The 477868-nt window shown below is 37.7% G+C and overlaps 5 protein-coding genes and 2 pseudogenes across 18 annotated transcripts; 4 read left to right on the plus strand and 3 right to left on the minus strand.

Annotated features, from left to right (window-relative positions):
- Positions 1-60189: 60189 nt before the first annotated feature.
- MCU (mitochondrial calcium uniporter) lies at positions 60190-269748 on the plus strand. 3 transcript variants are annotated; one of them, XM_082673621.1, is made up of 9 exons: positions 60190-60349; positions 223309-223375; positions 243316-243486; positions 245089-245193; positions 253146-253306; positions 254819-255022; positions 266299-266415; positions 267787-267850; positions 269095-269748. In XM_082673621.1, exons 1-9 carry the CDS (start codon positions 60197-60199, stop codon positions 269196-269198), a joined length of 1146 nt encoding a protein of 381 aa, XP_082529747.1. In that variant the 5' UTR covers positions 60190-60196; the 3' UTR covers positions 269199-269748. The 3 variants fall into 3 exon arrangements, with proteins under 3 accessions (XP_082529747.1, XP_082529745.1, XP_082529746.1); XM_082673619.1 differs by having other exon boundaries at positions 267787-269748; XM_082673620.1 differs by having other exon boundaries at positions 267791-269748.
- LOC309834515 (ATP-dependent RNA helicase DDX50-like) lies at positions 65719-68004 on the plus strand (annotated as a pseudogene). The gene is made up of 2 exons: positions 65719-65804; positions 65913-68004. The product of its transcript is annotated as an ATP-dependent RNA helicase DDX50-like (transcript).
- A 3830-nt stretch (positions 269749-273578) lies between the features above and the next one.
- LOC309834717 (mirror-image polydactyly gene 1 protein-like) lies at positions 273579-274866 on the plus strand (annotated as a pseudogene). The gene is made up of 3 exons: positions 273579-273657; positions 273765-274177; positions 274390-274866. The product of its transcript is annotated as a mirror-image polydactyly gene 1 protein-like (transcript).
- A 3580-nt stretch (positions 274867-278446) lies between these two features.
- On the plus strand, positions 278447-303308 carry OIT3 (oncoprotein induced transcript 3). The gene is made up of 9 exons (XM_082674126.1): positions 278447-278576; positions 282409-282783; positions 283577-283684; positions 288658-288780; positions 292157-292279; positions 293885-294045; positions 295656-296071; positions 301014-301113; positions 302543-303308. Exons 1-9 carry the CDS (start codon positions 278516-278518, stop codon positions 302714-302716), a joined length of 1641 nt encoding a protein of 546 aa, XP_082530252.1. The 5' UTR covers positions 278447-278515; the 3' UTR covers positions 302717-303308.
- Positions 303309-303488: 180 nt separating this feature from the next.
- Positions 303489-325374, minus strand: PLA2G12B (phospholipase A2 group XIIB). Of its 4 annotated transcripts, none has more exons than XM_082674308.1 (4): positions 325039-325374; positions 314148-314224; positions 310491-310656; positions 303489-304977 (listed from the first exon to the last, which is right to left on the minus strand). In XM_082674308.1, exons 1-4 carry the CDS (start codon positions 325247-325249, stop codon positions 304856-304858), a joined length of 576 nt encoding a protein of 191 aa, XP_082530434.1. In that variant the 5' UTR covers positions 325250-325374; the 3' UTR covers positions 303489-304855. The 4 variants fall into 4 exon arrangements, with proteins under 4 accessions (XP_082530434.1, XP_082530433.1, XP_082530432.1 ...); XM_082674307.1 differs by having other exon boundaries at positions 303489-304974; positions 314136-314224; XM_082674306.1 differs by having other exon boundaries at positions 314136-314224.
- A 36605-nt stretch (positions 325375-361979) lies between these two features.
- Positions 361980-455743, minus strand: P4HA1 (prolyl 4-hydroxylase subunit alpha 1). Of its 7 annotated transcripts, XM_082673389.1 has the most exons (18): positions 425708-426108; positions 425279-425464; positions 424275-424437; positions 422919-423026; positions 421877-421973; positions 420428-420579; positions 420040-420069; positions 417350-417487; positions 404067-404306; positions 401090-401286; positions 398182-398358; positions 396111-396181; positions 380255-380358; positions 373671-373720; positions 368239-368304; positions 365880-365948; positions 365289-365385; positions 361981-363694 (listed from the first exon to the last, which is right to left on the minus strand). In XM_082673389.1, the coding sequence occupies exons 4-18, from the start codon at positions 422992-422994 to the stop codon at positions 363624-363626; spliced, it is 1635 nt and encodes a 544-aa protein (XP_082529515.1). In that variant the 5' UTR covers positions 422995-423026; positions 424275-424437; positions 425279-425464; positions 425708-426108; the 3' UTR covers positions 361981-363623. The 7 variants fall into 7 exon arrangements, with proteins under 7 accessions (XP_082529516.1, XP_082529515.1, XP_082529514.1 ...); XM_082673390.1 differs by lacking the exons at positions 396111-396181; positions 424275-424437; positions 425279-425464 and adding an exon at positions 395019-395089 and having other exon boundaries at positions 361980-363694; XM_082673388.1 differs by lacking the exons at positions 424275-424437; positions 425279-425464; positions 425708-426108 and adding an exon at positions 455451-455743.
- Positions 371919-372584, minus strand: LOC309834502 (vesicle-associated membrane protein 7-like; the record flags this gene model as incomplete). Its single annotated transcript, XM_082673394.1, has 1 exon — positions 371919-372584. Exon 1 carries the CDS (start codon positions 372576-372578, stop codon positions 371919-371921), a length of 660 nt encoding a protein of 219 aa, XP_082529520.1. The 5' UTR covers positions 372579-372584.
- Positions 455744-477868: the final 22125 nt, after the last annotated feature.

Consider the following 477868-nt stretch of genomic DNA (forward strand, 5'->3'; position numbering starts at 1 on the left):
AGCCAAGAAAATAAAAAAATAAAATAAATAAATATTTTAAAATAAATAAATGTCATGAAAGACCCCCCCCTCCAAAATGCTGAGGAACTGTTACATATAAAAGGGACTAAAGAGACTTGGCAAAGTCGATACGTGATCTAAACTAGAACTTGTACCACAGCAGGGGAAATACTATAAAAGATTTATTGAAACAGTTGACACAATTGGAATATGGACCATAGATTAGAAAAAAGTAGCTCCCACATTTGATAACTATGTGGTGATTATATAAAGTAATATATATATTTATAGTAAATATACACCGAGGTATGAAGAGGTAAGGAGGCATAATACATGCAATCTATTCTCAAATTGTTCAGAAAAAGAAAATGAAAATATCTAGAGAGAGAGAATGCAAATGCAGCAAAATGTTAAAAGTTGGTGAACTTGAATAAATAATATTCAGGAGTTCTCTCTCCTATTCTTGCAATCTTTCTGTAAGTTTAAATTGTTTTTAAAAAGAAAAAAGTTAAGGGCTCTCCAATTTCTCTCTCTTAGACTTCATTCCAAAATGGGCTAGAACATTCATCATGAACCTTTTAATTTATTTAGTTTTTTTATTTCCACTATTATTACTAGTCAGGTGGTAATTATCTTTTATAATTTTAGTTGATTATATACTACCAGTAAGAAGGAAAGCAACTGACATTACAAAAGGCAAAAACAATTCCTTTTTTTAATTAAATAGTATATTTTTATTGAACCCAACATATCCAAAATATCACTTCAACATGTAATCAACATAAAATATTATTAATGAGATATCTTACAGTCTTTTCTTTTTTGATAACATGTCTTTGAAATCAGTGTGCATTTTATACTTATTTTATACTCACATTTTGATTTGGATTTTTTTTTTTTTTTTGGGGCCTCACTGCATGGCTTGTGAGAATCTTAGTTCCCCAGCCAGGGATTGAACCCCGGGCCATGGCAGTGAAAGAGCTGAGTCCTAACTGTTAGCACTGTTAACACTGACTGAAACCGCCCACCCTGGCCAGGCAAGATAGTAGCCATTTGCATGCATTATCTTAGAACAGGGGATCCTGGTAAGGAATGTGGAACTAACAAGTTATCACCAACTGGAAGAATTCGGGAAAGGTCAAAAGGAGAGAGGGGACACCAGTCCATGCATCCTACCAACCTCCCAGGATCCTTCTTGCTGGAATCCATCTTGGCTGAGCAATGTGCACACCACCAGGAAGGACCCTGAGTCAGAAGGATTGGCCAAGGACTTCCCTGGTGGTTCAGTGGCTAAGACTCTGCACTCCCAGTGCAGGAGGCCTGGGTTCAATCCCTGGTCAGGGAACTAGATCCCACACGCCACAACTGAAGATCCCACATGCCACAACTAAAGATCTCGTGTGCCACAGCTAAGACTTGGTGCAGCCAAATAAATATTAGAAGAAAAAAAAAAGAATGATTGGCTAGAGACAACCCTGAAACTAACCCCATCACCATAAAACCTGAGACTGTGAGCCATGTGGCAGAGCAGTTCTGGGTTCCCTTACCCTCCTGCTCTCCACCCGGGTGCCCCTTCCCAATAAAGTCTCTTGCTTTGTCAGCATGTGTGTCTCCTCAGACAATTCATTTCCAAGTGTTAGAAAAGAGCCCATTCTCGGGCCCTGGAAGGGGTCCCCCTTCCTGCAACATAACCTGGACTTCCAGGGAATTCCCCATGGATTTTTTATTTTAATTGAAGTGTAGTTGATTAACAATGTTGTGTTAGTTTCAGGTGTACAGCAAAGTGATTCAGTTATACATATATATCTATATATATATATATTCTTTTTTCAATTATAGGTTATTATAAGATATTGAGTATAGTTCCCTGTGCTATATGGTAGGTCCTTCTTGTTTATCTATTTTATATATAGTAGTGTGTATATATTAATCCCAAACTCCTAATTTATCCCTTCTCCCCAAGTACATCTCAGTTTGTACTGGCCACATTTCAAGAGCTCAGTAGCCACACATGGCTAAATGTCAGCATTTGACAGCACAGGGCTAGGGAAAAAGATGCAGTCAAGGGGACTTTCTAAACACAATAGTAAATACAGTCACAGATTATGTTCAGGATCACTCAACTGGTGGAGTTTGGACTTGAGCCTCCAGTTACCATCCAACCCCAGACCTGTTCATTCTGCCACACGTAAGAGACTTTGCCCACTTCAGTGGCCTCATGGCTGGCTGGCCTCAAACAACCAAACTTAATATATCCAAAACAAAATTCATCCTCTTACCACAAATACCTCCTCCTGCTCTCCCATTTTCTATTTCAGTTGATGGCACCATTATCTACCTGTTCACTCAAGTCATCTTCATTACATCTTTGAGCAAAAGAGCACCTTATCTAGAAGATAATTTAAAATCTAAATGCTTATCAAAAAATGCACCCTCCACTCCACCCCAACTAACTGAGCTAGTTCAGGCCACTTTCGTCTCTCACATGGGTCTCAAGACCTTTTCTTCCCCCAGTTTTATTGAGATATAATTGACATACATCACTGTATAAGTTTAAGGTGTACAGCATAAGGTTTGATATAGATACAATAAAAAGCTGAAAAAGAAAAATTTCCTTAAAAATATGAACCCCTTCACAAATTTTCATGGCATCCTTGTGTGGAGGCCATGCTAATCTGTATCACTCCATTTTAATGTTCTGCCCAAACCCGCACTGGTTGGCTGGTTCCCTTACTACTTCATAAGGCCCTTCATGGCTCTCCATCCCCTACTTAACAAAGGCCATGATCTTTTTTATGTAGCACAGAATTTCCTCCAGGGTCTGATCTTTCCTTATCTCTTTAACAATGCTCAGTTGTTTACCTTTCCTAGTCCTTGAACAAGTTCAAGTTCTCTCACCTCCTCTGAGCCTGCTATTCTTTTGTAAAAATAGCCATCCTAATCTCTCAAAAAGTTGAAATGAAACAAAAAAGTTGCCCTGAGGTTTAAAAGAAATATACTTTAAACAATACACAGGAAGAAAGCTAAACCTTGAAAATCAATTTCCCCTAATCATGTGTGCTGCAAATAGCCTTCCTGACCTTCATATGCTGTACATGACATCGAAAGGAGTCAGGCAATTAGTTGTGAATTCCTTCAAGTTTCCTTTTTTTAATTATTTTTTAATTTAAAAATCAAATGGAAAATGTATATTTTGGTGAACTAGGGTGTTATTTTTTTGAAGGATGATTAGACAGCACAGTGAAGGCTGCTAAATGCACTGAACCTCTAGAATGTGATTTTTGTTTTTGTTTTTCTGTGTGGGCTTCTTTTGTTTCTGTTTTGGTAGACTTCGAATTTGATTGTTTGGAAGAATGAACATCATTGTTTTCTTCTGGAGGGAAGCTCTTGACGGGAGTTTCTTTTCCCCCCAAATTGATATAGGTATTAAAATTTGGTGCTTATAAGGAAAGACTTTAAAAAATGAATAGCAATGCTTTCGATTAAAATTACAAATGAGAAAAAAAAAAAACAATACACAATCAAGGGCTTACTGTACCCATCACTCCTTTTTATCTATATCTATCTACCTAGATATTTATTGAATACTTACTAAGTGCTAGGCACTTTGCGGGACACAAGACAGAGGGAATACAGAAAAATAGATGGAATAACATGACCTTTACCTTCCCCAAGCTCATTACAATATAGTTTCTCAACCACTACCTTTAAGGACTAGATAATCTCTAATGTTAAGAGCAAATCAGGGGGTCCCCAGAAGTTCAGACCGGGCTGCCCCCCCAGGCACCACCACATCCCAGCGCCTCTCAAAAAATTCCTAAGCCCAGTTGCAGGAAATTTTTATATTTGCAACTAAAATTTGATTCTAGATGTTTTAAGAAATTAACTAATTGAGATAATTGTTTAGACGAATCAAGGTTAAACAAAGGAGAAAAAACAAAGTTGGTACACTTATTCCAGTTTCCTTAAATTATTTTAGAAAATTAATTTTTCAACTTCCTATAGGCATCATCAAAAGTTTCCTCTAAAATAATTGGTAAACTGGGGGTGGGGTGGGGTGGAGTGTCCTATTTTTTAGTTTTAGTCTGTCTCATAATTCTTAATTACTTTCTAATTACAAACATATGCATGCCCTTAAATTCAAACAATTGAGAAGTGTGTGAGACAAAAAAATATAAGTCCTTCTCTATACTCTGATGTTACCCACAAAGATAAAACCGCTGCTAAGTTTTTCCATGCTTCTATCAACGTGTCTATCTGTGTGTGTAGACAGTTTTTTTAAAAATGGGAATCATTTTGCACAATTTGTTAATTTCTTATTTAACAAGCAAGTCTTTTTAAATTTAATTTTTAGTTTATCAAAGCTATGCATATATAGTTTTTTATAAGTAGTATAAAAGTCAAATAATTTGACTACTAAAAATCGTTTCTAGGGCTTCCCTGGTGGCGCAGTGGTTGAGAGTCCGCCTGCCGATGCAGGGGACGCGGGTTCGTGCCCCGGTCCGCGAGGATCCCATATGCCGCGGAGCGGCTGCGCCCGTGAGCCATGGCCGCTGAGCCTGCGCGTCCGGAGCCTGTGCTCCGCAACGGGAGAGGCCACAACGGTGAGAGGCCCGCATACCGCAAAAAAAAAAAAAAAAAAAAAAAAAATCGTTTCTAATCATTTATAACACATTCACATGGTTTAAAATTTTAAAAGTACAGTGGTATATGCTATGAAAAATCTCTCTTCCACCTCAGTCCCTGAGACACCCAAATCTACTCATGGCAACAAATGACATTAATTTTTATACATCCTTCATGTGTGTACAAATATATACACACCCACATACCCTTTGAAGACCTTTTTATATATAAAGGGCTTCCTCAGTTTCTTATATAGCTATGTGGTATTACATTGTATAGACATGCCTTTATTTAATCAGTCACCTGATTTGTTTAGTCAGACCTTTAGAGTGTTTCTAATTCTTCCTCTAAAAATAATCTGCTAAGAGTAACCTCAAATATATATTGTTTTGCTGATATGTGGGTAATCTATGGAATAAATTCCTAAAAGTGGAGTTGTGGGTCAAATTTTTCACAGGTTAGGTTTTCTGGGAAGCAGATTCTGGGACAGAAATTTAGAGTTCAAGGTGTTTGTTTATTAAGGAGTGCCCTTGGGTTCAACATCTGCGGAAGGGAGAAGGAGGAAGTGGGATTGAGCAGAAGGAGAAGTTGAGCTTTGAAGGTACCCCATGCAGCCTCAGCCAACCCCACAGGGGAGCTGTGGAGCTGAAATGACCTACCAGAATTGGCCCACATCGGGTGGAAAAGGCTTTTATACCCCTTCCTCCATCAGTGGGCTGCCCCAAGAAGGCACTGACTTTAGATGGGTCAACTCTTCGCAGCCGAGGCAAAACTTGCAAGGGCTGACAATTGAAGATTGTCAGCTGACAGATCTTCCAGCAGCTGGGACAAGACCTTCCTTGAAAGGGGATATCTGGGAGGCCCATCTCCATGTCCAACCGAAAAGGGTATGTGACTTTGGTAGATTTTGCCAAATTGCCATACCAATTTATACTTCCACCAGCAACATATGAGAATGCCTGTTTACCCATATCCTCCCCAACACAGAATTTTATCAAACTTCTGGATCTTTGCCAATCTGATTAGGTGAAACATGATGTCTTGGTATAGGTCTAACTTTCTTTTCTTTTATTCTGAGGGAAGTTCAACTTCTTTTTGTCCTTTTTTTTCTTTCCTTTGAACTATCTGTTTATATCCTTTGCATATTTTCCTACTGGGATAATTTTTTTTTTAAAGTAATTTGTAGGAACTCTTAGTGTTAAAGAAATTAGCCATACTCTCGCCACATACCCTCCCAATATAACCATATATCAATAATATTTGATTAAATTAACATTTTGTGTTTCCATCATTATGACCTTTCCTTTCTTATATCATTTCTGGTTTGTTTAGTTTTTTTTTTTTAAGATGTTGGGAGTAGGAGTTTATTAATTAATTAATTAATTTTTGCTGTGTTGGGTCTTCGTTTCTGTGCGAGGGCTTTCTCTAGTTGTGGCAAGCGGGGGCCACTCTTCATCGCGGTGCACAGACCTCTCACTATCACGGCCTCTCTTGTTGCGGAAGACAGGCTCCAGACGCGCAGGCTCAGTAGTTGTGGCTCACGGGCCTAGTTGCTCCGCGGCATGTGGGATCCTCCCAGACCAGGACTCGAACCCGTGTCCCCTGCATTAGCAGACAGATTCTCAACCACTGTGCCACCAGGGAAGCCCCATTTCTGTTTTTCCTATAGTTAATACTTTACTCATTTCTTAACTTTGCTTAGTTTTGTATGTGTCTATCACTAATTCCTCTTTCATCCCTTCCACGATGTACCACTGTAGTGTGTGCTACCAACATCTCTTGCCTGAATTATTGGGATAATTGCTTCTTTATTAGGCAATTACTAGGCAATCCAATTGCCTCCTTATTATAGTAAGTCCCGTACATACGAGCCTTCAAGTTGTGGACTTTCAAAGATGTGAACATGCGAACGTTTATTCAAGAGGTTGGATAGAATTGAATCCAGCAAGGAACCAGAACCTGTGCCGTCAACGTCAGGCGTGAGGGATATTGCAGCTTGCCCTCTGTCTCCTGTTGCTGATGATCCCTCAGCTCTACCATCTCCCACCTCCTCTCCCTCCTCCAGTCAGTAACTCTTCTTGCCTGTTCACTTGATGCCAGCCCCTGTATGCCAGCTGTTGTACTGTACTGCTGTACTTTTCAATGCACTGTACTGTAAGATTAAAAATGTTTTCTTTATTTTTTGTGCTTGTTTTTTTTATGTATTATTTGTGTGAAAAGTATTATAAACCTATTACCGTACAGTACTACATAGCTGATTGTGTTTGTTGGGTACCTAGGCTAACTTTGTTGGACTTATGAACAAATTAGACTTGTGAACTCGCTCTTGGAACAGAACTCATTCGTATGTAGGGGACTTACTGTATCTCCCTGTTTCCACCCTTATCTGCCTATAGTCTATTCTCCCAAAGCAGCCAGAGTGATCCTTTTAAAATGTAAGCCAATCATTTCACTCCTACAATGGCTCTCCACTTCCCTCAGAGAAAAGCCATTTTCTTCAGTGATCTGCAAGGCTGTGCATGACACATCCCCCACCACGCACCTCTCTGACCTCATTTTCTATTACTGCTCTGGCATCTCTCCCCCTCATGTTTCTTCACCTCCACTGGCAGTTCCCTCTGCCTAGAAGGTTCTTCTGCCAGATAGCCACATGACTAATTCCCTAATTCCAATCCTTTCCAGTACAATTCTTGGGTCTTACCTGAAGTGGCACTTTACAGTGAGGTTTATTCTCACCATCGTATTTTAAATTGTCATATACACGCTACCCCCCTCCCCACCTAGAGCAATTTTAATCTTCCTTACCCTGCTTTACTTTTGCTTTTTTAATAACATTTACTGCCTTCTAATATAGAATTTATTCTTTATTATATTATCTTACTCCCTGTGCTAGAATGAAAGCTCCATGAGGATAGTGTTTGTGGGTCAAGGTGAATATTCAATAAATATTTATTGTGAATTAATATCTTTTTTCTTTATATGTTCCAACTCATCAGAAAAGCAATTTTTGTGCGTCTTGGAACCCCCTGTCTTTACCTTTTGTTTTGTTGGCCTCCTGTACATCTGTTATTCATGAACTTGCCTTCATTTTCAATTTGAGAATCCCCTTCACCTCTCTGCTATGGTAGATCTCCTAGTACCTAGACCCTTGTCTTCTTTATTGCTTTTCTCCCTCTTTTTCATGAGCATTTCCTTTTTCTTAGTTTATTCTTTCTTTTTGGTGGTAGCTTTCTAAGAAAGAACGCAAAACTTCTGAGATTTTATATGTCAGGAATTGTCTTTCATCTGGCTGTAAGCTTAATTGATAGCATGACTAGGTATAGAACTCTAAATTAGAAACAATTTTCCTTGAAGATTTTTGAGACATTATACCACTCTCTTCTAGCTTCCAGTGTTGGTCTCAAGAAGTGAGATGAAACTTTAGTTCTTGATCTTTCATATGTTTTTTCTCTCTGAAAGTTCTTGGGTCTCCTTTTTTCCCCAGTGCATGATATGTCATGTTGTGGGCCTTTTTCTTATTTAATCTGCTGGCCACTCAGTAGGTCCTTTATCAGGAGACTTGAGTCCTTTAGTTCTAATAAACTTTGATTTGTTTCTTTGATAATTCCTCCTGTCTGTTTTCTCTAGAATTTCTTCAGGTGTGGGATCTCTTTTCAAAAAACACTCAGCAGATTGGTGTCTAGATTCTATTTATTAGACATAATTTGCACAATAGTACAGAAAGAGAACTGAAAGAAACAACATAATCCAGGATTTAATAACACATGAAATCCTCATCAAGAGACAGAATCAGTAGGCTATCACTTTCTAAGAATAGCTGAGCTAAAGGTGTCTCTTGCGCCAAACAGGAAGTCATCTCCCCTTTCAAGTCTCTCCAGATATCCTAAAACCTAGAATAGTACCTAGCACGTTGTGGGAAATTGGTAAATATTAATTGAATGAATAGATGTCCTTCACAAGTATTTGCACTTAAGTACATTCATTAGATAATAGAAAATAAACACTGCACACACACCCCAAGCAGCATTATCTCTGGAGAGTCCCTAATTTTTATCCCTTAAAACATTTAAAATAATGAAGATCTAATATTTACATTTTTTATCACATTTACTTCTCTATCAACCTGGAGTCACAATTCACATTCACTCTGGAGAAAAGGGAGCTATTTTGCTACAATACAAAAGTATCATTTTTGATATTTCAAAATTTCAATATCATTTTGATGTTTGACATTGTCAAAAATTTAGTATACAGGGTTTTTTTTTAATTTTGTTGTTGGCTGCACTGGGTCTTTGTTGCTGTGCACGGGCTTTCTCTAGTTGCGGTAAGCCGGGGCTACACTTTGTAGCCGTGCGTGGGCTTCTCATTGTGGTGGCTTTTCTTCTTTGCAGAACATGGGCTCTAGGCATGCGGGCTTTAGTAGTTGCAGCATGCGGGCTCAGTAGTTGCGGCATCCGGGCCCCAGAGTGCGCAGGCTTCGCTAATTGTGGCGCGCGGGCTCAGTAGCTGTGGCTTGAGGGCTCTAGAGCACAGGTTGAGTAGTTGTGACGATGGGCTTAGTTGCTCCGTGGCATGTAGGATCTTCCCAGACCAGGGATCAAACCCGTGTCCCCTGCATTGGCAGACATATTCTTAACCACTGGACCACCAGGGAAGTCCTAAAGTTTTTTTATTAAGTGCTGGATATTTTCCAAGTTGAGGGGCTTAGAAATAAGCCAAGAAACTATGATACTGTTCCTTTTTCCCCAAATCAAACTTCCTTTCATTTTTCTTCATGGATATCATATGATTTTGTCACATGATGAGGAAAAAAGCCAAGTGACTATGACTTTATTTTTTCTTTTAGGAAATCAAGACAAATACCCTCAAGGAATCCACAGCTTTCCCAGCATGGTATAGAATGGTATTTGAGACACAAGGTAGGTGAATTAGGTCCAGTATCAGTTGGCTTTGAGGATGCCCAGGGTTTGCCGTTTCCATTTTTGTTTGCTTTGCACTATAAAATATGAATAAACCATGAACTATGATTGACCTCTCTTTCTTTTACTTTCTGTTTTTACTTCTGCTGATATGCCTTACTCAATGGCATGTAGAAATACAGGTCCTTAATATCTCATAGCCACCCTTAAGAGCTAAGAACAAGTGAGAGGGTAGAACTTGATTCTGAATGGAGAAGAATTCTGCTTTACATAATCACACCACCCCAAAACTAGAAAATAGTACTTAAATGATGGATAGATACACCTTCTAAGATCAAACCCAGGAGATATTCTGATTGCTAATAAAGACCTTAAAACCATTCAGTAATTTACATGTATATTTGCATTAACATTATTTTTACGTTAAAGTATGTATTCTAATATTAAGCCATCTATTTGTCTATATAGTTTTCCAAGAAATTGTTTATTATACTTGCTATAAACAGTTGTGAGTTTCACCCAGGGGGCTAAATTCTTATGTAATGTGTGTCAATTTGAATCCTTGGAGAAGCAGGCAGCAAGATGAAATCTGATGTATGAGGGATTCATTGGGGAGAATACTTATGAAAGACAGAGGGGAAAGGAGAAGGGGCATATAGGGAGAGTGAGGCAGGTCTAACACCTGTAACAGGAGAGAGGGAAGGAAGGATTGTGTGGGAAGAGCCTCAAACCATAGAGCAATTCTGAGAAAATCTCACCCAGGCCAATGGGAAGTCCCTGAGCTGAAGTTGCCAGTTAAAGGAATCCTGCTTTGTGTAGGAATGGACTGGTTCTTACACCCTGCTGTGCTCATTGGCTGGGAGTAGCCTAGAGGAGGTATGGCCTGACCCAAAAGCATGAGAGCCAAAAGTGTGTCAATTGTCAATCAGCTAGGCTCCCTGCAGCAGAATCTCTTAAAGGGAGATCTGGGTGTGGTACCTCAGTGGCTACCACAGTAAACCTCTTGTTCTGCACAAATCCATTTCTTCATGTATGTTTGGGAAGTAGATTTGCCATGGTTCCTGTGGGCTTATTTTCCTAAGGGGAAACCTAGAAAAGGAAGATTAGTGGGACAAGCTACAGTCTCCCACAACAGCAGTTAATCTCAGGTCACAACTAGTGTTCATCATTTCCCTCCTTCACTATCCGTTCTAAGTTTCTCTTGCTCCCAGCTATTACCTCCATGGGTCATTAGCATGAATCAGGTAAGTGTAGTATATTCAACAGACTATATGTCCCAATTTTAGGAACGTACTTTCCAGTAATATGTTCATGAGGTAGACAATGTGAAAAGTTCGTTCAAGAACTATCCAAGGACCCCATCTTACATGTGTGTTTAAAAATTTGGATCATGCCCTCTTAATTTCTAAACAATTGTGGTGTCTATATTAGTGAGGAAAATAAAGTAGATAGTGAAACACGGGGAATATGAAGAGACCACTGTTTTATTGGAAACCCTTTTTGATTGATTACTAGATATTTATTCTTTTTCAATGGTTCTAATATTATATAATATATTTTACTATTAGAAAATTAAATTTGCTCTACACAGGTAGATTGTACAGTATTTGGTTGAAGGGAAACAAGTGACATGCCATACCTTTGTAGAAGGGTTATATTCTTTTATATTTTTATTATTAATTCTCTTTAATAATTCTGTGTATTTATAGTACTGAAGTCCCTTAGGCCACTTTCTTTAATTCTCTGGGTCTCAATTCCTCAGCCATAATCTATTATGGTATTTGTCACTACATCATGCAAATTAAATAAGAATAGTATTTATTATAACTAAGTTTTAAAACATCTGTGAGGACTAATTGTTAATACCAGTTAAGTGCCTGGAATATTTTGGCTCAAAACAAATATACTATAGTCATTTTCTTTTTTAGGCAACTTAACAATTATCCTTGCAACATGTTTTTGGTCTGTCTTCATAAATGGCAGAAACTACTTAGAGGAAGATGAAAGCCACAGCTTTTGACTAGCAGTATAAGACATTTTCTTTGTACTTTTGTGCAAATAATTTAAAAGGTAAAAGTAATTGGAATTTCTCACGCATATCACATGGGTATATTAAAATCATTAACATTTAGAACCATTAAAATCTATGCAAGATAAATTGTTCAGTATTTCAAAAGTAACCAAGTACCTGAGAACGGAAAGTTCTTTTTTATAGGAGAATTCTAGCTAATACTTACAGGAGAAATCATAGAATTTTAAATTATGCAGCTCCTAATGAAATAATGGACCTAGGCCATGATAACCAATAGATGCTAAAACCATTAAGAGGAAGGTTGAGTGGAGAACTTTATGATGGATCCATCTACCTGAAAACACTTGAATCTACTGGTCAAAATGAACATCATTAAAAGTAAGACAACCTTGGTATCCTGGTTGGGATCCTGGAACAGGAAAAGTGCATTCAGTAAAAAACTGAAGAAATCTCAATACTACTGAACTGAGCTTGGATCTGTTGGCCCACCACACAGCAAAACCAACCTACTGACATCAGGTTGTGGTGAAGGAAATTATGGCATTGTTTGCAGGATGCCAAGCAAGGAGAAGGGGCAGCTAATGCTCAAAAGACCGGAACCCCCAAATGGCTTTCAAGGAAGTGTTTTTAAAGGCAATATATGAGGTGAGGATTGCAGCTCATGGACTTTCTTCTGACTGGTTGGTGGTGAAATAACATGGTGATATTTTGGGAATCTTAATAATCATCCCTGGGACTTCCCTAGTGGTGCAGTGGTTAAGAGTCCACCTGCCAATGCAGGGGATACAGGCTCGAGCCCTGGCCCAGGAAGATCCCACATGCCGTGGAGCAACTAAGCCCGTGCACCACAACTACTGAGCCTGAGCTCTAGAGCCAGCAAGCCACAACTACTGAGCCCACGTGCTGTAACTACTGAAGCCCATGCACCTAGAGCATGTGCCCCACAACAAGAGAAGCCACAACAATGAGGAGCCCGCGCACCGCAACAAAGAGTAGCCCCTGCTCACCGCAACTAGAGAAAGCCCATGCACAGCAATGAAGACCCAACGCAGCCCCAAAAAATCAATCAATCAATAAATTTTTTTAAAAAAGAAAAAAGAATCCATCTGACAATGCAGGGGACACGGGTTCAAGCCCTGGTCCAGGAAGATCCCACATGTCGCGGAGCAGCTAAGCCTGTGCGCCACAACTACTGAGCCTGCGCTCTAGAGCCTGTGAGCCATAACTACTGAGCCTGCATGCCACAACTACTGAAGCCTCCACGCCTAGAGCCCACGCTCTGCAACAAGAGAAGCCACTGCAATGAGAAGCCTGCGCACCGCAATGAAGAGTAGCCCCCACTCGCCACAACTAGAGAAAGCCCACATGCAGCAATGAAGACCCAACACAGCCAAAAATAAATAAAATAAAAATAAATTTTTAAAAAAACTTAATTTCTTTCTAAGCTAAAGCATTTAGTCAGCAATACTAACCAATTATTGTTGTGAATCCAACGCTTGCTTGTCCTATTTCTCCACAAGCACGTTAAATATTTCTCTTCCAAGGGACTACTTCTTGACCAGAGGCTAGAAAACCACCCCTTTTTTCCCCTTGCTTACCATCATTATGCCCTAGGTAGGAAGAGTTTCTCAATGAGCAGTAATGAACACAACTCCACAGCCTAGATAAGGCTTTATTTCTGAGTAGCAGTTAAAGTACAGCCACATCCCTTGGGAAGCTGCCTCCATGTCTCCTGAATTAGTTTAGGGATGGGAAATCAGAGCTCAAAATACTTGCTCTAGCTAAGTCACATTAAAAAAATAGTACTTTGCTGTGTTTTAATTTTTTAATTTAAAAAATGATATATGCACATTAACATTTTTTAAACAGTACTGCAAGGTACAAAATAAAAATAAAGATAGTTCCATTTCTTGATTTATCAACTTTCAACAATATATATTGGTTGCTAATTATGAAAGATACAAAATTTAGCACTCTTAAATTACTTCTCGCTTTTCCTTATTTTCTCTCCCTTCAGTTTTAGTTGTTTTTTTCCAGTAGTTGGCTTTATAACTTAGTTTATTTATTTATTTATTTATAAATATCTTTATTGGAGTATAATTGCTTTACAATGTTGTGTTACTTTCTGCTGTGCAGCAAAGTGAATCAGCTATATGCATACATATATCCCCATATCCCCTCTCTCTGGAGCCTCCCTCCCACCCTCCCTATCCCACCCATCTGGGTTGTCACAAAGCATTGAGCTGATCTCCCTGTGCTATGCGGCAGCTTCCCCTTGCCATCCATTTTACATTTGGTAGTGTATATATGTCAGTGCTACTCTCTCACTTTTTCCCATCTTCCCCTTCCCACACCCCCATGTCCTCAAGTCCGTTTTCTACATCTGTGTCTTTATTCCTGCCCTGCCACTAGGTTCACCAGTACTGTTTTTTTAGATTCCATAAATGTGCGTTAGCATACGGTATTTGCTTTTCTCTTTCTGACTTACTTCACTCTGTATGACAGACTCTAGGTCCATTCACCTCATTACAAATAACTCAATTTCATTCCTTTTTATGACTGAGTAATATTCCATTGTATATATGTGCCACATCTTCTTTATCCATTCATCTGTCGATGGACATTTACGTTGCTTTCATGTCCTGGCTATTGTAAATAGTGCTGCAATGAACATTGGGGTGCATGTATCTTTTTGAATTATGGTTTTCTCAGGGTATATGCCCAGTAGTGGGATTGCTGGGTCATATTGTAGTTCTATTTTTAGTTTTTTAAGGAACCTCCATACTTTTCTCCATAGGGGCTGTATCAATTTACATTCCCACCAACAGTGCAGCAGGGCTACCTTTTCTCCACACCCTCTTCAGTATTTATTGTTTGTAGATTTTTTGTTGATGGACATTCTTACTGGTGTGAGGTGATACCTCATTGTGATTTTGATTTGCATTTCTCCAACGATTAGTGATGTTGAGCATCTTTTCATGTATTTGTTGGCAATCTTATGTCTACTTTGGAGAAATGTCTATTTAGGTCTTCTGCCCATTTTTGGATTGGGTTGTTTGTTTTTTTGATATTTACCAACATGAACTGCTTGTATATTTTGGAGATTAATCTTTTGTCAGTTGCTTCGTTTGCAAATATTTTCTCCCATTTTGAGGGTTATCTTTTCATCTTCTTTATGGTTTCCTTTGCTCTGCAAAATCTTTTAAGTTTCCTTAGGTCCCATTTGTTTATTTTTTATTTTATTTCCATTACTCTAGGAGGTTGGTCAAAAAAGATCTTGCTGTGATGTATGTCATAGAGTGTTCTGCCTATGTTTTCCTCTAAGAGTTTTATAGTGTCTGGCCTTACATTTAGATCTTTAATCCATTTTGAGTTTATTTTTGTGTATGGTGCTAGGAAGTGTTCTAATTTCATTCTTTTACATGTAGCTGTCCAGTTTTCCCAGCACCACTTATTGAAGAGGCTGTCTTTCTCCATTGTGTATTCTTGCCTCCTTTTTCAAAGATAAGGTGACCATATGTGTGTGGGTTTATCTCTGGGATTTCTATCTATAACTTTAAATTAGTTCTTTCTTTCTTAATCTCTCAATTCTGGTTTGAAAAATATTTCATTTCACCAGGCTAATGTTTTGTGGGATTGCCATCAATGTCTAGAACAAGACAGGTGCATTATCTAGTGCATTTAAAATACAGCCAATAATTCTATGGAGTTGAAAACTATCAGCATTCTTTAACTAATGGAGCATTTAGTATCAAACTAATAAAAAATTAGCAATAGAAATTATAAAATTTCTAGATTTTGAGAAAAAATATTTTACAATCCTTGTTATAAACTCAGACTCTATGAAATATGAAATCTCATTTATATGAAAATGAATTTTAAAAATTTACCCCAGAATTTATCACCATTTTTATATCTCCTCAACAATTCACTTTTATTAGAGGAGGTAGAATTATTGTAATTCAGCTAGATTAAGTCCCTCTTTATAAATAAATAGTTCTAATTAAATTTTCAAAATAAGAACTTACAGTAATAGTATCAACAACTTTAATTTTGAATAGTACATAGTACTGCTTATCCGATATCAGGGTACATTTGCTAAGCTCTTTGTCATGTGATAACCATAAAAAGTACCAATTTAGATCCTATGGGATAACATCTAAATTAAGATGAAGCAATAGAAATACAAGTGATTATCTAAGAAGGATCCCCAACCACTTCTTGTTCTTTTATCTACAGGAAAAAAATTCTCCCACAAGAGAGAGTTAGGGGAAGATTAGCCCAAAAGAAAATGAAAACCCTGAACTTTCTACACAGATAAAGATGCAAAATAGATGTACTGTGTGCTATCAATCATTACACCTTTGCAATAGGTCAAAAGGCTGTTCTAAGTAAAATAAGATAAAAAGAGAAAAGCAAAAGTGGGAAATGATCCTCAGTCAATGTTTATATACTGGTTAAATCAGAAACAATATTCCAGAAAGAAATTACTTTTACCTGGTGTGGAGTACTTTATAGTATAAATTCTTATTTTGCTGAGAATTGTATTTAGGATGAAGGAGAATAATAGTTGTATCTATCTCAAATTTTGCAAATAGTTACAGTCCTAATACTATATCCTGAAAATTTCAGATCTCCTTTGTTTCCCTGTAAAAGCATATTTTGCAGTGCAAGCATAAAAATGCCACCAACTGTTAGTTTTCTAAAAATAAAGTTCAGTCTTTTATCCTGCAAAGATTTTATACATTAGTACTAACTGGAGACTGAAGTATCCACCTGAATTCTGTCAAGAATGTTGGTAGGCCAAGGGGAAAGGCACTCTGAGTTGGCATTTGAAGCAGAGCTAGGTTGTTATCTCTGCTAGTTTTTAACCTCTCTGAGCCTCAGTTTCCTCCTCTGATAGTGAGGATATAATATTATCTGCCATCCTACTTCTCTGGGGAATTTTGAGGATCAGAATGAGATAATGTATCTGAAAATGCATTATCATCTATAAAACAGTATATGAGTATTTATTATTACCTCAATAGATATTCATGGAGAACCTAATATAAGAATAACATATTAAGTAATATGAAAGCAGAGGAAAAGAAATGGATCTTGTCCTCAAGAAGAAAGAGACACCCTGCAACAATAACAACTAGGAGGAGGGAGAAGGGAAGAAGAGAAAGGGAAGGGGAGGAGGTGGAGGACAAAGGAGAAAGAGACATGACCAACATATTTTATTGTTTTGCTCAGAGCCATATTTGATAGTGTCTTTTGGTCTTCAATACAGGGGTCCTAGAAAAGTAAAAAGGTTTTGCCATAACTTCTCAATGTCCTTCCCTCTACTTTCATGGTGATCATAGTTAATATTTTATTTTATTGTATTTATTATTTTTTAATTAATTTTTATTGGAGTATGGTTGCCTTACAATGTTCTGTTAGCCTCCACTGCACAACAAAATGAATCAGCCATACACATACAGATATCCCCTCCCTTTTGGACTTCCCTCCCATTTAGGTTACCACAGTGCAAAGTTAATATTTTAAAGAAAGGTTAAATGTGTGAATTATTTTATTTAATCCTCACAAAACCCCTCAAGGCAGGTATTATTAATCTTCTTTTATGAATTAGGGAATCAAAGCTCAACATGTTTAAAGTTATTGGTCCAAAGGCCCACACCCGGATCTTCTGACTCCAGGTCCAGTGCTTTGAATTTCCATTTACTGAAGCAATTTCTTCTAACATCTGGTCTTCCAGAAAAATATTATTCCTAATCCTACCTGAAAATTGACAGTTGTGTAATAGCCCAAACTGAAAACAAGCCAAATGTTCACCACTGCATGAATGGACAACCACAAAAGACCCTGAATAGCAAAGCCATCTTGAGAAAGTAAAACAAAGTTGGAGGCATCATGCTTCCTGATTTCAAACTATATTACAAAGCTATAGTAATCAAAACAGTATGATATTGGCATAAAAACAGACACAAAGATCTTTGGAACAGAATAGAGAGCCCAGAAATAAACACATATATGGTCAATTAATTTATGAAAGAGGAGCCAAGAATACACAATGGGGAAAGGACTGTCTCTTCAATAAATAGTGCTGGGAAAATTGGACAGCCACACACTGGATCACTAGCTTATACCACAAAAATTAACTCAAAATGGATTAGAGACTTGAATGTAAGACGTGAAACCATAAAAATCCTAGAAGAAAACAGGCAATAAGCCCCTTGACAGTAGTCTAGGTGATTGTTTGTACGGATTTGACATGAAAAGCAAAGGTAACAAAAGTAAAAATAAACAAGTGATACTACATCAAACAAAAAACTTCTGCACGGCAAAGGAAACCATCAGCAAAACGAAAAGGCAACCTACTGAATGGGAGAAAATATTTGCAAATTGTTTATCTAAAGGGTCAATATCCAAAATATATAAAGAACTCATACAACTCAATAGCAAAAAAAAAAGAACAATCTAATTTTAAAATGGTTAGAGGATCTGAACAGACTTTTTTCCAAAGAAGACATACAAATGACCAACAGACACATGAAAGGATGCCCAACATCACTAATTATTATGGAAATTCAAATCAAAACCACAGTGAGGTATCACCTCATACCTATTAGAATGGCTGTTATTAAAAAGATGAATAACAAGTGTTGGCAGAGATATAGAGAAGTGAGAAGCCTTGTGCACTGTTACCAATAATGTGAAACCACTGTGAAAAACCACAGTGAAAAACAGTATGGAGGTTCCTCAAAAAATTAAAAATAGAACTACCATACAATCCAGCAATTCCACTTCTGGGTATTCTTTAAGAAAGTAAAAGCACTAATTTGAAAAGATATTTGCAACCCCATGTTCATTGCCGCATTATATACAATAGCTAAGATGTGGAAACAACCTAAATGTTCATCAATGGATGAATGGATAAACAAAATATGGCAATTATGTTATTCAGCCATAGAAAAGTGAAATCTTGCCATTTGCAACAACATGGATAGACCTTGAGGGCATTATGCTAAGTGAAATAAGTCAGACAGAGAAAGACAAATACCACATGATCTCATAGACACAGAGAACAGTTGGAGGGTGCCAGAGGCAGCAGGTGGGAGGAATGAAATGGGTGAAAGGAGTCAAAAGGTACAAACTTCCAGTTATAAAATAAGTGAGTCATGGGGATGTAATGTACAGCATTGTGACTATAGTTAATATGGTATTATATATTTGAAAGTTGCTAAGAGAGTAAATCTTAAAAGTCCTCATCACAGAAGAAAACTCTGTAACTATGTATGGTGATGGATGTTAACTAAACTTATTGTGGTGCCAGTTTTACATGTTCAAATATCAAATCATTTTGTTGTACACCTGAAACTAATATAATGTTGCATGTCAATTATACCTCAAGTTTTAAAAATACATGAATGGACAAATTGAGGTATAGCCATACAAGGAAAATAATTTAGCAATAATAAAGAACCATTGATTTGCACAACAACATAGTTGAATCTCAGAATAATTATACAGAGTGAAAAAAAGCAGATAAAAAGAATATATACGGTTTGATCCATTTATATAAAATTCTAGAAAATGCAAACTACTGTATAGTGACAGAAAGTAGATTCGTGATTGCTTGGGGATGTGAGTAGAGAGGGAGGGCAGGATTACAAAGAGGTACAAAGAAATTTTTGGAGTGGATGGAAATGTTGTTATTTTAACTGTGGTGATGAATACATGTATCTAAACTGATCAAATTGTACACTTTAAACATGATCAGTTTAGTGTATCAATAAATATATCAAGCTGGAGGAGGGAGACAATTAAAGAAAAATTTATTGTTTTAATTTCCTATAGAATGATCTGTGATTCTTCCGAAGAGCAGCCTACGTTGTCCATAATTCAAGAGTTCATTTAATTAGATCAGTTTAATAATTTCTCAATTTGACTTGTAAGTGGTTTTTACAACACTGACACCTTTATTTTAAAATCTGGACACTGTACAAAAAGCTGAGGAGAGTGTTATGATTCTTTCTCAGTAGGTAGCCTACCTGTCTCCAATATCTTTGCAGAATTTCTAAAAGGAATAAACTTTTCTCATTGTACCTAGCATTTTCTTAAGCTTTGGAGTTGCAAGAAATGGAGAATTACTCGTAGGCTATTTTAAAGAAAGGAAGTCTATTGTAAAGCTACACTTACACTAAAACTGGAACTGGATTTCAAACTGGAAAGTCAGCAGGATCTGAGGCAACTCTAGGAATTAGCTGTCCTTTCAGTCTTTCTTGCGGGCAGCATGCTCTCTCTCTTTCTCTTTTTCTTTCTACATGTCTACTCTATTGTCTTCCCTCTACCCATTGTTTTATTCTCTCTTTTTATCTTGCTGTACCTAAAATATCTTCCATTTGCCCTTCTGGATCCACTCTTCAGCCTTCTGCACAGTGCTCTCTTTCCTGGAAGCCTGGCCCTTACAGATTATGTCAACAGAATGAGGTCAGTGTATTTATTCTCCTGGCTCCCTCTTTGCAAGGTTACTTTAGGCAGACTGTATCCCTCAACCAGACCACCGCTCCTCTCAAGATGACTCACTCTACACAACTCTCCCCTTCCAACCACTTCTTTCGTTTGCCCCTTCAGGTCTAGGGGTGGTAATAGCTCCCTTGCTACTTAGATTGGGTTCCTCCACTATCTCTGTGGTTCCCCTACACCCTGCCCACACATTTGTCATTAGTTCCTTTGTAGATAAACTCTCCTCACCTTATCCTCATTTGCACGTCATGTTTTTTGTTAGGATCCTGAGTTACATACTTGTTTCTCTTTTGTTTTTGTCTTTGATCTTACACCTTCTCCTTCAGTTCACCATGTTCCACCATGGCTCTAGTTCTACCATTTCCTGACATTCTCTGTATTTTCTAATTCCAATATTTGAGTGAGAAAATCTGAGGCAATTGACTCAATTTGTTTTGTTTTGTTTTGCTTTTCATGCCAGGCTGTGTGGGAAGACACAGGCTAGAGTAAAGACTGGCAGCTCTAGGACAGATGCTTGTCCCTGGGCCACACACCTGGGGAAGGGAAGTATGAAAGAGAAAAGTAACAAAGCACAGATTGCTCTGTCATCAGGAACCATGAGTGAGATGATTTAGAAAGTACTTTGAGTATGGCAAGTACAATAATTGAAATGAAAAAAATTAAGGATGAATAAAATCTTCTTGTTATTCTTAACCATGCTAACATTTGGTAATATACTAATATCCATTCTCCTATGGCCTTATTACATTAAGCTTGCTTGTTCTCATCATTTATGATGATAACCTTGAGGAATCCAAGACTTGAGGTTGATTGAAATCACAGTCTCAATAAGATAGCATAGGCAGCTGAAGTATCAGAAGTAATACAAGCTTTAAAGACAAATAAGCTTGGATCAAACCCCTAAAGCTGCTACTTATTTGCTTTATTACTCTAACCTCCCATTTCCTCATCTGTAAATTAAGTATACTTATATCTACCTTATAGAGTTGTTATGCAGATTAATGAGAGCATATCTAAAGCATAAAACATAGTACTAGATACCCAGTAAATGGTAGTTATTATGATCTCATATGCGTGTTTTAATTATTCACAGCAAAAGTTTTTGGCTTAATTTAGAAAAAAATTTTAAAGGGAGGGGAGAAGAAAAAAGAAAGCAGTTTATTATTCCTTTCCCTGTCTTGCCCTACTTAGCTGCAGGTACCTAAGATCTTCTAACTTGGTGAGTTCAGTCACACTGAATTTCAGAGTCAATCCACATCATGCCTAATAATATATTGGAAATACCATTTCCACCAGCAGATGAGTCTGAAATCAATCTTGCTTTGAAAACATATCCTATATACCTACTGTATGCCTTTTCCTCAACTCTCATTGTTTTGACAGTCTGCAGAATTTTTAATTTGATTGCTGATTTGCATTATTTCTTCCCGTAGGATCAGTATCCTAACTTGAACCTGGCCTGGCTGTCTGGGGCTCAGAAAAAAAATCTGCATAGTGTAGTGCTTGGCAGTCCCTTCTCCCTGGAGCTGACCCAAACTCTGTATCCCTAGCTGATGGCTAGGGACCTTCTACAAACTGGAAAGATCCTAGTAACCCTACTTCTATCCTTATGTGACCAGAACCAGTTTGGCAAATAGGTTTCATATAAGGTAAGAGCACTTTACTGGTAGTCACTGCCTGGAGCACTGTGTTGGGTAGTAGAGGGCTCTTTCTGGTGGGAGAGAGAACCATAACTGACAAAGAAAGTCTGCCTTGGGGGCCAGGTTGGGGGATGTAAAAGAGAAGGGTTGGTGGTGCCACACATCAGCCAGCCTTGGCTCAGAGATTCCTACTGCTTGATCCCCATACTAGGTTAGAGTCCTTATGCATTAATGCCAGCCATTAAACCTCAAGTTTTCCACATGCTTTTGAACACTGTGATTTGGACTGTGGTTACCCTCATGGTCATGGCCATTCTAGCCATTAGGTGGCTGTGACTGACAGTCATTGTTCTTCTCAAGGCAGAAGAGCCCACTCTACATAACCTCTCCCTTTAGACCTAGGGTGGTTGTAAGGTTTCTCACTGTTAGAAACCCTGTGTTACTTCACTATCATTTGCGGTTCCCCTGCATTCCACCTATCCCTTTATAAATGGTCTCTCCTCAAGTTATCCTATTTTGAGTGTGCCATTTTTTTCCTGTTGGTACCCTAATTAGCACGAGTACTTACTATGTACCAGGCACTGAAGATATAACAGTAAACATAGTGATTAAAATTCACACTTTCTGGAAATTACATTCTAGCCAGTTTCAAAATGCCTTATAGTCAGGCCTGCATAAGTTATAGCCTTGCCTGTCTGAAATTCATATGCCTGGCTTGTTATGAGTCATGATTAAGGAAGTGCACACATGTGCCTGCAAGTATATTTTTGTGTAAACCCCTATAATTAGGACCTTAGGAAACTCTAAGGGTAGGAACTCTCAGACTTCCTCAGATCTCTCATGTGTTGCCTTCATTTATTAAACAAATATTTATTAAGAGCCCAAGTTCTCAATACATGTAAGTTGCCTGTTACTATGTTCTAGGTATGCTGCAAGCTGAGAGATGGATGGTGGGTAGGGAAAAGGAAGGTACAAAGATGCATAGGATAGGTTGTGTGAGAAATAGACTCATAAACAATCATTGCACAATGTAAAAAGACTATAATAGAGGTTTGTGAGAGGTGCTGTAAGAGTGTAGAGGAGAGAATGACAATTCATTTGGGAAATTGGGAAAGTCTTCTCAGAGGTAATGTTGATGTATGGTCTGAACTTGGATGGATGAGTAATACTCTGCCAGAAAGAGGAAAAGGGAAGGATGTTTAGGGAGAGGAAAGGAGTTTTGAAAGGTATTGAAGGTGTGTCAGGAAATGACAAATAGTTTGCTTTGCAATGTAGACTAGGGGGGATGGTGGCAAGGAATGGTGGCAAGGAATGAGACTGGTAAAGGAATGCAGGGTCCAGATTTTGAAGGGGAATTGTGTATGAAGAATTTGGAATTTATTCTAGTAAGTAGTGGGAAACTCTTTAATTTTAAACAAAGGAGTGAAACAATCAGATTTATGTTTTAGAAAGAAAATTGGGGGAGTTGGGTATATGGAAAAAGATTAAAAACACATAGACAGGGCTTCCCTGGTGGCACAGTGGTTAAGAATCCACCTGCCAATGCAAGGGACATGGGTCGAGCCCTGGTCTGGGAAGATCCCACATGCCGCAGAGCAACTAAGCCCGTGTGCCACAACTGCTGAGCCTGCGCTCTAGACCCCTTGAGCCACAACTACTGAAGCCCGCGTGCCTAGAGCCCGTGCTCTGCAACGAGAAGCCACCACAATGAGACGCCCACGCACTGCAACGAAGAGTAGCCCCCGCTCTCCACAACTAGAGAAAGCCTGTGCAACAACGAAGACCAAACACAACCAACAAATAAATGAAATAAAGTTTTTTTAAAAACCACATAGACATAGACTTTTATTGCAACAGTGTAAGAGAGAAATGTTGAAGGCCTAAACTAAAACAATGACGATGGGAATGGAGAGATGAGGGGTGGTGAATTTCACTGATACTTGGAAGGTAGAATCAAAAGGTTCCAATGACTTATTAGATGTGGACGAAGATGGAAAGGGAGGAGACCAAGATGATGCAAATGTATGGAAGAGCAGTCACTAATCTGATAAAACTAATTTATTAAAAAGAGAAATTGAAATCTGTCTTGCCAAACGAGAAGCCAATAAGAAGCAAGCTGATTATGTGGCAGAAGCTGAAAAAGTTCAGGAATTGGAGGTATCGGATATATCAGAAGCTGAGAGGTGAGCTGAAAACAGGTGAGTAGGTTGATAATTCTAATGTACAATGAGCGTTAGACCCACAGATCTTCTCTGTCCCCTTGGCAGAGTCAACAAGCATCCCTTGTCCACTCTAGCAATATCTTCTTGAACTAGAAAGGTCTTGAGGTCAGAGATATGAGGCAAGGTAGAGGGCCCAGATGAGACATAAAAAGAGGATTAAGTGAGTCTCCCAAATCCTGAGATTGCCCCCTTCCCACTCAACTCCTGGAACATTAGTACCCAGTCAGAGAGTCCCCAGGCAGATGCCTCTGAGCAACCTCTCCCCCTATGGAAATGCCCGCTAGGCAACAAGCCTCTCTCTTACACTGTAAACTTACAATCAGTTCTTTGAGTCCCTCTTAAATATGAATGGACACTCAAGAATCAACAGAAAAGTGAAGAAACTCTGTTAACAAGAAAGCCAGAAACAGACACAGAGAAAAGTGTCTTGGAGTAAACAGAGAGAGCATAGGGAGCTGAAGACAATATTTTTAAAAATTATTTTCCTCAGATAAAAGAAGATATTTCATTCATGAAACCATTTAAAGAACAATAAATAACTGGTAAATTAGACATATGATATAATTAAAGATTAAAGGAATTTCCTAGAAGGTAACACAAGAAATCAGAGGTGAAGCATAGGAGAGAAGAGATAAGAAAATGAAAAAAATCAATCCAGGGACTGTGAGAGAAAAGAGAAGGTGGAATGGAAGAAAGGATCAAATAAACAATATAACAAAATCATCAAAACTATCCATCAAGTGTAACAATAATGACATTTCAGACTTCAAGGACTCAAAAAAATTTATCTCCTTTATACTTTTCTCAGGAGGCTACTGGAGGATACCCAAATGCAAAACTAACCGCCCCCCTCCAAAAAAAAAGGGAAGAAAAGAGATCCAGGAAACAGAAATTCAATACAGAAGGAAGGTGTAGAGAATCCAAAGGAAAGCTGTAAAATTGAATCTCAGGATGACAGTTAGTAGGCCTAGAGACAGCACCACATCCGAATTAGAGCAGGGCAGAGGTTTCTAGAAGAAATTACTCTAGGAGGAGAAAAACAACAACAACAACCAGATATAGTGAGCATATTGAAAGGATGAAAATGTCAGTTTACCATTTTGGTCTTTCTCCCAGAAACATATAACCCCAGTCTAATCATGAGAAGAATATCAGACAAATCCCAATTCAGAGACATTCTATACAAAATACTTCAGCAGTACTCCTCAAAACTGTCAAGGTCATCAAAAACAGGGGAGTCTGAAAAACTGTCAGATGTAAGTCCAAGAGGAACCTAAGGAAACATGGGTGCAAAGCAGAATGATACCCTGAAACAGAAAAAGGACAGTAGGTAAAAACAGGAAATCTGAATAAATTATGAACTTTAGTTAACCTATCAACATTCGTTCATAAATTGTAACAATAATTAATTAATTGTAACAGTAGTATACCATACTAATGTAAGATGTTAATAATAAGAGAAACTGGATATAGTTTAGGAGACCCCCTGTACTATCTTTACAATTTTTCTGTAAATCTAAATCCATTCTAAGTTTGTTTGTTTTTTAAAGAGCTAATTGGGAGAAGTGGGAGGCAATCATTAACTTCAGGAAACCCAAGAAATTATATAAGGAAATGCTCTCATAGTATATCTCATGGCTTAGCAATTAATAATATTTATTTAATCCTAATAATGTAAACACTAATTATCGACTTCATGAGACATCATAATTAAATTGAGTTAAGAAAGAGGAGAAGTAAATGTGTGGGTGTAGGTATAAGATTTTCATATCCTCATCTTCCATAGAAAGAAGTTAGTAAATAACGTCTAAATTAGAAAACTCAAGAAATAATAGCATAAATATATTATTTAGAAATATGGATGGAGGTAAGTGCCAGTAGAAATAGTTTTTAAAAGTTGAAAATGGCTGCCTCTGGGTAGCTAGTTGCAGGGAAAGTGTTGGGAGAGGAGAGGCAGTGCTCTATCATTTTTTGCTATAATCATTTTAGTGTTACTGACCTTTAAACCTATGTTATATATTATAATAATTTGATAAAAATAAAAGTTTTTAAAAGAATGGAAAATATCTAGACTAAAATAGGGAGAGAATGATATTTCCTTGATGCTAATAGTCTAATAGTTAAACCTATGGTAGTTAATAAAAGGGAGCAAATGAGATGTCTTTAAAAAAAAATGGGTATTAAATTGCCCTCGGAGAGACCACAGAAATAATATGTAGATAGATACATATCTGAAAGATACAGAACACTCGATGTACTGACTAACTGTACTAATATGGTTAAAGAACGATTCAATTAGAATGTGGATCAGTCAGCCACAGAAGTCTAGAAAATAAAGGCTCTCAGAGACCAACAATGGCAGTGCCTGTCTAAAACCTGGCCAAGTGAAAAGGTGCCCTGTAGCAAGTGCTCTATTCTGGAGATGATGCATAAACATTTGAAATATTTAGCAAACTTCTTTTTCTCTGATTCCATGCTCACCCAGCAACCCTGTAATTATAATTTGCCTTCCCATGTAAACTTCCTAAATGATGAGAAAGGATTACAAGGGTTAGTTTTCTTGACAATTATACTTTTCATTGGGAGATAAATAATCCGTGTTCTTATTTTACGTTAGTTTCTATGAACTAGGTTAATATCAGACAGCCCTCTGAGTGTCTTGACACCATTGTGTGGCTGACATATGAGGCCTCTGAGCCTTTGAAACTGAGGGCTAGGTCCTAGCCTGTGAATTCACTCAGGTGGTGACCTTGGCAATACCCTGACTTCTCTATGTACGACCATCTCCTTTGAACTTCCTCACTTATGCATGAAGGGGTATTTTAATAATGTGACACAAGATACACATATCATCTTTTGAGAATCAGTGCCTACATACACCCACACAGACTGAGATTTTGAACCCCATTGCTACTGGCAGTGATGTTAAAGGACAATTCACTGTCCACTACATCTGGACAGGATAATACCACTAGTCAGGTTGCAATTTCTTCTAAAGCTCACTATCATAGAGGTAGATTCATGACAGAGAAAGGAATCAAGTTTGCTGTTACCTTCTTGCATTATAGTTCAGGCCTTGCCCTTAAAAGGGTAATATATGAACCAGCAGCATTAGCAACACTTGGAAGCTTGTTAGAAATGCAGACTCTCAAGCCTATCCCAGTCTTACAGAATTAGAATTTGCATTATAACAAGATCTCTAGGTGATTCAAACGTACTGAATCCACCCCCATCCCAGGTGTAAAGTTTGAGAAGCACTGATCTGGGGCCTGTTTTTCAAGCTGTGGTTGCAGCCCATTAGTGGGTCATGAAATCAATTTAGTGGTTCTGCCACCAGCATTTTTTAAATGAAATAGAAAATATCAGAGTGGATTGCATGTACAAGAGTAAGTATTATTTTGTGAAACTCTTTTTTTTCAGTTTTTTTTTAAAAATTATTGAAACATAGTTGATTTACAGTGTTGTGTTAGTTTATTTTGTGAAACTCTTGTTTTAGTTAATACATTTTTAATATATTTATTTATTTTTGCCTGCGTTGGGTCTTCCTTGCTGTGCGTGAGCCATCTCTAGTTGTCGGAAGTCCCTAGTTATAAATATTTTTATATTCACTAAATCCTGATGTAATGTATGGGTCCTGGTCAAAAACGTTTGAAAGTCTCTGGTTTAGGGCACTGTTTCTCAAAATGTTGTCTACATGGAAATTCCCAAAAGTATTTTAAAATTTTAGGCCCACACTGAGGAAGGAACAGGAATTTGAATTTTAAACAAATACTCCAGGTGATTCTGATTGTGATGAACACTAAATCGGAGAACCCCTAGTCTGGCAGTGATTCTCAGTCTTTAGCATGCATTAGAATCACCTGGAGGGCTTGTTAAAACACAGGTGGCTGGGCCTTACTTTCTGAATTTCTAATTAAGTAACTCTGGGGTGTGGCCAGAGGATTTCAATTCTAACAGATTCCCAGGTGATGCTGCCGGTGGTCTAGCCACAAGTCCAGAAACATCAAAATGCAACTGAGAAGGACTTAGAATCAGGATATTTGCTTTAAGCTGAATTATTTCTCTAATTTATGGCTAAACCCATCAACTCAACAAACACTCCCATTAATTTTTTTATACATCATCCCAGTATCATCATATAGCAAATGGCCCTTTATAAATGTTTCAAGAAGGTTCTCTATTGAATACATAGAGCTTTTTACAATTCTAAGAATCATGACTCTATCCAGCCAAGAAATATATACCTTTTGCCAGTTTCTCCTTTCTCTGAAGTGTACCTTCTATAGGCATCAGATTTGCACTCAGACAGGACTGTGATTAAAGTTCAGAATTTGTGAACTTTTTTATTTACAGATTCTTTTATATCAGTACTAACCAATGCATGGTCCTTGGATAGGCAGATCCCCTCTCACCTAAAAATGATCATCAGAAATGCAAATTTTTCTATACCACCCCAGACCTACTGAATCAGATTCTCTGAGGTGGGGACTAATAATCTGCTTTAACAAACTCTCTAGGTTGTTCTTGTGTACCATAAAGTGGGAGAAGTACTGCTCTAGGTTTCTTACAGTTGCTAAAGTGTAATATCCCTGTATCACCATACTTAGATTCAACTATGCTACTGGGGCACCTAGCAGCAATATCAACTTTGAGGGTGTGACCCTCGATTTTCAGACACCACAGCCAACACAGGGTATACAGCCTGTAGCCATTAGTCAAAATTTTCCTATATTTATTGGAAATGTTCGTGTGTATACACTTCAAGAGGTTACCAAAGCAAGTTACACATTTATATCTCCTGAAGCTCATCATCAGAAATTCTTTTTCTCCTTTCCTGATACAGTGATTTTTTTTTTAAACCTTCCAATACATACATGGAAGTTAAGTATCATGGAAATATGTTAAACTGAAGGTTATGGGTGGTAGATTTTATAACAGAAGAAAAGTTTTAAAATTCAGAGGTTGAATAGAAACCTAAATTGGATGTATGTAGGCTGTTTAAGCATATGGAAATGTAAATCGTGGGCCAAAACCTGTCCTAGCAACTCATGATCAACTCCTAATGAAGTAAGCTCATTCCATTTGGTGCAGTACAATAGAGTTGCCATTGCCAGAGAATCTTCATTTTTTAAAAATTCCCTGAAAATTGATTGCTTCCCTATCACATTACTAGTATAAATCCCCCCAATAGAGACTGAAGCTGCTACTTTAGCACAACATACCTAATAACCCCATGAAGCTAACAATGTCCAAGATTGCTGGAGATTGTGTGTGTATGTGTGTGTGTGTGTGTTTACTACTTTTCAATACAAAGTGAGAATAGTTTTTTTAAACATAACTTTTAGCTCCTTTTTTTTAATTTTAAACAGGAGCAATTAGTCTTAGCAATATTCTTTCTAGTAATTAGTTACCAAAATATATATTGATGTGCTTTGCTTTCTGCTTCACATATATACCCAATTTGCTGCAATCCCTAACTTTGTACAGTGTACACTCAGCAGCTGCAAATTACTTCCATTTCAACTACCTGCCAGGGTATTGTATCAGCATTAGAGATTTGTTTATTACTGGTGACAGATACATTGCAAAGGCCCAGAGTAGTTACAGAAAGTACAAAAGTCTTAAAAGTACTGTAAGCCCCTCTGAGCCAGATGGTTTAGCTATGTAACCTCTAGTTGTAAATTAGGAGAATGAGTTGTGTAATAGTTAAGAGCATGGGTTTTGGAGTCAGACAGGTCTGGGTTTCAAATCAAAGCTTGAGTATTAACAAGCTGTGTTACTTAAGCAGGTTACATAAATTCTCAGAGCTTCATTGTTCTCATCTGGAAAATAGGAATAATAGTAAATAAGGTTGTTGTGAGGATTAAATAAGATAATGCATGTCAAGCACTACCAGTGCCTGGCATAAAATAAGTGCTCAGTGATTGTTAGTTATTATTATTAGTAGTAGTAACTGTAATTATTTCTCAGGCCACAATGATTTATTCATGGTGAGTACCAAATGATTATATATCTCAAAAATGTAAATCCATCTGCCCCTAGATATAGAATTACTTTATTCTCTTCATGTTGACTCTCCTTTTTTCCTTTGATGGTATTTTTCTTCTTGTGAGCTAACTCATGCTTCATAATAACTATATAATTTTATGGTAGTACCTATATCAAATATCAGGTTACAGGGAACTTCATGCTGTGGATGAGGCTTGCTCTCTTGGAACCCGTTAGCTTTGAATCTGTTCTTGGCAGGAAGAGTGTTCTTTCTTTATACCCTGCGCTGTTTTCCTACTGATGTTGATTTTAATTCAAAATATTTCTCTTTTGCCTTTGGGTGTTGGGTGGGTGCACTACTGCATCAGATATGATTGTGGTGCTTCTGTGGGTGAGATGAGCCTGCATTTGTTCTTAGTTTTAAATATGTGTCAGCAACTACTTCAATAGTATGATTACGTCCAACTTCCTAGGAGGGATCTGGCAGTCCTAGTCTCGGACCACAGAAGTGGGTTTTTAACCAGCTGCTATGCTGCAACTTGGAGCTTAAAAATGGAGGAAATGGCATGAACAGTCCAGAGGAAAGTATCTGCTTACCTTTAAATATTCAGGGATCCCCTTTCATCTGCATAGTAACCAGATTTTGGAATTGGTTATGAGCCGAAGATGAAGCTACATGGCTGGACTCCGGGTGGGATTTAGTATATCGGCAGTAAAAGAACTTCACAAAATATCCCCAAAACAAACATCTGAAGAGTCATAAATTAGAATAATTCCTAATTAAAGTTGATAGTATCTCTAAATCTTTTCTTATGGTAATTCCCTGGCAGTCCAGTGGTTAGGACTCGGAGCTTTCACTGTGCCGCAGCTCAGGTTCAATCCCTGGTCAGGGAACTAAGATCCCTCAATCCACTGGGCACGGCCAGATAAAAGAAAATAAATCTTTTCTTATGTAGAACCTAATGAATTGTAGGCACTTACCTCCTTTCATTCAATATACAAAAGATTGAAAATTACACTGTGCAGATGTAGAGCTTATTATGACTCATTGAAAGCACGATAGGTCAGGAATGTTTATATTTGCCTAATACAACAACTCAAGCTTCAACACAAGCTTTTGCAAAGTAAATCAAGGAGGGGAAAGATTGGTGTATATTTTTTGCAACTGTTTTTTAAAAATTGAACTTCATTTGAGAATCTCAGGATGACTAATTTATATGTGCTACCTTATTAATGAAACTACTACTTGAATGAAAGTATGGATTCGATTTCTGTATCCTTAGTACCTGGCACAGTACTTACCCTATTAAATGCTGGTTTGATGAATTGTTGATTGAATGAGTGAATGAGAAAGAGAAAGAGAAAAGGAGAAAAAGAATGAAAGGAAAGAAGACAGATGGATGAATGGATGAATGGATGTGGGATCATTTATCCCTCTTTTGAAGGTGGATAAATGATGAATTAAAGTGATCCATTGATGAAAGTCAGACTGGCAATAAGACAAATATACCCAAGTGTTCTAGACTAAAAATATTCACTCCCTGTCCCCCCCACAGTGCGTATGTCTTATCCTTTAGGTAGTCCTCAAACCTAGCTATTATATTACATATTATATTAAAATCACATACAGTACTTTTTAAAAGACATCGATGCCTAATCCCCACCCTCCACCCCCATCCCAGTATTTTTAAAAGGTGATTCTAATGTGTAGTTAAAGCTGAGAATCACTGCATTAGAAAATTATAATTGTTCTTCAAGATTTATAAAAAAAAGTGAAAAGATACATTTGCCAAAACTTTTTTTTTAAGATTTTTTTGATGTGGACAATTTTTAAAGTCTTTATTGAATTTGTTACAATATTGCTTCTGCTTTGTGTTTTGGTTTTTTGGCCCCAAGGCATGTGGGATCTTAGCTCCCTGACCAGGGATCAAACACGCACCCCCTGCATTGGAAGGGGAAGTCTTAACCACCGGACTGCCAGGGAAGTCCCCAAAACTTGTTTTTGCTTTCCTTCCAAAGCTTTTAAAATTCGGGGTTAAGTGTTTGCTATATCAAAAATAGTCTTAGTCTGTTTGGTCTGCTATAACAGCATACCATAGACTGGGTGGCTTAAACAACAAAACTTTATTTTTCACAGTTTTGGAGACTGAGAAGACCAAGATCAAGGCACCAGCAGGTTAGGTGTCTGCTAAGAGCCACTTCCTGATTCACCAATGGCCATGTTTTTGCTGTGTCCTCACAAGGCAGAAGGGGCAAGGGAGCTCTCTGGGGTCTCTTTATAAAGACACTAATCCCGTTCATGAGAGCTCCACCCTCACAACCTAATCACCTCCCAAAGGCTTCACTTTGAAATACCATCATATTGGGGATTAGGGCTTGGAGGGGGGCGGCGATGGGAACAGAAACATTCAGTCCATAGCAGGTAAACACTAACAAGACACAAAACAGAACAAGATATTTTTGTTCTGACCGTGTACATTAACCTATTAACCTGAAAAAGGAAGTTTGCTCTCTGCTACTGTAGTCAACTGTAAAAAAATTTTTTGTTTGAAATTAAATATACACCACAAGATTGGTTTGCCCAGTGTCATTGTAACGGCAGGTTAGGTAATCCAGAAGTTAAAGCTCAAGGGTGCTACAGAACACCCTGAGGTGTGTCTAGGTAATGCAATATTCTATTAATTCCAAGGCAGAAAAGCCTGTACTCTTCTAACTTGCTTGTAAATCTCATGACTCATCTCAGCTTAGTTTCTTTTAAGGATAGGCTCTTACTATGGTGTCCACAGACAAGTAAAAGAAAATAATTGTATGAAAGCCAAATTGCATTTTCTTTTATCTCAACTACTGCAATAAAATTTCCGGCCAGAGGCCAATTTCAGACTCATGTTTTAGAGTTGTTAATGATGTCTGAAAATATAAGATCCCTGAGGGCAGGAATATTTTGTTTGTTTTTTTGTTTACTGCTCATCCCAGTAAGATAGACTACTATGCACATAGTAGATACTTGATGAATATTTTGTTGAATGAATAGGTATTGTAATTAAGGTGTTGAATGGTGATACCGAATTCCCAAACACTGAAAAACTCTGGGAACTCTTTAAGAACTTCATTTTTGTCACTATTATTATGAGAGTCTACAATGAATGTTACAATGGATATCTGTTATTTTAGTCCTTTCAGCATCACTTCCTCCTCCTTCAGATGATGAAACTCCTCTTTCCCATTGGGAACCAGCTCAATGTAGACTCCTTCTCGTCACAGGCCGTAGGGAGTGTACAGTGACCAAGACCTATCCCATCAGAAAATGATTACATCCCTTATTCGCTCCCACTCACTCCCCTCCACATTTTAGTTCCTAATCCAAGTCAAGACACTCAGCCTGCCCTATGACTTTCTGCTGGAGCTAATAGGGAAGATTGTCTCTATCTGTTAGAGTTGATTGTAGATACAGTTTTGGAGTCTGGAGCCAGTGACAGTCGTCTTTCCCACTTTGGGACTAGAACCTGTATGTAGTAGTGAACCTGTAAGTAGTAGTAAGCCAATTAGAGGCAAGCAGAATTGAAAGATGGAGAGAGTGAGAGCACTTGTTTTCTCATCAACAAAACCTCATACATACTATTTTTAAAGTAGAAATATCCTTCTTGTTTTTTCTGATTATGAAAGTAATAAATGCTCGTTGCAAAAAAATCAGAAAATATGAAGAAAATTAAACTTATATTGAGTTCAACATCCACGAACTATCTTTTTGATATTCTTCCCATGCATATATACAAGTGCTATTTTTTCCTTATTTTAAACAAAAGTGAGATCCTGTTTTTTATAAGCTCCTTTCATCAATTTATGTATCATAAATATCTCTCCATGTCAATAAAGACATATTTAATCATTATTTTTAAAACTATGTAATATTCCATTGTGTAAATTAATTATAATTTACTTAACCACCCCTGTTGTTGCAGACAGCTCTTAAAAGCTTTTGGTTGTTTTCTGAAAAAGCACTAAATCTTACATTGACTGATTCCTCATCACTCTGTCCTTATTCTAAATTTTCCTGGCATAATTCAAACCGTTGCAGATTATTGTAGGTGAGGTGGAAGCAGATTTTTTGAGCTGTAGAAAGCATAGAAAGTAGTACTTTTGTAACCATGAGATCTTTCTTACCAAATTTTAAGCTTATTAATTTCATAGAAATGAAGAGAAAGCACAATTGAGCAGAACCCTGTGGGGCCTTCCCAGGACAGACCGCTCCCCCAGAACACTTTCAGCTTTAGCTCCTCTGCTTTAACTCCGCTCTGAAGTACCTGGATAATAGTAGCTGATGCACATTTCCTGAGTTTTTTTACAGATGCTAAATGGAAGAAATTAACTACTTGATGAGCACGTGGCCTAGGGATTGATAATGTTAACCCCTGTGTCAACGCCCTGTTATCTCACCATCAACCGAACAGAGGACTGTGCATGAGCTGATCACATACCCTGGGACCACCCCCCACCACCACACACACACCTTACATCGCCTTTAAAAAGGTTTTCCTGAAACCCATCTGGGAGTTGGGGTATTTTGAGCACTAGCTGACCTGGATTCCTTGCTTGGTGCCCTGCTATAAACATAGCTCTTTTCTTCACCACAGCCCAGGGTCAATAGATTGACCTTACTGCGTTCGGGCAAGAGGAGCCAAATTTGGTTCCGTAACATAAGCATTATGTCCCTAGTGTTTAGTCAAGAGATGCCTCTTGACTAGTTTCCAAATTCATTAAAAATTCATTACGGGACTTCCCTGGTGGCGCAGTGGTTAAGAATCTGCCTGCCAATGAAGGGGACATGGGTTCAATCCCTGGTCCGGGAAGATCCCACATGCTGCGGAACAACTAAGCCCGTGTGCCACAACTACTGAGCCTGCGCTCTACAACCCACGGGACACAGCTACAGAGCCCGTGTGCAGCAACAACTGAAGCCTGCGCAGCTAGAGCCCGTGCTCCGCAACAAGAGAAGCCACCTCAGTGAGAAGCTCACCCACCGCAACGAAGAGTAGCCCCTGCTCGCCGCAACTAGAGAAAGTCAGCGCGCAGCAATGAAGACCCAAGGCAGCCAAAGATAAATAAAATTGGAAAAAAAAAAAAGGTTATCTTAAAAAAAAATTTTTTTTTAATTTTTTTTTTAAAATTATTTTTTAAGGTTATCTTAAAAAAAAATAGTGTTTTCATAATACCTGTGGCGTACTATTTTGCTGCTGACTGTACCACTCTCTGATGACTACCAAATCTCTAATTATAAGGGTGTGGTTATTCAATAGGATGTGTAAAACCAGTTCCACAGCAGACACCATTTATGCTTTAAGATAACAAAGCAAGGCTTAGTAACCGGAAATCAAGTAATTACAGAGATCTAGAAAAATGTATAAATAAATATTCAGTGTAAAGAAACTTGATAAATCAAAAGCAGAAGATATATGTTTCATAAGTAAGGGCTTTTGAAAGCAAGATGAGAAAATGAAACCATATCTCAAAGACTTTTAAAATGACAAAAGGCAACATATAAATTAATAAGTCTTGGACACTCTTGACATTCTTTTCCAATGTAGCCAGCTTCTTTTGAAATGGGAGCCAATTATAACAGAAGCCAATAATATAATGAAATATCTTTGATAGAGCCATTTTGAAAAAGAGATGTAGGACACATGAAGCTGCTTTTTGTGAGTGCCCGCTCATGCCTTATGCTTTCCTTTTACAAAAAACAGCTCCGTTGCTATGGGGCAAGTCCAGTTTCCTGGTTATTTTTGGAGAACTAATGCATTTGTCATATAATTAAGAAACTTAAACATTGTTAGGAACAACTGTGGATAAGACTCTAAAGCATTACCATAGACTCCTAGGAAAATACTTCAAAGTGACTGTTTCTATTACCTTTCATCTGAGTTATATATTAAAGAAAAGATGACATAGTGGAGCTCTGTAGAGACCTATCCAAAAGCATGAAAGCTAAGTAAGTAGTTCATGTTAGGACAATGGAATTTAATTTTTGATTTTTTCCCCCAGCTTTATGGACATATAATTGACAATTTAAAAATTGTATATATTTAAGTATACAACTTGATGTTTTGATATACATACACATCATGAAATAATCATCATAATCAAGATACTTAACATATCCATCACCTCACCTAATTACCTTTTGTGTGTGTATGTGTGTGTTGACAGCACTTAAGATGTACACTCAGCAAATTTCAAGTATACAATATATAATACAGTATTGTTAACTATAGTTATATTGTACATTAGATCTTGCATAACTGGTACTTTGTATCCCTTGACCAACATGTCCCCATTTCTTCCCCCTACTCTCAGCCCCTATCAGCCATCACTCTTTGTTTCTTTGAGTTTGAATATTTTAGATTTCACATATAAGTGAGATCATGCAGTATTTGTCTTTCTGCATCTTGCTTATTTCACATAGGATGATGTCCTTGAGGTTCATCCATGTTGTTACAAGTGGCAAGGTTTCCTTCTTTTTAAAGGCTGAATAATATTTCATTGTATATATATACACCACATTTTCTTTATCCATTCATCATCAATGGATGCTTAGGTTGTTTCCATATCTTGGCTATTGTGAGTAATACTGAAATGAACTTGGGAGTGCAATTTTTACTTTTTTAAGTACCAAGAAATATGTACCATAATTAAGAGTCTTATAGAGATTCTTAACATCTCTCAATTTCTACATGGTATCTAAGAATTTTATTATTTTAGAAAAAAATAAAATTTAAAAAAAAATAAAAAAAATAAATAAATAAAAAAATAAAATAAAATTTTAAAAAAATAAAATTTAGAAAAAAAAATTATTTTAGAAAAAAAATAAAATTGAATTTTATTATTTTAGAAAAAAATAAAATTATTTTAGAAAAAAATAAAAAAATAAAAAATAAAATATTATTTTAGAAAAAAAATATTTTTTAAAAAAAATAAAATTATTTTAGAAAAAAATAAAATAAAAATAAGATTCTTAACATCTCTCAATTTCTACATGGTATCTAAGAATTTTATTATTTTAGAAAAAAAATAAAATTGAGAAAGAAAATCTTTCCTTTGTTAACTTCTAGGAGGCTATTAGTGATTCATAGGCAAATTAACGTATGTGGAAATAACTTGAATTAGGACAATGAGTACAAGTAGCTCTATTGTTAAATTGTTCACAATGCTTAGGCTTAAGTTTCAGGAGCATTGTGAAAGGTTTATTGCAAGATATAAAATATACTCAAAGACATGTAAATTTATACTTTCAATCACTTTGAGTTTCTTATTTTTTTTATTTATTTTCTTCAAAGAGAAATATTTCTTCTTGCAAATCATAAGAGAGTTTCCCAGGGAGAACTTTGCATAGATGTTTTTGTCACTTTTAAGTCCTAAAAAATCTTCTTCCATCAAACTTCTGAGACATAGAGGTATTGTTTCAGACAATACTGTAGAATTCAATAGCATGAGTTAACTTTATAGACTTCTTTCCTTGTGGTTAACCTAATAAGTAATTGTTAATATAATTAATAATATCGGGGAAATAACATTGTTCTAGCAAAGAAAAAAGACTGTTGTTACTATCAAAGTCTTTGTAATAGGTACAATGATTCTGAAAGTTGATGTGGGAGAATAAGAATGCAAATAATAGAAGAGAAAAAAAATTTTAGGACTAAGCCAACTGAATATAATAATATACCCAAACTACTATATTAAAACAGGGAAGTACACATTAAAAAAATAGCCTAGTGCAGAAATAGTCCCATTACGTATAGGAACTTACTGTGCAATACAGAAAATTTCATAAATCAGTAGAGAAAAAGGACCATTTTGGAATGGTTATCAATTTAGAAAAAATAGCTTAGATCAGCTTCTCATACTATACATCCAAATAAATTCCAGATGAATTAAAGAGTAGGTATAAAATTATGGTTAAGCAATAAAAAACCAGAAAAAAATAGAATGGAATGTGTAATAAGCCTCTGGAAGGTGATTATTTTTATACTTAGCAGCAATTTTTTTAAAAATCAAAGGAAAATATGAACAGATTTTCAGATTTTTCTTTAAGTAACCAAAATGAATAAGTAATAACAGAATGGGGAAAATACCTGCAAAAACTACTAAATCTAAAGGGCTATTATCTTTCTTATATAAAGAGCTCATGTAAATTGATAAAAGTACACTAGGCCTCAAAGAAATGGAGAGCAAAAAGACATATTAGTGATCAAAAATGTAGAAAAAAATATTGTTTCACTAGTAATCAAAGAAATGCAAACTCAAACAATATTAAAGTATCCATTTTCACTTAGGAACTTATAAATATTTTAAACAATCATATCAAATAAGCAAGGGTGCAATGAACAGTACTTTCATACATAACTAAAGCCTTTTTTTTTTTTTCTTGTCTGCACCACACGGCTTGCAGGATCTTATTCCCCAACCAGGCATAGAACCCATGCCCCCTGCAGTAGAAGCCTGGAGTCTTAACAACTGGACTGCCAGGGAATTTCTGACTAAAGTTTTGATAAACCCATAAGTCATCAAAATGTTCCTATCCTTTGACCCAGTAATTTCACATCCCCATACACATAAATATGTCTGGCAAAACAAGACTAATGCTCAAACCAAGTGATTCTGCTAAATAGGGAGTTTTACCGAGCTATGGAAAACAACTTATGCAAATATTTTAAATAAAAAAATATTAAAGCTTTGAACAAAAAGCCAGTAGGGGAGAATGGGAAATGGAGAATGAATATATTTAACGAAGGGAAAAAAGAACATTTGTGGAAATATTTAGAAACAGTGAAGTGGAAAGATTTGGGGAAAATTGGGGATCAAAGACGCATTTTTTTCATAGTCTCCTTTGTCATTTTCAAGTTTTTGTTGTTTTAATTACCATGTTTGCAATTAATATAGATATTTTTATTCCCACTTCTCTTGAGAAATGAATCACCAAATGCTGCGCTTTTTCATTGTTGTCCATATATATTCTGTGTGTATATATATCTATATATATACTGTATGTGTGTGTATATATATACATATATATATGTATATATATAGTAAAACTAAACTGTATTGTTTTTCTAGCTGGTTCACAGGAATACTTAGACAATTTCTTAAGTATCCTTACTGTTTCTTTCTTACGAGGCCTAACAACATAATATAAAATTCTGGATATAGGAAATTCTCACAGATATGCAGTCACCACTCATGGCATTGACTCATCCCCATTTTCTCTTCATCCCTTGCAATATCAGATATACAAATAAGCAGTTCAAAGCTGTTAATCTCCCTTGTTAACAGTTTGTAATTTGTTCTAGGTTTAATTCTATTAAGGCATTGATTGAATATAGATGCTAATCTCTTTCAGCAATTCCTAGTTTGGTCAGTAATTAAGGCCTTTCTTTCCTTACGTGGAATTCCTTGTGTGTCTGTCTCCTACCACAATTTCCTCAGTCCTCCACCCTCCCTTGCCCCAACAGGGAAGACCTCCTGTAAAACCATACTGTATGTAAATATGTTGGTTCATCCCCTATCATTGCCTTCAGAGCTGGTACCACTAAATTCTCAATTACAGATTTAACCAGCTCTGGGGACAGGGAAGGACTGAGGAGCCCTCATTTGTAGCATTTGCCAATTTTTGTATTGTAAATACTCACACCATGGCCAATTTAAAGCTACTGACATAATATCACTGAACACAGAGTTGAGAAGAGATGCACAGTAGCACACCATTATACAGTATTTCTGTCATATAGACACACAAACATAAATAACCTCAAGAGCATAGATAATAGTAAAATGTAGTAAAATAATTAGGAAGTAATGAATTTCAATATTTTTACCTTTGTGTTTAATATAATTTTCTAGCTGTAAGTGTATATACTTAAGTTTAAAACATGGCTATGTTTAACACCTGGCTTGCAATAATATCCTGAAAATAGCAATTGGCTCTTGCTAGCTAGAACAACTTAGCTCTAACGTACCAATGCTTTTAACCTTGCCCCAGATTCTAGAACCAAGCCCTAGTTTAGTAACTCAAATGAGTTTAGTAACTCAAATGAGTTTAGTAACTCAAATGAGTCTTCTATCAGAACAACTCATCTCAAATACTTGGAAACTAGATTCAGATTAGATTACTGGTGTGCACTGAACATTCCCATTTGTTTCCTATTGTTCTAGACCATAAGGATGCAAAGTAGGTTAAGACCCCTCCCACAATTTTCCCTGTGTCAATAAACAGCCACTCCGTTTTCAAGTTTTTCAGGACTAAACTCTGTGTCATCTTTGACTCCTCTCTTTCTCTTCCCTCTTATTTCAAGTCCATTAGCACATCCTGATGGCTCTACCTTCAGAATATACCATATTCCCATCACTTCTCACCCCTCTACCACACCTGGATTATTGGAATAGTATCCTAAATGGTCTCGCTTCCATCTTGCCTCCTTGTGGTCTAGTCTCAAAACAATAGTCAGACTGATCCTTTTTAACTGGTAAGTCACGTTGTGCCCTTCCTCTGCTCAGTAATCCCCTATAGTTTCTCATTTCACACAAAGTAAAAGCCAGAGTCCTCACAACGATCTTCAGGACCCAAAATAATTGGTGTGTCTCTCTCTTTACTTCTCTGACATCATTTCCTATTCTTCCCCCTTCCTCGCTCTGCTCCAAATATGATGGCCTCCTTACTTTTCCTTAGATGTGCTGGGCAGGATCCTGCTTCAAACAAGGTCTTTGCATTTGCTGTATTCTCCGCTTCGAACACTCTTCCTTAGCTGCATGACTCTCTTCTTCCCTCTTGTCTTGTCCAAGTCTTTGCTTTTATGCCCTCTTCTCAGCGAGGCCTTCTCTACCACCCTATTTAAAATTGCAACCCCACTTCCCACTCCCAGAATTGGCCACTTAAATTTTCTCCATAGACTCATTTCTATTGATATACCATATATTTTACTTATTTGTTTGTTTATTTTCTGCTTCCCCCCTTAACTAAGATATGAGCTGCACAAGGCCAGTGAACTTTGTTCTGTTCACTGCTGATTCCCCAGTGTCTAAAATAGTGGCTGGCATACACTGGTGCTTAATATATATTTATTGAATGAATAAATGAAGATCTGTCCTCAAGTAGTTTTACAGGTTTTCTTTCTGTATTTTTTGTAACCAAAGTAACTGGATTTCCTACCTTAGTAACTGGATTTCCTGCCTTCACCAGTTTCCTAGTGATTAATCCTCAACACTTGTTACCAGGCACCTACAGTTCTGACCAGCCTGCAAGGATCTCTGTCAGTTACCAGCCTATTTTGGGTCTTCCTTGGCTGAGTTTTTTTTTTTTTTTTTTTTGGTACTTATGTTCCTCTATTCCTTTAAATTTGCCTTTCGGTTTCAGACCTGTCTTTGAATTAATATGATTTTCTGACTCAGTCTGAGAATTTTTTCCTTCACTGTCTGAGTTTTGGATTTGCTAGTATGCTAATGTGACAAAGAGATTGTATAACAAAATACATTATCATCACAATCTTTAAAAATTAAAATGGGCATTGTAAGGATAATACTTCTTTTAGCAATTAGGTAGGTTATTACTTGTTATCTATCAACCCTCCTATTATCTACATGAGATAGGTGAATATCCCTATAAAATTCTTATGTTTGACACACACAAACCTAAATAGAGTAGCTGTCAACAATGGTTAGATTTTAAGATCCCTCACTACCTACACACTTTTTTCAGGCACTTACAAAAATCCTGGAATAACTAGGATCAACTGAGTAGTATCCTCATTTGTTAGCTGGTATTTGCTAGCTAGACAAGATAGCTATGGACAGCTCTAAATTAGTAAGCGGTCTCCCTCGAGTTAAGATGATTAGGGGTGATAATGTGAATCAGAATTTTTAACTGCCAACAATCACAAGTTTTGTGGAATAATTTTGTTTTCTTAAAGCATATTCTCTATAGCCTATTTTATTTTTGCAAAGATTCTGCAAAGAATGGCAGTATAAATAGTACTCTTTTCTAAGTAGAATTGATATGTCTCAAACTCAGGGAGCATTGGTACCTAAAAATACCAGTAGATATAATAAAAAGGACATTTCTCTTTATGTGGCAAAAGTCTAAAGAGATCAAAAATCTTTTTCTTTTAATATTTATTTATTTATTTGGCTCCACTGGGTCTTAGTTGTGGCATGTGGGATCTTTTAGTTGCAGCATGCAAACTCTTAGTTGCAGCATTTGGCATCTAGTTCCCTGACCAGGAATCAAACCCAGGCCCCCTGTACTGGGAGCATGGAGTCTTACCCACTGGACCACCAGGGAAGTCCCTCAAAAATCTTTTATAGCGCTGACACAATTTCCATCACTGTATTTCTTTGAGGAAACTGGGGGAAAGAGGAACAAATAATTTATCATGTTTTTACAGGTAAAGAAACTGAGGCATCAAGTTAGACAATTTCTTGCCTGAGACCATAATGGTACATCCATTGCAGGAATAAGATTGCTGCATCCTCTTAGTTGTTAGCTTACAGGGTGGTTTTTCCAGATCATTCTGCACTGCTAATATAACTGAGATTCTGAGTAATAATAGAAGATGGTCAGGGCAAAGTAATGGTAATGAGCCAGAGCTAGAAATGAAAATAGAGTCCAAGTCTTCTAACTCTCTGCCCACTGATCCTGCTGTTAAGCTGCAGGACTAAATTACTGGACTTCATCAAAAAGTGGCAGCGTAATGCTATTAGAGATTAACCAGTGTCAGTTCAGTTAACTTTTCATTATAAGTGGACAGAATAATTCATATTTTAAAAATCTCTAAAGGAAAAAAATCTCAAATTGAAATTCTTTTTGGACGTTGTCATATTTCTTCTGTTATTTAAGTGTTTACTTGTGTAATGTGAAAAAGGACCTTGGTTGACTGAGGCTCATTAGGAACCAGAAAAAAAGACATTACAAGTTAAAAATAATTATCTCTTTGCTTAAAGATAGTGTGAATCAGCAAGCTAGAGAGCTCAGGTTTTCAATGGGTTGGCTAGTCCATTGTGTCAGTCTGAGAATAGGCCAGAGGAGGAGAAGAAAATATAGAAGAGAAAGGGAGGAGGGTCATCTTTTGTCTTACATTTAGGAAATCTATTGCTTAACTTGGTAGATTCAGATGAATGAGACCAGTCATAATTCAGAAATCAAGAAACTTTTCACTAGACCCCAGATAACAAAAGCAATCTTGAGAAAGAAGAACAGAGCTAGAGGTATCATGCGCCCTGATTTCAGACTGTACTACAAAGCTACAGTAATCAAAACAGTATGGTGCTGGCATAAAAGCAGACACATAAATCAGAGGAACAGAATAGACAGCCCAGAAATAAACCCAGGCACATAGGGTCTATTAATCTGTGGCAAAGAAGGCAAAAATATACAATGGGGAAACACACAGTCTCTTCAATAAGTGGTGCCGGGAAAACTGTACAGCTACATGATAGAATGAAATTAGAACATTTTCTTGTATGATATACAAAAATAAACTCAAAATGGGCTTTCCTGGTGGCACAGTGGTTAAGAATCTGCCTGCCAATGCAGGGGACATGGGTTCAAGCCCTGGTCCAGGAAGATCCCACATGCCGTGGAGCAGCTAAGCCCGTGCACCACAAATACTGAGCCCACGTGCCACAACCATTGAAGCCCGTGTGCCTAAAGCCTGTGCTCAGCAACAAGGGAAGCCACTGCAATAAGAAGCCCATGCACTGCAATGAAGACCCAACACAGGCAAAAATAAGTAAGTAAATAAATAAATTTATAAAAAAATAAAATAAAATAAACTCAAAATGGATTAAAGACCTAAATGTAAAACAGGAAACCATAAAACTCCTAGAAGAAAACCTAGGCAGAATAGTCTTTGACATAAATCATAGCAACATTTTTTGGATCTGTCTCCTAAGGCAAAAGCAAAAGTAAACAAATGGTACCTAATTAAACTTAAAAGCTTTTGCACAGCAAAGGAAACCATTGATAGAACCTACAGAATGTGAGAAAATATTTGCAAATGATGTGACTGAAAAGGGGTTAATATCCAAAATATGTAAACAGCTCATATAACTCTATATCAAAAAAACAAACAAACTATTTAAAAAATGGGCAGAAGACCTGAATAGACATTTTTCCAAAGAAGACATACAGATAGGCAACAGGCACATGAAAAGGTGCTCAACATTGCTAATTATTAGAGAAATGCAAATCAAAACCACAATGAGGTATCACCTCATTCCTGTCAGAATGGCTGTCATTAAAAAGATCACAAATGGGACTTCTTGGTGGCACAGTGGTTGAGAATTCACCTGCTGATGCAGGGGACACAGGTTCGATCCCTGGTCCAGGAAGATCCCACATGCTGAGGAACAACTAAGCCCGTGTGTAACAACTACTGAGTCTGCGCTCTAGGGCCTGCGTGCCACAACTACTGAGCCTGTGCACCTAGACCGCATGCTCCACAACAAGAGAAGCCACTGCAACGAGAAGCCTGTGCACCACAACAAAGAGTAGCCCCCACTCGCCGCAACTAGAGAAAGCCCGCGCGCAGCAACAAAGACCTAATCCAGCCAAAAATAAATAAATTAAAAAAAAAAGAAAAACACCACAAGTAACAAATGTTGGTGAAGATATGGAGAAAATGGAACCCTTGTGGAGAAAATGGGAATGTAAATTGGTGGAAAATAGTATGGAGGTTCCTCAAAAAACTAAAATAGAACTACCATATGATCCAGCAATTCCACTCCTGGGAATATATCCAAAGAAAACAAAGACACTAATTCGAAAAGATACATGCACCCCAATGTTCATAGCAGCATTATTTACAATAGCCCAGATACAGTGGTGACCTAAGTTCCATCAACAGAAGAATGGATAAAGAAGATGTGGAATATACATACAATGGAATACTTCTCAGCCGTAAAAAGAATGAAATTTTGCCTTTTGCAACAACATGGTTGGACCTAGAGGGTATTATGTTTAGTGAAATAAGTCAGAGAAAGACAAATACTGTATGTTATTACTTATATGTGTAATCTAGAAAATAAAACAAATGAATGAATATAACAAAACAGAAACAGACTCACAGATATAGAGAACAAGCTAGTGGTTGCCAGTGGGGAGAGAGAAGGGGAAGGGGCAAGATAGGGGTAGGGGATTATGAGGTACAAACTACTATGGATGATATAAATAAGCTGCAAGGATATATTGTATAGAACAGGGAACATAGCCAATATTTTATAATAACCTTAAACTTTACCTTTTATAATAACTCTAGAATGTCATATATCTAATATTGAAACTAATATTGTAAATCAACTACACCTCAATAACAAAACAGAACACTTCACCGAATGAAAAATGTTCTAAGAGATGCACTATAGTGAGCTGAGTTCTCATTATATAAGCTGACACGTGGTACTCTTCTCATGTATTTTCAAGGGCATGGACATTTTGCCCTGCTGGAAGAGATATAAATCTCATGTAGACGTGCTCAGTGGTGAAACTCCTCATATAAATCAGAACTGCAGAAAGGTAGGGGACAAATGAACAAAGACTTTATTATCTTCCATAATTCTTTTCCTAGTTTTTGACAACAATTTAGTAGATGAAGAAACATTAGTTTCCCTGGGTATCTCTCATATATACAGGGCATATACATGTCATTAAACTTGTGTTGGTTTTTCTGCCGTATAAAAAAAGAAGGAAAGAAAAGAGAAATATCTTTAACATAAAATTTCTGGTTTTGATTAAACTGATATTTTTAAAGGTGCCACATAGCTTTATGTACATTATTATTATTTTTAACCTTTACAACAACTCAGAGAGGAGAATGTTGTTTTACAGATAAGGAAGCTGATGTTAAGTATTTCGCCCAAGGTCACACAGATTACATAGTAGTTAGACCTGGGTTTAGAATCTAGATCTCCAAAATCACTTTTTTTTTTTTTTTTTGCGGTACGCGGGCCTCTCACTGTTGTGGCTTCTCCCGTTGCGGAGCACAGGCTCCGGACGCACAGGCTCATCGGCCATGGCTCACGGGCCCAGCTGCTCCACGACATGTGGGATCTTCCCGGACCAGGGCATGAACCCGTGTCCCCTGCATTGGCAGGCGGACTCTCAACCACTGCGCCACCAGGGAAGCCCCAAAATCACTCCTAATACCCTTTCTACTATGTCACAGAAGGCCATGGCAATACTTTAATTTTTACCTTTAAGGCAATTTCTAGGTAAACTTTAGGCTACTTAATGGCTTTTTGAGAAATAGATTCAAGAATATTTGTTTTTCATCCCTATTTTTCTTGTTGTATATTTCTTCAGCAAAGTGTAGACATTAGATATCAGATTGTGGGTATTTTTGTTGCAATATGGTAGAAATGCATTTCCTCAAAAGTGCTGGGCACTATATGCCTGTTTGTTTTGGGTTTACCAAGGGTACTGTAAGTCGAACTTGACGGTTGCAGGCAGAGTCCTGAAGTGAGAACTGTGAGTTGACTTGCTATAAATAAAGGATTTCCTATACTTTCTAAAACAAGGTAGAGGACCCTAGTGGATAAACTGAGCTACAAACTTTTTTTTTTTTCACACACACACACTGTATTTTATTTTTACAAGAGAGAAATAGACTGACACCAGGCATTGTAAATGGATGACCACAACAAAAGCAACAATGATTGCAATTACCAAACATGAAACACACTCATACTATGTCCTAATATTGACATTCAGTCCAGTAATCTTCCACTGTAACATGAGCTACAAACTTTTGATATTACTGCAGGCTAACATATCAGAGAGCCTTTAAATTTTAGAGGAAAGGGCAAGCAAGTATTATTTTCAATTTACTTACTTCCTAGAAAGGTTATAATTATTGAGCATTTTCTGACTACCACCAATTCACAAGTTGTCACGTGAAACATAGATTCTAACTCAACCCCTACCCAGTGAAATGTTGTCTCAGTGATTTGGTGATAAAATTGCCAAAATCATTAATTATTAATTCCTATGGGACTACACCTAGAGAACTTGAGGTGAAGCCTCTGCCTTCTCTAACCAATCAATAAACCCAATAAATATTTGAACGTTCTCCATTATACACCAACTTCAGTGTTAGGCACTGTAGTGCCTTCTCCATAGCAAAAGCTCATTATCATTCAATAATGATTGAGTGAAGGAAACAGAAGAACATCAAAGGCATGGCATTTGCCCCGAAGGTGCTGACTATCTAGTACACTAAAACATAAAAAGGAAAGTAATGTAGCAAAGAAATTATTTTAAAAACATCAAATCTCTTTTTTATTTTTATCATGATGCTACTCTCTGTGGGCTCAGAGTGATTACTTTGGAGCTAATAGTCTAAGTTTCTATAGGATTTACTCTGAGACCACGTCCTGAACTATTCCATACCAGGAGAGGTAGTATAGTTGAATAAGTTAAGTGTGTGGACTCTGGTGTCAGATATCCTAGATCTTGGCCTCACTACTTACCAGCCAGGGGATCTTTAGCAAGTTACTTCTCAATGTCACAATTTTCTCATCTGAAAAATGGGGGCTAGTATAGTATTTTCCTCATAGGGATATTGTGAAGATTAAACAAGAAGTTATAATGTAGTGTTTATGTAGAACACAGCCCAAAACCTTGCAAATATCTAGTACTCAATATTGTCGCTAACAATATTTCTTTCTTTCAGGTTAAAAAATACTCTAAAATCTAGACTTAATTAACCTTCTTATCACCTTGCCAAAGGGCCTGCTTCCACATGCTGCCTGCCAGATGGTCCACTTACCAATGAGAAACCCATGTGCTTACCTGTGATAAATTAGACCACTGAAGCTCAATGCTTTGTAGTAAAGAAGAGGGTTGGCATAACTGAAAATATACAACTACACAAATTATAGGAAAGCAATTTTCTGTATAGGGGCATGGTATAGTGAGACAAAAATAAGCATGAGTCATCTCAATTTGATTCAGCTCTGCACAGAGTGTTTAGCCTCTTCGAATGATTTCTTAGTTAGGTGCCTTTGGGAAATTACTTAAACTCTTTGGGCTATTATTTTTCTCATCTGCAAGGTTGGGGAAATGATAGCTAATTCACTGAGTTTTTTGTGAAGACAGTGACTACACAGAGTAGGGGCTCAGTGAATTGAGGGCGGTGGCCAGTACTGTGAACGTTAGTTCTCTTCTGTTTTTCTGTAGCTATCTTGGGAAAAGAGTAGCAACAGCAAGGGTGGCAGGCAGGGCAGCCGCTCGGCAACATTATGATGGATGTGATTTATCCAAGTCTGTCATAACTGGTCGGTCAGTGTACGAGGGGGCCAGTGGGGGTAGAAATCCAGTCTGGGCTCCATTCTCCAAGATGTGCAAGGGGCCTCTTTTGCTAATTTGTACAAAGATGCTCTATTCTCCACCCCTTTTCTTCCTCTCCCGTTGCGGAGCACAGGCTCCGGACACGCAGGCTCAGCGGCCATGGCTCACGGGCCCAGCTGCTCCGCGGCATGTGGGATCTTCCCGGACCGGGGCACAAACCCGTGTCCCCTGCATCGGCAGGTGGACTCTCAACCACTGCGCCACCAGGGAAGCCCTCTCCACCCCTTTTCTAAACCACTTCCTGACTTTCAGTATTTTCCCACCCTCCCCAGGTGCTCAGTAGCCTCATAGGATCACAACCCGTCACTGCTGTTACTCTTCTGAGAGACGAGTACTAATTATGTAAACGATTTCCAGCTAAGGAAGACCTTCCTTTCGTTATACCGTCCATTGGTATCTTAATAAAGTATTTTTCCAGTGTTTCAACCCAAAGGAGCAAACAGTGTGAGGGTTTGAGGTATAAAGGTAAAATGAATGTAGAGAAGCAGTTTGAAAACAGAGGGGACTTTTCAGCACAGCACACAGTAGCTGTCCATCTGGAGATGGTATTGAATATGGACCAGGAAGTAGAAACTGTGTACATTTAATGAACAACCTTGCCTGTCCCATATCAGCCAGTCCAATTAAAGAGTCAACAAGAACTTTGGACCCTATACCAATACCAACTTCTGAAAGAAGAGAATGTGAGAGGGGAAGATTTTGTGGTGTAGTGAAAAGAGAACTGCCTTGAGATTTAGGAAACCTGGCTCACGTTTCCGCCTTCACCTCCAAACAGCTTTTGGCATTGGGAAAGTCAGTTGCGTGCTTAGAATTCAATGACTTCACTGTGGACTAAGAGACTGAATTAGAAAACGCTTTTTCAGGTCTAACCGTCTGTGTTGCTTTTTTTCCCACTGCAAACTGATTAGCCTGGCAGTGGGCAGGTGGGGGAAGCAATGCTAAATTGTAGCTTAAAGAGTACTATACTGAACTTAAATCAATGTAGTATAATGCTGGCTTCCAGAGAGGCAGATTATGTTAATGGTTAAGAGTGTAGGAGCTGGAGTCCTTCATTCCTGGGTTTTGGTACTGAACTTGGACAAATCACTTAACCTCAATTTCCTCATCTGTTGTTCCTCATCCTAATTAGTATTAGGAATACTAATACCTATGTCATAATGTTAGAGAGAGGATTAAATAAGCGAATACATATAAAAGCACTCAGCACAGTGCCTGATACCTAGTTAAGTCCTCAGCAGTTGGTGATGGCATGCTTCATCCTAACTCTGCTACTAAATTAATTCTTGATTGGCTAAGTCACTCACTTCTCTGAGTCTCCTTAAAGGAAAAATGTTTTTTTTGGTCCAGTCAGAGTATAGGACTAGATTATTTCTAAGGTGTTTTCTATTTCCATCTTTCAATCTCTATTTTTTATGTTTGTAAAAGAAAATTTTGTTTTAGAAATTTGGCCAGTCTTGAATTAAGTAGCTCAATTATCCCTCCTATGTGCACAGAATAGTTTCCCAGAATGATCACTAAGTCTGAACTACTCCCATTGTATGTGGGAGGATCATTGCTTGCTACCAGGATATGAGTTGTACAATTTTAATCCTCATACCAGTGGCTGCTGTACCTCCACTCCCAGTAACATGAGAACCTACACCTTTAGATTTCTGGGTCACCGGCCACACGAGAGTCCTAGGAGTCATCATTATTGTCACATTGCTAAAATGCAGCAGCCACTTGGAGCCCCCAAGACATTTGTCTCAGCAGGCAAATAATCACATTCACTCATAGGTCATTATTTGATTGTGTGAATATACTGCATGTCACTGATTACTAGCATCATGTTTCTTTTTGGCAAGGAGCTCAGCACTGTAGTCAAGCCCAATGACTTGATCATAACAATCCTTAAATCCCATATTTGTGGGTCTGTTTCCTGGATCATTCCTGGTGCCAATTCTGTATCAATCAGGAGAAAAAAACCATACCAGTTCCATGAACAGAGACAATTTAGTATAAATAATTGTTAACTAGATATAAAGATGTTAACAAGGGTAAAAAGAAAACTTGAATAAATCATTAGGTAGCAACTGCAGGAAGCAGCTACAATCCCTAGGGCTGAGAAAACAAAGGAAAATGGTTAGAATTATTAAAACTTAGAGAAGAGGTTCTTATTAACAATTCTTTATATTAAATTGTCTCTTTTCAAGTAACTGGTGTGGTTTCTGTCTCCTGAATGTACATACTGTGGCTGATACAGTGGTTGTACCAATTTACAACTCTCATCAGCAACAATGGAGGTTGAGATTGCACCATAGCCTTACCAGAACTTGATATTTTTCATCTTTTTCATTTTAACTATTCTGGTGGGCTTGAAGTACTATTGCATTGTGGGTTTTAATTTGCATTTCCCCCATGGGGAATGAAGTCAACCACCTTTTCATTTGTTTACTGGTTATTTTGATCTCCTCTTTTGTGAATTATCTGTTCAAGTCTTTTGCCCATTTTTCTGAGTTGCTGCCTTTTTCTTATTGATTTGTGAGAGCTCTTTATATATTTTGAACATGAGTTCTTTGTTGGATATATCACCCCAGCTCTCTCTCAATATGCCCAGTTAGACTTACTAGTTCAGATGTGCTTCTCTAGATTAAATGTTCCTAGGGACTGAATTACTATGTTGTTCTTATTGTAGTACCTCAACAAATATAAGAGTAGTGGAGTGGAAGTACTATAACTTTCTTTGGGACTTCCCTGGTGGCACAGTGGTTAAGAATCTGCCTGCCAATGCAGGGAACACAGGTTCAAGCCTTGGTCCAGGAAGATCCCACATGCTGCAGAGCAACTAAGCCCGTGAGCCACAACTACTGAGCCTGCGTTCTAGAGCCCGCGAACCACAACTACTTGAGCCTGCATATCACAACTACTGAAGCCTGCACACCTAGAGCCTGTGCTCCACGACAGAGAAGCCACCTTGATGAGAAGCCTGTGCACTGCAATGAAGAGTAGCTCCTGCTCGCTGCAACTAGAGAAAGCCTGCACGCAGCAATGAAGACCCAACGCAGCCATAAATAAATAAATAAATTTATATTAAAAAAACTTCCTTTATTGTGAGAAGGCAGGAATATGTATTTCATTCATGTGTTTATTCATTCATTCTACAAATCTCTTTTTTTTTTTTTTTTTTTTGTGATATGTGGGCCTCTCACTATTGTGGCCTCTGTCGTTGCAGAGCAACAGGCTCCAGACGCGCAGGCTCAGTGGCCATGGCTCACAGGCCTAGCCGCTCCATGGCATATGGGATCTTCCCGGACCGGGGCACGAACCCATGTCCCCTGCATCGGCAGGCGGACCCTCAACCACTGCGCCACCAGGGAAGATCTCTTTAAATACACAGATCTCTTTAAATACATGTTTATTGAGCATGAATTGTGTGCAGGGAATTATGCTGTGTATATAAGTTTGCTTCTTTCTGAAGTATTAGAACTCAGCTTGGGAACTTTACACATATTGTCATTGTAATAAAATAAGAATCTTACATTAGATTTAAAAAACTTTTTCAGGAGCCCAGAACATTTTTGAAGACCAAACAACTCATTGCCACTATCTGAGGCCAGTGAATGTCAGTCACCTGAAAAATTCCTGTGCAAATATTAAAAAGGCCTTCTAGAATTTATTGACGTTTTTATTCATTTACTCAAATCAAATATTTGTTAAGCACATATTATGGAAGCACATTAAATGGAAACTAATTTCTTAGATCTTCTAGTTAGCACATTAAATGGAAACTGATTTCTTAGATCTTCTTTTCTTCTGCATACTCATCCTTGGTGGTGTCATGCGGCTTCAATTACCAACAATCTATATGCTGATGACCCCCACATCTATTTCTATAGCATAGATGTACTTCATGAGTCTTAGATTCAAAAAACCAAATGTCTGATGAATATTTTTCCTGGGATGTCTCAAGGCACCTGGCATACATTTTCAAAACTGAACTCATCATCTTCCCCTAGCAAATCTTTTCTTTCTGTGTTTCCTCTTTCAGTGTATGGCATGAGCATCTACCCAGTTGCCCAAGTGAGGCACCTAGAAGTCTCCCTTGACACTTGACTCTCCTTCCTTCCCACCCACTAATATCCTACTAATTAACAATACTTTTCAATTCAACTTCTTATACAGTCTCTCTCAAATTAATCTGTTTTTTCCTATGGACAATACTATAAAACATGTCACCAGTATTTCTTGCTTAGATCTCCTAATTTGTCTCCCTGCCTTTAGTCTTTCTAGTCTCCAACTATTCTCTAATGTCTCCCATTTCTATAATCCTTCAAGACTTATCTATGCTCTTTGGGTTAAATCAAAATTCCTTAACAGTGTTTATAAAATCCTATGTAACCTGCTCCTGTTGCCTCTCCCATCTCACGACTCTTTGGCATTTACTCCTACTCATCTTTCAGGTCTCACCAAATATTACTTTTCCTGAGATGCCTTCCCAGATCCTCAAAAATGGGTTAGATGCCCTCTTACAATACTCTCCTGCTTCCCTTATCTCTTATCATTAAACACTAAGTTCTGTGAGACCAGAGCCTTTATTTTGTTAGCTGTGGCAACTCAACCAACAAATCACATTATTTATGGAAATAATGAATGAATTTCTTGAAACTCAGGGAAAGCCACTACTGAAGTTACAGAAGAAACTCTTTTATTATATTAAAAATATTATATATTAATTTATTATTGCCTGCCGATGCAGGGGACACGGGTTCGTGGCCCGGTCTGGGAAGATCCCACATGCCGCGGAGCGGCTGGGCCCGTGAGCCATGGCCGCTGAGCCTGTGCATCTGGAGCCTGTGCTCCGCAATGGGAGAGGCCACAACAGTGAGAGGCCCGCGTACAGCAAAAAAAAAAAAAAAAGAAATATTTCAGATACTTTAATACACAGAGACATCTGGGCATAATGTAGTTACAACTAACACACTTGGAATCTGTATAAGCCAAAGTTTGTCTTATTTATTCAGATGCTTTTAGTGAGCTATTATTTGTGATGAGCATGTGTGAAAAATTTATCTGCCAAGATAGAACAAAGATCGAGAGTTACCATCCTAAAAGATTCATTCCAGAAATGACTAACTAGGGTTTTACTTTTCAAAATTGCCCTATATGTAAAATTTAATTTAAAAGTTCATTCATTTCCCAGGATTATTTCCGAGAGAACGACCCATGTTGGCAAACAGGAAGATTTTGTGTATGTTTATATTTTTTCACCTTCTAAAATACAAAATTGACAAGAAAGCAGAAAAGTCCATTTTAAAAGAACCATCAAATCTTTACAATCTTTCTCAAATCCTCTTAAGTGGGTTCTACATCATGGGAATTAATAAAAATGGCATTTCCCAATTAACTTGGGATTCTGAGTTTGGATCCTTTCACGTGCTCTCCTGGGTTTATAATCTAGAGGTATTTGTGAAATTTTCTTCTTGACAATAATTGTGTTTTGGGTTTTTTGGGGGTTTTTTTTGCGGTACGCGGGCCTCTCACCGCTGTGGCCTCTCCCGTTAAGGAGCACAGGCTCCGGACGCCGTAGGCTCAGCGGCCATGGCTCACGGGCCTAGCCGCTCCGCAGCACGTGGGATCTTCGCGGAAGGGGGCACAAACCCGTGTCCCCTGTATCGGCAGGCGGACTCTCAACCACTGCGCCACCAGGGAAGCCCAATAATTGTGTTTTTCATTGAATAGGTAATAGGTCTAATTGCTTCAGGGCCTTAAAGTAGTAGCATCTATAAATGCTATAAACCTTGCTTAAATTTTAACAAGTTATTGAACGTGTTATTCCCTCTGATGCTGGATAAGCCAAAGGACCCTGTTTCAAACTAATATATATATATACATATTAGCAAAGCAAGGCATGAAGATAGGAATGCAATGTCCTCTTAAAACGCTCTGAGACCGTGCTTCCCTGGTGGCTCAGTGGTTGAGAGTCCGCCTGCTGATGCAGGGGACATGGGTTCATGCCCCGGTCTGGAAAGATCTTACATGCTGCGGAGAAGCTGGGCCCATGAGCCACGGCTGCTGAGCCTGCGTGTCCGGAGCCTGTGCTCCGCAACGGGAGAGACCACAGCGGTGAGGGGCCCGCGTACCGAAGAAAAAAAAAAAAAGCTCTGAGATTAAATTTTGTTTATACTCTAGGCAGTAAAACAGAAATTATTTAAGTAGAACTGAACCCTACCACACATTGATAGCAAAAACTACAATTTCTTCATATGTCTTCCTAGTAATGTTGTTGGGTGTGGTGGTTATTACATTAGTAGTATGTTTCAAATACACGTTATATTGATGCTCTGAGATAACTCAAGCGATCTTTCAGGAATTCTGAGTGATATATAAATGTTATGGGAAGAATTGATCCCATTTCAAGGTTAGGATGGATAAATGAGCATTTTAGAAAAAGAAATACATGATGCAGAAAATGTGAATTTTGGAAAATTTCTCCTAGCATATTGCCTGGCATATAATAGGCATTCAATATATTTTTCTTGATTGACTGATTGAATAAATGAATAAATAAATTATACTCATTCAGATCTTGTCCCCTACTCTTATCCCATCTCTCAATTAATAGTAATTATTTTCTTAGTCTCCACCCAAATTTGAGATAATTTGGCTCCCAAGTTTTGGGAGCTGGAATGATTTTAAAGTGCCTAATTAAGAACAATTTGTTAATGATTATTATCTCTTCCCCTTTTCACTCTAAGCTGCCTTTACACTTTCCAAGTCTCATGCTGCTTTTTATTCCTTAGGCTAATTTTTATTAAAGAAAAGAGAACAAAACTGTTTCTCTCTGCCTTTTAATAAACATGACTCTTTCTGTCATCCTTTCCTTGATCCTTTCCAAATCAGCCGTGGTTGCCGTAAGTGATGGCTGAGAGACAAGATGCCAAGTGCAATGGCTAAATTTAAAGAGCAGCATTTGCACCTGTTGTTAACTGGCAATGACCAGTCTCACACCCACAGTTTCCTCCACCCTCTGCCTCCCACCAAGTGCAACCCATAGCCCAGAATTTGTGTTCATGTATAAAAGTACTGATGAAGATTATATATATTACATAGAAATGGAGAATGAATACAGCATTTGACACTAAATTAGTTCAGTTTCAGAGGAGCTGAACTTTGGGCAACACCCAGCATAATATAAAGATGTATCCGACCTTGAAATAAGCAGGTGGAAGTGACTAGGTATTTGATGAATTTCTGAAGACTATTAATGGACTGTCTCACCTGAGAATAATTTTCTTAGACCTGCCATACTTTGTGAAATTATTTTGCCTTTTAGCATTGGAGCGTCCTCTAAATGTAAATGTTTTGTAAAAGAGGCAATCCAAGAAGTACTTACCTAAAAAGTCAGCTTAAATTAATTTGCCAGATTGGCAACTCTAACCTGGAAGAGCTGTGTAGGAGAAAGATAGTAACATAAATAATTCTGATAGAAAATACACATAAAAAGTGAGAGAAGAAGGGGACTGTGGCCCAGCGAGGCAGATTAGTCTCATCAAGTAGGTTGGATACTCAAGGGAGTGGCAGCCTCATTGTCAGACCAGGTCACATCAAGTACCAAAGTACTGTGATAGAAAGTCAAACAACAAATTCTGAGAGTTTAATTTTACCTGAGCATTTCCTCTCAGAGGAAGCCAAGCTGGTCTTCAGGAGAATAGAACAGGTGACTTATGGGTACAGTAGGAGCAAAGAGTTGGAGGTTGGAAGGTCAGGGCATGTTCAGGGTATGGGTAGTAAATACCTGGAGAGTGCTGAGAAAGGGGAGCCCTTTACCAATTTGGAATTTTGTTGTAATTCAGCCTTGTCAGAGAATGTTCTTAGGATTTTGGGGGGCACTTTTGAATACTCTGGAATGGATAGTGTTGGGTTCCATAAAAATGTGTGCTGAATTCCTATGCACTTAGGAGGTGTGGTTTATTCAAGTTCAGAATCAGTGTCTTGCCCCTTTGGATCATTTCAGATAGGGACAAAAGACTTCCTGACTCCAAAGATCTACTGAATAGCAAAGGCTATAGGAGGCCACAGGCCAATCCAACACAACAAGGACAGTGTGAGGGACTTCCCTGGTGGTGCAGTGGTTAAGAATCTGGCTGCCAATGCAGCCAACATGGGTTCGAGACCTGGTCTGGGAAAATCCCACATGCCGTGGGGCAACTAAGCCCGTGTGCCACAACTGCTGAGCATGCATTTTAGAGCCTGTGAGCCACAACTACTGAAGCCTGCACACCTAGAGCCCGTGCTCCGCAACAAGAGAAGCCACTGCAATGAGAAGCCCAAGCTCCACAACGAAGAGTAGCCGCCGCTCTCTGCAGCTAGAGAAAGCCCGCGTGCAGCAATGAAGACCCAACGCAGCCAAAAATAAATAAATAAATAAAAATTTAAAAATCGATTAAAAAGAATAGTGTGAAAGTTAGCTGCCAACCTCTCAGATCCTGAGAAATATGAACAAAGACAGTCCTATTTGAACAAGCCCTGCCCTTCTCAACTCAGTGTTTTCCCAGTGTTGCGTGCTGGACAGACATAAATAAATAAATAAATAAACTTGCAGACTGGATGTTTCGGACCTAAAAGAATGTTAGATTAGGGTCACTAAGTTATAAATGAATATGGAGTCAGTCATCCTTTGGAGGCCGGGGCATGAGTATTTGAGTCCTATAGATGGGTAGGTATAAAAAATAGGAATAATGACATCTGGAAAAATAGTGAAGCCAAATCACCAGAAAACAGATCTAAGCTGTGGTTTATGATATTTATTTAAAGGCTAAAACCCCTTTCTTTTCCCTCTCCTTCACATACTTTTTTTGATCTTTAAGAATTGCTGATCTCACTTGAATAATAACTCATATCATCAGTAAACCATGAAACATAGCCCCCAGATCTCTAAGCAGATCCCTTTCATGTTTTCTTGTTCACGTCAGTAAGCTGTGTGCATCACCTACCCTGGCTATTCTGGAATGCTTAGACAAATACTCCATTGAGTTGAGTCATACTTTGGAGCTGACTTTAGTGTACATTTTAGTAGGGAATCTAGTTAGAGTTTCACGCTCCAGAAAATCTGTTCTGATTAGTTTTAGCTAAAAGAAAAGATCAACCTGTTTTAAGGATTGGCACAGAAAACAATTCTGCAGTCATGTAGGTTTCACTGAACATATTTTTGTAATAATAAAAATAACATGCAGATGGGAAAAAGTTAAACCATTCAAAAGGATAGCTACCCCTTAAAATTTCCCAGAGGTAACTTTTTTTTTTGGTTTATTCTTCCAGAAACCACTTTTGGTGTGTGTGTGTGTGTGTGTGTGTGTGTGTGCGTGCGTGCGTGTGTGTGTGTGTGTATCTGTCTAGAGGATGACTTTCTATTGAGCTATCTACATTTTCTCCTTATTTGGCCTAGCCAACCAGCTGGTATGAGATATGTCCTTTGCAGCTGTGGAAAGGTTTTCTCTGTGAAGAGATAATTGACATTTGTTTTTTTTTAATTTATTTATTATTATTTTTTTGCAGTATGCGGGCCTCTCACTGTTGTGGCCTCTCCCGTTGCGGAGCACAGGCTCTGGACGCGCAGGCTCAGTGGCCATGGCTCACGGGCCCAGCCGCTCCGCGGCATGTGGGATCTTCCCGGACCGGGGCACGAACCTGTGTCCCCTGCATCGGCAGGCGGACTCTCAACTACTGCGCCACCAGGGAAGCCTTGACATTTGTTTAGATTAATTTCTACCCCTGTATTATTAGAACTCAGTTTAGTCAGTGGATCCTCAAAATATGCAGCCTACCTGTGGTTAATCAATGGTTTCATCTTGGTAGATAAAAAATGACACATTTTGGTAAATAAAGAGGAAGCTTTTGGTAATCCCTCCAGTTTCAGATTTATGCACTTGAAAAACAAAAAAACTATCGTGGTTCTTTTGCAAATCCACAGAACTAAATCTCAGTAATGCAGGATGCATGTCTCATTTTCATATTTCGATAAATAGGGGAAAGGCAATTCCAGTAGAACTTTTCAAAGTGTAAGATGGAGTGGAGGGCACAATTCTGATTCATAGCCAGATTTGCGAAGACAAAGTAAAAACAAAACTAAAACCCGTGGTAATACTAGTAAGAAGGTGTAAAGGGGCAAGAGAGAAGGGGAAATGGCAGAGCATGGGTAAATACATAAAATGCAGATGGGATAAATATAGATGAGTGGAAAATGATTGTAAGTGAAGTTACCCCAGGAATGTCACAGATTTCCAACTAGGGGGATTAGTGTGTGCAGCTGTTGAATGGGGGCCTTATCTCATTCCTGAGCTCTCATGTTCCACTGTTGAGCAATAAATGCCTTTTGGATGAGTGGTTTGAGTGTCTCACCTGGAGAAGCCAATCATCTTACAGTTGTGGGGTGGGTGGAAGGATTAAACAAACTAAAAGCTTCACTTCATTATTTAGCTATTCTTGGCCAAAAAAGTAACATTTCAGTCAAACTTTAAAGAATATTATTAGAATAAGTGATACAATAAAATTGTGTGCGTGTTGTTTCGTTTTAAATTTATCACCTTAGGGTACACTAGAAAGATGTTTCCCAAAATTTAGGATAATACTTTTATTTGCTTACCAAACTGTTTTGCTGCTCCAGATTTTATTTTATTTATTTTTATTTATTTATTTGCTTTTTTGCGGTAAGCGGACCTCTCACTGCTGTGGCCCCTCCCGTTGCGGAGCACAGGCTCCGGACGCCCAGGCCCGGCGGCCATGGCCCACGGGCCCAGCCGCTCCGTGGCACGCGGGATCCTCCCGGACCGGGGCACGAACCCGCGTCCCCTGCACTGGCAGGCGGACTCCCAACCACTGCGCCACCAGGGAAGCCCCTGCTCCAGATTTTAAAAGGAGGTGTGAGAATTAACTAGCTCATAACAATAAACAGACAGCAAAGAAATCCTCTTCTGAGGAAATTCAGGAACCTCAAATCTTTCTTTCAGTCTTCAATGAGCTATCATTATGAGCTTGTCTCTGTGGAAGGATTTTTCAAGAGAAAGGGTTATTCCAAAGTGTATTCTAATGGCTAATTTAGCTAAATTATGAAAATTAATTAAGGTAACCTTTACGTGATTTTTATTACATTATCAGCATGCTCTGTTTCTATAGTTTAATAAGTTGCACATAAGGTCAAAAGTCGTAAGAAAATAGAGTGTTGCTTCTGGAGAGTGTAAGAATATCAGTATAAAGGTGCTGTAAAAGTGAACTGAGTATCTGAAATGTATACAGTTCTGTTAATTCACTTTGATAACATGTACTCATTCTGGGACTTTGGTATCATAATCATTCTAGCCCTCCTGTACTATGCTACATATCACAGTCATTGGATCACTCCATGACGGGATAATTTCAGCATATCCAAATACCATTATTTATGAATGATAACTCTGGGCGTGTCGTTGGGAGTTCCAACGTACATAGCTAATGATTACTAATTTGGTGTCTATTTTGCCAACTTAAAACACGAAGCACAGAGCTTTGTACAAATATCCATTTCCCCAGTTACCCTTATCTTAGCTGTATCTTTGGTGAGGATTAGCCGAATCGAATATGCCATCTCTATTGGTGCTATTCTGAGGGGCTCGGGTGCCAATTACCGGTTCCCTAGAATTTGCCCGTAATTGACTATGTCCCACAATAGGTAACTCTGGAAGTGACAGGCAGTCTCTAGTGTGGTTCTCCCGCCTGTCGATTGGGCCTTGCAAGAAGCCCCGCCTCATCAACTCAGTCAAGGGCGACAGTTGGACCGGCGCCGGTGAGTGGCGGGTCTTAGCTCCGCCCCGGCCGTCCGCTGCGCTGCCTGGGTCGGCGCCGTTTCCAGTTGAGAGATGGCGGCCGCCGCAGGTAGATCGCTCCTGCTGCTCCTCTCCTCCCGAGGCGGCGGAGGCGCCGGCGGCGCCGGCGGCTGCGGAGCGCTGACTGCAGGCTGCTTCCCCGCGCTGGGCGTCAGCCGCCACCGGCAGCAGCAGCACCACCGGACGGTAAGCGAGCGCGCCCGGCGGCTCCGGGGAGGGCGGGGCGACGCTGCCGTGTGGGATCAGCAGGCGGGCAGGCCGCCGGGGCAGCGGGCGAGTTACCTCAACTCGCGGCCGCTCCAGAGGTTGCCGGGCACCGAGGAGCCGCCGTGCCCTTCAGGCGCCTGCGGCGGCAACCAGGAAAAAAGGCAGGGCGGAGGAAGCCGAGAGGAGGAGGGGCGACGGCAGGGATGTTCCCGCAGGACCGGGGACACCAGGGCGGGGAAGGGACGGGACTTGAACCTCTCTCTGACCCGCCCCCGATCTCGGTCCCTCCCTCCTTTTTACTTAACAGCTCTGCCCTATTGCTCTCGAACTGAGCCTCGTTCAAGTTGTCCCCTTTCCCTCCTCCTCCAGGCGGGTTGGGGTGTCCTGAGTTGCCGCGGCTGCCTTGTGTATGTGTCAGGAGAGTGGCAGTGCCATACTGCTGGGAACTGTCCCCCGGAGGGCAACCCAGGACCCCAGCGGGGCCGCTCCCTAGTTCTCTTCTCGACCCTCTGGGAACGGGCAAGACAGAAAATCAAACTTTATCCCCCTGTGTGACTTCCTGCGTGTGGGCATGGGGAACAGCACCCTTGCGATGGATGCTGCATTGCTTCAGGAGGCAAGCTCCAACCTCTTAGTTCCTTAAAGGTCCTCGGTGGTGCTTTTGGAGGGCTGCTTTATAAGCTTGTTCACGCGTGCCTGAAGAAGAAAGGTGGGCAGCAGGCAGAGGGGAAGAGAATATGACAAGTTGTTCACAGCGGCAGGGATTTGGTGGTTGTATTAGCCAGTTATTGCTGGCTTTCATTGGCTGGCAACGCACGGGAGTTTCTATTTGAACAGCCTTGGGGTGTGTGTGCGTGTGTGTGTGTGTGTGTGTGTGTGTGTGTGTGTGTGTGTGTCTTTTTCAGTTGCAAGAGATCAACTTGGCATGGGGTTCTTGACCTAACAAGTCAGCAGGTTCTCTTCCCTTGGACTTTCTAGACCCATACCGTTGGTCTCTGGCCAACTCCAAGAGAAAGTGTAGGTTTTATTTCCTAGGGCTAAGTTGTATAGTGTGGTAATAAGAGAATCACTGCAGACAGCCTGATAGCAGAAAGTAGTACCTTCAGCTCTCAACAAATACACCCACCTGTCTTGTTCTGATCACATAGCTCTTGAGGGAAAATTGAACTGGAGCTTTTCAGAGGATACCCCAAGACTGATGACATTGTAAAATTAAGTGTCTGAAAGAGCAGTGAAAAGAACTAATGCTCTTTAAATGCAAGATGGTATTGTTATTATTAGTCATAGGTATGGACCTATCCTCGTTCTCATGAGAAAACTGTACTTCTTCATTTTGGCATACTGACATATTGCTTTGCTGAAGCTTTTGGGTGAGAGCCGAGCTTTCCACAGTTCAGTTTAGATTTGCATGTTTCATAGCCTCCAGTTATGTGTTTTGTTCTCTTAAAAACATAAGGCAATCCAAAAATCTGATTGCATTCCCCTCCCCCTCAAACTATTTAAAGACTTACCAAGTTGTCTTTATCTCTGTATTTTGATAATACATCTTCTGACTTTGCAGTTTGTTTTTAAGACTATTTGGGTGTGGTATTCATTTAGCATTTTGAAATTTGTGCCTTGTATATTTTCCACTGTGCGAATCTTTCAGTCTGTGAGTGCCTTCCTTGTGCGGGTACTTCATGAAAGTGTTTTTCTGTGCTATTCTGGGGTGGATAAAAGTGATGTGCTGAATTTGAGGTGAAAGCACAACTAAAATGAAGTGTTATTTCTGAAGGGCAGAAGTGTTATATGCATGGTGACTTGCAAATGAACTTAGAATTGTAAGATTTTGAAAAAAGTTGTGCCTGATTATTTAAAATATGTAAACAGTTTTTTTCTTTTTCTACGATTGCTCCGAAGCTATCATGTATTTAGCTCTCTCCATCTGTTATTCTATGATTCCTCGCAAGACTCAATTTGAAAGGTATCTCTTAGAGATTTAACTGTTGACATTTTATGCTTGAAATTAAGACCCAGAAAGGGAGAGACTTGGCCAGGATTACACGATGAATATACAACAGTTTTAGGACTCCCACCCACTCCAGATATTCTGACCCCCTTATTGTGTTCTTTTTATTATAAAGTACAATTTCTCCTTCACATCTTTCTCCTCGCTTATAAAACTTACTATTGTTTGTTATGAAAGTACTGGTATTTCAAAACACCGTGAGTGAGAATTCTCCTGTGTTAGTTTGAGACACATGTATTAGGCAATATAGGAACAAACCACTGGCTCTTACAAAGGTCCCTGAGAGACACTAAGGTTGAATCTTGCAGAGGTGACATCCTGTGTATGTGCAGCAGATGGCACTCTGTGTCGGACTAGATCACAAGTCCTGCTTTTGCCACTTTTGTTCTGCTGTAGTAGGTATGGTAAATTAGAGCCAGGGGGACATAACCAATTATAGTACTGGTTAATTTTTTGCTTGAGAGGTATGTTTTTTGGAATTCATTTTTTCCAAGTTTGAAGAACAAGTCCAGAGCAATACAGTTCAGCTAATATAGGTAAATGTGATTGCAAAGTAATAAAACATAGCTTGTACCGCCCCCCCCCCAATTAAAACATCATTCAACTGAATAAATAGGAGAAAAGGTGCAGGGGCTTATTCAGTATTTGTGGCACCATCTAGTGTAATTTTTCCTTTCCTATGTGAAGAGCCTGTTATTGCTTCCCAGCTTGTGACTGTAACTGAGTCTGATGTAAAATATCTGTTGCATGCTTTTCTTTGTGGTTAGTGAAGGTGGCAATTTTCAAGGATGATTCTTTGAGGGGAACAGCCTTTCATTGTGAACTGTGTAATTTCTTTGCTAAATCAAACTGTCTCATCTCTGATTATGACAGTCTGACTGTTGGCATTTCCTAGTGGTCAACGGCTATGCTGAATTGCTAAATCTCTTACTTAAGTCTGTCATTATACTGTTATAGATTGTGGCTGTCCCTTTTTACTTTACACATTGTAGTTCTTTGGCAGTGATGCCATTTCAGTTTAACCTGAAAGTTTTTTTTTTTACTTTTCTTTTAACCTGAAAGTTTTAACAGAGGTTACATTGCCTGACACAGAGGTAAGTCCCAGTTCTTTAATTGGGCTCCTCATGATCTGGCTAAGTCTTACTTTGCCAGATCCACCCAGCACAAATACTCCACTGTACTTAAGCCAGTGTCTCCTATACCCATATTAAATGTCTGTGCAGTTTTTGCAGGGGAATTTCAGTCTTAACCACTCCACTAACCGCTAAGGTTCATTTTAGGTGAGAGACTGTGACCTTTGACTCCTCTTTGAATCTAACTTCCTCACTTTACAGATGAGAAAACGGACCTAATGGGAACTGAGGGAAGTGACTTTTCCGTTATGTTTTTGGTTAATGACATCTGGGATAAAAATTCTTTTAAATGGAGGTGGATTCAAGGAGAAATCCTAGTCTGAATCTTCACATGTGTGTTTCCTAGCCCTTAATCCCTTTCCATTGTTCTATTCTGTCTTCTCTGAATGCTGATAGGACTTATTATTTTCAGGACACAGATTGACACTGGCTTGTTCTCTAAATGTTTCATTTGTGGGTACCTTATCTTACTGGGCAGCGATTGTGTATCTTGTTACCTTTTTGTCTCTCATAGACTCCAGAGCAGTACTAGGTACGTAGATAACACTCAGACAAGCATTAATTGAATACGCACCCTTTTGTCTGCTTGCCAGTGAAAAGGTGTGCTCTACTCCCCCCCCCCCCCCCCCCCGCCTCCCGGTTTGACTTTTTTAATGACCTGTTGCTTAGGTAACCACATTTGGGTTACTGCTTTAAGTTTGGTATTGCCAGTGCTGTCTTTGGTTGTACATTACACTTCTTTATGGTGGACTGATGCAGAGTTGGTAACATTGGATTAGCTCTACAGTGGTACACACTTTCTATCCAAAGAAGCAAAAGTATGATAAATACCCAGATTATTAGGAATATATGTTTGAATCAGAGTCTAGATTTATTGTTGTTTTAGTTGACGATAATATTAAGATTTTGAAGGTTGTGGATAAATATGCTTAGAGCAGATTTATTATGGAAACTTTATCTTAAAATCTTGCTTATTTTGAACCCCATAAAATAGTCGAATGAGTAAATTTGGATTTAGTCAACAAATTCTGATTATTTGAACTTTTCTGAGTCTCAAGGGGCTCTATTTTATGCTTTATGGAACTCTAAGAGGGAATCTAAATAGAAATGCAGCATCAAGAATGGTGTATGTTGGACTTCCCTGGTGGTGCAGTGGTTAAGAATCCACCTGCCAATGCAGCGGACATGGGTTCGAGCCCCGGTACAGGAATATCCCACATGCTGTGCAGCAACTAAGCCCATGCGCCACAACTACTGAGCCTGCTCTCTAGACCCCGCATGCCACAACTACTAAGCCTGTGTGCCACGACTACTGAAGCCGGTGCGCCTAGAGCCCGTGCTCCACAACAAGAGAAGCCACTGCACTGAGGAGCCCACGCACCACAACAAAGAGTAGCCCCTGCTCGCCGCCACAACTAGAGAAAGCCGGCGCGCAGCAATGAAGACCCAATGCAGCCAAAAAATTAGTTAATTAATTAATTAAAAAAAAAAGAATGGTGTATGTTGAAGACAATAAATTGAATGCGAATTTTGGTTTTGGGGCTGCCTACTGTTTGAAAGGGAAATCAAGGAGTGGTCATGGTCTTCTATAGTAGCACTTCGTTGATACCATAGTCTGAATAACTACTAAGATGTTGCTTTTATTTCTTTTTATATTCTAGCTTTGTGCTCTGTGGGTTTTCTTAAAAAAATTACTGTTTGTTTTCCTGTGATTAAGGACAACATTACCTTTTAAGATCTCAAGATAACCACTCAATATAGGGGAATCCTCTATTCTTTATTTGACTGATTAATACAATACTGGAACAACGTGTTATTAGGAAAACTAAGATGTTACCATGGAAGACATGTACTTAAAAGAGTCCTAGAATTTAGAGCTCGACAAGACAAGGTTAAGTAAATAAAAGTTCAGGAACAGTAAAGTGGCTTTTTCCTTGGTAGCCCAGCAAGTTACTGCAGAGCTGAAAATGGCTCACACATCTGCTGGTTTTCCCATTAAGTTCTTTTTCTATGAAATTACAAAATTCTGTGTTTCATTCTAAAAATGATTAAGCTGAGACTGGTTGTTAGAAGTGAATTGGGGGAAGTGACGCACAGCCCTGTCTGGGAGGCTGCCCTGCCCCCGCTTCCTTTCACCCTGTCGCTGCCCGCAGGTGGTTGTGGCCGCAGTGCCCAGAGGGAGGTGGCGGCAGCGGTGGCTGCGAATGATGCCTGGGAAGCTCCTATGCGGGGACATTATGGAGTTGGAGGCGCCTTTGGAGACAGCCAGAGGAAGGAGAGGCAAAAGAGCTCTGTGGATGTCGGAATTTCGGATAAGGGATTATGGACGTGTACTTCCCTTATAGGGTTGTTAGGAAGATTTAAACTAGATAAGCTGAAAACTTATTACACAATGCTGGAGCGATAGAAGGAAGTCAAGGCACCATTATGACCCAGATGAGAAATCAGAAACAAGAGGAAATGGTGTTGCAGGTGACCTGGATGCTCCCAAACCCAAAAAAAAGCTAAAATGAAAGAGAAGCTAAATGGTGACACCAAGGAAGGATGTCATAGACTTTCAGATGAATTTTCTAAATCTCATAAGTCAAGAAGAAAAGATCTGTCAAATGGAGATACTGATGAATATGAAAAAAAAAGTGAGTGTCATCCTTAGATAGTTCTACTCAGAAATCAAGTGATAATAAACTAGAAGAGACCCTAATACGTGAACAGAAAGAAGGAGCCTTCTCCAATTTCCCTATTTCTGAAGAGACTATAAAGCTTCTGAAAGGTCTAGGGGTAACATATCTCTTTCCTATTCAAATTAAGACTTTTGGTCCTGTATATGAAGGAAAAGATTTAATTGCTCAAGCACAGACAGGAACAGGAAAGACATTCTCTTTTGCCATCCCCTTGATTGAAAGACTCCAAAGAAATCAAGAGACAATTAAAAAAAGCCACTCACCAAAGGTACTTGTTTTGGCTCCTACAAGGGAACTGGCAAACCAAGTAGCCAAAGACTTCAAAGATATAACTAGGAAACTCAGTGTGGTGTGTTTTTATGGTGGAACATCATATCAAAACCAAATGAATCATTTTCGAATTGGTATTGACATCTTGGTTGGGACCCCTGCTCGTATCAAAGATCATCTGCAGAGCGGCCGATTAGATCTTTATAAACTGCACCACGTTGTGCTGGATGAAGTGGATCAAATGTTAGATTTAGGTTTTGCGGAACAAGTTGAAGATATTATCCACAAATCCTACAAAACTGATTCTGAAGACAATCCTCAGACTTTACATTTTTCTGCAACTTGCCCACAGTGGGTATACAAAGTTGCAAAAAAATACATGAAATCCAGATACGAACAGGTTGACCTTGTTGGGAAAATGACTCAAAAGGCTGCAACTACTGTGGAACATCTGACCATCCAGTGCCATTAGTCTCAGAGGCCAGCAGTTATTGGAGATGTCCTTCAAGTCTACAGTGGGTCTGAAGGGAGGGCTATTATCTTCTGTGAGACCAAAAAGAATGTAACTGATATGGCCATGAATCCACACATAAAACAGAATGCCCAGTGTTTACATGGCGACGTTGCACAGTCACAAAGAGAAATTACACTGAAAGGCTTCAGAGAGGGTAGTTTTGGTGGCAGCCAATGTTGCTGCCCGTGGTTTGGACATTCCTGAGGTTGACCTGGTTATTCAGAGTTTACCTCCACAGGATGTTGAGTCCTATATTCATCTCTCTGGATGCACAGATAGAGCTGGTTGGACAGGGATTTGCATATGTTTTTATCAACCAAGAGAAAGAGGTCAACTAAGATATGTGGAACAAAAAACAGGAATTACTTTTAAACGTGTAGGTGTTCCTTCTACAATGGATTTAATCAAATCTAAAAGCATGGATGCCATCAAGTCTCTGGCTTGCATTTCTTATGCTGCTGTTGATTTTTTCTGACCATCAGCTCAGAGACTGATAGAAGAGAAAGGGGCAGTGGGTGCATTGGCTGCAGCATTAGCCCACATCTCTGGCGCATCAAGTTTTGAACCACGTTCTTTGATCACCTCTGATAAGGGGGTTGTGACCATGATTCTGGAAGCCCAGAAGAAATACAGGATGTTAGCTGTGCTTGGAAAGAACTTAACAGAAAGTTGAGTAGTAATGCTGTGTCCCAAATTACCAGAATGTGCCTCCTAAAAGGAAATATGGGCATTTGCTTTGATATTCCCACAACTGAGAATGGTTACAGGCAGAGTGGCATGATTCAGACTGGGTACTCTCAGTGCCAGCCAAGTTGCCTGAAATTGAAGAATATTATGATGGAAACACATCTTCTAATTCCAGACAGAGGAGTGGCTGGTCAAGTGGCTGCTCAGGTGGTCGATATGGTGGCCGGTCAGGTAGACAGAGTCGACAGGGGAGTCGGTCAGGAAGTCGACAAGATGGTAGAAGACGAAGTGAGAACCGAAATTGATCGAGAAGCGGGGGCCACAAACAGAGTTTTGACTGAGATAGTTAATCTACCACTGTGAGCTTGCCTATTTCTGCCTAATCATGTACATTATCCACCAAAAATTAGGTCATCATAGTTGAGGTCTGTGTCTGCTGTTTGCAAAGAAGTTGGTTGTATTTTTTTTAAGTATTTTGCAAGAATGGTTGTAAACAAATCTACTTATCCAGTTATACCTTTGAACAAAAAAACCTCCTTTAAAAAAAAAAAAAAGTGGGCTTCCCTGGTGGCGCAGTGGTTGAGAGTCTGCCTGCTGATGCAGGGGACATGGGTTCGTGCCCTGGTCCGGGAGGATCCCACATGCCGCGGAGCGGCTGGGCCCGTGAGCCATGGCTGCTGAGCCTGTGCATCCGGAGCCTGTGCTCCGCAACGGGAGAGGCCACAACAGTGAGAGGCCCGCGTACCACAAAAAAAAAAAAAAAAAAGTGAATTAGGGTCAGATTCTTCCAGTAAGACCCTAAAGTCAAACTGAATCTTGAATAGTTACTTCCTGATTTAGATCAAGGTTGAGGACATCTGATAAAAAATTGACCTCTGCAGCTGAACACAGAAGGGAAACAATCTGTTTATTTATTTCACTGCACTTTGCTTGCATTCAGACAGCCTGTGTAAAAATGAAAGTTGACTTCAAGCAAAGTAATTTTAATAAGTTTAGTGAATTCTTGACTCATAAACCGTGTACAGGCTTGATTTTTTTTAATTGATAAAAGCATAACTTGGTAAATTATATCATTGACTGGGTCTAATAGCATACTAAAGCTGAACTTCTTCTAATACAGTTCTGGAATAATTGGATAATATGACATTGCATTTTGACATCTCTCTTAAAAATAAGAGGCTTTTCCAAAAGTTCTTTAATGACATTAATAATATTTATTAATCCAAAAGAGTGAGGTCTTTACCTTTTATGCTTCGTTACTAAAGTTTTCAGTTTTTACATTTTTTAAATTTATTGTCCACTTTATTTTGGGGAGAGCACTTGTAATAATCACCAGAAAATTGTTGAGCAGAGCCCATTGGGTGTATGATACTATCCAGAGGACAGTCTCAAATGTACAGTCCTGAGCCGTACTACCTTATAGGTTTCAAGATTTTTTTTTTTTTTTTTTTTTTTTTTTTTTTTGCGGTACGCGGGCCTCTCACTGTTGTGGCCTCTCCCGTTGCGGAGCACAGGCTCCGGATGCGCAGGCTCAGCGGCCATGGCTCACGGGCCCAGCCGCTCCGCGGCATGTGGAATCTTCCTGGACCGGGGCACGAACCTGCGTCCCCTGCATCGGCAGGCGGAGTCTCAACCACTGCGCCACCAGGGAAGCCCAGGTTTCAAGATTTTTTAAATTATTTTTTTGCCTTCTCAGACAGGCCCACTTTGTATAATACTTCCTACTTACCTATAGTAAATGGTGTTACAGGATGTTTAAGAGTATTAATGTCTGCTTTAAACTTTAGAGGAAGTTAATGCAACTGATAGTTTATAAAATAACAGGAGAGCAAATAGGTCAGCTGAACTACCTGACCTGTAAAGATAGAGGAGTAGATATGGAAGAAAGCATCTAAGAGCTAAAGGCACTGTGTTTCCATGTTTAATTCTCACCATAACCCTATAAGAGGTATTATTGTGCTAGTTTGATATATTGTGCTAGTTTGAGGAAATTGAGGACGGGATAGGTTCATTTCTTCTTACGTGTCATAAACTGTTTTAATGATAGGGATGCAAAGATGGACAAATGTTTTGGAGCTGGGATTTAAGCCTACGTCTGGCTAGAATTAAAGCTGTACCATGCTTGTTGTCAGTGTGGGTCTTCCTTCCTTTTCAGCACCTGCTCCTTCAGTTTTGTTACTTTCTCAAGCATCTGCTGAAGTTTTTTCCAAGACACCTCACCATCCCTCCCACTGACTACATTTCTTAAATCTCTTTCTCCACCCTCTCCACCCCCCCAGGTATTAACTGATAAGAGTCTAAGGTATTACGCCTACCCCCCCACCCCCCTCCAAATCTTTGAAATTTACTTTAAGATTCTAAAAAGTCCCACCCAGTAAACCTGGTAATTACTGACCATTGCTTCTATATCAAGCACTTTTATAACATTGTGTAGTATACTCCACAACAACCCTTCAGGCAAAATACCATCCCCATTGTACAGATGAGAAAATAAAGACCTAGAAAGGTTAATACCTAGAGTCATTCAGAATATATCTGTGGAACTCCTACTCTGTGAGACACTGTGCTGGTAAGGAGAGATGTTTCTGTTGTGGTTCTAAGAGTTCACAGTCTGGCCAGGAGACAAGACTATAAACAAGACTGTAACTGGCTGTGCTTTTTTTTTTCCCTATGGAGGTCAGTGGGAGCACTTAGACTTACCCGAGGATGTTGGGGAAGGTTTCACTGGTGAGGCCTTGCTTGAGCTGAAATATGAGGAAATATAATGTGTGGGGGACTGAAAAGGTTGGTTCATATTCCAGGCAGCACTAGTATCTAACATGACAATATGAGGGAGTATGATGTATTTGAGAAACAGCCAGTAATTTGTTACAACTGGATATGAGCAAGAATAGCTGAAGATTATTAGGCTGGACAGTAGCAGTGATACCAATAATAATTAATATTTATGAAGTGCACCATGTGCCAAGCACTGTACACAGTCTCACTTAATTCTTGTGACACCCTGTGAGTAGGTATTGTTATTATCCTCATTTTACAGATAGTGAAACTGAGTTGCATCAGATTGGTAAGTGATTTGCCCAGACAGTCAGTTAGTGACACATAGCTAGTAAATGACTTGCCTAGGATAACACAGCTAGCGAATGGCATACCCAGCATATAAAACCAAGTAGTCTGGCTACAGAGCCTGTCTCTTCACCACTTGCTGTGGTGAGGGATCAGATTGTGAAAGGACTTGTGAAGGAGCTGACATTTTATGATGTAGTTCAGTGGTTTTTTAAAAAACTCAACCCACAGTAGAAATACCTTTTATGTTATGATTGAGCACATGCATGTGTGCATAAAACTAGGAAAAGTCTCATGAAACAATATTTTTACTATGTATGCATAGTTTCTGTTCTCTTTTCTTAAGGAAATTCTGGTTGGGACTCATTTAAATTGATTCTACAATTTAAGCCACAGTTTGGAAAATTACTACTTGTCCGTAGGTGAGCATTGGAAGAATTTCAAGTAAGGGAATCACATGGTTATGTTTGTGCTTTTAGGTAGGTCACACTGGCAGCAGTGTGAAGGCTTAATTGGAGAGAATGGGACTGGAAAGACAGACACCAGTAAGGAACATCTTAATGGACCAGGCAAAAGATGTCTGAACTAGGACAGCAGCCTTGACGATGGAGAAAAGAGAATAGAGAGAAGGGAGATATAGGAAGTAGAGTTGATAGTCCACAACTAATCATCAAGTTCTATCACTCATCTACTAAGTACTAGGTAGAAAGACAGTTCAATTCAAGACCTGTGTTACTGTGTTACTCAGGTACTGAAATTTTATTTCTTGACTTTTTTTGTGTGTTCCTTTTTATCATCGTGTGAAACATGCTTCTTTGTTGTCTTTTCTACACCTCTGCTTTTTTTGTTTTGTTTTGTTTTGTTTTGTTTTTTTGTTTTTTTGCGGTACGTGGGCCTCTCACTGTTGTGGCATCTCCCGTTGCGGAGCACAGGCTCCGGACGCGCATGGCTCACGGGACCAGCCGCTCCGCGGCATGTGGGATCTTCCCGGACCGGGGCATGAACCCGTGTCCCTTGCATCGGCAGGTGGACTCTCAACCACTGTGCCACCAGGGAAGCCCCTGCTTTTGTATTTTAAAAAAACTGGTTTCATTATTTTTAAATGATTTAAAAATTTATATATAAAATCAGACATCCACCTTATCCCCTTATTTCTGCCTCCCCCTGCCCCCACCTCATACTATCAGAATCTGGAAGATTTGCATAGCAGTATGAAAAAGTTCACATAGCATGATGAGCACTCAGCAAATCTTTGCTGAAAGAATGTGTCCTGTGTATTATACTCTCCCAAAGCAGAAACTCTTAACATTATGTTCATTAACTAGAGGAATACTTTTGAGTAATTTTCTTGAACTCTGTCCTCTCTAACTTTCCATTTTTGTAATATTTGACTCCATTTAGGGAATAGTAAGCATTGTATGTGTGATGATCTTACTTTTTAAAAAACAAACAAAATAAACAACATAACTAGCCATTCCTAAGCATGAAATCTTAGTAAAATTTTAGCAGTTTTTCTTCCCATATTATAAATGTAGATATACAAGATTCCTACCGCTTCTGCCACTCTAGTTTCTCAAGAGCATTATTATATATATATAAAATTGAGAACAAGTTATTTGGAGTGATTCTCTAACATTTTAATTGACTGGACCTTACTGGATTGCTGTTTTTAGAGAGCACATATTCTTTGGTCTTCTAGGTATTATAATACAAAGGTAAGTATTTACTTGATAATTATAACAGTTTTTTAGAGATATTACAGTATCTGCTCTACCAGAGGAGATTGTATTTGAGATGTAGTTGATGAACCTTTTGAAATCTTATGGGAGCAAAGAATAGCTGTACCATCACAGAATCTTTTAATAGTTTTCTGAGAGTTAAATAAATGAAAAGATGGAAGTGGTGAGAGAGAGAGAGAGAGAGAGAGAGAGTGTGTGTGTGTGTGTGTGTGTGTGTGTGTGTTTTGCAGTCACCAAAATAAAGAGTAAGTAATTGAAGAGAATTAGGTGCCATGTGGTATAATAGTTAGGGGTCTGGGTTCTGCACCTTTCTCTTCCATTAACTTGCTGTTTGACCTTGGACAAGTGATGTAACCTCTTTGATCCTATTATTTTTGTTGCTTAAATAAGGATGCTTGATTAGGTGAGCCTAAAGGGCTTCTTTAATTCTAAGTTATGTATCATTTTTATATAACACTTGACAAGTAACTTTTATGTTGTTTCATTGGGTAGCTTGTATAAAATCATAAACAGACGGACATATATTTGCTTATTCTCACAAGGGCCAAGGACTTGAAGTGAAGAAAAAGAGCCTTCCAATTCCTTTTCAGGACAGTTTGCATAATTACTTTCTGACATCTTGGTGAACAATTTACCCTGCATTCCTCATAATTCATCAAGCCTTTATTCCCATCTTTCTCTTTTTTCTTCTTTTATCAGTTCAAACTGCTGAGGGAGTTGGGGAAGAGGTAGAGATGTGGTGGGGAATTCAGAGAGTTGGAGAGAGAGGAGGAGGAAAAAAGCAGTTAATGCTGGAGTGTTTGAGGGGAGACAGGACTGTGCTAATAATTTAATTCTGAGTTGTGGCCTGCCAGCTTGAAACAGAAAATGTTTCTTTGTATTTACACTACAGAAATCCCCAGTGGGAAAATCTTAAGTGATTAATTGCTGGTAGCAGTCTGTTCTCCCAAACTCTGTGAACTGAGTCTAATATAGTGTCATGAATGTAGACATTCAGTCAGTGTTGGACAAATGAGAGTCCAACACTGAGTTAAAAAATCCTAGGGACCATTGTCTAAATCCTTCAACCTGGTGAATAATGCACGTGTGTATCATCTTGTTCTCTGCCTAGATTCTGCAGTAATGGGAATCATAGAACTATGAAGAAGGAATTACTTTTCTTTGATTCAGGCAGCAGCTAGTAATCTTAAAAGAGTGCACAGATTGTGCTGAAACAAGCATGGCTGTATAAAACGCTAAGTAAAAATAGTAACGGAAAAAGATTGTAGTGCTGTTACGCTATAGGTAATTTAAGAAATTGACACAATGACAACTACCTGGTAGGTATTTGGAGCAAGTGAGGGAGAAGAGAGAAGAGTGAAGGACTGGGCACTGCCGAAGAGAGAAAGGAACTATTTAAACAAGGTGCTGCCAACTCTAGATTCCCTACAGATATATATTTCCAAAGATGACAGATTTTTGGAGGTGTTTATTTTGGAGCTAATCTTCTGTTTTTCCATTCTACCCCTACTGTATCCTGTATCTTGTACTGCCAGAATTCTGCTAGCTGCTGTGAAGCAGGGCTGTGGCAAGTGGCCAAGTGTGATTAAAAACCTCTTTTTCATTTTAAAACAGAGTATAGATATCAGAATACTTTAAAGAAGTATTTAAAGATAGATTGAATGTAGTGGAAAAAATAGTAAAAACCTAATAAGAAAATTGAAAGTTTTTGATTTGGTTTTGATGGAATAACATTTCTTTTGTAAACAGAATACCAGCTTATGTCTATCTCTGTCAGTTTCTCTTTCTTACCTCGCTTTCCCTGATCTTTGAGTGCTGGGGATAGAAGCTGCTGAGCAGACAGGAAAAATGAGTTTTCTGACCAGAAAGAGGTAGTAGTGATTTTTTGTTTGTTTGTTTGTTTTTGAGGGGATCCCAAGGGTATATGCTGTGTGAGTGTCTCATCTATATGCATGTTAATAATTGGGTTTTGTTTCTTTATTTTGTTCTCATTTTAACCTCAAAGAAAATGAAATTTATTTTTTCCATTTCTAGCTCTGACTTAAGCTTCAAAACAAAATGTTGTTCATGCACAGTTGAGATGATAGAACAGAATTGTAGTATACCATATTACAGAATTTTGGAATATTCATTTATTAAAAGGAGAATTGAACTCCAGTCAGTACTTTCTTTAATTTTGATATCTCAGACTGCATTAGTTGATTCAGAATCAACTACTAATAGAGTTCATAACTTGGCCAAGTGCCACAAAGTCTGGTGAGCTTTAGATACATAATGGCTCTCTTTTCAATGATTGCTAGAGCTTTTGGCAGTAAAAGGGGGAAAATGAAAGGGAGCTATGTGTAATAGCTTTCTTGCCTGAAACGAGTATTCTTGGTAAGATTAAAAGTAGAGACAAGCTGAGGCTCTGAGTAACGGATCCGAGGTCACATCACAGCCAGCATCAGAAAGTAGCAGCCCTAATAGAAGAAAAGACAGAAAGTAACTACTGAGGAGCAGGCTCTCAGAGAAGCTCACTTGGAAAGGCCATACCAACGTAGAGGGTTGTTGTTTTTTGGGGGTGGGGATGGGGAAGGTGGATGTCCTTCATAAGGAAATTATGTTGTGTTCAGTCAAACATATAAGGGGAAAGTATTCTTTTTAAATTATGAAGTATGTAATATCTATAAAAACAAGTAGAATAATGTATTTCCTTTAGCTTGAGAAATTAAACAATACAGCTATAATTGCTACCCCAAGTTTCCTTCCTTAATCCTATTTCCTCTCCTGTTTTCCCAAAAGTAACATTCTCTCCAGTTCGGTGTTTCCTGTGCATGTGTTTATGCCATATATATCTCATACAATATTGTAAACATGTTTTAAACCTTATTTAGAAGATATTATACTGTATAATATCCTTATGCAATTTGTTCTTTTTTGCTTAATACTTTAATTATGTAGTTGATACCTGTGGTTCTGATTCATTCATTTTTAACTATGTGGTATTTCTTTCTCTATTGCACATATTTAACTATTCTCCTGTTGACTGAAAGCCTTTTTAGCTGAATATTTTAGGGGGACAGGAAAGAGAAATATGTTATGTCATTTTAAAAGTTAGATTAAGAATGTTGTTTTGACTTTCAAAAAAGCCAGTTTCCTCCTTTGGTGTGGAATGTCCTCATTTATCGTTTTCCTGGGAAAACCCTTTATACTTCCTGAGAGAAGGCGGAGAAGAGTAATGTTTCATTACACAGATGAACGTGTCTTGTACAAAATGCAGAACAGCATCTGCTATATTACAGTGAGCTCATGAGGGACTGAGCTGCAGCAAAAGCTTGGTTAGTTCTATTAAAATTCTCAGATTTTTCAAGCGCAGAGAAGCTGTGAATGAAAACTTGTTGGTATTTATTCATTGTTTCTTTTCTGTGTTTGGAATAATTTGCAATTTGGAACTACCTGCTTTATTTTGTAAAAGGATATGTCACTTATATGGTTAAAAACACAACTGTTCTTGGATTGTGTCATGGTTTTGATGGCGTGAAGGAAAAACAAGGTGTGGGTCTGAGGGGAAGTACTTCTTTTTGAGGAAGGTGGTGTGAAATAAGTATTTGTTTTAGTAATAAATCATATATATATATATATATGGCAGTGTATATTCTTTCTTTGTAGTCATTGATTTAAAAGATCTCTGATAAATATTTTTTCTTCCCAGTTTCATGCTGTCTTTTATTTGCAATATCTTTGATATGGTTTGAACAATTTTGCAGAATACACAGTACAGAACTTCATTCAGGTTTCCCTCCAAATGATTTGCCATAATGCATTAACCAGAAATGCTGATGCAGTGAGGGAAACACTAATAAATTGGATGCTTTCCAGGGACTGTAGCGAAGGCAAAGCAAACACAAGCCAAAACTAAGAAGAAAACATTAGTTAGGCACCCAAGATGTAGTCTGGTCAGATATGCTATTAACAGTGAATATCCCATTCTAATTAAATTAATTGAGGCCTGGGCAATTTGAATCACCAGACTGTCTATTAAAAAAGTGACCCAACTTTAAGCATATTAGAATTAAGGGCTAGTGCAAGAATAGTCTTTCGGCTATAATTTATTTAGAATGAAAACTTAAATTATTTGCTTTTTCTTACTGGATGGATTCTGATGCCTCAAGAATGATTAAACTCAACTGTCTGTTTTTTCCATTGTGGTTCTGATGGAAAGGGTGCTGAATGGACCTGCAAGTAAAAGAAGAGTTTTTTGTTTGTTTTGTTTTGGTAGGAATAATTAGATGGAAAGAGGAGAGAGGGTATCGCTAATTAAGAATGATTTTTGTTTTTTCACTATTGCTATTTTTCTTGCAAATCACACTAATTTTTTTTTTATATCTTTATTGGAGTATAATTGCTTTACAATGGTGTGTTGGTTTCTGCTTTATAACAAAGTGAATCAGTTATACATATACATATGTTCCCATCTCTCTTCCCTCTTGCGTCTCCCTCCCTCCCACCCTCCCTATCCCACCGCTCCAGGCGGTCACAAAGCACCGAGCTGGAGCTGATCTCCCTGTGCTATGCGGCTGCTTCTCACTAGCTATCTGCCTTACGTTTGGTAGTGTATATATGTCCATGCCTCTCTCTCGCTTTGTCACAGCTTACCCTTCCCCCTCCCCATATCCTTAAGTCCATTCTCTAGTAGGTCTGTGTCTTTATTCCTGTCTTACCCCTAGGTTCTTCATGACATTTTTTTTCCCTTAAATTCCATATGTATGTGTTAGCATACGGTATTTGGCTTTCTCTTTCTGACTTGCTTCACTCTGTATGACAGACTCTAGGTCTATTCACCTCATTACAAATAGCTCAATTTCGTTTCTTTTCATGGCTGAGTAATATTCCATTGTATATATGTGCCACATCTTCTTTATCCGTTCATCCGATGATGCGCACTTAGGTTGTTTCCATCTCCGGGCTATTGTAAATAGAGCTGCAATGAACATTTTGGTACATGACTCTTTTTGAATTATGGTTTTCTCAGGGTATATGCCCAGTAGTGGGATTGCTGGGTCATATGGTAGTTCTATATGTAGTTTTGTAAGGAACCTCCATACTGTTCTCCATAGTGGCTGTACCAATGCACATTCCCACCAGCAGTACAGGAGTGGAGTGTTCCCTTTTCTCCACACCCTCTCCAGCATTTATTGTTTGTAGATTTTTTGATGATGGCCATTCTGACCGGTGTGAGATGATATCTCATTGTAGTTTTGATTTGCATTTCTCTAATGATTAATGATGTTGAGCATTCTTTCATGTGTTTGTTGGCAATCTGTATATCTTCTTTGGAGAAATGTCTGTTTAGGTCTTCTGCCCATTTTTGGATTGGGTTGTTTGTTTTTTTGTTATTGAGCTGCATGTGCTGCTTGCAAATTTTGGAGATTAATCCTATGTCAGTTGCTTCATTTGCAAATATTTTCTCCCATTCTGAGGATTGTGTTTTGGTCTTGTTTATGGTTTCCTTTGCTGTGCAAAAGCTTTTAAGTTTCATTAGGTCCCATTTGTTTATTTTTGTTTTTATTTCCATTTCTCTAGGAGGTGGGTCAAAAAGGATCTTGCTGTGATTTATGTCATAGAGTGTTCTGCCTATGTTTTCCTCTAAGAGTTTGATAGCTTCTGGCCTTACATTTAGTTCTTTAATCCATTTTGAGCTTATTTTTGTATATGGTGTTAGGGAGTGATCTAATCTCATACTTTTACATGTACCTGTCCAGTTTTCTCAGCACCACTTATTGAAGAGGCTGTCCTTTCTCCACTGTACATTCCTGCCTCCTTTATCAAAGATTAGGTGACCATATGTGCGAATCACACTAATTTTTTTCCACAAATTATTTCACCCATAAATAGTGTAGGTATGGAGAGAGGAGATAGGTATGTAAACAGGCTTTTAAAAATTGCTGTTCTTGTTTTTGAATGATCTCTGACTAATTGGCGAAGAGTCAAGCATGTTAAAACAGGACTCCTGGGCTTCCCTGGTGGTGCAGTGGTTGAGAGTTCGCCTGCCGATGCAGGGGACAGGAGTTCGTGCCCTGGTCCGGGAAGATCCCACGTGCTGCGGAGCGGCTGGACCCGTCAGCCATGGCCGCTGAGCCTGCCCGTCCGGAGCCTGTGCTCCGCAACGGGAGAAGCCATAACAGTGAGAGGCCCGCATGCTGCAAAAAAAAAAAAAAAAAAAAAACAGGTCTCCTAAACCAGAGAGTTGTATAGCTAGGCAAGTGAATTGGATTTTTTTATTTTAACTGTACCAAGATTTCTAAGTTTTGTAAACTTGTTTCTGAAATTAATGAAAGTTGCTGAACGAACCTGGGTAGCCTGAGACTTCTATTGCCAGGGACCCCTTAAGTTTTTTAAAATATTTCTTATTTCTTCATAGTTTATCAGGGTTCTATCTGTTTTTCAAATGCTGTAAGGGTAGAGGTGGGGTGAAAAAAAATTCCCCTTAATACTATTTCTAGAAGTATTGATTTATGAGTTGTTGCTTCAAATTCTCTGTTTTTATTTCTCTATGAGCCTACTATGTGGTTTTCTAGGATTTAATACTTTCTTTCCTTGAAGAAAAAAAGTATTATTTCAGAGTTTCTCATAACCAGTCTGGATTTATTCTAGGTTATAACTCATATTCTTTTAAAAGTGCCCTCTTGTCCTAAGGGTCACTTGTAATAACCAGCAGCTAAGAATGGCTTAAACAAGAGATTTTCAGACATTCTTTGAGAGATTTTCAGACTTTCTTTTCTTTTTTGGCATTATATGCTGAGGTACCCATGTCAGCAGGCTCAGGAAGGCCTTTACCTTTGACATTGACTTTACTTTTTTCTATTCTTTTAGGTCTTTCACTACCATTCCTACAGTGGTTGGCAAGATATCGTTTCCACCTCACTCTCCATGTACCATGCCAGTGACATCTTAGCTGCTAGAGTGTGGAGCTGGACTGTGGGAGTCAAGTAAGTGCCTTTTTTACTATTTGGCATGGTTTTTGCTTACTTTGCAAAGCCATGGAGAGGAACTCGAACTCCTTAAGATTAGTTTTTAAAAAGGCACTTGCTTGATCCTTGTGGGCCGGCTCTTTGCTCCAGCCTGCTATTGAATACCTGGTAGCTGACATGATGCTGCATTTAGCAAGGTGACTTATCACAGAATGGAACATTTTTACTAAGGTAGACCCTAAGGGAGGATAGATCTGATCTTGGCTTGATTAGACCATTTATAGCGATGAGCAACCCCTGTCCCATCTCAGAATGAATCAGAGCTTCTACATTAGCACAAACAGTTAGTCTGGCCTCCTGGAAATTTAACAGGTTATGGATGACCAAGCGTCTGCTGGTCTAAACCACTTGAGTTACGTGGAAACTGAACAGCTCTCCCAGGGAAGCCAATGACCTTGGCAATTTTCTGAATTTATTTAGCTTACTATAAGGAAGAAGTGACTGTTGGTGTTAATGAGGTTTGGGTTTCTGTATTTACTGCTAAAGTTGCTAAAACCTGGTATTTTACTTTTGCAGGTCACCTTGTAAATTTTGCCTATGTAAATTAACACCCCCCCTGTTATGTCATTAACAACCATGTAAGGGAGAGTGTTTTCCTGCTCTGTCTTAGGTATTGGTGATGTGACCTGTTCACGCAGGGGAAACTTGAACATTCTCAGGTATGTGAAGATCCTGATTCATAAGCATTTTCACCCTGCAAGCAAAACACAGTTTATTCAGTGTGCACTCATGTTGTAGTTTTACAAAATCAATCTTGCCAATTGATTTTCTTGCCCTTGATATTACAGAATAGGGATTGACAAACTACAGCCGAGACAACTGCTTGTTTTTGTAAATAAAGTATTATTGGAAGAGATACATTTGTCATTTACATGTTGTCTATGACTGCTTTTGCACTGCAGCAAGAGTTGAGTTGCAACAGAGCCCATGTGACCCACAAAGCCTAAAATACCTGACTCTTAAAGAAAACGTTTGATTTCTGCTATAAAAGAACCAAACTTCAAGTTGTATTTAGATATAAACTTGGTAGAACCACAGTTGAATTCATTAGGTAGCAGATTAGGGATAGAACTAAAGCTAGAAGCTAGGTCTCCTGCCTCGTTGCCCAGGGTTCCTTCTACTAGGCCGTATACCATGTTAGGGCTACTTGTTTTCCCTACTAGCTGTAAGGCACAGTCTTTTTCCTTTATTTTCCATGAAGTAAAAGCAAAGACTCAATGATTTAAACCACAAAGAAATGATATATTGGAGAATTGACCTTACTTGGAGTTTAGATACTTTTATCATTTGACGATAACTGGGGAATTGCTTCTTAATGAATCACTAAGTGCTTGTAGTGTATACTCAAAAAAGGTTAGGTTAGTTGGAATAAAAAGAAGTTTGAGCCTTAATAATAATTTTATAGCTAGGAGCAAAACTAAAATTGGCGCAGATAGAATGCTTCCTTCATGTAACTATGTGTCTAAGCTCACAGATAGCAGGATTGTATGTATGCGTGTGTGTATGTATGTCTGTATGGGTGTCTTTCAGCTCTCAGAGTGCACTTGGATTGCATTCTGAGAAGAGTTTAGCAGGTGTATTACAATCTGCAGATTACGTTACAGAGTTTTAAATGGAGTTTTAAAAATAAATTTTATTTTAAAACAGTTTTGGATTTACAGGAAAATGTACACAGAATTCCCATACATACCCTATCCCCATTTCCCCTATTATTAACATCTTACATTAGTATGGTACATTTGTTATAATTAATGAACCTATATATACATATTTTTGTAATGAACCAATATTGATACATTATTATTAACTAAAGTCCATGCTTTATTCAGATTCCCTTAGTCTTTGCATAATATTCTTTTTCTGTTCCGGGATTAAATGAATTTTTATTAGTGTGTTCACTGGTGTAGAAGGCATTTATATGACCACCTGAAGGTTAAACTAGTTTTGAAGTCTCTTTCAATTTCCAGGGGTGTGATTAAATGAGTACAGGCTTAACTACTGCAGAGTTCTGACTTGTAACATTTATATTCTGTAACTTGTCAGGAAGGTGGTTACTTTACCTTATTGGTAATAATGGCTTTTCAGTTGTTGATCCTAAATTTTTAGCATCATCAATTCCAGAAAGGATAAGACAGACTTGGTTACTTCTGTTATTGTCACATGCAGAATTGCTGGTGAAAATATTCAAAAGTAAATTGCTTTCTTTGGAAGCAGTGTGGGTCAACTGTCCTATTTCAGTATGTTTATCCTTCTGAAAGTAGTTTTTGAAGTCAGCACCTTCTGATGAATCATTAATCATTCAAATTTCTCTTTAAAGACCTTAAACTATTTTCTTCCTTAAGTTTATTAGTTATTTACCAAAGTTAAACACATGGATGTTCTGTGACTTAGCATTTCCACTTCTAGATTTATATACAACAAAATTGTGTGCATATCGGCACCAGAAGAGATGGACGAAATGTTCCTAGCGGGCCTAATTGTAGTAGTCCAAACTGGAATTTTCCTAATGCCTATCAACAGTAGAATGGGTAGATAAGTTTCTGGCATAATCACACAATGAATGTTAAACATTGGTCACAGTGAACAAGGAACAGCTATATATAATAATATGTGAATCTCACAAATATAATATTGAGCAAAAGAACCCGGACACTAAAGAGTGTCCATTTACATAAATTTCAAAAACAGGTAAAACTATCTGTGGTGTCAGGAGATTGAATACGCTTGTGGGAGATGGAGAAAGTGTTTGGATTGGGATATGAAGGGGCTTCATGAGGTGCTAGTAATGTTCTGTTTCTTGTTTTGAGTGCTGGTTACGTAGGTGTGTTCACTTTGTGAAAATTCACCAAGCTTATATATTTTTCTGTATTTATGTTATTCTTCAAAGAAAAAAGTGTACAAAAGTAATAGCAACTCTGAAAAACACACACAGAAAATTCACTGCTAACATTTGAGGGTTATATGGAGAAAAAAACTGAACAAATTAACCTTATATCCTAGAATATATGGTGTCTGAATTATAGGGTTATCAAAGTGTCATTGTGTTACTGGAGCTGTTATAGTCCTCTTTGTATAATGAGATGAATAAAGTAGGTGTTAATGGCTGCTCTTTATTGTAACAAGGTTTGGGGAATGCCTCAGAAAAGACATCTTTTCTATTTAGTCTGTATTAGAAAGAGAAACCAAGGCACAATGTCCATCAATTCTTTTTTTTAAAATTTTTAAATTAAATTAAATTTATTTTTTATACAGCAGGTTCTTATTAGTTATCTATTTTATACATATTAGTATATACATGTCAATCCCAAGCTCCCAATTCACCCCACCCCCACCACTTTCCCCCCTTGGTGTCCATATGTTTGTTCTCTACATCTGTGTCTCTATTCCTGCCTTGCAGAGCAGTTCATCTGTACCATTTTTCTAGGTTCCACATATAAGCGTTAATATAGGATATTTGTTTTTTTCTTTCTGACATACTTCACTCTGTATAACAGTCTCTAGATCCATCCATGTCTCTGCAAATGACCCAATTTTGTTCCATTTTGTGGCTGAGTAATATTCCACTGTATATATGTACCACTTCTTTATCCATTCATCTGTTGATGGTCATTTAGGTTGCTTCCATGACCTAACTATTGTAAATAGTGCTGCAGTGCACATTGGGGTGCATGTATCTTTTTGAATTATGGTTTTCTCTGGGTATATGCCCAGTAGTAGGATTGCTGGGTCATATGGTAGTTCTGTTTTTAGCTTTTTAGGGAACCTCCGTACTGTTCTCCATACTGGCTGTATCAATTTACATTCCCACCAACAGTACAAGAGGGTTCCCTTTTCTCCACACCCTCTCCAGCATTTGTTGTTTGTAGATTCTCTGATGATGCCTGTTCTCACAGGTGTGAGGTGACACCTCATTGTAGTTTTGATTTGCATTTCTCTAATAATTAGTGATGTTGAGCAGCTTTTCACGTCCTTCTTGGCCATCTGTATGTCTTTGGAGAAATGTCTATTTAGCTCTTCTGTCCATTTTTTGATTGGGTTTTTTGTTTTATTAATATTGAGCTGCATGTGCTGTTTATATATTTTGGAGATTAATCCTTTGTCCGTTGATTCGTTTGGAAATACTTTTTCCCATTCTGAGGGTTGTCTTTTCATCTTGTTTATGGTTTCCTTTGCTGTGCAAAAGCTTTGAAGTTTCATTAGGTCCCATTTGTTTATTTTTGATTTTATTTCCATTACTCTAGGAGGTGGATGAAAAAAGATCTTGCTGTGATTTATGTCATAGAGTGTTCTGCCTGTGCTTTCCTCTAAGAATTTCATAGTGTCCGGTCTTACATTTAGCTCTCTAATCTATTTTGAGTTTAATTTTGTGTATGGTGTTAGCGAGTGTTCTAATTTCATTCTTTTACATGTAGCTGTCCAGTTTTCCCAGCACCACTTATTGAAGAGACTGTCTTTTCTCCATTGTATATCATTGCCTCCTTTGTCATAGATTAGTTGACCATAGGTGCGTGGGTTTGTCTCTGGGCTTTCTATCCTGTTCCATTGATCTGTATTTCTGTTTTTGTGCCAGTACCATATTGTCTTGATTACTGTAGCTTTGCAGTAGAGTCTGAAGTCAGGGAGTCTGATTCCTCCAGCTCTGTTTTTTCCCCCCAAGACTGCTTTGGCTATTCGGGGTCGTTTTTGTCTCCATACAAATTTTAAGATTTTTTCTTTTAGTTCTGTAAAAAATGCCACTGGTAGTTTGCTAGGGATTGCATTGAATCTGTAGATTGCTTTGGATAGTATAGTCATTTTCACATTATCGATTCTTCCAATCCAAGAACATGGTATATCTCTCCGTCTGTGTCATCTTTGATTTCTTTCATCAGTGTCTTATAGTTTTCTGAGTACAAGTCTTTTACCTCCTTAGGTAGGTTTATTCCTAGATATTTTGTTCCTTTTTTTGCAATGGTAAATGGGACTGTGTCCTTAATTTCTCTTTCTGATATTTCATTGTTAGTGTATAGGAATACAGGAGATTTGTGTGCATTAATTTTGTATCCTACAGCTTTACCAGATTCATTGATTAGCTCTAGTAGTTTTCTGGTGGCATCTTTAGGATTCTCTATGTATGGTATCATGTCATCTGCAAACAGTGACAGTTTTACTTCTTCTTTACCAGTTTGTTTTCTTTTTATTTCTTATTCTTCTCTGATTGCTGTGGCTAGGACTTCTAAAACTATGTTGAATAATAGTGGCGAAAGTGGACATCCTTGTGTTGTTCTTGATCTTAGAGGAAATGCTTTCAGTTTTTCACCTTTGAGAATGACGTTTGCTGTGGGTTTCTCTTATATGGCCTTTATTATGTTGAGGTAGTTTCCCTCTATTCCCACTTTCTGGAGAGTTTTTTATCATAAATGGGTGTTGAATTTTGTCAAAAATATTTCTGCATCTATTGAGATGATCATATGGTTTTTATTCTTCAGTTTGTTAATATGGTGTATCAGATTGATTGATTTGCATATATTGAAGAATTCTTGCATCCCTGGGATAAATCCCACTTGATCATGGTGTAGGATCATTTTAATGTGTTGTTGGATTTTGTTTGCTAGTATTTTGCTGAGGATTTTTGCATCTATATTCATCAGTGATATTGGCCTGTAGTTTTCTCTTTTTGTGACATCTTTGTCTGGTTTTGGTATCAGGGTGATGGTGGCCTCATAGAATGAGTTTGGGAGTGTTCCTGTTTCTGCAATATTTTGGAAGAGTTTGAGAAAGATAGGTGTTAGCGCTTCTCTAAATGTTTGATAGAATTCACCTGTGAAGCCATCTGGTCCTGGACTTTTGTTTGTTGGAAGATTTTTAATCACAGTTTCAATTTCATTACTTGTGATTGGTCTGTTCATATTTTCTATTTCTTCCTGGTCCAGTTTTGGAAGTTTATACCTTTCTAAGAATTTGTCCATTTCTTTCGGGTTGTCCATTTTATTGTCATAGAGTTGCTTGTAGTAGTCTCTTACGATGTTTTGGATTTCTGTGGTGTCGTAACTTCTCCTTTTTCATTTCTAATTTTATTGAGTTGAGGCTTTTCCCTCTTTTTCTTGATGAGTCTGGCTAAAGGTTTATCAATTTTGTTTTTCTTTTCAAAGAACCAGCTTTTAGTTTTATTGATCTTTGCTATTGTTTTCTTTGTTTCTATTTCATTTATTTCTGGTCTGATCTTTATGATTTCTTTCCTTCTACTAACTTTGGGTTTTGTTTGTTCTTCTTTCTCTAGTTCCTTTAGGTGTAAATTTAGATTGTTTATTTGAGATTTTTCTTGTTTCTTGAGGTAGGATTGTATTGCTATAAACTTCCCTCTCAGAACTGTTTTTGCTGCATCTCATAGGTTTTGGATCATCATGGTTTTGTAGTAATTTGTCTCTAGGTATTTTTTGATTTCTTCTTTGATTTCTTCAGTGATCTCTTGATTATTTAATAATGTATTGTTTATCCTCCATATGTTTGTGGTTTTTACGTTTTTTTCCCTGTAAATGATTTCTAATCTCATAGTGTTGTGGTTGGAAAAGATGCTTGATATGATTTCAGTTTTCTTAAATTTATCGAGGCTTTGTTTGTGACCCAAGATGTGATCTGTCCTGGAGAATGTTCTGTGTGCACTTGAGAAGAAAGTGTAATCTGCTGTTTTTGGATGGAATGTCCTATAAATATCAATTAAATCTATCTGGTCTATTGTGTCACTTAAGGCTTGTGTTTCCTTATTAATTTTCTGTCTGGATGATTTGTCCATTGGTGTAAGTAGGGTGCTTAAGTCCCCCCTATTATTGTGTTACTGTCGGTTCCCTCTTTTATAGCTGTTAGAAGTTGCCTTATGTATTGAGATGCTCCTATGTTGGGTGCATATATATTTATAATTGCTGTATCTTCTTCTTGGATTGATCCCTTGATTATTATGTAGTCCTTGTCTTTTGTAACATTCTTTATTTTAAAGTCTATTTTATCTGATATGAGTATTGCTGCTCCAGCTTTCTTTTGATTTCCATTGGCATGGAATGTCTTTTTCCATTCCCTCACCTTCAGTCTGTATGTGTCCCTAGGTCTGAAATGGGTCTCTTGTAGACAGCATATATATGGTTCTTGTTTCTGTATCCATTCAGCAAGCCTGTGTCTTTTGGTTGGAGCATTTAATCCATTCACATTTAAGGTAATTATCGATATGTATGTTCCTATGACCATCTTCTTAATTGTTTTGGGTTTGTTTTTGTAGGTCCTTTTCTTCTCTGTGTTTCCCACTTAGAGAAGTTCCTTTAGCATTTGTTGCAAAGCTGGTTTGGTGGTGCTGAATTCTCTTAGCTTTTGCTTATCTGTAAAGCTTTTGATTTCTCTGTCAAATCTGAGTAAGATCCATGCCAGATAGAGTAATCTTTGTTGTAGATTCTTCCCATTCTTCGCTTTAAATACATAGTGCCACTCCCTTCTGACTTGTAGAGTTTCTGCTGAGAAATCAGCTGTTAACCTTTTGGGAATTCCCTTGTATGTTATTTGTTGTTTTTCCCTTGTTGCTTTCAGTCGTTTTTCTTTGTCTTTAATTTTTGTCAATTTGATTCCTATGTGTCTTGGTGTGTTTCTCCTTGGGTTTATCCTGCCGGGGACTCTCTATGCTTCCTAGACTTGGGTGGCTATTTCGTTTCCCATGTTAGGGAAGTTTTCGACTATAATCTCTTCAGATATTTTCTCAGGTCCTTCCTCTCTCTCTTCTTCTGGGACCTGTGTAATGCAGATGTTGTTGCGTTTAATGTTGTCCCAGAGGTCTCTTAAGCTGTCTTCATTTCTTTTCATTCTTTTTTCTCTATTCTGTTCCATGGCAGTGAATTCCACCATTCTGTCTTCCAGGTCAGTTATCCGTTCTTCTGCCTCAGTTATTCTGCTATTGATTCCTTTTAGTGTATTTTTCATTTCAGTTATTGTATTGTTCATCTCTGTTTGTTTGTTCTTTAATTCTTCTAGGTGTTTTTTCTTTAATTCTTCTAGGTCTTTGTTAAACATTTCTTGAATCTTCTCGATCTTTGCCTCCATTCTTGTTTTGAGGTCCTGGATCATCTTCACTATCATTATTCTGAATTCTTTTTCTGGAAGGTTGCCTATCTCTACTTCATTCAGTTGTTTTTCTGGGGTGAATGTGGTTTTCGTTCCATAGGCTGCAGAATTGTAGTTCTTCTTGTTTCTGCTGTCTGCCCTTTGGTGGATGAGGCTTGTCCTTGCAGTCTTTATTATGGAAAAGACTTATAAGCAAAGTAGTTGTGACTTGGGTGTATTGGTGTGTTTATACATGCTGGAATTTCTCCTTCCCTCTGATTGTCGTTAGATCAGTGAGCGAGCTTTCAAACCTAACCAGAATGTAGAGTCCTTTTTCCAAGTGGCACCCCTTTTCGTGACTTTACTGTTTTTTTCTTATTGGTACCTTTGGTTCTTCCAGGTACTTGAATTACAATTATTTTTTGGCTCTTCTCTTTTCCTTTGCACCCCTTTCTTACTCTTAAGAAAATTGTGGTTGAAATACACATAACACAAAATTTACCTTCTTAACTGTTTCTTAAGTGTGCAGTTCAGTACTGCATACCTCATTTTATTGTACCTTGCTTTATTGTGCTTCACAGATATTGCATGTTTTACAAATTGAAGGTCTGGGCAACCCTGCGTTGAGCAGGTCTATCAGCACCATTTTTCTGAGCATTTGCTCACTTCATGTCTCTGTGTCACTTTTTGGTAATTCTTGCAATATTTCAAACTTTTTCATTATTATATTTGTTATGGTGATCTGTGATCAGTGATCTTTGATGTTACTACTATGACTGGCTGAAGGCTCAGATGATGGTTAGCATTTTTTAGCAATAAAGTATATTTAAAGCAAGGTATGTCCATTTTTTTTAGAGATAAAGCTATTGCACACTTAACACTACAGTAAACAGAACTTTCAGATGCACTTGGAAACCAGAAAATTCATGTGACTCACTTTATTGCAATATTTGCTTTATTGTGATGGTCTGGAACTAAACCTGTAATATCTATATCTGTGTTCCACCCTTTTATTTGGTAACTAAATCTTAGTTGGAGTCTACCTTTCTCATCTCACTTATCTTGTACTTTGTGTTCCCATTATCACCATCCTTACTTGCATGTAAACTCTTATCGTGTGTCTGGACTTTTGTCTAAATAGCATTTCAACTTTCAATGTTTCCTCTGCAGTCAGTCAGCATTTCCTCCCACAAAACTTTTGGTTGACACCACCTTTAGGATTTAGTACAAATTCCTTAGTCTGATATTCAGGACCTTCTAAAATTGGGTTCCAGTCTATCTTTCCACCTTTAATAATAATTTTTTTTTTTTTTTTAAGAAGAGGTTGGGGTTAGGAGTTTAGTAAGTTATTTATTTATTTTTGCTGTGTTGGGTCTTCGTTTCTGTGCGAGGGCTTTCTCTAGTTGTGGCAAGCGGGGGCCAGTCTTCATCGCCTTGCGCGGGCCTCTCACTATCGCGGCCTCTCTTGTTGCAGAGCACAGGCTCCAGACGCGCAGGCTCAGTAGTCGTGGCTCACGGGCCCAGTTGCTCCGTGGCATGTGGGATCCTCTCATACCAGGGCTCGAACCCGTGTCCCCTGCATTAGCAGGCAGATTCTCAACCACTGTGCCACCAGGGGAGTCCAATTATGTTGTTTTGATAACCAGTGATTGCTTATTAACTTCCAGGTTGTGTGAAGCACCATACATGCATGGTTTTATTTAATTTATTCCTATAAAGTAGGTACTGTAATTACCACTGTTGAGGAAGTAGAGGTGGAGAGTTCTAAATAACATGCCCAAGCTAGTACAAGTTATAGTTGTAACTTCTGTCTCCTGAATGCCTTGAGTAGACCTATCCCTAACCACCAAGTACGTTTCCACCTTCATCCTAGCTCTTTCACTTTGCAGATCCACAGCGTGGAAGGCCCCTGCTTGTTCCTTTCTTCTCTCTCTGAGAGTCTCATTCTATTCACCCTTCAATGCCTAGCTCAAGTTCCATCTGTTCAGTGATTTTTTTTTTTTTTCCCTCCCTGCCTCCTGGCAGTTTATAGAATACTCACTAGCCTGACCACATATTGTTTTACTTTTATTGCCTTGAATCTGTATTTTTTAATATATGAATGATTTAGTTTAGTCTTTAGATTTTTAGCCTCCTTAAGGTTGAGGGCTTGAATTATAGGGTTTTTTTGTTTTGTTTTGTTTTTTTGCGGTACGCAGGCCTCTCACTGTTGTGGCCTCTCCCGTTGCGGAGCACAGGCTCCGGAAGCGCAGGCTCAGCGGCCACGGCTCACGGGCCCAGCCGCTCCGCAGCATGTGGTATCTTCCCGGACCGGGGCACGAACCTGCGTCCCCTGCATCAGCAGGCGGACTCTCAACCACTGCGCCACCAGGGAAGCCCCAGCAGGCAGGTTCTTAACCACTGTGCCACCAGGGAAGCTCCCACACATTTTTTATGGAGTTCATCTTGCCTCTGATAAAAGAATCATTGATCTTTACATACAACATAAAAGTATGTAACTATATTTTGCTGCATTTGCTTAGCCTTTTACCAAATATTAAACTTGTCATGAACATTTAATGACAGCATAATATTCCAAAGAGTGGCTGTACATTGCTTTTTTTTTTTTTTGCGGTACGCGGGCCTCTCACTGTTGCGGCCTGTCCCATTGTGGAGCACAGGCTCCGGATGCGCAGGCTCAGCAGCCATGGCTCACGGGTCCAGCCGCTCCGCGGCATGTGGGATCTTCCCGGACTGGGGCATGAACCCGTGTTCCCTGCATTGACAGGCGGACTCTCAACCACTGCGCCACCAGGGAAGCCCCACATTGCTTGTTTTTATAATACAATTTTCAAAATAGATTTTGTTGGTGGCACATTTGAGAATTTTATTGTTATTATTTTTTAACATCTTTATTGCAGTATAATTGCTTTACAGTGGTGTTAGGTTCTGCTTTATAACAAAGTGAATCAGCTATACATATACATATATCCCAATATTTCCTCCCTCTTACATCTCCCTCCCACCCTCCCTGTCCCACCCCTATAGGTGGTCACAAAGCACCGAGCTGATCTCCCTGTGCTATGCGGCTGCTTCCCACTAGCTATCTATTTTACATTTGGTACTATATTGACTGGCTGAATGGATACAAAAACAAGACCCATATATATGCTGTCTACAAGAGACCCACTTCAGACCTAGGGACGTATACAGACTGAAAGTGAGGGGATGGAAAAAGATTTTCCATGCAAATGGAAATCAAAAGAAAGCTGGAGTAGCAGTTCTCATATCAGACAAAATAGACTTTCGAATAAAGACTATTACAGGAGACAAAGGAGGACACAGCATAATGATCAAGGGATCAATCCAAGAAGATGATATAACAATTGTAAATATTTATGCACCCAACATAGGAGCACCTCAATATAGAAGGCAAATGCTAACAAACGTAAAAAAGGGAATCGACAGTAACACAATCATGGTAGGAGACTCTTAACACCCCACTTTCACCAATGGACAGATAATCTAAAATGAAAATAAATAAGGAAACACAAGCTTTAAATGGTACATTAAACAAGATGGACTTAACTGATATTTATAGGACATTCCATCCAAAAACAACAGAATACACTTTTTTCTCAAGTGCTCATGGAACATTCTCCAGGATAGATCATATCTTGGGTCACAAATCAAGCCTTGGTAAATTTAAGAAAATTGAAATTGTATCAAGTATCTTTTCCAACCACAACACTATGAGACTAGATATCAATTACAGGAAAATATCTGTAAAAAATACAAACACATGGAGGCTAAACAATATGCTACTAAATAACCAAGAGATCACTGAAGAAATCAGAGGAAATTAAAAAATACCTAGAAACAAATGACAATGAAAACACGACGACCCAAAACCTATGGAATGCAGCAAAAGCAGTTCTAAGAAGGAAGTTTATAACAATACAATCCTACCTCAAGAAACAAGAAACATCTCAAACAACCTAACCTTACACCTAAAGCAATTAGAGAAAGAAGAACAAAAAAACCCCAAGGTTAGCAGAAGGAAAGAAATCATAAAGATAAAATCAGAAATAAATGAAGGAAATGATAGCAAAGATCAATTAAACTAAACACTCGTTCTTTGAGAAGGTAAACAAAATTCATAAACCATTAGCCAGACTCATCAAGAAAAAAAGGGAGAAGACTCAAATCAACAGAATTAGAAATGCAAAAGGAGAAGTAACTGACACTGCATAAACACAAGGATCATCAGAGATTACTACAAGCAACTATATGCCAGTAAAATGGACAACCTGGAAGAAATGGACAAATTCTTAGAAAAGTACAACCTTCTGAGACTGAACCCGGAAAAAATAGAAAATATAAACAGACCAATCACAAGCGCTGAAATTGAGACTGTGATTAAAAATCTTCCAACAAACAAAAGCCCAGGACCAGATGGCTTCACAGGCGAATGCTATCAAACATTTAGAGAAGAGCTAACACCTGTCCTTCTCAAACTCTTCCTAAAATATAGTAGAGGGAGGAACACTCCCAAACTCATTCTACGAGGCCACTGTCACCCTGATACCAAAACCAGACAGAGATGTCACAAAAAAAGAAAACTACAGGCCAATATCACTGATGAACATAGATGCAAAAATCTTCAACAAAGTACTAGCAAACAGAATCCAACAGCACATTAAAAAGATCATATGCATGATCAAGTGGGGATTATTCCAGAAATGCAAGGATTCTTCAATATACTCAAATCAATCAATGTGATACACCATATTAACAAATTGAAGGAGAAAAACCATATGATCATCTCAATAGATGCAGAAAAATCTTTCGACAAAATTCAGCACCGATTTATGCTAGAAACCCTCCAGAAAGTAGGCATAGAGGGAACTTACCTCAACATAATAAAGGCCGTATATGACAAACCCACAGCCAGCATCATTCTTGATGGTGAAAAACTGAAACCATTTCCTCTAAGACCAGGAATAAGACAAAGTTGTCTACTCTCACCACTAATATTCAACATAGTTTTGGAAGTTTTAGCCACAGCAATCAGAGAAGAAAAAGAAATAAAACAAATCCAAACTGGAAAAGAAGAAGTAAAGCTGTCACTGTTTGCAGATGACATGATACTATACATAGAGAATCCTAAAGTTGCTACCAGAAAACTACTAGAGCTAATCAATGAATTTGGTAAAGTAGCAGGATACAAAATTAATGCACAGAAATCTCTTGCATTCCTATACACTAATGATGAAAAATCTGAAAAATAGATTAAGGAAACACCCCCATTGCCATTGCAACAAAAAGAATAAAATACCTAGGAATAAACCTGCCTAAGGAGACAAAAGACCTGTATGCAGAAACTATAAGACACTGAGAATTTTAAAGAATAAACATTCTTTCCCCTTGAAAAAAGTTTCAGGAAAATTGAAAACAATAACAACAAAAACACCCCTGTGATGATCCTTCTGTTGTGTGTTACTGTGTGAACAGAATTGGTTACTGTTCTGACCACATTCTTATACACTCAAAAGTAACAGCCACAAATTACAATAAAGTTATTTAAAGCATCTTTAAAAGTCCATGTATTTGAGATGCTGTCTTCTGAAACCTTTCGCTATTTTAGTAAAGACTGTTAGGTTCCTCTATGGCTGTTGGAAAGCTTATCCTTCTGTCTGTAGATTTGGTAATCAAGAACGTTAAGAAATAAACTCAAAGTGCGGATGGAGAGAACCTACCTCAACATAATAAAGGCCATTTATGACAAACCCACAGCCAGCGTCATACTCAATGGTGAAAAACTGAAAGCCTCCCCACTAAATTCAGGAACAAGACAAGGATGCCCACTCTCATTGCTTCTATTTAACATAGTGTTGGAAGTCCGGGCACAACAGTCAGACAAGAGAAAGAAATAAAAGGTATCCAGTGGGCTTCCCTGGTGGCGCAGTGGTTGGGAGTCTGCCTGCCGATGCAGGGGACACGGGTTCGTGCCCCGGTCCGGGAAGATCCCACATGCCACGGAACGGCTGGGCCCGTGAGCCATGGCCGCCTGGGCCTGCGCGTCCAGAGCCTGTGCTCCACAACGGGAGAGGCCACAACAGTGAGAGGCCCACGTACTGCAAAAAAAAAAAAAAAAAGGTATCCAAATTGAGAGCAAGAGGTAAAACTGTCACTATTTGCAGGTGACGTGATACTCAATATAGAGAAACAGAAATTTTCCGCACAGAAACTATTAGAACTAATAAATGATTTCAGCAAAGTAGCAGGAAAGAGAAAGTGAAAAAACCATCCCATTTAAAATTGCATCAAGCGAAACAAAACAAAACAAAAAACTTAGGAATAAACTTAACCAAGGAGGTGAAAGACCTATATGCTGAAAACTATAAAGCATTGATAAAGGAATTGAAGATGATTCAAAGAAATGGAAAGATATCCAGTGCTCTTGGATTGGAAGAATTAACATTGTTAAAATGGCCATGCTATCCAAAGCAATCTACAGATTTAACGCAATGTCTATCAAATTTCCCATGACATTTTTCACAGAACTAGAACAAATAATCCTAAAATTTATATGGAACCACAAAAGACCCAGAATTGCTAAAGCAATCCTGAGAAAAAAGAACAAACCTGGAGGTATAACCCTTCCAGACTTCAGACTATACTACAGAGCTACAGTAATCAGGCACAAAGATCAATGGAATAGAATAGAGATCCCAGAAATAAACCCACACATCTATGGTCAATTAATCTATAACAAAGGGGGCAAGAATATATGATGGAGAAAAGACAGTTTCTTCAGCAAGTGGTGTTGGGAAAGCTGGACAGCTGTATGTAAAACAGTGAAATTAGAACATTGCCTCACACAGTATACTTTGTAAATAAACTCAAAATGGTTTAAAGACCTAAATGTAAGACATGACACCATAAAACTGCTAGAAGAGAACATAGGCAAAACATTCTTTACCATAAATCATGGCAATATTTTCTTAGATCAGCCTCCAAGGCAAAAGATATAAAAGCAAAAATAAACAAATGGGACCTAATTAAACTTAAAAGCTTTTGCACAGCAAAGGAAACCATCAATAAAAGGAAAAGACAGCCTATGGAATGGGAGAAAATGTTTGCAAGTGATGCGACCAACAAGGGGTTAATATCCAAAATATACAAACAGCTCATACAACTCAAAAGAGACAAACAACCCAATCAAAAAATGGACAGAAGACCTGAATAGACATTTTCCAAAGAAGACGTACAGATGGCCAACAGGCACATGAAAAGATCCTCAACATTGCTAATTAGAGAAATGCAAAGCAAAACCACACATACCAGTCAGGATGGCTATCATCAAAAAATCTACAAATAATAAATGCTGGAGAAGGTGTGGAGAAAAGGGAACGCTCAAACACTGTTGGTGGGAATGTAAATTGGTGCAGCCACTGTGGAAAACAGTATGGAGGCTCCTTACAAAACTGAAAATAGAACTACCATATGATCCAGCAATCCCACTCCTGGGCATATAAACAGAAAAAATGAAAACCATTTGAAAAGATATATGCACCCCAGTGTTCATAGCTGCACTGTTTACAATAGCCAAAACATGGAAGCAACCTAAGCATCCACTGACAGATGAACCAATAATGATGTGATACACACACACACACACACACACACACACACACACACACACACACACACCCACCCACCCACCCACCCACCCACATCAATGTAATATTACTCTGCCATAGAAAAGAATGAAATAATGCCATTTGCAGCAACATGGGTGGATCTAGGGATTATCAGACTAAAGAAGTAAGTCAGACAGAGAAAGACAAATATATGATATCACTTAGATGAGGAATCTAAAAATATGATACAAAGGAACTTATTTACAAAACAGAAATAGACTCACAGACATAGAAAACAAGTTTATAGTTACCAAATGGGAGGGGCAGGAAGGGACAAATTAGGAGTATGGGATTAACAGATACAAGCTACTTTACATAAAATAGATAAGCAACAAGGATTTACTGTATAGCACAGGGAATTATACTCAATATCATGTAATAACCTATAATGGAATATAATCTACAAAAAAATCACTCTGCTGTACACCTGAAACTGACACAATATTGTAAATTGACTATATTTTTTTAAAAAAAGAATATTAAGAAACAGTCATCATATAGGGACTTCCCTGGTGGTGCAGTGCCTAGGACTCTGCGCTCCCAATGCAGGGAGCTGGAGTTCGGTCCCTGGTCAGGGAACTGGATCCCACATGCATGCCACAACTGGGAGTTTGCATGCCACAACTAAGGAGCCCACGTGCTGCAGCTAAGGCACCTGCCTGCTACAACTAAGACCCAGTGCAACCAAATAAATTAAAAAAAAAAAAAAAGAAATAATCATCATATAAACTCTTCTTTTAGAATTGCTATCTGGTGTTTTTATAGCTTGGGATTCTTTCATGTAGGTGTGTACTTGTACTAAAAAAAAATTAGTTCCCTCTGTTATACATTTGTTTCCAGTTTTTTTGCTATTATTTGCATTGCTATAGTAGATAACTTGGTGCAATCATCATTGCTCCTGTATGAGATTATAGAATGTGTTCCTAAAAGCAGAAGGTATGAGAATTACTGTCTGCTTACATCTTTGCCCCTGTAAAGTGTTACCAACTTTCGATAACAACACCAAACTGTCTAAATATACATTGGTACCTCAGTGTATATTTAATTTGCATCAAGTGACTGAAGTTGAACATCTATTTTTTTTTTAAAGATTTTTTTTTTAAAGACCTAGACCACTTTTAAAGTCTTTATTGAATTTGTTACAATATTGCTTCTGTCTTACATTTTGGTGTTTTGGCTGTGAGGCATGTGGGATCTTAGCTCCCTGACCAGAGATTGAACCTGCATCCCCTGCATTGGAAGGCAAAGTCTTAACCACTGGACTGCCAGGGAAGTTCCTGAACATCTATTTAAAGAACTGTATGTTTTTGTTTTTTTTTCTGTGTACCACGTATCTTATTTCTTAAGTCTTATAGTGATGTTGGTCTTTTTCTTTGTGATTTAACAGGAGCTCTTTGGTGAAAAAATGATACCTCAATGTATATTTAATTTGCATTAAGTGAGTGAAGTTGAACATTATTTAAAGAACTGTGTTCTTTTTGTTTGTTTGTTTCTCTGTGCACCAGATCTCCAATTTATTAACTATTATAGTTATATTGGTCTTTTTCTTTGTGATTTAATAGGAGCTCCTTTTTTTTTTTTTTTTAACATTTAAATCCCTGAAGTCTGAATCTACACATTCAACTTCTAGGCACATTTTAAGGGCTGTATTATGTATGACAGTAGGGAGCTACCTGTAGTTGCTGAGTGAATAAAATATTAGTCCTTAAAATATCTGAAGACAATTATGTGCATGGAGGTTAGATTAGATTCATTCCTTCTCCTTGTGGAGAAGCAAATTTCAGCTAAACACATGCAAGAATTTTCTTTGATTATGTCAGCTTTAACATTGAATGGGTATCCTTGGGACTAGATGGATTCTTTATTAGATCAGTTACTGGAAAGGAGATACTGACCCTTGTTCCCGTTCATTGCGCAAAATAGGCACTTAGTGTTGAATAAATGAATGTTTGGATGATCAGGAAGGTTAGATTAGCTACCTTCTAAAAACGCTTCTTTTAAATTTCCATATTGTTTTTATTTTAAAGATACTAATTTCAATGTCTACATATATTTTTATATAACTATGAATGTATTTCTTTTCTCCTTTCTTGCCTAATTTCCTTTCTCTCTTTTTGTTCCATTTACTGTAAGGTAACCATGAGTATTTATCCTTCCTTATTTTTCTCCATACTTGAATCTTTATCCTATCTCTTTCTTGTCTACCTACCTATCCATACATACACACTCTCCTACATGCATATATATAGTGTTTTTCATTTAACTTTGTTTTATAAAATTGGATCATATTATGCCTTCTTTTCTGTATCTTGTTTTTCTCGCTCAGTAATAATTAGTAGAACTTCCTCTAAGTCAACTAGTTTAGCTCTAAGTCATTCATTTAATGGGTATATAAAATATGGCATTATATATGAGATTACTCCCTGGTGCAGCTGGTACCATTGTTTATTTAGTTAATTCCTTGCCCATGAACATTTACTTTGTTTCCCATTTTTGTTGCTGTGAACATTGTAGTATTCATCTTTTGTGGCACATTTATTCTTTTCTTAAAAAATAAATTTATTTATTTACTTATTTATTTTTGACTGCGTTGGGTCTTCGTTGCTGCACACGGGCTTTCTCTTTGTGGCAAATGGGGGTTACACTTCGTTGTGGTGCACGGGCTTCTCATTGTGGTGGCTTCTCTTGTTGCGGAGCACAGGCTCTAGGTGCGTGAGCTTCAGTAGTTGTGGCTCACGGGCTCAGTAGTTGTGGCTCACAGGCTCTAGAGTGCAGGCTCAGTAGTTGTGACACACGGGCTTTGTTGCTCTGTGGCATGTGGAAACTTCCCGGACCAGGGCTCGAACCCGTGCTTGAACCCATGTGCCCTGCATTGGCAGGTGGATTCTTAACCACTGTGCCACCAGGGAAGTCCCACATTCAGGACTTCCCACTCCTCAGCAATCAGGAGTGGGATTGCTGGTTTAAAAGATGTATACGTATGATATGTGTATATTTAGTAATATTTAATGATTACTGTCAGATTGTTTTCTAAAACCAGCTACATAAGAGAGTCTTTCTAAGGTCCCTGCTGATTCATGGAAGACCGTAAAATATAATTATGTAGCCTTTTAATAGTTGTTAGTTACAGGATTTGCTGGATTCTTAAAAGACTTTATCTGAAGAGTTATCCTTATAAAACCGATTGTCTTTCTGTGTTCTGGGTGGCTGTGTTGCTTTAATACAAAATAAAATTCCCTACTCAAAGCTCTAGTTCATGTACTTAGTACCAGTATAATAGTCTAATAGACTAGAGAGTAAATGGAATTGAGACAGTTTTTAAAATCTGACTTTGGGGATGAGGTTGGGAAATAAAGGCCATTTTGATAATTGATTTTTATCTTTAAATTGGGTATTCGCTTGGTTACAGAAGGATTAATTAAAGAATCTCTTTCTCTGGTAGTCTCGCAGCTTGAACAGATAAATATAGAGCACCAATGTTCAGAAGGGGAATGCTGTAGAAAATGTGTGGGTAGCTGTTGTAGTTTTACACAGCTGATAACATCTAGAATAAAGAATAGATGAAAATGCTCATTGAGGTTTAGTGTTCTTGAAACATCATCAAATATACCATTCCCCAAGCCTGGCATTCAGAGCCATTCATAATATTGCCTATCTTGCATATCTAAGATATTTTCCACCCAGCTCAACACACTTTTCCTTAGTTCCATATTTCATGTTTGCCACACTCATTCCCAGTGCTATTCATTTGTTCTCATCCTTTAGAAGTCATATATCTCCCCTTCTACACCCCTGTAGAAAGATGGATTACAGTCCATCGTTTCAGTACTCAAGTGCCAGCTCCTTCATGAAGCCTCTGACATCTCCAGTCTACACTGATCCTTTTTAGCTCTTAACTCCTATAGCACTGATATTTTGAATTTCTTCAGACTGGTTCCCAAGTACTATGCATTTATGTAGCAGTAAAGAGGTTTTTTTTGTTTTGTTTTTTAGTTTTTATTGAATGCCTCTTGTATGTGCAGCACTATTCTAAATACTAGATATATGGGGATGAACAAGCTAGACGATGTCCCTGTCCTCATGGAGTTTATATTCTTGTGGGGAGAGGCAACCAATAAATAAAATAATTAATAAGAAAATAGCAGACAGTAAGAATTTGATGAAAACATTTATGAAGAATGAATCTGATACCTTAGTTGCAAATGGCAGAACCCCCTCTAGTTATTTAAAACAAAAAAATTTTTTTTCCCATTTAAAAAAAATGAAGTATAGTTGATTTACAGTGCTTCAGGTGTATAGCAAAGTGATTCAGCTATGTACATATTCTTTTTCAGATTCTTTTTCATTATAGGTTATTACAAGATATTGAATATAGTTCCCTGTGGTATATAGTAAGTCCTTGCTCTTTATTTTATATATAGTAGCTTGTATCTGTTAATCCCAAGTCCCTAAATTTATTCCCCCCTTTCCCCTTGGGTAACCATAAGTTTCTATGTCTGTGAGTCTATTTCTATTTTGTAAATAAGTTCCTTTGTATCATATTTTTAGATTCCACATCTAAGTGATAACATACAATATTTGTCTTTCTTTGTCTGACTTACTTCACTTAGTATGATAATCTCTAGGTCCACCCACGTTGCTGCAAATGGCATTATTTCATTCTTTTCTATGGCAGAGTAATATTCCATTGATTGTGTGTGTGTGTGTGTGTGTGTATGTGTGTGTGTGTACACTACATCTTCTTTATCCATTCATCTGTTGATGGACGCTACTTAGCTAGGAACATTGCCCAATTTATACCACTGGTGACTCCACCGCTTTTGCCACTGAGAACAGGTATTTGAATTTGCACTGTCTATGCTGAGTATGAGATGCACCTGCCAGGACCTTTGCCATTTCTGTGTCTGAAAGAAAGCTGATATTTCTATGAAATGTTCTTCAGAATGGATTCCAAAACATGGTGTCTCCATTATATCATATTTGTGATTGGAATGTCTTGTGGATGTGTTTGATGGACAGAACATAGGTCACATACTTGCTTCCTGTTTGCAAGAGAGGCTGGGAAAGTGAATTTCTGACTTCTGACGTAGAGAGGCAGGACTTATGAGATGAGAAATTCTCCAAACATGGAAGCTGATTAAAGGTGCTAGGTAGTTAAAAACCACAGGGAATCTGATACAGTAGAGAGGGTTGCAGGTTTAATTTATATTTGAGTACAGTGAAGGTCTTTCTGGGGTCAAGGTACTTAACCTGAGACCTAAATGACAAGAAGAAATCCATGTAATGATAAGGGTGAAGAATATTTCAGTAGAGGGAACAATGAAAAGGCCCTGGTTTGGGATCAGGATGAGCGGCTGGGGCACAAGATAGTGAATGAGGTTGGCCTATTAGAGGAACAGAAGGATGGCTGATATTGCTGGAGTGTGTTGAGTGCGAGGGATTATAGTGTGAGATTATGGAGAGATAGTTTTGTTTTAATGTGCTCAGCTTACTTCCTTTTTCTTCCCCTGAGATGTCCTGTTGAGAGTAGGGATGTAATTGTAGATGTGGAGAAAAGAAAGACATTTCTGTGTTATTAAACCCCATGACCTGTTGGATATCATGGAGTGACTGAAATTATTTATATACTGTTTAGGAGGAGAACACCATGAGGTTTCAAGCAAAGATAAGAAATACTAGAAAGGCTATGTGCCCGTAAGTATTGGGATTAAGCCTTCTGTTTTCATTCCAGTGCCCCAACCCGGTGGGCCTTGAAAGAAATTGCTTCTTTATCCCTCTTCCCTTGATGTACAGGAACAGTGTTTTGTGGTTACAGTTACTTGTAATGCACTAACTCTAGTGACTGCTTCAGATTAGCAAAAGTCTCCAACCCCAAATAGCACTGACAGATCTTTCCTATTAAAGAATTGCATTATATAATGAAGTGATAGAAAACTGCTTTTTAGACTCCTTTTTAAAAAGAAATCAACTACAAGCCACAAGAAATATATTTTACATCAAAATTCAGTACACACACATATACACATACACAGACAAGTTAACAATCATTCTATGAAATAATACTTATGCTTACTATGCACAATGCACTCAGATATTTTTTGTATTACACTTATTTTTTTTTAATTGATTCTCCCTCTACTAAACTGATTTTGTGACAGTTTAATAGGTCATATCTGGCAGTTTCAAAACTACTAGCTTAGGCTAATCACAGCTCACATGGGAGACAAGGGTCAAATTCAGAAACCATACTGCTACTGCACAATGGGGAAAAGGTGAAATCGTTATTGAGGCATCAGCCATTACAGCAATTAACATTGCCCACAGTGAACTTTCACATGCATTATCTTGTATGATCTTACAAAAGTAGTATTGGAAAAATCCAAGGGATATGCACACAAGGAAAAGAGATTTTATCTTCTCATTTTGAAGCTATGTTAAATCTTTCTGCATATTTAGGATAAGTACGTCATACTCAGAAACTGTACCTGGATGCATTCTCTGGAAAGCACCTGCAGGATATGGCCAGCAGACATTATTAGAAATGACAATTAGAAGAATACATTTTAAAAGAAGGCAGAAAAGATATAGTTAGAGCAGAATGTCTAAAGACATTTTTCTGACCTCAGAAAACAGCTATGGGGCTTCCCTGGTGGCGCAGTGGTTAAGAGTCCGCCTGCTGATGCAGGGGACACGGGTTCGTGCCCTGGTCCGGGAAGATCCCACATGCCGCGGAGTGGCTGGGCCTGTGGGCCATGGCCGCTGAGCCTGCGCGTCCGGAGCCTGTGCTTAGCAACGGGAGAGGCCACAACAGTGAGAGGCCCGCATACCGCAAAAAAAAAAAAACAAAAACAAAAACAAAAAAAACAGCTATGATTTTTTTTTTTCTGGTATGTTTGGTTGTATTTATTTCTCTTCAGAGTATTTAAAAGGAAAAAAAAAATCATTTGTCTGCATCCAAAAATGTTAATAATTAAAGATGTACAGAGAACAAGCCTGTGAGAAAACAAAAGTTACTACCTCATTTAGGCTTAAGAGTCTTTTATTCTAGTCTGGTATTCTTGTCAGTGAGCACCCATGGAATGGATATTGGGAGGCTCAATGAGGTAGTAACTTTTAATGCTGCCCTTAACTTCAGTGTCACATGATAGGAATCTCTCTCTCTCTTTTTTTAAATGACAGCTTTATTGAGATATAATTTACATACCATAGTTTTCAGCTTTTGTATACAGTTCAGTGGTTTTAAGTATATTCACAGAGTTCTGCACTATCCAATCCCAGAACATTTTCATCACCACAGAAAGAAATCGTGTACTTATTCGCAGTCACTGACCGTTCCCTCCTATATCCATCCCCTGGTAATCACTAATTTAACTTTCCTTTATCTATGGATTTTCCTAATATGAACATTTCACTTAAATGAAATCACACAATGCATGGGCTTTTATAACTGATTTCTTTCACTTAACATAATGTTTTTAAAGTTCATCCATGTTATAGCATACTTCAATAATTCATTCTTTTTAGTGCATAATATAATCCATAATATTTCATTGTGTGGATATACATATTTTATTTATCCATTCATCAGTTAAATGATGTTTGGGTTGTTTCCATTTTTGACTAGTGCAAGTAATGCTGCTATGACCATTCCTGTACAGGTTTTTTTGTCGATGTATGTTTTCGTTTATGTTCGGTATATACCTGGGAGTAGAATTGCAGGGTCATAGGATAATTTTATGTTTAATTTTTTGAGGAACTGCCAAACTATTTGCTAAAGAGGCTGTACCATTTTACAATCCCAACAGCAATTTATGAAGGTTCTAACTTCTCTGCATCTTTACCAACACTCATTATTGACTTTTTTATTTTAGCCATGCTAGTGGGTGTGAAGTGGTACCTCTTTGTGGTTTTGATTTGCATTTCCCTAATACCTAATGATGTTGAACATACTTTCATGTGCTTATTAACCATTTGTATGTCTTCTTTGGAGAAATGCCTATTCAATCCTTAGCACAATTTTACTTTGGGTTGTTTGTCTTTCTCTTGTTGAGTTGTAATAGTAGGAATGCCTTTTAAAGCTTTTCTTCATTATGAATCTATCATCCATTCATTTTTCAAACTGACAACTCAGAGAATCTTTTCTCAAAGAAGGCAGTCATGTGTCCTTTTCAGAGTCTTTCAGTTTTTCAAAGTGTTGGTCATAAAGAGAGTAAGTCATGTTTTTTAAAAAGTAAAATGGAGATTGTTGATGTACAGACAGATAAATGGAAGAAATTATAAAGCACTATAAATTTTGATCAAGTGTTATAGGATCTGGTGAATTGAATTAAATCCCATTAATTCCTGTGGGAATCTGATTGAGCAAGGAAGGCATGACTGCTAAATGTGTCAAACAAATGCTGTTGGTTTCTGGCACACTCTTTCAGCACATTCCCTCACCAGGAATATAAGAAACATTTGTACCTAGTATTGCAAGGTTTTGTGTGTAACATTTAGATTATGTTTGTTTTACTCTCCCTCAAAATGAATTTGGGTATTCAAAGAATTCATAACTGGTTTAACTGGACCGTGAGAACGATTTACATAGTTATCATATGTACCATCTTTTGTAGTAGCAAATGGAGGCTATTAAGTGTATTCTCAGCTTGATTAAATTACAGGAGAGAGCATCCATGAGACCAAAAATGTCCTTTTGATTTATTTTTCTCTACATTTAGTGGGTTTAATGAGTGTAATCTTTCAGTAAGAGCTCTTATGCCTGATTAGTATTAAATGGGAAAAAATAAACAAATAGAATATCTGTAAGGAGTACTGAAAGAAAGGTAGAGAGAGTTCACACAGGCTTTGGTGCTAGACTGGGTTTCAGAATCTACCATTTTCTCCTTGGTTGACCTTGGACAAGCCACCTTAGTCTCACTAAACATTGGTCTTCTCATCTATAAAATGGGCTGGATAAAATCTATCTGGTAAGGTTGTCGAGGCAACGTATGAAAAGCATATAAGCTAGTGCTCAGTTGATGATACCTGTATATAATATGTTTCGATTTAGATGGTCTTAGTCTTATTTAGCTCAATCTTTTTTTTTTTTTTTTTCCGGTATGCGGGCCTCTCACTGTTGTGGCCTCTCCTGTTGCGGAGCACAGGCTCCGGACGCGCAGGCTCAGCGGCCATGGCTCACGGGCCCAGCCGCTCCGCAGCATGTGGGATCTTCCCGGACCGGGGCACGAACCCGTGTCCCCTGCATCGGCAGGCGGACTCTCAACCACTGCACCACCAGGGAAGCCCTGCTATTTATATTTAATGATGTTAAAACAAATGACAATGAAAGCATAATTTCTTACCTCTTATTCACATTTCAGATAAAGAACCTCTTTTGACTTGAAGGATAGTATGAGGATAGTGAAGAGTCTGTAGGAGCGCATAGAGTTATCCCAGAAAAAAATAAACTACATGGTAGTCAGAACTTACATATGAAATTGTCTGAGGTACAGATAACTTACATGTGAAATTATCCGAGAAATCTTAGAAAATGAGAGAAATACCGGAAAATTGAAGATGGTTCTTCTGAGAAAGAGAAGAAAGTAGATTTGCAGACCAAAGAGAGATTAGTGACACAGGCAGGATTCTAGAATAGATGATTAAAAATGGATTTAAAAAATTGTAAATATATTAGGGACTTCCCTGGTGGTCCAGTGATTAGGAGTCCGTGCTTCCACTGCAGGGGGCACGGGTTCAATGCCTGGTCAGGGAACTAAGATCCCACATGCCGCATGGTGTGGCCAAAAAAAAAAAAAAAATTGTAAATATTTCTTAAAGAAGGAAGTAATAGTTGCAGAGTACCCTAATGTTCTTTCTAAATAGAGTTGTGAAACTAGTAGTTGAGTGAAATGCTTTGTCTATGCTGTCCATTGTGGTAGTAACTAGCCACAGGTTACTTGAAATTTGCCTAGCTCAAATTGAGATGTGCTGTAAGTGTAAAATACACATCAGATTATTTAGATGTTGAAATGGTAATATTTTGGATATATTGTGTTAAAATATTTTATTAAAATTAATTTTACCTGTTTTCTTTCTTTTATTAATGTAGCTTCTAGACTATTTAAAATTGTATACGTGGCTCACATATTTCTCTTGGAAATATATTGGATAGCACTGTGCTTTAGACATAGTAATAGTTACTAAGTTATTTTTGAAAAATTTAAAGTTAAGGTATTGGATATTGAACCAAAGTTATAATAATTTCTTTGTAAACAAGATGGGAAAAATGAGGACTTTACATTCTTATAATTAAGTGGACTTATAAGTAGTTAAACCCAAAGAATTCTGATAAAAAGAATGCATATGTCTAATGGTGGGATGTTCTAGTTGTACTGACCATGATACGAACAGACAGTGGGAACATGGTAGCAATAGGTAGACACTATACTTTTCATCTTCTGTTCAGCATTTTAAAATTTACTTATTTTTTCAAATTAAACTTTTAACTTTGAGATAATTACAGGTTCACATGCAATTGTAAGAAATACTGCAGAGAGATCCAGCGTGCCCTTTACCCATTTCCCCCCAGTGGTAACATTTTGCAAAAGTGTAGTACTATATCCCAACCAGGATATTAACATCAGTACAATCCCAAGATTTTATTAGATTTTCTGTTTTACTTCTACTCATTTGTGTGTCTGTGCATTAGTTCTATGGAATTTTATTATGTGTGTAGGCTTCTGTATCTGCCACCACAGTCAAGATACAGAACAGTTCCGTCACCACAAGGATCCTTCCTCTTGTCCTTTTAAAATCCTACCTATCTTTTTGCTCCCCACTCCCTAACCCCTGGCAATGACTCATCTGTTATCCATTTCTATAGGTTTGTCATTTCAGGAATGTTGTATAAATGGGCTTATGAGGTATGTAACCTTTCGAAATGGGCTTTTTTTCACTCAGCATGTATCAATACTTCATTCCTTTTTTTCTTTACTGTGGTAAAATATACATAACATAGTATTTATTTTAACCATTTGTAAGTGTACAATTCAGAAGCATTAAATACATCATCACTATACGTAAAACTTTTTCATCATCCCTCCAAATACTCTAAAAATTAAACAATAGCTTTCCCTTCCCCCCAGCACCTTGTAATCTCTACTCTTCTTTCTGTTCCTATGAATTTGCCTATTCTAGGTACCTCATATAAGTGTAATCATACAATAATTTTCCTTCTGTGTCTGGCTTATTTCATTAAGCATAATGTTCTCAGGGTCCATCCATGTTGTAGCATGTATCAGGATTTCAGTCCTTTTTTAATAGCTGAAAAGTATTTTTGCATTCAACATTTTTATTAACATGGATGAACTATTGATGACTTGCTTTGCAAATCCATATAGCTGGCAATAAGTTATATAGCTAATGTGTCATTTTTTCAAAATAGAGATTGAAAATAGTTATTAGACTAAAAGGATGGACTAAATGATCAAGATGTGTTGAACATCAGTAAGTGTAAAAATCCATGTATGATTCAAAAAATAAGTGTAATTGTAGCTAGATGTGATGTGGTTTAACAGCAAATAACATGAAAAATACCTGGGGGGGTTTCATTTGACAGAATGTTCATTGTGAGTCCACAGTGTGATTTGAGCTCTGTTAATAGAAGTAAAGTGTCCAGAATAAGGACTATGATTGTTGCAGAGTATTGTGTTCATTTCTGGGTACCTTATTTTATGGGTGCAAATTAACAGCACACATACTCAAGAGAGAAACCAGCATGATCTGACAGGAAGGTAATAGCCACTCAGTATTAGAATAAAGGCTGTTGTGAAATGCCTTTGGGAGGTAATCAGGTCCTTTTTTGTTCAAGCAGAGGCTGGCTGAACACTGGCCAGGGACATTGTAGTGTATTTTAGTATCTCTAGCTGGGAGTGGAGGAGGTGCTCCATTATACATACAACCTATATGGATCCTCAACCTTGAGATTTTGTAATTATAGAACATTATAAGATCCTGGGGTTTAAACTTTTAATAATTGTTGTCTCCGGGGGATGAGTTGCAGGGGACTGTCACTTTCCGTGTTATGTATTTCTGTATTTAATTTCAGTTTTTACAATTATTATGTATTATACCATTTTTTAAAAAAGCAAGGAAAGCCATAAATGTTCTTGTTTTGCAAATCAGCACAATTTAATACTTTAATTTTTAAAGTTTCAAATATAACAGTAAATTAGTATAAGCATTTTTAGTGTTTAAAACCCTTTATGTGTATTGAGAGGTGTGTGTACACATGGAGGTTGGGTACATGATTTTTTTTTATGCCTTTGGGAGAGTACTTTGCTTAATGCTTGCCTTTGTTCCTTTTAGTAGTTCTCTGGATGGTGACAGTGAAAGTTGGTTGGGCTTTGGCAGATCATTCTGCATGCTCAGATTTACCTCTAACCTCAGGTCTGGATTATCAGATAACTAAATAGTAAGATTCTGACTAATTTCTGTGATTCATTTTCTGCCCCACTGACTGCTGCCTAGTACCCCTGTACTTGCAAAGGCTGATAGTTCTAAAAGGAAGTGAGAGGGGAAAAAATTGTTACATTCTCTTAGGAAAATGTTTCTTTCTAACCCAGACATCCTTTGTTTTCTCTCGGATGGTTCTGTTTTATCCCCTGGAGACCGAGTGTTGGCCCTTTATTCTTGTTGGGAAAGAAGGATTATGACCAACGTTTGCCTCCTGGAGGTGTTAGGAGAAATGTTGCTAAGCTGCCTTAGTAAATAGGTTGTAAACAAAAACTCTGAGCTACACCTCCTCCCCCTCATTATTATCTTAGTAAGTTTTAGCTTTGTTTTTAATTTTATTTTTGGCTGTGTTGGGTCTTTGTTGCTGCGCCCGGGCTTTCTTTAGTTGCGACGAGCAGAGGCTACTCTTTGTTGCAGTGTGCAGGCTTCTCATTGTGGTGGCTTCTTTTGTTGCAGAGCACAGGTTCTAATTGTGTGAGCTTCAGTAGTTGTGGCTCAAGGGTTGGCTTCTCATTGTGGTGGCTTCTCTTGTTGCGGAGCACAGGTTCTAATTGTGTGAGCTTCAGTAGTTGTGGCTCAAGGGTTGGCTTCTCATTGTGGTGGCTTCTCTTGTTGCGGAGCACAGGTTCTAATTGTGTGAGCTTCAGTAGTTGTGGCTCAAGGGTTCTAGAGCGCAGGCTTAGTAGTTGTGGCGCACGGGCTTAGTTGCTCCACGGCATGTGGGATCTTCCCGGACCAGGGCTTGAACCCATGTGCCCTGCATTGGCAAGTGGATTCTTAACCACTGCGCCACCAGGGAAGCCCCTTAGCTTTGGATTTTAATGATTTAAATGCTACAGTTCTCTCATGTATTTTAAAATCTGTAACATTTGTCAGGGAAGAGATTTATTACCATACTCCTTTGCCTTAGCTTAACAGTACCCTTTTGATGATTTTTAGGCCAAGAATTTAGCAGTTAAGTGGTGGATGATCTTGGACATTGTTGCTTGATGTCAGCATGAAGTTGTTTGGTGTTAGAAACTGTAGTACAAGAAGAAATGGTTGTGTTAGCATTTGATCAAAGTGCTTTCACAGATTGGTTGCTTTCAATGTTTATGAAAAGTTTCTATAAGAACTTATTTATAATTCACTACAGTATTATGTAAAGCTTCTTAGTCTTGTTAGTGAAGCATACAGGGCATGTGACTTGTGGCTTAAACTCTAAATGGCCACAGACATTTTTCTTGAAAATAACTTGTTTTTTCCAAACTTCAGGAATTCTTCAGTTAGTACCATAATAGTGAAAAGTCCAAATGAAAAGTCCAACTTTCCACTCATGATTTGAATCTCAGAGATGTTAAGGAGTAACTGTGTCTTGGAAGTAAGAAAACAAATAAAGAAGGGTGATCACAAATGTAATAGTAGGAACTTTCTGTTAGAGCTGGATAGGAACAAAAGTGGTAAAACAGATGAGCAGAAACCTCAATTCAAGAAATACTTATTCAAGAAAAATGCTTAAGAAAAAATTGACTTTTTTGTACCTTCCGTGTAAAAGACCCACATTGCTAGGCCATGGCCTCAGACCTCAAACAGCACATAACCTAATTGTAAGAGGTTTTATAACTTAAAGCTTAAAAGGAGGGAATAAGGGAAGCAACCCTGTATGAACTCCACAAGAGGAAAGTTGTCAGTGTTTCCCCCTTTTCTGCTTCTTAACTTTTTATCTGATTTTCAAGAGTGGACAATTCCGGGCTTCCCTGGTGGTGCAGTTGTTGAGAGTCCGCCTGCCGATGCAGGGGACACGGGTTCGTGCCCCAGTCCAGGAAGATCCCACGTGCTGCGGAGCGGCTGGGCCCGTGAGCCATGGCTGCTGAGCCTGCATGTCTGGAGCCTGTGCTCCGCAACGGGAGAGGCCACAACAGTGAGAGGCCCGCGTACTGCAAAAAAAGAAAGAAAAAAAAAAAGAGTGGACAATTCCTTTATATAGGCTTCAGGTGCAGCAAGCTGTTGATTACATGCTAACAATTCTTTGTCTAATACTTGTAAGTTGGCGTAGGAGTAGGGATAAGCCGTGGTATAGATGGGGTAGGTACGATTGTAGGTATAGTTGCTGCTTTAGTAGTCATGAGGACTTGCAGGCTTCTGGGAGTTAGTGCAGCTGGAGAAATCCTGTAATAATTTAAAAGAATGAGAAAACTTAGACTAGAACTGGGGACAGAGTTATAGTTTGTTATATAAAACCACTGGAAAGCTTTCTAACTCTCTTAATGGAATAAAGCTTAGAATTATAGTCATCAAAAAGTTTTTCTGAGGAAGATAAAGGGGGGGAAAGGAGTAAAGTTTTATGAGTATGTTCCCTGGAGGCACTGAGAAATTCCTCCCACTCATCCCTCCCTTACTTATATGTTCACTAAATCAAAAATAACCTCATAGAGTGGGGAATAGCACCAGTCATATATAGTAATAAAGTAGTGTGTACCCTATGTGCCAGATTTAGCTTTCAGACTGAGCAAATGTTAGAAAAGCCTCTACTTTTTCTTCTGGTTTGTGCTGTTTGTTTTAGGTAAAATGGGACAAAAAGACAAAGCCTTTCTAGAAAGTTTATCCTAAGCAAGGAAATGTGGATTTTTGTCTTGAATAAAGAGATGTTGAGTACTGATAACCATAGTGTTGACACTCTAGCTTCATATTTCAGTAGTTCAGGGTTATAAATAACAGAACGTGAGGCAATGTTATGTGAAACTTGTAATTTCTTATCTGTGGAAATTCTGTATTTGGTACACAGTTTTTAATGGTCACCCTTCTGCTTCAACTCTTCTGCCTGTTGCCTGGAGAATAAAGCTTACAATTCGTGAGCTTTGGTATTGAAAGTCCTTCATGGTTTGAACCCAGTCTAACTTTACAGGTTCTTCTTTTTTCTTCTCTCCCTTTAGCAACGTAGGCTTTTGCTGTGCTAGATTCCTGAGACGTGCCTTGTGGTTCTGTCTTTGTTCATGGCCTCTTTTTATGTCAGCTGTCCTCCTGACCCTTTTTATTGGTCAAAATGCTGTTGGTCCTTCAAGGCCCCAGCTCTTTATTCAAGGCCCCAGTAATTTGTACTATTATTTGAATACCCCCTCATTATTATATTCAGCTAGAGACAAAAGTATATTTGGATATGTATTAGAAGGCAAGTAATATGTGCACTTAGTATAAATACCTAGGCTTAAATGTTGTGCCACAGGGATATGCTGCTCATAGTAGAGGCACAGGAAATTGTTTGAATTACTAAAGTCCGAACTGTAAATTGGAGTGTCTAGGAGTAACTTTCCTTAAACTTTTTTTGACTACTAGTGACTAGTTGCCAAAAAAGAAAAGGCTGGAATGATGAGTATACATTGAAGTCCATATTAAGATTTGAGATAGACCATTCCCTTTTATACACTTTAAAAATAACATTTGAGATTATGTTTAGCATAATTTGAATATTGTAAAATTACATTGTGTCAAATAGGGTTTTTAAAAATCTGAAGTGCTGGGAATTGGAAAGATGATAAAGTCAGACTAGATATATATATATGCCTGTTTTCTTTGACTTCTAGCTAAAAAGTGTTAATTTCAGTTCTAGACAAATTTAGCATTTTAATAGCCTTCCTTGCAGCAGTCCTTCAGGCTGCTCTGTTTATGAGATAGAGGAAAAAATTTCATTTTAAAGAAAGCCAACTTCTTATGCTCCTGTAGTCTGACTTTTTGCTGGAGTAGGGCTGGGGGCAGGGGGCGGCTGTGGTTATTCAGCCTCTTTCTCCTTAAAGCAGGCTTAATATATGAAGTTAACCAGTGAAGAAAATTAAGACATTTAATGGTACTCTGCCTTGAACCTGTCAGTCAGTGTTTTTTTCACCTTGCTGTATTTTAATTAACAATAGCTGGAAAAGTGTATTCTCTCTCATCATGATTTTTTCCCTTCTAGTGTGAAGCTTTTTATTCTCTTACCTCAAAATAGGAAGCTCCATAGTTCATGGCTGATCGTGACAGTGAAATGTCAAACTATCCTATTAGGAATGATTTTCCCAAAATAAAACTTCTTATTTATCAGTCTTCTTGGAATTTCTTGAACAACCAAGCTTCAGAAGTGTGATTTTTAGTTCTGCATTACTTTCTGACTTCTGACTCCTTTCTGTATGCATATCCTAGGTGTTATTTGTTTTCTTGATTTCTGATTTTGACTCCAGTGAGGTCATAAAAGCTGGTATAATTCAAACCAAAAGGTACTGTGAGTCATTTGCTCCTTTGCCCAGATAGCCAGTGTGTTGCTCTTAGGTGTGGTCATATCTCTTAATGAACTATATGTCAGGACAGATACTTAAATCCAGTTGTGGCGGTGGGGAGATCAGAGCGTGGTTCTGAGAGAGAAGGGTTTCTAAGTCTGATAGGCACAGACTTACTGAGTGTGTAAAACGTTTCTAGCTGTGTTTGGCATAATGTGGGCTGATCCAGCATATTTCAGTAATTGTTAATAAAATATTAATGCATGTATTCATATATTTAATTATAAACACAATTAACTATCTTTTTTCCCCCCTCAGATACAACAGTTCATGAGTTTAATAATTGAACTCTTAAGAGAGCAGCATTTAACTGGCCATGACTGAATATAGGTTTCAATTCACATAGGCAAATTATGTCAAAAATATGCCCCTGTAATTTATAGACATTCACTGCAAAAGATAAACATAGAAACAGTCTTCTTTTGAAAGTGGAAGGTATTTTCATACCAGATAGAATGAAAGACATCTGTACTGCGAGAAGAGTGTCCATGTTCCCTGCGGTCAGTGGTCACTTGACATTTCCTGTGCCATGCTTCCGAGTTGACTGTGGCTTGTGGATTATTTATATCTAAAACTTCTGTTTGATTAGTGTTCTTGATTCCACTTGTTTCTGTTTTTTCTGTGTAGTCTGTCCGTCTATGTCAACATGGAGGTTTCTTGAGACTTGCAGTTCTATTTAATTTATACTCTGTTGCATTACCATTTTTCCTTAGAGCTTTTCAGCATTTTTACATACATTTCAGCCACTTTTTAGACTTCTAGGCCTTTGATTAAGTAAATAGTGCTCAGAAATGAATGCAACTCTTATAGTCACAACCTACTGGTCACCACTGGTCAGTGTTTTTATTTATAAATTAAGAGCCATCATTTTCATGTGTGCATTGAGTACTTGCCTATTCATTGACTAAAGTCACTGTGTGAAAACTGTAGCTAGTAGGGTTCATGTAGGACACACTGGAAGATAGGCAGACATATGTCTTGCCCAACAACTTTCACACATATGGGTATGACTGATAAGGAAGAGCCATTAATTATAAAAGGAATCTGTTGGCCATGGGCAGGAGTATGGCTAATTTTCAGGGAATGATTTTCCCCATTGGAGGAGATAGAAAGCACCAGAGAACCTGAGTTAGGAAAGGTCTTTCTCCTGAAGACAGAGTTAGAATGGCTGCTTGCTCTTTGGACAACCCTGAGCTGATTTTTAGGGGGTGCAAAGCTGTAAATACTACTAGGAATTTTATGCAAGGCAGGAAGTCAGGGAAAGGGGGGAAACAAGTACTTGATATTTGGCTTTGGTATCAAATGTATATGTGTGTGTGAGTGGCGGGGGTGGGGGTGTGGGGGCAAGAGAGAGTGTGAGCGTGAGAGTGAGCCACTCGGTCACCACATTATGTTTCACGGCCTTGCCTGCTGATCAGCTGTCTAGAGAAGGGTTTCTCGATCCCCTTTAACATAAACATCATTATGAGGGGGAGATGGTCAACTTATCCATAATTCATTCCTTTAGTCATTCAGCAAATATTTGTACTTAGTACCTTCTGTATATCAGGCACTGTTCTATCATTGGAAGCTTTTCTTTTTTTATACTTGTTCATTTAAGGTGCTATATAAGCACTTATATTTGAGGTGCTATATGAGCACCTATAAGCATATTTCTACTTCCAGAAGCTTGCAGTGTAAGCTTTATGATGTAAATTAGTTTATTATGAACTTAGAGGCAAATGAAAGAAACTTTAACAAAAAAGATGGATTTTGCATTATCAACTAGAAGAGCTCTTATTGGAAGAGTAGCTGTGAAGAAACTGTGAAAGATGAGTATATGCATGGTAGAGTTTGAGACAACTAATTGTACTTGAAAATAACCCTTGTTCTATATAGTAGCTTTACGTCTACTTGAAGTTCTCTTGGTCCATGATGGCAGCTGATTCTGAGATGCTGAGCAAGATACCATTCTATAGTATAATTAAGCTCTGGGGATCTTTCCAGTAATCCAGCCATTTGTTTTTTGTAAATTATGCTGTAACTCATCTTCACATATTTTTTGTTTTGTTTTGTTCTATTATTTGAAAATTATTTTAACCCAATTCCTTTTAAACCCACCCTTAATATAGGAAGTATTTTCTATATATTTTATAAATTTTGTCTTTGTATTATGTAATAACTGTCTTTTGGCTTCATTTTTCCTATCCTAGATCTAAAGCAGGGTTTTTTTGTTTGTTTTTGTTTTTGGATGGTTAATGTTAGCCGTAATATGATGTTCCTACTTAGTGACAGACTGAGTGCAGACTTGATCAATGGACTGATTTCATTTTGTCAACTAGCTCCTTAAAACCAGAAGAGTTTGGTGAGGAGGAGAAAATACTAGAATTTTTGGCTGACAGGTCACAGCTTTGAGACAGAACATAAAACTGCAAGGCTGGTGGTTGTTCAAAGTCACAGGCCCCCTCTCCTTTCTTAAAAACATCTGGTTCATACCAGATTTCTTTGAGCTGCAGGGCAGATTTCCTTCTGCCCAGATCTGTTCCTGTGAGTTTTTTTGGAGAGTATGCAAGAATGTTCACATAGACCTCTGAGTCAGCAGATAGTCCCTGTATCACCAGTTGAGATTTCATATTTTCTTTCAGCCACTGAGCGTTTGGTTTAAGAGTTTTCTCTCCTTAAAGCGACCTGCCCCTCTTCTTTTGGATTTGTGTAATAAGATCTGCAAATAAGTATTTCATATTAATATTATAAATTGTTTATGTGGTTAGTTTATGTGAGTTAAAGATATATATAAAATTGAAGAGCTTATGGACAACTTAGAACAGTTTAATTCAGTTTTTTATTTTTTATTTTTTGTGGTACGCGGGCCTCTCACCGCTGCGGCCTCTCCCGTTGTGGAGCACAGGCTCCGTCCGGACGCGCAGGCTCAGCGGCCATGGCTCACGGGCCCGGCCGCTCCGCGGCATGTGGGATCTTCCCGGACCGGGGCACGAACCCGTGTCCCCTGCATCGGCAGGCGGACTCTCAACCACTGCGCCACCAGGGAAGCCCCTAATTCAGTTTTTTAAGCAAGCAGGTTTATATCTAAAGGCTCAAATTCTGTCTACCTAAAGGTATACTTAGTTTTTCTTCCAATGGAGCAAATAGTATTTAATATTTTATACATAAACAACTACCATAGTATGTTACTTTTTGTCATAAGGACTTAGCAAACACAGATATTTTGTAAAACAGAGTATCCTCACAGTACAACTTTTTCAGTGAGAGCCTTTTTGCTTATTTTAAAGTTTTTTTTTACTGTACCATGTACCATAATATTTTACATGGCCAGAATTTCTCACCATAGTCTCAGTATCTTCCTGTGAAAGCTGGTAGTCACACTTGGCTGAGGAGCTGTTAAATATTTTTTAACTGTGTTACAATATACATATTAAAAAATTTACCATTTTAACCATATTTAAGTGTACAGTTCAGTGACATTAAATACACTGACATTGTTGTGAACCGTCACCACAATCCATCTACAGTACTTCTTCATCATTCCATACGAGTAGCTATTTTTTTTTTACATCTTTATTGGACTATAATTGCTTTACAATGGTGTGTTAGTTTCTGCTTTATAACAAAGTGAATCAGTTATACATATACATATGTTCCTATATCTCTTCCCTCTTGTGTCTCCCTCCCTCCCACCCTCCCTATCCCACCCCTCTAGGTGGTCACAAATCTCTCTGTGCTATGCGGCTGCTTCCCACTAGCTATCTATTTTACGTTTGGTAGTGTATATATGTCCATGCCACTCTCTCACTTTGTCACAGCTTACCCTTCCCCCTCCCCATATCCTCAAGTCCATTCTGTAGTAGGTCTGTGTCTTTATTCCTGTCTTACCCCTAGGTTCTTCATGACCTTTTTTTTTTTCTTAGATTCCATATACATGTGTTAGCATACGGTATTTGTTTTTCTCTTTCTGACTTGCTTCACTCTGTATGACAGACTCTAGGTCCATCCACCTCACTACAAATAACTCAAATTCATTTCTTTTTATGGCTGAGTAATAATATTCCATTGTATATATGTGCCACATCTTCTTTATCCATTCATCCGATGATGGACACTTAGGTTGTTTCCATCTCCTGGCTATTGTAAATAGAGCTGCAGTGAACATTTTGGTTCATGACTCTTTTTGAATTATGGTTTTCTCAGGGTATATGCCCAGTAGTGGGATTGCTGGGTCATATGGTAGTTCTATATGTAGTTTTGTAAGGAACCTCCATACTGTTCTCCATAGTGGCTGTACCAATGCACATTCCCACCAGCAGTGCAAGAGTGTTCCTTTTTCTCCACACCCTCTCCAGCATTATTGTTTGTAGATTTTTTGATGATGGCCATTCTGACCGGTGTGAGATGATATCTCATTGTAGTTTTGATTTGCATTTCTCTAATGATTAATGATGTTGAGCATTCTTTCATGTGTTTGTTGGCAATCCGTATATCTTCTTTGGAGAAATGTCTATTTAGGTCTTCTGCCCAGTTTTGGATTGGGTTGTTTGTTTTTTTGTTATTGAACTGCATGAGCTGCTTGTAAATTTTGGAGATTAATCCTATGTCAGTTGCTTCATTTGCAAATATTTTCTCCCATTCTGAGGATTGTCTTTTGGTCTTGTTTATGGTTTCCTTTGCTGTGCAAAAGCTTTTAAGTTTCATTAGGTCCCATTTGTTTATTTTTGTTTTTATTTCCATTTCTCTAGGAGGTGGGTCAAAAAGGATCTTGCTGTGATTTATGTCATAGAGTGTTCTGCCTATGTTTTCCTCTATGAGTTTGATAGTTTCTGGCCTAAAATTTAGGTCTTTAATCCATTTTGAGCTTATTTTTGTGTATGGTGTTAGGGAGTGTTCTAATCTCATAATTTTACATGTACCTGTCCAGTTTTCTCAACACCACTTATTGAAGAGGCTGTCCTTTCTCCACTGTACATTCCTGCCTCCTTTATCAAAGATAAGGTGACCATATGTGCGTGGGTTTATCTCTGGGCTTTCTATCCTGTTCCATTGATGTATATTACTGTCTTGATTACTGTAGCTTTGTAGTATAGTCTGAAGTCAGGGAGCCTGATTCCTCCAGCTCTGTTTTTCTTTCTCAAGATTGCTTTGGCTATTCAGGGTCTTTTGTGTTTCCATACAAATTGTGAAATTTGTTGTTCTAGTTCTGTGAAAAATGCCAGTGGTAGTTTGATAGGGATTGCATTGAAACTATAGATTGCTTTGGGTAGTAGAGTCATTTTCACAATGTTGATTCTTCCAATCCAAGGACATGGTATATCTCTCCATCTATTTGTATCATCTTTAATTTCTTCATCAGTGTCTTATAATTTTCTGCATACAGGTCTTTTGTCTCCTTGGGTAGGTTTATTCCTAGATATTTTATTCTTCTTGTTGCAATGGTAAATGGGAGTGTTTTCTTGATGTCACTTTCAGATTTTTCATCATTAGTATATAGGAATGCCAGAGATTTCTGTGCATTAATTTCGTATCCTGCTACTTTACCAAATTCATTGGTTAGCTCTAGTAGTTTTCTGGTAGCATCTTTAGGATTCTCTATGTATAGTATCATGTCATCTGCAAACAGTGACAGCTTTACGTCTTCTTTTCCAACGTGAATTCCTTTTATTTCCTTTTCTTCTGATTGCTATGGCTAAAACTTCCAAAACTATGTTGAATAATAGTGGTGAGAGTGGGCAGCCTTGTCTTGTTCCTGATCTTAGTGGAAATGCTTTCATTTTTTCACCCTTGAGGACGATGTTGGCTGTGCGTTTGTCAAATATGGCCTTTATTATGTTGAGGAAAGTTCCCTCTATGCCTACTTTCCAGAGGGTTTTTATCATAAATGGGTGTTGAATTTTGTCGAAAGCTTTCTCTGCATCTATTGAGATGACCATATGGTTTTTCTCCTTCAATTTGTTAATATGGTGTATCACATTGATTGATTTGCGTATATTGAAGAATCCTTGCATTCCTGGAATAAACCCACTTGATCATGGTGTATGATCCCTTTAATGTGCTGTTGGATTCTGTTTGCTAGTATTTTGTTGAGGATTTTTGCATCTATGTTCATCAGTGATACTGGCCTGTAGTTTTCTTTCTTTGTGACATCCTTGTCTGGTATTGGTACCAGGGTGATGGTGGCTTCATAGAATGAGTTTGGGAGTGTTCCTCCCTTTGCTATATTTTGGAAGAGTTTGAGAAGGATAGGTGTTAGCTCTTCTCTAAATGTTTGATAGCATTCGCCTGTGAAGCCATCTGGTCCTGGGCTTTTGTTTGTTGGAAGATTTTTAATAACAGTTTCAATTTCAGTGCTTGTGATTGATCTGTTCATATTTTCTATTTCTTCCTGATTCAGTTTTGGCAGGTTGTGCATTTCTAAGAATTTGTCCGTTTCTTCCAGGTTGTCCATTTTATTGTCATAGAGTTGCTTGTAGTAATCTCTCATGATCCTTTGTATTTCTGCAGTGTCAGTTGTTATTTCTCCTTTTTCATTTCTAATTCTATTGATTTGAGTCTTCTCCCTTTTTTTCTTGATGAGTCTGGCTAATGGTTTATCAATTTTGTTTATCTTCTCACAGAACCAGCTTTTAGTTTTATTGATGTTTGCTATCGTTTCCTTCATTACTTTTTCATTTATTTCTGATCCGATCTTTATGATTTCTTTCCTTCTGCTAACTTTGAGGTTTTTTTGTTCTTCTTGCTCTAATAGCGTTAGGTGCAAGGTTCGGTTGTTTATTCTAGATGTTTCCTGTTTCTTAAGGTAGGATTGTATTGCTATAAACTTCCCTCTTCGAACTGCTTTTGCTGCATCCCCTAGGTTTTGGGTGGTCGTTGTCTCCATTGTCATTCGTTTCTAGGTTATTTTTGATTTCCTCTTTGATTTCTTCAGTGATCACTGCGTTATTAAGTATTGTATTGCTTAGCCTTCATGTGTTTGTATTTTTTACAGATCTTTTCCTGTAATTGATATCTAGTCTCATAGCGTTGTGGTCGGAAAAGATACTTGATACAATTTCAATTTTCTTAAAATTACCAAGGCTTGATTTGTGACCCAAGATATGATCTATCCTGGAGAATGTTCCATGAGCACTTGAGAAAAATGTGTATTCTATTGTTTTTGGATGGAATGTTCTATAAATATCAATTAAGTCCACTTCTCTAGGCAACAGTGAGAGGCCCGTGTACAGCTAAAAAAATAAATAAATAAAAAGAAGAAGCCTCCATAAAATATTTGAATGTGGCCAGATTTTAAAGGAAAAATACTTAAAAGGAAAAAATACTTGATCAGAAGCTCTAAGTCATAGCACATACCTGAGAATCCAAAAGATTTTCTGTGGTTGTAAAAAAAAAAAAACCTTTGTACAGTAGATTTTTAGTTAACTTTAAGTATCAAAGAGGCATAAATGTCACCTGCTGTCTATATAAATATTACCTCCTTTTTAAATTGGATAAATCTGGCTCGAGAGAGATATATCATTTGAATTTTTTTTTTTTTTTTTTTTTTTTTGTGATACGCGGGCCTTTCACTGTTGTGGCCTCTCCCGTTGCGGAGCACAGGCTCCAGACGCGCAGGCTCAGCAGCCATGGCTCACGGACCCAGGCGCTCCACGGCATGTGGGATCTTCCCGGACCGGGGCACGAACCTGTGTCCCCTTCATCGGCAGGCAGACTCTCAACCACTGCGCCACCAGGGAAGCCCTGAATTGTATTTTTTGAAGCTCTGTCTGTGCTAAGCAGTAAGTCTAAGGTCCATTATTTTTAGGTCTCCTATTCCTTCTAGGATATGTAATAAGATTCAGTGCTTGAAATATCTGAAATTGCTTCCAAACAGAGATTATACTAGCTGCTTTGTGTTTGGAGATTTTATGCTATTTTTATAATTGTAATGTCAGGAGCCATCTGAAATTAATGCAGATTTGTTACAATTGCTACCATGTAAGGTAAGCCAGGATATAGGAGAAAGATTTTATTTGGTTCTTCTAATGCCAACTCTGAGATATCAAGACTTGTCAGTACTTAGGGGGATCGGGCGGGGCCTGATTTATTATCTCTCACTTAGGAGTTTGGTAAACACTTCATGGTAGGTTGTGAAGCATGAAGTTACTTTATTTGAAATTTGGAAATAAAAGGGGAATTCTGAACCCAACAATGAAACTGTTTAGGCCTTTTCAGCCTAAATCTGGAGATGTGACCAAAGCAGCTAAAAATATAAACTAAAAAAAAAAGGAAAAGTTTAGGAGGAGATGCAGGACAAAGTGTTATGGAGTAATAGTTTGCACTTATTTTTGTTTGAACTTAGGTTGCCTCCTATTTGCTGCATTTAGTCCAGCGGTCCCCAACCTTTTTGGCACCAGGGACTGGTTTCGTGGAAGACAGTTTTTCCACAGACGGGGGCGGGATGGGGGCGGTATTGTTCAGGCAGTAATGCAATTGATGGTTCTGGCGGTAATACAAGCCATGGGGAGCCATGGGGAGCAGCAGATGAAGCTTCATTCGCTCGCCTGCCAGTCACCTCCTGCTGTGCAGCCCAGTCCCTAACAGGCCACAGACTTGTACTGGTCCACAGCCCAGGGGTTGGGGACCCCGATTTAGTCTGTGTACATGGCCGAGGTCTTGTTTCCTCATCTTGCAAAGTACTCCTCTGTAGATGTGGGTTTCCTAAGCTGCCATTGTGGTCTTAAATCTATGGTTGGTTGCTTTGAGATATTTCAGAGATTGCAGAGTGCCCAGACAAATAGTTAAGAATACTCCTTGAACCAGTAATTTTTAAAAAGAAAAAAAAAAAAAAAGAACCAAAAAAATGAGGAGCATTACATTTAAAAAATATTCCAAGTTTTGCTTTGGTTTTCATTTTCTTCTTTTAAAAATCTGTTAAAGAGAGTATAGTGCTTATTACTATAGAGATAACAGGGACTGTTCTTGTTACAGATAATTTTGTTGCTTTGGAACTTTTGGTGCAATTGCAAAGACTTTATAACTAACTCAGTATTATGACTGCTATTGTTACTATGAAAATGATTATGGAAACACATCAAAACATAGTCTATTACAGGACTGTTCAGTAGAAATATAATGCAGACATATATGTAATTTAAAACTTTTTAGTAGCCGCATTAGAAAAGGTAAAAAGAAACAGGTGAAAAAAATTGAGTTATTTTACATTTTTTGGTACTAAGTCCTCAAAATCTTACCACACGTCTCAATTATCACGTGACTAATGGCTGTCGTAACATACAGTGTAGGTCTATTGTTTTATTCTCTTTATCCCATCACATCTATTACCAAGGAATGATAGCAAGTGTTAACTGTTTCCTGTCCAGTGACCTGTACAAAGGGTGAATGTTAAGAAGGAGATATAAGGAGTCTGGGTAGTTCATTCCCTGAGGATGTTAAGTTCATTGTTTTAGATAGACTTTAAAAGAAATTCATCCTGGTCCATGTTTGTTATAGTTTCAAGAAATAATTGTAATTTGAAACCTGTCCTTTCTTTGATAATGATAGCACATCAAAGAAACAGAGGTAAACTTTCCATCTGGAAAATAGCACCCTAAAAGCACTGGCCTTGGATAAAGAAGGTGTGGCATATATACACAATGGAATATTACTCAACCATAAAAAAGAATGAAATTTTGCCATTTGGAGCAACATGGATGGACCTGGAGGGTATTCTGCTTAGAAAAATAAGTCAGACAGAGAAAAACAAATATTGTATGTTTTCACTTGTATATGGTATCTAAAAATTAAAACAAACAAACAAATATAACAAAACAGAAACAGACAGATACAGAGAGCAAACCAGTGGTTACCAGAGGGAAGAAGGATGGGGGAGGGGTAAAATAGGTGAAGGAGAGTAAGAGGTAAAAACTATTAGTTATTAAAATAAATAAATTACAAAGATGTAATGGACAGAACAGGGAATGTAGTCAATGTTTTATAATAACTTTGTATGGAGTATGATCTATAAAAATATCAAATTACTATATTGTACACCTGAAACTAATATAAGCGTGTGAGTCAACTATACTCCAGTTTTTTAAAAAAAGCACTGGCTTCTCTACACATTAAATGGCTTTAAAACAAGAATGGAGACATGGGTAGAGATTTTAAATGGGTGATTTGTTTTTCTTCAACATGACTCATAGGAGAGTTTCTCCTAAAGTATTAACCCTATGGGTATGGATTAAGTAGAGTTTCAGGTTATTTATAGAATCCCAAGAAGAGAATTTTATTAGCTATAATTCACAAAATAAGTAAGTACAACACATTAGATTAATTAAATTCATTTTTTCCTGCCTTTTTTTAAAAAAAAACTAGTACAAGGGCTTCACTTTGTAGGACTACTTTGTATGTCTTGGTGATAGGTAGGGTTTGTGAGTTAGGTTTCTAAAGGGAAATAGGTTAAGGGTAGAATGGCCATATAATTTGTTGTCTAAACCTCAGCACCTTTAGGGTGAAAGAAGGTGCTGTTAAAACTTATGTCAGCACAGAAGGTGTTAAACCAGGGCTGTCCCAGGCAGACTAGGACACATGGTCACCTGAGTTAAAGGGCGCTGTTTTAGCTTTGCTACCTTTTCCTTAGGTAATCCTGGTAGGCTGTGGAAAGTGAATTCATGGAAGTTTTCACCATTAATGTCCTGATCTGTGGGTGGGGTCTCCTTCATCTAAGGATTTAGATAACTTTTTATTCAGGGAACACTGAAATTGAGAAGTTGAATGAGAAGGAAAAGATAGAGAATTTTAATTTAACAGACTGGCAGTGTCTCCCATCCCTGCAAGAAAGTTTTGCAGGCATGAAACCATTGTGACAGAAAAATGTTTCCTTTAATTGTGTAAAGTTATTGTCTTTAAGTTCCAAATTAACTTCATAAAACAAGTACAAAAAACTGAGCACGTTCTTCCTAAGAAAATTTTGTTGTAAGACATTGATTACATATTTGACTTTTATTGTTCAGTGCCCTTATTTAGGCTTTTTGTTAACCATCTTTGAGGGAGATGTCATAGTATTTATGTGGATGGTCATCTAACTGCATGATGGCCTTTTATATTATGTATAAAAGTATATGATCTATGATTTATATATTTATATGTATTATGTATAAAAGTTATATGATATATGGTGTCGTAAATCTCAGATATATATCTCTCTGGAGGAGAGCTTGATTTTTTTCAGACTTTTAAAGTTTATATATAATAAAATTGGCTTTCTTGGGTATACATTTATATGAATTTTACACACATGGAGATTTTTTTTTTTTGCTTTTTATTTTTTATTATTTTTTTTTACATCTTTATTGGAGTATAATTGCTTTACAATGGTGTGTTAGTTTCTGCTTTATAACAAAGTGAATCAGTTATACATATACATATGTTCCCATATCTCTTCCCTCTTGCGTCTCCCTCCCTCCCACCCTCCCTATCCCACCCCTCCAGGCGGTCACAAAGCACGGAGCTGATCACCCTGTGCTATGCGGTTGCTTCCCACTAGCTATCCACCTTACGTTTGGTAGTGTATATAACACATGGAGATTTGTGTAACCACCTCAGCAGTCAGAGTGCAAAACAGTTTCATCACCTCTAAAATTCTCTTGTGCTCTCTGTTATACTCAAACCCTCCTCTCATCCCTAATCCCTGGCAACCTTTGATCTGTGTTCTGTTCCTATACTTTTGCCTTTTGCAGATTTTCATATAAATGGAATAAAATAGTTTGTAACATTTGGAGATTGGCTTCTTTTACTCAGCATAATGCCTTTGAGATTCATCCATGTTGTTCCAGTGGTTCCAACAACATATTCCATGTTGTTCCAATGGTTTGTTCTTTTTTATTGCTGAATAGTATTCAATTGTACGGATGTACCACAGTTTGTCTTCCATTTTTGTATACCATATCTTTTTCTCCTCTGATGACATGGATGTTGTGCTTTTTGGTATTGTCCCACAGATTCCTGAGGCTCTGACCTCCTTTGAGAACATAGCCATTCATCCCCCAGTGTCATTCATTCAGCAAGCAGTTTTTGAACATTATCTATTCATCTATTGATCGTCATACAGCTATTTCCATTTTTTTTCTTAATAAAAATGTGGCTGTGAACATTATTGTACAAGTCTCCTTCGGTACATGTGCCAGGCTATCTCTGTGGTTTGCCTGTGATTAGGATTGCTGGGATATAGTGTTTACATATTTTTCTTTACAGATGCTGCCCAAAGTGGTCGTAGCAATTTACTTTTTCACCAGCAGCGTTTAAGAGTTTACATTGTTCCATATCCTTTCAACACTTGTTATTGTCAGGCTTTTTATTTTTTGCCTATATGATGTATATGAAATGGAATCTTAAAAGTCTTTTAAATCATTTTCCTGATTACGAGTGAGGTAGAGTATTTTAAAAATATTTGTTAGCTATTCATGTTTTTCCTACTGTGAGTTGCCCATTTATACCTTTAATCCATTTTTTATTTAAAATCAGCTCTCAGGATCAATTTTAAATGCTTTCTGTATAATTACACTGTTTTAAATGTCATTACATCAGAAAAACCCTTTTAATGGCCTCTGATATGAAATCAGTGGTCCTTAGTTTGTCTTTTCAGATCTTCTGCTTCAGAGATCATTGCTTGGAGCTTCCAGGTTGGTGAACATGTGGACATGCAGGGAAAATGATCTGCCTGGAGAGGCCCTCCTGCCCACACACCTTGCCCTGTGCATCTGTTCCATCTGGCTGTTCCTAAGTTTCTGACTCTCTCTCCAGGTAGATAGTGTCAGAATTAAGTTGAATTCTCGGACACCCTGCTGGTGTTCAAGAATTGCTTGTTGGTGGTGTGGGAAAACCCTCCATGCACATATGTTGGAATTGAGTCCTGGAGCCCAAAATAGTTGTTATGTGTCAGGAAAGGGAAGATGGCACAGGAGAACAATCCCAGATGAGGTTTGGAGCATCTGTGAACCATCAGAGTCAGCCAGCCAGCTCCTCAGAAACCATAACACAGTTTTCATGAAAGAGAGAAAAATTAAAGTGAATAGACTATACCTTGAAGAGTTTCAAAATTTAAATTTGACTTTAAATGGTTTTTAAATACATTTCATATAAACTATGGCCACAGGAGCATAGATCGTCTATCAGATACAAATCTTCAATAACAACCTCTGTGTCAAAACCTCTGTGTTTCAACTTTAAACACACATCTAGTTAAAAAAAGCAAAACAAAACGTTGCTCATTTCTGCCTTCTGAAAATTTGCACACTGTTTTATTATATATTTTATGGACTGTGTTCTCTGTATAAATTCAAATTGGTGATGCATTTCAGCAGCTGAAACATATTTAGTGTTTTAAAACCAAATCAACATTTACTTCATCTGTGGACCTCAGGTCTAGATGAGCAGCCATTTTAAACTTGTGATATGTGATATCAGTGTTGCCGTACATTGTTAGCAAAATATTGTGCCAGTGACAACATATTTGTACACTATTTAGCACACGAGTACTTCATTTTGGAATATAATTTTGGAACTATTGTGTTTCTGGCTTCTAGCTAAGTCGTCTTTTAAAACCATTTGAGGTGGTGGTTTTATTTCTTAGGGGTATGTTTATATGTGAGATTAGAGATGTTGTGCTTTAGTAATAATTAATACAGATTAAGTAAAGAAAATAAATCCTCTCTAAATGTGGAAAGTGCACATTAGCAATAGCAGTTCAGTATTACACTTGACGTTTGGCAGCTGTGTTCATCTGCCTGTTCATGACACAGGGAGACTTGTCCTTTGACAGATTATTTTGCTGGATGTCTAGTGTTTCCTTCCCAAATGGAGAAGCTTGAGTCACATGAGTCTGGCCTTGATCTTATTGGAGGTCAGTTTATATATAGTTTGTAGAGCTGCCAAGTAGAAACCAAAGATTACATGAAGTTAATCCCTTGAAATGCCTCATAGGACGAACTTTTTTGCTTCTGTGCTCTGTTGCGCATGATTCTCAGGTAGTAAAGAAGCCTGGGAGAAAGAACAGGGAGGTTTTTTGTTGTTTGCAGTTTGGAGGTTTGTCCTGCCCCAAGGAAGGCAGTGCATTTTAGGAAAAATAACAGTGAATTTAGCCTATTTATTGCTCCACTTCTGGCTTTATCTTTTATTTCATATGTTTAGGTGATTGCTCAGACTTTCCTCATTTATTAAATGGAGGTGTCCCGTGCCCTGAGTAACCCTGAGAGATGTGAGGATAGGCATATTTGAAGCTCTACTTTTACTGCCGTTGTGGGATAGCATGCACCACATGAAATGCTACTAAACAAGCCAAAAGAATGCAGCAGGTATTGGCAAACAGATTGTATTGCTGTTGAAGCTGATTATCCCAACTGTCAATACTTATGCTTCCAGAAGTTTCCAAATTATGATTACCTTTTGATTGAGCCATTTGTGTGTAGTACCTGTAGCAGGTACTGTAATAAGATTCCAAAGAATTAAAAGGTGATGCAATTCATAAGGCTTGCATTAGAATGTTTCTATTCTTGAGAAGCACTTTCACTTTTCTTTTGTCGTTCATTGAAATAACTAAAACAGGGATTTTTTTTTCCTCACTGGACATTCTACTTTCTTTTTTTTTTAACATTTTATATTTGAGTATAGCCAATTAACAATGTTGTGATAGTTTCAGGTGCACAGCAAAGCGACTCAGCCATACATATGCATAAAACAGGAATTTTTATACCTATTTGTATGACATAGTATTGGCAGAAATAATTATTTCCATATGTATGTCATTTTATAATAGAAAAAATCTTTTTCATACATTATCTCAGGGGAAACTCACAGAGGTTAAATGATTTACTGAGGACATAACACTATTTAGTGACAGATTCAGATTTGAATACAGAGCTTCTTGGTCTCTGTCCTATCAAAATGTGTCTTGATGGGGAGAATAATCCACAGTAAATATAGAATGTGCTTTTTGTTAGAGTGCCAAGAAGATACAGGCATAAAGTTGGGAAAACATTCTTTTCGTTCTTTAATACTGTATCAGCAAATGTGTAGCAAGCATTCTGGTGGTGGGATAAGATCTGATAGCAATCTTAGGTCTTTTATTTTGCGTTTTTCCTGCTGTATGGTCACAGTAAGCATCATTCAGTTGCAGAATTGGAGACCTGTTAAATCCACTGGTTTGTAGGCCTGTGGTGTATGTTCCTTGTAGCTGAATTATGGCTTCTGTGAGACTATAAGCTTGGAATTTATGGTAATAGAAGCTTTAAATATCCCAAACATTGCCATAGGGGTGGAAGGAGCTCTTTTCTTAAGGGACCAGGATCAAATATCTATTTTGAAGTTGAAATGAATCAACAGGCAGTTTCTAAGGAACACTGTTTCCAAGTTCAGAGAAACTGCAGCTTTGCCACTATGTGTAAATCTGGTGATTTATGTGTGTTACGTGGATATAAAACACAGTCTTTCCTATTGAGAGGCTCTAATATTAAGCAAGAAGGTTTAGTGTTCTTTGAGATGATTTTTCCTTTTTTTTTTAGAAATTATCTCAAACCTGATAGATTGTAGGATTTGTGGTTTTTTTTTTTTTGGACTGGATACCACTTAGTCTTAGACCCCTTAAATTTGTATTGTTTACAGAGCTCTCTAATGAGTTAATTTTCCTCTCACAATTTAAAATGACCCATGAGCATGATTATTCTCCCTAAAATAAGTAATACGCCAAACATGAATATATGGTGTAAAACTGTTAAATAAATTGTCAATTCTAACAGCAACAATATTGTTTAACGTTCATCGTGCGTTTACTAAGCACTAGGTACCAAGAACTTTCTGTATTTGCTAATGCTTTAGATAAAAATTATAAGTAAACATGAAGTAGCTTATTGTCACAATTCAACATTCATGGAAATGGCTTACGAAGTAGATGGTATTCATTTTAACAGATGAGGAATCTGAGGCTCAAGAGAGGTGTGATACTACACATGGTTGTTAAAATTTATTGGTTACAATTTATTGACCACTTATTCAGTGCCTGGCACTGTACTACACACTTTACTTGCATCATTTTATGTAATCCTAAAAACCTCACCATGAGGGAAGTACTATTTTCAAACGCTTTTTCCACAAAAGGAAACTGAGGTTTAGAGTGGTTAAGTAACTTGCCCCAGATTACCTAACTAGTAGTAAGTACTGGAGTAGGAAGTCACCACTAGCTTATGAGACACTTTTTGTTTGTTTGTTTTGTTTTTTGCGGTACGCGGGCCTCTCACTGTTGCGGCCTCTCCCGTTGCGGAGCACAGGCTCCGGACGCGCAGGCTCAGCTGCCGTGGCTCACGGGCCCAGTCGCTCCGCGGCATGTGGGACCTTCCCGGACCGAGGCACGAACCCGCGTCCCCTGCATAGGCAGGCGGACTCTCAACCACTGCGCCACCAGGGAAGCCCTATGAGACACTTTTCAGATAGAAAAAGGCACCCCCTGTGGTGAACCAGTAAAATAACTGAAACTTCTTCTGGGCTGCCACACTACTCTAGTCAGCAGCTTAGGGCCTGGGTTAGGTGCCACCTCTTCTAGAAAATGGAGCTTCCCTTCCAGGGTGGATGGCTTGGTGCGCTGAACATGGGCAGAATTTCATCCCCATTTTGCTTTCTTGATCAGGTGCCTTTGTTCTATGCATAAACTTTATCACCCTACACAGTGGTCTCAAAGCCAGGATTTCAATCTATTGGGTTGGCCAAATAGTTCGTTCGGGTTTTTCCGTTAAATGTTATGGAACGAACTTTTTGGCCAACCTAACGTGTCTATCTGACTCCAGAGCCTGTAGTCTGTTTAATAGCATACTGCCAATTAATTGCAAAGTTACCTTCAAACCAGTTTTTCTGACCATAAACACTTTACTCTTTCTGTTGTATACCATGCAGGTTGGCTGACTTACAAATGACACTGGAGTTCCCATACTATGCTATGCCCATTGCCCAGTTTCACAGGCATTGTTTGTTGGTGTGATGGTAAAGACTTCTGAGGGTTTAGCAGGGAAGAGCTAAAGAGTTATAACCCACATGTCTCATAACAAAGTGTAACTTATACTGAATTCCTGGCTTCACCACCTGCTTAACTGTATGACCTTGACCATGTTAGGGAAGAAATATAGTATAATGGTTAAGAGCACAGACTCTGGACTCTGACTACTTGGGATCAGATTCTAGCTGTTACTTAACTATGTGAACTTGGGAAATTTACTTTATGTCTTTAAGCCTTGTCTATAATTTTAGAGGTGGAGTGGGGAAAAATAGTTCCCATCCCAATGAGTTGTGAGAATTACTGTATGAGTTAAATATATAAAGTACTTAGAACAATGCCTGACACATAAATATAATAAGTACTATTTAAGCGTTAGTTTATATTTTGTTGTTATTGTTATTAGTATTACATCATTATGAGTTTGTGTCTATAAGTCAAAGCAGTTTGATTTGCTAAAACATCAATGATCATCTAAATATGGTCTCTTGGGGGAATTCCCTGGCGGTCCAGTGGTTAGGACTCTGTGCTTCCACTGCAGGGGGCATGGGTTCGATTCCTGGTCAGGGAACTAAGATCCTGCATGCTGCGTGGCGTGGCCAAAAAAACCCCAAAAACAAAACAAAAATACATATGGTCTCTTGGGACTTTTCCCTGCCAAACAGGAGTTTTCAAAGATTGTGTCAAAGTACTTGCTTTAGGGATACTAGCCCAATTCCTAAAAGAGGTTTGCATAGCCATATAGTATTCTCCATTCATTTTTTTCTGGAATAAATAATGTTTGTGCTGTGTTGTGCTTTAAGAATTGCAGTTTTAGTAGATTGCTCTAGGTTATAGCCACTAACAATTACTCATACATAAAAAATTTCTTTTGGATCATTAGCCAGTTTGGGGAGCCTTTCTGAAGAAACTTCATAATTCAGTGGAGGTTTTTAGAGGTTATAATAGCATTATCATCATTTGCTGTATTCATTGTCGGTATACTTAGCTGTTTTTTTTTTTTTTTTTTTTTTTTGGAGGTACGCGGGCCCCTCACTGTTTTGGCCTCTCCCGTTGCGGAGCACAGGCTCTGGATGCGCAGGCTCAGCGGCCATGGCTCACGGGCCCAGCCGCTCCGCGACATGTGGGATCTTCCCGGACCGGGGCACGAACCCGTGTCCCCTGCATCGGCAGGCAGACTCTCAACCACTGCACCACCAGGGAAGCCCTAGCTGTTTGTTTTTTGTTTGGTTGTTTTTGGTTTTGTTTTTTGGCAGTGCCGTGTGGCATGTGAGAGCCTAGTTCGCTTATCAGGGGTTGAACCTGCACCCCCTGTATTGGAAGCACGGAGTCTTAACCACTGGACTGCCAGGGAAGTCCCCCTTACCTGTTTTTAATGGTACTTTTGCTGTATTCAAAGAATAGCTCAACCATAGAGACTCCCTGGTTGACATTACTTTGGCACACCCAGCATAATACCTGAGAAGGTTTTGCCATCCATTTTGTTTGCTGACCTTCGCCGTCTGCCTTTTCTCCCCTCTCCACTCTCCGTCCTTATTTCAGCATGTGCCCTGAGAAATTTTGATCTCAGAATCCATAAATTCAAGCTTAAGATTTTTCTTTTTTTCAGTACGCGGGCCTCTCACTGTTGTGGCCTCTCCCGTTGCAGAGCACAGGCTCCGGACGCACAGGCTCAGTGGCCATGGCTCACGGGCCCAGCCACTCCACGGCATGTGGGATCTTCCCGGACCGGGGCACAAACCCGTGTCCCCTGCATTGGCAGGCGGACTCTCAACCACTGCGCCACCAGGGAAGCCCCAAGCTTAGGATTTTTACTTGAGGAATTACATTCAGTATTAAAGCACAGAGTATGTGAAAAAGCTAATTAACATTTCAAAAAGCAATAAATGATACAAATTGCCAGTAAGTGGTTTTATCAGTCAAAATCTCACTAGGAAGACAAACCATCTCAGCGATTCTCAGGTATTTACAACACAAGGAATTTTATGCAGGAAAATTGTAACACAGGTAATGAAGGAGCTGAGAACCAAATAAGAGATGGTGAAATAATCTAGAGATTAGCAACAAGAAGTCACTACTAGGAGGGACCTTCAAGATGGTGGAGGAGTAAGACGTGGAGATCACTTTCCTCCCCACAAATACATCAAAAATTCATCTACATATGGAACAACTCCTACAGAACACCTACTGAACGCTGGCAGGAGACCTCAGACTTCCCAAAAGGCAAGAAACTCCCCACGTACCTGGGTAGGGAAAAAGAAGAGAAAAACAGACAAAAGAATAGGGATGGGACCTGCACCTCTGGGAGGAAGCTGTGAAGGAGGAAAAGTGTCCACACACTAGGAAGCCCCTTCACTGGCAGAGACGGGGTGGGTGGGGAGGGGCAGCTTCAGAGCCACGGAGGAGAGCACAGCAACAGGGGTGCAGAGGGCAAAGTGGAGAGATTCCCACACAAAGGATCGGTGCCAACAGGCACTCACGAGCCCGAGAGGCTTGTCTGCTCACCCGCCAGGGTGCGTGGGAGCTGGGAGCTGAGGCTCGGGCTTCGGAGGTCAGATACCAGGGAGAGGACTGGGGTTGGCTGCGTGAACACAGCGTGAAGGGGGCTAGTGTGCCACAGCTACCCGGGAGGGAGTCCAGGAAAAAGTCTGGAACTGCCTAAGAGGCAAGGGACCATTGTTTCAGGGTGCACGAGGAGAGGGGAATCAGAGCACCGCCTAAACGAGCTCCAGAGATGGCTGCGAGCCATGGCTATCAGTGCAGACACCAGAGACGGGCATGAGACACTAAGGCTGCTGCTGCAGCCACCAAGAAGCCTGTGTGCAAGCACAGGTCACTATCCACACCTCCCCTCCCGGGAGCCTGTGCAGCCCGCCACTGGCAGGGTCCCGTGATCCAGGGACAATTTCCCCTGAGAGAACACACGGTGTGCCTTAGGCTGTTGCAACGTCATGTTGGCCTCTGCGGCCGCAGGCTCGCCCCATGCTCGGTACCCCTCCCTCTCCCCGGCCTGAGTGAGCCAGAGCCCCCTAATCAGCTGCTACTTTAACCCCGTCCTGTCTGGGCGAGGAACAGACGCCCTCAGGCGACCTACACGCAGAGGCGGGCTAAATCCAAAGCTGAACCCCAGGAGGTGTGCGAACAAAGAAGAGAAAGGGAAATTTCTCCCAGCAGCCTCAGCAGCAGTGGATTAAATCTCCAAAATCAACTTGATGTACCTTGCATCTGTGGAACCTGAATAGATAATGAATCATCCCAAAATTGAGGCAGTGGACTTTGGGAGCAACTGTGGACTTGGTGTTTGCTTTCTGCATCTAATTTGTTTCTGGTTTTATGTTTATTTTAGTTTAGTATTTAGAGCTTATTATCATTGGTAGATTGTTTATTGATGAGGTTGCTCTCTTCCTTTTTATATATATATAAATATGTTTTTTCCTTTTTGTCTTTTTTTGAGTGTGTATGTATATGCTTCTTTGTGTGATTCTTTCTGTATAACTTTGCTTTTACCATTTGTCCTAGGGTTCTTTCTGTCCTTTTTTTCGTATAGTTTTTTATCAGTTGTTATCATTGGTAGATTTGTTTTTTGGTTTGGTTGCTCTCTTCTTTCTTTTGTTTTTTTTTTATTTATTAAAAATTTTCTTTATTTTTAATAATATTTTCTTTCATTTTTTAAAATAACTTTATTTTATATTTTTCTTTCTTTCTTTCTTTTTCTTCTCCCTTTTCTTCTGAGCCGAGTGGCTGACAGGGTCTTGGTGCTCTGGCCGGGTGTCAGACCTGTGCCTCTGAGATGGGAGAGCTGAGTTCAGGACATTGGTCCACCAGAGACCTCCTGGCTCCATGTAATATCAAACGGTGAAAGCTCTCCCAGAGATCTCCATCTCAATGCTATGACCTAGCTCCACTAGCTAAGACCAGCAAGCTACAGTGCTGGACACCCAGTGCCAATCAACTAGCAAGACAGGAACACAAACCCACCCATTAGCAGAGAAGCAACCTAAAATCATAATAAGTTCACAGACACCCCAAAACACACCACTGGATGTGGTCCTGCCCACCAGAAAGACAAGATCCAGCCTCATCCACCAGAACACAGGCACCAGTCCCCTCCACTAGGAAGCCTACACAACCCACTGACCCAACCTTACCCACTAGAGGCAGACACCAAAAACAATGGAAACCACAAACCTGCAGCCTGCGAAAAGGAGATGCCAAACACAGTAAATTAAGCAAAATGAGAAGACAGAGAAATACACAGCAGATGAAGGGGCAAGGTAAAAACCCACTAGACCAAACAAATGAAGAGGAAATAGGCAGCCTACCTGAAAAAGAATTCAGAATAATGATAGTAAAGATGATCCCAAATCTTGGAAATAGAATGGAGAAAATACAAGAAACGTTTAACAAGGACCTAGAAGAACTAAAGAGCAAACAAACAATGATGAACAACACAAAAAATGAAATGAAAAATTCTCTAGAAGGAATCAATAGCAGAAAAACTGAGGCAGAAGAACGGATAACTGACCTGGGAGATAAAATAGTGGAAATAGCTACCACAGAGCACAATAAAGAAAAAAGAATGAAAAGAATTGAGAACAGTCTCAGAGACCTCTGGGACAACATCAAATGCACCAACATTCAAATTATAGGGGTCCCAGAAGAAGAAGAGAAAAAAAAGGAACTGAGAAAATATTTGAAGAGATTATAGTGGAAAACTTCCCTAATATTGGAAAGGAAATATTCAGTCAAGTCCAGGAAGTGCAGAGTCCCATACACAGGATAAAGCGAAGTAGAAACACGCCAAGACACATATTAATCAAACTATCAAAAATTAAATACAAAACATATTAAAAGCAGCAAGGGAAAAACAACAAATAACATACAAGGGAATCTCCATAAGGTTAACAGCTGATCTTACAGCAGAAACTCTGCAAGCCAGAAGGGAGTGGCAGACATAATTAAAGTGATGAAAGGGAAAAACCTACAACCAAGATTACTCTACCAGCAAGGATGTCATTCAGATTCGACAGAGAAACTAAAACCTTTACAGGCAAGCAAAAGCTAAGAGAATTCAGCACCACCAAACCAGCATTACAACAAATGCTAAAGGAACTTCTCTAGGCAGGAAACACAAGAGAAGGAAAAGACCTACAATAAAAAACCCCAAACAATTAAGGAAATGGTAATAGGAACACACTTATCAATAATTACCTTAAATGTAAATGGATTAAATGCTCCAACCAAAAGACACAGACTGGCTGAATGGATACAAAAACAAGACCCATATATTTGTTGTCTACAAGAGACCCACTTTAGACCTAGGGACACATACAGACTGAAGGTGAGGGGATGGAAAAAGATATTCCATGCAAATGAAATCAAAAGAAAACTGCCAGAGCAATTCTCATATCAGACAAAATAGACTTTAAAATAAAGACTATTACAAGAGACAAAGAAGGACACTACATAATGATCAACGGATCAATCTAAGAAGAAGATATAACAATTGTAAATATTTATGCACCCAACATAAGAGCACCTCAATACATGGGGCAAATGCTAACAACCATAAAAGGGGAAATCGACAGTATCACAATCATAGTAGGGGGCTTTAACACCCCACTTTAATCAATGGACGTATCATCCAAAATGAAAATAGATAAGGAAACACAAGCTTTAAATGACACACTAAACAAGATGGACTTAATTGATATTTATAGGACATTCCATCCAAAAACAACAGAATACACATTTTTCTCAAGTGCTCAAGGAACATTCTCCAGGATAGATCATATCTTGGGTCACAAACAAGCCTTGGTATTTTAAGAAAATTGAAATCGTATCAAGTATCTTTTTTGACAACAATGCTATGAGACTAGATATCAATTACAGGAAAAAATCCGTAAAAAATACAAACACATGCAAGCTAAACAATACACTACTAAATAACCAAGAGATCACTGAAGAAATCAAAAAATACCTACAAACAAATGCAGCAAAGGCAGTTTTAAGAGGGAAGTTTATAGCAATACAATCCTTCCTCAAGCAACAAGAAACGTCTCAAGTAACCTAACCTTACACCTAAAGCAATTAGAGAAAGAAAAACAAAAAACCCCCAAAGTTAGCAGAAGGAAAGAAATCATAAAGATCAGGTCAGAAATAAATGAAAAAAAAATGAAGGAAACAATAGCGAAGATCAATAAAACTAAAATCTGGTTCTTTGAGAAGATAAACAAAATTGATAAACCATTAGCCAGACTCATCAAGAATAAAAGGGAGAAGACTCAAATCAATAGAATTAGAAATGAAAAAGAAGTAACAACTGACACTGCAGAAATACAAAGGTTCATGAGAGTTTACTACAAGAAACTATATGTCAATAAAATAGGCAACCTGGAAGAAATGGACAAATTCTTAGAAGAGCACCGCCTTCTGAGACTGAACCAGGAAGATACAGAAAATATAAACAGACCAATCACAAGCCCTAAAATTGAAACTGTGATTAAAAATCTTCCAACAAACAAAAGCCCAGGACCAGCTGGCTTCACAGGTGAATTCTACCAAACATTTAGAGAAGAGCTAACACCTATCTTTCTCAAACTCTTCCAAAGTATAGCAGAGGGAGGAACACTCCCAAGCTCATTCTATGAGGCTACCATCACCCTGGTACCAAAACCACACAAAGATGTCACAAAAAAAGAAAACTACAGGCCAATATCACTGATGAATGTAAATGCCAAAATCCTCAACAAAATACTAGTAAACAGAATCCAACAGCATATTAAAGGGATCATACACCATGATCAAGTGGGGTTTATCCCAGGATTGCAAGCGTTCTTCAATATACGCAAATCAATCAATGTGTTACACCATATTAACAAACTGAAGGAGAAAAGCCTATGATCATCTCAGTAGATGCAGAAAAAGCTTTTGACAGAATTCAACATCCATTTATGATAAAAACCCTCTGGAAAGTAGGCATAGAGGGAACTTACCTCAACATAGTAAAAGTCGTATATGACAAACTACAGCCAGGGTCATTCTCAATGATGAAAAACTGAAACCATTTCCACTAAGATCAGGAACAAGACAAGGTTGCCCACTCTCACCACTATTATTCAACATAGTTTTGGAAGTTTTAGCCACAGCAATCAGAGAAGAAAAAGAAATAAAAGGAATACAAATCAGACAAGCAGAAGTAAATCTGTCACTGTTTGCAGATGACATGATACTATATGTAGAGAATCCTACAGATGCTACCAGAAAACTACTAGAGCTAATCAATAAATTTGGTAAAGTAGCAAGATACAAAGTCAATGCACAGAAATCTCTTGCATTCCTATACCGTAATGAGGAACAATCTGAAAGAGAAATTAAGGAAACACTCCCATTTGCTGTTGCAACAAAAAGAGTAAAATACCTAGGAATAAACCTACCTAAGGAGACAAAAGACCTGTATGCAGAAAACTATAAGACACTGATGAAAGAAATTAAAGATGATACAAACAGATGGAGAGATATACCATGTTCTTGGATTGGAAGAATCAACATTGTGAAAATGACTATACTACCCAAAGAAATCTAAAGATCCAATGCAATCTCTGTCAAACTACCAATAGGATTTTTCACAGAACTAGAACAAAAAAATTTCACAATTTATACGGAAGCACAAAAGACCCCGAATGGCCAAAGCAATCTTGAGAAAGAACAACAGAACTGGAAGAATCAGGCTCCCTGACTTCAGGCTATATTACAAAGCTACACTAATCAAGATAGTATGGTACTGGCACAAGAACAGAAATATAGATCAGTGGAACAAGATAGAAAGCCCAGAGATAAACCCACGCACATATGGTCAGCTTATCTTTCACAAAGGAGGCAAGAATATACAATGGAGAAAAGACAGCCGCTTCAATAAGTGGTGCTGGGAAAACTGGACAGCTACATGTAAAAGAATGAAATTAGAACACTCCCTAACACCATACACAAAAATAAACTCAAAATGGATTAAAAACATAAATGTAAGGCCAGACACTATAAAACTCTTAGAGGAAAGCATAAGCAGAACACTCTATGACATAAATCACAGCTAGATCCTTTTTGACCAACCTCCTAGAGAAATGGAAATACAAACAAAAATGAACACATGGGACCTAATGAAACTTAAAAGCTTTTGCACAGCAAAGGAAACCATAAACAAGACCAAAACACAATCCTCAGAATGGGAGAAAATATTTGCAAATGAAGCAACTGAGAAAGGATTCATCTCCAAAATATACAAGCAGCTCATGCAGCTCAATATCAAAAAAACAAACAACCCAATCCCAAAATGGGCAGAAGACCTAAACAGACATTTCTACAAAGAAGATATTCAGATTGCCAGCAAACACATGAAAGGATGCTCAATATCACTAATCATCAGAGAAATGCAAATCAAAACTATGATGAGGTATCACCTCACACCAGTCAGAATGGTCATCATCAAAAAATCTACAAACAATAAATGCTGGAGAGGGTGTGGAGATAAGGGAATCCTCTTTCACTGTTGGTGGTAATGTAAATTGATACAGCCACTATGGAGAACAGTATGGAGGTTCCTCAAAAAACTAAAAATAGAACTACCATGTGACTCAGCAATCCCACACTGGGCATATACCCTGAGAAAACCATAATTCAAAAAGAGTCATGTACCACAATGTTCCCTGCAGCTCTATTTACAATAGCCAGGACATGGAAGCAGCCTAAGTGTCCATTGACAGAGAAATGGATAAAGAAGGTGTGACACATATATACAATGGAATATTAACCATAAAAAGAAACGAAATTGAGTTATTTGAGTGAGGTGGATGGACCTAGATAGAGTCTGTCATACAGAGTGAAGTAAGTCAGAAAGAGAAAAACAAATACCATATTCTAACACATATATATGGAAACAAACAAAAAAAAGTGTTCTGAAGAACCTAGGGGCAGGACAGGAATAAAGATGCAGACGTAGGGAATGGACTTGTGGACACGGGAAGGGGGAAGGGTAAGCTGGGACGAAGTGAGAGTGTAGCATTGACATATATACACTGCCAAGTGTAAAATAGATAGCTAGTGGGAAGCAGCTGCATGGCACAGGGAGATCAGCTCTGTTCTTTGTGACCACCTAGAGGGGTTGGATAGGGAGGGTGGGGGGGAGACGCAAGAGGGAGGAGATATGGGGATATATGTATATGTATAGCTTATTCACTTTTTTATACAGCCGAAACTATCACACCATTGTAAATCAATTATACTCCAATAAAGATGTTAGAAAGAAAAAGGTCACTACTACCACCACCACCCCTTCCATCTGAAGAAACTCAGGGAGGTACAACATTATTGCACAGAGTACAAACATCATTTCAGGAAAAAAAAAGAAAGAATATTTAATTTGGTTAGGTAGAGAGAAGTACAATGTGATTCAACTCTCTATTTCTCTTTCCCCTGCTCCCCAGAAGCACAGAAAGCCCTGTAAAAATTGCTATTTTTGAAGAGGAAGCTTCTCACTTTTTCTAGGAGGTGCCAGCCTGCATGTCAATGCTAAAGGGTAAAAGTATTTTTAAAAAGCCATAAAAATTGTAATCACATCACCTCGTTTTATGGGTTTTTAAAAAATCTCTAAAAAGAGGGAAGGAACTTAATGCGTAGCCAAAGTAGTGTGAGGAGTGATACCGATCACATATAAGCCAGTGTTTTTCCCTACTGAAGAAGTTCATACCCCCACCCCATGAGAATGTTCTTTGAAGTAACCTTTATGCTGTATCATGACCAAAGGTATGGTCTATTATTTGATTCTCAAAGAGATGGTTTATAAAATCTCTGCCACTCAGAGGAAGTGAAATATAGTTATTAAAGTAATACATTCCTGTTTTCTGCAAGCATGAATAGGCAACTTTTAGCTTCTGGAAATGATTATCTAACTCCAACTTGCCCGTGGGTGGATTAGCATCCTTGATGAGTGTTGGTCAAGAAAGAAGCCAATGACTTTGCTGAATGTGCCAGTTTTTTGGCTTTCTCTAAAAGAAGAAATCACAAACCATAAGGTTAATTAAACTGATTTTCATGGCTCTGTTTAATCTATTTCCTTGGCTTTGAGAACTTCATTTTTTTCAACTCTTCCGTTTCTTTAATATTACTTAAAATTTCTGTTGAAAGAATTTTAAGACAGATTTTAGAAGTAATGTGAGAGAGGACAATGATAAAACATTTAGAAATAGAAGTTTGAAAAATGCAATGTTATTTAATAGGATGAGCTTCAAAGTTAAAAGGCTCAAATTCTATTTGTAATTCTGCCTCTATTCAGTTGTACTGTTAATGTTATATTCAGAAATAGAAGTTTGAAAAAACTTAGAAGAAATAGAAATAGAAGTTTAGAAATAGAAGTTTGAAAAATGCAATGTTATTTAATAGGATGAGCTTCAAAGTTAAAAGGCTCAAATTCTATTTGTAATTCTGCCTCTATTCAGTTGTACTGTTAATGTTATATTCCTTAACCTTTCCATGTCTGTTCCCTGAGTCTGCATGTAGGATAATAGTATTTCTATTCATTGCAGAAACTTTGCATGAGGTTTGAATGAGGTCTATAAAATTTGCTTTAAAATAAAAGCCCCTCAGTACAAAAATACAGTAATACTCTTTGTTATGGACTGAATGTTTGTGTCCTCCCAAAATTCGTACGTTGGAGCTCTGACCTCTAATGTGACTGTATTTGGAGTCAGGGCCTGTGGGGAGGCGATAAAAATTAAATGAAGTCATAAGGGTCGGGCCTCAGTCCAGCAGGGCTGGCACCCTTGTAAGAAGTGGAAGGAACGCTAGAACTCACAGCATGAGGATGGCTGTCTACAGGAAGAAAGTTACCACCAGAAACCAACCCCATCAGACCTTTATCTGGGACTTCTAGCCTCCAGAACTGTGAAAAATAAGCCTTTTGTTTAAGCCACCCAGTCTGTGGTATTTTTATTATGGCAGCCCATGTAGATTAAGGTACCCTTGACATTACATTATCTTTAAATCCTACAAAACTTTTAAATCTTCATTCAAGAAATGGCTTGCTGAAAAACCTGGTTTTACCACTTAAAAGTCACACTTTAAGAGAAAGAAATACTACTAACACAACATTGTAAATCAACTATCCTTCAATAAAATATATTTTAAAAGAGGAAGAAAGGAATATTTAATGAGTACTTACTTAGCACCAGACATTGTTTTAGGTGCATTTTAAAAAATGTATTTAATAATTTAACCCTCAGAAGAACTGTAGGTGGTAGATATTTTTGTCCCTATTTTACAGATAAGGCAACTAAGACTTACCCAAGGTTGTATAGTTAGTTAAGTGATAGGAATGAGATTCAGAGTCCCTCTGAAGCTTTTAAATTACACTCTAATTCCTTCTGTGTTTCTGCTACTGTACTGCACTCAGTAGAATGCCAGGCAGAGTGCAAAGACCAGAAACTTAGTGAAGTGACTTACGATCGCAGAGCTAATTAGAGAAGTGAAGATCAATATTGCTCACGTTTTGCACTCCATTTTTAAGCCTGTGTAAGTGCTAACCATTAGTCATGAGAAATATCAGAAGATGTTGAACAAAATGAGTTGCATATGGAACCAATCTTAAACCATAAAATGAGCCTGAAATTTAGAATCTTTCTACTTTTTGTCTCTCAAAGAATGGAAGTAACAGTTGATAAGAAAGATGGATAGTAGTGACATATGATGTACTGACCTGTCTTCATCCTAGAAAACAGATTCTAAGGTACAAAGAAGATGAAGTTATGGCTAGATACCTTTTCTCACTTTCAAATGATGGTACTTTTTGGTATTTTATGATAACCACTGCCATACCTTCATGGGTACTTGTCACTCTGAAAACTCTTTGTCAAGTGTGAAGGTTGACTTTTCCCAAATTCCATTTTTGATTAGAATGAGCTATATAGGTATTGATCTGAAAAGTTCACTTCTTTTTACTCTTTAATTGACTTTGGATTTGAATTCCCAACTCCACGACTTTTGAGCTGTATAATTAATCTTGGGCAAGATACTTAATACCTCTGAGCTCCCACCCCCAACCCATTGGGGGTAATAGAATCACATTCAAAGGGTCATTGTGAAGATTAAGAACGCTTGGGACTTCCCTGGGGGTCCAGTGGTTAAGAATCCGTCTTGCAATGCAGTGGACATCGGTTCGATCCCTGGTCAGGGAACTAAGATCCCACATGCCACCCAGCAACTAAGCCCACATGGCACAGCTAATGAGCCTGCGTGCCACAGGTAGAGAGAAGCCTGCGCACTGCAACGAAGAGCCCTCATGCCACAACGAAAGATCCCGCGTGTCACAACTAAGACCCGATGCAGCCAAAAAATAAATAAAAATTTTTAATAAAAGAATGCTTGTGAAACAATTACCACAAGGTAGGCACATATTATGGCCTCAGAAATGTTAGCTGATCTCATTGTGAACTATGGTATTGACCATACCTCTGAAGATGGGAAAATAACATCAATTTTAGAGGGTTATAAAATGGTACTTTGTACCTTCTGAATATTTCTAAAACCTTGATTCAGGAGATGAACTTCCAGTACTAATTTATTTTGTCAGATACTCAGGATACCTAAATTAAAAACACTGTGGATAAATAAAATACAGTTGACTCTTGAACAAGTTGGGGTTAGGGCCGCTGATCCTCTATGCAGTGGAAAATCCCTGTATAACTTAGTAGTTAGTTAGCCTTCCATGTACGCAGTTCCTCTTTATCTGTGGTTCTGCATCCTCGGATTCAACTAATCTTGGATAGGGTAGTACTGTAGTATTTACTACTGAAAAAATTCCACGTGTAAGTGGACCTGTGCAGTTCAAACTCATGTTGTTTAAGGGTTAACTGTAGTTCTTAATGGATATTGGGATAGATAGAACTAAAAATATGTTCCTAATGACAATATATATGATTTAAAAAATATTGATATAGGTGGTAGGACAGGAACATGGATAAAAAAACCTACATACCTTAAGTTCCATGAGAAGACTGTGTCATAGTGAGTGAGTACTTACCTGTTAATAAAAGGAGACAAGTCAAAAGAAGTAAACAAGTATTAATAGATCTCTGTGCCTGAAATGACTGGTGAGGAATGAAAGCAGTTCATGTTGCCAGTTCTGAATTGAAGAAAAATGTTTTAATTATAGTAGTAGGATCTTTGTAATTAAATAATGCACATGTATCAGTTCTAAAATACTACTGAGCATCTCTATAGACAAGAACAGTGCTAGGTTACTGGGAATACAATTTAAAGTAAGATAGAGTTCCCACCCTCAAGCAGACACAGACAGTAATAGAAAAAGTCCCTAAGTATATTAGATTTTATTGCTGCAGTAAGAAATTACCATAAACTTAGTGGCTTAAAAGAGCATAAGTTTATTAGCTTCAGTTCTGTAGGTCAGAAATCTTATGTGGATCTCACTGGGTTAAAATCAGGGTGTCAGCAGGGCTGTGTTCCTTTCTGGACACTTTACAGGAGAATTCATTTCCTTGCCTTTTCTAGTTTCTAGAAGCCACCCATGTTCTTTGGCTCATAATCCTTTCCTCCATCTTCAAAACCAGCAGCAATGGGGGTCCAGTTCTTTTCACACTGCCATCTCTTTGGGTCTCTGTAGCTGGGAATGGTGTTCTGATTATAAGGACTCATGTGATTAGATTGGGCCCACCTGGATAATCCTGGCTGATTATTTATTTTTAACATCTTTATTGGAGTGTAATTGCTTTACAATGGTGTGTTAGTTTCTGCTTTATAACAAAGTGAATCAGCTATACATATCATATATCCCCATATCTCCTCCCTCTTGTGTCTCCCTCCCACCCTCCCTATCCCACCCCTCTAGGTGGTCACAAAGCACTGAGCTGATCTCCCTGTGCTAGGCAGCTGCTTCCCACTAGCTATCTATTTTACATTTGGTAGTCTATATATGTCAATGTTACTCTCTCACTTCATCCCGGCTTACCCTTCCCCGTCCATGTGTCCTCAAGTCCATTCTCTATGTCTGTGTCTTTATTCCTGTCCTGCCCCTAGGTTCATCGGAACCAATTTTTCAAATAGTTTAGCAAAAACCAGTAGATGTGAAAGTGTTACTCAAGAGGTTGTTCCTTGTGGGGGGGGGCGTTGGGGGGGAAACTCTTCTAAAGCACCTGGCCTTGATTCTGTGGCTTCTGTTCCTTTTTAAATCAATTGTTTTGAGGTATAATTTACTATGCAAAGAACTAAGCCTAAGTGTACAATTACTGAGTTTTGACAAGCATATAAATCTATGTAACCACCACCACAGTCACATAGAATATTTCCATTGCTCCAGAAGTTCCTTGTGCCTCTTTGCAGTTAATTTCTTTCTGCTTCTGGCCACAGAACGGCAGTTAACCTGCTTCTGACATTACAGATTAGTTATAGATTCTGTATTAAAAAGTATTATTTTTTTGAAATTCGGATTATTTTATGGTTTTTAAAACTATTTTAATGGATTACGTTGGTTTAGAACTTCAGGGGTTTCCAAATTAAAACAGTTTTCCTTCTGCTGTTTATGCTGGTCCTCTCAGCACTGAGGTTTCCTAGGAAAGATATTACCTGCAATTTACAGATAAGAAAACTGAGACACAGTTATAGAGACCCAGAGTTAGTATAGGACAGTGTGAATTCTTGCTTGTTGAAAAAGGAGCTCAGTTGGAAGTTTTATGAAGGGAATGAAAATATCTATTTTGATTTGACTGTGTCTGTGCATTTTTGTTTCAAATCAGTTCTTTTTACCTCTTTTGTCTCTAGCACATTAAGTTCTGATTTTTTTTGGTTAAGTTATTTTATTTATTTTTGGCTGCATTGGGTCTTCGTTGCTGCATGTGGGCTTTCTCTAGTTCAGGCAAGCGGGGGCTACTCTTTGTTGCGGTGCTCAGGCTTCTCATTTGTGGTGGCTTCTCGTTGCGGAGCACAGGCTCTAGGCGTGCGGGCTTCAGTAGTTGCAGCACACAGGCTCAGTAGTTGTGGCTCGCAGGCTCTAGAGCGCAAGCTCAGTAGCTGTGGCACATGGGCTCAGTTGCTTGGCAGCATGTGGGATCTTCCCGGACCAGGGCTCGAACCTGTGTCCCCTGCATTGGCAGGTGGATTCTTAACCACTGCTCCTCCAGGAAAGTCCCAGTTCTGATAAATTTATAAAGAATGAAAATAAGGGTTTAGGATTTGTGCTGAGTCTCTCCCCCTCCCCCACTTTTTAAGCGACTTTGATCAAATCACCAAGTTTCTGAAGTTTAGTTTTCTTATCTGCAAAATGAAAATTAAAATTCAGAGTTGTCATAGGAATTAAAACAAAGTGTATGAATGGACAGAAGTCTATTTAATTTTGGGAGAGATTGTACTGGTTGTTTTGTCTTCTTCTTGTTAGGTTCTTTTAATTTAGGCACATGCTAGATGATCAGATCAACTTAAAAAAACAACCTCTAAGGGAACATAGAGAATGCTAAGACTCTTAAAATGACATGTACTATCTGTTAGAGTGAAAATTTTCTAAGGGGAAAGAAGAAGATTGGAAATAAAGAGTAGTCAATTTTTGATCCTGAGAAGAAAACAAAAAAAATGACTTATAATTTTCTTTTTTAAAATTGCATTTATTTCTGCTCAAAATAAAATTACCATAGAATCTTTCATACATCCTATCTCTGGAATCCTAGAATCCTCTTAAATGAAACTACTTGACTCTGATGTCATTTTGCTATTATAAAAATTCACCCCTCTTGCCCAGGTTGCAAGATAGACATGTTCTCTTTAAAAATCTGCTTTATAGGGACTTCACCGGTGGTGCAGTGGTTAAGAATCCGCCTGCCAGTGCAGGGGACACGGGTTCCATCCCTGGTCTAGGAAGATCCCACATGCCGTGGAGCAACTAAGCCTATGCACCACAACTACTGAGCCTGCACTCTAGAGCCCACGAGCCACAACTACTGAAGCCCGCACGCCTAGAACCTGGGCTCTGCAACAAGAGAAGCCACCACAAAGAGCAGCCTGCGCACCACAATGAAGAGTAGCCCCCGCTTGCCACAACTAGAGAAAGCCCGTGCGCAGCAACAAAGACCCAACACAGCCAAAAATAAATAATTAATTAATTTTAAAAAACAAACAAAAAATAGGTTTTTAAAAAAATCTGCTTTATAGTCAGTAATAATAGGTTCTGAAGAATTTCTCTACTCGGGATTCTGGTAATTCATTTCTTGATTTAAAAACCTTTCAATAGGACTTCCCTAGTGGCGCAGTGGTTGAGATTCCGCCTGCTGATGCAGGGGACACGGGTTCGTGCCCCGGTCTGGGAAGATCCCACATGCAGCGGAGCGGCTGGGCCCATGAGCCATGGCCGCTGAGCCTGCGCGTCCAGAGCCTGTGCTCCGCAAGGGGAGAGGACACAACAGTGAGAGGCCCGCGTACTGGAAAAAAAAAAAAAATATATATATATATATATACTCCAATTTAGCTCTATTTCCTCCTCCCCTTCTGTGCTATTGTTATTATATATATTATAGCTATGTATGTTAAAAACCTAATAGTGTAATAATAATTATATAATTTTATGCTTTTTAAAGAAGCAGAGAGAAGAATGGAAGCAAGTTTTTTTTATAGAGTTTCTTATACTAAATCTTATTATTTATCATTTGTTATCTTCCTTTCTGTGAATTCAAGTAACTTTTTGGTGTCATTTCCTTACTCCAATACAACTTTGCTTCTTCTTACTTATCTTATGCTGTTATTATCAAATATATTACATTCCTAAATGTTGCAGGCTCAATAATACAACTATATACATATTGTTTTATATATTCAATAATTGCTTTTTAAATAGTTGAGAGGTGAAGAAATGTGCATTTATATTATATCTTTGATTTTTTAAAGTGGATTTGAATTACTTTGGGGGTCATATGCTTTCAACCTGAATAGTTTCCTTTACTATTTCTTGTATTCTTACTCCAATACAACTTTGCTTCTTCTTACTTATCTTATGCTGTTATTATCAAATATATTACATTCCTAAATGTTGCAGGCTCAATAATACAACTATATACATATTGTTTTATATATTCAATAATTGCTTTTTAAATAGTTGAGAGGTGAAGAAATATTATATCTTTGATTTTTTAAAGTGGATTTGAATTACTTTGGGGGTCATATGCTTTCAACCTGAATAGTTTCCTTTACTATTTCTTGTAAGGCAGGTCTGCTAGCAATGAATTCTCAGCAATGAATTCTTTCAGTGTTTGTTTATCTGGGAATGTCTTTATCTGTCTTCATTTTGAAAGATGGTTTATGGTTTTACTGAATATAAGATTCTATTTTTTTGGGGGGGAGGCTGCAGCAAATGGCATGTTGGGTATTAGTTCCCCAACCAGGGATTGAACCCATGCCCCCCGCAGTGGAAGTGCAGAGTCTCAACCACTGGACCACCAAGGAAGTCCCCTGAATATAAGATTCTTGGTTGACGTATTTTTTGGGTTTCAGCACTTTGAATATGTCATCACACTGCCTTTTAGCCTTCATTATTTTTGATGAAAAATCTGGTGTAATCTTTTTGGGATTTCCTTGTGAGTGAGAAGTTGTTCTCTTGCTGCTTTCAAGATATTTACTATGATATGTCTTGTATATGTATGATGTCTCTTCGTGCTTTCCTACTTGGAATTTGTTGAGCTTCTTGGAAATGTAGATTGTTTTAATCAAATTTGGTAAGTTTTTAGCCATTATTTCTTTGAATATTTTTTCTCTTCCTTTCTCTACTTCTGTGAAAAAAGTTTTCTTCTCTCTGCTCACCATGTATATGTTACAGTGCTTTATGGTTTTCCACTTTTTTCTGAGACTGTTCATATGTGTTCTTTCTTTTTTCTCTATGTTCTTCAGATTGTACAATGTCTATCCATCTATATTCAAGTTCGCTGATTTTTCTGCTAATTGATATTTACCGTTCAGTCCCTGGAATGCATTTTTCTTCTTGGTTATTGTACTTTTCAACTCCTGAATTTCCATTATTTAAAATAATTTCTATATCTTAATGATATTGTCTATTTGACAAGAAATTATCAGGGCTTCCTTTACTTTTTTAAAGCATTTTTTCCTTTAATTCTTTAGACATATTTATAATAGTTGTTTTAAAGTCTTTGCCTGCTAAGTCCAACATCTGAACTCTTTCAAAGGCAATTTCTGTTGCTTGCTCTTTTTTCTTATGTAGGGACCATACTTTTCTGTTTCTTTGCATGTTTCATAACTTTTTACCAAAAACTGGACATTTTATTTTATTTTATTTTTTAAATTAATTTTTATTGGAGTATAGTTGATTTACAGTGTTGTGTTAGTTTCTGCTGAACAGCAAAATGAATCATTTATACATATTCATATATCCACTCTTTTTTAGATTCTTTTTCCGTATAGGTCATTACAGAGTATTGAGTAGAGTTCCCTGTGCTATATAGTAGGTCCTTATTAGTTATCTATTTTATATATAGTAAAAACTGGATATTTTAGATAACGTAGCAACTGAGGATATGATTCCACCCCCAATTCCCACACATTCACCAAATTGGATGTTGTTGTTTACTTGTTTATTTGTTTAGTGGCTTGGCTGGACCATTTTAGTGGTCTATTTTCTCTATAGTGTGTAGCTACTGATCAGGAGTCACAGTGTTTGGCATGCACAGAATCATCCTAGGATGATGGTGGTTTTAGCAGGGCTGTCTTTGGTTGTCTCTTTCTCTGTTCTCTTTGTTTAGCTGTCTGTCTCTATAGGTATCACACCCATCTGTTAGCTTCCACTAATTGCTCATTATCATTATAATTAGCTCATTATCAGTACTGCCTGTAACATAAATTCTTCCACAGGCTGATGCAATTAATATTGGGCCTCATTGCAGGTGTAATTTTGCAGCCAGTCTTTGAGGTTTTTTTCTCAGGAGGACTCTTTTTAGCTGCTTCTTTCCCTGGTTCTCCCTAGTAAAATTCTAGCTGTTGTAGCTTGTTACTCTCAAAGATTTACCAGTCTCTTAATTGCTTACCACCAAAATCTCTATTATCTTCTGTAGTGCCCTCACTATTAACTTTCCCACACTGTGTTCCAAATAAGGTCATTTCCCTTGGGGAACACTTTGGAGCTTTCTCTCTTTTTCTGTCCTGCCTTTACCCCTGGGCTAAACCTCTGCCACTGCCTGGAGTAGGAAGTGAGCTAATGGCCCCTTCTCTTGGAATGACACTGCTGCTTGGTCTTCTGGGTGTCTTCTGTTGCAGAAACTTTAACCGTATGAGCAAGCTGGGGCAAGGGCAGTTGGGATCCCAGTGTTCCTGGCTTGCCTGCTGTGGTAGAACTTCTGTCCCACAAGTGGGGGCTGGCTGGAAGAAGTGAGGACCAGACCTCTCAGCTGCTCTTGTCTCTTACAGAGCTTCTGCAACAAAGAGGTGGAAGTAAGAGAAATGCAGGTGGACTGCCCCTCCTAGCAGATATCATAATCCTCAGTTGGGATTTGGGTGTAGAGGAAGGCCTACATTCTTGGTTGCTCTCATCTGAAATAGCAACTGTGGCTTGATAGTATCTAAATTTCCTTACAACTTATTTACAAATTTAGAAAACAGTATCTATTTGTAAGCTGCATAATGTTGCTCTAATAATGTCTTTAACACTCATACAAAAGTGTAGTAATATCAAGATAGCTTAAAATAGCAAAAGTTGCAGTAATTTTTTTACATAGGGTTTTTATATGTTATATATGTTACAAGCTAGTGAAGAACATGCAGCACACACATGAGAGGATATATTATTTACTGTTTTCTATTATGCCTAAACAGTTGAAAATACTGAAAATGTATAACCATTTGTCCTTGGGCCTTATTGGATGTTGAATGCAGTGAAGTATTTTTTGGATCTAGGGTATCTGTGATTAGCTCATAACAGCATTAAGCAATGAGGTTGCCTTTTATTGCTGTTACTTGTTATCAAATAGAAAAATGCCTTTAGGCATTAGGTAGCAGAAGGTGAAATACTTAGTTTCATTAGTTCCAGAGACTTGATGCAATATAGTTACACACCTCACAGCTGAATGACAAATCTTTGCTACTCTTAAACTCTTTGGGAAGGTTATTTTGGATTATATAGATGGGTCTGATATAATCACAAGGGTCCTTATAATAGGGAAACAGGAGATGAAAGTTAGTGGTAGATGTGATGTGAGGAAGGGGTCATGAGCCACAGAATGGAGGAGGCCTCTAGAAGTGGAAAAGGGTAAGGAAACAGATTCTTGTCTCAGAGCCTCTAGAAGAAACTAGCCTTACTGAAACCTTGACTTTATTTAGCCCAGTGAGACTTATTTCGAATTTCTGACCTCCAGAACTGTAAGAGAATAAATGTGTTATTTTAAAACACTAATTTTGTGGTAATTTATTACAGAAAGAATAAGAAACGAATAAAACAAGGAAGACCTGACTTACCGTAACAGTGTGGTAAAGGTAGTCTAGTGCTAATAAAATATTTGTATTTTCTGAGTACTTTGATTTTTGTTTCAGGAAAAACTTGTCTGACTTTTAAAGTTTTAGGCATCTTCATAGTTTTATATCCTAGCAGTTAGACTGCACTAGGATTATCTGATGTCACCTTTCTTCTGTTTCTAAAAGTGAAATGAGAAGTAGTTCAGAGCAGAAAGGTTTAATTGAATTCACACAAATAATCCCATAGGTTAGTATTATACATTACCAAATTAATGCTTTCCTTTTTGTTCTGTATTACTAATATGATTGCTTACATTGTTGCCTCAAAACCAAGACTTAAAAGCAACTATTAAAGGCAAATAAGTTCTGTCATCACAGGCTTATCTGAGACTTCTGTTCTGAGCAAATACAGGCTTCTTTCAGAAGTAAATGGATTTTAAAAGCACAATGAAAGGAATGTTCCATTTAAATGGTAAGCTAATAAGTGTCACAAATACAGTATATTTTTTGAAAACATTTAATTTTTTTTGATTAACATTTAATGCAGTTATAAAATTTACTGCATAATTCTCAAATTGTGTCATTGGGAAGCTGTATGAAAACTGCCATATATTAAGTAATTATCACATGAAAGATGTTCAACACTGAGAAGAAAATTTGTAAAATGACATGCTTTTTTTTTTTCCTTTTTTTCTTTTCTCTTTTTTTTGCTTATTTATAGGTAAATCCTCACTGAGACTACCTAGTATAAGAAACAGGGAAAGGATGATTTTTATTTTTAAGCTGTTTGGAACCTAAGTCATAATTTGTAACTAGAGCATGGGGGTCTTTTTGCCAAGACTGCCCTGAATGACTAGGTTGCCCAGGCTAAGTCTGTTGGCTGGTTTGATTTTTATTATTTAAAACTCTGTTGTTGTTTAGCAAGTGATATTTATTCACTACAAATAAATTAGAACATGCAATTGTGTGAAAATAAGACCTAGTGATACATTCACTTTTAACAGTTTGGTATAGAACCTTCCTGACTTTTCCTGTATATGTTATTTCTAAGCTGTTTTTATCACATAGCATTACATTGAATATCTTTTCATGTGACACTGACATGAGAATTTTAATACGCGGCAGTTTTTCATAAAGCTTAAGTTCAGAATCTAGAATCAGACTTTGATTCTGGACTTTTCAACTTAACACATGAGTTGGAAAATAAACCTCATTTGTAAAATGGAGATAAATTATAGGATTGTTGTAAAGATTAAATGAGATCATATGAAGCATTTAACACAAAATCTCATATACAGTATCATTTAATAAATGGTCACTATCTTTATTCAGGTGTTCTGTTACATGAACATACTATTGGTAATGTAACAATTCCTTATTGTTAGAAAACTTTTTCTAATGTTTCACAGTTAAAAAAAAATGCAACATTTAAGCAACCTCTAAAATGCCAAGAAGCCTTACGAGGTGTGGGATTGGAGGATTGAATTTTGGGACGGCTCATGATCAAGAATAACATCCATATACTCTTTTTTAGTTTTTAATAGAATGATAGCTCAGTCTTATTTTGTAGGCAAATACATGTAAAATAATGTACTGCTATAGTCTGTTTATACTGTATCTCTAATACTGAGTTATTTCACTGTTTATAAGTTCAATTTAGAATGTGGTAGGCGAAAAGAAAAAACTTCCAGTTATGTTTACTTAACTATGTTGTTTAAACAGGACACTGAGGTATACAATAACAATTGGTACATGAGATGACCTATAGTTATAATGCTCTCTTTGCCAGTGGTTAGGTGTGTGATTTTTGGACAAGTTACTAATACCACTGGACTATAGTTTCTTCTGAGTAAAATGAAGACAGTGGACTAGATCAGCAATTTTCAAATTTGAGTATTGTGCAGATCCTTTCAAAGGAATATTCAAATTCTTAAACTATATTGTTGTTTTTAATTATGTACTCAGCTTTAGTGTAGACAAACATGAAGCTAAATAAGAAGTTCCCTCTGCTGCATCCATGTAGAGCTACAAAACCAAAACAAGTGTAGTACAAACAAAACTACAAAACCAATGTATTAACATCAGCATGATGAATGATAATGGTTTGCTGAAACTAAAATGCTGCTGCTTCCCATGTGAATATGTTATTCCTTGCTACACTATAGGTTCTTTTGCATTGGGCTACCTAGACTACAGTGCATGAGATGCCAATTTAATTCTCCTGACATGTTGTTTTTATTAAAACTATTATAAATCTTTGGTTTAGTGTATCATGATATCATTTGGCCTTCACTGGCTCAACTGTATCGCCTGCCTCTCTACTTTTCTCATTAGCCTAGGATAGTGAGGGAAATTGATGATTTCCTGTGTTGGTAAATACAAATATGGGCACAAATATCCTGGCAACACTTAATTATAAAGTATTCATTCAGATGACCCAAATTTTCAAAGATCATCCGTGGTAAATGCAGAAAATTTTAAACGTTTTATAGAAAACTCCTAAATTCTTGAATATACAGCCACAGATTTGGGCTGTGGTCCACACTGAGAACATCAAACTAGATCATTAAGACACTTCTATGATTCTGCGACTAGGAAGCTGTTCCTGTAAGTAATGATGGCAACATATCCACACATTCCAGGGTGTCTTACTCTCTTAGATTAGGAAAATGTATTTATGAAGTAAGGGTATTTTTTTTTAAAGATTTAATTTTATTTATTTTTGGCTGCATTGGGTCTTCCTTGCTGCGTGGGGCTTTCTCTAGTTGTGGCGAGCAGGGGCTACTCTTCATTGCTGTGCACGGACTTCTCCTTGCAGTGGCTTCTCTTGTTGCGGAGCACGGGCTCTAGGCGCACGGGTTTCAGTAGTTGTGGTGCACAGGCTTAGTTGCTCCATGGCATGTGAGATCTTCCCGGACCAGGAATCGAACCCGTGTCCCCTGCATTGGCAGGCGGATTCTTATCCACTGCACCACTGGGGAAGTCCCGGGTATTTTTTAAGTAAGCAAAAATTATATTGTCTAATTGCTGGAGGGCGGTGGTTCTCAAGAGGAGGTAATTTTGCCACCCCCCCACCCCAGCCCGTAGATATTTGGAGACATTTTTGGTTGTCAAAAACTGATTGGGGGCAGCATTGATTCTGGCATCAGTGGCTAGAGGCCAAGGATGCTTCTAAACATATTACAATGCACAGGACAACCCCCTACAACAAAGAATTATCCAGCCCAAAATGTCAGTAGTACTGAAGTTAAGAAACCCTGCTGTAGGCCAAGGGTCCCCAACCCCTGGGCCCCAGATTGGTACCGGTCCTGTTGGGAACCAGGCTGCACAGCAAGAGGTGAGTGGCGGGCGAGTGAGCGAAGCTTCATCTGCTGCTCCCTATTGCTCCCCATCGTTCACATTACCGCCTGAACCATGCTCCCTCCCCCACCCCCCACTGCTGCTGTAGGGCATTATAACCAAAACCAAGGGTAGTTTTAGAGATAGAGAACAGCATGATCATATTCATAAAAACTTCATTATTGGAAGTAAAAAACGCCCTGTAGCTTATCCTATAATATCAACCAGGACTACTTAAAATCAAGTATTTGTGAAATAGATACTAACTTTAAGAAAAAAAAATTTTTTCTGTAATGGATCGAGGAACAAAAGAATGCAAGTATGGTGCCACTCGGTTTGTTTTTTTTTTGCCCGTGTTGGGTCTTGCTGCATGCGGGCTTTCTCTAGTTGGGGTGAGTGGGGGCTCCTCTTCGTTGCGGTGCGCAGGCTTCTTATTGCGGTGGCTTCTCTTGTTGCAGAGCACGGGCTCTAGGCGCGCAGGCTTCAGTAGCTGTGGCACGCGGGTTCAATAGTTCTGGCTCGTGGGCTCTAGAGTGCAGGCTCAGTAGTTTTGACACACGGGCTTAGTTGCTCTGCGGCACGTGGGATCTTCCTGGACCAGAGCTCGAACCTGTGTCCCCTGCATTGACAGGCGGATTCCTAACCACTGCGCCACAGGGAAAGCCCACTACTCAGGCTTTCTTAAAGCAAATGTGGTTTCTATATGTCAGTTGCAGAAGCTGTTACCTAAGAAAATAAACTTTGATTTCTCATACATTTTCTCTTTAATTTCTGGTATAAGTCTTTATGTTACACAATTGAATTTGAAAGAATAACCTTTCTAATTGTGGTTCAAAATCATATCAAAGCGATGCCTGAAATATGAAAATCTACCTACCTATCCTGTATGAAACCTTGCTGAATGAAAAAAGCATTGTGTTTTAGCACTAGGGTCGCTTTTTCTTTTAATATTTTTTGGTTTAGTTTTACTTCTTATCATAGAAAAATTTCAAAATACACAAGGTGAGGAGAATAATATAATTAATCCATGAACCCCAACGTACCCATTATTTAGCTTCAGCATATGAACATTTTGCTAATCTTGTTATATCTTCCCCTCCCCCCACTAGCTCCCTTCCCAGAATTATTTTAAATCAAATTACAGACATCATATTATTCCATCCATAAATACTTTGTAACTAAAGTGAAGTCAGAGAAGGTGTTATCTTGTGGGTACGCTATGGGGGAAGTGGAATTGTGGCAAGTCTTTGGAATGGTGGCTTATTGCAAATAAGTGGATAACCCAAAGCCTTCCATGTAGTAGAAGCTCTATTAAATATTTATTGAATTGAAAAATCTAAGTTATTGTGTGAAGTAATATTACAATTTTAATGTGCCACAAAGGCAATTTACTCATTTTTAAAAATAGTTTTTATGCTGCCTTTAATTTTAGCATTGGCTTTAATCACAGCCTGGCCCCCACTGCTGCTTCTCTCTTTCCACCTGGCATTTTACTAATCCATATCTTTTCCTTTGGCCCTTTCCCAAGTATATACTCATGACAGTGAACTCTTGGAAATCTGTTACTGCTTTTGTTCTTCCCCTTAAATATTTGCACTTTTAAAAATTCTTAAAGCTAGTGAAATGGGTTTTAAGCAAGAGAGTGACATGAAAAGATTAACATTTTAGAAAGATAATTTTGGTTATGTTATGGAGGATAGATGGGAGGCAGGGACTTGGAGATATAGAAACAGATGGATTTAACAGCTATATAAAAGCTAGAACTCACAGTTTTTGGTGACTGAAGGAAGGAAGGTGGGAGGAAGGAGTTAAGAATGATAGCCAAGTTTATAATTTCAACAACTAAATGATAGTACCATTTTCTGAAAGGAGGAGTACAAGGGAGAGAGCAGATTTGTGGGGAAAATATTCTTCTATGTGATTTCCTAATTTGGTGAGTGGCGCGGGGGAAGAATCTTCTCTTGACTCTCAGTATGGTGTTCTAGTGAAACGAGAATTGTTTTACTTGAGCAGTACTGTGATTTCATTCATGATTTTAAACTAGTTTATGAGAAGAAAATCTGCTGGGCTGTTTGTATTCCCATTTCTTCATGGCATGCAAGTTTTGTGTAGTCATTATCTAGACCAACACTTGTTACCTGACAGTCACATGCCAGAGGTGGTAGACAAGAGAAATAACAATCAAAGTTGGGTACATGTTATAAGGGAATCCTCCAATCCCCCATCCATTCTTTACTTAGTTGTCTTTTATAACCTAGAGACCACTAGATGTTTGATTTACACTGGTGATAGAAGCCCAAGTCCTGAGGGAAGGTGACCCCAGATTTTCCTTGTTCCATGTACCCCTAAGCTTACTTTCTTAGAATACTGTTCCATTGTAGAATTTTCTTTGCCTGGTGAAGGGTCAGTGTAATATATGTACTAAGAAACTTTCAAAAGTTTCATTTATTCATTAGTTAAGATAGATTTCTTCCTTCTTTCCTCCCTTCTTTCCTCCCTCCCTCCCTTCCTCTCTCCCTCCCTCCCTTTCTTTCCTTCATTCCTTCCTTCTTTGGAGCAGTTTATTTTTTAACTTCTTTATAAATACTTAAATTCTCACAATTAACAACTCTTGTTTTTAGTAGACACATAAGAAATTTAGTGTGTAAATCTTCACTAATTTCTGTATTATCTTCACAAAAGAACATTTTACTCCTCTTTCTTTTCTGCTTCAGGTTATATATATGATCTTTATCCAAAATAGTTGGTACTAAGTCATCAGTAGTTTCATCATTCTCATCATTTGAATCAGGTGTGTACCAAGATAGGGCTAATACTAGTACATTAATTGAAGCTGAGTGCATTTGTTTCATGTGAGTTTCTATGACCAAAGGACACTGAGAACGTCTCAGGGTAAAAGCTGGAGCCACTGTCGTCTCGGGGGCTGGGTCTCCCTTGTGGATAATTACTGGCTATTCTAGGGTCCCAAAGCTCCAAGACTAGATGGTTCCACCAAATTGTAGATTTCTGTACCAACTGTGATAAAATACATGTAACTAATAATTCAGAAGTGACAATTCTCCCAGGTAAGGTTCAGAGGTTTTGGAGGGTTTCATAGTGATCTCAACAGCTTTAAATTCTTGATATTTGTTTCACTGCTGATTGTGTCACTCTTTGGGGAATCAAAATTTTCCACCAAGTGAGTAGTTCATCAATGAAGTTCTGGAAGAAGATCAAGTCCAAAAGGATCTCCAAAAGTAGCTTTATTTGGTCTTCCCATTTTTAAACCTATCATCGGAGAGAAAATAAATAGAATAGAAAGTGACAAAATGATACAAGTCCTTTTTTGAAACTTCGATGATGGCATGCTTTAAACTCCAAAATAGTAAATGTTTAGCTGCTTATTTCTGGGAAGGACCAATTCATACAGTCCTTCAAACTCTGTACTGCATAACTCCAGGGAGTAAAATTCCTATATATGGAATGTAGCAGCCCAGGAATCTGGCTGTCAGCAGGGAGTCTGCCAGCAGAGCCAGTGAGGCTGGGAGTAAAGCAAAAGCCAGCAGCCTCAGCACAACAGAGACCCAACCAGCCCCGCCACCCAAAAGGAGCCTGAGGGGCGGGACAAAATAGATTTTCTTTATGAAACTTAAAGACAGTAAGGAAAATGGTACCCAGTGGAAAACATTTAGAAAAATAACTTTTGAAAAGAACTGATTCGCTTCTCCTCAAGTCCATCCCTATGTCTCCCCACCTCCATTACTCTTTTTTTTTTTGATAGGTAAGACGTGGATTTATTTAGAGAGATACACATTCCATAGACAGAATGCAGTCCATCTCAAAAGTCAAGAGCAGCCCCAAAATACGGGGTGGTTAGTTTTTATGGGCTGGGTAATTTCATAGACCAACAAGTGGGAGGATTATTCCAACTATTTTGGAGAAGAGGTGGGGATTTCCAGGATATGGGCCGCTGCCCACTTTTTGGCCTTTTATGGTTAGGCTTGGAACTGTTCTGGTGCCTGTGGGTGTGTCATTTAGCATATGATAATGCATTTCAATGAGTGCCACCTCTATTACTCTTATCATTCTTTAAAACAATAACAAACATCGCAAAACCTTGAAGTTAACCTTCCAGCTACCATTGGCCATCAACACCTAATGGTTATTAGAATATTATACTTTTTTCTTTCTCAGCTTTGTGGCAAATTTTAAAGGCTGGGGGAAAGTATAGTAGACAGTGTACTTTAACTTTACTGTTACTATTATCACCAAGATAGCTTTTTGGAATTTTGTGGCTTGATCTGTCCCTGGATTTTAGTATTGGATTTCAGATATGATCTAAATAAATGTGGGTGCTTCCAGTTAAAGATGGTAGATTTTTTTTTCCAGCTTTATTGAGAAATAATTGACATACATCACTGTATAAATGTAAGGTGTAGAGCATGATGGTACAGTTTGATTTACATATATTGTGAAATGATTGTCACAGTAGGATTAGTTAACATCCATCATTTCATATAGATACAGTAAAAAGAAAAGAAGAAAAAAATTCTTTTTGGTGAGAACTCTTAGGATGTATTCTGTTAACAACTTTCTTATAAGTATACCCTTATTCATGGTTTTGCTTTCTGCAGTTTCAGTTACCCATGGTCAATCACGGTCAGAAAATATTAAATGAAAAATTCCAGAAATAAACAATTCATAATTTTTAAATTGTGAGCTGTTCTGAGTAGTGTGGTTGCCATCCTGCTCTGTCCTGTCCAAGATGTGAATCATCCCTTTGTCCAGCATATCTCTCCCATTAGTCATTTAATAGCCATCTAGGTTATCAGATGGACTGTCTTGGCATCATAGTGCTTGTGTTCAAGTAACCCTTATTTTACTTAATAATGTCCCAAAGCACAAGAGTAGTGATGCTGGAAATTTGGATATTCTCTTACTGTGCCTAATTTATAAGTTAAACCTCATCATAGGTAACGTATGTATGGGAAAGAGCATAGTATATCTAGGATTCGGTCCTATCCACAGTTTCAGGCATCCACTGGGGGTCTTAGAACATATACCCTGCAGATAAGGGGGGACTACTGTATATCGTTAACTATAGTCAGATGGTTCATTGAACACAGATTTACCTTCACTCTTTCTCAAAACTCCACTAAAATAACAAAGGTTTTTGGTTTTTTAGGCATAAATCCACAATGGGAACAAAAGACAAAGGAAAGGGGAGGGAAATGGAAGGGACTGGAAATTTTAGGTTTAGAAATCTGAAGAGAAGAAGAATGAGTACTTCTTTACTGAATCCTGAAATTAATAATGGTGTAAATTGAAAAGGAACCTGGCTTACCCTGAAACATCTTCCAATACCTTCGTGAAATGGGAATGAGACAACAGGAGAAATTAGTTGAAGGATTCATTGAAAATCTCTTTACATGGTACTTAGTCCCCCAGATTCTCTTCCCCCATCCTGGAAGAAAACTGAAAATTCAATCCCCCCAAAAAAATGAAACAGATTTTCTGGAATGAGGAACCCTGGACACCATGAGGGCAGGGGTAATGTACTGAAAGAGGAGGAGTAAGTGGAAATTGACGTATTGAATATTGGTATTTCTAGCCTGCTTCCCTCATTTATCTGAGAACATTGGCAGACAAGCTTTTACCTTCAAAGTAAGAGATTGGTAAGTTTCTCTGGAGAACCTGACATAATCTGAAGGAAAAGACTTAAAGATACTAATCATTTGGGTATCCCCAGGGAAATAGCACAACCAGAGCACTTTTGCAGTGAAGACCACTATTTGCATAAAGTTTCCAATCAGCTTTTTAGCCATCACTCCCCACTCCTAAATACGAGGAATCAGTGAAAGATCACTAGATATTTGAAAAACAATTTTAATATGAGCAAAGCCAAAGCAAATAAGAAACAGCAACTTAAAGGGAACAGAGCTCATGAAGGAAGAAGGAAAAAAAATTTTTAATATATCACTAATAATCCTCAGAAAAAAGGTAATGCATCTAGTATAGGGTGCTCTAAAAAAGGAACTTTCAGAAAACCAAACAGATTTTAGAAATTAAAAACATAACAGAGTATTCCATAAAAGTTTTGAAGTGACCAAGAAACTAGAACTAAAAGAAAGAAATATAATTTAGGAGAGAAGAGTAAGAAAATTAGAGGACCCGTCCAAGAGATTCAGTAACCAAAAGAGGTTCAAGTAATAGGAGTTCCAGAAATAGAGAATAGTAGAAATGGAGGAGAAGAAATCATCAAAGAAGCCATTCCAAGAAACTTTCCATAACTGAAATACAAGTTTCTATATTGAAATAATCCAACAATTGCCAAGCCTAGTGAGATCCACATCAAAGGACCTCTTAAATTTCATAGTAATGATTTTAAAAAAGAAAATCCTACAGAATCAAGAGAAAAACAAGTTTTACTGCAAAAGATCAGAAATCAAAGCTCAAGCTTCTCAACAGTGAAATCTACTAAATATTGGAGAAATGACCTCTAAATTTTGAAGGAAAATAGGTTTTTTTAAAAAAAAATAAATTTATTTATTTTTGGCTGTATTGGGTCTTCGTTGCTGCGCATGGGCTTTCTCTAGTTGGCGGTGAGCAGGGGCCACTCTTCGTTGTGGTGCACGGGCTTCTCATTGCGGTGGCTTCTCTTTGTTGTGGAGCACGAGCTCTAGGCGCACAGGCTTCAGTAGTTGTGGCATGTGGGCTCAGTAGTTGTGGCTTATGAGCTGCAGAGTGCAGGCTCAGTAGTTCTGGTACATGGGCTTAGTTGCTCCGCGGCATGTGGGATCTTCCTGGGCCAGGGCTCGAACCCGGGCCCCCTGCATTGGCAGGCAGATTGTTTTTTTTTTTTTTGATGTTGGGGGTAGGAGTTTATTAATTAATTTATTTATTTTTGCTGTGTTGGGTCTTCGTTTCTGTGCGAGGGCTTTCTCTAGTTGTGGCAAGCAGGGTCCACTCTTCATCACGGTGCGCGGGCCTCTCACTATCGCGGCCTCTCTTGTTGCGGAGCACAGGCTCCAGACACGCAGGCTTAGTAGTTGTGGCTCACAGGCCTAGTTGCTCTGCAGCATGTGGGATCCTCCCAGACCAGGGCTCGAACCTGTGTCCCCTGCATTAGCAGGCAGATTCTCAACCACTGTGCCACCAGGGAAGCCCCGGGCAGATTCTTAACCACTGTGCCTCCAGGGAAGTCCCCAGAATGTTTTTTTTAGTTTGGTGATATTGTGATGCCCATTTAATTGGTCTGACAGGCACTAGAGATAGTAATTCAATGAATAGTTTATTCATTTATTTCTGGATATTTTTGCCACCTTAATTTAATTTTAAGAATTGGAACACTGGAATGGGGTAAAGGGGGATGATACTATGGAGGGAATGTTAGATAGAGAGCTTTTTGCTGTAGAATTTGGGGTCTTGTTATTGGTAATCAGGAAAGATTTGATGGTTTGAATTTGTCAGGCAAGGAGTTTGGGGATAAGAAGTTGTTGAGGCTGAGGCTACTTGGAGCCAGTAGGGACCTCTTTGTTTAGATGTATGAACTGATCATATCCTCAGCCTGGGCTGTCAGCTTTTAAAATTTCTCCCCATGTGTTACTTTTTGCTGCTGACACTTTGCTTTTTGATACAGCCTCTTCAGTTTCTTAGATTTAATAATTTTAAATGAATTGTGGGGTTAAATTCATCTTAAGACCAGCCAGGTTTTAGGTTGTATTCTCAAAGGCAAAATATACACAAAGTATACTGTGTGTGAAACATCATCCATTCATTCCATTTTTGATTAAAACAAGGCTTTGGGAGTTGGGGTGTTTATGTCTGTTTTCAGAAACAGATGGTTGTGTGGTTGTACTAGAAGCAGATGTTTTGTTTTTCTGGGAATTGATTGAGACTTAAGTGTGAAAGCTTAACCTGAGCTAATTCTTAGGGAAGGATGAGAAAGACAAGTTGCTTAGTTCCCAAACATACTTTAGAAAAATAGCTATCTACTTTTCATGTCAGTTCCTTTTTTTTTTTTTTTTTCCTTCCTTCCTGTGGTTGCTCTGATATAGTTAAAGTCTTTGTGGCTTGGCCAAAGGGCCAGTGATCCTGGAAACCATTTTAGTGAGAGGATCTGTAGATGATCCAAATGGTCAGTTCTAATGAAATGAGGACACTGTGATCTGTGGTCATGCAGAGGCCACAAAAAGGGGAAAGTCCTTTTCACTCTCATCAGAGTGGGGGGGTCACTTCCATGAGGGAAACCAGTGGGTATTGCCAGGACTACAGACTCCTCTCTGTAGTCCTTGGATCATGATTCTCCATACTCTGTCCTGGATCTGTTCTTCACCATTGATGATTCCACAAAATATACCCTAACCACACATCCAGTGGGAGGAACTCAAGAATTGGCAATACAGAAGAATGCATATCCCTTCTCAGTTTACCCAAAAATCTCTGTTGTGAAGTGGTTATAGAGGTGTAGCAGTACTTGAACTGGTCCATTTCCACTTATAGTGTGCCTGGTACATTCTCACCTTCATACCATATGTATTCCTTAGCCCATACACTCCCAAATGTTCTTTATTCTTTCTCTAAATCCTACTTATTTTTAAAAGTCTAACTGAATTTCTACCTCTTCTGAGGAACCCAGTTTTAACTTTCATTTTCTTATTTAACGTTGCAAGGATGTGTGTCTAGTTTCCCTTACTAGTTTTAAATTTTATTTATTTATTTATTTTTGGCTGTGTTGGGTCTTCGTTTCTGTGCGAGGGCTTTCTCTAGTTGCGGCAAGCAGGGACCACTCTTCATCGCGGTGCGTGGGCCTCTCACCGTCGTGGCCTCTCTTGTTGCGGAGCGCAAGCTCCAGACGCGCAGGCTCAGTAGTTGCAGCCCATGGGCCCAGCCGCTCCGCGGCATGTGGGATCCTCCCAGACCAGGGCTCGAACCTGTGTCCCCTGCATTGGCAGGCAGACCCTCAACCACTGCGCCACCAGGGAAGCCCCCTTACTAGTTTTTAAGTCCCTTATATGTAGGACTCATGCTTTATTTGTATCTTGGCTGGTAGTTAGCAAAGCCAGGAACAACAGAGGTTATTGTGATTTTAGTGTAGCTGTCTAACCATGAGCCAACATCCTACAGTAGTATGTCAGGGACTAGCCCATTTATCAAAAGATAATAGATCTTAATAGATCTCTTAGAAGCACGTGTCTTATGCAGATAGTAATTGTGGTTTTTAAAAGCTAATGTGTGTAAGTTACTTACTTAAAATCAAGCTGTCTTGTAGCCATGCATAATTTTCTTGAGCATTTCGTTGAAGGTAGTTACACTTTTTAACTGGCTACATATAGTTTTAGGAGAGGTTAAAGAATAGATTTAAGTAAGCTGGCTGCCTGCTGGCATGTCTAAGAAGGGCAGAAAGTCCTGCAAAGCAGTTGTTGGCAGGGATTAGATCTCTGGATGCCCTTGTCTGTCAGGAAAAGCCCTCTGTGCACCCAGCAGCTCCCATAAATGTTAATGTTGCACTATGCAGGGAGCCAGTGCTGGGGAAAAGCCTGTCCCTGGGTAGGCGTGGGTGAGTGTGAGAGGGCTGCTGGGTGATCTGCCTCTCTGGCTGAAGTAGATTGCAGAGCGACCTTGCCTTTTCAGGGCACTGGTGTGGGGAATTCGTGCTACCCAGTGAATTTGGGGAGATTCCTAAATGCTGATATATTTTCAGCTCTAAAGTGATAATGCCCTTGTCGGAGTGAGGAGCAAAAAGCACATAGGGGTTATTTTAAAACATGAATCAACCAATTCCTCATGTATGTCGTTTATTTGCTTGATAGAGCTGTTCAAGCAGAGTCTTACTGTTGTCAAAGGAGTTGGGATTCCACATAGTTCAGGGATTGCCCTTCTTTTCCATTCCCCAGGGCTCCTCCTTCCTTTAAATATTTAGCATGCAGATGCAGTTTCATGATCCAGCAGGAGAATCTCCCCAATTTCCACATATATCACAGGGTCAGCGAAGCAAATGATTATAGTGGCAGCTCCACACAAACCTGGCAGTGCTACTGCTAGCAGGTTTCCTGTAACCTTGGTGTCTCTGCAGCAAGGTTAGTGGCTGTGTATTTACTGAAGCTACAACCTTCTTTTTCTCTTCTCTCTCTGCTTCCACACATCTCCCCACCTCCCCTCCTGCTACCACCCCCTACCACTTAGGTTTATAAACTTGCAAATGGTATGCAGGGACTAGATGTGCATTTAAAAAATACATTTTAGAGTTTTTTAAACAGTGTATTACAGAAATATATTTCAATGTCCAAAAACATGCTCTAATTGTCGCAGTTAGTGGCAGATTAAGGAAACAATATAAAATAGACTATATTCTAGGAAGTCGCGCTTGTTGAGTAGGCATTTATCCGACAAATTGAAATGAGCTGCTTTTGTGTGTTGGCATATATTCCAGAGTTGCAATTGTATTCACTTTTTAGTGTTTATGTAATTTTTGTTGGCTTCTTTCATGGAAATAAGGCCTCACTTTATCTCTGACCCTTTTCTTATTACAAGTAAGATCCTACAAGAGCAGCAATATTCACCTTAGTATAATTTGTAAAAAAGAAAAAAAAAACATTATATGTGTAGCCACTTATTTTAATTTAGTGTTAGTTATCTAATAGTAGAAGTGGTTGAAGGAATCCTTTTGGAAAGGAGATTTTTTTTAATAGAAATTAAAGGGGTGTTGCTCAGCAACTCTTAATTATTCGATGTTTATCGAATATATACTATGGGAACATATTGAGCACTTTACAGATTCTAAAGAAGAAGAATATGTCCTTGTCTACAAGGTGTTTCTTACGAATTTGAGGAGATGAAAGTTGCCTATGGAACAGTAAGTGAACAAGACTGTTTTAAATAAGGTATTAAGCAATGCAGTAGAAGTTCAAGAATAGAATGATACATAATGGACTGATTTGCCATAGAAATATTTTCATTAGACATGAGATGAGTGTTCAGAGATGTCACCCAGTTTAGTTAATGTAGTTCAGGGTAGCTGTTGGTGGAATTCTGGCTAGGTTTATACACACAGACACACACACACACACATACCTGTTTTATGCTGTATTTGAACACATCAGCCTGGAGTGAGCAGCCATTATTTTTTGCTACCTAAAAACAAGTCACATATACTAGAAAGAGATGAGTTTTTAGAATCAGATACATCTGATTTCAAATCCTAGCTGTGCTTATTCTTAGCTGTATAACTTCCCTGCACCTCAGTTTTCTCATTGGAAGGATTAGGATAATAGTTACTAATTCACAGATTTGTTGGGATTAAATTATTTTGAAACACAAACATTGTTTCTCCAGTTTTCTCACTGAATTCAGTCCTCCTGGAAACATGCCAACACTGGTAGAAAATGTGAGTTTGAAGCTTTAGGTATTTCCTACAGTACTTGTTCTCATGCAAACCATCAAATTAGTGCTTTCCTACCCTCTCTTATAAATCTATACCTTCTGAACTTCAAACAGCAAAATAGCCAAGAAAATTTCTATAGAGAGAGGGAAAGATTTTTCAGGGACCATATTTTAATCTCAAACTTAAAAGGGTAAACCTTCTCTCAGCTTAATAATGTAATATAAAAAGATTTTAGTATTAAGCCAAACAAAACATAAGTTGAAAGACAAACCTGCTGCCCCCTGCACCTTATAAAATATATTGCTGGACCCAGCTGAGGTCCCATCTCCAAGAAGGCTTCTCTGGTCACCCCTGCCCACAATAATCTTGACTCACTGAAAATTCAGTTTCTCTTGGTTATTTAAATTTCATTGAGTTTCCTCTGATTTGGCACTTAAACATTGTTATAAACCAGTGTATGTGCATTTTATGATTGTATCACATCTTGCTAACTAGATTGTATCCTCTTAGCCATCACAGACCTTGGCTTAATCCTCTCTATTTTCTTCACAGCACCCCAGTGTTGCTCTGTACATAATACATACTGAATTGATACCTTTTTCTTGAGGAAAGTGATAATTTTCAGGAAACAAGGACAGAGTCTATTCTGTACTCTAGTCTGTGGAGGGAATTCTGGCCTGTTCATTTAATAGGTATCTAGGCCATTACCTAAACAAGTAGTTGTTGACTTTGAGAATATGACTCCAGCTAGTTAAACAACTCAGTGACTGCTTTCCAATGTAGCACTGAAATTATGGGATTGTAGTGAAACCACATAGGTAGTAGGCTGTATAAATAGTTGCACATACAAACTAGTGATGAGTACATTTCATCTAATACGTTCTCTTTAGAAATGTTACACCACAACATATTGCTAAGGGATAGGTAAAGAAGATGTGTTCAAAAAGTCATTTTGTATTTTTGCATTGTCACCTAGTAGCACATCTTGAGTAGTTGACTCAACAGAGTGCTTTGCTTGGTAGTCTATAACATCCCCTGTTTTAAAAGCTGCAGTAAAGGACCAGGTAGTTTGTTGGAATAAACCTCACATTTGCTAAGTAGGGACTCGAGAGAATAAGCATTGGGTATGTCTGAATTTCTTCCTCTGGCAACAGTCTAGAATGGGGCATGATGTCTTGGAGCCAGTTTTGCTGTTTTCCTGAATCTTTTATGTCTTGTTATCTCTTTCCTTAAGTGGAAGAATAAGACGGTGCTTAGAGTCCTTGAGTTCTGTAACTGGTTCATTTGCGCCTATCTCGAATGATTATTGTGTCTACTCCTTGAGGCTTATAAGGGGTGAGTTTGGGGTATTAGATGAGTAAAAATTAGAGGGCAGGCTTGTAATTTCTCACTTCTTTTCTTTGGGTCCTCCCATTGACTATCTCTAAGTTCACCAATGCTCACTCTAGGTACCCTAGGTACACTCTAGGGACCTTAAAACCTACCACAGTCAAGTGAGCAGAACTGAGACGCTGGATAACTTGACCAGTTCCAAAAATGGGATTGAATGGCTAGAAATTTTGGAAACAGGGTACTTAAGAGTATAAGCTTAGCACAATAGGCAGTAAGATGTTTTAGATTTAAATAATATTATGTAATTCACATTCTATCGTTGGTAGTTGAGTACCAGTTAATACATAACAGTCCAATGGCTGGAATTTGAGTGATTGCTAATGCATATTCATTATATTACGGCATTCCTCAAATGTCTATAGCTTCTGTGATGTATTTCGAACTACATTAGCTTTAGCTTGATATCAAGCAAGTGTTGAAGCTATAAGAATTTATAATGCTAGCTTTATATTATTTTATAGCCTAATCATCTTATTTGAGCTTTCTCTCTCTGATTTTGTTTTATGGGGAAATTACTCCATTTTCATACTACATCCAGATAAAATAAGGTTAAACCATATTTGACACACAGGATTAGCTCTTCCTCTCATCCCTTCATTCAAATGTAAGATTGGGGAAGTTCATCTCCAAGGCTTCTAGCTTTCCCTTTCTGTTCCTATTAACTCCTATTGGGTCCTGTTCTCTCAGAATTCTCCATCAAATTTGCATCCAAGAAAAAGATAGACTATCACTACATTAATCTTTGTGACCCTTCTGGGCTTCTGAAATTAGATTCATATTTCTAATCATGGTACTTAAAGCAATTATCCTCTTTCAAAGGCATTTCGGACTTCATCAAGCCATCTAAGTCACACAATAAAATACGGAGTACTAGAAAAGAAATTTGAAGACCAGCTAGCATGATCAGAGATCCTCAAAAGGATGTCAGTTCTTCTTCTCACCACATGGCCCACCAGCCACTTCTGATATATTTACTGGCTTTGGTTCTGGTTTGAACAGTGGCTCAATTCAGGAGACTTTGTGGGAACCTGTTCTGTACCATGCATTGTCATAGACCACTTAAACTGTAGACATATACATCAGAATTCCGAATTCTGTAGATGTTTCTTACCCCTACAGCATTACAGTCCAGCATTTTGGTCTGGTTCTAGTGTATGTCTTTCACGTTGCAAAATTTAGCAAAGGAGAGGGAGGAAAAGCTGTTCCCTGAATCTGTATCAAGTGAATGTTGGCTTTTTTCAATAGAATGAGAAGGGCAGTAACCTTTAGGCTAGTTCCAGACTTGTCTATTTTCAGTACTTTCTGTCCCCCTTCTTCCACTCCCCTTTGGGGTTGGGTGGGGGGGGTAAGATACACAGGAAGTTGTATGTGTCATATACTTCCCAGCAGCCTAAACAAACATACGAAGATTGTTACCTGAATGAGGTCTAAGGTGAATCATATATACTCCTCTTAGAAACTGTGGTGTTAAAAAGAAAACTCTGCAAGATAATTCTGATGTGTTTTCTTTTTGAATTCTATTTTCTTGTAAGTAAATGCAGATGAAAGTATAGTAAGTGTGGAGTTGAAATACACACCTCCTGTTGGGTTTGGTTTAGTTTGGTTTGATTCTTTTCAGCTGCTCTGTGCAGCATATGAGATCTTAGTTCCCTGAGCAGGGATTGAACCTGCACGCCTGCAGTGGAAGCACGGAGTCTTAACCACTGGACCTCCAGGGAAGTCCCCATCTCCTGTTAAACTGAATCTCTTTTTGCTTTATAAAATAATAACCCTGGGTATTCCTGGGATTCCCTTGTCTTTATTATTTATAAGTTTGTATCTAGGGAAAGCTCTGGCTACACAGTAAGAGCTGCTAGGCATACTATATGGCACTATGCTCAGAAAGCTTTGATTGCAGAAGTAGTTTTGTGAATAATAGCACTTCATTTGAAATGTAATCTCCTAGGATCTCATATCCAGTATATAATTTAAATCATCATAGTGCTTTTCGTTTTGATTATGGAGAAATAAGAAGCAAAGAAATATATTGTGGTCTGACAAAGATAAATCAGATACTTTAGAGGCATTTCAAAATCGTGAAAGCCTTGCTCTATTGGTATATATTTAGTGGATATTCTTCAGAGTGATTGATTCTCCCTGGAAGGAATAATGTTCATATCGATATACTTTTTTTAAAAAATAAATTTATTTTATTTATTTATTTATTTTTGGCTGCATTGGGTCTTTGTTGCTGTGTGCGGGCTTTCTCTAGTTGCGGTGAGAGGGGGCTACTCTTCACTGTGGTGCGTAGGCTTCTCATTGCGGTGGCTTCTCTTTGTTGTGGAGCACGAGCTCTAGGCGCACAGGCTTCAGTAGTTGTGGCATGCAGGCTTCAGTAGTTGTGGCATGCGGGCTGTAGAGCGCAGGCTTAGTAGTTGTGGCACATGGGCTTAGTTGCCCTGCAGTATGTGGGATCTTCCTGGACCAGGGCTCGAACCCGTGTCCCCTGCATTGGCAGGCAGATTCTTAGTCACTCCGCCACCAGGGAAGCCCTCATATGATATACTCTTGATAGTCTTTGTAGATGGGGGAGGGGTTGAAAGTATTTTAAGAGAAATGATCTTATTGTTGGGGGCTAAGAAGTGGTGGGTGCCACTTTTTGTCTTTGTTGCCCTACTTGTTCCCAACAATTTAAAATTAGTGAAGGGTCTTATGTCTTAAGTTTCTTTATATTATTAAATGACTATAATGTTTTCAAGTCAAATTTAAGTCTATAAAACTCAGCTGCTGGCCAGCTGCCTCTTAAAGTTGTGCAAAATGGACAAAAGAGAATTTTCATTTAATGCCATATATGGACTGCAAACTGTAATCATTAGTATTTATTATTTTCACTCCTTTCTGTATTATTACTCTCCTTACCATACCATCTATACGCCTAGTCTAGGGGAAAGGGTATCAAAGTTTTTTATGCTAGTCCTTAGATGGATTCTCTTTAGAGAATGTTTTTCTCTTTAAAACAGTGCTGAAAAAGTTATACTCTTTCTCTTTCTCTTTCTTTGAAGTTTCTGCTTAATTATATATCCTATTTAGATATAGGATAAATTACTTTTGTTTGTATCAGGAAGGCTTTCAGCCAATTTGCTTTCCCTTAGTTATTGAAATTCCATGAATCACCAAGTACGACTAATCTGAATAATTACTATTTGAGTGCAGGTATATTACTTGTAAGATGATCTCTGCGTATTTATGTAAGAATATGAAATTCTATTAATTTATTAAAAAATTTTCCCCTTCTGAACATGTTTTCTTCTGTGTGGGAAATTCTTTCTAAATGCTGAAAAGCAACAGACATTTTTAAATGACTTTATCCAGAGGAGGTTGCTACCTCAGTTCCCTTTATCAACAGGAACCATATGAATAATAAAGTGTGGGGCCTTTGAAGTCGTTTGAATCCTGGCTATTCCGCTTCCTAGCTGTGTGACCTTGGATAAAGTCATTCAGTATCTCCATGTAAATATGGGAATAATGGTAGTACCACCTCAGGAGTTTCTTTTGAAGATTAAATGACGTCAATGCATGTAAGGTATAGTGTGTTACATGGTTAGTGCCCAATAGATGCTGGTGGCAATGATGATTATGCTGCTTTTCAAGGTTTACTGCAGTAATCTGAGTAGGAGCAACAGCTATTGAAACCACTCAAAAAGAGAATAACCAGAAAAAGGAAGAACTATCAGAAAATTTTTATAGAAGCTCAGTAGTCTTGGGCCACTTAATATATAGGTAAATAGGCCTGTATCCTTTTGTGGCCATGAGGGTTTAGTTTATTCAGGAGGGGTAGACTGGGTTCATGTTATATATTACTTTGTAACAAATCACCTTGAAATTTAGTGACTTAAAACAACAACAGTTATTATTATCTCTCATGGTTTTGTGGGTTGATTGGGTGCAGCGAGATAGTTCATGCTTGGGGTGTCTCATGTGGTTACAGTCAGATGATGATGGGGTCTTCCTCAACATGTCTGGCTGGGCTAGCTGTCAGCTTGTACCTCAGCTGGGGCTGTATTATGGAATATCTATATGTGGCCTCTCTATGTGACCTAGAATTCCTAAGCACATGGTGACTGGCTTTCAAGAGTGAATCTCTTGAAAGAGCCAGGTGGAAGCTTTGTTGCCTTTTATGACTTAGTTTCAGAAGTCATATTGTTACTCCTTCCATGTTCACTGTTCTACCCAGATTCGAAGAATCATAGATCCTTCTTTTGATGGAAAGAATTATTGGCTTCATCATATTGTGAGAAAAACCTGTGGGATAGGATATGTTGTGGTGGCCATCTTTAGTAAACACAATTTTCCAGTCTGCCCTCTATCCATAAGCATTCATTTTCCTCATGCAAAATACATTCAACTCCTCTACCAAGATCCTCAATTCACATTCCATTACAGCAGCAACTCCAAGTCTAGGATCTTATCTATATCAAGTCCAGGTGTGAATGAGGCACCACAGGTACAATTCCCTGCATACAACTCCTTGAGAACCATCCCTTCTTGATTTGAAGGCCTGTGACTAAAGAGAGAAGTTATCTGCCCCACATACATTGCAACATATAATGGCAGTACAGGTACTATAGGATAACCATGATAGATGCTCCCATTGAAAAAGAGGGAAAAACAAGCGATACATAGCAGTCACTGATTGATAGCAGTTCTGGAATCCAGCCAAACACATATTGCCAGTTGCTTGATTAGGCTCAATCTTTGTGTCTTTGAAGTTGTTTGCTAAAATTCTTGGCTCTGCCCTCTGGACTCTTGATTCTGCTGAGTCATCCTTTCTTTTGCATTAAAAATTAGTCTCTATTAGTCTCTTTCTTTCTTTTTCTTTCTTTTTTTTTTTTTTTTTTTTTTTGCTCTTGAGTAACCTTATAGAAGTTTGGGAGGTCCAAAGCCTCCCTTCATTTTGTTTTGTTTCTGACCTTTTCTGTCCATGTCGGTACAGTTTCTGCAACCCAACTTCTGTGGGCTTCTTATTAAATCCGTTTATAAATTCACTCCATTAGACAAACCCGCACCAAAATTTTCTTCAAGGTAAGCCCTTCTCAACCTCGAGCTCCCAGTGAGACTGCAGTGGGACAAGACCCTTCAGATTCTCAGAAACCCTGTTGTTTAACGGAGAGTATCTGTGAGGCATACCCTCATTGATAGCCTTTTTGTTTCTGTTTGAAAGGATCTATAAGGCATCACCTTAAGTCTTGTCAAGGTCTTAATGAAGGATCTTAAAGGTTCATTTTCAATTTGATGTTTGCCCAGAACCTACTTCTTCTTTTTTTTAACATCTTTATTGGAGTATAATTGCTTTACAATGGTGTGTGAGTTTCTGCTTTATAACAAAGTGAATCAGCTATACATATACATCTATCCCCATATCTCCTCCCTCTTGTGTCTCCCTCCCACCCTCCCTATCCTACCCCTCTAGGTGGTCACAAAGCACCGAGCTGATCTCCCTGTGCTATGTGGCTGCTTCCCACTAGCTATCTATTTTACATTTGGTAGTATATATAAGTCCATGCCACTCTCTCACTTCGTCCCAGCTTACCCTTCCCCTTCCCCGTGTCCTCAGGTCCATTCTCTATGTCTCCGTCTCTATTCCTGTCCTGCCCCTAGGTTCTTCATAATCATATTTTTTTGTTTGTTTAGATTCCATATATATGTGTTAGCATACGGTATTTGTTTTTCTCTTCCTGACTTACTTCACCCCTTATGACAGACCCTAGGTCCATCCACCTCACTCAATTTCGTTTCTTTTTATGGCTAAATAATATTCCATTGTATATATGTGCCACATCTTCTTTATCCATTCATCTGTCGATGGACACTTAGGTTGCTTCCATGTCCTAGCTATTGTAAATAGAGGCACAATGAACATTGTGGTACATGACTCTTTTTGAATTATGGTTTTCTCAGGGTATATGCCCCGTGGTGGGATTGCTGGGTCGTATGGTAGTTCTATTTGTAGCTTTTTAAGGAACCTCCATACTGTTCTCCATAGTGGCTGTATCAATTTACATTCCCATCAACAGTGCAAGAGGGTTCCCTTTTCTCCACACCCTCTCCAGCATTTATTGTTTGTAGATTTTTTGATGATGGCCATTCTGACTGGTGTGAGGTGATACCTCATTGTAGTTTGGATTTGCATTTCTCTAATGATGAGTGATGTTGAACATTCTTTCATGTGTTTGTTGGCAATCTGTATATCTTCTTTGGAGAAATGTCTGTTTAGGTCTACTGCCCATTTTTGGATTGGGTTGTTTTTTTTTTTGATATTGAGCTGCATGAGCTGCTTGTATATTTTGAAGATTAATCCTTTGTCAGTTGCTTCATTTGCAAATATTTTCTCCCATTCTGAGGGTTGTCTTTTCGTCTTGTTTATGGTTTCCTTTGCTGTGCAAAAGCTTTTAAGTTTCATTACGTCCCATTTGTTTATTTTTGTTTTTATTTACATTAGAACCTATTTCTTAATTTGAGAATAGTTTGCCTACTGTAGAGATAAGTTTTGAAATGAGAAAAAGTTATTTTCAAACCCAGAAAATCCCAGGTTATTTATATATCCTCTAAAATTTTTTTGAAAAGAAAAAAGGTAGATTTTTTTTTTAATAGCTTCTCTCTTCCACTTGTATTTTACTATAGATAGCTACAAGAAGGTAGGTAGCACCTTTAAAACTCTGCCTCAAAATCTCCTTAGCTAGAACATTGAGTTCATTAGGTACATTTCCTTTTTTCTATGTTACCGCAGGTTACAATATTGCCAAAATTTCCACCACTACATATATTTCCTCTAGCTTCTGAGGAAGCTAGAGGAGCTTCTGAGAAGCTCCTCATTTTCCTTTAAGCTCTCAACAGCAGTCTCCTTGAGGCCTATCGTGCCTCCACCTGCCGCCCCATTTCAGAGTCAGCACCACATGTTTTAGGTTTTTGATGTAGCAGCACCCCACTTCCAGGAATATTGACTTTGGATTGTCAAATAAAAGTTGTTTCATAATCCATAACTAAAATGAGTAAATTTAAGAAAAATTTCCATTAAAACTGCTTAAAAATTGAAAATGTGTGTCTGTGATCATTGTGATTATGTTTTAAAATAATTTTATCTTTTAGAGATATTGAAATATTAGTGTATAAAATGATATAGCTTCTGGGAACTTGCTTCAAAATAATATATAAGTGGGGGAAATGGAGTGTGGGGCAGATGAAATAAGATCAACCATAAGTTAGCAATTGTTGAATCTGGGTGATGGGTACATGGGAATTCATTGTACAATATATTTGCATAAAATAAAATATAAAGTAAAAATACAGTTCTTCAGAGGAAAATTAAAACTTAAAAAGGTTTAATACTTAAAAGGGTAAGCTTTAGTTTCATGGAAAAGTCACTTATGTGGAATACTCAATTTTCTGATCGTGCCAAGCAAATGAGGTATTAGTATATGGTGCTTTTGGTCACTTACAGTTGTGCACTGAAACTTCTGTTCTCAATTTTTTCCTTTTTTTTTTTTCTTAATTTTATGATTATTTATCCACAAAAGCTACCTCATTGTTTACTTTACTGGATCTCGCCTGGCATTGTAACCAAAAAAGTTACTATACCAGGTGATTTTCAAGCTATTCTCCTGCAGTACCTCTAACTACAGAGAGTGAGAAATAGACTCCCTCAGGATCCTAGGGTATCTTTGGCAGGTATGAAGTTTCTTTGAAATTCCATTTTCAAATTCCCATTTGAAGCTTGCATACATTTTTAAATTCTACTATATACTAATTATGTATATCTTTTTTTAAAATAAATAAATTTATTTATTTATTAGGTGCGCAGGCTTCAGTAGTTGTGGCATGTGGGCTCAGTAGTTGTGGCTCGCAGGCCCTAGAGTGCAGGCTCAGTAGTTGTGGCACGCCGGCTTAGTTGCTCCACAGCACATAGGATCTTCCCAGACCAGGGCTCGAACCTGTGTCCCCCGCACTGGCAGGCAGATTCTTAACCACTGCGCTACCAGGGAAGCCCTATCTTTTTATGTATAAGGTTTCACTGGTATCCAAAAGTAGAGCATTCCTATGAAACTCTGTAAGCAGAAATGGCATAAAACAAAGAAGCAATTACTTTAGGACAGCTCTTGCTAATGGATGCACAAAGTAAATCTAAGTAAAGCACAGATTCTCACAGACACAATTGAAAGCTCTGGTGGCTTGATGCCAAGATGCTGAGTGTTGTTCCCAGGGAAGGAGGTTGGCAGTGCCGCTCTCATAGCTCGGGTTGTGCACTGCCTATACCATGGCTCATCGCAAAACAAATACTGAATGCTATTTTTGCCTTTTTTCATAAAAATGAAAATCATCTTCAGATTTCTTTTCGTTAGTGAAACCAGGTACTAATGTAAGTCTTCCATAAAAGTGAAGTAGGTAAAGCAAACTTTCAAAAAGTGGGGGAATATCAAAATACTTTCTATCAGATTCCAAGATAAATAAACTCTAGGGAGTTGTGCCAAGTTTTCCTCTAACACCAAATAACACCTGGGCACACTGTTAACTTATTCATCCCTCAGTTGGATCACAGATCCTGGTGACTGGAGATGCTGGCTTCTGATAAGGTGCCTATGATGTGGTATCTGTTTCTTGGCCCAAGTGAACAGATTGGTTTAAAATAATGCTACTTTGTAACTGTTAGAGCTCATTGATCCACCAGGGGTTTCCACAAAACACCAGGAAAGCCAGGTCCATTCTCTGATTACCTTTGCCCTAAACTACACACATTAACATTTCTTGAATAGAAACATTTAAAACAATTATAGACATATTGCATCCTATATAAGGCAAGGCCAAAGCCTTAAGAGGGAAATTTAAACAATCCTTATTTCCTCTTTGACCAAGAATTGCTTAACAAATAGTTTTTGAATTTCCAGGCAGAAGGACTTTTTTATTTTCTGGTTTTGCTACAAATTTCTAGTTTTATTGCACTATGATTACAGAGTGTTTCCTTTATTTTTGCTACATTTTGGAATTTATTTGTATTTTCATTGTGACTTAATGTGGTCAGTTTTCATAAATGTTCCATGGACATTTGATAGGTACAGAATATACCCACATATCTATATACATACATATTCTAGCTTATTAACTAGATTAACTAGCCTTTTCCCTATTATTTTTGTCTACCTGATCATGTTGGTCTAAGAAGTGAAAGTCTCCTGTTACTAATATATTTCTGTGTGTTTCATCTTGTATCTCTTCTCTCTACTTTATGATAAATAGCTTCTGTGCTATTTGGTGCACAGATGTTCATAATTGTTATATTTTTGTTGTGAATCATAACTCTTAGGGAACTGCCTTAGATATCTTTTTCTAGCTATGTGACCTTGTAAATGTTATGTAACCTCTATGAGCTTCAGTTTGATGGCAAAACAGTATTAACATAATTAAATAACTTGAGGTTTTGACATTTTTTATGTTATTTTTCCCTAATTACAAAAATAATTCATATTCTTGATACATACAATTTGATTTTTTTTTTTTTTTTGGCCACGCAATGTAGCTTGCAGGATCTCAGTTCCCCAACCAGGGATTGAACCTGGGCCATGGCAGTGAAAGCCTGATATACTAACCATTAGGCCACTGGGGTACTCTCCCAATTTGATTTTTTTATTTTTAATTGGAGTATAATTGCTTTACAATGTTTTGCTAGTTTCTGGTGTACAATGAAGTGAATCAGCTATAGGTACACATATATCCCCTCCCTCTTGGACCTCCCTCCCCACCTCCATCCCACCCATCTAGGTCATCACAGAGCACTGAGCTGAGCTCCCTGTGCTATACAGCAGATTTCAATTTGATTTTTATAGAAATGAATAAAGGGGTAAGAAAACTACCCAGTGTGGCATTATTTTTTATTAAACTAAATGCATTAAAGGGAAAGAAAAGCTACCCATTATCCCAGCATCCACAGGTAACCACTGTATTTTTATTGCATCCTCCCAGAACTTTTTTCTATGTGCATTAAAAAAATTTTTTTTTAATTTTAGAAATCTTTTCTTATTAGAGTAATATGTGATATTTGTAAGTAAGTCAGAAAATACGAAAGTTTTATAGAGTAAAAAGCGAGTCATCTCTCCTAAGAGATAAAACCATTAACAGTTAGATGTAGATTCCAGACTTCTCTATGCATATACAAATGTGTGGATATATTTTAAGCGCAAATACAGGATCATATTATATATTTTAACATTGTATTTTACATTCTTTTCAAAGATTTGTATGTGGATCAACCTCATTCTTTTTTAACAGCTATATAGTATTTCATTGTATTGCTATATCATAATTTATTTAGATTGTTTCCAAATATTCACTATAATAAACAGTGCTATAGTGAACATTCATTCATTCAGTAAATATTTAATGAGCACCCTCTGTGTGCTAAGCACTGTTTTTGGTTTTGAAAACATGGTGGTAAACAAAACTAAATTTGGAGCCTTCATGAATTTATTCTCCAGTGAACACTCATATCTATATACTTGTGACAAGTTCAGTATTAAAAATGCAAGCAGAAAAAAAAAAAAATGAAAGCAGAATTGTTGGGGCAAAGAGCACCTGTTAGATACTACTAAATCTCTTTATTCTAAAGAAAAGCCCAACTCATTTCATTGTTTTTAATAATTGTCATTATTAAGATTGAACATTTTTTCTGGTTATTTGGCCATTTGTATTTCTTTTATGAATTGCTTATTTGTATCTTAAGGATTGTAAATAATATATGAAAAGTGTGTCATAAATTACTTTTGAAATATATTAGACATCTAACACTTGGTTGGATCATTATAGTTTCTATTATTTTTTTTATAGTGAATCTGACAAGTAATGCAAAAAGATGGAAAAGCCTCTTTTTCATCTATCAGCAAGTAAAAATTTACTTACTGAATGACTTAATGAATCCATATATCTACGCTATCTAGAAATTATGTCCTCTGAGTTAGTCTCTTCATTTGAAAGCCTGAAAATCACTGAAAATAAAAGCAAACATCCTCTAAGAGAATACTGAAAAAAGAGAAAGTTGTACTTTCCTAAAGAAAATCTTTGAGTTGAATTGTGTTTGGATGATTTTTTTAACCTTGCCAGCAAGCACTAAAACATTTTTTTAACCGAAATATAATTTACATCCAAATAAGCACACAAATTTTAGGTGTTGGATTTTTTAAAAACTGTTTCAGTGAAGGGAGAAACCAAAAAGTTTAGCATATTATCATTAACTTGGGGAGATGGAGGTAGGCAGAGACCATATCCATGGTGCTTTGAAGACTGCCCTCTAAAAAAGTTATAGTACTTCTAGTGTTATAATACAATATCATCTGTTAAGCTAGGTAACTATTACTGTGTGATAGAAATTTAAAATGCTTTAAAAATAGAGGTGGTGAGGGGTTCAAATTGATTAAATAATTTTCTAGATAATTAGTATTAACTCGACACTTCTAGTCCTTTTTGCTGAAAGTATTTTCAAAAGATCTATTCTGTTGATTTTATAGGTATACAGTGTGTTAATATGACTTTTGAATGATTATAATGCTAGGTATAATAACTTCAGGGACATTATTTTGAATATAAATTTATTTTTCATCTTCTAGGATTGTATTATAGAAACTGTAGGATCAAAATGACTTGATAGAATTTTATAGTCAGGACCTTAAAAATCATCTAATCCAGTCCTCACGTCACAGATGGAGAAACCAAAGTTCAGAGGAAGGTGAGGGACTTGAGAGAGGTCGTGGTCTTAGCCAGTAATGGAGCTAACATTAGAACTCTGGCCTTCTGACTCGAGTCATGTGTTCTTCCCACAAGCCCAATTTCCTTTTGAGAGGCTTGGACTGACTCTGACCCACAGATTTCTTAGAAGATTATCTTTGGTAATTCTTTGCCAGCTTGTTTTCTTGAAAATTGCTACAATATTCTAAAAGAAAATAGGAAACATATCTTGTTTCTTGAGGGTTCTAGGTAATTAATTCAAGGTAACCCTCAATTAAGCATGTTTTCCACATTCATGTAAGATTTCCTTTAAGAATACATATGTGGCCTTTGAGGAATTGTGACACCAAGTGTTCAACTGAAAAATGGAAACTTCCACAGTTGAGAGATCAGCCTGTACTATCCTGAAGGCCATAAGGCATTTCCTGATACAAATGGTTCTAGAGGCAGACTCTTAGTGTATTCTGAGGATTTTCCTTGCCTCCTTTGAGACAATCATCTATCCTTTGCTTCAGTAACTTCAGCATTTTCAGTGAGTCTAGCAAGCATAAAAGATAGACAAGACAAAGAAATTTTGTTAACCCCATTTACATTTAAAAATAATTTTGTATTTAATTGAACTACAAATCAAGCCTATTTGAGTTTTCTCTAAAAAAGAAAATAAAGGTTAATGAGTGACTCAAAGCTAATAGCTCTGGTCAGGGCTTCTGAATGTCTTAAAAGTTCTTTAGTGAAACTGTCAGGAACCTATAAATGAGGCCGACAAATTTGTAATTTCATCAGAAACTGAGTGAAAAAGGAAAATTATGGTGAAGGCAAATACTTAGCTGCTCTAGGCTGTTGGATAGCCGCTGCTCTCAGAGACAGCCTTGTGCCACTGTATTCAGTATGTATATATCTTCAAAATATTCAGCCTTTGTTTTTATTTATTTATTTGTTTGTTCATTTGTTTAGGCTGTGTTGGGTCTTCACAGCTGCACGCAGGCTTTCTCCAGTTGCGGTGAGCTGGGGCAACTCTCCTTTGCGGTGCGTGGGCTTCCCATTGCGGTGGCTTCTCCTGTTGCGGAGCACAGGCTCTAGGCATGCGTGCTTCAGTAGTTGTGGCTCACGGGCTCCAGAGCGCAGGCCCAGTAGCTGTGGCGCACGGGACTAGTTGTTCCGCGGCATGTGGAATCTTCCCCGACCAGGGTTTGAACCCGTGTCCCCTGCATTGGCAGGAGGACACTTAACCATTGCACCACCAGGGAAGCCCTCAGCCTTTGTTTTTAAAAGCAAACAGAACATTGATTTCTTTGCATAATCTTTAAAGATTCACCTTCTGTTTTCTGTTTTATGCCTTTATTTCAACATTAAAATAATATTTGTTTATATATTTCTTCTTATTCTATAAATGCCTATAAAAAGTGAGCTCGTAAATCTGTACAATCCTTTACAAAAACAGCACCACTCAAACTTATTTTGAAATATTTGTAACTCCCATGTAATTGGGTTGAGTAGCTTTTCACTACAGCTTAATCTATGTGGTTTCATTCCCTGTACAACCTTCAGGTCATGTACCAAAATAACCAAAAGAATTGTATCTTATTTCATTTGTATTATTCATGACTCATTGTTTCTCTATTTCTCTTATAATAGAATAATACCCTGCCCCATTCTTCTTTGTGAGTTTTATTGTCAGAGAAGATAGAGTTAAAACAGAATACTTTGCAGGAGCAAAAGAGTTAAAACAGAATACTTTGCAGGAGCAAAATTAGGTGGGTTTTTCCATCTGAATAATCCGTTTTGTTTTATGTTATTGTGGAGGAGAATATAGCTCACAGAGTAGATGGTTATTTTTTTCCTGCTTGTGTGTTTGCTTTAGAAACCATTTCTTCACAAAATCAGCACCAGTTCTAATTTTTCCTGTATTTTTTCATCCAATTGGCTCTCATTTTCCCCTGCCTTCTGCTTGCCTATTGTAATAAAGACTCAGTGAGCCTAAGGACACTGCAGAACTTTCATTGAATAATGCGGTAGTGGAAAGAATGAAAAAATACTTGCCACAAAGAAACAAAAATCCAAACCTGTGAATCTGGATTGTTCTGTTTGTTCCTGAGTAGCATCCTCTACTATTAATTTATCTATGCACACTGAAAACTCAGGAAAGGGGGCTTGTCTTTGAAGGCTTTTCTTGGAGAATCCTAGTATGTACTGAATTCCTATCCTCCTAGTTTTTTTGTAATCAATAACTTTAAGCTTCCATTTTATATTCTTAGTATTTTATTATGAAAATTTTAAACTTTTGTGAAAGTTGGAAGAATGGCTTAATGAATCCCATGTATCCATTACCTAACGTCATCAGTTATCAACCCTATGGCCGATATTTCATCTTTACCCTCACCTATTTCCTTGCACACACACAAACAGATACTGAATTGTTTTATGCAAATCATTTATCATATCATTTTCAAAAAAAATACTTCAGTGTATTTCTCTGAAGTATTATATAAGGATAACCGCAGTACCATCATCACATCTAAAAATATCAACATATTTCCTTCATATCATATTTAACTAGTAATTGTTCAAATTTTCCTAATTGTCCCATACATGTTTTATTAGAGTTGGTTCACTTAAAGCAGAATCCAAACAAGGACCATACATTATATTCTCTTTTAATCTATAGGTTCCTATTCCCTCACCTTTTTTTTAAGCAATGTAAGTGAATATTTATTTAGAATGAGAAAAGAGCTCTAACAATTTGTACATTTCAAAAGCCAACAAATACATATTCTAGAATAATAACAAAATTTTTAATTAATTGACTTCCTGAAACACTTCTATAGTACTTTTTGATGCCTACATATTTTTGTCTTCATACTCTTTGATCACTTCTTCATATGACAACAGTTTTTTAAGGTATTTTTCTATAGAGGGCAAAAACTAATTCAGCCTTTTCTCTAGCATGGTTGATTGAAATTTGTTTTTTATTGTCGAAAGTTTGGGTGCAAAAAAAGAGCAAATTGACACACAGATGCACTCATTGTTTATAGTATTACTACACATAGGAGTACCAAGTAATTCTGTTTTGTGCTATTTCCAACAAAAATGAAAAAAAAGGTATGGTGCATTATAATTGTATGCATGTGTTATCAAATATACTTCTGACAAAAGAGAACTTCATTTTGCCTAGGTATGATTGAGAACTAAATCTTGCACTTAAATTTTTTCCCCTTGTCATTTATTTGTTGAGACAAATCAGATCACTTGTGCTGTAGAAATTCCCTATAAACTTTGCTAATCCTTGTGATATCTTTAAACATATTTTCCTCTCACCTGTATTCCTACATATTGTTAATTAAATGTAGAGGTGCAATCACATTCTAGTTCAATTTTTTGGCAAGAATACATCACAGGTGATCCTGTATACTTCCTATTGCATCACATCAGAGGGCACAATGCTTATATATCTCTCCTTTTGTTAAGATATATTAACACTACCCCCAATTTTCAGTTTAACTTTTTTAAGCAGTCTAAAAACCTGATGTTGAAACTTTGCTTTAATATATCAATTTGGAAATTTTAACATCCCAAAACAAATTTATGTTTTTCTTTTGTAATGTTAGACGTGTAATGTTTTCTTAAAAAAAAAAAAGACTCAGGTCAATTCGAGTACCCAGAATAGACCTTTTTTTTTTTTTTTAACTTCTTTATTGGAGATTAATTGCTTTACAATGGTGTATTAGTTTCTGCTTTACAACAAAGTGAATCAGCTATACATTTACATATAACCCCATATCTCCTCCCTCTTGTGTCTCCCTCCCACCCTCTATACCCCACCCCTGTAGGTGGTCACAAAGCACTGAACTGATCTCCCTGTGGTATGCGGCTGCTTCCCACTAGCTATCTATTTTACATTTGGTAGTATATATAAGTCCATGCCACTCTCTCACTTCATCCCAGCTTACCTTTCCCCCTCCCCATGTCCTCAAGTCCATTCTCTACGTCTGCATCTTTATTCCTGTCCTGCCTGTAGGTTCTTCAGAAACATTTTTTTTTTTTTAGATTCCGTATATATGTGTTAGTGTACAGTACTTCTTTTTCTCTTTCTGACTTACTTCAATCTGTATGACAGACTCTAGGTCCATCCACCTCACTACAAATAACTCAATTTTGTTTCTTTTTATGGCTAAGTAATATTCCATCGTATACATGTGCCACATCTTTATCCATTCATCTGTTGATGGACACTTAGGTTGCTTCCATGTCCTGGCTATTGTAAATAGAGCTGCAGTGAACATTGTGGTACATGACTCTTTTTGAATTGTGGTTTTCTCAGGGTATATGCCCCGTAGTGGAATTGCTGGGTCATATGGTAGTTCTATTTTTAGTTTTTTGAGGAACCTCCATACTGTTCTCCATAGTGCCTTTATCAATTTACATTCCCACCAACAGTGCAAGAGGATTCCCCTATCTCCACACCCTCTCCAGCATTTATTGTCTGTAGATTTTTTGATGATGGTCATTCTAACTGGTGTGAGGTGATACCTCATTGTAGTTTGGATTTGTATTTCTCTAATGATTAGTGATGTTGAGCATTCTTTCATGTGTTTGCTGGCAATCTGTATATCTTCTTTGGAGAAATGTCCACGTAGGTCTTCTGCCCATGTTTGGATTGGGTTGTTTGTTTTTTTGATATTGAGCCGCATGAGCTGCTTGTATATTTTGGAAATTAACTCTTTGTCAGTTGCTTCATTTGCAAATATTTTCTCCCATTCTGAGGGTTGTCTTTTCGTATTGTTTATGGTTTCCTTTGCTGTGCAAAAGCTTTTAAATGTCATTAGGTCCCATTTGTTTATTTTTGTTCTTATTTCCATTTCTCTAGGAGGTGGGTCAAGAAGAATCTTGCTGTGATGTATGTCAGAGTGTTGTGCCTATGTTTTCCTCTAAGAATTTTATAGTGTCTGGCCTTACATTTAGGTCTTTAATCCATTTTGAGTTTATTTTTGTGTATGGTTTTAGGGAGTGTTCTAATTTCATTCTTTTACATGTAGCTGTCCAGTTTTCCTAGCACCACTTATTTAAGCGGCTATCTTTTCTCCATTGTATATTCTTGCCTCCTTTATCAAAAATAAGGTGACTAGGGGCTTCCCTGGTGGCACAGTGGTTAAGAATCCACCTGCCAATGCAGGGGACATGGTTCAAGCCCTGGTCTGGGAAGATCCCACATGCTGCGGAGCAACAAAGCCCATGAGCCACAAGTACTGAGCCTGGGCTCTAGAGCCCGTGAGCTGCAACTACTGAGCCTGCATGCCACAACTACGGACTCCTAGAGCCCGTGCTCCGCAACAAGATAAGCTACCGCAATGAAAAGCCCATGCACCACAATGAAGAGCAGCCCCCACTCACCGCAACTAGAGGAAGTCCGCACGTAGCAACGAAGACCCAACGCAGCCAAAAATAGGATAAATAAATATATTAAAAAATAAGGTGACCATTTGTGCGTGGGTTTATCTCTGGGCTTTCTATCCTGTTTCATTGATGTATATTTCTGTTTTTGTGTCAATACCATACTGCCTTGATTACTGTAGCTTTGTAATATAGTCTGATCAGGGAGCCTGATTCCTCGTACTCCGTTTTTCTTTCTCAAGATGGCTTTTGTTATTCGGGGTCTTTTGTGTTTCCATACAAATTGTGAAATTTTTTGTTCTAGTTCTGTGAAAAATACCAGTGTTAGTTTGATAGGGATTGCATTGAATCTGTAGATTGCTTTGGGTAGTATAGTCATTTTCACAGTGTTGATTCTTCCAATCCAAGAACATGGTATATCTCTCCATCTGTTTGTATCATCTTTAATTTCTTTCATCAGTGTCATAGTTTTCTGCATATATGTCTTTTGCCTCCTTAGGTAGATTTATTCCTAGATATTTTATTCTTTTTGTTGCAGTGGTAAATGGGAATGTTTCTGTAATTTCTCTTTCAGATTTTTCATCATTAGTGTATAGGAATGCAAGAGATTTCTGTGCATTAATTTTTTATCCTCTACTTTACCAAATTCATTGATTAGCTCTAGTAGTTTTCTGGTAGCATCTGTAGGATTCTGTATGTATAGTATCATGTCATCTGCAAACAGTGACAGACTTACTTCTTCTTTTCCAATTTGGATTCCTTTTATTTCTTTTTCTCCTCTGATTGCTGTGGCTAAAACTTCCTAAACTGTATTGAATAATAGTGGTGAGAGTGGGCAACCTTGTCTTGTTCCTGATCTCAGTGGAAATGGTTTCAGTTTTTCACCAGTGAGAACGATGTTGGCTGTGGGTTTGTCATATATGGCCTTTATTAAGTTGAGGAATGCTCCGTCTATGCCTACTTTCTGGAAGGTTTTTATCATAAATGGGTGTTGAATTTTGTTAAAAGCTTTTTGTGCATCTATTGAGATGATCATCTGGTTTTTCTCCTTCAGTTTGTTAATATGGTATATCACATTGATTGATTTGTGTATACTGAAGAATGCTTTCATTCCTGGGATAAACCCTACTTGATCATGGTGTATGGTCCCTTTAACGTGCTGTTGGATTCTGCTTGCTAGTATTTTGTTGAGGATTTCTGCATCTGTATTCATCAGTGATATTGACCTGTAGTTTTCTTTCTTTGTGACATCTTTGTCTGGTTTTGGTATCAGGGTGATGGTGGCCTCGTAGAATGAGCTTGGGAGTGCTCCTCCCTGTGCTATATTTTGGAAAAGTTTGAGAAGGATAGGTGTTAGCTCTTCTCTAAATGTTTGATAGAATTCACCTGTGAAGCTATCTGGTCCTGGGCTTTTGTTTGTTGGAAGATTTTTAATCACAGTCTCAATTTCAGTGCTTGTGATTGGTCTGTTTATATTTTCTGTTTCTTCCTGGTTCAGTCTTGGATGGTTGTGCTTTTCTGAAAATTTGTCCCTTTCTTCCAGGTTGTCCATTTTATTGGCATTGAGTTGCTTGTAGTAATCTCTCATGATTCTTCGTGTTTCTGCAGTGTCAGTTGTTACTTCTCCTTTTTCATTTCTAATTCTATTGATTTGAGTCTTCTCCCTTTTTTTCTTGATGAGTCTGGCTAATGGTTTATCAATTTTGTTTATTTTCTCAAAGAACCAGCTTTTAGTTTTATTGGTCTTTGCTATCTTTTCCTTCATTTCTTTTTCATTTACTTGTGATCTGATCTTTATGATTTCTTTCCTTCTGCTAACTTTGGGGTTTTTTTGTTCTTCTTTCTCTAATTGCTTTAGGTGTAAGGTTAGGTTGTTTATTTGAGATGTTTCTTGTTTCTTGAGGTATGATTGTATGCTATAAACTTCCCTCTTAGAACTGCCTTTGCTGTATCCCATATGTTTTGGGTCATCGTGTTTTCATTGTCTTTTGTTTCTAGGTATTTTTTGATTTCCTCTTTGATTTCTTCAGTGATCTTTTGGTTATTAAGTAGTGTATTGTTTAGCTTCCACGTGTTTGTATGTTTTACAGGTTTTTTCCTGTAATTGATATCTAGTCTCATAGCGTTGTGGTCAGAAAAGATACTTGAGGGCTTCCCTGGTGGCGCAGTGGTTGAGAGTCCACCTGCTGATGCAGGGGACACAGGTTCGTGCCCCAGTCTGGGAAGATCCCACATGCCACAGAGTGGCTAGGCCCGTGAGCCATGGCCACTGAGTGTTTCATCCGGAGCCTGTGCTCCGCAATGGGAGAGGCCACAACAGTGAAGGTCCGTGTACCACCAAAAAAAAAAAAAAAACCGAAAAGATATTTGATACAATTTCAATTTTCTTAAATTTACCAAGACTTGATTTGTGACCCAAGATATGTTCTATCCTGGAGAATGTTCCATGAGCACTTGAGAAGAAAGTGTATTCTGTTGTTTTTGGATGGACTGTCCTATAAATATCAATTAAGTCCATCTTGTTTAATGTATCATTTAAAGCTTGTGTTTCCTTATTTATTTTCATTTTGGATGATCTGTCCATGGGTGAAAGTGGGGTGTTAAAAACCCCTACTGTGATTGTGTTACTGTCGATTTCCCCTTTTATGGTTGTTAGCATTTGCCTTATGTATTGAGGTCCTCCTATGTTGGGTGCATATATATTTACAATTTTTATATCCTCTACTTGGATTGATCCCTTGATCATTTTGTAGTTTCCTTCTTTGTCTCTGGTGATAGTCTGTCTTTTAAAGTCTATTTTGTCTGATATGAGAATTGCTCTGCCAGCTTTTTATGATTTCCATTTGCATGGAATCTTTTTCCATTCCCTCACTTTAAGTCTTTATGTGTCCGTAGGTCTGAAGTGGGTCTCTTGTAGACAATGTATATACGAGTCTTGTTTTTGTATCCATTCAGCCAGTCTGTGTCTTTTGGTTGGAGCATTTAATCCATTTACATTTAAGATAATTATTGATATCTGTGTTCCTATGACCATTTTCTTAATTGTTTTGGGTTTGTCATTGTAGGTCTTTCCCTTCTCTTGTGTTTCCTGCCTAGAGAAGTTCCTTTAGCATTTGTTGTAATGCTGGTTTGGTGGTGCTGAATTCTCTTAGCTTTTGCTTGTCTGTAAAGGTTTTAATTTTTCTGTCAAATCTGAATGACATCCTTGCTGGGTAGAGTCATCTTGGTTGTAGGTTTTTCCCTTTTATCACTTTAAATATGTCCTGCCACTCCCTTCTGGCTTGCCGAGTTTCTGCTGAAAGATCAGCTGTTAACCTTATGGGGATTGCCTTGTATGTTATTTGTTGTTTTTCCCTTGCTGCTTTTAATATTTTTTCTTTGTCTTTAATTTTTGATAGTTTGATTAGTATGTGTCTTGGCATGTTTCTCCTTGGATTTATCCTGTATGGGACTCTCTGCACTTCCTGGACTTGATTAACTAATTCTGTTCCCATATTAGGGAAATTTTCAACTATAATCTCTTCAAATGTTTTCTCAGTCCCTTTCTTTTTCTCCTCTTCTTCTGGGACCCCTATAATTTGAATGTTGGTGCATTTAATGTTGTCCCAGAGGTCTCTGAGACTGTCCTCAATTCTTTTCATTCTTTTTTCTTCAGAATAGACTTTCTTAAATGAAAACTATACAATGAAAAAGCTACTTAGTTACATTGAGGAAGATTCTCTTAAGTTTTGTTTTCCTTCTTCATTCCAGAGGTATTTATACATATGATAAATACTTATTGAGAGCCTGCTATGTGCCAGGCGCTGTAAAAGTAACATGGTTCCTGCTTTCATGGAGCTTATAGTCCAGTAAAGGAACAGATATTAATCAAATAATCTAGCAATTAAATATAAAGTTATAATTTTTAATTGCTTAGAATAGAGCTATGAAGAACTCTGAGAGCATTTTTTAAGGGGATTGTCCTAGTTTGGTTATCAAGGAAGTAGTGATTGAATGAGATCTGCAAAAATGAATAGTCATTAATCAGCTGAAGGAGTAAACTGGGGTCTTTCTTTAAATGGACTGAATGAGGAAAGACCCCATGCCCAAAGAGGAGAATGTAGAATGTAAGTAAGTGCAAATGTAAGTAAGTGCAAAAGCAGTGTATACTGACTTACAGAGAGTGAGGAGAAGTCTGGTCTGAGACATAGGTCAGCAATAGGTCATGAAGGGCTTTACAGCTAATGAAAGAAAAAACTTGAAAAGCAATCACTGATTTCTGTCCAGATTCTATTTACTTATTTAAACATCTAATTACTTTTCCAAATAGAAACAGTCACTTAGATACAATCTAGTCAGTAAGCAAGATGAAATAGGAAACTTTATGATAATTTTTAGACACACTTATTTTAGTTTACTTGATTATAAATGATTTCTGTAAGAAATACTTAGGAAAAGAATAACATGAATTTTAAAAATAGATGTATTTTACAACAGATCATCCCTAATGGATATTAGGTTTCTTTTGTCATTATATTTAGAAGTTGGCTTACCTTTTCTCCCACCTGCTATCTCTGAAACTCAGCCAGATCCTCTTGTCTTTAGCTCTGATGCAGAGCTCATGACCAGCCAAATAAAAAAAGGATTCAAGTTAATGTTTGCCCTGAAATTAGATGAATCTACTGTAGAAGTTTTTTGTGAGATAGGAACAGTTATGGGCATCTGAAATACTAACTTCAGAAGGCTTATAGAATCCCAAGAAAATATTTTACAATTTGACACAAGAACAAAGTTTCCCAAAGAAAAAAGAATTGTTAAATTTTCAGGTGAATTCTTCATATTCATGGGGTAGACAGCTGTTAGATAAAGGAAATAATAAGCCTCTCATAACACACATTTTTAAGGTTATGATTTAGAAGGAAGTATCCTTCTAGTACTTTGAGGAAGAGCTGGGTTCGTTTATTTTGTGGAAAACATTGAAAATTATAAGAAGTGTTGGCATTATCCTTTAAGCAAAGAGAAGCGAATGAAAGTGTTTTGAAGAGGGGATAGTATCATCCCGTCTTTATTTAGGGGGGTGACTGGTACCACTCTGATGAATATATTAGAAGGATTGGGCTATTGCAGGAGTAGTTAACAATAGCAAAAAAAAATTTTTTTTTAGTGTTTTTGAGTGTCAGTGCTTTTATACATTAGCCCTTTGATACCTCACCTCTGGACTTACAGATGCAGAAACTAAGGTTTGAGGTAGTTAAAAACAAAAACAAAACTTGCTCACAATCACAAAGCTAGTAAATGGGGGAGCTGAGAATCAAATCCATTTGCAACTTCAGGGCCTGTGATCTTAACGTCTGAATTATACCAATGTTGGTTTAAAAAAAAAAAGATTTAAAAGGAGTAAAAAAGGAGCTAAAAGGGTGGTGGTGGACTTAATAAGCTATGGAATTGGCTAGGAGTAGGAAGTGAAGATTCTAAGATGGCTGTGAGGCTTAAAGCCTGAGGGAATAACCAGAAGATTGGAGTTAATTAATCAAAATGGGAAACACAGGAGTGGAACAGGTTTGGGAACATATAGTTCAAGAAAATGTAGGTATATTTGATAGAGATATCTAGCAATTGGAAATTTGGATCCGAAAATCAGTACAGAAAGGACTCAAGTTATTATTTTCATTGTGATAATAATTTGAAGTTCTAAAAAAGATTGTGCTCTCTAGGCATAATGAAGTGTGACAAGAGAAAGGCAAAGAAGAGACCTAAATAAGGAGTATTTTGGGGATAGCTGAAAGAGCAATAGTCAATGAAGGAGATAACTAATCAAAGACACAGTAGGAAAAGAAGTAAATTCAGAAATTCTTATAGCGTGATAAAATTCAAAGAAAAGAATTTCAAGAGGGAGGAGGTAGTCAATAGTGTCAAATGTTGCCAAAAGGTATTAATATATGAGAAATGGGGAAAGGATAATGGAAAATTTGACAGTGAAAAGACTAGTTTGGGTCGATAGTAGTATCAGTGAAGGTAGAGTTTGTGAGGTGGATGAATGTATATAATACATAAATAGACATGTTTAAGGTTGGGGAAAAGAGCCAGAACTGAAGGAGTAAAGAGATTAACTTTGAAAAGAATACAGATGCTTCATCTCCTGATATAGATTAAGAGAGAAACTAATACAACATTGTAATTCAACTGTATGATAGATAGATAGACGGATAGATGGATAGATAGATGGATAGATAGGAGGTAGATAGGAAGAAAGAAAGAAAATTGAGAAACTTTTCTATGGAAAAGAAAGAAGTCTTGGGAGTGAATTTCAGAAGATCTTGACCTTGGTATAGTAGGAGGTGAGGTCATTTACTGAGAGGTATAGGAAGCAATTCTGTAAGGCTCTTTAGGGAAAAAGTCTGAGTGTCTACTAGAAACGTGTGAAAGCATTTACTGAGCAAACTTCATCATCTGGCTAAGGTTGGATAATGTGAATTTGAAACAATATCTGTTAAGACAATTATATTGCCTTTTTTAATAATCCTTGCCTCATCCTATGATAGGAGTTTAAACTCAGATCTTGTACTGCCAGTTTCTTTAAATGAAAATGCATAATTTATAATGTAAGAAAAACAGACTATAAAATAGATGATCGGATTTAAGTATACACTGCCTTTCAGTTTTTTTTGTAATGGTGGTTGTTTTGAGAAAAAGGTTATTGATGTTAAAGGAAACTCACATTGTAGTGTCGATGAGCCAAAATAACATTTGTTGATATCTTGTTGATGTGTTCATATATGTTTTTTGTTGAACTGAATTGGCATTTTTATGAGATAAGCATTTTCTTGTGCCTTTTGTAGTTATTCGGGTAACAACCAGTAGACTTGATCTTCTATAAATACGTTTAATAAGATTTGTACTGTAAGATCAGTGGGACTCATTCAGATTATTTTTACAGTTGAATTTCCTTTTCCTGATCAGGCAGCCACCCAATCCTTGTTTGCTTTTCTTTCAACCAGTGCACTTGAATTTCAGAGCAGGAGGAAAGGAATCTTTCAAACTCGGTTTAGTTTGATAGAAAAGGCACACTGTTATAAAAATGCGTAAGTTGTCTTTGAGCTTTTCCTTTTATCTCTATTCAGAGACTGAGTAATGAGACTGTTTAAATATTTGAAAAATAAATTTCATATTAACCAACTTATCCTTGAAGATAAATGATAATTTCTCAAGGTAGCATGAATATTTTTTTAAAAGAATTTTACCAAAAGACCTTACTTGCTTTTTCAGTCTAATTTTGGTACCTGTAGAATTCTAAATGATGTCTTTTCTTTCATTACAGGTATAACCTAAAACATTCCCCTGTGTCTTCCTTACATTTCAGGAGAAAAACAAATTTCACTCAGCCAAGCCTGTGTTCCTTGTCATTTATATGCTCGATACACTTGAAGGCAATTTCCTATATTTTATATATTTAATATTTTATAAATATTAGATATATTTATATATATTTTAGGAAACGATATTTATTCATTTTGGATGTGTATAGTGATTTTTTTAAATATGGAAAGTATAATGCTTTTAATTGTAATTTCAGTGTTTCTTATACTTCATTATCGATCTGAGGTGGAGACAGTGGGCAGAGCAAGAGACAAAAGGAAGAAAAGGGACCTCTGATCAGTGACCAGAGAGAACAGAATTCTATAAAGAGATTTAAAGGTTGAATACAGGATGTGAAGGGGCAAAGGAGCTTCAGGGGTGGTCTCTAGTGAATAATCTTTAGTATTCATTATTGAAGATATGCTCTAAAATAGCATTTGAAGTGAGAGACTGTTTTCTGATAATACCTAACAAAACATATTATTGTTGCAATATGAAGCAAATTTTTGCAAAGCAATATAAAGAGGAAGTGAGCTTTCTCCCCATTACTGCTTTAAATAATATTTTATCAAATACTTAGGTTTTATGTTGTCTGTTTATTAGTGTCCTGTGGGAGATTGGTGGAGCGGGACATCCAGCCCTTGAGTAAACATAAGATCTACAGCTTGACGGTTTAGTCATCTCTGTGGCTTGGAGATTGAAAATGTACTTTAACTGTCACATCTTATTCCTGGATCACTTTCATCAGTGTCATTTCTAAGCTGTAATAAACATTAAATAGCATGAGGACGCACTGCTGCCAGCACTTGGAACACAGTCTATTTGTTAGTCCAGAAACCCAGCCCAATGTTCTGGAATTTCATATATTGAGGATGACTCATGTCATCCAAACAGATTCCCAGAAGGAAGCTGAAATGAGGCAAGCTTTTAGCAAGATGAATAGAACCCACTGGAACACAAATTCAAATGATATAGTCAGCCATACACTGCTGGTGAGAGCTGCTGACCAGCTAACTTGGAAATTAACACTTAGGGACAGAGGATCCTTTTATGAGCGAAGGCATCAACCAGCAATGTGATGTAAGACTCAAGAGCTACATGTAAACAACTCTGAAGACTGCAGAAACCCAAACCTTCAATTATAGACAGTGATTTTAAAAAATCAGGCAAAGTTTGGGAAAGGATGTAAGAGGGTTTGTTAATGTGAATACCATATCTTTTGATATCTGCACTATGGATAGCATATTTTTGTGATTTTTTTTTCTGATTGTGAAATAATACATGATTACTGTAAATAATTTGGGAACTATACAGATATAATCACCTAAAATCTGTTTGGCACATGTCCTTCAAGTCAATACATAGATGTTTTCAAAACATAATTCAGCTTCATACTGCACAATGTGTATTCTAACTAATAGCATGACCTAGACCCAAAGAATTTTAAGCATTAAAAATCACTTAATCTAACCTTCTAAAATTGGAGGAGATATTTGAACCAGAGTGGCAGAAGATGGAAACGTAAAAGCAATTATATACATATGTGTCAACAAATAAGGGCCAAATCAAATAAAAGAGTACAACAAGGGATTTCAGGGATGCTCAGGTGAAACTGCTAATAGTAACCCTAAACCTAATTGTAAGCATGCTGTGGAAGTCTTTTAGAGTACAGCATTCTGCAACTACATTTAATCCAAGTGATACAACTGATTTGGCACAGCTGCTCGAACAGATCTCCAAACAAATGTTGTTCCTGGCACAGGTTTCTTCTAAGCAGTTCTTTCACACTGCTGATGTTGGATTTTTATCTTCCATTCCCCTATGCATTAAAACCTATCAAGCCTATAATTTATTGCTTTAAAAGATTAACTCATTTTCAAGTATAGTGTGTGAGAAGACTTCAGTTAAAGGTAGCAGAGTGAAGAAAGTTTTACTCTTCCCTTCTCCTTTGAAACTCACTAAAAATAAGAAGACAGGAAAATAGAAAAGAAGTCCATCATTAGAGAAATGAGGCATAAGGCTAAGCCCCAAAATACAAACAATGAAACATAATTTGCTGGGACTTCCCTGGTGGTCCATTAGTTAAGACTGCGCTTCTAATGCAGGGGGCCCGGGTTTGATTCCTGGTCAGGGAACTAGAGCCCGCATGCCACAACTAAAAGGGCCCGCATGCCACAAGGAAGATCCTGCATGCGGCAACAGATATCCTGTGTGCCACAACTAAGACCCGGCGCAGACAGATAGACAGACAGACAAATAAATGAATAATTTAAAACGGAAAGAAACATACTGTAAATACTATAAAATCTAGACCACACGCAGGAGGATGTCTGAACCCCTCCTTGGAATCCCAAGCAATATACTGATTTCACTAAAAGTAAGTGTTGTAATACTTTAAAGGTCTAACCAGTGAGCCTTTATTGGAGTTGTGACATGTCATTGTTCATAGACTCAAAGAAATTATACGTATGATCTGTAACAGAAAATATAGTAACAATTTTTTAAAACCTCACCAACACAAATGTTAAGAGATATTAGGACAATAGAAGGAGATGAAATATCAGTGGGTAAACCTCAGGAAAGAAGTATAAGAGAAAAGAAAAAGCATTAGAATAATGAAAATCATATTAGAAATTTTAAGAGAGAGTAAATGTAGTCAGAGACATGGCTGAAAGGCTTGAAGAAATTTAATAACGTTAAATAAGAAAATATAAGATAAAAATTATAGATAAGATGATAAGGGAAAATAAAGGAGATCTAACATCTATATGGAGTCAGCAAACTTATTCTGTAAAGAGACAGTAAATATTTTAGGCCTCTGTGGTCAGTACAGCTTCTGTTGCAGCCATTCAGCTCTGTCTCTTATAGTGCAAAAGAAGCCATAGATGCTACGTATGGCTTTGTTCCAATAAAAAATTATATACAGAAACAAGTGGTAGGCTGGATCTTGCCTGCTCTGTTTGCCAACCTCTGTTCTTAATGAAAACAACAAATGGAACTGACAAAATATTTAGAACTATAATAGAAGAAAAATTTTCCTGAAATAATCAAAACCTTGAATCAAAACGACTACCCTTTGGCCTGGGAATAATTAATATAGATGAGCTGATATCAAGGCATGTTTTGGCCAAATTACTGAACTTGAAGAATAAAGAAAGAGTTCTGTGGACATCTAGATAGTGGGGTGGGGGACAGAACTTTAGCTTTTTCTTCAACAAGAAACAATGTTAGAAAACAGCAGGGGAATGTCTACCATGTCCTGAGGTTTATCTAGTATTTTTCAACCAGCCAAATACTTTAAGCATGACTACAACACATAAATGTACTCTAGCATGGAAAAGCTCAACAAACATAATACCCATAAGACCTTTTTAAAACAAATTATAGGACTTCCCTGGTAGTGCAGTGGTTAAGAATCCGCCTGCCAATGCAGGGGACATGGGTTCAAGCACTGGTCCAGGAAGATCCCACATGCTGCAGAGCAACTAAGCCTGTGTGCCACAACTACTGAGCCTGTGCTCTAGAGCCCGCAAGCCACAACTACTGAGCCCGTGTGCCACAACTACTGAAGCCCACGTGCCTAGAGCCAGTGCTTTGCAACAAGAGAAGCCACCTCAATGAGAAGCCTGCGCACCACAATGAAGAGTAGCCCCCACTCGTCGCAACTAGAGAAAGCCCACTAACAGCAACGAAGACCCAACGCAGCCAAAAATAAATAAATAAATTTATTTTAAAAATTTTAAAAATAAAAAAATTATATCATAATAAAATACGATATAATCAAAAGATGAATCAAAATATTCAGAAATAAACCATGACAAAATAGTGTAACAGTGAGAAATTGAATTCATTTCATTACAGAACTTATATCCCTCAGTGGAAATTATACTTTTAGAATAGATTATAAATTTATAAACTGTAATATTATAAAAATAATAAAATTAACAAATCAGGTGGGGAAGGGGGATAAAAGGAAGTATAAATGTGCTCCTTTCTTCATCTTTCATAGCATGTAATCAATAAATACTCCTTAAAATTGAACATAGGTAAAAAATTGCTCTGGGCTCTTAATATTTTTCATAATGTTTTTTCTTTAATCTAGAGGGATCTTTTAAGAATGTCATATGATGCAGCACTCATTAGCAATTCTTCAGTTTTACATCAGATCCTTTTTCTTCAGATAATTCAATGAAAACTTTTATGTACTCTAAGAATAACATTTAAGAATGTGTTGGAAGGGGCCAAAAATAAGAATTCATTTGGTTGTATAGTAGAGTTTTTAGTAGTCATTTAAATAAAATGAAATTTCCTCTCGCTTCCTGTACTTCAGTCACTGAAAAGTATTCCATTTGGTGTGTGCTTTCGAGTAGCTAATACAGGATATAATTATAAGGCATAACCTAAGGCATAAACTGGTGAAGTTACTGAGCTTCATTATAAAAAGTCTTCTGAGAAACCAGGCAAACAAGCAAGTCCATATAAGCAGGATGAGGAGTTGGTAGCATAATGTCATAATTTAAATAGTTGAATTTAACAGTTTGATTGATTAACAAAAAGTGTTATGCAGCAAACTTTTTGTCAATCTTTTTTTTTTTTCTATTTCTTTTCATTGCTGTGAATTTATAGTTACTTATTGGAGTTGGTTTCCTTCATACTCCTCCCCTGGCATACACTCTAAAATCCGTTTAATCCAGAAGGATTCAGAAAATAGTGTTTGGTTGGTTCTCTCCTTATAACCTCTATTACTCTGTTGCCTTGTATATATACATTTCAAATAACATGATTATGTAAGTAAGTTTTTACTTTGGAGGGTAGACTCTCCTCAGGTATGTTTGTTTCTTACCTTTCCACCTGGCAGCATTTACACAATACAGTAATAGAACCCTATAGTCTTAGCTAGTTTCGTCTCATCACATACCCTTTCCCTGCAGAGTGCCAATATTATTTGGTTTTATTGACCTTACCACCTTCTTTTTTTAATATATAAATTAATTAATTTATTTATGGCTATGGCTGCATTGGGTCTTCGTTGCTGCATGCGGTCTTTCTCTAGTTGCGGCGAGTGGGGGCTACTCTTTGTTGCGGTGCACGGGCTTCTCATTGCAGTGGCTTCTCTTGTTGCAGAGCACGGGCTCTAGGTTCATGGGCTTCAGTAGTCGTGGCTCATGGGCTCAGTAGTTGTGGCTCATGGGCTCTAGAGTGCAGGCTCAGTAGTTTTGGTGCAGGGGCTTAGTTGCTCCGCGGCATGTGGGATCTTCCCAGACCAGGGCTCAAACCCGTGTCCCCTGCTTTGGCAGGAGGATTCTTAACCACTTCCACCAGGGAAGTCCCAGGCTTACCACCTTCTTGATAGTAGCCTGAGGTATGCTGGCTTGCTAATACTTTATAAGGAAACCTAATGTTATTTTATTTTGGATAAGCATTTGAATCTGTTCTTTAGGTGTTGCTTGCAGTGGCCAATGGCCTTGGTATTAGAATTATTATTGTCTTTAACATGACAGTTACTAAGTGGCTACTATAAATTAGTATTAGGAGAAGTACATGACACTGTTTTCAAAGGGCTTGCAATCTATTTGGGAAAAGTATTATAAATGTTAGTAAAAGCTGGAAGTATCTTATTTTGTATTAATAAAGTGATAGAGGGAGAGTAGTGGAGACTTAGTGAACTTGAGTGACCCAGAGGACTCTGAAATGTTATCCCAAAGGAAATTAACGTTTACTGAGTGCCTTGCATGTACTAAGTACTTCAAAAATTCAATCAAGTAGTAATTCTAATCTCTAAATGTGGATAATATTTTGTCTTGTTTTATTATTTTAGAATTATTTAAAATGGAAAATAGCTGTTTGAAAATAGGCAAAATCAACAGTGTTCAGCTTCCTTCTTGGAAAGGAATTAGATGATAGTGTGATAATAGAGTAGAAAACCTAAAAGACTTAAACAGCTTATAATTGAACAACTGTTCTAGCTGTATTATAGGATTGAAAACATGTGATTTTGAATGTAAAGTTTCACTTGGTAATATAGGTCTTTGTCCTCTTCTGTGACTTTTCAGATTTTCATGTGCTTCAAACGTAGAATGATTAACGGGAGGGGTGGACTAAGTGTGAGCAAGTCATGATTGGTCTGTTGTGGTAATGATGATGTTCACAGTGTTTTTGCTAACTTACTCTATGAAATTAAAACAGAAGGTACTGTTCAGAGAAGCCACTTAAGTTTCCTTTGGCCTTCCTGACTTCTGTGATTATTTCTATTTTAGAACCTTGAACTCCTTTAACACACCCTGATTAAAGAATCAACTAGCTTCTATTTATTGCAGTTGTTACTGAAGATCAACTATTGAATTATTTAGTAGTGTTGAATTAAAAGAGAGAATTTAATATTGTGGCCATCCTCAAAGAGCTTGTGTTGTCAAGGTATGTAAAGACAGCATTGACTCAGAGCATTGTTTAAATGATGCTATTCAGTGACATTAAACATATTGGCACTGGATGTTCTTACACATTGGAAATAAAAATAATTTTTAGGGCTTCCCTGGTGGCACAGGGGTTGAGAGTCCGCCTGCTCATGCAGGGGACGCGGGTTCGTGCCCCGGTCCAGGAAGACCCCACGTGCCACGGAGCGGCTAGGCCTGTAAGCCATGGTCGCTGAGCCTGCACGTCCGGAGCCTGTGCTCCGCAACGGGAGAGGCCACAACAGTGAGAGGCCTGCGTACCACAAAAAAAAAAAAAAAGATCAGGTCAGGTATGTATGTATGTATTTATTGGCTGTGTCAGGTCTTAGTTGCAGCCCACGGAATCTTTTGTTTGCGGCACACGGGCTTATCTCTAGTTGCAGCACACAGGCTCTTTTGTTGTGGCGCATGGGCTCAGTAGTTGCAGCGCACAGGCTTAGTTGCCCCGTGGCATGCAGGATCTTAGTTCCCTGACCAGGGATCGAACCCGCGTCCCCTGCGTTGCAAAACAGGTTCTTAACCACTGAACCACCAGGAAGTCCCAGAAGTAACTTTTAACTCTTAATGCTCTTACTCCTCCTTTTATAAGAACATTAATTCAATATATAAACAGATGTCAGTTTTGATTGTTGTATTTCTAAAATACTTTCTTCTGCTCCGTACGATAGGAAAAGATTTGAGATATTGAGTGCCATTTGAAAATTTCGTGGGTGAACCTCATAGAGAATGGTTTCTGGATCCTAACCAGCATCTCTAAAAATCAATAGCCAAGAGAGATTTAGGTCAATTTTTATTATTTTGACAAATTGGGGTGAACCAGGATAGGCCTCATAACTTGCATAGTTCAACTAAAAAGCTGCTTTGAGGAAATAGCTTTCAGTGCAAGTCCAACATTTTGGTGAGAAGGGAGAATGGTAATAGAGAAAGAAAAGAGAGGAGAAAACATGTTTGCATGTTTATTTAATGAAAGATGGGCTTTAGGGATTGACACTGAATTTCATATAGAAGCACTAAAGGAGGTATTACTGAGACCCTCCCATTGGAGAGTAGTGAGGGCAGAGGTAAATCTCCTGAACCACTGCCAGTCTGTCACCATTAGACCTCCATTTAGATATTGCAAAGTGTTTTTGACTAACAAAATAGCCCATCATGACTGTAGCAGCTCCTATTTGACTTATTAATAGAGGAATTTATTACCTTCCTTCTCTTCTGCTTAGATTAGCTTTGGGATATTGAAGATCTTAATCTGTCCTAAAATTAAGAGTATTTTTTTAGGCAAGGCTTTCAAGGAAGAACTAAGACACACATGTATGCACGTGCACAAACACACAATGTTAAGGCAAGTTGTTAGTCCTTTCATCACTTGTTGCTACTCCTATTTCCCACTGTTTGCTTCACCCCAACATGTTAAATACTCATCAGGAAGTTTAGATATCAGCACACTAAGTTTAAAATATCAAGATAAATATAAGAAGCAGTCAGAGAAAAAAGTTTTTTCATTCAAGGAGGTTAGAATAGTATAAGTATTTAGTACTTGCAGTTCTCTTGTCTATAATAACCTACCAGCCTTTGCACTTGTGGATTGTTAATAAATGCTTTCCTTTTTAACTTTTTATGTAGAAAAATTTTAAATCTACAGAAAAGTTGAAAGAATAGTATAGTGGACATCCAAATTCCTTTTATATAGATTCACTAATTGTTAACATTTTGCCAAATTATGATTTTTTCCCCCTACTGAGCCTTTTGGGACATCATTAACACTTCATCCATAAAAAAGTGCAGCCTGTGTTCTCCAAGAATAAGAACATTTTTCTGTGTAACCATAATGTAATTATTACTCAAGAAATTTAACATTGAAACAATGCTATTAACTAATAGACAGTGTATTGAAACATATCATAATTAGATGGTATTGTTGACTTAAGGAAACATGTTTTTTCTGCCCACCTCAAAGATAAATACATTTTCCCCCTTGAAAATGTTTGGGGACTTGCCTGGTGGCACAGTGGTTAAGAATCTGCCTGCCCATGCAGGCAACACAGGTTCCAGGAAGATCCCACGTGCTGCAGAGCAACTAAGCCCATGCGCCACAGCTACTGAGCCTGCACTCTAGAGCCCACGAGCCACAACTGCTGAGCCCACGTGCCACAACTACTGAAGCCTGTGCGCCTAGAGCCTGTGCTCTGCAACAAGAGAAGCCACTGTGATAAGAAGCCCGCGCACTGCAACGAAGAGTAGTCCCTTGTCGCCACAACTAGAGAAAGCCCGCACGCATCAACTAAGGCCCAACACAGCCAAAAATAAATAAATTAATTAAAAAGAAATTTATTTTATTTATTTTTTTAATACAGCAGGCTCTTATTAGTCATCCATTTTATACACATCAGTGTTTACATGTCAATCCCAATCTCCCAATTCATCACACCACCACCCCCACCTCCCGCTGCTTTCCCCCCTTGGTGTCCATACGTTTGTTCTCTACATCTGTGTCTCAATTTCTGCCCTGCAAACAGGTTCATCTGTACCATTTTTCTAGGTTCCACATATATGTGTTAATATACAATATTTGTTTTTCTCTTTCTGACTTACTTCACTCTGTATGACAGTCTCTAGATCCATCCATGTCTCTACAAATGACCCAATTTCGTTCCTTTTTATGGCTGAGTAATATTCCATTGTATATATGTACCACAACTTCTTTATCCATTCGTCTGTCTATGGGCATTTAGGTTGCTTCCATGTCCTGGATATTGTAAATAGTGCTGCAATGAACATTGGGGTGCATGTGTCTTTTTGAATTACGGTTTTCTCTGGGTATATGCCCAGTAGTGGGATTGGTGGGTCATATGGTAATTCTATTTTTAGTTTTTTAAGAAACCTTCATAGTATTCTCCATAGTGGCTGTATCAATTTACATTCCCACCAACAGTGCAAGAGGGTTCCCTTTTCTCCACACCCACTCCAGCATTTGTTGTTTGTAGATTTTCTCATGATGCCCATTCTAACTGGTGTGAGGTGATACTTCATTGTAGTTTTGATTTGCATTTCTCTAATAGTGATTTTGAGCAGCTTTTCATGTGCTTCTTGGCCATCTGTATGTCTTCTTTGGCGAAATGTCTATTTAGATCTTCTGCCCATTTTTGGATTGGGTTGTTTGTTTTTTTAATATTGAGCTGCATGAGCTGTTTATATATTTTGGAGATTAATCCTTTGTCCATTAATTCGTTTGCAAATATTTTCTCACATTCTGAGGGTTGTCTTTTGGCCTTGTTTATGGTTTCCTTTGCTGTGCAAAACCTTTTAAGTTTCATTATGTCCCATTTGTTTATTTATTTTTTTTATTTCCATTACTCTAGGAAGTGGATCAAAAAAGATCTTTCTGTGATTTATGTCAAAGACTGTTCTGCCTATGTTTTCCTCTAAGAGTTTTATAGTGTCTGGTCTTACATTTAGGTCTCTAATCTATTTTGAGTTTATTTTTGTGTATAGTTTTGGGAGTATTCTAATTTCATTCTTTTACAGGTAGCTGTCCAGTTTTCCCAGCAACACTTATTGAAGAGACTGTCTTTTCTCCATTGTATATCCTTGCCTCCTTTGTCACAGATTAGTTGACCATCGGTGCATGGGTTTATCTCTGTGCTTTCTATTCTGTTCCATTTATCTATATTTCTGTTCTTGTGCCAGTACCATACTGTCTTGATTACTGTAGCTTTGTAATATAGTCTGAAGTCAGGGAGTCTGATTCCTCCAGCTCCGTTTTTTTTCCCCAAGACTTCTTTGGCTATTTGGGGTCTTTTATGTCTCCATACAAATTTTAAAATTTTTTGTTCTAGTTCTGTAAAAACTGCCATTGGTAATTTGATAGGGATTGCATTGAATCTGAGATTGCTTTGAGTAGCATAGTCATTTTCACAATACTGATTCTTACAATCCAAGAACATGGTATATCTCTCCATCTGTTGGTATCATCTTTAATTTCTTTCATCACTGTCTTATAGTTTTCTGCATACAGGTCTTTTGTCTCCCTAGGTAGGTTTATTCCTAGGTATTTTATTCTTTTTTTTGCAGTGGTAAATGGGAGTGTATCCTTAATTTCTCTTTCAGATTTTTCATCATTATTGTATAGGAAAGCAAGAGATTTCTGTGATTTTGTGTCCTGCAACTTTACCAAATTCATTGATTAGCTCTAGTACTTTTCTGGTGGCATCTTTAGGATTCTCTATGTACAGTATCATGTCATCTGCAAGCAGTGGCAATTTTATTTCTTCTTTTCCAATTTGTATTCCTTTTATTTCTTTTTCATCTCTGATTCCCGTGGCTAGGACTTCCAAAACTATGTTGAATAATAGTGGTGAGAGTGGACATCCTTGTCTCTTTCCTGATCTTAGAGGAAATGCTTTCAGTTTTTCACCATTGAGAATGATCTTTTGCTGTCGGTTTGTCATATATGGCCTTTATTATGTTGAGGTATGTTCTCTCTATGCCCACTTTCTGAAGAGTCTTTATCATAAATGGGTATTGAATTTTGTCAGAAGCTTTTTTTGCATCTAATGAGATGATCATATGGTTTTTATTCTTCAATTTGTTAGTATGGTGTATCACATTGATTGATTTCCATATATTGAAGAATCCTTGCATCCCTGGGATAAATCCCACTTGATCATGGTGTATGATCCTTTTAATGTGTTGTTGGATTCTGTTTGCTAGTATTTTGTTGAGGATTTTTGCATCTGTATTCATCAGTGTTATTGGTCTGTAATTTTCTTTCTTTGTAGTGTCCTTGTCTGGTTTTGGTATCAGGGTGATGGTGGCCTCATAGAACGAGTTTGGGAGTGCTCCTTCCTCTGCAATTTTTTGGAAGAGTTTGAGAAGGATGGGTGTTAGCTCTTCTCTAAATGTTTGATAGAATTCACCTGTGAAGCCATCTGGTCCTGGACTTTTGTTCGTTGGAAGATTTTTAATCACAGTTTCAATTTCATTACTTGTGATTGGTCTGTTCATATATTCTGATTTTTCCTGATTCAGTCTTGGAAGGTTATACCTTTCTAAGAATTTGTCCATTTCTTCCAGGTTGTCCATTTTATTGACATAGAGTTGCTTGTAGTAGTCTCTTAGGATGCTTTGTATTTCTGCGACGTCTGTTGTAACATCTCCTTTTTCATTTCTAATTTTATTGATTTGAGTCCTCTCCCTCTTTTTCTTGATGAGTCTGGCTAATGGTTTATCAATTTTTTTTATCTTCTCAAAGAACCAGCTTTTAGTTTTATTGATCTTTGCTATTGTTTTCTTTGTTTCTATTTCATTTATTTCTGCTCTGATCTTGATGATTTCTTTCTTTCTGCTAACTTTGGGTTTTGTTTGTTCTTCTTTCTCTAGTTCCTTTAGGGGTAAGGTTAGATTATTTATTTGAGATTTTTCTTGTTTCTTGAGGTAGGCTTGTATAGCTATAAACTTCCCTCTTAGAACTGCTTTTGCTGCATCCCATAGGTTTTGGATCGTCGTGTTTTCATTATCATTTGTCTCTAGGTATTTTTTGATTTCTTCAGTGATCTCTTAGTTATTTAGTAACATATTGTTTACCTCCATGTGTTTGTGTTTTTTACGATTTTTCCCCTGTAATTGATTTCTAATCTCATAGCATTGTAGTCAGGAAAGATGCTTAATATGATTTCAATTTTCTTAAATTTACTGAGGCTTGATTTATGACCCAAGATGTGATCTATCCTGGAGAATGTTCTATGCACACTTGAGAAGAAAGTGTAATCTGCTGTTTTTGGATGGAATGTCCTATAAATATCAATTAAATCTATCTGTTCTATTGTGTCATTTAAAGCTTCTGTTTCCTTATTAATTTTCTGTCCTGATAATCTGTCCATTGGTGTAAGTGAGGTGTTAAAGTCCCCCACTATTATTGTGTTACTGTCGGTTTCCTCTTTTATAGCTGTTAGCAGTTGTGTTATGTATAGAGGTGCTCCTATGTTGGGTGCATATATATTTATAATTGTTATATCTTCTTCTTGGATTGATCCCTTGATCATTATGTAGTGTCTTTTCTTGTCTCTCGTAACATTCTTTATTTTAAAGTCTATTTTATCTGATATGAGTATTGCTTCTCTAGCTTTCTTTTGATTTCCATTTGCATGGAATATCTTCTTCCATCCCCTCACTTTCAGTTGGTATGTGTCCCTAGGTCTGAAGTGGGTCTCTTGTAGACAGCATATATATGGGTCTTGTTTTTTAATCCATTCAGCGAGCCTGTGTCTTTTGGTTGGAGCATTTAATCCATTCATGTTTAAGGTAATTATCGATATGTATGTTCCTATTACCATTTTCTTAATTGTTTTGGGTTTATTTTTTAGGTCCTTTTCTTCTCTTGTGTTTCCCACTTAGAGAAGTTCCTTTAGCATTTGTTGTAGAGCTGGTTTGGTTGTGCCTAATTCTCTTAGCTTTTGCTTGTCTGTAAAGCTTTTGATTTCTCCATCGAATCTGAATCAGATCCTTGCTGGGTAGAGTAATCTGGGTTGTAGGTTCTTCCCTTTCATCACTTTAAGTATATCATGCCACTCCCTTCTGGTTTGTAGAGGTTCTGCTGAGAAATCAGCTGTTAACCTTATGGGAGTTCCCTTGTATGTTATTTGTCGTTTTTCCCTTGCTGCTTTCAATAATTTTTCTTTGTCTTCAATTTTTGCCAATTTGATTACTATATGTTTCGGCATGTTTCTCCTTGGGTTTATCCTGTATGGGAGTCTCTGCGCTTCCTGGACTTGGGTGGCTCTTTCCTTTCCCATGTTAGGGAAGTTTTTGACTCTAATCTCTTCAAATATTTTCTCGGGTCCTTTCTCCTCTCTTCTCCTTCTGGGACCCCTATAATGCAAATGTTGTTGCGTTTAATGTTGTCCCAGAGGTCTCTTAGGCTGTCTTCATTTCTTTTCATTCTTTTTTCTTTAGTCTGTTCTGCAGCAGTGAATTCCACCATTCTGTCTTCCTGGTCACTTATCTGTTCTTCTGCCTCAGTTATTCTGCTATTGATTCCTTCTAGTGTATTTTTCATTTCAGTTATTGTATTGTTCATCTCTGTTTTTTGTTCTTTAATTCTTCTAGATCGTTGTTAGACATTTCTTGCATCTTCTTGATCTTTGCCTCCGTTCTTTTTCCGAGGTCATGGATCATCTTCACTATCATTATTCTGAATTCTTTTTCTGGAAGGTTGCCTATCTCCACTTCATTTAGTTCTTTTTCTGGGGTTTTATCTTGTTCCTTCATCTGGTACCTAGCCCTCTGCCTTTTCATCTTGTCTATCTTTCTGTGAATGTGGTTTTTGTTCCACAGGCTGCAGGATTGTAGTTCTTCTTGCTTCTGCTGTCTGCCTTCTGGTGGATGAGGCTATTTAAGAGGCAAGTTTCCTGATGGGAGGGACTGGTGGTGGATAGAGCTGGCTGTTGCTCTGGTGTGCAGAGCTCAGTAAAACTTTAATCCACTTGTGTGCTGATGGGTGGGGCTGGGTTCCCTCCCTGTTGGTTGTTTGGCCTGAGTGGACCCAACACTGGAGCCTACCTGGGCTCTTTGGTGGGCGTAATGGCAGACTCTGGGAGGGCTCATGCCAAGGAGTACTTCCCAGAACTTCTGCTGCCAGTGTCCTTGTCCTCATGGTGAGCCACAGCCACCCCCCGCCTCTGCAGGAGGCCCTCTAACACCAGCAGGTAGGTCTGGTTCAGTCTCCTATGGGGTCACTGCTCCTTCCCCTGGGTCCCGATGCACACAGTTCTTTGTGTGTGTCCTCCAAGAGTGGAGTCTCTGTTTCCCCCAGTCCTGTCGAAGTCCTGCAATCAAATCCCACTAGCCTTCAAAGTCTGTTTCTCTAGGAGTTCCTCCTCCCGTTGCCAGACCCCCCAGGTTCAGAAGCCTGACGTGGAGCTCAGAACCTTCACTCCAGTGGGTGGACTTCTGTGGTATAAGTGTTCTCCATTTTGAGTCACCCACCCAGCAGTTATGGGTTTTGATTTTATTGTGATTGCACCCCTCCTACCATCTCATTGTGGCTTCTCCTTTGTCTTTGAATGTGGGGTATCTTTTTTGATGAGTTCCAGTGTCTTCCTATCGGTGATTTTTCAGCAGTTAGTTGTGATTCCAGTGTTCTTGCAAGAGGGAGTGAGAGCATGTCCTTCTACTCTGCCATCTTGAACCAATCCCCCTAAACCAATAAATTTTTTAAAAATTATATTAAAAAAGAGAAAATCAGTTTGAAGGGAAAGTGTTTGCCATTTATTCTATGAATTTGAGTGGTATATATCCACTACAGTGCAGGAAGTAATAATTGCGCTTGAATTGGGCATCTATTATCAGTGAAAATCTGTTGAAAGGTGCGATCCATTTGCCTTACATTTGTTCTTCAAAGAATATTTCATCTGTGCCGTGCATGTGTGTAATATATATTTACAAACCTTTTGTTTTTATTGCTATTGCTTGCTAACATTTGTAGAGAATTTCGTCAGTAAGAAATAAGATATTATGTGCCATGTATCATAAGGACTGTTAGATTTGATTCTTAATAATTTTTCTCATTCTCCTCTTAGACAAGCTATACTCATGAACTGCCCAGCTTCACTGTTGGAAGGAAATAAATATTTTTTGTATCTCGGTGCTGCTTTGCCTTCATGCTTATATTAGCTGGAGGGCAAACGATTAGCTCATTGTCACAATTACTCATGCTTTGCTTTGAAAGAGAGGCATAACAAGGAATTATTTGATATTTTACTGGCAAATGGTCAGGTAGATGTCTCCTTTTGGACTTCTTATTCATCCATTTGACAAGGATTTTTTTAATGGAATAATAACATGAAGTTTCACAGTGTTTTGGTCAGTAGTTATTCCCTACCACATCCTGTATGTGTTCTGTCTGTTTGTTTGTTTTTCCCCAAATGCTGACATGATACTAGATTCCACACAGTCATATGCTTTCAACTCAGTTTTGACACCAGGATTTGAACTTTGTACATCAAATTCTATTCCTCAATTCAGTGCCCATTCTGCCAACTGAAATTAATTTTTACTCTAAAGCGTTGTCCCATTTTTAACTTTCTAACTCCTTTGTGATCATTACTCCTGTCTAGGAGAAGCAATAGGCTTCTGTATTGCAGGGAAAAGACTAGAAAGGGAACAATGATCTGTGATGAAACTCAAAGAGCAAAAGTTTATAAGGGCTTAAAAAATTCTTTTTCATCAAAACATTTGGTCCCCAAAGCCTGCATGAAATACAAGATAGATATTTTCTTAATGAAGTGTTCCCTTCATGTAAAATATAGTGAAGTAATCAACTAATTTTAAACTTCATCTGGTGTTTAAGTATTATCAGTTATATGTGATAAGCTTTTTGAAGAATGTATATTCTTTCTAGAAAACTGGTTTAAAAACCAATTAGTCATGTAGCTCTAAAGAGTAAAACAACCAGTCCAACCTTTGCTTCCAGCCTCAGTAAGATTAATGTGCATGCCTGGGTTCTTAACATGAAATCTATCTAATCATCAGAAGGAAACAAACATGCTTTTCTGCTTGACTTTAACCCCACCGTGTTTAGGGAAGCAGTTTATTCTGTTTGGAAAGTTCCCCACAATAGTTTCTTGAAACAGCATGTTTCTTTGCAGGAGTCGAATTGCTTTCCAGTCAAGCAAGAAACAAAGTTAAGCCCTTTAATTATCACCAAAAATTGTCAGCTTTAACTCAGTGGTATTAAAAGCCTCTGGCAACACCACATCCAACAACTGTAGGTACTTGGCTATTTTCAAATGCACATTGAACGTTTTCCAAAATTGACCATAAGCTAGGCCATAAAACAAATCTTGGAAGACTAAACATTGTTTGATTGTCACTTCTCCCTAAATTGATCTATGTATCCAGTACAAACCCCAGGAAAAATTTTTGTGAGAATTAATAAGCTGATTTTAAAATGTATAAGGAAATGCAGAGGGCTAAGAATAGTCAAGACTATCACTAAGAAAACAAAATTGAAGAATTTACAATATCAGATATTAAGACTTAGTAAAGCTATAGTAAGTAAGATAATGTAGAACTGGTGCAAGAATAGATGAATAGACAAATGGAACAAAGTAGAAAACACAGAGATAGATCCACACACCTGATTATGGCAAATCCTCCATCTCAGTTCAGTGGAGAGAGGATGGTCTTTTCAATACATGGTGCTGGGTCAATTTGATGCCATATAGAAAAAATAAATTTAATTTTGGCTTCACCTCACAGCAGATAAAAAAACTTCCTGGTAAAATATAGATATAAATGTGAAAAGTAAAATAATAAAGCTTGTTAAAATACAGAATATCCTTATGAACTTGGAGTAGGAAAACATATCTTAAATAAGATACAAAGTACTAACGATAAAGGAAAAGATTGCTAATTGGATTAACATTAAAAATTTTTGTTCATCAAGATACCATTAAGAGAGAAGCAGCAAGCTACCGACTGAGAAAAGATACTAACAATATGTGTATCTGACAAAGGGCTCATATCCCAACTATACTAAGAAATTTAATAATCAGTAAGAAAAAAAGGTAATCTGACAAAAAACTGAGTGAGAGTCTTGAATGGATACTCACAAGAGGGTATCTAAGTGTTCACTAAATATGGGAAAAGGATCTCAACCTCATTAATCATCAAGGAGTAAAACTACTAGGAGATAACATACACACCTACCAGAATGGCCACAATTTAACAAAACTGACAGTACCAGGTATTCACAAGAATGTGGAGTTGGGCTTCCCTGGTGGCACAGTGGTTAAGAATCTGCCTGCCAATGCAGGGGACATGGGTTCGAACCCTGGTCTGGGAAGATCCCACGTGGCGTGGAGCAACTAAGCCCGTTCGCCACCACTACTGAGCCTGCACTCTAGAGCCCATGAGCCACAACTACTGAGCCCACATGCTGCCACTACTGAAGCCTGTATGCCTAGAGCCTGTGCTCCGCAACAAGAGAAGCCACCGCAATGAGAAGCCTGTGCATTGCAACGAAGAGTAGCCCCCGCTCACCACAAGTAAAGAAAGCCTGCACACAGCAACAAAGACCCAACACAGCCAAAAATAAATAAATTAAAAAAAAAAAGAATATGGAATATCTGGAACGCTTTAACGCTAGTAGGTGTCTAAGTTGTTACCTGCTATTTTGCAAAACTGGCTATATCTGTTGAAACTGAACATATGCATATCCTGTGACTGAGCAACTCTACTCCTAGCTATATACTCAGAGGATGTGCATACATAAGTGCACCAAAAGACGTAAAGAATGTTCATCAGAGCATTATTAGCCAAATCTGGAAATAGCCCACATGTGCCTTTTGGAATATTCACTCAGTGGATTCATATAATGGATACATAGATATGCAACGATGAAAAAGAAGTAACTACTGCTATACTCAACAACATGGATGAATCTAATACATATAATGTTGAAAACAAAAGCCAAATTCAAATTAATAAATTCTGTATGGTTCCATTAAAATAAAGTCCAGGGCTTTATCAGAAAACAAAATCTAACTTTTTTCCAGCTCCCATGGAAAGCCTAACTGGAGAAATGGTGTTTGTCAAAGACTGTTTAAAGGATAAACTGTTCTTTTTTTTCTTTCTTTTTAATAATTTGGAAATTTTTAACACAGAAGATTATGGAGAATTATACAGTAAAACTCACACTTAATCTAAATATTTATATTTTGATATATTTGTATCAGATCTTTTTTTTAAAAAATAAATTTATTTATTTTGTTTTTGGCTGTGTTGGGTCTTTGTTGCTGTATGTGGGCTTTTCTCTAGTTGCGGTGAGGTGGAGCTTCTCTGTTGCGGTGCGCAGGCTTCTCATTGCGGTGGCTTCTCTTGTTGTGGAGCACGGGCTCTAGGCACAAGGGCTTCAGTAGTTGTGGCACGTGGGCTCAGTAGTTGTGGCTCGCGGGCCCTAGAGCGCAGGCTCAGTAGTTGTGGCGCATGGGCTTAGTTGCTCTGTGGCATGTGGCATCTTCCCGGACCAGGGCTTGAACCCATGTCCCCTGCATTGGCAGGTGGATTCTTAACCACCATGCCACCAGGGAAGCCCTGCATCAGATCTTTTTTACTAAGAAAATAAACAATAAATATACAGTACAATACAATAAAGTTAATGCTACCTTTGTTCCCATCCCCAATTCCAAAACCCTTTTCCCCAGAGAGTATTACCATAAAAATGCTATCTTTCCCATTTATTTTAATAGTTAATATTTAAATATATTATTGTGTGTACTATATATAAATACATGTGAAAAGGAAAACAATAATATGTATGTATATATTTGTTTCTTTTAAACTTAACAGAGTACTCTAATTTGCTTATCCTTCTATAATTTTTAAATCTTGAGATTTATCAACTTATAGATCTATTAATAGCTCTTAATTCTAAAGGAACTTTACTATATGAATTATTGCACTTAATTGTCCATAATATTTTATGCTGTTCTAAATTATAATCTTTTGAAATCAAGCTGACTCTGCCAAAAAAAACAAACAACTTGATTTGTATTGTTTTACTCCCTCAAAGATTGCCTTTACTCAATTGTATTTTAAGATGATAAAGGTAGTCTCATCTTTTATCAAAAAGTGATATAAGAAACAACCTTGTGAAATTTCTTATTTAATATCCAGAATTTGGGGGGAATCCTTGTATCCACTATTATTACTCAGAGCTTACTATATCAAGCGCTGCATCAAAAATTTCTTTTAGAACTTTGTGCTAGAAAATATTTGCCTTTCCTGACAAATTGCTATGCTTTGTCCCTTCTATTAATGAGAATTATCACTGATTATGTCGCCTTTTTGTCTTGGAGGCTAGGAGGCTGTAATAGTTTTTTATTGTTTCTCTAACAAATAACAACAAACTTTGTGACTTAAAACAACATAAATGTATTATCTTATATAGTTCAGTAGGTTAGAAGTCCAATACAAGTCTCAATGGGCTAAAACCAAGGTGTCAGCAAGTCTGTGTTCCTTTATGGAGGCTGTAAGGGAGACTCTGTTTACTTGCCTTTTCCAGCTTCCAGAGGCTACACCCTTGCCATGGCCTCTTCCTCTAGCAACATTGGGGAGAGTCCTTGGTCTTTGTCACACTTAACATCTTTTTGGTTCTCTATAGCCACACCTTCCTCTATTTGAAGGTCCCTGTGATAACATTGGTCCTATCCAGATAATCTCCCTATTTTAAACTCAGTTTATTGGCAACCTTAATCCCATCTGCAGCCTTAATTTTCCCTTGCCAAAGTAACATGCCCACAAAATCCAGAGATCGGGACATGGACATCTTGTGGGGGGGGGGGCGGGCGGCAGGGGAAGGGTGTTATTCTGGCTACTGCAGAGACTTAGAGCCAAGTATGGAACTTAATTTAGCCTTGCTGAAGGTTTTTGGTTTTGTTTTTAATATTTATTTAGGCGCGCTGAGTCTTAGTTGCAGCACACAGGATCTTCGTTGAGGCATGCAGACTCTTAGTTGCAGCATGAGGACTTTTTTTTTTTTTTTTTTTTTGCGGTACGTGGGCCTCTCACTGTTGTGGCCTCTCCCGTTGCGGAGCACAGGCTCCGGACAAGCAGGCTCAGCGGCCATGGCTCACGGGCCCAGCCGCTCTGCGGCATGTGGAATCTTCCTGGACCAGGGCACGAACCCGTGTCCCCTGCATTGGCAGGCGGACTCTCAGCCACTGCGCCACCAGGGAAGCCCCATGCGGACTTTTTAGTTGTGACATGCAAACTCTTAGTTGCAGCATGCACGTGGGATCTAGTTTCCCTACCAGGGATCAAACCTGGGCCCCCTGCATTGGGAGCATAGAGTCTTAACCACTGTGCCAGCAGGGAAGTCTTGACCTCATTGAAGATTTTGATGGGCCACATCAAAACTTCTTTTCTCAAAAAAAAAAAAAACTTCTTTTCTCCCAATTTTTATTTTCTAATATTTTTATTTTTATTGGTCCTGGTTTTTTAATTTCAATTTCAGAATTCTAAAAAAATTTACCACCATTTTATGGTGTGTTTATATTGTAGTTACCTCAAATTCTTTGTACAACAGATGAAGGATAAATAAAATAATTTGAAAACTTAGACCTTGTGCATGCTTAGAAGATGAAGATGATGGTAATGATAGTGGTAATGACCTCTCTCTGTATATAGATAAGGATCTGCTAGTCTCTCAATCTCAGTCTCAATTGCGTAAAGTTGTGACCAGAATTTTAGCTAAGACAGCACACTATTCACACGTTAGCCAAGACATGGAAACAACGTGAATGTCCATCAACAGAGGAATGGATAAAGAAAATGTGTTATTTGGGCTTCCCTGGTGGCTCAGTGGTTGAGAATCCCCCTGCAAATATAAGGGACGCAGGTTCAAGCCCTGGTCTAGGAAGATCCCACATGCCACGGAGCGACTAAGCCTGCGCGCCACAACTACTGAGCCTGTGCTCTAGAGCCCATGAGCCACAACTACTGAGCCCGTGCGCTACAACTACTAAAGCCCACATGCCTAGAGCCCATGCTCTGCAACAAGAGAAGCCACTGCAATGAGAGGCCTGTACACTACAACAAAGAGCAGCCCCTGCGCGCAGCAACAAAGACCCCATGAAGCCACACAGAAAAAAGATGTGGTATTTATATACAATGGAATATTACTTAGCCATTAAAAAGAATGGGGGCTTCCCTGGTGGCGCAGTGGTTAAGAATCTGCCTGCCAATGCAGGGGACACGGATTCGAGCCCTGGTCCGAGAAAATCCCACATGCCGCAGAGCAACTAAGCCAGTGCACCACAATTACTGAGCCTGTGCTCTAGGACCCGCAAGCCACAACTACTGAAGCCCATGCACCTAGAGCCCGTGCTCTGCAACAAGACACTGCGATGAGAAGCCCTCGCACCGCAATGAATATAAGCCCCTGCTCGCCACCACTAGAGAAAGCCTGCGTGTAGCAACCAAGACCCAACCAAAAATTAAAAACATTTTAAAAATTAAAAATGAAATAATGCCATTTGCAGCAACATGGATGGACCTACAGATTATCATACTAAGAGAAGTAAGTCAGAAAGACAAATACCATATGATATCGCTTATATGTGGAATCTAAAATACAACACAGATGAACATATCTGAGGAACAAAAACAGACTCACAGACATAGGGAACAGACTTGTGGTAGCCAAGGGGGAGGGGGGTGGGGGTGGGAAGGATTGGGAGTTTGGGATTAGGATATACAAACTATTATACATAGGATGGATAAACAACACAGTCCTACTGTATAGCATAGGGAGCTTTTCAATATCCTGTGATAAACCATAATGGAAAAGAATATGAAAAAGAATATATATATGTATAACTGAGTCACTTTGCTGTGCAACAGAACTTAAACACAACATTGTAAATCAACTATACAACTATAAAAATTTTTTTAAAAGAAAGAAAAAAGAGAATTGTTAGCTAAGAGATTGGCCCCCCTGTGATTCCTAAACAGATGGAGAGGTCAGCTGGAGTCAGAGTGGGCTGAGGAACATTCTGGGTTGAGTGTTTTCAGCTTTGAATTATATGAAAATCATCTTAACTATCCCATTTGTTCTTACCCTTTGTACTTACTAAAATGACTATTATTTTAGTATTTAATGACTATTTTAGTATTTAATGACTATTTTAGTATTTAATGACTATTATTTCTTTGTATTAATTTTAAGTAATGTATTTATTATCTGAAGTTACACCCTGGAACAGCTTTGTTAAGAATATTTTTAAAGATCAAACAAATTAAAATAAATCCCCTTCACTAAAGATAGTAAAAGGAGGAAAGTTAACCAAAATCTGTGCATCTATATGAGGCCAGAGTGGTAAAGACAAATAAGACTTATGAATGTTTTAAAATTTCCAATTAGTTGAAGCTGGATTTGTTGTTCTTATGGTGTTCCCGTTGGATAAATTCTGGAAGGAATGAAGGAAGAACACCAGTCAGCTAGTACATGATTCTTTTGCTCGTATTCCAAATTGAGATTTACAATTACACAGGACAGTTAACGTTAGAAATGTAGGCAGCACGTTTATTTTGTTTTTAATTAGGTACAATAACTTACAAGAAACGAAGAAGGAATTCTGAAACAAAATAGCTACTTTCCCATTTTATGTTTTGCTCTTCTCATGGTATAAGTCTGTTACACTTACACAATACATGGGAGGGTAGAGAGTGATTTTTATAGCAGCTGTTGTGTCCCTCTCATTGCAGAGGAATAAAAAGAGCCTGTAGTTACTTATATTCGTGAGTGGTAACTACGTTCTTTTTCATTATTAGCTGAAGCTAGAGTGAAAATAAAAATCACAGAATGGGCTTCCCTGGTGGCACAGTGGTTGAGAGTCCACCTGCCGATGCAGGGGACACGGGTTTCGTGCCCCGGTCTGGGAGGATCCCACGTGCCGCGGAGCAGCTAGGCCCGTGAGCCATGGCCACTGAGCCTATGCGTCCGGAGCCTGTGCTCCGCAACGGGAGAGGCCACAGCAGTGAGAGGCCCGTGTAATGCAAAAAAAAAAATCACAGAAAGCCTACTTTTGGCTTGAAATCGTTTACTTCATTAATGTAAGGAAGATGTGACACAACTTCTCACTACCACTTCTTTCTCCCCTTTTATTTTATCCTAAGCTAATAAAAAATTAAGCAAGTCTGTAACTAAAAGACAAAATATAGAAGCAATATGGGAGTATAAGTTACTGCAATTTTATATGTAATGATTTTTTTTCCCCTTCCATCCTAGTTTTTCTCATGCATTTTAAAGGTTTCAGAAAAATAAATAAATCCACTATACTTATAAAAGAGAGAAGAATACAACAAGATATTTGGAGGTCAGTAAATATTATATTTATGTTAATTATTTTTCTTTCTCAACTTTTATTTGGAAAAAATTTCAAACCTACAGAAAAGTTGCAGAGAGATTACAATATACAGTCTTACACCTTTTACCTAGATTCATCAATTATTAATACTTTGCCACATTTGCTTTATTTCTCTCTCTTTACACACACGTGTATATATGTATACAGGCATACTATTATTTATTATTTTCTGCTTTATTTGACAGTGTCAGATATCCTAATCCTTCAGCTCTAAATGCTTCAGCCATGTTTTTCCTAAGAACAAAAGTATTCTCCTGCTCTTGTTCAAAATACAGACTCTGATTTTACTTTTTCGTGAATCCTGTCTATTACCTGTGTCTTATCAGCATTCAAGAACAAAGGAAGCAGTGAGGGGAATTATTAATAGCAGCCACCCACTTCCTAAGTTATTCACCACTATGCATCTTTCGGAAACCAAGTGTGAAAATGAAAGATAGAGGTTGATTTTCAAACCTAAATAAATATAAAGTAATTGATGGACAAGGCCCCTGTAGCATTAAAAGTAAGCCCTATTTCGTAAGATATCGCATACAGTTGAATCATTTCCACAAATACCTATTAGTATTTATTTTCATATATTCATAGACTTTCAGAGTTGGAAGGGCCTTACAATGTATGTTGTATAACTCATTCATTTTACAGATGAGAAGAACTGAAGTTCAAGGTCACACACCAGAGATGAGATTAGAATCTGGCTTTTCAAACTTTTAATGCAATATTCTTTCTTTTATGTCATGTTGCCTCCCCATGAGCTCTTGTTGCTTGTGTTGGGGTCTTGATAAATGCAAAAGGTAAAATGTCTGAGACTAAGACACCTAACTAACTAATGTATCCCTAATGTAATCTCATCTGGATGAACTACAGCCGTGCTTCTCAGACTTTAATGTGCATGTGAATTTCCTAGTCATGTCGTTGAAATGCAAATAATGAATCAGTAAGTCTGAGATAGGGCCTGAGAATCTGCATTTCTAACACATTCATCTGATGCTGATGCTGCAGATCCATGAACTACATGTTGAGTAGCAGTTATCTAGAACCAGCACAGAAATCTCATAGCCTCCGGACACTGGCAAAGTAGAAAAAACTACAAAATACGTAGGTTATATAAAGTATAGAGAATAATGTAACTAATACCTATTTACTCATCATCAAGCCAAAATAAAATACTTTTAAAAGTTCTTGTTTTCCTCAAATATCGTATGTTAACGCATATATATGGAATCTAGAAAAAAGGTACAGATGAACTGGTTTGCAAGGCAGAAATAGAGACACAGATGTAGAGAACAAACGTATGGACACCAAGGGGGGAAAGCGGGGTGGGGGGTGGTGGTGGGATGATTTGGGAGATTGGGATTGACATATATACACTAATATGTATAAAATAGATAACTAATAAGAACCTGCAAAAGAAAATTTTTTTTTAGAGTTCTTGTTTTCCTAACTTTTATGTCACTTTAGAGAAGGGAGTTTTATCCCAGTACATTAATTTACAGATGAAACTACCTATTTCCCCAATATTGTTATATACTGCGATTCCACAGACTTTAATGGTACTATGGAAGGAAATATTAATTCAGGTGATGAAAAGAACCATAGTCAAACTGAACTGTCAGTCAAAAAGCACAACCAATGAAGTTCCATTTTTACTCTCAATAAAAAGATCTTTTAAACCAGCTACCTTTATTCATTTAACAAATACTGAGAATTCACACTCCCATGTAGTTTACATTCAGATTTCATTCCTTTATGTCTAAGTCTGTATGCTGTTTTGAATTGTCTAAATGATTATTGAAAGGTACAAATGCTAGGTGTTAAGGATTTTGCATTTAGGTTTTTTGTTGTTGTTTAAAAAAGAATAACTAGCAGTATACTTAGTGCCATCTCAATACAACATGGAATACATTTGTACCTGGAGCAACTAAAAATAAAAGACATTTCATATATATGAAGAAATTTGTTCTCTGAGTATCTCTCAAAATGCTTATAGAAGTAATAATTACTTCATTGTTACTCAGAGTAGTTTTAGCAGTAAAATAACAAGGCAAAGTCATAAAACATGTCAAGGATAGTGAGGTATAAGGAGGAAGACAACTCAATTAGGTAAATATTAATTAAGCTTCTACTTTCTCCTAGTGTAGGGGGGTGGGGTACCAATATATAAAGAAATGAAGGCAGTCTTCAAGGTGATCATTGCTCTGAAGGGGAGGCAGGCATCCAAACATAATTAGAGTACAGTGTGACAAATGAAAACAGGTATGGACAAAATCTAGGAGCAGTGCAGGAAAGTTGCAGAGGAAATGGAGTTAGAGAATGTAATATATTTTAAAAATGATTAAAGAAACTACGAGAATTAAGAATTTCTATAAAAGAGAAGGATGGATAGATAACATGATAATATAGAGTCTAGGTGAAAGGTATAAAAGGATGTTGACTGTAAAATTCAACTTTGCTGTTTGTTTGAAGTTTCATAATAAAATGTTGGGTAAAATAATAGTTATAAAAAAACAGGTAGTATAATATAGAGTGGTCACAATTTTTACTTTTCTTGTGAGTGAGCGTAGGTTCTTAATAAATAGAAGGAAAGGAACAAAATAGAAGAGAACTTCCCAGTTTACAGTGGGGAAGGCAGGTTGGTACTGAAGTAAAGCAGAAATGCCTTACACTGGTATCTTTTTTTTTTCCGCGGTACGTGGGCCTCTCACTGTTGTGGCCTCTCCCGTTGCGGAACACAGGCTCCGGACACGCAGGCTCAGCGGCCATGGCTCATGGGCCCAGCTTCTCCGCGGCATGTAGGATATTCCCAGACCGGGGCATGAACCCGTGTCCCCTGCATGGGCAGGCGGACTCGCAACCACTGCGCCACCAGGGAAACCCTGCACTGGTATCTTTAACGTGTCTGTCCCGAGACCCAAGAGAGTAAAAGTGCATCCATTAAGGAAAATGTAGCAACCATCAGGGTGTGAGGACATTCCAAACGTAGGTGTAGAATTGCCTCAGACACTAGGGGTTTCGACTACACAATGAAATTTTAATAGATATTGGACTCTAGTTCTTATGCAGTATAAACGATAGGTTGTAATTTTGGGGTAATATCAAAATCTTAAATAGAAACATTGTTTATCAATGAATTTATACCAAATTAACTTAATAAGTAGTGATATACTAGAAATATTGGTAATATTTTCAATCTTAGAGCCTAGATATTGATTTCAAAACCTAATTTAAGAGAATTTGCTTTAATGAGCATTTCTTGATACTATTAAATGGATAGCTATTTGTATTTACTTGGATTTTAAAATGACCTTTATGTCAATTTATATTATGTTAAATGATATGATATACAGCTAGTTATGGTTAAGGTTTAAATGCTCTGATTATTTTAGTCTGTTGTTAGATCAGCAGTGAAGATTTTGTGGCTAAGGTCTTGGCTTTATATGCTTTTATATACATGTATGCTATTATATACATATGTCTTTGTGTACGTTTGATCCTCAGAGCACTGTGAGTTGTTGAACAAGTATTACTTTTTAAATACCTTATTGATAATTTGGGAGCTAGATTTGATTTCCTAATTAGAAAACTGATATTGAAAGATACAATGAAAAGTCCTTCATATTGCCTTGTTTTGTAGATGTGAAATTCTCTTGAAAATCAAAGGTATATAAATTGAATCATGACTTCCATTATGAAGTCACAATATATTCTAAGAGGGAAATGTTGCCAATGTTATAATAAAATGTAGGAACCATTTAAAATAATATATTCAAGGAGAAAATAATTTTCCAGTATTAAACTGTATTATATAATTTAACTCACACTTTCACTTAAACTGTATCAGGAACTTTGTTTCCTTGGTGAGTTATTGAAAGAAGAATAAAATATGCCCTGTAGGTAGTCTAACCCTTTAAGTGTTTTTTACAGTGCTTTCTGAAGAGATCCTCGTTTAAACCTTCAGGTTTCTAACTTTAACATCACATGGTGTTTATATTGTATAATATCTTTTTGTTTAGAGATAGTTTTGGCTTTTGAAATGTGTTAAACTTACTAAATTCTTTTTAATAAGAGACCCTTAAAGAGATTGATTTGTTTTGAGTTTTGGGGTTTTTTTTTTTTGGCTGTGCCACGCGGCATGCAGGATCTTAGTTCCTAGACCAGGGATCGAACTCGTGCCCCCTGCAGTGGAGACCACTGGACCTCCACGGAAGTCCCTGTTTTGAGTTTATATTTCTGAATATCTTAAATTTTGGTAGGATGTTGGTCATTCACATGTTGTCCCATTTATACTGTCACTTATCCTTAAATGAAATCAGCCTTGTGAAATAGTCAGTTTTGTTGTCATTGCTCTCTTTAATTTAACAGCTGGGGAAACTGAGACTTTGGGGTTGAAATTCAAGATTTCAGCTGGCCCCAACTCTTCTAACTGCAAATCTCCTATATCTTGCGGGTTTGAAGTCACGGTGCTTATTTTAGTATGTTTGTAGAGTTGAAGTAGTGAAAAATTATTGCCGATGTAATGCTTCAACAGTTTTATTACGTCAAGGGTACTGATAAAACTGATGCCAAATTGTAGAAGCTGTTATAGGTGTGTCTTGCTTTAGAACACCTGAAATAGTTTTACACTGTTAATCCTAGTATGCTTGTAAGCACTGGATTCTAAAGGTAAGTTTGGCAAAGTTGTTGAAACCTGGGTACCCTGGTCTTAAAGAAGAGAAACTTTTGGAACATGTATTGAAAGGATCCATTCTCATAAGCATTCCTTGTTATACTACGGGAAATGTAATGGGAATATCATTTGACATCTAAACTCATGACATAGTAAGGCTATTTATAACAAGGTTTTAGCCATGGACAAGTATATATAATTATTCCGTCTAAAGCTTTTTGACATAATTAATGTAGTATTTTTTATACAGTTTAACATAGGTAACAGATATTTTTTTCCTAATAAAATTAGGTCCCAAGATTTTCGTAAATAAAGGGAACTGGGTTGATAAGGAAATACCTTTTTCCTCTTTCTTTTTTTCTCTATTTTTTTCTATTTCCCTGCCTCTGGTTTAATGTCCAACTGGCTGTGAATATTTGCAGGGTATTGACAGGTTATTTAGACTTGACAGTCTTCCCAAGTTGCTGGAAGGAATACATTGCTGAGTTTGCTCTTCTGAACAGTGAATGGTGTGTGTAGGGGAAATTGCATAATTTATGATAGAACTAAAGGATTTTAAAGTTAGTTTTGACTTGAATTTAATAATTTGCTCTGGGGTCATGGAATGTCTTTTTATAATAATAAAGTTTGATTTTTAAAATTATCTTGAATCTTATGACTTGGGAAAATAAAGTTACAGTGCTTTGTACTCAGACTCTTAACTTGATAATGCTAGCATTTTTCTTCTCCTGGGGTTAAGATTTAAGGGTAATGGTTGTAATACCAGGGCAGTTGTTAATACTTTCCTTTACTTCACTCGAAGCCCTGTTTTTCCTAGAGGTTCTCAAGTTACTTATCAAAGATGTGGACTATCTCATACCAAAAGTATAAACTTGTATTTTCTTTTCAAGGGACCGAGTAGGCACCAAATCACCTTATTCAGTTGGCATTGATTGCCTAGAGGTTTACTCTTTCTCTGATAATTTCTGCTCATTCTGAATATTTACTTTCTTAACCTTAATCTTGTTCTCTGCCTATGAAGTTTAAATATGTGAATAATACATGCCATTTGCCTGAATGTTTTTCTTTTTTTACTTTCTTGACATATTTTTAAAATGTTCAGCATCAATTAAGTATTTATTAAACTCTTCCTATTTTCTTGTGATTTATTAAGAACATACAATTTAAACAACAAAATACATTTCAGTCTACGAGAGTCATGGAATACAATTTAGAATGCCAGTGCCTCTTTGGTCTTGAACACTTATATTCCTTTCCTTATATTTTTATGTCTTTGTTTTGCTTTTGTTTGTTGTTGTTATTGTTGCCATATTTCAAAGAAAAAAGGCAAGAACAAAATCATTTTTGTTCCCATTGGCCTTATTAGACTATAGGCTGTTAGAAGGGTTAAAGAAAGAAAAGGACCTATGTGTGTTTGTGGACACTTACTAAGTAATATTTTGTAATTGCCAATGTCATTGTAGAAGTGACTGGGAAGACTTTGGGAAAGTGGGAAAGTGAATTATCTCAAAACAACAGAGGGGTTCTACAGCAAAGATCAGCAAACATTTTCTTAAAGGGCCATATGGTAAATATTTTGGGCTTTGTGGGCCGTATGGTCTCTGTTGCAGCTACTCAACTCTCCAGCAACTACACAGCTACTCAATTCTGCTGTTGTAGTGTCAAAGTAGATGAATGAGCTCTAGATAGTAAGTAAATAAATGAGTTTGTGTTCTAATAAAACTTCATTTACAAAAACTGGTGGCTGGCCTGCCAACCCATGTTCTATAGCATTCTAACAAATAATATTCATAAACAGCCATGTATTTATTTAGTTCTCTGCCCCAGATACACATCTTTTATTAATGTTGAGGATAATCTGTAAAATCATAGAGGACAGAGGATTTCCTGTTTTAAAATGGCCTAGTAGATGTATACTGAAATATTTTCAGGTAAAGCAATATGATGTTTGGAATTTCCTTTAAGATACTCTGTGGAAAAGACCTGGTTCATATAGATGAACCAGGTTTGACCAAATGTTGGTAAATATAGAAGCAGGTGATGGGTGAATGGAAGAAATTCATCACACTGTGTTCTCTACTTCTGTGTAAGTTTGAAAAAGTCCATATTAAAAAGTTACCACTTAAAGAAATAATGGCCCAGTAATGGTAGCAGTTTCTTCCTTCTCTTGGAATCACTTTGAAATAGAAAGGAGAATAAGAAACAGAAATACAAGCTCCATCTTCAGTACAACCAGAGAGATCTCTGCAATCCCAAAGCACAATACTGAAGAACGGCTGCCAGATCTAGTAAAGGGAGTGTGTGAGAAGACCCCAAAAGAGGATGCCTATGATATGGTTGCAGATCCCCAGCAAAGCTCAGAGAGCTTGTTTCTCCAAAATAAGTGGCTGGCCTCAGACTTCTCCACAGCAGCAATCAACACTAAAACTTTACCCACGAAGTCCTCAAGGAAAGATTAATTTAGGAATCTTGTGCCAAGCCAAATAATCATTCAATATAAAGGCAAAGACAAATATTTTTTAACATACCAAGCTTTAGGGAACTTAGCTCTCATGAGTCCTACCTCTATAAGATGAAGTTCAGCCAACCAAGAAATGAAAGGAAAAACGACAGTTGAAGTATTGGTAGTAAGCCTAGAGTCCATCAATCTATAAAATTAAGATTAAAACAAATGTGAAGATTAGGTTTTGCAGAGCAGAGTATGAATGTTTAAAATTTTGACAATGTTGACAGTTTTCTAACGAAAGTTGGAAGGGTGCAGGACAAATGATGTAAAGTGGTAGAAACCCCAGTTTTTTAACACACTGTCAAAATACGTCATCTAAAATCAATAAATTCAATAAAAGAAGTATGTGGGGTTGGGGGGAGGTATATAGATAGATAGATAAACACCAAGAAAAGTTACATAATAAATAAAATAAACTGGATAGTAGAAGGGAGGGAAAAAGACACATAACTATAAGTTCATCATTGCTCATAATAAGAGATGGAAAAAATATATATATACATATATATATCAGGAGTACCAACTGATGGAATTGCCATTTTTAATTGGGTTGGGTAGAGTAGACCTCACTCAGAAAGTGAAATGTGAACAAAGATTTGAAGGAAGTGAGGGAGCTTGATAGTTTTCTGGAGAAATAATATTCTAAGTAGAGGTAATAGCTATTGCAAAGGTTCTGGAACAAGAGTATAGCTGGTCCATACAAAAACCAGAAAAGAGCCTAGGGGCTAAAGCAGAATGATTGAGAGGCAGAATGGTAGGAGGTGAAGTCAGAGAGATAACAGGGTATCAGATAATATTGGGCCTTAAAGGCAGTTCAAAGAACTTAGATCTTACTCTAAAATGACTACTAATACAAAAAAAATAAAAATAAACTTTCCATATTAATATTAGAAGTACATGTTTAACTAAAACAAAGCAAACATAGACCATTTAGTAAACTATTTTTAAGAAGAAAGAGCAGCAATAAAAACAAAAAACATAAAAATTTTATAGCATAAAATTTGATGACTGAAAGGACATTAAATATACATTATATTAATAAATATAAACAGGCTAAACTTTTCTGTTAAAAGAATCCCAAATTAGATCACAAAGAAAACTATAGAGTCATTCCTAAAACAAAGAAACTCAGGAAAAATAATAAAATTAAAGGACAGGCAGAGCATTAACAGGCATTTGCAAACTAAAAGGAAAAATTCAGGGGTCATGATCCTAGTATTGGACAAGACTTAGTACAAAAAGAATTACATTAGATTAAAGGGGACATATAAGATCTGAATAAAGAAAACCTTAAAATGCTTCTCAGGAACACAAAGACTAAAATAGAAAGGCTTACAAGGTTCTTGATTAAGAAAGACTCAAAAATCACATAGATGTCAGTTTCCTTATGTTAATCCATTGAGTTAATAAGATCTCAACTTCAAAACAAACAAACAAACAAAAAAACTAACATTTATTGAATACTTATTGTATGCCAGGCACTGTTCTAAGTGCTTTATGTGTATTCATCATTTAGTCCTCACAGCAACTTTATGTGGTAGGTGCTAGTATTACGTTTTGTCCATTTTTCAGTGAAGAAACTTGAGGCACAAAGAGGCTAATGAACTTGCAAAGATTGCAGTTAGAGTAAGTTACAGAATCAGAATCTGAACTCAGGAGTGATTATAGATTCTATGCTCTTAATCACAGTGCTGTGTTATTTTTGAAGCTGATTGTGTGTGTGTGTGTGTATCTCTGTGTAACTGGAAATACTGACTCTGAAGTTCATATGGAGATACAAATAAGCAAAAATAGCCAGGAAAATTCTTAAAGGAAAGTAATAAGGGAAACTATCCCACCCTGCCAGATGTAAAAATATAAAGCTAGGATATTTAAAACAGTGTGGCTACTACGACATGAGCATACAGATCATTGGACAGAAAAAGATCCAAATTCATATAGGTATTTGGAAAATTATCAAGGTAGCATTTCAAATAAGAGGGAAAAATGAATTATTAAGTATAACGGTTAGCTGTGTTATCATTAGAGGTTAGTTGGATTGCTGCTTCTTAACTGACTAAAATTAATTCCTAATAAATCAAAGATTTAAACTTGAAAAATCAAACTAGAAGCCATGGAAGAATTTTATAGTATTCTCGAAGTAGGGAAAGCTGCTGATATATGACACAGGACCGTTAAACCACACAGAAAAGATTGAAAAGTTTGACTCTTAAAACATGAAAATTGTGTGCATACAAAAACACCATTAACAAAGTAAAAATAAAAACAGGGAAATTTTTATGACATATTTCATTGACCAAGGGATAATTTTCTTAATATTTAAAGAACTTCTACAAAATAATATTCAAAGACCAAGATCCAAATTTTAAAAATGGCAAAAGATGTAAATACTCAGTGCATAGAAAAGCAAATACAAGTAACTCAGATTAAAACATGTATAGATTATCACTCTTAGTACAAAAAATGCAAATTACAATTATGGTGAAATACTGGTTTATCTTGAAATAAACCAAAATGTTCATCACTATCATCTTAGGATGATAGGAGTTTGAGAGACTTTTCTTTTATCTGTATTTTTAAATTTTTCTACAAAGAATACATACTATTTAAATAATTAAAAAGCTATTATTTATTATATACATACACATATGCATATAACATTTGTTGTTGTGTACTGACAATGCATGTGTCTTTACGTATTTTCTAGGTGCACCAGAGGCTCTCTTCTTGGCCTAGCGGAGTTGTTTATTGCAGTACTGTTGTGCCCTCTGATGGTGAGTTTTGGCAAATCCATTTTTATGTCCAATGCTTTTTTTTCTTTAACTGTTTCCCATTCTCAAACTGACATATAGATTTATAAACCATACTCTTTCACTTGAGATGGGCTTGGAGTCAGAGGGAGAAGGTGTTGGGGGGGACTAAAGAAGAGAAATAAAATTTGAATGAGGATATAGTAAATTTAGAAGAGAAATCAGGAAGAAAAATTAATAGACTTAAGTTTTCATAGATCATGGAATAATACTGTCTACTCTTTCCATTTATGTTTTAAAACTGGGAACATAGTTAATGTGAAGATCGCAGAAGGACCACCTTTGGAATTTCCTAACCATTGAGTCTTCATACTATGGATAATGATCAAACACTCCAGCTCCTTCAGGGTATCAGAGCCTAGACAGAAGCAATTCAAAGTCTGAAACCTCCTGTCCTTTCTTGTCTTTTTCTTCCCTTACGCTCAGGGCTGTAATACTCTTCTCTGTTGTGAGAAAAAATTGAAAAAAGATGCTTGGGGACCACAGTCCTTTGGAAAAGTCCATGATGATGCAAATTGGCAAGAGGATCTAAGCTTTGATTTTATTTACAGTAGTGGAGGAGATAAGTTTACAACTCTTCTTGTCATTTCTTTTACCTAGCATTACACATTTACAGTTTAGACTGTTTGCTTAGGGTTGACTGTTAAATATGTTTTCTCTTTGTAAAGTTTAGTGTGATAGCACTCTAACTTCAACCTTATAAACATTAATTCATAGGCATAGCAACCATTGAAGGAGCATCCTGCAAATTTACAAGGACACCTGAAGTTGAAGAAACCTCAGATGAACCATTTGAAACTCCTAGAATCCCCTGTATTTAATCAGTGTAGCTATTTGCAGTGTTATCAGAACCTGTCCCAAAGCTGTTTAGTTATTGGAATACACAGACAGTGTGCTCATATTCCCTGAACTTGGAAGAAGTATCCATTTTTGATTACTCATTTGTAGTATGGAAAGGTTAAAAGGAAAAATAGGCCAGAATCAAAACAATGAAAAATGGTAGCTGGCTTTCTTTTTCCTATCTCTTAGAGACATAGAGAGTTGATAAAGTGATATTAGTATATAAATTAAAAAGCAGTAGGTGGGTATCACTCTTGCCCTTAGAACTGTCTTGGCCCATTAAACAGCCAAATGGGGGCTGTCCACATCTATACCAGCACCACTTCAAGGTCTTATTACTGTCCTCCATTGCCACTGCAGGATTACATCATTGGATAGTTTCAATAAAGAGAGAATTTCTCCAATATAAAAATATTGTTCATAGTGCTAAATCCTCTCAGCTTTTGCTGAACTAGCAGCAATTCATTTAAAAATTTCTTATTTTTATAATGTCAAAAACTGTTAAATATTCAGTGTCAGTATTTATATATATTCATTAAGTTATATATATTCAGTGGCAACTAAGTCACACTACAACAGGACACTTGTGCCAGTAGTTGTTATTACATTCAGTGGCAAATAATTTGAACTAATGAATTCATACTGAAATTTTTATTATGAATTTTACCATGTAATACAGTTACTATTATCCTAATAACAATCTGTATAGAAGCCTTTCAGTAATGTAACAATGTACAGTTGTACTGGGGTATCTGGCTGAATGTTATCCCAGGACAAAAATGCTAGTATGTTGCCTCTATGTTGTGTGAGGGGTTGAAGACAATATTTTTACAGAGGTAAAAGGTTACATACTTAAAAAAGAAAAAAAAGAAAGAGATGCTCCCAAAATTCCTGCCAATACTATTGCCCTTCTTAAGAAAATCAACTCGTGTTCATTATCAAGAAACAGAAGCAGAAAATGATTTGATTTAATGCAACTCAGTGTCCTTACTACTCCCAAATTATATACCTTTCTTACGTTGTACTTCTAAATTAATCTTACCTTAGGCTGGTATAGCATATATGAAAACTCTGCTTAATACACAGCTACTTCAACAGAATTTAGCCACCAGTAGTAAACATCTCTACCATCATTCATTGCTTCTTGTTATGACTACTGGGTCATATTCTATAGCAAGTGAGAGCTTGACCCTTTTTTTTTTTAAATACAAAATCTAAAATACCACATTATATAATTGTGATATTTACATACCTAGTATATAATATATATACCTAATATATACTGCCTCTCAATACTTGCTTGTTAGTTTTGTTGTTTGACAAAATCTTCTAGAGGGCTTCCCTGGTGGCGCAGTGGTTGAGAGTCCGCCTGCCGATGCAGGGGACATGGGTTCATGCCCCGGTCCGGGAGGATCCCACATGCCGCGGAGCGGCTGGGCCCGTGAGCCATGGCCGCTGAGCCTGCGCGTCCGGAGCCTGTGCTCCGCAACGGGAGAGGCCACAACGGTGAGAGGCCCGCGTACCGCAAAAAAAAAAAAAAAATCTGCTAGATATGACTGATATCCGATATGTAAAATATATAGGTTATCTTAAAAGTTTAACCTCCCTACCAAAGCAATCTAAAAGGTTCTTAATTTTTCTTGTGTCATAAATATTTTTGAGGATCTGGTGAAAGCTCTAGATTCTCTCTCTCGAAAAAATATTTTTATATACACATAGGAAATGTTATATATAATTTCTTAATGATACAGGCTCTCAAACCAGCTCATGGAATCCCTAGTCTCATGAACCTCAACTCAAGAACTGCTTTGGCTACACTGCACACAGGTGCACATGCACATCCCTGTACCCAAGCCCGTGTTCCCTTTCATGAGAGGCATTAGGCTTAGAGGTTAAGTGTCAAGCTTTGGAATCAAGGTTTGCATCCCAATTCCACAACTTAACCACCTTTTAACCTTAGGCAAAGTAATGAACTTCTTAAAACCTCCTTCCTCATGTGTGAAACGGAGATAGTAATAATTACCACCTCCAAGAGAAAAAATTACTTTGCCTACAGAAATAGTACTTACCCATCAGAAGCTCTTATTCTTTTCTTTTTATATATATATATATTTATTTATTTATTTATTTAATTTATTTATTTGGTTGCACCGGGTCTTAGTTTCAGTAGGCGGGCTTCTTAGTTGCAGCTTGCTGGCTCCTTTAGTTGCAGCACATGTGCTTCTTAGTTGCAGCACGTGGGCTCCTTAGTTGAGGCCGGTGGGCTCCTTAGTTGCAGCTCACCGGCTCTTTTAGTTGTGGCATGTGTGCTCCTTAGTTGCGGCTCGTGGGCTCCTTAGTTGTGGCATGCAAACTCTTAGTTGCAATATGCATGTGGGATCTAGTTCCCTGACCAGGGATCAAACCCAGGCCCCCTGCATTGGGAGCTCGGAGTCTTAACCACAGCTCTACCAGGGAAGTTCCCAGAAACTCTTATTCTATAAAAAGTGCTGTGGTAGTGTTAAAGACCCCTAATCAAAAAAATGTGGTTTGGGGCTTCTTGTTTTAATTTTTCTGTGCCCCATATCCTCAATTGTAAAATGACTAACTGAAATTTTTATGATTGTATGGCTTGTAGCTTATTTAAGGTCTTTCAAATCTTTCAGGAGTTCCCCTTCATGGTAATGAAAATTAAGGATTAATGATGAAAGTAATTCTGTTATAGACAGGTTGACTGTATTATTTCTCACTCGACCCAGGACACTTTTGAGAGTAAAAAGAGGACACCCAGAGTTGTCCTGACAATTTTAAATATGGTAAACCAGGACACGTCTTCACTGTAGGTAAGCTAGAGTAAGAGCAAGAAAAATAGTCTCTCTGGTTGCCTTCATTTCTCTATCCAGAAATGTAATGTTACTCAATTAGCCTTGTATTGGGAATTGCGGTAGAAAGCTGTGTCTTTTGTGTAGTTAACAAAAAATGTAAGATTTCCTTACAAAAATTGTTTGAGGACAAATAATTTTAGCATTGAACAGTTATTGAAATTCCTGTTTAATAATAAACAATCATCGGTTTAACTAACCCAAATATAGATAATATATATAAATTCTTAACCTAAGTAAAGTCTGTGGATGGTTTGGGGAACTGGATATATGCCCCAGTTTTTCCTTTGGTTTTTGTCCCATTCCTTTTTTAAAAAACTTTATTGATGTATATTTTATATATCATAAAATTCACCTATCATCATGTAAGCATAATAACAATCCAACTTTAGACTATTTCCTTCACCCCTAAAAGTTCTCTTGTTCCTGTTTTGCAGCCAATCCCTGCTCCTACCCTAAACCTGAGGCAAACACTAGTCTGCTTTTTCTCTCTGTAGTTAAACCTTTTCTAAAAATGTCATATAAATGACTCATTCAATATGTAGTCTTTTGCATCTAGCTTCTTTTACATATCCTGTATGGATATATGTTGTCATATCTCTTGGGTAGATGCTTAGGAGTAGAATGACTGAGTCATACGGTAAGTATGTGCGTAATATTTTTTAATTGAAGTACAGTTGATTTATAATATTTCAGGTGTACAACAAAGTGATTCAGTTTACACACATATATATATTCTTTTTCAGATTTTTTTCCCATTATATATTATTACAAGATATTTAATATAGTTCCCTGTGCTATACAGTAGGTCCTTGTTTTTTAACTATTTTATATACAATAGTGTGTATCTCTTAATACCAAATTCCCAATTTATCCTTACCCCCCTTTTCCTTTGGGTAACCATAAGTTTGTTCTCTATGTCTGTGAGTCTATTTCTGTTTTGTAAATAAGTTCATTTGTATTTTTTTTTTAGATTGCACATATGAATGATATCATATAATATTTGTCTCTCTGTCTGACTTACTTCACTTAGTATGATAATCTCTAGGTCCATCCATATTGCTGCAAATGGCATTATTTCCATTGTATATATATACCACTTCTTTATCCATTCATCTGTCGATGAACATTTAGATTGGTTCCATGTCTTGGCTATTGTAAATAGTGCTGCTGTGAACATTGGGATGCATGTATCTTTTCAAATTAGTTTTTGTCTTTTCCATATATATGCCCAGGAGTGGGATTGCTGGATCATATGGTAATCTATCTTTAGTGTTTTAAGGAACCTGCATACTTTTCTCGTAGTGACTACATCAATTTACATTTCCACCAACAGTGTAGGAGGGTTCCCTTTTCTCCACACCCTTTCCAGCATTTATTATTTGTAGACTTTTTGTTGATGGCCATTCTGACTGGTGTTAGGTGGTACCTCATTGTAGTTTTGATTTGCATTTCTCTAATAATTAGTGATGTTGAACATCTTTCCATGTGCCTCTTGGCCATCTGTATGTCTCCTTTGGAGAAATGTCTATTTAGGTCTTCTGCCCATTTTTTTTATTGGGTTGGGTTTTTTTTAGTATTGAGCTGTACAAACTGTATATTTTGGAAAGTAAGCCCTTGTCAGTCAATTCATTTGCAAATATTTTCTCCCATTCTGTATGTTATCTTTTCATTTTGTTTATGGTTTCCTTTGCTGTGCAAAACCTTTTAAGTTTAATTAGGTCCCATTTGTTTATTTTTGCTTTTGTTTCTATTACTCTAGGAGACAGAGCCAAAAATTATTGCTGTGATTTATGTCAAAGAGTGTTCTGCTTATGTTTACCTCTAGGAGTTTTATAGTATCCAGTCTCACATTTAGGTTTTTAATCCTTTTTTAGTTTATTTTTGTATATGGTGTTGGAGAATCTTCTGATTTCATTCTTTTACATGTAGCTGCCCAGTTTTCCCAGCATCACTTATTGAAGAGACTTTCTTTTCTCCATTGTATTCTTGCCTCCTTTTTTTTTTTTTTTTTTTTTTTTTTTTTTTTTTTTTGCGGTACATGGGCCTCTCACTGTTGTGGCCTCTCCCATTGTGGAGCACAGGCTCCGGACGCACAGGCTCAGCGGCCATGGCTCATGGGCCCAGCCACTCCACGGCATGTGGGATCTTCCTGGACTGGGGCACGAACCCGTGTCCCCTGCATCGGCAGGCAGACTCTCAACCACTGCGCCACCAGAGAAGCCCTTGCCTCCTTTGTCATAGATTATATTGACCGTAAGTGCGTGGGTTTATTTCTGGGCCTTCTGTCCTGTTCCATTGATCTATGTGTCTGTTTTTGTGCCAGTACCATACTGTTTTGATGACTGTAGCTTCGTAGTATGGTCTGAAGTCAGGGAGCATGACTCCTCCAGCTCCGTTCTTCTTTCTCAAGATTGTTTTGGCTATTCAGGGTCTTTTGTGTTTCCATACAAACTTAAAAAATTTTTTGTTCCAGTTCTGTGAAAAATGCCATTGGTAATTTGACAGGGATTGCATTAAATCTGTACACAGCCTTGAGTAGTGTGGTCATTTTAACAATATTGATTCTTCCAATCCAAGAACACAGTATATCTTTCCAACTGTTTGTGTGGTCTTCAGTTTCTTTCATGATGTGCTTAACTTTTTAAGAAACTGCAGAATTGTTTTCCAAAGTGGCTGTCCCACTTTGCATTCCTACCAGCAGTGTTTAAGTGTTCCAGTTTCCCCGTATCCTCCCCAACACTTGGTATGGTCAGTCTTCTTGATTATAGACATGGTAGTGGATTTGTAGTATTATTTCATTGTGGTTTTAATTTGCATTTCACTGATGACCAAGATGTTGGGCATCTGTTAATGTACTCATTAACCATTCAAATATTTTCTTTGATGAAGTGCCCAAACTTTTTGCCCATTTAAAAAAATGAACTGTCTTTTTAGTATTGATTTGTAAGGGTTCTTTTTATTCTAGAATTTTTCCTGTTACTTTTAAAATAATTTTGTGGGAAAGGGTGGACTTTTTAAATCATGTTTTATTATTAATGGCTGCTCATATACAGTTGGAGATTCTATATTTATTGTCATCACTATATTGAGGACATAAACATACCCCACCACTGTCTTTCATTCCAACTTTTAAAAACTTGACAACAAAAAAGAAATGAAAGTAATGAAATCATGAAAAATGATAGAAGAGAAAGCCACAGTGTTTTAATGTGGGCAGAGTTCTCATCAACCCAAATGTGAAGTTGGGAAAGCTGAAACACCATTTTATTTTTCCATTTTAAAAATATATCCTACAGTTTGAATTTTTTTTTGTAAGTAGAAGTTTCATATTTTGAAAATACCAAAATATGGTTGAACATGTTCCATCACAAAAGTCTTTTTTTGAAGGCTTGTATAAAATTGGCTTTCACATTGCTAAGAAAAACAGCCACATGAACATGGAAAGACGTTTAAGCTTTATGTGCTGACAGTATTTAAACTGGCTTAGTGTGGAGCAGAAGTAAATTTATGTCAAATTTCAGATGATATTATCCATTCTAGGATTGCTGTCATTTGTTTCAATATTTTGAAGTAAGTTTTGAGGGAATTTGGAAACTATCCAGTTTTGTCCAGAGTGCATGTGACTTCATGAAACTACTGATATTGCTCTAAGGAGTTAGTTTCTAGTTTTTGTCTGTTAATATGCATGTTGATACAAAGAAAAATCCCAAATATGTGATTTCTGGTGGAAATTAGAAAAGCTGTTAACATTAATGGCTATTACCATCTTTGAAATAGTGTTAAATTTCTTTTCCAAAATAACTACCAGGAAAAAATTTTTTTTTTTACTCTAAGGAAGATCTTGGTACTCTACGAACAGATGGCACATCTTCCAAACTTAGAGCCATGCATACTTATATGGCCTCAGAGAAGAAAGGAGCTCTACCCAGTGCAATAATACATTGGTTTTTTTCGTTGGCACATACTGGCAGTGAAGACTTCGAACAGCCCTAAAAGAAGGCCTGCCTGCTACCACAGAAGTAATCACTGTTATGAGAACAAGATTTTATGAGAAAAAGAATCAAAATAGAAATTTTTCCTTTGCTAGATTAAACTTTGGACAGGAGTTTGCTTTTTAAGAGAAGAGAAAATTTATCACAAGGAAGTGTTTAGTTATGGCTTGATTTACTTGGGGATATTTGGGCCTTTATGAATGAGCATAATCTTCCAATTCAAGACCTTACAGTCATTATTATGGATTTGGTAGAAAAATCATGAACCCTTTCAACCAAGCTGTAGCTCTGAAGTAGGTAGAAATAGACAACCTTGTGAATTTTCCAGCTGCTGGATGAAGTTTCTCTAGGCTAGTCACGAATGGAGAGGTTTGTCAGTTTCTCTACAAGAATTAGAAAAACCTTAGAGCTCTAAGATTACCTCCACTCAGAAACCTTAAAACTGGAACTCGGATTTCCAATCGTTTCACTATTGATATTGCATAAAAACAGTGAGTGATATGAATTCAATTCTAAGAGTCTTAGAAAAATCTTTGGTTCCTTGCATATGCCTAGCCAAGCATCATCTGGTGAAGTGAACTATGAGAGCTGTGATTATGTTTGTTACCACATACCTTTCCCAGAGTCTCAGAGTTTTTACAACTTCTTTTCATCAAAACAGAAAGGTACAACCTTTTTAGATATCAAAGATAATGTCCAAGTTATCATGTTCCAAAACCAGGCCATTATGTGACTTCTTTATTCAAGCCAAACAATAGCAGCCTTGTAATTGAAATGTTCTTTTATATAGAATTAAAGTTTATTTTCTGTTTTAATTTGTAAATTTTTGTTTTATTTCTTAAAAAAAAAGAAACAACAGAAAATGGCTGTTAATTTTGATTTAAAATGAGGTAAAATGCTTCAGTTTTTGTAAACATTTATTTTTAAAATACTTCAATGCAGTAGTCTGCTCATAACAAAATACTGTAGACTGGGTGGCTTAAACAACAAAATTTTATTTTCTCACAGTTTTCGAGACTAGAAGTCCAAGATCAGGGTGCCAGCATGGTTAGGCTCTGGTAAGAACTATTCCTAGCTTGCAGATGACCACCTTCTCACTGTGTCCCCACATGGTGGGGGCTGGGGAAAGCTCTTACTCCTCATGTAAAGCCATTGTCCTATCAGATTAGAGCCCCACCCTTATCTTCTCCTTTAACCTTAATTACCTCTTAAAGACACTATCTCCAGATAGTCACATGGGGGAATTCGAGCTTCAGAATACAAATTTTGGGAGATCAAAATTCAGTCCATAGCAGGTAATATGAAGGAAATCATTTTCCAATGCAACAAAATGATTGTATCTAAAATTTTTATGTATAAATCGTTTTGAATTTTTTCAGGAAGTAGGTCTAAGAAGGGAATCCATACCTTCTTCAGGTTCTCAAGGAGGTCTATTATCCAAAAATACCTAGGCACATGGAATTTGTTTGTATAACTTAAGCTTTTCTTCCCCTTGTTGCCCTCAGTGGAACAAGTCATTTTTGTTCTCTTGGGGTTTAAAGGCATGATTGGAAATTTTCTCACAGAAACTTATATGATTTTAGGCTTTGGGTTTTAAGACTGTAGATTTTAGAAAAAGCAAGAAAAACTATTAAGGCAAGCGTTTTTCCATATTCTCATTGAATCTCCTAAGCAGCCTTCTGAGGTATTAGACTCTCTGCATTATAGGTAAGGAAACGGAGGTAAAGTTATATTCAGTAATGGGCTCATGTATTCAAGGTGTCTCCTGTGGTAGAACTTCAGTACTACTAAATCTGAGATTCCAAAATCCATCATTCTTCTACTATACTTCACTCTCTGTACTTTAGGATTATATTCAACTTTTTACCACCCAGAAATTAAAGTGGACCAAGGGTCAAGGTTTAATGAAGTTACTTTCAAAGCAGCACCATAAAAAGCATTATTCTTTTTTGTTTGTTTAAATATTATTTATTTTGGCTGCATTGCGTCTTCATTGCCAAGTGCAGATTTTCTTTAGTTGTAGTGAGTGGGGGGCTATTCTTCATTGCGGTGCATGGGCTTCTCATTGTGGTGGCTTCTCTTGCTGCGGAGCACGGGTTCTAGCCATGCGAGCTTCAGTAGTTGTGGCACTCAGGCTCAGTAGTTGTGGCTCGTGGGCTCTAGAGTGCAGTCTCAGTAGTTGTGACACATGGGCTTAGTTGCTCTGCAGCATGTGGGATCTTCCCAGACCAAGGCTCGAACCCATGTCCCCTGTATTGGCAGGCGGATTCTTACCCACTGCACCACCAGGGAAGTCCCAAAAGCATTATTCGTAGAAAGAAAAATATGTTAGAGCACTATATTAGGACAGGATTTTATTTTTACAAAAGCAAAATAAAATAGTTAATTCTCAGTAGAATGAGTAGATGAACGGAAGGAAGGAAGAGGATGACCTTTTACTTAGCACAAATGCTTTTGACATTTATGAGAGATTAATTATCTTCATAAACAGATTTTAAAAGAACCAGATTTAATGAAAGGTACATAGGTTGTACTACTATTAACATAAAACCAATAATACCATGCATTTTAAAAAGATTTATAACTTTAAGTCTTTTCACAACTTTTATCATTTAAGCCTCGTAATAACTTCACACAAATGTTTTTACATAGTTCTACAGAGAGAGGTTCAGTTGTACAAATACTAATTCACCTTAGGTTCACAATGAAATATATAGCTGATTTCACTAAGTTCATTTATACTACCAGTTGGAAGGACCCAAATGGCTGGATTTATCAAACTACTAAAGTTATGATTCTATAATTGGGCTTTCTTATACTGATGTAAAAAGATATTTTTTACATAAATATTTACCTGCTTTTCAAAATGAGTGTTCTTCAAATGATAGTATGTGACAAATTTAGCATTTTTAATATACTATGAATAATTTAAAGAAATTTTAAATCATCTATTTTACATATCTAAGTAAATTTGAGGATGTTTTTGCCTTAATGTATAAGGAAGGGCCTTACTATCACCTAAATAATATTTAATTTATTCTATTAAAATGATAATCTTATGTTTTGTCTAATATATCATAATTTAATGAAAAAGGATATGGACTTTTGGAATTATATTTATGAACAGAGAAGTGAATATTAAAAATAAATTATTTAAAAGTATCTATGAGTGAAAACTAATTAAAAAATCTGTAAAGCATTTATTGAGAAGAATAAACTTTATTGAAGGACCTAAAAAAAGATAGAAATAAATGCAGAGTTATAATATGTTAATGAATATGAGGACAACATTGTAACAATTGTCAGGTTCCCTCACATAAATTTATAAACTCACTACAGTGCTAATATGAACCTCAATAGGAGCTGATGAACTTATTCAAAAATTCATATGAAAGACTAAAACTATACAAATACTTAACATAAATTTGGAGTAGAAAGGGGGGGAAAGATTTACCTAAACCACATATTAAGATGTACTTTTAAAACCATAATAATCAAAACAGTGGAGTATCGGTACAGGAAAGATTGTAGGATCAGATTAGAGAAACCTTGCATATATGGAAATGTGACATGTGATAGAATTAGCTTTGAAAATCAGGAGAAGGGGCAGAGTCAATGGTGGTGTTACAATTGATTTGTTATTTCACAAAAGTATATTTCAGATGGCATAAGGAGTAAAATGTGAAACAGGTCTAAAAGAAAAAAAAAGTTAGCCTAATTTATATCAGAAACTAAAACATGCCTCCAAAAAGCTATTAGAACTAATAAATGAATTCAGTTAAATTTCAGGGTACAAAATTAATATATAGAAATCTCTTGCAGGAATTCTCTGGTGGTCCAGTGGTTAGGACTCTGCACTTCCACTGCGGGGGCACGGGTTTGATCCCTGGTTGGGGAACTAAGATCCTGGAAGGCGCATGGTGCGGCCAAAAAAAAAAAAAAAACTTATGTTTCGATAAACTAACAATGAACTATCAGGAAGAGAAATTAAGAAAACAATCTCATTTACAATTGTATCAAAAACAATAAAATACCTAGGAATAAATCTAACCAAGGAGGTAAATACTTGTACTTAGACAACTGTAAGACATTGATGAAAGAAATCCAAGATGACACGAACAAATGGAAAGATATACCATGCTCATGTATTGGAAGAATTAATCTTGTTAAAATGATCATACTCCCCAAGGCAATCTATAAATTCACAATCCCTATCAAAATACCAACGGCATTTTTCACAGAACTGGAACAAATAACCCCAAACTTTGTATGGAAACACAAAAGACCCCGAATAGCCAAAAGAATCTTGAGAAAGAAGAACAAAGCTGGAGGTATTGTATTCCCTGGTTTCAGACTATACTACAAAGCTACCATATCAAAATAGTGTGGTACTGGCACAAAAACAGACACATTGATCAATGGACCAGAATAGAGATTGCAGAAATAAACCCACACTTACATGGTCAATTAATCTAAAACAAAGGAGGCAAGAATATACAATGGGGAAAAGACAGCCTCTTCAATAAATGATGTTGGAAAAACTGGACAGCCAAATGCCAGAGAATCAAAATGGACTACTTTCTCACACCATATACAAAAATAAACTCAAAATGGGTTAAAGACTTAAATATAAGACCTGAAAGCATAAAACTCCTAGGAGAAAACATAGGCAGTACACTCTTTGACATAGGTCTTAGCAATATTTTTTGGATACATCTCAGGCAAGGTAAACAAAAGCAAAAATAAACAGATGGGGCCACATCAAACTAAAAAGCTTTTGCACAGCAAAGGAAACTATCAACAAAATGAAAAGGCACCCTATTGAATAGGAGAAGATATTTGCAAATGATATATCTGATAAGAGGTTAACGTCCAAATTATATAAAGAACTCATACAACTCAACATCAAAGAAACAAACAACCTGATTGAAAAATGGGCAAAGGACCTGAAGAGACATTTTTCCAAAGAAGACAAACAGATGGCCAACAGACACATGAAAATGTGCTCAATATCACTAATCATCAGGAAAATTTAAATCAAAACTACAATGAGATATCATTCACACCTGTCAGAATGGCTATTATCAAAAAGACTAGAAATAACAAGTTTTGGGGAGGATGTGAAGAAAAGGGAAACCTCATGCACTGTTGGTGGGAATGTATTGATAAACTGGTGTAGCCACTATGGAAAACAGTATGGAGGTTCCTCAAAAAATTAAAAATAGAACTACTATATGATTAAGCAATTCTACTTCCAGGTATTTTTCCCTGTGTTCATTGTAGCATTATTTACAATATCCAAGATATTGACACAACCTATGTGTCCATAGGTAGATGAATGGATAAACAAGAGGTGGTATATATGTACAAGAGCATATTACTCAGCTATATAAAAGGAGGACGTCTTGCCATGTGGGACAACATGGGTGGATCTTAGGAACTTCATCTAACCTTGCTGGACTTTATTGTTCTTAGCTGTAGAAGAAGGGCTTAGTCTGTATGATTTCTCTGACCCTTCCAACACTAAAATTCTATTATTGTATTTCACATTCTTGATGCAGAATAGAACAGAAAAGGGAAAGAAAAGAAACAGATGATGGCAAGATCATAAACCACTGGAATCATCCATCATATAATATAAAGTTCAGTTCAAAGTATCTCTGCAGAAAACACCCTAAATGTGCTTCCTTATTGTACCAGTTCCCGTTCATAATAAGTCCTTAAGAGATATACAGTCATGTTGAAACCAAGCAGGACCCTGTGGGGCTCCTGGGTACAAGTCCTTTCTGTGTCCCTGTTTCTTGTTTGTAGAAAATGGGCTTCATTCAGCCTCAGCCTTCCCTGAGTTCCAAAGGGCTGATTCAAACAGTTGCTAATCAGGGAGGGGAGGGAATGCAGAAACAAGGGAGGAACAGTTAAGAAGCAATAGTGTAGCCTTGGGGCAGGGTCCTGGTTCCTCCTCAAGGAATATATATGATAGTATCTTTGAGTTCTTCTGCAGGAACTAAGGCCCCGACCCAGGTGGAAGATGGTAACTTCAGGCTGGGCACATGATTCCTGGGGCACTGCCCTGTTACCTCAACACCAACCAATCAGAAGAAAGTCACAAACCCTGCAGCCCTCACACCAAACTTTGCCTATAAAAACTTCTCCCCCAAAACCATTGGGGAGTTTAGGATTTTTGAGCACAAGCCACCCATTCTCCTTGACTGGCCCTGCAATAAACCTTTCTCTGCTTCATACTCTGACGTTTCGGTTTGTTTGGCCTCACTGTGCATCAGGCACATGAATTTGTGTTCAGTAACAGTGTTCATAAAATGATATATTTTAGAGGAGATTTTACTAATTATTTTGAGCACCAACTAATTTTCCTACTCTGAGTTTTTAACAGTTGGCTAAATAACAAGCATTTGTATTATATGACTTTTTCTACACCTAATGCTCCAAAGCTTTTTTTTTTTTTTTTAATATATTACTTCTTCAACCCCATGTGTCTGTTGTCCTTGCACTTCTCTTCTTACTCAGGAAAATTCCTTGTCTTTACTTTTTATTCCTAAATCAGTTGTCATATTCTGTCTCTCAGTATTTGTATGGGATGCCCCATAATTTCTAGGTTTCTTTGAACCACACTGCTATAGAACATACTTAGATTATTTCTTACTTATTGAAACGGAAATCAAAGCAAAAGATTTTTTTTAACCAACCAAAAAGTTACTTGATGCAATTTACACTTAGAGTATTTATCTCTAGAGAATAGTAGCTGACAGCTGTCATTAGCTTGTAAATTCCCATTGTGACTTCACTACAACCAACAGCAATTTTTTATATTGTTAAACTTGAGGAACTATGGTAATTGTTATTCTTTGGTTGCAAAACAAGAAATCTAACATTTGCATTACAATCTAGTGTGTGGGAAAGAAGGAGACCTGGGGATTTATTTCAAAAGCAGTATTGTAATAAAGGTTTGTCAGTTCTGAAATGTGCTATCCATGCAGAGTTTCTCAAAGCTTTCATATTTAATTCCTTTTAAAGGCTTCATAATCTTTAAAGGAAAAAGTTAAACTGAGTGATAAAGACCTTAATTTTATCTGTTGACTTTGTCTCAGTTATTTAAAAACAGTAACCCCTAAGCACTTTCCTGTGAAATTGATGTATTAGTGAAATCTTCCATACTTTATGTGTTTAAGATTCACAGATTCCTATCTTTTATTTAAATCCAACTCTGTCTACTTCTTGAAATCTGTGTGTGAATATTTTTGCATATATCAATAGAAAGAAGACTGGATTGGAGGGAAGAAAGCACCAGATAGACAAGTTAATCACCTAATTTTATGACCCCATCATCATTACTGCTTATAGAACTAATAGGGATATTTATGTTGCTGGCTCTGACCTTACGGAAACAATGGATTGCTAAGGATTCTTTTAAAAATGAGAAAGAAAATGAAAAAAATTTCAAGTTACTTTAGATATTGAAAACTTTAGGTGGTTCATGCTATGTATTAAGTTTATATTACTATTTTTGGCCTCTTTTTCCTTAGGAAACTCAGACTCTCCTTTTGGAAGGAATAAACAGAGATTTCTGACTTTGCTTCTTTTTAGTTTTTATGTAAAAATTCAAATCATGTATCCACAAAGGATTAACTGCTGTGGGAATTGCTGTCCTGCTGTCAACAGCTATAACACCAGACAGAATACATGAAAATACTGTTTCTAAACATTGGACAGTAGGCAAGACAGGACTTTGATCTCTGAGAAAAGAGAAACAAATGAAATTAACCTTACATTGCTTCAGCTTGTAGCCTGAGGGTTTGGTTAAATTCTAAACCACAAGGCCAGGCTATAACAACTTCCAAGGAAATAACAACTACCAGAAGCTGTAAAATGAATAACTCTTAGTGCTCACTCAGGGCCAGAAATCATTTGACTTCCCAGCAGCTAGAGAGGAGAGACATCACTGAATACATGAACATTCAGCAGAGACTCCCAGAAGAACCATAACTTGGAAGTGGGGCCAAATTGGCCCTAGAATAAAGGATTCTCTAGATCTGTCTTAAAAGACCTGAGAGGATCAAGCTAATATGCAAGCAACTTAACTATACAACAAGATCCGGTATTCAGCAGTGTAAAAGTCACAATGTCTAATCTCCCATCAAAAATTACTAGGCATGTGAAGAAGCTGCAGGGTGGGGGGTGGGGGTGCCAGAATCAGTCAATAGAACCAGATCTACAAATGACAGAAATGATGGAATTAACAGAGGATTTTAAAATAGTTATAAATGTGACCCTTATATTCAGAGAGAGAGAAGAAAACATAAGCATAATATGAAGAAAAATAGAAAATAGAACAATAAACAAAGGGAACTTCTAGAGGTGAAAAATATATCTGAAATGAAAACCAATATAAATGGAATTAATAGCAGATTAAACACTACAGAGGAAAAGATCAGTGACATTGACATACATAGCAATTAAAACTATCCAAAATGAATCTGAGAGGGAAAAACTAAAATAATATGAACAGAGTTTTAGTGCCCTGTGTGACAGTACCACATGGTCTAATATAAGTGTAATTGGAATCCCATAAGGAGAGGGGTGGGAGACATAAAAACCATTTGAATAATGGCCAAAATTTTTCCAAATTTGATGAGAACGATGAGCCCCCAGAGCTGAGAAATTTAACAATTCCCAAACAGAATAATCATAAAGAAAACCATAGAAAGGAACATTATAATCAGATTGCTGAAAACCAATGATAAAGAGAAAATATTAAAAGCAGTGAGAGGGAAAAAGACATATCACATACAAAGGAACAAAGATAAGAATGTACATAAATTTATCATATACTGTGCAAACCAGAAGGGAATTTCTTTAGAGCACTAAAAGGAAAAAAAAAAAGCCAACCTAGAATATTTTACATAGCAAAAATGTCTTTCAAAATTGAAGATGAAATAAAGACTTTTTCTCACTTTACCAAAACTGAGAGAACTTATTGTCAACATATCTGCACAACAAGAAATGTTTAAGGAAGCTCTTGAGACAAAAGGAAGATGATACCAAATGGAAATGTGGATCTATACCAGAAACAATGAGGAACACCAGAGGGTAAATATGTGTATAAATATAAAAGACATTTTTCTCATTTTAAAATTTCTTTAAAGTATAATCAGTTATCAAAGTAAAAATAATGTGTGGTTTATAACATGTAGAAATAAAATATAGAACAATACAGGGGGAATAGAAGTATATTGTTGTAAGGGTCTCTACACTATACCTAAAGTGGTATGATATTACTTGAAGGTTAACTGTGATAAGTTAAAGATGTATATTGTAAACCCTTGAGTAGGGTTCAGCAAACCCAGTAGGCCAAGTCCAGTGCACTCCTTATTTTTGTAAATAAAGTTTGTTGAAACAGCCATGCATATTCGTTTACATACTGCCTACGGCTGCTTTTGCACCACAGTGCAGAGTCTAAAGTTGCAGCAGAGATCTTATGGCCTACAAAGCCTAAAGTATTTAATGTCTGTCTAACCCTGAACAGAAAAAATTTGGCAATACCTGCTATAGAGTAACCCCAAAACATGAAAAGGTACAGTTAATAAGCCAATAGTAGAGATTAAATGTAGTAAAAAAAATACTCAGTTAATCTAAAAGAGGGCATGAATCGAAGAAAAGTGGAAGAAAGAAGAGTTGAGTCAAGAAAAGTAGCAAGGTGGCAGACATACACAACAATATTTATAATTTATTAAATGCTAATGATATACACACTTTAATTAAAAGACAGATTGTCAGATTGGATAAAATAGGAAGACTCAACCATATGCTGCCTGCAGGAAACCCACTTGAAATATAAAGACGTGGGTAGGTTAAACGTAAAAGGATGAGAAAAGGTATACCATATGTCCACACAAAGACTTGTGAGTAAATAATCATAAAAGGTTTATTCATAGTAGTCCAAAACTGGAAACAATCCACATGTCAATCAACAGGTGAATGGTTGAACAAATTGTGGTGTATCCACAATTTTAAATGCTACTCAGCAATAAAAACAAATTAACTACTAATGCATGCAGCAACACTGGTGAATCTCAGAATCATTATGCTGAAAGAAAGAAACCAGATACAAAAGAGTACATGCTGTATGATTCCAGTAGTGTAAAACTCTAGAAAAACTAAATATAATCTGTGGTGAAAAAATCCAATCAATAGTTGCCCAGGGGTTAACTTGAATTGGATCAAGAGAATTTGGGGGGGCTAATGGAAATGTTCTTTATCTTGATTATTATGTCAAAATTCATCAAATGTTCATTTAAAATAAGAGTGTACATTGTTATTTATAAACTATGCTTCAATAAGGGTTACTTTTAAAATTTAAGTCACGGAACAATGTAGTGTGAGGCTTTTGTATTCATTGTAGGCATTATAATTTACTAGACCAGGCGAGGAAATAAGATGTAAATGACTACAACTATGAAAAGTTTGATGCATTTAGAATCTCCAGAACATTATTATTCTATGTATGTTTCCTCTCGGCTCTTCAATTTTGAGGGATACGAATCCTTAAAAACTTTATAGAGTGTATCTTTTGAGTCTTAAAAAAAAGCTAATAAAGAAACATTATTAGGGACTTCCCTGGTGGTGCAGTGGTTAAGAATCCGCCTGCCAACACAGGGGACAAGGGTTTGAGCCCTGGTCTGGGAAGATCCCACATGCCACAGAGCAACCAAGCCCGTGTGCCACAACTACTGAGCCTGTGCTCTAGAGCCCATGAGCCACAACTACTGAAGCCCGGGCGCCTAGAGCCTGTGCTCCGCAATAAGAGAAACCACCGCAATGAGCAGGCTGCACACCGCAACGAAGAGTAGCCCCTGCTCGCTGCAACTAGAGAAAGCCCGCATGCTGCAAAGAAGACCCAACACAGCCAAAAATTAATTAATTAATTAAATTTAAAAACATTTTTTAAAAAGAAACATCACTCATCTTAAAGCAGTATGCTAAGTGGGTTTTTTAAATTTATTTATTTATTATTTTTGGCTGGATTCCATACCAGATTTGATTCTAAACCCTGTTTTCCTTTCACAGACTAGTGATAAATTATCATCTTTATTTATTTTTTTTAATATTTATTTATTTATTTGGTTGCACCAGGTCTTAGTTGTGGCAGGTGGGCTCCTTAATTGCAGAACATGGGCTCCTTAGTGTGGCATGTGAACTTTTAGTTGCAGCATGCATGTGGGATCTAGCTCCCTGACCAGGGATTGAACCCAGGCCCCCTGCATTGAGAGCACGAAGTCTTATCCACTGTGCCATCAGGGAAATCCCTAAATTATCATCTTTAAATGCTTGGTTGCTTGTGTAAAAAATTCTGGTTCAAAATTTATTTATTAAAAGATTCATTTGAAAATGTTTTTGAAAGAGTTATTCTGGCATTTGTTTTAGGGACTAAGGTTCTATAAATCAAGACAGTTAAGGAACAAGATAAGGAAATAAGGAATTCTGTGCCGTTCTGTTGTAGAAAATCCTTTCAGTTGTGTAGCTTATTATAATGGTTCCCTTAATAACGTTTTGTTAGTAAATCCCAAAAGTTGAGCTTTGGCCTCTTGCTAACCTCAGGAAAATGTTCAAGAGAACTTAAAAGGAATTGTTTTTTATTATATCATAATATGTCCAAGTTGTATAAGAGAATGCTTACTTATCAAGCACCTTGGTTATAATATTATATGTACTACAGAAATATGAGTTGATTATCCTTGAGTAAGTCTCACTTATTAGTGTACTTTCACATGTCATTCCCCACAGATTCTTAAAAAAGCTCTGGCTCCCGAGAGCCACCTCCTACAGGGTATAGAATTTGGCCCAGCAATCTCTGGCTACTTAATAAAAATTTACTAAATGGATTCAGGGTTTGTATTCACCAATACCAAGAACTTTACCTTAAATTCCTGGGAAAGCGTCTCCTTGACCCACTTAAAAGATAATCCTTTGCATATTTTCTTTTTTCTGCAAAGTGTTGTGTGATAGATATGATCTTCCATAAGCCATTTCCTGGAATAACCTTCAACTAAAGCTAAAGGGCATATTCTTGAACCTTAGAAAACATTTTAAGCCACACTAATAATAAAAAACCCCCATTTAAGAAGATTAATAATGTCACTTTAACTTATAATGAAATCTAATTATCATATGGTTATGGGTCTTTTTCATTCAGATGTGACAGTGGTGTATCAAAATGGGTTACCTGTGATATCTGTGAGGCTACCATCCCGGCGTGAACGCTGCCAGTTCACACTCAAACCTATCTCAGACTCTGTTGGTGTGTTTTTACGACAACTACAAGAAGAGGATCGGGGAATTGACAGAGTTGCAATCTATTCACCAGGTATAGTCACCTTCATTATTTTTTTTTTTTAATTTTTATTGGAGCCTAGTTGCTTTACAATGTTGTGTTAGTTTCTGCTGTACGGCAAAGTGAATCAGTTATACATTTACATATATCCACTCTTTTTTAGGTTCTTTTCCCACATAGGCCATTAAATAGACATTTCACCAAGGAAGACATACAGATGGCCAAGAGGCACATGAAAATATGCTCGACATCACTAATCATTAGAGAAATGCAAGTCAAAACTACAATGAGGCATCACCTCACGCCAGTCAGAATGGCCATTATAAAAAAATCAAGAAACAATAAATGCTGGAGAGGGTGTGGAGAAAAGGGAACCCTCCCATGCTGTTGGTGGGAATATAAATTGATACAGCCACTATGGAGAACAGTATGGAGGTTCCTTAAAAAACTAAAAATAGAACTGCCATACCACCCAGCAATCCTACTACTGGGCATACACCTTCATTATTAATTCCCACCCACCCATCATTTCACTCCAAATTGTTTTTACACACACACACACACACACACACATACACCACTGCAAAAGAATCCCATGCTCTTAACTTTAGGACACAATCTTTTGCTTAGCAAATGTCAAGAGAGACAGTGATTTTTCTCCCAATTTTCAGAATATGATTGCTCAGTTTTAGCAAGGGTATATACACAGGGATCTCATTCAAAAGCACCTCACATATAATGCCATGGGCAAAGATGAACCATCAATCACATTTATACTTTTGAGACCTTTTGTCATTACCTTAGGTGTAGAATAAACTTTTCTAGTAGTTGAGCCATCATCTCTGAAGATATGAAATATTACGCCTTCTTTTTAAATCTTCTTAGGTCTTTCACATAAATGTTTACAAAATGAAGACATATGGTTTGAAAACAATATAAAATAAGGCACTAAAAATTCCCATTTGACATGATATCCATTTCATTTATTTACTTTTTAAGCGCCTTACATTTTTCCCACTTTCACTTTGAAAAATTTTAAACCTACAGAAAAACGTAAAAGCCTAGTACAGTAAGTACCTATTTACCCTTGGATTTACTCAGTTGTTGCTAATTTGCCACATTTCTGTAGTTTAAATATTTTAAATATTCTTAATTCTCAACTCATCTTGTAATGTAATTAATAGATCAGCTTGGTGTACTTTGCTAAACCTAGCATCTGCCCCTACTGGATTATTGGCAACTAATCAGTAGCTATACTGCAAAGTACCATATATTAGAAAACATTGGGTGTTTTACTCAACCAACTTCCATCATAGACATCCATGCACCTCTCCCAGTGACCCTAGATTTCCAGCTGACGGCTATACATCTATGTAATTATTTCACTTGTTCATAAAGTTCTTCCAGAAAAACACGTTGTTAAATCTTCACCAAAAAGATTGCCATGAAAACAAAAAGCCTCAGATAGTATAAGCTTTGTTTAGCATAGAATTTAGGGATAAGGCAAAAAGTTAACTGAAATTTAAAAGAGAAGACATAATTTTAAAATCTATTTTGAGGATTGCTTTTTTCCTGACCATTCTTGAATAATTATGGACATATGACCTTAAAATTTTCACATTTAAATTTTCACAGATGGCGTTCGAGTTGCTGCCTCAACAGGAATAGACCTCCTCCTCCTTGACGACTTTAAACTGGTCATTAATGACTTAACGTATCATGTACGACCACCAAAGAGAGGTAACAAGTAACCTTGATAAGGTCAGAGAAATGTGAGGACGGCTTTTGGAAGGAACTTTTTTTCCCCTGGGTAAAGTTGAGAAACAGTATTCAAAGAGCAGTCAAAGTTTTACATATAGGTAGCACTTCGCTAGTACACTGACTAAAACATAGACACCAGAATGCTTTATTATCGGCTCTTGTCACTGTTTCGCATAAATGAGTGTTCTACATAACTTAAACTCCTTCCTTCCATACAAGCTAAAAGTCATATTATTTTAATAACGTTACTGGGGGAATCCTTTTTTTTTTTTTTTGTGGTACGCGGGCCTCTCACTGTTGTGGCCTCTGCCGTTGCGGAGGACAGGCTCCGGACACGCAGGCTCAGCGGCCATGGCTCACGGGACCAACTGCTCCGCGGCATGCGGGATCCTCCCGGACCGGGGCACGAACCCGCATCCGCTGCATCGGCAGGCGGACTCTCAACCACTGTGCCACCAGGGAAGCCCACTGGGGGAATCTTTTTTAAAAATTATGGAATTCCCTGTCCTTTTAAACATTTGTAACAGGAATTAACCCCCTTTTTTGATGGCTCAAGGTTAGCAGTTTGAAAGTCAACTATTGTACAATAATAGTCCTTGGGAACTTCGGACGAGAATATGCTTTTATGCGAAAAAATGGGATATTTGCCTCCAGTGCCAGAAAACTCAGTAATCAAATATTTTCATGAACTACTTTTAAAAACCAAAGTTAATGCAAAAAATCTATGATAAACAAAATATCAAAAATTTAAATAAAGACAAAGTTAGTTTTACTGATTTTTCTTTTCACCCCACACTCCAATATGGCTTTGCACAGTACTGATGCTATTAAATAGCCCTCTAAAATAACATTTTGAAGTGTGTCTCTTTTGGTCATCTTTCTCTCTTTGCCCTTGATGTTCATTGTCACTCACTGCTGTCGTTAATTCCCCTTCCACCACCACCACCCCCTCCATCAGCTTCCTAGGACATTTGTTATTTTCCATTCTGCTTTTGAGAATTGTGTCTAATGTAGAAAAAGTTCTAAGTAAAAGCCTAAGTATTGAATGCCTCCAAAATCTGGTCCACATCTACCTTTAAAGTTTTTCTCTTTTCCTCTTAAAAGATTCCTACTTTTCCTCCACCCTCTAGTTCCTTTGCTCTTTCCTTTACCATCTCAGTGTTTTCTCACCTTTCCTCTAAGATGCCTTTTTCTTTTATTCCTAACCTCCTATTTCCTCAGGTCAAAATCATCAATGTCGGCTCTTCCATGATCCCATTCTTTCTTTTTCTTACTCCCAGCCAACCAGAAGTGATTATTCTCTTCTCTGAATTCTTCATTCCTTTTCTTTTCAAATGATCAGAGGGAAGGCACTGTGATTTTTGTATACCCCATTGACTTAGGTAGTCATCCTATATTGAGCGAGTTAAATGAGTTAAAGAATCCTTTAAATAGTAAGACATTACTGAATCAGATTTTATTAAGTTGGAATAATTGAACATGTAGACCAAGGATTGTTAGCTATATATTAACTATACTAATACGTTTTTCTTCTTTATTCCCTGATTCTTGGACTAGATGTTCTCTTTAAAATAACAGAAGTACAGGCCTTATTTTACTCAGTTTTTTTTTTGTTCTTTAAATTTGCTCTTTATTTTTTTCTGGCTTTATTGACATATAATTGACATATAACACTGTGTAGTTTAAAGTATACAGTGTGATGATTTGATACACTTATATGTTGAGAAATGATTACCACAACAGGATTAGTTAATACCTCCATCATCTCACATAATTACCATTTCTTTTTGATGAGAACACTTGAGATCTACATTCTTACCCACTTTCAAGTATACATTACAGTTTTGTTAACTATAGTCACCATGCTGTACATTAGATTCCCAGAACTTATTCATCTTATAATTGGAAAATTGGTACCCTTTGACCAACATAGAACTACTGTATGATCCAGCAATTCCACTTTGGTGTATATATCCAAAGGAAATGAAATCAGAATCTCAAAGAGATATCTATACTCCCATGTTCATTGCAGCATTATTCACAATAGCCAAGCTATGGAAACAACCTAAGTGTCCATCTACAGATGAATGGATAAAGAAGATGTAGAGTGTGTGTGTGTGTGTGTGTGTGTGTGTGTGTGTGTGTATCTAAAATATTATTCAGCCATGAGAGAGAAGGAAACCCTGCCATTTGCAACAACATGGATAGACCTTATGTGTGTATGTGAATTTCCTAGGGAGTTCATTCTATTTTGATTTTCTACTGCATTAGTAAAATATTAAAAGTTGACTAATATATTCTTATATAAAGTATAACAGTCAGGAAAGTAAAGATTTATGTTGTCAAAAACTAGAGGTATTTTAATCAATGAATAATTCTAACCATCTTGTCTAATGCTGTGTTTTTAAAAGAGAAATGAAAGTTTTAATTTTTTAAATAAGGCTATTCTCAAGTTGAATAGGGAAAGTAAAGGTAGAAACTGAAAAGGGGAGAAATTATATTTGATTCTCTGGTAATCAGTTTGGCAGCCTTACAACTCTTTGTTTTATCTGTATCTCAGAACTGTGGGATATCTGTCCACCTTCCCTAGAAGTCAATTAGAATGTGAAGTTTGCAAGCGTCAGAAGTCTATAATTCATGGGATAATTGTAATTTGAAGTATGAAATTTGGTAAGCTCAATAGTAGCATTAGTATAACACTTTAAAAGACCATTTTAATATTTAAATTTAGACATCAAATCTCTCAGCTCTGTTATTATTAGTCAATGAGCAATTATGTCATTATATACTTTTTTCACAGAAGCTTAAATAATACTGTTTTAAGTTCATAAACACTTTTCCCTCCATTTTTAAAACATAGTAAAAAAAATCTTTTTTTCTTTTGAAATAAACGTAAGATAGTTTTTCATTTTGTTTCCATCATATTATCTTCCTCCAAGTCACCACTGTTTGTCAGCTGTGGTGAGTAAGAGGACAGTTGAATTTCTGTATTTGAGAGGGATGCCGATCATACAGATGAGTAAACTTTTCCCCACATTGTAACTGTTTTTAGTGAAAAAGCTGAATGGAGAAAAGAAGTTGAAGGCACTAGGTTTTGGGTATTAGATAATGAGAAGAACACTAGGATTTTATATATACATGAAGCAGATGGAACAAATATACTTTATCTAATAAAAGTTAAAATAGTTAATGAAGGAAAACTTTTCCAGAATAGTTTTAAGTTTTGACACAGTTTTTTTCTACTCATTCCTTACGCCCCTTTAATTTTCTCTTTTCTCTCCTATTTTTCTTTTCCTTGTGCATGGATAGCACTTTAGAACTAAAAATGCTCTATGAATGTTGTGCACCAGTAAACCTTAACTTCACATACTTCACCAGGCACTGAGGATAGAGGGCTTATTCATATAAGATCTAATATAGCCATGTTTGATGTTTATGTGGGATTGGCAGTCATAGGTATTACGAATACCTAAGTACTGACAACCCTTGTACCTAATGCCAAAATTGGAGGGAAGAGGCAGGAAAAAACTGAAATGGAACAAGGGGGCAGGTCATAGCAGCAAGGCTAGTTGCAAGTTCCATTGCATTCTTTTGGTTACCAAAGCTGTATATGGCTGGGTTCCCCTGTGACCACTGGTCGTTGAAAGTTTTTGTGCTAAGGAAACTCATCTTGATTGGCAACACTAAGCCCTTTCCCCCATTTATCCATCCAGAGGATATTGGAGACCTTGCTTCTCTCCTAATAATGTAAGTAATTGAGAGAAAATGTTGAACAGGCAAACCAAATACGAACTATAATGAATACCTTATCAGAGACTCAGATAGCCAGAATCCTTCCCAAACCATTATAGTAGCTGAAAAGACTTTTTAATCCCCATTATTTGTACACATCTTCCTGTCTTTGTGTACCTTAATTATCCTGGCACTGATGGCATGTGAAGAAACGTTAATAAACATCTTAATTGCATTTTTAGGGAAGCATACACGGATCATCCAGAAGTGTTTTTGTTAAGCCATTAGCAGATTTACCTTCTCTCTTCCTATAATTTCATCTCCAAATAGGTGGGCAGATTTTTAAGGGTCAAGGGTTTGAGGTTGTTGTTTTCCTCTACCATGACAATACCTTGGAAGCATATTCTTCCTGTCAAGAAAATCTAACAAAATAAAGCTAAGTCTCTTGAGTTTACCAGGGCTTTACTGATCAGAAAGATAACAACTCTCTGTTCAGCCAGGTCTAGAAGTGGACATCTGTGAGATTGATCTCCTATGAATTATCATTTTATAGTCTTTTCATTGCTGTTTGAATGTATGTTGTAGCACATTAAATTTTATTTGTTTTGAATGATAATGCATTCACAATGTTCAACTCCCAAAGTCAAAGAACATATGGGAAAAGATTTTCTCATCCCTGTTTCACAGCCACCCTTTTCTCCTCTTACCAGCAAGCATTGTTCTTAGTTTCTTGTTTCCTATCAGAGAGTCAGTGCATTCATAAGCAAATGTGAATGCATAATCTTTTTTCCCTTTTTATGCAAATAATAGCATATCATACATATACTGTTCATGTCGGTCAGGGTTCAATTGAGGAAGCAGAAGCATGTGAATAAAGTGGAATAAAAGATTATAGGAATGAGACTTTGTACAGTTGTAGGTGAAGGTAAAGAAGTAAGAGTCTGTAAAGGGGAGCCTGGAAGATCAGAGAAAAGTTACTAAGTTTGAAGTGATGGCACATGTGGACAAATCAGAGCTTGCCAGGGAACCTGGAAATTCAAGTGCGTCCAACTACTAGGATAAGAAAAATTAACAAAGGAGGGCTGGTAGAGAGATCCCTAGGACAGTGTTATCAAATAGAACTTTCTGTGACAATGAAAATGTTCCATTTCTGCACTGTCCAATATGGTAGCCATCAGTCACATGTGCCTATTGAGCACTTGAAATGTGGCTAGTATGGCTGAGAAACTGAATTTTAAATTCTATTTCATTTTAATTAATTTAAATAGCCACACACAGCAAACAGTTCCTGTTTTGGACAGCACAGCTTTAGAAAGCTGCATCTGGCTGTGGGTGTGGATTTGCTGTTAATCATCAGAGGTGGCAGTTGAGAAAAAAGAGCTGGATGCAGAGCCAGGGAGAGCAGGCACACACTGGCATCTCCAGGCACCTCTGCATCTGTCTCTCACTACTAACGACAACCTTCAGAGCATGATGGCTTCTGCTTCACTTCTGCCTTCTAAAACCTCACTTGAATCTCTGTTTTGGCTAACTCTAATTCAGAACCATACAGGGAATTTGGGATATATGGGGAAACATAATTCCAGTTTAACTAGATGTCAAGGTATAAAACCACCAAACTGCTTTTCTTACCTAACAGTGTATTCTGAAGATCTTAAAATACCAGAACATAAAGAATTCCTTATTCTTTTTCACAGCTGCTATGTGTTACATTGTATGAATGTATATTATCATTCACTTAGCTGCTTATTTTATAATTTATCATAGTGAAAAAAATCAAAAGAGAAATAGTTTTACAAACTTGGAGTGAGAAATATGTTTCTACCTATAACATAAAACACAGAAGAAGCCATGAGAGAAGAGACTGATATAAAAAATAAATTTTCTACACAGGAGAACCTGTAATATGAATATTAATTTTAAAAGAATAAGTCTTCGATGAATGACATTCTAATAGAAGCTCTTTTATAAAACAAATACCAAGCCTGAGTTCAGATTTTATAGATTTTCAGGTTATGATTGTCTATACATATTTGATCATTAACGTGTGTGTGCTTCATTAGGAAAAGGAAGAGGAGAGGGTCTGTTTAGTTTGTTTGCTTGCTTCCTTCTTTCCTCCCTTCCCCCCTCCTTTTCTCCCTCCTTGGATTTCTAAGCAAATACAGTGTAATTATGGTATTGAAAGTGGAAATGGAAAAAGAAAGGACATGGAATAGAAAAGTCATTGGACTACCAGTCAGAAGATCTTTTCCCACTCCCTGCTAGCCATGCAGCTTTGTGAATATCATTATTAGACCTCATTAAGGAGAGAAACCACCGCATATTTGATTTTTTCCCCTCTCTAGTGAATAGATCAGTACCTAATACAAAAATGTTTGTTCATCTTATCTCTCTAGGACTCAAAATTCCTCATTTATAAATTGTGGATTATATGCTGCCATGAGGATAAATATGGGATAATATATGCGAGAGAATTTTGTTTACCATAGATAATTTATACCTACCTAAAAAATTATCTTTTTGAAAGAGGATTGAGGACTTCCCTGGTGGCGCAGTGGTCAAGAATCTGCCTGCCAATGCAGGGGACACGGGTTTGAGCCCTGGTCCGGGAAGATCCCACATGCTGCGGAGCAACTAAGCCTGTGCACCACAACTACTGAGCCTGCGCTCTAGAGCCCGTGAGCCACAACTACTGAAGCCTGCGCGCCTAGAGCCTGTGCTCCACAACAAGAGAAGCCACTGCAGTGAGAAGCCCATGCACCACAACAAAGAGTAGCTCCCGCTCACTGCAACCAGAGAAAGCCCACGTGCAGCAACAAAGACCCAACGCAGCAAAAAATAAAATAAATAATAAAAAAAGAAAGAAAGAGGACTGAGCTTGCAGGAGAAATATTAATATTGATAAAGTAAAAGCCTCATAACTCAGTTCCAGGCCTGGGGGGTCAGGAGGCATGGACTCTACCACTTCACTATGACATTCTAGAGTGCAGTTTTCTCTTTTTGTAACTTTGGAAAGTGTAGAACCGTATGTGAATGTGAGCTGCAACTTTAGTGCAAAGCAGACTCTGTTGACATAGACGACTTCTAGAACTCAAAGTGTTCTTGCTTTTATCTGTTCCCATTAATGCAGCACACATTTATTGAAGCATGCAAGATACTATGCTAGGTGGTATATCCCATTTTACTATATCAGCTCTTCTCTAATCCAATTTGCTACCCTTATTTGAATTTTTTTATTGATTGAATTTCTGTGATAACTGTACTAAAGGACATCCTTGAAGAATATTTGAAATACACACATGACTAATTCTGACTGTGGCTTATTTTGACTTAGAAAAAGGCTGACCTTCTGCTGTAGCTAACAAAGTGTCACATTTAAGGCTAATAAGATTCTAAAACAAAAGCTTTACTTCTGTTGCTTTTTAAAAAGTTATTTGACAGCTGAGATCAGCTGACTTTTTATTAAATTTTCAAAACATAATTTTTAGATTTCTAGAAGCACATGCTACTCACAGAAGAGGATATTGAATCAAAGAATTATTTAATCTTTTACCTTTTTAGTTATTCTCATAACTTCATGCCGTTTCAAGCTTGATATTGAGACCCATACAGCTATTCTATGTCTTTGCCCAACGGGAATAAATAAAAATTGATATGCTAGGGGGAAGGTATATAGGGGCTAAGATTATTAGGATAATGGTATTTTTATTTATACCCTTGTATTTGCAAATTTGAAATACTGTATATTTTTTCCTTAAGTGTTAGTTACTAAAGGGAAAAAATGACCACTTAAAATGGCAAGACCACAGATAAACTTTAGATCTGAATTTTAATAAGCATGATAATCAGATTAATTCTAAGCCTCTCTACTAGTTTTTGACATATTACTTTAAATTTTTTGTCTTTATCTAATGAAGATTATTATTACTCGTAGCCTCATTTGTAGCACTTATACTTCCAAGAATATAATGGTGGATGTTGGCTTCAAAATTTTCAAGTTGCCCAAATATGAACTTACTTTGTAGAATTTATAGACTCTTCCTTTTTAAAAAGGAACTATCCCTTTCCTTCAGTTTAACATTGAAGGTGGGACCCCTATAGTGGATGAATCTGCCTTGTTCTTATCACTAATAGCCCTAAGAATAGCAACTCTTCATTTAAGGCATATTTTTTTTTTAAATGTAATCTTTTTCTTTCAGACCTCTTAAGCTATGAAAACGCAGCAACACTGAACGATGTAAAGACACTGGTACAGCAGTTATACACTACTTTGTGCATCGAGCAGCACCAGTTAAACAAGGAAAGGGAGCTTATCGAAAGATTAGAAGATCTCAAAGAACAACTGGCGCCCCTGGAAAAGGTGCAGATTCAAATTTCACACTTTTCTCTTCACCAGTATTTTTTCCAGAGCATATATGTTTGCTTTTTTCCCCTCCGAGTTTTGTGTGATTGCATTGTGTCAATCAAACTAGTCCACTAGTTTTGGGAACTGAATCATAAAAAGCTTCTGATTAAAGCTAAGAAAGGACTTAAAAAGGAATAGTTTGGAGCCTTGATAATGGACATAGAGCTTTGAGATCTAAATATACTGCCCTTAACCAGACTTACTACTTTTACAACAAAGATTGGAATAATTGCTGATCAAGAAGGGTTCTAAGTGAGGTGGATAATCATTTTAGCCAACTTAAGAATTAATATTATATGGAATATTATGCAACTGTTAAAAACAATCATGTAGATCTAATATTCTATAGAAAACACGTCATGATATTTTATGAAAAGTAAATTACAAAATGTGTATATTAGTGCATACTATGATCCAGTTTTTAAGTGTATTATGCATATAGCCATACACACAACACACACACACACACACACACACACACACATATATACAAAGAAAAAAATCGGAACATATTCCAAATGCTAATAGAATAGTAGGATTATGAATGATTTTTCTTCTTTATACTTTCCTAGTAAGTGTTTTACAATGAACGTGTGTCATCCTTTTTTTTTTAAATAAAAATACAAGTATTTCCATTTTAAGAAACCAGACTATATTAGAGATTAAGGAAGGGAACAAATACTCTTAATACTGTGCTTTTTCTGATTTCTTTAAAAGTAAGGAACACATATCTCAAGGTTGTTTTCATTAAATTTAAGACCATTAGAAATGTTGGATAAATTAAATTTGAGGAACTGTTGTGAAGGGGGATGAAATTTAAATCTGGTATTTTCAAAATGTAAAGGATTTTTTAATGTACCAATTATAGCAAAATAATTATCATCCCTTATTGAATATTTACTATGTGCTAGGAATTATCCTAAGTATTTTACTTGTAGTCTCTTATTTAATCCTCAGAACAACTCATTAATGAAGTTATGGTAATGTGCAGATCAGGGCCTAAACTCAGCCATTCTGAATCCAGAGTCCATGCTCTGACCCACTGTGCTGTTTTGCCCCTAGTAGACCTCTTGAGTAAAAAACTAATGATAGATTAAATCTTGTACGCTACAGTGAGAGAACATTGGCATGTTTTTATTTCTCTCTTTCAAAGAAAGCAATCTTGTGGTTGGATAAAGACCCGCTGAAACTAACTTATTCACTCCCATAATTTCACCATATTTTCAGCTACTTCTAGGATGAAACATAAAATACAAGTGTATCAAAAATGTTATGCCTATAAAATAGTACTCAGTAAAAACTACAGATATTATTTAGGAAGACAAACTATATTTCCTAGAATTGAGACTAACATATCTTGATTACAAGCCCTGTTTCTTTAGTGAACATTGAACAGTTTAAATAAGAGTTTAAAATTGGTTCTATGTCAAAATGCTTTACAGTTGACCAGTCACGTGTGCCCTGTAGGTACGAATTGAGATTAGCAGAAAAGCTGAGAAGAGGACCACTTTGGTGCTATGGGGTGGACTTGCCTACATGGCCACGCAGTTTGGCATTTTGGCCCGGCTTACCTGGTGGGAATATTCCTGGGACATCATGGAGCCAGTTACCTACTTCATCACTTATGGAAGTGCCATGGCAATGTATGCATATTTTGTAATGACACGCCAGGTAAGAATTCCTCTTCAAGTAACTTTCCATGAGATAGTACAATGTTGGTTGTCAAAGTAGTTCTCTTTTCTCTCATCTTCTTTCTAAGGCCAGTTCCCTTGAAGTAATCATTTATCCTTTATACATACTCACTCATACAAACACACATATGTGCACATGCATGTGCATGCCAGTTATGTATCAGGCACTGGTCTGGGTGCTAGAGATAGATAGATATGACATGGCTTTGGCCCCCATGGAGCAAACAGACTATTAAGAGAGCCATATAAACCATTAAATTCATAAAACTATTATAGTAAGATATAGAATAAGAAGGCAAAGGAGAAGAGTGGTCAGCTGTAGGATAACTTGCTCAGTTGGCTTGTCTTTTTATGTACTGTGTAATTAATTTAGCAGTCAGATGGTGTAGTCCCAAGCTTTTGGTTTTTTTTATTGTTGTTGTTTTGTTTTTTAATTTTATTTATTTATCTGTTTGTGCCCAGTCTTAGTTGCGGAATGCATGTGGGATCTAGTTCCCTGACCAGGGATCGAACCCGGGCCCCCTGCATTGGGAACGCGTAGCCTTATCCACTGCACCACCAGGGAAGTCCCAAGCTTTTGGGTTTTATTGAATGTTTGGAATGGAGAATTGGTGATAACTAATCAAATAGTTAAACTAAACTCTGGGCTACTTCTAAATATATTAGGAGTATAGGTGTGTGTTGTTGTTTTTACTTCGTGGAAGAGAGGTGAAAATTAGATATCTAATCACTATTCTATTCTTTATCATCCAAGGCTCATATTTTAAATATCAGTGTCTAGAACTAATTTTTATTGTTAGTGCTGTATTTTTAGTAGCTTGGAAATCCATAATGGTCACTTTAGGAAGTATGAAGGATTTATTATCACTTATTTATTACTGCCATGTGTGATACAACCACAGATCCAGGCTCCCTTGAATAAAAAGTATTTGAGGGCTTCCCTGGTGGCACAGTGGTTGAGAGTCCGCCTGCCGATGCAGGGGACACAGGTTCGTGCCCTGGTCCAGGAAGATCCCACATGCTGCGGAGCGGCTGGGCCTGTGAGCCATGGCCGCTGACCCTGCGTGTCCGGAGCCTGTGCTCCACAACGGGAGAGGCCACAACAGTAAGAGGATCGCGTACCGCAAAAAAAAAAAAAAAAGTATCTGAAATAGCTGAGAGATATGAGAAACCTTTTCTATTTTCTTAGGTATCAGAAGAAAGCTGAGAGTTGCTTCTCTTGTATTTTTATATGGCCGCTATTGAACATAGGCATTTTGTTTCTGTTGTCATTAGACCAATGGTCATAGGCCTATTTTTGTGCAGGAAAATGAAAGCCCAAGGGTGTTATTTAACCTTTCCGGGCCTCCCAAATATGTCTAGTGGAGAAGAGACAGTAAACTGTTCGTGTCCTGCTATTGTTTGCCCAGTGTCTCAAGCACCTAATCCCTTGTCTGGCTCATGTTCGTCACTCTACCTGAACAGAGCTGACAGCCAAATCAATCTTATCTCACCACACCTCTGGACATGGCTTGCATATGTGTATATATCTGTCTGTGTTTCTTTCCCTCTTCCTCTGCCCTGTCACTGTCCCTCATGTACCCCTTTAATGGATTCTTTTATCGACTGAAATCCAGACTCCTTAGCCCAATATTCATAACTGGTTGCTGTCCTTTCCAAATGTCTCTCAGCTCCTCTGTGTATTTACTAGGTATTTTAAACACATCAAATTACAGTTGACCCTTGAACAATGGGGGTTAGGGGCGTCAACCCTCTGTGAAGTAAAAAAATCCATGTATAACTTAAAGTCAGCCCTCCATATCATGGTTCCTCTGTATCCATAGTTTTTCCATATCCATGATTGCACATCTGGGGATTCACCCAACTGCAGATCGTGTAGTGCTGTAGTATTTACTATTGAAAAAAATCCGCATATAAGTGGACCTCTGCAGTTCAAACCCATGTTGTTCAAGGGGCAACTGTGTAGTCTGTATTTCCCCCAAAATGCCCTGAGTTTTTCACCACTTCCTTCCTTACTTCATATCATTCTATTAACTGGGAAGGTTTTCCCTGTAGATCGCTACCTGTCATATTTCAAGGTTTACTTAAATGCTTATTTTTCATGAACCTTTGACTACTTCCCTGCAGCCAACTTTGATCTATCCCTCTTCTGAGTACCTATAGCACATTGTGCCTCTCATTTCACTTATCCTATGCCATCTTGTATTATAATTATTCATGTTCAATGTCTTTTCCCCTCTACTAGACTATGATATCTTTTGAGGCAAGGCGTTCGGGTGATTTTTTCAATTTTTATTTCCTTACCATGCCTAATACAGTGCCTATCTGTCCTACTGTTTAAATGCTGTCCTACTTCTGTGATTCCTCAACGTTTTTGCTGCCCCCAAGTGACAAGTTGTAAAATAGCAGTAGTAAACAATTTAGTCTTTTGTGAATAGGAAAACACTGACCAAATAAAATGTAAATAGTTTCTCATGTTAAATATTCTTCCCCATATCAGTATCCATAATTAACACCCATGAAACAAAATGCCTGTTCAACAGCATTTAAACTGTTCAATGAGCATTTATTAGCAACCTAAATATATTCCAAAAGTATATTAAGTTCCAAAGAATTTTCAAAAGATAAGTTCCTTGACATCATAAAATCAAGTGAAATATTGAATTTTACTGACTAATATTTCAGTGAGACCTGAGTACCATTTTCTATCATGTGAAAAAGGAGCCTGACAATAAGAATTGCCATTCAGCAAAGTTACTTCAGCAGGCATGTGAACCACCATTCAGCCCCCTAGCCCAGGAGTTTTCTACAAAGGGGAGGTCACCCTCAAGGGTGTGAAAATTGGTTCTGGGGGAGTAAAACATCTTAGATATTACAACAGATAAACAGATACACGGTATATTTGTGATGTTGAAACTTCTTTGAGGGACTTCCCTGGTGGTCCAGTGGGTAAGACTACACGCTCCCAATGCAGGGGGCCCGTGTTCGATCCCTGGTGGGGGAACTAGATCCTACATGCATGCTGCAATTAAAAAGCCCGCATGCCACAACAAAGATCCCACGTGCTGCAGCTAAGACCTGGCACAACCTAAATAAATAAATAAATATTTAAATATTGTTTTAAAAAATTTCTTTGGGGAGGAGGGGCAATTAAGGAAAATATATCTAAAAAGGCAACTTAAGGGAACAATGATGAATAAAGGTTAAGAAACACTGACCTAGCCTTTAATACCCTTTGTCATCTCAATTCCAACATCCAGCATTTATATTCTACTCCAGCAAACTACTTCAGTGGCCATTCAGGACCTACTTAGAATAAAAATTAGCATGCCTAATAATTTAGTATGCCTAAACCTTTAGGCTCCTGACGTCTCTCAACTTTTTTCCTTCCTTCCTCGTGTGTTGCTTCCTTTTCTGTCGAAATTAGACCATATTGTCATTCTGTTCAATCTCTGCTCCATTGTCTTTCCACCATATATACTCTATAAACTCCTAATCTTGGATAAATTTAGCCATTTATCCTATATCCAGGCTACTGAACATTGCTAGAGAAAAATCATGTAATAGTGTGGATTGGACCACTGCTTGTGTTTCTAATTAGATTTTCTTCCCCCATAACCCTCTCATTAGTTATTCTAAGACTTCACATCAGGCTCCTCATCCCACATTTAACTTTGCCTCCTACCTCTCCTGGAAAATTGAGCTTAACAGATACAAGCTTGCAAATTCCTAAACCCTGTGAGTTTAATAGTATCCATACCTACTTTCACACTATTTCCTTAAATTCAAGTAAGAGGTGGCATTTTCCTGCTCAGGGCTAGCTCTTCCACCTGTTCTTAATCCCATTACCCCCTTCCAGAATCTTATGCCAGTATATTTTTTGTGTTCCCTATGTTATCAAACTCTCCCTCTCTGACTCTCTTTCCTTCATAACCAAGCTCTATGTGTATCTCTTCTCACTTATTATCAAATTACCAAATTTCTCGAAGAGAGTCTAGCATGTAGTCGCTTAGTAAATGCTTGTTGCCCAAAAGAGGAAGCATAGAATATATCTGAATAAATTGAATTAGTGTGTACATTTACATCCTCAGCAAAGATAGGTAAGTGGCCTAGTAATAGCAACTTAGATGAAACCTAGAGGGCTTTCCCTCAAGTTTTTAATCCAACAGTTATCCCTTAGGTCAGTATTACTTGATTCAGACCACGATTCTATCCATTTTTAAAAAGCTTCCACAGTCCCTTCAACCACTATTTGTTCATTATCTGTCATCATCAATAATTAAATATTTACTTCTGTTTCTAGTTATGGCATCCTAGGTAATCAGAACAATGCTCCCACTAGGAAATGTTAAAATAGTTAGACAAAACATAAAATACATCTGCCTGTAGACTCTAGAGAGCTAACAAGATAGCAAAAATTACCAGGCAAGAACCAGAAGAAGAGAAGTCCCAGGAAGGTGAAGCTGGTGTTTAGATGTGCTTTTTCCTCTGGGGATTTGTATTGATTAAAGAGGGTAAGGCTGAGAGGCCAAGAAGCTGAGCTATACTTGATAACCTAGAAAGACCAAAGCCATAGAGATTCATGTCCAGGGATTGCTAAAGTAGGTTGAAACATTTTTGCTTTGGTTTGGAATTTTAAAGGCCACTACTGTAGAACAGAAGAACCTGTTGTAGCCTCTCTCAGAGACTGTAGCTCATCTTTCGATCTTCCCAATCTTGTAAATTGGATTGAGGTAGTCCTAGAATGCTGGTGATCCCAGAGTGCTGATATCGCTGGTTCCAGGCCAAAGAAAACATTAATCATCCCTGGGAGGAGATAACATTATCCTAAACCTTACATTATTTCTACAAATAATTTTGCAAATACAAAGTTAGTCATACAATAAAAAATAAGCAGATACACAGGAAAACACCTACAGAAACAGTAGACATTTGAAACAGACACAGATAGGAGATCTAGTTACTGGATTTATCAGACATAGCCTTTAAAATAATTATACTTGCTAGATTCACGGAGATAAAAGGTAAGGTTGAGAGTATTGGCAGATAACTTGATTTTTTAAAAAACAAATGAAAATTTTAGAAATAAAATTTAATAGATGGATTTAACTGCAGATTAGACAGAAGAGAGATAGAGTGACCTGGAAATAAATCAGAAGAAACCATTCAAAATAAAGTATGGAAAGACAAAAAGAAGTAAAATATAGGAGAGGGTGAGAGATACAGAGGATAGAGTGAAAAGGCCTAATATATTTTTAATTTTATTAGCATCTCAGAAGGAGAGGAGGGAGAGAATGGGAAGAAACAATATTTGCAGAGATGGTGGCTGAGAATTTTCCAAAATGATGAAAGACATTAATTTATAGATTTAAGAATTCCATCAAATACAACCAATATAAAGGAAAAGAAATCCACATCTAGACACATCAATAGTAAAACTGCAAAAGACAAAGACAAAGAAGAAATCTTAAAAGTAGCCAAAGAAGAACAAGAAAGGCTTGCCTTCAAAGGAGTCACTGTTAGATAGCTGACTTCTCAACAGCAGAAATGAAAGCCAGAAGGTAATGGAATGGTACCTTCGATGTGTTGAAAGAAAATAACTGTCAACTTAGAACTCTATACTCAGCAAAAATATCCTTCCAAAATAAAGGTGAAATAAAGATGCTTCCAGACAAACGAATAGAGAACTTGTCACCAGTAGATCTGTACAAAAGGAAATACTAGAGAGTGTTCTTTGTGCAGAAAGAAGATTATCACAAGTGGAAAGTAAAAAAAAAGCAGGAAGGAATGAAGAGCAATGAAAATGGTAAATCTGTGAGTGAATCTAAATGAATATTAAATGTATAAAATAATTATAATAAACTCTTACGGAATTTAAAATACAGAAAAAACTAAAACATATGACAATAGCATATACGTCTGGAGCAGGTAAGTGAACTTGAAATGTTCTAATGTTCCTTCATTGTCTGGGAAGAGGGTAAAAGTACCACTTCCATTCAACTTTGAATGAGAAGTCCTAGCCAGTACAGAAGGCAAGAAAAAGATACAGAGGATGAAAATATTGGAAAGAAAAACAACTGGCATGATTCATAGATTTTGTACATAGAAAAATTTTAAAAGCGTATATAGATAATTAGTTAGAATTCATAAGTGAGTTTTATAAGTTTACTAGATACAAGGTCAATATATATAAATGAATTGCATATCTATATGCCAGCCCAAAATAGTTAGAAAATGAAACTTTTTAAGAGATGCAACTCAAAATGACTTTTAAAAATAAATCATGCAAGAGATAGCTTCAAGAAGGCAGAGGAGTAAGTCATAGAGATCACCTTCTCAGATGATGATACAAACAGATGGAGAGGGCTTCCCTGGTGGCGCAGTGGTTGAGAGTCCATCTGCCGATGCAGGGGACACGGGTTCGTGTCCCGGTCCGGGAAGATCCCACATGCCGCGGAGCGGCTGGGCCCGTGAGCCATGGCCGCTGAGCCTGCGCGTCTGGAGCCTGTGCTCCGCAACGGGAGAGGCCACAACAGTGAGAGGCCCCTGTGCCGCAAAAAAAAAAAAAAACCAAAACAAACAGATGGAGAGATATACAATGTTCTTGGAGTAGAAGAATCAACATTGTGAAAATGACTATATTACCCAAAGCAATCTACGGATTCAGTGCAATCCCTATCCAACTACCAATGGCATTTTTCACAGAACTAGAACAAAATTTGTATGGAAACACAAAAGACCCCGAATAGCCAAAGCAATCTTGAGAAAGAAAAACAGAGCTGGAGGAATCAGGCTCCCTGACTTCAGACTACACAAAGCTACAGTAATCAAGACAGTATGGTACTGGCACAAAAACAGAAATATAGATCAGTGGAACAGGATAGAGAGCCCAGAGATAAACCCACACACATATGGTCACCTTATATTTGATAAAGGAGGGGAAAATATACAATGGAGAGAAGATTGCCTCTTCAATAAGTGGTGCTGGGAAAACTGGACAGCTACATGTAAAAGAATGAAATTAGAACACTTCTTAACACCATACACAAAAATAAACTCAAAATGGATTAAAGACCTAAATGTAAGGCCAGACACTATAAAACTCTTAGAGGAAAACATAGGCACAACACTCTATGACATACATCACAGCAAGATCCTTTTTGACCCACCTCCTAGAGAAATGGAAATAAAAACAAAAATAAACAAATGGAACCTAATGAAACTTAAAGGCTTTTGCACAGCAAAAGAAACCATAAACAAGCCCAAAAGACAACCCTCAGAATGGGAGAAAATATTTGCAAACGCAGCAACTGACAAAGGATTAATCTCCAAAATTTACAAGCAGCTCATGCAGCTCAATATCAAAAAAACAAACAACTCAATCCAAAAATGGGCAGTTGACCTAAATAGACATTTCTGCAAAGAAGATATACAGATTGCCAACAAACACATGGATGGATGCTCAACATTGCTAATCCTTAGAGAAATGCAAACCAAAACTACAATGAGGTATCACCTCACACCAGTCAGAATGGCCATCATCAAAAAATCTACAAACAATAAATGCTGGTGGGAATGTAAATTGATACAGCCACTATGGAGAACAGTATGGAGGTTCCTTAAAGAACTAAAAATAGAACTACCATATGACCCAGCAATCCCACTACTGGGCATATACCCTGAGAAAACCACAATTCAAAAAGAGTCATGTACCACAATGTTCATTGCAGCTCTAATTACAATATCCAGGACATGGAAGCACCCTAACTGTCCATCAACAGATGAATGGATAAAGAAGATGTGGCCCATATATACAATGGAATATTAGTCAGCCATAAAAAGAAACGAAATTGAGTTATTTGTAATGAGGTGGATGGACCTAGAGACTGTCGTACAGAGTGAAGTAAGTCAGAAAGAGAAAAATGCCGTATGATAACACATATGTATTGAATCTAAAAAAAAATGGTTCTGAAGAACTTAGTGGCAGGACAGGAATAAAGACGCTGACCTAGAGAATGGACTTTAGGACATGGGGAAGGGGAAGCTGGGATGAAGTGAGAGAGTGGCATGGACATATGTACACTACCAAATGGAAAACAGCTAGTGGGAAGCAGCCACATAGCACAGGGAGATCAGCTCAGTGCTTTGTGTCCACCGAGAGGGGAGGAATAGGGAGGGTGGGAAGGAGACGTAAGAGGGAAGACATATGGGGATATATGTTTATGTATAGCTGATTCACTTTGTTATAAAGCAGAAACTAACACACCATTGTAAAGCAATTATACTCCAATAAAGATGTTAAAAAATAAATAAGTAACCAAATAAATCATGCAAAGTATGTACAAGACCTCTATGTAGAGAAACATAAAATTATAGGAGAGTTAATAAATATAATGATAGAGCATGTTCATGGACTAGAAGAGTAAATAGTGCAAAAATGTTGGTTTTATCCACATTGATCTATTAGATTCAGTGCAGTCCCAGTCAGAATCCCAACAGATTTGGAGTTGGGGGAAGATATTTTAATAAACTGATTCTAAAATGTATATTGAAATACAGAGGACTAAGAAAAGTAATAAACACTTGAAGAAAAACTAGGTAAGAGGATTTACTCTCAGATATGAAGACTGCAGCTTTAGTTACAATACTGTAGTGATTAAGACAGTGACACAGGGATGGACAAATAGTCCAGTGGAATAGAAGAGAGAAGTAGAAATAGACCTAGTATAAATGAACTTTTGATTTTAGAAAAATGGCACTGCAGGGAAAGAGTTTTTTGATAAATGGTGCTAGGACAATTGAATATCCATATAGAAAAAAGAAATGACCCCATCCTTACACTATAAACAAAAATTAATTCCAGACAGATTGTTGATCTAAATATAAAAGGTAACACGATGAAGCTCCTGGAAGATAATATAGAATATCTTAATAACTGTGGAATAGGGAAGGATTTTTTACACAGAATGAAAAATGCTAACCATAAAGAATAGGAATGATAAATTAGGCTATATTAGCATTAAGGACATGTATTTATTAAAGAGCACCATGAAGAGGGAGAGTGGGCTGGGAGGAGATGTTTCCAGTATGTATATCCAACAAAGGATCCATATCCATAATATAGTAACAAATCCTACAAATCAGTAATAAAAAGACACACAATCCAGTAGGAAAAAAATGGCAAGAGGTTTGTACAGGCACTTCTAAACGAGGATATGCAAATGGCCAATAATATAAAAGAGGATATGAAAAGGCCTCAGCCTCATGAGTGATCAGGAAAATGCTATATCTCTTCAAGAGAAATAAAAACGTGTCCACACAAAAATTTGTACACAAATGTTCATAGCAAGATTATTCATAATAGCCAGAAAGTGGAAAAAACCCAAATGTCTATCACTTGACAAATAGATAAATAAAATGTAGCACAGTGGTCCCCAACCTTTTTGGCACCAGGGACCGGTTTTGTGGAAGATGATTTTTCCCTGGGGGAGGGGATGGCAGGGGATGGTTCAGGCGGTAATGCGAGGGATGGGGAGCGGCAGATGAAGCTTTGCTGGCTCGCCCACTGCTCACCTCCTGCTGTGCGGCCCAGTTCCTAACAGGCCGCGGACCGCTACCGGTCTGCAGCCGGGAGGTTGGGGACCCCTGATGTAGCATATTCCATTTAATGGAATATTATTTGTCAATAAAAAGAAATAATGCACTGATACATGCTACAAATAGATGAGCCTTGAAAGAAGCCAGACACAAAAGGCTTTTTTATGATTCCACTTGTGAAATATCCAGAAAAGGCAAATCTATAGAGACAGAAAGGCTACTAGTTAACTTAGAACTGGAAGTATGGAGGGAAATAGGAAGTGATGTTAAAGGGTATGGGGTTTCTTTGGGGGATGATGAAAATATTCTAAAAATTATTGTAGTAATGGTTGTACAATTCTGACTATGCTAAAAAGCATTGACTATTATACTTTAAATGGGTAAATTGTATGGTATCTCAAGTAAAGTTGTTTTTAAAATGTAGTAATATAAATTAGGAGTTTGGGATTAATATATACAAACTATATAAAATAGATAACCAACAAGGACCTATAGTATAGCACAGGGAACTATACTCAATATTTTGTAATAACCTGTAAGGGAACAGAACCTGAGGTAGTATTTCTGCCTAACTCGTTTTTTAACTGACAATACCAGGTATTGGCAAGTAGGTGAAGTGATGGCAACTCATGTCCTGCTTATGGGAGTATAACTGGTACAACCATTTTGATATCACTCCTTAAATTTGAACACAAGCATACGCTATGGTCCAGAATTTCCATTCATAGGTTTATACCGAACAGAAGATAAGTCCAGAGATGATCTTGACAGCATTATTTACAACAGCTAAAACCTAGAAACAACCCAAAAATCTATCAGTAGTACAACAGATAAATAAATTGTGATGTAGCCACACAATAGAATATAACATATCAATGGAAATGAACAGACTACAGCTACACGAAAAAGATGAATATCACAAACATGATATTGAGTGAAAGTAGCCATACACAGTGCATACTATCTGATTCCATTTTTATAAATTTCAAAAAACAGGTAAAACTCAGCTGTAGAGCTCAGGGGAGTGTATGCTTAAGTAAGAAAGCTGTAAAGAGAGCAGGAAAACAGTTACCATAAAAGTCAAGATAGTGATTACTTTGGTGGGGAAGGAGGGGTTAGTAATTGGAAAGGGGCAGGAAGGGGGCTTGTGAGTTACTGGTGGTATTCTATTTTCTCTGTCTGGTGATGATTAACATTTATTACGTGATGATGATTCTTTATGATGTACATTTTGTGTGTGTGTACTCTTCTGTGTGTGTTGTGCAATAAAAAATGTTTAAGAGGGCTTCCCTGGTGGCGCAGTGGTTGAGAGTCCGCCTGCCGATGCAGGGGACACGGGTTCGTGCCCCGGTCCAGGAAAATCCCACATGCCGCGGAGTGGCTGGGCCCGTGAGCCATGGCCGCTGAGCTTGCGCATCCGGAGCCTGTGCTCCGCAACGGGAGAGGCCACAACAGTGAGAGGCCTGCGTACCGCAAAAACAAAAACAAAAAACAAAACAAAACAAAAAAATGTTTAAGAAATAAATATTTAATACAGCACATGTCAGTAGTATATCTTTATATATGCTCATGTATATTGAATCTAATCAACAGTAAATGCTTATTTTGTGAAGATAGTGTGCTAAGGAGTATAATTTAATTTCTTCTTTATTTTTGTAGGAATATGTTTATCCAGAAGCCAGAGACAGACAATACTTATTATTTTTCCATAAAGGAGCCAAAAAGTCACGTTTTGACCTAGAGAAATACAATCAACTCAAAGATGCAATTGCTCAGGTAAGTTTTACAAAAATTAAAGTAAATCCCAGCCTCATCTTGTATGGCATTATCGTCATCATCATCATCTACAGTCAAATACTTAGATGGGTAAACTCTGAAAGAATGATCCAATCCTCTTCTTCCTATGTAAATTATTCCTCAGTTGATAAAAATGACTATTTTAGCATGGTCAATGCTCCAGAAAGTTTTATAACACAAGCAGATGAAAAGATAATGAGTCCTATCTATCCTTTTATCACTAGCATATTGAAATTTTTAAACCTATTTTTATATTTTTCATTTTGTTTCTTTAGAGAGGTCTGTTTTTACTTTTCTCTCTTTTTTTATTCTTTCTGCAATTGACCCGAAGATCTCTCACCTGAGATGTGTGGTAGCAATGGAGCCAAAATAAAATCCAGGTCAGAGAGAGACTACTAGAAATGTTTGCTAGGTGCAGGTGAGAGATTACTGAGCTAGAAATGTTTTTTTTAAAGACTGATATCTTATTTTTCATAACAGCTACCTCTTTCACATTTCTGATTGTGCCTCCCCCTCACTCTGATATCTTTGATTTTGGTGAAGAAATCCTCATTTCTTTTCTCTGCAGTCTTTCATGACTTTAGAGATTTTTTTTAAAACCTCTGGAAGCCCTTCCATTCTCTTTAATGTTTAATTACTCTTCTCTGGACCTTCTCCTCCTTCTCTGTCCCTTTTTGGTGACGGGGTTGTGCTTTGAATAGGCTTAATTCATCTCCCTGCCTTGGCCTAAGTGAATTCTTACCTTCTGTTGCTCTGTGTGGTGGTTCTCAACTGGAGGGAATGCGTCAGAATCATCTCTGGAGCTATTAAAAATACAGGTGCTTCAGCCCCCCCCAAACCTATTAATCCAACTCCTCAGGGGTGAGGCCCAAGCACGTGTGAGTTTTGAAAGTGCTGCAGTTGACTGCACATCCCTGTTTTAAAAGTTCCTGATAAGTGAAAAACTTAAACAACCACTAGACAAATAACTAAAGCCTTGAGGAGCATAAATTTGAATTCTGGCTCCAGGCAAAAAGTTTGTAAAAGGGCTTCTCTCTGGAGAAATGCCATCAAGGTGCATCAGTTGCTCCCACATTCTTGAGCCCCTGATCCTGCCCTGTTGATTGCACAGTCTTTTCTGGAGGCTCTGTTGATAGCTGAAACTGCCAGGACAGACTTCTGTTTCTGTCCTGCTTTGTTGTCCTGTGCCTTTAACATTCTTTGCCTCTGAGGCACTCTTACTTTGAGAGTGATTGAGATGATTTCTCTGACTCATAGTGATGGAGGACAGACAGTTTCCTCTTCTCAGGAGACAGTAATATCATTGAAAGCTTGGCTAGCCAGTTTTCTCACCTTTTGTTTCTATTTTAGGCAGAAATGGATCTTAAGAGACTGAGAGACCCATTACAAGTGCATCTGCCCCTCCGACAGATTGGTGAGGAAGATTGATCTGCAGAGAGCCTTTGAATCCCAGCAGAAAGAACACCTGTTTATAACTATGGCCTTTTTAATTAAAGCATTGCAGGTGGAAGCTGGGAGCCATGTCTGGGTAGAGGGTTTTTAACTTTAATTAAAAAACAAAAACAAAAAGATCTTAGGGAAGAAAGGAATGTTAAAATCTGACCATCAGGCTTTGTGGAATATAAGCTCAAAGGGCTTAGTGAATATTGTCTTAATCAAGAATCTCAGTTTCTGGATGAAAATCATGTATTATTATTATAGTTGAGAGAAAGTGATGCTAGGGGGTGTTGTTTCTTGCATCTTCTTTTCAGGGTCAGCAAAATAGTAACACACCAGCACCCTACTCAGCTCTAAATTTTTTTTTAATTTAACTTTTCTTATTTTTGACATAGCAGTAAATAAATATACCAGAAAAGCAAACCCTCGAGATATGTGGGTGGCAAACAGAGTCTGAGTCCATGTCATTAGCATTTATTTTAGATTGGACCCAGTCTCTGCAAAGTTACCAGGAATCTCTCCCGTTTGTGCCCCATTTCTGACCACCCACACCTGTTGGTACACTAATTTTATCCATATGATAGTTGGAACCAACTTATGACTGTTTGACAATTGACACTTTGGATTATCCCTTAATACCTTCTTAAATATCTCAATATTCCAGTTCTCTGGATCACTGTCTAGAAATAATTGGCAACAATGCATGAGGTTTTTTTGTTTTGTTTTTTACTAATTAATCTTTTTAAGAGGAGGACAGATTTCCCTCCTTTATTTAACTATCCCATTGATACTCCCCTCTCCCTCCACAGCTAAAGCCAGAGGCGGAGTGTTCAGCTGTATTACCAAATCAGGAAGATGTAAGGTTTACAAAATGGCTAAAAACCATGGCTCTGTAGCCATTTCAGAACCAGAATAGTTTCACTGCTGTTAATCTGTTTGTGTGACAGCATTCCAGGCCACCCAGATGGCACTACCTTGTCTGGAGACCTTGTTAATCTCGAAGGACACACACTCCCACACTGTTTGTGAGCCCTCCCACCTCCACCACTTCAGTAGTTGTAAATCAAGTGTGTGGATCTCAAAGGGTACAATTTATCTTTGTACAGGAATACATTTCTATGGCTTCTTTCAGCCTACCCTCTTCACCCTATTTTTTCTTAAATTGAAAGAAAAAGGAGTTAATCTTATACTCTATCAAAATATTTTCTACCATATTTCCAGATGACATCACACTTGAAGAGTCAAAGGAATCTGTGTCTACTATCCTGCTTTTAACTACTGCGGGGGCAGGATGGAAAGGATGTTGGGGCTTGCCGCACAGCTGATTGATTGGCTTTTTTCTTTCACATGATTGATCCCTCTTCATTGTGGCAAGGGGTTTCTTTCTCTTTTTCTTCCTCCTTTGGGATCATTGTGTATGAAGAGAAACACTTTAAACGACAAACCCAGACTGCAGGTGCCTTGCAGAGGTTGAAGGCCAGCCAGGATTGCTGCTGCTGCTCCAGCCACCACCCCTTCCACTGGCATGACGGAATGAAAGGATGCATGTCTCCACTTCTCATCCCTCCTCCCAATTCCTTCCCCACCCGCCCCCCGAGTCGTTCAACCCCCTTCCCTCATTTATTTCTGTTAAGTTGTGTGAATTATTTTTAAACCATTTATCCTGTTTGTACGCAGGGTTTTTAAGAAGAAACAGCACAGTGCAATGAGCAAATCCTTTCAGGGTGTGTGGGAGGCAAGGGGAGGGAGAACGTGGAGAAAAGTTCTTTAAACAAATAGCAAAATATTGAACATGTGTAAAATCCTGTATCATTTATGAAATATGTATAAAAAGCAATGTACCTTCTGGAACAATAAATACTTATTCAATTTTTGAACTATAGCATCTCATTCTTTAAAGCAAAACAACCAAGATCAGAAACAAAAACAAGCTTATTCTGATTCAAGGTGGAAAAGTTTTTACCTCTAAAATTAATTTTTATAAAAATACCATTTTGAAATTAAGTTTTGTTCCTGGAGCCTATATTTTTACAAGGCATTTCATGAATTCTTCCTGAACTTAAGATGGTCAATATTTTCCTAGTTTTCCAGAGCCACTAGAGGTTCGGTGACCTCTGCAATTGTGATAGAGCCAAGGACAGCACTGACACTAATATCCTTATCTCCTGATTAACAGGAAATATCTCCATTATATCAGATCATCAGATTGCCCAGTGTGGTCTCCTGGACTCCAGAAACTTGTTCAAGGATGAACTAAGATCAAATACTCATTATTTTAAGAGTTTGTATCAAATTTATAATGATCACCAAATGGGAAAATATCACATGCCACCTAGTCCATCGAAGGCATATCAAAAAGCATGTATTAAATGTCTGCATTAAGTGCAGTGTGAGATGTACTAAGAACCTCCACAGCTACGGTGCTGCCTCTCCTGGCAGCTCACAGCAACCAAACACAAACATCCCTAAGATATGTAAGGTTTAAGAAGATAAGATTGAAAATATTAAGCCATTGTTTGCATTCAACAAATAATAACTACACCCATGCACCTATGGTCAACTACGACAAAGGAGGCAAGAATATACAATGGAGAAAAAGAGTCTCTTCAATAAGTGGTGCTGGGAAGACTGGACAGCTACGTGTAAAAGAATGAAACTAGAACGCTTCTTAACACCATACACACAAATAAACTCAAAATGGATGAAAGACCTAAATGTAAGGCCGGATACTATAAAGCTCTTAAAGGAAAACATAAGCAGAACACTCTTTGACATAAATCACAGCAATATCTTTTTTGATCCACCTCCTAGAGTAACAAAAATAAATGAGACCTAATTAAGCTTGAAAGCTTTTGCACAACAAAGGAAACTATAAACAAAATGAAAAGACAACCCACAGAGTGGGAGAAAATATTTGCAAAGCAACCAACAAGGGATTAATCTCCAAAATATACAAACAGCTCATGCAGCTCAATGTCAAAAAAACAATCCTATCAAAAAATGGGCAGATTTAAATAGACATTTCTCCAAAGAAGACATACAGAAGGCCAAAAAGCATGTGAAAAGATGCTCAACATCCCTAATGATTAGAGAAATGCATATCAAAACTACAATGAGGTATCACCTCACACCAGTCAGAATGGCCATCATCAAAAAACCTACAAACAATAAATGCTGGAGAAGGTGTGGAGAAAAGGGAACCCTCCTACACTGTTGGTGGGAATGTAAATTGTTACAACCATTATGGAGAACAAAACAGTATGGAGCTTCCTTAAAAACTAAATATAGAACTATCATATGATCCAGCAATCCTACTCCTAGGCATATATCTGGAGAAAACCATAATTTAAAAAGATACATGCACCCCAATGTTCATTGCAGCACTATTTACAATAGCCAAGACGTGGAAGCAACCTAAATGTCCATCAACAGAGGAATGGGTAAAGAAGATGTGGTACATATATACAGTGGAATATTACTCAGCCATAAAAAAGAATGAAGTAGCACCATTTGCAGCAACATGGATGGACCTAGAGATTATCATACTAAGTGAAGTAAGTCAGACAGAGAAAGACAAATATCATATGATATCACTTATATGTGGAATCTAATAAAAAAGTGATACAAATGAACTTATTTACAAAACAGAAACAGACTCACAGATCTCAAAATCAAACTTATGGTTGCCAGAGGGGAAACATGGGGAGAAGTGATAAATTAGGAGTTTGGGATTAACATATGCACACTACTATATATATAATAGATAACTAATAAAGACCTACTGTATAGCACAGGAAACTCTACTAAATATTCTGTAATAACATATGGGAAAAGAATCTGAAAAAGAATGGATCTATGTATATATATAACTATTCACTTTGCTGTACAGCTGAAACTAACACAACATTCTAAGTCAACTATATTCCAGTAAAAAAAAAAAATTTTTTAAGGCAAATAATAACTACATATTCCACAACATCCTCTTAGGCTCTGGTGAATAATGGAGAGTGTTAAATCCATTAGTGAGCATAGGTAATGCAGTTTCGCTAAGGGATCATAGACTTTTAGAGCTGGAGAAAGTAAAAGTGTTCTCAGAGTATGATTCCTGGAACAGCAACCTACCTCTCCAGAAATGCAAGTTCTCCACTCCCTACTGAATCAAACTAGGAGTGGAACCAGCAATCTGTGTTCAGCAAGCACTCCTGGTGATTCTGATGCAAACCATTGACCTCATCAAACCGTGGCTTTAAAGAGAAGGAAACTGAGGCATAGAGAGGGCATCTGTGTCATAACTCATCAGTGAATTCTATGATCAAACAACCAGACTGAGTGAGGATTGGTGAGTATGGTGACTATGGTAAATGGAAAGGATAGAGATCATGTCACACGTACGTACTATTGTATCTTGCCTGTGAGGGTGTAGTGGTAAGCACACAGTAGATGCTTACAAAAACAAATACAAATAGGTTGAATTTTTAAAATCTGTCTGGAAAGATTTCACAGAAATGTGGAACTTCTTAGATTTCGGAATTCAGTTTCACCAAAACTGTTAAGGGTTGTCATTCTTTTTTTTTTTAATTTATTTTATTTATTTATTTTTGGCTGCATTAGGTCTTCGTTGCTCTGGGCGGACTTTCTCTAGCTGTGGTGTGTGGAGGCTACTCTTCGTTGTGGTGCACGGGCTTCTCATTGCGGTGGCTTCTCTTGTTGTGGAGAACGGGCTCTAGGCTCGTGGGCTGAGTAGTTGTGGCTCGTGGGTTCTAGAGCGCAGGCTCAGTAGTTGTGGCACACGAGCTTAGTTGCTCCGCGGCATGTGGGATCTTCCCGGACCAGGGCTCGAACCCGTACCCCCTGCATTGGCAGGCGGATTTTTAACAACTGAGCCGCCAGGGAAACCCGGGTTGTCATTCATTTTTATCACTGCCAACAACCTTTAGTTCGTTGCTCCCCAAATAAGTCCAAACTCCTTGTCTTCCAAAATGGACTATGTGGTTATTTCCTTAGGATAAATGTATAGGTTAATTTTAACAAGACCTACTGAATATAAAATGACCCACTTTATAAATATTCATTTATGTATGTTTTATAAATGCATCATCCACCGAGCAATCCTTCCACCTTGAAACTGCCCTCAGCTCTTGTGATGACTACTTCTCTGTAAATCTCTGACTACTTCTCAGCCTATTTTGCAGCATCCTCTTCCTCTGCCCACATCTTTATATTAGGCTTCTCCAAGGTCCCATCTTGGACCCCATTTTCCATGAATGATCTCATCCATTCTCCTCCCCCAATTTCAGTTACCATTTATAGGCTGGTAGCTCTCTCAAATTGTTATCCTAGCTCAGATTTCTCCTGAAGAGTACATTGGTTAATCTATCTCCTAACTGATCTATTTCCACCATTCCTGCCTGTGCATTAAATTTGTTCACTGTCACCGGAGTATTTTTGTTTTAATTTCTAATAGCACATACTTTAGAAAAATAGATGCTTACATCTCCCTGCGCACCTCCCTGCACAGAGGAGCCCCAGGCGGCAGGGAGTCTCCGAGTAAGCATCGGTTGGTGGACGTGGTTCCTGCGCGTCGGGCCTGAGAAGCTCTGGGCGAGAGCGCAGAGTCGGCTCCTGGGGCGGTGCGGGGCGCATCTCAGGTCTCACACTTGTAAGTTTCGGCAAAGAATGCTGTGCTTCTTTAGGCACGCTGAGCCATGCCGTACAAAGCTTCAAATCTTGGCGCAAAATCCAGAGACCTTGCCAGAGCAAACAAGAAGTACAAATGGACGACTGGTCAAAAGGGCCTAGATAAGTGGTGGTTGTTATTGTTCTTCCAACCAGCTATGAAAGAAACCTTCATTGCCTGTATTTTATAACCAACCAGTGTATTTTAACACCAGGACAGTGCTGCATTAGTCCAGACATAACCCATAGTTATCTTGAACAAGAGACCACTGGGAGAAATAAAAGTACACAGCCAGATGAGCAACTGCCTGTGAATTCTAAGGGAAGCATGCAACAGAAATCCAATGAATTAGTTAATGAAGCTACATATGAGGGCATAGAACTGCCAGAGCAGAGATCAAGGAATTTTCAAGTCATCAGTCCTCATCTAGGTGATGAGAAAGCTCACTGTACCAGAGAAAAAGCCAACATTATGGAACATAGAAATAATGATTTGCATTACAAATGTATGATTCCTTGTCAAGTTACTTCAGACTTAAAGAGGAGACAATAGCGTTGCTTCGAAAAGAATTGGACATTCTCAAAGCAAGCAATAAAAAGCTTCAAGAAGGGCTTCCCTGGTGGCGCAGTGGTTGAGAGTCCACCTGCCAATGCAGGGGACACAGGTTCGTGCCCCGGTCTGGGAAGATCCCACATGCCGCAGAGCGGCTAGGCCCGTGAGCCATGGCCGCTGAGCCTGCGCGTCCAGAGCCTGTGCTCCACAACGGGAGAGACCACAACAGTGAGAGGCCCACATACCACAAAAAAAAAAAAAAAAAAAAAAAAAAAAAAAGCTTCAAGAAAAACTGACTAAAGAAGATAAAGAACAGAGAAAACTAAAGCTTAAACTGGAACTCCAAGAAAAAGCAACAGAAGCTCAAATTGCTGAAAAAACAGCAGCTCTGGTTGAAGAGGTGTATTTCGCAGAGGGAACGTGATGAAGCTATTATGTCTCGACTGCAGTTAGCCAATGAGGAGAGAGATGAAGCAATTGCACGAGCCAAGCATATGGAAATGTCTCTAAAACTGCTAGAAAATATTAACCCTGAAGAAAATGACATGACATTACAGGAATTACTGAACAGAATAAACAGGGCAGACACAGGGATAGCTATTCAGAAGAATGGAGCTATAACTGTGGATAGAATCTACAATACCAAGGAATGTAAAAAGAGAATAACTGCAGAAGAAATGAATGCAGTGATTGAAGAACGGGATACTACTTTGTCTCAGGTGGAAGGTTTTCTCCCTTTGGAAGTAATAAGACCTCTGGATTAGCAGAATCTCAGTTTGCAGAGATGGGAAGCAAAAATCTTGCTATTGGATCACTACGGGTAATAATGAATGAAGCCACTCCCATTTCAACCCCTTGATTCCTGGACCCGTGAATATTGGCTGTGGATGAAGAAGTACCATATGTTGGATTCTGGTTTAGAGCATATACACTGTCATGGAGAACCTTGTCCTAGCCCCACCAGGTATTGCCACATATCGGGCACTATAATCAAGTCTTCAAAAATCCATTCCACTGTTTTATCAAACTAGCTGTGTCAGGATGATGCAGAACTTGGTAAGATCAGTGTTCATGAGCATGAGCCCATTGCCACACTTCATGTGCTATGAAGTGAGTTCCTTGATCAAAACAATGCTGTGTGGAATCTCATGGTGATATGTAAGGCATTCTATAAGTCCATGGATGGCTGTTTTTGCATAAGCATTGCATTCAGGGAAGCAAGTCCATATCCAGACAAAGTGTTTATTCCAGTAGGAAGAGTAAAGAGCAGTTTTAGTAAGAAGGTAGGGAATGAAAGTTTGTGATCCAAGAGCAGAGTTTCAGAGTTAAGGATTAAAGAGGACTAAGGACAAGATATGGCCAAGGTTATTGTTTGAAGGTATATTTTATTGGAATAAATGAGTCAAGAAATTGTGAGGCTAGAGTGTTGTATGGGTGATTCTTGCTTTTATCTAGAATATTGGCAAGAAAAAAAATTTTTTAATGTGGGAAAGTAACCTTTGTTGTCAAATCACAGTGGTACAGATGAGAAGCAAGTCATCCAAATCAGTGCTTCTCAAACTGTCTGTGGTGAAAACCAGTTTAAAAAAACGTTGTTCCAATGTGTTATGGGCCACTACTTTTATAATGTATAATAAAAATGACTTATTAAAAAAACTAAAAAATAAATGTGAGAGAAAGGAAAAGACACCACACAAAGTGGTCAGTGAAACTCAGGATGTGAGACGTTCTATAGGACAAAAGACTGGGTTTCTTCAACAAGTAGCATGGGAGGTAGAGGGACTGTTATAGATTAAAAGAATTTAAGAGACCCAACCACAAGCAATGTATAGCTCTTGTTTGTTTTGTTTTGTTATAAATTTATTTTATTTATTTATTTATTTTTGGCTGCGTTGGGTCTTCGTTGCTGCACGCAGGCTTTCTCTAGTTGCGGTGAGCAGGGGCTACTCCTCGTTGCAGTGCGCGGACTTCTCATTGCGGTGGCTTCTCATTGCGGTGGCTTCTCATTGCGGTGGCTTCTCTTGGTGCGCAGGCTCTAGTAGTTGTGGCTCACGGGCTCTAGAGTGCAGTAGTTGTGGCGCACGGGCTTAGTTGCTCTGCGGCGTGTGGGATCTTCCCGGACCAGGGATTGAACCCGTGTCCCCTGCATTGGCAGGTGGATTCCTAACCACTGTGCCACCAGGGAAGCCCCTATAGCTCTTGTTTGAATCCTGACTCAAGCTAGCAATACAAAGAAATTTTTGAAACAACTGGGGAAATGTAAATATGGAATGAGTACTAGATGATATTAAGGAATTACTGCTACTTTCCATAGTTCTAATAATGACAATACGATTATATAAAAAAGAAAGGCCATTTGTTAGAAATACATACTGCTGTATAAATGAAATAAGATTGACAAAATGTTAACTATTATTGCAGCTGGGTACTCTTTATTGTTTTTTCTACTTTGTATATATTTGAAATTTTCATCATAAAAAATTAAAATGAAAAGGCCGGTCAACTAAAAAGGAAAAAATAGGAATAAGAAAAATATCCTACCATCCTGGGAAGACTTGTTTACAGAACCAAAGGACTATCTGGTAAAAGTCCTTGACTCTAGCAGTCAATCCTGGCAGCAAATCTGGGTTTATCTCACGCACACGTCCTCTGTTTCTCTGCAACACATGTGAAGCAGTCAGATGGCTTCTCAGGGACAGGAAATTGCACGGTTTTGTTATTTCTGTTAAGACCATTGCCACTTAGCAGCACTACCCTGTAATGAAACAGTTCCTCAGTTAAGACCATTGCCACTTAGCAGCACTACCCTCCAATGAAACAGTTCCTCAGTTAAGACCATTGCCACGTAGCAGCACTACCCTGCCATGAAACAGTTCCTCAGTCCCAGAGTCATCCATTGCTGCCGTCAGATTGCAACTTAATAAGCTAATAATGATCAAGTTTCCTGTGTCCCACTAGCATTAGTGATAAAGTAGCTGAGTACAAGTTAAATCAATGGAAACCCCTTGCTAGACTGTAAAGTCTGCTTGTGGGAACCTCTTTTACCTTAATCACTGTCAAATACCCGTGACCAGCAGGTTACCTGGCCCTTAGTAAGCATTACTGTTTAACTGAACCGAAACCCTAGAGGAAAGGGGCCACAGTAATTTGAATGCTACTTAGTGTAATAAGAAAATGTGCTAAAAGATTATGAAGACAAATTTAGGGACTACTTCCTAAATGACAATAATATTTCTTTCCCAGGCACTAGAAGTTCTGTTATTAGGAAAAGAAGCATAGATGAAGAAAGTTTAGAAATAATAGAAGCCCAAAGCATCATGTCAAGGTAAGATTAGGAGAGAAAAATTTTGGTTTCACATGGATCCTTGTTTAATATCATATTTAAAAACAACAAACAAAAACCTATTCTCTACCCTTCTTTTTATCCTTCCCCTTCACATTATCTTCAGTAATAGTGCTTGCCAATTCTCATTCTACGCACTGTAGGATGTCAGGAAGCTGGAAAACTCCAAACGTGTAACTACTAAGGTTATGTCTAGTGACATGTCATATACAGGACCCTACATTGTCCCTCTCTTGTCTAAAACTGAAACTCTAGTAAACTTTGTCACTTACTTTTCAGTGTCGTCAATTTAATGAATAGTTCCTAATCTGAAGCCCCTACCCCTATCTTACTGTGAGAATTAGTGAAATAAATAACACTAAACCATTTTAAATTTGGAGAAGACAGGCACTATGAAAACATGAGATACTGCTGCTCAAACACAACTTGAACCTTGTTTCTTTAGGAAGTTTTGATACCAAAAACCATAATGAAACAGATTTGGATGTTTGCTTCAAGAGAATATTGTCCTCATTCCACACCTGTCCATACTACTCTTTTGTGTGCTATTGTAAACTCCTTGACCACCTGACCAAGACATTTTCTAAAGATCATTTCCAAAAATTAGGCTTTATCCCATTCTCATGTAATCTGCAATGCTATGGCTGCAATATCATGAAATCAGTTCCTTGAAATCACAAAACAAGATTTTGACGTGAGGGGATGTCCCTCTTTTAGAGTTCCCTTCTGGATAAGATACTGGAGGCCTCATTGCAGGGAAGTCTTGAGAAAAAAACAATAGGAGGATGAGGGATTGTGAGGGTTTTTCTTTTTTTTCCCCTGAAGAAAAATATCAATAAGCTAACTCTGTTGACAGTGTAAAGCAGTGCTTCTATCTGGGGTCAAGGCCAGAGCAATGGACACCTTATCCCACTCATCCTCTTCCTCTGATAAAGCCCCAGCCAGTACTGAAAAGTCTTCTTCACAAGAGCCTAGAGGCCTTTTTAAAAAGTGTTTGAAAAAGAAGCGGACAAAGGAAGACTGAAATTAAGAGAATTTTCCAGTCTGTCTCTGGTGGCTGGTCCAAAAGGATGCTTCAATTCCTGCTCTTCACCTGCGTTTTCACCACAGTAACACTGGGGTCACCAACGGGTAAGTCTTGTGTCAAGTACTTGACACGATGTACTTTTTGTTGGAGGAATTTGCTGTTATGTACAGGTAATTAAGAGCAAGATTCCAGTATCTTAAATACTGGTTCTAGAATAGGAGAAAAAAAGTCATTGAAAACCTGTGGAGATATATTTTCAGAGAATTTCATTTCATGTTCCGTTTAGCCTTTTGCCTGGGCATCCAAAATTTCCATGGATCTGCCAAATCCAAACAACTTTCCATGAGCTAAATATTTCTTGGAGTATCTGTAAAAGGAATCCTAACCTCTTTATATTCTAGGCACTTGTATAGTCCCAGCTTTAAGAGGGAAAAAAAATTTTTTTTTAGAGCAGAGGATAGAGTTTTTTCTTTCATTAATACAAGGGACTGAGTGTGCCCCTAAAGGCACAGATCTGGATAAATCAGACTTCTTAGTCTTGACATCTGAAAATACGACTTTTTGCAGAGATTGAGTGAATCTTAAACTGTGTCCCCCCTTGGTACCTCCAGACTTGATACAAAACTGGCCAACAAAGCAAAGTTTTAATTCCATTTAGTAACAAATGTCTCTCTCCTTTTCCCATTAGAATTTAAGTTTTAACTAGAAGAGAGAGTGAGATGGCAAGAACCATCCTTCTTGGCACCTCTGAGAATCTCAGTGTTTAATTGCCCCTATTTCTTCGGGTAACTAAGGCCTTGCTCTAGTACCTTTAAGAATAAACATTAAAAATAGGCTTGAGACCCTAAGGAGACATGTAAAACTAAATGTCATGTGGTATCCTGGATGGGATGCCAGAATAGACAAAAACAGGCAAAAACTAAAGAAATCTAAACTATGAACTTGAGTTAATAATAATGTATCAACACTGGTTCATTAATTGTGGCAAAGATACCACACTAGTGTACGATGGTTTCATAATAGGGGAAACTGGGTGCCAGAAAATGGGAACTTTTTGTACAATTTCCTCAATTATTCTCTAAATCTAAAACTGGTCTTAAAAAGTCTTAAAGATAGGTTTGAGCTAAGTTTAATCACCCTGTATCTGCTACCAGTAAGTAACCAAGAGTTGCTTGAGTCAAAGTGGTCTTGCCCTCAACTTCCTCCCCGCTTTCTCCCCACTCTCTTCCCCGGCTTACTCCTCCCTCTAGTACCTCCTGTACCCTCCCATCAGACACCTTCTCCTTTCCCAAATCTTTTTTATTTTATTATTTTTTTTCCAGCCCTTCTAGGACGTTTGACTCAATGCCATAAACAAGATAAAGGGAGAACTTTGGGGCCTAGGGATTGGGTGGGGGTGCAGTTGCCTGAGAGGAAAGGGTAAGTGAGAAAAAAGCAGAAGAGGGGAGGGCGGAAGGCGGGAAGCGAAGGGGGAGAGGGAAGGAAGGAGAGGAGGGGCTTCCGGCCCGAGTGCGCAGGGCCAGAATCTGGCGATCCGGACTATCCGAGGGGCGGTGCCCGGGGTTCGGACCTGGAGGGTCAGGGAGTCCCGGTCCCCGGGACGAAAGGGCGGGGGTGCTGACGTTTGCTCTCTGCTTTCGGCCACGGCGAGGTGCCGGCCCTGGGGGCGCACGGACGTCCGGGCTGACGAGCGCACATCCTAGTAAATAAAGGCTGACCGGCTGTCTGCCAGCTGGGGCCCCCTGACTCGAACTTTGCCCACCGGGCTGTTCTCTGAAGCTCTCTCATTTGAGGGATGTATTATGTGTGCATGTGTATATATACGTCAGTAATTCAGGACGCAACATGCATAATACCGAATTCGGGCTCCACGTTGAGAGACTGAAAAAAGGAATTAACGCCAGCGGCCAGATTATTAAAGGATTAAATTACTCCCTTTAAAGGGGATGAGTGGAATGGGTTTATTTAATGTTAGGAAATATTGTATGGGTAACTTTTAAAATATGTATTTAGTTTACAGAAGATAGTAAATTTCTCCTATTTGTGGCATGTATCACCTACAACAAGAGAGGAAGTAAACGTTCAACAAATAGCACAAGAAATGATAGTTAAATTTAAGGAAAAACTTTATAAATCATGAAATAGTTATTGAGGGAGGTTTAGGAATTTCTGTAAAAGCTATTAAAAGTTGAGTACTTAACCATTTCTTATAAAATTAGAGCCAAAGAGATGAACCAAATATTTCTATGTATTTATAATCACCTGTGAAATTGCCCTGGAAATCTGTCTTCATAAGAGAACCACAGCTGGGAGAGCAGATAAGGGAATTTTTCCCTTTTCAGAGGGTAGAGAGTATGTATGAGGACATTTCTTCCTCTCAAGGGACGTCAAACCATGGTCTAGGGCACAGTCAGGAAACCGCAGGGACATTGTAAGGAGAGGGTTGCTCCTGGCACGTGTAACTCTGCAGAAGTCTTACTTCCAGAATATGCAATATCCTACTTATTTCTTGGCCCAAACGGTTATTATACTCTAAATGGGGACCTTAGCACTAGGCTACACCATCCTCTACATGTGACTGAAGTTTTGAGATTAAACTTGAAATTGAAATGGAGACTGGGAAAACCCAAAATATTTTCTAGACAACTTACATTTTTTGATCATGGCCTATCCACACTTAATTATTGTGCAGTATTTGCTGAAGCTGAATTTCCTGCCCACAAAGTATTTCAGCCTTAATATGAATTCCCTGCCTACAATGTCTATTAAGTCAGCCTCACATGCATTAAGAAGGATAGTACTCTGGCTAGGACTCCTTTCTAGAATTTCTTGATTTTATAGATTCTTTGTAAGAACAATTTGCCTGTGTTAATTCAATGTTCTCCTGAAATTGAGAGAAGCAGTGAACTGGGGATATTGGTGTATTCAGTCATTAAAATGTTTTTGATGAGGTATTTGTCCATGTTATTTATGCACTAAAAATGCATGCTTGAAATGTTGCTATATTCTAGACAGTGATGCCCTGGCTAATTGTGAAGACACAAAGTTCATGGTGTTTTCAATAGGTGATGGAACATGTACCAACATTCACATGGAGAATATCTTTGATAATTACTTGACACTATACTGTGTTTTTCAAAGCAGCTGACATATGCCAGAGGCCTATTCCTTCTAAGGTGGAATGAGCTTTACACATTCATTATCAAGCCAAACTGCCTGCTAATGCAAAATTCCATCCAAAATCTTGCTTACAAATGACCATCCAGCTACTTTTTGAAAATTTCCAAAGATGAAGAGCTTACCACTCTATGATATAGCCTCTCCATTACTAGATAGCTGAACTGAAATGCACTTCCCCGTAACAATTTGTTCCTGTCATTGTAACAGAAAGCTAATTCCTCTTTCACAAGCCATTCCAGATTTTTGAAGACTGATGCATATTCTTCAGGGTTTGTTTTTTTTCCCTCCAAACAGTAGTTCTCAGCTTCTTCCCCAGTAAATAATTGTTAGGCTCCCTTCTAAATCTGATCACCTTCCTCTGGACATCAAGTTTGTCCATTACTTTCATAAAATATAGCCTCCAGGTGTGAACACAGTACTCAAAATATAGTCTGACCAGTGCAGATTTCAGTGAGACTATAACCTCCCTTGGTCTGAACAACTATCCTATCAGATGATTACTCTGGATGAAAGGTTTAGTTCAATGCAAACACAAAACCTTAAATAGATTTGAAATAATTTTTCAAATGTAAAAGGCATTTATGAAATATGTTTACGTCAACTTGAGGAATCTTAAACAGCTACTTTGGGGACTTTAGATTCTTTCTTTCTTGAACTAAAAAGCCAGAATGTAAGACCAAGAAGGTGGACTCAGGCTATTGCCACTGTGATCTGAAACATCACAAGGTGCCTCTGAGGTGTCCTTTTCATTCCCAGCCCTAGATCCTTGTTCTGCTTACATCAGTCTGAATGAGCCGTGGAGGAACACTGACCACCAATTTGATGAGTCTCAAGGTTCCCCTCTGTGTGACAACAATGTGGATGGGGAGTGGTACCGCTTCACAGGCATGGCAGGGGATGCCATGCCCACCTTCTGCATACCAGAAAACCACTGCGGAACCCATGCACCTGTCTGGCTCAATGGCAGCCACCCTCTGGAAGGCGATGGCATTGTGCAACGCCAGGCCTGTGCGAGCTTCAGTGGGAACTGCTGCCTCTGGAACACCACGGTGGAGGTCAAGGCTTGCCCTGGAGGCTACTATGTGTATCGTCTGGCCAAGCCCAGCGTCTGCTTTCACGTCTACTGTGGTCGTGAGTACCTTCCCTGGGCTCTTTTCCCTCCCCCCACAAGGCCACATATGGCATCAAAGAGAAAAACACCATAGGAAATTTGGTTATGGTAGTATCTCAGAGCCTGAAGAACGTTGATTTAGGGCCACGGATACCTCCAGATCATGGTTTCTGAGGTCTGTTCTTAGATTTCTGAAAAATTCCTGAAGAATAGAAAGGGAAAGGAGCTATGACTTTGATCAGTTTTACTTTGTCTTCCACTCCATTCAAACAGAGCAGTAGAAAGTGAAATGTTGACTTAGATTATTTAGTGTGAATTTCCAGCCTTTTTGAGCATGGAGGACCCCTTCTCAATATATATTTCAGACATCCATACGGTAGCATTGTGCTTAGTGCCCACTGATTTTTTAAATGATGTATAATGGGAAGAAGCCACTTGAGATCAGTAATACTTTTAAGTGAATTTTCATGTTATTAATCCCATAAAAATCTGTATACATTTAAAAAATAGACTGCATAGAAGAGTAGGACATAATGCTTACTTAATCTACAGCTCATGTTTGGTGAGGTTTTAGATTTGCAGAAACTCCATGGTCACCCAAGGATCTGAAGTTGGGACTCATTGAACTCAATGACAGAACATGTCCCTAGGCAGCACCTCTTGCCATTGGGCTATATAAACGCTGATCAATGAGAATTCTCTTGATGTTGGCTAGGAATTCATACCCCATGATTGAACTCATGAGGCTTTCTCATGGATGAGAGTGTCCTCTGGTCCTCGCCCTTCCTGAAAGGTCCTCTTTATCCTCCATAGATTTTTATGACATCTGTGATGAGGACTGCCACGGCAGCTGCCTGGATACCAGTGGGTGCACGTGCTCTCCAGGAACCGTGCTAGGCCCCGACAGACAGACATGCTTTGGTAAGAAACCCATCTTGCGGTAGAAACAGGCTATTAGGAGTAAAGGACAAATCAAAAACTCTTCCTGACTCAGAGCACCTTCATTTTTCCAGTTTGTGTCTCTGAAAACTCAGAATGGGGTTTGTCTTTTTAGTTCATAACTAAAGCCTCAAGCCAAATTTATATCATATGTCGGGACAGTCTGGGATTGCGTTGTCCAATACGCTAGCCACTAGCCATGTGTGGCTTTGTGGCTTGTGTGACTGAAAAACTGAATTGTAATTTTACTTAATTTTAATTTAAAAGCTAGTATTTGATTCAGTCATTGGAAAACTAAAAATGTGTGGGGCAACTTGAGTGAACTGTAAATTTTATGACTCTAAAATACAGCTCAAGTATTTCTGATGAAAATTTATCATCCAAATTGAGACATGCTATAAGTATAAAATACACACCAGATTTTGAAGATTAGTTCAGAAAAAGATATCAATAATTTTAATATTGATTATATATTGAAATGAAATATTTTAGACATACTGGATAAAATGAAATCTATTTTTTATTTTATTTTATTTATTTATGTATTATCTTTTGGCTGCACTGGGTCTTAGTTGCGGCATGTGGGATCTTCGTTGAGGCACATGGGATCTTCAGTTGTGGCATGCAGGATCTTTCATTGAGGCGCACGGGCTTCTCTCTGGTTGTGGTGTGCAGGTATTTCTCTCTCTAGTTGTGGCGCACAGGCTCCAGAGTGTGTGGGCTCTGTAGTTTGTGGCACAAGGACTCTCTTGTTGAGGGACGCGGGCTCAGTAGTTGTGGCACGCTGGTTTAGTTGCCCCACAGTGTGTGGGATCTTAGTTCCCCAACCAGGGATTGAACCTGCATCCCCTGCATTGGAAGGCAGATTCTTTACCACTGGACAACAGGGAAGTCCCTAAAATATATTATTAAGATTAATTTTACCAATGTCTTTTAACAAATTTTTTAATGTGACTACTAGGCAATTTTACATTACATGTGTGTCTTGCTTTGTATTTCTGTTGGGTAGCTTTGGTCTAGAATTATCTAAGGACATACTCCTATAGCTTCACTAATATAATTTTGGTTTGTCTGAGTAGCAAGAAAGGGGAGTCAGATTATTTGTAGGAAATCCGGAGCTGTCCAATTGTATACATGTTTTGTTGTCTACAGCAGGGAGAAAATAGAGTTGAAAAACCCAGGACTGAAGATCATCTATTTTCTGTTTAGTGTTATGAAGCTTTTTGTATTCAGACTCAAATAGAGTTAAAACAAGTCTAGAGAGAAAGGGGAGGACTACCCCACAGCTGCCTCCTCCAGAAGAAGAGTAACAAGATCAGGATGGGTTAGGGCATCAGGATGAAAGGGATATCAAAGGGTTCTTATTTTAGAAAAGCTTTTGTTCCTCAGTCTCTTTAATGAACCCCACTAGCCATCCCATGGAGCATGGTTAGGCGCTCCCATAACAGTTGTTAGGGCTCTTGCCTGGTTGATTTTGACTATGTGATTTAATGTAAACAGGTTCAGGGTGTGGGGGACGATGGTTCCTACAATTCCCCCCAACCCCTCACACTGCACACACACACACACACACACACACACACACACACGTGTCTGTTGGAAAATATTTGGCTTCCTCTTAAGGCAGGAGTTGTTCATTCATCTCTTCTTTTGTTTTAATATAACTTTTGAATAGGTAATGTATTTAAATGACTCCCAAGTTAAACAGCATGAAGGTATACAGTGAAATATCTAGCTCTCTGTCCCCCATTTGCTCCACTTCCCTCTCCTCCAACTCCATCCCAAGTAAACTCTTTTTTTTTAAAATATTTATTTTATTTCTTTATTTTTCTTTATTTTTTTGGCTGTGTCGGGTCTTAGCTGCAGCACGGGGGATCTTTCGTTGTGGAACACGGGCTTCTCTCTAGTTGTGGCACATGCGCTCCTGGGTGCGTGGGCTCTGTAGTTGTGGTGGCCCGTGGGCTCTCTCGTTGAGGCGCATGAGCTCAGTAGTTCTGGCACGCAGGCTTAGTTGCCCCACAGCATGTGGGATCTTAGTTCCCTAACCAGGGATCGAACCCACGTCCCCTGCATTGGAAGGTAGATTCTTTACCACTGGACCACCAGGGAAGTCCCCCAAGTAAACTCTTACATTATTTACTTACGTATGCTTCCAGGGTTTCTTCAGGCAGATATAAAAATAAAAATATACATATTTATTTATTTGTTGCCGTTTTTTAAACCAAAGCTTGCATATTATACACACCATACACATCTCTTGCTTAACAATTTATCTTGGACATCTCTGCCTATCGGGACATAGGGAAAAGCCCCCAGTTCCTGCCTGGAGTCTGTCTGTTGGTTTCAGGGAGATCATGAACTCCCTGAAATTAGAGGCAAAGTTTTGTGTTTATGTGCATGTGTCAATGTTACTTTAGTTTTTTAAAGAATATATAACAATTTTAATTATTTATTATAAATTATTTTTTTTCAGGCAGAGAGAAGAGTATAGGAAAATAATATAACAGACACTCATGTACCCAGATTTATAGCTAAATTTTTCTTCCTTTTTGAATTAAAAAAAATTTTTTAAATTAATTTATTTATTTTTGGCTGCATTGGGTCTTCATTGCTGCATGTGGGCTTTCTCTAGTTGTGGCGAGCGGGGGCTACTCTTCGCTGCGGTGCATGGGCTTCTCATTGCGGTGGCTTCTCTTGTTGTGAAGCGTGGGCTCTAGGCACGCGGGCTTCAGTAGCTGTGCCTCGCAGGCTCAGTAGTTATGGCGCACGACTTAGTTGCTCCATGGCATGTGGGGCCTTCCCGGACCAGGGCTCGAACCCGTGTCCCCTGCATTGGCAGGTGGATTCTTAACCACTGCGCCACCAGGGAAGTCCCTCTTCCTTTTTTTAAAATAAAATTTTACAGATACAAATAAAGCCATCTCACTCCATCTCTTTTACCTCTCTCACCCTCCAGGGGTAAAAATCACAGTTTTGAAGTTAGTGTGTGTCCTTCTGGTCCCTGTTTTTAATGCTTTTATTATCTATGTAATAAATAACAATAATAATATAACATAACAATAGCAATATATAGCATTGTTTTGTGTGTTCTTAAAATTAACATAAAAATGATAGCTTACCTCACGTGTGAGATTTTCTCTAGAGTATACCCATAAAAGTGGAATTGCTGGGGCTTCCCTGGTGGCGCAGTGGTTGGGAGTCCGCCTGCCGATGCAGGGGACACGGGTTCGTGCCCCGGTCCGGGAGGATCCCACGTGCCGCGGAGCGGCTGGGCCCGTGAGCCATGGCCGCTGAGCCTGCGCGTCCGGAGCCTGTGCTCCACAGCGGGAGTGGCCGCAGCAGTGAGAGGCCCGCGTACCACAAAAAAAAAAAAAAAAAAAAAAGTGGAATTGCTGGGGCATAGAGTTTCTAAGGCTGTAAGTGACAATAAACTCCCAGATAACAATGGCTTCAGTAAGTAGAAGCGTATTTCTCTCTCAGGTAAAATAATCAGTCTCCAGGTAAACAATCCAGACTTTCGACAGAGGGTGAACCCAAGCACCAGTGTGGCCACTCCCAGGAGGGCTGCTAGCACCTCTAGCCATCCACTGTCCAGGCAGCAGGGGCCCTGATGAAGGATCTAATCTTAGCAACTATATTTTTCATTTCTACGAGTTCTGTATGTTTGTTTTGTTTCAATTCTGCCTTGTCTTCCTACACAATTTTATTTTGGTTACTGGCCTTACTTTTATCTGTTTAGTAATCTTTTAAATCCTTGTATTATGGATTTTTCTGGATTATTCTGTTCTCTCCAGTTCAGAGCCTCCCATTGGTTATCTTGTCAGCTTTCTCATAGTGGATCATCTCCTCCTGCATATGTTTTATGATACACCACCTTCTGTTGTCATTGTTTTTCTGTGGTCCTCCACTCTTATTATCTGGTTTGAGGAGTTCTTTTTCACTACAGAGAGTTTTTTGATTGCTTGTGTCACAGAAGCTTCACCAGTCCAGGCCAAACTTTACATCAGTTTCTCAGTTTCAAGATCCCCACGCCATGTGGGAATTATGAGTTCATACTTCAACCGTGGCAGGGCCCAACTTGGGGTTTATGAAGGCTTTTCTCTTTCCTAGAGCCTCAGGCAGAGAGCTCCTTATTTCTTTCCTGGGCCTCAGAGCAGAGTCCTTCTCCTCCCCCTTTCATTGTGGGGATCCGTTTTCCAGGGTCCTAGACTTGAGCAGGGTTTCAGTTCTAGCTCATCTCCTCTCGTGGGCCCAAGGCCATGCCTCCTGTCACCTTGTGGGTGTTTAAACCCCAGTCCCTGGTTTATATCCTGTATCCAAGCCATGGCAAATTTAACTCCTCAAGCTCCCCTGTTTTTGTTTGTAGAAGGAAGGGGATCGACATTTGTTGCCAACTGTGCTTATTCTTTTTATAGCAAGACTCCATGTCCTTCATCAGATTCTTAAAAATGTTAGCAATCATTGCTTAAGTACAATGGGGGAATAGTCCAATATTTAAAATAGATTTGAGGGCAGTTCTTCATGTTTTAAAGAAGACTGCTTCGCAAAAAATTTTATCCAACGTATCCTCTGCAATGCAAATTCCTTTAATGCATTTAAAACACAGTTTGATTTATGTTTTATTTATTTAGCAAATCTTCAGGAATTGCAGAAAGTGAGACTCTCCAATACAAAAAGCAGGTGAACCCAAATACCAAAGGGGACTTCATTTCCCCAACAGTTTTGCCCTGAGGAGGGAACTGGCAAGCAATCAACTAACCGCCTTCCGCTCCAGCAGAGGGCAGAGGGACAAATAACTTGGTGGGGAGACCAGGTTAATAAAACTGATTATATTGGAGTTGGTTTGTGGAAAGTCTATGGACAGGATCTGAAAAGATATGGAGTTTCTGCTAAGGGGCTTGGGAAAAGGTTGCATGGCTCAGCAGTATCTAAATGGTGTGGTCTCTCTTCTACAGATGAAAATGAATGTGAACAAAACAATGGTGGCTGCAGTGAGATCTGTGTAAACCTCAAAAATTCATATCGCTGTGAGTGTGGGGTTGGCCGTGTGCTAAGAAGTGATGGCAAGACATGTGAAGGTGAGATGGGCAAGAAGGGATTCACATCAAGAGCCCCCAGTAAGCCATTGGCTTATTCTTTGATGTTCATAAAACTGGCCAACGTCAGAAGAGAGTAACAATCTGGCTGTGTAAAGAAACCACAAATCATCATCACTGAGAATCATTGCAGGATGCTCGTGTTGCAGACAGAATGCAGTGTTGATTTTGTCTCCAAGCTTTAGCAGGAGGGAGCTGTTGCATTTTGCAAGAGGCAGAGAGCTGCATTTTAATTGGTGGTATAAAAATAGGGTATTCCGTGTTTCTCAAACTTTAATGTGCCCACGAATCACCTGGGATCTTGTTAAAATACAGGTTCTGATTCAGTAGGTCTGGGGTCAGGTGAAGATATTGCATTTCTAAATAACGTCTAGGTGACACCTGTGCTGCATATCCAGGGAGCACATGTGGAGTAGCAAGATAATGGAGGTAGGTAGCATAACAAATGGTTTACAGCAGTGTTTCTCAAACTTCCCTGCTGAGAATCACCTGGGTGCCTTTAAAGCTGGCCTTTCCCAGGCCTCTCTCCTGGAAACTCTGGTTCAGTGGGGTGGGAGGGGCCTTACAGTTTGTGTTTTTACCAAGTTTCTAGGTGAGTCTTACCATCTTGGAAGTTTGGGAAACTGGCTTACATGAAGCCATTTTTTTTTTACTCATATGCTTTGAATTTATTAGAGATTAATACATTTTTAGAGATAAGTAAACTTATCTTTTTTTTTTTTTTTTTTGCGGTACACAGGCCTCTCACTGTTGTGGCCTCTCCCGTTGCGGAGCACAGGCTCTGGACGTGCAGGCTCAGCCGCCATGGCTCACGGGCCCAGCCGCTCTGCGGCATGTGGGATCTTCCCGGACCGGGGCACGAACCTGTGTCCCCTGCATCGGCAGGCAGACTCTCAACCACTATGCCACCAGGGAAGCCCTAGACTTATCTATTTTTGATAGTAGAAATGCTGTATACATTTCATATAATCAAGTACTAAAAAGAATTTGTAATGTACGTCAAATAATTGAAATGGAAATTGTCTACTATTACGACATGAAACTTAGATAATGTCCCTTCTCTAAGGCCCTTGCAAATTATCCCAAATAAAATTTCATCACTTCCACTTTAATAAGTCTGAATCTCATGATATTGGGAGTTGAGAGACCAAAAAAGGAAAAAATTCTACAGATTATATGAAGAGATAAATGGCTTAATTATCATTATTTACAGAGGACATATGATTTGTCCCAGAGGGTAATTGAATTTGTGGCATAACAGATTATAATACTGCTTACGATTTCACTTTATTCTAGTTATATTCAAAATAATAAAATACTACCCCAAAAGGAAAAATTATGGCTAGTGCTCATAATTCATTTCATGCAACAAAATTTGCATTATTAACTCAGGGACCATTAACCAGGATATCAAATTACTGTCCTTTGTAAAAAGACTAAATGTACTTTAAATTTTATTGAGTAAGAGTGATGTCCTGAATCCTCCTTAAATCTTATTTTATGCAATAATCTTTACATATTTAAATATTAATGAAATGTTCCATGAGGAACATTTATAATTACTCATGAGTATTTCATTGGAAATATTAAGTTAATCCTCATATAATTTTAAAACCTAATAATCATAACTGAAAAGTATTTTAGCAGAAGATAAAATTTGAATATGAATTACACTTTAGGATTAAGATTCATATTTGAAATCCTGCTTTTTTTTTTTTTGGTTTTTTTTTTGTTTATTTACTTTTATGGAAACACTTACATTTTATTGATAGTCCAAACATATTTGTTTCTTTAGCTAGTCTGTTAGATTAGCATATCTTCTTTTTTTAAAATAAAAAGCTCTTTTTAATTTTTAAGTAACTTTTATTGTTTTGTTTTATTATGAAAGAGTTATGTTCATAGAAGAAAATACAAAGGAGTAAAAGAACGATAACCAAAATGACCACAATCCCACTTGCAGTTATAGCCATTCTAAACATTTTGGTATGTCCTTGGAAGAGACTTAAAATCCTTTAAACCAAATAAGAATTTCAGTTTATTTTGTGCTTTGCAGTTTTAGACCTGGAAATATCCTGAGTGAACATTTAATCCAACCCTTTCATTTTACATCATCTCAAGTTAATTTACTAAGGACTAATATTTTTATTATTAATGAACTGAGACTAATAGCTATAACTGGAAATTGGCTCATATCTTTCCTTGAACATCTTAAATGATTTGAAAGCATTCCCTTTTTTTTTTTTTTGGCCATGCCATGAGGCATGTAGGATCTTATTTCCCCAACTAGGGATCGAACCCAGGCCCTTGACAGTGAGAGTGTGGAGTCCTAACAACTGGACCACCAGGGGATTCCTGAACTCATTCCCTTTTATTATCTTACCCCTAAAACAGGGACCAGCAAACTTTTTCTGCATAAACACAATAGTAGATATTTAAGGCTTCGCGGACCATATGGAATCTGTTGAAACTACTCAACTCTGCCCTTGTAATGAGAAAGCACCCATAGACAATAGGGAAATAAATGGGTATGACTGTGTGCCGATAAAACTTTATTTACAACAACATGTAGCAGGCCAGAGTTTGATGACCCATGATCTAGAAGATCATATCCAGAGCCCACAAAGGTCATTATGTTTCCTCACTATGACATTATGTGGTAGTTTCTTCATTTTTCAACTGAATATTTTTCCTTTTTGCACATTTGATTGAGTATGCTTTTTGAAAATGTGAAACTTTTAAAAAGAAAACTTTAAAAAACTATGTCATAAGAGGAATGTCACAAAGAGCTCAGCTGAGTGGAATCTTTCAGTGTGTTGTCCAGGTTTCATTTTTATAATGTGCTGTCAGCCCAAGAAACATATCTCCAGTGCTATTATTCCTAGAGATTTGAGGAGAGGGGCTGGTGATCCAACCACTGGTAATAGCTCTGACTAACTCTGATCCATTTAGCTGCTCTAGGTGAATTTATATTCTGTCAGTCCCTTTTACATCAATAATACTCTATAAAATTTCAAACTGGATGGACTAAATGTTACAGAAATTAAGAAATGACTTTTGGGTCTTCCTCCCCAAAATTGTAGTCTAACCATGAGAAAAACAGACAAAGCTGGATTGAAGGGCATTCTACAAAATGACCAGCTTAAATGGTTAGAGCTATGTGTGTTGTAAGATTGCTCTTTGTAGCTTTAACATTTAATAAACTTCTTTGTGGACATCATGTCTCAGTGACTGAGTTGGGCCCCAATGATACTGTGGTAAGTCAAGTACAATGCCTGATGCAAAGTACCAGTCCAAGAACCAGAATTCTTGGGGAAGAGGGCTACAATATCATTCCCTTTTCTTTTGGTTTTTATTGCAGACATTGAAGGATGCCACAATAACAATGGCGGCTGCAGCCATTCTTGCCTTATGTCTGAGAAGGGCTATCAGTGTGAATGTCCCCGGGGCTTGGTGCTGTCTGAGGATAACCACACTTGCCAAGGTAGTACATGCTCAACCTCTGCTCTTAATTCCTCCCTCTTAATCTCCCTGCCTTCCTCAACCGAGTGTGTCAAGATTCTCATCTTTTAGAACACCACCTCTTTTAGCAGCATGTGTACACTCTGGAATCATTTAAAAATTGTGGTAAAAAAATATAACATAAAATTTACCATCTAAACCAATTTTAAGTGTATAGTTCAGCAGTGTTATATATATTCACAATTTTGTGCAACGAATCTTCAGAACTTTTTCATCTTGCGAAACTGAAACTCTATACCCATTAAAACAAGGACCCCTCATTCCTTCCTCCCTCCAGCCCCTGGCAACCACCATTCTACTTTCAGTTTCCATGAAGTCAACTACTTTAGGTACCTCATATAAGTGCACTCCTACGGTATTTGTCTTTTTGTGGTTGACTTAATTTCACCTAGCAAATTGTCTACAAGGGTCATCCATGTTGCAGCATATGACAGGATTCCTTCCCTTTATAAAGCTATTCCACTGCATGGGTATAGCACATTTTGTTTATCCATTCATCCATTGATGGACATTTGGATTGCTTGTCAATAATGCTGCTATGAACACGGGTGTGCAAATATCTCTTTGAGGTCCTGCTTTCAACTCTTTTGGACCTATGCCCAAAAACAGGATTGCTAGATCATACAGTTTCCTTTGCTTTTTACTTTTGATTTTTTTCTCTAATTTCTATTATTAGTTGTATAACTAATACTTAATTTAGGTGGAATTCCTCTCTTTTCTAACAGATAATTGGCTTATGAAAAGTTGAAAGCCCTAGGGAACTGATTCTTCCCCCTACACGTACAATCTGATCATCAACAATCCTCTGAGAACTATTTTCTGGAAATCTAGTTATTTATGTCCAGAAAATTAATTCACTCATCCATCAAGTATTTAATGAGCACCTATATGTGACTTCTTTATACTAAGCCGTTGCTGTGATATGCCCTCACATACTGATATTGCCCTCACATATTGTCTGACAGTACCCTTTGTACTCATTTTAGAGTATTTGTACAGTCTAGAGGAGTGAATGCTAAGGAAGAGCAATCTTTTTATATTAAATTAAAGTGAATTTTATAGTTTATGGTTTATTGAACAATGCAAGGACAATTTAGAACTCTTCCCCAAGTGCGCTAACGCTGTTTTTATTACCTCTGTTTTATGGGGCAGTAATTAATGGGAAAGTCAAAGTGGTAGCGTTATGTAATTTAAGCCTATATCAAAGCAGTGCTTTTTCTGTATTGCCAATAAATTGTGTGTGTGCTAAAAGTTCATCCTTTAGGTGTTTCAGCGCATGGAGTTATGCTAGACACACTTTGAAATAAATGTTTGTTGGATTGAAATTTTGATACAGTATTTTCTCATTTGGGAAACAATATAGTATTTGAGGAGCATTATTTGACCACAACCTTGGGAGTTAGGAGTCCAGGTTTTATTCACCAATTTGTTTTGAGCCTCAGAGGTTTCCTTGAGGATAGAACAAAAAGTTCAAGGTGTGGAAGGGAGAAGTTATTTCTCCTAAAATCCTCCTTCCCTTCTCCCAGTCCCACTTTTCCGGTTCTAACAGCAGTTCCTGTCCCCACAGTCCCCGTGTTCTGCAAATCGAACACCATTGAAGTGAGCATCCCCAGGGACCTGGTTGGCGGTCTGGAGCTCTTCCTAACCAACACCTCCTGCCGAGGCGTGTCCAATGGCACCCACGTCAACATCCTCTTCTCCCTCAAGACATGTGGCACAGTGGTCGATGTAGGTTCTTCCTGAAGGACCCTTGGGGAATGACCAAATCCAGTTATTTGGGAAGTTGTTGACAGAGGTGTGCAGTGTGGCTTGCGTCATAGATGAAATATTTCCACATAAAAGAATGGAGTTAAAAAAATCATATACCATTCATTTAACAAATGTGTTATTGAGCATCTGCTGTGCTGTGGTCCCGACACTGGGAGGACAGTGGCTTAAAACGAATTCTGCTCTTTCTGTTCTCAAATGGTACCATCTCTCCAATATGTGCAGACATTTTTCTGAGTGCATCAGCACCAGTACCCGGAGGCTGGCTATGTCTCCTCTGACCAATTATTATACTTGAAGATAGTGACTGATATAGATGATGGTTCATTTATGAGGTAGTAAATGAGTTCAGGGATTGAACCAGTTAGAGGTAAAAGGTTTGTACTTTCCTGCAAGAATCTGTGCACAGCCCTGTGCTGGGAGCCTGAGGGATATGTGAAATAAGATTCCTGACTTTTAGGAATATCCACAGTAGTATTGAGATGAAAACACACACAAATTATAAATAAGAGACAGTGATACAGTTGACGGGTGGTATAGGAGTCCAGAAAGGGACAAACAATGGAACAGTCACGACAAGTGGGACTTGAATTGGGGTGGAAGCATGTGTGTGGTTTATACAGGCGGAGACGAAAGGAAAGGGCATTTCAGATGGGAAACAAGTGAGCCAGTCTCAGACATGGGAATTCTTGAGGCTTAAGCTGAGTGAATGGGCAACACAGCCTGACTGGAAAAGGAGACTGGAAAAATAGATGGGGGGAGACTATGCTTCCAGACATCTGCTTTGTGTGCTGGGGTGAGACGTTTGGGCTTTTTCCCATAGGAATGGGATTAAGCAGGCACTGTCATAATGAAATCAGAAGTGGGCAAGATGGATAGAAAAAAGAGGACCTGGACCCAGGAGATAAGTGTAGAGGCCCTTGCAATGAAATAAATACTTACTTATTGAATCCAACTTAGAGAAAAGCAGAGAGCTAATGAGATTTGGGGTGAAACATGGGGGCGATATATGAGGAGAAGGTCCCGCTTTAGGCAAATTGTGTTTGTTGTATCTGTGGATAATCAAATGGAAATGCCCTACGATGAGCCAGGGGTTTCTGGCACACAGGAGAGCAGACAAGGCTGGAGATGAAGAACTGAAAAATCATCTGGGTAAACGCGACAGCTGAAGTCTGCGTGGGGTTGAGCTCAGCACAATGTCATGCTGCAGCACCATCACCGGGTCTAGGATTCCAGAAAAAGAATAATGTACAGAAGCTGTTCTTTTCTAAAATATCAGAGCTTTGAATTGGCTGATTCTGCATAGCTCAGGTTTTTATGACTAATACTCCAAAAGAATGTGTAGGTTGACCATGAAGTGGTATGTAAAACTCTTTAACAGTCAAAATATCTTGCTAAAAGGAGGAGAAGCAATTAAGAAAAAAGAAGCCTCAGGCTTCAGCAACGAAACCTCTCATGTGCTTTGATGTAAAAAGAAATTTGGAGAACGTTACGGTGGGCGTGGGGCGGGGGCTGAGGTGCTCTGTGGAAATAAACATAGACTCTCCTCTCCTGGCCCTGGCCTGGCTCAGGTGGTGAACGACAAAATCGTGGCTAGCAACCTTGTGACAGGTCTACCCAAGCAGACCCCAGGGAGCAGCGGGGACATCATCATCCGAACCAGCAAACTGCTGATCCCTGTGACATGTGAGTTCCCGCGCCTGTACACCATTTCCGAAGGCTACGTTCCCAACCTTCGCAACACCCCGCTGGAAATCATGAGCCGCAGTCACGGAATATTCCCTTTCACTCTGGAGATCTTCAAGGACCATGAGTTCGAAGAGCCCTACCGGGAAGCTCTGCCCACCCTCAAGCTGCGAGACTCCCTCTACTTTGGCATTGAGCCCCTGGTGCACGTGAATGGCTTAGAGAGCCTGGTAGAGAGCTGCTTTGCCACCCCTACGTCCAAGATCGACGAGATCCTGAAATACTACCTCATCCGGGATGGGTAAGTAGGCTGCTTGGACGATGGGTTAGCCCCAGTTTACATCCGACCTCTGGGCACGAGAGCAAACTCAGTCATTTCTTAAAACCACCGCAGCACTCTCACCAGCTCTTAATTAGTTCAGAAACCGTTTGTGCGCATTTTGGTGGTAAAAACTGGTGAAGGAGAGGGGAGTCCAAAATGACTCCAAGGGGTCTAGCTCGTGTGACTGACTGGATGCCCTTAACCAAGATAAAAGGACACAGGTGGAGAAGCAGATTTGCTGTGAAAATATTGAATATGATAATTCCAAGTAATAATATTGTATTGTAAATACCTGCAGGATACTAAGGCAGAGAAGTTCAGTGGGCAGTTGGAAATGCGTGTCAGACCCAGGAACAAGGTCAAGACTAGAGACAAAGGACAGAGAATCGCCCCTGTTTATAGTCAAAACTATAGGATTAACCTGTCCAGAGAGATTGTAGAGCATGGGTGGCAAGTGGGGGCTGGGAAATGCAAGAGGGTTAGGAAGTGGGAGCAGCAAATGCAGGCCCCTCTTTTTTTTTTTTTTTTTTGCGATACGCGGGCCTCTCACTGTTGTGGCCTCTCCCATTGCGGAGCACAGGCTCCGGATGCGCAGGCTCAGCGGCCATGGCTCACGGGCCCAGTCGCTCCGCGGCATGTGGGATCTTCCCGGACCGGGTCACGAACCCGTGTCCCCTGCATCGGCAGGCGGACCCTCAACCACTGCGCCACCAGGGAAGCCCCAGGCCCCTCTTTTAAGAAGTTTGGTAGTGAAGGAGAGAGAAGAAACACTTGGTCAGTTTTAGGAGAAGAAAGATCAGGTGAAGTTCGTTTCTGTTTGCTTGTTTTATACAAAGGAGATTTCCGTATTCCCTGAGGATGCTTGGATTGAGAACTTTGCTTGTCTCCGTGTATCATTGGAAGGCTGCAGTTACCACACCCACTGCTTACATTCCCAGGAAAATTACACTCACATCCCAAACTCATAGTAGTATCTCATCAGTTTCTTCCTCATCCTCAATGTCAGATGGGACACATCTCAGGCAGATCAGGACCTGCAGCTTAAGAAAAGGCAAATAGTCTAGTCAGAGCACCATAGGTGTGCCCCGGTTCATGCCCTTTGCTAATTGGCCTGGTAGACTCTGAAATTTCTCCCTTGCTTTTAACTCCTCAGATCTCTCACCACAGGCAAGCTTCACCTGCTGCTATCGATCTCCTGCACAATGATTTTCAACCCTTGATGCACATTAGGATCAACTGAGAAGCCTTTCTAAAAGTAGCAATACTCCAACCTGGTTCTCCACTCTTATTGCCCTAATTCCAGCTCTCATTATCTGTCACCCGGACAGATAAAACGCTTTCTAACAGCCTCCTAAATCCCAGCTCTCAAGTCTCAGCTCCACAGAGCCCTGGGTATCCAGCCAAAAGAAAAAATATTATATGTATAGTCAGATCCCTGCTGAAAACATTTTGATGCCTCTTGATTTCCTTTGGTGGTAAATTTAACTGTTTATCAGCAGGAGTACTTCTAGTTTCAGATTCCTGTAGCCTCCTTAGCTTGTTTTCAGAATCTGGAAAATACATCGCTCTGAGCTGCTTTGGATGGCTAAGAGTAGGTCTCATAGAGGGCTGAAGCCCTTTAGATTTCTTGCCATCTTAAAGGGTTCTCCACAAAGTTTTAAAATGAAACATAGAAGCATCAATTTTTATGTCTTTTTTTAAGTCACATAATTAGTGCTAAGTAGATTAGGAAATGGATTTACTTTTGGGGGAGAATGGATTTGGGTTCCTTTCAAATTTTTTTACAGCTTTATTGCAGTGCTATTTGCATACAGTAGGTGTACATATTTAAAGTGTACAGTTTGATAAGTTCTGAGGTATACACCCTGGTGAAGCTATCACTACAATCAAGACAGTGAATATTTCTCTTACCCCAAGTTTTCTCCTGCCCCTCGTATTTACTTTTTGCAAACATAAACGTATAGTCTTAACTAATTTACTGGGAAAACATGTAACCTGCAATCTCAATAAAGCTTGTTATTCAGACCCTCAGTTAGGACTGACTATATATTTTTATTTTAGACAGTTCTAAGAAGAAGCTGTGCTATTTAATTTTCCAGCCGTTAGCACACACAAAACAACAACAAAATGCTATGGAAGATGTTAAAATTGTTAAAAAGCATAGACAGAACTCAAAAACACTGCTGTGTGGGCCTGTTTCCACTATTCACAGGAAAACAGTCCCATATCCGGTGCAATATTGTATAATACAATATTGGCTAGGACAATAATGGTGCATTTGAGATAATCCTTCAAGATAAAATCCAACTCTCAGCTTGGCTTGCTCTTCCTCGCCCTCTGACCTCTACCTTCTCCAGTTTCTGCTCCTGCCAAAGGGAACCATGGGCAATTCCCAAATTCTGTTGTTCCTTACACCCGCCTGACTCTGCACCTGCTGTTTCCACTGCCTGAAATCTTCTTCCCTTTTTCTTCCTGTCTGATTCTTACTGGTCCTTTGAGACACATTGGGATTTCTTTCCTCCATGAAGCCTTCCCTGATTCCTTCTGACCTGAACTAGATATCTTCCTTCCTTCTTCCTCCTCAATGCCTTGCCTACAGTAAAAGTCATTAAATATTTGTCTAATGAACTATTGAATGAGTATTTATCATAATACTAATCTGGGGCTAGTTCAGAGCCCTAAAATAAACATAGTGCAGTTTACTTATATTTGTAAACTATTTGATTATTCACTGTCCTCAGCTTAAATTTAATTCAGGCTGATATTTAACACATCTGATTCACTTCCCTCTAGTTTGGTTGGCATATGCTCTGAGAATGCAAAATAATTTAATGCAAACCTAAGCAAAGTAGAATTAGAAAGTTTATCTCCAGAAAAAGAAACATTGAATTCCAAAGTCAAATATTGGACAACTTTTGGGTAATCAGTTATTTTGGATTTTCCTATACCATTGTTACTTTCTTTTAGCACATGAACTTGGAGTTGATGAACTAGCATTGTCTAATCACAGCAAACACCAAATCAAGAGCCAGAATTTGTCTTGGGTTCTATTCCGTAATGTGTTGCCCTGTAACTCTTTCTGCCACATCTTCTCTTTAAAAAAAAATCGTATTTTTACTACTTAGCTATAGTAAAGAATGAAATAATGCCATTTGCAGCAACATGGATGGACCTAGAGATTATCATACTAGGTGAAATAAGTCAGACAGAGAAAGACACATCTCATATGATATCACTTATATGTGGAATCTGAAATAGGATAGAAATGAACTTATTTACAAAACAAAAACAGACTCACAGACAGAGAAAACAAACTTATGGTTACCGAAGGGGAAATGGAGGGAAAAGTTAGGAGTTTGGGATTAACAGATACAAACTACTATATATATAATATATATATAGTACAAACTACTATATATAAAACTTCAAGGTCCTACTGTATAGCACAGGGAACTATATTCACTGTCTTGTAATAACCTATAATGGAAAAGAATACGAAAAAGAATATATATGTATAACCAGAAACTAACACAACACTGTAAATCAACTATACTTCAATTTTTTAAAAGTAGTATTTTTAGGTAAAGATAAATTGAAAATGCTGAGGCATTCACATGAAAAGTGCCATTTTAATATCACGTTACTATTGTTATCATAGGTACTGGGCTTTAAGCTCCCTGACGTCACAGACCATATTGTTCATCTCTATCTCCTGTGCAGCCCCCAGCAGAGTGTGTCACACAGATTAGGTATGCATTAGGTATTTATTAGAGAACATAATCAGAAGATGGTATAAATTCATTTAACCTCAGGAAAATGAAAATCCGTACATAAATACAGGAAATAACAGAAACCACATTATATGTTTAGATCCTCTTCAGTTTAGGGGAATAAGGTAGTAGTGGTAATGCAAGTCAAGATGTCTTATTTTTAAATAATTTTATTGGATTTTTCAACTGCCCTGAAACAGCAATTACCAATGAACTAGAAAGCGGTCTGTAAGCATGTGGAGCAGGTATCAACTTTTATAGGCTTTTATATCTGATCCCACTTTTTTACTGGCCTGGTAGATGGGAACTATTAAGTATCCATAAAAGGAAAACAGTCAGGAAAAAAGTTCCTTTTGAATTCAGAATGGAAAACATAATACATGTGTGAGCCCTGGCCTTTAGGAGAAATGGTTCATCAATACTAAACCGTCGCCTCAAAGTGGAGCGTCACTAACCCCTCTTTACCCTCAACTAATCCTGAGGCGAGCCTAAGAGTTTCACTTTAAGTGGTAGACCTGAGATTAAAACCCCAAAGCCCTATCAAACTAAAATTTAGCATTAAATCTGGGAAAAGAGGAATTAAAACATTTTGGAGGTGAATGATTTTTCCCAATAGATCCAGCTATTCTCTAAGAAACTGACATCTTTCTTCAGCTCTTTGTTGTACAAATTGGGGTTTGCTCACCTTTGGATCCCCTTCAGGGGCGAGTGTCCATAAATACAGTGAAATCTAGTTAAAGAAAAGCCTTCTCAAATCAATAATAAAGTACGTAAATGCAGAATTCCTGCAATATATTACAAATTAAAATACAGCCTTAAAAAGATACCTTGATTTCAAAAGATATCTCTGAAACAAATGTTGCTGCTGTTGCTAATACTTCAATACAATGACTTAACAGGAGGTCCTTGTGCCCAGTTTGTGGGTACAGAGAATGAGAGACGGGACCAACAGCGTTAATGAGCAGGCCTGTGTCTGAAGATGCCTTCACAGGGAAGGGATTTCATTTTTCTTTCATTCTCAAAAATCTTGAGTGCAGCCCAGCCTCCTCCACCCAGTTTGCCTCTCCTTGGACCAAACACGTTGGACTGGATTGTTTTTCCACCTCTGTTTAAACAATCAAGTCTTACGTGCTATTCTGCCCTACTTCCAGCTGTGTTTCAGATGACTCAGTAAAGCAGTACACATCACGGGATCACCTCGCAAAGCACTTCCAGGTCCCTGTCTTCAAGTTTGTGGGCAAAGACCACAAGGTGAGCTGAACATCTTTACCTTGTAAAGGTACCTCTCCTCCCCAGCCTTCCTTCATGGTGTCCCAGTTTGTTCACATTCTACAAGCCCACAGTTAGGATCTGCATCACCTCTATGAAAAATACTATAAAACTGGCATCTAGAAGGTTAACGCCTCCATGAATGTCACAATTATCTGCCCCCCACCCAGTAAAATAACTGGGCTTGTTCAAAGAAAGTACTATGTGATTATAATATAAAATCCTCGTGAGCAGATGTGGTTGAAAAAGCCTGTGTAGTGGTCATGTGGCAAAGTATATGGACAGAATATTTGCAGAAAAGACAAATAGTGAAATGTTCAGTGAAAATAGTACTTACGTGCCAATTAAAATAATTATTATAAGACTATTTTATACATATTAAATTTATAAAAATTATAAATCCCAACTTGCAAGGCTATAGGGAGATGTATACAGTGGCAGTATAAATTGGTATACTTTCTGGAAAGTGGTCTGACAATGTGTAATAACCATAAAATTATGATCATCTAAAAATTTCAATTCTGACAGCTTCTCAAAAACAAAAAGTAAAACATGACTTGTTGAATGTGTTTATAGAGCACTGTTATGAGAGAGGTGTTGCTTAAACCAAACAGTGTATCAATTAATGCAATATTAAGCAGTTAATGCAGAATGAAATATAGAAAAAGGAGATATGAAAAAACTATTGTCATAAAAGTTTACATGCAAATTGAATGTGATACAGTTTTTTTTTAATGTATATACATGAATAGAGGTTGTAAGAGGCTTTGTATACTCTGTAAGGTAGAAGGTTTTTGATTTTTGTTTTAGTAGAGTTGTTGAAACACATAAACAAAAGGAAGTTTAAGAGACCAACAGTCTTTTCCATACTGCATTTAAGTGGATTTATGTCCTGTCCAGCTACATCACTGTTCTAGAACAATTGTTAACCATGATGACTAACCCTGATCTTCCTCCTCAGCTAGGCAGCATGCATGGGGAAGTTACTTATAGGAAGAAGCTTGGAGAAAGAACTTGTTATTTTACACAGAAATGCATGGGAGCCCATGTTATGCCCAGACCTTGATGTGAAGAACCAAGATGTTAACGTTATTAGATGTCTTCACAGAGGTCTCTTGTGTCCCTGCACAAAGGCAGAAGTTATGGATGTAGGGTTTTAAATCACCCACAGGACTCAGTGTGTTTGCCACTTTACTAAATGTGTGAATATGGGCAAGTTCGTTAACCTCCTAAGTCTCAATTTCCTCATCTGTAAAATGGGGATGACGATATCTACCTCAAAGGGTGGTTGTTTAGATGAAATGAGATAATACCTATGTAATGTCTGGTATTGTGTCTGGCTCCTAGTAAGCAGCTCCCAAGTGGCAGCTCTTCTCACTCTTTTTGTTCATTATCATTATGATCTTTCTAGGAAGTGTTCCTGCACTGCCGGGTCCTTGTCTGCGGGATGCTGGATGAGCGTTCCCGCTGTGCCCAGGGCTGCCACCGGCGAATGCGTCGTCAGGCAGTAGGAGGAGAGAATGACAGTGGTCCAGAGAGCCAGATGTTGACAGGCGGCCCCATCAGCATCGACTGGGAGGACTAGGACAACCCACCACCCGAGTCCTACTTCTGGCTGCCTATCTCCTTGGAATTCTCCCCTCGCCCTCTGAGAACATCAGCCGACACCCTAGAACACAGCGCTGCTTTAAACCTTATACTGTGGGTTTAGACAAACTCCCAGAACTGACTCACTCTGACTCTAGCCCACTGTGTCAGGAAAGATCACCTCACTGCTGACCAACCTGTCCCAGGTGGGGCTTCATCTTCCTAATGTGGAAAGCTGCGCTGTGCACCAAGAAAGCAGCTGACCCCATGCCCCCCATTTCTTTCCTGCAATAAAACACCTAGTGTTGGATGCAGTAGCCTGACTAAAATCAGAAGTTGGGTATAGTATTTCAAATTAGGAACTTAAAAAAATTAAATAGTTGCTTGAAATTATGACTTAAATACCCACTGACTCCTTAAATATGTAAACAATAATTATACCCTGAAATTTCCATTCAAAGACAGAGTAGTTATAGGGGATTTGGAAGTTTATCACTGTAAGTGTGTACTAAAAAAATACTATTTGGATTTTCTCCTGAACAATATTTTCCTCTGAGGTTTTTATGCTGTCCTAAATAAACTATTTTCAATTAATAAATGTTAATAAATTCACTAATTTGCATTTAAGTGGTTCAATGACTGAACTGTAGACAGAATTAAAATGTGGTACCATATGCCCTGTTATTTGGCATTCTATGCCCTCAGATTGATAAGACAATAGAAAAGGGTATAAAACTATACCGTACTCTATTTTGTAGGTGCTTAATAAATTTTATTGAGATAAATATCCTAAACCACAAAGATTAATGTTATCTGCAGTTAAATCTGCTTTCTTAATATGCCAATTCATTTTATGGCTTTACATGAGATCAGAAAACAGTTTTTCTTCTTCTTTTTTTTTTTTAGAAACAACTGCAATGAACACTTCGTATTGGAACCAGTGAAATAATTAACAAAAGGAAGGGAAAGGAGAAAATGATGTAGATCGAAGATTGGCAAACTTTTTCTGTAAAGGGCCAAAGGGTAACTAGTTTAGGCTTCCTGGGCCATACAGGCCCTGTCACAACTACTCTGTTGTCCTAGCACAGGAACAGCCGTAAACAAATGTGAGCCTGGCTGCGTTCCAGTAAAACTTTACCAAAACAGGGGTTGGGCCTGATCTGGCCCATGGGCCTTCATTTGTCAGTCCCTGACTTTAGTGGCCCTCAGGCCTCACAGTGCATCAGAATCACTGGGGGGTGTTTTTAAAATACCAATACATAGGTACCACCCCCCACCCCCCTCCCAGAGATTCTTTGTTTTTTTTAATGCTCCTCAGGTGACTCTAATCTGCAATCAGGGCTGAGAACCATAGTTTCGGGAATGGCCCTCAGTCTCTCACTCCCCTCAGTTTTCAGGGATTTTCCTAGCTGTCTTCAGTGGCAGTTTTTACCAAGTGCTTCTCATCTTAACGGGACACTAATACTGCTTAGTAATTGGGAATTTCAACAGGAATAGTTCAATGAAGGAAAAAAATGGAACCTTAGAGGCCTAACGCCATCTGACCTCTACCTCCATTGGCTTCAATCAGGTAAGCCTCTGACCTTGCCTTGTTCTTATCTCTTCAGCACCAGTGGGAATAACTGTTATCATTGATGGAATTTACCAGGTTGGGTTCTGTTCTCTTCTAAGTGAAATGGAAGCATATTGGTGATAATGGAATTCATTCATCTCTTTTCAAATTTTCTAAAAAGTACACTTTATTAAATGTGAGATGCTTACTGGCAACTGAAACATGGACCAGAGGAAAGTCATTGCCTCTCAAATGGTTGGACTCTCCAAAATTTCACTTATGAATATAATTATTAATTCCAGAAATTCTGGTATTTTAGTCTTTAAGAACTGAATTTCCAGGCAAATATGTCTTGGCTGGGGAGACCAGTGTTAAAGTGAAGCATAGTCTTCAAATCACTCCATGTCTTTTTTCCAGTTCTCCTCAAACGATGACTCACTTTTCAGCTGTAGAATAGTGTTTCCTTTCTCCTGCTTTGCGGTATCCAAACTTTTGGAAAAAAGAATGAGACGCATCTGCCGTACTACCATCTCCCAGACAGACGGCTGTGGTGTCACTCAAAATGGGAAAGAAATCACCTCTTCCTCATAAGTCTTCTTTCTCCTCTTCTGCACAGATGCAGGCTGCCCGCTGACTGTTCATAAAGGGCCGGCAGCCCAAGGTCCATACAGTGTTGAACACAGTATCAGCCAGAGAATCACAGCCTACTTGAAAAAGATTAAGAGAAATATAAAGGTTAAGTCTAAGTAATTTTGAAGAGGCAGCGTATTTCCAAGGATAACATGATACCCAGAGGAAAGTAGAGGCAGTGATCCAAATACAGAATTAAAATGAAAAAATAGATTTAAGAGAAGCTTTTTCAGAGGAGCTTCTATCCAATCTAGTAAAGCAGAACACACTTTGGGATGCCCTCCTTTTATGGGCCTCCAGGTAGAAACCATGATTAGCAATCAGAATGCCCCACATCACTGTGCTCACTCCATGGAAAATTTACCTTTTTTTTTTTCAGAATACTCCCTCAAATAACACTACTATGTTTCCTATAGCTTTCCCTATTCAAGTGTGGGGTGAATAACCAGGTTGCTAATATTTCGTGGAGGATTTTTGCATCTGTATTCATCAGGGATATTGGCCTGTAATTTTATTTTCTTGTAATATCTTTATCTGGTTTTGGAATAGGGTAGTGCTGGCCTCTTAAAATGCCTTTGGAAGTGTTCCCTCCTCGTCTGCTTTTTGAAAGAAGGATTGGTATTAATTCTTCTTTAACTGTTGAAGCCATTTAAATGGCTGACTAATTCTTTGAATGTTGAAGCCACTTTAAAAGTGAAGCCAAAAAAAAAGTGAAGCCACCTGGTCCTAAATTTTTGTTTGTTGGGAGATTTTTGATTACTGATTCAATCTCCTTACTAGTAACAGTTCTGATCAGATTTTCTATTTCCTCATGATTCATTCTTGGTAGGTTGTATGTTTCTAGGAATTTATCTATTTCTTCTAGGCTGTATAACTTGGTGTATAATTTTTCATGGTAGTCTTCTATGGTTCTTTGTATTTCTGTGATATTAGTTTTAGTGTTTCCTCTTTCACCTCTGATTTTATTTATTTGCATCCTCTTTTTTTTTTTCTTGGCCAACCTAGCTAAAGTTTTGTCTATGTTATCTATTTCATAAAACAGCTCTCAGTTTAACTGATCTTTTCTATTGTCCTTTTAGTCTCTATTTCATTTATTTCCACTCTGATCTTTCTTATTTCCTTCCTTCTACAAACTTTAGGCTTCATTTGCTTTTCTTTTTCTAGTTCTTTGAGGTTTAAAGTTAGGTTGTTGATGTGAGATCCTTCTTTTTTTTGATGTTGACATTTATTGCTATAAACTTCCCTCTTAGGACTGCTTTTACTGCTTCTCATAAGTCTTGGTGTGTTATATTCTCTTCTGATTTCTTCTTTGGCATATTGGTTGTTCAGTAGCATGTTGTTTAATCTCCACATTGTTCTCACCACTTCTATTCAATACTCTACTAGAAGTTCTAGCCAGGGCAATTGGCAAGAGAAAGAAAAGGCATCTAAATTGAAAAGGAAGACAATATGCAGATGACATTATCTTGTGTACAGAAAAGCCTAAGGAATCTACTAAAAATTTCTTGGAGGTAATAAATGAGTTCAGTAAGGTTGCAAGATAAAAGATCAGTATACAAAAATCAATTGTAGTTGTATACATTATCAGCAAATAATCTGAAAGTACAATTAAGAAAACAATTCCCTTTATAATAGCATCAAGGGATTTCCCTGGTGGCACAGTGGTTAAGAATCCGCCTGCCAGGGCTTCCCTGGTGGTGCAGTGGTTGAGAGTCTGCCTGCCGATGCAGGGGACATGGGTTCGTGTCCCGGTCTGGGAAGATCCCACATGCCGCGGAGCGGCTAGGCCCGTGAGCCATGGCCGCTGAGCCTGCACGTCCGGAGCCTGTGCTCCGCAACGGGAGAGGCCACAACAGTGAGAGGCCCGTGTACCACCAAAAAAAAAAAAAAAAAAAAAAGAATCTGCCTGCCAGTGCAGGGGACACAGGTTCGATCCCTGGTCCAGGAAGATCCCACATGCTGTGGAGCAACTAAGCCCTTGTGCCACAACTACTGAGGCTGCATGCTGCAACTATTGGAGCTCACATGCCTAGAGCCCATGCTCTGCAACAAGAGAAGCCACTGTAATGAGAAGCATGCACACCGCAATGAAGAGTAGCCCCCACTTGATGCAACTAGAGAAAGCCTGCATGCAGCAATAAAGACACAACACAGCCAAAAAAAAAAAGCATCAAAAAGGAAAAAATACTTAGGAACAAATTAAACAAAGGAGTATAAGACCTGTGCTGTGAAAACTATAAAACATTGTTGAAAGAAATTAAAGAAGACCCAAATAAGTGGAAAGACATTCATGTTCATCGATCAGAAAACATAATTTTGTTAAGATGGCAATACTCCTCAGGACTTTCCTGGTGGTCCAGTGCAAAAGAATCATCCACCTTACAATGCAGGGGACGCGGGTTCGATCCCTGGTCAGGGAACTAAGATCCCACATTGCTGCAAGGCACCTAAGCCCACACACCACAACTACTGAGCTCGCACACCTCAACTAGAGAGCCTGCATGCTGCAAACTACAGAGCCCACGTGCTCTGGAACCCGTGCTCCACAACTACAGAGTCCATGCGCCCTGGAGCCTGCGCGCCACAACTAGAGATGAGAAAACCCACACGCCACAACTAGAGAGAAGCCTGTGCACCAGAACAAAGAGCCCACGTGCCACAATGAAAGATCCCGCATGCCTCAGCAAAGATCCCGTGTGCTGCAACTAAGACCCAAAGCAGCCAAAAATAAATAAAATGAATAATAAATAAATCTTTCAAAAAAAGATGGCAATACTCCTCAAATGGATTTACAGAGTCAACAAGAGTCCTATCAAAATTCCACCTGCCATTTCTTGAAGAAATTGACAAGCTGAACCTAAAATTCATATGGAAATGCAAAAGATCCAGAATATCTGAAGAAATCTTGAAAAAGAGCAAAGTTGGAGGACACTTCCTGATTTCAAACTTTACTACAAAATTACAATAATAGGAACAGTGTGGTACTGGCATAGATCAATGGAATAGAATTGAAAGTCTAGAAATAAACACTGCAATTATGGCAAATTGATTTTTGGCAAGGGTGCAAAGACAATTTATTGTGGAAAAGAATAGTCTCTTTCAACAAATGGTGCAGGACAAATGGTAGGAAAGAATAGTCTTTTTCAACAAATGGTGTATGTCCACATGCAAAAGAATGAAGTTGGACCCCTTTCTTACACAAAAATTAACTAAAATGTATCATAGGTCTAAATATATGAGCTACAACAAAACTCTTAGAAGAAAACTTAGGAGTAAATCTTTGTGACCTTGAGTTAGGCTAAGCCTTTTTACATATGACACCAAAGGTACAAGAAAAATTTTTTAAAAGGATAAAATGGACTTAATCAAAATGTAAAACTTTTGGGCTGCAAATTATATCATCAAGAAAGTGAAAAATCAACTCATAAGATGAGAGAAAACATTTGCAAGTCATATATCTGATAAAAGATTTGCATCCAGAATATATACAAGAAGTCTTATGACTCAATAATAAAAAGACAAATAACCCAATTTAAAAGGGGGCAAATGAATAGACATCTCTCCAAAGCAGTTATTTAATGGCCAATAAGCACATAAAAAGATGCTCAACATCATTAGCCATCAGGGAAATGCAAATCAAAACCACAATGAGATATAACTTCACACCTACTAGGGTCTGTAATAAGATAGATAATAACAAGTGTTGGCAAGGATGTGGAGAAATTGGAACCATAATACATTGCTGGTGGGAATGTGAAATGGTATAGCTGTTTTGGAAATCAGTTTGTTATAAAATTACCATATAACCCAGAAATTCCCCTCCTAGATATATATCCAAGAGAAATGAAAACATGTCACCACAAAAACTTGTACATAAATGTTCATACCAGAATTATTCATAATAGCCCAAAAGTGGAAACAACCCAAATGTCCATCAATTGATGAATGGATAGAGAAAACATATTATATCCATACAATGGAATGCTATTCAGCAATAAAAAGGAATGAAATACTGATACATGCTACAATATGGATAAACCTTGCCAAGTGAAAGAATCCAGTCACAGAAGACCACATATTTTATGATACCATTTATATGAATTGTCCAGAATAGGCAAATTTATAGAGGTAGAAAACAGACTAATGGTTGCCTAGAGCTAGCCAGGGGAACGATGTAGTGGGACTGCTAATGGCTCTAGAGTTTCTTTTTGAAGTGATGAAAATGTTCTAAAATTAATTGTGGGGCTGATTACATAACTCTGTGAACATATTTTAAAAAGCCTTTAAATGGTTGAATTTTATAGTATGTGAGTTATATCTCAATAAAACTGAACAACAACAACAAAATGAATGATCAGAGTATTTCAAGCAGAGGGAACTGAAGAGGCAGAAAGATTTGTGCCATCAACCCACATAGTTTGGAATAGCAGAAGTCAGGAAAGAAATCAGAAATAAGCAAGATGATGCTGGAGAGGTAGGCTAGGACTGAATCAGAAAGGGCTATGAATGTCATGCTAAGGACTTGGATTTAATCCTAAGGAAGAGGAACCTATTGAAGGACTTACATGGAGGGTGGAGATGATCAGATTTGTCTGGTATGAAAATATACCTGGTCTCTATGGGGTCAATAGATTGGATGGGACCCAGAGATTGGGTTAATCTGTAGTAACCAGGCAAGTGATCTATCAAAGAGATATTTAGGAGAAAGAATCAATAGGATGTTGCTTGGAGGGAGTAACTTGACCTGACCCTAGATTAGCAGCAGGCACTTTTCCACCTTTTGTAGGTACAGATAGAATGATACTCCCTTTTACAGCGCCTAATTAATTATTCATATTTTCAAGCCCTCACACATTCACTTCAGGACGGCACTCTAGACATTGATCTATAACAAGATCCGAGATTCTTCCTGCAGCTGACTTTCTTGATGGCATGGGGCCAGCTCTTCATAAGCCTGTATTTCAAACTTCACCATCTAAAAATATACAATGCTAATACCTGGATGTAATGTTCGGGCTTCAGAAACTGAAGGATTACAACTTTTCCTAAGGTAAATTAGGAAAAAGAAATTACAGAATCAGTGCTAGAAATTAGGTAGGTAAGCAGTTGTTTGAAAATAATTATCCTCAAAGATATAGAGACCTTTACACAAAAAAGATAGATTTTTAAATTAAAATTCTTTCCCTGACGAGAACAAAATAAGAAAAAAAAAAAAAAGGCTTAAACCCAAGCATGTAGTCCTATACGGAATAATTCCTGATATGGAAAATTATTTAACACTGGAATGGATCACGAAAACCAGTTGGGCAACTCTTGCTCTGTCCTTAGAGGATAGATTTTATTTCTCTGGGAAGGCTTTGGTATGGCCCTGTCCATCAGGAGTGGTGCCAGCAGCTCCTGGGCAGGACAGCAAGAACTTTAGTGAAGGATTGCCCAGAATCTTCCTTCCCCCTTGCTTGCATTGGTCACAGGATAAAGAAAGATCAGTGAGCTCTGATGGTCTCTTTGAGTAAAAGGTTCTGACTACATTTCTGTGTGAAAACAGGAACAAAACTCCCTGCTCACGGGTAGATGCACTTAAGATTCCTACCTTCTATGTTGGAGACAAAGCCCAGACTCCGCTTAAGGTCAGAGCAGATAGAGTGGAGACACCATCGGAATTTTGCATCACAGCGATACTTGTTGGCACCGCAAGTGTCATAACAGACGTCCAGCTGGTTGCAGCACTTGGTCATTGCTGGAATGCCCAAGTCCATCTGAGGAAAAGTGAAGGAAGAAAATGCCACGTTTAGACCAAGGACCTTAGGCAACCTTGCCTACCTTGTTCTCAAATTCCTGTTACAGATTCAGATCTATTCAGAAGCACCAATGACTGGAAAGAATACATCAGGTTGACAGTCACAGGATGCTAAGTTTTGATCATGATCTAGTTATTAGTTTAATAACTTTGAATGGCCCACTTTTCTTCTTTTTCTTTTGGGGTTTAGTAATTTTCAAATTCACAGGCCACTATAGTGCTAAAAATAGAAATCAGAAAGTTAGGCAAGAGGGCATAGCTTCAAGACTGGCAAATTCAACTAAAACCTATGCTATATGAGATTTTGTTTAAACAAAAGATTCCAAGTCTCAGAAGTATGAAAAATTAAGCCTCAGTTCATAAAGAGGTCACCAGCATTTATCAGGGATCCATCCCATGCAGCACAGTTTTAAGTATGTGTATATGTGTTTGTATGTGTCGAGGAGCAGACTGGGGATAGAACATAGTTCCTGACCACAAGGGGACTATGATCAAACAACAAAGTAACACACACACACACACACACACACATTTATAAAGCATCCTAAACAATTACAAATGTGTCATAAACTAAGTTCATAGACTGCCACATGTAGAGTTACCAAACAGGAATTTTTTTGAAAGGATTATTAGAGATGATGGTAGACTTAAGATACAGCAGGTAAAGAAAGGAAATAATGAGCATATCATATATGAGCAAGTCAATTAGTTTGTTTGGTCTTTCAAGGGTCTTAGCAGGGTGATGTATTATATATTTTTATTATATATATATATATATATATTTATTTATATATTTTTTTAATTAAGGAGAAAGGCAAGTTGACAGATGGCCTTGACATCCAAAATAGCAAGTTAGATTTGATAAAGACTCTTGAGGAAGGAAGGGACATGATGCAATAAGTGATTAAAGAGGAGTAATCATTCTGTGGTTTATAAAACATATGAGAACAGGGTGAGTTTAGACATGGATTTTTTTTTTAACATCTTTATTGAAGCATAATTGCTTTACAATGGTGTGTTAGTTTCTGCTTTATAACAAAGTGAATCAGCTATACATATACATATATCCCCGTATCTCTTCCCTCTTGTGTCTCCCTCCCTCCCTCCCCATCCCACCCCTCTAGGTGGTCACAAAGCACAGAGCTGATCTCCCTGTGCTATGCGGCTGCTTCCCACTAGCTATCGGTTTTACATTTGGTAGTGTATATATGTCCATGCCACTCTCCCACTTTGTCCCAGCTTACCCTTCCCTCTCCCCGTGTCCTCAAGTCCATTCTCTAGTAGGTCTGCATCTTTACTCCCATCCTGCCCCTAGGTTCTTTTTTTTTTTTTAGATTCCTTATATATGTGTTAGCATACAGTATTGTTTTTCTCTTTCTAACTTACTTCACTCTGTATGACAGACTCTAGGTCCATCCACCTCACTACAGATAACTCAGTTTCATTTCTTTTTATGGCTGAGTAATATTCTATTGTATATATGTGCCACATCTTTATCCAGTCATCTGTCGATGGACAGTTAGGTTGCTTCCATTGACATGGATCTTTTGCAGTTCTTCTCATAATATAGACTTGGACTTGGATGGAAGCTGTGAAAATCTGGTTTCGAGGTATGGGTGGGGATTGATTAACCAGCTATCATAGATCCTTTCCTCTTGGGTCTCCTTAAGTGTTCTCTTGTTTGAACTTTTACTACAAGACCACCTAGAGCAGAATATGGACTTTGGTAGTTTAAAAGGCCCTTTTAAGCAAAAACCAAAACAAAGCATTATTACATTAAGAGATAATCTAACTCATTAGACTAGGCAAAGGCCTGGACTCAGCAATTTTGGGTAAATTCCCATCATCTGACACCTGAAGCAAGCTACTTTTCTTGCACCTCACCCCTAAACCTAAGAATACATCACAACAGAGGTAACAGAATTAGATGAGTATAGTGGCTATCATTCAATTCAACTCAATTGGAAATTCTTGAACTAGTTCTAAATAATATTTGTACCAGTAAACAAAATGACATTACTCCCAAAATAGAGTGCATACCACCTTCTTAGCTACTAAATTGATATCAAGTAAAAGATATTAGCCAAAAATACATTGTTTCTCTAATGTATATTTGGAAGGATTATCTTCTGTGTCCATTCACGTATTGATGATTGTGGACCAGGTTAGGCGTACAGCTGTGAAGGTTGTGCAGTGAACAAGAGTGTCGTATCTAAGGGGGCACCTTCCCACAAGACATCATAGATTTATATATTTATTAAGAAAAATATCCAGCCAGTGGCAGGCATTTCCTTTTCTTACAAAATCAGTATATTAAGCTTAGTTGGTTTTTTTTGGTTTTGGGGTTTTTTTTGCGGTACGCGGGCCTCTCACTGTTGTGGCCTCTCCCGTTGCGGAGCACAGGCTCCGGACGCGCAGGCTCAGTGGCCATGGCTCACGGGCCCAGCCGCTCCGCGGCATGTGGGATCTTCCCAGACCGGGCCACGAACCTGTGCCCCCTGCATCGGCAGGCGGACTCTCAACCACTGCGCCACCAGGGAAGCCCTAAGCTTAGTTTCTGACAAATGGAAGAAAACCATCTTGAGGAAAGGGAACTTTTTTTCAATTTGCACAAAAATGCCACATGGGTGAGCAGCATTTTAGTTAGAAGAATAAACATTATGCTGCTTAGAAAATTACTACAAAAATCTTTTGAACCAGCAGAAAAGTGAAGTTTAGCCTGATTAAGACACCAACTAAAGGCATAGCTAAACTATGATTTTAGATATGAAATCCTTCTACCTACATTTTACATGAAACCTCTTTTCTAAAGTGAAAAAGGTAAAAGGGCTTCCAAGGGGTCTTAAAAGAAATTAATTATTCCTTGTTTTTAGAGGAAGTCGACAGTTTGAGAAACAGTCAGAGGCAAAATGATAAATGTTTAGCCAGTGGCTGGTTGTGTGTATGGGCATGTGGGTGGATGGAGGTGTGTTTGCAGGTTCCCATAATGTTAATACTCCAAACATAGTTGATTTGATGGTACCGTCACCAAGTTAGCCGCTTGCAAAAGTGCTGAGGATACAGCAATCAGCCCTCACTGGTACTGGTCAGTACCAGTTTGCTCCAGTACATCACTGGAAAGTCTCACCAATTTAAATAAGTCAAACTTGTCAGATGTATTTCAAATTAAGTTATGTTTGGTTCACTAAGGCTCAGCTGATATTTGCATTGGTGCTTTCAGAGTTCACTACACAACGGCTTTTCTGGGGGATAGCTGCCTCTAAGAAAAGGAAATCAGAAACTTTCTTTGAAAATGATCTCCCTTTCTCTGTATCCAATTTAAAATACTAATCATATTTCTCAATCATATTCCTTAAGTGTTGAGTTCCATCAGTGGTAACTCTTGGATTGGTTTTAGTTAAAACCAATCAACTAAGAAAACAATGGTGGTGTACATACACTTTCTGGTACCTTGAGACCCAGGAAATAGGAACTGCAGCCGTTGGGCTCCTGAGCCTTGTATCCAGGTCTGGGCATTGGTGCCTTTCCTAGCAGGGGAAAGAGAGGAAAGAAGCGGGAAGAACTGTTTAGAAATTAAGCATTTGGGAACATTCACCAAATAAAAATGATCTAAAAAGCATGTTCAGTTTTTCCTTTAAAAGTCACTGCTATATTCTTCAACTACAACAAAGTTAAATTGTTAAAGCAATAATAGAAATATTAAAAAGTACCAAATATTTGGAAATTAAAAGCCACCCTTCTAATAATAACATAGGTCAAAAAGAAATTTTAAGGGAATTAGGAAATAAACTGAATGAAAAGAAATACAAAGTATCAAAAATTATGTAATGCAGTTAAAGTAGTGATTAAAAGGAATTTTATAGCTTTAATCATCTATAGAAGGGGAATGATTGTAAATGGGGAGAAGGATTTTGGTTTTTGGCCCTGATGGAAATGTTTTAAAATTGGGTTGTGATGATATTGAGCAATTGTATTAATGTACTAAAATTTTTGAATTTTACCATAAAACAGATACATTTTATGATATGTAAATAAAACTAATAAATATTTGTTGACTACTAAAAAAAAAAAAAGTCACTGCTCCTGGGACTTCCCTGGTGGCACAGTGAAGAATCCGCCAGCCAATGCAGGGGACACAGGTTCAATCTCTGGTCCGGGAAGATCCCACGTGCTGCAGAGCAGCTAAGCCCGTGTGCCACAACTACTGAGCCTGGGCTCTAGAACCCGCAAATCACAACTACTGAGCCTGCGTGCCACAGCTACTGAAGCCCACACGCCTAGAGCCTGTGCTCCGCAACAAGAGAAGCCACCGCAGTGAGAAGCACGCGCACCGCAACGAAGAGTAGCCCCCGCTCGCCGCAACTAGAGAAAGCCCGCGGGCAGCAGCAAAGACCCAATGCAGCAGAAAATAAAATAAAGAAAATTTTTTTAAAAATTAAAAGAAAAAGTCACTGCTCCTCACCAGACTTAAATTAGGTGGTGATGATGATTATGATGATATCATAAAAGAGTAATAACCTTCAAACCAGGTTAGCGTTTTTCTCCGAATATTGAAGAATTTTATGAGCACTTATTTACTAACAATTCTAATATTTCTTACATGCACAACCTTGAAGATAAGGTCTGTGGCAAAACCAAACTAAAACTCAAGGTTTCTCATTCTTCTATCCACTGTAAGACCACATACTATGCACAAAGACCTGATCATACACTTAAGGGATCAGAATTAAAACAGTACCACAAACTTTTTTAGAATAACGTGAAGGAAATTTTGCAAGATTCCATAAATGCAAGCAAAGCATTGTTGACCAAAGGGCAAAGAAAACACCCCACTGAAACATTTTAGGCATTTGTGTCACAGAACTAAGGCGAAACTATCCGAAAAGCTTTGGATTTCTTAGTTTCTCCTACTTGGCTTTTGGGTAATTTTATAATCTTGCAAATGCATACAGAGAAGCTTTGTCAGTGTGTCAAGGGTAGTCATTATAGATAAAGATAACTTTGACCTGAGATGACCTCAGGACAGTCATCTGCAGTTAGTATTTTTATCCCATTATCCAGATAAGGAATATGGGGCTAAGAGGTTTAGTGACTTGCCTGAGTCATATAGAAAGTGGGGGGAATTGGGATATAAATCCAGATATATCCTGTTTGTCTCCAAAGCCCATGTTCTTTCCCCAGTTCCTTTGCCTCGTGTAGGATGTGCAAGACATAACAGAAGACGGAGGAAATAAGCTAAGAATTAATCCTCCAAGTGAGACACATGGCATTTTCTCTTTCTTTTCTTTAATCTTCTCCTGCCAGGTATTTTATTTTCAATTATTTTGTATTATGAAATATTTCAAAACTGAAGTCAGAGAAACAAATACCCGTGTACCCACTACACAAACACAATGAATGTTAACTTGCCAAACATGCTGTATTTCTTCTGTTTAATTAAATGGTGTAAGTACAGTCGAAGCCCCTTTGCACCCCATCTTTCTGTTTTAATTTTTCGGTAGGAAGTCTATGCTTTAGAGCCCTCCCTCCTTATTATTCTTAAAAACTGCCTTCATTACTCTTGGACATTTACTCTTGCATATGAATTTGAGAGTCAAATTAGTCTACATGAGACATGTAGATTATGTCTACAAGAGATGAAATGAGGATTTGTATTTAAAATACATTGAATTTATAGATTAATTTGGAGACAACTGACTTTCTTATAATATTCTGGATTCCCAAACATGGGCCTAATATAGCTTTCCATTTACTTAGGTCTTCCTTTATGTCTTTCAACAGAGTGTTATAATTTTCTCCATATATTTATTATACCTCCTACATACTGTATTATTCAGATGCTTAAACAAGATAGGATATCTCATCAAGATCCAGAATTAAGGCTCAGAAGGCTGGAATGATAAATCTGACCTTTTCTGGAACCCAGGCTGCTTCTAGCCTTCAGCTCTACCAGCCCTGGAATTTAGCCCTGACTCTCATGGTCCAAGATGGAGCTTCAGCCAACACACCCATATTACAAGCAGCAGGATGGAAGAAGGAGGTGGAAAGGTCAGAGCTCCTCTCTTTAATAAACACACTCCAGAATGTTACACACATCACTTCATCTTACTTCCCTTTGGCCAGACCTTAATCAAATGGCAACACCTGGTTGCAAAGGTGGGCTAGGAAATGAAGTTTTTCTTCAATGGAGGCAGCCATGAGCCCTGCTGGAAGTTGGGAGGAGGGCTTATGAATGTAGAAAAGGGGGACAATAAGCAGTCTCTGCCACGGTCTGTTTGGGTATTTGTTGCTGTGGTACAACATGTGTATATGATGGTGTTTCAAGGTGGCCCTCAGTGATCCCCATTTCCTGGTATCCATAACCTTGTGTATTGTCCTAGGGTTGGTCTGTGTGATCAACAGAATATGGCAGAAGTGGAGCCATGTTGCTTCCAAGATTACATTATAAAAGACTACAACTTCTAGGAAGGGTAAGCTGGGACGAAGCAAGAGCAGCATTGACATATATACACTACCAAATGTAAAATAGGTAGCTAGTGGGAAGCAGACGCATAGCACAGGGAGATCAGCTAGGTGCTTTGTGACCACCTAGAGGGGTGGGATAGGGAGGGTGGGAGGGAGACGCAAGAGGGAGGGGATATGGGGATATATGTATACATATGGCTGATTCACTTTGTTATACAGCAGAAACTAACACAACATTGTAACACAATTATACTCCAATAAAGATGTCAAAAAAAAAAAAGGCTACAACTTCTGTCATGGAGAGGTCCATTGGTAAAAAACTAAAGCTTCCTGCTAACAGCCACATGAGTTTGGAAGGAGATCTCCAGCTTCAGTCATATCTTCAGAGACTAATATCAACAGGCAGTGTGACTACAACTTTATGAGAAACTCAGAGCCAGAAACACCCAGCAGAGCCCCTAGATTCCTGACCCTCAGAAACTGTGTGATACAATAAATGTTTGTTATTTTCTGCGGCTAAGTTTGGGGGTCACCTGCTACTCAACAATACTTAACTATTGCAGTTGCCATTATGATTTGCATCTCTTTTTCATTACATTTTTTTCTACGACAGCTCTATTGAGATGTAATTAATATATTATACGTTCACCCGTTTAATGTGTGTAATTCAATGGGTTTTAGCTTTTCACAGAGTTGTGAGACCATCACCACAATCTAATTTTAGAACATTTTTATCATCCCCATACCCATCTTTAGCAGTCACGCTCCATCTTTCACAGTTCATCCATATTATTTTTATGGCTGAATAATATTCCATTCTCTGGATGTACCACAGTTTGTTTATTCATCCACCATCGATGGACGTGGTGGTCATTTCCATCTTTCGGCTATTGTGAAGAGTGCTGCTATGAATAATTGTGTACAAGTATTTGTTTGAATATCTGTTTTCAGTTCTTTTGGGTGTACATACCCGAGGAGTGGAATTGCTGGGTCACATAGTAATTCTGTTTAACTTTTTGAGGAACTATCAGCAGGCTTTCTTCAGCAGCTGTACCATTTTGCATTCCCACCAGAAATGCACAAAAATTCCAGTTTCCTCAATCCCCACAGTTTCACTACAATGTATCTATAGGTGGACTGTGTATCCTTACCCCACTTGGAATAATCTGAAGACTCGGGTGTCTTTCACCTCTGGAGAATTCACAGCCCTTGTCTGAATTTTTTATTTTCTTCATTATAGTTTCTCCTTCTGGGCCTCTTATACTGAGTGGTGATTCTTTTTAATCCTGTCCTTCATATATCTTAATCTCTCTTTCATATTTTCTATCTTTTTCTTTCTGTACTGAATTTTTACTAGCTTCATCAAATTTATTTTCCATTTTACTAATTATCTCTAGGTTGACTAACTGCTAGGTTATCTGCTATGTAACCCATCCACTGAGTTTTTTTCTTCTGATGACTATAATTTTCATTTCTTGGAGTTCTATGTAAATGTTCTTTAAATCTGTGTATTCATTTTCATTGAGTTCTGTTTTTTAATTGTGTTTTCTATTGTTTCCTTTATTTCTTTAATAATTTCAAATGTTGTTATTTTTTTATTATCTCCCTTCCTTGGGATGCCGTTTCATTTTTTGACGTCTACTGACTCTCCTGCATGGTGGATTATCTTTTCGAATGGTATGTAACTGTTTTCGGGAGGGCTTGTTTTTCTAAATGAATTCCTGTGCCCTGTGTCACGTACTACAGAGTAGTCCCTAACTGCTTTTGCTGTGGCTCTAGGAGTCCCAAGATAAGTGAGACACATGTCTTTATGTTAATTTCTCAGCTTGGGATACTCACACCAGGCCAGCTGTATAGATTCAGATTCCTCACCTATGCATACTGTATGCTTCAAGTAGTGATTTTTTTTGTTTTGGCTGCATTGAGTCTTCATTGCTGTGTGTAGGCCTTTTCTAGTTGCAGCAAGCAGGGGCTACTCTTCCTTGCAGTACGCAGGCTTCTCATTGCGGTGGCTTCTCTGGTTGCGGACCACAGGCTCTAGGTGCGTGGGCTTCAGTAGTTGTGGCTCACGGGCTCTAGAGCGCAGGCTCAGTAGTCGTGGTGCACAGGCTTAGTTGCTCCACAGCATGTGGGATCTTCGTGGACCAGGGCTCGAACCCATGTCCCCTGCATTGGCAGGTGGATTCTTAACCACTGAGCCACTAGGGAAGCCCAGGTAGTGATTTTTCTTAGTGGATGTTCTTTATTCCTCCTCCAAGCTCCAGCCCCAGGTGGACAGAAAGCATTCTTGCTACTTCTTGGAATGTTGGATAATCCAGTAATCTAATCCCTTTTAAACAGACTAGACAGTTTCTCAGGCTCTAAGCTTTATGCAGACTGTTCAGTTCCAACTTCCCAATTCTTAGAGGTGAAATTTACTTTTCCTCTCTCTGTATGAGCAATAAAGCCCATTCCTCAGCCCCTGGAGTCTATATATGTGCCAGACTGACACCCCCAAGGGCCATGGCAGCATCAGCTCCTGCTACCACTTTGGCTTTTTGTTTCCCCTTCATTTCTAGAACTTGAAGTTTTCCCTTTATTTCATTCTAGGTTGAGTGTGTGTTTTTTGTTTTAATATTTTATTTCCACCCTGTCTTTCTTGTTATTTGTAATGGAGAGGTCCTGTACTTGTTGACACAGAGTCCACCAACCTACCAGTAATCCCTGCATTACTTTTCAAAGGTCTTGAGAAATATAACTTAGCATTGATACTCTACTAACCTGCCGTGTGTGTGTGTGTGTGTGTGTGTGTGTGGCACTGGGAATAGGGGAATGGGTAAAGTGTATTAAATAATATTAGTAATCAAATTACACATATGAAAATAATCACACTATGTCATACAATTAAAGCGTATTGTCTCTTGGAGGTGAGACTATGGTGATTTTATTTTTTCTTCAGATTGTTCTTTTACAAATGTTCTACCTATACTAGCTTTATAGAAATCAGGGAAAAAATTTCAATGAAGAAACAAATGTCTAAATTTGATGGTGAAATTTAGCTCTTTAATAATTTCGCTGATAAAGGGCTTTTGCAGCAGACTCAGTCCAGTTTCCTGAGTTACCCTCTGCCATTTTTGCAGTAGGTAACTCACAGAAGATAAAACTCTGATATTCCAGTTTGAAAGTTAATGGACACCAACTATAGATACGTCCCACCTGGCCTGATATTGTGGGACACCAACTATAGATACGTCCCACCTGGCCTGATATTGATGACAGGTTTTTTTTTTAATATTTTACGAAAGCTGTAGAAATTCTGTTTGAAGCTTGAATTAAACATTCTAAGAAAAAAAGTGATGGTTTGAGTCCAGACAGAAATAAGGTACTATATCCTCATATTACAGTCGGAGCAGATTTGAGTTGTGTTGAGTCTTTTCAGTTTGATGTTTTGAGTCTAAGCATCAATAATGTACAATGTCCACAAACTAATTTTATTTTTTGGTTTTGGCTATTTATAGGAGTGGGAGGCTGACCATCTGATCTTCTGGATGAGGGCTTGGCAAACACTGGCCCAAGTCCAGCCCATTGCCTGTTCTTGTATAACCTGCCAGATAAAAATGATTTTTATATTTTTAAATGATTGGGGGAAAAGTCAAAACAAGATAATATTGTGTGACATATGAAAATTATTTGAAATTAAAACTTTAGTGCTCACCAGAAAGTTCTTTTTCAGAACACAGCAACACTCATTCCTTACGTATTAGCTACAGCTGCTTTCACGGAAAAAAGAGCCGAATGTTGTTAATAACCTTCATGTGAGGATGGTCTTTTAAGCAAGACAAAAAATGCAGAAGCTATAAAGAAAAGGACTGATAGACTGGTTCTTAGGAAAATTTAAAACTTCTGCATAAAGTGAAATGCCACAAAACACTTAAAAGACAAATGAGGGAGTTAGGCATGAAACCCGAAAGTTCTACCCGCAGGAAGGTCCGCTACCTCCTGGGCCCCACCGTTTTTCTCTCTGTTTTGTCACTGAAAACAACAGTAAAACTGTCTGGCAGTTTTATCACCCAGGCCAAGGGTTAAACCTCTTAGGAGGGTGTGGCCCTTCTCCCCACCCAGCTGGTTCCCGCAGAAGTGGCTCTGTGTGCTCCACTAGAGGTCTGCCTAGGAGTCCAAGGGCCATATTTGAAGGGCACATCCTGCTTCCTGCCAGAAATCCTCAAATACAGCATGAGGAACACAACAAGGGAACAAAACAGAACTGTGACAATTTAACTGAAGCAATAAACTCTATTTCAGTCACTAAAACAGATTAAGTTACTGCATGAGGTAAGGCGAGCGACTTGTCCTGGTTTGCCTGGGACCATCCTTGTTTTAGTACTTAAAGTCCCACGTTCCAGGAATGCGCACCCCTTCCCTCCATCACCGGCAAACCTGGACATTTCCTCACCCTTCTCGAGAACAACCATTGCCCTCTAAGTCAGTAGCTGTTTTCTTTTTTTGGGCCCCAGGTCCTCTAAGAATCTGATGAAGGCTGTGAATTGTTTGTCTAGAAAAATGTATAAATTCACAGGTTCATAAAATTTTGCTCTAAGATTTCAAACAGATAAAAATTCTCCTGAAAATAAGAATGCTGATATTTAAGGATACCTTTCTTCCTAGAACTAAACCCAAGAAGAAAATCATCATGAGGTCCTTTTATCAAAGTGTGACGGTGTGGTTGATAGCTTAAATCATGATTTACAAGACACAGAAACTCTGCGTCACAGACCTTCATAAAGGCACAGAACACCTAAATCATCATTTGATGATTTCTTCCAGAAGCTGAGAGGATGTTGTCCAGCCACTGGGATTTCATGTTTTTTAATTTTATTTTGAAAGGGAATCTGAAGAATCCGAATGCATAGTTAACCTGTTCACCAGATTTTCTCATAACATTTATAAAATTTGTTTGGTATCTGCCATGTTCCATACGGCACTAATTCTTTATATATATTATCTTTAATTCTTACAGCAATCTTGTAAGGTAGGTATTATTAACATTAGTTATAAACATGAGGAAACAAAGGTTGAGAGACATAACTTGCCCAAGGTCATCAGCAATGAGATTCCCCAACCCCCACCCCCACCCCCAGTACAAACCCCTGATTTTTCCATTACTAGTATTTCTCAAAGTCTGGTTCGAGGACCACGTGTGCAGTTCCTAGCACAGGCCTACTGAATCAGAATCCCTGAGGTGGGAGAGGGAATCGTGTTCACATCAGTGCAGACCCCTTAAACCAGTTGTACCATGTATGCTATTGATCCATGTGAATCTCATTATATTTACAGCCCGATCATTTGGCAAGTTCAGATGTTGTGTGTTGACCTGAAAACGAATTGTAGATACAAGAAGTGTGGGAAGCAATATTGATATGCTAGCGTAGGCTAGCAGGATACAAATATACCTTTGTCTGTCTGAACAATCTGTGGGCTGAATGACCCCTTAAATAGTGCTCTCTACCTTGGTCACACTTTGCAATCACCTGGGAAACGTTAAAAAGAACGATGTCTAGGTCCAACCCATGGGGATTCCCATTTAATTGATTTGGGCAGCAGGCATTTTTTAAAGCCTCCCCCAGGTGATTCTAAGTGCAGAGCAAGGTAGGAACCACTGTTTTAAGCAGTGGTAAGTACCTACCAAATGGCAATTTTTTTTTCTTGTAGACTAACTGTTGCTAAATTGTTCCTTCTGACAAAAAAAAAAAAAAATTGCAGTTTTTAAAGCAGTTTTTTCCTCAAAGCGTGGTCCCAGGACCACCAGCAGCAGGATCACCTGTGAACGCTTAAGAATGCAAATTTTCTGGTCCCACCCCAAACCTACCCAATCAGTATAAGAGGGGTGAGGGCCAGCAGTCTGTTTAAACAAGCCCTTCAGGGGATTTGCAGCACAGCAAGTTTCTTTTAAAGAAAGAGAAGCCTTGTGCACAAGAAGTGTATCACAAAGCAAACAGAGACTCAGTTAGTTATTAGACGTTATCTGTTCAAAAGCCTGCTTGATCCACAATCAACTTGAGAAGAAGTTCTGTACTGCTTGGGCACAGCCTCCAGGTTCTTGGCTCTGCTGCGTTCCAGAGGTAACAAGGCTTAACCCCCTATTTCCTACGTGTTTTTCAGACCCCTGGTCGGACAGGTCCTGTTTTGTAGAGTGAGTGGAGTTATTTGTGTTCCTGCAATCTCTCTGTCGACTATTCTCATCCCCCACCCGTGGCTGCTGCATCGACTGACCCAGGTGCAGGCTTGCAACCAAAATTTGCTAAAATCTTTTAATGCTGTTTTGCTAGAGAAAAAGAGGGTTTGGTTCTCGTTTCCCTTAAAAAAAAAAAAAAATCCTGCTGTTATCTATTTGCTAAGCCACAGACCTAAGTCTTGTGTTGCCTCCAGGAAGGAAAATAGCACCAGTGTTGATCAAATATCTGAAGTGAGTTAACCCTTTCCTGCCCCATCCATGCAAACTAGGTGAGAACAGTCCCTGTGACAAGGCATCTCTGCATTAGTCTAACACACCTTAGACAAAGACATTGCTAGCGGTACAGGTGGGTCCTAGCACAGATTTACCCTATGGAATCTTCACAGAGACGCTGTAGCTTCCTTTTTTCAACATTCCCCTCTGAGATGAAAGCTCCTGTGCTGTAAAACTTGGTTCTGGAGGATTAACCATGGTCTCTTAGTCACTCCCCGTTTATAAGGAAGGGATTTCCCCCGCTCAAAGGTTAAAAAAGGGACTGTGAGACTGATTGGGTGAGTCCAGCAAGTGTGTACCTCTTCTGAGTCTCTCTCCAAGCTGAGTTTTATCTGTTGAGTGTCTGGAGAAAATATTTCTCAAGTGTTTTCCTGCTAGGCTCAACTCACCATTTTCATCTCTTAATCCCACGATGAAACATCTGATAACCTAAACAGTGACGCAAATGCTGTATGAGGTTGTGTATGCTTTCAGAGATACCTTCGTTTGCGTTTGAAGTTACCCTTTGCCTCCCAGCTGCAAGGTCCAGGGCTCCACGTTCTGCTCCCGTTACACTGAATTCCAGTGCAAGGTGAAGGAAGAACGGGCCACAGGGTCTGCTCTTTTGCAGCCAGACCTGCACGCAGGCTCCCATGTACCCTCTTTACAACTCAGGTGAGGTAGTGCTCCTACCCATTCAGTTCCACATCCCCAGGCCTGCTTGGGGCCGGCTCCCTGGTGGACAGAGGCAGCTGGCAGACACCCATCCTACCCACCAAAGGACTGTCACTGCTGACTGAGGCAGGGACAGCTCTCTTGGGGGTGGGGGTGGTTAGGCAAATTGATCAGAGATTGACAGATCTGGAAGGAAGGTGTGAACTGCATTCAGGGGGAGAGGCGAATCCATTTCCAAGCTAGGAGCAGAGTAACTGAGGAAACGCAGAGTTTTCTGGCAGAATTTTCCCTGAATGTTCAGCTGAGTTTCCATCCCTAGGAACACCTCCCAAAGACATCTCTTATTCTTTCTGCCCACCCTTGCCACCTTTTCCTAAGTACCTACCTGCCTCACAATAAACCCATTAAATTGTCCCCAGGGAAACAATTCTCGCAAAACTCCTTGGAATAGGTTTGCCAGATAAAACACAGGAAGCTCAGTGAAATTTGTATTTCAGATAAACAACCAGTAATTTGTCACTATAATTGTGTCCCAAATATCTCACATATTTTAACAAAGTCTTGGTTGTTTATTTGAAATTCAAATTTCATTGGGTGTCCTATATTTTTAGTTGCCGAATCTGGCACCCCTCTAAGAGGTGGATCACAGGAAAAAGTGCATGACAGATTGTGGCCCTGCTCAAGCTCTTCACAGGTCCACCAGTGACAGTCTCACCGGAAGAGAGACCGTGCACTCACCATATCGGCATCTGTACTGACAGACTCCATTTTTCCCTCCCAGCAGTTCCAGAAAGGAATCGAAGTAGCTGTTGACAGATTCAAAGCTGCCCCGGATGTGCCGAAGGCCCCAGTCTGAATAGGACTCCTCTGCGTCAGGGCTGGTGTCACTCTGAGCCAGGCCACCCCCCAGGCTGAGCCACAAAATCAAGAAGCTAGTGGCCAGCGTCATCCTGTAGCCAGGTAGGTACTGAGGTCCGTCCTCAAACCCCAGCCAGTGTCCCAGGAAGTCTGGGTACACGGCCCACCGGCCAGATGCCAAGCAAGACTGGGAAAGGAATTATCTGGAGCACTCAATCTGTGTGTTCCCCAGAGGTGGACTTTAAACACAGCTATGGAGGTTGGGATGAGATCAGGGCAATTAGAAAGGGCAAAGGTTAGGCAGTAGGAGGGCCTATCTGAGGGATGGCCAGCGAGGGAGAGAACACTTCAGAGCGGATTCCCCAGCCCTGGAGCAGGGGGATGTTAGCCAACTTTTCAGAGGCATGAGTTGTGGAGCAATTGGAATTCTACCCCCAACCTGCTGGTTAACCTATGGATTAGTTACAAGTTTGGTCCCCTAGGACAGGCCTCTTGACACAAAGGACGTAGCCGCACCCCTAAGCCAGTCACCTACGTATGGTAACTAGGGAGATGTAGGAAGATGTGTAAAGGACTCAGGAAGCCCCCCGTGATGGCGGGTCAACAGTGTCACCTGTACCAATGGTCCGGGTATTGTCAGAGTTTGCTCTAAGTGTGCGTGATGGGAGGGTTCAGATTTAGGACCCCAGCTTCTGCGTCGGTCAATGCTTGGCTCTCAGACTCAGTCCTCTAATCTGGCAGAGCTCCTCATCAAAGCCATCCTAGTGCTGGGGCATTTTTGCCTCTGTATTTACAGCAGTATTTTTATTTACACTCAGCAGCGTCTGGTATCTACAGATTGCCCTGAGATAGAGCTGGGGGAACTCAGCGCTCTTAGTATTGTTCTTCCATTGAGTTGTTTAAAAGTCAGAGAGTTTATCAGAAACACTATTTGAAATTTTAGACTTTAAAAGTGTTGACCGGGGGCTTCCCTGGTGGCGCAGTGGTTGGGGGTCCGCCTGCCGGTGCGGGGGACGTGGGTTCGTGCCCCAGTCCGGGAAGATCCCTAAAAAAAAAAAAAAGTGTTGACCGAAGTCTAGTGTTTTGGCATCATCTTCAGTTTATACTTTGCTTTTTTAGTCATGTGAAGAAATAAATTCCATCCATGAAATCACTAAGCTAAAAAACGATGGCTTTATGGACCAAATGAGTTACTTAGCTTCTCTCTCAAAAGTCTGGAAAGCCCCAGAGAAAATAATGAATTAAATTTCTTCCTTTTAGATAAGAAATATATTTGTCTAAAGACTCAGACTCCAGGAAGGGTAGTAGTTATAAAATATATCATATGAACAGCAACAATGCCACCAATATTTTAAAGTACCTACAATTTTTAAAACCACTGTGTGTGTGTATATATATATTTTTAAATTTCACATCAATTCTACAAAGGAGGGTAAATACCATTCCCATTTGAGAGGTGAGAAAACTGAGATACAAAGGTTAAATGACTCAGTCAAAGATAAACAGGCTGTAAGGATAAGAGCTGAGGGTCAGAACCAGCTACTACATAATCTCGGGCACCCAGTCAAAATGAAAATGCAGAGCTCCTTTTCAAAAAGCAGGGGAAAAGTGCCATTAAGGGACCTAAAATACAAAGTTTTCCTTTAAAAATGTTTTATTGTGTTATCCCTGTTGTAAAATATAATTGGGTAATAGTGATAACTGAGTAACAATGTTTAGTGTCATAATTTTATATAATACGATGTGTAATACTTTATTAATATATGATGTGATTGATCATTTTTCTGACTTGCTTTTCTGTAAATTCATCTATTAGGTCATCAAAATTTATACTTTTAATAACTTCATTTTCAATTCATACAATTGAAAGCAATGTCAATTGCTCTTGGCAAATGCAAGGTCACAAATAATATTTGATAATCTTTAATTTTGAGAAGGCTCTGCTGATCCAGCTCTTACTGGAGCTAGTAATAGTATTTTTCCCCCATTTCTTGATACCTTAAAATTTTTTGTAATTGTAGTAAACTATTCATACTTACCATTTTAACTATTTGTAAATGGACAGTGCAGTGTCTTTAAGTACATTAGGTACATTCACAATGTTGTTCAGCTGTCGTCACTTCACATCTCCAGAAATTTTTTATCATCCCAGATTGAAACTCTATGCGTATAAAACAATAATTCCCCATTCTCCTTTTCCTTCAGCCTCTGGCAACCACTATTCTCCTTTCTGTCCATATGAATTTGTCTATACAAGGTACCTCATAGAAATGGCTCATACAATATTTGTCCTTTTGTGTCTGGCTTGTTTCACTGAGCATAACGTTGTCAGGTTTCATCCATGCTGAAGTATGTGTCAGTACTCATTATTGTGAATAATGCTGCTGTGAAATTAGTATACAAATACCTGTTTGAGTCCCTACTTTCAATTCTTTTGGGTACATACCTAGAATTGGATTTGCTAGATCATATGGTAATTCTACATTTAACTTTTTGAGGAATCATCATATTGTTTTCCACTGTGGCTGCACCAGTTACATTGCCCCCAGCAATGCACAGGGTTCCAATTTCTCCACATCCTTACCAATGCTTGTTATTTTCCTTTTTTTTTTGACAACAGCCATCCTAATGGGTATGAGGTAGTATCTCATTGCCGTTTTGATTTGCATTCTCTAATGATTAGTGATATTGAGCACCTTTTCAGGAGCTTTTTGGTCATTTGTATGTCATCGTTGGAGAAGTGTCTATTCAAATCCCTCTTTGCCTAGTTTTTTTCCTCAGTGTTATTGAGATATAACTGGAATATAACATTATGTAAATTTAAGGTGTACATCATGATGATTTGATACTTATATATATTGTGCAAGGATTACCACAGTAGGGTTAATTAACACCTCCATCACTTCACATAATTATCATTCCTTTTTGTGGTGGGAACATTTAAGATCAATTTTCTTAGCAGCTTTCAAATATATATAGTAAAATGTTGTGAACTGTAGTCAATGTGCTATAGAGTACATCCTCAGAACTTTAAAAAAATTTTTTTTTGGAGTCTAGTTGATTTACAGTGTGTTAGTTTCAGGTGTACAGCAAAGTGAATGAGACATATATATACATATATATATATATACACACATACTTTTTCAGATTTAAAAAAATTTATTGGAGTATAGTTGATTTACAATGTTGTGTTAGTTCAGCTGTACAGCAAAGTGATTCAGTTATACAGATACATATATTCATTCTTTTTCAGATTCGGTTCCCATATAGGTTATTACAGAATATTGAGTAGAGTTCCTTGTGCTATACAGTAGGACCTTGTTGGTTATCTATTTTATATATAGTAGTGTATGTATGTTAATCACAAGCTCCTAATTTATCCCTCCCCCTCCAGGTTTCCTCTTTGGTAACCATAAGTTTGTTTTCAAAATGTGTGAATCTGTTTCTGTTTTGTAAATAAGTTCATTTATATCATTTTTTAAAATTAGATTCCACATATGAATGAAATCACATGGTATTTGTCTTTCTGTGTCTGACTTACTTTACTCAGTATGACAATCTGTAGGTCCATCCCTGTTGCTGCAAATGGCATTATTTTGTTCTATTTTGTTTTTTGACAGTCGTAGTCTAACCAAGTTTATTTTTTTATTTTTATTTTTTTAACATCTTTATTGGAGTATAATTGCTTTACAATGGTGTGTTAGTTTCTGCTTTATAACAAAGTGAATCAGTTATACATATACATATGTTCCCATATCTCTTCCCTCTTGCGTCTCCCTCCCACCCTCCCTATCCCACCCCTCTAGGTGGTCACAAAGCACTGAGCTGATCTCCCTGTGCTATGCAGCTGCTTCCTACTAGCTATCTATTTTACATTTGGTAGTGTATATATGTCCATGCCACTCTCTCACTTTGTCACAGCTTACCCTTCCCCCTCCCCATATCCTCAAGTCCATTCTCCAGTAGGTCTGTGTCTTTATTCCCGTCTTACCCCTAGGTTTTTCATGACCTTTTTTTTTTCTTAGATTCCATATATATGTGTTAGCATATGATATTTGTTTTTCTCTTTCTGACTTACTTCACTCTGTATGACAGACTCTAGGTCTACCCACCTCACTACAAATAACTCAATTTCTTTTCTTTTCATGGCTGAGTAATATTCCATTGTACAGATGTACATCTTCTTTATCCATTCCTCTGTTGATGAATATTTAGGTTGCTTCCATGTCTCGGCTACTGTTCGCCATAGTGGCTCCACCAATTTATATTCCCACCAACAGTGTAGGAGGGTTCCCTTTTCTCCACACCATCTCCAGCATTTACTGTTTGTAGATTTTTTGATGATGGCCATTCTGACCAGTGTGAGGTGAAACCTCATTGTAGTTTTGATTTGCATTTCTCTAATAATTAGTGATGTTGAGCATATTTTCATGTGCTTTTTGGCCATCTGTATGTCTTCTTTGGAGACATGTCTATTTAGATCTTCCCATTTTTTGATAGGGTTGTTTGTTTTTTTGATATTGAGCTGCATGAGCTGTTTGTATATTTTGGAGATTAATCCCATGTCACTTGCATCGTTTGCAAATATTTTCTCCCATTCTGTGGGCTGTCTTTTCGTTTTGTTTATGGTTTCCTTTTCTGTGCAAAAGCTTTTACATTTAATTAGGTCCCATTTGGTTTTTTTTCTGTTTGTTTTTATTTTCATTATAATCTAGAAGGTGGATCAAAAAAGATATTACTGTGACTTACGTCAGAGAGTGTTCTGCCTATGTTTTCCTCTAAGAGTTTTATAGTGTCCATCCTTACTTTTAGTTCTTTAATCTATTTTGAATTTATTTTTGTGTGTAGTGTTAGGGAGTGTTCTAATTTCATTCTTTTACATGTAGCTGTCAGTTTTCCCAGCACCACTTATTGAAGAGATTGTCTTTTCTCCATTGTATTAGGTTGGCCTAGAAGTTCCTTTGGTTTTTAAGTTAAAATAAAAGACCCTTTTTTCATTTTAACCAAGAACTTTATTGAACAATGTATTCACCGTTTTTTCCCACTACCTTCTGCCATTTTTCAGGCAACGTCATAATTCCATCTTCCCAAAACTTTTTATCTTTTTGAGCAAAGAACCATTCCAGATGCCTTTAGAGTCTTCCAGGGAATTGAATTTTTTCCATTAAGAGAATTTTGTAAAGACCAAAATAAATGGAAATCCGAAGGTGCAATGTCTGGTGAATACGGCAGATGAACCAGAATTTCCCAGCCAAGCTGTGACAGTTTTTGCCTGGTCATCAAAGAAACATGCGGTCTTTCGTCATCCTGATGGAAGATTATGCGTTTTCTGTTGGCTAATTTCGGATGCTTTCATGAGTGCTGCTTTCAGTTGGTCTAATTGGGAGCAGTGCTTGTTGGAATTAATCATTTCGTTTTCCAGAAGGAACTTATAATAGAGGACTCCTTTCCAATCCCACCATGTACACAACATCACCTTCTTTGGATGAAGACTGGCTTTTGGTGTGGTTGCTGGTGGTTCATTTTGCTTGCCCCACGATCTCTTCTGTTCCACATTATTGAACAGTATCCACTTTTCATCACCCATCACAATTTGCTTTAAAAACGGAAGATTTTATTACATTTAAGTAGAGAATCGCATGCAGAAATATGGGCAAGAGGTTTTTTTCGCTTAACTTATGTGAACCCAAACATCAAAGCCATTAACATAACGAAGCTTGTGCAAATGATTTGGATATTTTGAGTATGTCGGCTATCTCCTGCATGGTATAACATTGATTGTTCTCAATTAATGTCTTGGTTTGATCACTATCAACTTCAACTTGTCTACCTGACCGTGGAGCATCGTCCAGCCAGAAATCTCCAATGCAAAACTTCACAAACCACTTTTGACACGTTCGATCCATCCCAGCGCCTTCTGTATACACTGCACAAATCTTTTCTTGCATTTTAGTTGCATTTTTAACTTCCTTGAAATAGTAAAAGCATAATATGTGGAAAATGTTGTGTTTTTTCTTCCATCTTCAATATTAAAATTCACCAACTTTAAGGTTTTTTTTTAAATGCATGCTGATATGATACCTGTCACAATACAGTCTAACAAAATTGTTTCAAATGAAGTTAAAGACAACTAAGCACTACTAGAGTAATCATATGGAAAAAACCTGAATGAACTTTTTGGCCAATCTAGTATATTCTTGCCTCCTTTGTCATAGATTAGGTAATCATAGGTGCATGGGTTTATCTCTGGACTTTCTATCCTGTTCCATTGACCCATATTTCTGTTTTTGTTCCAGTACCATACTGTTTTGATTACTATATCTTTGTAGTATAGTCTGAAGTCAGGGAGCCTGATTCCTCCAGCTCTGTTTTTCTTTCTCAAAATTTCTTTTGCTATTCAGGATCTTTTGTGTTCCCATACAAATTTTAAAAATTTTTGTTCTAATTCTGTTAAAAATGCCATTGGTAATTCACTAGGGATTGCATTGAATCTGTAGAATGCTTTGGGTCATTTTCACAGTATTGATTCTTCCAATCTAAGAACACGGTATATCTCTCCATCTGTTTGTGTCATCTTTTATTTCTTTCGTCAGTATCTTATAGTTTTCTGAGTCCAGATTTTTTGCCTCCTTAAGTAGGTTTATTCCTAGGTATTTTATTCTTTTTGATGCAATGGTAAATGGGATTGTTTCCTTAATTTCTTTTTCTGACCTTTTGTTGTTAGTGTAGAGAAATGCAAGAGATTTCTGTGTATTAATTTTGTATCCTGCAACTTTACCAAATTCACTGATGATCTGTAGTAGTTTTCTGGTACCATCTTTAGGATTTTCTATGTACAGCATCATGTCATCTGCAAACAGTGGCCATTTTACTTCTTCTTTTCCAATTTGGATTCCTTTTATTTCTTTTTCTTCTGTGATTGCCGTGGCTAGGACTTCAAAAACTATGTTGAATAATAGTGGCAAGAGTAGACGGCCTCATCTCTTTCCTGTTCTTAGAGGAAATGCTTTCAGTTTTTCACCATTGAGAATGATGTTTGCTGTGGGTTCGTCATATATGACCTTTATTATGTTGAGGTAGGTTCTCTCTGTGCCCACTTACTGGAGAGTTTTTATCAGAAATGGGTGTTGAATTTTGTCAAAGGCCTTTTCTGCATCTATTGGGATGATCATATGGTTTTTATTCTTCAATTTGTTAGTATGGTGTATCACATTGATTGATTTGCATATATTGAAGAATCCTTGCATCCCTGGGATAAATCCCACTGAAATCATGGTGTATGATCCTTTTAATGTGTTGTTGGATTCTGTTTGCTAGTATTTTGTTGAGGATTTTTTGCGTCTGTGTTCATTAGTGATATTGGCCTATAATTTTCTTTTTTTCTTTTTTTTTTTTTTTTGTGGTACACGGGCCTCTCACTGTTGTGGCCTCTCCCATTGCGTAGCACAGGCTCCGGATGCACAGGCTCAATGGCCATGGCTCATGTGGCCAGCCACTCCGCATCATGTGGGATCTTCCCGGACCGGGGCACGAACCCGTGTCCTCTGCTTCAGCAGGAGGACTCTCAACCACTGTGCCACCAGGGAAGCCCAATTTTCTTTTTTTGTGATATCTTTGTCTGGTTCTTGTATCAGGATTTTGGTGGCCTCATAGAATGAGCTTGGGAGTGTTCCTTCCTCTGCAATATTTTGCAATAATTTCAGAAGTGTAGGTGTTAACTCTTCTCTAAATGTATAGTAGAATTCACCTGTGAAGCATCTGGTCCTGGACTTCTGTTTGTTGGAAGATTTTAAATCACAGTTTCGATTTTGGTGCTTGTGATTGGTCTGTTCATATTTTCTATTTCTTCCCAGTTCAGTCTTGGAAGGTTGCAGCTGTCTAAGAATTTGTCCACTTCTTCTAGGTTGTCCATTTTATTGGCATATAGTTGCTTGTAGTAGTCTCTTATGATCCTTTGTATTTCTGTGGTGTCCGTTATAACTTCGTTTTCGTTTCTAATTCTGTTGATTTGCGCTGTCTCCTTTTTTCTTGATAAGTCTGGCTAAAGGTTTATCAATTTTGTTTATCTTTTCATAGAACCAGCTTTTAGTTTCACTGATCTATTGTTTTCTTCATCTCTATTTCATTTATTTCTGCTCTGATCTTTATGATTTCTTTCCTTCTAACTTTGGGTTTTGTTTGTTCTTCTTTCTCTGTTTGCTTTTGGTGTAAGGTTAGGTTGTTTATTTGAGATTTTTCTTATTTCCTGAGGTAAGATTGTTTTGCTATAAACTTCCCTCTTTGCTGCATCCCATAGGTTTGGATCATTGTATTTTTGTTGTCATTAGTCTCTAGGTATTTTTTGATGTCCTCTTTGATTTCTTCAGTGACCCATTGGTTGTTTAGTCTCCACGTGTTTGTGTTTTCTACAGTTTTTTTCCTGTAATTTATTTCTTACCTCATAGTGTTTTGGTTGGAAAAGATGCTTGATAGTGATTTCAGTTTTCTTAAATTTATTGAGGCTGCTTTATGGTCCACCATGTGATCTATGAGGAGAATGTTGTGTGTGCACTTGAAAAGAATGTGTATTCTGCTGCTTTCAGATGGAATGCTCTGTAAGTATCAATTAAGTCCATCTGGTTTAATGTGTCATTTAAGTCCTCTGTTTCCTTATGGATCTTCTATCTGGATGATGTGTCCATTGGTGTAAGTGGGGTGTTAGGGTCCTCCACTATTACTGTGTTACTGTCATTTTCCCCTTTTATGGCTGTTAACATTTGCCTTATATATTGAGGTGCTCCTATGTAGGGTGCATATATATTTACAATTGTTATATCTTCTTTTTGGATTGATCCCTTGATCATTATGTAGTGTCCTTCTTTGTCTCTTGTAAGAGTCTATTTTAAAGTCTATTTTGTCTGATATGAGAATTGCTACTCCAGCTTTCTTTTGATTTCCATTTGCATGGACTATCTTTTTCCATCCCCTCGCTTCCAGTCTGTGTGTGTCCCTAGGTCTGAAGTGGGTCTCTTGCAGACAGCATATATATGGATCTTGTTTTTGTATCCATTCAGCCAGTCTATGTCTTTTGGTTGGAGCATTTAATCCACTTACATTTAAGGTAATTATCAATATGTATGTTCCTATTACCATTTTCTTAATTGTTTTGGATTTGTTTTTGTAGGTTTTTTTTCTTCCCTTCCTCTTTTGTTATTTTTGGTTTGCAGCTCCCATGAGGCCATATATATATATATATATATATATATATATATATATAGTTGTTTTAAGTTGCTGGTCTCTGTCCCTTCTAGAGAAGTTCCTTTAGCATGTGTTGTAAAGCTGGTTTGGTGGTGCTGAATTCTCTTAGCTTTTGCTTGTCTGTAAAGTTTTTGATATTTCTGTCGAATCTGAACGAAAGCCTTGCTGGGATAGAGTATTCTTGGTTGTAGTCTTTCCCCTTTCATCACTTTAAATATATCACGCTGCTCCCTTCTGCCCTGTAGAGTTTCTGCTGAAAAATCAGCTGATAACTTTATGGGGATTCCCTTGTATCTTGTTTGTTGCTTTTCCCTTGTTGCTTTTAATATTTTTTCTTTGTATTTAATTTTTGTCAGTTTGATTATATGTTTCTCAGCATGTTCCTCCTTGGGTTTATTCTGTATGGGAATCTCTGCACTTCCTTGACTTGAGAGAATGTGTCCTTCCTCATGTTAGGGAAGTTTTTGGCTATAATCTCTGCAAATATTTTCTCAGGCCCTTTCTCTTTCTCTTCTCTTTCTGGGATCCCTATAATGCAAATGTTGGTGCATTGAATATTGTCACAGAGGTCTCTGAGACTGTCCTCATTTCCTTTCATTCTTTTTTCTTTATTCTGTTCTGTGACAGTGATTTCCACCACTATGTCTTCCAGCTCACTTATTCGTTCTTCTTCCTCAGTTATTCTGCTATTGATTCCTTCTAGTGTATTTTTCATTTCAGTTATTGTATTGTTCATCTGTTTATTTGTTCTTTAAATCTTCAAGCTCCTTATTAAACATTTCTTGTACTTTCTCAGTCTACACCTCCATTCTTTTCCGAGATTTTGGATCATCTTTACTATCATTACTCTGAATTCTTTTTCAGATAGATTGTCTATCTCCTTTTCATTTAGTTGTTCTCAGGGGTTTTTTCTTGTTCCTTCATCTACAACATATTTCTCTAACTTTCTGTGTTTGTGGTCTCCTTTCTGCAGGCTGCAGAGTCGTAGTTCCTCTTACTTCTGGTGTCTGCCCCCTGGTGGGTGAAGCTGGGTTTTGTCCCTCTGGTGGTCAAGGCTGTGTTAAGGGGTGTGTTTTGAGGTGGCTGTGAGCTCAGTATGACTTTAGGCAGCCTGTCTGCTGATGGGTGGGGCTGTGTTCCTATCTTGCTGGTTGTTTGGCCTGAGGAGTTCCAGTGCTGGAGCCTGCAGGTTGTTGGGTGGGGCCCAGTCACTATATTGTTTCTCTTTCTTTTATCTCTTATCTCTCTGAGACACAGTAGTGCATGGAATCCAGAATTATATTATCACAACCCAACTTCCTTTCGTTCAGGTGGAACACATTGCAGTTCTTTTTCTTTTCCTTTGTGCTCAGTGTAGTTTCACTTGTTTAAGGGTACTACATTCAGAGGCCTGTCACCTGGCCCTTCAGAACAGAGTTCCTGGTGTGAAATGGCTCTGTCAACACCTCAGTTCAAGAACTTACTCACTTAGTAACTGAAAGTTTGTATTCTTTGACTGACATCTCCCCAATTTTCCCAGCCCTCAACCCCTGGCAACCACTGTTCTATTCTCCGTTTCTGAGTTTTGCATTTTTAGATTCCACATACAAGTGATATCATAAAGTGTATGTCTTTCTCTTTTTGACTTATTTCACTTAACATAATGCCCTCAGGGTCTATCCATGTTGTGGCAAATGGCAGGATTTCTTTCTTTCTCATGGCTGCATATATATAATTTTTTATTAGGATGTTTCCATATACTGGCTATTGTGAATAATGCTATAGTGAACATGGGGATGCAGATATCTCTTTGATCATGATTATATTTCCTTGGATATATGCCCAGAAGTGGGATTGCTAATCATATGGTAGTTCTACTTTTAACTTTTTGTGGAACCTCTATACTGTTCTCCATAGTGGCTGAACCAATTTATTTACCCACCAACAGTGCATAAGGGTCTCCCTTTCTCTATATCCTTGCCCACACTTAAGTCTTGTCTTTTTTTTCCTTTTTTTTCCTTTTTTTTTTTTTTTTTTTTGCGGTACGTGGGCCTCTCACTGTTGTGGCCTCTCCTGTTGCAGAGCACAGGCTCTGAGGCCATGGCTCACGGGCCCAGCCGCTCCGCAGCACCTGGGATCTTCCTGGACCGGGGCAAGAACCCGTGTCCCCTGCATCAGCAGGTGGACTCTCAACCACTGCGCCACCAGGGAAGCCCTAACTCTTGTCTTTTTGATGATAGCCATTCTGACAGGTGTGAGTTTATCTCATAGTAATTTTGATTTGCATTTCCCTGATGATTAGTTATGTTGAAAATCTTTTCATATGCCTGTCGGCCATCTGTATATTGTTTTTGGAAAAATGTCTATTCAAGTTGTCTATCCATTCTTTAATCTGTTTAGGTGTTCTTGTTACTGAGTTATATGAGTTCCTTGTATATTTTGGATAGTAAACCCTTATCAGATACATGATTTGTAAATATTTTCTCCCATTCTGTAGGTTGCCTTTTTATTGTGTTGGTCATTTTCTTTGCTGTTCAGAGCTTTTTAGTTTGATGTAGTCCCACTTGTTTATTTTTGCATTTGTTGCCTTTGCTTTTGGTGTCAAATCCAAAAATATCATCACCAATACCAGTTTCAAGGAGCTTACTACCTGTATTTTCTTCTAGGATGTTTATGCTTTCAGGTTTTAGGCTCAAGACTTTAATCCATTTTGAGTTGATTTTTGTGTATGGTGTAAGATAGTGGTTCAGTTTCATTATTTCGAATGTGGCTGTACAGTTTTCCTAGCACCATTTACTGAAAAGACTGCCCTTTCCCCATTGTATATTCTTGACTCCTTTGTTGCAAATTAATTGATCATATATATGGGGGTTCACGTCTAGGCTCTCTATTCTGTTCCATTGATCTATGTGTCTGTTTTTATGCCAATCCTATACTGTTTTGGTAACTGTAGCTTTGTAATATAGCTTGGAATCAGAAAGTGTGATGCCTCCAGCATTGGTCTTCTGTCTCAAGATTGCTTTGGCTTTTCACGTCTGTTTTGGTTCTATACAAAATTTAGGATTGTTTGTACTCTTTCTGTGTAAAATGCCATTGGAATTTTAATAGAGACTGTGTTGAATCTAAAGGTCTCTTTGCATAGTATGGACATTTTAACAACATTTATCCTTCCCATTCATGACCATGGAATATCTTTCCATTTATTTATGTCATCTTCAATTTCTTTCATCAGTGTCTTTCAGGTTTCAGTGTATAGATCTTTCACTGCCTTGGTTAAATTTATTCCTAGGTATTTTATTCTTTTTGATGCAATTGTAAATGAGTTTGTTTTCTTAATTACTCTGATAGTTTGTTATTAGCACATAAAAAGGCAACATTTTTGTACATTGATTTTTGTATCCTATAAATTTACTGGATTTGTCTTTAGTTTTCATAGTTTTTTTGTGGAGTCTGTAGGAGTTTCTACATATAGTATCACATCATCTGCAAATAGTGACAGTTTTACTTCCTCCTTTCCAATTTGGATGCCATTATTTCATTTTCTTGCCTCATTGCTCTGGCTAGGACTTCCAATGCTATGTTAATAAAAGTGGTAATAGTCAGCATCCTTGTCTTACTCTTAATCTTAGAGGAAAGCTTTCAGATTTTCTCCATTGAGTATGATGTTAGCTATGGGTTTGTTGTATGTGGCCTTTATTATGTTGAGGTACATTCCCTCTGTACCCATTTTGTTGAGAGTTTTTAATTATAAATGGTTGTTGGGTTTTGTCAACGGTTTTTCTGTATTTATTGAGATAGTTATATGATATTGATCCTTCATTCTGTCAATATGCTGTATCACATTGCTTGATTTGCAGATATTTAACCATCCTTTCATCTCTGGAATAAATCCCACTTGATCATGGTGTATGATCCTTTTGTTTTGTTTTGAGGTTTAAAAGGACGCTAGATTTCACATTTATTTCTGCTGAAATGAAGAAATAATGAAGGCAACTCCTTCTAGGTTAATGCAAGAGACAGCATTACAAATCAATATATGTCACCAACAGATAAAAGACACATGTCTCTGGTTAATCAAAATTCAATTTTTGTAAGCAAAAAACCCCCAGCAAATTCAAAGCAAACTTTTTTTTCTACAATTTTTCATTTACACCTGATTAGCCACCTATTTTTTCTTACATATGAAAGTTTTAAAATGGCATGACTGATATTGTCATTAAGTGGTATCAGAGAATCAGTTTTTGTCAACAGATTAAACATTTGATTCCAGCTTCTGAGTAATTATATATTTCTTCTTTTTCTTTTTTTATTGAAGTATAATTGACTTAAAATATTATGTTAGTCTCACATGTACAACATAGTGATTTGATATTTTTATACATTACAAAATGATCACTATGATAAGTCTGGTTACCATACAAAGTTATTACAATATTATTGACTTTATTCCCCATGTTGTACATTTCATCTCCGTGACTCATTTATTTTTGTAACTGGATGCTTCTGTCTCTTAATCTCCCTTACCTTTTTCACTCATAGCCATACCCCCTCCCCTCTGGCAACCACCTGTTTGTTCTCTGTATCCATGACTCTGTTTCCATTTTGTTATGTCTGTTCATTTGTTTTGTTTTTTAGATTCTACATATAAGTGAAAGCATATGATATTTGTCTTTTTCTGTCTGATTTAAATTTTACTTAGTATAAATACCCTTTAGGTCCATCTTTCTTGTCTCAAATGGCAAGATTTCATTCTTTTTTTGTGACTGACTAATAGTCCATTGTGTGTGTGTATATATACACACACATACTACCTCTTCTTTATCCATTCATCTATACATTGACACTTAGGTTGCTTCCACATCTTAGCTATTGTAAATAATGTTCACACAGTGAACATAGGGGTGCATATATTTTCAAATTAGTGATTTTGTTTTCTTTAGAAAAAATCCCAGAAGTAGAATTGGTGGATTGTATGGTAGTTTTATTTTTAATTTTTTTAGGAACTGTTGTACTCTTTTTCATAGTGGCTGTACCAATTTACATTCCCAACAACAGTGCACAAGAGTTCCCTTTTCTCCACATCCTTGCCAACACTTGTTATTTGTTGTCTTTTTGATAATAGCCATTCTGATAGGTGTGAGATGATATCTCATTATGGTTTTGATTTATATGTCCCTGATGAGTGATGTTGAACATCTTTTCATGTGTCTGTTGACCATCTGTATGTCTTCTTTGGAAAAGTGTCTATTCAGGTTCTCTGCTCATTTTTGTTTGTTTGTTTTTCTCTGCCCATTTTTAAATCACGTTGTCTGGGTTTTTTTGTTTGTTTTTTATTTTGATGTTGAGTTGTATGACTTCTTTGTATATTTTGGATATTAACCCTTATAAGATAAATCATTTGCAAATATCTTCTCCCATTTAGTAGGGTGCCTTTTTGTTTTGTTGATAGTTCCCTTTGCTGTGCAAAAGATTTTTAGTTTAATATAGTCCCATTTGTTTATTTTGCTTTTGTTTCCTTTGTCTGAGGAGACATATCCAAAAAAATGTTGCTAAGACTGATGTCAGAGAGCATACTGCCTATATTTTCCTTTAAGCATTTTATGTTTTCAGGTCTTACCTTTGAATCTAGTTCATTCTGAGTTTATTTTTGTATGATATAGTGTAAGAAGTAGTTCAGTTTGATTCTTTGCACGTAGCTGTCCAGTTTTCCCAGCAACATTTATTAAAGAAGCTGTCTTTTCCCAGCTTCCTTTGTTGTAGATTAATTGACCATATAATGTGGATTTATTTCTAGGCTCTCTATTTTGTTCCACTGATCTGTGTCTGTTTTTGTGCCAGTACCACACTGTTTTGTTTACTGTAGCTATGTAGCATTGTTTGAAATCAGGGACAGTGATGTCTCCACCTCTGTTCTTTCTCAAAATTATTTTGCCTATTTGAGATCTTTTCTGTTTTCATACAAATTTCAGAATTACTTGCTCTAGTTCCATGAAAAATGCCATTTGTATTTTGATAGGAATTGCACTGAATCTGTAGATTGCCTTGGGTAGTATGGTCATTTTAACAATATTAATTCTTCCAATCCATGTGCATTTGCTTGTGTCATTTTCAATTTCTTTCATCATTGTACGATCATTTTCTGAATACAAGCCTTATACCTTATTGGTTAGATTTATTCCTAGGTATTTTATTCTTTTTTGCACAATTGTAAATGGAATTGTTTTCTTAACTCCTCTGATAGTTGTTGTTAGGGTATAGAAATGCAACAGATTTCTGTATTTTAATTTAATATCCTGCAACATTACTGAATTCATTTATTCTATTTTTTTTTTTTTGGTGGTGTCTTTAAGATTTTTTTATATATATAGTATCATGTCATCTGCAAACAATGACAGTTTTACATCTTTCTTTCCAATTTGGATTCCTTTTGTTTCTTTTTCTTTTCTGATTGCTATGACTAGAATTTCCAATACTATGTTGAATAAAGTGGTCAGAGTGGGCATCCTTGTCTTGTTCCTAATCCTAAAGGAAATGCTTTCAGCTTTTCACCGTTGAGTATGACGTTGGCTGTATGCTTGTCACACGTAGACTTTATTATGTTGAGGTATGTTCCCTCTATACTCACTTTGTTAAGAGGTTTTTTTTTTAATGATAAATGGGTGTTCAATTTTGTCAGAAGCTTTTTTTTGCATCTATTGAGATGATCATGTGATTTCTATTCTTCGATTTGTTGATGTGATGTATCACATTGATTTTTGTGTGTGTGTATATGGGGCCATCCTTGCATTTCTGGAATAAATGCTACCTGATCATGGTGTATGATCCTTTTAGTGTATTGTTGAATTTGGTTTGCTAATATTTTGTTGAGGATTTTTGTGTCTATGTTCGTCAGTGTTACTGGACTGTAGTTTTCTTTTTTGGGGGTGTCTTTGTCTGGTTTTGGTATCAGGATGATGCTGGCCTCATAGAATGAGTTTGGAAGTATTCCTTCTTCTTCAGTTTTTTGGGAATAGTTTAAGAAGGATATGTGTGAACTTTTCTTTAAATATTTGACAGAATTTACCTGTGAATCTGTCTGGTGTAGGACTTTTGTTAGGAGTTTTGTGTTTTGTTTTTGTTTTTTTATTACTGGTTTATTTTCATTATTGGTAATCAGTCTCTTCATATTTTGTTTCATCCTGATTCAGTCTTGGGAGATTGTGTGTTTCTAGGAGTTGATCTGTTTCTTCTAGATTGTCCATTTTATTGATATATAATTGTTTGTGGTAGTCTTTTATGATCATCTGTATTTCTATGGTTTGGTTATAACTTCTTCTCTTCCATTTCTGATTTTATTTATTTGGGACCTCTCTTTTTCTTCATGAGTTTGGCTAAAGGTTTATCAGTTTTGCTTATATTTTCAAATAACTAGTTCTTAGTTTCATTAATCATTATTATTATTTTTAGACTCAGATTCATTTATTTCTGCTCTGATATTTATTATTTTTTTCCTTCTACTAACTTTGAGTTTTGTTTTTTCTTCTTTTTCTAGTTCATTTAGGTGTAAAGTTAGATTGTTAATTGGAGATTTTTCTTGTTTCCTGAGGTAGGCTAATACTGCTATAAACTGCCCTTTTAGAATTGCTTTTGCTGCATCCTATAGATTTTTGGATCATTGTTTCTACTTTCATTTGTTTCTGAGTATTTTTTTAATTTCCTCTTTGATTTCTTCAATGACACATTGGTTGTTTAGTAGCATATATTTTAGCCTCCACATGCTTGTTTTTTGCAAATTTTTTCTTGTAGTTTATTTCCAGTCTCATAGTGTCATGGACAGAAAAGATGCTTGATATGATTTCAATTTTCTTAAATTTACTGTGACTTTTATTGTGGCTGAGTATGTGATCTATTGTGGAGAATGTTCCATGCCCATTTGAAAAGAATGTGTTTTCTGCTGCTTTTTGAAGGAATGTTCTGTATATATATATATATATTGAGTTCATCTGATCTAAGCTGTTGTTTAAGGCCTGTGTTTCCTCATTGATTTTTCTATCCAGATGATCTGTCCATTCATGTAAGTGGGGTGTTAAAGTCCACTATTATTATTGTGTTACTATCAATTTCTCCCTTTTGGTTTGTTAATATTTGCTTTATGTATGTAGGTGCTCCTATATTGAGTGCATATAAATTTACAATTGTTATATCTTCTTGTAGGATTTATTCCTTTATCATTATGTAATATCCTTTGTCTCCTGTTACATTCTTTGTTTTAACGTTTATTTTGTCTCATTGATACCCCAGATTTCTTTTCATTTCCATTTATGCCAAAGGATGGAATACCTTTTTCCATCCCCCTCACTTTCTGTGTGTGTCTTCAGATCTGAAGTGAGTCTCTAGGCAGCATATATATGGGTCTTGTTTTTGTATCCATTCGGCCACTCTATGTTTTTGATTGGAGCATTTAGTTCATTTACCTTTAAAACAATTATTGCTAGGTATATACTTATTGCCAATTCTTTTCTGGTTGTTTTTGTATTTTTCTTTTGTTTCTTCATCTGTTGCTCTCTGTGATTTGACTATCTTTAGTGTTATGTTTGGATTCCTTTGTCTTTTGTGTGTATGTATCTATTATATATTTTTGGTTTGTGGTTACCATGAGCTTCAAATATAAAAGTATAACTATATATAAAAATATGTATGGTTATCTTAAGTTCAAACACATTCTAACAACACTGCAATTTTACTCCTTCCTCCCAACACACACACATTTGGCATAATTTTTTTTTTTTTTTTTTTTTGTGGTATGAGGGCCTCTCACTGTTGTGGCCTCTCCCGTTGCGGAGCACAGGCTCCGGATGCACAGGCCCAGCGGCCATGGCTCACGGGCCCAACTGCTCCACGGCATGTGGGATCCTCCTGGACTGGGGCACGAACCCGTGTCCCCTGCATTGGCAGGTGGATTCTTAACCACTGCACCACCAGGGAAGTCCTACCTTGAACCCTTTATTGGATAGATTCCTTATTTCCACTTAGTTCTTCTTCTGGGGTTTTGTCTTGTTCCTTCATGTGGAAAATATTCTTCTGTCTATTCATTTTGCCTAGTTATCTGTATATTTCTATATATTATGTACGTCAGTTACTTTTCCTGATCTTAGAAAAGTAGCCTTATGTAGATGTCCTATGGGGCCCAGCAGCACACTCGCCTCTTGTTTCCAGGGCTGTACACTCTAGGGTGCCCCCTATATGGGCTGCATGGGCCCTTCTGTTGTGGTGAGGCCAACTAATGTGGGAGTCCTGGTAGGCATGGCTGACCCCAGGTCTGGTTGGCTGCCAGGCCCTGACTCATGCAGTGGCTGCCAGATCACTGGTGGGTGGGGTCAAGTTCATAGGCATAGTTCAGGTGCCTATGTGGCCTGGAGGGCCCTGGGGTTGGTGATGGCCTGCTGGTGGGCAGGTGCCACCACAGTTGGCTTCCCAGTATGTGTAGTCATAGGGCTGGTTTCAGCCTGCTGGTGGGTGGGGCCATGTCCCAGCATGGCTGGCTGTGTAGTCAAGGGAATCACAGGGCTGGTGCCAGCCTGTTGGTGGATGTGTAAGCCCCTGGCACTAATAGGCTACAGAGAGGACTCCAAAATGGAGCTTACCAGCACAAGCATCCTTGTAGTAGAATAAGCTCCCCCCAAAATGGTGCTATCAGCATCTATGTCCCCAGAGGGAGCTCCAGTTGGCTCCTGAATCTCAAGGATGCTCTCCAAGATCAGTAAGTGGGTCTGACCCAGGCTCCTTTCAAATTACTGCCTCTGCACTGGAACTCAGAGTGTGTGTGATTATATGCATGCCCTTTAAGAGCAGAGTCTCTGCTTTGTACAGCCCTCTGGCTTTCCTATACACAAGCTCCACTGGCCTTCAAAGCAGGACATTCTTGGGGCTTGTTTTCTTGGTGAAGGACCCCCAGGCTACAGAGCAGAGCATGGGGCTCGGTCTCCCCACTCATCAAGGAGAACTTCTGCAGTTGTGATTATCCTCTCATTTGTGGTCACCTGCCCTGGGGATGTGGTGATTATCCTCCCATTTGTGGTCACCTACTCTGGGGATGTTGGTCTTGACTATACTAAATCATCTTGTAGTGCCTTATTTACATATTTAGTTGTGGAAAATCTTTTCTGCTAGGCCTCAGGTCATTCTTATAGATAGTTGCTCTGTAGATAGTTGTAATTTTCCTGTGCCTGTGGGAGTAAGTGTGCTCAGGGTCTTCCTACTCTGCCATCTTGGCCACACCTCCCTGGTGTGTGATCCTTTTAATGTATTGTTGAATTCTGTCTGCTGATACTTTGTTGAGGATTTTTGCATCTATATTCATCAGGGATATTGGCCAGTACTGTTATTTTCTTGCAGTGTTCTTGTCTGTTTTTGGTATCACGGTAATGCTGGCCTTGTAAAATGAGTTTGGAAGTGTTTCCTCCTCTTTGATTTTTTGGAAGAGTTTGAGAAGGATTGACATTAATTCTTCATTAAATGTTTGGTAGAATTCACCAATGAAGCTATCTGGTCCTGGATTTTTGTTGGGGGGTTTTCGACTAATTATTCAATCTCCAACTAGTAACTGTTTGGGTTTTTTTTTTTTTTTTTCATATTCTCTATTTCTTCCTGATTCAGTTTTGGTAGATTGTATGTTTTAAGAATTTATCAATTTCTTCTAGGTTGTCCAATTTGTTGGTGAATAATTGTTGATAGTAGTCTCTTATGATCCTTTGTATTTCTATGGTATCAGTTGTAACATCTCTTTCCTCTCTAATTTTATTTGAGTCCTCTCTTCTTTTCTAGGTGAATCCAGCTAAAGATTTGCCAATTTTGTTATCTTTAAAAAAAAAAATAGCCCTTAATTTTAGTGATCTTTTCTGTAGTCTTTCTAGTCTGTATTTCATTCATTTTCATTTTGATCTTTGTTTCCTTCCTTCTACTAATTTTGGGCTTTCTTTGTTCTTTTTCTAGTTCCTTGAAGTATAAAGTTAGTTTGTTTATTTGCAATCTATCTTATTTCTTAGTGTAGGCATTTATCACTATGAACTTCCCTCATAGAACTTCTTTTGCTTCATTACATAATTTTGGTATGTTGTATTGCCATTTTAGTTTTTCTCAAGGTATTTTTAAAATTTCACTTTTGACTTATTCCTTGACCCATTGGTTCTTCAGTAGCATGTTTAATCCCCACATATTTATGAATTTTTCAGTTTTGTTCTTGTAATTGATTTCCAGTTATACCATTCATGTCAGAAAAAATGCTTGATCTGATTTCAATATTCTTAAAATTATTAAGATGTATTTTTTTGCCTAATATATGTTATATCCTAGATATGTGCACTTTGAGGAAAATATGCATTGTTACTTTGGGGTGGAATGTTCTGTATATATCTATTAAGTTCCTTTAATTTAATGTATCATTTCAGGGTGATCTGTTCACATTGAAAGAGTTTGGTGACCTATGAGCTTCATGAGCTTGGATATCCAAATCTCTCTTCAGATTTGGGAAGTTCTCAGCCATTATTTCAGGATTTTTAATTAATTAATTAATTATTTTGGCTGCGTTGGATCTTCATTGCTGTGCACAGGCTTTCTCTAGTTGTGGCGAGCGGGGGTTACTCTTCGTTGCGGTGCGCGGGCTTCTCATTGCAGTGGCTTCTCTTGATGCAGAGCATGGGCTTCTAGCTGCGTGGGCTTCAGTAGTTGCAGCATGCAGGCTCAGTAGTTGCGACATGTATGCCCTAGAGTGTGCGGGTTTCAGTAGTTGCAACACATGGGCTCCAGGGTGCACGGGCTTGAGTAGTTGTGGCACATGGGCTCAGTAGCTGTGGCTCGGGGGCTCTACAGTGTGGGCTCAGTAGTTGTGGCACACAGGCTTAGTTGCTCTGCGGCATGTGGGAACATCCTGGACCAGGGATTAAGCCCATGTCCCCTGCATTGGCAGACAGATTCTTAACCACTGTGCCACCAGGGAAGTCCATCGGCCATTATTTCTTTAAATAAGCTTTCTTTCTCCTTCTCTTGTCTTTTCTGGGACTCCAATAATTCACAGACTTTCTTTTGATGTTGTCCCATAGATTAAGTTAGCTTTTTCTATTCTTTTTCATTCTTTTTTCTCCTCTTACTGGATAATTTCAAAGGTCCTATCTTCTAATTTATATCTATTTTTCTTCTGCTTGATCCATCCTGCTGTTTGTGCTCTCTACTGCATTTTTCTTTTACTTACTGTATTCTTCAGATTTTCTGTTTGGTACTTTTTTATGATTTCTACCTCTTCATTAAGCTTCTCATTTTGTTCATGTATTGTTTCCTGATTTCATTGAATTGTTTTTCTGTGTTTTCTTATGGGTCATTGGGGTTCCTTAAAACAATTCTTTTGAATTCTTTATTTGGTAAATTGCTGATCTCCACGTCTTTGGGTTCAGTTACTAAAAAATTATTGTGATCCTTTAGTGTTGTTATGTTTCCTTGATTTTTTTATGTTCCTTAAATCTTGCATTGTTCTCTTTACATTTAAAGCAGGAGTTACCTCCTCTTGTCTTCAATAACTGGCTTCAGGAGAGAAATACCTTCCATCAGCTCTGCTAGAAATTCTCAGCATTTATCAGATTATTTGAATGCATCTGCTCCATGCTACCTGCTCCCTCTTTTGGCTGAATTCTTAAACTCATATGCCTTCTCTCAATCCTGCAATACACTAGGCCTGGTGCTGACAGCCTCCCTTTTGCTTAACCAAGGGCAGACTTAAAACTTAAGTTTCTGGTCTCTCCCTGGCCTGCAGAGTCAGGCTGGCTTTCTGCGAGTCCCCACTAGCCATCTGCCAAAGCTCATTCCAGGTACCATCAGGAACATGCACCAAGAGGCAGCCACAGTTGTGGGGATATAATGGGTGAGGCATGCAGAGTGCTGGAGTTGGGGGGATCAGTGGGTGAGGAGGCATCCCCAGTGACTCGTGGGTAGGCTTCTTGATGCAGTCCCTGATGTGGCTAGGATCTGCATCCCTTTTATGCTATCCAAGAGTCCTATTTGCCACTCTCCTGGCCTCTTCCTGTCCCCCAGTGATGCAGCTGATAACTCAGTACTCTGGATGAAGTAAGAGATAAATGGGTCTCATTGGCTGTATCCTGTACAGCTGGGAAAGCTACTTTGCCCAGTTTTTAATTGCAGTGGTGGTGGTTGTTGAGTTTTAGGGGTTTTTGTGTACTCTGGATATTAGTCTCTTATAGGATTTGCAAATACTTCATCCCATTCTATGGATTGCCTTTTCACTCTCTTGATAGTTTTAAATTTTGCAGAAAAGTTTAGATTTTGGTAATGCCCAATTGATCTGTGTTTTTCTTTTGTTGCCTGTGCTTTTTGTGTCATATCCAAGAAAGCATTGCCATATCTAATGTCATGAAGATATTCCTCTATGTTTTTGTCAATAGTTTTAGCTGTTACGTTCAGGTGTTTGATCATTTCTGCATTAATTTCTTTTAAATTTATTTCTTTTATTTATTTATTTTTGGCTGCGTTTGGTCTTCATTGCTGCACATAGGCTTTCTCTAGTTGTGGTGAGCGGGGGCTACTCTTCATTACGGTGCATGGGCTTCTTGTTGCAGTGGCTTCCCAGAGCATGGGCTCTGGGCGCATGGGCTTAAGTAGTTGCAGCACATGGGCTCAGTAGTTGTGGCTTGTGGGCTCAGTAGTTGTGGCTCACGGGCTCTAGAGCACAGGCTTAGTAATTGTGGCACACAGGCTTAGTTGCTCTGCAGCATGTGGGATCTTTGTTTTTAAAGGCCAGATTTTTAAAAATTAATTAATTAATTAATTTTATTTTTGGCTGCATTGGGTCTTCGTTGCTGCACACAGGCTTTTCTCTAGTTGCAGCGAGTGGGGGCTACTCTCCGTTGTGGTGCATGGGCTTCCCATGCGGTGTCTTCTCTTGTTGTGGAGCATGGGCTCTAGGCACATGGGGTTCAGAAGTTGTGGCAAGCGGGATCAGTAGTTGTGGCTTGTGGGCTCTAGAGCACAGGCTCATTAGTTGTGGCACACAGGCTTAGTTGCTCTGTGGCATGTAGGATCTTCCCAGACCATGGCTCGAACCCATGGCCCCTGCATTGGCAGGCGGATTCTTAACCCCTGCACCACCAGGGAAATCCCATTCTGCATTAATTTTTACATGTGGTATAAGATAAAGGACCAATTTCATTCTTTTGCATGTAGATAGCCAGTTTTTCCAGGATTATTTTTTGAAAGGAGAGTCCTTTCTACCTCTCAATGGCTTTAGCACCTTTGTCAAAATCATTTGACTATGTAAGAGGGGGTTTATTGTGGGCTCTTTATTCCAGTCTCTTTATTCTGGTCTATATTTCTTTCCTTAAGCCAATATCACAATATTTTGATTACTTCAGCTTTGTAGTAAACTTTGAAATCAGGAAGTACGAATCCTCTAGCTTTGCTCTTTTTAAAAATTATTTTGGCTATTTGGGGCCCCTTAAAATTCCACATGAATTTTTGAATGGGTTTTTTATTTCTGCAAAAAAATGTTTTTGGGTTTTTAGTAGAAATTGCATGGAATATATATATCCCTTTATGTAATATTACCGTCTCAATAATATTGTCTTCTAGGCCATGATTAAAGGATGTTTTCCATTTATTTATATCTTTAATTTCTTTTAGCAGTGTTTCATAATTTTCAGTTGAAAGTCTTTTACCTCCTTGGGTAAATTTATTCCTAAGTATTTTATTCTCTTTGATGATTTTGGAAATGGATTTTTTCTTATTTTCCTCTCTCAATTGTCAATTATTATTGTATATAATTGCAACTATTTTTTAAAATTGATTTCATACCCTGCAACTTTGCTTAATCCATTTATTGGATCTAGTGGGGTTTTTTGTGTGATAGTTAGGATTTTCTATATATAAGGTCATGTCACATGTGAATAGAGATAATTTAACTTCTTCTCTTCCAATGTGAATGCCTTTTGTTGCTTGTCCTTGCTGAATTGCTCAGGCCAGGACTTCCATGGACTTCCATGGACTTCCATGTCTTGGCTATTGTAAATAGTGATGCAATGAACATTGGGGTGCATGTATGTTTTCAAATTATGCTTTTCTCCAGATATATGCCCAGTAGTGGGATTGCTGGATCATATGGTATTTCTACTTTTAGGGTTGTTTTTCAAGTCTCTTTTTAAAAAAATTATTTATTTTATTTTTGGCTGTGTTGGGTCTTCATTGCTGCGCACAGGCTTTCTCTAGTTGCGGTGAGCAGGGGCTACTCTTCGTTGCAGTGTGTGGGCTCCTCATTGTGGTGGCTTCTCTCGTTGCAGAGCACAGGCTCTAGGCACGCAGGCTCAGTAGTTGTGGCACACGGGCTTCAGTAGTTGTGGCTCACGGGCTCTAGAGTGCAGGCTTGGTAGTTGTGCCTCACGGGCTTAGTTGCTCTATGGCATGTGGGATCTTCCCAGACCAGGGCTCGAACCCGTGTCCCCTGCATTGGCAGGCAGATTCTTATCCACTGTGCCACCAGGGAAGCCCTATTTTTAGTTTTTTAAGGAAGCTCCATACTGTTCTCCATAGTGGCTGTACCAATTTACATCCCACCAACAGTTGTAGGAGGGTTCCCTTTTCTCCACACCCTCTCCAGCATTTATTGTTTGTAGACTTTTTGATGATGACCATTCTGTCTGGTGTGAGGTGATACCTCATTGTCATTCTGATTTGCATTTCTCTGATAATTAGTGATGTTGAACATCTTTTCATGTGCTTTTTGGCCATCAGATTTTAAAAATATTGAACCATCTTTACATTCTTGGGATAATGTGGTAATCTTTTTAATTATTAATTCAATTTCTTGACTTGAAATGGGGCTATCCAGACTGTTTCTTCTTGGGTAAATTTTGGTAATTTTTCTCTAAGAACTTTGTCAATTTCAATAAATAAAATCAATTTGTCAATTTGTCAATAAGTTGTCTAATTTTTGATATAAAGATGTTCATAATATTCCATTATCATTTTTTGATGGGATCATTTTAAAGTCTTTATTGAATTTGTTACAATATTGCTTCTGCTTTATGTTTTGTTTTATTGGCCCCGAGGCATGTGGGATCTTAGCTCCCTGACCAGGGATTGAACACTCACCCCCTGCATTGGAAGGTGAAGTCTTAGCAACTGGACTGCCAGGGAAGTCCCTCCATTATCCTTTTAATGCTTGTAAGAGCTGTAGTAATGTCCCTTTTTTGATGCCTGATATTGGTAATTTGTTTCTTTTCTCTTGGCTCTTTATCAGTCTAAAGATTTATCAATTTTTATTGATGGATTTAAGAAAATAGCTTTTGGTTTCACTGAATTTCTCTATGGTTTGTATATTTTCCTTTCATTTATTTGTGCTCTTAGTTTTCTTCTGCTTACTTTTGGTTTAATTTGTTCTTCCTTTCTAGTCTTTAAAAAACAAAACACTTTTATTGAAACAGAATTCACATACCATACAAGTGAACAACTTAAAATGTACTATTTAATGACTTCAGGTATATTCAAAGAATTGTGTTTTCATCATCACAATCAACTTGAGAACACTTTCATTAACCCAAAAAGAAACCTAATGCCATCACTCCTAATTTCCCCACCCCAGGCAACCACTAATCTGCTTTCTTTTTTAGATTTGTCTATTCTGGACATTCATATATATGGAATCATACAATATACAGTCCTTGGTGATCAATTTCTTTCACTTAGGGTATTTTTAGGGTTCATCCATCTTGTAGCATGTATCACTACTTCACTTCTTTTTTTAAAAAAACCTATTTCCTATTTATTTGTTTATTTATTTGTTTATTTTTGGTTGCGTTGGGTCTTTGCTGCTGTGCGTGGGCTTGCTCTAGTTGCATTGAGCAGGGGCTACTCTTCATTGTGGTGCGTGGGCTTCTCACAGCAGTGACTTCTCTTGTTGCAGAGCACAGGCTCTAGGCACGCGGGCTTCCGTAGTTGCAGCACCCGAGCTCAGTAGTTGTGGCTCGCAGGCTCAAAAGCGGAGGCGCACGGGCTTAGTTGCTCCGCGGCATGTGGGATCTTCCTGGACCAGGGATCAAACTTGTGTCCCCTGCATTGGCAGGCATATTCTTAACCACTGCGCCACCAGAGAAACTACTTCATTTCTTTTTATTGCTGAGTAATATTCCCCATTGTATAGCTTTTCCAGCTTCTTAAAGTGGAAACCAGGTTACTAATTTTTGGACCTTTCTTCTTTCTAATGTAGACATTTGGTGCTGTAAACTTGCATCTAAGCACGAATTATTTCCATCATACTTACTAAATGTTTTCTCTATTTTTCTAATTGAATACATTTATTTTATTATTACATTTTTTTGGTTTTTATAATGCCTTTAATGTTCCAAGAAAAAAAGGAATAGGATGAAGAACATGATATCTGATGAATACATCTAGCAGGCTCAACTGTTATACAACCTGAAGATTTTAAAGACAAGTTCTTCAAACCAGCACTTCATCAAAATGAGTACATTTCTTTCAGCTGTTCTTGATCAAGTGACTTAGTCACTTGATCAAGAACAGCTGAAAGAAATGTACTCATTTTGATGCCATCAGGGTTTCTCAACCTTGGCACTACTGACACTTGGGACTAATAATTTTTTTTTGAGATGTAACTCACATAACATTATATTAGTTTCAGGTGTACAATGTAATCATTCAATACTTATATATATTGCAAGATGATTACCACAGTAAATCATTAACATCCATCACCACCCAGAGTTACACTTTTTCCATGTGACTTCTTTGTCTTACAACTGGAAGTTTGTACTTCCTGACCTCCTTCACCTATTTTGACCCCACCCCCATCCCTCACCTTTGGAAACCACTAACTCTGTCGTCTGTATCTATGAGTTTAGGTATTTTGTTGTTGTGTTATCTTTCTAGATTCCACATGTAAGTAAGTAAGATCATATAGTAGTTATCTTTCTCTCACTTATTTCACTTGACATAACATCCTGAAATCCATCTCTGGTGTCACAAATGGCAAAATTTACTTTTTTATGGATGATTAATATTCTATTGTGTGTATATATATCACATTTTCTTTGTCCATTCATCCACTGATGGACACTTAGGTTGCTTTCATGTTCAATGCTGCAAAGAACATGAGGGTGCCTATATCTTTTCAAGTTAGTGCTTTCATTTCCTGCAGATAAACAGCCAGAAGTGGAATTGCTGGATCATATGGTAGTTCTATTTTTAATATTTTGAAGAAACTCCATACTGTTTTCCATAGTAGCTGCACCATAAATACACTAATTAAAATTTTTTTTTGGTTTTATACTGTAAATGTTAAAAGTTAAATATTATTCTGTAGTTACTGCTATATCCTATGGGTTTGATAATTAGTATTTTCATCATCTTTCATATCTAACTAATTTCCATTCTGGTGTCAGATGTTCATTCTCTAGATTTCTTGGGAAAGTGTCACAGGAACAATATTTTCTGAGTTCTTGCATATTGATAGATTTGTCTGTGCCCTTTATACTTAAAGGGTAGTTATGCTGGATATAAAACCTTTCATTCACATTTTCTTTCCTTGACTACCTTAAATATATTTTATATCCATTTTCTTCTGTGATAAAGTGTTGCTGTTGACATCTACTAATGATCTAATTCTCTCTCCCTTATAAGTAATGTGGTCTTTTTGCCAAAATGCTCAAAGGAAATTTTTTTGCTCTTTAAAATCTGGTCCTTTTATGAGTATGTATTGATGTTGGTCATTCTGAGTTGTTATTCTCTGGTACACAATGTGCTCTTTCAATATATAGTTTTAAACGTTTTTATTTTAAGAAAGTATTGTGTCCGTCCCAGCCTACTGATAGTGATGCTATTGGGTAGGAATGCCTGAGACACTTGCCTGGGTCCCTATTACTTGTGGGAGTCCCCGCAGACGTTTTCTGGACTGGAGCCAATGTTGTGGCTGGACCAGCCCTTGTGGTTCTTACTATGATTGCAAGGAGCACCTCAGCAAAAACCATCAGGGAACTTTGAAGAACAAGATTACTCAAATATCCTAGAGGGTACACAGCACCTACCAAGGGCCACACAGTAGGTCACGGGTAGAGTAGGAGGGAGGGACCACAAACCTGGTGGTCTGCCTTTATTAAGTTCCGAAGGTGGTGTGCCTGAGATTTTGTGGGTTCACTCTTTATTGGCAAGCTTCAAGTATAAGAGTGGGAATAGGGCATGGGAAGTGAAAAGCAGGTATGCTCAGGTGGTTATTTATCTAGGACACAGGCTTTCTGAAAGCGAAACTTCATGTGTGGGGCAGCCTGATTCCTTATCTAGTTGTTTTGCTTGTAGCTGTGTCATAGAGCTGGCAATATGGTTATTCAAGATGGATGCCTTTGAAATGGATGTCTCAGCACTCAAAAGCTTAATGTCAGGCATACTACAGACAGTTTTCTTGAAATATAACTTTTAAGCATGATTCTCTTTACTTGGTTTTGTTGTTTATTTAGGGATTCCCATTATCTCTGTTAGATCTTCTTTGCTTATTTTCAGTTTCATTTTCTTTTGGATTGTTTTATTAATTTCTTTTTTATTTTAAAAACTGTCCTCCTTTTTATGTTTTATTTATCCATTTATCTGTTGATGGACACTTGGGCTGCTTCCACCTTTTGGCTCTCGTAAATACTGCTGCTATTAAAGTGAGTGTACAAATAAATATCTCTCTGAGTCTCTGCTTTCATTACTTTAGGATATATACCCATAAGAGGAATATATAGTGGCTAAACTATTTTACATTCCTACCAACGATGTGTGAAGATTCCAATTTCTCCACAGCCTCACCAACACTTGTTATTTTTTATTTTTTTATGTTATTTTTTATTTTTTTGTTTTTATTTTTTTGTGTTATTACTTTTTGTGGTTTTGAGTTGCATTTCCCTAGTCATTAGTGATGTTGAGCATCTTTTCATGTGTTGATTAGACATTTGTATTTCTTCTTTGGAGAAATGTCTATTCAAGTCCTTGATCTTTTTTTTAAAATTTGGGTTATATTTTGTTGAGTTATGCGGATTTATTTCTAGGCTCTTTATTCTATACTAATTGTCTATGTCTTTATGCCAGCATCACACTATTTTGATTACTGTAGCTTTATAATAAGTTTTGAAATCAGGAAGTGTGAGACTTCTGTTGTTACTCTTTTTCAAGATTATTTTGGCTATTTCGGGTCCCTTTTGATTCCATATTAATTTTATTTATTTATTTGAAGTATAGTTGATTTACAATGTTGTGTTAATTACTGCTGTACAGCAAAGTGAATCAGTTATACAATATATACATTCTTTTTTTATATTGTTTTCTATTATGGTTTATCATAGGATTTTGTACATAGTTCTCTGTGCCATACAGTAGTAGGACCTTGCTGCTTATCTCTTCCATATATAAAGGCCTACATGTGCTAACCCCAATGTTCCAATCCATCCCTCCCACAACCCTCTCCCCCTTGACAACCATCAGTCTGTTCTCAATGTCCATGATTCTGTTTCATACATAGGTTCATTTGTGCTGTATTTTAGATTCCACATATAAGTGATATCATATGGTATTTGTCTTTCTCTGTCTGACTTACTTCACTTAGTGTGATAATCTCTAGTTGTATCCATGTTGCTGCAAGTGGTATTACTTTGTTCTTTTTTATGGCTGAGTAGTATTCCATTGTATATATGTACCACATCTTCGTGATCCATTCATCTGTTGGTGGACATTTGGCTTGTTTCCATGTCTTGGCTATTGTGAATAGTGCTGCTATGAACATAGGGGTGCATGTATCTTTTTAAATTATACTTTTGTCCAGATATATGCCCAGGAGTGGGATTGCTGGATATATGGTAATTCTATTTTTAGTTTTCTGAGGAACCTCCATACTGTTTTCCACAGTGGCTGCACCAACTTACATTCCCACCAACAGTGTAGGAGGGTTCCTTTTTTTCCTCATCCTCTTCAGCATTTGTTATTTGTAGACTCTTTAATGATGGACATTCTGACTGGTGTGAGGTGGTACCTCATTGTAGTTTTTTTTTTTTTTGGAACTCCAAATTAATTTAAATTCTAAATTTCCCCCCCTTTCTGAGCTTGGGCCTACTTCAGGCTGGAAAACTAGCAGCAGTTTCTGACCCCTCTGGGTTGGGTCGAGGAGAGGTAAAATGGGGTAGAGAGCAGTGGCCGGTGCTGCTGTAATTGGGCCACCATGTGGCGACAGTTGTCTGTGGAGGTGGTGTGCACAAGGGGGCCCTTCTTTTCATTGTAGTTTTGACTTGCATTTGTCTAATAATTAGCAATGTTGAGCATCTTTTCATGTGCCTATTGGCATCTTTATGTTTTCTTTAGAGAAATGTCTATTTAAATCTGCCCATTTTTGGATAGGGTTATTTGTTTTTTTTTTGTTATTGAGTTGTATGAGCTGTTTGTGTATTTTGGAAATTAAGCCCTTGTCGATTGCATCATCTGCGAATTATTTTCTCCCATTCTGTGAGTTGTCTTTTCATTTTCCTTATGGTTTCCTTTGCTGTGCAAAAGCTTTTAAGTCCCATTTGTTTATTTTCATTTTTATTTCTAGTGCCTTGGGAGACTGACCTAAGAAAACATTGGTATGATTTACGTCAGAATGTTTTGCCTGTGTTCTCTTCTAGGAATTTTATGGTGTTGTGCCTTATGTTTAAGTTTTTAAGCCATTTTGAGTTTATTTTTGTGCATGGTGAAAGGGTGTATTCTAACTTCATTGATTTACATGTGGCTGTCCAACTTTCCCAGCACCACTTGCTGAAAAGACTTTTCCCCATTGTATATTCTTGCCTCCTTTGTCAAAGATTAATTGACTGTAGGTGTGTGGGTTTATTTCAGGGCTCTCTCTCTATTCTGTTGCATTGATCTGTATGTCTGTTTTTGTGCCAGTACCACGCTGTTTACTGTAGATTTGTAGTATCTTCTGAAGTCTGGGAGGGTTATGCCTCTGGCTTTGTTCTTTTTCTTCAGGATTGCTTTGGCAATCCTGTGTCTTTTTGGTTTATATGAATTTTAGGATTATGTTTTCTAGTTGCATGAAAAAGGTCATGCATAATTTGATAGGGATTGCATTAAATCTGTAGGCTGCTTTGGGTAGTATGGCCATTTTAACAATATTCTTCCAATTCAAAAGCATGAGGTATCTTTCCATTTCCTTGAATCATCTTCAAATTCTTCTATTAATGTTTTATAATTCTCAGCATGTAAGTCTTTCACCTCCTTGGTCAGCTTTATTCCTAAGTATTTTATTTTTGGGGGTGTGATTTTAAAAGATATTGTTTTTTTACATTCCCTTTCTGATATTTCATTGTTGGCATAAAGAAATGCAGCCAATTTCTGTATGTTAATCTTGTATCCTGCTACCTTGCTGAATTCGTTTATCAGTTCTAGTAATTTTTGTATGGAGTCTTTAGGGTTTTCTACATATAATATCATACCAGCTGCATATAATGATAATTTTACCTCTTCCCTTCCAATTTGGATATCTTTTATTTCTTTTTCTTGTCTGACTGCTGTGGCTAGGACTTCCAATACTATGTTGAATAGAAGAGGTGAGAGTGGGGATCCTTGTCTTGTTCCAGGTTTTATCAGGAAGGATTTCAGCTTTTCACCAGTGAGTATTATATTGGATGTGGATTTGTCATAAATAGCTTTTATTGTCTTGAAATCTGTTCCCTCTATACCCACATATTAATTTTATGATGGGTAAAAAAAATCATTGGGATTTTGATAGGGAATATATTTTCCCATCCTTTTGCTTCCAACTTATGCATGTCTTTAGATAAAGTGAGTCTCTTTAAGACAGCGTATACTTGGGTCATGTTTTTTATCCATTATGTCAATTTACGTCTTTTGACTGGGGAGTTTAATCCATTTACATTTAAAGTAATTACTGCTAGGGATGGCAAAATTACTTTTGCCATTTTTTTTATATCTTACAGCTTTTTTTTTGTCCCTCATTTCCTCTATTACTGCCTTCTTTTCTGTTTACTTTCTTTGTAATGACACGTTTTGATTATTTTTCATTTCCTTTTGTGCATATTCTATAGATACTTTCTTTGTGGTTAGCACGTGGACTACACATAACATCCTAAAGTTATAACAATCTAATCTGAATTAATACCAGTTTCTGCAACCCCATCAAAAACTCTACCCCTTTACAGATCCACTCCCCTTTATGTTAATGAAGTCACAAATTCAGCTTTATATATTGTACTCATTAACATATTTATAATTTTTTATGCATTTGTCTTCTAAATCCTCTAGGAAAAAAGAGTGGAGTTGTAACCCAAAATCACAATGTTGATTTTTCTGTTGTTCCATATATTTACCTTTATTATATTTATATTTTCATATGATTTCCATTCAATTGTCCAGAGTCCTTTTAACTTGAAGCATTTCTTGCAGGGCAGGTCAAGTGGTAATGAACTCCCTCAGCTTTTATTTATCTGGAAATGTCTTAATTTCTCCCTCATTTTTGTAGAATAGATTTACTATGTACTATGATTATAATATGTCTCAGTGTTCTCTCTGAGTTTATCCTACCTGGAATTCTTTAAGCTTCTGGAATTTGTCAATCCATGATTACAAATTTGGGAAATAACTGACCATTATTTTTTCAAATGATCTCTCAGAAATTTTCTTTCTTCTTCAGGGATTCACATAATGTATATACTGGGCTGTTTGATGGTGTCATGTAAGTCCCTTTGGCTCTGTTCACTTTTCTTCATTCTTTCTGCTCCTTGGACTTGACTTGATAATTTCAAATGACCTGTCCCCAAGTTTGCTGATTTATTCCTCTGCCTATTTGAACCTGCTGTTGAACCCCTCTAGTGAATTTTTCGATTCACTTATTTTTCAGCTCTAGAATTATTGTTGGTTCTTTTAAACTAATTTCTTATTTTTTATCCTTTTGTTGATATTCTTATTTTGTTCATGTATCATTTTCTGGCTTCTTTTAGCTCTTTGTCTATGTTCTCTTTCAGCTCTTTGAGCATATTTAAAACAGGTGTTTTAAACTCTTAGTTTAGTACATCCAGTGTCTGTGTTTCTTCAGGGATGGTTTCTTCCAATTAATTTTCTCCTTCTGAATGGGAGAAATGAGAAATGTTTTCCTGTTTCTATGTATGCTTTGTGATTTGTGTGTGTGTGGCGGGGTGCTTAAAATTAGGTACTTTAAAGAGTAGCCTCTCCCAGTCTTTGCAGAAGAGCATATTTTAATCCTTGGGATCAGCATGGGGCTCAAGGTCTTTCTTTGGCACGCATCTTGCCTGGACCCTTGTTGATGCTTTTCTCCATCTCCCCATATACATTCCTGCTTTTTAAAGTCTTGTTTTCCCTAGAAGTCTCATCTCAGCCACTTTTCAGGGCCTTCTATTGTATTCCACTACCTGTAATCTCTTGCATCCGGCTACTCCAGGTCTGTAGTTCCTCTGCAGCTTTAACAAGCAGTGTCTGATGCTTCCCAGGGCTTTCCCCAGCTATACCCTTTTCCTTCTGAGCTCTGAATTAAGTGAAAAAGACCAGTCCTTCACACAGCTTCCAAACAGATTAAAAGGTTACAAACAAGATCTGCTCTGCTCCTTCTGGTTAAAGATAAGAACTGGGAATGGGGCAGCTACTTCCTCCCACCTGTGCTGTACCAGGTTTGGGGTGAGGCAAGGTTAAGTAAAAACACTGTGAAATTTCCTACCACTTTGAACATGGTTTTTTCTTAACTTGGCTTTCACTTGGTTAATTTAAACCTTTGGCTGTTTTCCAGACCTCTATAAAGTTATTTCATCCAGGCTCTAGTTGCTGGTTTCATGTTTCCATGGGGGAACAAAGGTCTGGAGCTTCCTAGTCCACTAGCTTCCTCTAGAACCAATGTTCTTAAATATGTCTTATACCAACAAGAATAAGTCACATTAAGTTTAAGTGGTCTTAGAACTAGAGGAAATGTTGATCCAAATCTATCACCTTAAGGATAGTATGTTGATTCCTTGATACATTATACGCTAAGCTAATTAATTATTCTGAATTGTTTTTCCCATTATGCCATGACATAAAAAGTCTGCTCCCACTACCCCACCAAGATCCAAACCACAGATATGAAACTCTTTAGTGCTGTTAAAAATGTAGAATCAAACAAAATTTGTACTGTTCTAGAGCAATGCTATTTAAAGCTGGTTCTCACTGAGATACAAGGAGCTTGTACCACAATGTAAATAACACATTGCTTTCTTCATCTTGAAAATCTTGCTATGAAAAAAGTCAACTGAACAAAACCATGTAGTTATTGATGTACTGTATTTACATTTTGATGTAATCTCCTTATCTCATTGTGGAACAGTAACAAACCCCATGGCAACTCTTTTGCAAGCCACACTCTAAGTAGGACTGTTTCAGAGCACTTTTAATTACTGCCTTACTTCAACATTTCCATAGACTATTTTCCTATAGTTGCAGAAGTAAAATAGATAAAAATCTGAAAGGTGTTTCATGTTACAGAGCCTTAACTTTTGTGCCTTTTAAATGTAAAGTAAAAATAGAACATAACTTACTTTATAGGTGAATTTAATTATTTCATCTTCTAAGAGTTAACAACTGTAAGGTTATTTACATAATATGATTTAACCCATGATATTTCCAAACCCATGTAAAACCTACATTGCAATGGAGCTTAATTACATTTATGACTTTAAGGTAGATATTAAAATAATAATTTTTGCTCTTTGTAGACTTAAATAAGTGAATGCCTTTTCTAGAAGAAATTGACTAAAGCTAAAATTCATCTCCCTAAAAAGCCATGAAACGTCAAAGTGTACATCACTCTACATATTCTATTTAAAATGTTCTATTCTGAATCTTTTAAAGTGTTTAGCCTAAAACAGATTTGTATTATAAACCAGGCTGTTAGGAATTGGAACAACCAAATGACAAAATTTAAGGATTTTCTTTTTTCAGATTTTAGAGCTCATTTTATCTGTGATTATCTTGTTTTGTACAACTGACTTCAATATAACAGTGCTGCAATGGGAATTCAACAAGGCCTCAAAAAGCAGAATATAGAGACTAGCACTCCTTTTCAGTGGTTCCTTTTATTTAAACTTTTACGTTTGATAAGACTGCCTATTAATTTTTTTTACAAATTAGTCTTCCTGCATCAAAACGTATATTTAATTGAAGGCTACATTCACACAGAAAGTAAACTGCAAAGTCCTCAAATAAGTCAATAAAGCAGGCAGCCAAGAAATTTACTGTTCTACTACAGTTACTTTTGCAAAACTCATTAGTGTGGTAGAATAATATCCAAGGACATTAGGAAATTGGAATATGAAATCTATTTCATTCTGATAAATCTGATAATTTAATAAACAGTAGTACTCTCTAGTGCTGACAGTTCATTCTTATTTCTCTAAGTTACCCAATACTGCTCCTGCTAAATAACAAACTTTTACCCCAGTGAAGTAAGCGCTGCCAAGAGAAGGGATTGGTTCTTGTGCTGCTGGGCATCCAGACTAAGATGTTATTTTTCTTTCTTTCTGCTTTCTCCTAGCAATCTCCATTTCATAATTCTGTTTATTCCTTCTCAAGTGATTTAGTTATTTAATCATGATTGGGTATTTGTTGTTGTTATTTTGGTATTACACTGTAAGTTTCTTAATGGCAGCCATCTAGTCATTCAATTGTTTAGCTCATTAGGCCCTACACATGGGTTGTTCATTTTCAGCTATATGGACTTAAGTGGAAACCTGGCATGGAATTTACATATAACCAGCAACACATGAGTCTGTAAGGATATTTAGATTCTTCTCAGCAGCAATAATATATATCTTATATACACATACATATAAGGTATTATATTTTTATATCACACATATATAAGGTATTATATGTGTGTGTGTTTACTGCTTACAACAACTCTTCTCAATCCTTTTATATTGTAGTAACCATTTTATTATAAATTCACCAAAGTTCATGGTTGGTTGTGTCTTTCATTACTGCATTTACCATCTAGCTTTCTGAAGAATCTTAAAGTCACTTCATTATTTTTTTAAATAATCCTACTAGGTTATTACATAGTTATGACATTTACTTACCCTGCTGATTGAGTGTTCTGGTGGATACTTCAGTTAACTTGGTGATATTGGTGATAACACATGGTTAAAGTTAATCAATGATGAAACTTCCAACCTTAAAGGATGGACACTTAGGGTTGGTGAGGAAACCACAGTTTCCACATTTTCCATGATAGCTCTAGCCCTCATTTATTTTAAAGTTCAGCATAAAAAAAAAGGATTGCAAAGTTTTATACTGGAATTTTTTTTCTCCTTTTCATTTGGAAAGAAAAATAGTTGGTAATTATGAAACTTGGGAGGGTTCTGTAAGACCTAACACTGACAAGAGTTTACCAATCCCTGTGTGGGGTTTGGGGTTGAATATAATGAAATTTGTAAGATTATGGAATATGTTGTTTCCTTGTGAAATAGATATTTTTTATTCTACTTTCTAAAACACGTGGCAATTAAGGATTAGTATCCTTTCTTTGAACACCCATTTTATTTCTTCAATTTTGAATTTACATTGCTTCCATCTAAAAAAGATTTTTAAAAAATCTGTGGTCACAAAATCTGATTAGATTAATGAATTTAATTCTCAATATTTCTTACTAAAATACTTGTGGTGGAACAAAGGATAGTTCAGAGAAATAAAGTTCACAGTTCACTTTTTTTAAAAAATGGTAAAGTAATACCCTCTTTACCAGAGAATTAACCAAATTCTTCCTTATTTAAATACTGCATAAAGGATAAAGAGCCCTTATGTGAACTATGATTCACCATAAGAAATATAAAGGTTAAAGGGTCAATTAACATACTTCATTAGGTTCAGAGCTTTCTACTACCATACCATGTATTTGAACAACAGAAAATCTTAAGTAGCATTACTGTAAAAACTCCATAACCATAGTAATAAAGTTGTAGAGCTCCCTTTGAAGGTAACATATTTTGATTGATTAAATATCTGAAAGTTCAAAGAGCCTTAATTGTCTACCATAACAATGTGACTTTAGAGTGAATGAAAATCAGGAGGATAAACCTAAGTCCTAATTCTAAAGAAATAACCTGTTATTGCTATAGCACACATTCACATTTAAATACGAAAAATACCACACAGAAAACGGAAACATTTAAAAAAGATTTAAGATCATAAATAGGTCACTGTTGTCACAACACATTTCAGAATTGAAAAAACAAACATTTTGGCTTTTTAGGAAAAACTCCTTTTATATTAATTCCCTCATCATTGAAAGGACTTGTACATTTTTAAATTTCCAGTCTCCTAAGGCACAATATTTTTTTAATCCGAATGCCAACATAATCATCCCCTGCTGTAGGTAGCTGAAATAAGAGGCAAGGAATTAGCACTAAGAAAAACAGCAAAATTTTTTGGACAAAATCATCAGTCATTTAAGAAAAACAAGAAACAGACTAAGTCATGATCATTTTAGTTAAGAAGGCCCAAGCTTTTAATGTAGGGCCTTCTGTTAAACATTTTTTTTTTAATCAAGGTATTGTAACTCAGATTTAATTCACCACAGAGGAGCTATGAAAGAAGGGGTTTGGTAAAATAAAGCATACTTTAAAAATGACTTGGGAGAAAAAAAATCAAATTAGAATAGCATATGGAGGGGCAAACATTGTATGGAACCCACTTTACAGGGCTAATTTATTCCTAGTCTTCAGGCAGATCCAGAAGGGAGTTGTTGAGACTAGGTAAACATAATACCTAGGTCCATACTATATGGCATCTGTTCCTTAATCACACGGACCATTCTAGCCTACCACCCACCAACTGAGATGTACTGAAATACTATAATCAGATGCCTAAATTGTATTTTTTATCCAACCAAAAAAAGTTCTTTAAAATATACCATAAATATAAAAATTCCTCATTTTTTACCCTGCCTTGCTTTGTCCTCTGTGATACCAACTGAACTTTAAGGTTTCATATGTAAAATGTGGTGTTTTAAGTGTTACTTTTAAAAGAAAAAAAAAACCCCCACAAAGTTAGCGATTGTCCACAGATGAAACATAGGATGAGGTTCATGACTGAATCAATCATGGAGTGTTAGTCAACTGTAAACTCTTCAAAGTTAAGACTGGGAAATGTGTGTATCAGACACATCAGAGTACAACAGGAGAGAAAGGGAAGTCTGTTTGTCATTCCAATTCCGACAAGGTGCATGGTCTTCGAAATTCCTGTCCACGTTCATGGAGCCATTTATTGGATACTGTGAAAGAAAATAATATATTAATGTCCCCCACTATCTAACTAGTATTTTTTTTAACATCTTTATTGGGGTATAATTGCTTTACAGTGGTGTGTTAGTTTCTGCTTTATAACAAAGTGAATCGGTTATACATATACATATGTTCCCATATCTCTTCCCTCTCTCTAACTAGTATTTAATTAACTCCTAGGAGCTAGGACTATAATGAAGTTTCTACATGGGCTAAAATAGTTCAAGACCAAAACCAGACAAAGACAGATGCTACTTAGGCTGTCTTTTTAAGAACTTCACTAAATGCTGGAAATAAAAAAGATTTTATATATATGTATGTACATTTGAGAATCTGTGCATGTGTATTTCCTAAAGTTTCTAATGTTCAATGTAAGACTTGAGATGTAGGTATAGACAGAACAAAACACTGTTTTACCTGTTTGCAAAATACCACTTCTAATACAAAGACATTTTAAAAATGAACACAACTCTATGATTAATCTCTCGTATTATGTGCTCATCAAGTTTCCTTTGTTCCAAGATACTGTTTTTTAATATACCCCCAAAGGAATTAATTTCTTTCTCCTCCTCGTATATCATAGAACCCAATCAATGGCATCAACATGTATAAGATATTTAAACTAGCACTCATTAATTCTTAACTACTTTGTTTCCTTTCTTAACCTGTGTATCCAATCTTTTATTCATCAAACCCTGTTGATTTTACTTCTATGATCTCTTCAATCTATTCTTTGCTCTCCAAACCTTTTGCTGCTGCCTTAGTCCAGGCTTTTATCATCACCCATTTAGACAACAGAAAACAGCCTTCTAAACTCATCTCTCCTCCACTAGCCTCTCTTCATTCTAGTCCAGTGGTTCTCAAACATTAGTTATCATCAGGGGAGTTCTTTTAAATCCTGATGATCAGGTATCACTCCTTAATCTTGCTATGTCCAATACGGTAGCCTCTAGACACATGTAGCTACTAAGCACTTCAAGTGTGGAATGTGGCCAAGTGACACATACGGAAATAGATACATGGGGTTAAATAAATCTATATAAAAATAAGTTCACCCATTTCTATTTCTTTTTCTTTTTTTTTTTTTTTAATGTCGCCAGTCCTATACTTGCATGAACCTGAGAGTACCTCTCTAGCTTCATATGATTCCTGGCCCTGGTCCGTAACATGCCTGGAAAACTACTGCTCTATCTTCAAGACTAAATATAAAAATTAATTAAACTTCGAAGAAGCCTCCCTAAATGTAAGTAGTTACTGTCTTCTGTTTATATCTTTGTATTAGTATCTACTACAAGAGACAACTGTGAACCCCATGAGAGGAAGATTCAACTTTGAGTCAATTAACGTTTCTTAAATAATGAGTGGAAATAGTGTTAAAAATGTCATAAAAAATCTGATCTGTTGAAAGCAAATTTATATTAAGATAAGAAACTTGCCTGGTTGAATCTCTTTCAGTGTTAAAGTCATATTAGGCAAATCTGTCAGGAGTTTTTTTTCACTTTCTTTTAAGATGTAAATTATAATAATTTTTAAATAAGAGACAAAAATCACAAATTCTATTCAGAGAATATAGGAACTATTTACCCCATTTGTTTCCAACCAGCACTGGACAGGCTGCATGCCGTGTACTATAATCTCCTTCTCCACTGGCAAACAGATTATACCAGAAAACTGCAGTTCCCTGTGGAAAACAATACAAAATTATCCCCAAATAAAGTATCAGGTTATTGCTTTTTATAGTAACTAAATTTTCCTCTGTTCTATGGAAATAATTCTCTACGGCAGCACTATATCTTCCTCTAATATAGTTCTGAAAGTATCATATAATGTACAAAATTTTGGTGATCACATGAAAGCATTAACAGCATTACTTAACAAAAAAGTGTATTTGCCAAAGCTAACACATCTTACAATAGCAAGTATCATACGGAACCCATTTTAGAAATGAAAACTTCTAAATACTAATCCCTGGTTGTTCATACCTCTAGGTACTCACGGTAAATTGTACAATATCTAAAATCTTCCCTAGACATAATGTAGTCCTTAAGTATACTACCTTTAAAAATGTTATTTACTACTTAGACTATGAAATATAGGTGTATATATTCCTCAGGGAAAAAAATACAGAGGACCCCCCCCCCCCGCTCCCAAATTAAAATAACAAGCTAAGCTTACCTTTTTGGGCCAAACACTAGCTCCTACTTCAGGAAAAACAGTGGCTCCTCCTGCTGACACATCACTCATCTAATAAGAGATGAGAGTATTATCAAAAGTGCTGGTAGAATAAAGTTAAACATGCCACTGTGAGGTAGATTTGATACTAAATACTAGAATGAGAATATCTGGACTTCTACTTACATAAATGGGTTTGTGCATGCTAGTCAGTTTTTAAAAAACAAGATGCTATTTAGGTTTACATAGATATATAAAAGCAGAGGAAAGATGGAAGTCAGCAAGGGAGACTGGGATATACTTTGGGATAGCTATTTCTTTCATAGCCAGAGGTAAAAAGAGATGATTTAAAACTGACAAATCAAGTAACATGGGGTATAAATATGTATTCTATAGCACTAGAATATCATCTCCATGGGGGCAGGAATTTTCATCTGTTTTGTTTATTGCTGAGAATAGCCTCAAAACAGTAGGTATTCAATAAATATTTAAATAAGTGAATTCAAACAAAATAGAACTAAACACCAAGAGAAAAGTAATAAACTAAAACCAGTTTTGTCATTTCTCATGGTAGGGTATCAACACATATTAACTAAAAATTAGAAGATGAAAAGATTTATAAAGTTATATTCTTAATGGTGAATTAGAATAAAAACACAAACCTTCGAAATTAACTGAAGAAGCACATGCATAAAATGAGGCAAAGGAAACACAGATCATATAGTGAAGATTTTTTTCAAAAACAACATAAGTAGAATGTAGAGTCAGACTAATGTATCACAAAGCAAAATCCAACTATATGCTATATTCAAAAGTCACATCTAAAACAAGTGATTTATAGGCAAATGCTGTACCAAAGAAGAGTTTGATCTTAGTATCAAGCACAGTTTAACGCTAAAGGCATTCAGTGATATAAAGAAGTGTATTTTACCATGATAAATATATAATCGATATCAAAGAGCTAATAGCTCTTAAGCAATGAAAAAATTAACTTCAGAGGAATTTAAAAGTTGTGCTATGTGGCCCATCTGAGAAAAGCATTCAAATAATGAAAAAAATGAATACTAATCTAATAAAAATGCTATATATAACTAAAAGGGGATATAATTATCTAATATATAGTCTGATAGTCACAAATAATCTAACATTTATGGATATTGGACCAAATAATATAGCATCAATTTTCTTGTATTTCTTTGCTTTTTTTTTAAAATTTATTTATTTTATGTATTTATTTTTGGCTGCAATGGGTCTTTGTTGCTGCGTGTGGGCCTTCCCTAGTTGCAGCGACGTGTGCACCACAACTACTGAGCCTGTGCTCTAGAGCCACAAGCCACAACTACTGAAGCCTGTGCACCTAGAGCCTGTGCTCCGCAACAAGAAGCCACCGCAATGAGAAGCCTGCGCACTGCAATGAAGAATAGCTCCCACTCGCCGCAACCAGAGAAAGCCCGCGTGCAGCAACGAAGACCCAACGCAGCCAAAAGGAAAAAAAAGTTATGCACTGCCTTTTGGGGGATACTTGCTCTTAGAATTCAGCCTCGTGCTATGAGGAAGCCCAGTCCACATGCTGGTATTCTGGCCAACAACCAGCCTCAACCTCAGCCTTTAAGGTGACCCCAGTGCCAGCCATCATCTGATTGCAAATGCATGAGAGATCCAGAGCAAGAACCATAAATGAAGCCCAATCAACCTCACAACCATGAAAGGTAAGAATCAAACCGTTACTTTAAACCATTCAGTTTTGGGGTGATTTGTTATGCAGCAATAGATAACTGGGGCAAATGATCAAAGCTTTATATATGAATATATAAACAAACAATTTAAAAAAATGAAGATCATACTGTTTTGAAACTAATGAACAATGGGAGAATGGTTACCCTTGAGGAAAGGGCTTCTAGCGTGCTCTAATGTACTATTTCTTGATCTGGGTGCTGATTATGCTAGTGTTCACTTTGTGAAAATTTATCAAGTTATATACTTATGATTTGTACACTTTTCTGATATATTTATCAATAAATTCAAAAGTTTATTAAGATAATGTGTATATATACACATAAATTCCTACAAATACATAGAGTTGCTTATATACACATTATAGATGACTATAGATGACAGTCCATACTCCAAAATATCACATTGCCTCCAAATACTGGAACTAGGTGTAATTTTAACTTTCTTCTTCAGGTTGTAATAAGTACAATCTGAAAAAGTTATAAATGCAAAGAAAAAATTCTTTACTCAGTTGTAAAAAAACGTTAAACTAGGATGTTAAGAGCTAAACAGAACAAACATGTGAACACATCAAAATAAATGAGTCATGTGATCAAATCCCAACTTAAAAATTTTAGCTATAACTTACATAAAACAGCCATGTAGCAATTCTATTTCCTGTCCCCAGCTCTTTGAAAGCATCTGGCTCATCTTTCTGTGAATAAAACACAACTCAGTGGTATAAAATTCAGTAATGCAAATTCTCCAATGGCAACTAACATCATTAATATGCTGAATAGTATGCTAAAAACAGCCCCTAAAGGTTCCTTTATAATGTCCAGTGCACTATATATACAACAGGCATTCAGATATTTGTTGGTTGTTGATTCAACCAGTACACTGAATACTTTTGATAAGACCATTCGGGGGGAAAAAACAGATTTGTTAGCCTATATAATGAGAACCAATATCTACTATCCACAGATTATTTTAAAAATTGACACCTATAGTTTTAGCTTCCAAAAAAGCAAGACATGAGAGTCTCTCAGCTACATTCATTAAGTCAATTCTCTGTGGGTAAAAAAAAATTTACCTTGAGATTTACTTTGAACTCATGATCCATTCAAATGTCACTGCTACTATTCTTGGCTGTCTTTTGGGCTGTCAGCACTTTAATCTGGCTGGAGAATTCACGTCTGGCTATTTAAAGCTAAATTAAAATACAGTATAGTCTCTTGGCATTTTCCCAGAAAAATGAAAATCATGTATTTTTCACACAGAAATTTATACACATCAATCTGTCATATCCTCAAATTGTCCGTTAATGTCCTTCAAAGGATGAATGACTAAAACTGTCGTATACCTATACCACAGGATACTATGCAGCAAAAAAAAGGAACACCCTGTTGATATGTTCTGCAAAAACATGGATGAACCTCAAGGGAATTATGCTGAGTGAAAAGAGACAATCTTAAAAGGATACATGCCGTATGTAATATTTACATAACATTTGCAAAATAATTTTAGTGAAGAACAGATTAGTGGTTACCAGCAGTTATGGATGGGAGGCAGAAGGGTATATGTAGCTACAGAGCAGTACCACAAGGGAGTCTTACAGTGATGGTGAGGTTATGTATCTTTATTGTGGTGGTAGTTACATAAAGCTACACATGTAATAAAACTGTATAGACAGACAGACATGAGTGCGAGCATAACTGGTGAAATATGAATAAGCTCTGTTGCTTGTGCCAACACCAATTTCCTGGTTTTGATAGTGTACTACAGTTATGCAAGACATTAACACTGAAGGCGGTTGAGTGAAGGGTGCATGGGATCTCCCTGTATATTTGGGGGAAAACTTCCTAGGAATCTATAATTATTTCAAAATAAAAAGCTATGAAAAAAAATTTAGTTACATTAATGTGAGGACTTAAACTGTAGTCTTTCACATCATCCAAGATCCTCAGACATTTTTCAGTAATTGAAAACAGATGGAAAAGAGACTAAAAATATATTCTTTGCTAGCCTGCCCAGAGAAAGAGTCTAGGATTCTGGGATTAAACCAGTCAAGGAATGTAATACAATACAGACTGTTTTCTTTCCAAAGAATACACTCTTATTAAAAAATGGTAATAGATCAAGAATTTTATTAGAATACTTGGCACATTCCTTAGAATTCATGTAATTATGATAAATCTTAAATTAAGATTTGGTAATGACAATTTATAGCTTGATATGTTAAAATTACTTAACTTTTTAATTTAAAAGGTTAAATATTTATTGATCTTAAGCAAGAGTACTTGGGCAAGAACAACTTTTTAACAAACTGCTTTAATATTATTTATTCTCCAGCCTCTGCATCTATTTTATGGTTTTTATCTTCCTGTCTTTCAAAATGTATTCCTGTAATTTCTTCAGATTTATTGCCCAATTCACTGCAGCTGTCTCTAATCTGTTTAACTTATACACTAAATTTTAAATTTCAACAATTTTTTGACCTAAAGCTTCTGTTTATTTTTCAAATATGTTAAATCATTTCGAGAATTCAGTAATTTTTATCCTCTTTTATTTTTAAAGTATTAGTTATTTTTTTCTATTACTCTTAAATATTATTAATGCCTTCAGTTTGTGCATCATTTAAAACAAGGTATGTGCTTTAAAAAGAATTCTTATACATAAATAGATCAAGAGATGGTTAAGTAATTTATCCCTAAAACATGCACATCATTTTTATTCACGTGTGTGTAAGAAAGGGAAATAAGCTTTAAGTCTTGGGATTAAAGACATTTGGAAATTATTATTAAGGAATGCCAAATGTTTTCATGGAACAAATGTGTTTTCCAACAGGAAATGCTGATGTAATTAAAAGGCATTAGTGTTGATAAAGAGGACTGAAAAAACATTTGCACTATACATGATCACCAGGAAAAGAGTTCCAGGGGGTTGAAAATATATGTCAAATAAATGAACCAGCATGAATTGAATGGTACAGATGGAAGAACAGGTTGCAGGTGCCAGATTATGTGACACATATAAATATTCAAGGCACATGACTAGGCTAAACAGGTGACTAGGTTTTACAGACCAATTTGTTCTTTCATTGGGAAAATAGTCAAATGTAATATAATGTCCATTTACTGGCATTTATTGATAATTAAGTGCAATTAGATCTAGGGCAGCAAATATTGTCCTTTCAGATACACACTAAAAGTACACACTAGCTAACAGATGCCAGAGTAGCCAAAGCAGTATAATTACACTCCAGTTTTTTCACGCTGCAGTTACATGGATGTTAGCTAAAATGTCTTGCATTCTTTCATGTATCATACTGTCTACTCTCAAGTTTCACAAAAGAATTCTTCAAAACTAGGCAGATTAAAGAACTTACTAAACCGCAAAGGATGCTCAAATTATTATTCAACACCAGTCAAACCCAAATCCTGGAGTTGATTGCTGACTATATTCAGTTTGGGCTTTTCCACTGTGGTTCTCTTCTTTTTCTTTGGTGAGCCAGAGGAATGTGCCTCCCCATTCCGTCCACTACCCATTCTATTATCTATACAATTGCCCTAAATATCCACCAAAGAAAAAGGAATATGTAAAAAACCACAACCTTCGACAATATTTAAACCACTGTCTTCTTAAATCAACTGCAATGGGGAAACAGAGGATATCAAGCTCTGCGAGGTTTGTGAATGAAAACTTTCTTCCTAAAAGTTAATAATAGGCAGACAAGGATAATTCTGTTTGCTTCTAAGAGGCTAGCAAAACGTTCCCCATCTCACTGAGATAAAATGTTTAATACTTTACCTGCTTGGGCTCCTAGAAACACCAACAATTAATTACAATTCCCAAAATAACAACAATTCTCCATGTATATTGTTTCCAAGCACTTAAAACCCTTCAAAATCAAAGGACATTAAGATGAGATGTTAGCAATACTATCTGTCTCCTGAACTTTTGTGTGCACAAAGGTCATCCATAATTTCAGTAGACAGCTCATAAGACAGGTGGTTTCTAGCTGTGATAGCTTTGCGCAATTATAAACAAAAATGTATCTATAAGTAGATGACACTAGTTAACAAACCAAAGAAACAAAATGCCTTTTTAAGGCTACTGCTGCAATAAATGGTTCGGTCTGAAGTGCACTGGAATAAACTGGTTGATAGGACAAAGATAAATCTGGAGGCATAGAACAATATTAAAACAAAAGAGAGAAAGAAGAGGGTTGAAAAGACTGGCAGACACCATCTGTCAGTATTAAAAGGCCTGAATCAAACGGATTGCTTTTAACTCCCTGTTCTCTCGTATCCTTGGTTAATGATAACTTTATTTCTTCACACAGCTTGGCCATGTAAATCCACCACAGAGAGGTGACACAATAATATAGATGAATATGACTGATAAGATGATGATGATGATGGTGAGCTTGAGATTCTTCACACACATGGCTCGGGCAAGATTTCTGTTGGTTGTTTCGAAGGTGACAGACGAATCCACGAGATTTTCTGTTTTATCTATCAATAATTCCAATCTTTTGCCTTGCTGAGCCACCAGATCTATGTTTCTGACCATGACTCCTTTAAGTTCATCCACTTGGGCTTGAGTCTCCATCACTTTATCTAGGCCCTTATTCTCGGAGTGATGCTTCGGCTGTGCAGCCAAGACACTTGAGAACTCACTATTCACGGCATACGGAAGCACTGTTTGTGCTCTTGAACCGTTTGTGGTCTGGAACCTCTTTTTTATCTCATTTAGAAAATTAAAGGCTCGGGAACGCTCAAAATCATCATCAGTGATACAAAGATATACAATCCTGTCTTGGCAGATGTAATGAAACAAATAATTGCCATGTAAGTACGTTAGCTTGTTATTTTCAGAAGGTATCTTAGCCAGAATCTGCTCTGTCACCTCCAGGAAGTTGCCTCCACACCAAGCTTGTCTGGCAAGGATAGTGGTTCCCCTGGCAACAGCGAAAAGAATGGCCATGGCTTCGATCTGATCTGTCTGGGCACCGTGTGAGAACTCGGGGATCAGGACAGAGTTGCGCAGGTTAGCGTGGGCTCGCCAACTGCCCGCTCCCAGAGGAGGCTAGACTGGACCTATATAGTTTTTTTATATTCTGTATCTGATAACTGAAGTATCTAACATCCTGGGGGCATCTGTATCTGTTGGCAGGCCTCTGCTTTCAAACTGCCAGAAAAAGCTCCCCATAACACATCATACTCCAGCTAGGATGCGAGAGGAAACTCTTTTGAAGGGTCTTGACTCAAAGCAGATGATTTTCTAGGCCATTCTTTCTTTCTCTGAAGGTGTAATCCTTTTGGAGATTTAGGTTTTATGCAGGTATCTCAGTTCAGTAGCCTACACTATAGCAGGTCCTCTCACAGAGCTATTAATCCCCAAAGCTCTAGATTCCTGGAGGTACATGACTCCAGCCTCAGCTTTTTTGCTCCCTTTAAACACTGTAATTTTAGTCTCTAGGTTTTCTCTGTTCAGTTTGCCTTTGAGAATTTCCTTTACTTTCTTCAAAGCTCAGCAATGCATTTAAAAGTATGCTAAGTTCTTTTACCCTGTCTCTAGGTATTTTTTACTGCTTTATAAAGGCTTTACAGAATATCTACTCCACCATGCTTCCACAAATTCCAAATAAGCTATGAATTTTTTTTTTAAAGAAGATGTTGGGGGTAGGAGTTTATTAATTAATTAATTTATTTTTGCTGTGTTGGGTCTTCGTTTCTGTGCGAGGGCTTCCTCTAGTTGTGGCAAGCGGGGGCCACTCTTCATCGCGGTGCGCGGGCCTCTCACTATCGCAGCCTCTCTTGTTGCGGAGCACAAGCTCCAGAGGCGCAGGCTCAGTAGTTGTGGCTCACGGGCCTAGTTGCTCCGCGGCATGTGGGATCCTCCCAGACCAGGGCTCAAACCCGTGTCCCCTGCATTAGCAGGCAGATTCTCAACCACTGTGCCACCAGGGAAGCCCAGCTATGAATTTTTAATACTAAAAGAACAGAATTAACATGTCATGCCTAAGCTTCAGTGGAACTTCTTCATTCGCCTTTTTTTTTTTTTTTTTTTACTTACCCGTGCAAAATCAAAATGGGGTTCATACTGTCCTCCAACTCCATAATTAGCTACCTGAAGGAGAGAAACAAAACATGAATGAAAGAACTATCAAGATTACTATTCAAAAAAACCTACGAGTCCCATTTTGGCCTCTTATATATCACGGTTAGGTACTTTTAAATAAATGAGAAGCAAAGCATTTTTTAAATCAATAAAGAGTTCCTAAAAAACCAAGGATGAAAAACTAAGGACAGCTACTATATGCTATTTTAGAACCTTAGTTAATACGCTTTTCTTTAGCAAATGTTTCGGGGGACATGCTTTTCCTTAATATATAAGAAACTAAAATCTGAATTTGAATTTTAGAATTAAAAATTTCTAGAATTAGAATTTCAATATTTTTATTATTAATTCTTACTAAACACTTTCCTTGGGAATTTAAATCAAGACTCATGTTTTCCAAAGCCCAAAATGCTGGCAAACTCCCAATCTACTTTAATGAAATCCAGTTTCCTACATATTTTTTTTTTCTCTACTTAGGTAAAAAAGGGAAGAAGTTAACACCAATTTAATTATTCCTGTTGGAAGCCCACGACAACTTCATTTGGATGTGACAATGCCCCAGCATGAAGCAGCAAAAGAAAGTAAGAGAAATATTTGGTCTGAGCTCAAGTTCCAGATTTCTTAGTTACAATGCAGTATATGTAACTTTGGATACAACCTCAGTTTTCTTATTTGTAAAATAAGGATAATGATACCTTCCTTAACTCCCTCCCTTCCATCCCAATATGACAAAATGCTAAGAAAATGAAAGGAGAGTGTAATTTAAAGAGCATTATTGATTAAATGAAATGAGTGCATAATTAAAAGTGTTGCCCACAGCAAAGTCCAAGTCCTATGTAAATTGTTATTACTGTGGATATTTTACTTCCTATGTTGTAGATGCCTTCGTTGGGTTGGATCAGACTATTAAGTTAGAAATATATCAAGTAGCCTGAAACAGCCTGTGAAGGTTAGGCAGGTGAGAATAAATACAAATTAGGAAAGAAAAAGACACATCATAGTTTTTTTAAATAACCAAACGAGTACCAAGGAAGTTGTAGATGACCATGGAGTAAATAACTTAATATAAGCAAATTTAAATTCGGGAAGTCCTGTTTTGCACAGTTTCAAAATGCACAAATCTCAGATACCATGGTTTAGCTAACCCTGGACACCAGACCCCCAACAACACAGTGGACATTTCAGTTACCATGTTACATCATTAACTGAGTAACTGCATAAAGTGCAAACATTGCTACTAGCTCTTCAGTTCACAAATTACTATACAAATAACAGCTACATATCATGATCAATGACCAGTCATGTCACTTCTTTCAAAGTTTATCAGTGATTGGTCACTGCATATCTGTTATTCAGTTCATGCACAGACAGCAAAGCATGTAGTTATGCTGCCTCCTTATTTCCCAGTAAAAACCTATGTGATATTTTACAAAAACAGACAATTAGAAGAAGAAATTGGCCACCAAAGATACAGTACAGCAGAGAAATGGAAAGCATAATGCTGTAAGTGAAATTCAAATCAAATTTAAATGGACTTGGTTCCAGGACAAGATCGGGGAGTAGAAGGACCTGAGCTCAGCTCACCTTTCCTCTCGTGAAAACACCAAAATCACAACTAATGGCTGAAAAACCATCAACAAAAAAGACTGGAACTTACCAAAAAAGATATGCTACTTCCAAAGAAGAAGTCACAACAAGACAGTAGGAGGGATGCATTTGTGATACAAACAAATCCCGTAAGTGTTGAGTGGGTGACCCACAAACTGGAAAATATTTATATCACAGAGGTTCTCCCACAGGAGTGAAAGTTCTGAGCCCCACGTCAGGCTCCCCAGTCTGGGGGTCTGGCATTGAGAGGAGGAGCCCCCAGAGCATTTGGCTTTTAAGGCCAGCAGGGCTTGATCACAGGAACTCCCCAGTACTGGGGGAAACAGAAACTCCACTCTTGGAGGGCACACACAAGGTCTTGTGTGCATGGGAACCCAGGGGAAAAAGCAGTGACTTCATATGAGCCAGGGTCAGACCTACCTGCTGGACTTGGAGGATCTCCTTGGGAGGTGGGGGTGGCTGTGGCTCACTATGGGGACAAGGACACCGGTGGCGGAGACACTGGGAGTACTCACTGGGGTGAGCTGCCCTAAAGGCTGCCACTTTGATGCCAAGACCTGGCCCCACCCAACAGCCCTTAGGCTCCAGTGCTGGGATGCCCCAGGCCAAAAAACCAACAGGACAGAAACACAGGCAGACAGGCTGCTTAAGCCTTCCTGAGCCCACAGCCGCCTCTAAACACATCCCTTGACACGGTCCTGCCCACCAGAGGGACAAGACCCAGCTCTACCCACCAGTGGGCAGGCACCAGTCCTTCTCACTAAGAAGCCTGCACAAGCCTCTTAGACCAGTCTCATCCACTAGGGGGCAGACACCAGAAGCAAGAGGAACTACAATCCTGCAGCCTGTGGGACCTCAAACACAGAAAGTTAGACAAAATGAGACGGCAGAGGACAATGTTCCAGATGAAGGAACAAGATAAAACCCCAGAAGAACTAAGTGAAGTGGAGACAGGCAATCTACCTGAAAAAGAATTCAGAGTAATAGTAAAGATGATCCGAGATCTCAGAAAAAGAATGGAGGCACAGACCGAGAAGATACAAGAGCTAGAAGATATAAAGAACAAACAAACAGAGATGAACAATACAATAACTGAAATGAAAACTACGCCAGAAGGAATCAATAGCCAAATAAATGAGGCAGAAGAATGGATAAGTGAGCTGGAAGACAGAATGGTGGAAATCACTGCTGTGGAAAGGAATAAAGAATGAAAAGAAATGAAGACAGTATAAAAGACCTCTGGGACAACATTAAATGCACCAACGTTCACATTATAGGGGGTCCCAGAAGGAGAAGAGAGAGAGAAAGGACCTTAGGAAATATTTGAGGAGATAGTAGGGGAAGACATCCCTAATATGGGAAAGGAAACAGTCACCCAAGTCCAGGAAGCAGAGGGTCCCATACAGGATAAACCCAAGGAGGGGCATGCTGAGACACATATTAATCATACCAACAAATATTAAAAAGAAAATATTAAAAGCAACAAGGGGAAAGCAACAAGTAACATACAAAGGAATCCCCATAAGGTTATCAGCTGATTTTTCAGCAGACACTCTTCAGGCCAGAAGGGAGTGTCACAATATATCTAAAGTGATGAAAAGGAAAGAACTACAGTCAAAAACACTCTACCCAGCAAGGCTCTTGTTCAGATTCAATGGAGAAATCACAAGATTTACAGATAAGCAAAAGCTAAAAAGAACTCAGCACCACCAGAACAGCTTTACAACAAATGCTAAAGGAACTTCTCTAGGAAGAAAACAAAGGGCCACAACTAGAAACAAGAAAATTACGAAGGTATCACCTCACACTGGTCAGAATGGCCATCATCAAAAAGTCTACAAACAATAAATGCTAAAGAGGGTGTGCAGAAAAGGGAACCCTCTTATGCTGTTGGTGGGAATGTAAATTGGTGGTGCCACTATGGAGAACAGTATGGAGGTTCCTTAAAAAAACTAAAAATAGAGCTACTGTATGATCCAGCAATCCCACTCCTGGGCACTTAGGAAGCAACCTAAATGTCCATCAACAGAGGAATAGATAAAGAAGATGTGGTACATGTATCAGTGGAATTTTATTCAGCCATAAAAAAAGGTATGAAATAATGCCACTTGCAGCAACATGGATGGACCTAGAGACTGTCATACTAAATGAAGTCAGAGAAAGACAGAAACAGCATATGATCACTGTACATGGAATCTAAAAATGATACAAATGAACTTATTTACAAAACAGAAACAGACTGGCAGACTTCAGAAACAGACTTATGGTTACCAAGGGGAAAGGTCGGGGGGAGGATAAATTAGGAACTTGGGATTAACATATACACACTACTATATATAAAATAGATAACTAATAAGGACATACTGTATAGCACAGGGAAATCTACTTGGTACTCTGTGATAACCTATATGGGGAAAGAATCTGAAAAAGAATAGATATACATATATGTATAACTAAATCACTTTGCTGTACACCTGAAACTAACACAACATTGTAAATCAACTATACTCCAATACTAAAAAAACCCCTCATGCTGAGCCCCCCTCCTCCACCCCCCACCCCCGCCAAAAAAGAAATCAGACTTAAATGCAGACACAGAAGAAAAGGCTGACAAGGAAAATGCTTCTAACTTTTGCTGTTTGAGAAACTCTAGATACGCAGTCAGAGGAATGTAGTGAAGGTAAACTTACTAACATAAGGAAAGTGATCATGATGAAAAGGATGAAGAAGATGTCTTAGAGGAAGTGACTGGAAAAAAATCGACAATAAAAGATCCCTCAGAGATATTTAACAACATTGAAAGCACAAAGGATAAAATGTTGAAAGCCGATCCAAACTTAGAAGTATGACAATTTGCGAAGGAAGAGAAAAGATGCTCACTCTGTATCATAAGTTTCACAAATGAGATGAAGGAACATAAACTATTCTTCGTAAGTGTTTACAAAGAAATACAACACTGTAATCCTCAATATTTCTAATATTTTATAATACTGAGACAATTCAATAGAGAAGACTAGTTTTCAACAAATGATGCTGGGACGATTGGCTAACCACATGAAAAGAATGAAGTTGGACCTCTATCTTACACCATATATAAAAATTGACTCAAAATGGATCAAAGACCTGAATGTAAGAAAGAAAACCATAAAAATTGTAGGAAAAACCACAGGTGTAAATCTTTATGTCCTTGGATTAGGCAATGGTTTCTTAAACACCTTAAGCCAAAGCAACCAAAAAAAAGACCTATCAGACTTCATAGAAATTAAAAATATTTTGCCAAAGGACACCATCAAGAAAGTGAAAGACACACCACAGAACGGGAGAAAATATTTGCAACCCATACACCTAATATGGGTCAAGTATTCAGAACACATAAATCACACAACTCAACAATAAAAACAACCCAATAAAAAATAGGCAAAGGATTTGAATAAAAATTTTTTCAAAGATATAAAAATGGCTGGGGCTTCCATGGTGGCACTGTGGTTGAGAGTCTGCCTGCCAGTGCAGGGGACATGGGTTCAATCCCTGGTCCAGGAGGATCCCACATGCCATGTAGCAACTAAGCCCGTGCGCCACAACTACTAAGCCTGGCTCTAGAGCCCGTGAGCCACAACTGCTGAGCCCACGCACTAGAGCCCACGAGCCACAACTACTGAGCTTGCGTGCTGCAACTACTGAAGCCCACGCGCCTAGAGCCCATGCTCCTCAACAAAAGAAGCCACCGCAACGAGAAGCCCATGCACCACAATGAAGAGTAGCCCCTGCTCTCTGCAACTAGAGAAAGCCTACGTGTAGCAACGAAGACTGAACAGAACCAAAAATAAATAAAATAAATAAAATTTTTAAAAAATGGCCAATAACTCATGAAAAGATACTCCACATCATTAGCCATCAGGGAAACGCAAATAAGAACCACGATGAGATAGCACTTCAAACATACCAGAATGACCTTAATAAAAAAACTGGACAAGAACAAGTGTTGGCAAGGATGTGAAGAAAATGGAACCCTCATACATTGCCAATGGGATTGTAAAACAGTGCAGCCATTCTGGAAAAGTTTGGCAGTTCCTCAAATATTAAAGTTACCACATGACCCAGCAATTACATATGTAGGTTTATACCCAAGAGAAATTTAAATGACATTTGTACGAAAATTTGTAGACAAATAGCATTAGTCATAATAGCCAAGGAGTGGAAACAATCCAAAAGCCCTCCAACTGATAAATAAATAAAACGTGGTATATCCAAACAAGAGAATGTTAATATTATTCAGCCATGAGAAAGAATAAAGTGCTGATACATTCTACAACATGGATATACCTTAAAAACATTGTCAAATGAAATAAGCCAGATACACTAGGCCACATATTGTATTACTCCATTTATATGAAATATTTAGAATAGGCAAACTTACATAGAGAAGGTAGAGAAGCAGTTGCCAGGGGCACTAGGGAGGGGGAATGGAGAGTGACTACTTAACTGAGGTTTCTTTGGAGGTGATGAAAATAGTGTTGATGATTGTACAATCATGTGAATATTAAAATCAGGGTAAATTTTATGGTATGTGAATTATTTCTTACTAGAAAACAGAAAAAAATAATTTATTAAAAAAAAAAACTGCCATGGCCACCTGACAGGCCTAGGAATGAAAAAAAAAATCACAGTGTACTTAATAAATACTAGTGTTACATATTTTTCATTTCCCTATACATTTATACTCAACAGTAAGAGTTTTTAATGTCTTGACAAAAAATTTTAAAGGTCACAGAACAATTTTTCCTACTGATTATTAAGATCACTGTACATGGTTTCAGCTTATATATTCACTTTTACAGTCTCAAAGTATCATGCAAATTGAGTACTGCCTGTACAGTGACAGAAAAAATCTCATCTGAAGCATCTTTTGAAGAAGTGTAGGATGTGATTACCTACCTGTAATTCCTCTGCTGTGGAGACATCTAGTCCTGTGAGATCTTGTATTCTCATATTAATTCGAGACACCACAGGGTTTTCATAGCCAGAGAGCCAGGCACTAAAAACAAGAAAAAAATTATTAGTTTTACTGATAAAGTTTCAATACATGAAGACCAATAGCTGTCATTTAAAAAGCCCTAATATACAGGCCATTAAGGCTTTATCTATAGGCATTTACTTCATTTGCTTCTTTGATATGATTTTTTTTTTTTTTTTTTTTGCAGTACGCAGGCCTCTCACCATTGTGGCCTCTCCCGTTGCGGAGCACAGGCTCCGGACTCGCAGGCTCAGTGGCCGTGGCTCATGGGCCCAGCCGCTCCGTGGCATGTGGGATCTTCCCGGACCGGGACACGAACCCACGTCCCCTGCATCAGCAGGTGGACTCTCAACCACTGCCCCACCAGGGAAGCCCTTTGATACGATTTTTACTAATGATGTTGTAATTTTTAAAAGATGTTACATTCTACAGTTAGAGGTTGGAAAGGGAAAAAAACTAATATCATTTATTACTGAGTTTTTATGAAAACAGATGGATTAATGTAAGAAGACTATATAGGACTATCTACACTGAGAATTTTTTTAATTCTGGAAAAATACATACATCAAAATGAAAACAACTGTTCCTTCTAGATAAGGTATAGGAACTGGCCAAGGTGAAGGTCAGGGGTTTTAGCCTGATTTATATAATGCTAATGTTTTATAAGAAAAATTCATGTATTACTTGCCTAAATAAAAAAAGTTTTAAAAGGTACCCAACACACCCAGTAGGATAGCTATAACCAAAAAGGTGTTGGTGATGATGTGAAGAAATTAGAACCCTCATATATTGCCGGTAGGAATGTAAAATGGTGCAGCCACTTTGGAAAACACTTTGGCAGTTCCTCAAATTGCTAAACACAGAGTTACCATATGACCTAGCAATTCCACTCCTAGGTATATACCGAAGAGAAATTAAAATGTGTGGTCATACCAAAACTTGTACATAAGTATTCATAGTAGCATTATTAATAATGGCCAAAAAGTGGAAATAATACAAATGTCCATCAACTGATAGATACAAAAAATGTGATATATCCATAAGACAGATTATTGTGTCATGAAAAGGAAGTAATGATACATGCCACCACACGGATGAACCTTGAAACCATTATGTTAAGAAAGATAAGTCAGATACAAAAGGTCACACATTATGATTCCATTAATATGAAATGTCCAGAACAGGCAAATCAATACAGAAAGTAGATTAGTGGTTGCCACGAGAAGGCAGTATTAAGGAATGACTCTTAATGGGTACAGGATTTTCTTTGGGGGTGGTGAAAATGTTCTGGAATTAGATAATGGTGATGACTGCAAAGCTAAAAAAGACTAAAAACCACTGAACTGTATACTTTAAAGGGTAATTTTATGGTATGGGAACTATAGCTCAATAACATGGCACAGCAAAATTCAGCTCTCTCCTTTACATATGCTTTTTCCCAGTCTATTAGACTTTTTCTTTCTTCACTTCTCTCATCAAGCTTTGGTCCATCATTTCAACAGTATTCTTTTTTTGCGGGGGGCGGGGGGGAGCCACGTCATGCAGCTTGCAGGATCTTCGTTCCCCCACCAGGGATCGAACCCGTGCCCCCTGCAGTGGAAGCGTGGAGTCCTAACCACTGGACCGCCGGAGAATTCCCTCAACAGCATCCTTGACTAAAAGCCTAAACTCACCTGTCTGGCAAAAAAACACAAGCCTGATGAATTTCTTTTCTCCAAGCTTATACCTATAACACCAAATCGTATTGGAAAAAGTCATGAGATAGGGCAGATATGTTCCACTAAAAATTCATGAACACTGGGACCTCCTTGGTGGCACAGTGGTTAAGAATCCGCCTGCCGGGCTTCCCTGGTGGCGCAGTGGTTAGGAATCTGCCTGCCAATGCAGGGATCATGGGTTCAAGCCCTGGTCCGGGAAGATCCCACATGCTGTGGAACAACTAAGCCCATGCGCCGCAGCTACTGAGCCTGTGCTCTACAGCCTGTGAGCCACAACTACTGAGCCAGTGTGCCACAACTACTGAAGCCCACGCGCCTAGAGCCTGAGCTCCGCAACAAGAGAAGCCACCACAATGAGAAGCCAAAGCACCACAATGAAGAGTAGTCCCTGCTCGCTGAAACTAAAGAAAGCCCACACACAGCAAAAAAGACCCAATGCAGCCAAAAGTAAATAAATAAAATAAAATTAAAAAAAAAAAAAAAAGAATCCGCCTGCCAATGCAGGGGACACGGGTTCAAGCCCTGGTCCAGGAAGATCCCACATGCCGCGGAGCAACTAAGCCCTGTGCACCACAGCTACTGAGCCTGCGCTCTATAGCCCGCGAACCACAACTACTGAACCTGCGGGCTCCAATTACTGAAGCCCGTGCTCCACACCAAGAGAAGCCACTGCAATGAGAAGCCCGCACACCACAATGAAGAGCAGCCCCGGCTCAAAGCAACTAGAGAAAGCCCACGAGCGGCAACGAGACCCAACACAGCCAAAAACAACAAAACAAAACAATCATGAACACTAACTCCAAATGGGCCTTACTCTCGCCTCTATTCTGAACCCCAACCCACCTCAGACTCCTTCACTCAGTGGATTACATATCTCCTATGTCACAGATAAAATAGAAACCATACAATCTTTTCCTTATACATAGTTCATTCTAGTTCATTCCAGTTCCAAGAGGAGATTTCTCTCCATTATCTAAGGCCAATCCTCTGCCTTAGATTCTATTATCTCCTGCCATTTTAGGAACCATAAATCATTGATGAGCCCTTCTCTCTCTCATATAATCAACATCTCTTCTCAATAATTCCTCCCACAGCTTTTAACAGGGCTTAAGACTTTCCCATTAAATAAATAAGCAAAAATTTTAAATTCTTTCCCTCAATTCTTTCTCTCTCCAGCCACCAATTTCTTTCTCCTCCATCTTCAAGTCAACCTTTTCACTGACTCCTCACTTCTCAATCCATTCCAATTTAGCTTTAGTCCTCATCACTCCATCAAAACTGCTCTTGCTAATATCTCACCCATAACCCTACTATGCTCCTAAATCTAACAAGATTTTCCCATTCTCATAGTATTTGCTCTTTTAGTAACATTTCAGAATGTTCATCCTTCTTGAAACTCTCCTCCTGACTCAATTCATTCTCCAGGTATTCCTTTAGTCTCTCTGGATGTTCCATCCTGGTCTCCCTGACAGCCTCTCACACTGTATTTTGTCTTTCTCCCAGTGCCCCAGCAGCACTTATTCAACAATGTTTCTTCTTGTCCTAAGGCTAGTGCACACGCTCATCTCTACCCAGAGTATTCTTCTGCTTAACTTTGCAAATTTAAGGCTTTGGATTATCATTTTAGTTGTCTCTTCTTCAGAGAAGCCTTCCTTGACTCCTCCCTGTGCCAGACCAGGTTTTTGTTTTGTTTTGTTTTTGGAACAGTAAGAGGGAAAAGTTTTTAACTAATCACATGAAATTGACATGACATGCTATTATAAGTAAAGGAAGATAAATAATACTGTTACAAAATTTACATTTCTCACATCCCTTTCAGAGGAAAATGCATTAGGATTCCTCTTGATCTGATGGACTGATTTCCGTAAAATTGTTTTTTTTTTGATAGTAAATAACAGTATATTTTCTCAGACTGCTAAGAAGTGGTCAGAAAGGCAACTATAAAATCTATAATGAAAACAACTGACAGGATTAGGGCTGTTTCATGAAATACTAAGAACTATATCTCTTTTTTGGCTGTTAAATCAATGCACCTTTTCACTGGTAAAGCAATTGTTTGCTGTACCACAGAAAAGGTGCACTGATTTAAAGATCTTCTTCTTAAGTAATATACATTCAATTGTTCAAAACTGAAGTGAGTTTTCTTTCTAATGTTGCCCTCTTTTGGAGAACAAGCAAATATCTTTGTCTTTTGTATATAGTTAGGCAAATATTGTGAAATGCAGCTCTTGTGATCTAAATTTTATTCCCTCACAATTAAACGGGGGCAATTAATTATTATTAGGAATAAGCCTTTGAAACACTTCCAGCTTTTAAAACAGCAAGGCTTCTGAATAACTTCTCAAAACTAGCTTTCCATTTTGGTGCATGACCTGATACCTGACACATTTGATCTGTATTTTAGTCATTTCTTCTAATATCTACACTTTGCCTTCAATAAGGGTTAGTGTTGTGGTTTCAAACAATTTTTACATATAATAGAGTAAGTTTTCATTTCACCGAACTGAGTTTTTCCACTCATGTACCTGTGAAAGGTAATTTGAGCACACACATATTTGCATACATATTTGTGTGTATACATATACATTTTTTAAAGTAAGTCACTTTTACCATTAAAATAAAGCTAGACAACAGGGAAACTACGAGGAACAGTTTGTCTTCCTTAGAAATCCTTTTCTAGGCTGAGAAGGGCAAGTACAATTTGCTGAAGGATTTGATGAAGCTCTAGTCTTTTCATCATGTGTTAATCCCACACTGTCATGTCATATCACCACAGCTACATACATATCCACTTCCTCAGTAGCACTAGCCTCGAGGTGTAATCTTATCATAAACAGGACATTGCTGACCAAGCACTCAATACTGTTTGTAATCATTCAGCAACTCATTCTCCACTTTGCCCAATATTGGTATCAAAGTAACACTGACAACTCACCAATATCTTCCTCTGTACACTGTCCAAAATAGATATACACGTTCATTCAAGCTTCTCCATTTCCTAACTGCTGGAGCTACATCTTCAAAGAATGCTACTTTCATGCACCCAGCTGTGAATGCTGCCCGCCACGCCACGTAGCCCTGAAGTTATTTCAGTACCAAGGTCTTTTGGTCCAGAGACATTTGCCAGCACACATTATCTACCACAGCACGGACCATCTATTTTGCGTCATCCACTCCATTTCCCAGATGCTGTAGGGATCAGAATACCCCAACCCCATGGGAATCCTCTTCAGCCTGTTTCCCCAAAAGACTGAGGTCCTGGGACTTCCCTGATGGTCCAGTGGGTAAGACTCCACACTCCCAATGCCGGGGGCCCAGGTTCGATCCCTGGTTGGGGAACTAGATCCCGCATGCATGCTGCAACTAAGAGTTTGCATGCCACAACTAAGAAGTCCACATGAAGCAACTAAGAGTCTGCATACTGCAACTAAGAAGCACGCATGCCGCAACTAAAGATCCCACATGCTGCAAACTAAAGATCCCACATGCTGCAACTAAGACCCAGCACAGCCAAAATAAATAAATAAATATTAAAAATTTTGAGGTCCTGCTGGCACTCCTCTTCTTTCCAAGAGGAAAGAAGTATCTTTGTCTCTTTGTTAAGATACTCAATGTTTTCTTTGATGTAAAGAAATTGTTCTTCACAAAACTAATCAAGTGGTACCTTTAATATCTAATGGATCACGGTGACTTTGGTGGGCAGCTACTGGATGCTACTATGAGAATCACCCTATATTGGGAGGTGGGAGAGTAGTGGCACCTGTGCCTGCAGAACGATCGTGGGCGTCTCACAGCCCTCCGTTAATCTCAGGGTTGGCAACTACCTGCAACCTGAAGCACATCAGGGAGACGCTACCTCCATGCACCTGGAAGTGGAGAAGGCAGCCACTCCAATATGTTTTTATAGTACTACATATCCTTCCTTTGTGGCATTTATAACAATTGTACATTAATTTGTTATTTGATTAAGGTAAGACATCTTCATTCAACTACTAGTTCCAAATACGTATAAATTCTGCCTGGTTTTGCTCACCACTATATCCATAGTGCCTGGCACACAGTAGATGCTCAATAAATATTTGCTGAATGAATGAATCCTGAAGATGTCTTAGAACTAATCCAAGATTTATTTTACTTTACCATAAGTATCTGTCTGATGATCTCATGCAAATTTATAGGGATTGGCCAAGTAGAATTCCTCTATGTCACAGAAATAGGAAGGATCCAAGAATTTTATTGTTATAAAGGATGTAGCTGATAAACACACTAAGAACTTATTTCTTCCAATTCTGACCAAGTTCCTGGTAGAACTAATCTCGTATGTCAATGTACCTTTTTTGCCTGGCAACAATTTCATAGATTTTTGAATTTTATAAGCAACCAACTACTGACTTGATTTTTATAGATAACTGCAACACAAGATTGGCAAGTGTTCTAATAAAGTTTCAAACTAAATACATCTTGATAAAATAACTGTTCCTATTTCATCCTGGAACCTATCACCCAAGAGAACCTGGTCTTCTGACATCTTCAACTTTCTTCTCTGCTACCACCAATACTTAAGCATCTATTCTTACATTTTTCTCTTGTACTTTGGTAGAAGCATTGTCCTTCAGCCTTTCAGAGGCTAGAGCATCTATCTATGCTTTTGAATCTACCTTTTCCATAGGCCTTACTCCAGCAGTTATTGCCTCCCTTTCTATCTTTAATCTTTTCCTTGCTTACTAACTCTTCAGACTGAAGTCTCCTGTTATCAAGAACACATTTACTTTTGCCATTTTAGCAAATTATCATTCCAATCTTTTACTTTTATAGTTTTAAAATTATGGAAGCAAGAAATGCTTGTTATATTCAACAAATGGTTCAGGGACACTGGATAACCATATGCAAAACAAAGAAGATGGACCCCTACCTCACACCATAATAAAAAAATTAACTCAGAAGGGATTAAAGACCTAAATATATAAGCTAACATTACAAAACTTTTAGAAAAAAAATTGGCATATGGTTTAGCTATGACCTCAAAAGTACAAGCAGCAACAACAAAAATAAACAGGACATCATCAAAATAAAACGTTTGTGCCTCAAAAGACATGAATTTCAGAACAGCATTATTCATAATAGCCAAAAAAGTAGAAATAACCCAAATATCTATCAACAGATAAGATAGATACAAGGTGGCATATCCATACAAAAGAATGTTGTTCAGCCATACCTTGAAAACATGCCAAGTGAGAAGCCAGACACTGAAAGTCCGTGTAGTATATAAAAAATATCCAGAAGAGGCAAATCCATAATGACAGAAAGCAGCTTAGTGGTTGCCCAGGGCTGGGGCAGGGAGAGGATTATGGATTAAGTGGTTATGGCTAAGGAGTATAATGAAAATGTTCTAAAATTAATTGTGGTGATGGATGCACAAGTCTCTGCATATACTAAAAATGACTGACTTGTACACTTCAAATGGGTGAATCAATAAAGCTATTTTTTAAAGAAATACTTATTATAAAAATTTCAAACAGGGTGCCGCAGTGGTTAAGAATCCACCTTCCAATGCTGGGGACACAGGTTCAACCCCTGGTCGGAAAACTAAGATCCCACATGCCGTGGGGCAACTAAGCCAGCACACTCCAACTACTGAGCCTGCGCACCACAACTACAGAGAAGCCCGCGTGCCTCAAATACAGAACCCACGCTCTCTGGAGCCCACACACCACAACTAGAAAGCCCGTGTGCAACAACTATTGAGCCTGCATGCTCTGGTGCCCATGCACCACAACTAGAGAGAAACCCACACGCCACAACGAAGAGGCCCCGCGCTGCAACGAGAGACTCCACGTGCCGCAACTAAGACCCAACGCAGCCAAAAATAAAATTAAACAAAATTTTAAAATTTTCGAACAGTATAAAAGTGTATGAAGTTCCTTTCCTAGTCCCACTCCTCACAGGTAAACAGTATTAACAAATAGATATGTATCCTCTCAACAGTTTCCCCCGTGTATAAACAAACATACAGAGAGAATTAAAAAAAAAAAGAATCCATCCTTCAATCTTTCACCATAATATACACATACACTTTCTCCCCCTGAAAATACTTCTGACATCTTTCCTAGTCAATACACATAGCACTGCCTCATTTTTAAAAAATTACTGTGGTTAAACAATACACAACATAAAATTAACCACTTTAACCATTTTTTAAAATATGGTAAAATACACATAAAATTAACCACTTTAACCATTTTTAAGTGTACAATTCAGTGGTGTTAAGTACACTCACAAGGTCACACAACCATCACCACTATCTATTTCCAAAACTTTTTCTTCATCCCAAACTGAAACTCTGTACCCATTAAATAATAATGTGCCATTTCCCTCTCCTCCCAGCCCCTGGTAACCTCTAATACACTTTTTGTCTGTATGAATTTGCCTATTCTAGGTACCCCCTGTAAGTAGAATCATACCATATTTGTCCTTTTGTACCTGGCTTATTTCACTTAGTATAATGTCCTCAAAGTTCATCCATGTCATATAGCATGTATCAGAATTTCATTCCTTTTTAAGGCTGAATATAGTCCATAATTTGTTTATACCACATTTTGTTTAACCATTCATCTATTAATGGATACGTGGGTTGCCTCCACCTGTTGACTACTGTGAATAATGCTGTTATGAACATGGGTGTACAAGTAATCTGTTTGAGTCCCTTCTTTCAATTTTTGGGGGTATATACCTAGAAGTGGAATTTCTGCATCATATCATAATACTATGTTTGACTTTGTGAGGAACTGCCAGCCTGTTTTCCAAAGCAACTGTAACACTTTACATTTCCATTCCTCATTGTTTTTTAAACTACTGCTTTTCTTTTTAAAATAAAATACCTTTAATTTCAAAATGACCACGAAGGTCAGTCAATAAAGCACTGGTTAAATAAGGTCGTTTCTAATTTTTCTCTAGTACAAACAATATTGTAACAGAAATTTCTGTATATCTTTGCATACTTATGGGAATATCTCTGTAGGACAAATTCCTAGATGTGGAACTGCTAGATGACTTTTACATTTTTTTTTTTTTCCCGGTATGCGGGCCTCTCACTGCTGTGGCCTCTCCCGCTGCGGAGCACAGGCTCCGGACGCGCAGGCCCAGCGGCCACGGCTCACAGGCCCCCAGCCGCTCCGCGGCATGTGGGATCCTCCCGGACCGGGGCACGAACCCGCATTCCCCGCATCGGCAGGCGGACTCTCAACCACTGCGCCACCAGGGAAGCCCCGACTTTTACATTTTGATAAATGTCAAATTGCCCTCCAAAAAAGTTTCAGTGATTTATGCTTCTATCAACTGTTTATGAGAGTGCCCATTTCATAAAATCCTTGCCAGTATCAATCTTTTCAATCTTTGCCAATCTTAGAGGCAAAAATATTTTAATTTTTTAACTTTTTAAAAAAAGTTTTGATCTGCACTTCTTGTTATATCACAAATGATCTCAATAGAAGGTTTGAGGCTTAGCAGTTAAGCCTCAGATGAGAGAAAGTCATTGATAACTGCAGCTTAAATATAAACTTATCTTAACTGTGGTTCTGCCATAGTCATTAGAGAGGAAAATGAGTTCTACATAGGAAGTTATTTCACTTAATTTGACTTTTACATGAAAACCTCTCCAAAATATACTAAGATTTTCCTAAGCTGGGGAACTCCATATGTTTAAAACATTTTATTCATCTAGATCCCACCCTTAAAGCATTACTGCTAATCTGTCTTCAACAACATTATTGTAGACCTACCGGGTAGTTGAAGAAATTAGCTCTGAGTTGTTTTAACACTGCTAAAAATTCAGTGGAGACAATGATACTGTAATATGTTAACTGTCTATTCTTTAGGATCTGGAAGTCTTACTCCTACATTAAATTAAGTAATCGGAAATCAACATTCTTTCTTCTAGTACTCAGTGCTTTAACTGAGTTAGAATGTAAAGTTATAATATTTACTATAACAGGAAAAAAAATCATTTGAACAACATTCTTTATCTTTTGTAAAATTATAATTGAAAATGTCAACTAAGTTTTACAGTGTTTTTTCCACAAAACATAATTTAGTGCCAGGAAAAAAACAGAATTCTTTCTCCAGATAATTTTATATATGTGTCCTTTTTTTCCATTAATAACTAGATAACCCAAAATATATTTCTTTTGTTCTTAATGACAGGAACCTGAGAGCTACGTTGTACATGCAGAGTAACACTGCAATGTTTTTTTCATTTCTAATGAATTTCTACTGTTAAAAAATCTTTATTATTCTTTTAATATATGCTTTTAAAAATATCACTGGAATGCTTTATTTAAATAAGGAGAAACATTCTCACACTGCATGACTATATTTCTAATACTAAGGAAGGCATGCTCAAGCAAACAGACACCATTTTGGAGGTTTTGAAGATTGTTATAAAACCTCCAAAGGAAATATGATTAATATAATTTGAATGCCACTATGTGATTTTTTGCAAAGGCAAAAGATAATTCAGGGCCCAAAGTGCCAATTACAGAGGGCAAAACTTTCAATAATTCTTCTCTAAGTGCTTAATAGTTAACAAAGAAAGGTTAATCATCCACACTGGGAATTTATCCAGTCCCTTTGGTTCTTAGTGGGACAATTATACAACACTATAGATCTATCCATTTCAGTTATCTCAATCTGAGAACCACTGTTCTACCCAACAGAAGGCAATGCTGTTGTTAAAAGTTATGCCAATTTGGACTTCCCTGGTGGCACAGTGGTTAAGAATCCACCTGCCAGGCTTCCCTGGTGGCGCAGTGGTTGAGTGTCCACCTGCCAATGCAGGGGACACGGGTTCGTGCCCCGGTCCGGGAAGATCCCACATGCCGCAGAGCAGCTGGGCCCCGTGAGCCATGGCCACCTGGCCTGCGTGTCCAGAGCCTGTGCTCCGCAACGGGAGAGGCCACAACAGTGAGAGGCCCGCGTACCACAAAAAAAAAAAAAAAAAAAAAAGAATCCACCTGCCAATGCAGGGGACGTGGGTTCCAGCCCTGGTCTGGGAAGATCCCACATGCCACTGAGCAACTAAGCCTGTGCACCACAACTAGTGAGCCTGCGCTCCAGAGCCTACAAGCCACAACTACTGAGCTCGCGTGTCACAATTACTGAAGCCCGCGCGCTTAGAGCCCATGCTCCACAAGAGAAGCCACCACAATGAGAAGCCCGCGCACCGCAACAAAAAGTAGACCCTGTTCACCACAACTAGAGAAAAGCCTGTGTGCAGCAACAAAGACCCTACACAGCCAAAAATAAATTATTTTAAAAATTATTCATTAAAAAAAATTATTACACTTAAAAAAAATCTGATTATCATTCAAAGCTATTTGCGTGGGGGTGGGATGGCAGTGGGATGAATTGGGAGATTGGGATTGACATCTATACACTAATATGTATAAAATAGATAACTAATAAGAACCTGCTGTATAAAAAATAAAATTAAATTAAAAAAAACAAAGCTGTTTGCATTGATCTCTATATTGTAAAAATATTAATATATGTTTACACTGTATTTGCTCCTTAACATGGGGTAAATTAAATCTTAAGCATAATAAAATATCATACTGTAGGAAATATGTACTTGAAAGTAAAAAAAATGAAATCACTTCCAAGAAGTGATTCTGATTCCACCAGAATCAAAGAAGCTTTTTCTATCACACTAAGTAGACTGTTTATTTGCATATCTCATTATTTATGTTGCTTTAACTGGACTTATAAGCTCAAATAACTAAACTGTCTTCTCAGAGCATATAACTGAATGTTTACCTCTCAAAAACTAAAATTCCATTTTTTTGATTTAGTCAAAATTATTAGCTTCTCCATTAACAAGTCGTAGTAAATTTTTTTTTTAAATATTGGAAAAGACAAAAAATGATTTCCCAGAAGTTCACAGACAGTCAATAAAGTAAATAAAAACTTTATGTTTTTAAACAGTAATGAATTTCCACACATACTTTGCCCAAGGAAAATTCTATTTGCTAGAACACTGGAACATATTTTTACTTCCACAGATGATGATGCAATCACTTAAGAAATTTCTCAAAATACAGATATTTGAAATTCCCTTCTGACCCTTTCAAAATACAGATGTTCCCAGAGTAAAAGGGATCACATTAACTGACATCAGTACACATAAACTCTTTCTGCTATTTTGCGTTTGAGATGCCTTCTTCAGAGGCATAAAATATGAAGGAAACAGAAAACACTCATTTATTACACTTGTAAAATCTTCAAAATTCAGATTTACAGTGATGGGTAGAAAATGTCTTGACATAGCTATTAAATTTCCAAAACAGTAGAAACTTTTAATTTGTTAAAATATGAAATGTATTAGATATTTTATGGAGGAAATTCCTTCTTTAACAGTTAAGAGCTCTCTCTCAAAATATATATTTTATTTTTAAAAGGGCTGATGAACAATTTTCCTTAAGAGCAAAGATGAAAATCACTGTGCTGTGGAACTCTTCTTTTTACTATGTTGTTTTGAACACAAACACACACCCACACTGCATACTTTGCCAAGCCTGGGTGAATTTATTGTAGTGTTACTCAGTCTTCTAATGCTTCTAATGCTACTGGCTAAATATCTTCTGCTATTATAAATAATATGAAGCATGGTTGGGCCTTTCTCAAAAATCCAATAAAATTGCTTCTCAGAGCTATAAAATTATAATATTTAAAAAATAAGTTCAAAATATTTAGAGGTATTTAGTTCCTAAGAGAGAAAAAATGTTTGTAGACCACCTTTCTGAGAGTAATTTATTTTGACTTGTTGGTAAAAGCCCAATGACTCTGTCGGCTGAATATTTTGTCAAAAGGTCTATTGTTTATATACAAAATTTCCAAAAATGATTTCTAGAACATTAAGTTCATAAAATTTTGTTTTAAATGATTCCTAAAAACAGCAAAATCTGGAAAATTTAGATACTTACTAGGTTTATGACAGTAAAAATGCCTAGCATCATGTAATCTCTGATAAAATATACAATGGATTTAGTTATTTTATTAAAAATAGATAACGGCTTCATTTTTTTAGACATGAATAAGGTTCTGTAAAATGGAAAATTAGCTTATTCAAAACGAGGGTTAATTACTATGCACAGGAGCATTATAAACCATGGCTCAACATGTCTATCCAAATTAGTTACTGCAAATCCTTACCTTGTATTAGTGTTACTAAAATCAAAATCACATTATAGGAATGTGATTAGGGGCAAGGGGACAGGTAGTGGTATAGGGCAAACAGTTAGGAGACCAGAATATGTGTGTGGGGATGCTAGAGGTTAATATGTGAAGGACATAAAGCTTTGCCTAAAAACAGTAATTAAGAAAATGAAATCAATGCATTCTGTCTAGCCTTTATAGTACTTTTGCTATGACTCATAGCAACAATGTTAACTTTTTTTGTTTGAGTGCCTAAGACAGTTGTTGAAATCTATGTACTCCTTTGCACAATTTTTAGTTGACAAATGAAATTTTTCATCGTAAGAGTTTCAAAGGATTTAATTCTGTCATACTGAAAACAGTGGTAATTTCTGAAAAATGATTACTTGTTTTATGTATCCAGTGGACTCTAAATACCATAATGATTTTATGCCCACCATCATCCACTTTAAAAAATATACATTAATGAAGCATTTTTTAAAAACTTGGAAATTTTACATTATTCTATTCTTTTTTTCCTTGAACTTGCATTTTCATTCCATTTTTATATTAAAACAGTGATTCTCAACAGGGGTAGAGAGGTGGAGTTCCCAGGCATGGTGGTGGGAATTTTGCCTGCCAGGGTACATTTGGCAATGTCTGAAGACATTTTTGATTGTCACAACTGGGATGATGGGTGCTTCTGGCATCCAGTGGGCACTAGAGATGCTGCTAAACATCCTATGAGGCTCAGGTCAGTCAACAAACAACAATCATCTGATACAAAATGTCAATAGTGTTGAGGTTGAGAAGCCCTGCCCTAGAGTGATATATTTCTATGACCAAAAGTCTTTTATTCATCACATTATACTTCTCTACAAGAAAAATATTTATGTAAACTGATAAAAATATAAATTTCCTATAACATAAAGCCCTAAGTGTTAAAAAAAAAAGTCTCCTAGAATGGGTTATTACAATTATAATTAGTATACATTAAAGAACATGATTAAACAATCATCATCAAATATAAAAAGTGAAAATATATTAAAAGATTCCTAATTAATGGATAAAAGCTTATTCTGTTATTTTCAATTAGGTATTGTATCTGTGAATAAATATTGCTACAATGAGACGGAATTCAGCTCAATGATACTTCTATTTTCATTTTTATGAGAGCTGAGAAAACTTTATGTAAATAAGTAGATGGAAAAGGAGTTCTGTTGAAATAATGTCACTTATTTTGTAAGCTCCTATATGTTATATACACTAATAAGTTACATAGTGACCTTTTATTAAAAATTATTTCAGTGATCTATCAGCCAATAACTTAAGGAGATTCTCTTAAATATTGTTAAAAGCAAAGAATTTGAAACCAACTGACTTGCAGAGGATTTGTTAGGTAATCCTTCAAGGCATTCATTTTCTCACTACCTACTGAGTAACCCAGAGATTTTTCAACCCCTGCTTTACTACAGAGACCAAATTAGGCCTTGTTCAATGAAGACTCTTTGGGAACTTCCCTTACTTTAATATGAGAACACAGCTTCACTTATCAGGTAGGGTTTGGGATATCTCAGCAGGCATTTTAAAATCTAGTAATTTCTATTAACTGCCCCATAACCACGTCCATCATGAAAAGTCAGGCACGGGTGTCATCAAATACCTATGCCTAATACCCTAGTTCTTAGAAATCATATGATGGGTTTTATGAAAATTAGATTCTCAAGAAAGAAAATAGTCCAAATATGACTAAAATTCTTCCCATTACTCCCTTACCTCTTAGATACTCTGTACTGTGCTGTGGTCAATTTTCCAGTCTCAGGGTCATGTACTGTAGCTCGGCTCAGCTACAAAAAAAGAGAAAGGACAAGGACTTACTCACGTAGCAGGCAATTTGGGGCTTTTGTTTTGTTTTGTTTTGCCAAGCCACAGGTGATTGGAAGGGTTCAGATTGGTATGGATGGTAGGTAATGGTTTCGAATCAGCAAAAACATTTAGAAACGTGGCAATAAGAAAAGCCACTTGCAAATCAAGAGAAAATGGGTTGACAGATTTTTGTTGTAGATTGTCCTTTCACTTTTTTTTTTAAAAATCATTTGAAGCTCTATGTAAATTTTTTATAGCACTGGGTTTCACAGGTGCTTTCTCAGATCTAGAAGTTTAATGTTCTTTAAATTATTTGACAAAAGAATAATTAGTGGTCTCTTTAAATTCATTTTTTAAAACTCTCACCAAGCTATAACTGTTGTTAAATCTCTCTGGTGAAGTAAAAGGCAACTAAACTCAGAAGTAATAGCATTTGAAAGACTGAGATCTGAAGCATAACTCTGTTCTTTCCATTGCCAGCTTTTAAGTCAGCAAGTTTTTTAAAATAAAAACTCCAACAGGAGAAATAGATTACTCCAAAATGACAATGTTATTTTATAAGATGCATGAACAAATGCCAATACAATCATCATGAAGAATGATGTGAATTCACCACAGCATTTATGAATATGAGAGAACTACATAAACAAAGACTACTCCCAGATTAATCCAGGCTGCTGCTTTCTTTCCCCCCCTCTTTGGCAAGAAAAAGGAAAAAGAAAACAAGTATAAAAGCCATTTCCTGGATATCTGATTCCTACCCTGAAGAGCGATGCAAAGCATATTAATTCCCTAAAAATAACAGACCAATTAAATATTAAAAACAGAACTTCTAGTTAAAGGGAAAGACCTGTGAAACACAAAGCAGTTTATCCATGCGTAAAAATAGGTGGTGACTTGACTGGAGACTGAAAATGACCTACTTCCCTTAAATGAATAATTCCTGTAGGATGTACAAAACACTCATTAGAGGGCAAAATATGCAGCATACACATCTCTTACCTTTTGCTAATTCTGTAATGTACCGTCTCCAAGTCTCCTGTTATTGGGTTTGAAATGGTGGCTCGCCTCAGCTGTGAAGCCAACCATCAAAATAGTTGCATTAAAAAAAAAAAAAAAAATGAATCACATTTATCCAATCAGTCAGAATTCTGGGATTTTTTTTTTACAAAGGAGGCTAAAAAGAGAAAATAATTCCATAGACTTCCAGTCACCTGTGTTTAGCCTTGAAAGCCTGTTGATTTTTAAATATTTTACATTTTTAAAAGTTCTTTAAAATTTTTTGTTTTTGTTTTGTGTGAATGGAGGGTACACAAACAAAAGAGACTGGAAATTAAATTTCTTTCAACGGTCAGAGGACGTGAAGTGAGGAAAAGAAATTTCTAAAATTTGAAGTCTCATTTATAGTTATAAGAATGGCTATTTGCAGTTAATAATCCATTCCAAACTTTTTAATTTTTTCGGTGATGGAAATGTTTGCAAAGATAATGTTCAAAATTTGTTTCAAGGTCATCTTTTCTTCCTGCAAGATATTTACTCATATATTTCACATAAACAGTGAAATAATCTTGGATGAGCACAAAGACAGATGAAAAGAACTCATAAATGTTAAGAAACAGAAAGAGATGACAGCCAAGATAATGATTTTAAACTTTTTTCTAAAAATGAAGGATGATTCAGATGTTAACAAAAGAGTATAAAATTTTTATTGCCATTGAATTACTTGATCAAATAATCCAACTGAGGCATCCACTTTGAAGATTGAGGCCTCCAAACCCAGAAATATAAGACTTGATCTCCAAGCTGAAATGAACTCCTAATAAATATTCTACCAAGGTAATTTTGGTTTACTGACCACAAACAGTGAACTAAAATCCAAAAGAGAATGACAGAATATGATGTGATTATAAGTGGCATTCTGCTTAAGAGATTTATAAGAACTCCCTTGGACAACATCCATACATATTAGACTCGTCTTTTCCATTTAAAATGTAATCTTTAGTAAAAAACAAAAAGTACCCATTTGGAAAAGTAGTAAAACTTAACAACAACAACAACAACAATTCTGACTTCAAGTTTATTCTACAGTACAGATATCCAGACAACTCAACTTTTATGATATAACATGGAACAGCAAACTGTGGTCCATGAGCCAAATTCATCCAGCCACCTGCTTTTAGAAATAAACTTTCATTGGAATATAGCCACGTTCATTTATGTATTTTCTATGGCTGCTTTTGCACTGCAACAGCAGGGGTGAGTAGTTATATAACAGGCTATACAGCCTGCAAAACATAAAAAATATTCACTATCTGGACCTTTACAGAAAAATTTGCCAACTCCTGTGTAATAATTGAGCAAAAATATTCCTAGTGTTTATTTAACAATCCCTTTATGAAAATGATGGCGGTTTGTATTTTACTATCAATAAGACCAAACAGATCTTAAGAACAAGCTGATGGAAGGCAAGAGCATAAAGGGCAGTCTTTCTCACACCCCCACAAAAGAAGAATTTCTATGCTAAACACTAAGTTTATAGGATTATGTTTACAATAAATTGTTTTTCTTATTAAGATAAATGACGTGGGTTGAAGTCAGAAAACTATGATGTCCTTATTTCAGATTAGCAAGATGTTTGTACCCAGCTATATCCTTCTAGTAATAATGTACCTAAACAGGAATAAAAGTACTTCAAGTATTATTTCAGATAAAACTATAGAAGATATAAAAAGTTGGTCTTTGATTAGTCTCTGAGATTAAAGGGCTCCAAAGTACATAGAAAACTTTTTCAGGAAGGTACTGAAACACAAATTTTTCAAGTGTGAATAAAAATCTCATCTATGATTTTCATAAATAAGTGCTTAAAACCCAGTTGCAAGGTATGTTATTTGTGTTGATAACAGAGAACAACTGGTACAGAGCTTAGTTAATGCCATTAGTTTGCAACAACAATATCTAAAACTATCTATGGGCTTATTGCCATGTCAATTATATTTTTATAATCTTGCAAAGGAAAAAACTGAAACGCCAGTAGAGTAAATTGAGGAGAGAAAAAAAGAAAAAAATTATTTACCCTTGGTTTTGCTAGATCTTTAACAATTTCAATTTCTGCATCAGAAATAATATCATGGAAGCGAATAATACGAGGCTTGTCCCACTCATCCTCCTGTTTGGCTGGAGCCAGAATAAATTTAGGATTCCGGTTTCCATCATGGTAGCGGCAAAAGAGTTTTTTCTGTCTCCGAGGAGTCTAAACATAAAGTTAAAAATATTATAAATATATTAGAGTAATAATATTTTTGATGCTTGTTCCTATGAAGATAAGAAACAATAATCATGCTAGTGTATACACAGAGTATCTGAGGAAGAACACACAAAAGAAACAGTACCCTGCAAATATTCTGCATCAAATGGGACCTTCAGGATTTTAGAAGTTTTATTAATGATTATTTTCTGGAAGAGATGGTAGGCCTTAAATTTTTAAAAGGTGAGGTTTCTCTTTAACTCCTTCTCTCATCAAAATAAAGTTCAGGCATTGTAAATATGAAAGAAATAATAAAATATTTGTAGAAATATGAAATGAATGGCCAGCACTGCTCCAAACTTCACAAGGTAACCGGGAAGCACTCAGAAAGTGTCTAAAAGAAAAAAAAAAAGAAAACAAAACAAAACCTAACCAGGTTTTCCTAAATACCTCCCAATTTTAAAAAAATTTAAGGGATTTTTTTTTTAAAGTAAAGAAGAAAATGGGTAGCTCTGAAAAAGAGAAAATAAGTTATTAAACAAAGAAGCCAGGTGCTTTTACTAGCAGGTATTAAAGACAGAGTGGTCAACAAAACAAATAAAGGTTCCTTTCAATCATCTATGTATTATATTAACTAAATAAGTTATTCCATTGCTGATTCTTCTCTTGATTAAACAAGTATTTCATATTATGAGGTAGGAATAATATTAGTTTTGGTTTTAATTATTAACTACACAAAAACAAATAATGATTCATGTTTATTCTTGTACTTTATTTACCTAGAATCAAATCCAAGGTTTTATATCAAATAAGCTTTTTATATGATGATGAGATGAATTTAACTATTCTGAGAAAAAGGATGCTCCTTTGACCTGGGGCAGAGTTGACGTGTGTGTGTTACATCAACAAACTGGCAAATTAACAGACTTCTGTTTTTATATCTGTAGTTCTATTTTGCTCTCTTCTTTAAGAGATTCTAAGGGCAATAAAAAATATCTGCTTACTATTGGAAATCTGAACACTGACTAGATATTTGATGATATTATGGAACTACTATGAATACTGTGATACTGGAAATACCATGATAATGGTATTGTGGTTATTTTTTAAGAGTCCTTATCTTTAAAAGACACACTAAAATATTTAGATGTGAAATTTTAAAAAAATGTTTCATGAGTCTAATTTGTATTTACTTATTAGCTCCCAAAGCGAAAGTAAACATGTTCTTCTGGGAATCCACAAACTTATCAAAAATGTCAACATAAATATGATCTACTTATTTGCTGTTACAGGTTAGGCTGTCAACAGTGAGTCATCAAATACCAGGAAGTCATCAACATAAAAACGTAAAACCCAGCTTCAGTTTATCAGTAGTAGAGAAAAAGGTAAACACTATTCAAATGTTTTCACTTAAAAGTACTCACTTCAAAAATTCACTAACTCCTTCTACGTATGCCCGCATTCAGCTGAACACTAGTACCACATGATATTCCTTAAATAAGGATCCCATGATCAATTAATGTTGAGAAACAAAGTATATCCTATCCATAATGCATATTATCATAAAAAGGATCTGAAAAGTCCTAAAGCTGAACAAAAACTATGTTCCCCACGCTTGAACTTTATTATTTTTGGCCTATTACCTATTAAGTATCCTGAAGCACTGGTAATCTGAGTACGAATACATAAATATAGATATACAATAAACAAAGAGATATTTATAGACATGTTTTAGTATTTTAAAGAATAACTGTTAAAGCCAAAATCTGTTTAAAGTCTTTGTGCATTTTTTTTTTTTTTGTGGTATGCGGGCCTCTCACCGTTGTGGCCTCTCCCGTCGCGGAGCAAAGGCTCCGGACGCGCAGGCTCAGCGGCCATGGCTCACAGGCCTAGCCGCGCCGCGGGATGTGGGATCTTCCCGGACCGAGGCACGAACCCGTGTCCCCTGCTTCGGCAGGCGGACTCTCAACCACTGCGCCACCAGGGAAGCCCAAGAATTAGATAATTTAAGGGAAGTGATAAAGTTTTTTCTTATATCTTAATGCAAAAGAGATTTCAGCAATCTTAAATAGAAATAATATACCATTCTAAACCACCCTATGAAACAGTGGATTTATCTATACAGTGATCTCTTTTGGTTCTGCTCCTAGTCAACCTTGACAGGATTGCCTAGTGAAATGTTTTTGTCTATTTAAGAAATATTAAAAATGCACAAAGGGCTTCCCTGGTGGCGCAGTGGTTGAGAGTCCGCCTGCCGATGCAGGGGACACGGGTTCGTGTCCCGGTCCGGGAAGATCCCATGTCCCGCGGAGCGGCTGGGCCCGTGAGCCATGACCGCTGAGCCTGCGTGTCCGGAGCCTGTGCTCTGCAACGGGAGAGGCCACAACGGTGAGAGGCCAGTGGACCGCAAAAAAAAAAAAAAAAAAAAAAAAAAATTATCTGATTCTTCACCTTAAAAAGCCTGTTTTAATCTATGAAAAGGGTAATAATTACCAAAAACGCACTGTAATGGTATATGATTCACAAGTTTTGTTTTAAAGCTATTTTACTAAGGGTTGGAGCATACTAAGTGTGACACCTATAATAAAGTGATGTGGCATACTGTAATACTTTATCAATAATTCTGATTTTTATCACAAATTTTAAAAATAAAAGAATTCTGAATCTCTCTAGAACTATGTACAAACACGCACACACATCCACTTCCACACACACACAATTGGCTTTTCCACTTTACCATTTTGATACCCTCCCCACGGCACAGCATTTCGTACTTCTGTCTCTCTGGCAGGTAATCCGCAGCAACCCCTTTTTTCTTCGGTGTGGTTTTCTGATCAGATTGGTCATCTGAAGCAGACTTATTGGCATCTTTTTCTTTAGCCATTATATACTCAAAATATTTTAAGTTACCATTAGCTCTCTGATGTTCAGGATCTATTAGAAAAGAAAGAAAGCATGTCTATGAGTAAGCTTACAGTTGTTCAAGCATCAGAATACAACAATATACAAATTGAGGAATATATAAATTTACCTTCCAAACCAGGATGCTTTTGAGAGTGAAAGGAGGCACTAATGAAAATTATTATACCAAAACAATAGGTATAAACCTGTACTGCCCAAAGCACATCAAGACATATATTCACCCTCTACAAAAAGAGTTCTGGAGATGGAATCAGCCATTTATTTCAAAGTAGCAATTACCGCTTCTACTTTGAGAATGTTCCATGTGAGAAGTTACTAATCAGCTTTGATGTCAAATGAATTTTAAAGTATTACTTATTACACTTATTTGAAGCAATGGAAAAGATTTTTCTGAGATTGAAATGTAATGACCATGAGGAAGACAAGGTATACAGTTCAAAAGCAACCTTTACCGCAGACACATTATAAACGCAGAACACAGTCTACTTCTGAGGGCTGAGTGGACTTCCGTCCCAAAATTCTAAGTGAGATGGAAAAGAGAAACTAAAAATATAATTTTCAAATAAACCAGAATCCACTAACTGCCTTGGAATTGCTAGTCATAATTGTTAGCTATCTTTTAGTAGGGGAAAGGAGGACTACTCCACCCATCCAGGAGAAAAAAAATCCAAACCACCAGACACACACAAATGAAAAAGACAGAACAGAACACAGAAATTTCACTTGTGACATTAATTGAAGTGTTTAAAAAATCTAGCCTTAGATTTGTAAAATACTTCCTCTTTGAGAAACTGCTCATAATATATGTTGTGATACACACAATATGAGTCTACTTTTGTAAAAGAAAGGGAAAAGGGGGGAGGGGGTATACTACGAGGAAACAAAAAAAATTGGTGGGTATCTCTGAGTGATTGGCTCTGAGTGATGACTATTCTGTATTTTTTTCTACAATGAATGAAGTATTTTTTAAGTCAGGAGGAAAAATATCACTAAAAAATACTGGGGAAAAAAGGGTAATTGGATTAATATCTCAATTTATTAATTCACTCAACTAAGAAATAACCTAATTATCAAAAGCTTATTTTCAGGGCTTCCCTGGGCGCAGTGGTTTAGAGTCCGCCTGCCGATGCAGGGGACACGGGTTCGTGCCTCGGTCTGGGAAGATCCCACATGCCGCGGAGCAGCTAGGCCCGTGAGCCGTGGCCGCTAAGCATGCGCTTCCAGAGCCTGTGCTCCACAACGGGAGAGGCCACAGCAGTGAGAGGCCCGCATACCACAAAAAAAAAAAAAAAAAAAGCTTATTTTCAGATGACCAATGTTTTTGAACTGTTCAACTCTCCTAATATACACATATTTACCTATTCATAAAAAGAATTTTTTTTAAGTTTTAAAGCTTCGTTATACACCAAAGACCACATGAATTTTTTTAGCATACAACTCCACCACAGATTCTGAGTTAGTAGGTCTGGTATGGAGATCAAGGAATTTTCATTTCTAACAAGTATCCAAGTAATTCTGATGCATGTGGCCCCTGGCTCATACTTACAGAAATACTATATCTCTGTTCAAAACACTAGTGGTAAAATCTTCATAAGATATCATATTTTCCTAACATTTGAATATGACAATCAAATATATTTCCAGTCTATTTATTTCTATGAAAGAATTTCAACCAGAGGATATAAAATGGAAAATCTCATGCATGTGCCCTCAGGACCACAAAACTTAAGGACTGAGAGACTGATTTCCCATAAATGCCTGATTTTCAGAAAACTGATAATATTGGAATTTTCTTAAATTACAGGGAATTGGTCAAGGGTTGCCTCATATCAATCTTAGGAAATGTTGCTTATGGTTTCCAGGGGCATGAACAAGAAATCACCGAAGTTGAGCTGGTGTTAAAAGTAAGCTGAGGGCTTCCCTGGTGGCGCAGTGGTTGAAAGTCCGCCTGCCAATGCAGGGGACACGGGTTCGTGCCCCGGTCCGGGAAGATCCCATATGCCGCGGAGCAGCTGGGCCCGTGAGCCATGGCCGCTGAGCCTGCGCGTCCGGAGCCTGTGCTCCGCGACGGGAGAGGCCACAGTAGTGAGAGGCCCGCGTACCATCAAAAAAAAAAAAAAAAAAGTAAGCTGAATTGAGCTTTGTTTGTATGACTGGACTGGTTTTATCTGCTCAGGGAATGTTCAACGCTAGTCCCCATTTGTTTTTGATATGAACAGACTCTAACTGAACTTTCCCGTTTTACATTCCCTGCCCATAAACACAGCCTACCCCAATCCCTCAACGGACTCACCTGTAGCTTCCTACATTTTGCAGGTCCTGAATGCAATTCCTCTGCTATTACTAAACTCATGTTTTTGACAATTTTGAGTTTGCCTCATTTTACCTTTTTATTTAGGTTGACATTTCAAATCACTATTTCTGAATATGAAATGCAATAAACCAAAAACTTCCTTCAAAGAACACCAGTCAATATTTAATATGGCAACAGGGTAAACAAATATTTTTGACTGAGTTAGCTAGGTTAGGTCCAATTTTGAAATTCCTGAAGAGTACAGAGCAGAGAAACACAGCTACTGTTGTAGTACTATTAGGTGAGAAAGACCAGTTGCCATTTATTTAGAGGATAAACAGAAAGATAAAGTATGTCTGACAGATGAGCTCCTGACTCGCGACAAATAAAAAGTACCAAAGCTATATGACAAATATATACAGTCACACATAATTATAATTAGTATATCTATATATCGACCAATACATCTTTAACCTTGAATTAGGCCAAATTAACATACCTAGTTCAAGAAGCTTCTTTGTGAGCAAAAGTGCTTTATCCAGGTCTCCCTGCTGGTACACTGCATAGCTCAAATAATCTAGAACAGAGACTTTATCAATTGTAGAAACCTCGCCTTCATCCAGCTGCCTTAGTGCTTGTTCCATCCACAGTTCTGTATGGTAATAATCTGCTTCTGTGTAGGCCACTTTGCCCAACTCAAAACAGTCCTCAACTGTTAGAAATGATTTGTGTTTTACTCCTATGGAAACAAAATACAGAGAACTTTAGGAATCTTAATACTATTATATACTTATTTAGGACTACACAGCTTTCAAAGTACTATCTCCCTCTCATTTGAACCTCACAACAACCTTCTGAGGTAGAAAAAGCAGGAATTATCCTAAGTTTATAAACAAAGGAACAACCTACAAGGTAGTGAAACATGGCAAGGATCACACAGCTGATAGGTAACGTAGGACCTATAGAACCCGAGACTTCAATTATCAGCCATCATACCAAAATGAAGCATCAATTAAGTTGAAGCATGCAATTTTCCAACACAGCGGGAATCACCATATGAGATATATCTAACTCTTAACCAACAATCTGGGCAAGGGATAAATGGACAGGAAGAGAGACAAACCTGTCAATTGATTCTTTCCCCTCTTCCCTTCCCCTACAGTAACCCTTTTCAAAAGCACTAATGGTATGTAATTTACATACCATAAAGTTCACCCAGTTAAAGAATCCAATAGTTTTTAGTATATTCACAGAGTTGTACAACCATCACCATAATCTAATTTTAGATCATTTTCATCACCCCAAAAAGAAACTCTGTAACCTTAAGCAGTCACTACCCATCATCTCCCCTTTCCTGCCCTATCCCTACACACCACTAATCTACTTTCTGTATCTGTAGGTTTGCCTATTCTGGCTATCTCACATAAATGGAATCACACAACATATGGTCTTCTGTGACTGGACTCCTTCACTCAGCATAATGTTTTCAAGGTTCTTTTTATTGCCAAATACTAGTCCATTGGGATAGACTACATTTTGCTTATCAGTTGATGGACATTTGAGTTGTTTCCACTTTTTTGGCTTTTATTAATAATGCTACTGTGAACATTCATGTACAAGTTTTTCTGTGGACACATTTTTTCATTACTCTTGAGTATATGTAGCAGTGGAATTGCTGGGTCTTATGTCAACTCTATGCTTAACATTTTCAGAAACTGCCAAACTGTTTTCTAAAGTGGCTGCACCTTTTTACAATCCTACCAGCAATGTATGAGGGTTCTGATTTCTCTACATCCTCACCAGTACTTGTTATTGTCCACCTTTATTATAGCCATTGTGGGTATGATGTAGTATTTCATCGTGGTTTTTAAATTTTATTTCCCTAAATGATGTTGAGCATCTTTTCACATGTTTATTGGCCATCTGTATATCATCTTTGGAAAAATGTCTATTCAAATCCTTTTGCCCATTTAAAAATTTGGTTACTTGTCTTTTTATTATTGACTATTTGTTTCAAATATTGTACAATTACCATTACTTTCATAAGAATAAGGAAAAATAGAGAAAGAACTATAGAAAGAAATAAATGTAAAAAATATACTCTGAATGATAGCAACCATATAACACTGCATTTTTATAAACAGTAAATCAGGTGAGTTAAGTGGAGACTTTAAGAGCCTGAGTATTTTATGTTTTTTGTGTATACCATGTTAAGTAAGCAACAGAGAGAAAATTACATCTGGACCACATATTCTGGGGTGGTGGGGAGGGAATTGCTTCTGATATAAAACACAGTTGACCCCTGAACAACAAGGGTTTGAACTGCATAAGTCCACTTATACGTGGATTTTTTTCAATAAATACATGTATGTACTGTAAATGTATTTTTTCTTCCTTACGATTTTATTAATAACATTTTCTTTTCTCTAGCTTACTTTATTGTAAAAAATACAGTATATAATACATGTAACATACAAAACATGTGTTAATCAACTGTTTAAATTATCAGTAAGCCTTCCAGTCAGCAGTAGTCTATTGGTAGTTAAGTTTTGGGAGAGTCAAAATAGACACGCAGATTTTCAACTGCTCAGGGGGGTCAGCACCCCTAACCCCAGCATTGTTCAAGGGTCGACCCTACCTAGAAATGCCGAATTAAATGTAACAATTATCCATTTGTACTATGGCCAAGTTCACAGGAATTAAGCAAATTTCTTAGGGCCAAAACCAAAAAGGAACTTGAAACCTGTAGAGGTAAGCAGAGGATGAAGCTGCATCTCCTCTGGAGGCAGTCACTAGATCAGAATACTAGAAGCTTGATTTTTAACCACCAAGAAAGGGACAGGAGATAAAGCCTCAGGCCCATGCAAAGTGACAAAGCAGACCCTTGAAGAACTACATCTTGAATGGGAGAATGAACTAGAAAAAAACTCTGTCAGCTGGCAAAGAGAAACAACAAAAGAACTTGTTTTTCTCAGTCTTCACTGCAGGTAGGTGAAAAACAATCCCTTAGAACTCCACAGGCACGCTTTCAGGGAGGTTTTCATTTCAAACATATGCTATCTCCATGGTCTGGAAAACTAAAGCCAAGAATTTAACTTAAAGTAGTCGTAGGTTGGTAATGCAATAGGACAACTGGCAGAAGCAACATTTATACTCTGCAAAATGCACCCTCACCTCAGGTTTTGCAATATTCCAACACACAATCTAAAGAAATGCATACAATCCAAAATCACAAAGCACATGATCAAACAAGCCACTATGAGCAAAATTAGCAAAAACCATTAAAAACCAGTATTAGACAGTCTTCAGATGTTGGTGTTATCAGATTAAGAATACAAAACAACTATGATTAAAATGTTTAAAGAATTTTTTAAAAAATAGAAAATATGAACATGTAAGATACCCTAAAAAGACCAGGCAGATTTGAGTGGGGGGAAGAAACAGAACTTCCAGAAATTAAAAATATTATCAATGAAATAAAGACATATTGGTCAGGTTAAACAGCAAGTTAGACACAACAAAAAAAAGAGAATAATAAACGAAGAAGTGAGAACTGAATAAATTACCATGGGATAAACTACCCAGGATGCAGCAGAGAGGAGGAATACATATGAAGTTCTAGTTAAAAGACAAGGAAGAAAAAATAAGAAGACAGAAGACAACAGCATGTGTCAGAAGAAGACAAGAGAATGTGGAAAAGGCACTATTTAAAGAAATATTGGTGGACAATATTCTAGCATTAGAATACATGAAACTTCAGATTCAGGAAGCATAGAGAATAATAAGCCAAACAAAGTACATGCAAGGGCTTCTTAAGGATTTGTTTCAAGGAGGAAGAAAACAATTCCAAAAGAGAAGTCTGAGGTACCAAAAAAAAAAAAAAAAAAAAGATAACCAAAGAAATTGGTATACATTTAAAGAAAAGTGAGCCATCAGATTGGCAAAAATATCAAAGTTTGAAATTTTTTGTGATGCTGTGGGGAAATAGGCACTCTCATATATTGCTGCTAGAAATACAAAATGACAGAACCATTATGGGGGGAAACTGGGACAATGTTAGCAAAATTTCCTATGTATTTCCTCTTTGATTCAATGGCATCACTTCTAGAAAAAATATCCCAAAGATCACTTAGCAAAAAAACAAAGTAATATATGCACAAGGTTAATGCAAGTATTATTTTTATAAAAGCAAAAGACTGCAAACAAACCAGATGTCCATCAAGAGGCACCCAGTTAAATAAACTATGGTAACTCCACAAAACAGAGTAACATGCAGCTGTAAAAAGAAATGAGGAGGATTTCTATATAGGATATGAAGTACTATCTAGAACATATCAATAAATTAAAATGCCAAAGTACAGGAAGTATTTATACCATGCTGCCTTCTGTGCTGATGCTGAAAGGAAACAGGAATATATATACATTTGCTTATATTTTCAAAAAGAAACAGTGGAAATGAAAAAGCTAATAAAGTGGTAGTTACATATAGGAAGAAGAAAGGAACAGGTTGAGGAGTACAGAAATGAAAGTGAGACTTCTGTCAGTGGACCTTATTAGTATAGTTTGGACTTTGAAAGAAGATTAAAAAGTTCTGCATGACTAAAACTAATATGAGAGAAATGGTGAAGGTGGTCAAAAGGTACAAACTCCCAGTATATGATAAATAAGTCCTGGGGATGTAATGTATAGCATAGTGACTATGGTTAATAATACTGTATTCTATATTTAAAAGTTGCTGGAAGAGTAGATCTTAAAGGTCCTCATCATAAGAAAAAATTTTTTTGTAACTATGTGTGATGGTGGATGTTAACTAAACATCTTGTGGTGATCATCTCACAATACGTACATATCCACGTCATGTTGTACACCCAAAACTAATACAATGTTATATGTCAATTATGTCTCAATTTTTAAAAAGTTTATTTGGGCGCCTCTTAAATAAAACATTAATAACAGCATTTTGCAGTTTTAGTTCTCACAGGCTTTTAGCTCATTTGATTCTCATGGCAATCCAATGAAAAAGGTATTATGTCAGACCTCAAAATGGATACTGCCCACTATGCTAGTTACAGTTTCATGTTCCTCTATTGGACAATGTGTCATCATGTTTCATTTGTCAACACATTTCTAAATATAACAGAAACCAAAACAATATAAAGTTTTTGAACAACAGAAGAGGACAAAGATACGATATGAATTAAAAACTGAGCCTGTGATAAATTTGCTTTCAGTGAGAAAGATGTAGAAGAAGCAGGAGGAGGAAAAGGAGGAGGGGAGAAAGAAAAAGAAAATTTTTTCCAACTTTTGATACCAACGTTCAAACAATAAATGTGAGACTCACAGTGGTTTAATGTTAATGTCAAAATATCTTATCTCCTATACCAAGTTTTCTGACCTAAATAAACAAAGAGATAGCATGTTCATGGATTAGAAAATTATCTTTTTAAAATGACAGTGCTGCCCAAATTCTCCCCAAGATTCAAAACAACCCTAATAAAATTTCCTACAGGCATTTTTGTAGAAACTGACAAGCTGATCCTAAGATTTATATGGAAATCCAAAGAATTTAGAATAGCCAAAGCAATTTTAACAAAGAACATAGTTGGAGGACTTAGTCACAAGTGTTCGCAAGTATGTGAAGGAACTGAAACTCTCATACACTGATGACCAGAGTATAAAATGGTACAACAATTTGGTGGTTTCTTCAAAATTAAATATATACCTACCATGCAACCCAGAGAATTCACTTCTAGGTATTTAACCAAAAGAAACGTATGTCTGATATGTCTGATAACATCACAAAGGAAACTGGTAGAAAAAGGAATACAATGGTGTTTTCCTTAATAACTTCTGATTGACTATACTTCAACAAGGCAGTAAATTGGCTAAAACCAGACTTAGCTATAACCTATCCAATGGTGTCAACGTTTTTTTTTTTTTAAGTGCTAGCAGAAAAGGAGTTCATGAGAAATAAATTAAGAGGAAATAAAGGGCTTCCCTGGTGGCGCAGTGGTTGAGAGTCCACCTGCCAATGCAGGGGACACAGGTTTGTGCCCTGGTCCGGGAAGATCCCACATGCCGCGGAGCGGCTGGGCCCGTGAGCCATGGCCGCTGAGCCTGCGCATCTGGAGCCTCTGCTCCACAACGGGAGAGGCCACAACAGTGAGAGGCCCGCATACCGCAAAAAAAAAAAAAAAAAAAAGAGGAAATAAAATCATGGGCACATTTTGCTAGTGATCAGACATTCACTGTCTAGGGCATAGCATGCCCTGGTCTGAGGATATGACCTGTTACATTCTAGTACCAAGCACAGTCCTAGCATGGAGATGTATGCACTGGAGGATCACATGGACCAATACAATTAAATATTCAAATCATACAACTACCTCCATTCACTATTTTTTTTTTTTTGCCTCCTGTTAGTCACTTATGGATAGTAACTGATTATCAGTGTACTACTAAAATGAAGATGAAGATCCATACTTTGACAGTTACTAACTCTCTACTCCACACTCTAATCTAGAAAAGGATACCAAGAAACTAACTTATTAATAGTTTAACATGACACAATTTCAGAAACAAAAGAAACATACTGAATTTTGACTCTCCTATTATTTTTCAGTTATGAGAACTGGAATACAGTTCCAAGATGAGCTTACAAAGCAGTAATTAAGAATGTTTTTTCTCAGGGACATACAAAAGGCACAAGAGGAGAGTATGCCATTAATACCCGTAGAGAGCACCAGAAATATTTTTTACATGACCTGATATCCTGGCAACATTATCTGAAAGCACAATGGGGATAGTAGAGTATCTTTAGCTATTCTGCCTTGGTAGTTAAAGTATCTCTGGTTATCTTACCTATTGATCTATTCACAATTATCAAAGGCAAAATGCCTAGGAATTGTATTAAAGAAGAAAATGAAAATGAAAATGAAGTGATGTAGCATTTGAAAGGGAAGGCTGCTTCCAAAATAGAGAACATGAAAAGAAAAAGTAAATGGACAAGAAGACAAAGAAAATGAGATAAGGAAAGTGATGTTGGCAGAAAAAGACTATAAAAAACTTTCATGCAAAGCACAAATAGAATTTGATGAGAAAAAAGAATAAGCTGCAAATTCCTTTGGTTCAAAGGAAGTGGCACGGATGACTGATGTTAGCCCGTCAAACCGAATGTAGTAACCCAAATTTACAGTTAAAACTAACACCAAAAAGAGTTCTTTTAATTTATTATCACAATATAAACTATAATATAGGAAAATAGGAATAGGAAATAAAATAGTATAGGAAAATTTACTTAGAAATACGTTTTTTGTGGCTCATCCATAAACTGGGAGATTTAATTTAAAAATTCTTACACTATTATTTATAGGAACATTTAGTGGACAAAACCTTGTTTTGTAAGGGACAAATATGTTTAAAATGCATACACTTGGGAAGTTGACGTCTTGCATCAGAGGCACTATGGTACACTCATAGCTGAGTGCACTCCAGAGATGTGCAGAGAATCTACTGCTTGGTGTAGTTAACCTTATCAGCTAACCAAGATAGTGATGCAAATGACCAAGAAGAACCTTCAACTTCCACCTGAAGTAAATCAAATTTTATATATAAGACATTTTCTATCTAAAAAGAAAAGTGTAGGGGACACACAGTTTTGAGGGCATTAGCCCGCTGTGGTACCCCCCTTTGCCTGGCAAAGCAATAAAGCTATTCTTTTCTACTTCACCGCCCCCCCACCAAAAGTGTAATATCTCCGGAAGCTAAAAATCTACTCAACAAATCAGGGTTAGGAGCAACCTGAAACTAAAGGAACAGTCTATATGAACTGTAAAGGCATCATTAATGCTAAAATCCATTTAACTTATCAGATTTTATATTAAAATATCAAGAAAGCATTTCAAAAGGTAGGCCCAAAAAGGAGAAAGAAACAGACAAAATTAATCAAGGAGTTACATGGCATCAATATAAATCCACTGAAATAAGCATTTCTCTGATTTTGGGGGGAGGGCAATTAAAAAAAACAAATCACCCTTCCCCCTACCCTCATCCCTATCGCTTCACACCTCAACTGCTATAATTTTAAATCTGACAAAGCCAAGTGTTGGCAAGGGTATGAAGAAATGGGAACTCCCATACATTGTGGGTGAGAGTATTAATTGGTACATCTGCTCTGGAGAACAATCTGGCCACATCTAGTAAAGTTTGAGAAGCTTATATCCAAGAGAAACTCTTTTATGTGTGTAATAGACACAAGAAGACATAAAGATGTCTGTTGAACCTTGGTCCTGCAAAAAACTGGAAATAACCTAAGCTACCACTATCACCTCTTACTTAATTTTTACAACAGCCTCCTCCCTGATTTCTTTGTCCCTACCCCCAGATCTGAATCCATTCTGCAGCCAGAATGATATTTCTAAAATGAAAATCATATAACTTCCCTGTTTAAAACTTTTCAATAGCTTCTCATTGCACTCAGAACACTTCAAACTCCTCCACATGACTTACAAAGTTCATCAGGAGATGGCTTCTGCTTACCTATCTAGCCTCATCTCTCACTACTCTCACAAAACCAACTCCCTCCCACTGTTCATGCACTCACCCCTTGAACAAACTACTTGTTAGATATCTGATATAAAATGCTCTCTCCTCTCTGGCCTATATATATGTTCTGTTTGGAATATTTTTCTCATGCCCACTATTTCCCCCCCTCCCCCAATTTCCTAGCTAATTCCTTGTCCATTACATCTCAATTTTAAAAAATATCCTGTATTCCAGGAAGTCTTACTTTATGCCTCTCTCTTCTCAAGTCCAAAATTAAGTTTTCTCCTATGTGCTCCCACAGTATCCTAAGTTATCTGCATCTAGGCATTCATCATACCATATCATAAGATAAGTATCCTAAGGGCAAAAGCACTGTTACTCATTATCACATCCCTAGTACTTAACATAATGGTTATTATGTTAAGTAGATATTAAATAAACATTAAATAGTTAATATCTATTAAACAAATTGATGTTTTAAACCAGAGGTGAACTAAAAAACATAAGGCAGGACTTCCCTCGTGGCGCAGTGGATAAGACTCCACACTCCCAATGCCAGGAGCCCAGGTTCAATCCCTGGTCAGGGAACTAGATCCCACATGCATGCTTCAACTAAGAGTTTGCATGCTACAACTAAGGAGCTGACGAGCCACAACTAAGGAGCCTGCAAGCCACAACTAAGGAGCCTGTGAGCTGCAACTAAGGAGCCAACACACCACAACTAAGGAGCTGCTTACCGGAACTAAGACCTGGTGCAACCAAATTAATTAATTAATTAATTTAAAAAACCAAACAAAACAAAGTTGTGATCTTCAGAAGTGTTATAATGTACCATATTAGTAGAAACAGAAAATAAAATTTGCAAATTTGTACTTTTTTGGAAGTCCAACTTGATGAAATTACATTGCAGCTTAAAGGAAATTTTATTTAATATTATACCATGGTTAGTTTTTCCACTTGATACTTCACTGCAAATTTAGGAAAATGAGCAAGAAAAACACCTTAACAAGTAACTCATCCCACTATATTTTCTTAAGGAGAAAATCAATTTCAGTATGATGATAGAGGTAATATATTTTATTTCTCTAGTTGATAATGACAAGAAGGTAGTAATGGGGTAAGCCACACACTCACAGAAAAAGTGAGAGATGGCAAAAGTAAATTATCGTGTGAAGTTAGATATTAGTAACACAAGTAAAACTGGAAAACTTCAAATTTTGCAGAAATTAAACAACACACTCTTTAACAACTAATGGATCAAAGAAGAAATCACAGGGAAAATTCGAAAATACTTAAAGACAAATGAAAATGAAAACACAAAATACCAAAACTTATGGGACACAATGAAAGCAGAGCTAAGGGAGAAATTTACAGTTATAACGCTTATATTAAAAAACAAGAAAGATCTCAAATCAACAACCTAAAAGCTAGAAAAACAAGGACAAACTTAACCCAAAGCTAGCAGAAGAAAGGAAATATTAAAGGAGAAGTAAAAGAAAAACAATAGAGAAAATTAATGAAAACAAAAGATGGTTCTTTGAAAAGAATTTTGTCAACAAAATTGACAATCCTTTAGCTACATGGACTAAGAAAAAAAGATTCAAATTACTAAAATCAGAAATAAAAGTGGGGATACTACTATTGATTCTACAGAAATACAAAAGATTATAAGAGAGTTCTATGAAAAACTGTACACCAACAAATTGAATAACCTAGATGAAATGGACAGATTCCTAAAAACACAAAACCTACCAAGACTTAGAAAAAAATAGAAAATCTGAATAGACCTATAGCTAGTAAGGAGACAATCAGTAATTGAAAGTCTCCTGACAAAAGAAAAGCCCTGGACCTAATGGCTTCACCAGAGAATTCTACCAAACATTTAAAGAAGAACTAATACCAATCCTTCTCAAACTTTTCAAAAGGAGAGGAAAGAATACTTCCTATCTCATTCTATGAGGCCAGCATTATCCTTTATACCAAAGCCAGAAAAAGACACTACAAGAAAACTACAGACCAATATCACTTATGAACACTGATGTAAAAATCCTCAACAAAATACTAGCAAACAGAATTCAGCAGCATATAATATTAAAATGATTATACACCATGACCAAGTAGAACTTATTCCTGGAATGCAAGGATGTTTCAACATATGAATATCGATCAATGTAATGCACCACATTAACGGAATAAAGGAAAAAAATACGATCATCTCAATTCATGCAGAAAAAACAATTGACAAAATTCAGTATTCTTTCATGATAAAAAACACTCAACAAACTAGGAATAGAAGGAAACTACCTTAATATAATAAAAGATATATTTGAAAAACCCACTCAATGGTCAAAGACTGAAAGCTTTTCCTTTGAGATCAAGAACAAGAACAAGGATGCCCACTTTCGCCACTTCTATTCAACTTAGTACTTGGAAGTTCTAGCCAGGGCAACTAGGCAAGAACAAGCTCAAAGGTGCCCAAACTGGAAAGGAAGAAGTAAAATGATCTCTGTTCACAGATAACATTATCTTTTTTCTGCCACACTGCACTGCTTGTGGGATCTGAGTTCCCCAACCAGGGATTGAACCTGCACCCTCGGCAGTGAAAGCATGGAGTCCTAAGCACTGGACCACCAGGGAATACCCAGCAGATAAAATTATCTTAGGTTAGAAAATCCTAAGGATTCCACAAAAAACTTGTTAGAACTAATAAATGAATTCAGCCAAGTAGCAGGATGCAAAGACAACACAGAAAAATCAGTTGCATTTCTATGTACCAATAATGAACAATCTAAAAGAAAATTACTAAAAGAAGTCTAAGCATAACATACTTAGGAATTAACTTAACCAAGGAGATGAAAGACATACAGTGAAAAACTACAAAAAAAACTGCTGAAAGACAACATAAATAAATGGAAAACACATCCCATGTTCATGGATTGGAAGACCATGATTCATGGATTGTTAAAATGTTAATACTACCCAAAGCAATCTACAGATTCAACACAATCTCTATCAAAATACTAAAAACAGAAACAGAAAAACCCATCCTAAAATTCATACGGAATCTCAAGGGACCCAGAATAACCAAAACAATCTTAAAAAAGAAGAACAAAACCAGAAGACTCACACCTCCTAATTTCAAAACTTACTACAAAGCTACAATAATCAAATAGTGTGTTATCAGCATAAAGACAGACTTACAGACTAATGGAATAGAGAGGCAGAAGTAAACCTTTGTATATATGGTCAAATGATTTTTGACAAGCATGGCAAGACCATTCAATGGGGAAAGGATGGTCTTTTCAACAAATGGTGCTGGGAGAACCGAATATCCACATGCAAAAGAATGAAGTTGAACCCTTACCTAATACCACATGTAAAAATTAACTCAAAATAAATCAAGGACCTAAATATAACACCTAAAACAATAAAACTCTTAGAAGAAAACATAGGACAAAAGCTTTATAACATTGGATTGGGCAATGATTTCTTGTATATGACCCTAAAGGCACAGGCAAAAAAAGAAAAATTAAACAAATTGGACTTCGTAAAAATTTAAAAATTTGGATACAAAGCACAATATCAATGGAGTAAAAAGGCAACCCACAGAATAGGAGAAAATATTTGCAAATCATACATCTCATAAGGAATTAATATCCAGAATATATAGAGAACCTCTAAAACTCAACAATAAAGAATGAATAACCCAATTAAAAAATAGACAGGGCTTCCCTGGTGGCGCAGTGGTTGGGAGTCCACCTGCCAATGCAGGGGACACGGGTTCGTGCCCCAGTCCGGGAAGATCCCACATGCTGCAGAGCGGCTGGGCCCGTAAGCCATGTCCACTGAGCCTGCGCATCCGGAGCCTGTGCTCTGCAACGGGAGAGGCCACAGCAGTGAGAGGCCCGCGTACCGCAAAAAAAAAAAAAAAAAGACAAAGGACTCGAATAGATATTTCTTCAAAGAAGATGTACAGGCGGCTGCTAATAAGTACATGAAAAGATGCTCAACATCACTGATAATTGGGGAAATGCAAAACTGCAATGAGATACCACCCACTAGAGTGGCTACTATCAGAAAAAAAAAAAGAAAATAACAAGTGTTGGCAAGGATGTGGAGAAACTGGAACCCTTATGCACTGTTGGTGGGAATGTAAAATGGTATATCTACTATGGAAAAGAGTATGGTGGCTCCTCAAAAATTAAAAACAGAATTATCATATGACACAGCAATTCCACTTCTGGGTATATACTCAAAGAATAAAAGACATTGTCTTGAAGAGCTATTTGCACACCCATGTTCACAGCAGCATTATTCACAATAGCTGATGTGTGGAAGGAACCCAAGTGTCCATCAACAGATGAATGGATAAGCAAAATATGGTATATACACAATGGATTATTATTCAGCCTTAAAACTGAAGGAAGTTCCGACGTATACTACAGCCCTTGAGGACATTATACTAAGTGAAATAAGCCATCACAAAAACACAAACGCTGTATGATTCTACTTATATGAGGTACTTAAGTCAAAGTCATAGAGACAGAAAGTAGAATGATGGTTGCCAGGGGCTGAGTAAGTGGGAACTGGGGAGTTATTGTTTAACAAGTATAGAGCTTCAGTTTCACAAGATGAAAAGAGCTATGCAGATGGATGGTAATGATGGTTGCATAATAATGCAAATGTACTTAATACCATAAACTGCACATTTAAAATTGGTTAAGATGGTAAATTTTGTTTTATGTTTTTTTCACAATAAATTTAAGCAAATTATCATGGAATCAGCTGTAACTTAAAAAAAGAGGGTTTTGCCGAAAATAGGTCAGAAAGCAGGATGCTTCACACTGTAGAACACTAAAAATCAGTACATACTCAACATGTCTTGGTTTTAAATTATTGAATATATAAACTTTGATTATCAATTTCCTTATAACTTAACGCACAAATACTGGGTATTCTAAAGACAGACATTTGGAAAACTGGTTGTTTCTTTTTCTTACATGCTAAAATTGCCTACTTAAGTTAGTCTCTATAATTATAAGCTTTCACAGTAACAAGCTAGCAGCTTATCCACAACTATTCAGTCCTAGACAAAGGGTTGTTTTGTCCTCAAAGGCTGTGAAACAAAGTGAAGTTAAAAATCTTAAAATACGGAAGTCTTTTTATATTAACATTGCCCTAATGGACTGAATGGAGAAGCCAAGGGATAGGATTTTTATAGACTACAGTAATTCTTACCTGGAAGATCACCCTTTGAGATGGTATCTGTATCCAAATTGTAGGTATCCTGGAGACGCAACAGAGCTTTGGCTGCCCCAACCTGATCTTCATCATTAGGGAAGTACTGTCTCTGAATGGTTAGGTTAGAGATAAAACCTTAAAATAGGGGGGGGAAAAAAAAGAGTCTAGACACGGGTATGAAATGTACAGTGTGGGAAATATAGTCGATAACTATGTAATATCTTTGTATGGTGATGACATATCAGAACTAGACTTATCACGGTGATCATTTTGAAATATATAGAAATACAGGATCAATATTTTGTATAACAGGAACATAGTGTTGCAGGTCAATTATATTTCAAAAACAAACTCATACAAAAAGATATCAGATATATGGTTATCAGAGGCAGGAGGTGGGTGTGCAGGGTAACTGGAGGAAGGCTGTCAAAAGGTATAAAGTTCCAGTTATAAGTAAGTACTAGGGATGTAATGTACAACACAATAAAAATAATTAACACTGCTGTATGTTATATATGAAAGTTGTTAAGAGAGTACATCTTAAGAGTTCTCATCACAAGGAAAAGCATTTTTTTCTATTTTTTAAATTTTGTATCTATATGAGGTGATGGATGATCACTAAATTTACTGTGATAATCATTCCATGATGTGTGTAAGTGAAATCATTGTGCTGTACACTTTATACGGTACCGTATATCAATTATATCTCAATAAAATTGGAAGAAAAAAGACTTTAGAACCTCACAGACTTCCACTTTCCAATATAGTCTTAAAAGGATTTTTCAAAATCTATTTTATTATAATTTTCCACCATACCATGTGTAACAAGAAAAAATTAAATATACTGAACGAGACTTGACATACCTCTAAGTTGTTCATCTTCCCAAACCATTTTTAATGTTGCTTAAGTAATCTGAGGTCATTGCATAAATTATATTTGTATTAATAGGTAAAGATCAACTAACATAATAGAGTTTTTAATTATACAACACAGCCTCCACTAAGCTTGAAAAGTGAACATTTAAAGATTTGAAAACGATGTTCACTGGCAACCAATTATACTTTCAGATAACAGTAAGTAAAATGTACACTCTTAAAGTTATGTTTTCTTCTTCCATGTGCCACATATCACATAAATGTGTAAATATATAAAGTTTGGTGGAATTCTTTAAGGAGAAGGAAGAGACATTTATTATATATGTAAGAGTATCAGGTAAGCTAGTTTATTAAAATATATTTAGATCTGTTTAATTATTAAATATAGTGTTCATCATCATGGTTTGCACTCTATAAATCCTAATATTAATTTTAAAAGGTTTTACATAAAATACAGCAAAAATAAAACTAAGAAACTAATCACTGGTAACTATATAACTCCTAAGGAGAAGAGATGCTAAATACTCCTTAAGAAATCAATACAACAAAAAGTGATTTAAAATTTTAATAACATGTGTCATCATTTGCAAATCAAAATTAGGTACGAGACTTCCCTCCATTCTCCTTTACTTACAATCAACTATGCATACTTTGATCATCAAAAGGCCAGGCATTTTTATGTTAATTGAAATGTACAGATGAACAACTAGATGGAAGAGGCCTAAGTCCATATTAAAGCATTAGTTTTAAGACCAATTCCTAGTCACAATATCCACATGCAATTTTACAAGCAAGTTTTACAGAAGACTGGAACGATTTTATGCCCCAAACCAAAATCTATGAAGTAACTTAAATCCTCTCTAATAAAAAGAAAAAACGTATATCTACTATAGCATTATGGGATGACTGCCACAGATTAAAACGCCTAAGTCTTAAGGTTTACTTTATAAAAAAACTTAGTTCATACTTGAGATTTTTTTTTTTTAGATTTTTTAAAAAAAATAATAAACAAATGTGTGTGCATATGTATATATGTATACAAATGCATACATATATGATCTTAAAAATGTTCTCATGGGGCTTCCCTGGTGGTGCAGTGGTTGAGAGTCCGCCTGCTGATGCAGGGGACACGAGTTTGTGCCCCATTCCGGGAAGATCCCACATGCCGCGGAGCGGCTGGGCCCGTAAGCCATGGCCGCTGGGCCTGCGCGTCCGGAGCTTGTGCTCCGCAACGGGAGAGGCCACAGCGGTGAGAGGCCCGCGTACCGCAAAAAAAAAAAAAAAAAAATGTTCTCATGGTGTTATATGACAACAAATAATCACAGGTACTATTTCCTTCTCATCTCAAAGAAGTATTCACAAGTGCTTGCCTTAATTTTTCTTTTCAAGGTTTCCTGTCCTATGCGTAATAGTTTAGTTTACTGCTCACAAATATTTGAAAGCACCCTTGGAGTGCTTTACTACACAGTTGGCTCAGTTCTCTGTCTCTCTTTTTTTTGCCACCTTCAATCATTCAACAAATAAACACTATGTACTAAAGCATAATACCTCTACTTCATTAAACTCCAGCCTTAGTTTTCTGTGTCTGTTACTAAAATATCTAAAAGATCTCAATACTTCAACTACAATTTTATTGTTTCAATTAGAAAGACATTCATTATTACTGTTTGCAGCCTCAATTTTTAAATTTATTGTCTATGTTAAACAAAACAATCCTAAGCTTCAAAGTACTATGTAAAACACAGCTAACATTTTTCCTTATTAGTATCACTCCCAGTACATTAAAAATTGATTAGAAGATAAAGACTTACCCATAAAATTTTTTAAATCTGAAGGTAATCCTAAAATGAAAACAATTACCCTCAGAAATGAAGCTGTATGCCAAATCATTGATTCACTTTTTTAGATTTCAAAGCAAAAAGGACCATGTTAAATGAAGAGCAGAAATTACATTTTAACAATAAAGTTCTATCTTTCTTTATTTCCAGTTTTTATTCATCTTTTTTTTAAATCAAGAATTCAGGATGTAGACTAAATTAACTCTAGTCAAATCAAATACATCTCAGCAATAATTCAGTTACAAGGCTGAACACCTGATGTTCTGGGAACTGAATTTATCACTTCTTCTGGCATGTCTACAGGTGGTAGCAAAAAAGCCTTACTTTTTTTTTGGCTCATTAGTCTTACCATCTGACTTACCATCCGACATATCCTTAAGGACGAGATTCTCCAACTCACTCCACTCAGTGTTCAGACGTTTCATTAACTTAAATGCATTTACAGGGTGTCCAACAAATCCTTCTGGATCTTTTGTTGCTGTGCTGGTTAGCTGATCTAACTTCTCTGCCCATCTAAAAATGTAAGACATAAGTGGAATCTACATAAAGTATATACACACTCAATGAGGAAGAAGACTAGTAAAGCACTCAAAAAAGATTAGAGGGTTTTGAGTTAAACTATACTTAAAATCCTTTTAAAAGTAAAATTACAAAGGATTTTTAAAAAGCAAGATTCTCTTACAGATAAAATCTAACTTGGCAAAATCAAAATATAACTACAAGACTTTTTGTTTTAGTTTTGTTTCTCCCAAATGGTTACAGTAAACGTAACCTATCTTAGTAAAAGTTGTGATTGGATCCCTCTAGTAAGAATCTAAAAATTTATTTCCCTACAGGTCCTTAAAGCCAAATAATTGATTATTACAAAGTAATCAGCCCAATCCAATTTCAGTTACATGTTCATTTAAATCAAACTTACAGCAAAATTTTATATTCAGTATCTAGAAACTGTATTTTAAAACAAAAATACTGAATACTTAGCTACTCATTAAACAAAGGCTAGGAACTCTCAGGTCAGAATTAAATATGAACCTGAGTCAATTAAAAATAAATTAGGGGACTTCCCTGGTGGCGCAGTGGTTAAGAATCCGCCTGTCAATGCAGGGTACATGGGTTCCAGCCCTGGTCTGGGAAGATTTCCACATGCCGCGGAGCAACTAAGCCCATGCACCAAAACTACTGAGCCTGCACTCTAGAGCCCGCAAGCCACAACTACTGAGCCCACGTGCCACAGCTACTGAAGCCCGCACGCCTAGAGCCTGTGCTCTGCAACAAGAGAAGCCACTGCAATGAAAAGCCCACGCACGCAACAAACAGTAGTTCCCACTCGCCACAACAAGAGAAAGCCCGCACACAGCAACAAAGATCCAACGCAGCCATAAATAAATAAATAAATTTAAATAAATAAATTAGCATTTAAGGAAAAACTATATCAATTAAATAATACTATACTTATCACTGTAATCTCTAGAATGGAACCATAGGACTGAAGGATAAATAGCAGTGGAAAATTGCTCCAGAAGGTGGCTTGATTAGGGAGGTTAGAAGAGGATAGAAGATATTAGCAACCATTGAAAAAAATTGTCAGTCAATGACCCATACCCATTTATATTCTTATCTCAATCCATATTCTTCAACTGAAGTCTTAGCCTGGGCCTAACTTCTGTTTTCTGTGCTCCTACTTTAGCCATTTCAACTGGCCTTTTAAGACTGACAGAGGGCTTTCACTTTCACTCAAAGAATGTTTTAGCTCTACCAAGAAAACATGAAGGTGGAATCAGAGTCATAATAAGTAAAACACTTTGCTTACTTTTTTATTTGTTCTAATTTGTCCTCTTCTGCCTTAATATAGTCTTTCAGGGAAGTCACCAGATCTTTTTCAGTACGGATCAAATCAGTCATCTGACCTAGAAGGAGAAAAAGGGAAGAAAGTAATCAAATACCCATACTGGTCAAAACAAGTATTTTTGAATAATTTAAGAATGATTGAGAATGCTTCATTCTGAGAGGACTTACCTGGCATGAATCAGATATGTTGGAGAGAGCATCATTTTTTTTTTCTTTTTTTCCTTTTTTAAAAACCAGATAAATAAAAATAAAGCCGGAAACTCTTCTAATCATGTGTTCCAATTCAAATTTTCAAGCTACTTAATTCTGCAAGCTTGGACCATATCAACAAATTGTCTGTCATCTAAAAATTTATTTTTTAATTTCAAAACCTTACTTTCCAAGGATCAATGTTTCTTCTTCCCTACCTCCCCTCTCACCTTTTTGTGGTTTTGAAACTACTTAGAACTAAATTTTTATTCAATAAACAAAGACCACACTAACAAAAAGTATACTTCTCAACTGCAATTCAAATATCCATATTTAGTTATTCATAAGGGGAAAACAGAACTCATCATTTTACATCCCAAAATGAGGTTTCATAACTATAGTACTTGTTTGTGTTTTATTTAGCTCTACAATCATGTGAGGGTAGAACTGGTCAACAAGATGACAGAAAACTTCTCTTTTAAGACATATGAAGTATATGTATAGGAAAACATAAAAGACTAAGTATATACATTAAATGATTTGCTGGGTGGACTCATTACCAGAGAATTTTCTTTGGTATGCTTTTCTAAATTTTCATAAATTTCTAATCTGAAAATGTATTCCTTTTGTAATCAGAGAAAATAATTTAAAGAAAACAATTGAATTTAAAAATGAGAGAGACTTTTAGAGGGGCAGGGACTGAAGTAATGTTTCAGTCTCTGGGAACACAAATGTATTGGTTTTTACTGATCTAAAAAACACTAAAAAATGTAAATTTTTAAATGCAAAAACAACAAAAAATAATTAAGACTTACCAATTGAAGTAAAAAAGCCTGGATCAGCCAAAGACTGGGGAAGTAGAAACCCTACAACTAAAATACACCAGATCATCTTCAGAGGCTTACTTTTACAGGATCGCACACCTGTAAGAGAAATATGGCCATTATTTTTAAAAAGGAGGACTTCCCTGGTGGTGCAGTGGTTAAGAATCCGCCTGCCAATGCAGGGGACATGGGTTTGAGCCCTGGTCCGGGAAGATCCCGCATGCCGCAGAGCAACTAAGCCCATGCACCACAACTACTGACCCTGTGCTCTAGAGCCCACGAGCCACAGCTACTGAAGCTCACATGCCTAGAGCCCGTGCTCCGCAACAAGAGAAGCCACCGCAGTGAGAAGCCCACGCACTGCAATGAAGAGTAGCCCGCGCTCACCACAACTAGAGAAAGGCTGCGTGCAGCAACGAAGACCCGACTCAGCCAGAAATAAATTTAAAATAAAATAAAATAAAATGTTAGAATATGCTTAAAGGGAAAAAAGGTTTCAGAGCTTTCTGATTAATCCTCTAAATTGCTAACTTGTTCCATCTTTTCCCTGCAATGGCCTTAAATTTTAAAATAAGTTCAATTAAAAGTTGCAGATATTGGGGTGATGAAAACGTTCTAAAATATACAGTGGTGATCAACTGTTGAAGAACACTGTGAAAGTACTAAAAAGTACGCAAGCGTGAACATGGGTGAATAGTGTGGTATATGAATTATATCTCAATAAAGCTGTTATATTTTTTTAAAGTTGTACAGAATTAAAAAAAAAATACCAACCAACCCTGTCGATTTAAGCTAGCAATTTCTCTCAAAGGGCTCAATGCTGAGCTTTTTCCCTTATCTACTGTGTTCTATGTAAAAAATCCTTAGCCCAGTACAAAGTTGTGGCATTTTTTCCTAAAACCTGGCAGCAAAGCCCTTCTGTCTTTTTTGCTTTGTCCCCCGTAGGGCTGTCTTTTCTGGAATGGATTCTTCATGGCAGATGAAGATTATCAGCTAACCAGTAGAAAGTTTTTTACCCTGCTTTCCCAAAGGCCCTGTTAGCACTCTTCTCTTGCTCCTTCTCCACAACATACATGGACTTTAAGTCCTTCTCCTTTATTACCTTACAGGAAAATAAATTACAACTGCAGTACCATTCGCCCCAATAACAGACACCCACTGGTTATTCTGACTTGTCACCCTATTCCTCTTTGGTACAGGCACCTCTGACTCTTCCCAAGTGACTTCTCCTAAAGCAACAGGTTCAAGTCCACATTGGAAAACTCCCTATTACACACATACACACACAAAACACTTTTCCTTAACTTGAATCACTAAAAATAGGTCACCACAGAAACTGACACTGACCTCCTGGAAGTACTCCTAAGTCTCCTCCCTCAAGTCTGCAAACTTCCAGTTACTTCCAGAACCACACAGTAGTGAAATACACTGTTCTCTTGGCTGCTTTACAGTAACTCTTTGGGAAGGCTTCTAGCATGCAGCAGATGCAGACACATCCTCTCCTGGGTTCCTGCCAAAGCACAAGACTTTTTCAAAATCCTGGGCTGTCTGAACAGTCTAGAATTTTCTCACTGTTTAAACAGATTTCTGCCATAATTTCTTCATAAATAAATGTTATTTCCAGCAAATACAAATGCTTTTGCTGTACTAACAGAAGGCTAATCAGAAATGTTGTCTAAACGTTTAACTCTGATGAGAAAGTTTACATTTGTCAGATAAGAGCTTATCATTTTTTTCACTGCTAAAATATATTTTGTCCCTAAAGTTTCTGTCAACTTTTATCATCCTTAAACCTCACAATGAATCAAGAACCATTAGCCTACAGAAATTACAAAAAAGAAGCTTGAAAACTGCTTTATTCTAGATGGAATAAAGAGTTATAATCAACAACAAAAACAACAACAAAAGGAAAAGTTATTGGATCTCTGAAAGGAGAGAAGAATTTTTAAACTTAAAAATGATAAGACAACCTATCAAAAGCCAGATGAAATTATATACACAAAATAATTTAGGTTTATGTATGTTTTTTAAAAATTAACTACAAACTAGGAAACTAAAGAAAACAGAGCTCATTTAAGGAACTCCTACAAATCAGTAAGAAAACTACTAAGATGTTAGTAGATAAGTGGAGTAATAAACCAGAAAGCCACAAAAGAGGAACTATAGTTAACTAAACCCCAAAAAAACAAAAACAAAAACTCACTCATTGGTATTCAAGGACACAAAAAATTGAAATAAGATAGCCAGTTTTTGCCTATCAAATGAACAATTAAACAAATTTAACAACTTAATTTAAAATATCTAATGATAGTGTTATATGTCAAGAAACTTAAAGTGAACATATTCCTTACTTGTAAATTTAAATGAAAAACAAGGAGACGAAGGGAAGATGGCGGAAGAGTAAGACGCGGAGATCACCTTCCTCCCCACAGATACACCAGAAATACATCTACACGTGGAACAACTCCTACAGAGCACCTACTGAACGCTGGCAGAAGACCTCAGACCTCCCAAAAGGCAAGAAACTCCCCACGTACCTGGGTACGGCAAAAGAAAAAAGAATAAACAGAGACAAAAGGATAGGGACGGGACTTGCACCAGTGGGAGGGAGCTGTGAAGGAGGAAAGGTTTCCACACACTAGGAAGCCCCTTCGCGGGCGGAGACTGCGGGTAGCGGAGGGGAAAAGCATCGGGGCCGCGGAGGAGAGCACAGCAACAGGGGTGCGGAGGGGAAAGCGGAGAGATTCCCGCACGGAGGATCAGTGCCGACCAGCACTCACCAGCCCGAGAGGCTTGTCTGCTCACCCGCCGGGGCGGCGGGGCTGGGAGCTGAGGCTCGGGCTTCGGTCGCAGCGCAGGGAGAGGACTGGGGTTGGCAGTGTGAACACAGCCTGCAGGGGGTTAGTGCACCACGGCTAGCCGGGAGGGAGTCCAGGAAAAAGTCTGGACCTGCCTGCTTAAAGGAGCTCCAGAGAAGGGCGCGAGCCGCGGCTAAAAGCGCGGACCCCAGAGACGGGCATGAGACGCTAAGGCTGCTGCTGCCGCCACCAACAAGCCTGTATGCGAGCACAGGTCACTGTCCACACCCCCTTCCAGGGAGCCTGTGCAGCTTGCCACTGCCAGGGTCCCGGGATCCAGGGACAACTTCCCCGGGAGAACGCACGGCGCGCCTCAGGCTGGTGTAACGTCACGCTGGCCTCTGCCGCCGCAGGCTCGCCCCGCACTCCGTGCCCCTCCCTCCCCGCCCCCCACCCCCCGGCCTGAGTGAGCCAGAGTCCCCGAAGCAGCTGCTCCTTTAACCCCGTCCTGTCTGAGTGAAGAACAGACGCCCTCCGGCGACCTACACGCAGAGGCGGGGCCAAATTCAAAGCTGAGCCCCTGGGAGCTGTGAGAACAGAGATGAGAAAGGGAAATAAATCTCTCCCAGCAGCCTCAGAAGCAGCAGATTAAAGCTCCACAATCAACTTGATGAACCCTGTATCTGTGGAATACATGAATAGACAACGAATCATCCCAAATTGAGGAGGTGGGCTTTGAGAGCAAGATTTATGATTTTTTCCCCTTTTCCTTTTTTGTGAGTGTGTATGTGTATGCTTCTGTGGGAGATTTTGTCTGTATAGCTTTGCTTCCACCATTTGTCCTAGGGTTCCATCCGTACGTTTAAAATTTTTCTTAATAATTATTTTTATTTTAATAACTTTATTATATTTTATCTTATTTTATTTTACTTTATCTTCTTTCTTTTTTTCCTTCCTCCCTCCTTCCCTCCCTCCCTCCCTCCTTCCTTTCTTTCTTTCTCTTTCTACTTCTACTAATTCTTTCTTTCTACTTTTTCTCCCTTTTATTCTGAGCCATGTGGATGAAAGGCTCTTGGTGCGGCAGCCAGGAGTAAGTGCTGTGCCTCTGAGGTGGGAGAGCCAACTTCAGGACACTGGTCCACAAGAGACCTCCCAGCTCCACATAATATCAAATGGCGAAAATCTCCCAGAGATCTCCATCTCAATACCAGCACCCAGCTTCACTCAACGACCAGCAAGCTACAGTGCTGGACACCCTATGCCAAACAACTAGCAAGACAGGAACACAAACCCACCCATTAGCAGAGAGGCTGCCTAAAATCATAATAAGTCCACAGACACCCCAAAACACACCACCAGACGTGGACCTGCCCACCAGAAAGACAAGGTCCAGCCTCATCCACCAGAACACAGGCACTAGTCCCCTCCACCAGGAAGCCTACACAACCCACTGAACCAACCTTAGCCACTGGGGACAGACACCAAAAACAACGGGAACTACGAACCTGCAGCCTGCAAAAAGGAGACTCAAATACAGTAAGATAAGCAAAATGAGAAGACAGAAAAACACAAGCAGATGAAGGAGAAAGATTAAAACCCACCAGACCTAACAAATGAAGAGGAAACAGGCAGTCTACCTGAAAAAGAATTCAGAATAATGATAGTAAAGATGATCCAAAATCGTGGAAATAGAATAGACAAAATGCAAGAAACATTTAACAAGGACCTAGAAGAACTAAAGATGAAACAAACAACTATGAACAACACAATAAATGAGATTAAAAATACTCTAGAAGGGATCAATAGCAGAATAACTGAGGCAGAAGAACGGATAAGTGACCTGGAAGATAAAATAGTGAAAATAACTACTGCAGAGCAGAAGAAAGAAAAAAGAATGAAAAGAACTGAGGACAGTCTCAGAGACCTCTGGGACAACATTAAACGCACCAACATTCGAATTATAGGGGTTCCAGAAGAAGAAGAGAAAAAGAAAGGGACTGAGAAAATATTTGAAGAGATTATAGTTGAAAACTTTGCTAATATGGGAAAGGAGATAATCAAGTCCAGGAAGCACAGAGAGTCCCACACAGGATAAATCCAAGGACAAATATGCCAAGACACATATTAATCAAACTGTCAAAAATTAAATACAAAGAAAACATATTAAAAGCAGCAAGGGATAAACAACAAATAACACACAAGGGAATCCCCAGCAGAAACTCTACAAGCCAGAAGGGACTGGCAGGACATATTTAGAGTAATGAAGGAGATAAACCGGCAACCAAGATTACTCCACCCAGCAAGGATCTCATTCAGATTTGATGGAGAAATTAAAACCTTTACAGACAAGCAAAAGCTGAGAGAGTTCAGCACCACCAAACCAGCTTTACAACAAATGCTAAAGGAACTTCTCTAGGCAAGAAACACAAGAGAAGGAAAAGTCCTACGATAACGAACCCAAAACAATTAAGAAAATGGGAATAGGAACATACATATCGATAATTACCTTAAATGTAAATGGACTAAATGCTCCCACCAAAAGACACAGATTGGCTGAATGGATACAAAAACGAGACCCATATATATGCTGTCTACAAGAGACCCACTTCAGACCTAGAGACACATACAGATTGTAAGTAAGGGGATGGAAAAAGATATTCCATGCAAATGGAAACCAAAAGAAAGCTAGAGTAGCAATTCTCATATCAGACAAAATAGACTTTAAAATAGACTCTTACAAGAGACAAAGAAGGACACTACATAATGATCAAGGGATCGATCCAAGAAGAAGATATAACAATTGTAAATATTTATGCACCCAACATAGGAGCACCTCAATACATAAGGCAAATACTAACAGCCATAAAAGGGGAAATCGACAGTAACACATTCAGAGTAGGGGACTTTAACACCCCACTTTCACCAATGGACAGATCATCCAAAATGAAAATAAATAAGGAAACACAAGCTTTAAATGATACATTACACAAGATGGACTTAATTGATATTTATAGGACATTCCATCCAAAAACAACAGAATACACATTTTTCTCAACTGCTCATGGAACGTTCTCCAGGATAGATCATATCTTGGGTCACAAATCAAGCCTTGGTAAATTTAAGAAAATCGAAATTGTATCAAGTATCTTTTCTGACCACAATGCTATGAGACTAGGTATCAATTATGGGAAAAGATCTGTAAAAAATGCAAACACATGGAGGCTAAACAATATACTACTTAATAACGAAGTGATCACTGAAGAAATCAAAGAGGAAATCAAAAAATACCTAGAAACAAATGACAATGCAGACACGATGACCCAAAACCTATGGGATGCAGCAAAAGCAGTTCTAAGAGGGAATTTTATAGCAATACAATCCTACCTTAAGAAACAGGAAACATCTAGAATAAACAACCTAAACTTGTACCTAAAGAAATTAGAGAAAGAAGAACAAAAAAACCCCAAAGTTAGCAGAAGGAAAGAAATCATAAAAATCAGATCAGAAATAAATGAAAAAGAAATGAAGGAAATGAGAGCAAAGATCAATAAAAGTAAAAGCTCATTCTTTGAGAAGATAAACAAAATTGATAAACCATTAAGCCAGACTCATTAAGAAAAAAAGGGAGAAGACTCAAATCAATAGAATTAGAAATGAAAAAGGAGAAGTAACAACTGACACTGCAGAAATACAAAAGATCATGAGAGATTACTACAAGCAACTCTATGCCAATAAAATGGACAACCTGGAAGAAATGGACAAATTCTTAGAAATGCACAACGTGCCAAGATTGAATCAGGAAGAAATAGAAAATATGAACAGACCAATCACAAGCAATGAAATTGAAACTGTGATTAAAAATCTTCTAACAAACAAAAGCCCAGGACCAGATGGCTTCACAGGCGAATGCTATCAAACATTTAGAGAAGAGCTAACACCTATCCTTCTCAAACTCTTCCAAAATATAGCAGAGGGAGGAACACTCCCAAACTCATTCTACGAGGCCACCATCACAGTGATACCAAAACCAGACAAGGATGTCACAAAGAAAGAAAACTACAGGCCAATATCACTGATGAACATAGATGCAAAAATCCTCAACAAAATACTAGCAAACAGAATCCAACAGCACATTAAAAGGATCATACACCATGATCAAGTGGGGTTTATCCCAGGAATGCTAAGATTCTTCAATATATGCAAATCAATCAATGTGATAAACCATATTAACAAATTGAAGGAGAAAAACCATATGATCATCTCAATAGATGCAGAGAATGCTTTCAACAAAATTAAACACCCATTTATAAAAACCCTGCACAAAGTAGGCACAAAGGGCACTTTCCTCAACATAATAAAGGCCATATATGACAAACCCACAGCCAACATCGTCCTCAATGGTGAAAAACTGAAACCATTCCCTCTAAGATCAGGAACAAGACAAGGTTGCCCACTCTCACCACTCTTATTCAACATAGTTTTGGAAGCTTTAGCCACAGCAATCAGAGAAGAAAAGGAAATAAAAGGAATCCAAATCGGAAAAGAAGAAGTAAAGCTGTCACTGCTTGCAGATGACATGATATTATACATAGAGAATCCTAAAGATGCTACCAGAAAACTACTAGAGCTAATCAATGAATTTGGTAAAGTAGCAGGATACAAAATTAATGCACAGAAATCTCTTGCATTCCTATACACTAATGACAAAAAGTCTGAAAGTGAAATCAAGAAAACACTCCATTTACCATTGCAAGAAAAAGAATAAAATATCTAGGAATAAACCTACCTAAGGAGACAAAAGACCTGCATGCAGAAAATTATAAGACACTGATGAAAGAAATTAAAGATGATACAAGTAGATGGAGAGATATACCATGTTCGTGGATTGGAAGAATCAACATTGTGAAAATGACTATACTACCCAAAGCAGTCCACAGATTCAATGCAATCCCTAGCAAAATACCACTGGCATTTTTCACAGAACTAGAACAAAAAAATTCACAATTTGTATGGAAACACAAAAGACCCTGAATAGCGAAAGCAATCTTGAGAACGAAAAACGGAGCTGGAGGAATCAGGCTCCCTGACTTCAGACTATACTACAAAGCTACAGTAATCAAGACAGTATGGTACTGGCACAAAAAACAGAAATATAGATCAATGGAACAGGATAGAAAGCCCAGAGATAAACCCACGCACCTATGGTCAACTTATCTTTGATAAAGGAGGCAGGAATGTACAGTGTAGAAAGGACAGCCTCTTCAATAAGTGGTGCTGGGAAAACTGGAAAGGTACATGTAAAAGTATGAGATTAGATCACTCCCTAACACCATACACAAAAATAAGCTCAAAATGGATTAAAGACCTAAATGTAAGGCCAGAATATACCCTGAGAAAACCATAATTCAAAAAGAGTCATGTACCAAAATGTTCATTGCAGCTCTATTTACAATAGCCAGGAGATGGAAACAACCTAAGCATCCATCATCGGATGAATGGATAAAGAAGATGTGGCACATATATACAATGGAATATTACTCAGCCATAAAAAGAAACGAAATTGAGCTATTTGTAATGAGGTGGATAGACCTAGAGTCTGTCATACAGAGTGAAGTAAGTCAGAAAGAGAAAGACAAATACTGTATGCTAACACATATATACGGAATTTAAGAAAAAAAATTGTCATGAAGAACCTAGGGGTAAGACAGGAATAAAGACACAGACCTACTAGAGAATGGACTTGAGGATATGGGAAGGGGGAAGGGTAAGCTGTGACAAAGCGAGAAAGAGGCATGGACATGTATACACTACCAAACGTAAGGTAGATAGCTAGTGGGAAGCAGCTGCATAGCACAGGGAGATCAGCTCGGTGCTTTGTGACCGCCTGGAGGGGTGGGATAGGGAGGGTGGGAGGGAGGGAGACGCAAGAGGGAAGAGATATGGGAACATATGTATATGTATAACTGATTCACTTTGTTATAAAGCAGAAACCAACACACCATTGTAAAGCAATTATACTCCAATAAAGATGTAAAAAAATAAATAAAAATAAATAAATGAAAAACAAGATTTAAAAATTAACATCAACTCTCAATCATTGCTGGTGGGATTGCAAAATGGTACAGCCACTTTGGAAGACAGTTTGGCAGTTTCTTAAAAAATTAAAAATACTCTTACAGTATGATCCAGCAATCATGCTCCTTAGTATTTACCCAATGGAGTTGAATATTTATGTCCCCACAAAAACCTGCACATGTATATTTATAGCAGCTTATTTTATAATAGCCAAAACTTGGAAGCAATCAAGATTTCCTTTAGTAGGTGAATGGATACACTGTGATACATCTAGACAACAGAAAATTCAATGCTAAAAAGAAATGAGCTATCAAGCTATTAGAAAAATAAACATGGAGGAAAGAAATGTGTATTACTAAGTGAAAGAAGTCAATCTGAAAAGGGTACTATATACTGCATGACTCCAACTATATAACACTCTGGAAGAAATAAAACTATGAAGAGAGTAAAAAGATCAGTGGTTAATGGAAGGAGGGCGGATGAACAGATGAAGCATAGAGGAATTTTAGGGCAGTGAAAATATTCTACAATATCATAACGATGAATACGTGTCATTATACATTAGTTCAAATTCATAGAACTTACAACACCAAGAGTAAAGGGGTAATGTTAAACTATGGACTTTGGGCAATTACAATGTGTCAATGTAGATTCATCAATTTTAACAAATATGCCATTCTGGTGAGGGACTATGCATGTATGGGGGCAGGGAGTACATGGGACATCTCTGTACCATCCTCACAATTTTGCTGTAAAAAAAAAAAAAGAACTCCTGAAAAAAAATAAACATCATACAACCCTGCTGGAATCTGTATTGAATGAGATTGTTTCTACTACACTCTGACAGAAAGTTATAAATAAATACTAATCAAAACAAAGAGGAGGGCTTCCTTGGTGGCGCAGTGGTTGAGAGTCTGCCTGCCGATGCAGGGGACACAGGTTTGTGCCCCAGTCCAGGAAGATCCCACGTGCTGCAGAACAGCTAGGCCCGTGAGCCATGGCCGCTGAGCCTGCGCGTCCGGGCCTGTGCTCCGCAGCGAGAGAGGCCACAACAGTGACAGGCCCGCGTACCGCAAAAAAAAAACAAAAACAAAGAGGGACTTCCCTGGTGATTCACTGGTTGAGAATCCACCTGCCAATACAGGGGACATGGGGTTCAATCTCTGGGCTGGGAATATCCCACATGCCGCAGAACAACTAAGCCCATGCGCCACAACTACTGAGCCTGCGCTCTAGAACCTGCAAGCCACAACTACTGAAGCCCGCACACTCTAGGGCCCACTTGTTGCAACTACTGAAGCCCGCGCCCAGAGTCCATGCTCAGCAACAAGAGAAGCCACCGCAATGAGAAGCTCACACACCACAACGAAGAGCAGGCCCCACTTGCCACAACTAGAGAAAGCCCGCACACAGCAATGAAGACCCAACGCAGCCAAAAAAAAAAAAAAGGAAGAAAAAGAAAAAGAAAAAAATTAACATTAGAGGGCAGACAGCAGAAGCAAGAAGAACTACAATCCTGCAGCCTGTGGAACAAAAACCACATTCACAGAAAGATAGACAAGATGAAAAGGCAGAGGGCTATGTACCAGATGAAGAAACAAGATAACACCCCAGAAAAACAACTAAATGAAGTGGAGATAGGCAACCTTCCAGAAAAAGAATAATCATAGTGAAGATGATCCAGGACCTCGGAAAAAGAATGGAGGCAAAGATTGAGAAGATGCAAGAAATGTTTAACAAAGACCTAGAAGAATTAAAGAACAAACAAACAGAAATGAACAATACAATAACTGAAATGAAAAATACACTAGAAGGAATCAATAGCAGAATAACTGAGGCAGAAGAACGGGTAAGTGACCTGGAAGACAGCATGGTGGAATTCACTGCCATGGAACAGAATAAAGAAAAAAGAATGAAAAGAAATGAAGACAGCCTAAGAGACCTCTGGGACAACATTAAATGCAACAACATTCGCATTACAGGCGTCCCAGAAGGAGGAGAGAGAGAAAGGACCCGAGAAAATATTTGAAGAGATTAGAGTCAAAAACTTCCCTAACATGGGAAAGGATGTAGCCAACCAAGTCCAGGAAGTACAGAGAGTCCCATATAGGATAAACCCAAGAAGAAACACACCGAGACACACAGTAATCAAACTGGCAAAAATTAAAGACGAAGAAATATTACTAAAAGCAGCAAGGGAAAAATGACAAATAACATACAAGGGAACTCCCATAAGGTTAACAGCTGATTTCTCAGCAGAAACTCTACAAGCCATAAGGGAGTGGCATGATATACTTAAAGTGCTGAAGGGGAAGAACCTACAACCAAGATTACTCTACACGGCAAGGATCTCATTCAGATTCGATGGAGAAATCAAAAGCTTTACAGACAAGCAAAGCTAAGAAAATTCAGCACCATCAAAGCAGCTCTACAACAAACGCTAAAGGAACTTCTCTAAATGGGAATCACAAGAGAAGAAAAGGACCTACAAAAATAAACCCAAAGCAATTAGGAAAATGGTAATAGGAACATACATATCGATAATTATCTTAAACATGAATGGATTAAATGCTCCAACCAAAAGACACAGGCTTGCTGAATAGATACAAAAACAAGACCCATATATCTGCAGTCTACACGAGACCCACTTCAGACCTAGGGACACATTCAGCCTGAAACTGAGGGGATGGAAAAAGATATTCCATGCAAATGGAAATCAAAAGAAAGTTGGAGTAGCAATACTCATATCAGATAAAATTGACCTTAAAATAAAGAATGTTACAAGAGACAAAGAAGGACACTACATAATGATCAAGGGATCAATCCAAGAAGAAGATATAACAATTATAAATATATATGCACCCAACATAGGAGCACCTCAATACATAAGGCAACTGCTAACAGCTATAAAAGAGGATATCGACAGTAACGCAATAACAGTGGGGGACTTTAACACGTCACTTACACCAATGGACAGATCATCCAAGCAGAAAGTAAATAAGGAAACAGAAGTTTTAAACGACACAACAGACCAGATAGATTTAACTGATATTTATACGACATTCCATACAAAAACAGCAGATTACACTTTCTTCTCAAGTGTGCACGGAACATTCTCCAGAATAGATCACATCTTGAGTCACAAATCAAGCCTCAGTAAATTTAAGAAAACTGAAATCATATCAAGCATCTTTTCTGACCACAACACTATGAGATTAGAAATCAATTACAGGGAAAAAAACGTAAAAAACACTAACACATGGAGGCTAAACAATACATTACTAAATAACCAAGAGGTCACTGAAGAAATCAAAGAGGAAATCAAAAAATACCCAGAGACAAATGATAATGAAAACATGACGATCCAAAACCTATGGGATGCAGCAAAAGCAGTTCTAAGAGGGTAGTTTATAGCTATACAAGCCTACCTCAAGAAACAAGAAAATAATCTCATATAAACAATCTAATCGTCCACCTAAAGAAACTAGAGAAAGAAGAACATACAAAACCCAAACTTAGCAGAAGGAAAGAAATCATAAAGATCAGAGCAGAAATAAACGAAATAGAAACAAAGAAAACAATAGCACAGATCAATAAAACTAAAAGCTGGTTCTTTGAGAAGATAAACAAAACTGATAAACCATTAGCCACACTCATCAAGAAAAAGAGGGAGAGGACTCAAATCAATAAAATTAGAAATGAAAAAGAAGTTACAATGGACACCGCACAAATACAAAGCATCTTAAGAGACTACTACAAGCAACTCTATGACAATAATATGGACAACCTGGAAGAAATGGACAAATTCTTAGAAAGGTATAACCTTCCAAGACTGAACCAGGAAGAAATAGAAAATATGAACAGACCAATCACAAGTAATGAAATTGAAACTGTGATTAAAAATCTTCCAACAAACTAAAGTCCAGGAACAGATGGCTTCACAGGTGAATGCTATCACACATTTAGAGAAGAGCTAACACCCATCTTTCTTAAACTCTTCCAAGAAATTGCAGAGGGAGGAACACTCCCAAACTCATTCTATGAGGCCACCATCACCCTGACACCAAAACCAGACAAAGATACTAAAAAAAAAAAGAAAATTATAGACCAATATCACTGATGAATATAGATACAAAAATCCTCAACAAAATACTAGCAAACGGAATCCAACAACACATTAAAAGGATCCTACACCATGATCAAGTGGGATTTATCCCAGTGATGCAAGGATTCTTCAATATACACAAATCAATCAATGCAATACACCATATTAAATTGAAGAAGAAAAACCGTATGATCATCTCAATAGATGCAGAAAAAGCTTTTGACAAAATTCAACAATATATGATAGGAACTCTCCAGAAAGTGGGCATAGAGGGAACCTACCTCAACATAATAATGGCCATATACGACAAACCCACAGCAAACATCATTCTCAATGGTGAAAAACTGAAAGCATTTCCTCTAAGATCAGGAACAAGACAGGGATGTCCACTCTTGCCACTATTATTCAACATAGTTTTGGAAGTCCTAGCCACAACAATCAGAGAAGAAAAAGAAATAAAAGGAATACAAATTGGAAAAGAAGAAGTAAAACTGTCACTGTTTGCAGATGACATGATACTATACATAGAGAATCCTAAAGGTGCCTCCAGAAAACTAGAGCTAATCAATGAATTTGGTAAAGTTACAGGATACAAAATTAATGCATAGAAATCTCTTGCATTACTATACACAAATGATGAAAAATCTGAAAGAGAAATTAAGGAAACACTCCCATTTACCACTGCAACAAAAAGAATAAAATACCTAGGAATAAACCTACCTCGGGAGACAAAAGACCTGTATGCAGAAAACTATAAGACACTGATGAAAGAAATTAAAGATTATACCAACATATGGAGAGACATACCATGTTCTTGGATTGGAAGAATCAATATTGTGAAAATAACTATACTACCCAAAACAATCTACAGATTCAATGCAATCCCTATCAAATTACCAATGGCATTTTTTTACAGAACTAGAACAAAAAAATCCTAAAATTTGTATGGAGACACAAAAGACCCTGAATAGCCAAAGCAGTCTTGAGGGAAAAAAACAGAGCTGGAGGAATCAGACTCCCTGACTTTAAACTATACTACAAAGCTACAGTAATCAAGACAATATAGTACTGGCACAAAAACAGAAACATAGATCAATGGAACAGGATAGAAAGCCCAGAGATAAACCCATGCACCTATGGTCAACTAATCTATGACAAAGGAGGCAAGGATATACAATGGAGAAAAGACAGTCTCTTCAATAAGTGGTGCTGGGAAAACTGGACAGCTACATGTAAAAGAATGAAATTAGAACACTCCCGAACACCATACACAAAAATAAACTCAAAATGGATTAGAGACCTAAATGTAAGACTGGACACCATAAAACTCTTAGAGGAAAACGTAGGAAGAACACTCTTTGACATAAACGACAGCAAGATCTTTTCTGATCCACCTCCTAGAGTAATGGAAATAAAAACAAAAATAAACAAATGGGACCTAATGAAACTTAAAAGCCTTTGCAAAGCAAAGGAAACTGCAAACAAGACGAAAAGATGACCCTCAGAATGGGAAAAAATATTTGCAAACGAATCAACGGACAAAGGATTAATCTCCAAAATATATAAATAGCTCATGCAGCTCAATATTAAAAAAACAAACAACCCAATCAAAAAATGGGCAGAAGACCTAAATAGACATTTCTCCGAAGAGGACATACAGATGGCCGAGAAGCACGTGAAAAGCTGCTCAACATCACTAATTATTAGAGAAATGCAAATCAAAACTACAATGAGGTATCACCTCACACCAGTTAGAATGGGCATCATCAAAAAATCTACACACAACAAATGCTGGAGAGGGTGTGGAGAAAAGGGAACCCTCTTGCACTGTTGGTGGGAATATAAATTGATACAGCCACTATGGAGAACAGTATGGAGGTTCTTAAAAAACTAAAAATAGAATTACCATATGACCCAGCAATCCCACTACTGGGCATATACCCAGAGAAAACCATAATTCAAAAAGACACATGCACCTCAATGTTCACTGTAGCACTATTTACAATAGCCAGGTCATGGACGCAACCTAAATGCCCACAGACAGACGAACTGATAAAGAAGATGTGGTACATATATACAATGGAATATTACTCAGCCATAAAAAGGAACGAAATTGGGTCATTTGTAGAGACGTGGATGCATCTAGAGACTGTCATACAGAGTGAAGTGAGTCAGACAGAGAAAAACAAATATCGCATATTAACACATATATGTGGAACCTAGAAAAATGGTACAGATGAACCGGTTTGCAGGGCAGAAACTGAGACACAGATGTAGAGAACAAACGTATGGACACCAAGGGGGGAAAGTGGTAGGGGTGGTGGTGGTGGTGTGATAAATTGGGAGACTGGGATTGACATGTATATACTGATGTGTATAAAATGGATGACTAATAAGAACCTGATGTATAAAAAAATAAATAAAATTTAAAAAAAATTAACATTATAATGCGATCATAACTATGCAAGAAAACATGCAGAGGAAATTCACCAAAATGTAGTTGTCTCTGGAGAGCAGAAAATTAGGTGATTTTTTCCTATTTCTCTGCATTTTCCAGATGTCATAGGGTATATTTACTTTAATACTCAATGTTTTTTTTTCTCATCATGTAATAGGTTATTTTTTTTTATTGAAATATAGTTGATTTACAATGTTGTGCCAATCTCTTCTGTACAGCAAAGTGACTCACTTGTATGTAGACTCTCTTTTTTTAATATTCTTTTCCATTATGGTATATTACAGAATATTGAATATAGTTCCCTATGCTATACAGTAGGACTTTGTTGTTTATCCATCCTATATATAATAGTTTACATCTGCTAATCCCAAACTCCCAGTCCTTCCCTCCCCCAGCCCCCTACCCCTTGGCAACCACAAGTCTGCTCTCTATGTCTGTGTTCTGTTTTGTAGATAGGCTCATTTGTGTCATATTATAGATTCCACATATGAGTGACATCATATGGTATTTGTCTTTCTCTTTTTGACTTCACTTCACTTAGTATGATAATCCCTAGTTGCATCCATGTTGCTGCAATGGCATTATTTCGTTGTTGTTTTTTTTTTTCTTTAAGCAGAAATTCCTTCCTTCCTCCCTCCCTTCCTTTCTTTCTTTTTGGCTGCACTGGGTCTTTGTTGCTGTGTGCGGGCTTTCTCTAGTTGCGGCGAGTGGGGGCTATTCTTTGTCACAGTGCATGGGCTTCTCATTGCGGTGGCTTCTCTTGTTGCAGAGCATGGGCTCTAGGCATGTGGGCTCAGTAGTTGTGGCTCATGGGCTCTAAAGCACAGGCTCAGTAGTTGTGGCGCACGGGCTTAGTTGCTCCACGGCATGTGGGATCTTCCCGGACCAGGGCTCTAACCCACGTCCCCTGAATTGGCAGGCAGATTCTTAACCACTGAGCCACCAGGGAAATCCTATTTCTTTCTTTTTTATGGCTGAGTAGTATTCCATTGTATATATGTACCAATCTTCTTTATCCATTCATCTGTTAATGGACATTTAGGTTGTTTCCATGTCTTAGCTATTGTGAACAGTGCTGCTATGAACACAGGGGTGCATGTATCTTTTTTAATTATAGTTTTGTCCAGGTATATGCCCAGGAGTGGGACTGCTGGATCATATGGTAATTCTACAATATTTTTAGTTTTCTGAGGAACCTCCACACTGTTCTCCATAGTGGCTGCACCAACTTACATTCCTACCAACAGTGTAGGAGGGTTCCCTTTTCTCCACACCCTCTCCAGCATCTGTTATTTGTAGACCTTTTTTAAAAAAAATGTATTTGTTTTTTATTTATTTTTCGCTGCGTTGGGTCTTTGTTGCTGCATGCAGGCTTTTTCTAGTTGTGGCAAGTGGGGGCTACTCTTTGTTGCGGTGCACAGGCTTCTCAACGCAGTGGCTTCTCTTGTTGCAGAGCACAGGCTCTAGGTACATGGGCTTCACTAGTTGTGGCACGTGGGCTCAGTAGTTGTGGCTCACAGGCTTTAGAGCGCAGGCTCAGTAGTTGTGGCGCATGGGCTTAGTTGCTCTGCAACATGTGGGATCTTCCCAGATCAGGGCTCGAACCCATGTCCACTGCATTAGCAGGCGGATTCTTAACCACTGCACCACCAGGGAAGCCCTGTAGACATTTTAATGATGGCCATTCTGACCGGTGTGAGGTGGTACCTCACTGTAGTTTGGATTTGCATTTCTCTAATTATATTTACTTTTATAATGACAAAAATTAACTCTATACAAAATAATAAACCTAAAACATCAACTTCCATATTATGGCACTATAAGCCTTTAATGAAGTGCTTAACTACACTCTAACACAATAAAGTGGCTAACACGTTTGAGCATGTCCCATTTTCTAACTCTATAAACCTCTAGATTTCTCTGCTTCAAAGATTGTTAAGCTTATTTGAAAGCAACCCAGATATCAAGTAGTGAGCTACTGTACATTGTCAGAGTAGCATACTTTTCTATTCTCCTTCCTCCCAGAAATAGACATATGACCCAGGCTAAGGCAGTCATTGACTCTCATTCCCACCAACATAACAGTTGAGGAGTGGGCTTGTGAAATGGTAAAAAGCAGCTCTTTCTGAATTGCTAAGTTCAGAGGATGTGAACCTGGAGCTGCCTGTGACCATCTTTCCCACTTGACAAGGATAGATAGTAACCTAATCTATAAACAGGACAAAGTTATACAAACAGCTTTACAAGCTCCACAGTCCTGATTCTTACAATTACTGCTTTGAATCTGTGAGCTATCCCAATAATCTTCCAACTCAGCTAACGGAGCCTGTAAATTCCCTTTTTCTGAAACTAGTTCATGTTGGATTTCTGTCACTTACAATAGAAAGTTCAGACCCTCACAGCATTACTCCAAATTACCATGGCAACGTAAGCTGGTTAATAAAAATGAAGGTAGCCTACATAGCAGTGGTTCTAAACTTTAGCTGTATCTTTAGCTGTAAACTTTAGCTAAAGGTTGAGGTACCTAGATCATTTATGCAAGTTCTCAGGTGACGCTGCTGCTGCTACTGCTCTGGAAACCACACTTTGAGAACCACAGGATACAACCATCCCTTGAAACCACACAAAAGGCGCTCTCTGCCTTTAAAATATATTTTACTTCAAATTATTTTTTGGAACATGTCATTGAGTTTCTAATTAATCCAGGGAAAGCTTCCTCTAATCTGCTTTTTTTTTTTTTTTTTTTTGCAGTACGCAGGCCTCTCACTGTTGTGGCCTCTCCCGTTGCGGAGCACAGGCTCTGGACGCACAGGCCCAGTGGCCATGGCTCACGGGCGCAGCCGCTTCGCGGCATGTGGGATCTTCCCGGACCAGGGCACGAACCCATGTCCCCTGCATCGGCAGGCGGACTCTCAACCACTGCGCCACCAGGGAAGCCCTGATCTGTTTTAATACTATGTCTAATCCACATTCTTTCAGAAACCTTAAGTGACATGTTAATAGGCAAGCATATCTTTATCAATCACAGGTTTTTAAAACATAATGGTTTCTCTACTTATGATGTCTCACTTCCATTTATTACCACCTTCATTCAGTTACCAGCTTGCAAAGCAAATCATTATATGCAACTAAGAGTAAAGCATCCCAAAAGACATTAGGGTTTTATTAAAAATAGTGAGATATACTGTGCAGTAGAAGCTAACACAACACTGTAAAGCAACTATATTCCAATAAAAATTAATTTAAAAAAAAAGTAAGACACTTTCTTTCTAAACCCTCAAACAAGCTTGAAATAGAATTTAAATGGGTTAAAGAGGATGCAATCTCCTTTAAAAGAAAGGTAAATCTCAGATCCCTGAGAGGACCTGATGAAAGGAAGGGAGGGAGGGGAGGAAAGGGGAAAGAAAACAAAGCCAAAGAAGAGTCAAAGATACAAAGACAAATTTATACTGATAAAAAATTTAGTGCTAAAACAGTATGGATAAATTACTGATAATATTTTGGTTCTTGGTTAGATGGTAGGTTCATGAGTGTTTTTTATCTAATTTTTATAACACATGTATATTACATGTAATGTTTGATATACATGAATGTAATATTTTTAAAACTGTAAGGAAACAACAACAACAACTTGGGAAACATATTCTCAGGTAGACCTGGACAAAAATAAATTGCAAAGTGTACTATTTATCTAAAACTTTCCTACAGTCCTTCTCTTCCAGGAAAGTCCAGTCCCACATACTCACAGATCAATCAAACCTGGGAACAGATTTTAAAACAGTTCTGTTACATTCTAAATGTTTACGACTTTGAGTTATCAGGATTCACTGAATTGTATGTTCAAGTTATTCAGTGGATTACTAGAACAGGGCATCTGGCAAATAATTCTATTAGCCAAATTTTGGTCTAATATTTTCCTTCCAAGAAAAAAGTTGCAACATTTAAAAGTTTGTCTTGGGCTTCCCTGGTGGCGCAGTAGTTGAGAGTCCACCTGCCAATGCAGGGGACACGGGTTCATGCCCCAGTCCGGGAAGACCCCACATGCCGCAGAGCGGCTAGGCCCGTGAGCCATGGCCAGTGAGCCTGCGCGTCCAGAGCCTGTGCTCCGCAACAGGAGAGGCCACAACAGTGAGAGGCCTGCATATCGCAAAAAAAAAAAGTTTGTCTTTCCCAGACAAATCACTCAAAAATTAATAAGGTGGACTAAAAAATGCTTGTTATTCTAATCTAAACTTTCTCTGACACAAAAAATTTTCCACAGGGCTCCTTCTAACAGTCAGTCTCTCCACACCTTCCACAACTGTTCCAAACTTTCTTTTAGAGGGCTCCAGCTTTAAGTTTATTTTTCCTCATACAAATTCCATATTCAACTGTTGGTTTTCCTGACGTCTGTGTTAGACTTTAATCTTTCTGACAGTTTTTGGTCAACACAAAAGACCAACACACATTCAGGCTTCTAATTCAGGCCACTGAAATGTAGTATACACATTAAGACAGCATGTCTCTACCATATAAGCAGGATGGATTTTCCAAGACAACTAAGAGTGATTACTAATAGAACTAGTTATGTTTCTGTTCTTCCCTATTATCCCTCTGTAAATTGCCATTTGTTTTAACTCTATGAATTCTAGTCATACTTCTGCTCCCAAAGAGAGTGAGATGCATCTCTAGTACACACTTAAAATACGATGGACGAGTGCTTTAATGGTATGAGCAACCTTTTGATCAAAAACTCAGAAATCAGGACTTCCCTGGTGGCGCAGTGGTTGGGAATCTGCCTGCCAATGCAGGGGACACGGGTTCGATCCCTGGTCCAGGAAGATCCTACATGTCACGGAGCAACTAAGCCCGTGCACCACAACTACTGACCCTGTGCTCTAGAGCCCGTGAGCCACAACTACTGAGCCTGTGTGCTGCAACTACTGAAGCCCGTGTGCCTAGAGCCCATGCTCCACAAAAAGAGAAGCCACGACAGTAAGAAGCTGTGCATTGCAATGAAGAGTAGCCCCCGCTCGCCGCAACTAGAGAAAGCCAGTGTGCAGCAATGAAGACCCAACACAGCCAAAAATAAATAAATTTTTTAAAAAAGAGTTGTTATTAAAAACAACAACAACAACAAAAAATACCTCAGAAATCATACTAGCCTCTTTGCCACAACTTTCTGTAACTGAGCAGTGAACCCAGTCTTTGGCATCATTCCAATGGAAAAACAGTTCAGGATTTAGTTGAAAAGAACCTCTAAATCAAGATATTGCCCTTAACAGAAAGTGCTACACAGGTTTTCTTTTGGAGATTCTTCCAAAGTTCGAAGTCTTCCCTGTCAGAAGTAATCTGAAGATAAGATGTATTCAAAAACACATACCCGTTTTTCCCTATATGGCACCTCAACCACCCCTACTCTTTCTTCTGGAAACTGCCCCCTTCTACCTTTTTTTACTCCCCCAGTCTATCTTTAATTCATCCCCATAGTTTTACCAGTCATGTTATATAGCATGATACTTCTCCCTGACTGAGTAGCCATTCAAAGTTCTTTGCTGGAAAATTTAAAAATGAAACTGAGAAAGAGTGGCAGGCACTCTTTGAATGCCTCAACTATTTTATAAATAAAGCTCAGGAGAAGTTAGGGACCAATGAATGAAGCTTATCTGGAAAGGTTTTAAAAGGAAGCAAATAACGCAGAGAAGACAGACAAGAGACAGAAAAAAACATTCTCCAGTTATTCTTGAAGTTTAATCACACTCCTGACCTCTGTTGTTAAGACAACTCCCTATCCCCACAATACTTAAATATATTCCATTATGGGCTAATATGAGTTGGATTTCTGTTTAAGCCAGAGTCCTAATTAATATAGTTTCTCTCATAAACCCTGTTGTTAATATTTTTAGAGGCAAACTAAATAACAAGGTAAATAATTCTCATATATTTACCCCTCTCTATTCCCTAGCACCAGAAAGTGATATTTTTCAATTATCTTTTAAATGTTTTTCTTAACTTTGGAGGTCCAATACATGCTACTTCTATATCTGAGATACAAAGTTTAAGAATAAATATGATTTTAATCAATTTTTAAAAAAAGATTTAAGTTGGATTCACAATTGAAGTTAAACTCAATGTTTAAAGTTTCTGTTTCAACTAGGAAAGTCAAGTTTCCCTAAACGAGAAACATTTTAAAAATAAATGTAGGCTGAGGGGAAGATTTGAGAAAGAAATGAATCTTATTTATAATTAAAATGGTGCCCTTCTTCACTGACTTTTAAACTGTGTATTTTAAACTGTATAGTATACCTCTCAACTATTTCAAACACTTTAGTTAGTAATGCATACATTTCCAAATACAGGATAAAAGTTCAGGATTCTTGTTCCCAGGGTAGAAAAAAAATTTACCATAAGTGATACTAAGAGTCCCGCAATTTAGTAAAATTCATCAATAATGTCCACTTTTATTTGGTGGCCCCTTTAACTGGAAGCAGAATAAACAAAAAGGTAAGGTATCAAATATGAGGCCAAACTTGACCACCAGCCAGTAATACAAAATCAGCAGGGACCTCCTGGTGATCCAGTGGTTAAGACTCTGTGCTTCCACTGCAGGGGGCACAGGTTTGATCCCTGGTCAGGGAACTAAGATCCCACATGCTGCGCAGCGCAGCCAAAAAAAAAAAATAAATAAAGCAGTACTTCAGATGAAAGTACCTTGGATGATGCCTGACACATTGAAGACACTTAAGACATGTTACTTTTGAATGTGGGGCAAGAGCTCAAGAATAGCTGGATATGTTGCCAAGGGTGTCTCAAGGGACGTGGAAAAAGAAAAGACTTGGAGAGTTGTGGGAAGCCCAGGCAACCTCAACCCTGGGCTAAGGCAGTGAGAAGGACCAAGCAGCCCAATCTACTAGCAAACAAATGGACAGTCTTTATAATTTAGGAATTTGAGTGGGAGAAGAAAGTGGACAGAGGCAGTGGAAGGGAAGAAGGAAAAGAAGTAAACATTAAATTATCCATGTTTTCCTTGTTGCTTATAAATGCTGGTATTTCCAAATATTAACATAGTCTATACATTTCTCATTTGAATAATCTACAGTATTTTCTCTTGGTTGTATAAACTGGTTATATTAATGAAACTATGTATTTCATAACATGAATATCAATAAATATTGGTTAGAATATTAAAAAACAGCAGTAATATAAAAAGTAGCTATTCTTTAGAGACTTAAACTGTTTTTTTTTTTTTCAATGTATTTATTATTTTTGGCTGCACTGGGTCTTCGTCGCTGCGCACGGGCTTTCTCTAGTCACCGCACATGGGGGCTACTCTTCGTTGCAGTGCGTGGGCTTCTCATTGCGGTGGCTTCTCTTGTTGCAGAGCACGTGCTCTAGGCACACGGGCTTCTGTAGTTGTGGCACGCGGGCTCAGTAGTTGTGGCTTGCAGGCTCTAGAGTGCAGGCTCAGTAGTTATGGCACATGGGCTTACTTGCTCCACAGCATGTGGGATCTTCCCAGACCAGGGCTCGAACCCGTGTCCCCTACATTGGCAGGCGGATTCTTAACCACTGTGCCACCACGGATAGAGACTTAAACTCTTAAAACTAGGTTTGTTTTCTAATTTGGAGAGTGCTAAACATAAATATGGGAAAGTTTAAAGCCTAATTTCTAAGTTTAAAGAATATACTTGGATATATATGTAAAAAGTTTAAAACTTTATATAGCAATTAAAAGAACTCAAAAAATGTTAACAACTATCTGAGAGTTGGGATCACAGTCAATTCTCTTCGCTCAACTTCTGCATTTTAATAAACATTTTTAATAGAAAATTTGTATTTCTACAAATAAATAAGTGAGCTAAAAAAACGAAGTCAAAGTAGCAGTGAAGAGACAAATTCAAATCATAGACAGAGATAGCAAAATCCAAACTATCAACCACACCTCTACTAGTTGGCATAATACCACCATCAATCCCTTTTGCTCCAAAACAAATTGCATCTATTTTTGATTTTCAGAGGAAGTCCTGAAAAGGCAACTGTAGTGTCTTCACCACCCTTAGGATACAAGTGGAAAATAAAATCTTGTACAATATACATTTTAGATTTTTTAAGCTTAAGTAAGGAATATGTGGTGTAGCAAACTATTCCAAAAGCATAGCTTTCAATGAAACTTCATTAAAGACTGAATTTTTAAAGCAAGCTATACTACTTGAAAAATTATCATTTAGAAAGAAAGAGCATTCCCTTTAGAAAAGGACCTGCTCATACAAACAAGAACCAATCACAGGAAGCAACAGAAAAATTATCTCATTTGCAACAGCAACAAATATGTTAATTACCTGGGAATAAACTTAAGAAAACTTTAAATTGACCCTAAAATTAACTCAAAATATAGCAAAGATTATTTTGAAATTTAAAACTATAAACCTCTTAGAAAAAAAGAGGTGTAAATCTTCATAACCCTGATTAGGCAATTAGACATAACACCTAGACAACAATTTCTTAGATATAACACCTAAAGCACAAGAAGCCAAGGAAAAAATTAAATTGGACTTCATCAAAATTTAAAACTTTTGTTCTTCAGGAAAGTGAAAATACAAGCCACAGAATGGGAAAAAAATTATAAATCATATCTCTAACAAAAGTTTAATACCCAGAATATATACAGAACTCTTAGAACCCAACAGTAAAAATAATTTAAAATACTCCATTTTTTAAATGGGAAAAGGATTTGAAGAGACATTTCTCCAAAGAAGATACAAATGGCCAATAAGTACATGAAAAAACACTCAACATCATTAGTCATTATGGAAATGCAAATTAAATACCACAATGAGATATCACTTCACAGCCCCTAGTATAGGTATAGTAAAAAAGAAAATAAGTGTTGACAAGGATGTGAAGAAACTGACACACTCATACACTGCTTATGGGAATGTAAAATGGTGTAGCTACTTCGGAAAACAGTTTTTCAGTTCCTGAAAACATAGAGTTACCATATGACCCAACAATTCCACTCCTAAGTCTATACCCAAAACAAATGAAAGCACATATCCACAGAAATATTTGTATATGAATGTTCATAGCAGCATTATTAATAATAGCCAAAAAGGTGGAAGCAACCCAAATGTGCATCAAATGATGAATAAATAAAATATGATATATTCATACAATGGAATGTTATTTGGTCATAAAAAGAAATGAAGTACTGATACATGCTATAATGCAAATGAACCTCGAAAACATTACGTTAAGTGAAAAAATCTACAGACATAAAAAGTACATTAGTGGTTGCCTAGGGCTGGGGGAGGGAGAGGAGAGTGATTGCTAATGGTTCTGACGTTTCTTTTTGGAGTGATAAAAAAAAAAGTACTAAAATTGATTGTTATGATGTTTACACCAACTCTGTGCATGTATTAAAAGCACTTTAAGAGGTAAATTGTATGGTATGTGAATTGTACCTCAATAAAGCTGTTTTAAAAAAAGAAATCAACAAATTCTCATTTCACTAGGTAAATCCAGGAGTAGGGATGCTGGGTTGTATGGTAAGCATATGTTTACCTTTATAAAGAACTGCCAAATGTTAAAGTCACTACACCATTTGCACTGCCATCAGCAATGGATGAAAGCTCCAACTGCTCCACATTCTTATCAGCATTTGGTATTGTTGTTATTTTTCCTTTTTTCCTTCATTCTTCTTAATGTCTTAATTAATTTTCTCACTTAAGTGTATACTGGTATCTCAGTGTGGTTTTAATTTGCAATTCTGCAATTACTAATGATGTTTACTATCTTTTGGTATATTTATTTGCTGTCCATAGGTCTTTTTGGTAAAGTTTCTACTTAAATCTTCTGTCAAATTTTTATTAGGTTGTTCACTTACTACTGAATTTTGTGAGTTCTTTATATATTCTGGATACAAGTCTTTTGTCAGATATGTGATAGGGGAATATTAACTCCCAGTCTGTGACTTGTCTTTTTACTCTCATAACACGGTTTCAAACAGCAGGAGTTCTTAATTTTGATGAAGTCGAATTTATCAATTTATTCATTTATGGATCATACTTTTGGTATCTAATTTTTTGGTGATTAAAAAAAAAATCTTTGCCTGATCCAAGGTCAAAAAGATTTTGTCTTATATTTTCTTCAAGTTATTTTCTAGCTTTAGGTCATATCTCGAGGTCTACGAACGACTTTGAACTAGTTTTTGCACAGATGGTGAGGAATTTTTGCACTGAGGCTATAATAAAGAAAAATATTCTATTTTGACATTTGAGTGCTCATTGCCTTAAAGCCCCACACTTCCCTCTCCCTTTTGCCCAACATCTGAATAAGTCAGTAAGAAAGCCCAGCCATTGCCTCCTTGGGCGTCAGTGGGAAGCTAAAACCATGTAAATCCCACACATGGGAACTATCACACTCCTTCTGGCCACAATAAAAATTAAACCCAACCGCCCTTCTTCACTTTTGCTTCATTCTGGACTAAACCTAAGACCTCTCCATGAGGAATCCTTTTTCAGTTGACTGTGTGAGTAAACTTTATTTCATATTTCATATCCACTGGTGCCTTTGTGTCATCTGTCCCAAGATTTATATAAATTTCTGGGCAAGACAGTTTTTGCATATGAACGTCTAACTATTCCAGATTATCCTTTCTCTATTGAATTGCTTTAATACCCTTGTCAAAAACGAACTGACCATTTTGTGGGTCTGAATTCTCTGTTTTGTTCCATTGATCTATCTTTTCTCTATCTTTACCCTTGAGTACTGCAGTAATTAAGTTGAAATCAGGAGTTTCCCAACTTTTTTGTTCTTTTTCAACATTATTTTACCTTTTTCTAGTTCCTCTGTTTTTCCATATCAATTTTAGAATCAGCTTGTTACTTTCTGTAATAAACCCTGCTGGGATTTGGACTGCAATTGCATTGAATCTATAGATCAGCTTGGACGAATGGTTGTCTTAACAATATTGTCTTCCAATCCATGAATATGGAATCTCTCTCCATTTATTTAGGTCTTCTTTGGTTTCTTCCACCAGTGTCTTATAATTTTCATTATACAAATCTTGCACATGTCTTGTAAAGTTAATACTAAATACTTCATAGGTTTTGGTGCTATTGAGATAGTACTTTTAAATTTTAATTTCTAATTGTTCATTGTTACTATAGAGAAATACAACTGATTGTTATATATTGACCTTCTGTCCTTCAACCTTGCAGAATTCACTTATTAGGGCTGGAGCTTTCTGAACAATCTTTCCGATTTTCTGCATAGACATTCTGTCCATGATTAGAGACAGTTCCTGCTCTTTGAAACACACTGTTAAAACAATGAAGACGGGCTTCCCTGGTGGCGCAGTGGTTGAGGGTCCGCCTGCCGATGCAGGGGACACGGGTTCGTGCCCCGGTCCGGGAAGATCCCACATGCCGCAGAGGGGCTGGGCCCGTGAGCCATGGCCGCTGGGCCTGCGCGTCCGGAGCCTGTGCTCCGCAACGGGAGAGGCCACAACAGTGAGAGGCCCGCGTACCGCAAAAAAAAAAAAAAAAAAAAAAAAAATGAAGACAAGCCACAATCTGGGAAGAAATATTTCCCTATAACATATGTTACTATTCCATTACTAGATATTTATGCAAGAGAAAAGAAAGTATATATTCCTCCGAAGACTTATATGTGAATTGCGAATGCTCATCACAACTTTGTTTATAATAATTAAAAGCTGGAAACAACCCCAATGTCCATCAATTAGTACATGGGAAAAAAAAAAGTTTTGTGGTATAGCCATACAATATACTACTACTCAACAATAAAAAGGAACAAACACATAACAACGTGGATGAATTCCAAAATAATTATGCTGAGTTTAAGAAGCCGGACACCCTCCTCCCCTCTGCAAAAAGTACATACTATTATGAGTCCATTTACAGAAAACTCTCAAAAATACAAATAAATCTTAAGTGTCATAAAAAGATCAATGGTTACCTGGGGATGAGAAAAGGGCAGGAAGGAGCAGGAGGGAGGGATTACAAAGAGTCATGAGGAAACTCTTGAAGGTGTTGAAAATGTTCCTTATCGTGACAGTGTTGACAATCTCATGGGTATATACTTTTGTCAAAACTTACCAAGTGCACACTGTAAATGTGTGCAGTTTACTGTATATCAATTATACCTCGATAAAGTTGTTACAGTATACCAATTACTTTATTAGTAATCACCCTTATTATGTCATATGTTAGTGTCTTTATTTACCTATAAAACATTATCACTTGGTAGCTATGATTACTGTTCACAAATACCATTATTTAAGATTTTTTTATTCAAACAGTAAATTGAGATCTATTCTCAAAATACCTTTGAGGTTTAAAGACTGGTAAATTTGAGAGTATGCAAATTTGAGAACGTCTTCAAGCAACTTTTGAATATGAATAAAATCTTGTCTGTGTTTAAAAAAAGGGGGGAGGTTGTTGGAACAAGAGGGCAAGAACAAAGGCCATATGTATACAGCAAGTAATGCTTTGAGGACCTAAATTCAACAACTAGGTTTAAGAAGCACTAAAATAATTATTTATTGATCATTGTTTGAAAGAATCAGACCTGAAAATCCAGTTAATATAAGATTAGAGTGTAAGAGAAGTCTTGAGCCTACTTAAAACTAGTTAATCAATATTTACTAAACACTCTCAAATAAAACAATTAAGCATATAAATCTATGTAGCTGTCCTCTATTCTGTACGTTAATTCAAACATGTTATCATGATTCTTCCAGCACAATGTTCAGAACATAGTAACAGATGCTAATTCTTAATGATCACAATATTGAATCAAGGAAAACACCTCTTTCTCTCATTCTCTAAAACTAAACATACTTTGTACACAAATTTCCCTTTGTAACAGAAATTCTTAAAATTTTTCAGAAAACAGTTCATGGTTGAAAAGCTTGAGAAATTATAAGGGCAACAGTGCGAGGTACTGAGGTGAAAAACCTTAAAAAATATAGATTCAGAAAAACAGAAAATAGCTTAAAATAGACATCTGAAAATTAGTGATTAATACAAGTTTCCATTTCTATTACTTACTCCCCAGAAACTTTACAAAAGCATCTTCTCCCAAAATTTTTACAACACACTTAATAGAATCCATTTCTTCACTGCTATAGACATAAGAGAAGATTCTTCCATTTGATGCTTCATCTCAATGTTCACTGTTGACTACTAATTTTGACTACTAATTCTTGGGCAAATTACTTGACTTGGAATCTCCGTTTCTTTATTTGTAAAATGGGGATGATATAAAACCACCTCACAGAATTATTTTAAAGATTAAATTATATAATATTATGAAACAACATTTTATAAATTGTAAAGTGCTTTAGTTGTTATCAGGTTGATTAAAAAACCTTCTCAGAGCCCAATCCCAAAGTTTACTGTAGCTAAACAGGTAGATAAAATAAAGCATTAAATTACAGCCTTTTCTTCACACTACTTATAATGAAGAAATAGCTCAAATGCCCAACAAGAAAGGCTGAGTATATTACTTTGATATATTATAATATCACTATTTAAGTGAAAAATATGTAAACCAAAACATGGACATATTTATATAAAACACTAAGCAGGAAGCGGAAGAAGTCCAAGGTAGTGCTCATTCACTGATGACACCTATGTAAGAAGCATGAATCTCTATACTGTATTTTTTGCCAATACACAACCAAATATACTAATAGTCATACTAATCATCCAAAGCAACATCAGGAAAAGGAATGTTTTTCATTATATCAAGTTCAAAACTGCTGGAGTAACCTTAATGAAGTCCTTTGAGCGTCATTAGTTTTTATTGAGGCACAATATTTGGCTAGAAGAAAATTAATGAGAGGATACCTTTATACAAATAAATTTCACTGAGTAGAAACACAAATGAAACTTTAACTAATGAAGCTTTCACAAATACACATACACACTTTATTTGGCTTGTCTCTTACACATTCATTTTATACACACACACACACACACACACACACCCCCATTATGTAATTATAAGATTCAAGATCTCACTGTCAGAAGAGCAATAAAGTGTAATGCCAAGGGCCTGTTCAATTTACTTTTTCTTTACCTTAAAGTATTTTCCACTTTCAGAGTACAGCCAAAGATATGTTACAACATGTAAGGGGTTGGGGTGAGGCCAGTATGATGTACCATTGCCTAGGCAATTTAGCAATTCAACAATTCTCCAACCAACTTACTTCTGTTAAAACCCTTTTAGCAAGTTTATTAAGGTCATCTATATAGTCAAGTCCAGTCAGACTTACAAGCCCAGCTCAATTTTCAAAAATATTCAAGAAACCCTGCCTCAAGATACCTAGATGTCCTTACTCCATACCTTTTACTTTTTGGTTCTTGTAGGGTTAGGGTTTTGCATTTTATAGATGCACTTGTGGAGGGAGAGAGTATCTGAAAAATGGTAATTAAAATTCCACACAGATGTGTATACTTGTATTTTCAGACCCAGGGTCCACACCTTCTATCAGATTCTCAATGGATTTCATGTCCTCAAAATAGGTTGAGAACTACTACTATGTATCTCATAGGGACACTTTTCAAATCTAAGAGATGTAATTACATCCCTCCCAGTTAATAACTGCTAAGTAAAATAAGGCATTCCTTCCACAGAAGTGAAGGCTCACAAGCTTCATGGTTGCATCCCTGGAATAAAAGCAGGAGCTTGAACATATTTGCCCTATGAAAGATACTGCTTGTCAGTATACAACCCACTCTGCACTATTAGAAAAGGTTAACATCTCCTTACCAAAAAGCCAAGATTCCCCTGCAACAACCTGGACTACCCTGGTAATACAAAGCTTTCTTTTTTCAATAGTCTTTTACACTGTCTAAATTTTTCTGCAATAAAAGTTGTACACATTTTTTTTCATCTTTTTTTTGTTACTACTTTAGTTACCAAAATACAAAATGGCCAATAAAATTATCCGTTTACCAAAATCCTTCATTTTCAGTACTTCAAAATAAAACTCATTTTAAGATATCAAAGCATTATTCACCTAAAGACACAGAGTAGTCCTTTTCCTAGTAACTTTTCCTAGTAACTATGTTAAATCTATAAGAATCATTTGTGGGCTTCCCTGGTGGCGCAGTGGTTAAGAATCTGCCTGCCACTGCAGGAGAAACGGGTTTGAGCCCTGGTCTGGGAAGATCCCACATGCCGCGGAGCAACAAAGCCCGTGAGCCACAACTAATGAAACCCGCGCGCCTAGAGCCCGTGCTCCACAGCAAGTGAATCCACCGCAATGAGAAGCCCACGCACCGCAACGAAGAGCAGCCCCCGCTCGCCGCAACTAGAGAAAAGCCCGCGCACAGCAACGAAGACCCAAGGCAGCCAAAAATAAATAAAATAAAATAGATTAAAAAATAAGAGTCATTTGCCATCGGCCATCTAAAATATTGGCAGGACTTAAAGCATAATGTACCAAAACCAAAACTGACATGACTTTCAAAGGTAAATGATGAAACCTATGCTTCCCACAGAAAGAAAAGGTAAAATTTGAAGTTCATCGTTAAGATTTAGAAATCATATTCACAGGCTAAAAGTCAAAGTTAAAGAAAAATTGCTGAATGTCTAAATTTTAAATCAAGGCAAAAAACCTTATTCACGGTTGTTCACTTTCAGCTTCTTAAATATTTCCTCCTTAACGTATCCATTTTTTCCATAGATACTTGATCAGAAAAATCCCTTCTAAATGTTTTATAAATTAAATTCCAGTGTTCCTGCTATGAGGACTGAATATTTCATCACATTAGGAAAAGACTAGCCTCATTCATAAGCTACATCTAAATCTAAAAAGGGAAATACGTTTCTTCCCCGAACCTTTAAAAAAAAAAAAAGGCAAAAGTTGATGAAAGAACACTGCTGCCACGTCTTTTCCCTTCCCCCACTCAGTAGTGGCTATTTCATCCCTTCAGAGTGCATTCCAAGGGAAAGTCCATAGCTCTCAGAGAAACCAGAAACAGTTAAGTCGAAATTGGCAAGCCGCTTTGGCCTTTTCGATCAATTCCTAAAAGGATATCTAGTTTCTTCTTCATCCCTTTCTTAAAGCAAACAGTGCAAAATTCCAAGTCTTCACCACTCTACCCAGAACGCCTAAATTGTTAGTGTCTAAAAACTGACTGTATTTAATACAATCGATTATTTAGGAGAAATGGTCCCATACTTATGGAACCATTCTTCCTCCCCCTTAAAACATACAGCTGGGGTCCATCCACGTAATTCAAAGTTCTCACACAGCCAAAGAATTCCATTTACTGATGTGGACTTTTAAAAGCAGCAAACTTGGCGGAGAGAAAGAGAGGGGGAGGGGAGAAACTCATGTGCCTTTAAAAAATTTATGTGGCAGAAGAAGGAAGGAAGAAGACTAGCTTCCCAGTTGACTGGAGGATCTGACAGCCGACTTCCTCAACCCAGCCGCCCGAAACTCGCCGCCCGGGGCTACCTCCAGCTGCTCCGGCAGCACCGCTGCGCGCAACAGATGAGTAAAGCCTGAACTTCCGCGGGTAGGTCCTCTTCCCAGACCCCACGACTCTTCGGCAGGATAAAAATGCCCGAGCGCTTCCCCGTCAGCTATAAGCTTTAAAAACCGCTCTCCATTGCCGCACGCTAACCATCTGCTGCTGTGGAGGCCGAAAACCCTCGCGTACTCCTCAGCTTTTTAGGCAGGACCAGGTAGGAGAGGAGCTCGGAAAACTCAACAGGGTGATTCCTCCTCAGGAAGGAATATTCAAGAAAGTGCTGGTCCCCGGGGCGGAGACTGATGCTGCCGCAGCCCCAACAGTCGGGGGCGCCAACCTGGGAGGCGGTGGGAAGAGGAGCACGGAGGAGGGCAGAAGGGCCTCTGGGGCACCCAGGAGACGCGGGGCGCAGGGCGAGGGGCCGAGTCTCCAGGGCAGAAGGTACTGAGCCAGTAGTAGTAAACTGGGGGAGCCTCCCCCTGCCCCCGAGCCATACCACGAGAGGGGGCAGGGACCAGACCACCAGAGCCACCCGAGAAGGACCACGGCTGCCCAAGGATTTAAGCCTCAGTCCCCAAGGTCGGAGGAGCGTCTCACCTGGGAAGTGGCACGGGAGGGCTGCGCGTTCTTCAGTCCCCGGTCGCCTGCGCTCGGCCGGCTACCTAACCCTTTCCCTCAGCCCGCTGGCGGCGCGACTGGGCAGCAGAGGGAGCCAGTTAGCCCTTTTATAACCTCCAGGCTGCGACGGCTGCGCTGAGGAGGAGGGGTCTGCAACCCTCGCTACGTGAGCTCGATCACACCAGCGTCCCGGCGTCTGCGCAGGCGCCCAGCCCGGGCCCTCTCCGCCCCTACCCGCGGCCCACGCCCCACGCCCAGGACTCCCCACCAGCTGGTGGAGTCTGAGGCCCAGAGGAGGGGCCGGCGGTCGCGCCTGGGATGTAACGCGCCTGCGCGGGGTTCTCGCCAAGCCACCGTCACCGTGGTTACCTCGGATTTGCCCCGCTTCTTTCAACAGGTTGTTTAGCGCCTGAATTTCGGGATCAGCCCCAGTCAGGCCTGAACGACGAAACCACCAGCAAGGAAATAGCTTAAATTTGAGAAGAGGAACATGGAAGCGTAGGAAATAAAGCAGAAAAGAAGGATCGGGTGGAAAATAACACTACATCCTGTATTGGTATCTCAGCTGTCTTGGCCCTGAGGCTTTTTGCTTTACTAACCTCCCTCTCTCACCTACACTCTTTTTATGTGAATCTTGCTCTATCGCCCATTTTTATATTTTAACAGTAGATAATAGACTGCGCACTCCAGAGATTTTCTGGGTTCAATTTACGGCTCAGTCCCGTAAAACTTTGGGCATTAACCTCTCCGTATGTCAGTTTCCTCATCAGCAAAATGAAAATGACGGTAGGTACCTCACAGTACCTACCTCATTGTTGTGAGAATTAAATGAGATAATGTATGTAAAGCGCTTAGCCCATGCCTAGCACACAGAAAGGGCTTGGTAAGCATTAGATGGTGTTGTAGCATATAAGGAACCCAGTGTTGTGTTTAGTCTAATATTTGCCTTAGTCATTATAATCCTGAAAGAAGAAAACCTTACTATCAGGGAGCAGACAATGTAGGAGATATTTTTTCCCTTGTCAGTGAAGGGGAAGAAAGACTTCTCTAAGACTTGTTAGTCATTAAAATGTTATAAGTCATAATTCTAGTTATTACTTTAAAATGTATATCTCAGAAGTAACTAAATGTCCTTGTCAATTGCATTATTATGAACTTTCATCAAATCTTTAACCGTGGTCATTTTTAAGTCTTTTGTCATTTACAGACAGTTCTGGGTGTACTCTGATGCTTTTGCAAAAATGTTCCTATAAAAGCGTTTCATCTTCAAGGAATTCATGGAAAAGACCCTGACAAGTACAGGTTTCTGGTAACTGACTATCCTGCTGAACTGAATGAATAAGCATTTTCAGAACTCTAATGGAAAACTGATGCATTCATAAAAGTGCTAACAAAAGATCAAGATAAAAAAATTAATTACATGGGACTGAGTGAACTGATGAGGATGATTATAATTTTTGTGACTTTCTGTTTGAATAATAAAAAAAAAATCCCACAAGGACTCAGAGGCAAAAAATATACAAATCAATTTTCACTGCAAAGTAAAGGAGCAAAAAAAAAAAAAAAAAAAAAAAAAAAGTAAAGGAGCTGTTACAGTGGAGGATTACTGGACTGAATGTCAATATTATGACATAGTGTGTGTTTCGTGTTTGGTAATTGCAGTCATTGTTGCTTTTGTTGTTGTCATCCATTTACAATGCTTGGTGTCAGTTTATTTATCTCTTGTAAAAATAAAATACAGTGTGTGTGTGTGAAAAAAAATTGTTTCTAAAGTTTTCCATGAATGCTAAAAAGCACAGCAATAATTAAAATTTAACTCTTATCTAGGAGGTGGAGTTGATTATACAGATACAGAAATAGTCATAGAGAGGGTACTTGTGGAAGAGTAGGCAACCAGAAATTAAATACAGTGATAAATATAGTGAACCGCTAATCAGCGGTTTTCATAGTGTGGTCAGGGGGTTCACAGGGCAAAATTATTTCATACTAAAAATTTATTTGCCTTTTTCACTCTAAAGATATTGCATGCATAAGAATGAGAATCTTCTATTAGGCCAGATATTAAAGAGATTTGCAGAAATGTAAAATAATGCCACTCTTCTCACTAAATTAATTTTGCTCTGGAAAATAGTTATTTTTCATTAAAAACTGTTATTTAACATGTAACAGATTTATTATTGTTTCTAAATGAATAAATAAATATTTTACATGTTTGTTTTAACTCCTAATACAGTAAATTTTGATAGGTATTATCCATGTAAAAGCTTTTTGGAGTCCTCAATGCTTTTTAGGAGTGTGAAATGGTTATGAGACCAAAGGGTTTGAGAACCACTAGTCTAAACAAATAGCAGGGAGCCCTTGACACAAACGAGGCAAAGATCTCTTCTTTAAATCTTGGTCTCAAGTGGAGCTATAATCAACGTATCCATTGGCCCTATATAGAGCAGACTCTGAAAATTGCATTTTACCCTGTAAATAAAATGGCTCCAGACCTTGAGGCAGATTTACTGTGAAGCTAAGAAAGCTTCATTTTCAGGGGACTTCATTTGCACTAGCCCTTTCCAAGACCCTGGAAGGGGCCCTAACAATACGCTCACACGTTCATATGCTTTTGTAAAATTTGTGAAAGTAAAAATTTTAATGGCAATCTTTAGACTTCTAATTCTTTCCTCACTGATTTTCCCTACATCACACTTCCCCTTGTCTAGTGGTGGTGGAGTGGCTAGACGGCATTTTTATAATTTAACTGTAGGGAACTTGAGTTAGAATACATTTGGCTTGAGTTTAGTGGGATATATTTTTGTAATTCACAGTCATTCCTAGGTATAGTTAAGATATTTTCAGCTGTCCCAGTGTAGGAGTGGCATCCAAGAATGTACTACCACCCATTGTACTGACCCACCCAGCACTGTAAAACAAAGGTACAGGGCCAGACACCATATAGCTATTTGAATGTGTCCTGTGTTCTAGCATCAAAAATATATGGAGAGGGCTTCCCTGGTGGCGCAGTGGTTGAGAGTCCGCCTGCGGATGCAAGGGACACGGGTTCATGCCACGGTCCGGGAAGATCCCCCATGCCGCGCAGCGGCTGGGCCTGTGAGCCATGACCAGTGAGCCTGCGCGTCCGGAGCCTGTGCTCCGCAACGGGAGAGGCCACAACAGTGAGAGGCCCACGTACCACAAAAGCAACAAAAAAAATATGGATAGTGGTGGAGAACCTAAGTTGAAACTTTGGGAGCCTAAAGCTAATCTGTGAGAAATTCTTCCAAATTATTGGATGTATACATTTTAAAATTAAAGATTTAGTGCTTATCAATGCTTAGCCAATAAAAGTAAGTCCTTTTTTGTCAGAATTTAATGAGGCTATCCACAACAAGCTGGTTAGAATGTCATCAGTTTAAAGAAAACTGATGTGCCCTGAACTCTATTAAGTCATACAAATAAAATTATTTGAAATTTTCCGAAATGTGACAACAATCCTAAAACTTTACGTGACATTATCAGTCATGAGTTGTGAAGCTGAAAGAAACTTCTAACCTATCCCTATCAATATCATTTGGTTGCCCAAAAAGGACACTTCGTATCAAATCTACATATGACTACTCAACACAATCATCCCTGCTTAGTTAGAATGAAAACAGCAAATACCTTGGGGAGTAGAAAAAGAATGACATGACTCCCCTCTGAATGGTCAAACATTAGAGTGGAGGTAAACCACCATTCAATCTCTTCTTTTACATCTGAAAATTTAATCAATCAATAAATATTTCTTTAAGAAATATTGAAAGTCCTATATTCTTAGGAAAAGCCTATTATGTAGCCGCAGTAACAACTAATGAGCAGAAGTCATTCTAAACTCAATTAATAGATAAATGGCTGTTCAACCCTATGAACAATCTTCTGAAAAACCAGCCAGTCAGGGACAGCCTCCCACTTTTTAAAGTTAGCCAAAACAGCAACAGCTTTACTCTAGTGAGCACATCTCTGAAATTCAGCCAATTGTCAACAGTCTCTCCAGCAGAGTAATCATGCTTCCACAGCAGACGTCAACCCACTTTCACCTTTGAAAGTCAGCCAATCCCTGAACTGTGTCTTTCACAAAAACAAGATAAGATCAGCAGAGGGACAGTCAAACAAGCATAGTGCTTTTCTACACATAGAAAGTAATAAATCAACGTTTTATTTCACATTTTGAATGATGGTTTCTTCCCTTGACATTGAGCACTTTTGTTGTGTGCCCAACAAAAAAGGCAGCGAAAACAGAAGACATAGACCCTTTTATTGAAGGCACTCATACATATGAAACAATTAGAAATTATTGGAGAGAGTGAATAAGTGTTGAATGTGTTGTGAGGATTATAAAATACTACATACTTGGAGACACTGCTTTGGGAAAGCAAGTGTTCTCCTTACTTGCTGCAAGTAATATTAATAAATCCTTCCTTCTCTGGAAATTAGTTAATTAATTAAAATAAAATAAACTTGATAGTGAGGAGAGTGAATAAAGCTAAATTTGATGAAATAGGTAATGGTGGATAGGTTTTTTACCAGGGGATTAAGATGATGGAGGCAATATTTTAGAAATATTATGCTATGTGAATTAGAAGAAAGTGGCATCTAGATTAGTAGTTCACGATTCATTGAATAAATATTTATGGAAGGCTTACCACTGTGTCCAAGACACTGCCTACTGGGCTGTGGAAGGTCAAACTTTAATTAGACCTTCTCTGCTTTTAAAGCATTTATAAACTTATTGGATAGAGTTAAAACCTACACTTGTGGCAGTGGGAATTCATTCACCCAATAAATACTTTCCTATATGACCCAAATAATGCTAAATGCCGGGTATGTCTCCTGCTGTCACAGAACTTGGAGTCCTTTTGCGGAAACCGACAATACACTTAAATAAGTAAATAAACAAATGTGACAAAGGAAAATGACAAGATGTTATGAAAAAGCATAATAGGAAGGACATAATTTAGATTCATAACAGAGGGAAAGTGTCTCTGAAGAACTGACATAAACTGAGACCTGTGTTAGCCAGCCGAAGTGTGTGAATAAGAACAATCTAAAGAGAGAGAAGAGCATGTGTGAGAATCGTGTGACAGGAAAAGACTTGGTGCATTTGAGAAGCTAAAAGAAATTTAGTGTGATTGTAGTGCAATAAGCAAGGGAGAAACTGGTGTGATCGGTATGTGAAGGCTCAATCAGCTGGGACTGCTTAGTACTGTAACAAGTACAATGGAAAGGCATTGAGGTATTTTAAACAGTGAAGTGAAATTACATTATTTATCGTTAACAAAGTAAAAACACAATGTAAAAAAATATGAGTTTTCCATGTCACTTGACATAGGATGGGTCTTAGAACTAGGAGTGATAGGGACTTACTCTTTAATCATGAGTAAGGACATGAAAGTCAAGAGATGAGGTATTATAGAATGTAGCTGAGACTAGAAACCATTCCAGTCACTAATATCCTGTCACTGTGGCACTGAGGAAAGTGGCTGCAATGGCGTAGCCAGACCACCTCCATCATGTGGCCTCAATAGGGACACTCACTGTAGCAGGCAGAATAATGGCCCCTCAATGGCCACATCTGAATCCCTAGAACCTGTGAATATGTTACCTTACATGGCAAAAGAAATTTTCAGGTATAATTAAATTGAGGACCTTTATATGGGGAGATTAGCCTGGGTTATCCAGGTGGGCCCAATCTAATTAAATGGATTTTTTTAAAACTAAGAACTTTTCCTGGCTCTGATCAGAGAAAGATGTGAGGATGGAAGCAAAGTGAGATATTTGATATGTCGCTGATGTGAAGATGGAGAGAGGGGCTCCATAAGCCAAGGAACATGGGGAGCCTCTAGAAAGTGGAAAAGGCAAAGAACTGGATTCTCCTCTAGAGCCTCCAGAAAGGAATGCAGCCCTGACAATACTTTTGGTTTTAGCCCAATGAGACCACTGTCAGAGTTCTGACCTACAGAACTGTAAGATAATAAATTTGTATTGTTTAAGCCATCGGGTTTGTGGTAATTTGTGATAGCAGCAATAAGAAACTGATAAACTTATGTATATGATGACGACTGAAACAGTGGCTGAAGACTCTGACATTTCTCAAGGGTCTGAGTAAATTTCCCACTGTTCTCTCCTAGAGGTGAATGTAGTTATTAGGACAGACCCTTTACACCAGATAAGCATTCTTGAAATCATGGGAATTGTCTGAGGAAGAGGACTCCAGAGAGGAAGAAAGATCTTCTCTCAATAAGCACAATAGGAGCATTAAGACCTCTAATTTTAATATTAAAAGGCATGTGAACTCCTCATCTTGTACCCTCATAAGGCAGGACATATGAGTTACATAAAAATTGTGCCAGGGTCTTTAGTTTGGAAAACTGGACAAATAGTGGTAACAACAACCAAAATAAGGAAGTTGGGAAAGTGAGCTGAATTTGTAGAGAAACTAAAGAATTTGATTCTAAATCTTAATGGATTTGAAGTGGCAGAGACCATCATAGGCTACAGACTTACTCTGCCAATTACTAACCAGTTTGTCAATATTAAGCAGATTTCCACATCACTACAGGAACTGTTATAAGGGCTAAAATTCTGACTTTCTATCTACTTGCAGTTCTAATTTAAAATTAATCTGTGATTTCTTTACATTTAGTTCTGCTCACCTTGAGTCAACCATACATTAACTGCACGTATCTTTCTGCTATTAGTTGGGAAGGTAAAGTTACCTCCCCATGGCGTTCATTAGTGTTGTTCACCAAATAATTCTAGGGCTTTTCTCTTCTCAGACAGAAAGGTCTGCTCTTCACTGTCTTTGAAGTTAGTTGTGGCTAACTTGCTTTGGCCAATGAAAGCAACATGTTTGAAAGTCAGAATGTGTTTCACCATGTTCCCTTCCCACTGCTGCAGTTACCCTGGAAGCCTGTATCAAGATGAAATCTTCATCAGTCCAGGTCTCTGAGTTCCTACAATGAACAGAGCCCTAAACTCTCCACTGGTTTGACAGTCTCCACTGGATATGCAGCTTGAGTGAAAAATAAACTTCTATAATGTAAACTTACTAAAGGTTAGAGTTGTTTGTAACCGTAGCATTACCTAGCCTCTCTTAACCTATCAATACATACTGCTTAAACAAGCCAGCCAAACTTTTCCTTTACAAAACCTATTACTAGAATTGTATTTATTAATTATATTTTTACCTGGAATGGACACTGTGGGATGCCTACCTAGTATTCATTCCTCCCTTTACCAACCTTATTAAGACTTCCCAAATTGTCCAGCCTTTCAGTTTCAGTGTGACTTGTACTTCTGCTTAGGATGTAAAAAACTGAAAGGAATTTTGCTTCCACGTTTACAATGGGAAAAAAGGCAGATAATCTACAAAATCATAAATGTTCTTGAGCATATCATACAGCTGAGGTTGCAAAGCAACCAAGTAATCTGAGTTCCAAGGAGAAATGGAACACAAAGTTTAGCCCTTTGCAGAGTAAGAAAAAACTCAGGAAAAATTTTAACAAACTGTTGAAATCCAAGTATTGTCAGTTGGGAGCCTCAGGCACAAGGGGAGATTGTACTCGCTAGTTCTTCCCACAAGCTTAGTGGTGCTCAGATGAAAGACTGGGCACAGGGCAGGAGATCATAGAGCTCCACTGGATGGTACAGGAGTAAAGGAGGAAATTGGCAGCAGCTAGGAATTGGACATAAAACTTCCCCCCAAACGTTTTTCCTCAGGCTCTTCTATCTTACAAAGCAAAAGCCTTAAGCCACTGCATAAGTGGCAGCAAACCCTTTGGCTCCCAGGGCACAGGTTGAAGATTCCTTGTGGGTGGAGAAACTATAAGACAACCCTCTATTCTTGGGGGAGAGGCAGGAAACCCTCTTGGACCCTGGGTCCGATACTGATAACAAGCTGAGTTCTACTACTGCTGAGGAAAAAGCAGGAAACTCTTGCCCAAGACCAACCATAGATAAAAGGCTGAGGTGGCTGCCTTTCAAGAGAGACTGAAAAAGTCCCACCTCCCAAGGCCCAGGCACACAGGGCCTGCCTAAGACTGAGACTGGACCAGGACAACAGAATCTCCACACACACACAGTCTAATGCTGAGAGTGGAGAGAAAGAGGGCTAAGGCATAAGAATGCAGGGACAATGGAAAGCAGGAACACAGAAAAACTCTCTGGCACATGAGCCCCACACTAAGTAAGCACAAGGGCACAGCACCTTCCTCCTAAAGGAATGTGAAATCTGTGCTGTAATGAAAATAACTATAGCAACAACAAAGCCTCAGCCCAGCTCAACTCCTAAATTAGATTGAGACGCCCCCCCTCACCCCGCCACATTAAGAACCTGACAGAAGAGGTATGTTCATTGCAACGTGTGGGCATGACTTAACCGGAAAACAGTACTGCGCTACACACAATGTCCAGCATTCATTGGAAACCCATTAGACACAGGAAACAAAGAAACAAATTAAAAAACCCACTTTCAGGAGATAAAGCAGTCAACAGAAATGGACGTAGATATAAGCCAGATGTTGGAACTATCAGATAAGGACTTCAAACTAACTAGCAAAAAAAAAAAAAAAAGTGAACAGCATGCCTGAACAAATGGGAAATTTCAGTAGAGAGATGAAAACTACAACAAATAGTCCAATGAATTGAGGCCTAACTTGAATTTTGCTCACTCATTCATTTATTTCTTCAACAACTAGTATTATTTTAATCCTCCCCAAAATTTTAAATTAAAAAATAAAAAAAGAATTAATCAAATGCAATGCTAGGGGAAAAAAATCCCATGATATTCAGAGACGAATAATTCTTTTGATGAACTCATTGGTTACTTGACACAGCTGAGAAAAGAAGATCAAGTCATCCAAACCAACATGTCAACAGAAAAAAAAAAGTGAAAAGCAAATAGAACAGAATATCCAAAAGCTGTGGAACAATATCAAACAATCCAACGTTTATGTAGCCAGAGTCCCAGAAGAAGAAAGACAAAATGGGGCTTTAGAAATGTTTGCAGAGATGATGGCAGAAAACATTCCAAAAATGATAAAATATATCAAACTGCAGATCCAAGAAACTTTTCTCCAAAATCCGGGGTGGCCCCACCCTGATAAATCTGATTCACATCAGTAATATGACAATCTGTCTTGCCACAGTGACTGGTTTAGGGATGGGCACTTAACCCAAGTCCCAATCAATTCAAGACATTCCTTTGACCTCAGGAATCGTTTGGTTAGGGGCTCAGACAGTGGGGATTATAACCTAAACTGACCCAAACAGAGTGAAGACCAATACTTTTGCTTCAAGGCTGAGGGTGGACATACTCTCTGGATAGGAACAAGAAAGTAAATTGCCCTAAGATCTGGCAGCCATTCTTCAACCATGATGGAAGCCAGCTTGAGGACAAAGACAGCACACGAAGTAGGTCAGAGGTGAGAGAAGCTGAGTAAAACTTTAATCGAGTGGTATCTGAGCCCTGAACTACAGTTGGGTGCTTTAGCTATGCAAGCTAATAAGTTTCCTTAGTGTTTAAGCAAATTAAATTTGTATTTTCTCAAATCTCAGTTGCAAGTAACCAAACACATCTTAACTGATGTAGTACCCTACATGATTATGAGTCATTGCGGAGACGGCTCCAACTCAGCTGTTAACTGTTCTCTGGTTTTGAGCCAAATTTCTAATTCCCAAAGGAAATGTAGTTGTTTTCCAAGAGGAAAACAATGATGTCAGGAGAGTACTGCCTTCTACCAAGCAACAGCTGTAACTGGAGGCCTATTTTAATTACTTATTCATTCATTCAACAATTATTTACTGAGCACCTACAATAGGCCAGGCATTGTATCAGGTATTGGAAATATATTGGTGATTAAGGAAGAGTTATTTATTTTCTTTGTGAAACTTATGAATAGCATGAAAGCTGTATCAGACTCCATTTGCCCCTCTGTTTCCATTTCCTGGTATCTTTCCTTAGCAATGTATAACTCATTGAATATAAATAGCTTGAGTCCTAAATATTAAATATTTTCAAATGCTATAGTTTGCAGGGGAATATCCAACAGCTATTCTGTCAAGGATAGGAAATGGATACAAATTTTAAAAATATTTCACTGAAAAAAATAAGTTATATTTCAGAAGAATGCTTCCGTGTATAAACAAACAGCATCTGACTTGGCTGTCAGAAAGATTTGTAGGGCTTGGCCAGTCCATGCATTTCTTTGACCCAAAAAACTTGTCAAGAGCTCAAACAAACCAGACAAGAATGCCAGAAATCTTTACTTGGTGAAGCAAGACTCAAGAGTTTAGGACTCAGAATTCATTCAGTCACAGAATTATAGTATTTGTCAGAAGAAACACTTTTATTTTGGAAGGAACACTGGTAGAGTCAGTGAGCCCAGGTTCTTGTGCACCATTAACAGTTCAGCAAGATGTCCCTCAGTGAATCCCTTTAACTTTTATGCTGAAATTTCTTCATCCACCAAATGGCCATAATAAAATTTGCCTTATCAACCACACAAAGACATTATGAGAATCACTTGAGATAGCTGTTTTGAAAGTTTCTTGGGAAAGTATGAAGTACTGTATTAATATGAGTAACCATCATTGCATGCTGTATAGTATAAAATTTTGTGAGGTTTTGCTTTGTTATTGTTTTTTAATCATAGAACCAACTTGGTGTGTTTTATACCTGTTTCAATGACTTTAAAAAAATTATGAAATGGAACAATTAGTCCTAATCTTAATAAGTATAAGGGGTAAAGACAAGGATGCTTACTTACAGCATCTATAAGCAGTCTATGGTTAATGTTAGTTCTTAAGCCAATCCTGAAGTTAAAGAACACTGCTTCCTATCCTATACCAATTTAAGGAATGCTTTTAATAGAGCTACTGTGGCAGATTGATTGCACTAATAGTCCCGATTCTTCCCTACTTCCTATATCCCAATTCTTCCCTACTTCCCTACTTCCTATATAGTAAAAAATTTTACCTCGCCCAAAGTGAGGTCTGGCTTTTGCCATTTTCTGGGAGGTAATCTCATGTCTGATAGGAGTGTCTGCTTCCCTGAGGGCCTTAGGTCACAGGGGATAGTCTAACAGTGTGATTTAGAGTAGGGGGTGGCCACACCACAAAGACCAACAATGTGATTTAGGGTGGGGGCCTTGGGTGACGGATCCCCAGTAAAACTCTGGACACCAACACTCGGGTGAGTCTCCCTGGTTAGCAACATCCTATATGTATTGTCACATACTGTTGCTGGAAAAATAATGCATCCTGAATCTATGAGGAGAGCACAATGGAAGCTCCACATTTAGTACTTCCCTAGACTTCACCTTATACGCTTCTCCCCTTGGCTGATTTTAATCTGTATTCTTATCCTGTAATAAGCCATAACCACGAGTATAATGGCTTTCAGTGAGTTTTGTGAGTCCTTCTATCAAAATTGAGAATGGTTTTCGAAACCCCTTGAACTTGCAGTTGGTATTGGAAGTGAGAGTGATCTCTTGGAGACTGTTCCCTATAACTCTGTAGTTGACCTAAACCCCTAACAACAACTTTTGCCATGAAATCTTGTAATACCGTCCTATTGTAACTCTGGGCCTGACCATATAATATGCTTTGACTGTCATGCAGGCAGAGACTCGCATATTTCCACTTCTGCTTTTACCCTCTGCCATCACTCTCAAAAGAATATCCCCATGCTAGCTTGCTAGAAAATGAGAGACACATGGAGCACAGCCAACTCACCCCCAATGTCCCAGCCAAGAACATTCTAGATTATCCAACAGTGCACCACCCCTAGACACGTAAATGAGCCTGATCAGGGTCCGCAGAAGCACCTAGCCAATCACTCCAGGTATGTGAGTAATAAACCCTTGTTTTATGCCTCTATGATTTTGTGGTTGTTTGCTATGAAGCATTATTGTGACAATAGATAACTGCTAACAACTACCTCCTAAGCTTCCATTGTGAAACAGGAATACAGAACATATGGATACTGTCAATCAGGGGAAATCTCCAAATTCTTTTCATCCAACATTGAAAACTTAATGACCATCTATTTGGATAATCCTTACATTATAAAATATTAGAGCTTTAGGGATATCTCTAACTAAGGCCTATAAAGTGAAATAATCACTAGATTAGGTAACAGAAAAAATTACTTTGGGAATATAACCACACACAGTGTACACTTTGTCTTATACTTAGAACCCCTCTGGATATTGGGGTAAAGATGACACTATACAAGACACTAGAGAAATGAAAGTTAGCTATAGTTATAACCCACTATTGAAAGCCTTTTGCTGAACCTTTTAACTGATAATGAAAATGACAATTTTCTATCTTTTTCTTTTTTAACTTTGCCAACTTTCTGATAGAATTGCTAGTGACTCAGTAAAATGCCCCAGAAGTAGTTGTAAAAATTAAAAAAAATTTTTTTTAAATGAAAGAATTAAAGCAAAGAGAGTAAGAGCTCAATTAACAGGAAATAGAAACACACAGTCTAGTGACTGCATTATACTAACAAAATCATGTATTCAAATTAATTTTTACCTTGGTATACCCTAATTGTCCTGTTTCATCTTGTCTTCCAGCTGAATATGGCCTTTAGTCTTGGTTCTATTCCCTGCTGTGTGCTAAACATTACTCCATATTTGGGGAGGTGGAAGAGAAGGAAACCTATTGTACTTTGCTCTTGAAGAGAAGCATAAGGACCTCCCAGTGTATATGACACCACTGGCTATGCAGACACACAGGGCTCTTTGCCAGTGGCTCATTTTATTTCAGGGGCCCTCATGAAACCATGAGGTTTCTAACAGGTTTCTAACCTGTTTGCTAAGATCTATTTCTTGTCTCACATGAAATGAGACAATATCCAGCTGTAAGCCTGCTTACAGAATGAACCTGCAATTTCTCTCCAAGTTTGCTCAGGTTCCCCTACATCCCAATATCCATTCCTATAACTGGTCAAACACTGAGTAAATGGGCTGTTGTCTCACATGCTTACACACACACACACACACAGAGACACTCACACATACCCCATACACACATGTACAAGCATAATTAATTTTTTCGGACAGAGACAGCATGTTATTCACCATTGTGTCCCCAATTCTAGCATGATGCTTGCCACATGATAGCTTTTCAATAAGAATATGTTCAATGAATTAATAAATACATATCTCTAAAATACATTGTTACTACTGAGCTCATGTGCCTCAACGAGAGAGCTTGTGTGCCGCACACTACAGAGGCCATGCGCCCTCGAGCCCACACAACACAACTAGAGAGAGAAAACCTACATGCCACAACTAGAGAGAGAAAACCCACATGCCACAACTAGAGAGAGAAAACCCGCATGCCACAACTAGAGAGAAGCCCACATGCCACAGCGAAGAGCCTGCATGCCACAACAAAAAATCCCGCATGCCTCAAGTAAGAACTGACGCAGCCAAAAAAGAAAAATGAAAGTAAATAAATAAAAATTAAAAATAAAGAGAATTTTCATAAAACAATAAATAAAATACATTGTTACTTTCACCACCAAAAACTAGACTGGGATTCAATGACTTGAGGCTCAATTTGTGCCCTTAAAAGAGTATATGGCGTATGCTAACACATATATACAGAATATAAAAAAAAATCGTTCTGATGAACCTAGGGGCAGGACAGGAATAAAGACGCAGACATAGAGAATGGACTTGAGGACACGGGGAGGGGGAAGGGAAAACTGGGATGAAGTGAGAGAGTAGCATGGACATATATACACTACCAAATGTAAAATAGATAGCTAGTGGGAAGCAGCCGCATAGCACAGGGAGATCAGCTCGGTACTTTGTGACCACCTAGAGGGGTGGGATAGGGAGGGTGGGAGGGAGACGCAAGAGGGAGGAGATATGGGGATATATGTATACGTATAGCTGATTCACTTTGTTATACAGCAGAAAGTAACACAGCATTGTAAAGCAATTATACTACAATAAAGATGTTAAAAAAAAAAAGAATATAAGGGGACTTCCCTGGTGGCCCAGTGGTTAAGACTCCATAGTCCCAATGCAGGGGGCCCAGGTTCCATCCCTGGTCAGGGAACTAGATTCCGCATGGTGCATGTGAGGGCCTGCATGCCGCAACTAAAGATCCTGCATGCCGCAACTAAAGATCCCACATGCCACAACTAAGGTTCCCACTTGCCGTAACTAAGGATCCCGCATGCAGCAACAAGGATCCTGCATGCGGCAATGAAGATCCCATGTGCCTCAACTAAGACCTGGTGCAGCCAAATAAATAAATAAGTAAATTTAAAAAGAGTATATGGTATTAAGTTATTATGTGAGTAAATAAAGCCATTGCTTTGAACTTAAGCATGCCCTAGGAAAGAAAATTTTTACCTTATGACCTAAAAAATCTATGAAGATTACAGCTACCTACACCATATTTGTTGTATTTACTAAACATGTACTATAATTGTTTAACATAATTAATGATTTGGTTGAATATTTTTAACAGTTTTATTGAGCTATAATTCAAATAACATAACTTACCATTTAAAGTGTGCAATTCAGTGATCTTTAGTGGGTTCACAGAATTGTGCAACCATCACCACAATCAAATTTACAACATTTTATCATTCCAAAACAACAACAACAACGACAAACCTCTGTTTCCACTAGCAGTCACTCCCCATTCTCCTCCAACATTTCCCCCATCCCCACCCCTAGGCAACCTCTAAGCTACTTTCTACCTCTATAGATTTGCCCATTCTAAACATTTTATATAAATGCAGTATGTGATCTTTTGTGAATGGATTCTTTCACTTAGCATAATGTTTCGTGCTTCATCCATGTTGTAGCATGTATCAGTACTTCATTCCTTTATATTGCCAAATAAAATACTGTTTATGGATATACTACATTTTGTTTATCCCTTCATCAGTTGATGGACATTTGGATTGTTTCTACTTTGGGGCTATTTTGAATGATACTGCTATAAGAATTCGTGTACAAGTTTTTGTGTGGACATACGTTTTCAGTTGTCTTGAATATATACCCAGGAGTGGAACTGGTGGGTCATTTGGTAACTCTATGTTTAACTGTTTGAGGAACAGCCAACCTGTTTACCAAAGCAGCTACACCACTTACAATCCTGTAAGCAGTATATGAGGATTTTCTCCATGTGGCCACTTCAGTGGGTATGAAGTGCTATCTCATTGTAATTTTGATTTGCATTTCCCTGATGGCTAATGATGTTGAGCATCTTTTCATGTACTTATTGGTCATTTTTGTATCTTCTTCGGAGAAATGTCTATTCATATCCTTTGCTCATTTTAAAATCCAGTTATTCATCTTTTTATTACTGAGTTATAAGTATTCTTTACAAATTCTGGTTACAAGTCCCTTATCAAATGTATGACTGGCAATACATTTTTTCCCTATTCTGTAGGTTGTCTTTTCAAGTTCTTGGTGGTACTGTTTGCAGCACAAAAGTTTTAAATTTTGGTGAAGTCCTATTCTCTCTTTTGTTGCTTGTGCAAACAAGCTACCTGTGATTTGACAGGGATGCATTGAATCTGTAGATCAATTAGGGGAATATTGTCATCTCAACAAAATTAAGTCTTCCAATTTATGAACATGAGATTATTTCCATCATTCCAATATTTTCCAATATTTTTATTGAGCTTCCCTGCCCCACACCCAGTCAGATATAACCCAAGCCTATAGTACATTATGGTAGTCAAAGACACAAGGTCTGTCTGGAGTCAGATAGGCTTGGGTTAAAATCCAGCTCTTCTACTTACTAGCTGTGTAAATATGGACAAGTTATGTAACTTTTCTAAGCCTCTGTTTTCTCATCTGTAAAGTGCAAATAATAATATGTATCTTTTAGGATGTGAGGATTAATGATAAATATGTGAAATACTTTGCCTAGTGCCTGAATACAGTAAATGCTTAATTAATCTTAGCTATTTGTCTCAGTCTGTTTGGGCTGCTATAACAGAATACCACAGACTAGGTGGCTTACAAAAAAAACAGAAACTTATTTCTCACAGTTCTGGAGCTGGAATTCCAAGATCAGGGTGCTAGCATGGTCAGGTCCTTGGAAGGCCGTCTTCCAAGTTGCAGATTACGCGCTGTGTCCTCATGTGGTAAAAGGGGCAAGGGAGCTCTCTCAGGCCTATTATGTGAGGACATTCATCTCATTCCTAATGGCTCCATCCACATGACATAATCACCTCCCAAAGTCCTCACTGCCTAATAGTATCACACTGGGCATTAGGGTTTTGACATATGAATTTGGGGGGGGAATGGAAACATTCAGACCACAGCACTATTTTTTATTATTATAGCACTTAATACTTAATTGATCAAAAATACAGTTATTTTGATTTAAAAAAATTATTAGAGCCCTAACTTTCTCTAAGCATTCTTCCCCATTTGTTTGGAATTCTCTGACTTTATATCTTATTTCCCTCAAATTATCTGTGCCTTCCTTAAGGCTAATGAATCAATCTAATAAAAACCTTGGGTTCATGTGCTAATAGTAAGATCCAAAAGAAATAATTGGTCAACTACCCAGAACTACTACTCTTCCTTCCCACGTAACCTAGGTACATATTAACAATGACTTCAGGGTTTAATAATTCTTATCCCCTACAGTCTAATCACACACAGAGTGATTCTTTTAAAATGTAGGTCAAGGGACTTCCCTGGTGGCGCAGTAGTTAAGCATCCACCTGCCAATGAAGGGGACACGGGTTCAATCCCTGGTCTGGAAAGATCCCACATGCCGTGGAGCACCTAAGCCTGTGTGCCACAACTACTGAGCCTGTGCTCTAGAGCCCGCCAGCTACAACTACTGAGTCCATGCACTGCAACTACTGAAGCCCGCACGCCTAGAGCCCGTGCTCTGCAACGAGAAGCCACCGCAATGAGAAGCCCGCGAACTGCAACAAAGACCCAATTCAGCCAAAATAAATAAATAACTTTTTAAAAAAGCTAAAAAAAAAATTTTAAAATAAAATGTAGGTCAAATCATCTCACTCTCCTGCTCAAACTGCTCTGTAACATCACATCTTCTCAGAGTAAAAGCCGAAAACATTACAACGGCTCTATAAGAATTGTAAGACTTACAAGGCCCTACGTGATCTGGTGCTTGGCTACTCTTTAACCTCATCTCTGACCACCATGCTTTGTCCTAGCCTTTCCTCACACCTGCCAGGAACACTTCCACCCTAGGGCTTTGGCATCTGCTGATTTTTTTGTCTACAAATCTCTTCCCATAGATATCCACTTGGCCTCCTTCCTCACCTCCTTTAGGGTCTTTACTCAAATATCACCTTAACAATGAGGCTGACCACCCTATATAAAATAGCACTTATAACCACCTGACACATTGTATATTTACTTATTTGTTTCTTCCTCTAGAATGTAAGTTACATGGGGACAGAAATTTTCATGTGTTTTTTTCCCTGCTGTATCCTGTGCGCATAACAGTTCCAAGCACATACTGTACTTATTAAATATATACTGAAAGAATGGCCTTCAAAACTGTCTTCCATGTAAACAAATAACTTTAGTAGTAAGAAGAAAAAGGAACAGCACCAGAGTAGTTTTGTTGAGAGACTGCTTTCAGTCAGATGGAATCTTCTTGCCCTGGTTCATCAAGGGACGCATTCTGCCAAAAGCTCAAACACATCTAGACACAGTCCTGTCCTTTCAAACTGGCAGAATTTCATGAAATCTTAGAGCTAGCTCTAAACTTAGCAGACATAGATAGAATTAGAGATCCAGAAAGGTTGAAAGGTATCTGAATTCCCATCCCAATACTCCTCTCTGCATGACCCACCCCAAATATGCCTTCGTGTAGGAGGATGGGTTTAAAGACTATTTTTTGTTATTGAAAAATGGATCTAATGCTAGAACTACCACAGTAATTCTCCTGGTTATGAATTTAGATCTTAGGAGATTGTGCTTTTGACAACCACGGTTAACTTTGCAGTTGGAGAGCATAGCAGCATGCCTGGGGATTGAACTACATTTCCCAGAGTGCATCTCTAGGAGGATTCTGGGAAGTGCGGCAGAGGGAGCAATCATCCACTGAGGAAAGAGAGTCCAACATTTGGAGTTTGCTGGTTCTGCTGATTGTTGAGGCCTAGGCAGGCATCCCCAAGAGAATTCAGAGTAAGTACAGCGGAAGAGAAACCTATTCAGCTTCTAAGTGGACGAAGAATTTTATGGGGAGACATAATGAGAACTTGAAAAATGTTCTCTGTCAGACTCCCTTCCTTCTTGCAGAAACCCAGCAATGACCAGTTTTGTATCATAACTTGTGGAGCTATCAGATTAACTACAGCTAATAATTTTCTGACACTTTTTAGGAGAGTTGTTTAAAAATGGAATTTGTTAATTTCTCTGCATTGTGCCTGAATTATTTTGAATTAAGGGAGGAAAAATTATGTTTTAGAAAGCAAACTATAAAGCTGGTCAGTGAGACCTTGAAATCTGTTTCCCAGTAGCTCCTCAGTTTTGCATATTTCCCATCCCACTGAGGTCCACAATCATGAAAAATCAGACTCCCTGAAAAGAACTCTCTCAAACACTACTGAACCTGCCTCTTCGTAGAAGCAACCAGAGAGATTCGAGATGGGCTTTTTTGTCATGCTGTAGTGCTTTATAAATTAATCTTTCTTCTGTTAAGATGAACAGGATGCAAAGCATATGCGAATCATTTATTACAGGAGTTCGGAGAAATTCTTCCTCTTAAGGGCTTTTCCTCATCATTATTTAATAGTTTTTTGGTCAAAATAATATTACCTTTCATCTCTGTCAGTCTTGTTTATGTTTTGTTTTGTGTTTTTTTTGGCCACGAGGCATGTGGAATCTTAGCTCCCCGACCGGGGATTGGACCTGCACCCCCTGCCTTGGAAGGAAAAGTCTTAACCACTGGACCATCAGGGAAGTCCCTGCCAGTCTTGTTTAAAAACTTACTTTTAAAAGTCCTTTTTAAAAATTGTACTTTCTAAAAACTTAAATAGTACATGAATGCTGGAAGGTGATTTCCCATGTATTTCTCATCAAAACATGAGCTTTGGAACCAGATAGCCCTGAGTTTCCATCTATTGCTCCCTAGATTGTCATCTCAGATGGTTAAACTCTCAAAGCTTTATCTTCGTCTCTTGTAAAATAGAATAAATTCATTCATTCATTCATTCATATATATTGTGTTTTATACTGTGATAGGGACTATGCAAGATGCTGTAGATAGGGAAGATGCAATCCCAACTCTTAAGGATTTTACAGTCTAACAGATCTGAGAACTAGGTGTGTCAAAACCTGACATAGTTATAACACACTTTAGATCCCTTTTCTCTCCTTTCTTCCCCTGTGAGAAGTGAGACAGAAACCAAGCTCCCCAACAAGTTAGGTGACAGCCCCAGGTCACAAATTCAGTCAGTGGGAAAGCCAGGAACAAAAGTCTGAGTCTCTCCAGTGCTTACTTCCCTGTCCCTTTCTTGCTTTGGAGGAGACATGAATTTGCACTGAAAACAAAATAGAAGGCAGGCCTGAGCTTGTCATCTAAAGTAAAATAATGGTGCTAATATTTTCTTCCAAGAGTAATATTGTGAATAGTGCATTTTGATCCCCAGTGTGCCATCAGGCGTAAAGTACAATAATAGTTGACAATTCAAACAAAAACAACTATCCTGTTCCTAATGGGGAATTTGAACAGGTGGATGTGTGTTTCATATGTAGCATGTTTACCAGTTGTTGATCAGCATGTTTACCAAGTCTGAGCCCTTGGGTCAATACATTTTGAATAATATATCACACCGAAGACCCCTAAAGGTGAAAATCACAAACCATTTCAGAAAAGCAGTAGCAAATTTTTCCTGCATGAGGTTTCTAAATAATATATGGCCATAAGAAATTATATTTTTATCCTAAAAGTAATCTCACATAGCTTCTTGACTGTTTTAACAAGCCTCTTTTTTTGTGCTGAGGTTCAGTCTGAATGGCAGCTTCCCAGAGAAAAGCAATACATATAGCAGTGGTTCCTACAATGCATTTCAGTGATCATATTGTGGAAAATGCTGTAAATGTACTATGCTATTTTAAAAATTAGAATGGTCAAAAGTAGAGTAAAACCACAATAAATAAATGAGCACAGGACATCAAACAGACACTTTACAAAAGGGGCGCTAGAACTATTAAATCTGAAAACACTTTGAATCTCAATAGTGATCAAAGAAATATAAAAGTTCTTTTTTTTTTTTAACCAAATGCTATCAAACTTTGTTAAGTGTGGCAATGTGTAGAAAGAGCCATATAATTTTAAAACAAATTTTGTCCCGGTAGTTCTATGTAGGGGAACTTATCTTAAAGAGGTAACCTGAAAATATCAGCACAGAAGTATTTAGCAGTATTTTATTTCTGGTAATTTAAAATCAGAGCCACCTAAATGTCTAAAATTAGGGGAATATTTAGAAAAATAAGGATGGGAGTCTACTTGGTATAATATTATGCAGTCAAAAAAATCAATAAGTAAAGCTTATACAAAAATATGGAAAACTGCTTATGACATGTTTCATGAAAGCAACTTGAAAAAATGTTTACTGATTATAAATGTGTAAAGGTTGTATGTGCAAAAGACTAGTATATAAATTATAAGTTATATTAATGGGGTGATATTATGGGCACTCTTACAATTCTGTTTTCTAGATGTCCTATAATATAGTTATATTAACTTGATAATTTAAATGATCTATTTGGAAGAGAAAAATATGGTTAAAGCTGAATTTTAAGGAAATCATTTTCTCTTCTTTGACTTTTAAGTAGTCTATACTGCTTTTATATAAGATGTGTGTAAAAAATAAACAAGGGACCATTTAGAAAAGGTATTAGACTTAATCTTTACTGGGTTTATGACTGTACCAATGAAGGTACAATTCTCAGTTAAAATATATTTGGTTTTCCTCTTGATTATCCATTTTTTTTAAGCTACATTAGGAACTTTACTATGTCTTCTACAAGCTCGGTGACCACCAACATATGAGTCAGCAGGACATGATAACCCACAATTGGCTAAGGTCAGGCAGCAAAGCACAGTGGGCCACACAGATTAGTTGGTAGTCATAACTACAAACAACTCTTACAGTCTCACCAAAGGAATTCAAGGAACTCACCAAAGAAATTCCCTATGGTTTTCAGGGAATGAGATGAAGTGCTACTGTGAACAAGGGCCTGGAAAAAGCCTCACAGTGCAGTTAGTCCTGGGAACTACTGTTTTATTACATGCTATCTTATTGTACAAGAAATATGAACACATGGTTAAAAATTTTTTTTAAGTACAGAAATATAAAAATTACAAGTACCCTTTTCAATCCCTGTGTCCATCCCACTCTTTCAAATTAGTCACCGTTAACACTTTGGTATGTGGACTTCTAGTCATTTTAAAAATATAAATAAATACATATCCAATTAATTATATTGGTATGTATATATCCTTTTCTTTATAAATTAATTAGATCATGCTAAACTAACCAAATACTACTTGCTTTTCTTTCTTTTTTTTTTTTTGCGGTACGCGGGCCTCTCACTGTTGTGGCTTCTCCCGTTGTGGAGCACAGGCTCTGGACGCGCAGGCTCAGCGGCCATGGCTCATGGGCCCAGCCGCTCCGCGGCATGTGGGATCTTCCCAGACCGGGGCACAAACCCGTGTCCCCCACATCAGTAGGCGGACTCTCAACTACTGTGCCACCAGGGAAGCCCTTGCTTTTCTTATTTAATAATATATTCTGAATATCTTTCCCTGTTACTACATATATTTTTTCTACTGTTATCTGTTTATTTTTAATAGCTGTGTATTATTCCATTTTATCACAATTTTCAGTTAACATTCCTGTACATATCCTTTTCTTCCTAGGATAAATTCCTAGAAGTGGAATTGCTAGGGGAAAGGGATGCTTATTTTCACGTTTTGATAGATATTTCCAAATTGCCATCCAAAAATATCATATCAATTTACACTCTCAGAGTTGTATATGAGACAGAAACATTGACTTTAAATTCATTTCCTCCAGTATATCACAGAAGTCTTTGGGTTATTAAAATAAGGATTATACTTTTAATACTCTCCTAGAGTGCTTTATAACCCACATTTCACATACCGCCTTCTGTGAAAGCTATATATTTATTTTCTCTCTCCTGCTGGAGTCCCTTGAGGGATGTTTATCCTATACATTATTGTATAACAGTAAGTGTTTTATTCTCCCTGAAAAGTACAGTTCACACTAGCAATAAAAAAGTCAAAGAAGTTCCACTGAAACAAGAAAATCAGTACAGTTAAATAACCAACTACCCTTTTTTTAACACTAAACCACCAAGGAA

This window comes from Grampus griseus (assembly GCF_964374135.1).
Source record: "Grampus griseus genome assembly, chromosome: 16".
Classification (NCBI taxonomy): Eukaryota; Metazoa; Chordata; class Mammalia; order Artiodactyla; family Delphinidae; genus Grampus; species Grampus griseus.

Coding starts and splice junctions, on each gene's coding strand:
- OIT3 (XM_082674126.1), top strand. CDS start 278,516: ATGCTTCAATTCCTGCTCTTCACCTGCGTTTTCACCACAGTAACACTG. Junction 278,577..282,408: donor AACACTGGGGTCACCAACGG/GTAAGTCTTGTG, acceptor TTTCATTCCCAG/CCCTAGATCCTTGTTCTGCT. Junction 288,781..292,156: donor TGATGGCAAGACATGTGAAG/GTGAGATGGGCA, acceptor TTTTTATTGCAG/ACATTGAAGGATGCCACAAT.
- PLA2G12B (XM_082674306.1), bottom strand. CDS start 325,249: ATGACGCTGGCCACTAGCTTCTTGATTTTGTGGCTCAGCCTGGGGGGT. Junction 310,657..314,135: donor GTCTCAAGGTACCAGAAAGT/GTATGTACACCA, acceptor ACTTTTCCTCAG/ATGGACTTGGGCATTCCAGC. Junction 304,978..310,490: donor CTTTGTCTCCAACATAGAAG/GTAGGAATCTTA, acceptor ATCTTTTTCAAG/TAGGCTGTGATTCTCTGGCT.
- P4HA1 (XM_082673390.1), bottom strand. CDS start 422,994: ATGATCTGGTGTATTTTAGTTGTAGGGTTTCTACTTCCCCAGTCTTTG. Junction 420,070..420,427: donor CCTTAAGGATATGTCGGATG/GTAAGTCAGATG, acceptor TTTTCATTTTAG/GATTACCTTCAGATTTAAAA. Junction 368,305..373,670: donor CCCATTTTGATTTTGCACGG/GTAAGTAAAAAA, acceptor TTTTATTCACAG/AAAGATGAGCCAGATGCTTT.
- MCU (XM_082673621.1), top strand. CDS start 60,197: ATGGCGGCCGCCGCAGGTAGATCGCTCCTGCTGCTCCTCTCCTCCCGA. Junction 223,376..243,315: donor TACTGTTGTGCCCTCTGATG/GTGAGTTTTGGC, acceptor TTTTTCATTCAG/ATGTGACAGTGGTGTATCAA. Junction 266,416..267,786: donor TCAAAGATGCAATTGCTCAG/GTAAGTTTTACA, acceptor TTTCTATTTTAG/GCAGAAATGGATCTTAAGAG.